This window comes from Calypte anna, chromosome 7 (assembly GCF_003957555.1).
Source record: "Calypte anna isolate BGI_N300 chromosome 7, bCalAnn1_v1.p, whole genome shotgun sequence".
Taxonomy (NCBI): Eukaryota; Metazoa; Chordata; class Aves; order Apodiformes; family Trochilidae; genus Calypte; species Calypte anna.
The window spans coordinates 7,210,981-7,787,696 of record NC_044253.1 but is presented as its reverse complement, the minus strand read 5'-3'; the positions used below and the strand labels follow the sequence as shown (position 1 = coordinate 7,787,696).

General features: G+C 39.6%; 5 protein-coding genes across 9 annotated transcripts; 2 read left to right on the top strand and 3 right to left on the bottom strand.

Moving 5' to 3' along the window:
* Positions 1 to 22,775: 22,775 nt before the first annotated feature.
* On the bottom strand, positions 22,776 to 51,517 carry ACTR3 (actin related protein 3). Its single transcript, XM_030454366.1, has 12 exons — positions 51,277 to 51,517; positions 35,573 to 35,628; positions 31,090 to 31,214; positions 30,464 to 30,574; positions 29,591 to 29,686; positions 28,978 to 29,085; positions 27,994 to 28,137; positions 27,108 to 27,281; positions 26,306 to 26,398; positions 25,723 to 25,848; positions 24,336 to 24,419; positions 22,776 to 24,072 (listed from the first exon to the last, which is right to left on the bottom strand). The coding sequence occupies exons 1-12, from the start codon at positions 51,318 to 51,320 to the stop codon at positions 23,977 to 23,979; spliced, it is 1,257 nt and encodes a 418-aa protein (XP_030310226.1). The 5' UTR covers positions 51,321 to 51,517; the 3' UTR covers positions 22,776 to 23,976.
* A 12,721-nt stretch (positions 51,518 to 64,238) lies between these two features.
* SLC35F5 (solute carrier family 35 member F5) lies at positions 64,239 to 96,022 on the top strand. Of its 5 annotated transcripts, XM_030453863.1 has the most exons (18): positions 65,173 to 65,197; positions 65,818 to 65,925; positions 67,170 to 67,236; positions 68,873 to 68,945; positions 72,656 to 72,797; positions 73,822 to 73,965; positions 75,979 to 76,041; positions 77,545 to 77,626; positions 78,950 to 79,140; positions 80,723 to 80,804; positions 81,561 to 81,648; positions 82,188 to 82,252; positions 82,610 to 82,714; positions 83,193 to 83,352; positions 84,400 to 84,490; positions 86,109 to 86,263; positions 86,985 to 87,070; positions 87,972 to 96,022. In XM_030453863.1, the coding sequence occupies exons 5-17, from the start codon at positions 72,663 to 72,665 to the stop codon at positions 87,061 to 87,063; spliced, it is 1,440 nt and encodes a 479-aa protein (XP_030309723.1). In that variant the 5' UTR covers positions 65,173 to 65,197; positions 65,818 to 65,925; positions 67,170 to 67,236; positions 68,873 to 68,945; positions 72,656 to 72,662; the 3' UTR covers positions 87,064 to 87,070; positions 87,972 to 96,022. The 5 variants fall into 5 exon arrangements, with proteins under 5 accessions (XP_030309720.1, XP_030309721.1, XP_030309722.1 ...); XM_030453860.1 differs by lacking the exons at positions 65,173 to 65,197; positions 65,818 to 65,925 and adding an exon at positions 64,239 to 64,370; XM_030453861.1 differs by lacking the exons at positions 65,173 to 65,197; positions 65,818 to 65,925 and adding an exon at positions 64,239 to 64,370 and having other exon boundaries at positions 86,985 to 87,105.
* A 28,895-nt stretch (positions 96,023 to 124,917) lies between these two features.
* GPR39 (G protein-coupled receptor 39) lies at positions 124,918 to 208,660 on the top strand. Its single transcript, XM_008494365.2, has 2 exons — positions 124,918 to 126,109; positions 207,835 to 208,660. The coding sequence occupies exons 1-2, from the start codon at positions 125,242 to 125,244 to the stop codon at positions 208,317 to 208,319; spliced, it is 1,353 nt and encodes a 450-aa protein (XP_008492587.2). The 5' UTR covers positions 124,918 to 125,241; the 3' UTR covers positions 208,320 to 208,660.
* A 4-nt stretch (positions 208,661 to 208,664) lies between these two features.
* Positions 208,665 to 221,300, bottom strand: LYPD1 (LY6/PLAUR domain containing 1). Its single transcript, XM_030454709.1, has 3 exons — positions 221,230 to 221,300; positions 220,067 to 220,204; positions 208,665 to 208,934 (listed from the first exon to the last, which is right to left on the bottom strand). The coding sequence occupies exons 1-3, from the start codon at positions 221,279 to 221,281 to the stop codon at positions 208,699 to 208,701; spliced, it is 426 nt and encodes a 141-aa protein (XP_030310569.1). The 5' UTR covers positions 221,282 to 221,300; the 3' UTR covers positions 208,665 to 208,698.
* A 2,581-nt stretch (positions 221,301 to 223,881) lies between these two features.
* Positions 223,882 to 572,356, bottom strand: NCKAP5 (NCK associated protein 5). The gene is made up of 19 exons (XM_030454353.1): positions 572,288 to 572,356; positions 469,152 to 469,225; positions 428,101 to 428,164; positions 404,869 to 405,002; positions 356,047 to 356,137; positions 344,041 to 344,190; positions 319,393 to 319,461; positions 312,641 to 312,679; positions 306,609 to 306,728; positions 286,375 to 286,479; positions 283,094 to 283,285; positions 278,744 to 282,597; positions 277,840 to 278,017; positions 273,627 to 273,705; positions 255,291 to 255,605; positions 252,948 to 253,084; positions 250,842 to 250,974; positions 248,184 to 248,371; positions 223,882 to 224,373 (listed from the first exon to the last, which is right to left on the bottom strand). Exons 1-19 carry the CDS (start codon positions 572,354 to 572,356, stop codon positions 224,092 to 224,094), a joined length of 6,273 nt encoding a protein of 2,090 aa, XP_030310213.1. The 3' UTR covers positions 223,882 to 224,091.
* Between the last annotated feature and the right edge of the window lie 4,360 nt (positions 572,357 to 576,716).

Below are 576,716 nucleotides of genomic sequence, written 5' to 3'. Positions count from 1 at the left end.
GTTCTCCAGAGAGCCAACGGGATTTCTTAACCAGCTCTGTGCTGGGATGTGGGATAATGGCTCTGGCATTCATTCCATCACATAGCATCACCTAATGTTATAAATTTAGCACGGAAGCTGAGGAAAAGTGGAAGTCATCAGTTATTGCCATGGAGGTGGGAATCTCTTTTTCAGTGTGTTTGGGTGGGTTTCCTGCCAGAGAGAGCTCTGTAATATTTAAAACACGTTTGTGTTTAACAAACCCAGCAAAAAGGGGGAAGCAATGCAACAGTAAGATACAGCTGAGGCTTGTTTCCCACCAGTCCCTGGGCTAGCCAAGCTAGGCAGCTCCCAAGACCTGTGCCCAAGGACATATCCAGCAGGATGGGTTGCAACAGAGAAGCCAGTGAGCAGCTGCAGGAGGTGCATGGGACCCTCGTGTGGCTGGGTCTGCAAGAGGGAAGGTTTAAGGGGAGTTTTGGGAGCCTCTGCATCTGCTTCCAGCACTGCTGGTCTCAGTGCCAGACCCCATTCCTTGCAGGAAAGGGGAGGGCAGCCTGGTCCTGTTGCCCCCAGTCAGCAGCATGGTTGTGTGTATGGAGATTTCAGTTCTGGGAGGCAAGAGTGACCTCACATCTGGTTACAGAAGTCTGCAGGTCCTGCTTGGACACTCATGTTGCAGTTAAATACCACTCTGTTACCTCTCTCTTAAACTTAATACTTCCTGTTTACCCAAAGATGTCCACACTGGGTTTTAAGACAACTGGCTGTGATTTGAAAGCATGGAGAGATTGTGGAATCAGCTGCTTCACTTAGTAATTTGTTCCAGTGATTAAGCCAAAGCTGTGCTGGGTTTCTCATTTGAATTTATTCGTCTTTAGGTTTCAGCTGTTTGTTCTTTTTATGCCTTTTTTTACCTGAGCCACTTAACTCTGTAATAACCATTACTTTTTCCCTGTGGATTTCCACTGTAAACAAATTATCTCTCAATCTCCTTTTTGGTAATCTAAAAAACTTAACTCTTTAAACTCTTTAAGGCTGCCACTTGCAGATCAAGCCTAAATGATTCTGCAGCCTGAAATTCTGTGTATAGTTTGGGGTTTTTTTCTATATATCCTCAATAATGTTCTTCAACATCTGTTTAAAAATGTAAGTCCCATTAAAACATGCATTTTGCCCAAATGAGCCCCACCTCCCAAGTGATCTGCATAACTTTCATAGCTTTCCTTTTCCTCATGTGGGCTGTTGCTTTGCACCAGCTGTAGTTTTATAATCCATGTTTTCCTATTTACTCGTGTGCCCCCCCCACCAACCCCAGAGCCACCCCTGGCAGGTGGCAGCTCTGTCTGCACCTCTGTAGCATTGTGTGCTTAATAAGCTCCCACATGAGATGTGCCTTTTCCCCAGACTGATCCTGTGAAGCTGTGACCTATCCCTCCCATGACAGTGAGATCAGGCACTGCCTGGAGCTGTAACCCCCTGGAGCAGCTCCAGCCACTCCTTCCTCTCTCTCTGGAGCCATCAGGTGTATGAGGTGTGAAGGTATTTACACTCCTCTCCACTTGGGGAGGTATTTTCTCTGTGGGCAGCATGATAACCACAATGAGCAAGGCATGCAACACAGGATTTTTGCTGGTGTGTCCTTGCTGGACAGCTATACCACTTCACCCATGAGGAGATGTGAAATGAGCAATTGTAAAACCAAGAGCAACTTCAGTTGTTCAACATTTTGCATATCTCCTTTTTTTAAACCACCGTATGTATCATATTTCTTCATCAAAGTAGTACAACAGGTGCCTTATCTTTTTTCTTTGCAGTAGGGCTGGTTTGCCCAAGCTTGTTGAGGATAAAAAGCTCAGAAATCTTTCCTTGCTTGATTTTACCAGGCTACTAAAATTGCTATTTACAACACAAGACTGAAAGCAAGAAAAGGAAGGCTGGAAGCTAACAGAAGGGTGGCATTGCTCTCTGCCACTGCCATCTCTCCTCTACCCTCATCAGCTCCTGCAATCAAACTCAACTTGGAGCTGCAGTTTTTGCAGACCCAGTGATGGCCATGGCTACAAGCCCAACCTTGTGGACTTCAGATGTATAGAAAAGGAAATGTGGATTCCATGCCCCAATATAATCCTGGTGTGGTTCATATTTATAATTCAATTGAGTTTTGATCACCTCTGGGGGAATTAAGAAAAATGAGGCTACAATGAAAGATCCATTTGTAATTTCACCAATGTGCCTTGTGAAATCCCTCCCAGGAATCACCTTTGTGCATTCAGTCAGGACTGAGTAATGTTCCTTAGCTTTTATATTTTATAGGATCTGCAGCTGCTGATTTAGAAATCAGAGCCCAAATTAATAATTATAATAATAATAATTACCAGAAAGACACTATTGAAGACACTACTGTCATTCTTAACAGAAGGCAGCTCCTGTAAACAGGAGTACCAGGCAAAGCTTTTTGGGCTTCCTTGGGGAAATAAGAGAACAGCATCTTTTCATCACTCAAGTCATCTGGGGATTGTCCTCCACAGGAAGCTCTCCACAGCTCCTTGTGCCATCTTAAGTTACAACAGATGTTACTCAGGGACCTGCCATAGTTTATAATTAGGCAGATAAGGATTGTGTGTGCACAGAGCCAAGTGGCTGGCAGAGGAGCAGATCCTGGCAAGTGTGCAAATGGGACGTGGTGGCTGATTTCTGGTCAGACATCCTCAGGCACAAGAGTCAACACTAAGCAAAGCCAGAGCTAGGTTAGGTTGTATAACTGAAGATTATCAAAGAGCCACACCTTGCTTTCTGGGATAGAGTTAACACTTTATGGTTTTTGTTTTTGTTTTTTGGTTTTTTTGGTTTTTTTTGTTTTTTTTTTGAGTCAAACCCTCAGCAAATGCCAAGTTTTCCTCACTGCCTCTCTGCTGGCTGGCACAGTTTCTGTGCTGCACAGGAGCACTATGGCTGGGACATCACCAGAGGATACAGGGCAGAGCCAGCTCAGCCCTCAGTGAGACAAACAACTTTAAAGCAGATGGTCTGAAGTACCATACAGTATTACCAGATTTTAACTCTTTCCTTCCCTCCCCCTCCAAGCACAGACCCATAATGATTGTGCTGTTTTATTTGCTGGTGGAGTCAGAGCAACAAGAGCTTAAATGCTCCATGAAACTCTCCTCCTCTGGAGCACTGAAAGTCAGGTCAGTCTCTCTGTAATGTTCCTGTACAGTGAATCTGACATCCTCAGCTAGAAATGTGTGGGCTGACAGATAATACATTTTCTTTTTCCCCTGTCACTTTGCACTAAAAGCCTGAATAGTTTTAGTCTTTCAGGTACCAATGAGACAATTTTTTTAACAGTTCAGAAACTTCTTTCTGGTTTTATTCTTCTTCCTGGCCAAGGACTCTTCTTCTGTCTGGTATTTACTGGAATTGATTTTTAATTCAAATTACTCCACCTCTAGGTCACCCTATCAGCTGGAGAGGCGTAGCCATTGAATTTCTGCCTTCTCAATTTTGGACCATATTTTTCATTTTGCATCTATAGAAATTTGCTCACTTTTCACTCCCAGAAGAGCAGCAGCTACAAGAAATGCACATGTTGAGAAGCAAGAAAGCAGAAAGGGAGACTAAGCAAAGCCCTGGCAGAAAGCCTGGGGACTGCAGGTATCCCACTGCCTTCTCTGTTTGTTAGTAGCTAATTGGGTTCAAACTCAAAGAGCTTCCTGGGATGGGGAAAGAGGGATATAATGAGAGGGAAACAGCCCTGTAAATGTGTAAACACATAGGAAAGACACTGAATCCTGTTAGGTGCTGCTGGTTCTCCCTGGGATTTCCTGTGATTACCCTCTGGGTGGAGTTGTTGGATCAATACTTCTATGTGGTTTGGCAGGTAGTTCCACTTAATTTTTTATTTTTTTGCTTTTTAAATATCATCCAGTTCAATTTTCCATGAAAATCTGATTTCCATTTTCCATCGGTTCTGCTGAACTGATGAACCTGGAGTTTCTCCTTTTTTTGTTGTTTTTAAATGTGGCCAGAATGCTGCCTCCCCAACCACTGCATGCTGCCTCCTGCCTACCTCCTATTTATTCTTGTGCCTCTGTTCATGCTGGTCACCTTTTCCATTTTAAAAAATTGCTTTAGATGCAAGTAAATCAATTTGTGGCTCCACACTCACAATTTCAAAAGTTACTAGAAAATTCAAAGTAACATGACAGATCTGATCCTTTGCTGCTGATTCACATAATTGTTTTTAAGAGGTTCGGTTTTCTCATTTTCTTCTTTTATTAACAGATGTGCTCTTCCATTTTAAAGGGCCTCAAAATGTTAATTGTTTCAAATACCAAACCTGATCATTCTTTATCCTCTCTGTGGTTTTCTGCTTTTTTCCTTCAGCAAGATCACCAACCAACACAGCACATTTAATTCACTCTGTAGATGTCAGTCACAGAGTGTTCCCTTTCACACAGCATGCCGAGACTTAGAGAAACACAAGTAGAAAACACTGGACTTAAAATAGGGGTTCAGGCAAGACCAAAACAAGTTACTCTGGCTTGGGAAAAAAAAAAAAAAAACAGAAGAGGGGAAAAGTTATCTTTAAATCTGTGTGTCTTAAGATAGAAAGCTGCCTGCAGACAGAGCCAGCCTGAGTGATGGCTGAGTCCCAGTTCCTTCTGTGAACAGCCACTTCACTGCCAGCCTTAGACAGGCAGCCCTCCACACTAAGGGACACTCCCTGATGGTCATGAATTTTGAGCCTGTATCACTGATACATTTAATTTCCCATCCTTCACTCCAGTTTCAGATAGACATATCTCCTGAAGGACAAGTTTTGCAGCTAGCAAACAGAAACCAGGCCAGTGGTAACACAAAAAGCCCAATTTTTTACCCATCCACTGTTTTCTTAGGGAGATTCAGGACCTCAGAAATTATTAAAGCAATAGAGGATTATTACTCAGGCAGAATGCACAGAGATATTAATTTACTCTGACTCTAAATCATGCAGACAAAAGAACATAGGTCTCCAAAGAGGGCCCTCTCTCACGCCTCCATCTCCTTTTTGAGCTGTCTGCATCCTCCCAGGCCCAGCTAGCTCTTACCTCTGGCCAGGACACAGAGGAAAATCATTCCTGCAGCACCCCCAGAGCCCTCATGAGCGGGCTAACAACCAGCTCTCCCTCCCTATTTCCCAACAGCAGCAGGGTTGAGGCTTGGCCTCCCCTTCCCCTGGGCTGCAAGGCTGGAAGAGAAAACCAAGTGGCACAGAGGGAGATCCCCATATCCTTGCTGATGTCCAGTGTTACCTCCCCCTGAAGCTGTTCACTCCAAGACCCTGTCCCCCACCTTGCTGTCCCTTCTGCTGATTTGTCACTTATCAGGAACTTCTGGTTTCACTTCTGGGCATCACGTAGGTCTATCTAGGGATATCTGATGGATTTAACCACTACAGTCAGTTCCCTTACTTTTCCCCCTTAAGAAGATAATTTTATTTTTTCTTTTCAGCAGAAGGCAGAGCATTGCCATGTAATGACCTCTCAGAGATGAGTAAATTTATAGCTCTCTCTCTCTCTCCCCCTGCAAAGCCAAAAGCAAAAATTGAATTTGCTTTCCTAAGGCAGGACTGCTCCCCACTCCATTACAGCAGTACTTACCCACTGCCAGGGCCATGCTGCATGAGAAAAGCAATTCCACAGTCCCAGGAAATAATCTAATTTGTGCTGTGAGGTACCTTAGGAAGGAAAAGGTAGGTAGGAAACTCATCCCTAAGCACCTACCAGCAATCCTTCCTCTGCTATCTCCCATCTCAGGGAGAATGATCCAACACTTCCATACCTTTCCCTCTACCCCACCTTGGAGCTGGGACTCTGCCCAGGTTGGGGGGTGGTTGGGTGGGTGATCAAGGCTGACAGCCTCAAGGAAAAGCAGCTGAGTCTGACACCCAGGGGCTGGGCAGACCCAGAAGGCAAACACCCTATCAATCTAAACACCTTTTTGCAGGCACACCTGGGACTGGCCAAACATCACTTATGAGCCATCCCTAAACCTGAGCTAATCCTGAGCAGGTGGCTGCCAGATGGGCAAGGCCATGGGGGCTCTGATTCCCCATTTCCCCAAGAGGAGTGAGCAAGGATTGCTCTTCATTTAAGCCATTTCAGGAGCCAGTTTCCAAGTTGTTCCCCACAAGCAGTTATGCAGCAAGGAGTGCAGGATGGGCATGATGCAGCAGGTAGCAGAGCAGAGGAAAAAAGGAGGGAGCTTGCAGACTGCCTTTGTGTTTCACACACATCTACACTCTTGCTTTTTCCATGTGTCCATATGTGAAATTACCTGTGCCCCCCACAATCATTTTCCTGATTTATTTTTTGGGTCATCCCAAGAAAAGCACTATCACAGATGAAGCTGCGAGTTTGAAAATCACTGTCTTGGACTTCTTATTATTCTGTTTCCTCTGTGAGAGATGAGCTGCACTTCCAGCTCTGTGTTCTTTATTTGCAGGTGATTTTTACTTAACTGTGCTATTGATCCTAAGATGGATGACAGCTTAAGCTCTGTCCCCGAAGGTGTGAAAGCTTCATTAGATTTATGAAATTCTCCAGGATACACGGAGGCTCTGCAGTCCATCCAGCAAAAAGGCTTTGACATTTTACTCACGCTCTCATGATTTGTATTCTTTGTTGAATTATGTTATTATTATTATTATTATTGTTTAGACTCAAGGTTACTCTTCTAGTTTGACTGCATTTGAATGCAGTCAATTAATAGATGCAGAGAAAAGCAGTCCACCCCCCCTGAGCCTCAGGTATCCCATCTCTAAACCTCTTCCTAATGCTTTAATCTCTCCTTCATGTCTTTTTTCTCTGGCAGGAGAGATTTGGCATTTTCCTCTGAAGTAATTAATGAGGCTTCAGGAGCTCCCATTGTTTTTGTCTGGGTTAAAAAAAAAAAAAAAAAAAAAAAAAAAGAAGAAAAAGAAAAAAGTATCTTTAGAGATAGTCAGAGGAAAGGAAGAACAATAACCTCGAGGTTAAAGATACAAATAAAAACTGGTGTTCTGTTCTGGCAGTGATGCCTAGAGGGTGCATCACCCAGCAGTGGGGACAGAGGTGTGAGGCAGCACACTGGGTTTCCTGAAACAATTCTGTGTACATAGAACAGAGGGCAGCAGCTCCCTGGTGTCCTGCTCCAGTACGCTGAGCAGACTGCAGGTCCTTAGCTACCTATTAAAAAAAAAAAAAGGAAAAGACTGACTACATTTATACACTGCCAAAAAGTGTATCTGGCTCCAAAAAGAAAGATTTGCTGCTCTTATTGCATCTCCCGCACCTGCTGAGTGCCCACAGAGGACAAGACATCCCTGGGTTGTTTCATTGCCTCTAATTTAATGCAATAATTCTGTCTAAAGCATTAATGGGCCACCAAAGGGACTGTTTAGGACTACCATTATTTGACAAATCCCCTCACCGTGTGGCTAGGGGAGTTAGTGGCAGATTCATGACATTTGTAGAAAGACTAATAAAGAGAGTGGGAAGTCAAGAGAGGATAATGAAGTCAGACAGATATCAGCTAAATGAGAGAGGAAAAAAATTCACCCTGTATATAGAAGAAACATAATGAGAAATGGGAGATTTTTATTCTGAAAGAAAGTGAAGATTGGAAAGCAATACCACAGAAGTCATCAAAGAAGAATGGACAATATATATATATATATATATATATATATATAACAAAGTGAAAGTAAGCAGAAACTGGTAGATGCCACCAAAAAATGACCATGCCTCAGGACTGTTCTCTGCAATAGCCACAAACTCTGCTGCTCCACTAGGAATAGAGGCAGCTGGCTGGATACACTGGCAGGGTCAGGGAGGATGGCAAGGACAGCTGAGGATTATCCAAAGAAAAGCCAGCAGGTTTCAAAACAGCTATGTATGGAGGGAATGTAAAACAGAGAGCTGGAAGAGCAGGAAAACCTCTGTAACAGTCAGACCAATTTCTGTGAAGCTCTGCACCTTCCAAGATGTGGGATGGGGGCATCACCCACCTATTTTGGATCAGTGTCTCCATGGATGCTGGCATCTTGGCATGGCCACAGCCACTGCTCAGCTGCCTACTCTACTCCAGGCTACTGGAGAGATAATCTCCTGACACCCCACAGGAATGTTACTCCAACACTTTCCCACTGAAAATGTTCCTGTTTTCTCTTTTCCTCAGTTTTGGTGAAGATTCAGCATGACAGATCCTAGAATCATAGAATCAGCTGGGTTGGAAGGGACCTCTGAGATCCTTACAGAAATGACAGTTAATTTCTAGTTGTTGTCCACAGCAATAGAAGATGGTTTTCCTCAAAAGAAATGGTGATTTTCCTCACCATTAAATGTCTTTTTGGATTTTCATTCCATTTCCTACTTGCACAAACCATTAGACATGGGCACATATGTTTTTTTAAAGCTCGCTGTAGGAATGACAGCAGCCACAGCAATGAAAATGGAGTAAAAGACCCTTCCTCTACAGCTCTTTGATCTTTCTCATTTCTGTCCTTAGAGTATCCAAGTTTTTGTATGCTTGTTTTTTCAAGGCAGCATTTTTCAAAAGGAATTCTGGTATATTTTTGAGACATCTCAGCAGCAATTTCCCCAGGTCACAAGCAGTATCTCTTTTGCACACACAGAGTTTTGGCTGTACCTGGCAGTGAGGGGATGGGTTTTTTTTAGGTGAGGAGTTCCTTGAGCTCCTCAGACAAAAAGCACTACCAGATACACAAAGTGTTACTGCGATTAAAACCTCTTTGCCAAAAACAAATTGCAACAGGCAGTCCTGTGCTTAATGTTCAAATTCAAGCCTCCACAGAGCTCAGGCTGACCTTTAAAGAGCTTTTCTACTCTGCTTTTAATTTTCACTGGTCCCTTTAGGTAGACGCTTAAGAGAGTCTTTGCTCACTTTGCACACTGCAGTTCCAGGGTTACAGAGTTCCCAGACTGTGCAGCCAGAGAGCTGCAGGTTTATTTTCTTCAATGTCTATTTTTATAAATCATTTTAATCAAATATTTGGCTGCTGCAGTCATCTTGACTAATGAATGTGAGCAGGACCACTTTGTTCAGTGGCTGGGTCCTGCTCGTCACATCCACATTACACCATTCCCTCTTTAATACAGGGACAGATGTATATCACATCTTGTCAGAATCTAATTTATTATTTCTATAAAACGCTAGAATTGATTTCTTCCTCTTGAACTGGAATCTGAAACAGTAATTTTTCTAAAGGTAAGCTACCTACACCATGTGTAGGTACACAATACATGACTGTATTGTTCATTTAAATACTTAAAAAGCTAACGAAAAAGGTCCACATCTCTTCAAACTAATTTTTCAAGATCCTGCTTTATTTAAAAGCAGAAGCCTCACAAAAACCTCTGAATGAAAACACTGAACACATTTCAAAGCTGTCCAGGAGTTATTTGGAGTCATTTGTCCAGGAGTTATTTCACAATGCCCAGCCCTTCCAGTTAACCAATGTGAATCCTGCAGGGACAAGGAGAGGCCAGGCAGGTTTAGGTCCTGCTTTGGAAAATCACATCTCAAGCAGCCCCAGAAGAGCTCCCAGTAACCACAACCCCACAAGAGGCAGAATAGAATGCAGTTCAAATAGGATGAAATCTCCTGCAGTTTGTGCAGTTCAGCTCCACCCGTGCTGCATCACAATTCTACAGCCAAGTGTGGCAAACATTGTGCAACTTTCCCTTGGGGACTGGTGAAAACTATACACAGAGCAACTAGAAATCTACTCAGTTATTCAGCAGGTAATAATTCCTGTCAGATCAGGCAGTGATGTTAGCTACTTATTTGCTGCATTAGATGCCATAGACAGAAGGCATCCCCTGATGTTCTGCAGCCCAGCATTATCCTTTGATTTGTTTCAGGCCACTTGTATTTGTCACCCACCCCCAGGAAGCCACTACCTGAAATAGGTTAAGCTGTAAGCTTGGGCTCAGGGAATTGATCTTTGTGAATTACAGCAGCACAAGCTGTGGGCTGAATTACACCCAGCTGTCTGCAGGGTTGTTTTAAGAGAAGATTGGAATTTCAACTCAGGTGAAGCAAGGAAGGGGTAAGAATGTTTTGCTCGTGCAGGACATGGTATACTGAAGGCTTTGGGGTCTTCCCCCAAAGAGTTCTGCACAACAAACATATACAGATGAATGACCCAAGAGATGTTTGTATCTGACACCAGACTTAACAGATGAAGTAGACTGCACTCCTGCAAGAGAAGAGTAGACAGAAGATGCATCAATAGACATTTTGTAGACATGACAAGGAAAAATAGATTTCTGTAAGAAAATGAGCAATTATTGTAATCTTGGGGAGCAATCTAATTTAAATTTCTATTTACTGTTACTCTTTCATAGCCTCTAAAAACAACAGCCACTTCCCTCGCCTCCTACCCTCCTGATTGCCTTCACAGTTTTCCTGTGGAGCTGCTTCTCTGAAAATTCATCTCAAATTCAGCTGACTCAGGAGTACCTGGGGCTGTTTTGGTACCTCAGGTGAGTTACTTGTCTGCTTCCTATCTGGAAGCTGCTCCTTGCATTTTGCTAGGGTATGGAGCAGCAAGCCCAGGGAACCCAGGGGCAGCTCTCCTTTATTTCTAGCACATGTCACTGGCAATGTTCCCTTGCTTTTTAGTTAAAAATTGTGTTGGAAGCAATAGTATGAAAACAGCTGAAGTGCTGGTGCCAGTGATGTATTCTCCTTGTACAGATCTGCTTTGTAAAAATCTAAACCCCAGTTGGGATGCAGCAGAAGAGCTATTAGAGACATTTCCAGCAGTGCTGCTGGGACAGGGAAGAAAATGCTGCTGTTATTGGAGAAATATGAATTTCTTAGTAGCCCTGAAGATACACAGCACCACTGTCCAATCTCTATGCTGAACAACCAAAAACTAAAACAAACCAAAAAGCTTAATCAAAAAATTCCTAGTGAAAAACCTCAGAAGGAACCAATGACCTGGTTTGGGTTTTTCCTAGGATTTCCTCCTCTCAAGGTGCTGTTTCACACCAGGACCAGGACACACACCACAGTGAGGAGCTGGTCCCTGCTGTCACCAGTGCATGACAAGGATGATACCTGCAAGGAGAACAGAGCAGGAGGTCCTGGGGCAGATGTTGAAAGGAGGTGGAGATATGAAGCATCATCTGTGGGGAAAGCTCCCGGGAATGAAGCTTGGAACCCCTGGGGCTGAGATTCATCCAGACCACAAGGTCAGCATCCCCACTCCTCTATAAATCATCTTAAGTTCCATGAGTGACCCAGTTCTCTGTCAAATGGAATATTCAAAAGCCATGCTGGATTTTATTTACCACCTAATTTCTACATAATACCCAAAATATCATGATAGAGAGGCCCCATGCAAGCAAACATTATGCAGCAAGGCACAGAAGACTCATGCTTCTCAGGGAAGACTCTTTAAAGGTCTTTTCAGTCACATCTCAATTTTTCCATTTAAATGGGCATATGGAGTTACCAGAGTCACTGCTGTCTCAAGTCCATTATACATGATGAGCTTCATGGTGTGAGTTTGAGCCATGCATGAGCAAGCTGTCCTTTCACTTCAATATTGTCTCTACACAGTTTTGTTTCCATATCAATATAAAGGCAATATTGAAAAATTCAGCTTGTTATCCAGTTGACAAAGGCATTTTATACTCTCATTTAAGCCAGTGTGCCATTTCAGAGGCAAACCAAAGTCTTTCCTAAGATGGATACAACTACTGTAGGAAAACTTAATTCAGTTTTTATGTCTTTGCAGTTGCTTTTTTTATATATATACTCTCCTACTCCCTTTTCACTCCCCATGTGAAGTGCTGAGCATCATTTCTTTGCTGAGATCCTGACATCTCCACTTGTAACAGAAAAGGCAAAAGCCTCAAGAGGCACCTGTGGATCATTCCAGCAAAGTGGTGGCCAAGAGGGTGGAAGGTGATGGAATTGCCCAGACTGGGCTGGTGGTGTCAAACTAAGGGGCTGCCCAAGAGCTTGAAAAGTGCAGTTTGGAGCCAGGAGTCTCCCAGCTGTGCAACCCCTGCCTTTTTCATCCTCAGCATGTATTGATTTTCTCAGGTAGTAGCTGAGTGCCTTTCTTCATCTGCAATCTCAGTCCAGGGGAGAAGGAGCCCCTTTATCATTAACACTTTCATCTTTATGGCTGGGTGTTTGTTTTCCTCCTCAGGATGGTCCCAGGGAATTCCCAGTCTGCCTCTTCTCTGCTGCTCAAACACACCCAAACCAAAACACATTACAATATCCCTGAGCTGAACAAGCCAAAAAAAACCAAAACAAAACAAACAAACAAACAAACAAACAAACAAAAAAATCAATGACTACATGATGTGAATCAGGGCCTGAAGTTAAAAAGAGATGATCCCAGAGGTTCCCACCAACTCTGCCAGGAGAGGGAGAGGTGTTCTCTGCCCCAGATCAGGGGGTAAATCTCATAGGGAGTCTCCAGCTCCTGGTGTTTGCTGCTGACCTGGCATATTTAAAGTCCTTTTCTGATCCCCCTTCTTTGGCTGGCAGCTTGCACAGACACCACTTTTTGCAAGCTGTGCTGCATATGCCTGCTCATGTGTAAGCCTTGCTCCTGGAGAATGAAATTATGTTTTCAAGCATTTTCATTCCTAAAAGAAAGTATGCAAAATGGAGGGGGGGGGGGGGGAAATCCTGCATTTTTATTAATTTCCCCTTAAGGTTTTTGACTATTGAGACAAAAAAGTATTTTTTTCCTTGGGGAAAAAAGCAAAGAAGCAAAGTGAATTTCATGACTTTCTTGCTTCAGCCATGTGAATAGGCAGGCAGAGGTCACACTGAGAAGGAGGCTCAGGAGAACCCTCTGGGTCAGGGCTGAGTCTCCTGGGAGCAGCCACACTGCCCACCAGAGGAAGAAAAATCCCAGAGCACTAATGAGGTAAGTGTTTTCTCCCACAGAATTTCAGGTCTCCATTAGGTTTTGAATAAAACTTCCAGGAGCAGTTATTTTTTCCCACTGAATATGCCTCTTGGTTGTTTTTTATATTATTTATTTAAGCTATTCTATGATGATATTCCAGCATGCTTTAATGCATTCCGAACATCAACATGTCCTTAAGGAATGAGAACTGCATAAAATTGCAGAAGTTGTTATTCAGTTATTTATTTACCAAAATTAAACTTCACTCTTAAGAACCTTAGCAGGAAGCATGGATTTGCCCTCAAAAGGTGGCAGGTAAGATGCTCAGATGGGCTGCAGAACCAAGGAGTGAGGCTGCACCCATCTCTCCAGCCTCCCCCAGGCACCCTCCTGCAGCCTTCAGCCCCATGCAGTCACCCATGCAACTTGTTAACCTTGCTCTGCCTGCTGGGGACAAATAGATTTCTCATTTGAAGGATAATTAACCTTCTGAGTGAAAGCCAGGGGTCCAGGCTGCAGGCAGGGGCTGTGGCTGGGAATGCTGTGGAAGTCCCAGCTGCTGGGATGAGATGGGGAGTGCTGGAGCTGTGCAGCTGAGGATTCAAATCCCACTTGATTGCATCCCAACCTCTCTGTCTGCACAAGCTCTGGGTGTACTTTATTTGTCCCTCTGGGGCACCCATTTACAACGTGCTTAAATGTCCAGAGCACTGGAAATTACTGTAATTTCATTTCTTTGCCTTCTCATGGTTGAAAAAGCCTCTGCTGCATTTCTCATAATCATAGAATCATCAAATTGGAAAAGACCTCTAAGATCATCAAGTCCAACCATCCACCCTAGAAACCCTCACCACGAAACCATCCACTGTAGCAACTCATCTCCCCATCTTTTGAACACCTCCAGGGATGGTGCCCCCACCACCTCCCTGGGCAGCCTCTTCCAATGTTTAACCACTCTTTCTGTGAAGAAGTTTTTCCTAACATCTAACCTGAACCAACCCTGGTGGAGCTTGACCCCATTTCCTCTTGTCCTATCACTGGTCAACAGGGAGAAGAGGCCAACATCTGTCTCACTACCACTTCCTTTCAGGGAGTTGTAGGGAGCCATGAGGTCTCTCCTCAGCCTCCTCTTCTCCAGGCTGAACAGCCCCAGCTCCCTCAGCCTCTCCTCACAATCCCTGTTCTCCAGACCCCTGATCAGCTTGGTTGCCCTTCTCTGTACCCTCTCCACCACCAGTGTTGGACTGGGTCACAGTTTCTGACAACCTGGAGACAGTATTTAAATAATCCTGCTATCCAGTGGGGTTTCCTGCTGGGCTAGGAGGCAGGGAGCAGGAGGACCACTGCAGACATCCATCCATCGTGTCTGGCCAGTGACCCTGGCCTGGGTCCCCCCTGAAATGACACAGAGCCCCCCTGCCCCCAGCACCACCTCCTGTTTCTCAGCCTGGTGCTCAGCTCTGGTGTCTCTGCTACTTCCTGCTCAGGAAGGGACTGATGAGCACAGAGGGAAAAAATATCAGAGAAAAAAAACCCAAACCAAACCAAACAAAAATAACACCACAGAGAAAGGAATTACAGAGTGCTACAAGGGAAAACATTGATCCCACAGGTTGCACAGCATCATCTCCTGCCATCCCTTCGCTCATCAGTTTTGATCTATTTAGTTCTGCAGGGCAAAAGTGATAAATGAGAAATCCTTTCCCATGGTACCCCAGGGGAGGGAGGGGGGGCTGCAGGTATTTAATGGGCAGCATTCCTGCCAGCTGCCAGCACTGCACTCTACCAACTCAATGCAGCTCTGTCACCCATGCAGCAAGGGGCTAAATGGCCAAGTGGGTCCATTGGAGATGGGATCCATCCCTGTGGGGACCCAAGACCCCCAATACCACCCAGGGAAACCCTCAGCCTGTGCTGCAGCTTTTTTGACAGCACATCCCTGCAGCTCCTGTTCACCTGCTCCATATTCCATCTACAGCCACTCTGGCTCAGCTCCTGAGACATCAGGGGGTCTCTCACCATCACCTTCAAACCCCTGTGCATTACTTGGACTGATTCCAGCACCTTCCAGGGTGCCTCAGCAAACCGTGCCCTGCAGAGGGACTTGCAGGGCCAGCAGGGGAAAAGGGAGCAGAAGGACCATCAGTCAGATGTGATGACAACACACCAAAATCACCCCACACCTCAAGGTGCTTCATATAGCTGAGGAAAAGGGTATTTTGCCAGCTCCAGACCTTGCTGTCAGCTTGCATAGTTTGGCAAATAAACCACATGTGATGTTTTTTAAATCAGATTAGTTAATGCAGGTGAGAGAGGAGCTGAGGGTTGTTAGGCCATGACCTTGGTAACATCAAAATGCATTAGGCAATAGAAGGGGAGTTCTAAAAATACTCAGAGGTCCATTAAAAGCAAGAGATGCACATGGCTGCTGCCCAGTATCAGCTCAGGGCCATGTCTATGGTGTCATCTTAGGACAAGAGATACAACTACACCAAAACATCCTGGCTGTGGCTCAGCTCCCCAGAAGAGGGTGGCAAGGTGAGGACTCTCTTGGCACGTGGCTCCCTAATACTGCATTTCCTGCTGGGCAGCTCCTAATCTACTTTTGTAGACCTCTGACACTCCTGCCCTCAGCTGGGACCCCAGTGCCTTTGCTCCATCCTTTATAGCAAAAAATAACTCAGCTAGCTTAGGAAGGCACAATTAGGGTTCATTTATGCTGCATCCTGACATCTGCATCTGGGGTTGCTCAGCCCCATCCCCCTGTCCATCCACCCCAGGCTGCCTGGAGGATGGGAGTGCAAGGTGGGTGAGAATCTTTCCAGCACATGGGAGGTTCTTTCTGCAGCCTATGCAAACCTGGGAGGCTTCACGGAACTTCTCAGGCATTCAGAGAGGATATTTAGTCAGAAAGGTAACAAAAATAGACATTGCAGATTCCTTACTGTTGCTCATCAGCCTGAACTGTGGAGTATGGGGTCAGGATCTGGGCCTGGGAGCACCCTCACCCCAGGCTGGGGGCTGTGCTGGGGATGGATGCTGGCAGGAAAGTTGATCAAGCATCAGAGAAACCTTCCTAGTGAAAATATCATGCTGATGGTAAAAGTCTGCAAAACCATTCCTTTTCCACAAAGCAGCTCTCAGGTGAAAGCACATTTCGCTCAGAAACACCTGATGAGGGACACTGCCAACCATGCTGTGACACCTGTGCTGCAGTATCATTGCACCAGGGTCATATCATCTGCACTTTGTGGATGACAAATACATGATAACAGCACCTTGTTGCAAGACAACTCAAGACAAAATCAAGATTCTGGCAGAGCAGAGCACTGCCTGGCTGCATCTCTGCTTGTGGGTTCATCAAGGCTTATCAGACACCAGCATTGCCACAGCACCTCCAGGTTGTCTCCTCTGTACTCCCTGTAACCAGGTGCAGGAAATGGTGGAATTCGTTTGGGAGTGAATTGCAATGAGAGTACCAAGAGCTCTTCATGATTATCTCCAGCAGTGACTTCACCCGCTGGGTGCAAACATCTCCCCATTTTGATTCCCATTCAATGCATCTCTCACCCCCTGTGCTGAGGGATTTGGTCCAGCTCAAGGTCCATAGGTAATCTCCCTTCTCTTGGCTGGAGCACCAGGGAGGCATCCGAGTACCTGAATCTGCAGGGAGACACTGATTTATTACCTCCAAATAAGACGACGATACTCGACTCCCCCTCAGCTAAAAGGCACCGGAGCCTTTCTGAGGGGGGTTGGCATCGGGCTCCCTCTATGGGATGCTTCTTTCCAGGCAGGATGTGCCAATAAGCTTTCCAGGCTGCAGCGGTGGAAGATTTCTTGTGGGAAAGTGCCATCCCGTGGCTACGTGGGGAATCTTGACTGCGTCGTGCCTGCAAACTCAAGAGCCACCTCAGATGTAATTTAATCAATAAATAGATCGGTAAGGGCAGCCCTGCTGCAGCAAGGTCAGTTGCCCTCTCATCCCCACAATGTTTCAGCACCAAACCTGCATGATAACTTATTATCTTATTAACTTATCATCTTAACTTATCATCTTATTCTCTGGCATCCTTGTAGTTTTACAAGGGCACTTGTTACCTGGTAGTTACTATTCTTTGGGCACAACCTTTGTTCTTTTTCAGAATTACCAAAGTCTGAATAAATTCTAGACATTGGGAGGTGGAGAAAACAAGGAAGAACAAGCTAAAACTAAACAAGTACCCTGCCAAATGGAGGGTCTCAAGGGGTTTTATCTCAGCCCAGAGCTGCTGCTGACAGATCCCTTGCTGGCAGTGCTCAGCCTTGGGGCTCAGCCACAGGGGAGGGATGGGGACACTTCTGGTACACCTGCCTGGGTACACAGCCCTGGGCAGCTTTTGCCTTCCCAGCTCAAGTTAGTTTAGAAAGTCCTCTTCCCCTGAGCACCCAGCACAGCTCAGGAAATACATTGCCTTGAATCACTAAATTTTAGACACCAGTACATCAAAAGGTCCCTTCCTAAGGCACAATACTTCTATGGTGCTGTAAGAGATTGAGCTCCCATCTATGGGATTTCCACCTGAAAGGAGATCTCAGGATGTTTTCCTTTAATCTGACCTCATGTTTATTTAAAACCTGAACCTCCTTCAGCTCGGAACATCTCAACAAGTGAAATGCACTAAAGCACTCCCAACAGCAAACAGTGCAGAACTGCCAAGGGCTCAGCACACGCTCCATCAGGGGCTGGCAGGATTTGCTAAAACACTGAATTTCCAGCAACACTTCACAGGAGAAGGAGGCAGGATGCAGTGTGTATGCCTCAAGGAGGGTGGAGGTTAGCCCAGAGGGAGAGAAGGAGCTGAGCAAGCAGGAGCAGCTCTACTGGGGCTCTGCAGCTTGGGGAAGGGGCTTGAGCCCAGGATAGCAGCAGCAGAGCTGCTCCCATCATCCCTGTGCTTCCTGCCTTGCCAGAGGAGCAGCTGGGGGCTGGTAGTGCTCTTGCACCCCCCAATATTTTTAGGTGCTCCCCCCCGGTGGAATTTAGGTCCCCCCAGCTCTCCAGGTTCATCCATCCCTGTGGGCAGTTTCAGGATGAGGCCTCTGAAAGCGGGATGCAGAGCAGGCAGATGCTCAGCCCAGGCAGCCAGGGAAGGGGCAGCTGCTCCTCCAGTTCTGGAGTTAAAAGGGATTGTTCGCCCACCTCAAAACTATGAGGGATGCAAACCTGGGCTTCAAATCATGAGATGTAAGGCTTCCTCTCAGGCTCAGTCACGCAAACAGGAAGAGGAAGAAAACAGCTAGCTTGGTACCAGGGCATTTAGCTGGAAGGAGAGATGCATTTAAGGCCCTGTTCCTCTTAATGTTAATTTATAAAAACGGGAACAACTTCAACAAAATGTTAAAAATTATTTTTCCTTGATGTCCATGAAGCAGGGCATCTTCTGGGCACTGGAGAAGTGAAAATGGCTTCTGTGCTGGCCTGCCTCAAATGGCCCTGCTTCAGCTGTAATTCATGAAGAAAAGAAAAAAAAAAAAGCCCAACCACAAACCTTCATTTTTTCATTGCTTAACCATCTCACTGTTGCATGCTCTTCATCAAGCACCAGATCTGCAGTTCCTATAAACTCATGGCTGTTGTATTCTCCAGGTCTCTCTCCAGCATTAAATGCATTTACATGCAAGTTTGGGAAAATAAAAAAAAATCCTGCAAGTTTGGAAAAAAATGCAGCCACTCCACAAATTACTGTGAATCAGAGCAGATGAGGTGGCTTTCCAGAACACGGTGGTGAAACAGAAAACCTAGGAAACATCTTGAACCTTCATTCAGAACAGTATTCAAAGGTTCTCCTCCTGCCCAGCTTCAGAAGACACAGAAAGGTATTAGCCAGTTGAAGTAATACCACATAAGACAGACATCTAAGAGTAATGCACATTGCAACTATCGGAAAAACCTAAACAGTCTCTGTATAATACAGGAAAAGCAGCTGAGGTAGCAAGAGTAGCACCCCAGAGTGTGTTCATCTATTTGCTAGTACAGGGATTCATAACTGAGCAGCATGCAAACCAGATGGGGCATCACTTCTTGTGCAGGTGAGGCACACACAGCTAGCACTGGTCAGGCCATGCCTTCCCTTTGGTAATCAGCTTTTTGCCAAAATTTTCAAGAGATGAAAGACACATCAGCAATATTCACATAGCACAGAGCTGCCCAGCTCTTGCTTAAAACACGGAGACAAAATGGGGAGGGTGTCTGGCACTCTGAGATGATTATTTGAGCTGTGTTCAACTGTTAAATCAGAAATGAAATCTGGACTACAGAGCTTGTATCCTACAGTATTTACCCCTTCAAGGGGGGTGGGAGGTGATGCTAAGAACTGATTTGTTTCTCTTCATTTTCATCCTACCCAACAAGGTGGTCATCAGACTGCAAAGCTTCCCCAGTGCCATCTTGCCAGCTGGCAGCAGGAGCACACCCAGCACTTGCCCAGGGTCAGTTCTGCAAGTAGGAACTACTTCATCCCATCAAAACCTTACTGCCTGCTCACTGGTGTTTTCACAAAGCGAAGAGATGAGCCTAAACCGACTTGATTTATTTTCAGTTCAGCTGCATGAAAAGACAAGCTGTTAACCACAGTGAGCCAATTAAACCAGGAGTCCTGCTTTGCCTAATGGAATAAAATCAAACATCTTGAGATCAGCAAAGCAAGTCCAAGAAAAACCCTCTGCTCTCCTTTGACTTGTACCTCCTGTTGTTCTGTGCTGGGTTGTAGTTGGGCTTAAAGCATCCAAAAGGTTAATCACAAAGGCAAGTCTGCAACTTTTCATTGCTCCTTGCCATTTTCTGGGCAGAAACGTGGCTCTGAGCCACCCAGGACAGCAAGAGTACAAGACTCCTTTATACTGCTTGCTTTGTAACACCAGTCCCATTACATTCTCCATTCCCCAGTAAGCACAGTGACTCTGAGGTACAGTTATGGTAAAGAGGAAACCAACTTGGGTTTTTCAGCACCTCACATTTCTGCATGTCTTCTGGACACTTCCAGCTCAGTCCCCAGAGCATCCATCCCAGCAATGCAGCTCAGCACTGGGAGGTGAAGGAATTTAGAGCTGCATGCTGCACCCATCCCTGGCCATTTTCAATTTATCAAATGATTACATTAGAGAAAGAATTTAGTGTATTTCTGGGGTGTACAACAGGATTTTGAAACCAATTGCCTTTATGTATTTTCTCTGATAGCAAGCATTAGAAGAAAAATATGAACTTTAAACAAAACCAACAAAACAAAAAGCCAACCAAACAAAAAACACACACAAAAAACCCCCCATAAAACCAAAACCCCACACTTGCCTTTGTAATTAACCTTTTGGATGCTTTAAGCCCAACTACAACCCAGCACAGAACAACAGGAGGTACAAGTCGAAGGAGAGCAGAGGGTTTTTCTGAAATTGCATTTTATTTACAGTACAGTGCCTGTTTTCTGTGATCCCTGGGCTGACCTGCCCACAGCCTGCTCAGCCCCTCCACTACCTCACCAGCAACAGCAGCTCAGGTTCAGAGCCAGTGAGAGAGGTGCAGGACACTGATGTGAACTATTTCCAGTTATTCCCAGCACACAGGACTGTAACTGAATATTTTATCTGGTGTGTCTCAGTGTTGATGTCTGTTTAGTCCAAGTCATTAATAGGAACTGATCATAGATTTGCAGTTCCCTACAGCATCAGAAATTAGCAAGCTCTCACCTGCTCCAAAATGAGCTCTACATTAAAAAAAAAAAAAAAAAGCAAAGCAAAAGGAAACAGAAAACACATTGCAAAATCACTCCCACTTAGTTCACTATATCAGAAACTCAACACAATTTTAAGCTACAGCTACAAGAACACAAATCTCGCATCAGGGCATGGGTACTTTCCTGTCCTTTCTGTTCTGAAAAGTTTACAGCAACTTTCTTGGATCCATGGGAAGATAAATACATATTGAAATGAAGAACTATAATGAAAGATTAAGCTCTTACATCCCTGGTTTTGAAATTCAGGTTGTAGTTAGCTCAATGAAACCGTGCACATCTCACCTGAGCAAGTCAGGCAACACGTGGGCTGCTCACCTTCACACCTCCATTCATGCCACCTCTTTGGAAAGCTGAGGTCCAGCAGTGAGACAACCCAACTTCTCTTCAGAGCATGAGACTTTGACTTCTGTACACAGGATTGAGAGCTTGATGTAGAAGGCACCTAAACCCACATTATCCTGAGCTGTTTCAGATATTTTTATTCAATTTTGGCTGCGGGGATTCCTCAACCCAGGAAAAAAAACCTCCTGGCCTTACTCCTGAGCATACCAAACACATGATGAAAACCCCAGCAGTATCTGCACTTCCACAGCAGCTGGAATGCAAAACCCATCTTACTTTACACTTGGCAGCAACTCCTGCTCTCACCCTGAGCTCACATTGAGCTTTCCACACTCAAATGTCACTTCTCCCTCCCATCCAACAGCTCATTTACAAGCTGCCTTCTTTCTTTGAGATTCCAACTGTTTGCTAACACAGTTAGGGTGGCCACAGACACACAGCCCACCTTTGGAGGTCCCCCTGGCAAGGCATATTGCCATAAAATACCAACCTAACAGACCTGCCTGAAGCACCAAGTCTGGCTGCAGCAGGAGGGAATGTTGTCCAATAATTTCTTCCTATCCCTCCCCCTCTACTCTTCTGCAAGAGCTACTCAGACACTACTCAGACACAGAACATGAGAATCACATCACCCTCCCTGTCACCCACATACCCAAGAACAACAAAATTCTGAGGGTTTGGATGCCACCACTCTAATCCAGGTAACTGTTTGCAGAGCAGATTCACCCAGCAGCCAAGTACCTTACAGCCTGTAAAGGATCTGTAACCCCTCCCTCCCTCAGTTTCCTGAGCATCAACTCAGTTCTGCTGCTGCCTTTCCACTGCTGCCCCAGCTCCTCAGAACAGTCACCTGAACATGACAGTGAGAGCAAATCAGGGACACAACTTGACCAGGGCTCCAAAAGATCCATAACCCAGAGCTGTGATTACACCTCGGAGTAACTGCAGTACAACTTCCAACTAATACACACCAGGTCTGTCCTTCAGCTAAGAGCGTATCTCCATACTTACACATTCTGTGCATTTTTCCATGTCCTAGACAGCTGTGAGATAGGAATCAGCGTTCACTCCTCTCTACATTCCCCCACTGCACTATGTACCTCACTGCTAGGAATTTTTGAGGTTTTTCAAGTGAATTTAAGACTTTCTAGAAAAGAAAAAACCCTCAACCTTGCCTCATCTTCAGGCAGTTGCACTATTATTAGGGAATCTGGTCACTAGAGCACAGCACAGTTAAAAAACCAGAGGACTGTTGACTTAGCTTCTTTAATTTCTTAAAGTGACTTCTTTATTTGTCATTTACTTGCCTGTCAGCCTTCCTTACCACATGAATCAGTCAGCAGTTATGTCTCAAAAAGTCACCATGTGAAAATCAGAAGCTGTATCACCAATAGGGAGATGTAATAATACAGTTTTGTGAGAAAATTATTTAACACTTTCTTCTTTACATCAAGGTTGTATTCAAGTCCAGCATGTGAAGTTTCATATGGCTTGCTCTAAAAACACTTCCCCATATTTACCCTTGGTTTGGAGTCTCATTTACCATGCTTTGAAGCAACTGGAAGCTCTGGAAATTGATTAATTTCTCTGAAAAAAATCTGAGGCATCATTACAACTCAAGTTGTAAGAGAACAAGAGTCTCCCTCTTGTGGTCTTCTACACAAATAACTAAGCAAGTTCAGAAGTGTCTAAATAGTTTTCTTTCATCAAGTAATAACAGAAAATGCAAATGTTTCCATTCAATATATGAAGCATTCTTCCTAGAAAGAATGAGAAAGAGATTGTTTTCACTTTATTTTTATCTACATGGTATTTTCTTGCAGAAAAACCACAGATATTTAAAATCAGAGCTGTCTCCTGTATGCTACCACTTGAAAGAAAGTGTCAAAGGGGTTGGGAGGAAGTACAGAAACAAAGAAGGAGAACAAACCTAACAGTGGAGGAGATGTTAGGTTTCTATAGGTAAGTGCTATCTAGATGAACATTTAAACTGCAGTTCTAAAATGGTCACACTTCAGTTTACACAATGCACAGAACTACCTTACAGACCAATCTCACTCTTCAAAAACCACAGTGGATATGTAAGAACCCATGCTCACAACTTCCCACGTAATGAGATGAACAAGTCTGACACAAACATAAAAAGAAATTTTGTGCCTTTATTGGAATGGTGTTAGGCTTTAAATACACCAAATTTTGATAACCTGATTATTTGGTTTTAATTAGAAATGACACTACAGAACTGCAATACTGGTCCAACAGTCTTGTCTTTACTTTTCTTTTTTTTTTTTTTTTAAAGCAAGAGATAGTATGAAAATGCACCAAGTAATCAGAAAGCACTAGCAGGCATTGGTTAATCCAAGATACTAGCTTCTTAGTTCCAAAAGCACTCGCATTGTATGGAACCCAGGATTTAGATTGTCATGATTTGCACGAGCTAGTTGCATGAGTCATGACTTTGTTTTTTAATTTAATTTCAGGTTGGTCACTGGTAAATTTTTTCCTCAAATATTACAGGGTTTTTTATTAATATTTTTCCTCAAAGTATAAAAAAGTATGAAATATAAACAAGCTCCTGCATCGCACCCCTGAAAGGGTACAACGGAAGCATTAGAGAGCTGACTATCTACACACCATCAAATCCCATCAAATCTTGGATAATTCATTAATATACAAAATACCAGGGCACAGAAAGAACTAAAATCCACTTTTTTTTTTGTTTTGTTACGCACAGGTTCAAATAATCAATCTAAAGAAAAAACATGATCCTTTTGGCTTTCCACTACATCCGCATGTTGAGACACTTATTAAAATAATCCTGCTTAATTGTGTTTGGTCTTTTTCATATTGTCAAGTCATGTTTGTTATCTTAATACCAGCCATCAGACAAACAAGTAATCAGAAAGACTTCTCCTCCTTCCCACCTCCCTATCCCTGACCCCTCTGAGGTCAGCTTTAAGACATGACTCCAAACACAGGGTTGTGACGACAGATGCTTGGACCAATCTCTTCATAATCTTTTTTGGTATGGCATACTTGGTAGAATTCAGGCTGTAAATGGAAGGAGAAAAAACAAAAAAAGGCAGTGAATGGTACATATATTTTATATTAACAACATTTATTCAGCTTTCATTTGCTCTTTCAAACTTTCCAGTCTAACGCAAAAGCTTCAAAGGGGGTAGAGAGTGTATATTTGCTACCTGATGACTATCAGAAATCCTCCAACTTCTCTTAAGTTAAAGTGAAGAAGAGATGAGCACTCCAAAAGCAGAGCCAGAGTAAATAAAACATGTGTAGCTTTACAGCTAACTTACTGTGGAAGCCAGCATTGATCCTCCAAACCAAACAGCATATCTTTGCATATGGTGTGTAATGACTTGAACGTCAATGGGCTTAGGCTATAAATGAAAAAAAGAAGCAACATTAAAAGTCACCTTTGCTGGTAAAAATAACACCTTTTAAAACGTGTATTTCAAGATTCTTTTTCACAAATTAGTATTTTCTTAAATGCAGGGTATGCACATTTATAATTATACCATCAGATTATCTCCTGTAAAAACCAAAAAATATATTATTTATAAATTGCCAATGACAATTTATCAGACATTGAGATGCTTACATTCACACCACTTTTTTCCTAATACCTCCACTATAGTGTTCTGTTCCAATTACCTGTGTTCTACTTTCTGCTGAACTTCCTGAAGGACCATTTATTTATGCAGTTAAAAGAACAGATCCATACCACTTAACCTTTCAATTGATTTGCAACTGTTGCTTTGTTAGAGTAATGGCATGAAACTTAAAAATTAACTTTCTAAGTGTTGAATTTGAAAGGGATATCTAGAACCAACACTGTCCCAGTCATACTTTTCAAAACTTCAACACTCATTCCAGTTAGTCCCTTTTCCTCCATATCCACAAACCTCCATTGTTTACTTATATTTTTGTGTACATAACAGTTTCAGAAAGAAATCATTTGTCACATTTGTTCCAGTTGAACTTGCTGAAATTTGTAACAGTATATAAAAATTATTTGTAATACATCTGCAAAATTCAAGCCAGTGATTACTTGCAATGCCAAGTACCCTGAAGAAGGAAGAATCACATCAGATTTCCTTACATCCTGCTTCCTTCCTAAGTGGTAAAAGACTAGTCTGGAGAACAGAGAGTAAACGAGGTTACTTCAACCAGGCAACTGGACATCACTGAAATTTCAGTTGTCCTCATTGCATATTAGGAGGCTATATTGAGAGTTTTAAGGATTGTTTGATCTCATCTAGCTAGATTACTAAGAAAAATTAATGAGGAAAATCCTTTCAATCTTGCCTCTAAAGAAAAACAAAATAACTTTTGTATTCTCATCAGGGATGATGATTTGCAACTGATCAACAAGCACTTAGCCCAATACATAACAGGCATTAAGTCTCATCCTTTCATCAGATGAGGCTGATTCAGTTCAGTAACAATGGACAGGCAGCAAAAAACCTGGGGAAATAATACTTCCCTGTAGGATACTACAGTACAAGTATTTTCCAATACCAGTCTGCAGCTCTTCACATCCTATGAAACTGAAAAGCTTCACTAAGAACTTTAAATGAAGTCACTTCAACAAACATGAACATCATTGCCATATGTTAATTTGGAGTTTTCCAGGTAACAAGGGAGAGATGTTTGCTAAATGGCTGAGCTGTGAGAACTTACCTTCAGTCTGCCACCACTAAGTTCTTCACTAAGTTTCAGCCTGGCATCAACAGTTCTTTTCAAGTCTCGCTGTAAACGGCGACCAAAGTCCCTGAACATGGTTGAGCCTCCAGAGAGGACAATATTCTGTTGTGAGTAACAAAATGATTAACCATTTCTGAAAACATAAGTCTCTAACTTTATCCAGTTCTTACATTCTAAATATCTTAACAGAGCCTTTAGAATGGCTTTTAACAGGTTAACAGGTATGTTTTTACTTATCTAACACATAAGCATGACAGAATATGAATTCCCACAGAAGTGGTCTCATTAAAATTGGTTGTGCCTTAAAATCTATTTATATCTTAGGACATCTCACTTCTTCCTCTCAGATTTTTGTTTCTTTTTAACTAAGAGATTGAGCAATGAAATATCACATTCTGAGAAAGTGCAAGTGAACAACATAAAACTTGCACACCGAACTCCTTTGTAAAAAAATGGTTAATTTGTTGGGGATTTTTTTTAATAGTTTCAAATACGTGTTTGAAGATAAAGCACAATCCTTCTAAAACAAGTATTAAAAAAATTCCTTATAGCTACTGACCTTATACAGTGGACGTCTAACATCAATGGGACAATTTTGAATAACTTCATCTACTACTTCTGAGATGGGTTGTGTAAAATCAGGATTAGCAAACTACAATCAAGAAAAAAAGACAAGTTAGGAAGTAGGATGACACTGCAAAAGAAAGAGGGTAAAGAGGAAAAGAGATAGAACCATGCTATTACACTACAGATGTCACAAAAAGTAATAATGGAAATAGTTATTTTAGCTACATTTGCTGCCATTTATAAAAGGCTAATGTATCTTTTTTGCCAGCTATTCTTTAAGACTTTTTTTAACCATAACAGATGAAGGAATACATGCCCTTCAGAGATGCTTGAGTACTAGAGCAGAAGACAGTCAAATGAAAAAAAATTGCAACAGAAGAAGGTAGAGAGAAATTCAGCAAGAATCTAAAGAAAAAAAAAAAAGACAGTGCTGAAAAGTAAAAAGAATATTTAGAAACTTAACTTTTCAACAGACAGGTTAGAAAAAGTGTACAGTATGGTGAAGACCTGAAGTTTTATGAAAATATCAAAAAGAAAATATGGGTTTAGTAACCCATCTACTTTAAAAATTTCCAATATAGTGCTTTGTTTAGGTATCAACCTGAATTTGTGTGAAGATTACTATCAAGATGAATCAAAACCACATTGACTGAAACAACAGCTGGTATCTAGGTAAAAGTAAGAAGAAATATAAGCTGGTATAACCACTTCTTTAAGAAGTTTGTAAATATTATTTGTATGCTATCCATCTAAAATGCAAGTGAAAAAAAGCCTGACCATTCAAATCAACTTACCTCAGGATGGAAGAAAATCTCTGGCCCCAGGAACCTCTCATAGCCAACATCAATGGTAAATTCTTTCTTTGAGATGGCATTAATTCCAGTATACTGTTTAATCCACTTTGTACCATCTGTGTCATACTTGTTAAATTCTTTTACTAAGTCAGGGCAAACATAACTAAAGCGTTCCTGAAAATTGAACATGTACAGTTAGAAGCATCTCCTTAAGTCCAGCAGATAAGATGGTATGAATTTTTTTTAAACTGTAATAACTTAAACCTTAAAGAACAAGAGCTTTAAACTGGCAGACACAGAACAGGCCTAAAAAATGGCTGAACTGACATTTAGTGGATACAGTCTGATAATAGCTCTGCTACTACCAATCATTTCTGTGCAGCACATCTTGCTGAGCTAAATCACTTTTCTTCTATTTTCCCCTCTGAACTTCCACAATGGTGACAAATGAGTTCTAAAGTATATTGAAGATTTGCCATAGAAACAAGGTTTAACTGTACTTTCAGCTGAATGTCTTTGAGAATAGCTTTGTACTTCAAAAAAGAACAGAACATTCAGAAAGAATAAAAGAATAATTACAGCTCTTTACACTACACATCCCACAAAGGACATTTCCTACTGGATACTACAATAAGAAGAAGAGGAGGAGGAGAAAGGGGAGACTACAGGTAAAGAGTGAAAGTCTAGGCCAAATTGAGTATAACTCAATGGTACACCTTAATTCTAAAATACTTCATGTTATTACATTATTAAAGCTTTTTAATATCATTTAGAAACAGAGCACCTTTAGTTGGAAGGACGTGATTTTAAGAGATTATTGTATATTAAAATTAGCTATCAAGCTCTGATCTAAAAAAACCTTAACACCTGGCAATGCACACATTACCTTCACTGCTTTAGCTGTTTCCAAGGATTGTTCAGGAGGAATTCCTACTTCTCTCTCCCTCAGCAACTGCTGAATGAAGTATGTTATATCTCGCCCCGCAATTGGAATGTGTTTGATACAGCTGCCAATCACATACCCTTCAGCCTGTAAATAAAGTTCAGCAGGAGAAAGACATTGACACGAAATCCTTCCCACAAAGCTCAGGAGGGACAGAGAAAGTAAAGGAGTCTAAACTCCTGGGTCACTACCTGTGATTTTGAGACTGAAGCCCTTTAAGACTGCTTCATTTAATTACCAGAAATCCAGCTCCTCAGTAGATTTATTTTACTTGCATAAAGTGTTTTGCTTTGCATTGGTTCATAACTCTTACAAGGTTAAGAGGAATAGAAAGGTCACTAGTACATAAGGCAGACAAATAGCTATACTCACTATTCCTTGGCCTTTATTTTCTCTTCAAAATGAGGTTACTCTTACCAAAAAGGTCAAGGAACCTTGTATCATGAAATATTATTTTAGAATAAATGATGTGGCTCTGCAGTCACAGCCACTGATGTAAGACATGATGTTCCACATGAACCAAAATTAATTTTCTGAAAGCAGGGAGAAAATGTATCATTTCAGCACATTAATTGAGACTGCTTAGAACATCAGACTGGCCCATACTCATCCATCAATCTACCCTTCCAAGCCACACTCATACTGGGACCAGTATTAGGGCATTAAAAATATCTGGTCTAAATGTAGAAAACAGAAGCCTTCTACCTTACCAGAAGTACTACACCCAAACAGATGAATCCAGGTATGACACTAACATTAAATGCTTAAAAATTCCTATATACCCTTTACATTCATATAAAATGTTCTTTCTAACACAGAAAAAAAATGAGGTTTTTGAAGATGCCAAGTTACACCTCAGTCTGGGTAAGTGTCAACCACAGAGAAGTTACAGGGCAAACTGTTTCTGTAGTTTTGATGCATACTTACAACAGGAATAACATGAGTGACACCATCACCACTGTCTATAACTGTGCCAGTCAGTGTTCGTTCTCCTACTTGCCTTGACGTCCAAGATGCAGCTAAGGCAAGGACAGCCTTGTAAAAAGGACACACAAAAAAACAAAACCTTCAGAAAACCACTGCAGTGCAGCTCCCACCTCCCACTGCCCTTCCCAACAATACCCAGACTGACATCCTGGTAATATACAGAACTAAAAGTGATTTAGTAGCATGACACAGGTACACAACAGCTTACAAAATAGACCACATAAACCAGATTTTTGTCCTTCTTGATGTCAGGGATTCAATTCTTGGCCCAACACCATTATGATGTGGTGTGTTGCTTGGGTTTTTTTAAATTTATGATGCAACAGATACTTTACTCTGCTGGTAAGAAGCCTTCTTCTATACAGGTAACAAAGGAACAGTACCTAGGCTGGCAGACCACAGCATCAATGCATATCAAATACTTACTGGTCAAACTGCTAACTAACATGACACAAAAGTATTCCCAACATCACTCATTCAGTTTTCACAGTGAAATTACTTCTAGCTCTAACAGAAATACTGTACCTCTAACTTTCAAAAGCCTTGTCCTTACCTGGACAGCAATATATAGCCCTGGAACATTGAAAGACTCAAACATGATTTCAGCAGTATATTCTCTATTTTCTGGAGTATTTAATGGAGGCTCAGTCTGTGAGATAAAAGAAACCCAAGTTTTACTTACATTCAAATCAAGCACTTGACCTAAAAATAAAAATTTTTAAATCACCAAATCCTAAAATTTGGAAGATGAGTCATTCTACAACAATTGCATGTAAAAATAGTAATGTGCAAAGGGTGCTCATATAGGCAAATGGTGCAACTAATAAAATGCAGAAACTCCCCTGACAATAACAGAATTCATGCAAACTGCATTGCAAACAATTCCCTAAGTGAAAAGAGAAAACCAGAAGTGCAACACAATCCTTAGTGATTACTGCTTAAGAATTTACCCTTTGTGTTTGGTTAGCTCATCACAGCTTTTGATTTTACTGAAAGTATCAAGGACTATCAACCTAAAAATGTCAAAGCATGAAGCTTAACACATTTAAAGAATTACAATTTTAAAAATTTCTCAGTGATTCAATAAAGAAAAAAACATTTCATCAACAGAAGACAATCACTGCAAAATGAGTTTATATGATCAGCTGTAGAAACGTACTCAATTGAGAGAAGCTAGCAACAACATACAATATGCTGTCACAGGATGCTGTAATTTTCATTAAAATACTAAGCATAATATTGTCTCCCCTCTGAAAGAGCATTTTGGATAGTATTGCAGGACATATAAAACAAGAAATAGGTCAGGGAATTTTCAGATAGCTTGCATTTAGTTTTCAACGTAAGCATATACATAATTAAGAATTATAAGGCAGGCCAGCACCAACATTCACACACAATTTTGTACAGAGGACATAATTTTACCTACCAAAAGAAAATAATGATCTTCAGGTTCTGCCCTTAGATACTTAAAGATTACTTGCTCCATAAACCTCTCCATTAGGTCCCAGTCTTCAACTATACCATGGCGGATGGGCCACTGTCATGGAACATCAAAATTTTAGTGTTTCCATCTGTGGTAAATGCATATAATCTCCATACACAAGAAACCATGCACTACCTTTTCCCTGTCCTGATCAGGCACCTATTCAAAATCCATACTCCAGCCCTGATTAGCAGAGAAAACACATGGTTTTCCTCAGCAGAACAGAATGGTGGCACTAGGATAAACCAAAGGTTCCCCCTCACCCAGCATCCTGACATTGAAGATGCCAAGGAACATGAAATAATGTGACATTCCCAATTAACAATCCCCCATCCTCCCCCTTCACTTCAAAAGAAATATGTATTTACATACTTTTTTTTTAAAAAAATTGCTACAATCTCCTGGATATTAACAAAACTAGTACCAAACCTTATTTTCCATTAAAACAGAGTTAATAAGAAAGTAAGAGTAAAATTAACCAAAAAAAAATACTCATGAGAAGCTGTTTACTGTATAGCTGATGCTTTCTGAACAGCACTGGAAATTATTGGAAGCATTTCTCTTAATACCTTGGTTGCATAAGTTGGTTTCTCTATTGCTTCGTCCCCGATAAAGAAGTCTAAATCATCAACACCCTTCAGAACCCTCCTTTGTGCTTGATCAACCACTTTTGCAGATTCTTTGATAGCAATACCTTCAACAGAGAACACAAAATATATTGAAAATCATATATCCTGCATTAAGAAAACCTCAATATTCAAGAACAGGAACACTGTAATTGTATTTATCCTTTGTTTCATATAAGCATAGAAAAGCTAACTAAAACTCAGATAATTTAAATTCTCATCACAAGTAAACATAATTATGATTTCTCCAGTAACGCAATACAGACCTAAATATAGATTTAATTGCTAGACATTCAACATTTAATCAGAGAGATAAAATATAAAAAGAACCACTCAGGGTATCCCCATGGATCTCATTTTATTCAACAGGTTTGCTAATTTTCTGCACAGTCCTCTAATAATTAGGAAAAAGGAATTCAAATGTAGAAGTTGTAGAGAGAGGAAAAAATTAAAACTTCATTTGATAAAGGGATGTTTTCATTTGCATCAATTTGATTTCTAGACATATTATGAAAGAGATATGGCAAAAAAAAGGGACAGAAAAGCAGCCAAATAATCAAGAAGCAAGGAAGGGAGGAGGGAAGAAATTGAAAAAGTAAGAAAATCAGACAGAAATAAAAGAAGCCTTTTTAACAGGACAAATTTGCATGACCACATGATGTGGCTTTAGGTGCTTTAAAATAGATTTTCACAAAGTCTGTGTTTAATTCCTTCCTTTAAATCATACTCCTATCTTATCATTAAGAACAGGGTAGAGAATTTCATTTAAGAAGGACTATAAATCTCTCCTTCACTTCAAGGAGTAACTGGCAAAAGTTAAAAGCTTGTAACTTGGCAATTTTATTCTTTCCTGGAAAATTACATCACAAATAAAGAAAGGTTTTTACAAGAAAAATACTGGCTAAGGCTAAACACAGGACCCTGGAAAGATGGATCAGTGATTAGATATCACAGGAACAGAGACGTTCCCTTCCCTCATCTTTTGCATGAGCCCTGTGGCTACCAGGGTTGCAGTGCCAGCAATGCCTGCTGTATTTTTTTCAAGTCTTACTAACTGCTTTTAGACACAATCCTTTACACAAATAAGGAAATTCATATATTGAAGCAGCATTAATATCAGCCTCAACTATTCAAAGGTTATGACTCAACAGGTCTTTCAAAGACAGAACTGTTTTGCTAATTCATAGAAGCATTCAGGTTGGAAAAGACCTTTAAGATGAAGCCCAGCACTGCCAAGCTCACCACTAAACCAAGTCCCTTAGCACCACACAGCTCATAAGTACCTCCAGGGATGGGGACTCCACCACTTCCCCAAGCAGCCTGGTCCAGTGACAACCTTTTCCAGGAGATTTTTTTCCTAGTATCAAATCTAAGCCTCCCCTGTAACAAGTTGAGGCCATTTCCTCATCCAATTGCTTCTAACTTGAGGAGTCCAACACCCACCCTGCTCCTTTCAGGTAGCTGTAGAGAGCAAGATCTCTGATTTTCACCTTCTGTTTGCTCACAACTAAGATTTTTTTTAAAAAAAGTTATGAAAATAGCTCTATCCCAGCAGACACAGGGCAGCACTGCAACAAGATCTGGAAATGAACAGCATACTAGGGTGAGGCACCCTTAGTTCACTGATGCTCCCCATCCTTCTCCCTTTTCTTCCCTCAAAAAGCAACAGAAGCAGAGCTGTGCAGACAAAAGTTAAATGTTGTGAAAGACTGAACAGGATAAGAGAGAAGACATTATTTTCAGCTCTACAGGAAGAAAACTGAATCATAGTGTAACTTCTGTAGTAGCTTATAGGAGAGCAGAGAGGAAGCTGAAGGCTGGAGGAAGCTGAAAGCGGGGGGGGATAGATAGGAAGTAGAAGCTAAAATCATAGGGAAGATGTTGCAAGGACAGCACTTGCTTCAAGTGAGAAGAAGAATCTTGCCAAATATTTTTCAGGTGATCATTACAGAGCTCACACATTTTTCTTCTTTCTGTACATTTTTCTTCTAGATATTTCAAGTAAAATACCATCACTTGCCACAGGATTATAGAAATTTCCAAGTCAAAGTTGTTCACTCTGTTACAAGCCTAAAACAAGATGGGAGCTTTTAATATTTTGCTCACATTGAGGCCAGCCTCTTCAATCCTAGTTTTGAAAGTCAGATATGAGAAAAGAAACAACACAAATCACATACTGCAGCCTGAAAATATAAACAGGAAAATAAACCTTGCTGACACCAGAGCTAGGCTACAGTGGTGCCTGAAGATGGGCAGCACTCCAGCAGTATCTCAGAGTTTGCCTTTGGTTTACTTGGCAAAAGAATTAAGAGCTTTTAGGAAAAATAAAAAGAGGACATACTTGCATCAAATCAATTTTTGTGCTTAACCACTACTCAAGACATTTATATTTTATCAAGGTAAAAAAAAAGGACATCTAGCATGCAAACTACCATAGATAAACTGAACTAGATGACAAATCGAGAGAACTACTGGGTAACAAAGAAGTTGATATCCTGTTTTCACATAGAGCAAGAAAAGTTAATAAAAATTATGCAAAATTAATAATCCACTAAGATCTAAAAGCAGTCAGGGGAAGAAAGCAGTGAACCCAAGTCTCTTAAAAAAAACTGGTCCAATGTATTCTCATTTCCTTGACTTTTCAAGCAAGCATTTGTCATCTCTACAGAAGCATATTCAGAATTTATCAAGATGAGAGATAAAAATTTGTTAAAAGCAGGAGTAAGATAAGCAGCAAGTAAGACAGAAGGAATGCTGCTCAAACCTGCTTAACAGCAAACATTTTTTAAGGAACCAAATTGATAACATGTACCACCACTACTGGAAGTCAAAGGAGAAATCAAACCATTTTTCCTCTGTGGATAACAATAAGGAAATTAAAGACACTTAAGTGCTTTGAAAATACCCAGTTTTTGGTAACATTTTATTTTGAAACTAGGTACTGCAATGCTCTTTTTATTTCTCTAATACAGATTACACCAGTGCCATTTTACCCATTTGAGGCAGAGGATTAATCCAAACTCAGGCAGTTCATATAATTATCTAACTTGGATTACAGTACAAATGAGAAAAATGCCCTTTTCATCAAGAGAATTGCAGTCAAGGACCATTTCAGCTGTAGGAACATCTAGAGTGTCTTTTTTCTTTTTTTTCACCACAGTGTAGCAAAAAGGTGACAAAAATATCTCATTTTTTCCTATTCTTTTCTATTTTAAATAACATCCCTGTTGTGTAAGCTTCTCTGCTTAATGAACTGACAGGTCTCTTCATTCTCAGAATTTGTTTAAAGTGCCATGATCTCTCCTTCTCCTTTTCTGGAATAAGAAAGTGGTTTTAACATTCAATAAACCAAATTTGAAGATTTATAAAAAGGATGTAAATTCTAGCTGAAATTAAATAAACCATTTACCAATTTTTAAAGACTGCTATGAAGTTTCAATGTTCTATTAACTTTTTTTAAAAAATCTAATGTTAAAACTAGTTTTTATGGGAAAAAAAACTGTGGAGTGCATTTTACATGCCACTGAGATAAACCAAATGAAATTAAATTGGAAATCCAAACAAATTAAGAAAAAACATATAGAAGAGACTGAAAGGATTCTCTGCCTTCTATGAAAACAGAAGAATGCATTAAGTGAATTACCTTTAGCTTTCCATGAAAATTGCTTTTGAAGCAGGTTTTCCAGAAAAAAAAATTAGAGTCTGAAAGATCAGGTTCTATTTTAGACTGACTATGCTTGAGTATTATTAGTTCTAGCTCTTTTCCTGTTATATCTGCAAGGGAAACTGGATGTAGTAATTATTCCTTTTTACCAGGATGTAATACATGATTACTTTGGCACAGATGAGCAGGGACAAAATGCCAAATGGTGTAAGAGGTCTGAAGGTGAAACATTTCTAAAGGAAGCTGCCTGAGAGCCCTGTCACTTCAAGTAGGAGAAACAGTTCACACAACAGGCAGTGAATAAGTAATTTAAGTGTAAAAAAAGATAAATGCTTCCATGTTATACTTGAAAAACAGTTTGTTAAAGTAACATAGTTGTGATACCTGCAGAGTATAACATCGTAAACCATACAAATACTAAAACATCTGATTTTATATTTTTTTTAGTTACAATCCACTGAACTTTTACCTGGAAAGTGTTGAGTAAGGGAAAAACCTTCAAAAAAAGTAAATATAGTCACACAGCTATATTTTAGTATGGTTTCAATTTCCAAGATACTAACTTGAAATATTAGGATACCATTTTAACGAATGCACCTTTTTAAACTGAGCATCCATAGCAGAACAGAGCCATGTTATCACTCACTGTCATCACTTGGTGGCATTTTCAGGTCATTAATTTCTAACCTTTTTTTTACATAGTATGTTATAGAAACACTTAAGTGTAACTTCAGCATTCATGCAGAAGTAATAAATACTTACATGAAGGAATAATGAACTGGGGTTCAGTATTACCAGCATATCCGAGCTTTGTATACCTATTGAGGCAAAAAAAGGTCAGGTTATAATATTTAATATCACAAATACCAAGGGTAGCTTTTTTTAATTAACTCTTCCCATATATATATTTTTTAAAAAGCACAAACCTACAGACTTCCCCTTAAAAAGAAAAAGCAAACACCAAACAAAAGAAATAAAGAACTTCTCCTTTTTAAAAGGTAAAACAATGTTCTCTGCCTAATGAACATCATTGCTCACTCCTACTCTAGTAAATTTTTTTACACAAAGTAATCCAATTTATCAATGCTTAAAAGTATCATTTAGTCAGCCTAGTTCTTCCCTGCTCAGCAGTTTGCATTTCTATAGAAACATTTTCATGTACCAGTGGTAAAAGTGTGTTTGCAACTGCTAACTACAGGGGAAAAAAAGTCCCTTTTCCCTGGGCTGTCAGCAGGGCATGTGGCAGGGCTGGCATTCCCTTCACAAGCATTCCCCAAGATGTGGTGGTGTAGCTGGTCAGTATTGACAGCTGGTAGTGACACTGGTAGCAAAAGAAATTCCATTTAATGAATAGAAAATAGTCTTGAAAATGTGCTAAGTAAGGCTTAAGGAAAGCAAGAGGAAAAGAACTTCACATACCCAATTCCTAGAATGTGTTATGACTTCCATTGTCACAGTGTAAGAAAACTGAAGAAATTACCCACGTGTTGATGAAAAATAGCTACAAAACTCACAGTATCACAACTTCCCAGCTGCTGTTACAAAAGAGTTAACAACAGCATAGGCAAATTCTAAAACATGCAGACCAAAAGGAACACTAGTTGCAGCCTATGCACAAGTTTTTAACAAACACAGACATGACAAAGTTCTCATTTTCTTCATGCAGTCAGAAAGCTGCATTAACTGAAGTACCACCATCAGCAAAAGCATGAAACACTGTGGTAGCACCTCTACAATCTTCAGTGCTTATATGAACTGGAAATTCTTAGGAGGTACTGATTTTAACAACTCATACATTTATAGACAGGAAAATGCCTGGCAACAAGAGGTTCCATTTTTCCAGGCTGGAAGAGGGAATGCTGCTGCAGAAGGTTTTGATGTGATGCTGCTGATGCTACTGTTCACAACTTGCTCACGTGTTTGCTAACCTGCACACAACTTCTGTCACTGACATTACCCACACGTGTTAGTGCTGGGCCAAGAGAAACCTGTCCTCAAAAGGAAGGTGTATTTCTCCCCAGACAAAGCAGTTAGCACAGGACCTCATCTAAGACAAAAAATGCTTTGCAATATAAGTGTTTTCAAAGCTTCAGACCTGATATGGTAACCATGGGAGTAATCATGTAAGAAAACTCTACTTCATATCAACAGGAAAGTATACTAAAAAGGAAAACTTAGGCAAAAAGGAAAACATAGGCAAAATGAGATCAATAAAAGAAACTAAATATTAGAAAGAATTAAAAAGAAAAAATTCTAGCAGAAGACAGCTGCCAGGAGAGGTTGTGGAGTCTCCTTCTTTAGGGACTTTCAAAACCCACCTTGGATGTGTTCCTGTGTGGCCTTCCCTGGGTGATCCTCCTTTGGCAGGAGGGCTGGACTCAATCTCTAGAGGTCCCTTCCAAGCCCTAACATTCTATGATCTAGCTCCTGAAAGAGATTTCAATTAATTCTATAATCTGATGCTTCTATAACTTTCCATGAAGAACAAAACTGTTCACTGTGTCTATATTGTTTTAAGAAGCCTTTAGTTCTGCAAAGAATAATAAAAAAAAAATTTAAAAAACCACAGCAAATTATGATTCACTCCCCCTACCTTCTCCTGTAAAACAGAAACTGCAGCATAAAGACTTTATGGCTAGATCTATGCAGGAACTTTGGAGCCTGAAGGCTACATAAACCTACAACTAGATCAGAAGTGCCTTAACAAGTAAAGAAGTTAAAATTGTTTGATTATTAAACTGAGTGTTCCAAGGAACACAAAAGCTAAACTGTTGCCTGTGGTGTGGGAGACTGCCCAGCACACACACAGACAGCAGACTGGAAAAAAACCCAGCCAAATGCAATATGCATTTTAGATAAAAAGACCACATTCAGACACAAAATCAGCATATCTAAAACCACTATGGCCTACTCAGCAAGAAGCCTCCTGACTCATGAAAGGAAAAAAAAAGAAAGTCTCATTTTTAAGCTTCCAAAAAATGGGAGTGGGGGAATAAACACAACACCAATGAGAGGAAAAAAACCCACATGGTTTCTGGTCTCTAAATATAAAAGCATCCTAACAGCAAGTCTCCAATGCAAAGCTTCACACCTCTAGTCTACCAAGACTTCTTCCACATCAGGAATGCCACCACTGTTGCCATCGTTTAGGGAGGGAGCTGCTGCTGCCCCTGTGCCTCAGCCCTGTCCCGGGGCTCCGTGCTCCCCAGGAAACAGTTTCTGCAACATTCACACCAGGACTGGTACCAGGGGGCTCTGCTGGGGCTGCCAGGGACTGTGGTAACACACAGAATAAACAGCAAGATTGATCTTCAAAACTAAACATATACAGACAGAGGCTCTCAAGCTAAAATGGAGTTTAAAAATGTCATAATGAGAAAAAAAGGTAATTTAAAAATTAATAAAGGTTCATACAAATCTTCAGTTCTCCAAATGCACGGTGGTTTGTTTTGCTGGGTTTTTTAAATTAAATTTTGCAAAGATGTGGCTTTAGGCAGACTGATCAGATCTATTCTATCACCAACACATGGAAGTAAATATTTAAACCACATTAAAAAAAAAAAAAAAAAGGATACCATGGCCAAGCTAGATTTCACAAGGATACAGTTTCCACAAGCAGCTGGTAGAGGGCAAAGTGTGTCTGACTAAGGTGTGATTCACAGGGGAATGTGGCACACCCTGTCTTCTTCAGGGTAGTAAGGCACTGCCACTACAGGAAAAAAATCCTGATATTAAAGATATCATAAGCCAGTAGCGACACGGGATCACAGTTGAGTCAATCACAGCTTGTCTGGCTTGCTACATAGCACCAAGGAGTGGCAGGAGGGACTTCCAAGGAGACAGGCAGGGACATGTCATTAATGAGATGGAAACTCAGCTTTCCCACACTGAATTTGGGGCACTACCCAGTAGTAAGAACAAGGCAGCGTCAAGATAAGTATAGAACTAGAAGCAGATTTCTATTAAATCTGTAACAGTGATTTATAAAATCCCAAAGGTGAAAACCTGAATTCAACCTTGATCATCCAGATGACTTCCTTTATTTCTTCATGTCCAGCTACATGAAGTGTTTCTGTAGGGCTATAGCTCACTTTATTAGAAATGGAGAGAAAACAAACATGGCAAAAATTTTGTTGGATAATCATGACCTTCAGGTTTACTGCAGAAGGTAAGCTTCAAAGTATCCAAAAGCAGCTACAAAGTCTCAATATGAATGTGTGTAGATATACACAGAACCATACACACACCCACAATATCAAAACACATACATAGGGTGTTGGTATTACCCAGTGACTTCCCTGCAGCATCTTCTCTAAAAGGCAACAGGGTCTCACACACCAGCCTTTGACCCTTGAGGATGGAATTATGGGACTAACAAAATAGTATTTTTTGTAGAGGACATTGATACCACAAATAGGGTGGGGATAACAGCTAACAAAGGCTCCTTCCAAGTTAACTCTACCAACCCACATCTCAGCTATCAGTGGAGAAATCTCTCTACTCACATCCACCTCAAACTCATACCCTGAAATTGTGAAGTAGCTCAGAGCTGATCTGCCCCAGAGATCTCTGGAAGGACAACCAAAAGGCTATCCACAATCTTCTCAGCTGCGGTAATGGGATTTCTTGTATGTGCTCCCTCACCTAGAAGGATGTTTCCAAGGCTATGACACGAACGCAAAGTGACTTGAAGGTCACTTATGTATTAGTCATGCAGACAATTTTAAAGCCAAAAGGAAACTGCACTTAGGGTAAGAACTTCTTATGAGAATGTCATTAGCAGAACCTCTGTCTGTAAACCACAAACCATGACCACACACCTTTGCTCCACTTCTTTCCTGTCTACAACTGTCATTCTGTAGTTGTTCTCCCAAGTTATACACCCTAGCTCTAGCACAACCGAAATTTTAACAACAGGGTGAGGAATAGGTGACAACTGCTTTGCAGGCAATCCATTTGTTCAGCTGCTCAAAGTACAACAGAAATGGGGTGGCACAACACAAACTGTATCCTTGTCATTTTGCTGACAGCTCCATGCAAAGACACAATGAGTTAGCAAAGCAAAAACAGAGAAGAGAATTAGCAGACAAATGTCACCTGACCTTCAACTTCTGGAAAGCAAATCCAGATTACAGTCTACCCTCAGCTACCCCTAATGACCTCGGTGAAAAGCAATTTCATGCATAGGAAAATTCTTTTTATCTCTCTTCTTAAAAATGTACACACAACAGGAGTAAGATGCACCTCTAACACTGGCCCCACTGGAGATGCATTGCAGCATAGGGATTAAAAAAAAATAAATAAATTAAAAGTCACTTTCTAGCTTACCTTCAAGGTGGTAAAGTTAGAGAAAAAAATACATAGGAGGATATATTTTTCAGTTTTTTGTTTGGCTGGTTTTGTTCAAATTGTTTTCTCTTCATGACAGTTCTGAATTACTGTCCACCATCTGAGCCACAACAATCCTGTTCAAGCTCTCACTCAAAAGGCAACATACTCATTGCCCTGTATCTCACCTTGCAGATGCAATGGGCTTCCCAAATACATTAACCTGTACAGTATATGCATTATTTTGCATGTCTAAGTCCTAAAATTCTGCCTTTGTGTATATAGGAGGCAGGGCTGCGCAGCTTGTGCACCAAGCCCAACAAGGTTCCTCCAACTGAACACATCTCTGCAAAGTCCTATGTAGACCTTGCCCAGTGAGTCCTGGCCCAAGTAAGTCTAACATTTAGTGATGGGATTAGCCTTTCTGGGAAGTTAAACTGCATTTATACTTAGAAATAAGCTGATTCTGCCTTTTCACAAGAGCTAAATAGATGGAACACTTGCTAAGGGGGCAGGAGATCTGTATTCCATGTCCTCTTCCATCCAAATGGGTTCAGAACCACATCTTTCATTTCCCTTAAGAGCCTCTAGCTACTTACAGACTCTCCAGAGTGATTTGTATTTTTTTCCTGAAACTGTGTGGAAAAGACTCCAAGAAGCAAGCCCAAATGCCCAGTAATCACAACTTATGTGTACAATTAGAAGTTTGACCCCTACTCCAAAGACTGCCTAATTATTTAATTCCATGACCATATAGGCATAGATATGGACACCTTACAGACCTGCAACTTGTTGCTTCCTGGAAGAACTGTTGAGTTTCGCAAGTGGTAATGTATCAACAGAAGTCAAAAATCACCACACTAACAGCTATACACAAGACCATACCAGCCATTTAAATCAAATAAGAGGTGCTTAAAAGAAGTAATCCCTGCTGATTTCTGAACAGTACAGGCACTGAAGCTCAGGAGTTTAAAGTCTGGGAATCATTATTTGACAAAACTCTTTTCTTACAGTTTGAAACTGAGATGCTCAAAGAATCAAGAAGTTCTAAATACACCCTGGCATGTTTGTTGTCCTATGTAGATAATTCCCACTTACATGCTGGCTTTTCAAAATCCCATGCTGAGCAGCCAAATGCACCAACCTGGACTGCCCTCCATAGCACTAAACCTCCTTCAGGTGTGAGAAAAAGGCTGCATGGGGCTGGGTTTTTTTGATCAAAATAGAGCAAAGAAACTCCAGAGGCCTCAACTATTTAAACAATGAACAGCAGAGAATACTGTGAAGTCTGTTGCCCTTGCTCAGGAGCTGTCTTTATTAGCATGGGCTGCAAACCACCTCACCATTTCAATCCAATCTCAACCTCACTTCTCTCAGGACACCACAGCAGTAATTCTCTTTATAACAACACCAGCACAGGCTGCTAGAATATTTGTATGCAATTCTGCTTGCTAAAGTAACTTTGTTTATGCAAATCTCCTCCACCATAGCTTGACAATTTGCTGCATAAGTAATTTTACAGAGAAATCATTAAAACTATCGCACCAGAGCACTTTAATGTTTCAATTTATGAAATTTCAGGCATCCTATCTTAAAATTACATGATAAACAGCTCAAAAGATACAAACCAAGAAAGGTTATTTTATAATTTCACAGTTTCACAGCTTCACAACAGGCCACTGTGTGCAGGCATGCAGGATAGTGCAGATGTGACTGAAGTTTGCTGAAGCATGTAAATTCTTTGTTGCAGGTGTGCATACAACAGCAAAATTCACTGCTGGCTAAGCTACCTTAATTCTAGGAAAATTGTAATTAAGTGAGCAGGTTGCAGAAGGCAGTACAGAAAAGCTCAGAAAGTGGGGAGAGTCAAAGGAGGATACACATATACACAGAACAGAAAGAGATTCTGCACTTCAGTCCACAGCCCCTTACAGATGCTGTGTCCATCAAAGACTTCATCAAAAAGGGCTTCATAGCCTTTCCTGTTTTATCTGGATAAATTCCATGCAGACAGAATTTATAAGAGATACGGTGGTTTTACTCATGTTTTTCAGTAACAAGGCTGCATTAGAAAGAACTGGAATACTTCAGAAACATGGATGGGCTCTTAAGTCTTCCTACATACAGCTTCATGTGCCTGAAAAGCTTGAAAGAGCCTTTGTATTTTTATTTGTTCCTTTTTTTCTATCCTCCTTCTTGTACACCTAATGAGACTGAAAAGCTTAGGGGATGTTTACTTTTCAAATCCTCACAAAGAAAAATAATGAGAAAGTTATGGAGAAAGAGAAAAGCCCCTTTAAAAAGTCCCCAGGCTCTAGCATCAGGTACAAACTGGTTAAGCAGCAGCAGAAATCCCTGAAGGAACTGATCATATTAGGTAAATGGGGCTTGTATTAATACATTCATTTACTATCTCCTTTCAAATGTCCTTGATAAAACACAAGACAGAAAAAGACTTGAAATGAGTCATGCCTTTCATATTTTTGTATCTTTTACACACCACTCATTGCATTTTTAATAACTTCTATCAAGTTTTAAAACACTTGTTGATCAAAAATGCTTTAAGTAATCAATAGTGAAAGCCAAGACATTAGTTCTATAAATGGAAAAAGCACAGAAAATTACAAGTGCTCTCAGAAGAACACTGTTAATCTTAAGACTTGAAGGGATGGCAAAAGGGTATTTCAAAGACATATGGGACCTCTAGACAGGAGAGATGTTACAAATCTGGCAGTCTGCAACCTTAGAATTAGCTTCATTACTGTGTATCTGAAACTATTTTCTTACAATATTTTCCCCAAAGATCAGTCCACTCAAACAAGAACTTTCACCTTGACAACAAATACTTCTTTCCTTCATACTGTAACAGTTAAAAACCTTAAGCAGAATGAAGTGGTGTGGAGTTTTAAGTAAGCTCAAAAGCAACTTGAAAAATATGTTTAAATGAATAATTATTTCCCAAACAGTGGAAGAAAAAAAATCTCTATGAACGGTTATCTTTAAAAGTCTCTCTATTTTTGTCCAAATATAATATATATATATTTTAGAACTTGAAGCACAGACATGACTGCAATGTTCCCAAGTAAAAATCTAGCCAAAATGGGTAGCAAAAAACCACAAACTCATGGCCACAAATAGCCAGAGCAGAACCCTCCTGGTGCGTGACTAAGAGGAACACAGAGGCAACAGCATCCTGTGCTACACAGCATTCAGAATAAAGTCAAATGCCCTGCAACAAGAGTCTTCAGGTGACAGTTCATATCTCAGTTTGGAGAACTCAGGAAACTACCAGATTGTGCAGTTTCTAATTCTACTAACATTTGGATAAAGTAGAAGAGAAACTACTTTCAAATTTGCTCTATGTTTACTTCCACCAAAACTGAAAAAAAAAATAAAACAAACAACAGCATAGATAACTTTACTCTGCAGCAGTTCTCTTCTAGAAGTAAACAGGAAGATGTGATGCATTTATTATCAAAGGACTCTAGCTTGTGGCTGAGTCGTGAAAAGTGTACTAAAATAGTTAAAAAAAAAGAGATTGATTTTCAAGTTTAACAAAATCCATGTTCAGGTATTCTGATGATACTACCATCTAAATTTGCCCTCAGTCAATTTTCTTTAAATTTGTGAAATCCATTTCAAATATTTATTTTCTGTGTTGAAGTACATGTCAGCATGAAAGCTTTCCTTTGATTACATTTTCCTCAAAGAAAGAAGAGCAAACAGTTTTGGATATTATCTTTGTATAATGAAAATAGTTTGTGTTGGCAAAAGCAAAATGCTCTCTTTTTACTTACTGCTTCCTTTGAGACTTGCAGATAATTCCATTTTAACAAGTATCTGAACAGTGCCTCTGTGTTACACAACACCCACACAATACTAACCTAGACTGCTAGGTTTTTTTAATAAATTTATGTTTCATTTTTATGCAAGTTTTTTGAGTATTTTCCACAGCCTGACTACTCCTTGTGGTGTTTCCAAATAATGAGAAAAGAACTCCCCAAAAGTTCGGAAGTCTGGATGACTAAATACTTAATAGTATAAAATATTTATTGTGAGAGGGGGAAAAAACCCAAGAGATGAGATTAACTACAGATACTTTTCAACATATAAAACAAGGATGGATCAATTGAATCACCAAATAATTTATTGCCAGGTAAACAAAATCTTGCACTTGAAGAGATGAAATGGGCAAAATCTGAGTTATAAGAAGCAGCAAGAGCCATAGCTGATACAAAACTGACTTCACTAGGGAAGTTTTCCAAAGAAATTAAATAGAGCAGCAGAACCAAAAAGTTATTCCACATTAAAAAAACCAGCTGGGCATTTCTGCTTGCTACCTGCACAATTTCAGCACTTGAGAGCTCCAGCTTTGAACCACCAACTACTACAATCTCTCCAATTACACCCACCTGAGCAGGGGGTAAGATGAAACCAAACAGAGCATGGACAAGAAGGAAGGAGCTCACAGCAAGCACTGCAGGAAACCCTCAGCACACTTTCCATCTGCCCAGTACACTGGTTACTACTCAAGCATTTCAGTAGGTAACCAAATGTTTTCCATTAGGAACAGGCTTGCACTAAAACACCAGTTCACATACTTACCATGTTAGACCATGCTTCTAATAAGAGATGACTTCCAATTAGAAACAGTTGTTTTGTAGAAAAAAATGCCCCGCTAAGCTGTGGACAAAAACAGACCACTGAATTTTGTTTAATGTAAAAAGCAAATCTCATTTAACATGATCACAGAGATTCTGAGGTCTAACTGAATATGCAAGAAGTCAGATTGTAAAAGCTCTTGCAGATGATTAACAGCAAAATAAATCCAAGGCAAGTAATGAAAAATAAAATGCTAATATTGAAATAGTAGGTAAGTAAGAGACACTGCACCAACTAAAGAATTAAAATTTTGATTCATTCACTGGTAGCAAGGTTACAATCAAAATAAAGTATCAGGACAACCCCCTGTCTGCATCTTACTCTCCAAAGACTGAGCATGCCAAAACACATCCTGTGCACAGCTGCAAACACTTGCAATGACCACAAGAGAATAATAAAGAGAAACAGGAAACCCCAGGAAAAAAAATATAAATTCTAAATTTATCTAGAGTTTTTCCATGTCTAGTCTTAGAAATGCAAACTCATGATCAGAACATGAAGTCAAGGGATGAAATGACAACTTTTTCAATTTTGGATACAATCCTTCTTGACAACTTAAAAATAAATAAATAAAAATAAAGCAATGTGGCACCACTTTAAAAGGACAGATGCTTCAGTTTTATGGCTAAAGTAATCCTGCTATGGACATTAACAAGATTGAAAAGAGTGGTATTTTTGATTATTTACCCAAGGATGATTTTTGTTAGGTTGGCACACGTAAACACATTTTAGTTCAGCAAAACCAATTACATCATAAGTTTAAAGCAATACAGGTTTCTTAAGCAGAACAGAAAAGGAAGTAATTATTATTTTAGTGATTTTACCATTTTTTTCTCCTTAAATGTCTCTAGATTAAGAATGTTTGTTCAAAATTGCAGTAAACAAGAAGCTTGTTTGAAATTGTCAGTCTTTTTATATTTCCCAAAAAAAGCCTGCAATGATGAAACTGTATGTTGAAACATCATGTCGAAACTTTTAAACTGCATTACCAAAAAGGCCAACTGCAAGGTTTTTTATCCATGCCTATAAAATAGTGGAGAGGCTGGATTACTACTCAGGAACTAATATTGTATTTCTGAACTCCTAGAAGCTGTATTTTCAACTAATTTAGATGAGCAAATGTGCATCACAGTCACACAATCAGCACATGTTCTGGAGAGAATGTTCAAGTCAGGTAAAAAACAACCAAGACAGCAGAAGGAAACCTGCCCTGTGCCACCCCTGCACACCCACAACCCTTCCTCACACCTCTCCTTTCAACCAGGCCTGGCTCTGGTTGTGGTGACTGTGCAACCTTCCCTCACATGGATGTGTAGGAGCTCTGCTCATTTATCATTAACTTTATAGATTCAACCCATGGGTGCAAGTGGGTTTGTCCTCTGAAATGGTCCTTTCCTCTCTCCTTTTTTTTATATATTCATAAAGTATGAGATATGAGAAAAACGAAGCTGAAACAGGAGGACTTGAAGGTGCCATGCACCTTAGATGGCTTCTAACATGTATTTGATTAAGATATAAACTGACTGCTGTAACAGTATTCCAAAATACATGTCTATGTGTATAGGAATATATATACATTCCTAACTGAATTCCTAATACTCATGACTCTATTGGACATTGTGCATTTAGTGTTAAAACACAGACTATGATGTATTCCTATCATTTAAGACACATCACAGGTCATCATGGGTCTTCAGAACCTATCTGCAATTATATATATATATATATATATATAACTACAACCTTCCATCTAGCACAACTACTTTTTCTGTGTTAAGGACAAAACATTTCCTTCTCTATTCCTAACCATTTCAGCTACTGGCAAGTAAAAGATATTTTTTAAATCCTGGAAGAATATTTTTTCCATATTCCATTAAGGAATTACTTTGTTCATGCTTTCCATGCTGACAGTTGCTTCCGGGATGACACAACATAAAGAAAATTAATCCCAAAAGAGATGGTTTTCGAGGTACAGAATAAGATACTAAAAAAGTGTCAGAGCAAACAAAATGCAGGACATTACTTCCCCTGAGCTGCTTTTCATAGCACTGGATTTCTCATTTCACAAATCTTTAGTCTTTTGAAGATTATTAGCTCTTCATGGATCTTGAACTCATTTATACTACCAGGTCAAAACTCAGAAGAGAAACAGAACCACATAATCCTGTCATAATTTCTCACATCAGAGAATGCTTAACCCATGAACACTTTGCTCTACTTAAGAGCACGAAGCTATGCAGGAGTTGCATGAAGATTAACTAGAGAAGTTAGAGAAGTCCCCCAATTCAAAGCTCACCCCCACACACTGCACACAACCACCCCCAAGCACCAGCCAGGATTTCAGCTTCTCTGAGGTTTCATGTACCCAAGTTTCTCCTTCCTTCATTTACAGCAGAACTGGTAATAGAAACTGAACAGCCAAAAAACTCTGAGATGTGACTCACTCTGAAGAACAGTCTGCAACTTCACGTCAAGAAAGCTTGGAAATCCTGAACAAACTCAAATTTCCAGGCTCTCAGCTCGGCAGGAATGCAAACTGTCAGGAGGTTTCAAAGGACTCATGTTCCTACCAGGAACAGTGGGGCTGCTTTCTCCCCTAGTACCAAGGCAAGAAAGAAGAGAAACCCCCAAAACAAACATTTTTGTAACCTGTGTAAGGGAAGTGAAAAAGGGGCCTGGTTTGGTGTATGACAGGAGATAAGAAGCAAGGCATAGCAAGCAAGGCATAAAACAACTGAAATTTTTTTTCCACACTATCATGTAACCAATTTACTCAAGAAGAGACTCAACAACATTGACCCTACCAATAAAAAGTTCTGGAGTCTGGTTACCTACATTATGTACTGCCTGGCAATGAATCTGACAGCCACAGAAAAACCAAGCCTATAGAAAAGGGAAGTGTAGGTGCAGAAAACACAAATACTTTTCTTTAAATCATTGCTAGAATTAAGTTCACACTTTTGAACTGCAGTAGGTTACACAGCCCTTGAATTCAGCTCAGCTGAAGAGCCATTAATTTGAAGTCTTGCAATTATCTGTCATCACAAATGATCTAATTCAGTGTTATACAAGTGTATACTAAGGGAAAAAAATGCAATCACACAGAAAGACACAGCTAAAATCTACTTGCCAACCTAATCAAGCTGAATTCTGAAGTGGCGTAGGAAGAGCTTTTAATAATGGTTTGCAGGCTGTGCTGTTTGCCTGTGAACAGGCACTGAGGACTATTCCAACACTTAAAAGGCACAGAACAAAAGACTGCAGCCTATTGAGATTAAAATATCAACAAAAGCCTTTTCACTTCTTTGGTGTGTTTTTCATACACTTTATGAAAATAATACCATGGGTTTTTTTTTTTTGTACTTTTATTTTTAAAAGCAATCCCTAGATACACCAGTCTGAAGTAAGTCCCATTAACAGTATTTACCTGCTTTTAACAGGTATACATTACCTCAATTTCTAGGCACTGGGTTTGCTTAAGCAAAGAATGCAAATTTCAAGATATACAATGAAACACCAGAAGAATTCTTGCTTCACCCATCATCTCATAAGCATGTCACTGACTTTACCCATTTGCCAGCTCCAGGTGATAATCTTGATAATACCCAAGAAATTTGACTAACCTCTTAAGCCCTCAAACAATGGGGATGACATGGTCCTCCCTACTTCTTCTGTGCCTTGGTGTACTTATGCTTTGACAATGTTTCTTAAAATATCTCTTATCTGTGTAGCCTGATGCTGAAAAGCATAACCCTGCCACTTTTCTCATCCACCTCCTTCCCCTCAATCTCACCTGGCAAAAAAGAATGCACACAAAAAATACCACTCCAATCAAGAAATGAACCTGTGGCTACATGCACAAGACATGCAAAAAGACACCCTTAATACCTCTCCTATACCTGCCCTTTTGCTGATTAAGGTAAATTCTCCTTGAACTGTAAATTAATTATCATCCCTTCCCTCAAAAAAAAAAAAAACAAACAAAAACAAGCACCAACCAAAAACACTACTTATTGAAAAAACAAAACAAAACTGTGCACTTCTAAAGACTTGCCTGTTCTAAAGGCAGCCCCTTTCAGCCTTTCTGCTGTGGTTGTATTTGTATTTTTGAAACCTTTTACTGTTTTCAGGGGCTACCTTTACCTTCTCTGCTTTGTATCATTTCAGTAGACAAGACAGTATTTTAAGTGATATCTCAACTGATTCACACACAGCACAAGAGTGACATAATTTATGTGTCATGTTCTTTCTAAGGCACAAAAAACAAGATGGTGTCAGAGAGGGCTGAACCAATTAATAAGAAAACTATGAGCATGATTATGCTATCACATCCCACTGCACTACTACCCACCTGTTCCCTATTTGCTTCAAGTGTTAGATTTTTTTCCTTGTAAATTCACCACTTTATACCTTTGACTACCAAAATGAATGAATTTTAACAACCCTAACATTCTTCAACACTTCCAACGCTAAAAATTTTTGCCCAGTTTCCTGGAGCAGAACTTAAGGGGAAAACAACCTGAAACTACAAAGTGTGTCAGAAAAGCCTGGAGAGATCAAGCTGGGCCATGTTAAAAAAAATTTTATATATATATATAAAACAGTATCTCAGAGAGATCTTTAAAGACAGGGGGCAAATAAATAAGGAGCAAGACTTGGTGAACACCACAGAGATGAACATTACAGAGTATACCAGCTGCACTGAGGTTGATTAATGGAGTACTTGCACACACACCTACCCCAGGAACATTTATTTGTTTGGATGCTCAGGTCCCTTGGTGCACCTCTTACATTAAAAAGGCAAAGTCTTTGCTACGTTAGTGCATTGCTTGGCATCACTGAAAGCTCTCTGTGAATCACTCTGCTCCAGTGGTCACAACCTGTATTTTGCAAAACTGTAAAAACACAGTTACTGACTTTATTGAGACTACTTGCAATGCACAAACACATGGCATGGGAAAAAGCTTCTAGTGGCATGCAGCACAGTCCATTACCGATCTTTTGTTTTGAAAGATACAGTGCATATACACATTATGTTAAACCTGCATATACTCCCATTACACTCAGACACTCTCATTCATGATGTGCCAGCATTCCTTCATCCCACAAAATTCAAGGATTTAGCTCTTACTCTAGCTACAGGTGTGACTTCTTCATACAATTGTTAAACACACAGACACCATAAACATATTTATGGCTGCTCTTCCTGAAGACTAATTCATTAATGTCCTACACCAAATACAGTCTCTTGAAGAAAAGATGAGCATCTCCTTTCAAAAAACAAGCACTTGGATTCCAAAAGAACACACCCTTTCAGAGCAAACGTTTGTATCTACACTGCAGTCACTAGGAAATCTGTGAATGCTTTTAGCAAGATGGATGAGAAGTGAAACAAAAAGACAGGCTACCGAATCAGCAGGCCATCAGTGCTAGCTAAACGAGGAACAGCCTGGAAAATACATTAACACTCTCCAGTAAACGGCTGATGCATAGTGCCTAAAATGAAGTATCTTATCTTTAAAAACGATACCGCAGAAGAAGAGGTCACAGAGCGGTTTTCACTTCCTGAAAAGTGCTCCTGCAATCGGTACCACGTAACCCTTCCAGGTCGGCTTCCTACAGACACCTTAAGGGCTTGCTTGCCTCCAGGAGCCGTGCCCCGACGGAAAAGGGAGCCTGAGACCCGAGGGCCTTCTCCCGAATCACTTTTTATGCTATATATCACTGGCACCACATTCTCTTCATCACCTGGTAGCTGCTAAATAAAAAGAACAGTTTCTAAAACTGATTTGGTTCAGGTTTGACACTGAAAACTGCCTTATAAGGTATAAAAGCCCAAAAGCAGGAAGAGCCTTTGACAAAACTAAGGAAGTTCCTCTGCGCCTGCTCGCTGGAGGCGGAGGGTTTTTTTTTTTTCCTTCCACAGAGAGAAGTAACCCAGAATAAATGACATTATCCATTAAAAATAAACAAAAACGTGAAAGTCCCCGGGACAGCATCCGACAGCGCGGTGCCTCCTCCAAGCCAGGGAATTTCAGGAGCTCGCAGGCAGCCGCGGGGTCGTTTTCTCCGCTCGCCGCCGCCCCCCTCCCCTCGGCTCCGCCAGCCGCACAGGGTCCCGCCGCACCTCGGCAGGCACCGGCCGAGGAGCCGGAGACGGCTCCTCCAGGGCAAGTGGGGGGAACCACCGGGCGCGGCCCCAGGGCGAGAGGCCGCACCGGGACAGCCCTCCCCGCCGGGCGGCCGCGCAGGGCCCGGCAGAGGATGAGGGAAGGGGAAGGGAAGGCAGCCGGCTGCTACCCCCAGCCCTCCCGCTACCGGCACCGCGGCGGTTCGGGCGCTACTGCCTGGCCCGGCCCTGTCCCCCCCCCCGTGGGCAACGCGACCCCCGCCGCCATCTGCGGCAACGGAACCCGCCCGGCCCCGGTCCCGGCCCCGCCCCGGGCGGCACCGAGCTGTCAGCGGCCGTCGCTCACCCCGTGCCGCAGTCCACCACACAGGCCGGAAGCCGCCCTGCCATGCTCCTCGGTAGCGGCGGTGCTGGGGATCGGCGGGCAGCCCTGGTCGCGTTCCGGCGGGGCTCGGCGGGGCTGGGCTGGGCCGGGCGGCGGGGACTGAGGGCACTTCCGCAGGGCGGGCGCTGCCTCCCCCGCCCGCTCGCAGGCACGGCCCGGCGAGCCCAAGATGGCTGACCCGCCCCTCCCTGCGCGCAGCGGTAAGGGCGGGCGCCACAACCCCCACGCCTCGCTGACGTCCTATCTCGCGGCCTCGCCCCTGCGAGGCGGAGCTAAGTGGAGCGGGCGGGAGGGTTTTGACCCAACTGCCGCCCGGCGTCTGCCGTTCACTTCAAGAGAAGGGGGCGGGATGGAGGAGTGATTTTAATGCTGAATACTGAAGAAGGAGCTGGGGGATGTGAGGAGGGTGGTGAAGATGAGGAAGGGAAGACTTCCTGCAGCCGCGGCGGGGCTGAAAATCCTCCTCAGAAAAAAAAGCATCACTGAAAGGCAGATGCAGGCGGCCACACTCCTCATGGTGCTTGTTGGCACTGCCAGGCACTAGCCGGGCTGGCGAATTAAACATCCTCTGGGCAAAGTACCCAACACCTCGTGGCACCAGCCCCAGGCAGCTCGGGCTCCCTGAAAACCCGATTCACAGAATCATTTGAGTTGGAAAGGACCTCTGAGATCATCAGATCCAACCCTTGATCCACTGCCACTGTGGTTCCCAGACCCTGGCACTGAGTGCCACATCAGTCTCTTCTTAAAAACCTCCAGGGAGGGAGAATCCACCACCTCCCTGGGCAGCCCATTCCAATGCCTGATCACCCTCTGTGTAAAGAATTTCTTCCTAATATCCACCCTAAGCCTCCCCTGGAAGAGCTTAAGCCCATGGCCTCTTGTCTTACTGAGAGCTGCCTGGTAGCAGAGCCCGACCCCCCCCCCCCTAGCTCCAGCCTCCCCTCAGCCACCTTCTCCTCAAGCCCTTCTCACCTATAAGACTTCCATGGGAGTGCCAAGCCTAGATCTTGCATTCCACCTCCTTCAAAATCCTGCAGACAGAGGTGTTTGTGGTCTCCAGGCAGCTTTTCCCAGCAATATCAGCTCCTGTACCCACCTGCCTGCTCTGCTGCCTCTGGCAGCCATCCCTTCTCTGTTCTGGCCATAGGCCCTGTCCTCCTTTTGAAGGACATTTGGTCCCAAAGGCAGCCAGGGTGTGGGCTGCTGGGGCTCAGGTGGACAAAGTAAAAGCATCTGTTCAAGTGCCTACTCTTCCCTCACAGCCCTTCTTCTTTCATAGCCCTTCAGGGTTTGAAATTCAGGCTGCTGTGTCCACCAGGTCTGGCCCAGGAGCGCAGCCACGCGCTGGTTTTTTGTTTGCTTGCAAAGTATTTTAATGTTTTAACCATTCTGGTATTGCTGCTATCAAGTATTTTGAAAATGCCTTTGCTTGCCACTACTGCCTTGGCAACAAGAGGGTGTGAGGTTCATGGTTTAAGCTGATGTCATGCTAAAGGCAAATTTGCTGGGCCTTCAAAATGAGTAATTATCAGAGCTGGGGTGCACTAATGGCCCTAATTAGCCTCACCTGGGGACTCCACACCACATTCCCATCCCGAGGGCACAGGAGACCCATTTGAGCTCAGCCCAGGGCCCTCAGCACTCACCTGAGCCATGTGTCCTCCCAGACTTGCTTTCTGGCTTGATTTTCTGTTGTCCTCATGGACCTTCCTGATTGTCACTACTGCCCTGAGTCCTGGTCTGCCAGCCGACATCCTGACTTCATCTTGGATTTGTTTCACCACCATGACCTTCTCTGATAATCTGGACTCTCATTTGAGCCTGGCCACCATCTCTGAGTCTGCCCACCTCCCCACAGCCATCATGTGAAAGGTGCTGGGGAGTCCTCAGTGCTCCTGCCTGTGGTACTGCAGGTAACATGTGCCTTGAGACATCCTCACAGTGGCCTGGCATCCTTGTTTGAGCCCTGGGCCTCCTCAGCTACTTTAAATTATTTGTAATTAGGCTCGTTCCTTAAGTTCATTATAGGGTCAAACTAGAATCAGTGCAGAGGAAGAGGTAGGTATGTGACCTTCAGGTTGAGATAGGAAGCAAGCACATCCCTTTTATAGCAGCCACTAGACTTTGGCTGGGAAGTTCAAGCCACCATCTGGCTTCTGTGGGCTGCTAGATCATGCTGAGGATCACAGGGAAGGAAATGAGATATTGAGAATATTAAGTTTTATTTTAATGTCAAAGCAAATTAAGAATAGAATAATATGTGGCAGTTTACTGATAATGAAAGGGATTTCTGCAGGACATTGTGTAGCCTGTGAGCTGTGCTGCCCTAGAATGTGCAATATTAGGATCTCTGAAAGCTTTCCAGGGGAAGTACAAATAGCCCTTATTTCATTAACATGCCTTTGTGTGCATAGGTAAGTATTTATCTAAAATAAATATAGTTTATATATATTTTGTGGACTTTTCACTTTCCTCTTGGTTATACTACCAGGTACTCAGGGGTAGACATGGAGCAGGTTCAACTGCTGCATCTGGCAGATGTATTCCTGAAACAACAGAGCAGCTTAGCATTCCAGTTGCAGGAGTTCAAATAACTGCTCAGAAGAATGTGAGGCAAGAGCCAAAAACTGTGGCATGTAGAAAGTGGGGAGCTGGCAGGTCCTGTCCTGACTGTGGAGCTCATACAGCCAGCACAGAGGGGATCAGCACTGCTGAGTTGGTATCTCCAGCTGTAGTGAGATTCAAGCAGTGCAATTGTTAGTGTACCATAGATGACTTTCTTTCCAAATAATGCTCATGATTATTCTGGCTAAGCTGTAATAGCAAAGTCAGAAGATGGACAGTAGAACTGCTATAAAAGTATGCTGATGTCTTTCTGCTACACAGAAGCATCATTTCACTATTAAAAAAAAAATCACACTGACAAGCACTTACTCTAATGCACTCTACAGAAGATATCCCATAGCTACATTTATTTTTTACCTCTGTGTGGCTACAGGTGTTTTCTCTGAAATGGAGGCACACTGAGCAGGAAAAAAATACTGCAGTTCATATGGAAAGTGAAACAAGTCTGTTAAGTAACTCCATTGCAATCCGTTTGTGTTTTTTCCTGAGTCTGCATTCACTGACATTGAAAAAGAGCAATGCTGGTGCATTTTGTTTTACTGCACTACAGTGGCATCTACATGTCAGAAACAAAAAGTATAGGATTCCTCTCAATATTAATGTGCCAAGTCAGTCACAGTTTTGCAGGGGAAGGAGCTGAAAGCTTAAACTCCCTGGCCCTGAGATCTCATGTTTCATTTCATTAGTCTTGCCAGATGCATTTCTTCAGGTGGCTGCAGACCCAGGTCCCAGGCCAATAAAATAAAGGTGCAAGATTTCTCTTCAAGGAATATTATTTCATGTTGTACCATAAACACAAGTTTGGCATATTACTTCTCAAAATTCAAATCCAGCAATCTCAATTTCAATAGTGCTTCTATTATAGACCCTTTGTAGTTTAGTGCATTGGCATCTAGATTTTCTTGGTGGATATTTTTAGTGCAGAAGCCTTGTGCACAACTTACCAATTGAGCTTATAAAATTCAGCTAGATTCAGTAGAGTTGCAGTGCTTACTAATGTATTTACAAGCTTTCTTGTACTGAAATGTTTTCCAGCACTTGCTTACTTCTTCAGCACAGGACCAGCAGGAAAAGCCTACTGCCTGTTTTTGTGGTGTAATTTCCTCAGTCTTTTCACCTTTATTTGGCCAGGAGTCAGTTCCAAACTTTTGTATAAGCTTTTCACTATTTCATGGTGTACCAGATATCAAACTTTAATGTGTTTGATCAGGCAATGTCTTTGTATGCTCTCAGTGTTACCAAGAGAATGGGAATTAATAAAATCCTAAATTGTCTTGTCTGACACCATCACATACAGCAGACATAATCATTCTGTGGTGCATCACAGGCCAGTTGTTGTAAGAATAGTTGGGTTGCAGGTGATCTTTTCCTGAATATCCATTCTAACAGAAGTACTTACCATTGCAGAACATCCTCCTGCTCCTGGCAGTCTCCAGACAATTTACAATGTAAGCATAAAGCAAGAGAATGGAGATGCATACAAATGCATGAGGAATGAGGAAAGCTCAGAAAGGAGACAACAAGTAAACACAGGAGAAATCTAACAGTTTGACTCAGGTAGAGGCTGAATTTTCAGAGGAATTTTCAGACAACTTTCAGAAGTTTTAAAATGAGTAAAAGTCTTGAGGCCCCAAACTTTTCCATGGTGCAGGTAATGCCATACAAGCTCTGACAATACTGTATATTAAAATTTCACAAGTCCCTCAGCCTGCAGAAATGCCTACTTAGACAAAAGCTTTACAAAGCACTTGGTAAGCTTTGTGGGAAGCTTGTCAGCATCTTGCTCATTCTGGATCATTTTCCTGCCGTTAAGGGCCTGCCCGTGAGGATGCAGAAAGACCAACTCTGTGAATCCATATATAGATTGAGGTCTGGGAAGCACAGTAAGAAAGTACAAGAAATGAGACAAAAAAAAAAAAAAAAAAAAAAAAAAGATGAAGGGATTTTGGAAATTCACAGGAGGGCTGAGAATCTGGTCCTGCCTGGGTCAGCACGTTGCCACTTGGATTAGTATAAACTGATTTAAAAGGCAGGTTAGTATCTAGTGCATCCCACTGAAATACCTTAAGCCCAGGTAAAGGTGACAATAGAAGCTAGAGAAACAGTCAAGGAAAATCAGGTCTTGGCTAGAGAATATTCACTTTATTTTAAGTACTTACTGTAAAGTACATTGCTTAATAGTTTATTCATCATGTTGAATTTTAATACAACTCTTTTACCAGTAGCTGTTGGAATACTACAGAGAGCTAAATAAGAGAACATTTTATCTACCCTTATATATGATGTATGTAGATTTCTTCTAGGAAGGGACACAAGCACAATTATAGCGTTACTGGTTGCTTTTGGCATAGCTATAGCAACAGCCATATGGAAGGCATGTAATTTCAGGAGCTACACATGGTGAAGTCATGGCAGATTACCAGGATCTCATTTGATATGGCTACTTTCCAAGAGTTCTGACTTAGATCAACTAAAACCATTAACTTTCAAAATATAATTAGTCCAGCTATCTATTTTTTTTAAAACAACAAATGGAAAAAAAAACCCAAAACTTCGGATTCTTTGTACACTGGAACAAGGTATGTAAGGAGAGAAACTTATAAGCTGGGGCTTTTTTATATCCTTAGACTGTTCTGATGATGACACCACTATTGCCCATTATATTTGCTGGGAATAACAGCAAAACATATGCAAAAAACTCAGCCAGGAAAATACAAAGGAATTATTTGACTGAAAATCTGATGACTTCAGTGAGAACTTGATGTTCTGCAGAGGCAAAATCTGCAGAAGTCATGCTGTCTGGAGAAGCATTGCATTCCTATTTACAGCTTGCTTTTTCATTCAGAACTGTTTATGCTGCTATTCTGTGCTTTCTCATAACAAGTACATCTTGTTCCTTTACAATGTGAATTAGCAACCTGATGGCAGCAGGATTCCTGCACCAGCAAACCAGGACATGATTCTCTGCAGTTGTGTTGTATCTGTACCACACGGGCTCCACACTGAGACACCTGGGAGCCAAGAAATAGTAATAATACATAGCTTGGCCATGATCAGAAAATCTGTGCTTTCTCATGTACTAGAAACATTATTATATGTTCTCAGTTGTACCTATTTACTTTCTTGGCTGGAACAAATGTATATTGATGTGTTTTTCATGTGACTTATTATACACTTCAAAAGAACTTAGAATATAAATCAGTCCCAGCTGTAAGTATCTGACTTGCCTTACCTGTTGGACTTTAGGCATCAACTTTTCATCAACTTTTTTTTCACCATGCCATGAACCATTAATCTGAGCAAAACCCATGATAACTTGCAAATGTATGTAAAAGCACCATTTTAAATTTAGTGATCTTTTAATTTTTATTCAAAGATGTCAACCATGTGCTAAATCAAATCCATGTGTCACTGCTTGATAAGCTTGCAGGTCTGCAGTCATTGCAGGTATCCATAACCAATGGGGTTTCCAGCAGAACAAAAGAGCTCACCAGGGTCAAACCAAGCCTTAAAAAAGTGGTAGGTGTAAGAGCAAGAAAAGTGTTAGATCCCCAATGCTTAAAATGGAGAGAGGATCAAGATGATCCAAGTGGATCATTCCACAAGAGCAAGAGCAGGAAGAATCATAGATTGTGCAGTGGAACCATGGATTTCTGAGCTATTCAAACATTTGATCCTGCAAGCAATTGAATGTGTGACAGGTAAACAAATTAGTTTCTGTTGTGAAACACTTGTTCAGACCTTAAGTGGTTTTTACCAACTATTTAGAGGGTTTTGCTGCTACTATTTGAATTCCCATTATGAATGGCTTCACATTAGAGAATTGTTTAGAAGCACTTGTTTTATACCTTTTCAGTTTTTTTCCCTGTTTTGTGAATTTTGAAAAAAAAAAAAACACATTATCTTCAAACTGTTGACTTCTCAGGTTAGTTTTTAGACAATAATAGGTGTTAAAGACTTGCATATCACAACGAGGGTCATTGTGCCATGTGTCTCACACTGTACTTAAAGATAATGTGGGGAGGAGAGGAGAACTAGGAGGACAACTTGGACCTTGGATACCTAGATGTCCTTCCATGGACATCTCTGGTGCTGCTTGAAAACGGTACCAGCCCTCCAGTCTATACTGAAAAGACTGGAGGTATTTGTTAACATGACAAGATGTGAAAAATAGAACCTTTCCCTCCTGTATTTCCCTGCAGAATAACTTCCAGATTAATCCATTTGTGTGCTCTCTATATGGAACCTTTATATACACAGTACAGCTCCTATGCTAATGCTGTAAAAATCAATACAGGACATTTCTTCCTTTTCATAAGGCACTTCTTTTGAGAATACTTGACTTATCTTGAATATTGTGCATGCCCAGCAAGGGATCATTCAGCTAATACCATATTGGGCAGTACTGCACTTCAGTTTGAATGGTACCTTATGTTGCAATGAACCTCAGTGAATCACTGTGATTATTCATACAGGAATGTGCAAAAGCACAAATGTCAAAATCTGTTCTCTGTTCTGAACACAGAGGGTCAGATCACATGCAATTGCAACTGTTAGCCTTGTGCTAGGAGAGCTGCCTGGCTTGACCTTTAGGAAATTGCTTTTATGGGAATATTCAGTTTAAGTAAAAATCACATTTGACTCTCTTTTAAGGCCTGTTTGGTTTTTTTTTTTTCAATTGCATCTCCAGGCACCACAGGTACTCGTGCTCACACATGCATTGCTATGGTAGTCAAATGACATTTGTGAAGGTTATGTGTGCAGTCTCCTCCTGCAGCTGATTTTTCTCAATGGCATGGTAATTCTGTAATTCAGAACACTTCTGAAGGTTTGCTTTCCATTTACTTTTGTTTTGCTTGGATGGGTTTCCAAATGGCTTTTTAAATTGTCTTTTTTTTTTTTTTTTTAAACAAGTTACGATCACAGTTCACCTACTGAAAATAATTGAGTGCTAGCAATTTAGTAATTTGCAGTCTGTGAAATCCCATTGCCAATTAAGGTTCCAGTTTTCTTTACTATTATATATCAGCAAAGTAGAGACTGAAATAAGTGATGACAACTTCCCAAACAAGTTATTTTGCTAGTCTGTAATCCTATTACTAGCTAATATTTGCAAGTAATGTTCAGTAGGAAGCAGAAAAACCTCTTGATTCTAGTTCATTTTCTACAGCTATTAAGAGTAATTGTTGATTAAAAAATTACATTGCAAAAATATTTATGGTTTTTGCTTATAATATATCTGCAGCATAACATATTCCCTGTAAGTACTGGTAGTTTTCATAGTAACTAGCATAAACTTTATTCAAAATAATACAGTTATAAGCACTGAAGTTCCTTAGAGCCTTGTCATAAGGTAAAACAGTTAAGAAAACTGCAGTGTAACAGACCAGTCAAAAATACAAAATGTTTGTAAATACACAGAAGGGAACAGAGAACAAAATGGAAATGGTAATTATCACAGTCAAACTCATGATATACCAAGATTTTGCTGGTTTTAATTTCAGCATCTCAAGAACTGGAGTGGGAGCAGGGGAAGACAGTGAGGATAATCGGGCAACCATTCCCTCAGTGACAAATGGGGCTTCATGCAAAGTGGGACTTAGGACACGTCAAGGTTAGTTGAGAACAACTAGAAGACAAATTAAAATTCAGTGCAAAGAAGGTAAGATGAAACAATTATTACAAATTATGTGATAAGATTATTTACCAGTGGGTTAAACCCAAGCAAAACGAAGCATTTTCTTTTATTTCACAAATCTACCTAAATAAATCCTTACCAGCTAATTTTTTACAGCATAACTGGGAACAGATGAGTTCATAAGGTCTCTCAAGAGCTATTAAATATATTGGCTGAATTACAGACCTCCAGATAAGGATGCTGTAAACCATTTTTTTCTAAAAACTACCAGGATGAGCCATGGAAACAACTGCTCTGTAAGTGTCTTGTTTTCAGTACCCTTTTCCCAGGCATCTGTTGCAAGCCATTATGTAGTGGAGATGCAATTCTGAGCTGAGTGGACTTTTGGTTTGACCCAAAAGAACAGGGGAAAACTCTCCTGCCATGCATCCTACACTGAGTCTAGTCCTGAACACTGAGGTTACATCTTTCCCCTGAGGAGGACAGAAATTGATCAAAACTGACTTTATCATTTAAGTTATATACAGTTTCTTCTGCTGCTTTGTCTCATTCATCAACATGAACAGCTTTTCATCAATGATCTGATCCAAATCCTTCTAAAGGAATAACTTATCTAAAGTAAGTAGATTGAGTTCCTTTGCAGAGATCTATTACAAGACCTGCAGAGTATTAACTTTCCTTCTTGGGATCAGATCTGTTTCATCCAAATCAGCTGTTACATTCTCATGAGTAGAACACACATGAGCAGAAACTAAATTCAGATTTTCTTTAAAGTGCAACTTAGCAGGTTTGTGAAATAAAATTGAGGATGTTTTCTCTTATGAAAATATTACAGTGCTTCTGGGAAGTAGATATGATTTTGTCTCCATGAGTGCTATTTATGTAATTAAAATATTTGTAGCACACAAAAAATGACAGTATCTGTATGCTTGCAAGAACATAGAGTTTTATTACATGTGATTACTGAGATTAATTTCTAAAAACAGGAACAGTAAAAAAAGGGGGGAAAAAAATAATTCTTTTTTTTTCAGAGAAGACACAAGATCATCCTGTGAACTTTTGCACTAGGAAGTAAATTACTTAGTCAAGAGCTAAAAATAGAAGAGACCTGTTATATTTTTAATTGTAAATAGCTCAAAGTTCTGGGCTTCTGATGATGTTGACCCATTTTATTCCAAAGCCCTCAGGAACCACAGCATTAAGTGCTTCAGCCTGTGATGAAAAGCAGCTTGGCACTCCATCTTAAGAACTGCAGTTTTCTCCTGTTTGTCTGCCTCAGTCAAAATGTTTAAAATCAAAACATTAGCAAGTTGCATTAAGCTGTGTGACCACATTGAGATGCAAACTTCATAAGCCTCTTAAAAAGTGAAGAAGTCACATGCAAGAGAGTACTTGTTATCTACACTCAGAAATATGTTTTCAATTCACAGCTGGGATTTCACATGCTTTGCACTGTCAAAGCAGGCAGAAGGAAAAAAGACAAAATCTGTGCATTTCCAGGTATTTTGCCATCCCCAGCATCAGCTATGGCCACACACTATGGGATAGCACTTGGCCAGGGGCAGCAAACCAAGCTGAGCTTTAATTCCCCTTTCCCAGAGCTTTTCTATCACTTGTGTGATCAGGCAAGATGGAAGAGGCTGAGAACCTGCACCTTCCCTATTGCCTTTTTTTTTACATAAAACAGTTATGTCAATTTAATGTAAAATATGCATGATAAGACTTGAGATATTTAGTAGAAGTATTATTAGCTATTAAAAAGGGTCATGTCATTCTTTGTAGTCAGAACTCTTTGGTTATATACTCAGGTTTTGCTGCTTATTAACTAACTGACCCTGGATAAGCCATGCAAGTTTACTGGGTCTCAATATAAATACTAGGAGCAGAGATGTGCAAGACTTAGGAAAATTAGATGCTGTGAGATGCATACACATTTTTGTCATTACATTTCATACAATTTTCAGCTCCTCCAATTTCCACAGAAAGTGCCATTTCACAAGGACTGCTCTTTTCCTGCAGTTTTTTCTGAAAAATTGATTTTGCATAAAGAAGACAGTGAGGATAGAAGCCCAACAAATCAATACAGTACCATTTATAACATATCATACATCAAAAAAAGACAGCTTGAACCCAGAGTGTAATCCACTGCACTTTCTTCTGTTGTTTAGACTATAAATGCTTCAGGGTAGGGATTGTATTGGACTGCTTCTAAGAACTGGTTTTATGAGGCATCATCAGGTTTGTTGGATGTCTCTTTGTGCTACTTGATGCAAATAAAAATGAAGCTACATTAAGAAATGAAGGCTCCCAAAAACCCAAACCGGTTTCAGATCAGAATTCTTGAAATGTTTTTCTGATCTTCTTATGATGTAACTTTTATTTATATACAGGAAATAATTCTAGTTCAATGATAACACTCATCTAATAATGATACAATGTAATGTATTCACAACATATAAGAGGTAACTGAACTCTTGAGTCACTAACTTGTAGGAAGGGAAAAATACCTTGTTTTATTTCAAGTTTGTAATTGTGAATAGCACTTAATATATGTCACCTAATTACAATTAAATATCCTTTACCCTTCCACTAATCTGTATTTACTACTACTAATCTGTATTTACTACACTAATCTGTATTTACTACATTGTTTCCTACTGTGTCCAAGCAGTTTCTATTATAAAATCCTCAAAATAGTTGAACTTTGCAAAAGGATGCATTTATGTCAGCAGGTGAATACTGAATAATCTGCAACACTGGTTAACTCTAGGTTGGTGGTGTGAGTTCAGTTCTTAAATACTGATCACCACTGACTACAAGGAGGTAATGTGGACTACAGAACTGACAATACCAATCAAAACCTGATTTTGCAATTTCATCTCAGCTTATGCTAGTTTATTTTAACCATTACTATTTGAGATATTTTTAAGTTTGCCTATAATTTACAGCTTGGTAAGTCAACAGCCTACACACCTCAAAGGTAACTGTGCTTTAATGTAGCTTATACATCTATACAACTTCACTTTTTTATGGTATTAAAAGTGTGTGGATAGTGAAGCTGGAATCTAGTTTGAGGATTTAACTTGCTGCTACTACTCCCAGGTCCTGTGAGATTTTGTATCAGAGAGCATAAAGACTATAGTAACTATGAAACAAAGATTCCACCATCTCACTGCATTTTAGGACGTTTCTCAATGGTCTTGCTCACTTTGGGTTTTCTTTCTTCTTTCTTTTTGACAGACTAGTTTCCAGCTCCATCCCACTTCTCCATCTCTAGTTCTTCAGTTCCTCGCTCTTCCTTTGTGGTGTCTGTTCCACTATCTTTTTGGGTATTTTTTTTTTACCTCTTATCTCACTGCTTTGAAATAAAACCTGTCTAAATGCTAGATAGGGGGTTATCTATCCAAAGGAAGTTCTCTTCCTCCAGAGCTATTCTAGCCCTTCTCTTACTCAGGGTGCTCTTGCAGGATGGGCAGCCCCAGCACACAGGGCTAAGCAGGATAGAATAGAATTAGAATAGAATAGAATAGAATAGAATAGAATAGAATAGAATAGAATAGAATAGAATAGAATAGAATAGAATTGGCTGGGTTGGAAGGGACCTCAGAGATCATCGAGTCCAACCCTTGAACCACCGTTGCGGTTGCTAGACCATGGCACTGAGTGCCACATCCAGTCTTTTTTTAAATATCTCCAGGGACGGAGAATCCACTACTTCCCTGGGCAGCCCATTCCAATGCCTGATCACTCTCTCCGTAAAGAAATTCTTTCTAATATCCAACCTAAACCTCCCCTGGCACAACTTAAGAGCATGCCCTCTTGTCTTGTTGAATGAGCCATGGTCTGCAGGAAACCAGGATTCGCTGGGAGTTGTTGCCCTTTTCCACAGCCCACTGGTGACTTTTCATAGAGTCATAGCATGGTCTGGGTTGGAAGGGACCTTAAAGCTCATCCAGTTCCAACCCCTGCATGGGCAGGGACACCTCCCACCAGGTTTCTCCAAGCCTCAGCCAACCTGGCCTTGAGCACTTCCAGGGATGGGGCAGCCACAAGCTCCCTGGATAACCTCGTAGTGCAGGTTTCCATCCTTACGTCTAAACCTCCATCTCCCCTCTTACAGTTTAAAGCCATTATCGCTTGTCCTGTCACCTCACCCTCTTGTACCAAGTCTCTCCCCACCTTTCCTGAAGCCTCTTCAGGTACAGGAAAGTGCTCTAAGGTCTCCCCGAAACCCTGTGGGGTTTTTTTGTTTGTTTTATTTTGTTATTTATTTATTTATTCGGGGGGCAGGGGGGGTTTGGTTGCTTGTTTTTGATTTTTGGTTTGATGTGGGTTTTTTTTCCCCACTGTATGTAGCAGCGGCTCGTCCTTCCTCACTCCCGCCGGTCAGGAACGCACTCACCGCCCCTCAAACAGCTCCGGGCCAGACCCAGCGCAGACCCCGCTCAATGTACGAGCAGACTACGCCATGATCTCCCCGGTCAGGGCGGGGAAGGCGGAGGTCTCCCCAGCATCCCTACCTCCCAGCACCCCCACTCCAGCACCACCACCTCCTCCTCCTCCTCCCGCCCGCTCCCGGTGCCACGGGCGGGCTCTCGGCAGGCAGGGGTGGCGAGCGGCCGGCCGAGCGTATCGATGTCTGCGGCCTGCGGGCGGGGCGGGCGCTCTCTGGTTCGCGGCCTCGGGGATGGATTCTCGGCGCACGGCTCCATCTTAGAGGGCGGGGAGCGCAGTGCAGCGGGCGGTGCCGCCGCCGGACGGAGCGCCGGGCCCTTTCTCGGCCTCTCAGGTACGGCCGCGGGGAGAGGGCTGTGGGGAGCCCCGAGCGGGTGTAGGCGGTGGGAGGCGGGCGTGGGTTCTGCCGCCTCTCCTGCCCTTCTCCCTCTTCTTGGCCCCGGCGGGGTTGTGGCGGCTGGAAGGCCTCGCCTGCCCGCTCACCGGCCCGTGGGTTTGAGAGGGACGAGGCCGGGCCCCGCCTGGCTGCGGGAAGGGACCTTTGCTCCCTCACGTCGCGGGTGGTCGGGGGGGGCCGCGCCCGCTCCCGCCGGGCCGGGTTGTGCCATGGCGGCGGCGCTCCCGGCCGTGTGACCCGACCCGTGTCCCGCCAGCGTCCAGCGGTGCTGGGAGGCTGCGTGTGTTGTCCCCTCTCTCCCTCTCTCTGCCGGACCTCGGCCCCGTCCTGCACCTTTTTGTGTGAGCAGTAGTAGAGAAAGCTCTTTCCTTTCCCTGACTCAGACAGCCGGGGGTGCCCGCCCTGCCCGGGGCAGCTGGGGGGGTGTGGAGGATTCCGCTTTCCCAGGAACGAGCTGGGAGGTGACGAGCTCTGCCCTGCCTCGCCTGCGGTGCTAGGAGGTGGCTGCTGTCCCCTGCTTCGGCTACACCTCTCTTTACCCCTGTAGTAGTCTGTGTTTGTTTTCCTTGCCATATCCTCTGTGATCCCCAGGGCTTGAGCCGTATTTCTTCCTCCTCAGGCGTCCAATTTTTTTCTGAGTGTGTTAAGGAGTTTTGCTCATTTCCTTCTCTTTGCCACTGCAGCTTTTCCCCAAAGATACCCGTCGTCAGGAAGGAAGGAAGGAAGGAGACCCCATTCGCTCTAAAATCACGTTTCTGAACGTGGTGATTTTGCTGATTTCCAGCATGCCCGGGAGGCTGAGCTTTCAGACGAAAGACTGATGTGTAGTTTTGAAGGCTGCTGTTCTTGTTATTATCTGTGGCTGTTTATCCTATGACAAAGCGTGATCTGTTTAGATCTTGCACCAGACAAGATTAGATTAGGAGCATGTGAAATGGGTGTCACTTGTAATTCTTAGCCAATGTTAAATGTAGCTACTAGTGGCTGGAGGTTGCATTGTATGTGGTAACCCTAAAGAGGCTTTGGTGGCTTGGTGTTAAGTTTTTTCTTCTCTTTTTGTTGGAAGAGGTTAAGGAGGGCAATGTGAGTTCCTCTTGTCAACTTCCACTCTGCTAACCTGAAACGAGTATGTTTGTTTCTGTTTCTGTGTGGTCCTAGATCTTGGTGCCCCAGCAGGGTTTAGTCATGCTGGGAAGCTTTGTGAATGAAAGAAGCATGTGCTTAGATATTCTGGTAGCTGGTAAAGACTCCAAAGTATGCAATGTATCATATGCATACTGCATACTGTGTCTATATTGCTCTATAAGAAAATTTATATTGTTTAGGCAAATTTTGTCTGAGTATTGAATAGGAGACTTTTTCAAGTGTTCCTTTTGTTCCTTAGGTACCAGGATCCAGCTGTGACATGGCAGTTTGACAGTGTGACTGTTATATTGTGCACTGACAGATTCCTGAAACATATCTTTATGGAGAACTGAATTCTCTTATTTTGGTACTAAAAGTAGCATGATTTCTTTGCAAACTTTGGTCTTGTATAACTTTTTATTTAGATAGGAATGGTGATGTTGACTTTCAGTACTTGGTACAGGCCTGAAAAACGTAGCTTCAGTTTCTTTCTTTGCTTCTTTTTCTTCCCAATAGCCTACAGGTTACTGTAGGGAAAGGCAACTTTCCCTGAGTAAAGATGACAGGGCTGTGGTGAATTTAGTTGTCATGTTGTATAAGGCTCACCTTTCCATCTCTTCTGAAGATTCTTGCTTTTGCTCTCATCTTCTGGTACCCTTGAAAGTTGAGTGGAGGTCAGAGTTGTGTTAATGTTGCTTTAATGTACATTTCCAGATTTAGTAGGGTGAGTCTAAAATGTTCATCAGTTTATTTTCAGCTCTTGCCTGATTAGAGTTAAAGCAATGTCCCTGTTTATCCTATCTTGAAAGTAATCAAGTAATAAATGAGAATCACCTGATGACAGTAAATGTTAAAGGAAGGGGAGGTAGTTTGTATCCCAGAACTTGTATTCTTGGAGCAGCCAGTATAACTGGAAAAACTAAAACTATTTATTCTCTGTGCAAACCTAATCTTGGTATGTTATCTTTCAGACTGTATATGAAATAATCTTGAGTAAATAGAAGGAAGAATTTCAAGTTGGCTTGTTCAGTCACTTGGTTTGTGACTGAGCTGCTGTTCTGGGTCTCCTATTTATTCTTGTTATGCTGTCCTTTTTTTGGTGCTGTTTTCCTCATAGAACAGTTAGAGGCAATACTTCTGTTTTGCAAGCATTTGGCAGTTCTTCTGCTCATAATGTTATCTTCCCTAATTGTCAGTGCAATAAGTTATTTAGTATTTTATGAACTTCATATAATTTGCACTGTAAGGTTTGAACTTTTAAATTGAAAAAAAGTCATAATCTGCAGGAAGAAACATTTAGTGCTTTAGAAACAAGGTTACACTTGGAGCATTGTTTATTGTATTTGCAGATATCAGTAGTGGAATTACCCATCCTGTCCTAAGAAGTCACTTACTGCATCTTCAGAACAGCAGAACTGGACAGACTCTTGAGCTGTTAGCTTTAATGTAGGAACATATGCTGTATACAACTTAGTGAGAGCATTTTTAATATTTGTGTGTCATGAATTAAAGTGGTGACTCAGCTTAAGGGATTTAGGGCACTGGCACATCTTAAAAACACAATACAGTGTTATGATGAGGAAAGTATATTCTTTATGTCTCTTTTTGCAGATCTTCATGTAACTGGCAGAAATATGGTTCTCCAAGATGACAACTCCAACTCTAACACTGCTAAATGGTAAATAAAAGACTTCTATTTGCTGAAAATTATAGTGATATTAAGAAAGGTGTTTTAAATGATGATTCCCTCAAATGTCAAATTACAACTGGTATATTAAATAGGCTTAGTTATAGGCAATATATAGGAATATTAAATAGGCAAAGGTATAATTTTGGTTTCCTAATAATGGAAACAGAAAGCAAACATACACTGACATTTCTCCTATGCTAAATAGGGCAGACTATTTGTTTTACTTTTAAACCACCATTTCTGTTTCAGCCTTACATGTCTTCAGGTGGCTTAAATTTATCAGAACTCTGTGCACTTGATGTTTTGTAAGGGTGAAGCCATGTTCTTCCAGAGCAGTGTCTTGTACAGTTCTCATTTTAGCCATAAGATGTTATAATATTTTTATCCTTATCCTGGCGTGGGTTCTTTATTTCTAATAAGCACTGAATATCATTCTGTGCAATCAGCTCCAGTCAGCCTACTGCAGATCTTGCATTCTGATAGAGGGTAAGAGACATGTCTTGCATAATAGCAGAATTATAGGTTCAAGTTATGCACCTGGTTACTTAAGTATAGCTCATATGGATTAAGTAGGGACTAAAAGTAAGCAACTGAATGTTATCTTAGTGATACTTGGTTTTATGATTCCTGTTGATATAGGATAGCCCTGAACCAGAGCTTAGCAAGATTTCATATAAGGATAAAAGAAAAAAAGATTAAAATATCCATCACTTCCTGGTAGGAAGACTTAGGGCTTTGATATTCTTGGTTGTCAGTTCCAGTTTTGTTGTGCCTTTTTTTCTTTGAGCACGTCATACTTGCCAACATCCAGATTTGCAAATATTTGCAGATTAGATGGATTTCTTATTGGTCTAGTATAACATTTTTTCTGAAGTCCTTTGTTTATAGTGTTTCTTTCCCTATATTACAAACCCACAGGTGGGTTTTGTTGAATGTTTTTACAGTATCTGAATTTAAAATGAAAAGAGTAATTCTTTAAAAAAAATATTTTATTTTTGAATACAGTGATAATACTTTGTCAAATTAAGGAAAGTTACTGGGCTTCTACAAAAAGTAATGTGGATCTGTCTTTTTTCTGTATTATTTTAAGGCCAAAGAGCCTTAAGAAAAAAGAATAGAGTGTTCTGCCACTTCTTTCCTAATTCCAGCATTTAAATTCTTTGCTTAGGAATGTAGGCTTGAGAAATCACAGAATGGTTTGGGTTGGAAGGGACCTTAAAGATCATCTAGTTCCATACCTCCTGCCATGGGCAAGAACACCTCCCACTAGACCACAAGCTGCTCCAAGCCCCATCCAGCCTTTCTCTGTGTAGCTTAAAAATTTATAAATTAATATCATCAGCTTCTTCCTTCTCATGTGAGCTTCTTGGATTGAATTCATAAGGTATCCTATTCTTTGAAGTATCAAAAATAATAAATAATACTGTTTTCTTGCAATTCAGTGCTGTTCTGCTAGCATTTTTGATGTTTACCACTTCTTAAAGTTCTACATCTGCATGGCCTTAACAATTAGGACTTGAGCTGTGGATTTGTTGATCTTGAAGTTTTAGATGTTTTGCAAAGTGAAGTGCTTAATATAAAATTTTCAATCTTTGCCTTGTTTTTTTTTTTTTTTCCTTTTTAGGAGACTGTCTTCACTTTGACATGATGTGTGAAGTTTGTTAGCATTTTTTTCTTTGTTTTTGTTATTGTGAAAGGTATGTATGAGAAGAATAAATCTTGTTCCTTCTGTGTTAATTTTTATCAAAGCTCATTGCTGTCAATGTACAGAAGCCAAATACTAAGAAATGTGTGGAATTGAATTTCACTACTCAATCTTGCACACTAGTGGTTTGTCAATAAGTAGGATAGTGTCTGTCTAAACCATCTCAAGATAGTAGTTTGTAGCTCTTTGTGCCCTGTGTGAAATTCTACAGGTATAAATTTTGCCCTAAAACTCAGAAAATAAGTTTCAATAGGGTTCTGATTTTTTGCTGCTTTGTAGGGATTTTAGTCTTGCTACTTTGTAATTTTTTTTAGTCAGCTTGAAGGTCTATCTTTTTTCCTTGTTAGGGAAGAAGCAGGCAGGGGGCTATATTAGGCACACAGAAATGTTAAACAGACACTTTGTAGTCAGATGAGAAAGTAATAGCAGCTATTACTGAAACAAAAAACTTCAAGATGTAAATGGGGGGCTCTTTAAATAGAATTTTAAAATCTGTTTGGAGGTAGAAAGAAAGGGTGCATTGTGTACTTACACTCTGAATCACTTAATATGTTACTACTTTTTAAAGAAGTACTACATGTTCTAGTATCCTTTATTTCCCCTCTGCTAAGGGATCTTAAAGCAAGGGATTTGTACAAGGCTAAGGTAGACAAGCTGAGTACAATACTAAGTAACTACACAATGTGCACACTCTCTGTGCAGGATTGCTGTGCACACTGTGCCCGTGGTATTCAGTTTGAAGCAGCTTGTGGTGAGAACAAAAGATCTCAGAGCTCCTCAGAGCCAGAGATGTGAGCATGTGATGTGGAGATGTCAAACTGATCAGGCTGCTGCAGTGCCTTCCTGTCTCCAGCTATCTCTCCCCCTCCTACCTGAAGCACAGAGCTGCTGGAAGGTTGGAGTGGTTCCCAGTGCTGGCATTCTGAACCACTGATCATGTGTCACACTGACATGTGTAGCCTGACAAGGAATGAGATTTCTTTTCTTCTGGCTCCTTTGGAAGTCTCTTTGCCTAGCTTCCATTTCCTATATATACATATATATTATGTGAGCACAGGAACAATTTGTAGGCTATATATAACTTAATTTAATGGCTGTAGGCTATTAGTCATAATAAAATGAAGCCAAATTTGTGGATTATAATATGTAGTATCTATTAAAGCAATTAATAAAACCTGAAAATTCCCTTATAAGCTTTCATGCACAAACCCCTTTCTTTTTGCTTACTCAGGTTTAAGATAATATCCTTCTTTATTCTCTCTTTGAGAACAAATGTTTTTCTTTATTCTGCATCACATAAAAGCTGCCAATTCTTGCTGAGTCTTTCAGAACTTTGCCACTCCCAGCTTCCAGACTTCTGCTTTCTTTTGTCAGTCCCACCTTTTTATTAGAAAAGCAGAATAATTACCCAGAATGGATGCCCACACATGGAATATATAAGCAGAGCTCTAGTGGTATAATTATACTTCAGGGACTTTGCCTGCTGATTTTTTTTTTTTTTTAATTTTTTTTAAAGAAAATGAAACAGTCAAATGATTAACCTAAGGAATAGGGTAGTTTGGAAAAAAGAAATTGTCGCTTCCTGAGTTAAGACATGGTGGCACTGTCACCTTCATAAATATTTTCTACATAATTAAAAGCTTGTGTTTCTGTGTTGACATGTGTGGATAAAACAAATTGTAATTTAAACCACTGAACTGCATCAGCCAGGCAGTCTGCCTCTGCTTACTGCAGGTCAGAATTGGCTCCATAAAGGCTCCTTGAGGAATTCTGTCGAAGGTTCTGTTTGAATGTGTGATGGTAAATTGCAAGATGTGTTATGTAATCTGTAGCAAATTAATTCTTAATAAATTGCTTCTTAAAATAAATACATAAATAAGTCAATGTTAATCATAAAACTACCATATGTGTATCTTACTGAGATTCTCTAGAAAGCATGTAGAAAATTCTAGCACGAGAAGGTTGATGAATGAGACATCAGTCTCTGTCACTTCTATTCGAAGCTTTTTAATCATAACTTTGTTTTCTTAAATCTAGGTCTTCTAGTGAGCAGTTGTAAAGCTATATAACAAATTGGAATAATCTAGTAGTCTATGGATATAAGAAAGCAAATAGGTCTGGTATGCTCATGAGCAGTGCATTTTTTATAGTAGGTCCAGTCAATCTTTTAGTTTTTTGGAGTGAAACCACCAGCAACATCTTTAAAAGCTTGCTTGCCTTGCCTTTCTTTTTTTGGGTTTTTTTTTTTTGTTTGTTTGTTTTGGTTTTTTTAAAGTCCTTTAGTGTTCTCTTAGCACAATTTTAGTGTTCTCAGTAATGTTAATACTTATTTTTATTTCAAGTTGTGTGAAGTTAAGCTCTCTAAAGTCACAGTGTATCCCATTTTTGGCTAACCCAAACAATATCAGTTCCATTTTCTTGTGTTTACTCTGTGTGTTGAATAAAGCAGAAGTATTCAGCCTCCTGAAGGAGAAGCAAGGAAGGTTGGGTATTACTCTTTTTACATCATGCTGTGGTGCTCACCTCCTGCATAAATTTTAACGTTTTGGCTGCAAATAGTTTTCCTAATACCAATTTTTGCAACTCAAGCTGTCTTCAGAATTTTATCTTGTGTTACACTCTTATTCCTTGAGCATGTACAAACAGCTGGGCATAAACATTTAAACCCATTTTCTGATAATTCACCAGAATTGCTCAAACTGAGACCTTTCTATTACTACCTTGAAGTAGGACTTCTAGGAGCTGAGAGGTCTGTATGTGAAAAGGAAAATAGGTTTGTGTGTGTCAAAATCCAGACTTGGTTGTGTTGTAATATCTGGCAAGTCTGTATGACCTTTGCACTAGATGATAAGCTTAAAGCTAGTTTACTGCTGTAATTTTGATTCTTACAATATGAAGTGTTCTTAAATGGTCATTCTGATGCATAACAAACCAAGGCACAGTCAAAATAATTATGAATTTTTATTTGTTTGTTTTGTTTGGTTGTTTTTTTGTTTTTTTTTTTAATGGGCAAAGCTTTCTGTTGCATCTTGTGCTTACTTGTAGTCTGATAAATTTTCACTAGAATATGTCCATGCCTCTATTTCATAAATTACCACATATATATATATATATCTTGTGTTCAAGTGCATGTGTATTCTAATTTTGTGAGTTTAACATTAAATATTCCTTGGTTTGGTTTTTGTTTTTTTTCTCCAATCACTTCACACTTTCAGGGCTTAAAATTACCACAAATGTGCTGTTAAGTCTTCAGAAATATTTATTATATGCCTAAGTTTAAATATGTTAATCCTACTTTTCACAGAAGGGATGTATTGTAATACTACAACACATCAAAATAATTTCTACTGTCAGCTTGGAGTATCTGAATTTACCAAAGTGCAGTGGTTTCAAATTTTGCAGAATTCAGAGCATAGAAATTCCAGAAAGGCATTGTATGTTTTACCTCTTTTTGCTTACTTCAGTGGTAGAACAGTTGATAAATTCCTTAAAAGCCCAAGTGTATTTTCTAATTGTCTCTGAAAATCTCACACTGATCCATTGAAGATCTCATTAGCAAAAGTAAATGTGTGTTTCATGCCATATTGAGTCCATTTCGTACATGTGAAACCCTTCCCCCCATGTCTTTTTTGTTTTGTAGGTTTTGTTTTTGATCACCATTTATAATCTCTTGGGTTTTATTCCTTTATCAATGTTGAATAGGTTACAAATGGTGTGGGTTTTTGTCATGAATCGAATGAGCTCCCAGAGCAGTTCATCCACTCAGCGTAGGCGAATGGCTCTAGGAATTGTCATTCTTCTCCTGGTTGATGTGATATGGGTTGCCTCATCAGAACTCACTTCTGTAAGTATTGATCTGTGCACCTTAACAGGGAAATGAAAACCTGGTTAAGAGACACACAGCAGAATTGTGGTCACTCAGACACTGAGTGTTGTAATGTTTCACCTTTTTAATACAGGGAAGGTGATATCCTTCGAGTTAGTGAACTAAAGTGTATCCACTCTGGAAGTTATGAACAAGCTCAACTTGGTGACTGCTGCTTTCGAGACAGAAAGTGTTACTGAGGACTTAAGAATTAAACAAGATAACCTCAGAACTACTGTAGTGAGGAAGCTCATTTTGTATATTACCATATTGATTAAAATGATGGCTGTATGTTTCCCGAGAATTAATAAATGAGATAGAATGTTGCAAGGTGTGGTAGATTATAGTTCAGATTATCTAGAAGTCTAGGACCAAAAGACTCGTGGAGTTAAGCCCTGTAACTGCAGACAAGTTGGTCATAGTCAGTTCATATATTCATCATCTTGAAACTGATCTGGTATTTACTTTATATGTTAAATTTTAGGAGTTAAAAGAGAGCTTTAGTAGTGGAAACTGATTATTTAATACACGCTTGTAAAATTCAGGTTTCTGAATTGTCATTGTTACCAGTTTTGAAGGTAAGCATATAAAAATGTGCTGAACATATTATTACAGCAATATAATTTTTTCCCAATGAACTGGTAAAGTCAGTATTGATAATGAAATGTTACTTAATCAAAGTAATATTCTCTAATTTGTGTTTACTGTGCAGTTGTTAATAAAGTTTAGTTACCTATCAAGGTGTTGCATGGTTAGATACAAGTGATAAGTAACTTTAGTCTGGTGACAGTGTTTGTATCTTGCAAAATGACTCAGTGCTGCCTTGGTGACATTTAAGAGAGCTTGGGAGAGGGCACCCCCAGAATAGGAAGGGGCCACTGCTGGTAACACTGTCATTTTAGGAACCAGACTGTTCTGACTATATGCTTAAACCTGTTAGTTCATTTTGTGAGTTCTCACTTAATTGGTAATTTTGGATACTGCAATTATTTTCTTTCCACAGTATGTTTTTACAAAGTACAACAAACCTTTTTTCAGTACATTTGCAAAAACATCCATGTTTGTTCTATACCTCTTGGGATTTATTGTTTGGAAACCATGGAGGCAGCAGTGTACTCGTGGATTTCGTGGAAGGCATGCAGCTTTTGTAAGTGTTTTATCTTTATGAAGATGTTTTGATATTTGCTGATGTTTGTACAGAAGAAACTTAAAATAGAGACTGGAGAATGGCAAAGTTTACATATGGGTGAAACAATCCTTTCAGAAAAGCAGTTATAAACAGAATCACTGCACAGAATGACATGGCAATCATAATTGTAGTCTTGTGAGAGGAAGAAAAGAAAGGAAAAAGAAATGTGAAATTCATCAGGAATCATCAGAAATGCTCTACTGGGCCAGACCACTGGCCTGTCTACCCGATTTTATCTTGGACAGTTAAAAAAGATAATTCTTTCTGAGAAGAGCATGTGAGCATCACCACTGTTGGGTTTTGGTTCCCTTTTACTTCCCCAGCATTTGTAACCAGTAGAATCAGTATATGAACTCTGTAATTTGTTTTTATTACTGTTTTTTTCTCTGTCAGAACTGTGAACTATTTGCAGAAAGGTGATAGGATTGTGTTTTTGTTGTTAATACTGAATTTTTATAGCTTTTTTGCATGAGTGACCTTCTGTTGTCTATTCTAGAACTAGGCATAGTTTGTGTTGGAGTGTGAAGTTTTCATCATACTACAGAAACACAAACGTTTTTACCAGGAAAATTAGAATTCCAGGAATGCCTCTTTTTTTTGTGCCAGCATTTCATAATGCTGAACAGCAGGACTCAGGAAGCAGCAAGGCATTTGGCCTGATATAATCTCACATTAAAATAACAGAAAATGGAAACCAAGAGCAGGCTGTTAATAAACATGTTTTTAGAAGAAAATGGCTCATATCAAAGAGATTAACTTGAGTTCTTCTGGACATATTAAACTTAACTAATAGTGACAGTTGTAGGTGTAATATACTTAAATAACTGAAGTGTTACATGACATTAAGCCAAATTAATTAAAAAAAATCAATCTACTTAAAAAAATCAAAACACCACAAAACTAAAAATAATAAAAACCCTAAACTTTTTTTTTTTTTTAAACAAATCTTGTTTTAAACACATGAAACATCTGGAGTTGGCTGATTCCTTGAAATAATTTTCTGTAGCTCTGCCTTTAATATAAATTATCTGTGTGTTGTGTGGCACTTGTTAGAGGATGCTGCTCAGGATTTTCATAAGATAATCAGGAAATAAGAGTTTTCAGGTTCTGTGGTGGCAGTAATGACAAGGATGACAAAAGTGCTAAAGGATGGTTGGTTGTACAGAGCAATTACACTGATGAAAGTTCCTGGTCTGAGCAGATGAGCAGAATTAAGGGGCTGTTGCCTCAGGTGAACTGGAGTGGTTGTATTGACAACTGCCCCTCAAGCTGTGCTGTGCCCAAGAAGAGGGAACAGGAGCTGCACAGCAATGAGGGAGAGTGCTCAGTCTCTTCAGTTAGATGTTCAATTGTGTAATTATCACAAGTGCCTTTAAAATGTCTCGTGTCTATTAATCTGGAACAAGAATTATATATTTATAGATTTTTACTTCAGTAATGAATGCTTAGGTAAACAGAGCTGACTTTTAAGCCCTCTTCCATTTTAGAGGCTTTGCTTAATAGATTCCTTAGCAGCATGGTTTAAACAGCAAGCTGCAGATCAGGGAAGAGGGCTAGTAATGCATAAAGGAAGAGAAAAAATGATCCTTGACCTCATCCTAATTTAAGTCTTGTTAAAACTAAGGCAGACTTCCAGGTTTTTATGCAAAGAAGAAATGAGGCTTATTGTTAATACTTGCACAATAATTAGTGAAGCATGTCTCACTAAGACTGAACTTCACAGGTTGGGCATCTAAGAGCCTGATCCTATGTTGAAACCAGGTTCAGTTGAATTCAGTGGGGTTCTCCAAGGAATTAGTGAAATTATTTATTCAAATTGTAACCCCTCTTGTTTACTGGGGAGAAGGGCTGGAGAGAGCAGGGAATGTAATAGAATTATGGGAAAAACGAATTTTAAATCATACAAAAAATTTCATTTGTTAGCAACTCTGCCTTGATAAATTGTTCCATTTAAGGCTTTTCTGTAATTAGTTTGCAGATGCTGAAGGTTATTTTGCTGCTTGTGCAACGGATAACACTGTAAACAGTTCTTTGGTAAGTGCCTTCATTTGTGAAGGTCAATGCCTTATAGTAACATGACTCCTTTATCCTGTCTTAATGTTTTTAAAATATGCCAAGTTTAAATTTAATAGTTTTTGGCAAAGGGAATCGATAACTTTAATATTACTAATAAGTGCTGCAGATAATGGCATTGCTTATTATGGGAAATACAGGCTCTCAGCTCAGTAGAGCATTTACTTGCATATTTCTGTAGTAGCTTGTGAAAGGAATATTTATGTTGTTATAAAACCCCCAAACCTTTACATATTCATCTCAGTAGGTGCCAAAGCAAAATGTGGTGAGCTAGTGGTAAAGCCAAGCAGTTTCAAAGACTAAAATCCACAACAGAATCATTCAGTTTCTGACTGTCTTGCATACTGTTATCCTGCACTGCATTTTGGAAGAGAAGTGGACTGCTTTCTTCCTTCCAGTGGACAGAGTGACTACTGTTTGCTGAATCAAATGTCACTAGTGGTATTCTGCTGATAAGTTGCATTGCCAGATGGCATTTTTGTGAAGATTTTCATCCTGCATAAATGACTTGTTATGCCCCTGTTGATAGCAGATTGCTGCTTTATCTGCATACCTAAATTAGAGGCCAAATGCAGAATTATACCCAAAATATAGAACTTCTAAAGTCTGTACCATCCCTGTAATACAGTAGGGGTATTTTATACTGAATGAAGAGTTGAACTGTTTTTCAGAAGTGTTTTTAATGTTATTCTTTGGGATTTTTTCCCCACTTTATCTACATTTAAGAATAAAATCTTAATCTGTTCAATTCATAAAGGTCATCTGATTCTAGAAGCAGCATTCTTTGTTAACCTTGGATAATTTTGCCTTATTTTAAACATCCCCAAAAATTCTGCTCCTAAACAAAGAGCCCAGTGAAAATGCACCTGCCAGGTCTTTTTCGTTACTTTACTCTTACAGTTTATTAATTTAATTTAAACAAGCAGTTTAAAACTTGTCTTGTTAAAAATATTTTAAACAATTAAAACTTCTGTTAAGTGCCTTATATACTGGAGTTCCTTTCACAGGTTTTTTTGACTTTCAGTTTTAGTTCATGTACTTCTAGGGTCATGGGAGGAAATGAATAGATATTAATTTTTGTATATGTGTTCTCTATTTTATGTTCCTACTTTATCATTAGCCAGAAGATATAGATCTAATGAAATGCTTGTGATTTTGATGAGTTATATGTGAGCTTTAAATCAGTGGGTCTGAATTTTCTGGGAATGAGTTTTGTGTTTATGAGGATGTACACAAAAGCACCCAGGTATTGCATTTTACCAGCATGTTTAACATAAAATATAGACTATGTATGGACATTGTTGACAAGCCTATCCACTGTGTGCAAAACAATATTGTTGAATTTTATTGTCTTAATATCAACCAAGCTTTTCATTATTTAGTTTTCTAATTTGCTACATTAATTCTACTTCTAATTTAATTATCCAGCTTAACGATATTTTTACTTATACTGATTTGTTTCAGAGTGAACCTTTATATGTTCCTGTAAAGTTTCATGATTTGCCAACTGAAAAAAATGGCAGTAATAATAGTGATGTGGAGAAAAGTGAGTAAAGACTTTTGGAATGCTGAAGTGCTGGTTCCTTGGTGAATGAATTACTTTCCTCTTTGGTGTAACTCCTGTCATGTTTCAGGATTTGACTTTTTTTTTTCCCCCCTGCTTTTTTTTTTTCTGCCTTTTTCTTGATTAAATCTCTTATTGCATGAATTGCAATCTTATCTATTTACTTTCAGATAGAGAAAACATAGGCCTATTGTTCAGTTTACCTTTCTTGGTCACTACAGATCCAGCCTATGTTTATCTCAAGGGACCAACTGGGTTCAGTACTTGTGATTCTTTCCTTCTGGGCTTGTATGACCAGCAGCAGTGAGTCAGCCTCTGGAAAAACAAGCTATTGTCCTTTTTAGAGCAGGAGCAAAGCAGTCAAAGTAAGAATTTTATCAGTCTATGTGCTCTCTGATTTTATTTAAGCCTCACTATCCTGTGATAGTAGCTGAAACTGGCCTAACTGTGTCAGACAGTTATAGAAAAGTTGGCTGTCAAGGAACCCAGTTATCTGATCCTCAGCAAGAGCCTCTTCTTATCAAGTGGGAAGTCTCTTTGTTAATTTCTAGGTGGCACATGTGCAGAACTGCTTTGGTAGGCTCTGCTGCCCTGTGATAACAAGTACCTCAGGAGTGTTTGAGCTCTAGCTTTTCCCTTTCCTTTTTTTAGGAAATAAGGTACTGTTTCATGTTGAATTAGGCTAATGTTTATTTGTGGTGTGTAATATTTTCTTCACACAGGAAACTAATGATGCTTAATCATATCTTTAGAAATAAAGTCTTGGTTTGCAAGATTATTTGGAGGGTGGATTTCAAATGGGCATCTGGCTTTATGGTCCTTACTAAGCTGTGAGGTCTGTTGGACACTCTCATCCTCTGTCCTTGCAGCTAGGTATAGTTGTGTGCAGTTTTTGGCTTTTGACTATTAAACAACTGAAGAAAATCTTATGTAGAATTTATCAATACAGTCTAGTTCCTACCTAAGAATTTGTTGTTACCTTGTGAGGAATTTTTTGGCAGGGAAGAAGGACGGTCCTTTGCAATGAGGTTTTTGTGGATGGACAAATGAAAATTACTGATTGAAAACAGTAATTGTTCTTTGTCTTATTAGTTACCTATCAAACACCAAAATGTTCCTTTAAAGAATACAAATGATGGCATGTCTTCTGGGATAAAAACCTGTAACTATTTGTGAAGTATTCTAATCAACACTGCATTAGAACATCATAGTTTCATTTTCGTATTGTGTTGGTTTGAAAAGTTTAATGATAATATGCAGCCTTTTTTTTTTTCCTTTCTTTTTTTCTTTATTTTTCTTCTTAAGCTCCCAAAAAGCCTCGTGTAAGGTTCAGTAATATTATGGAGATTCGACAGCTCCCATCAAGCCATGCATTGGAAGCCAAGTTGTCTCGAATGTCATATCCAACGATTAAGGAGCAGGAATCACTATTAAAAACTGTAGGAAAACTCACTGCAACTCAAGTAGCAAAAATCAGTTTTTTCTTTTGCTTTGTGGTATGTGCCTCCATTCTTTTGGGAAACTTAAATATAGATGCAATTAAAACTTGTGTAATAATAGTGAAACAGTACTGAGGTAAAATGATGCAGAAAGAGCACAAGTAATAAACAGGCTGCAAAAGCTAAAATATTCTTCATGTGGTGGACATGAGGCTGCAGCTTCTTAGTGGGAGGGTAATAAATGGAGATCCTGGGTGTGCCTTTAACTGTAATGTTAAGTTGTAAGATCTGCCATGTTTTTGTACCATGTTGTCCAGTGTTGGGTATGTTTAGTATAGCAAAATCTGGGACCATGTGTATAGAAGCTGCATGAAATGGGTGAATGTCTCTGTGGCTTCTTTCTGTGCCATCATGGAGTACCTACCATGTTATGCCTCATTGTGCCCTCCAGTAATATGAAGATTGTAAATTGCCTTTTAGCTCCATTGAGAGCTGCAACATTTAGTTACAGCTCTGCTAGTTGCTGCTGTTACTGCACCATGTCTCAGCTCTAGGGGGAGAGGATCAATCATGGCAAGATTTTTGAGGGACAGTCAAAATGTAGAGAGCAGATTAGTGATAGCTTTTGTTGAAGTAACTTCCCTGCTATTGCTGAGTAGGTCATAGACAGTGTGGACCCACCACAGCTTTTCTACAGGAAGCTGTGCTCTTTAAACTTCAAAAACCCCCCAATGCGTTAGTGCTGTTGATGCCTAGACCTTAAAATGGTGATGTAATTTTTCTGTGTGTCTCCATAAAGAATATGCACACATCAGCAAGAGAATAATAAGCCACTTGTGATTTTAAATGGATGAAATAGCTTTTAAAAATATATAATATACTGTGTGTCTGAGGATATTTCTAGATATATACACATGCAGATTTTCTAGGATAGGGTCCTTATGTTCAAACTAAATCCTGTTCACGGATGGTGTTACTGCTGGCATGTATGTGTCTTTCTTCTCTTAGTCTCAACCTAAGACTTTAAAAAGATCTCTGGTACATCCTCAGGGAAGTTACAATTCTCTAATGACTTATCAGTCAAGAAAGGATAAAACACTTGCCATTTTTTTTGGTACTTGGGAAGGAATTCAGATGTGAATCCTTCCAAGACATTTTTGAGGTATTGAATGTCAGTGATACTTGGTGCTAGAGTGGAGATGTGTGCCTGTTTCAAGTACTCTAAAAAAACATTAGGCTGATTAATGGCCCATGTATTTCTGAAATTTCTTTGCAGTCCTCATGCAGTAATCATCTTGAAGCACTAGCAAAACAACTTTAAAGTACCTTCATTTACTATATAACAGATATTATGCTTTCATTTTATTTATGCTTAAGTTCTGAAGTATGTTATTTCATTATTAAACACACAGTTGAAAGTGGTTGGTTTGGGTCAGTTCTAATTTTGCCTCTGTTTTTTAATACATCTGCCACTTTAATGGAAGTTAGAAATCTGTTTGAGGTAAAAGTCTTGTGCTGATTTTGGCTTTGTATAAATAGATGGGTTTTCTTCTTCAAGTAGGATTTTGTTGCACTGATGAAATTTAAACTCTGCTGTTGCTATCCATATAACCACAAAATTATTTTTCTTTTCCCTCAGTGGTTCTTGGCAAATTTCTCTTACCAAGAAGCTCTCTCAGATACCCAAGTTGCCATAGTTAATATCTTGTCTTCAACCTCTGGTAAGTTTTATGTTTTTAAGGCTATTTTAGGACAAAAATGTTTTTTATTACAATAGACTTCTGGAATGATTTACCTGTGGTTTTGGTAAGGTTTTTTCAGGTCATAAGGCTTAAACACACTGAATATGTGCATTTAAAAATGTCTGTTCTGTAATTGCAGGGTTTTAAGCAGTCTTTGTTTTCCTTGCTTTTTTGCTTTTCAAGTTTGTGTATGTACTTCTCTTTAATACACAGACATTACCACAGAAGTTGTGGGAGTAGTAGGTTTGAAGGAAAGGTGGTTCAACTTTTTGATAAAAATTATTCAGAGTAAAGTCTTGATTTTTAAAATTTTTTATTTATTTTTTTAGTGGTTTTAGGGGTAAAGAACTTAAACCACCTGAATATTATGCAGATCACTGGCTTATTTATGAAGGGTCTAATATGAAATTTCAAATGTTTTAATTATGTGACAGTCTGAGTTTAGAGGGTTGGTTCTTGTTTAATAAAATCAGTTTTAAAAATATGATTATGTGATTATTATTTTTCCACTAATGTTTATTTTGTCAGTATTGCTAACCCTTCTCAAAGTTGAGCATGTACTTCCTCATTTGAGGATTTACATCATGAAGTGTGTTAGCTTCATAATGGTTCCAATTAAAATTAGTAAAAATAAGTATGTAAAATATTAAGAAGAAAATGTGCATTTTTCTGCACAAACTAGTGGTAAAACTTGATTGTATAAATTAAAAATAAACTCTTTAATTTCTTTTGCAGGGCTTTTTACTTTAATCTTAGCTGCAGTCTTTCCCAGCAACAGTGGAGATAGGTTTACCCTGTCTAAATTACTAGCTGTTATTTTAAGGTAAGATAATGAGATGGAGCATTTAATAAAAAACTCTGATACAGTGAGAAGATAACTATACCTGTGGTATCTATGACAATATAAGATAGGTTTTGTTTGGGTTTTTTTTTTTAATAATCTTGTTTCAGAGAAAGTAAAGTTAGTCTTTTTAAATACTTATATCATGAGCACTCATCTCACGCTCCTATAGGAAATTAGATTAATCAGGTTTCTGTTGGCAGTATATGAACTTATTTTCTTGTTTCATTATGGTTTCTCTATTTTTGTGTGGATGGGAAGAAGGAAGAGGGTTGACATTCAGTATAGTCAGCCTGTTTCATTAAATGGCTGGTGTGTTACTCAGAGGTTAATACTGGTACTCCTTTGGTTTTGACTTTTTCAAAAGTGGGTATTGGTTAAATAAAAATGCCTAGAGATAGAACTCTGCTTTGATATTTTTCTGCCTCCACCCCCCCCTTTTTTTTCTCTCTGTAAAATTTCTTAGATTTAAGTAGTGTTTTGAATATCTTTTTGTTTTTTTCTTTTTTTTTTTTTGATAGTATTGGTGGTGTGGTACTTGTTAACCTCTCTGGATCTGAGAAATCTGCTGGAAAAGATACAATAGGTATTTATTTTTTAAAAAAATAAAATACTCAGTGATGAGTACCATCACTTGATGGTACTCAGCAGGTCATGTAGCAAGCTGTATATTTCTTACTCGTATAACATTCAACTTCTGAAACCAGAAATTTATGACTATTTCCCCACCCCCATGTATATAGCCTGATTTGGAAAGTATTTCCATTTTCAAACTTTCTGCACTTTCCCAGAATTTTCATACAATACTGGATTTGTTAATAAATCATTTATCTCTGACAGTTTTATAACAGATGTATGTTTAGGATAGTTGATCATTGTGTGCATAACATGTTTGGCATGTCCTGAGTGTTGGTTTGTTTTGTCTTGTTTTTCATCTTTACAGGTTCCCTTTGGTCTCTTGTAGGAGCAATGCTCTATGCTGTGTACATAGTAATGATAAAAAGGAAAGTAGATAGAGAAGATAAACTTGACATACCAATGTTCTTTGGTAAGATTAAAAATAACTCCACTGCAAGTTTTAATTCAATCTGTGATTAAATTGTTTGCTTTCAGGCACTGAGCTGTAAATGAGTGGTAAAGGGGCTCAGAAAAACCAAGGAATTAGAGCAAGTCTGTTGTTCCCATGCTTTTGAGTACTTTAGAGACTGATTGTGTGAATTGTTCCTTGTGTACAGCCTTAACAGTGAAAGATAACATTACCTGTAGGGATGCAGGCAGCTCCTTTGGACTCGGTGGAATTTATTTATTTATTTATTTATATTTTCAAACCTGTAAATTTCTGATGTAATTGTTGCCTGTGAATTTCAAGGAAGGTCTCTTGTATTCCTTTCTTCTCAAAGAGTTAAAATATTGCTTTTTTGCTGCTTTTGTGTATGAATGTTTTCAAAGTAGCAGAGGTGAGCTGAGATTTTGGTTATGTCAAAGGATATTTAATGTGATTCACTCAATAATGTTTTTCTGTTTAGGTTTTGTAGGCCTGTTTAATCTGTTGCTGCTGTGGCCAGGGTTCTTCCTACTTCACTATACTGGGTTTGAAGCTTTTGAGTTTCCCAATAAACTGATCTGGATGTGCATTGTCATCAATGGCCTTATTGGAACAGTTCTGTCAGAGTTCCTCTGGCTGTGGTATGTACTGCATGCTGTGTAAATATTTCACATTTATTTGCAAATTAAATCTGGACACTTCTGAAATAAGTAGTATGAAATGGGAAAGGGCATTACTGATTGTAATTTGGTAGATATTCCCTGGTATGTAATTCCTTCATATGATAGAATAGGCTGTTTTCTAGAGGAATATTTACTAACAAGCCTCACTGTGCTGTGTAACTTTTCACATGAGAATTTCAAGTTTTTTATTTTGGATGTTATGTTCTTCACTAGTCATGTTTTATTTAGAGACGTAGGTTTATACTGAAATCCTGAACATGGCAGGAGCTTGTGTTTACTCTTGGTTCTGTCCTGCAAATACTTGAGGTTGTCTCCTTTTTTAAATTCATTCAGTAAATCAGTCATTTGCAAAGGAATTTGGAAAAAAGGGTCAGTTCTCTGGCTGTTCATGAGTACTGCTCAAACATATGCATATAGTTTCATTATGGTTTTGCTTATTATTATTGTAGTGGCTTTTTGTGACTCAGTGATCTAGAGAAATCTAACATCTTCCTTCCTGCTTAGGAAATATGATGAGAGCACCTGAGAATTACTTCGAGGGTGTATTTTAGAGATTTAGAAAGGATAGTCTGTTTAATTTAAGAATCTGTTTCTAAAAAGAAAGCCTTTCTCTTTTTGGGCAGTGTTTATAGACACCTGTAGCCTTTCTTTCATTAACTAACCAGACTGGGGCAAAAAAGATTGAATTACTATAAGCTGATTTTGAACTATTTCAAAATGGAAGGGATACAGATTTTTCTAGGTGTAATCACTAATGTGAAGTAGTGAATTTTCCATTATATCAAAAATTTTGAATGGGAATTAATCCTACTCCAGAAGACATCAGTAGATCAGTTAGGAATTTTATGCAGTTTTATGACTGAGTGTGACTATCTTGATTTTTTATTATAAGTTAAACTTGATCAAATGCCTTTTGCAGTTTATTACATTACTTTTCCTGCCTTTTAACTTCTAATCAAGACCTCTTTATTTATAATAATCTGTTATTTTAAAAATTATTTTTAGGGGATGCTTTCTTACCTCATCACTGATAGGCACACTAGCGCTAAGCCTTACGATACCTCTGTCCATAATAGCTGACATGTGCATGCAAAAGGTAAATTACTTCTAAGTTTTAAGCATTATTAATAGAATTTCTTTGAGTTAAATGGCTGTATTTTAACAATGTATACAATGAATACCATTTTGCTTCTGTCATTTGTTAAATATTGTTGAACTGGATTATAGATACTATATATATACTCTATTAACAGTTACAGTAATTTTGCACTTGTAAGTGTGCATTTGTACACATAAAAATGTTTAAGATGCAGCTTAAAGTACATCAGCCTTGCCTTGCCGGGTGGTTTACCTTGAAACAGGGACTTTCCATAATTAAGCAACTGCAAGTACAGCCTCTACAGCTATAGAATTGTTACAGACTGCCTGTCCTGAAATTACTCACTTAGTGACAAAACCAAAATCTGCAGGTTTAGCACAAAGGACTGTAGCAGCTCTAGGTCTCATTTGCACTTTCTAAGATTTCATGTGATTTTTAAGCTTCCAATAGCTGTCCTCTTTTAAGTTAGTTTAGTTCTGTTGATACTGAGGTAATAGCAGTAGAAAAAAAAAAAACATAGAAACTGTATGAAGTTAATTATTTTACTCTTCAAGCTGGAAAGAGACTTCTCACACTTGTAGGATAGAATTTTAAGTTTAATTATGTGCAAACTTTAACTTTGAATATTTATATTTAATACTTAGGAAGGTTTTACAATGCATTTTGTTGTTAAAGCAAGCTTAGTTTTTCTTCGTGATAATGCCCTTCTTTTTTTGCTGAGCATCTCCGTGTGATTTGTTATAGATATGCTTTTTGTCACCTTTCAGTGTGGGCACAGGTTTATATGTCACTTGGCTAAAGTGTGAGCATTTCCTATAACATGTTTGTGTGCCAGATAATGTGTTTTCTGGGTTGAAAATAGCAAATGAGCAAGCATTTGAAGAAATTTCAACTAAATTTTACGACTACTTAAATATTCCTTTTTGTAGCTTGGGTCTTCATGAATTTCTGTAATCTGTAAGGATAAGAAAAGGCTCTAACAATTGTGGTTGGTTTGGTTTTTGAGAGGGAACACGAATGCCAAGGAGTCTTCAACTCCGGAAATTTTATCCACAAGAGGGAGCCGTGCTCACGGCTCATTGCTCTGCAAGCCCAAAAGGTGTTTTCAAGGCTTCAGCACCCATGATTTCTCTTAACCTACTGTAATCTGAAGTCTTAAACAGTCTCAGATTATTAGTTCTGAGAGTACTAGTAGGCTGATACATGCAGAATTTAGTTTAAATTGGGCAAGTAATGTGCCCTGTCTTTTTTAACTGAAAAAGAACATTTCCAGTAGTACAGTCTTTCTATGTGAATTGATTTTGTCAATTACAGTTCAGTGATGGTATATTCATGGGTGAATAAAGAGGTGCACAAATCTTTCAGGTGATATCTCATTGAAAAATTTTGAAGTGTCATTTGTTCCATTGTAAAGAACAGATTAGTGAGGATAGGCTATTAATTTAAGAGTGTAAACAGTGGCTATAGGGATTGGATCTTAACTTAGAAAAATATATATCAAATGTCACCCAATTTAAAAGAACTTAAACTCCATCTCAAACTTACAATAATTATTTCATTAGACAATATACCAGTTAATTTTTCTGAGTGAATGATGTTTGTGTTTCAATTCCAGGTGCAGTTTTCCTGGTTATTTTTTGCAGGAGCGATCCCTGTATTTTTTTCTTTTTTCATTGCAACTCTCTTATGTCACTATAACAACTGGGATCCAGTAATGGTGGGAATCAGAAGATTTTTTGCCTTTATTTGTAGAAAACATCGAATTCAGAGGTGGGGCAGTCACAAAGTATAATCCTATCTCTTCTTTAGCCTTTTCATTATCCTATACTCTTCTAAAATCAGCACTACTCATGCTGCATTTCTTTTCATCTAATTTTATGTGTATTTTATGTATATATATCTTGATGGATAGAAGCCAGAGAGTTGTAGTCAATGGGATGGAGTCTGGTTGGAAGTCTGTTTCTAGTGGAGTCCCTCAAGGGTCAGTACTGGGGCCAGTACTATTCAATATATTTATTGATGACCTGGATGAGGGAATAAAGTGTATTGTCAGCAAGTTTGCTGGTGACACAAAACTGTGTGGAATGGCTGATACCCCAGAAGACTGTGCTGCCATTCAGAGGGACCTGGACAGACTAAAGAATTGGGCAGAGAGAAATTGAATGTATTACAACAAGGCCAATTGTAAAGTCTTAAATCTGGGAAAGAACAACCCCTGGTACCAGTATGGGTTGGAGACTGAGCTGTTGAAAGAGCAGCACAGGGGAAAGGGGCTTGGGGGGTGCTGGTGGATGGAAGGATGACCATGAGCCAACAATGTGCCCAGGTGGCCAAGAAGGCCAATGGCATCCTGGGGTGCTTTAGAATGGGGGTGGTTAGTAGGTGAAGAGAGGTTCTTCTCCCCCTCTACTCTGCCCTGGTGAGGTTGCTTCTTAACAGCCAATTTAATGTTACTGTGTGGCTTCAAGTGAAGACATTTGTTTCTTTTAAGAATGCCGGAGGAAAGTGAACAATGTGAAAGCCTCATTCCTATGCATAGTGTCTCACAAGATGGAGACAGTTGTTCATAGACAAAAGGTATGGTTAATAAACTTCAAGCAATACAGAGAAAGGTGAGGATTGGTTGCATTCATCTTATATAAGCTCACATTTTTTTTTACAGGGCATACAGTTAATCTCATTCAATATTGATGGATAGAATTTTGAAAGTTATGTTCAAAGCCATTATTTGTTACCAAGTATTATTCTCACCTTGCTACAGTTTGTGGTCAATGGTTTTGAAATGTAAAGTAGGTTTTTACTTAGAAGTATTACAGCATTCATCAAAAATTGGGCATGAGTCAATAAACCAAAAGAGGAATACAGCTTCCTGGTATGGGTGATGTCTGTGGAAGAAATCTGAAGTAATTATGTCATTCCTGTTAATGCTGTTGAGGTCTCATTTGGGCTGCTGCAGGTGTTGAAAAACATTGACTGTTTTAGAAAATGTAGAGGACATGGCCAGATTTTTATTACTAAGGGTCTAGAAAATGGAAAGGAGTCCTTGTGTTTGTAGTTGACAAGAATTAACTTGTTAAATTGCAGTAAATCTTAGCAAAAAAAAATTCTTATAAAGGTAGGTAGGACAGCCAGGGAGTTTGCAGTGGCCTTCTCTAGGAGGAGGTTACACAAAGTTTTGCATGGTTTGTAGATTCTGACTTGGAGTATAAAGATAGGCATAGTTTAAGCCTCAGCCATATGATTCAGGGCTTCATTTTTCAAATAGGGCAGACAGAATTGTTTGAGTATAGATTTATTCCTAATGTTGCTTAAATCTAGTAATGAAATTAAAAATTATTCTAACCAAAGCAGTAATTGTGTTGTCTTACCAGAAGTTATTTCCTTTATTAAAGAGCTAGAGACAAATACATGTTGTGATTCCTTTCTTGTAATTTTTAATTATGTAGTCATGATTTATATACTTTTTTTTTCTTCTTAGTTGTAAAATGGAATGATGCCCAGCGAAGAGACAATCTCCTGGAAAAGACCCTGAGGAATCATGTGTCAGTGCCTATTCTGAATTTGTAGTAAAAATAAGAAGTTTCAGTTCTTTTGAAACTTTAAACTTTTTCTCTTTCTTGCTTTTATCTGGTTTTATAAGTGAACAAATTTACTACATGCCTATCACTGTAGGGAGTCTTATTCCATCTGAGCAACCAACCTGCCTTATAACACTGAGCTGGTGAAGTTACTTGACAGAATCAAGAAAAAAAAATGCTCTTAAGTGGTTTTTGGTTTTTTTTTAAACTCACAATTTTGTTAAATGCTGGACAATATTGTTTTTTAAAGAATACTTTCAAATGAATTATGTAAATAAGTTTGCAGGTCATCAAGTCTTATAGGCTTTCAGATAAAGAGCTAAATAAACATGTTACCTGTGGTGGGTACAAATTAACTTTTTTATGTTGTATAAACTATTTGCATATTAATAGAAGAAAATGGAAAAATAATTTATTAAGTACATTCCTGTAATTACTGAGGCAGGATCCTTTTATGGTCCTGGAACACTACATATATATTGTATTACACCATTTTGAGGAACCTTGTAATGGCAGTAGGTGCCGATGTTTAAAAATCTTTTGTTACCTAAGAGTCTAGAATGTTTAAAATGTTGGTGAATGGTAAAATATTTCTAATTACAGTTCCTTTGGTTGTATATGATTCTCAAAATCTATGGTTCTTTTAATCAGAATGATTCTGTGACCCATTCTTTTTCCCAGTGATCTGACATAGAAAACTAAATCTGGAAATTTTCATATCTATAGCTGCCAACTTAAAAAAGAGATCAAGTTACTTGCAGAATTTTTTAGTCAATGGGTTGGCACTATGGTAAACTGCTAAATAATCTGAAAGATAAAGTTGTTTGCATGGATTTTTTTTCCAGTTGCATTAATAAAATTTATTCTTAAAATTAATAATTTTCCCTATAGCCTTTATCTTCCTTCCACTGCAGCACTTCTGTTCTATTTGATTCTGAAAAGTTATAAGTAATTATATTCAGGATTATTTGAAATTAGTTAGTGCCATTTTCCAGCTTCTGACCTTTAAGACACTTTTATTAATTTTAGCTTTTGATGAAAATTTTTTTTTATAATTAATGTAGGATAACTTTTTCAGCCAACAGAATTCCCCTTCCATAGCAAGGTTGTTAATAATGTAGGGTACTTTGCTGTCCTTCCATGCAAATATAGAGGGATGACATAATGCAAATGTCTTTTTATGTGTTAATACTCAGTCCTGGTGGTTTGGTGATGCAATTACTAGACAAGAGGGAGGGCAGGAAGGCAGCATGCTTACCTATATGTTTAGAAGGATTGATTGGCCAGCAGCCAGAATGTAATGTAAAAATCTGTAAGTAGATAAGGAGGAAAAAAAAATCAACAATGGGGGGGCATGCTATTTTGGTCAAATATTGCACCTTTATCAATATCTCCTTCCAAACTTTAATATTGGATGACACTATAAGTTTTGGTGATGTGATAGTAAGTCCTTCTTTGGACGACCAAAATAGAAATTTAAAAACCAAACTAACAAACAACACCACCAAAAATTCCACAACAAAACAACAAAAAACCCTCCCAACAAATACAAGAAAGCACAAATCCAACTCAAACAAACTCACTGCATTTTGACAAACTTTGCATTTCGTTGCCCAAAACCCACAAGTGGAAGGGCCGAAAGTGAAGTGTGGAGAACTAAATTTACATCTGACTTTGGTAGAATTTTCAGGGGTTTTTTTTGGTATGTTCCTTAGTTTTTAGGGGTTTGGGTTTTTTCTAAATTATGATAACTTAGAGGATGTTAGCATCATCTTTTTTCCAAGAAGTAATGTTAAGGCTTACTGGCAATAAAAAGCTGATGTCTGGTTTCAATTAATTATATGTTTCAGTAAGATCATAGCAAATATATATAATACTAGGCATTAACTACAATTCTTAATTAGTTGAGACTTATGGCATCAGCAAGTAAAGCCTGGGAAGACTGAGATTGCTTTTAGATGGGCAATTACAGTATTTTTAGCAAAATAGTCTAATACTGTCTTTTAAGTTGGTCATACTGATAGAATTGGAGTATCATGGGCAATTGTTGCTCATGTTTGCCTTGTGTTTATGGCTTAAAGTAAAAGATCATCAGTCTCCCATGGATGTCACTGCTGTTAACTTGCATTATTCATTAGTTTGAGATGCTAATAAAAGAAGTACTAGGAGAATATTATTCTCTCTTGACACCAGAAATGTTGAAAAATGGTTTTGTTGAGTATGCCCAAAGTTAGGCCCTTCCTACTGCTGTTTTGTTGGTTTTTTTATAATAGAAATCTGTTCATCTGCTTTTTTTTCTTTTCTTAAAAATACTTAAATATTCAAATCTCATGGTATAGATAGCAGTCCTTCTGCATTGAAGTTCAGTTCTCTAGAGAATATGAAGCAAAGCAAATTGTCCTCCCTGAAAGGATTTTTAAACAGCGGTGCCCCTTGTAATTACAAGAAATCTGTTAAGAGTTTTAATTATGGAAGCCATGACATGTAACATTGTTCCTGCATTTAATAGAATGTGACGAGGTTTTTTTCTATAAAATCTTGTGATTTTTAGTACAACAATATTTTATAAATATAATGTCTAATTTGAAATGTAAATTGTATAGCTCTTTAATGGGTGCTTGGTAAATGCACAAGAGATTTAGCTTTGATTCTCAGGTACCTCTGAACTAATGGAGACATGCTGTGTTTTTCTTCCTCATGACACAACTGGAATGTGAAGGAGCTCTTTCATAAGTGCTTTACCCTCTGTGTGCTAGCATAAATTGTTATTGCTCTTACAGTTTCAATTTGGGAATGTCTTTTACCCTGATCTATTTCTTGTAGGAAGCACATACACTTAGAAATAATGAATTTTTATCTCAATCATTTCTTTAAATGTCATTAGATGCTTAAGGAACAGTGATTTTCCATGCCAACAAAATGGGAAATGAGTACTACATGTGTTGCTCTGTCAAACAGTTGAACTAATTCCTGTAATCCTAGGAGACAACTAACAATTTCTTCTGTGTATGTCTGAAGTTTCGGAGCTGTTTGGGTTTTTATATAGAGAGGAAATAAAGAGGGTTTTTATAGAGAGAGGTAATTTGCCAAACACCATGTAAGCATGCTGTGGTTTTGGTGAGTCTTACTTTGATGTACTGTGTACTGTGCTCCAGAACAAAGGAGAGAAAAAAAGGATTTCAGTTTTTCTGGCTACTTTCTATTAGGTTTCAGTCAATCCTGAAAATGTGCTCACTATGAGGGGTTGCTGTAGATGTAATACTAATTCAGCAAAGGACTGAAATGCATACAACATCAGTTCTCAACAATTGCTTAGAAAGCCTGGGGCAGATGAATGCCACTGCAAACACTGACTGGTGTTTCTGTTGTCCAGTATGCACTTTTTTTGTTTGTTTGTTTTGTTTGCTGGCTTTTTGCCTGTGGTAATCCATATGGAGGTGTGGGGGCTATTGTATGTGACTGATCTGGCTTGACACCAGAGTTAGGTTGGAGTGTCCTGCAGACTCAAACTGGAGCAGGGCAGGTGAGGCACTGCCTGGGTGCCTCAGTGTGGGGGTGCACATGGTAACCCCCTTCAGTGGAAATCCAACCTGGTGTTCTTCACATGACAAACCCTGGTGCTGCATGTGGTTCTTGACCTGGTGTGCTGGTGTCTGCATTGCAACCTCCTTGTACCAGCAAATAGAAGAGCCTGCAAATCACTTTTCTTCATGCATGCTGATGTAATGGTCATTCTCTTTCACGATCCCCATCCTACCCAGGTACTGCCATTCACACCTAGGATTGCTTTAAATGTGGTGATAAAATGATTTCTTTGTGATTCTTGGTTCCAGTTCTCTGCTGAATGTTATTATTCCCTACGAAAAGCTGGTTCTGTCAAGGTAATGTGCTAAACTGATCTCTCAGAGAAGAGGGGGAAAACAGTTAAATTCCAGTCATAGGGTGAGTTTATGGACACAGTTTCAAATTTTGTATTAAAATAGGCCCCAGTAAGGCAGAGTTTTGCTTGTAAATGAAGTTAAGAAGTGGCATACTCGAAAATGAAGAAACAGAAACTAATGTTAATACCACATTGTTGAGTTATAGGCCTAGCTATAGGATCAGTTAATCAGTTTTAATCTGATTAAAACTTTTAATCAGTTTTGTTTATTTGGGATAAGTTTTTGAGTTGGTTACCATTTCTGTTATCATTGTCTTATGTAGTGTCTGCAGTGTAGTAGTTAGAGCTGCAGTAGCATTGAAGTGTTGATTCACAAACTGTTGTTATGCATCATTTTTTGTTTCTGTCTGATCCAGAGTTACATTAATGCTGTATTTTGTTTTACATGGCTATTGCAGGGAATGATTTCTCAGGGAAATATGGGTGATACCATGTGTTGTGAGAGCTCATAACTAATTCCTGCTTCTAAAATTGCTACAAACATTTTCAGGTTTCTCTCAAAACACTTCCCATTACCAGACTGTCATGTTGAACCTTCCTTAGGCTTTTCAGGTAAATCATGATGTGAGTTGTTCAGAACCCTTAAAGGTCTCAGTAAAATACAGTCTGCCCAACACTTTGTTACTTTGTGGACAAACATGCATTCTAAACTGATGCTGCAGTTTGTGTGGTTTTCTACTTTATTGTACTATGCATCATATAGATTAAAAGTTGCACTGCTGATTTTGAAGCTGTATTTACAGCATGGCAGTGACATTAACTTTCAGGGGTAGGCAATGCTATAGTAATACATAATCTGATTCTAGGCTAGAGTACCAGTGTAAACTTTCCAACATAAATTTTAATTTTGATCATCAGATTTTTACAGAGTCTCTTCAGTTTGAGGCTTTTTGTTTGTTTTTCCAGTAAAGTTACCTTGGCTAGACTGGGAGTTGTTGCAAAGCCCACCAGAGTCATAGACAACATTAATAAAATAAAACTTTATTGAAAAGAAACTTCAGTCAGGTTTATGCCTGACCTTTATGCCTTTGCAGTATTTCTGTCTGCAGCATACATTTGGAGTGGTTTGCTTTAAGATGTAAGTAATAAAAAATTTTGGTGCCAGTAAAAATGGTAAACATACCACTGTAACTGGTCACAAAAAACACTTCCCTGTAGCCAGCATGTAGCTTATTTATCTAAAAGGCAAATTTGTCTCTCTATATGGCTTTGCTTTATAGTCAGCTGTATGTTAACCAGTTAGTTGTATATCTCCAGAATTTTTTTGTTGATCTGAGAACACAATTCCTAGGAATCATAACTCTAAAGATCAGCTTCCTCATGATGATTTCCAGTTTGACATTTCCACTTACACTTTTCAAAGAGTGCAACAGGGCATTTCCTCCCTGGGTAAAGCTACTGTAATTGTATTTTACCTGCCCTAGTTCTCTATATTGTTCTACATAAATCTAACATTAAAATGTGACTCTGCTAAGTTACCTGTGTTCTCACAGTCCTCTGAGTTAGTTTTGCATCATTACATCTGGTATAAGTAGGTAACCAGAGTTTTTCTGAAATGCTTACAGTGATGTGGAATGCATCCAGAATGTCTTCTGTTTTTCACTTCTTACTTTTAAACAGCATAAAAGGCTTTTCTCTTAAAATTTTTATAGAAAGTAGCTCTTTAGTTGTACAAATGCAGAGTTGTTTAGCTACCTATCAGTCTGTAAATTTGCATCCAATGTTCTATTTCCCTTTTTTAATGAACTTTTGACTCTTCCATCAGGGAAGGTGCACAAATATGTGTGTTCCACAGACAAAATGTGATGGTACTGGAATCGCCTCAGAAGTAGTAATTCAGGGATGTTTCCATAGTTTTTCTTGTATGTTGCTGAAGTTTACCAACAGTTTTTTTAATAAACAAAACAACAAACAGCAACCAAACAAATTCCCATACCTATCAAGCTCTGAGGGAAAGCAGCCATTTAACATGGAGCTAATTTTATAATATGCCAATTGCTGTCTTTCAATTAGAGAGGTCCTTCAGTGTATTGCTCATATTGCCAGCTCAAGTCTTTTCCTCCTTGTCTGTGTTACAGGTGATGATTCTTTTCCATCTAAATCTGACCTTTTGCATGCCAATTAAACTTGTTCCTCTTGCAGTGAGTGATTTCTCAAATATTTTTATAATCTCTTTTCTTCTTCTTTCTGCTGTCCCTCTAGCTAAAGCTTTCCAGCCAAACAGTATCCCTTTCCTAATGGCAAAGAAAAACCTATTAAAAATAAAATAAAAAATCTTAAAAATAAATAATCCTACTGTGCAGCATGTGGGATCATCTGAAAAAATCCCGAGGATAATTTCTTGCATAGCACAATTACATATAGTGCTTTGCCAATAGTGTACTGCATTGGTCTCTTTCTGGTTGATTTTGATTTAATATAGAAAGCTGATATTTTAAATACTCATTTCATGTTGAAGCTGAATGTTTAAGCTTGTTTAAAAAAAAATAAAATTGAGTATATCTGTTTGGAGGGAGAGTGTACATACTGAGAAGTATGGAGTGTGTATTCTATGTACTCTTCTCTGTATTTTGGGGATTTTAGGGTTTGGGGCATTTTTGTGAAGTGTTACAAAGTCCCATATACAACCCAGTTACAAATCAATGTTCTGTCAGTTAAAAATCATGACAGGCTGTTAATGCAAAGCTACATTGAAAGTGTAGTCCTGGTCTGTGGTTAAGCTGACAGGATCTGAATGGAATTAGAAAAGTGTAACGAGTGTGCAATACAACTTCAGCTTTGTGTAGCTGAAGGGGTCCTGGTAATCATTTAAAATTTGTATAAATTCACTTTGGAGTGCGTATTAGTAAAATAAAATTGTTTATGATTGATTATTTTTTCTTAGTTACTTGTACTGGTTGATTTGTGGAACTTCTAAAGCTTTTGTGCATTAAAAGATGCACAAAACCAGTAGCAGTTTTGATTCTTTTGGGCAGTATATTTTGTACTAAATTTCAGTGAATTCTGAGTGACGACTTTAAAGCAGAAGCTGCTTTAACTGAAGAACTTTCAAGTGAAGAAAACTCGTTTACATGAAGTCTCTGCAGTTTGCTGATAATTCAGATGTGCTGAGAGCACAGCTACTTCCAGGTACACCCTCTGCAAAACCTCTTTGTACATTTTCTTTTAACAATTTCCTTAGTGAGACCAGAACCTGAGTTGCTGAAGTGTTCTGCATTTGCACTTAAATAACTGGTATCAGAACGTGTTAAACCTTGATCTGTTTCTGATAAAAAAGAAATGCAGCTTTTTTATTCAATTTCCATTTAATGATAAGTGTGTTCATGCAGGGAAAAACATATAATGATGGATTGATGTAGTGATTTTAAGCCAAGAAAACAGCAGGATGGCAGTAGGAAAGCTGAAATGAAGATGCATGTCTCTTCAGAAACTCTGGCTTCTGGTTTCTTCCATCCCTCTTTGTACCAAATTAGTGTCTCCATTATTCCAGAATTATGCAGGCAAAGCAAGGACCAGAACTTTTACCCTTTGTTTTTTAAAAATGAGCATTTGCTTTTGCCTGGAGTATCTTTGTTCTGTCAATTCATTTTCTGAGGGAGGCCAGTTAAATGAGAAATACAGAATAAGTATTTTTAATTAAAATTAGGTTCAAGCTATTAATTATTTTGAAATTCTCTATATTAATAGAGATCTAATGAATGGAAATTAAAGGCCTTTATTGCAAATACTGAACAGTGCTTATATATTTTTAACAAAATCAGTATATATATATATATATATATGAGTATTTGAAACATACCTAAAGGTGAAAATCAAGTATTGTTCTTGTGTTGGTAGGTTTATAAATTGACATTCTTAAGATCCAACACCAAAACCCTACAAAAGGGCTAATGAGAAGAAAATGTAATGTATTCTGATGAGCAGCCTGTGTAATACAATCAATGGGTGTGATGTTTTTGTTCTGTATGATATTTATTATATGTAAGTAAACAATAAAGATTATAAATCTTATTTTCTTAACAGAAATTAATATTTTGTTGGGGTTAATGCACTTTATACTGTCATTTAAGAAAAAATGAGTGGTCACTAAGGGAGGGCTTCTTTGGGAGAATAGTGGTCAAAAGGTCTTGATTTGACCCACTTTTTTCCTCCTCTTCTAGCCTTAAAAATGAGTTTTAGGATGTCTTATTTTACCCAAAATTTGCTAGCATGCCAAAAGGTTATAATTTGTTCTCAGATTGGTCTGCTAATTTATCTGATCAATTCCCAACTTTTAATCCATCCTCATGGCTGGAGGTCATCTTTGCAAGATGATCTTTAAGGTCCCCCCCAACCTAAACTTTTCTGATTCCATAATACAGGAATTATTAAAGGTTTCATCAGCAGGGGGAGCTACTGCAGTATCCATCGCTTTAGTGCATTACCGACTTCCAGTACAAGAAATATTGAAGTGATAAAAAGACAATTGACTATTTATCATCCTTGATTCTTTTACCTAACCTTCCTTCATGCAGCAGAACTTTCAGTGGCTTTAAAGCTCTTGGAGATGATAGGCATTTACCTAAATACTTAATGTGAAAATTAGAAAAAAGTCTGTTCCTACCATAGACTTTTCTGAGTTTTCTGGTTGCCTGCAGCTGAATTTTGTTTACTGATAGAATCATCACTGCAGTTTTGACACTAAAACAGGGGGATACTTGCTATGCCATATCTAAAACATGGAAAAATGCAATATAATATTACTGACAACGCAGGCACCAAATGGATGAATCTTTAGATGGATGAAGTTTTAGACCAGAGTTTCTTAAAAAAAATTACAAGCATGAAGACATCATGCCAAACACAACTTGCAATGTGGAGAAAGACACAAGAGTGTGCGTGAAACACTTTGCACTTTAGCTGAGGAGTCAGGAATCCTCCCTGCATGACCTGGTCCTATCTGAACCATCTTCACAAAGACAGGGGGTTTAATGCTTTGTCCTGATGTCCAGTGTGGGAACTTGCAGTGAGCAAGGATGATTTAATCAAAATACTTATTTCCTGGAAGCTGTGCTTACAGTGCACTCTCTTGTGAATGCTGCAGGACCAGGAAGAACTATTAAAACTGAAGAATATTAAGCCTGTGACTCCTGGTTTTTACAGTAGAGTGGTAAAGTAGTTGTAAGTACAGTGAGTAGTAGTAAGCTGGCGTGAGAAGCTTGCTCTCAGCTGCCATGAAAAACAGTTCCACTTAAGAAAGCATTTATAAAAGTCCACTGAAATTATCACTTTGCAACAATTTATTCTTGGCATCAAAGGGACAAATTGTCATACGTGCCCCTTCTTTTGCAAAGTGGAAAGTTCTTCTTAGTTGGCAAAGAAATTTGAGACGTAGCAAAACTTCTGTGTCAAGGCTGTAGTGCACTCGGGTATTTAGGTTTTTGGAGGTCTGCTTTAACTAATGAACATGGAGTCCAGCTTGTATTCCCTGAAAAGCAGAAATTCTGCTACTTGGATTCAAGATTATGAAGTAAGTTGGCTTCAAAAGCAATGTAGGCTTGGAAAGGTAAAGTGGCAATAACATGTGCCTGTTTTTTTTTTTTCTATGGTTCTAACTGATGGCTGGAATCCCAGTCATTGTGTGTTTGCCTCCATTTTAAGTTATTAGAGAAATGTAAGAGGTGGAATAGTTTTCAATTTTTGGCAGGCTCTCCTTAAAACACACTTAACCTAAAATTTATCACTTATTTAAGCTATATCAATACTTCGAGTTGTGCTGAGCAGACAAGTGACTGCATGGATGGCCAGAGCAGTTGGGCACAGAATTACATGAGGGGGGCTTTTCAGCAGAAGTTTTGATAAAAGATGTGTGGAGGCTCCCAAAGAAAGCCAGGAGCTGGCAATGATTTGCCATCGTTCACTAGCCCTGGGAGCAGGGAGCCAGTGGGTAAATGACTGATGGGAAATTGTTTCAGGGGTTGTTTGGGCTTTTTTGTGTTGGTTTTGCTTGTTTGTTAGTTTGCTTTTTTTTTTTTCTTTTTTCCTTAGTGGGGGTTTTATTTGGTTTTTTCTCACCTCGAAGGTGATTCACTGTATTTTTACTCCCCTAGGCCAGTAAGATCTAAACTCCTGGTTTAAATCTCTTGATTCTTGGTACCTTCCTGTAAAGGTGGGACAAGGTAGGGCAGGACAGCCAGGTTGCTTTCAATCTCTAGGACCTAATTTGTGGACACAGTCTCTTACAGTAACTCTGTGAAGTCTTCAGTTTACACATGTCAGACATGGAGCTGCCTCTTGCCAGAAGCTCAGTGTTACTTGCTGGTAGGTGAGGTTTCAAGCTTCTGAGAAAGATGATTCAAATTCTATTTTAAAACTACTTCTATCAATTGTATGTATATGGGAGATGCTTTTCTTGGGTTTTATTTATATCTGCAACCCAAATATATCCCGTTTATACTGATTTTTTTGGCAAAGGTTGAGGTTTCCAAAGAAATGATTTATTACCACAAAGTGAACTCTTCTTCCTCTCCTCCCCTCATTTGCCCTCCCTGTTCCCAACCTCCACTCCAGGCTTATGTGGAAGAAAACCCAGTTCAACTTTGCAAGCTTTCAGGATCTTTTTTTTTTTTTTTTTAGTTGAGTTATCTGTTACAATTTGCTGCAACATGAAGATGTTCATGCCATAAAGTTTCCTTAATTCTCTAAAGAGGCTCTTCTTTGTGGGAGCTTTCCAGTTTTGTGTCATTTCCAAGGCTTCCTTGATGCTAGGATTATGCTGCTAATGATGATGAAACCCTCATGGTTCCTCTGCAGGTTTGTGTTGACACAAAGCAAAGGGAGGCTCATAAACATAAAGGAGCATTCTGCCTATCTAGAAGAGTGTCCCCATTTAGAATGAAGCCCATCTGCCAGTAGATCTATTTTTAAGTCCTATTGGAAGGAAAAAAATCTTGCAGTTATCAGCAGATGGCTTCTGTGGCCGTGGGGCTGCAGGTGAGCAGTGCCCCAAAGGAGGTTTCTGACTGTGAGATCCCAGGGGAATGGGAGCTGAGGAGGAAGTTGGATGCAAGGACTCCTGATGAATACCTTTCCCCAAGTCCTCTGCCTCTTTCTGTGTTTCCTTCCTCACAAAGGGATGCACAGATAGCTCTTTTCACTGATTAAGAAAACAGCATTTATTGATAGTATAAATTTTAAAAGATATTATGGAATTGTATTACTAATGTAACTAATATGTCTTTAGTTAAAACATTTTGACAAAAGGGCTGACACTGACTTCTTCCTCCCCTCCTCTCTGTTAGCTGCAAGCTGATGTCTCCATCTGTCACACTTTTTAATGTGGCTTTTTCCCCATTGTATGATGAGCCACCAGTGAGTAGAAATATGTCTTAAGTAGTTGGTGCTGTGGCTCACTCTTGCAAGCAAGAAGTACATAAAAACTTAACTTGGAGTCACTGCTCTTCATCCAGGAATGTGTTGACCAGAGAAAATTTCTAAGTGTAGGAGGAAAAACTCCTTGAATAATGTGTACTGAAGTATTTTCTCAAGGAAATAGTTAAGGACTAAGCCAGTGTCCTTTCTGAGATGCAAAGGGGGCAGTCAGGAGCAGCATGACCCGGGCAGGAACAAAAGTGCTCATCTGTCAGGAGCTGATGCGGAGCCCTGGGAAGGGAATGAGCAGCCCTGTGGACCAGATGGAGATGCACAAAGGGTTGCAGTAAATGAGGTGCTCTGGAGCTCTTGGAAAATGAGTCAGCCTGAGCTGAAATTATTTCTGTCCTTGTTTATATCCTTTTTTATAGTTGAGGGTAGGGTATGAAGATGGAGCTCTTGGTAAAGCTTTAAAGCAGAACAATTTTGTGATAATCTCAACTGTTCTGTGAATAGTGAGTAAATAATCTTCAAATTCTTATGGATTAAAAGTTTCAAAATAACCAAAAACCTAAAAGCTTTCAATTTAAAAGTGTTTCATAATTTTGAAAAGCACTAACTTGCTTCTAGAGGTCTAACTGATATAAAGGTTTGGTGACACACAGAGCCTGTAATGAAATAGTACTAATGTGTTGGCTCTCTGCCAAAGTAATTCCTCAAAACACCTAGTTAATGTTTTTAATGATGTGTCTGCTTTATGGCTCTGGTCTGCTCTTATACCTGCCAATCTGCTTCCTCCATTTGCAGTTGATTTCTAAAACTGCCACATTGTCTCCCTTTAGAAATTCTTCGTTTTTCTCTCTCTCTTTTTTTCTCTCTCTCTCTCACATGTTTAAAAAAAAAAAAAAAAAAAAAAAGACTTTTGACAGTTGAATTGTTTGCAAAATTGGCAGCAGGCATTTTAGAGTGAAGAGGCCCCAGAAGTACAGAGGAGCTGAGAATCCTGGCTTTCCATGTCTCTTCTCACATGCCATCCCATTTAATCTGAAAGCATACATTGGCCTTGAAGTGTGTTTCCAAGAAAGCTCATAACAAAGCTTCTTGTTCCACATAACAATCTTTGAGACCTTGGTATTCTACATTTAGAGAGCATTATACTTTTTGTTTTCAGGAGAGTTTCAAGGTAAGGGTTGCTATGTAAAAACTCAGCACAAAAGACTAGAGAAACTCCAATCTTATACTCAGCTCTGCAGTGTTCCTTCTGATTTTCATCTGTACCAACAACCCAATCTTTTACACACTAACTTGAATGTTGAGAGTGGACACAATATTACCTCTTCCCCTTCCTTATCATTACTGATTATATTTGGGAAAGTCCTTTCACCTTTCAGTGGTTTGTGTTTTCCCCCTCCTAAAATTATGACAGTGATTGACAGGAAGCTGAACATGAGCCAGCAGTGTGCCCAGGTGGCCAAGAAGGCCAATGGCATCCTGGCCTGGATCAGGAACAGCGTGGCCAGCAGGTCCAGGGAAGGGATTCTGCCTCTGTACTCAGCCCTGGTGAGGCCACACCTCGAGTACTGTGTCCAGTTCTGGGCCCCTCAGTTCAGGAAGGAGATTGAGGTCCTGGAGCAGGTCCAAAGGAGGGCAAGGAGGCTGTGAAGGGATCCAGCACAAGTCCTGTGAGGAGAGGCTGAGGGAGCTGGGGGTGTTCAGCCTGGAGAAGAGGAGGCTCAGGGGAGACCTCATCACTCTCTACAACTCCCTGAAAAGAGGTTGGAGCCAGAGGGTGGTCGGGCTCTGCTCCCAGGCAGCTCTCAGCAAGACAAGAGGGCACGATCTCAAGTTGTGCCAGGGGAGGTTTAGGTTGGATATTAGAAAGAATTTATGGAGAGGGTGATCAGGCATTGGAATGGGCTGCCCAGGGAAGTAGTGGATTCTCCATCCCTGGAGATATTTAAAAAGAGACTGGATGTGGCACTCAGTGCCATGGGCTGGGAACCGCGGTAGTGGATCAAGGGTTGGACTTGATGATCTGAGAGGTCCCTTCCAACCCAGCCGATTCTATGATTCTATGATTCTAATTTTATTTCTTTATGAGGTAAAAAGACAACAACAAATTCTTGGCAAGCTTGCTGTGGGGCTTGGGCAGCAAGCTGTAGTTCCTCCTTCCTTAAGAGCAATTCAGTCCTTGAAGATGTAATAACCACAGCTTGCTGCCCAAGCCCCACAGCAACACTGGCATCTTTTCTCTCTTGCTACTTTAAATATCCCTGATTCCTTCTGCCCTGCCAGACCTCTGCTACTTGAGCATTCAGTCCATTTCCCAAAGTCTTTAGTGCTCACTAGAGATGCCAACAGGAATAGATCAGTGCTACTGCAGTGCTAGGCCAGGACCTTTAATCCAGGTGCTGCTAGAGAGACACCAATGAAGATTAAGTGCTGTTACCTTTTTAAAGGAAGTATTTTAGCTGTTTAAAAAGGGAGTAGGGATTAGTCCAAACAGCTAAAAGACTTATTTCCTCAGTGTAACAAATGTCAGTTTATCTCAATTGCTGCTGCTACAGAAGCTATGTCTGTATGGAAGGGAATGGTGGAGTAGAACAGTAATAGAGAGGTAAAAAAGGCACCAAATACAAAAGGAATGAGCCAAGGAAGGGAGAGGTAGGGACAGAGGTTAAATAAGGTGGCTCAAATGCAAGGTGAAGGCTGTACAAGTCTTAATTCTGCCTCCTAAGGCAGTTACCTGCAACTCCCAAAGCTGGAAGAGATTGACCATAGAGAGCTGAAGGCTAAGAGCTCCTTCATGCAGGACACCTCTGTAAATTAACTTTGATGAGGTAAAACTGGAGATGCCAGTGTGTGGAGAGGACATAACTTTTACACCATGTTGCAATGCTGAGCTGAATCCAAGGCATTCAGCAGCAAGCTGAGCAAGAGTCCTCAGCAAAGTGCAGTAAAGCAGGGACTGATCCTCAGGTTCTGCAGATAGCCAATGTCACGGTTTAACACTGACCCGGCAATTAAACCGAATAACAGACGCTCTCTTTAATCTCTCTCTCCCCTCAATGAAGAAAGGAGAGAGAATAAGGGAGAGAGACTTATGAGTTGGAAACTAAACTACACAACTTTAATGAAACAGTAATGGTAAATAGGGAAAAATTACTAAATATATACAAATATACAGGAAAATGGAAACCACATTCCTCCCCCCTTCCCCCCAATAACTCTCACGTCACCACCGAGGCTGTAGGGCAGCCCTGGGAAAGTCCAGGCTGGACTCCTGGAGTCGGCAGCAGTTGGGAACCGGAGGCAGGAACACACAGATATGGGCTGGCACGGATTAGGACCACAGGCAGACGGACGGACGGGATCCTTCCAGGATGCCGAGTGAAGGAAGGGAAGCAGGAAAAGATCTGGCTCGGCCCTCGTGATGCCTCAAATTTATACTGAGTGTGACGTATATGGGATGGAATACTCTGTTTGGTCAATTCTGGCATCTATCTTGTCTGTTCCTCCCTAAAGGAGGGTTCAGGTGGGACCTCTGTATCCTCCTGGACGGTAAAATGTTTTCATGCAGAGCTGAGTGTCCTTGGCTCTGCATACCAGTCTCTAGCAGTAACTATAAACATCAAGTGTTATCAGTCCTAAAAGCACACACACTGTCTGAGAAACTTGCTGTTAATTTCAGAGAGACTTAGCTAAAAGTACAAAACAGAAACAGAAAACCACCTTTATCCTGGCCCAAACCAGGACAGCCAAGTACTGTAATGTTTGTTGGATTCTGTTGAACACAGCACTCTTGATTTTTTTTATCTACATTCAGAGATATATCCCATTCTGGAGAGTCACCTCATCATCTCCTTCTGCTCAGATAAGCCTTTAATGGTGCAATGTAGAACCTGTAACAACATATTTATCTTAGTTGGGTTCCACTTACTTATCTGCTTTCATAGGAAGAAAATAACTCACACAAACATGACAAAAGCAGGCCCAGTCTCCATGCAGTTTTTTGCATGTTTAACTATTTATAAGAGATATTTCTTTTAAAAGCAGTGAAATAATTTTTATGTTCAGTGTCCCCTTAGCTCAGATGCACCTTATAGCACCAAAACACCCAGGAGATCTCTGCATATTCATTTTTCTGTCTTAGAAAAATCTGCATATAGTAAAAAACCATTTGAAAATGTCCTGATAGCAATAATATCTCGTTGTTCTCCACTAGCAATTTTTTGAGGCTATGTTTGCTTCCTCTGAGTCACCACGTTGCCTCTAAACCTGTTGCTGTGCCTCTAAAAACACTTTTGCTGCACTCTGCAAATCACCAAGCTCCAGTTAGGTGGGAAAAATTCCTCCACTGGTAAATGGGCTGATTATACTGGTACCCTGGTGTGGATTTTTATCTGGTTTTTTATTACGTGGTAGTCCCACTATCCTACTGCACTTTTCTTCTCTCCATCTCTGTATGCACAAACTTAGTGCTCAGAGACAGCTGAGTTTCCAAAAGTTGGGAGGCTGAAATGTGTCTTTTACAGAAGGGTAATTGCTTACATGTCCATTGGAGTTCTCAGAAATTGCCCCTCACCCAAGCTTCCCACTGAGCTGAGATTTTATGGGCTCTGCATTTTATGGGTTTTAAAAATAGTGTGTCCCTTCTCCTCTTCATTTGCTGCTGGTCTGGGAGGGTTTTTTACTTTTGCAAAGTGAACTTTTGGAGAATTCGGGTTAGCTGAAACATTTCAGCAGGTGTGGTGTGAAACTCGGGTTGCTGTGAACACTGACTTACAACGTGGAGTTCAGAGGCAACCCACTGAGTCTCTGTTCAGGAGAACAAAATCCCACTTCTTCCAAGAATGTTATAAGCTGGATCCTCAACTAGGATAAAAAGACATGGCCCCATTTATCTGATTGGAGCTGTGCTAATTTACATCAATTAAAATATCTGATCTTAAAGGATAATCTGTAAACCCTCCAGTGGGTGCATAACCATAGCTAAATGTGGCTCTTATTTTCTGTTAAATTAGTTTTGTAATTTTCTGTAGATTTTTTTTTAGCAAATTAAAACTTATGTGACCAGAAGGGGGAGATATATCTGGGGCTCATCACTGCGGTGGAAGTGAGGGAGTAGAAGCAACAGAGATTTATCTTTTTCCTTGCTGATTGCATGAGGCAATGTGAATTAATTCTTTATATTTAGCATAGCTTCTCTGTTGCCCCCCCCCAAAAAAAAAAACCAAAACAGAGTTTTAACTTTTATCTTAATTATTGCCTCATTTCTACTCTGTGCTGTACTTGTAGTGATGTCTTTCAATATTGTTTCCAAAACCAGTTTATGAACTATATTCATGTTGACACTAATAATATTATTCTTAATAATTCAGTAAGTAAGGTGCATAGCTTCTTGATTTTAGTAGTTTCATGGCTTTGTGCTTCTAATAAATTTCTGGGTGTGGCCTAAAATACATGGCATGAGGGTAGGAGACCAGATCACCCTTTCCTGTAACTAACATTGTTTTGTCTGTGGGGACTGCTTCTTATGTGAGTCTTTATCATTTATCATTTGGTGAAGTAAGTAGGTGCTTGCTGCTCTTTTAACTTTTCTGTCTGCAGAAAAACCTTTTTGAGAATCAGTTATGTACACTGGAATAATTCTTTCCTCTTAATTAACATGGTTAATTATTTTTTAATAAATATAATAATAATAATAATAATTATAATTTATTCATGGTTATTGATTTTCCTTCACTGGTCACTTCTTCTTTTATTTCCAGTTCAGGGTTGGCAAAATTTCTTCACCTGTGGTTGCTTGTGAGAATTACACAAATAATGGGCCTCCTTGGCTCTACTCAGTGCCTGTAAATGTCCATCTTGCTCAAACAGCAGTATAGAATTTTGCAGACTAGAAGGACAATCTGGTATTCATGGTGTAGCTTTGTTCAATCAGTGTAATTATAATTTTTCCCAAATGAAAGGAGGGTGAAGGCACTTTACAGTGAAGCTTACTGCAGGAGTTTGGAATTTATTCATTCTTCAGGTGTCCGGTTATCAACCAGAGCTCATGTCATCAAATATACATTATATGGGCTGATTTATCTTAATACCAATATTAATGTAAGACTAATAGTGGTATCATATTATACACAAGTATTAAAATATTCAGACAAGATAAATGCAGGAAGCTTAACCTGGTATCTGGCACAGTAGCTGGTATTCAGCTGAGTATTGCTCCTTGGCCTTACAGGAATGGTCAGAAAGGAGAAAGATGCATGTGTTGCATTAATGTAGCATCATCCTGAAATGCCTGATTCAAATTCACTTTAGGGAACAGGTCCAGGTATGTAAGATGCAATAATTATGTGTGATATTGACCGTTGTTGAAGTGTTTTAATGCATAGATTTTGCAATTCTACATGGAATAAGAGAATGGAATTGTCAGGGTTGGAAGGGACTCCCACCAGCCCAGGTTGCTCCAAGCCCCCTCCAGCCTGGCCTGGAACATTTCCAGGGATGGGGCAGCCACAGCTTCTCTGGGCAATGTGTACCAGTGTTTCACCACCCTCATAGTGAAGAATTTCTTCCTGATGTCTAACCTGAACTACCCTCTTCCAGTGTATAGCAGTTACCCCTTGTCCTGTTGCTACATGCCCTTATAAAAGGTCTCTCCTCAGCATTGAGCAAAAATGCTCTGACAAAGCAAGACTGATGCTGGATATTTGTACAGATATTCCCCTGTTTCCAGCCAGCAGAGGTTATGCTCATGTTGAAGACTTTACTATGAGCTCACCCAGGAAGGAGTAGAAACAATGAGGTATCCTTGTCAACTATTGGGATGCTACTCTAAGTAGTGCCACTAAATGTGTCCATCAAGAAAAAAAGCCTTAGCTCTTAGTTCCTGGCATCCTTTCTGATAACTTCAAGCACTTCATAGAGAGGGCTGGTTTGCTAAATTTACATAAGCAGATACTTGTATTTCATGTTCTAGCTGGAATTTCTGTTGGGTTCTTGGAGGTGGGAGGCAGCATGCACACACCAGCAAGCCAGCTTGTGCCACACCTGGGGCTCCAGAATGTTTAGGAAGGAGCAAGATCCTAAGGGCTGTGCCCAGCCAGCTGGGTTTAAACATCAGAGGGAGAGGACTGGGTGAGAAGCTGCAGTTCATTACCCAGGAGCTCTGTGGATAGAGAGGCTTCTGGGTGTTCACAGCCACTGTTTTAAGTTCTGCTTAATGAAGGGAAAATTAGTTGTCCATCTGCAAAGCCAGAGGTGCCTCCTTACACAAGGCAGGTGTGGTGGGTTGACCACCTCAAGAGGACCAAAGGCTAAAATAAGAGAAAGCTCATAGGATCACTTAGCAATCACCCTCACAAGGCAAAACAGACCCAGCTGGGGGAAAAGTAATTTAATTTATTGCTTGGGCACTGGGAGTGTATCCTCCTCACCAGACCTGGGTATTCTCTGGGTTGTTTCTCACATTTTTTTCCACACTGCCTCTGTGGCATTTTGCCTTTTTCTGAAACATTTTTCCAAAGGTGCCACCAGGGTGGCTCACAGGCTCAGCTGTGCCCTGTGCTGGGGCTGTGGCAGAGCATTTCTGGTAAGATTTTGGTGTGGATGGCTGTGGAGAGGGAGTCCCAGCAGCTGCACCTCAGCTTCCTGATACCAGGAGGACCAGGTTAACTCCTGTCCCGTTCCCACCCCAGCAGGTACAGGGGCATTTGGTGCCTTTGGAGTTGAGGGTGATGGCTGAGGGATTGTATCAATGTCTGGCTCTGTTTATTTTTTCCCCACAAGGAAACATCTTCCCCGTGTCTTTCCATGACCTCATCCTTCAGGGGCTTTGCAGTCACGACTGAACACCCCTGGGTTCTCAGGGACAAAGTGTTTTGTCTGTTGCCTGAATGACATGAAGTGTTTCTCAAGGACCTGCCAAAATATGGCCTTGAAATCATAATCTTATTAACATAAGCTCATCTTGGTGCTGTTCTATTTGATCTACTTACATGGTCTCTACAGAATTGCTTTAACACTGTCTTTGTTTCATCTGCACATTATTCATTTTACAAATTTATTTTACCACTCCCTTATCATGATACCATCCCACACAGCTGACATGCTGTGCTCACCAATGGGATCGTGTAAATTAACTCAGAAAACCACTGAAGAAATTATGGGTTTGGTTATTAATATGTGTGCTCTCCCAGAATTCATAGACTCTGAGCTCTGTCTTTCTTCCCCATGCCCTGTGGTGCCCTTGGCTTTGTGTGGTTTCCTGGCACAGAGGAGTTTTCAGGCTTTGTGAAGTCTTCAAAGTCATTCTGCAAAGGAAATATAATCAGCTGGCCTCCATAATCTCAATATTCCAAGGAAATGTGTAGGCTAAGTGAGAAACAGAAGCATTCCCTTAAATACTGTGGACTTCATGCAAATAAATGAGAATGCACTGTTCATTCTCATAAAGTGTGAACAAAACTTTCCTATATTTCTAAAATTTTTTACAAAGCTTGATTATTCAGTACCTACTCTGAACCTCCAAGAGTGGAATGAGAAGAGCATTTCCTAGAAAGGAAACATGGAAGTGTTCTAAGCTGCTTTAATGCTCATTCTTGTTCACTTCTTCAGAGCTTGGGCTTTTATCGCCAGAGCCATTAAAAGACCAGACCAACCTAAGAGATGTGTTTTGGCCCTAGAGATGAAGTTGTGAATTGGCATTTAATTGTGGAAAGTGATTCTGTAGTAGGTCATTTTAGGTTTTTCAAATTGGTGTGAGTCAGTGAGCTTTTATGGTAGCAAAATTGCACAGTAGGCTTTAATTGTGCATAATTATTGCACTGCATGGTGCAGAGTTCTGTATTCTGGGCATTCAACTTCATCCTGTTAATTTATTTTTTTTTTAACTCTATGAAGAAATGTACCTGATAGTATTTGATATTTGCTTATTTAATCTGCTCATGCATTTTTGTCTTAAGGAAATGAAAATAATTACACTGGAATATTTTTTCCTTTTTTTCAGATGATTAATTATATTTTATGGGCTAGCTATGGGCATCTCCTAAAACTGAGTCCTATTTCTGATTTCAGCTGCAAGAATCTTATGAAAGGGTTTAGGGGTGTAACTATTGATAATACAGGGTTGAGGTTTTTCTTTAAATTTAACTGTGCATTCTTAAGGCTAAATAAGATTTAGTAGACTTCCATCTTGTTGCTTCAGTAATCTGTAGCTCTTTTCAATTTGATTATTTTTTCTTTCCTGAGTACTTTATGTCTGCTGGATCTGGTCAGTGCATCCAGCTAGAACATAGCCTGTGATTCAGGACTAGGAAAATTTTATTTTCTTCTCTATAAGCAAGTAAAAAAAATTTATCACTGTGGACCTAGTGATTTGTGAAATCCTGCTGTACTTTGTTTTTTTTTTCCTTCTAAGCTTTCAAGTTGTCAGAAGTGATCTGATTGTTTCCCATCTTTTCTCCAGTAATGGAACCCAGGCCAGCACTCTATTGCTCTCATGAATTCAGTATCATAGTTCTCAGTCATCAAAAAGCCTTTATGATGATTCTGGGATGTGACATTTCTGTGGAAAAACAGCTTTGGGTTCAGGACTTGGGTTTTTTGGGGAGATGAAAAAAAGTCTGTCTGAGTCTGATATTATTGCAATTACTCTACCACATGATTCTGTAGTTCTCATTCTCTGCCAGGGATGGAAATGCTGTATAACAACCAATGGCTTTAGCAGATCTTTTTGATATCTGTGTCAATGAAGTAGCTGTCGTTATAATATAGATAATAAAGCTCACAATAGTCCTCTTTCTTGTTAGCATCTTACAGCACAGCAATTTCTGTAGCTGGCCTCAAAGAACAAACCCCAGGAAGAATGAATTTTGATTGCACCACTGCAAAACCTCTTTTGTTCTTCTTGTTTGTATGGTAAAAATAAAATAGCAGGAAGAAGCTTCATTTTTAAAATCATCTATTCAGTATTATTCCCAGACATTCCAAAGAGTATTGTTACGGGTGGGGTTAAGCCAGGCTGGGATTTTTCCCCCCGTGAGCCTATTTACCTACACTTACACCCAGTGATCTGTGCAATTCAAAAGGAACACGTGGAAGTTTTTTCTGATGGCTTTGCAGCTCTTGCCATGAGGATGTCTACAGTCAGTAACAACACAGGATTTTTGGCATCCCACCTGGCTCTGAACTGTTGAATTTTGCCAGGGGGATGAGCAGAGTCTCTGTAGCTTTCACTGCTTCCATCAATGGGAAGTCAAACCACAAAATTCCTCTCTGCCTCCTCCCTTCCCAGGGCACACTCAGTGTTAGGAGTGCAGGGAGAAGAGAGCCCTGGGTGGGAGGGTAAGGAGCTGTGAAAAGAAACATTTAAACACCTTTAAGACTGTTCTTTCCTTTGTAGGCACTACCTGGGAACGGGACTCTGATCCTCAGTGAGGTAAGGTTATTTGACAGTAGGGCAAATCTAAATGTTTATTTTCTTCAAAAGCCATTGCACTTCCAGAGATAGTAAAGTCTTGGGCTGTGTGCCATAGAACTGCACCAGCTGTGATTCTTCAGTCTGGTTGTTTGTTCTGTTTTATTTTGTTGTTTGTTTTTTGTTTATTTGCTTTAAAGGTTGGCGTGTTTTGCTTCAGTTATGTTTTCCCTTGCTTTAGTTTTTAAGGGACTGGAGGAGGAATGAACAACAATAAAATGGAAGACGTTCTTCCTGATTATCTTATTGCCTTGGAAGATAATTTGGATGTAGTCCCAGATTATACATCTGCCCCTCTAAATGTACACCAGAAATAATATTAACACCAAATCAGACATCTTTGTGCTGGATGTGCTGTTGGTGATAGTACTGCTGCTGCTTCAGAGAAGAGCCTGAGCTTCCTCCTTTGCTGAGCAAGGAATCTCAAGAGGAAGGAGTGACCATCATGCCCATGCCCACCACCCCATTTGGAAAGGTCTGCTTTCACTCTGGCATTTCACTCTTCAGTTTTCATCCTGCTTGCTCCAACACTCCCATAGCTCACATCCAGAGTAAGGTTATGCTTCAGAATTATAAAAACAATTAAAATAAAAAATTTTTTCAACCTGGATGGGTGCCAGCATTGAGGTTCTGCTGGGAGGTCAGGACAATTTTCCATGCAGGGTTGAAGCCTGAAATGGAGAAAACTGCAATGATCTGGCTGCACCTGTTCCTCAGGCACACTCTAACTGTTCTTCACCAGTATGGTTAAATCAATTAAATTTACTTAAATAATTGCAGCCTTCCAAAGAGAGCTGAAGTTTGTATTTTTGCAGCTCAGGGGAAGTTACAGATGGGGGCAGGAGAGTAAAAAGGTTTATACATCTTTATTTATTCATACAAATGTATTTATATATTTGTGTTTTGCTAATAATTCTAACTATAAAGTAGTCCTAGAGTGTAAAGGCCCATTTATATTTGACAACTTTTGTGTGATAGCTTAATTTACAAAATGTAGTAAGAAGGCTGATATTCAATAGGTCCCTCCTTTCAGGTTCCTTTTCAAAGGCCCTCATTTATAGGTTGCCAGGTAACCAAAAGTCTTTGACTTTTAAATAATACTTTCTACAGGTACAAAAGTGAGATTTTTCCAGGACTGAAATGGCAAGAACTATCTGAAATGAACAGTGGTCTTAGCAAATGCCTACTGAGCTCCCCACTGATGTGCACACACACAAGTGTAGAAGCAGCACCTTACAAAACTCTTCAGTGGCTCTAGGGATCAGAATTTAAGTGCAGACAGTGTATATTTTCCCATCTGATTATTAAATTGAGTCTGAATATTGCCTGCAATAAGGCCATATTGCTGTTCAGTAGGTGAATCATATCCATCTCCCTCAGGAAAACCAGGTGTGTGCTGCTCCCAATCTGCTTTCGCTTCTCCGCTGAGCTGGCGACAACTTCTGCCAAGAAACTGTAGGGAAGAGTATGGAAGAGAGGAATGAAAAAGATATGGGAAATGAAAATTGTCAGCATTAACAGGACCAGCCAAATATACCTGGAGGATTGCAGGACCTCTCCCTTCCTCCTTCTGCCACCTTCCTCTTAGAAGCAGGAGGACAGTGCTGGGGTGTACAAGACTCGCTCATGGAGCTGGAAGAAATGTGGATTGCCCCAGAAGGAGCTCAGTCCCAGATCTGTTTCATCCATTTGCAAGGCTGTGGCTGATTGCTCTTTAGGTAGCTACCTTATTCTAAGGATCTGATCTAATCCAACATAACTCAAAGCTAAATATGTGGGTTTTTTCTGCCCTATGCTATCTGGTGTCAGTGAGTGGATGCAGCTTATTTAAGTTAAAATCCCTCTGTTCTGCAAATGAGTGGCAGTGGGAAAGGCCAAGCTGGGACTAGAGCCTGGGGAACAGGATCTGGGTGGATCTCAGGAGTTGTTGGTGTGCCCAAAGACAGAATCAGCTTTCCCAGCAGGTGTGGAGCTTGTGCAAGAGGATTGCCTGAAGGCTCCTGGTGTTCCGGCTGGCTTTGCAATCAGGCTTGCACAAGAGCAGCTCTTGGTCTGCATATTGCCACAGTCGAGTCCAAGGGGCATTTCACCTGGAGGCCAGGATCTTGTTTCATATTGTCCCAGTGGAAAAATTAATTTCAGTTCTACTTGATCAGCTTTGAGTTTAAGCTCCCTGTGCAACAACAACCTTTCCTTTCCCTTTAAAGTCTGGGTTTTGAAAGTTCTTTTTCTTACAGTTTTTACTGTGGAGATACTTCTGAGGTCATTGTGAAATATCTTAGTCACTCTGGACAAATAATTCCTATTTCCAGAGCTTTTTCATAGCAGAAAAATATTAGAACAACTGAATATGATGTTTATATCAATATCTAAACATCACAGTAATCTGAGAGTGTGTAATGGAATCTGTAGGATAAGTTATACAACTCAGCACTGAAACATGACCATGGTACAAAGGGTATTGTTTGAAAATCTACTGTCAGGCATGAAATCCAGCTTTGCAATTTTGCTTCATAATTTACACTGACAACTTCTTCAGCATAAATGAGATACACTTAGATCTCATCTACTGGGTATTCCAGTCCAATCTGAGTACTTCAGGATCAAAACTGCTGCAGAAAACACAGCCTGTGTACCATTAAAACAGGCAGACTGTTCCTAGCAGCAGGCTTATGTTAGCTATTCAGATAAGGTAGAACAGCTAATACATTTATTATGTGTATTGCTATGTCTGTCCTTCTGATGAACTGTTCTGAAATGATAGCATAAAGACTGCAGATTTATTTCAGCAGAACCCCAAAATCTTCATCCTTTATTGCTGCAAAACCAAACAACTATCCTTACAATCAGCCAAAGACAGAACAAAAGAACATAGAGAAGAATCCTTACAGAGTCACTGAAATTCTTGGTTAATAGGTTACCCATTTGTATCTCTGTACATGTTTATTTATAGATATACCAAAAAAGGAGTAGTTTAGTAACATAAAGTAGAAATCTGGCATTTATGGCCTGCATTTCTCTGCTTGCATTCCTACCAAAGCCCAGTAAAAGAAAACCACAGGTATACACATCTCTAAGTACCAAATACCTTGCACCAAAACTAATAGATGAGTTTGCTAAAATTGCAAATGAAAGTCATTAATCTCTTCCAGATTCTGCCTTCCCACTACTAGTTCAGAAATAGTAAGGAGGTGTGGAGGAGCTGGAAAACTACATTTCTACAACTTTTTTCATCCATTATTCAGTTGGGGTAGGATCCAAGCCTGTCAAAGAATTATTGCAGCTGATTGGGGTAGGGTTGTAGTATCCAGGCTTATGCAGTCAGAGAAAAGAGCATGGAAATGAAATACAGGCTTGTGATGCAATGGGATATTCCAGTCAGTTCCCAACCAAATCCTTCAGCCCCTACTTGAGTGTTAGGCTATTTCCAGGTGAAAACAGCAAAATTGTTTATAATGACTCAGAAACATTCACTGAAATTTCTTGGTTGATATCACAAAAAGATGTCTAAAGTTTAAAGCAGCAGACTTGTGATATGTCCTGAATGGCACCAAAGTAAAAAGAGGATTTTTAGATGGGCATTTCTGGTCTTATGTCAGTGCTGGGCAAAATAATGGAAAAGTTAATAAGGGATTTAAATTATAGAGATTCAGAGATCAGAAATATAATAAATGCTTATCAACAGAGTTTTTCTGAAAAATATAGCTTCTGCAGAAAACTTGGTTTTGAATGAGATGATAAATGTGTAGATAATGGTGACTATGTAAACTTTTCTAATTTTTTCCTTATATTCTGATGAAAACTTTTGCATTTTATGGCATCAGTGAAATGTGCATTACAAATAAGCTAATGGATAGACCTCAAAAATGAGATATCATTGGGAATTACTACAGAACTCTTAAAGTGCTCCAGGGAGGTTTGTTCAAGGAACATTAAACAAAATGTGGCAGCCAGACTGAGCATCCAGGGCTAGTCAAGGGTTGGAGCCAGGCATCCCTTCTGGGAATTAGAAAAACTTGGATGTATTTCAAACATCTTAAACTACTGGACATTTTCACCAGTGACTGAGTTGCAAATACATTAAATAAAACTTGGGGCAGCTTTGCAGGCTGAGGGGAAGGTGTCCCAGTTGGCTGTGTAGGATATTTGATAATCTGAGCCCAGTGACAAAATGCAACCAGTGCAAAAAGACAAAGTGTGATGTACACTTCTGGAGAAAGAGCTTTTCCTGGAAAACAGCAGCTCTAAAGGTGTTTGAGGAGATCAAGTGAAATTCAATGAAAATTTCCAATGTGACAAAAGGATGAAAAGAGGATGAGGAAAAAAGAAGCACAAGCTGAGGAACAACTTGTAGGACTAAGAAGGTTTCCCCCTGCTACACATCCTGGTGAAGCTCAATGCAATAATGGTTTTTGATGTGAAATCCTGACTTAAAAGTTGTAAAAAGCTGGATAACCTGTAAAAATAAATATGACTAGAGGGCCAGAGGTAGCACCTTGGTATAAAAGGAAGAAATAAGCAGAAAGACCACACGTAGGTGACAATATATAGGTGATTTTAATAGACTGTAAGGGCTTTTCCAAGAGCTGCTTAACTTAAATTACAGTCACAAGAGTTGTGTCTGGAGGCAAAAATCAAACAAGTAAAAATGATGAACTGTACTCACATTTTTTAAGGAACTCCAAAAAGAATTCTTGGTTTCTTAATCTCCTGAGGTGTTCAGGTTACAAAGGGTATAGATATTTTAGCCAAACAGAACCAAAGGTACTCACTGCAGGGGCACTTGGTGATTGTCATGGGATCCAACTAACCTGCTCACTTCTGATCTTTTATGTAATGAAACTATGAATGAAAAAGCAAAGCTTTCATTGAAGATACTTCAATTTTGCCTAGAGAAGTACTTCAGCATAATTCCAGGTTTTTAAAAATGGAGCAAAGTTATTGGTTCTGAATACAAATCCTGCCCTCCAGTCTTGCTGTTTGCACACATGACAGAAGTCCTAAGCTATTTAATCCTCATTAGTGAAGCATTATTAATCTACAACACTGAAGGAGAGGAGGTATAATTTAGAGGAATCCTTATGGGAAGGATCTCATAGGAGATAAAAAAGGAATTACAGTGTTTCCATAAACTAGTAGGACAAATCATGGTATTCTAATGCAGTTATTTTTTGATGTTGTATATTTAAAGTTCTGCAGAAGACTTTTGGTTTCCACTAGGTCCTATAGGGTTAGAGAGTAATTTTCATTTTTAACCCGTGTTGCATCTACCCTTAGTCTATGGGGTTCCCATCTTTTGTGTTCCCAAGGCTTTCCAGCACTGCAATGTGTTAGACAATCACTGAACTCTTCAGCTCACTACCTGGGGATTATTTTCTTTTACACTCACTAGCAGTTTAACCTGTCAAAACCAATTATTAAGCAATTTGTAACATAGTAGAGACATAAATGGTCTCAAAAAAAGCTTATGAATGGAAAAAAAGAGTTTGCTAGAACTCCCATATCTGTAGGAATCCATAAAAACCCAAAGGTTAGAATACTTGAAAAGAATTGGGAAAGTTAAAATACTTGGAAGTTATCCATGTAGATTTTTTATAATCTCTCTACTGAGAAAACCATTTCCATCTTGTGCAGTGACCACCTTTTTGCCATGGAGCAGGTGCATCCTTCCTCAGACAGAAGATCCTGCAAAGACAGTAGTGCCTTCAGCTGTGTGAAGTGGTATCAAATGGAGCTGGCATTCCTGGCCAGCTGGGCATACTCAGGAGAAGTGCTCTCAACAGAAATCCTCAAGTTTGCACTAACTGAGCCAGATCCCCTGTGAAAAATATCACAGCTCTGTCAGTACAGCTCTCTAGAGGCAGGGCTTTTTTTCCCTCACTTCCTCTCAACATTTAAAAAGAGTTTACCCCTCCTACCACCCCCAAAACACATCCCAGGAGAAAGAGGAAAGAGCTTTATGGCCACCTGCTCGAGGAGAGAGAAAAATCCTTCTGTGCAGAGGAGTCTGTTCCTACATTTCTGGGAGGCGTTGAGAAGCATTTCTCAGGGATGCATCCCAAGGCTCCTGGGAAGGATGTGCCTCCCCTCAGTTTGAGAAGCTGGAGCTGTCATTCTCACAGTAGGAAAAGATGTAAGTAAAGTAAAAGTGAGAGATGCAGTGCCTTGGAAACAGCAGCCTGCATGAAGGATGCTGCAATCCATGTGGAAAGGAAACAATGGTGCTTTCCACAACACAGGCCTGAGACTATGCTCCAAAATGTTTCATTGGGGGAGGGAAATTCTCTCAGTTAATAGCAGCAAAGTGAGCAAATAAAAGAGCTTGTGTTCTCACTTAACAAAAGGAAATGTCTGTTTTGACCACTTTTAGTGCCTCCTCAGCTCCTTCTTACTCAACTCACCCCCCTTGTGCTGCTGAAGACACAAAGTACTTACACTTAATACTGACATTTATTTTTCCTTCAGCACTTCATAACTTCCAGAGCAGAAACCTCCAGTCTGGGGCTTTCCAGAACCCCTGCAGTCAGGTTTGAGCTCAGTGTTGGTCATACAAGATTTCACTATTTCAGGATACAAAGAGCAGGCACAGCCCAAAAGAGGAGACCTCAGCATATAGGACTCTCTTACTGCAAGTCTGTTGAGCCTGGTTTAAAATAGGAGATAACAGCTCTTCTCTGGCACCCAACAAGCCTCAAGCCTGTCTCTTGTTTCACTTCTTATTTCTTTTCCTTTACCAAACTGTGGGTACCTGTACTTCAGGTAGGAGAGGAGAATGTTGATGAAACTGCACTATCCTACCCACTTCAGGTTTTCTCTGTGAAAAAGTGATCTTTGGCTCTGCCTCTCTTCAGCAGTCTTGGTTACAGATCCTCTATCAAGGACTTCTTTTGGAGATGGGTGATGAAAATAGGAGTGTGGTTTATTGTAAGTCCTGCTCAGCCTCCAGAGCTGCACTGCAGCTGCAGAGTCCCTGAGCCAATCATCCCTTTGTAGTCTTCTCTGCAAGTCTCACACAGATTTTTCAATGAGTTTTTAAACTTAAATGACATGTAGACAAAACCTAAGACCGACTCTAAAACTTGCAGACACCTACACACAAAGCATTGCCTGGGAGACCTTTCTGACTTAGCATCCTTTCAGGATTTTGATTGATGCTTTGCAGTTCCAGGATTCAGTTTTCCCAGACAGCCTTCTTGTAGGCAGTATAAAAGTCTGAGTTAAAGCTTCGTAGTTTTACAAATTCCAGCTCTTTCTTTTCAGGTGGTATCTGGAAGTAATATCTGGAAATGCTGTCTTTCTGGGATAGTGTCTCCAGATAAATTCTATTCTTTATCAAATGTTTATTTAAGAGCAAAACAGACAAAGTCCACCGCAGAAGAATGATTTCCTTTGGCCTAGGGCCAAGTCTTCTTATCTATTTGAAAGTATGTTCTGTAAAACAAATGACTTTGAGCAGTCTGTATTGCCAGCTCTTTTCTGCATGCAATGATTCTCCCTGATAGCTCTTCAGTCAAAGAGAAGTTAAGACCAGAAGCTACAATAAGGAAGAAAAGTCACCCAATGGCTGGGCAATCAAAGTAACATTCACAAAACATGTGGGATGTATCAGCTGATATATATATAAAGATTGGGTTTGCTCACTTTGCTTAACATGGTCTCCTGACAGTGTAGATATTACAGCTGTTATTTGTGCTAGGAGCTCTTTTTGTCAACAGAGAGAAATCAGTGCTCCTGGGGCTGCAGGCACATCTCACACATCTTCTCTAGAGTGGCATCAGTCAGGCCTTGGCTCCACTGAGGAAGATGCTCACTGACACCAGGCAGTCCTGGGGTGACAGTCAGATGTCACAGTGGGCCTGGTGGCAGCAGGTTGGCATTTACAGCTCTTGAGAGCACATATTTTCTTAGCAGAAATAGTATGTGGAGGAACAAAGACAGAAACTATTGTCAACAGGGGAGGAAATGAGGGGGAGAGGATGAGATATTCAGAAAGCAAAGAGAAAAAAGCGATAACTTAAATATTTTCCCATCGACTTTATGTAATTCATGCTTCACAGATTATATAATAGCAGTTGGTTTGCTCCAGACAAAGAAGTTTCTGTATTTTTCCAAAACAGAAGAGCTCTACTTGCTAGGTATGGGAAGTCAAAGCAATTTCCTGATCATTTCTATGTACTAATGGGCACATATCTGTGTGGATAGGGAGTATTCTTTGTACCTTAACAACCACTTGAGCAGAATACAGTACCACATCAACAGAGGTGAAAACACCATTCAAAAAAACATTCTGGGATCCCATTTCCTATTTATTTCCATGCTCAGTTTCAGGATATGGCTCTGTAGGACAGTGACCAGGAACTTGCTTTGTCTATGCCTAGTAGAAGAATTTCAGAAGGAAGTTACACAGATGTCTGGGGACATCAGAAATGAGCACTGCAAGCAACACGGTGCTTAACTCCGAGGTGAAGTGAGCACTCTAAACCTACACTTGCTCACTTGGACATTTGTTTGGTTTATATTTTTTTTACTTGGCTTACATCTACCCATATAGAACAGCTTCACTATGCCTGCTGTGCCCTGAGGAGAAGCAATGTGCCTTGCTGAGCCTTTTCTGCTTGTCCCTCCCCAACCAGGGTCTCCTTCCAGGGGGACAGAGAAGCCACCCAAGCCCACTGGGGATTTCCACACCATCTCCCCCTTACTTCATCTGTTATCCAAGGTTCTCCAGGCTTGTTTCCCTGGTCGAAGCTTTTGGGACTTTGCAGCAGGCCCAGTCTGACACTGATACCTCAAACCAGCAGCCAACAACCTGGAGCAAGGCTGCAACCCAAGTCACCATCCCCAGATTGTCCTCCAAAGCTTTCTCAGCTTCCCTTGCACAGAGACAGCAGGAATGAGGGCAATGTGGGTCAGGAATTGGAGTCTGGTGGTTCTGGTGGTTCAGCTGGACAGTGACTGAAGGTTCACAGAGGATGTGGTCATGGCCCACCATGGAACCTAAACTCCTGAAATTCACCTCCTGTTTTCCCTGAGAAGAAGAATGGAAATGCTGCCTTCTGGCCACAGCTCAGCTCTGAATCATTTCATGTGTTTTGCTGTGAAACCCAGATGGGACAGCCACCATCCCCACAAATTGTTAATTGTCCTTCTCTGCCCAGAGGTAGCTGTAGGTTTGCAGCAACAGGTGAAGCACTCTGCCTTTTTTAACAAGCTGTTTAAAATTGAATTTTTTGAAGTTCCTGCAAGGGAAGGAACTATGTGCTGGTAAAATACAAATTCTTCCAGTGAGAAGTTGGATCTTTCGAGCTTTGGCATCATGTATTGTAAATGAGAAAGAACAGAGTGACAGAAGTGTCCTCACTGTGGTGACATCCTGCTAGGACTCCTTAGAAGCAGGTCAGAAATCTGTCATTTGCTTGCTTCAGGCTAAACCCCATCAGCTGAGTTTTGAAGAGAGGCAAAATGATTCTGTAATAGCCCAGCTGGGCACATGAGTGCAAGTCCTGATGGTCAGGAGATGGCAAGCACAAGAAGGCAGCAAGGAGATATTTTTTTGCTTCTCTTTGCAGTAGTAATTTTAATATTGCCATAAAGAGATTTTTTTCAGGAGACTGAGAGTGAACCATCAGCATATTCAGAAGATTCTCAGTACGTTTGTTAGCAAAAAAAGCAAAGTGTATTCTCTGATTGTTTTGGTACCTGTGTGTGACAGCCATTTTCATAAATTATTGTCCTTGCAGATTTGTAAAAAAAAAATTAAGGAGAATTCAGGTTGTGAGAATATGCACAAGATAGAAATTCTATCTTGTAACTTTAAGTAACTAGCTACATTCAGAGAAAGAGTAGCATGAGAATTTTTCCAAAAGTATAAACTTCTGTTAAAAGATGGTTTGGAAAAGTGCACTGCATAGAAGAGTTTTACAAGACAGCTGCAAAATACAGCATAAGGAACTAAGTATGCTGTGAAACAGGAGCTTTGGATTGTATTTTGAAGCCATTATCATTTATTTGGACAAGGAAGTTTAGAAGTTACACAGAGAAAAAATGAGATTTGATTCAGTGTGCTAGGATTGTTTCCAAAGGCTCACAGTAGTGATTTCTTGAACCAGGTGTTGTGCTTTGGTGCTACTTTGCTCCAGACAAAGAGGAGTCTGAAAGGATATTTCAGGCAATGTGTTCAATACAGTCGATTCATGATCACTGAGGCCTGGGTTTAGCATATGTGTTCATCTTGTTTTTCAGCAGCAGCTCCTTTTTCAAGCCTGGAATATAAACAAACTCATTTGCTTTGGTGCCTCATTCCCAAAGGATGCAAAAAGGACCATCCCATCTCAGGAGGTTTCACTTGCTTTCCCCAGCCCATCTATAGAGCTTCTTTCCATTTGGGGCCATAGCTTTCTTTCCATTTGGGGCCTTCTGGCCCCAAACAGCTTCTGGTGTTTTTTTTTTTTTTTTTTTTTTTTTTTTTTTTTTGGCCTTCTAACAGCTACTGCTGTGTCAAGGGACAGAGAAGTGCATCTCTCTCCTTCCTCAAAGAGTGGAAAATTAACCCATTCAGTTTCTCACCAGGCTGAGTGCACTCCCACCTCCTGCTGACAACCCACAGCCTCCTACTGCATTTGATTTGCTTCAGACAAATTGATGGAGAGAAGGCTGTGAAGAGCTGAACAGCTGTGATGTCTTTAGCTTATCAAGGTGCTCAGAAAGCAGGTGGTGTGTTGTTCAACAATAGTAGATATGGAACAATGATTATGTGGCTTTGTGCTGTAAATTTGCTGCTGTGTTTTAATTAATATGAATTATCATTAAAACCACCAGAGCAGGTAGTGAAGAGCTGTGTATGTGCAGTTCTTGCATTTAGCAGCCTGTGTGCTGCAGCTGATGGGAGGAAGTTAGCAGTGGATTGATGGGGAGGCTCAGGTATTACACAGATTTTTCTGTATTTTGGGCAAACCATTTCGTTTCACTGCCCCCAGTTCTGTTCCTTGCCAGTTTGTAAAATCTACTGGAAGTAGTGAAGTGCCTTGGTCTATTTAGATGAAATGGTTTGGAGCTGAGGCTGCTTTTTACTGTGTATCATTGCAGCATGCTTACTTGAAAGCCCCTTCTCCATCCTCCAGATAAGCAAACACTCACAATATGATATTCCAAGAGGATGGCATTACAGGAGGTACCATGGCATATCATTAATAAAAGATGGCAGCTTTCCATATGTCACTTTCTAGAGGTAATCTAATTAGATTAGAATTCATTATGGATATGCAGGTTACTCAGCTCAGATTGCATGACCCAGTGTCTCATGTTGCCAGAAGAAAAGGAGCCAGGCAGTTAACAGTACAGTGATTGTTAGATTATGTTGCCCAAAACCAAACTCTTAGGGAAATTAAGAAGAAATACATTTCACAAATTACTTTTACTTATTTATATTATTAACTATTATCATAATCTTCCAAAGAAGAAAAATACAGCCCAAGAAAAGCTCACCAGTAAAATACTGAGGGGTCTTAACAGTAAAGAAGAGGCTTGTTAGATCTCAGAAAACAGAAAGAAACCTTAAGTTATCTGAATGCACTCTTTAATAATTTAAATTTTAATGAAAGATAATTTTCAAAGCCAACACGAGCTGTCTCACACAAATTGATTTCTTAAAACATTTAAAACCATTTGGATGCTTCACTTTTGTCTGTGTTGTTTCTTCCTTTTATTCCCACAGCACTTTCTCCCTTGCTTGCACAGATCTGAGTAGCTGCCTTCTGCAGAACAGCAATCTCATTTTGTTTACCTTGGGTTTCAAAGGGAATTGAACAAGCTCACGATTCGCTTTTTCTAAACAAATACTGCCAAGACAAAGGTATCACAGCTATTCTAGAGACAAGAGGTTTGCTGAGATGGAGAGCAGGAAAGACAGGAAAGAAAAAAAAGTCAATGTGTTTTTATCAGAAAATAAAAAGTTAATCCTTTACACAGCTTCATTTTCTTTCCTTTTGAGATATCTCTCCTTTTTCATTTCAGTTTTAGAGCTTTTAGCTAAAGGAAGCAAGAAACTGAGGTATTTTCTTTGTTCCTGTCAAGTAGCTTGAGCAGTTTGAGAACAGAAACCAGTCAGAGCAGTGTGATTAGCGGAGCCAATTAGGGTGGATTTGCATATTCACAACATGGCTATCAAGAAATAATTCTGCAGTGATAACACCAGTGTAGCAATGCCAGTCTGCCAGGCAGAGCCCCCTGACTCCCCTGCTATATGGGGACAGAGAAATAACCATGGAGTGATTCTGCAGATTTGGCACCCACATGGTGGCTTCCTTCCCCACAGTGTGTTTGTAGGGCAGCAGCAATACAACGCTCCTGCATGCTAAAAAAAAAAAGTTAATCTCCAATCCATTTGCCTAAAATGCAACAGCATCTGTCAAATGGGTTTGTGCTTCCCAGGTTCAACCCAGCTACAATTTGTGCTGCCACTTTCAGGGGCTGAACCTCATCAGGACTTTGGGGGGCTTGCCTTTTAATGGGATGGCAGCTGGGCTAGGATTTAGTGCCTCGCAACCCCTCCTGCCCCTCTGCTCAGCCACGTGATGTGGTCCTCAATGGTTCACTAGACAAGGTGCAGGAGGGGAGCTAAAACTAAAAACCCCTGGTTTCTGCCTCAAAAGGCCTCTCGCCAGGGTTTTATCCAAGGACCAGGCAAGAAAGCAAACAGCCTTTCAGGAAACTTGTAGACTCAGTTGGATAACAAACTGGGGTGGGTGATCACAGCAGCTTTATCATATCTGAAAGTGAAAAATCACCTGATACACTACAGCAACAGCAATCTGTGCTCCAACTCAATGTTTCCCTCATTCCCACTATCTGTCACCTTTTACCAACAACTGCATCACTGCCAGCTCTCAGGTCAGCACGACTGTGGCCAGGCAAGTGGTGTGCAGAGCCAGCTGTGGCCACGTCATCTGCACCCTCAGGATGCTCTGTTTTCTTACCTGGGGGTTGACAAGGGATTTATTGCAGTGCCCATCATGCAGTGATCTCTGTCTTTGAAGCTTTTGGCTCCTCTTTGGTAAGGGGGCCTGAAGTCATGGTGTGCAGTTGCAACAAACTGGGTCTGAGTGTTCTCCCAGGCACAACTACAGGAGTCCACATTCATTTTCAAAGCAGCTACAGGAAAGGATGCAACACAAAAATTAAGTTGTGGTAGTCAGTGCTATGAGATATTGAGAAAACTTAACAAAATCCATAAAATTAGACCATTATACAAATTTTAAGTTTCTAAACTGATATCATATCCACCAGGGTAAAAACTATGAGCACTCAACCAAGAGGCATTAAGCACATCTAGTTGGGGAGAAATGTCTCTCTCCAGGAAGAGATATTTTTTTATAATCATCCACAATAGGGATTTTATACCTATCTCTAGAATATTCACTGCTGATTTATGTTGTCCAGTAACCTATGTTAGATTTTTTTTTAGCAGTCTCAATCTCTGAGTATCCACAATTGTCTCTTTCCTTCCCATCCCCTTTGTGGCACCAGCTCTTTATTATAAAGTTAATAAACTTTGTGTATGTTCTAAAGATAATATTGAAAACTGCAAAATTATGTTCTGCATTTTATAATTGGTGTGGAAAAAAGGGGGAGATCTAATCCTATTGGGCCCTCTCTCTCTTTTGCTCTCTCTTTTTCCCTTTTGATGGTAAGCAGCAAATTTTAATTAGCTTCATTTCCACAATTCAGTCATGCATATGTAATCTTTGTTCACACTTTTATAAAGTAAAATTAAGTGAAAGAAATTGGGTAATAATAGAAAGCTTGTCTGAGCAGAACAAATGTGAATTATCAAACATAAGGAAAGATGACTGGGACTACAGGGCTTGAAGTTGTGCAAGGTCTGAGGTGATTTTTCTGAAAGAGGAGAGCATAAATAATGCATAGAAAAAAGTACTTATTATCCTGTTTTGGGCATCTTTTGTTCATTATATACTTGGGCTGCTGGGGTACAGTGATAACTGCTGAATGTGAGGAGACTGCTTAATAACAGCTTTCTGTTATTAAGAAGATACATTATTATGTGTCTCTTTTATCATGAGCTGAAAGTGTCACATGAGCTTGTCTAGCTAACAAAAATCACTTTGTGAAGCCACTGTTCTTAACCTTGGTATTGGAGCAGATCACTGTACTGGGCCTCTCTCTTGACTAGAGCTGCAAAAGCTGATCTGCCATTTTGCATTAGAATTTAAAGGTTTCCTAATCCATAAACACACCCTCTAATTAAATGTTTCCAGGGGCTACCAAGGGAGCCTTCAGTGCCTTGAAGAGCCCTCAGAGCCTTCATGGATTGAAACTAAAACTAAAGTGTGCATACAATTCATTCACCCTGGGGTGAGGGACAGGAGGGGGGAAGTGCATTTTCATCCCCTGCTACTCCAGATTATTTGACAGCATGAGTTTTCAAAAAATCTCACTTCATTATTCCAACTTCATTATTACCAACTTCATCATTTTCGTTATCTAACATGAAAAGATGAAAATGGAAAGGGAGACAAGGTGGCTAAATCTGAAGTTCAGTTTCTTTTATAACTTCTCAGAAAACCCTTTACAGTCTAAACAGTTATTTTAAGAAGTTCCCAGTTCACCACCAGCAGCTACAACCCAGCACCTCCAGCTGATGTAAATGTCTGTGGCTGCCCAAGCTGCGTAAGGAGTGATGCTGGGGCAGCTGCTGAGGTCTGCATTAAAGGAAACAGAAAGCAGTGAGGTGTGGGCATGGGTGTACACTGAAGTCAGGCTGTAGCCCAGTTAATGTTAAACTCCTCAGTAGATACTTTCTCTTCTGTTCATGCACTCAGCCTTACCCCACCAACCAACCAGCGTTAGGAGTTACACCTCTTCTTGTCCCTGAGAAGGAGCTCCTATTACAGGAAGTGAATTTCAGACTAGGGTGGTTTTCTTTTTTTTAATTTTTTTTCTAAACCTGCTTTGCTGCCAGTGAACAGGGGTAGCCAAGATTAATGGTTAACCACACAGAAACTCTGACTTCCTCCTGCCCGGGCCAGGGCCAAAAGCTTCCTTTGCTTGCAGAGGGAGAGGCAAGAGCAGCAGAGGACTGAAGAAGGGCAGCTTCACCCTGTAAAGAAAAGAGGAGGAAAATCCAAAAGAAGCAAGAGGTGTTTGCCATAAAGACAGGTAACAGCTGAAACTCTTTTCTGCTCAGCTTGTTGACTTAGTGGCTGTTTCTAAAAAAAAAGCTGCAGGTGTGGCTAGCTGAGAGGTGTTGGTTGTACCTGACTGCTCTGACCTGTGTGTCTGGGGTGGAGGCAAAGCAAGGAAGGATCTATATGCTGTGAATTTGAAAGTTACAGAAGGCAGGAAGGCTCTTCCTCCTCCTCCTCCCTTCCCCCAGGGGCTGCTCATGGCAGGAGAGAGCCCCTCTTCAGACTGTTCTCATCTTATTGACCACAGCCACATACCTGAATTTGAGGTGTCTCTTTGGATCAAGATCTCTTTGGCCTCAGTGTATGTCTGCATCTTTGTTGCGGGCATATTGGGCAATGGCATCACCATCAAGGCCACCAGGATTCTGCAGCAGAAAGGCTACCTGCAGAAGGAAGTCACAGACCACATGGTGAGCCTGGCCTGCTCTGACCTGCTGGTCATCCTGCTGGGCATGCCCATGGAATTCTTCAGTGCCATCTGGAGCCCCTTTTCTACCCCCAGTGGCAATGTGGCTTGCAAGCTCTACTATTTCCTCTTTGAAGCCTGCAGTTATGCCACCGTGCTGCACGTGGCCACCCTCAGCTTGGAGAGGTACGTGGCTGTCTGCCACCCCTTCAAGTTCAAAGCAGTCTCTGGGCCCCGCACGGTGAAGTTTCTCATTGCCTTTGTCTGGGGAACATCTCTCCTGGTGGCTCTGCCCCTGCCCTTTGCCATGGGCACAGAATATCCTCTGGAAACCATCGAGGGCTACCGAGGTCTGACTGGCTGTGCCAAGCCCGTGCCCAGGCACCACCTCCCTGAGCTGAAGCACAATATGACCATCTGTACCAACCTCTCCTCCAAGTGGACTGTCTTTCAGGCCAGCATCTTCAGTGCCTTTGCCTTGTACATCATAGTGCTGGGATCTGTCACCTTCATGTGCCACAGCATGATGAAAACCCTGATGATCCAGAAGGAAGGAACTGTGACTGTGAAGGGTGGGCCAAGACAACAGGAGAAGTACCTACGAAAAAGTGAGAGCTCAGAGGGCAAAAGCTCCAGGAGACAGATCACTTTATTCCTGGGTAAGAGCCCCATCCCCTTCCCTCTCCCCTTTCCTCATAGGAAGGAAACCCAGATGTCTCCATTTTATGTCACCAAATTCCCCCTGAATGAGGGATGTATGGTTTGAAACTGGTGCAGAATGAGGGATGGAGATAATTATGATTGGATGGTATGGATACTTGCAGATACTTATGTATTTTAAGAAACCTGATCTTGCTGCATGATTTTGACTCACTCTTTTTGTCATTAGAACAGATGGGAGGGAAAAAGTAAAAACCCATCTACTGTCTGCTGTTTATGTTGTTTGGATTAAACTGCATGCTGCCTGGATATAAAGTAGCTCTACTTGCATGTTTTCCCATTAAATTACACATAGGTGCATGTTTAGTAAGGTTCTTGATGAGAGGGAGTACTGTCTTGCAAGATCTGAAGCTTGTCCCACTCTGAAGTATGTCCTTCATAATTCATGTTGCTCCCTGGAGGGTATTTCCTTAGCCTCAGTAATTGTGGCTCTTTTGCATCTGAGCATGAAGAAACCTGGGCTGGAGAGCTGATTTGGTCTTGCATATTGCTGTTGCCCTCTTTAAATTTTTTTCCTGGTTTTACTTGAAAGCCTATAACCTTGGAATTATGTCTGATTCTGATCTCCCTTGCCACATTTGTCAGACAAAAACTAATCAAGCTGTCATTTCACCAACATGGAATCTTTGTGGGCTGTGATCCATGTAGTCTCCACATTTGTTGATGCTCTTAGAGGCAGCCTTAATCATGCCCTGGCTGAATTACTGCTAGTTCTTTTTCTGTTGGCTTGCTTAATATGATAGTGGATATAATAAATGAACCGTCCAGAGTATGAATGCTGAGCAGACTTAGTATTCTAGGTTGCTTTTTTGGTCTTCTGCTTGATATTGCAGGAGGGGAATTGAAACTCATGGGTCTGTCCACTTTGACAGCTTTAAGTGTATTTTTGTGTGTGGGTCTTATTCTTTTTAAGCATTCTCTGCTTCCTCATGTAGTCCTGCTTTTGCTATGGTCTGTGGTTGGAACATGAGCAGCAGGGTAAGGAGCCCAGTCTGCACCCATATTAGAGGTGGGAACAGGTGAAAATCTGTCATACAGACAAGGCATAAGACTCAAAGGTTTTGGGAAAGGTTGGAGTTACTGCAGACCACAACAGCAGAGAGGGTGACAAGAGCTTCAAATGGGAGATGTGACACTCCAGGCTGTGCAGAGCTCATCCTCATGCTCAGGGTGTATATCTAACAAAGAAATGCTCTCTTTGCATAAAGCATCTGTTAGTCTGGGACAAGAGGCCCATATCTGGGTCATTAAAAGAGCTCTTGGTATCCTTACTCCACCAAAACTACTGATTTCTGGGGCTAAATACAGCATCTTGTACAAAGCAGAAAAAGTGATAAGGCTCTGCTCTTTACATTAAGTGCTGCTGTGGGATCCTTAAACATCTGTGTATCTCTCCCTCCCCTTGTAAATTATCATCCATAGCTCCATAAAACCCAGTCTGAGCTCCAAATCCTGTAGCAAGATCTAGCTAGGCTGAGAGAGAAAGGTAAATTGTAGCAGCTTTTCTTTCCCTCCTTGATTATTCTTCTTTCTTGGTGATGGCCAAGCATGGAATAGGGCATAGTGCTGCTTGCAGGAGTGTTAGAAAGCTAAATTAAAGTGACTGGCTTGTCCTTTATCTAATGAAAATTTGCCACTAATATCTGATACTTTCTCAGTGCTCTCAGCTTTCTGGAGCCAGTAGACACTTCTGTTAGTTCTATAAAATTATTTCAATAGCAAGTCTCTTAGTATGAGTCTTGCTAATTTACTTGGATTAGGAAATAAATTAATAAACTGAGGAAATAAAAACTGTGGCCTGCATCCCTCAAAACAATGCAAAGCAATTCAATTTGGAGATTTCATAAAAATGATGCCTTAGGGCAGTTTTAACCCAGAAGAAATGAACATATAAATTGTTTACAAATCTCTGAATTTAAAGATAGTGGTTTAAAAGTCCTCTTTGTTTTTCATTTAACAGATGGGTCAAATTAAAACAAATACTTGAGCATTCCCAACAGATTTCACTTTTAATGTGAAATGTAAATGACAGTATATGGCATGATGTCTTTGAACATCTAAGAGCAATAAAAACAAGTCAGCAATTTCTTCTTCTAGTTGTTAAAAGGGATAAGTTCTGTAAAACAGAGATTAAATTAATAAATCTCCTGACAATGAGAAAAAACTAAGTAGAAAGGGACAGAAGAAGAAACTGATGCTTTTTTAGTGTCAAATTATTGTGTGGCACTCCAAGACGTTCATGAAAAGGAATTGTGAATGTTGAGAGTGAAAGGCCACTTGCTATAGTTAGTATTGGTCACTTGCAGGGTGACAGCTCTGCTAGAATGGAGGAGGGAGGTGACACAGGGACAAGTGTGACACAGACCAGTGTGCTGGGCAGGCTGAGCTCTTGTGGCAAAGAACTTTTGTCCAAGGAAGGTGGCTGCAGGGTTTTGGCCCCAGATGGTCCAGTTGGGTATTTGAGGTCCTTGATGCAGAGATGTCAGTTCCTTCTATTTCCAGCTTCCTTGCCAGACTCACAGTGGAGAGGAGGGACTGGACCAACAGCTCTAACAACTCTATACCTGGTGTTGGGAAGGGGGAATTTCCAGAGGCTGTTCAGCTTGATTTTTGGTAGATTTTCCCCAGTGGAGGAATGAAAATTTGAACTGGTATTTTGGAGAAAAGCAAATCTGTTTTTATAAAGTAGGCTGTGCAGTGCTATTCCTTCCAACTTCCTTCCCAGTATTGCTGCTGGCTGCAAGAAAAACATGATGGCACGTGTAACTCTCTGATTAATGCTCCTGCTCCAGTAATCAGGCATTTTGTGCTTTTGGACAGACTGGGGTATACTTCCTGAAATCTCTCTGTGTTGATTTATTTAATCATCACTTGAGTCATGTGGTAAAACTACACTGCCTGCAGTGGGTCAGCTCACAGGTATGAGCAGTGTAGATCAGTTGGCTGCCACTGTGTGGGTTACCTGTGTTTGCTGTTAAAGCAGTTTTGTAGCTTTTTTCATGCTGGGACAGCAGATCTTTCTTATAGTAGAGGGCTATGTGGGCCTGGATGGGTGAGGCCTGTCATGAAGACACTTTGAAAGCACTTTCAAAGGAAATGGTAACAGGTGACCTGATCACAGGGAAATAGGAGTTGGATGGGACAAGCCTCTCTGCTGGTGGGGTGGGATTCATGACCACAGTGCCATAGCTACACCCTTTTAATCTGGTCAATAAAACAAAGCCACATTTTATACAAAAGCATCTCCATGCTTTGCCATCAGACTAGATCTGACTGACCTGAGCTTATACTCTGCAATGAAATGAGTTTTGACTGTCCCAGATGAAAAATTTATTGCTTCTAAAGCTTCTGAGATATTTTCCTGGCAGCTTCAGTTCTGTGCTTCTGCTAAAAGCTGTAATTATTTTGTATAAAGCAGCCTAAAGCCTACCACAGTAAAAACATTGAAATAAAAGATGTTCTTTAGTATTGCTGCATCCTCTACATTTCTTTGTATACAGCTCCAATTTGCCCTTGGAGCAACACTCTTGTGTTTGCACAACAGAGGAGTCCCACTGCATGGGGCAGTGCAGTGGGTGCTGATCCATTTGCCATCCACCATCTGGGCAGTGTGGTGGTGTTTATTGTTAATTTTTTCTTTAGCCTAATACTTAAGTGGGTCAAATACACCAAGAGTCAATCAGATGACAGTAAAAGTGGTGATTTTGTGTGATGTGGTATGGTACAGGAAGCTTCAGGTCTGGTCTTCTCCATAGAGGACTGGCAGCCAGAGGCTTTACTGAGACGTTGGTAGGTGCTGTAGAAGGAAAGAGAGGTCCTGTCTTTATAGCCAAACAAAATGGGCAAAAGAGAAAAATGGGCTGGAAAAGCTAAACAGAAAAAAAGTCAGTGATCTGGCCAAGGCCACAAATCCATCTTGTGCTAGTGTGTTACCTACTGAGCTGCCTGGCCCCTCTCCTGCCACATTTTTGGTGGTAATTGTTAAAATGACACCAGACTATTCTACAATAATACCATGGACACAGCTGTACCTGGCCATAAGGTAGATCTAGTAAAATTTTAAATCTTAGAACTTAAGCTGGAGCACCATTTCCCCCTCCCCCAACCCATATATGAATGCTGGCAGATTAATATTTTGCTCAGAATTAAAGTGTTGTGTGTAGAAATAGCCTTTCCAAAGATCACTAAGGAAATGTTTCATAAGGAATTTGGCAAATGGGTTTTCAGGAGGCAGAGTACTTCAAGTAGTTGTGAAAAATTTGTGGTTGTCATCTAGAGATGACTCAGACACAATATAACTTGACAATGGTAGTGCTTCTGTTACAGGAAAATTAGATGCTTCTTTACAGGCTGGAAATTGGTTGGTTTTTTTTTCCTAACTGTAAAAGGAAAAGCTTGAGGATAGAACAAAAATTGAAAGAATAACCTAATTGATTAGATTTCAGTGTACTGCTCCAGCCCACATTCTTAAAATTTGGCTTCATGGACTTCTCTTGGTTAATTCCTTTAATGATTCCACTCAGCTTCCTTTCTTCAAGGACTTTGTTGGAGAAGTGCATGAATATAAATATGTTGTAGGCTGAGTATGATTTTCATCTCTGTGTTTTATATGGAGTCTCCATCTATACATCTCTCTGAGCAGAGCTTTGAATTACACAAGACAAGTAGGAGACTGAATGCTCTGAAATGGGCAGCAGGGACCGAACAGGGAGCATGAAACACTCAGACCAACAGACCCAGGTCTGGTCATTCCACTGAATGGGACATCCACCCTCTGACACTAGTAAAATTTTTCCTTTAGGTGCTCCATTCTGAAAAAGACATAAAAGCAAGTGATTTATCTATTGGTGTAAAATTTGCTTTCCTCTTCTCTGCCAAAATATTAACCTGGTGTCAACAGCAAAGCTGATCAATTCTACTGAATGCTGGTAGCACAAAACTGAAGCTCAACTATTCTACAGGTAACAATGGAAAGGTTGTATTCAGGGATTGCTTCTAAGGGCAATTGTGTACAACCAAACTCCTCTGAAGCCTTGGGACTTCTGTTGGTTTAAAAAAAAATTACATAGCCACAGTAAAATAGACTCAAGGTAAACTTTCAAAATCCAGATACTTGTATGTTCAGTTTTCCCACACTGTAATTTAAAAGTGAACATAAGCAGAAACCAGCATAATTTTCCTCCCTATTGTATAGAAAGCAATTTATCTGCTGCTGCTTTTCACTGGACTCATGTAATAGAAGATTGTGTTTTTGGATTAAGAAGAGACAGTCTTCCTTTCCTCCTATGCCAAGGGATGGCAAAAAGGTACAGAGAGAAAAAGAATGGAAGAATGTCAGGGACTAATCGAGGCCAGCACCCCCAGGGTATTTAAGATTTTTGTGGTTTTAATGGAAAAATCAATTTCTGATTACACTTTTCTTACTTAAAAAGTAAGTAGTTGAAAATTACTTCAACATGACAAATCCACAGCTCTAAGAACAATGTAACCCTGCTAGTACTGTAGCCAGAGAACCAAATTCACCACTGGTGTCATCCACGTAATTCTCCATATGTGGTGTCCTGGTAGATACAGTCTCTATGGGGCAGTGACAACTGTCTTTGCTTGTGTGCACAAGAAGCCCACGGGGACAGTGGTGCTTAGTGAAAATCATGGCTGTGCTTCTGTCTGTCACAGGATGTCTACAAGCATCCTGTGCTTATAGGAATAGCAGTATTCCATGGGTCTGATAGTGACCATAGGAACTGGAGCACTGCTTCAGCCTAGCTCATCGTGTAGCACAAGAAAAACAAGGACCTTTCCACTTCTTTAGGTTTTATCATTGGTGTTGTCCAGACACTGAGTGGACAGCTGAGATTTCTTAATTATTTCTGCCCTATACTTTCCCCTGCTCAAAGTCCTCAAACCTGATCAAAGACTGTTACGAGTGTTGGCCTTAAACTTTGTATCTCTAATCTCTTTTTTACAAGCAGTAGATAAACCTTTCTGGCCCTTGACTCTTCTGGCACCCCTAGATATACACTAAGAGAAGGAAGGAGGGAAGTGCAGGCAACATCCCTTGCTGTGGCAGTATGAGCCCAGAGACATGTAAGGGGAGGAGGGTAGCGAAATGAGGCAACCAGGTGCCACTAATTACCAGGCAGTGGGCATGAGTTTGTGTTAAGCCCACCTGTGCCTGATTAGGGTGGGCCCCAACTGCGCATGAGCAGGATTAGGGGGCCAATAAGAGGTGAGCTTCTAAACACAGGCTTAGCTCACTCCTGAGCAAGCCAGTGGAGAGGTTGGTTGAATCTGGAGCAGTAGCACCAAGCCAGGCTGACCAGTCCTGAGGGCAACCAACTCAGGGCACTGTTTGTGCACTTCTGCTGGAACACCCGTTGGACCTTGGAGTGTCGTGCCCTAAGAGAGGTTCGTCTTGCAACAAGGGGGGGGCTGCTGCTTTTGGGGTGCTGAGGTCTGACTGTGTCATCTCAACTTTTATAAAACACAACCATGGCAAATTTTCTCTGGGGCATGTTTCCTTCCAAGCAGAAGCCTTGGAAGCCATCTCTTTGTTCAAAGAGTGTATAAGGAAAGCAAGATTTCTTTTCATCAAAGTGGAGGAATACAGATGTTGCTCCAGTGATGTGAACAGTGGAGGGAGAGAACCCTCAGGTAGAACACAGCAGCCCTACACTAAGAAAGCCACCCCCATCAATTTTTGTTTGCTCTCTTCAATCTTTGGCCAAGAAACTATTGTATGAAACAGTAACTTCCCAATTTCCCTCAGTTTTCTTGCTATCTCTTCTAAGCCAGACATATCTCAAATACAGATTGCTCCTGTAAGTCCCCACTTTGAGAAGATTGGAGTCATTTATGGCAAGTACACAGATGATTTACTGAAGTTCTCACCTGTGAAAACTAAAGGAATTATCTATTCCTCTATTGTTTCATGTTCCAATTATACTGTATTTCACAAAATTAAGTCTTTTGTTTTCCTAGCTGATAGTTAAAGCCATTATCTTTAAACAATGATTGCCAGTCTGTGAATTTTAATGAAAGACAGCTTTAATACCTGAGCGTTTATTAGTAATGTGAATCTTTCTGTTTTATGTTCCACAACCTCTTGGTTTGCTAAAGGCAACATGTTGTTAGAAACTGAGAACCAGCCAACTGTAAGGTGAAAGATTATTTTTTTTCTCCTTTCATTGCTGAGTTCCTAAACCTATAATTTTACTGGACAGGTAGTACAGCTGAAAATCTAGTAAAAAGGAAATCTGAAATTATGTTTTGCACTGAAGATAAACATTCAAGATTTCAACTTAGATTTTTTTTTTTTAGCCTTTTTGAGAGCATTGTAAGAATGTTTGTGCTGCTAGATGCCAGCCCTACTTAAGTGAGAAAGCAATTATCCTTCTGATCTATGTTGTGGATGGGTATAAAGGTCAAAACATGGATTAAACAAGGCTCCAAAGAACCTACTAAATGTATAAATAGTGACTTACAAAGAAAGGTGAAACTGAGAAAGGGGTCTGGTATTGTTATGAACCAGCTTTTCCGTGTCTCTTCTTGAGCAGTTCTTAGTCCCTTGGTTATTGTTTTTAATCCTCTTTTAAAAACAGGTTTTATGGGTTTTTTTAACGCATTTTTAACTGAAGGTATTCAAACTCCAAGTGCAGCTCCTGGGGTTGGAGTTGAGGATCTCTCTGACAAGCAGATTTGTGCTTTTTACAGAAACATGACCTCTGTGACCACTCCAGAAACACTTGACATCCACCTGCAAACAGGTGCACATGGGTAATAATTACCAGAAAACTAAACTTGACTCCTGAGTATAAAGAAACCCAGACACAGAGGTTCATTAAAGGAGGTAACATTGTTTAGCCATCCCTCCTTGCCTCACTCAGCATAAAAGGCTGTTGTCTCTCATTTCATTTGGCAGCACCTGCACAGATATTCAGGAAGCTGTTCTGCTCACATGTGCCTGCTCACATGGCATTTCTGCAAATCCACCCTATTTTCTTCCACCACATCATATTGCCACCTTGTCTTTTGTTGAATGTAATTAATGTCTTACATGGCTAGAGTAGGGGCTGCCTCATGCCCAGACTTTTAATGGCACATCCAGCATGGTGCTGCTGAACATGATTTTGATTTGAAGAATTATTAAAAGACTGTCCTGACTGCTTCTTCCTAGAAAAATGCCTGGAGTTCAGTATAAGTGTAGCCCTTCTATTAAGCTGCAGTAACTACATTTATTCTAGCCATTTTTCCATAAAGTGTAAAATTTAAGGTATGGAACTTGGTATGGAGGCCAAAGGTAAAAGTGGGCTCCAAAAGAGATTCAGTGTAACCTTGAAGTAAAGTGCTGTAAAGATCAAGATATAATCTCCACTTTGAGTAACCCCTGACATTGCTGAGTACCAGAGACACAGTGGGAATAGTACAGAAAAATCCCTCTATGCTTGTTCCTCCTCACACAGATGTCTGTGTGGGATCATCAAGGAGAGAAATTAATGGTCAGATGAGTCCTGTGTCTCAGTAGGTCTGCTCTTAATCTGAACCATCCTGTATGTGCTAAAATTGGCAAGCAGTCACAGTCTGCCTTCAGCCAGGTACAGGAACATAAGTTTTTTAAGATAATGGGAAAACAAGTTTAACTGGACAAGGGAAAAGATGATTAAAATACTCTCCCTGAAATTTTGGTTATTTTTTTCTACACTTCCCTGCCTTCCCAAGCATAAACTTTAAAAAAAAAAAAAAGTCTTCATTACTGGGTGTGTTTTTTATCTGAGTGTGTTAGAAAATATGTTTTGTGTGAATAGCTTTGGTATTTGTTGGTTTTTGGTATCCTGTGCTACACATTCTGTCTCTCTGAAGTCCCAATTTTTTGAAAATAAAACTGACCTTAAATTTGTCCTTTCAAGGCATTAAGTAAGAATGAAGGTCTTAACTGAGTCTCTTAGTAACACTTAAGGATGTCTGTAGAAGAGAAGTTCTTGAAACTGCTATGACTGAGCCAACAATCAGAATTAGACTTTTAAAGTAGCTTGAGATTGCTGTACCTCAGCAGTAAGGTACACAGAGGTTCAAACAGTCTTTATTGTGGACTCAACTTTAACACGTCAGGTTTGTAACCATTAGATAAGAACTGACATGGTCTGGTGAAGGACAAAGAGAAGTCAAAAGCAAAGACACTGCAAAGAGCTTGGCTTTGCCCTTCATTCAGAGTGAAAGTGCTAAAAGCCTTCTGACTTTGTGTCACATCTTTCTGAGCCACTGAAAGAAATGCAGGTCTAAAATGGATGGAATGGGTTGTGTCACAGTTGTGCAAAGGATGGTATTTAAGTGATCTTTTTGCCTTAAAAGCCAAAATATATTAATTCTAGTGGTAGTAATGATGACACCAGCTCCTGCCAAACTGTAAAAACGCCTGTTGGTATTTGCAGATGTAGACATTTATATAACTTTGAAAATCTTGGATTAAGGTTCTAGGGAGTAACTTAGCTACTGATGTATAGCTACACATTTTTTCAGAAGTCCAAGCTTATAAAAAGATGATGTCTACCTACATGTTGAGGGTTGGGGAAAAGGTCTGCTAAGACGACAAGAGAATGAGGAGGTAAACTCTTAAAAGAAGCTAAAGTGAGGTTGTATTTTTTTAGTGTAGCAAAAGGGAGAATACAACTGGCTTTTAGTTGTCTGTAAGTACATTGGGGTAGTGAGTACAAAGGGAAGAGGAAGATCTGGTTTGAAAGCCTTGCAAAACAGATTCAGTGACAGCCACAGAGTGGCTTTGGGTACAATCAACCTGATCTCACCAAGCAGTGAGTTAAGCTTCCTGTGCATCTTAGAAACAAGGGACACAGCCTGTGTGATGTCAAGGAGTTTGCAGTTACCTTTGTTTCAGTTGTAGGGCCAAGGACTTTCCCTCCAACATAGCCCATCCCTCCAGCTCAGAGACTTGAGTCTGAAAGTTGAAGTACTCTTAACTGAAATACACAGAGCTGAGTATGGATTTGCTAATTTGGTCTAGAAACAAAAAAAAACAAACATCAAGACCAAAATGACAGAGTTCTTCCCAAACTGTCTGCTGGGTACAAAGGGCTGTCACCCCTCATCTGGAGCAGTCACAGAGCCAGAGGAGAATTGATCTCTGTGCCTAGGGAGGTATGTGAGTGTATAACCTCTATTTCAGTGCTTATCTCTGGTGCCCTTTCTTTAAAGATTTTCCCCACCAAGGGTACTTGGGAGCAGCCTTGGGAGTTCACTGTTGAAAGTTAATGTCTGGACATTGAAACTTTCCTTTGTCTTGATTCCCTTCCTTTTTCCTGTTTCTGCTTATATAGACATCTACTGAATTCTAAAAAGCTTTTTGATAGCAACTTGAAATTCAGATGTCCCCTTTATACTTGTCTTCTGGTCCAAGCCAACATTTAAATGCATCCTTTTCTATTATAAAGAACATATTGACAATTTAGGAAACAATGTCCTGCACTGCAAATGCTTCCATATTACAAAATATTGCCATGTTCTCTGCAATGATCTAAATGATGGTGTTGGCACAAGAAATAATAGGTCTACAGGGGCCGTGAATGAGTACAGACAGAAATGAGAAAATATCTAATCATGAAAAGGACATGTTCAGGGACGGGCCTCCAAATGAGATATGGACCAAACTAATTGAGTTTCTGGGGTAGAGAAGGTGATCATTTCTGAAAGTCCATTCTGTAGCTGCCCCAGTGGGAAGTGGAGGTGTGTCTCTGGTCATAAAGCCCAAATCTCCACGGGCTTGGAAAGAAGAGTTTGTGTTTGTTGCTCCTTGATGCACTGCATGACTCTGTAATCCTTCTTTGTGAGAGTGCTGAACTTGCAAAGAAGGTCCAATGAGCTGAAGATTATCCAGGTTGAACATTTTCTTGGCAAATATCTGTTATGAAAGGAAACTTTCTGAAAGCTGTTCAGGGACTACACAGCATGGTATACACCATGTATACCATACAGACTCCAGCTGTAAGTCAGGAATCCATTTTCTTGTGTGTTTTGGTCTCTGAATCAAGGGCAAATTTATCACCTGTGCTGCTCCTCCTCTTGCTGATGCCAGCCCACCTTTCTGCTCTCCTTAACAACGTGCACGGCCGTCAGTCTCCTTGTGCCCCACGACTTGCATTCAAAAGCCTGCCTGAGTCCCTATGTCCAAGAGAATTGCTTTAACCTTATCAAATGGAAGTGAAATTTAAAATTACTTAATGTTTATTTGCTGACAGGCAGGAATGTCATCTAAATTGACTGTCACAGCTCTAATGCATGCAGTGCTGTAGGACCAAATCAAAACCTCTTGTTTGCCTTCAATGAAACAATGTAAAGTCTGGGGAGTGAAGATACTATTTTGGCCTCCCTGGATATATGGATAGCATTCTACTTTGAAGCTTTATACAATGAAGTTATATTTGTTATTTGCATAATTCAAATAGATGAAATCCTCAAACAGGCACAGAAGACTTGATTTCATTAACTGGGGATGCAGCCATTCCCATCTCTCATGCAAATGGCAAATACCTTTCCTGTAAGTATACTTTAAAGATTCATTTCTTTCTCTAATCAAGTGGTGAAATCCTACCCATGGGAACCAGAATTGATTTCTTTTCCCTTCAGACTTAATAGCACAGACCTTATTTGGGTTAAATTCTGTCGTGAAATGTAAGGTTAACCCTTCTGTGTGCTGCAAATCAGTTTAAATGCATTCCCATTTGCTTCTCCAGCACACTGAAAATGTACACATTGCAGTCGTCCTGCAAATGTACCCATCAGCTCTGCTAAGCTCAGCAAAGCTCTGCCAATTGTCAACAAGGATCTATTTCTAGAGACCCTCTCATGGGTTCAGCCAGTAACCAGTGACAGAAACTCTGTTATTCCCCCACAAAAGACAAAAAAAAAAAAGAGAGGAATAAGGCAGAGAGGCTTTAAGGTTGGAAAAATTACCCACTAGAGGAGGTTTAATGAAGCAGTATTTATGATGATGAACTACAAATATAAACAAACGTGCAACCCATGCTCCTCAGCTGGTAATTCCCAAAGAGAACAATCCTGAACTGGATCCTGCAGCAGAGGGGGTACCTGAGTTCTGGGCCCCAGAGAGAGCCCTCATCAGCCTTGGAACAGCTGAGCTGGTCCTGCTGGGAGTTGTAGCAGAAGGTGACCTGTCCTGGTGACCAATGTCATTCACAGAGTCACAGAATCATCTGGGTTGGAAAGGACTCCTGAGATCATCAAATCCAACCCTTGATCCACTGCCATTGTGGTTCCCAGACGATTGCACTGAGTGCCACATCCAGTCTCTTCTTAAAAACCTACAGGAAGGGAGAATCTACCACCTCCTTGGGCAGCCCATTCCAATGCCTGATCACCCTCTCTGGAAAGAATTTCTTCCTAATCTCCAGGCTAAACCTCCCCTGGCAGAGCTTAAGCCCATGGGCTCTTGTCTTGCTGAGAGCTGCCTGGGAGCAGAGCCCGACCCCCCCCGGCTCCAACCTCCTTTCAGGGAGTTGTAGAGAGCGATGAGGTCTCTGAGTGATGAGGAGCCCTGAGCCTTCTCTTCTCTAGACTGAACACCCCCAGCTCCCTCAGCTCTTCCTCACAGGACTTGTTCTGGATCCCTTCACAGCCTCCTTGCTCTTCTTTGGACCCGCTCTAGCACTTCAATCTCCGTCCTGAACTGAGGGGCCCAGAAATGGACACAGTACTCGAGGTGTGGCCTCACCAGGGCTGAGTACAGGGGCAGAATCACTTCCTGGGACCTGCTGGCCACGCTGTTCCTGATACAGCCCAGGATGCCATTGGCCTTCTTGGCCACCTGGGCACACTGCTGGCTCATGTTCAGCTTCCTGTCAATCCAGACTCCCAGGTCCCTCTCTGCCTGGCTGCTTTCCAGCCACTCTGTGCCCAGCCTGGAGCTCCCCATGGGATTGTTGTGGCCAAAGTGCAGGACCCAGCAAGCAGTCAGTAAACAGAATCAGCAGAGGGAGTGACCCCAACCACAGCAGCCCCAGGCCAGGCTGGTCTCTCTCCAGAGGTATTTTGTACTCCGCACCCTGAGCCCCCATCACTGACACTGCCACAACGTGGTACTGACTGCGGCCTGGGGCGCCTCAGCCCAGGACAGGCACAGGTGGGGTTTGTTTTCCTTATAGAAAGCTGTTTTTTAAAATTTCCTCCTGTGCCTTGAATGCTGTAATTGATTAAGGTTGCTTTGGTTTGAGTCTTGAACAATTACAGTGAAGAATTAGTCCCCAAATCGTTAAGATGTCAGGGGGAAGGCAGCTTCCCCATGGGTGGTGTCAAGGAACAGCGGCGGCCGCTCTCAAACCTCCTTGACATTTGGTGTTCGAAATGGAAATCGGGCAGAAATGCTCCTCTCTGGAAGCTGCCACCTTTGCCTTGGCATTAGTGGGTAATTAAAAGCCATCAGGTGTTGGTCCAAGCACTCTGAGGGAACCATCCCTCACACTGTCTCAGCACATTCCTGTCCCTGTGCTGAGAGGAATTTCCCCCTCTCCTTAGTCATAAATTGTCCCCATGTCCACGTATTACCTTCTTGGTAACAGAGCTCTGCATTTCTTTTCTGCCTTTCAGATGTATCACTTTTCACTTCAGTCCCCTTACATTAGTTGAAACTGATAGCCTGACCTCTTGGCCACTGTGTTTCTCTGAAACATTCCCAGTGCTTTCATCGAAAGCAGGATTCTCAGCTACATTCTAATGAAGAGCTGTTTTTCTTAAAAAAAAAAACAAAAACAAAACGAAAAAATGTATTTTTCCTAGTAATTTAAGATGCCTAGTTTTCTGGTTCTCTTTCTCTTAGGGCACAAAGTGGTTATTGGGAAGGGTTTTGGTTTTTCTCTGCACTGCAAATGAATTCTTGGTATACTCTCTGCCTGTCCTGCCCACCAGCATCCCCTGCAGAAGGCAGCAGTAGGAGGTCACCTGCATTGAACAGCTCAAGAAAAGCCAAGATGTCCTGGGTTTTCCTCTTCTGTAAAAGGAAGAGTATACTCTGTAATGGGCACTAATCAGGAAACCCTCCCTTAAATGTATACATATTGTGGTCTTTGACCTCTGAAATTCCTAGTCTGAGGATGCACACTGGGTAGCAAGCACTGAGCTTGCTCTGGTGTTTTGGTTCTTACATGAGAGGTCATCTGCCTTTCATGAAGGAGTTTAAAAGTTCAGCTCTGTGGTTCTTGAGAGCTTTTTATCAGCCTGACTTTTCTGCTTCATTTAATTAAACGTTGCACTGCCCCTTCAAACCTTTGAGTTGCCAGCCCTGCTGGGGGAATTCAAGAACCAATTCCTGATACCAGCTCAAATAAAGGAAGCAGCAGACTGAGCTGTACTTTGTCTCTGCTTTTTTGGAGGTTCATGTGACAGCAAAAATGTGGCCTTCTGATACCAGCTCTATATGTGTATACACCTACGGATGTCTGTATGTGTATTTATACATACATACAGGAGTAGTGACTAATTAGGAGTATCTATTCTGACCAAACTATTTGTCTTATGGCATGTTCCTCATGAACAGGTTCCTCACACTTTGTAGTTAAAGCAGCCCAAAACCTTCTTGGTTGGGAACACATTGCATTTTACAAGAAAACCAGCTCAAAATATTGGAGCCTGAAACCATTGCTTCATCTTTGTGTATTTGTAAACCTTGGAGGTTTCTTCTCAATTTTGGGGTGAGTCTTTAGTTTTTTGGTTTATTTGCTTTAGTCTTTAAGCAGACTCAGTTCAGGGAGTCCTAGCTCCCCACCACTCTGGAAAAAAACCTCATTCAGCAAAAGCCTAAAGAGCTGGGAGAGTAAGGCAAAATTCATGTTTGTTGGGGTGCACTGGAGGTCAATGCACTGCATTCAGTAGGAGCATTTAAGAATTTTTGTGACAAAAATCTTGTTGACTGAACTCGACTGAACTCTACTTTCAAGTCATTTCAGGTCAGGAATAATTACCATCCTTATATTACCATTTTAAAATACTATATCCCTTGAAGCAATACTGAGAAAGTGTCTGTAAGGTTCAAATATTCTTTATTTAATTTTCCTACTATTTCATATATCAATGGTTCTGACAATTTTTGCTCAATACAGTTTTGAGGAGAAAATTCTGAGGCATGAAAAAATCTGTTGAAAGTGAAACATCACACTTTTGATCCAAGCATTGATATTTTAAGAAGAACAGAATCAAAAACCTCATGATAACCTCTATGCTTTCCTAAAATAGAAAATCTACCTAGTTAATGAATATAAATGAATGTACATTCACTTCTTTTTTTTTTTGAGGTTACTAAAGCTGATTAACATTAGGTACCACAATTTATTTAAAGCAGTTGAGTAATTATTCTGCTTCCTATCCCATGCACATGCAACTTATTTCTTACTGAGGGCTTGGGTAGTTTTTTTTTTTTAATGTATCCTTGAAATCACATTGGGGGACATATCTTTGTCATCATCAGAGTTTTAAAATAAGTATTTTACAATAGGTAATTCTGGTATACAAGCAAAGAAGAAAAATTGGGCAATGCTATAGAAATTCAATAAACTGTGATGCATTGTCTTACAGGAAAGGACCTGAAATCCTTAGGAGCAAAATAATGTATTGACAATTTGGAGTTACACAAGTAGAATTCAATATTCAGCATAATTAAATTAGAAATAGATATCTGCAGCAAAACAAAACAGTTTTTCATAAAAATTTAAAATAGTTGAAGGTACTTTGCTTTATTGTGGGTGGATCAAGGTGCTTTGCTGAGAGTTATTTTCCAGCAGATCATCATGAAGTGGCTTCTGTGTGTTGGCTTTTCCTGGTATGTGAGTCTAATGAGAATTTATTCTCTTCTTGCTCGTAGAGGCTGCCATAACTTCTGCTGTGTTGTTTGTTATGCCATGTGAGTTAAGTTACTCTCTCTTGGTCTATCTTGGCTAAAATTGCTCATTCCTTCTCTCCAAATACCCATCCTCAGGACTAAGAAATACACTGAGAGAAGTGAGCAGGTACTGCTCAGAGGTGGCCAGGAGCTGTGCTGTTGAGGAGTTGTAAGCTGGTTCCCTGTTCCTCTTGTTAATAAGCAGGTTGTTGAATAGAAATCCTTTTAACCTGGTTAAAAGTTGTTCTCTAAGTCTGCATAGTTTGAGGTATTATCAATCTTCTATGGGCTTTTAATTCCTCATGCTTGGTAAATGTCTGGAGGGACAGGTAAAATTGTGTGTGAAGGAAAAGAAACACTGAGATCCTTAAACAGAGTATAATGGTTTTAAATGTGGTAACACAGTTGTATATTAACTCACTTTAGGATGAAAATTTTATTTCAGGATTAATAACTAAGCTGTAGGCACCTCTACTCAAAATAAATGCATCTGTTGACACGAGCACAGAAACAGAGCACAGAGTTTGATTATTAGGTCTGCCAGCCCACTGGATCACACCATAGCTCTCCTTAATATTTGCAGATTTTGTGTGTGTACCCATAATGGAATATCCACCACTTAAAAGCTGGGGGAAAATAAAAAATAATCCACTCCAGAAGTTTCCCTGCCAAAGCACTTCAACCTCATCTAAGGAGTATTATGGGACAGTAAAAAGTTGTACAGCTGGTGAACTTTATGGCAAAGTTGCATTTCATCCTCAGACCTGTTGTAAAAAGACAAGTTAAAATAAATCTTCCACGTTCTGCAGATGTGCAGACAATTCATGAATAAAATGTAATTCTGCAAGCAACCTATTACAGCTATAATAACAAGTTTAAAAAATTCAAAGCAGCTGGATGCTGCTCATTTAAAATCACCAACTTCTGAAAACAATGCTAGCCCATAGCCTAGCTTGACTTAGTAGTAAGTCATACAAATGTAGGTACTTCAGTGGTGTCTCTTGTAATTCATCTGTTACATGACAGTATTTTGGAGCCCAGTCAGAGACCAGGGGCTTATTGTTTTATGCACTGTGCAGACAAGAAGGACATGGCTGACACCATACATCTGGCATCTCTGTGTCAAATGTATACAATCTGGCTATGAAGAACCAGAATGGTAAAGAGGAGTAAGGTAAAGGTAAGGTGAAAAATAAAGAATGTATATAAAAATAAATAAATATATAAAAATAAATAATAACAAATAAACAAATAAGAGTAAAGGTAGAGAATGGTAAGAAGGAAATTTGACATATGCAGTCGATCTTCTCCAGCTTTTATTAACACAGCTGTTGCATGTTAAGTGCACGTATTAAAAATTTGAAACTAGACAAGAAATGTTTATTTACTGAAGTGGCCCAGCTACTTCTGAGAACTAGAGGCAATGTGAGAGCTGTGTAGCATGTTGTAGGTAGCATGTGTAGCATGTCTAGGTAATTGGTTTGCATTTCCTGAAAATGCACATGCAAGAATCTTCATTGTAAAAACAATTTTTTTTCTTGAAGACTTGATGATTACCAGGAGCTCCAACAAGTGTTGGATTTTTTTAGATATTCACCAGGGGTTAGCAGATGAAAATGAACTGTAGTCATCAGTGAAGACAAGATGGATTTGAGCAGCAAGGAGTGTTGCTAGTAGACTTCCATTGTCAGCCACCTCTGATGCTGGTGAGGGAAGATGAAGAGGATTATTTGCACCAGCTGGTAGCTGCTCAGAGGAAAAATAATTTCTGTGTATTTGCAGATTAGGCTAGACATGGGCTTTGCTTCTCTGAAGAAAACTCCTTAATATAATTTGAATTGAGGCTCTGAAATGCAGAAATGTTTGTATTTCTCCCTTGGCAGTGTTAGAAAACCTCATCTCTCCCTAATCTGCATTTGAAAAGTCTTCATTTTTATCTCATTTAGATAAGGGACTCTGCTTTAAACACTCCTCTCTCCCTCTCTCATTTGAGCACAGAGATGTTGGGAGGTTGTTTGGCTCTTGTTGGTTTTTTTTTTCATCTTGAGCCTCTGCAATAGTCCAGCTATTTGCTTTACAGCTTCTCTGCTTTGTTGGTGGGTAGTCATATTTCCAAATGGACTGAACACAGTTTTTCTGTATAAGTCTGTTTTGTCTGGTTGTGTCTTGGAGTAACACAGGGACAACCTGTAGATTTCTTTGTTCATAGTCCCTCACATTCAGACACACCAGTGCATTAGGTTCCTGTGCTTTATGCCCTCAGGATGGCAGAGTTCCTGTGACATGTAGCCTGCAGTCTCATAATTCCTAATAAATCTGCAGTTTAATTCTGCAGCAACCTGTAGAATTATATGGAGTGTAGAAAAATTGAGAGCAATGAAACTGTACAGTTGAATTCAGGCACACATCACTCCACAGGAATATGGGTGTCACTTTAATGCTTGCTGCACAACCAAATATTTTGGAATTTTGAAAAGACCAACATTAAATGCTGATATTCCAGCTATTCTGAGCCTTGATAGCAGATACAAAGAAACAAAGCTGAAAACCTCCCTTCCTTTCCCCTTCTTTCTTTACATATTCCACCCACGTGCTTGTTCTAGGTCAATCAGCAATAAACAAATATGCAGGAGAAATGCATACTGTTTACAAGTGAAACTTGGTGTGAGACCAAAAGTGAGTAATTAATCAGGTTCTGGAGACTGATCTTCATTTTTGCCCTGCTTGCAATCCCTTTCTCCTCAGCTGGCTGAACAGCAGGCTGCAAGTATGTACCTGCAGATAATACGAGAAATTGCTTTGAAGCCTTCTCTCCCTGAGTATCTTCCCTGCTTTTAATTTGGTAGTTTATATGTGGAAAATATGATTATATAGGCTGTGATTTGACAGAGGGTGTTTTCCCCTTGAATGCCCGTAATTCTGAAAGTGATTGTGAGGCGTCCACTTCATGCTTCAAAGACAACTTCTTTTTTCTAACTTATAAAATTATACAAGCCAGGAAAGTCTCATGTTCAGAAAATCTATGGCTCCCTCTTATGTCCTACCCGTGATAGTTATTTTACAGCTCTTGTGCTCTTTCTCAAGCCTGCAGAACAGTTGCCTGAAAACAAGTACCTAATCTGCTGACTGGAGGTATATGCATAGCCTGATTGAAGAAGAGCTTATATTGTCTGCTCTGTTGTTTTGTAGCCTTGCCTAAGAGGACTTTTTAATTCTCTGGCTGAAGAAAGGTGGCAGCTTCACAAAGCTGTATTACTTGCTAACTGGTACAGAGGAAGATAATCTGAAGCACAGGAACCATTAATAACAGAAAGCACTGGACAGAAGAAAATTTTCTATATGGGAAATTGCCCATCCATGGCATAGTAAAGATTTTATTCCTTTCATAAGTCAGGATTCTGACTTCAACTAAAGCTTTCACAACTTTAAATTTTTATCTGACTGTCCAGCTGCCTCTTTTTGTTTCTTTTGGAGAGACACTTAAGAATTTTCTTGTTTTAAAATACCTTTTCCATGCCCCAGCACCATGCACCAAAGTAAATGCATATATTTGCTTTCAGTCTGGCCAGGGTTATTTATTATTTAACCTGCTCGCAATCAGGGTTCTAAAATGGAAACTACTTTTGCCTCTTTACAGTTAGGGAGGAAACAGAAATTTTCACAGTGCTCCCTCATTCTCCTCTCCCCTTTGTTACCCGAAAACCAAAGGTAAAGAGCATTTAATTTCATTTCCTCAGTCCCTGCCTCCAGTAGTTCTATCTCAATGGTGCCATCACTGTGATTTTATTTTATGTTTCATTCTTTAAAGCGTTTCAAATAAACATGTTTACTAGCAATAACTTTGCTAAATTTGTTACCCTTACACTCAGGGACTATGCCCTCAGGTCCTCTGTGGCTTTCCTATAGAAAGATGGGACAAGAACTTCAAATGGTGTAGCTGAAAGAAGAACCATTCCCAGTATCTTTTTCTTTCCTTTTAAAAAGCATCAGAAATTATTTCAGTGACACACAAAAAGATTTGTGTTGCAGAATAGCTAGAAAGAGGGTTTCCCTGCATTTATATTCATGACAGCTTCTACACATCCAACTATCAAAACCTATTATGAAGAGCTGTATTGTAGCTTAGATAGATTTTTATGCCTGTCATAACACAGATCTCTAGGTAAATTTGTCCATGATACATTCACAGTCACATTGCCATATTTCTTGTAGAAAATATTCTTAACGATCACTATCAAGTTAAATATCCTTACCATGTAAGTCTGAGTTTATTTGGTTGCTCCATTTTAAGAAGAATGTTTTAAATTACAGGGTTTGGGTTTTTTTGTTTTTGTTTTTTTTTGTGTGTGTGTGTTTGCAGCACATTTAGAAAGACAAAATTTAAACCAAAAGTAATTTACTGGGCTAGTCACTTTCAGCATCTTGGGTTTTTAATAAGCACGGTCCAACAAGCTTCCTTCTCTGATAAAATTTTCCTTCTTCACATTTATATATGTATATATTTTTATACATATACTTGTCCAGCCCATGTTAGCAGCTTATTCTGGAATGAATTTTGGCAGGTTGATGACAAATGACATCCGTGGTGACACTCCCTCCTGCCCACTAACACCAGCCTCACTGCTCACATATTCAAGCTTGGAGGCCTCTGCCTGTTGTGGTACCAGAAATTACTTCTGTTCTCCTTCAGCTCTGACTGATTTCCTTTCTGAACATAAAACTGACATCAACCACTGACTGAAAGACAAACGAGGTGAGGCCAAGAGGAGTATGAAATCTGAGTTAAAAGATGCCACCACCACCCCCAGAGGAAAAATTTCTGAGTATGCCCTGTTTTGGGTGCCCTGGGGAGGTGACAGTGCCCACCCACCCCAGGAAAACTCTGGATGTGCAAATGGGACAGCTCAGGCAGCACAAATCAGTATCTACCTGTTAAATTCTTCCATGGGCATTTGGGCACCCACCCAAAAAGTGCCTCTGTGGAGGTATGAGACAAAGGAGAACTGCTGTTCCCCTTACATGGTGCTTCCCCAGAATCAGGAGCTGAAGAGCATGATCTTTCTGCAGTGATTTGCAGGTCTTGGTTTACAAATCAACACCCTTGAAACCAAATCTTAGGTACTGCACATTAGAGGTACAAGCACAGCCAGTGGGGTACCTGTGCAACATGGTTGGGTAGTATTGTGTTGGACTTGTCCACAGCTGTAAGCCTGCATCTGAGATTTCTCTTGCATCTCTGCCTTTGTTTCTGGGTTCATTCACCTCTCCCAGTCATCCCTGTCTTTTCAGGCTCTATCACAGCCTCTTTTTTTGGGTTGTGGGCACATGCAAAAATATACAGATTAGCTAATTTCTGTGACACAACGGATAGATCCCCTGCTGAAGGACTTGTGTGCCAACGAAAAAGGTATAAATTTAGTCAGAGGGGCTTTTCTGACTCCATATCACTGAGCTTATTATATATTTCTTTTCCCATACTGTTCTGCAGGTTAAACTACTACTCCATGTTCCGTGTTGTCCAGCCCCTGGTACAGTAGGTTCTATGGCATCAGCCTTCAAGATGAACCCAAATTAGGGCTGTGTCTGTGAGGCAGATAAAATAAAGGCCAAATTGTTCAATTGCTCCCTGCTCAGATGTAATTCAGTTGCATTGCACTGAGAAAAATAAATGCTGCTGGGATGTTACGAGCAATTAGTAGGATAATGGAAAATACTTTATACCTCCGTGTCCAAAGAATGCTCTGCCCTCTGCTTCACAGTAGTCTTGAGTGAGTTTTCTGAATTTTGTTTCCAAGGAAGAACATCTCTTTCCTTTGGAAATGTAACAAAATCCTGTCACAATCCAAAATGCTTATTTACAGTCTGGAAATGATACACTTTAAAGAGGTCACCTTGGTCCTGAGCCAGCCAGAGTGCACAGACGCAGGCTCTTGAGAATACCCCTCCTCTGGGACTCAGGAGTGACAGGAATACTTTCTCACCTGGCAGTTTTTGATTTCACACTATTTTTCCTAGCAGGCACATCTAAATGCATCCTTGGGCCCTCCACAGTGGCCATTCAGAACATTTCACAGCTATCTCAGCCACTGAAATATGTCACAAATATCTTCCTTTATTATGTTCAAGACAGAAGACTTTTTCCTCTGCCACTGTGACAGCAAAGTTAGAACAGCAACTTGCCACTAATGTGTCAGCTTATCCTCCCAGCACCTGCCAGCTGTAAATGCACTTGCCCCTTGGCTATGGGATCTGAGCCTCTTATCCCAGCTCCAATATGGTCCTGCTGCGTGACTTTGTCCAAGCTGTACAGTCTCTCTGTGCCTTGGACACTTGTGCACCAGAGGGATCATGATTTCTGATTCCTTTGTAATTGTGTTTTATTTGCTACATGGAGTCCAATTATCCTGGCTTTTACCAATGTAGGAATTACTGGCTACCAGCACTTGTGGGCACAGAGGGTGAGCTTGAGCACATGTGTGGGCATTAACACAGATTTCCTCACTTCCTTTGTTTTGAAGTTCTTCCCTTGGGATAAAAAGTTGGGGGATTTTTTTCTGCCTTAGTCTCTCAGCTGCCCAGCTGCCATTAAATGTCAACCTCCCCGTGCAACTTGAGAGAAAAAAAAAAATAAAAAAATTCCTCTTTAATGTGAGATTAGTTTAGGCTTTTGTACTTGGTTTGCTTGGGATTCTAATGGCAGCCTGAAAAAGAAAATCACCCCTGAGAACATCTAGCACTTTGAGTTTCACATAAATGTAATCCAATTACCCTGGTCTAGGCCATGCAGAACTATTTGGTCTGAGGTACACATCAATCTAGGAGAAGTACAATATACTGAACTGAAAAGAAGGCAGGTTGGGTGTATTTCTTAATAGCATAACACAATGGAATTGCCAAAGGAAAGGCATATGCTTCTGTCCTGCATTTCTCAGTGCCTGAACTGAGTAATATGGGAGGGAAGACGAAGCGAAGTCCTTGCAGGAAGGGATTTTAGAGGTATCTTCCCTGGAGGCCAGTTTTGCAAAGGCATGCCATCTGGTGCATTCAAAATGCAAAAAGATTTGTTCTTCAGAAGTCTGAGCCAGGGATAAAAGTCCATCCCTGCCAGGGGTGGCTTAGCAGTATCCGGAGAGAGGGATAAGTTTTATCACAAACAGCGAAATTCTCCTTTTCCTCCGCCCTTAACCTCTAATTCAAACATCAAATAGAGAGTGATCCTACAGGAGCTGCTGGTTGCTACAGTGGAAGTTTCTGCTGCCCTTGCTGACTGTGAACTGAGCAATGAACTGTTTCATTACTATTTCTGCATTGCTTCCAGGCACCTTCATTTCACACAGGGGTCAGAAAGGGGTTAAGTACAAATACTGACTTTATCCCAAGTACAAGGACTCACAAACTGCCTACTCCTCTCTCTCGAGTGCCTTGAGCAGCAGCACTCAGATGACAACTGTGGTGCAGAATCTTATGGCTGCCTTCAGCATCAGCCTCAATATTGGCATCTCTCAGGCCTGAGCTGTAACGATTGGGTCTCTCTGCAGAATGAAGCATTTTTTTTTTTGCCCTGTGCTTTGCAGAGTAGATTTTGAATTGCCTTTTAGAGGGAAGGCTTGGACATTTATCTTGCCTGGCTCTGGTGATGGAAGCCCTCTGCATCACTGTCACAACTGAAGCTCTCTGCAGCATCTGGAGGCCTGCTGGATGCAGCCACTGGGTCTGTTTCTCCAAGCACAAGCACTTTGGTGTTTACAGTGTGCTTAAAGCTCCTGTGATATGTTCTCAGGCTGTTCACCAGCTGACCAATGGAATCTGCTAAGTAGAAGCTAAGAGTTTACAATCAAAGCTGGTGTGGCCAGTGGATAAATAAACATTACTGCATCGTGCCTGAATACTGAGGAATTTGATCCCAGCCCTGTGGCTCCTGGCATAGCTGATGGCTGTGGGGTGAGTTTCCCTCTGGAAGCTGGGTTTGGGATCCATAAAATAGGAACCTTGAAACACTGAGAAACTGTGCTGATCTCTAGCTGTTAGTGCTGTGTTTATCCTCACCTGCAGAAAAGCAGCAAGACAAGGACCTGTGGGCTGTGCCTGCTTTAGCTCAGCAGAGTGTAGCATCCTGTGGCTCCTCAGGTCTCAGGACTGCTGCATGTACAGTGATGTGGTCCCTATGGACTCATTTCCCATTGCTGGTGTCCTGTAAGCCCTGCTTCTCACTCTTCATGTCTGCAGAGCTTCAAGCTTACCTTTTACTTTGTTAGCTTAAACTTCTCTTGAACATGCTGCAGATTTATGTCCTAGTGACAGTGAGCTCTGAGTGCTGTCAAACCTCTTCCAGATGTGGCTTTTTTGATCTAAGTATATATAAAAGAAGAGCTAAACTTAATAAATTACTTTCTTTAAAAACATTTCTTACATTGGTTTTCTCATAGTAGGGAAAAAAGTCCTGTCTGCCAAGTAGAAGACTCCCATGTAACCTTATCTTCTACAGATATTTCTGCAAGTGAGAAAATAGTAGAAAATAACTTCCAATCTATTCCTTTTAATGTCTTCTGCTCTTCCTCAAGATTTCTGGATAGGCTTTCCTGTGTCTTTGAAGCTTGATAGCTTTCATCTTATTCCAGACTTCCTTCAATTTGGGCACCTAATGTGTAATATCATGAACCTCAGAAGGCAGTAACTCACTGAAAACTTACAAGGCATTTTCCTTATGCCCTGCAGCTAGTGGATGCTTCAGCCATGAGGAAATGATCTGATGATGCTTTGCTTTGTGTTCCCTTTATTTGTTCCTTATTGATCTCTGAAATCCATTGGATGCATTATTATTGAGTTCTAACAACTCCCATATAAAAGCTGGTTTTTGTCATTAATTTTGTGATGTTTGCTTTGTTAAGCACTTACCTGGGCATGGCTACACCTTTTAACCTTGGCCACAGCTTCTGCTCTGCCCATCTTATTCCTGTCAATTGAAGAAGAGACAGTACAAGAACAAGATTTCTTTTCTTATTATGGTAACTTCTGTGATCAGGCAAATTAATGCAAAATAAATGTGTTATGGAGGAGCAGTGATAAGAGAGCCAGAGGCTTTGAGTTGTCCTTTGCATGGCCACAGTAGGTCTGGTTATTATGAATAATTATAATGATTTAAACTCAGGCTTTTTTCCTGGTATGTCATCCTTTCCTACCTTCTCTGTAGATTGGATTCCTACCTTCTTCTTGATTGGAGGATCTTTGTGGACTTCTTAGGGTCTGAGAGCTGAAAAGTTTATTCACATGTAAATTGTGTGGTAGGGTTGATCACTGATCTTTGCTTTCACAGAATCATAGAATCTGCTGAATTGGGAAGGACCCATCAGGATCATCAAGTCCCAACTCCTGTCCTTGTGTAGGGCACCCCAAGAATCACACCATGTGCCTGAGAGCATCATCCAAATGCTTCTTGAACTCAGGCAGGCTTGGTGTTTTGACCCCTTCCCTGGGGAGCTTGTTCCACTGCTCAACCACCCTCTGGGTGAAACCTTTTCCTGATATATAACCTAAACCTCCTTGGATTCCACATCCTACCATTTCTCTTAGTCCTGTCTTGGTCACAGGAGTGAAGACATTAGTGCCAGTCCCATCTCCTCCCCTCATGAGGAAGCTATTAGACATGCTTTGTCCATGTATACATTCCCATAACCTACCTCAACTGATAAACCCCTGTGTCAGGGGGGATGGAGTCACTATCAAGCTTGGGACAATTTATTAAAGCCCTTGGAAAATCTATTAAAGGTCACATTAAAATCAGAGTTATTCTTTGCCTGTCTATTCCTTTTAAGCTTTTCTAACCATCCATGTTGGAAATGTCTCTGACCCAGAAGAGTATTTCAGGTGGAAACCAGAGCAAAATAAAAAATGCAGTTTAATTTAAAACTCTTTCTGGGAAAAAAATGTGTGTTGATCCTTACAGCAAAATGCCAAACCATCATTAAATGCTGTAATTATCCCATTAATAAAACAGTTATTTAGAGTGGTCAGCCCTGATTTGCTATTCTTTGCAAAGGACATGTGGTTTACAACTTTTTTTCCCACCAGTCACTTTGAGTAAGGAGGACCTTGCCTATTAATTGTGAGATGGTGAAGGGGAGAACCCGTGAGAGAGGTAGCTGCCAGAATAAATAACCCTGAACTTCCAAATTTATAAGTCAGTACTGCTTCTCTTCACCTTCCTTTTGTGACACCCTTTCCTCTGTAGCTCTAAGTTACCCTCCAGAGGCACACTGAGGGCTCAGCCAGAGGGTTAAGATGCTTTTTGCATTTTATGTGTGAGGATTCCTGTGTGATATGGGGCCTTGAGTCATTTCAGCTGCAAGGGTCAAATTTCCCTTTGTTCTCTGGGGGTGCAACACTTCTAGAAGCCACTGAAATGCTGTTGGCAATGAGCAGGAAAGGTGTCTGATGTTGATGTGAGTAAATTCCAAGCCTGTTACAATACAGCTTCTGTTTTGTTCCTCCCTTGAAATGCTGGAGACAGGCAGGATATTTCAGATGTCTGTCATTGAAGGCATTAATTTTTTACTTGGCTCTGCTGAAGTTGGTGGTCTCAAGCATATAGTCCAGTGCCATTACATATTGCTCCATGCTTGATTTTCTGGTTCTGTTCACATCAATTTCTGCTGCAGCATTTTCAGGCATAAATAAATCTGAAATGTACAGATCATTAGAGAAAGTATTGAACCATTTACTTGTAGAACAGACATAGATTAACTGGGGATGGATCAGTGAGCTCCTATCACATAGCATCAATAGTAAGACTGAAAATTTATTTGGGATGAAAAAAAACCAAACAACAGAACATTTGCAGTGACAAGAAGATGAGGGAGAGCTTGAGAGAGAGCGTGGTGTGAGAAGCACAGCATCCTGTATCCTCCAGATGGAAGTAAATATTTGTAAGCACACTTCAGCCCTAGTTTAGGTGAAATTTCACAAGTATAAAAAACCAACAGCCACTGAGGAGGTACACAGGGAAAAGTGGCTGCCACTCTGTCATGATTTCTCCCCTCCCCTGCCCTCTCCCCACCACCTTGCTTTCTGGCACCAAGTCTCTACCCAGCAGTGTAGGGGGGAAGTATTGCTCTCCCCTCCTTCCTTAGTGCTGCAGTGGCAGCAGGAGTTGATTCAGCGGGATAGTCCTGTGGCCCATGTTGATTGAGCAGGTTAGACTTGGAGATTATAGTGGTTCATTCTGCCTTTCTAATCTAATAACCTGCTTTTATCCAGTTACCCTCTGGACTTTAATTTTAGCTACTATTCGATCAGAGCACAAACAAATAATAGAAAGCCTCAATGACAGCATGCCAGAGGAAATGTTACAAAACCAGGATTAGTTGAAAATATATATTCCAAGAGTGAGATATGGTCTCTTTTTCCAATAGACTTAGACTTGGATATTGTTACTGAAATACTGGCAAATTCACACATCAATGTAAATTGTCTTGCTGCATCTGTCAACAGGCACCTAAAGCAGTAATAAAAGCAGAATAGCTCCTCATAAATATCCAATACACTAATTATCAGAGCTTGACTTAACCAATGGCAGGGTACTAAAAAATGAGACTTTATTTTTCCCCCCATGAAATATACATACTTTATTCTTTGAAGACTGACTGCAGTGTCACAACTTTTGTGGCAAATAGAGCATGAAGCATATTGTCAAAAATACAGTTAGGGAATAGAAAGCCACTAAATATTTTATCTTCCTGGCAATGTACTAGGACAAAAGTATAAACCTTAAATCTATCAGCTGCCTCCTCCCACCTCCCAAACTGTTTTAATAATATAGAAATCCAAGTTCCTGAGAGAAAAGCAACACATCCATTTGTCAATGTGTTTTGATATAGTGGGTATCATGAGTTCTGTGGATCGTTTGCACTGGGGTTTAAAATGTCATCAGTGTGAATCTGAGAATTGTTTAGTAGTCGAGTGTTATAAAGGTCCATTGTTTTCCTTTTTACTCATCAGTCAAGATGCTCTGGCTTGATGTAAACCACTTCTGACTGGATGTCTCAAGGTGGTGGGAGATGGGGGGACAGGAGAGACCCGAGGGAGGGACAGGCAGCCACATCTGCTGTCAGAAAGTGCAGTCCCATCTGGCAGGGTGAGGTCTCTGCATGCTGTTCTCCTCAAACAGCCTCTGCCAGCTGCTTTTTCATTGAATCTCTTTCCTGAAAACCAGGCAGGATGGCCTGTCTGCCTGCAGCAGAGCCAGAGCTGCCCAGCAGGATGGATGCCCCAGCTCTGCAGGACACTGACCTGGTGGGCAGGTGCCCCTAGGGTGACACTGGCTTGTGATGTTCTTTCTGGGTTTTTGCATGGTGCTTGTCTGTGCCCCAAGTTGAATTTCAGCCATGAACTTAACTCTGGGACAAGGAACAAGCCACGTTCTTCTCTGTAACTTCCATCTTCCAGTGATTGAGACTAAATTAGCCTTTCCCCCTCCTCATCACTCTGCTTTGAAAATTAGAGCTCTACAATGTGTTACTCCTGTTGGCTTTGTGACAAGACTTCACTCATAGAGACCCTGTCTTTGATCATCAGCATGGCCTTTGACTTTTCATGAGCAAGAAGATGAGCTGCCCTACCTCAGTCCACATTTGTAACCCTATCTTGCTGTGTGCTGACACCTGATTTTGTCATTAATGAGCATTTGTCTCCAGATGATGTCAGGGAGAAGGTAGGAACAGTGACACTCATGGAGGCTGTTGTCCCCTGGTTGTCTGCTTAAAGATCCCTCCAGCAAAACATGGATTAGTATAGTTGTACTTTGAAGGGAAATGGATGGAGAGGCTCCAGGAGTAACAGAATGTGTCTGATTTTTTCATCCTGTGGCCACTGATGTGGGTGGGAGCACAGGACCTGCTCAGTGAATTGGTGAAGATCAGTACTAACCAATCTAATGAAATCCATACTGAGCACCTGGGTAGATGCTGCTGTTCACATTTTAATTTACTGAAACAAAACACTTTTCTACAGTGAAATCAGCATGTAATACTTTCATGGAAAGGGGACGTGGGGTCCTTGGCTGGCTGCTGACATTCACCTGACCCTTGTGGAAAAGGTGTGCTGGTGAGAAAGTGTCTGAGTTATGAAATAGCTTTCTGCTTTTACTATAGAAAGGGCAAGCAGCATGTGTGTGCAGAGCTGGGTGATGTGAGGACTCAGGTACACAGCTAAATAATGCAGCTTTCTACTCTCCAGGAGGTTGGGATTTCTGTTAAACCAGTAACATGGGGACAAATGGTTTCAGCATGAGAAGCAAATTCCTTCACAGAATCACAGAATTAGCCAGATTGGAAAGGACCCCTGAAATCATCAAGTCCAACCCTTGATCCACTGCCACCGTGGTTCCCAGCCCATGGCACTGAGTGCCACATCAGTCTCTTCTTAAAAACCTCCAGGGACGGAGAATCCACCCCCTCCCTGGGCAGCCCATACCCATGCCTGATCTCTTGACTTAACTGCTGCCTTTTCTCTCCTTGGATACCTTGAAAGAGCCAAAGAGGTGTTTCCCAGACTGTCCCCACACATGGCTGCTGTTACAGCCAGTACCAATGTGATGAGGAAGGAAACTGCCTTCCTCCTGGGGGAGATGGGGGGGTTCACACCCCCCTTGCAGTGTCAGTGAAAAAGCTCTGGTGTTGGTGCCAGGTGTTAAAATGCTGTGTGTCAAATTATTGCTTGAGGAGACCTGGAAAGAGGAATATGTTATATACAGATCTTTCTGGTGAACTCCACTCTTCTGATGTAGGAATTTAAGTGTTTTGTACAATGCAGCTGGCATAAAAATATTGCCTTCACCCTGCTCCACATGGTTTGAAATAAAGAGGACTTTGAGCACATAGTAATGTTTTGACAACAGTGATTTTTGGGAGGCTTTATAGCGGGGTCTGTTTTTTCTTTGGTGACAAAAGCTTACAGATGAATGTGTGTAAAGCAGAGGAGTCCAAGTTTTCACAACCTGGGAAAAAAAAAAGCTTCTTTTCGTAACACATCACTTGTGCTCCCAAGAGTGTTCACCTCTCTATTTTAAAGCACGAGAATGTGTATCAGACAGGACAGTGCTGAGAGTACATCCTTTAGAAAGGATACTCTATCATCTTGTCTCTAGTTTTGTACTCCCTGTTGAACAAATCTGCCAGCATGACACTGGGTACTGATGTTTGTATAGTTATAAAAAAAATTGGCAGAATTCCATTGTTTTGCTATTTAATTCTTAATTTACATTTTTAATGTGCTATGTCCTCATTCATATTACAGGTTTTACTCTTCTGTGTACATCTATAATAGAATCCTTTTTTTTCCTAAGAAATAATTAACAGTACTATAGAGTTTTTACAATTGCACTGTGTCTGAATTAAGGACCGTGCCTGTCTTTTAATATATGCTTTCTTAGGGAGGCAGTACATTAGCAAGGGACAGGGGAAGGCAGAGTAGGTATCTGTTGTAGAACAGGTATATTTTTAAGTGTTCTGCCTGTACTAAAGATTGCCACCCAGTAATCAGACTGTCAAAAAAATGTAATAAATTATGGGGAGTGGAGGCACAACTTCTGTACGACCTGTCTCAATGTACTTATTACTCTTTCCTTCCTCCCTCCTGCTCAAACTCCAGTTTTTTTATGAGGATGACATGTTTTTTGCCAACCCAAAGAAATAAGGACATAGCAACAGCACCTTCACTATCTGTATCCAAGCTCTGTTTTTCAGTTGCTGTGTCCAGTAAAACTTTTTAACAGGAGAATAATTTGTGCTAGGACAAAATTGCTGGTAACTGGTTTGATTTTTCACCTCCAGAACCACTTAACCACAGTAAGCATCCTAATATGAGTGTAATTTTGTGTTGTCTTCACACAACCACTTGAGCTGATAGCAAGGGCAGAGAAATACCATGTCCACTGGCAGAAACAGAGGAGGAAAATAAGTACTCCTTAGCAGGAGGAGCAAGCTGCCACCACCCTGCTCCTGTGTGGGGAACTAGGAGTGAGCATCCCTGCGGTGGGTTTGCTGTACCCATGAGTTGCAACAGATACCACCTCCTGCCTGGAAAAACCAGAAGTGGAGCCTGTCCCAGAGAGAACTGTCTGTGAGCATTTTATTCTATTAAGCAGCCCATCATTCCCAGTGATCAATGACTTAGGGAGTAGCAATGCAGTGAAAACACTGATGGAAGGTTTAAAGTAGAGTTTAAGGACTCTGAACCCAGAGCAATAACAGCAAACAACTTCACATAGCACAGGCTTATAAACCTGCTGCTGGGAGAAACCAGGGAAGGAAAATGGATGTGTTCCTAAGAGCAGTGTTCGTGCAGAACACCTCAGTGCTCCCTTCCCAGTGCTGTGGTTCCCATGTCCTTGAAATACACAAAGGAAGATTTCTTCTTTTCAGTGCATTGCTCCAGCAGAGAGCTTTAAAGTTGCTGTGAAACCTGGCAAATTTAGAGCTGTTTTCATTAGTGCAGGCTTTCCCCTGAGAGCAGGCAACAGCACATCAGGGTGCAGTAGAAGGGATTCTCACTGTGTAGTCACAGAAGACCTTACAGGAAGGCTTGGGACAAGTCACAGAGAGTAGGAATTAGACTGGGAACAAGTTTTTCCATGTTCATGCAGACCTGTGCATTTTCACGAGGACTCATTAAGCCATGGTTGAGGTAAAACAGTGATGGGAATGGGAACCAAGTTGTTCAGTGGAGGAACTGGGACATTGATTTAATTTTGGGTATATAATGAACAGTGCTGAATCAACCAACCAACTCTTCTTTGGGAGGTGCTCCTAGGAAAGCTTTCTTGAAGTTAAAAGCATGGAGTTTGTTCTAGGAACCTGGAAAATGCAGCAGTGCTTTTAGTGTGGGTTCTCACTGTGCTGCTGAGGGCACTCACAGGGCACAAGCAGAGGAAGGGGAGAGGGTGAGCAGAGGCATCACTGGGAGAGAAGCCCACAGCCCTGCAGCTTGGCTCAGCTCTCACTGAATCCCAGGGTTACCCATTCATCCATATCCCTCTCTCTCTTTAAAAATTTTTTAAAATCTCTGTGTGCAGATTACAGGACCTGTGGGCTCACAAGAGGGGTGGGAGCTGGGAGCAGAAGCCCTCCCAGCAGTGGGGGGAGCAGAGATGCACTGGAATGGGTGTCATTTGCCATGTCCCAGTGGAAGAAGGATGACACAAAGTGGTGCTTTGGGCCAGGGATGTAAAGGGGACCCAGATGCCCATCCAGACCCAAGGGCTTTTGCTCCTGATGCTGTCAAAATCCAACTCCCTGTGCCCTATTGCAAGTACTGGAGAAAGAAGTGACCACTGAAGCTTGGACATCTTGGTCAATAAGGCAAATCTGATCAAGTCCCTTCCTTTGGCACTTAGACTCCAAAGTTGGATCAAACCTGGCAGTGTAGGGGAGATGTGCAGATGTATGTTTGAAATGGAACAAAGGCATTGAGGAGAGCTCTGTTGAGAACGTGGTGATTAATTTGTGCAGTCAACAAAGCACACCTGTACCCTATGCATTAATGTATCTCTCATGGAGCTTTCAAAGTAGACAAATGTCTGCAGAAACTTATTTGACCCCTGGCTCATTCTCTATTTGGATATAATATTTTATGGTCAAGCAAATCTATGATGAGGCCTCATACTCTGTGAGCTTGTTTCGTGAACCTTTTTCTCAGACATGCTGAACTTTGAAGGAAGGTGTTACTCTATCATTTGGAGACATTTTGCTGCTAAATGTTGGGTATGTGAGAATTGTAAAGCAAAGCTCTTGGTAGGTCTATTGTTCAGATCAATTATTAAAAGCTGGAATATGATTTAGGTGCCCAGGTGATTGGGTTTTTTTCTGAAAGGTATTGATTCTGGGTGTCTGCAAACTGGAATAATGCTTGCTTTTGTGAGTATGCCTGCTGACTGCTTAGTAGGAAGCTCTTTGTGGTGCACTAAACATTTTCTAGAGTGAGAAGCTTACCAGGCAGCTCTCTGAAATGACACTGCTGTCTCTAAATCTGTCTCTAGGATACCTGCTCTCTTTTTAAAGTGATGTGTTTACCTAAGAGACAGGTTAAAGTAAAAATAAATTACTCTGTTTTGAATTCATAAGACTCTGTGCATCCTAGACAACTTTGCTTGGATAACTGGAGATCTGTGGTGTGTCTTGGACTCTAAATGCTCATTATGTGGATTTATATTCTTAACTAACCATTTAATTCTTTATTTTCTTTTACAATAAGTAGCCACAATACTGCTAAAAATAAATGTGTGTGGGGGGTTTTATTTCCAGATTTGAACTTCTCTTTCAAAGGCATTAGTGGGAAAAGAATTGGGGCATCCACAAACTAAGACAAATTTTCCATCTTGGTGGCACTTTATTTTTTAATAATTTTTTTTGTTCTACACATATGAAATGTTTGTGAAAAGAAAAGCCATGATCAAAGAGAAATTACACAAGGCCCGGTGCAGGTCTGTCTCTCCTGTATGATTTCATGTAGTCATGTTTCTTCAGAAACACTAATAGATTTTTGGGGAATTATTTTGAAAGCATATCCTGCAATGGTTTTCCTCTGAAATACTCTGTAAGAGTGCTCAGCAGTGAAGGTGAGAATGGAATGAGATGCTGGAGGAGAGCTCCTGCAGACCTCCTGTTCTAGAGCATCCCTTGCACTACTGGGGGCTTCCTTGTCTGGGACAGGGGGACATTTCCACCCCTTCAGCACACCGTGTCTTACCCTCCTTCCCAGCATGAGAGTTTCTAAGATGTGGGGTGGGTAAGAAAGACAGAAGAAACAGCCCCTCCAAAGGACACTGCCCCCTCAGCTCCACTGGGTAAGGCCCTGGGAAGGGCACTGTGTGCAGGGCAGGGGCTGGGGGCTGGTGGCCATCCTGTGGTGGTTTTGCCCATCCCATGGGTGGTTTCTGGACATCCTCTGGGTGGTTGTTGGCCATCCCGTGAGTGGTTGTTGGTCATCCCGTGAGTGGTTGTTGGCCATCCTGTGGGTGGCTGTTGGCCATCCCATGGGGGTTGTTGGCCATCCTGTGGTGGTTTTTGCCCATCCCATGGGTGGTTTCTGGACATCCTGTGGGTGGTTGTTGGCCATCCCATTGGTGGCCGATGGCTGTCCCATATGTGGTTGTTGGCCATCCTGTGGGTGGTTGTTGGCCATACCATGAGTGGTTGTTGGCCATCCCATGGGTGGTTGTTGGCCCTGCAACAGAGCTTGGCTGTGCTGTGCAGGGCTTTACACACAGAGTTTGGTGCTGACCCAGAGGCTGCCTGGGACTGGGATGCACTGGGAAAGGTTTATACCTGCTGCACGTGTGTTCAAGTAAATATATTGGAAACAGCACTCTCAGCTCCCTGGGTGAACTGCCTGGAGCATCCTCAGAGCTGCACAGGGTGTAATAAACTACTACTGCAGGGAGTCCACCAAGTGCTTTAGTTTTAATTCAAAAGATGACTTTAATCTTCCTGTTGCTTTGTGTATACTGTAAATCACACATCCCCGTGGAAAATTATTTGTAAAGTAGGATTATGATCCTCATTTTCATTATGAAACTGGCTCTGCACGCTGAAAACTGATGGTCACCATCACTTAATTTTTCATTTACTCCCCGCTTTACATTTCATGTATTAAGCTCCCTAAAATTTGGGTGGGTTAGTGTAATTTGGGTATTCCAGATTTGTTTGTAAACAAACCAGCTAAACAGATGCTGTAGATGCCAACTGTAAATGACCATCAGATTGGGGCTGACATGTACAGGGAGCAGTCTCAGTGTGCCCAAGGCTGTTCCCCTGCTGGGGCAGGGGCTACACATAGAGGTGGCCACAGAACCCTGCAGGGCTCTTGGTGCTACAGCTGGACCACAGCAAATGACATCCCCAGAGCACCCACTGCCCAGCCCTCAGGGAGCTGGGATGGGGTTCACGGAAGGTTAAAAGTAACATCTTGAAGCAACACTGCAGATTTTCATGAGTGGGGGCTGTACTGGGAATGAAGAAGGAACACCAGAGCATCTCAGAAGCTTCAACTTGGCTGTGACACCTGCTGGTGGTGGCAGTGCTGGAGTAAGGCAGTGGCTTGGTGAAGTTTAGACTTCTGTGTTCTTATTGAGTTCTGCACTTCTCTGTATCCTCAGCATTTACTGCTTTGGAGTTTATAGTTGCTCTGAGAGGAGAAGGGCATGATTGGTGAGCTGAGGGGCAGAAAGCTTTCCTGAGGAGTCAACCTGAGGTGGTAGTGGGAACAGAACATCAAAGCAAGGGGAAGGAAAATTTAAAATATAGACAGGACTTCCTCTCTGTCCTGGATGCTTCAGATCTCTGCAGGCAGCAGCAGGCTGTTTGGGTGGCACAGATGATGTACTGGCCAGTAGACTCTTCCCTCTGGGAATTTTAGCCTCTCCCTGCTGTTGCTTTCCAGCTAGCATTGGATTTACAGGAGTAATTGGATCTTTGGTTTAAAAGCAGAATGAAAAAACCACCTGCAGGTCCTATGCAGTGCCACTCACTTGCCAGCTCTGTGGGACTCCAAACTGGGTTCCATGGTGCTGCAAGGGGAGAGGAAGGGGGAAGAGGCAGAAGGATAACTCCCAGCAGCACAGCCAAGGATGAGGGATGCTCTTGCCTGGGGAAGGTGTGACAAAGTGAGTGCTCACACCCTGTGCCCACAGCTGAGAGTTACAGCTCTTGCCTCTGAAAAAGCACAGGGAGGTTTAGGTGATGTTGGAAGTGCAGCTGCAAATCGTGAGCACTGGTGAGGACATTGGCAGCCTGGGAGTCAGAGGGACCCAAATGGCACCTGGAAAATCTGCCAGAGCAGGGCTGGGGTGGGGATGAGGCTGGGTATGCATCAAGAGCTGGGGTGAGAGTGGACTTTTATACCTGTGTCCTGCAAATACACAGTTATGTGAATGGCAAAACGAAACAGGAGCTAGAGAGAGGTAAGGAGGCTCGATAGAACAGGAGGGGAAGGGGGAGAAATGAAGAGAAAATAACTAAATGCAAGAGTAGGAGAAGATTTAGTATAGCACATAAGGCACTAGCTCAAGTAATGACTTTCTAAAATTTTCATCCTAAAATAAAAGAATACGAAATGGTGCATTATTTCACTGCCAGTGCTGAGTGCACAAATATTTCCTGATCGTTTGGGATTTTGGTGGTTTTGCCCTCATAGGTTGAAAATTTTGCACTGAGCCTTTCCCCTCTTTCCCTTTCTTCTTTCCTTTCTCACCCCTACTTCCTTCCTTCCTCTCTCTCTCTTTCTAATTTAAGCAAAATTGGTTCAGCTGGTTTTGATTTATGCAAGCATGGGGAAAATATATTTTTCCCCTATCTTCAGAATAAAATATGTGCACACTCATAAGTCTAAGCTGGCTGGAACTAGCAATGTCAAATTAGCTTGTTTATAGCCCTCACTAGGGAGTTCCAAGTTCTGGAGAAAATTGGTTCCATGTTTTTAAGTTCTGAATGCGCTGGAAGTCAGCATTTTAGCGTACACACATTAGGTGGGGTTTGTTTGGTTTTTTTTTTTGCTCCTTCCCTAATGCTTTTAACCTGAATCAGCTTTGAGCATTTGAGGGTGCGTTGCTAGGAGCCTTGCATTCAGTTCAAGTTGCCTTGCTAAAGCACTTTGGTCACACATGACTGCAGGAAGCTGCACAGTCTCCTTCTTTCTAAATAAACTTATATGAGCACCAAAATGCAGGGGGGAATCTTGAATAATGCAAGCCTGGAGTTTCTAATGCAACGTTAACCATGGGAAATACTTTGCTTTCAGAATGATTGGATTTGTTTCCAAGACCTCTACCACAACATTCCCAACAACTGCTGAGTGATACACTCTGTAACACGCAGCATCAAGCAGGTGTACAGCAATCTGTAAGTGCTTTAAGAGGTGCCTGTGTGCTCTCAGGGAAGCCCCAGGGACCTTGCACCTCTCTCTGGGGTTGAATTTGTCCCTGAGGTCCCAGCCATGCCCTCAGCAGCCCAGCCAGAGATCAGACCTGGCAGCTTACTCTGCTTCAAGATTTGGACTCACTGTTAATACAGATCCTCCTTCAGATTAGTATTGGCTGAAGCTAACTCTGGGAATAGACTGCTAAGAGCTGAGGGCTAAAAATAACAAGTAAATTAACCTAACCTTAAAGTCCTTCCCCAGCCTTTTGCAGTTCCTGGCCTACTTGCTTAGAGAGAGCTTTGCTGAGTGAAGACTTTTCCTCTCAAGGCTGTGGCCATGCTGCCAGCATGCAAATGCTGCTGCCTGCTCCCAGCCAGCACTGGCTCTCTCCAGCTGGGACACTTGAGCTTGAGGACCACAGGCTTTTGAATGTTAACTTTTCCTTATTTTTGTCTGTACATCTTATTTTTTTTCCTCTTGTGTTGGAACTGATCCCTGTTTGCCTTCAAGTGCAAGCAGGTGGTGGTAAAAAATTTGAGACCCCTATGTGCACAAAACAATTCACACCTCAGAGCTGTGTTCAGTGGAGAGGAAAGAAAAGGAATTGGAGACTCTCTCTCTTCCTCACCTCAATTCTCTTCTCTACCCACTGAGTGGAACACCTGATGCCTGCCCCTGCCTCTTCCCTCCCCACAGTCACCCAGGAGAGATGGGAAAGTGGGGGGGATCACTGCTGGTGCAGGAAAGGAAGGGGGAGGTTTGAGGCACCTGGTGAAAACCCCTGTAAAAGTGAAGAAAGGTTCTGGAACAGATGAGGCTCAAGATCTGAGGGACGCAGAGGCCAGACAGGGAGTGCTGGGCAGCACTGAGTATCTCTGTCCATGCCCACTTTGGCTCCCCAGACCTGGGATATACCTTAAAGCTGCATCATTTAACCCAAGTGTCTGCATTTGCTTGTCTGAAAATGTGATCTGATGTTGTGCTGTAGTAATGTACCACATCTCCAAGGTAAAACTGATGGCTTAACTGTGGCTTGGAAAGGCAGTTCTTTAAGTCCTGGTGGATGTTTTTGACTCTTGTACATAACATCAGTTATTTTTAGCCCTTCAGCATAACCTGCTTCTGTGTAATGTATCCAGAATCCCTCTCTATCATCGTTAACATTTATCATTGTTAATGCAATTACTTACTTAATCATCTTAACCTTGATGCTACCCTGGATAAAAGACCTATGATATAGCTGTAAAGGAATAACTACACATTTGATACAGTTGAAAAGATAGCATTAATTTATTTTAGTCAGATTTATGATTAGTACTGCAGAGCACAAAGTTGTCTATGCTGCTCTGGACACCACTTAGGGTCCATAGGCTAAATAATTGCTGTACTCACCAGCCCCGAAGCTGCATGTGTGGCACCATAGTTTTCAGTTTCCAAACTCTCTGTGTGTTTGGGCAATAAAAAGGCAGCAACAGGTGGTTGTGTTACTGCCCCTGCAGTGCATGTGTACTGCCTGCTGTGGGTATTGGCAGGCTCCAAACCTGGGAGGATGCTGGGCCAAAATCAGTCTCAGAGGGTGTGCAGCAGTGTGGGAGAAGAGATCACAGGGCTTTGACTTCATCAGAACAACAAAAAAGGCTTTATCAGAATTTTACACACTTCTCCTAAGAGAAGTCATCTCCAAATTTGGCCAGCAGGATGACAGTTCAGGACCCAGATTTCCCAAATGAAGATGCCCAGATTTAGAGGTTGCCTTTTTAATTGTGCTGGGCAGTCTGACAGTGAAGGAAGATGTGCTGTCTTGTTTTTGGTTCTTCATTTTAATTTGACTTTTTCAGTCATACCTTAATCATGTAGTGCTTCTTCAATCTCAGAGAAGGCTGGATCATTAGGATAATTAGAAGCCATTAAGAACAGAGGATAATATCACTATAAAGCTGCACAGATGTTCTGTATTCTTCAGGTCTCTGCCAAAGAAGGAAATGTAACTTATGTCAAATCCTACCCACAATGTCTACTTTATTTCTGTAGCATATAGGAAGCCTGGAGGGATTCCTCATGCTAGACTCAGAATATTTTTTCCTTCTTTTATTTCCAGTAAAAAAGTATTTACTTCCTAAAGTCAGTAAAGATACTTGTCTCTCAATCCATGGCCCTTTTCCATTATTTAGACTAAGAGGTATAAAACCAGGACGTTTTGCCAGTTGCCATTTCTCTCTGACTTCCAACTTGCCTTTTTGTCTCCTGCATTTATTCAGCCTGTGATCATCAATTCTGCATTACATGAACCTGTCTAACCTGTCATAATTTCCTCCACTAAATGGAAGGGATGGCTCTGTTTACCCATCTCCATCTGTGATAGCTCTGGACCTTGTACACTCACATGTCTGGGTAGGGACAACTGTCCCCACGATAGGGTCACACTTTGAATGAGAGTTACAACTGGGTGACCTCTAATGTGTCTGTGGATAAATTCAGGTCTTGGTGATTTTATACACCATTTCCAATGGAATTTTTTCTTATTTTTTATTTTTAGGAGGCATAGTTGCTTTGTCATGTTGCAATACATGGTTATAGATCACACTGTTTAGATTGTGCCTTCTTCCCTTAAATGCTTTGAAGTTGTTGTCATTTTAGGTACCATATCTGAAATAGATTTCCAGATGATGTGAGTGAATATCTAAAGGTATTTTAAGTCTTAATGTTACATTTGGTTCATATCTTTCACTCCCTCTTGCTTGAAATTTGCTTTCATAGTGCAGAGCTTGGGTCCTGTATCTGAATGATTGGCACAGATTTAATAATCTCTTTTGTCTTTATGGCAGTTCCATTTGTAGCAATTTAAGCATCAGTCTCCAGTGAGTCTGAGTAAAAAACTTCACTGAATAGGAGCCAGATAAGTATAATTTCCCATTTCTTTGATCTCTCCTATTTTAATTTGCTTCTTATCAGGTACCTGTAGGGCTGGTAGATACAGTTGATGGTTTGTTGCTTACGGAAAGATGTTTTAAGCTGCACGGATTATTGTTGGTGAGATATTGCTGTACTCTTCTCATTATGCATGTGGTAGCATAGGTTAGAGATGTTATTGCTAACAAACACCCTGCAGCTGTTGTGGGTAAGGGTTTTGGTTCTGAATCTCCCTCCAGAAACTTCAGAAAAATATAGAGAAGGGATATGATGAAAAACATCTGAAGTTTGTTGCTAAGCAAGCTTCAGTTAACTTCAAGCATCTGGTGTCCAACACCAGGGCTCCTTCCTCAGTCACCTTGATGTAGCCATGGAGGGGTGCTGAGTAACCAGAGGCATGCCAAGCTATCCTGATGCTTGGGAAGCTGTGAACACAAGAGCAACATTTACCTCTTGCCCTGCAGCAGTAGCTGGGATCAGGATCAGACCTCTCAGGCTCCCATGCCCTCTGCCTGGTCCAAGGTGTTGGTGTGCCTCTCTGCAGTGCAGGCTGATGCCCCCAGGGTTATACTCTGGGGACATTTGTGGTCTGTAGTCACTGGTGTGAAGTTGCAGAGAGAGCACCCCTTCTTGAACAGCATCAAATTTAAGTGTAAGCAAAACAAGGATGAAAGAAATGCAAAAAAGAACCAAGTGTGGTCAGTGCATGTCCCAGCTACCTGCATACACCCATGTGTGTCCTCAGTCAGAACCACCTTTTACAGGCAAATTTCATCCTGAAATTCCTTTTCTGGATTTAGCTGGGGAGCAAAGGAACATCCAAGCCCCTGGTTTTATTTTTGCTGCATCACTTGTTCCTCAGAGCAGCAAGAGGCAAATACTGCTTCAAAATCCCTGGAGGAAAACATCTCAGAAACAAATATGAAATGCAGAAAGGAGGAGGCAGGTTTCATTGATGTTTTGTGCCTGCTCCCACAGGAGGTTTAGCCTTCTGTTTGCATTTCCCTTTGCCTGAAGATAAGTGTTGGGAATTGGTGAGCACAGTCCCTGTGTCCTCTTCACCCGGGGAGACCACCTGAGTGTGTATCTGTAGAAATAAAAAGCAGCCAATCTTTCACAGTGTGGATTTTGGTCCTTCTGCTCAGTAGTCTGATAAGGACCTTGGTGCTTGTGAAGTAAAGTTCAGGTGTGCACATGCACACACAAGTACATTATACTAATTAGAGGCAATTTGAAAACCAAACTCTTCTGCACTGTTTGAAACACAATAAACAGCTTTGCTCTCTAAGTGTTAATCATCTCCTGCTGTTCAGTCTCTGAAGCTGAAACCCTCCACTCACTTCAAAACACTCCCTCAGTAACCCAGGGTGACACTGCAAAAAGGATTTTGAGGACTTCAGTCTGGGGAAAAAGCAGATGTGTTTAGGAGAGGAAAATCACCAAGGTCTTTCGATCTACAAAGAAACTCCAGGTAAGAGAAGGAGCACAAAAAAAAAAAAAAAAAAAAAACCAAACCAAAACAAAAAAAAGAATAGTCAGCTTAAATAGAAGTGCTCCAAAAGGAGGTTTCACAAGCCTGCCTGGGATGTGGCCTGGCCCAGGCACCGTGTGGGTCCTCACACAGCCAGGAGTGCAGCAGAGGAGGTGTTGATCTGCTTGTGCTTTTAGGATCCCCAGCCATGGCCATGTGTGCCCAGAGAAGGATGCTGGGAGGGGATGGCTGTCACTACCTCTAAGTCCTGACACGAGAGCAGGCTTATCATGCTGGAGGTCAATGAATCATAGAATAGATGGAAAGGGATGGAAAGGACCTCTGAGACCATCAAGTCCAACCCTTGATTCACTGCCACTGTGGTTCCCAGTCTCTTCTTAAAAACCTCCAGGGAGGGAGAATCCACCCCTTCCCTGGGCAGCCCATTCCAATGCCTGATCACCCTGCCTGAAAAGAATTTCTTCCTAAGTGTGAAAGCTGCCACTCCCAACCCATTTCATCATTAGGAGGCAATGAATTATCTGACATCTGAACTATCTCCATCTGCCTGCAGAACGGGGACATGCAGCTGGGGGTGTGGGGTACTGCTGAGGGCCTTGAACCCACTGTGGGGTGAGGCTTGCTGGTGGGTTCCTGCCAGGCAGAGGGAACTGGTCCTTCCCAGCCTCTCTTGCCTGCTTCTTTCTCAACCACTTTAAAGATCATATTCTGCCACACCATCCCCACTGTGAGATGGAGTGTGTTTCCACACTGAACCTCAAAATAAAGAAAGGGTTGAGAAATTGCTGTAGTTACTGACCGTGAATTTATTATAATTGAGCCTATTAGCCTAAATTTTAAAATTTCTAAATTAACTTTGCACATTTACAAATGGCCTTAATTGCTTGATGGAAGGAGTTAGGCTGTAACAAAGCTAAATGCATAAAAACTGTATCAGTGGCATCAGTATCAGTGTGTTCCTTTGTAACTTAATGCTACCAATTTAGATCAAGCAAATTGTTTAGAAAATTCATTGTTGAAGTATCAAAGTTACTTGAAGTCATTCTAAATAATAATAAAAAACCCAGACCTTAACTGAATATTTTCACATGCAGGTTCCTCTGTGTACTGAAGCCTTTCTACATTATTTTAAGCACTATTTTGTGCTTACAAAAAGTGTTAGTGTGCAAACCAAACCTTAAATTACCTCTCTTAACTAACAGTAGCCTCCCTGTATCGAAGTTCTCATTAGAATTTGGGGTCATGCTCTGTAATTTTAATGCCGTCTGTGGAGAACATTCCATTTTTGTATTATACTCTTCAATGTGGCTTTCTTTTGAGGACAGTTTCTAGTCTCACAGCCTGATGAGAGGAGGCCCTCTAGACAGGAGCTGTTTAAGCTAAAAATGTATATTAGGGGTTTTGGAAACCATGTTCTTAGGGGAAAATGCTGTGGAGAAACCAAATCCCTAATCTTTATTTATTTGTAGCAAATCCAGCAAGTAAAAGAAGGTTCCTCCAGTCCATTAAGAGATGTGAAGTGATGTGTGGTCTTAGAGGGCTTATGGGCTCTGCCTGCTGGAGACAGTTTTAAGGAAGTAGCTGATAAAAAACCAGCAGCCTTTCAACTTGTGTTTGGTTTTGGTTTTTTATATTCACATAAACCCAAAAATGCTCTTTAAAACCTTATTTTCCTTTTGAGTGTGATGCTGAGACTTGAATTCAGTCCAGCTGGCACATTCCCCCAAGCAGCTGTTGCTGGTGTCCATCTCCTTACCTGAATCTGATTGGATTTTCTTTGTTATTGAGAAATGCTGACCTCTAGCACTAAAACAGATTTGTTGCCAGTGACTTTAAGGTGAATATTTTACTATTTTCCCTGAAATGCTGATGCTTGTCCTTCTTCACAGGTAGCATTTTCTGAAGGCACTGTGAAGTTTAACTGTCTGAGGGATCAGCTACTGTGGCCACAAATTGCTGCTGTCCTAAACTTCTTAAAGCAAGATGTTAAGGCTGAAAAATTTACTTCTGACTACTTATATTCAAAGTAAAAGGGGATATGAATATCAATTTTTCGTTGTTTCATCTTTTTCTAGAGAAAGAAAATGTGGAGGGTGGGGGTAGAAAAACAAGGGTGGGAAACTATTTTTAAAAAAAGGATTTTACTTATTTGGGGTTATTAATATGCAGCAGTGGCACCTGTGCTTGGGAAGAAAGAGAACTTATAGACTTCAGCAGACAGCTCAATCTGTGATGTTTGGGTATATTTGATTGTCAGAAGTACTCTGTGACTGACATGGAACTGGGGACAAGCAAGAGCAATTTACACATGTTTTTATTTGAAGATAGAAAATGTTTCTTTGCAGATGTGGATGTTGGATTGAAGCTTAGAAATGGAGACACTTGATAAAGTAGGCAAAACAGCAGGTATACCTAGATTAAATACTTTTTTTCTTTCCAGTTTCCATTTCAAAATATCAGTATTTTTCTCCTCTTCTGCACTTAGATGAACTACCTCCACCTTTCCTCCTTTTATTCCCTCAAAAGAAAACCATCCCTACCAGTAATTTGGTCATAGGGATATTGTTGAAGGTAAACACCAGAGCCAAGACTGTGACCCAGTCTGAACTTGCATATTATTGCCTATTTTGAGGCTGAGTCTTTGTGGCTATGTCTGAAATTTCCCCTGAGACTGAATGATTTTTTCCTGGGGAGAAAAAAGGTTTTATTTAAAGCTATACATATATTTCTATAAAAACTTAGTGTTTTATATATGGTTTATTTCAAGGTTGAGAGTGAAGAAAACAAACTCCTGGTTGAGAATCCTCTTGAGTTCTGGTCCCAGTGGGACCCAGGTTATTTCCAGAAAATATTGACCTGTTTAATGTGATTTTTAATATTATACTTTAAACAACTTATTTTGTTGCCTGCTCAGTTAGTTATAAACCTGAAATGCCTCTGAGAAGAGGGGGGAAATAATAACAATAAAAAAACAACATCAACCTCAAAGAACCAGAGTGTGAGGGGCAGATAATATTACAGATAGTGGTGATTTCAAAGGCATCACCAATGCATTGTAACATTCAGGTGCAGGTGAGCTTTGGTGCCCTTGACATTCCTGGTGCTACATTACTAATAACAGGAATCAGAGAAGGGGCTGAGGAAATCTTTACAGAAGTAGCTGTGCTGTCACTGCACCAATTTCCACTGCCTAATCTTTCACCTTCACATCCTCCACTTGATGCTGCAGTCCTCTTAAGTACAGAATAGCAAACTTTTCCCAGCATGCAAGGATGTGACCCATTAAATCTTTCAGCTCAGTTCTTTTGTTGGAGTATCTGGCCTGGAGGTTAAAGCAATAATTTTTTCTGAGACCACTGAAGGCCTTTTCTGTTACAAGCACTGGAAGGAGTCCATTGGAACTGTGCATGATCCTTTTGTCTCGATCACTATCTGACTGGCTTTGACTTGGATTTTCCTTTATTTTTGTTTAAGGTTGCAATGTTAAATGCTTCCAGTTTAAAAGTTTAGAGAAAAGGGAAAGTGACAGGGCACAAAGGGTCTTGTTGAGGAGCTCTAAAATCCAGAAAGGCAGTTTCTTCCCTTTGTTTTGTTTTGTTCAGAGGCAAATGAGCAATAGGGGATAACTTAGATGGACTTCTTGAAGTTTTATCATGCTCCTCCATTGAGTAAAAAGCCTGGGCAGAGTTATAGGAATCTGGGCTCTGAACAAGACCCGTGGAGAGCTCTCCTGTGAAGACAGTGTAGAAAGGAATATAGGTGGTATTCATGGCCTAATTGAAAACTACCTTTTTGATTTGCAAGAGGGTGAAATACAGATGATAATGTTCAGACTGGAGGCTTTAATGGGGTGTGCTGCTTCCTTTGATGTTTGATAACAAGCAACATCCTTTTATGTTTACTAATATAGAAATAGCAGCCACAAGCTGTGATTGAATCCTGGTGAGGCCTGAACAATAGAGCTAAGCCCACCCTCCTCCTGCCCTACTAAATTTCATCTTTCTGATGCCTGGTTCATGCAGAGTCTTGTTAGCTCAGAAGAGCCCTTGGGTGTGTAAGTTTGGTTTCCCCATGCCAGTGATGTGAGCTAGAAACCCCACAATTAAACGAGGGAATTTTGTACCCCAGCCAGTCCTACAACCACATGCAGAGAAGAAATACCTTTCTCTTCAGTGAGGCTTGGAAAAAGCTGAGGAAAAAGCTTGGAAAAGTTCGTGAGACATTGGAGGTGTGGTGTCCTCTGGAATTCACTTCTTCAAGGGATTTTGGGCAGAAGAAAAAGCCCCTTATTGGATTCCCAAGGGACCAAGTCCATGGATCTGACCTCAGTTCAGACTGGAAGTCAAGGTAATCTCATGTTCCCCATGTCCCCCCATGCCCTTGACATCCCAGAGTGTCCCACCACACCAAGGTTGGGCACCTGAGTTTGGAGGGGTTGTGCAGCTCCTGTGTGACACTGGCACCAAGTGTCCCAGGCTTGAGAAGCCTTTGTAACTTTCACCTTTTTTGTGTCTTTTCACACAAGTGTGCCAACCAGCATCTTTGAGGTTTATAATTTTTTATTTAAATAATGCACTTGTGTCTCATACTGAGAAGATGGGGAGGTTCATGGCAAGTATGTCTGCTGTGAGCTCAAGTCTTGCAGAGAGCAGAGGTGCAGGTACAGGGGTTTCCTTCAGGCTTCTTAGCAATGAGGCAAAGATGGTCCAAGATGAGCTTGGGTGGCATGGTGGGGACTTTAGGGGCATTCAGGAAAGGGACTTCCACGGCAACAATGAAGACAGGGATGGTGTGGTTTGGGTGCATGAGAGTATCACAATAGCTGCCTTATTTATTCCAGCATATTGAAAGTGGAGAGGGGATGGGAATTGCTGTCTATAAATACATCGGAGAAGTAAACACCAGGGAGAGAAGGGAGCTCGTTCAGCTAGAGGACAGTGCTGGCACAGGAACAAATAGGTAATAAACTGGTCGTGAATAAATTTCGGATGGAAATTAGAAGCAGCTCTTTAATCAATAAAAAGGTGAAGTTCTGGAAGAGCCTATCACTGGGATTCTGGGGGCAGATGGATCTTAATCAGTTTATTAAAGGGATTGTGTGATGTGGCTGTCTCCAGTATCAAGGGACAAGGCTCCTTGACCTATACATCCCTTTAGTGCTATGTTCCTACGTATTATATTTAGTAATTATCTCTGAATTGCTGAACTGCACTGAGGACAGAGAAATCCTGTATTCTTCTGACACAACATTAGTTTTCAGAAAGCATTTCCCACTGTAAATGCACAGGGATAAGGATATTGCTGGGCACCTTTTTATTTAACCTGCTTTAAGATGAAAACTGGAGACTAGATGGCTTTAGTCATTCACAGGACATTGGCCATATCTCTCCTTGCTCTATAACTAATTTCATTTCTGAAACCTGTGCTTCCAAAAAATATTGGCTGCTTAGAACTGGAAGTGTTAGAGGGTATATAATATTCAAGGTTACTCTATGATTAAGGACAGCAAGCTGCCATTGCACACACTAGGTGTTAGCACAGCCTTGTCCACAAAAAGACCAGAAACTAATCATTACTGCTTGCTCCTTCCCATAGTGGAAGACACTTCAAGCAACACAGAAAGCAATTTCTTACCAAGCAATTGTTTTACTCTTTTTCTTTTGAACATCCAGAATCTTCACTCTCAGGTTTCTGATCGATTGATTGACAGTTGGAGTGGAAAAAGGAGATGGCTGCTAAAAAAAGCCCAAACCTCTTTCTCTAGTTGTGTACTTAGTTTTAAAATTAATCCTATGAGACTAATTGAATGTAATTGGTGTCTGCCACTGGTACAGTCAGGAGAGGAAAGACCTCCACTCCCCACTGGGAGAAAACCATCACCTTGCAAAAAGCTGTTCTTCCTTCATTCATCATCTCCCAGAGTTCACAACAGCAGCTAAATAACAGGAAAAAAATTACTAGATTCTGAGTCTTCTTTTTGAAATGCTAAAAGGCAAATCAAGAACCTAGTTCTCCCTAGTCTAAGAGGTCTCAGAAATTAAGTTGAACTATGATGGCTGTACCATAATGTGGAAATTCCAGCAATGATTATTCTGTAAACATTATAAACAAGTAGTCTGAGGGAATAATTTGTTTTGCATTGAACAGAGTGCTCTGGTTGTGACTGTCAGCAGAATCTAATACCGAGTGGTCCCAAAACTAATTTCTATTTTAAAAAAGGTGTAATAAGCAGATGAAAAAATGTGAGAGTAGAAAGAAATCCATATAAAACTGCATATAAGCTCGAAAATATCCTCTGCATGAAGGATGTGCAACCTAGAAATGCAATTTATTTATGTAGGCTTAAAAATCTTTTGTGCATCTTATTGACTATGGTGTGTAATAAAGCTATTTGCATTGGAGCACTGAATTCCACCCAGTGGGGGGGGAAGCACAGCATGGCACAGAGCTGCTTCTGTTGGCAGGAGTAAAAGTGGAGGGTTTCACTCATGCCAGTTGGATTTGTTTTGTGTCCCCAGTCAATAACTGCCTCAACTTTTACCAGAGCTCTGTTGCAGGAGTTTTGTTGCAAGTTCAACACGAGCCATCAGTATACATTGGGAGCCCAAAAAGCTAACTGGATCTTTGGCCGCACCAAGAGGAGCCATGCAGCAGGTTGAGGGAAGGGATTCTATCCCCTCGGCTCAGGTCTGCTCTCATGAGACCCCACCTGGAGTGCTGCATCCAGTTCTGGAGCCCCTGTTACAGGAGGGACATGGAAGTGCTGGAGTGTGTCCAGAGAAGGATGCTCAGAGGGCTGGAGCAGCTCTCCTGTGGAGATAGACTGAGAGAGTTGGGGTTATTCAGTCTGGAGAGGAGAAAGCTCTGAGGAGACCTTATTGTAGCCTTCCAGTATCTGAAGGGGCTGCAAGAAAGCTGGGGAGGGATTTTTAGGATGCCAGGGAGTGATAGGATATGGGGAATGGATTCAAACTGTAGGAGCATAGATTTAGACTGGAATTCAGAAAGAACTTCTTTACCATGAGGGTGGTGAGGCACTGGCCCAGGTTGCCCAGAGAAGTGGTGGACACGCCATCCCTGGAAGTTTTCAAGGCCAGGCTGGACAGGGCTCTGAGGAACCTGAGCTGTGGGAGGTGTCCCTGCCCATGGCAGGGGTGTTGGAACTGAATGATCTTAAAGGTCCCTTCCAACCCTGAAAATTCTATGATCTGTGACATGTGCCATTCTGCAACACATTCTGTGCAACTGTTGTGCAGATGTGTGAGGCTGCTGGTTCTGGGCTGTGTCTGCAGAAGACGTGAATGAGCAGTTTAATTATAGGGAAGAAAATAGTAAGTGTGGAAGTAGACTGAAGTGACAGGTCTCCTGCCATAGCTGGAGATGAGCCCCAGATTCCCCAAATGTTCCAGTCCCTTTAACAAAGTTACTATTTGTTGATGTTGGAGTCTATTTTTCTTCTAGCCAAGGGGGTAGTGTTAGGAGGGAAAATGCCATTGAGATGATGTTTTCACAGGACTTGATGTTCTGAGTACTTTTCCATATGATCCACTTAACTGTCTGAACCAGATGGCCAACTTCAAATTCAGTTTGTTGAGCACGAAATACAAATAAAGAATAAAACAGTTATTTTCATCTCCATTTTTGTAGAGGAAGAAAGGATGGCCCAACGCATGCTTAGGTTCCAAATTGGGAAGTAATCTCTCAGACCTTAAACACTGGATTTTTTGATGCAGGTACAACTTGTTTCATTGCATAGTAGACCAAATTCATGTGCTTGGGGCATTTCTGTTTGATGCCACTCTTGAGTCCTTTAGTATCTGCTCTGTGGCCTCTGCAGCCTGACCAAGCAGGAGCAGTAAACTGAGTTTGTGTAAGAGCCCAGCTGAGGGATTTTGACGCAAGAAGTTAGTTCTGAAAAACATGATGTAGGACTAATCTAACACAAAGCATGGATTTTTGCCACAGTGGATTTTCTCTGTACCCTGGCACAGGCTTGTTAGGGAAAGGGAGTGAGTGGGTTTCAAGGAGATGCTTTGTGGGCCCTGCTTCACTTCTTTGAAGTATATTTATTCTGTTTTCCTTTCAATGGTAAAGAGTGGCAGTATTACAAATGTGCAGCACTGAAGCTGATGGGAGCCCCAGTCATGTTGTGCCATGTTTTAAGTACAACAATGGGTTTAAAAAAAGGAATGTCCGCAACCAAATAATGCAGAATTTTCTATAGGGATTTGGAAGGTTTCTGGAGGAAGCTGAGTTCAGTTTTGCAGATGCTCACAGTGTGAGGAGATGGCTAGAACAGAGCATGAATTGTTAATTAAAATCAAGAAGAATTTAAGCAAGCCCTGATGCTATGGGCAGAGCAGATGTGGACACCAATGTCTCATCTGCTAATGAGGAGTAAATGTGCAGGGGGGAACAGGCTGAAAACTGTGTTCTCACTTGGCATCCCCATCTCTTATGTAGCTTAAGGGAGAAGTGGGAAGAAAGGGGTAAGGTGTCCATCTCAGCAGCCTGGGAAAAGGCAATGCTGAGCACTCTCAGTGGGTGCAAGTGAAGCAGAGGAACATTTGTTTAGGTGAAAGAAGAAATCAGTGCAGTGTGTGCTGTATACTGAGAGATCCAAGGAATTTGGTGAGGATGAAGGCCAGGTTAAGATGGAGGCAGGAGAGGACACTGAGTGGGCCAGAGATGGGCAGTGAGGTGGCAGGGTCTGAAAAGATCAGGAAAAGAGTTGGTGGTGAGAGGGGGACTGAGCTTTTGCTCTGGTCAAACTGCTTGCAAGCTGTCAGCTGGCCATCCAGAGGTGCATCAGGGTGACAGACTGAGCCTCTTGCTGGGGTAGTGGAAATGGCAGCTGAATTTCTGCTGGCAGCAGAAGGGAGACACATAATCAGTCTGTGATCCTACAGTAAGGAGAGTGAGGAATTAATTTTTCCAGTGATTAAATGAAGCAAGAAAAAAAAATCAAAGAGGCTGAGGTACTTGGGGGGAGTGGAATATTTTCTATTTAGCAAAAGTCTGTAAGATTGAAAATATTAATATTACAATTTAGAAGAGGGTTTTTTTGTGAAATGGATGCTCCAGATAACCAATAGCCTCACACTTGGCTAGAAGGTCACAGCATCCAAAAGGAGTGTCCTAACCTAAAAATCTACTCTGCTGCCAAAGAACTCTTTCCCATCTTCAATAAACCCAATATGGCACAGCTAGTGCTGTGGATAAAACTTGAAAAGAGAACTGCAGAACCAATGTTTTCAACATGCTGATGTGTTGGGGCAGATCTTATGATCATTTATCTTCAGCTCACTTGTATGAGGGTGACCACAGCAAGATTGGTGAGCTGTTTATGCCCTTGCCATAATGGAGTTGGTTTTTTTTTCATACAGCAGGAGCTAGAAAATGGGAGAAGAGAAAAATACTGTGGTTGGTAACCACCCAGCCACTGCTCTACTGTGAGTAATGTAGTGAAATATCAAGGCCTAAGGATGTACTAATGGGGGAACAAAAATCAAGGAGTACTGGCAGAGCAAATAGCATAGTAGTAGCTGTATGCAAGCAGGTGGGTTGCTTCTCTCAAACTGTGACCTGAAAACCAGAGAAGTGCCCCTGCATTGACGCAGTGTTGTGCTTGCAGCTCTTCAAAATCCAATGCCTTGCCTTGCCTTACATTATCTCTCATCAAGCCACGGTCCTCAGACTCCTGTTAAGTTTGATGAGTGGAATGGTGGCCAGGAGCTGCTGAGCTGCTGCATAAACTGCAGGGTGCTAAATAAACCCTGTGCTTGACTTCCACAACAGCTGTCAGACTTGTGTGCTGTCCAAGTCATGGTGCAATGGGTGATGATGAGCACAGGGAGTAAGGAGAAGGAGTGTTCCCTTGTCTTGGCAAGGTCCTGCCAGTGCATGAAAATTCTCAGATAAAGAGGTAGAGCAGGGCTGTGGGCAGGAGTTCTTGCTGAGCTGTAGCCTCCTGATGCCAGGAGGAAACTTGCCTCAAGATACTTTCTTGTGCCACTTTGCTTTGGAGATTTTGTAACTTCTTCAGCAGCCTATGGTAGCTGTGAAAATTATTAAAGCAAATTAATGCAGGGGGCTGGCTGGTGAGAAGGCAGCATGGTGCTTTGCTTTGGAAGACTTATGAGTCTGGCTCTAGCCTTGGTGAGGTCAATAGCCATGGCTGTGAGGATTAAATGGGTGCTGCTGCTGCTGCATCCCTCTTTTCAGCACCAAGAGCTGCCTTTGGGTTCAGTATCTTGGTGTGAAACAAACCACAAAGAAAGGGACACTGAGCTGAGTGCAAACTGTCCCCCAAACCTGCTGGGTGGGAAAGGCCATCAAAGGTGGGGGAATGGAGACCAAGGGCAACCAGAGACTGCAAATGAGTTTGAGGACAAATCCTATGACTTTGGGAGCATCATTATCTATCAAAGCTATTTTTTAGAAGAAGGAACTCAGAAAACCCAGATGTTTGCATGCAAATCAGTCTGCAGGAGAAAATCAACGGGAGAGAAATTGATCAGCATTTCCTCTTCTGACCCTTTTCTTCTGTCCTGGTATGAGCACTTGGAAAGGCTGCAGACCACTCAGGTCTCCCTTGACACAAACCCAACACGGTTGCTATGTAATCAAAAAGAAGTGGAGCAAAAATGTTGCCTGACCATTTGGTTCATGGGAGGTGGGGAAGCAGAATAAAACCATGGAAAAGCATTCAATTCAACAGTGGCAAGAGCTGTGTGTACAGCAAAGGATGGAACTGTCATTATTAACCTAACGCTTGCATTGGTGGAAGGCTGGGTTTTTTTTCCTATAGCTATGCCAACTGCTGGTTTTGTTTACACTATCTGAATCTTTTCATAGCTGTTGTTATATTTTCTTTTATAAAGACACATATGAGGCTCCCAGCAGCATTAGTTCAGGGTCATATATTTCCTATGGGCAGTTGCAGACTTCTATGAAAACCACTTCTGGTCCAGTTGGAAGACTTTTTAAAACAAACAAACAAACAAACAACAGAGAAACAACTTTCTCCTGGGTCCTCAGTTATTTTTATTCTTAAATATTTTGGTGTGTGAGAGAATTTTTTTTATTAAAAGTAGGAGCAACTGACTTATGGAAAACAGTTTTAATTAAACTGCAGAAACAATATCTGCTACTGTATTAACAAACTATGTTATTAAAATAATACAAGTGAAAGAAACAATTTATTGAGGAGAAAATAGAGGAAAGGGGAGAGCAAAAAGATAGATAATGAAAAGCAAGTAAGGGTTTGGCAGCCCTCTACAGGGCAGAGTGGAGCTGGCAAAAGTCCAGCTGGAATATGTTTCCTAATTAACTTTAATTCTCTGCTTTTAAATTCAGACTGGCTTGCAATATTGTCATTGCTCTGTCGTGTGCTGAGTTCTTCTCCTAAGCAGGAATTTCACACCGAGTGGCGGGCGAGTTAAGTAAATAAATAAATAAAATCGGTTGCCACGAAGCATTTCAGTTTTCCAAGACTACAGGATCTGCTTTTAATGCCCCTCTCAGAGCTCGGTGCTCAACTGCGGGAAGTTCATTAACACCCTCATTAGCGCTGTCTGATTCACTGCTGCAGCCCCTGACTGGGAGCTGCCAGCAGCAGCTGGGAGAGCGGATCAGCCTGAGCTAATGCATATGTTAATAACACTAATGTGGTAGCATTTGGTGTTGCTGAAAGAGAGAGGCAGTAAAATATCTGCTCTGGCTCCTGCAACACTTAAAATAAAAAATAAAATTAAAAAAAAAAAAAAAAAACCAAGGCAACATAAAGTAAAGCTCTCTGCTAGCAATGTTTATAGCCAGTGTTTATAGATTAGTGCAGTATGTTGGAAAATCAAACACTACAATGCACACATGAAGGCCCACTTAATGAATTATTCAGGGACATCTATTGTAAAGTGCTCCACTGACAAGGAAAGCAAACTAATGTTTCAGAAAGTTGAACTGAATCGGCCACCTCTGCCCTGCCAGCCCTGCACTCTCCATAGAGCTCTGCCAGCACAAACTGGGGGTTCCATCTGCCCCCTGCACGTTGGTGCTGCTGCTGGCACCCAGGAGATCCTGCAGCTTGGGGTCACTCTGGAGGTCCTGAAAGGAGTCAGGATGGACAGGGCTCTGAGCAACCTGATGTAGTGGGAGATATCCCTGCCCATGGCAGGGGTTGGAATGAGATGATCTTAAAGGTCCCCTCCAACCCTGAAAATTCTATGATTCTGTGAAATTATCAGCTTCTCCATGGCCAGTGGGGGAATGATGAGCCAAGTTGGTCAGCTCCAAAACTGTGTGCCCAGGTGGCCAAGAAGGCCAATGGCATCCTGGCCTGCATCAGGAACAGCGTGGCCAACAGGTCCAGGGAAGTGATTCTGCCCCTGTACTCAGCCCTGGTGAGGCCACACCTCGAGTACTGTGTCCAGTTCTGGGCCCCTCAGCTGAGGAAAGAGATTGAGGTGCTGGAGCAGGTCCAGAGAAGAGCAAGGAGGCTGTGAAGGGATCCAGCACAAGTCTTGTGAGGAAAAGCTGAGGGAGCTGGGGGTGTTCAGTCTGGAGAAGATGAGGCTCAGGGGAGACCTCATCACTCTACAACTCCCTGAAAGGAGGTTGGAGCCAGGGAGGGTCGGGCTCTGCTCCCAGGCAGCTCTCAGTAAGACAAGAGGACATAGGCTTAAGCTCTGCCAGGGGAGGTTTAGGTTGAATATTAGGAAGAAATTCTTTCCAGAGAGGGTGATCAGGCATTGGAATGGGCTGCCCAGGGAGGGGGTGAATTCTCCCTTTCTGTAGGTTTTTAAGAAGAGACTGAAAGAGGAGAACAGTGCCATGGTCTGAAAACCACAGTGGCAGTGGATTAAGGGTTGGACTTGATGACCTCAGAGGTCTCTTCCAACCCAGATGATCCCATGATTCAGTGAAAACACACCCACGTGGCTCTGTATTTGTAGATTTGAAAACTGTTTGATATAGCCTTGTGTGTTTGCAGTGCTGATTGAAGTGACTGCAGGAAAAAAAAAATCAGAAGCAGCAACCTGGGGGTATTTAAGCAGCAGCAGGACTGTGGGCTTTCCAGCTTGATGGATGTGTGCTGGCCCTTTTGAGTCCAGTGTGCTGTGCATTTCAGTGTCTCAACCATGAAGGGTGACACTGGGATCCAAGGTTAAGATTTTTTTTTATTTAAACCTGGTTGGCTCCTTGGCTTCTGTCATTTTCCTGTGGCCATAGAAGGTCAACATGGGGGTCAGTGGTGTCAGGGGTTTTTCTGCTCCTGTTTCCCACTCATTAGGGTCACATCAGTATTGCATAGGGCAGCATGGCAGAGCTCTGTCAACAATAAATGCTTATGAAAGGGACAGTGGTGAATAGTTTAAATAAGTGGGTTGAATTTTTAATGAGAAGGCCTTGTACATACTGCCTCGTAAATGTAACTTAATTCTGGTGTGAAAGGTGGTCACAGTGCCTCTTGAAGACTCACCAGGGCTAAGATACTCTGTAACGTGCACCTCAACTCCTAAATTAGTGAAACCTTAATTTTGCATCCCCTGCTTAAAGCTCAAATAGTTTTTCACCCCTCTTCACCTGATTGTAGTATTGCCACCTGGTTCCTCCTATTCACATGGGATAAATCTTCACATCTGGCCTTCAGTGTATGCTTGAACTTATGGATTTGTCATGCTGTTTGCTGTGATTTTTGTTTTTCTGCACATAGTCTCTGTTAAAATACTGATACATTTTCAATTATTTTTTAAATCTGATAAAGCTTTCAGCTAATTTCATCTGAGCTAATAAGCAATTCACCCTTCCAAACTGTGTTTTCAGATTTTATCTGGAATCCCAATCTCCATTGCAAATGGTGCTTTCTGCTCACCCGCTGAGGCTTTGCACACTGAGATGATGCACAGCACACTTGAGTGACTCTGATTTTAGACTTGCAAAGTATTTGGTCCAGTGCTGGGTGTTGGTTTTTTTTTCCCACTCCATATCTTCATATTTCACATTTGAATGTACCTAGTGCTGGACTGATATAACAGTGATACTGCCTTTGCACCCACAGAGCCTTTGATTGCTGTAAATGAAGGATGCCCTTCAAGTTGCAGTGTGGTGACAAAATACCAGATGCTCTGAAAAGCTGCAAGATATGAGGGGGACTGAGTGCGAGAGATTGGGAAAGCCTCAGCTTCTTCCATCTAGTAAATTCCCACCTGGTCTAAGCATCCTTTTTGGTTATAACCTGTCCAGAGAAGATTTTGTCTGTGGCAAGTGACTGAGTCAACAGCAAATTCCCCAGTGACCTGGATATGCTTTTATTGGTACAGATTGAATGACTTTTGTTAAATGGAAATTGTGGGGGTTTTCCTATTTACTTTACAAAGTAAAGTGCTCTGATCTTGCTCATCAGTCTTACCTGGGTCATTTGCCTTGTGCCACAAGGGCAAACCTGGTTTCTGTGACAGGCAGGTTGGATTTCTCTCTTACTGTTGATATTTTCAGTGTTCTTTTCCGTGCTCTGTACTTAAAATAAGTTAAATAAGGTCCAGGACTCCCTCCTTCCCCTGGAGCAGTGAGTGTATTTATGGCAGGAGGGTGCACATTGTTTGCCACTGGGAGGACCCAGGCAGCAGGCCAGAGACACCAGTCTGGGTGCAGTCACTCCCATCCACCAGAAAGTGCCTGCAGCTCCTGCTGTGAGCTCTGCAGCCCTTCTGCTGTGCTGGGTCTCGGGGGTTTTCATTATACCCCACCCTACACAATGGATATGGGACATGGAAGTGCTGGAGTGTGTCCAGAGAAGAGCCACCAGAATGAGCAGAGGGCTGGAGCACCTCTCCTGTGGAGACAGACTGAGAAAGTTGGAGTTAATCAGTCTGGAGAGGAGAAAGCTCTGAGGAGACCTTATTGTAACCTTCCAGTATCTGAAGGGGCTGCAAGAAAGCTGGGGAGGGATTTTTAGGATGCCAGGGAGTGATAGAATATGGGGAATGGATTCAAACCAGAGGAGGGGAGATTGAGATTGGATGTTAGGAAGAAGTTTTTGCCCATGAGGGTGATGAGGCACTGGCCCAGGTTGCCCAGAGAGGTGGTGGAAGCCCCATCCCTGGAAGTTTTTAAGGCCAGGCTGGACAGGGCTCTGAGCAACCTGATGTGGTGGGAGGTGTCCCTGCCCATGGCAGAGGGGTTGGAACTGAATGATCTTAAAGGTCCCTTCCAACCCTGACAGATTATGATCTGTGAGGATCAACTGCTGTTGAGCCACTGTGACTGTGGAATGTTATGAAATACCTGCTCTTTCTGACACATGTGGGGACCTTGCATACAAAGAATCACCACGGAGCCAATTTTTACTGTTGAGTCAAATCCTGTGGAAGCTCCTTTCTAATGGAAATGATTATGAAACTTTAATTATAACTGTGCTGTTTGGTTCCCTGAGCGTACACATCCCATTAGATTGTTTCTGCTAAGATAGTGACATCTTTCAAGCTCATATCCAAGCATATTAAAAAAAAAAAAAAAAAAAAAAAAAAGATATTTTACCTGAGACATTTTACAACCGTAGGTATGGTTTTTTTCTGGGTTCATCAAAATCTCATTAGTATTAATCAGAGGTTTGAACAGAGAATAATACAGTTCCTTAGCTTACAGATTGAACAGAAATATATCTATGAAACCAGAGGCATATTTTTAATGAAGTTTTAGATTTTTAATTTTTAAGGAAATTTTCAATGCAGCAGAAGGGCTTGTACTGATAGTTGTTTGGGCAGTATGCAAAACAGATTTTATTCAGGTGACTAAGTATATTGTTCCCATGTGACTAGTAAAGGGAAAATATAGCGTAGTCTTTCCTCACTTACATTTGTATCATCATTCTAGGCAATAATTTTGCAAAACGGGATATTTAATTTATTTTTTTTTAACAAATGAGCCCTTCTATCAGCTTAGGAGGGTCTGTGGGTACAACGAGCCGTTACTGCAGTTCAGAAATGTGCAGCTTGAACTGGCCTACATTAACCTGTTTATTAATAAGATTTTTTTGTAGAATAGCTTCAAAACTGAAGTCTTTTCTGCATGAGAAGCACCAGGCCATTTAGAGATTTGTGGATTAACTGCAAATAGCCATGTGTCTTTGGTAAGAAATAATCCAGGATAATTCCAGATGTTGGAATCTGATCCCCCCTGGCCTGAATGGCTTGTGCTTGGCTGAGGTGTCCCCTCGTGCCACCTTCTCCTTGTTGGCTTGGCACATTGAAGGGCGGTGTGCATGGAGGCAAGACCTGGCAGAGGCATTAGCAGGTCTTGAAAAGGATTTGTCTCTCCAACCTCAGCACTTTGGGGTGTAAGCAATGAATGTAACACTGCCAGCAGGGAGAGGCAGCTTTCAGACAGACACCTCTGCCTGCGGATGCTGGGATGGGAAGAGGCAGGTTAGCCCAAGGCACTGTCTGCTCTCAGGTCTTCTGTGACTCAGGTTGTTGGTCCAGGCTGGTGGATGGCAGAGTGCAGGCTTTAGAACCCATGTATTTGACCTTTTCTTTGTGGGCCTGAAAAAGAAAAAGAAGGGAAAAAATAATAATGATAAAGTGCAATCTCTCTGATACTGCTGGCTGACAAGGATGGGAGAGGCCTTTGCAGCATTGCAACACTGGAAAGGTAGCAGAGATTTTATGCTGTTGATTTTTGAAAGGAGAAAGGAAAAAGGAAAAAAGAAAAAGGAAAAAAAAAAGGAAAAAGGAAAAAGGCAGCTGCTCCAGTGCTGGAAAGTGTAAGGAAAGCCAATGTGTTTAGGTTACTATAGCCCCAGAAAGCAACTACTTGTCTTGTGGGAATTTAGGTTTCCTGGGTACTTCTTAAGCCTGTCCTGTAGATACAAATACGCCTTTCAAAGTTTAACCTGCTCTGTGAATCCTACTGGGAACTCTTTTTTCTCTCCTTGGCATAGTTGCTGTGTCTCCAGCTTGTCTGTGTGAGCAATGCCAGATTGCAGTAAAGTTGACATTACAACTTGGAATAAACCCTTCTTCCCTTTGTGACACAGGGGACTTGCTTTTTAGAGATAAGGTTAGCACCTGCAGCTCCAGCAGTACCCTCAAGTGGATGATGTCCTAAGCACAGAACTGGAGGAATGAGGATGGTGCTGGTAAAGGGAAAAAGATATTGCAGGGATGTGCTGCTTGTGATGTGACAGCTTTATCAGCTGTGAGCTGAGGGCCTGATATGTTATTTAGTGCCTACAGTAGCCTGGGTGCTACTATGAGTGCTTTCCCTCTGCTTTGATTTCAGCTTTTTATTCCAGCTTTTAATTTATAGAAGATGCTGAGATCAGGAGCAGCAAGGGAAGAGGATTCAGCCCAAATTCCTCACTACAGGGTCAGACCTGTGCTCCTGGCTGCCAAGCAAAGTGACACAGGAGTGAGCATGAGCTGTGGGACAAGGCAGATGCAGTGTTTCCAAGTGTGTATTACCTGTTCTCTGGGTACCAAACTCAGCCAGTGAATTGTCCAATCTTCCTGTATTTGGAAAAAAGAAAAGAAGAAAAAAGAGAAAAAAACCCAATCAAAACTTTCTGTGCACTGTTCATGAGAATATTTGGAATATTTTAATATCTGGAATAGCCAACCTATGTAGATCTGGTTCATCATCTTCTTCTTAAGGACTTTTCCCAAAGAACTGATTGAGAGTGGGGTTCATCTCTTCTCACTGAGGGCAGACGACAGGACAAGGGGAAATGGCTTTGTGTTGCATCAGAGGAGATTTAGGTTGGATATCAGGAGAAACTTCTTTACAGAAAGGGTTGTTAAGCACTGGAACAGGCTCCCCAGGGAGGTGGTTGAGTCTCCATCCCTGAATGTGTTTAAAAATCATCTGGATGTGGTGCTTGGGGACATGGCTTGGTGGTGGGTCATCAGAAATAGGGTAATAGGGTTAGAATGAGGTTGGACTCAATGGTCCTGGAGGCCTTTTCCAGCCTGAGCAATTCTGTGATTGGTTACAACATAGAGTGCCTGTAGGAAATGGGCAGAGCAGGTTGCTGCACCGTGGTTGCATGAACACCATGGCTGTAACTTCTTAAATCATCTCACTTCACAATGGTACATCATTGCAGGGCCTCACAGCCCCTGGCCTGCTCCTGGTCTGTCACTGTTGTCACCCTCCCAGCTCCACAAGGAGTCATCTCTCCCCAGGGAGCATGCAGGGCATCAGCATGGCCTTGCTCCTCATGCCTGGAAACAGGGAACTCTTCCACCCTCAGTGCCTCATTTGCACAGGCAAGATATGAGTCTAGGTACTGTCCTTCTAGACTGAAAAAAAAACCCCAAAATTTCCGTGCCTGACAGTCTGGGAACAGTGGATTTTATGTCTGCAGTGTCTCAGGAGTATGGGGTCAATCATCTCTGTTGCTCCTCTGAGCACAGGGAGATGGACACGCAGAGAGGGAGAAGGGGCATCCATGGGCTCTCTCTGGGGTGCAGGAAAAGGTGCAGAGGTGCCAAGCAGATTTGCACATCCCACATGCCTTTTTTCAACTCTTGAACAGAGCCAAATCCTGAGAGGAATGATGTCTAAATGGTATCAGGTGGGTCCAGAAGGGAGAGACACAAAATCAGAGCTGAAAATCAGAGGGGCAGAAAGGAAGAGATGCAAATTCCCTCTGTCCCCCCTGCTGCTGTAGAGACTTTCCTCTGGGAACAGACTGATCCTGGACAAAAGTGCTTTGTTATTTTATTTATGTTAGAAGATTTCTCATTTAATAATTCTGTCCTTAACACAGTAGTGTTCATCTCTACTTTGTGATCTCTCAGTGTCAAGTGAACATGTCCTACAGAGCACCAATTTGCATGGAAATTCTTGCATATCTGGGGGGAAGTGCTCTTTGTGTCTGCAGTTTGACTTTCTACTCCAGAGACTTGCTTGAAACATAAATCTGTACAATCTCAGGAAAAAAAATTAAAAAGCCAAAACCCAAAGAAGCCAACTAAAACAAACAAAAAAACAACCAAACAAATAAAAACAAAAAAAAACCAAAAAAACAAGCAACCCAAAACTATGACACATGAATTCTTTTTTTTAAATTAGACTCTAAGGGCCGAGCATTAGAACTGAGTCAGGCCAAGGTCTTTAAGGTCTCAGTACCTGATGTTATGAGTCTGAATTCACATTTACAGATTTACCCCTCCAAACTTCCCCCCATGTCTCCTCCTGCATCACCTGAAGGATCCAGCAGCTGAAAAGGCTCCTTCCTCCTCAGGGATCAGCCTGGAATACAGAAAATCTCTGCAAAACAAAGTGTCTCTAAATTGCAATTTAGAAAACAGAGTAGAGATCAGGTTCTTTTTCTGACTCCCTGAAGCTATTGTGAAGAGAGATAGGCTTTGTTGTAACAAAATATCTAATCTTATCTACAGTGTCCTTGTTTTTAATTGCTGTGGTAGTATGGGAATAATGGAGGAGAATAGTGACCTGCAGGTTTGGGATGAATCTAGGCAAACCCACCCAGTTTTCCAGGGAGGCTCCACAGAGGCTGCAGGAGCTGATTTTGGAAGCATTGTGAAAGTGAAACTTCATGAACTGGAAAATAAACCTGATAACAATGCAGTCAAGATAAAATTTTTGAGTTAAATACTTAAGTATTTTGTTGTGCAAGGAGATATGGATCATGGAATCACAGAATGGTTTGAGTTGGAAGGGACCTTAAAGCTCATCCAGTTCCAACCCCCCTGCATGGGCAGGGACACCTCCCATACAGCCAGGTTGCTCCAAGCGCCATCCAGCCTGGACTTGGACACTTTCAGGGATGGGGCAGCCACAACTTGGACAGCCTGGGCCAGGGGCTCAGCATCCTCACAGGAAAGAATTTCACAGAATTATCTGGGTTGGAAAGGACCTCTGAGATCATCAAGTCCAACCCTTGATCCACTGCCACTGTGCTTCCCAGCCCATGGCACTGAGTGCCACATCCAGTCTCTTCTTAAAAACCTCCAGGGATGGAGAATCCACCCCCTCCCTGGGCAGCCCATTCCAATGCCTGATCACCCTCTCTGTAAAGAATTTCTTCCTAATATCTATTTCCTCCTGGTATCTAACCTAAATCTACCCTCTTTCAGTTTGAAACCGTTGCTCTCTGTCCTATCACTGACCAAACCCTCTTCATTTGAGGGCTTACAGAGGAACATCTTTCCAAGGTATGCTTTTATCAGCATTAAACAGTTTTTGGCTCTCATAATAATCACAAGGTCCAAAAAGCCGAGGGTAGAAAATTACCTTTTTCTGGGAAAAAGCACTGCTAATATTGAAATCATTAAAGCAGCCAAACTCTGTGAAGGGCATCTTTATTCCCTTTTGGCACATCACCACTACACTTCGATCAATGCAAGAGATGTCTCCATGGTTTTCTTTGTCTAAACCAGCTTTGATCAACTCAATTGCACAGATTTCTTCAGCTGCCTCTGTAGGAAGGATGTGTGTGCCAAGTTGGGTGCTGGTGGTGATCTGTCCTTATCCATTTGACCCTTATGATGAAGAAATAAGATTCGGAAATGAGATTTTTAGATGAAAAAATAACATTTAGATCCCAGGCAGTTCAGGGAAAGGACGTGACTGTGAATTGGTGCCTGTCACTGGAGCTGCTGCAGTTTATTCCAGCTGCATGAGGTACTGTGCTCTTTTGTGTGGCCACTGGCAAAATGTGGGAACTTCATCCCATTCCAAGAAGGGAGCCATAAACCAAAAGTGATGGTTAAATGGAGATGCCTCCTGCAGTCATGGGCTGAGCAGGCTGGGCCCAGTCAGGCTTTGAAGGATGGGATGGGATGGGATGGGATGGGATGGGATGGGATGGGATGGGATGGGATGTTTGAGGGGCTGCTTTTTTGGTGGGAGAAGCAGATACTGGGAAAAGGGGAGAGGGGTTTGGAAGATGGGGGAGAAGGGGAAGATTCAAAAGGCAAAGGAAAACGTCTGCTTTTGAGGCGTGAGGAGAGGAGGTTCCTCTGATGAACTGCTTTTGTTTTCAATCTGCTTCAACTCTTGATTCTTCTTTTCTCTCCCTGGTTCCTCTTCCCAGTAGGATCAGGGTGCCTCCCCACCAGCCTCTGCCTCTCACCCACCCCCAGGCAAAGCAGGGAAGAAGCAGGGAAGGACACAGGAGACAGAGAGAACTCCAGCATGCAGGGAGAGTAAACTAGGGTGTTAAACAAAACCTCTGCTCTCAGCTGGCTAATGTTTCAAAGGAAAACATTTCAAATGCTGAGGGAGATTGTGCAGTTAGCCAGTGATGCAATTACATGGCTGTAAGCTGTAGAAACTCTTTTCAATGTGGCACATATTAAACCTTTCAGAGGTAGTGCTTTGATTTTTAATTTTACGCTGTTGGCAGGCAATCAGGGTCTTTAATAGTATGGGGGCCAGAGGGAAAATGTTTCAAAACAGCAAGGATCTTATCATAGTGTGCAATTAATGAATAATTATTAAAACCCAGAAATAGCTGGAAGAACAGGCAAGAGCTCGTGATGCAATTCTCTGGTTTCAGGCCTATAATGAAATCTCAAGAGGGGAAAGTATGATATGCAGCTTTGTGCAATTAAAGCTGGGATTTTTTTTCCACTAGTTGAAAGATCAGTCATCTTGGAAAAAATATACCTTTGACTTTTGTTTTCAAGTCATTTAATTGTCGTGGTAAAGCATTTAACATCTAATAAGCATGAAGACATTCTTCTGGTAAATCATGGCTTTTTGGGGTTCTTTTTTTAAAATAATAAGAGTTAGATTATTTATTTTTAAAAAAATGTTTAGAAAAAGTCTGTCAGCAGAGTTTGGATGTGTTAACCATGGGAAAGGACTGCAGCAGTGCTTTCCCATTGCTATGTCTGGTGATTTTGTCCAGGAAGACATCATAGTTGGTAAGGAAAGGCCTTGTTCCTGTGGATATCCAGGTCTGTTTGATGCTCTGCCACAGGATAGTGGTTTCTCTGTGTGTTGGGGAAATTTCTGTACACCCGTGGTGCCTTTCTCTTCCCAATCTATTAAAAAAAGAAAAAAAAGAGCAAGAAAAAGTGCCTGCTGAAGTCTCTCATGCAGCCCTCTGTGCAGGCATCCTGTTTTTGGGTTGATGGAAGAGCTCTTTAAAAAAACCCTTATGACTTAACCAAAATATTAAACTCCTCCACCAAGGAGGCCTTTGGAAGGACCATCTGTGACCTTTAGATTCAAGGCTTTATGTTTTCTATTTTTTTATTTATTTATTTTTTAATGTCTGTGTGTTATCACTGGTCTTATTTTCCTAAGGAAAAGTGAAATTATTGTTTGCATTTTCACTTGGAAAGAATAGGACCTTCCTGCTTGGAAGTGGGAACAACTGATTTGCTTTCAAAGCTGCATAACAAATCTAATAATTAAAGGTATAACAGTCCTGTTTTGTCACTGAAATCCATTAGTCTGTGACACAGTCAGGGTGTAGCAGGAAGGCTTGGAGATGCATTTGCCTGAGCTGCCTCTTCTGCTTACAGAACCCCATTTTATCACTGCTGTTTCATTATATATGAACTAAACACAGAAAAAAAGTTGTTTACAACTATCAGGCACTTCTCCATGCAGTAGTAAGAGAGATTTTTCATTAGCTTCACGATAGAACAACTTAGATTTTGTATGTGTGTGTTCCTTGGCTGCTACTACTTTGTGTACATCTCTCTGGTGTCACCCCTGATGTACTGGCACACCACAGGGGTGTAAGGTGTTACTACACCCTCCTCTATCACTATGCTCTAGTGCATGACTGGTATTGACAAAAACAAACTGTGAACTGCTTGGATCTGCATGGAATGAGGGAAAAAAAAAAGATTCCTTGGAAAGCTTTCTGGCTTGAGCACACTTTTGCATATTTATTTAGCAACTTTTGATTGCCACGGAGCATGGAAGCTCTAAAGAACATCATGAGCTAGAAAGTGCTTTGAGAAACAATTAGATTTTCCAGACCCATTGCACTGAAAACCAGTGGCAGGCTGGTGGGGAGGATGCCAGATTGGCTGGTGGGGGCAAGCAAAGCCCAGAGTGAAGGAGCATAAATGAGCTGTGGCATTTTCTTGAAACTTCTAGGAAACAGAAGTCAATCTTCACTACTGAGCCTGGTTTCTCTGTGCTGGTGTTTTGTTTTCTGGCCTCAGGGTTTTTTCTGTTTTTCTTTTCTCCCAACTAAGATGCCCCCTCATTGCTCCAGGGCATCAGAAACCTGGTGTAAATGTAAACTCTGAGAGAGGCTCCCCAGAGCTGGCCTGGGACTTCCCAAAGAGAGGTGAGAGGGGGCATCCTCGCTGAGTTTTGGCAGCAGTGCAGGGACAACTGTAAGCAGTAGAAAATGGCTCTGTTTTGGCAGAGATTTTGGTGTCCCTGATGGTTCCCAGGCAGGGCAGGTGGGTACAGGAGTGTCCCAGCCAGCATCGAGTGCCACGGTACCAACCAGGAGCAGTGTCACACCATCACACTGGTTTTGGGGATGGTCCCCACAGCTTTTGTCCCAGCTGCCCATCAGCCTGGGGAAGCCCTTTGGGCCTTGCTGCCAGCTCTCAGCAGCCCAGGAGGGTGGAGGCATTGCCCTTCTCAGGGTGTTTGTCTCAGGTCTGAGGGGTACCCGCAGCTCTTGGAATTTTTCTTTACTGCAAAGCTTGCTTCTTGCCCGTGAAAAGCAGGTTGCTGGTGTTCATTTGCTCCTGAAAGGCCTTCTGGAGGCAGTAGCTTTTTACTTTCTTCTCCCTTAAAAGCCTCGTGGCACAGTGTGCACCCATGGAGTTCATTACGGTGTCGTAACTGGCTTCAGCTCCTGTCATTAATTGATAATCTTGCCGGATCTGCTCTAATGCAGTGCCAGCTCAGCAACCTCTGAGGAACTCTTGGGTAAAGTGCTCTCCATTTTGAGACCATTGCTGGCAGTTTATCACTTGATTTATCTACTATTTCCAGGTGTGGAACTAAAAGTAAACTGTCATTGTAAATCACCAATTTGAGCAGAGTGAGGGAGCAGCACACAGTTTGCATATTTCAATACCACTTAATTAGAAAAAAAAAAAAATCCCTTGCTCTGTGCAAACGTGCAATGCAAATCTTTTCTCCTAATGCTTGAGATGAGTAAAATGTCCTTTTGAGTCCCACATGTCTAATGCTGCTGCACATCTTGTTACAACAGACTTTTAATTTTACCCCTGGAGCCAGATTGGGAAGCAGCTTTCTTTAAAGCCCAACTCAGTTTGTATCTCAGTCTGGGGAACAGTCCCTGCCTGCTGCTGGCACATGAACCCATGCTGACACCTCTTAACTCAGCCTCGAGCCTGCTGACCTTATTTACTTTTTATTTTCTTTTTAATTAAAAAAGCCTTTTGTGCTTGCTAATTGTGTAGCTGCCATTTTACATTTCAGCAGCCCTCGATGAGACTGAGCTATGTGTCTTCCCTAAAGGTGTTCTCCTCTGAATGTTGTTCAAAATCAGCTGCCAACTGCAAATTGTGCTTTTGCATGACTAGACCTCTACCAGCCCCTTATTTCCTTGCGGCCACCTACACAGAAAACAGAATCATTTACTGGATCAGTGGGAATAATATTTTCTTGTGGCACCCTGCTTCTTAAAAATAAGTGATTCTTGATACAATCACTGCCTCCACCCTCCTCTCTGACCACCCCCCTCTCCACCTTCCCCTCTCTCCCTTTCTCCCCCTCTCCCATTACCCTCTGAGCTCTTGCTGTGCTGCTGGATGTCTGCACCACCAACATCTGCATCTTTTCCCTCCCTCTTCTCTTCGTCTTGCAGGATGAATTGCTCCACCAAGCTCATTAATTTTGATCTGCAATCATTTAGCTTATGGCACTGCACAAACCAAACACCCACTTTCTTTTTAGGCTGGGTTGCTGGTCCCGGAGTATCTTTGGAACCAAGAGGTTTGTGAGGTTCCAGGTGTACCCAAATGTGGATTAAAAATTGAAGCCAGAAGTGACAACATCCCTTTTAAAAAACATTTCTATTCCTGTTTTTTTTTTTAATCTTTGAGCCCTTGCAAGTTCCAGTTACTATCTAAACACAAACTTAAAAACCCACAATCCCCTTATAAAACGAAATATCCTGCTTTAGAAAAATGAGGAAACAAACAATTATCCCATCTTTTGATTTATTGGTGTGATTTTTTTTTTGTTGTTTTCTTTCCAAAGGTGATTTCTAACTGGCTTTTCTATTGTGGCTAAAAATGTGGTATCTCTTTTAAGATTTTCTTGTTCAGATCAATTTGGAAAATTTTCATTTAGTTTCAAAGTGGTTCATTTTGTTGAGGCTTCATTTTGTTCAGGCTAGCAACTTGAGAGGTTTCCTGTAGCTTAGAGTAGATTGCTTTTGAATTGGTACATCATTCAGTCATGAATTGTTTCTTTAGTATATGAGCAGCTGAGTAGAGTTTTTATTACAAATATGAGTTTGAGTGTAGAACAATCACTATTCTGGCTGAACAAAGAATGTAAAATTAAGCACAGCTCTTCACAGTACATTGTGAAGCTTTTCTACAGTGTGTGTACTGGGGTTTTTTTTTAATTATTAAGTAAAAAGCTCCTGTAGGGCGTGGTGATATGATTGACTGTGCATCGAATTTAAAAAGTAATACAGTAATACTGTAGGAATATGGTTACACTAGTAAGAACTGAAACTGTTTTCCTGTTAGCCATAGATAAAAGTAAATTTTGCTCTGTGTGATCAGCTGCTAATTAAATAGCTTTTCAGCTGCATCCAGCATCTGATCCTTTTGTGATGGTCTGAGTGAGTGGAACAGGATTTCTGCAATCACTGAGGTAATGAGGTGGCCTGGGGTAGCAGAGCAAGTGCAATCCCACTGTTGTGCTCCAGCCTTTTAAAATATGGTTTTTCCTCTGTGCTGTTTCTTGTTGTTTACCAGTGTACATGATTGCTTTTACCTACCTGGAATTAGTTTCTCCCTCTGCAGGATATTTTTTTTTTTTGTCTGATAAAGTTAACTTGGGTAGATGGAAAACATTAGTAAAAGAAAGTCTGTTTTTTGAAGATGCTGTGTCTGGATGTAGGGACATTCTGTAGATGGAAGATTCTTGCATCAGATCAGTGTTTGCTCAGTGGGTGACAGTGATTTTGAGGACCTTGCACGTTCCAGCTGTCCTGATAAAGAGATGGAGGATCCCATCAGTGCCCAAAGCAGATCTCCTGCTGTGTTTTGCTGTAATAGACTTTGCAGGTGCAGTCACCTGCAATGATTTTCCCTGAGGTTTGTAAGGGCAGCCCACTGCCTGCAGCACAGCTTTACTGTAGCACCAGCTCTGGGCTTTGGCTCTCTGACTTAAAGGAGGTAAGAGTCCATTTTTTGCTCTGATATCTTAGGAGAAAGCTGTATTTTGCTACATGACTTACTAGTTACAGAAGTTTATTACCATGGGAGGAGGTGATTTGGACTTTTTTTTTTGTTTTAATCACTTAATCTTGAATATTTTAAGAAAAATTAACTCTACTAGTTCTTGGGAGCTAGAATTTCAGTCCTTACGAGCTGAAAACTCTACAAAGCTCAAGAAGGTATTTAGGTATCTAAAAATCTCTTTTCCCAAGATGTCTTGATCAATAGGCCTCAGTAGGAAAACTTATTTCAAAGTAAGAGGAAAAGAGGATGAGGAATGAAAGTCTAGTGGATATAACTAAGTTAAAAGGGGCAGAGCAGCTGTGTAATTACACAGTAATGTCAGAAGCAATAGGTTTATCTATTTCTGTCATGGTACAGGTCAAACTGTTCCATGTTCAGCAGCTGAACTTTAGGTGCTGTATAAATGCACAGGAAAGTTTCCAAATGCTTTATGACTGCCCTCTCAGTTGCTGTGAATGCTGATATTTAGTGATTTTCTTTCTCATAATCATATATTCACTATATGTGAAAGGGTTATAGGAGAAGTCTTCCCCCCATCATTATTGTCCTGTGTGCCCAAAGGTGGAGCCAGGTGTACAAGACTGGAAGAAGAAATTTTTGTAATTTACAGTAGGGTACATTTAGTCCTTGCTCAAATCTCCCACATTTTCACCGTGCTCCCAAACCCACCATATTTATCACCAGATTCCAAAATTTACATTAAAAATGGCTTAATTGAATTAAATGCATTGCTACATCTTTATTCCTCTTTGTTTAGAGGATTCCCTCTCAAAAGCACTGTCTTGTTCTCTAGTTTCTTCATAGGAAGAGAAAAAGCTGTTGGGTAGCTGGAGCTTTGGCTTAATTAGTTTTCCCAGGTCTGCAGTAATATCTTATAGTTCTTAGTGTTTCTTGGAAAGGTGCTACAAGTGATAGAGGAGCTGCATGCTCCAATCCCACCTGGAATACTCTACTTAGCTGTGACTTCACCTTGAGAAAATAAAAGAGAGTTAAAAGGCCAGAAAAAATGCACCCTGTACAGCTTGGATTAAAAAAGGAGCATCCACTGTTTTTTTCACAAAGTTAAAAATCATTATGAGGGGTTTGACTTTAAATAAATTACCTGTAACAAAATGAGGTGACATCTTCTACTAATACTGAGGTACAAGACTTATGTTGTGCTTGTGGAGGAGAGGAAGAAGCACTGCCTGATGTTTGCTGAGAGCTATTGCTGTGTGCCAACCAGCTCAGACATTTTCCAAGTCCCCAGCAGCTCTCTGAAGGCAAAGTGCAAATAGCAGAGCCCAGGCACAAGGCTCCCAATCCAAACTGTGCCTGCACTCCTGCAAATCCATGTTCAGGTGTTTATTTGAATGTCATTTCACAGAGCACATATTCACCTTCTCACCTGAGATGGGCAGACTTGGAGTCTCCCAGACTCTGAATTAGGCTGCTGACAAGGTTGTGGCAGGGGGGAGGAGGACTCTTTATCTTGATATATATTCCTTGAAAAGGTTTGAGAAAGGGAGGTTTTGACATGTTTGCACTCATTATGAATCTCTGGGCAGCTCTGAAGTGTAAATAAAGGGAGATTCAGGTGTTAGCAGAGAAGAGACTTTGCTGAAATGGAAATACTACTGCTCCTTCAATGCCCTTCTGAGCAAGAAGCTGCAAACAAGTTGGGTTTGGCCAGAACAATTTCCTTAATGTGATTTTTGAGCAGCTTCACTACTACCCAAGACTCTGATCCAAACTGTCAAAGGTTAAGCCCAGTTTAAACCTTGCTGTGGAGTAGATACTTATGGTTCTCCCATTAACATGAAAACCAGGCAGGAATAGCACAGATTTCTTACTGTTTCTTGGAAGAAATAGAGCCAGACTAGAATTTGGCTTTCATTCACCTGCAAGGTGGGGATTGCTGTGGCTGTGCTGGGGGGGCTGAATCCAAGATTCTCCTCTCCTCACCCTTTCCAAAAAATAATTCCTGTTGCCCTGAAATACCTCATTTCATTTCTCACAACACTGTTTCCAGGCCAGAAAGCCTTCCTCGCTCTCTGTGTAGATTATGATCTTCCTTAAACCTTACAACAAATTGGTTCTGAAGATGTATGAAACTTCAGCTTCCATTTTGCCTGCATTTGTTTAATGTTTTCTCCCAGAGAGGAAAATGCTCAGAGCAGTTCCAGGCTCTCTGTTGCCAGGAGGAGCAGGCTGGCAGTGTCTTTAAAATGTGAGTCCTTCAGACAACCCTTCACCTGCCCATGCTAAGCTTGTAGTAGGTAAAAACAAATATTTGTATAGGTGATTTTATTTTAGGATTAGGTCCTGGGGACTAGTGGCTCCCATGTGCTGGTTTGGGGTGGGACCTGTTTGAGCCCCCTTCCCACCCACTCCCAGTCTCTTACACCACATTGTACCCTGCAGCATCACCTGCCTGGCCTTCAGCAGAAACAAAGATACCTGATACCTGCTGATGGAGACAGGCTCACCCACACCAGAAAATACAGACAGCTCTGTGCTACAACAGCAGAGGTGCAGAGGCAAGGCAAGCACAGGGGGGATTAACTCCAGAAATATTCTGAGGGGGCTCACAAAACTCTTGTGGCCAGGTTGTAAATCAGGGTGGTAGAAGAAACAAAAGGTTTGACCCAATGTAGCTCAACCTCTTTTTCCTCCCACCAAGGGAAACTGAGGCACCTGTATCTTACTGGAGTGACAGTCACCTTCCTCAGGGACAAAGAACAGAATTGGCCCTCAATCCCAAAGCTCAGCCACTGAGGTGCCAATCTCCATCCCACTGCTCCTACATCTGCTACCTCGGTGCATTTCTGCTATTCCCTTCCCTGGATCCTGCTTCCTCCTGTAGGTTCTGGTGCAGAATTTGGATAACTGCTTGTAATTTTTATAGCAATTTTTCTTTGGTTTCTCTTTTTGCTCAGGCTACTGACCATAAACTCCAATTGCATTTTTTTTTTAAAGCAGCTGGCATGCATGATCTTGCTACCATTTGTGCATCAGTAGTTCCAAATTTGCTACAGAATCAGCAAGTTTCCTTCATTTGAGGTTTTTTGTACAAAAGTCTGACTTGGAGATTGATAATATCTTTCTTATTTAGGAAGAGCTTTGCTGATTCCCCTATGGTAATCAGTTCCACATAATGTTTTGCTCCAGTTTGTGTTTCTAGAGGAGCTCATAAGTATTTTATGTTATCTGCTGAGCTAATATATTGTCTTTCTGTATTTGTATTCTGCAGTTGATTGTTCAATGATTTCTCTTGTTGAATTGCAATATATGAGCTCTTTAATGTTGCAACGACTGACTTTGTAATGTAAAAACAAAAAACCTCTCAATTCCAAATTGTATTTGCTAGTTAGAATGCAGAATTTAAATGAGATTTATGTGGAAGATGTATTTTCTCCATTGTTTTGCCAATAGAGAAAGAAAACAATTCTTCACTCTTTCTAAGAGAAAAATCAAAGCAACCTTGGTAAGAATTTGTTTTGCAAGAAAGAAGCATCAAGAAAAACCAAGCCTGTTCCCTTCTCCATATTTGTGACCAAATTAGTGTTTTTTAAAAATAGTTTCTTAATGCAGAAATAACAGTTTCCAATAAGCATATCTTTTCTGACAGCAGGAATGTTAAAATTTCTAAAAAACAGTAATTTTAAAATATTTATTTTCCCATGCTGTGTCTCCTGGTGCTGAGTGTAGGCACATTGCCACAATAGTCTTGATCTTCTTTTTGCCAAATTAGCCCTGATTTAAAATATCTTTGATGTTTTTACTGGTGAATTGTTGTTGTGAAGAGAAAGGAATGACTCAAGAGTAGATGCTGGATTTTGTAGCTTTTATTGATAAATTGGATGAGGTGGGCACCTGTGTGAAACAGCCAACCACTGCCTCAAATGCCAGGTTGGTATTTACTGTGAGGTGTAATGATTTCATGGCTGTTTACCCACCTCTGGGAGGGAAAGCACCAAAGAGAACAGAGGAGAATATGAAATTCTGCTATTTGCTTTTCTCCCTCGTGGCAGCCTTGGCTGTGACCACCTTGCTTGGTCCCCAGGAGAGCCCTGGGGGTGCTGGCACAGTGATCTGATGGGCTTGCCATGTCCCAGCACCCCTTTGGAAACAGTTATCCACTTACAGCATCACAGACTAAACCATCATTTCTGTGTAAAGCTGTGCACATTTAAGATTGAATTATAGCTGGATGATGAGGGACATGAGGATTAAGTTTGAGATGGGAACATTAAAGCCAAAGAGCAAGATAAACTTGTATTTGAAGTACAACTTTTAACATAATGAAGAGAAGAAATAAATGACCCTTAAAGGCAGGAACTTCCAGGGGGAAGATTTTCAAAGGTGCTGCTTTCACTGAAGTGCCTGTAAATGTGTTACTTCCTCAATAATTTTAAGTATGTGGTGGTTTGACCCTGGCTGGACAGCAGGTGCACACCAAAGCTGCTCTGTCACTCCTCTCCTTAGCTGGACACAGAGACAAAATATAACAGGAGGCTCATGGGGAAGGGCAGGGAGGCTGCTCAGCAGTTACCATCATGGGTAACACAGACTCAGAGAAAATAAATTCAATTATTACCAATCAAATGAGAGTAGGATAATGAGAAATAAACCCCAGATATTAAAACACCTTCCTTCCCCACTCCTCCCTCCTTTCTTCACAGCCTTGATCTCAGTCTCAATTCCCTTTACCTCTTTCCTCACAGCAGCACAGGGATTCATCCCACATTGCTTCTGCTTCTTCCTTCTCATGGGCAGGACTCCACACTCTTCCCGTGTTTCAGCGTGGGGTACCTCCCACAGGAGACAATCTTCCACAAACTTCTCCACTGCTGAGTCCTTCCCACAGGCTCCAGTTCTGCAAAAACTGCTCCCTCCAGCACAGGTCTCTTCCCCAGAGTGCAGTCCTCCAGGAAGGGGCTACTCTGATGTGGGACATCCATGGGGTCACAAGTCTTGCCAGAAAACCTACTCCAGTGTGGGATCCCCTCTCCACAGGTCCTGCTAGGAGCCTGAGGCAGTACGTTTTGGACTGCAACAGGAGCCTGCTCCAGCACATGCTTCCCATGGGGTCTCTGTCTCCTTCAGCCTCTGTTCCAGTGTGGGCTCCTCCAGAGGCTCCCATGAGCTGTCTGCTCCACCATTAACTTCCAGGAGCCACGGGTGGATTATCTGCTCCGTGGGCTGCAGGGGCACAGCCTGCAGAGCTGTTTCACATGTTCTCACTCCTCTCTCCAGCTGCAGTTGTGCAGGGTTTTTTTCTTTCCCCCTTCATAAAAAAGTTCTCAGCCTTGTCCAGGGGTTGGGCTGATTTGGAGTCAGGTGGCAGTGGCTCTGTCAGACATGGGGGATGCTTCAAGCAGCTTCTGACAGAAGGCAGCCCTTGCCCCCCTTCTCCCACCCCAAAACCTTGCCATGCAAACCCAGTACAAGGTACTCAGGTGACTGGGATTTCCCCTGGTAAGGTGTTGACCATGAATGGTTTTTAAAAGCATATCATGACTTTAACCACTGATCTGCAAAAAGGCTGCTCGTGTTATGCATGATAGTTATGCCATGAAACTTCCTGGAGTATTTTTAGCTTTTTCTAGTGTTTGCAGTGTGAAATGGCAGTATTTAAAAATATTTGAGAAGCAAAACGTGACCCTTCTAAGAACTGAAGATAATTGCCAGGTGCTTTAAATTGCTAAGAAGTAAAACTGCTAAGCTTGTGTCCTCACTAATTATCTCATGCATATCCACCCTGGCAACTTCTGATGGATTTGGGATCACTCTGCCTAATGGCTGAGGGCTGTTAAGTAACAGTGCAAAGCAAAATGAGCTCATTCCTCTTAAGAGCTCTGTTTGCCATTGCTTGAGAAGTGTGTGATGGGGTCCCCAGGAGCTGGGATGTTTTAATGCTGCAGAGTCAGGAAAGATTTTAGTGCAGTGCCCTGTAAGTCCCAGCTGGATGGATCAATGTTACACAGACCTGAAACTTTTGTTCAGCTCCTTGTAAATCTCTCAAAATCTCCTTGTTTAACAGGAATGTTTCTCAAGCTGACATGAAGTCTGTCAGTTGCAGGGGACTTAACTGCAATGGAGACTGAAGCATCATCACTTTGCAAACAAGTGCAGGTATTTTTCTGGGTGGGCTCCTTCAGCATTAGTTTCTATTAGAAATTGGGGTGCTGGAAACACAAAATTTGCCTCAGCATTTGCCACCACAGAGCTGACACAAGATTGCTGTGCTGCCTCTAGCCTAGAGCAGCTCTTTGTTGCCAGTCATAGAATCATGGTAGGTTTTGGAAGGGACTTCAAAAGACCCTTGAATCCAACCACCTAGCCAGTCAAGAAGCAATGCATGGAGCAGAGCAGGGAGGATCTGGACTGAGCAAACTGTTGGGTGATGCAGGGGTTTCAGCTGGAAGAGCTGTGGCTGTGCTGTTGTTCTGCTGTGGCATTGATTTGACCCAATGACACAACACTGTGCCCAAACCTCTGATGAGCCAATTTGGTCTCAGTGATCTTGTAGCACTCCCAAGGGTATTTGAGAGGAGGAAAATGTAGCCCAGTCCAAGTGAGAAGATGAACACTTCAAATTCCGCTAACATCTTCTGGGTCTTTCTGATGATTCACTGGCATGTAGTCACCTGTGAAATGAAGTATCAAGAGCAGCTGCAGACGGTTTGCTGATGCCAAGGGTGGTCAACACTTAATTCTTCTCAGCAGGGCTGACAAGTCATGATCTATGGAAGCCTTTAAAAAGAAAAAGCCAAATTCTGTGCTGCCCCACACTTGAACACGTTGCTGTTCTGAGAGAGTGGCTGTGTGTGTGGAGAATGCAAGAATCCTTTTGCTTTTGTGAGTTAGCAAGACCATTCATGGTGTCTTTAGCTGGAAGAAAGGAGACTTTATGTGCAATAGAACATATTTATTAAAACCTTGCAGGTTTGGGTCATTTATTGCACCAAGAGGCAAACTGGTTCTTCCAAGTGCCCTTCATTTATCTCTACACTTTTTGGGACAGCTCTGTCCTATCACCCCACTGTGCTCACTGATGAGGTGCAGCCTCATTGCACGGCACCCTTGAGGCCAGGAGGAGCATCATGAGCACTCATGGACCCAAACCTCTTTGCAGGCTATTGGAATTGCAAGTCCATTGTTTTGTTTTTTATTTTTTTTTAATTGCTGGAAGCTGTTGACAGGATCAGATGTAGGTGGAGCTGGTTTTCAAATGTTTGTCACAGGCCATATGCTTAATCCTTCCAGTGGTATTTACAAAGATAACTTTTATGACTGACTTCTGTTCCATCCAAACACATCCTGAGGAGAGCTGTGGTGTGTTTGCCAGAGCCTCTGTGAGCACTTGGAGATTTGCCTGCTCATGCAGGTGACAAAAATATTCTTGCTGCCTCCTTTGTCCTCGTTATCCCTGCAGAACCAGCACAGGCGGGAGCAATGCTGGATTTATCTCAATTTTTCTTTGCCAGTGGAAGCCCCGTGTGTGCAGGCTGCACAGGGGGGGCTTCTGCAGCCCAAAAAGCAGTGAGCTGCTGATGTGCAGCCATGGGGAAACTCCTCCTCTCTGCAGAGGCTGCACACTTAGCAGCCACCCCAGGGCCCCTCTCAGATCCCACTGTGAGCCGTGGCTGGGAGAGCTACACTGGCTGTGTCTTCTCCCTGTAGCCACTGCCTGGGCAGGGATAGTTACTGATTGCCTCCCTCCTGCCAGAGAAGAGAGTTCTTGAAAGGCAAATCTCTGGTTCTGAAAGTTGAAGGTAAGAGGAATGGAGCTGTTGAATAATTTGAGCTTCTACAAAATGTGTGTAGAAATGCAGCTATCGACTTGTTTGTGAATATCAAAACTTATTGTCCCCTGAACTAAATATTGACACAGACAAAGCAGTATCAATATTTATCTCTCGGGTTAATACATTTTTATATTCACCTCAACATACATCAATATGTGCTTATCATTACTGTAGTGTTTGTCCTTCAGCAGAAGGAACTTGCATGTGGGTGAGGAGGAAAAGGGGGGTTTACATTATTACTCTTTTTCCATTTTAAAGTTCATCAGGTGCTTTACCCTGGCCATGGAGCACACTGCAGCCCTTGTTCCAGCCAGCCCCCTGTTGATGGTTATGATACTGAATGCAGGATTGAGTGATTGATTTTTGGGGAAATGTGAATTTACCTGTCACTAGTGAAAGGGACAGCAAATCCACCACTTCTTCTTTTAAAGACCAATTGCTCGGGGGTGCTTCCTGTGGGAACTCAGTAAGTAAAAAAAGGAATGGAGGCAGAGCCTGGGGTGCAGGACTAATGGACAAGACTTTGATCAGAGTTCAGCTGTGGATCTAAGAACTGATGCTGTGAATGCTGAACAGGGGGACACTTCCAGATCTGTGGGGCACCCAGGGGTTATCTCATGGCTGTGCTATATGAGGCACACTGTCAGCATCTGTGTGGCAGCTGGAACTTTATTTATGGGTACTCCAATACCACAAAGACAGTGGCCTATTTGGGCCTCATCTTTGGGCATTTGTTCCAAGAAACAAGTAGAGTTTGGCCACTTCACTGTGTCTGAAGGATTCTCCTTCTGATCTGTCCCATTGCCTTTTTATCCTTATTCTAGATTTTTAGCCACCAATAAGTCTGGTTTCACAGCTGGACAATGAAGGCAGGCTGCACAAAAAGGATGCAGGGATGATTGCATTGGGTGTAACAAGACTTTATTGGTATCTAGAAATATATTTTAACTCAATTTATGCTCTAGGGACCATTTATGTGGTGATCCCAGCACTGGTAGTTAGGCAGAAACACTGAGTTCCACTGAACCACTGAAAATGCTGTTCCTCTCTCAGTCTTGCTTTTAAACCTGCTGACCATAGACATGAGGGAGGTGAAGGGATGGGCAATAACCAGACAGGGAGAAGTAAAAGGTATGTTCCTTTCTCCACATGTGGTTCTGCTTATCAACAGAGAGCTGCTGCTGGGGAGAGATGGAGAGGGGTCTGAGTGAGGCAAATGTTGATCTGGGGAGTGGCTGGAACACCAGAGACTCCCCAGAAGCTGTTTAAAACCTGAAAGCTTGGATCTGAAATTCTACCCAGCTGCGGGTAGACCACAGGAGCCTCTCCAAGCTCTTGCCTGCCAGAGGAAACTCTGGTAGGGAGCTCTTAAGGCTGCAGAGCAGTGACCTCCTTGAGATGCTCCAATCTTCCTCACTTCAACTTTGCTGAGGAAGAGGAGTCTGCATTGCTGCTGCTGCCAGCAGCCCTTTGGGATCACTCTGGTTGGTTCCTTTGCTGCACTTACAAGTCAGACTGGCAGCAATGACAGTAACAGCTGTTTGTAAACTGACATTTAAATGGCAATTGTCAGCAGACAATAAGCAGAAGGTAGCTGACTTCTCACGTGCAGACAACTGCAGTGGTGGAGACGCAGAGCAGCTGCACAGGCTGGTAAACAGCACTGCATTGATCCGTGGCTGGGAAGGTCATCCCAGTGACTGAAAACTCTGGTTTCTGGCTTTTTTCTTAAAAGCTAGAAAGAGAATAAGCTAACGACTGATGTCCCTATTTCTAATGAAAAGCAAGATTTTTTTTGTGCCCTGTTTCACTTGGTTTTTCAAATCTGTTTGTAGCAGAATCAAAGGGGGAGCAAGTGGTTTCCTCATGATTAATATTGCTTTACAATAGGTACCTTAATAACGAGTGGGTACCTCTGCTGCACGGCTGCAAGACTCCAAGGCACAGGTCAGTAATGCCATGTTATGCCTTGGGATACAGTTGGGCCAAGGATACAGATGTGAAATGAACATGAAACAAGCCTCACCCTGACCCAACTGCATGGCTGCCTGCACTTGGCTCATCCCTCAGTGCCCAGGTACTGCTGTTCCGCTGACAATTGCCATTGAAATGTCAGTTCCAAGCAGATGTTGAGGACCTTTGTGCCTGTTATGAACCCACAGAAAAGCAAAGCTTCAGGTTTAAGGCTGCTCAGGCTATGAGGAGAGGCAGCAGAGCTCATCAGGCCTTGAGGGACCAGAGCGGGCTGGGTTAAGTGGCCTGGGCACAGCCACAGCCTGGGCTAATGGCCTGTGGCAGCCAAATAAAGCTGGTTGCTGGCATCTCCCCATGACAAGTACCATTTTGTAGACAATTACAAGTTTTGTGGGACAGCTGGCACAGCCAGGAGAGAGGGGAACTGTTGGACAGACTTAATTCCTCAGGTGCAGAAAAAAGATGGAAATCTATCAAGTAGAAGAACAAGGAGAATCTAGAAGGGTGGGGAAGGAAGCCCTCTCTGCTCTGCCAGACATTTGCATGTGCATCAAATCCTTCCCAATAAAGTTCATAATGAATTTAATTCAGTCCCCTATGGCCCAGAGGAATGTTCTGAGTAATAAAGTATTACTAAGGGACAGATGACTGCCAAACTCCTGCTCTGTGCCAGCAATGCATATTTATATTATTGGCACTTAAATGCTAGGTTGATTTTACTACATAAAAGATCCTTTGTCACATATTAAGAATTAATACTCTAAGATCCACTTTTGGAAAGTTACAATTACAGTTCCCGAATTTAAATCATTGTTAAATTTGTATGCTTTAAAGAGGTTTGGGGTGTTAGTTGTTTGGGTTTTTTTTCCCCAATTAAAATAGTGGCAATTACTGTTCTGGGCAGACTATTTTTTAGTTGGCTTATGGCTTAACTATTAAAAATTGTTTTATTCAAGGATCTTTTAATTCTCTTTTTTAAAATTTTTTTCCTTCTTTTTGTTACCTTGAAATATCTACCTTAATGTTAATTATAAACTCAAACACTTGCTTAAAGGTTGAGATGTATTCCCTTACACAGTCAACTAGATAACACTGATAACACTCTCCTGGCTTCTGTTGGCATGGGCTAATACACTTGTGATGATTATACCCAGTGGTTCAAACATGTGCTGAAAATTTCAAGCACCAGTGATGAAGGTGGCTGGATCACACCATTAATTTGTTTATAAACATCATTACTCCCTGAAAGATAAATCTCTGCTCTCATCTAGTGTGTCACTTCAGCACAGTAGTCAGGAAAATGGAAAAAAAAAAATAGAGCTACTAATTTTTTTTCACTTTAATAAGGAGGAGTGGAAAGTTGGGTATGAGATGAAATGTGAAGGTGAATTTCTAGCAGGCAGCAAGCTTTAGGGAAAAATGCATCTGTAGTGGTGTCCCATGCACTTCAGTTCATGTTCAAACTGATACAATGTTGTTTAAGCACCTTCTGCAGCCTGCATGGGAGTTCAAACTCACAGCAGCATCAGCTCAGTCAAAGTATTTAATGTGCAAAGGTCTGAACATAAAGCTTTTCTTCTGATGCACTTCAGTTTACTTCATACCTCCAAGTCAAGTGTGAACAGTTGGAAAAAATATTGTGAAATTGTCAGCCTGTTTATTTACATGGTGCATCTCCTCTGAATGAAGCAACATTCTTTTTTTCCCCAAAGTGTAAAAACGAACAATTACTCATCCCTGCAAAGCACCAGTTTTACAGACACCTCACCACACTCTGCAAGGGCAATAAACAGCTCTTTTCTTCATTTGCTGTGCACACAACAAAATAGTTGGCCAGAACAAATGTGTTAGGAGAACAGAAGGGGCATCTTAAGCATTTGACAGTTTCAACTAAGAAGAAAGGTCAATGGCAAAGAATTCAGATACATAAAAAAAAAAAAAAAAAAAAAAATCAGCCATCTTAAGGCAGTGCATTGGAGCTTTATAACTGAACGCACACATTGTTTGTTCTTCATAGCAGCATTCATAATTTAGGAAACTATTAATCAGCATGATGAAGTATCCTGTTTGTAACCAAGGAAAAAAAAAAAAAAACAAACCTGCATCAGAGAGCTTGTTTTCTTTTCCCTTGAAAGAGATCATCTGGTAAAATTTGACAAGGAGATTGTAGATCTGGGTTTGTAGTCTTTGGGTTTATGCTGCAGAGGGGGAAAAGCCACAGCAGAGCAGTAGCATCCTTTGGCTGCCTTCGTGTAAGCCTGACACAACTCACTGCTCAGGGCTCCTTATTTTCTGTTGGGCCATGCCAGGACCACAGTCCCTGGAGCTGTTATGCTGACAGCAGAGAAGGAAGCACTGAAGGTTGGAAAATCTGCAGGACTAATACAAACTTCAGATCAGATTTGGGTAGAGACAAACCAGCTACTGAAAAATAAAGCAAGAAGGGAGGGGAATAGTAGGGCAGCCAAGCAAAGGGGAATGGGATTGGTAGGGATGAGAGTGAGAATGTAGAGAGTGTGGCTGAGGAGATAGGGCTGGTGAAGAGCAGAAAACAGCACAGGTTTTGTCTACTCGGAGCAGCCTCCCAGGGCTTTTCATCCAGTGCCTGAAGTTTAGGATTTGCTGCTTCTCCATCCTACTGAAATCATTGTGACCTTAAGTGATTACAGAAGAAAATTACCAAAAAGACAGCTTTTATTGGGTAGCTTATTCAGCAAGATAATTTAAGTAATTATAGCTTTTATTAACACAATTACTATTTTTTTAAAAAATATGGTTTCATAACTTTTTTTTTTTTGCTTGGGGGGAAGGGTTGGTGGGAAGCACTTGGACATACTCTATTTAAACCCTAGGCAGTTTCAAAGTTATATTAAAAAATATCTTTCTTCCCTTTTCTGATGCCTTTCCCTGTAACACTCATGTCTTCCCTCCAATGAAATACCATTTTCCTAGCATGAAAAAAAGTCAGTGTGCACAATTTCAGAATTGCATTCCTACAGTGAGCTGTTCAGTGGGGGCACTCTCAGCCTGGACAGGTAAGAATTCAAACAAACATTTCTGTGCTTCCACTGAGGAAGGAAGCCAGAGCTGGGAGGAGATTACCAAATAACAACTATCTACTGGAACTGAAAAATGTGCCCCCTCAGGAGATTCTGCTGTTCTGTACCTCTGCAGCAGGGAAGCCAACCTGCAGCTTCTGCTCCCTTGAGGTGCTCACCTCAGGCACATTTCCTGTGGAGAGAAAAACAGAGGAAACAGTAAAGTGGTGGCTGCATTGTGTTCCAGAATTAATGCTTTCTGAGGGGAGCACAGAGAGGATTTTCTGTACCTGCTGTTCCATGTGAGATGTCAGCATTTCCAGCGCTTAGCTGCACCAGAAGCAGTGGCTGCCCATGAGGAGCTGAGTGCCCTTCCCTGGCTCCTGACTGGGACCAGAACCTGATCCAGTTCACCCATTGGTTCCTCAGGGCTGCTGCAGCCCCCACCGCTGCAGCCCCAGTGATCACCAGCCCACAGGGGCAGAATTTTCAGACACCCAACACATAAGTCACCCCCTTTTTAATGCCATTAGTGATGCAGCAACATGTATTTATATTTACATATAAATACAAATGGTCAGATATCACCACATTTTTAAGCATAATTTATAATCTGAAACTGCTTACACTTTCATGACTAAGACTGAGTTTTCTCATTTACATTCATCATTTAATTCCACTGGAATTTGATTTTTAAGAAAGCCCAACATATCTTAATTACCATAAAAAGATTCATACATATTTTACTTAAAAATATCTTCTTTAAGAGGAAATTTACCAAAAATAACACAAAATATATTATTATGCATATTTTCTTTTTTTTGGTAAAGTACAAACAAGAATCTGATCTCTTCTGGGTATTGCCTGATCTAATATGGCTATAGATTCTATATAGGTTTATAGTTTATTTTCTAAGTCAAGGGAAAGACATAAGAAATGTAAGAACACAAACCAAAATAAAAATGCATTCTTTCCAAAGATACAGATATCAATGAAAGAACACTCTGAATGACAATAGGTACAAAGAAACACCATCCAAGCACTATGTAGTCTTCTGTCAGAGCGTGTGCTTCAATGACCTTGCAACAGTTATTAAAAACAGACAAAAAAATGTTACTGGCAGAAAAAGCTGTCAAGCAAAACATTGAAAAATTTGTACTATTTCCTAACAAGTAAGTGCAGAATTGGTATTATTTTATGTTTTTTCTTTCCCCCATGTATGCACACTTTATTCCTCTTTCTCTTTGCAGGACTGATCGTTGCAACTCTGGCAGTCTGCTGGATGCCAAACCAGGTCCGAAGGATCATGGCTGCTGCAAAACCAAAGCAGGACTGGACTGTCTCCTATTTCAGAGCATACATCACTCTTCTTCCCATTGCTGACATCTTCTTTTACCTCAGCTCAGTGGTGAACCCCCTCCTGTACAACATCTCCTCTCGGCAGTTCCGCAGCGTGTTCCTGCAGGTCCTCTGCTGCCGCCTGACCATACAACATGCCAACAAGGAGAAGTTCCTCAGAGCCAACCTCAGCTCCAGAGCAAGAAGCAGACGGTCTCTGCAGCCGCTGCTCTTCATGTCATCGAGGCACAAGTCTTCTACAAGGGGCAGTAACAAAGTTTCCTTAAGGACTTTTCCAAAGGAGACCAAGCCTGACTGCAGTCGGCAGAAACCGGGTCTTGAACCAGCGGAGCCCAGCTCAGAAGCACAAAACAGCCTTGGTGAGCGTCGAGTGTGACTTCATAAGGCAAAGTTAATGATTAGCAATGAACTTCAAAACATGGAAATTAAAAGGACTGAGGAACCAACTACATCTTAAAAGGAGTAACGTGGATGGATTTGTTTCCAATTACACAAACAGAGCAGGAGTTCCATATCCTGATGCTGGGATTGTTAAGTGCTCACTGGAAAACTAATCTGCTAACTGAACTCATTAGCTGCCAAAAATATTGCCCACCCCCCACCCCCCTTCTCCCCACAACCACAGAACTTCCCTTGCTGTTGACAGGGATTTGGAAACAAACAGAAAATAGTTGCAGTGTCTTTGAAGAAAGGAGGAGAAAGAACAAACTGTGTCAGGACAAAAAAAACCCAAAACAACCCAACTTGCTTGAAGTTTAGCAAAATGCAAACAAAAGAGCCAATTTAAGGAGCAGAACAGTGGTTACCAGGTGTGCCCTTGGCACCACACCAGAATTCCCCCTCTTTTTTGGCCGGGGTCCGTTGCAGAGTGGAGTGTTGCAGCAGCTGATGCAAACAGAGTTCACCTTCCCTGGAGAGCAGAAGGACTGGTAGCCAGCAGAGGCGATCAGACAGGCAGCTGAGGAGGCGCAGGACTTGCGATACATGATCCCTGTGACACAGAGCAAAGGCTGCTTAGGTTGATACAAGCACAGCTCTGCTGCACAACACCATTGGTGCTTGGAAACTCCTGTGAAACCAGTTTACATCTCCAAAGCAATGCTGGTGATCAAGCCAGACACACCTTGGCTGTGACATGGCAAACAGCTCTGCACACAGTCACCCTGCTTTGGATTTTTCTTTTGATTCTGGTTGGAACAAAAAAATATTAGAAATTTACTTTATATTATGTATATCAAGTGATGCATTTTATAACCAGAATTCACCATCTTCTGGAATAAGATATTTGAATAGCTGCAAATGAAATGCAATTAGTTAGAAAATTACTTTTGTTTCTGTTGTTGAACACTGGAGTTGTTTAAGGTGTATAAGTAATTACAGTTTCTTATGCCCTTAGTTTATCTTTAGCATTTTTTTTTCCTTTTCTTGTTCACTTGCCACACACAGACGAGTAACCAAGAGTAAAAGGAGAATGACTATCAGCAAACCTTTCATCTTCCCCTCCTTCTTTTATTATTTAAAGAAAAAAAATAGAAGTACTTTTCCAGGTAATTCCAGTTCTTGCTTTCTTTGAAGCTTAATACCTTCAGCAAGAAACCCCATTTGTAAAGCAGTGGCCTGAATTGAAAGTCTCCCTTTTAAAAATGTAATTTAATTTAATCTAATTTTAATTAATAAGCTAATTAAGTTTCTAATTTCTCAAACTGTTTTTAACTGGAAAAAGTACATTCTGATGCACATAGCTGTTATTTAAAAATGGTTTCTATAGGCTTTAAAATCCATAGTTGCATTTTCCCCTGCCACAGTGGAAGATGGTTGTGACCTCAGTTCTACCTCTCATTAAAAATTTTCTGCATGTGATAAATGGAATTGAAAAAAACAAAAAACAAGCAACAAACGTAGACTTTAAACATACAGATGATGGAGTTTTTCTTGTATTGTCTTGAAGTTACAAAAATAGGTAAATATTTCTAAGGATAATAAAATAATTTTTAATATGGGTTCTTGAGTGTTTTCTTTCTTCTGAAGGGCATGGGAGCAGAACTGCCTTGGAGAACAGAGTCTCTGTATCCTGTAGCACAGTCCCATAATGTTTTAAATATACAGTGATGAAGACATTTTTTTGGCTGGAACAAAGCAGGAATATGACCAGTAGGTACTGATCTTGCAGTACCTGCAGAGATTTGCTGAGTCCCCAGGGACTTCAGAAATAAGCACTAGAGCACCTACACGGTACAGTGTGCTACTAAGGGTTGCGTAGAGCAGCAAGACACTGCTTCAGTTATGCTTAGAAAGAAGGATTTCCTGTCTACTGAGAATTTTAATAAAAAAGATTGTTTTATAGTGTCACTAAATTGCTGCCATCCCAACTTTGCAGGGGTTTCCTGGTTTTGTGGTTTCCCCCTGTAAATCTAAACTCTCAAACATGCTTTAGGGCTATCTGTCTTTTGAAGAGAAGCCCTCAAGTCACTGTTAAATCTTCCTCTGTCTCCAGTGAGCTTCCATCAATCCACACAGCAGGTAAAGCCTTTTCTCAAGAAGGCAAAGGAGCTACAGGGTGTCCTGGCTGTAGCAGTACAGGCACACAGATCAAGCAGCACAATCTTTATTTCTACACTTTGCAAAGAGCAGAGAGCTCTGTCCCTGTTGACAAACCACTGCTGTCAAGGAGCCTCAACTGTGCTGCCACTGATCAGTTTACAACCTGAAAACTCAGCTGATGTTTCCCCACAAAGACCTGAGGCTTTGTTCTCATTCCTCCTGCAGTCTTTCAAGAGCTGAGGCGGGCATGACCCTTCCTGTGGCTATGATTATCTTTTTTATTTCCCCTTCTCTCTTGAGAAAGGAATCCTGTATAAAATGGACCTAGGCACTGTGGATTGTTCCCATGTCTGCTCATCACAGATTCCCTCCCTGCAGCCACACCCACCATCAAGCTCTTCCCTACACACAGCAGTGAATCTCCACTTTCCCTCAAAGACCAAACCTCGAAAAAGCTTTTGACATTGGCAGATTTCCTGTTCTCCTGTTCCACAGAACCCTCTCCTCCTGCCATTTCCCTTTCATAGGATTCCTGCAGAGCCCTGTTCACAATTTGAACAAGTGATTTATGAGATTAGGTCCCTGAAATATGATGTACTTTGCAATCTACCTTTATACTAGCAGACCAGAAGTGTTCAGTGCTGTGACCAATTAGATAATGCCCTCTGAGGCATGGTTTTCACCAGGCAACTCTAGGAGGCCTTTCCTTAGGAAAAAAAAAACAAAACAAACAACCAAAAAAAACCCCCCACAAACCCAACAACAAAAAAACCCCAACAACAACAACAACAAAAAAACAAAAAACCTCCCAAAACAAACAAACAAAAAACAAAAAAACCCCAAACCAAAACCAAAAAAAAAACCCCCCAAAGGACCCCCCCCAGAAAAGTCCTGCAGCTTAACTCCTTGTGTTTACAACTGCTCTCTTCTCCAGGATAAATTCCACAGCATAATCTTGAGCTCCTTGTAAAGTCAAAACACGCTATTCCTGCACAAGACAAACTTTTACAACTCTTAAGTTCCACATGCAGATGGACCATGTTCATGCCTAAATAGAATAATTTACCCAGTAGGGAAATCCCATTGTAATGCTTCTCCTGTGGCTTTTCTGTAAATGCATCTTAGAATAGGAAATTCCACTCCAAGGAGTCTGTTTATTCCCATTCTCAGCTCTAGTAATCTAAATTTTAATTCTTTATGCAGTAAAAAAAAAAAAAAAAGCCAGCTCTTCTATCAGGTTTTTAACAGCTACTTGGCTAGAGACATGCCCTTCACATCCAAGTTCTTTGGGTTTTCTTTTTTGTTTTAGGTACTGAAAGATTAATTTGAGCTTTCAAATCAGCTGCCATCATACACTAACTATGCTGTTTATCAAGCATCAGGTATGGACTAAATCTGCAAAGAAAGGCTGTGCTTTTTCTCTAATGCTACAGATACAATGAAAACAGGCATAGAGGATTGATGGAAAAAGAGAATGTTAGCATTACAGGAGTGACATTTTCAATACTTCAGTGATAACATCATTTTTTTTTTCCTTTAACCATGAGTGTGAAAAAGCTTTAAATAGTATGATTCATGAAAGGCAGAAAAATATTCTTACACCTTCTTCCTATCTTTCTGTGATTTCAGTTTAATTGTGGTAGGAAATAAATTAGGACAACTGAATTCCATGGTTTAATGTCATGGACACCACTCTGTTTGCTCCAAGACACAGGTTGATGTACCCCAGTTACTGAAGCTCATCCACTGAGTCCAGAAGGGACATCAGAGAATCCATTCAGGATTATCTCTTGAGAATAATTGCTTTTAATATCTAAAGGATGTCTCCTCAGACTCCTCTCTTGCAGTGGTTTATTGCACTGTTGAGCCAGCTCTGGAACTATTTCTGAGATCTTCCTGAATCATTTGCCACAAGCAGGCTGAACTGCAGACAGTTCCTCAAAGTGGTTATCTGCCTCATAAGACTCATACCACAGACAGAGCTGCTAATTACCCAATATTCTTCTTGAGCAATCAGCTTGATACATAACACCACCACCTAGGAATAAAATAGCAAACCTTTCTGGGAGCAATCATCTGAGTACTCTGAGCTGCTGGCTAGGAGGCTTCATGTTTTACACTCTGCTTCTACAAGGATGGGGTCACTCCCAGTTATTTACCCTCAAAAGTTTACACTACTGCTCAATTTGTACATTTCCTAATATGCTATTAATGTATTTACAGCACAGTCTCTTAATGGATGAGTACTGAATAACTCATCCTTTTTCACAGATTCAACAACCCCCTAATAGCAAAGTGGGTGAGGCACTCGTTTACTATGAAGGACTTGATATTAACTAAATGATTTTCCTCCATTTTGGCTTCAGGGTTTGTGAACGTGGCTGAGGATGTAGTTCAAGTACTTTTAAGAAGGCAGAGGATTGCACAAGACCAGAATATCTGAGATACTGCAATATTTCACACCTTCTCCTTCAAAATACATCTGCTACAAATGCTTTCTTTTTCCCTCCCCACAGTCTATTGCACCCTGGCAATGTTTTGGCCACTTGGAGATGTATTCACTTCTACCAGCAACAAGCAATTAATGATACTTATTCAAATTCAAAAGTGATACAATTTATTCAAATACACTTACCCTGTCTGCAGAACTTAGTGCATGTTTGCTTGAACAACAGTTTAATTTATTACTAAGACAACAACAACAACAAAAAAAAAAAGGTGACGACACACCTGCTTCTTACACTGTGTGTATGCAGAAGGCACCAAAAAATCCAAGCTTTTTCTTGTACTGCTTGGAAATGGTCTTATAAGGCACCTCTGATTCTTCCATTACAGGAGGTACAGACAAAAAAGAGGAAGTGTTAAGTGTGCCTCCAAAACTTAAGTGCCAGCCCTAATCCTATCAGTGTGCAACTTTAGTTTGCACCTGTACTTGACTCAAGGCTGTCCCTCAGCAAAACACACACAGTGTCCAAAGCTAAAACGGGCAACTAGGATACCACCTGGGAGATCAATGATCAATTTCCAAAACAGTCTGTCACTGTCCCACTCTATTACCCAGCCACCCTGAAACCACTTGTGGTGGTTGCACACCTCAACAGGACCCCCAGGCCCCTGCTTCACCCCAGAACACTGCTGCCTCATGGCCACAAAACTGTAATTTTGAGTCTGATCCAGTAGACAATGTTTCTTTGCCCAAGGTTAACTTTCCCAAGCCAAATGCTCTTTTTTGCAGGCTAGGACTCACACTCCTTATTTGTAAAGAAAGTTTTTGCTACAATGTTTTGTACATATACAATTTTCTAAGCATAGCTAAAGTCAGATGAGTCTTCTGCAACTCCTTCCACAAATACTGCTCAAGGAAAATCTTGTGCAGGGCCTCTAAGCACACCTGCTGCATCAGCATGCCTGGAAAACTGTGCCCAGCGAGGGTCCAGGAACAAGGCATCCCCCAGCAGTTGTTGGGAGCATAAACAGCATCAGAGCTTCAGGCATGTAGAAAAGTTTCCTATCATACGTAACTCAAAGTTAGCAGGCAGATCAAGACAAGTTTTAATGCCATTAAGACTTTGTTAGAATTTCTCTGCTCAGCTCCTTTAGATTAGAAGAAAGCTGGACAAATGTTGACCTACAGATGACAGGGGTTTGGATTACCACGATCTCTCTTTCCAAGTCATGCTTTCTAATTCTGGTACTGGAAATATGACTCAAAAATGTATTGTCAAAAATAACAGCACAAAATAGTCTGTCACTGCTTGCAGCATCACAAAGCAGAAGCAAGGCATTAAACTGCTTAAAAACACATAGGCTGAGAAAGTTAAGTTCTCCTGCAAATGATGGTAATATTCAATACTTTTTAAAGCTGCAGGAGACTGCAAACCAGAAGTCAAATCTTCACTTTCACCTGCATATCTAATTCTTTTGTTTTCTACTGTCCTTATTAAATTCTTTGCCCACCATTGTAGATTTACAGGCAAGCACTAAAGCACAGACTTTTTGAATAAAGCTGGCTCATAGCTTTTCATCCTCTGTGCTTTCCTGCTATAACAGTATCAAGATCTGTTCAAGTATCAAGATCAAGATGGCCCCGGCCATCAGGATCTAAATTTACTTTATCTTCTAGCAAGAAAGGTGAACTTAGACTCAATTTTCAAAATCCTGTATGAGCATTTTCTTGTCAATCCTCATCTTCTGAAATGAACAGGGAAGCCACAGTCCTTCCACCTTTATCAATGTTATTATGCTACTCATAAATATCCACAAATAATTTTACTTGTTGCATCCTCCTAGTTACTGTCTCTGCCAGTTTCATTGGAATGTCTCACATATTTACACTTGCATGCCAGTACCTTTGAAATCCATTCAGTTTTTATGTCTTTAGCTATTTTCATGCTTACAGTTTTGCAGCCTGTTCAACTTCAAAGCAGAATTCACCTGGTCTTTATATTACTTTTTCCACATTCAAAGACTCATTGGTAATGTGGCAAAATAGGCTATATCAAGTTTTCAAAAAGAAATATCTAGACTACAAAGGAAAAAGTGAAATGACAACATTTTGGACTAATTAAAAGACACTTCCCAATGCTTTGATCAGGTCACTCAGAGCACAGATGAGTGACAGGGTCAGGCCACAAGAAATTTTGGGAAAGACTTTGTGTGTGAAATGCAGTAGGAAACTCAAAGGAGGTTTAAGAGAACCCCAGGCTATAGGCACTGTATCCTCACAAAATTCATTGTCTGCCTTTCATACAAGCCTGAGAAATAAAATAACATAAAAAAACTACCTTAATCATGGCAGAAACATAGTAAAGCAATTAAATAAAATAAAAGTAAAAGTAATAATCACAAGAATTTACTGTAGGCCAACTTATCACACAAATGACTGGGAAACTAATACTGAGGAGAGTTCAATAAATAAATAAAAAATCTAGTTCAGTGAAATAAAGATCTTGCTCATGATGTTCCCATGCACTACTTTTAAGCAATACAGTAATTGCTTTAGTTACAATGCAGGATTCTATTATGTAAAAAAAACCCCACTATATTATACCAAAACAACATTGATAAACCAATGGATAAGTTTCTTATTGCAGATTAATGGAAATAATGAGGTTGTTTCTCAATTTACTTGCAAAGAAAAATTCATAAACAGTTTTCTATAGACTGACACTTTGCCACTGTAGATTGTTTTTGCTTCCTTGCAAAAGTAAGTTCATGAAAGTCTGTTCACAACTGCATTAGAACACAAGATGTACTGTTCAAAATATACACACAGGCAGGGGAACTTCCAGTGAGTTCTGAGGAATTGACACTGGCTACCTTTCTGGGCTGATTGTCTCATCTTTTCACACTTTATTCCTTCCTGATCTATTCACATTGCAAGTTTCATTTTGTTTTAAGTAGGTTTTAGATCAGCCTTAATGCTCAGATAGCTCTTAACTTCAGTAAAGGGTAAACTTCATTAGCAGTATGTTTACCATGATATTTATATGAAAGCATCCACATACACTCATCAAGATGCTTCATCTGATCCCAATGTACTGCAAGATTTCTTTGTTCCTACAGATATTCTAGAAACAAAGGAGCTCTGACATTTCTAAGTTAAAAGTTCAGAGATGGGAAGGAGAGGCAAGTGGGAGAGGGGAATCTGCAGTGGGTATTTCCACAAAGTATCTGGAAGTGGAATTCTTATAAGCAAGAACTTTGATCCTCTGTCAAACATATAACAGAGTTTTCAAACATCTGCTCATCCAAGTGAAGAATGCACTAGAAATGTATCCCTTATGTTAATTTCTGTGGGACAAAAATTCACTTTGCTTAGTTTTCAGCCACTGCTCATTCTCACCACTCCTATCTCTAATGGAAGGAAGTATTTGTATTTTTCTTTAAAAAGTAAAGTAATAAATTCATTTGCAAGATTTTTACATTGCAGGCAAGATACTGTCCTGTCCATCTGGATCTCCCCACTGGAACAGACTTCTAACATAACTGCGTAGAACTTGGGCTAGGAAAATTTTTAACTACAACTCTGCTTAAAGAAAGAAAAATATATTGTCATTTACTGGACAAGGTCTCCAGTTCTGTGCACTGACAGATCCCCAAAGTTCAACTGCAATATCAGCTGCCACAGTAAAGCACATGTTTGCAGGGGAGGCAGAATTATAATTACTTAATCAGATACATGCTTACATACTGCTCCATTCTCAATTAATTTTCAGTTGTGAAATGGAGCAGATTTCTAGTTTATACTACAAACAGCTGGGTAACATTCCTGTCAATCTAATTCCAAGTATTAGTGACTAGTACCTATCTTCTTAGCTACTCACATCAGAGGCTGCCACAGTAACAGCCACTTCCTAAGTTCTGGGTTAGGAATGTGCCTCTGCTGCAGTTATTTTTCACCTGAAGATGAGAAGTACTTCCTAAAATCGTCTCCAGAAATTGACATAATATTCTGAGACAACAAAATGACATTTAAAGAGCTAACCCTGATTTCACAGTGACTGAAGTGGTTTGTTTAACTATGATCAGGAATAAGGAGTTATTTGCAATGCAAATGCAAAAAGCTGCACAGGTTTGCAGCTCTTTGCTGTGTTGTTGGTAGGACCTTTAATAAGGAACTGCAGTTGAACCATGGCACTGTCACTGCACACACTGCACAGGCTGTAAGGCAGTGACCCCCTAGATAGCAAAGCAAATACCCAGATTTATGCATACTGCAAAGGAAGGTGACTACATCAATAGGTTACTGATTCAGACTGTGAACTTTATCTGAAAATATTGCATTTAACTTTTAAATAAGGTTTAAGAGAACTTGTAACATTTTGCTCCCCGACACAGCTGTATTTTATTAAGGACAAAAAAGGCTTAGTCTATATAAATTAAATTATACTCCTTTGACTGTATCTAGTCAAGAGGAAAAACTCTAATTATGAGGTTGTGCTGTCAAATAAATGCAAATTCACATCTTTCATATTCTGGGTTAAAAACTCAAACTCAAGTCTATTATAAAGTAAAATCAATATTTGAAATATTTCAGCTTTCTGTGATAAGCAACAAGCAAAATAATCAAATTATGAAAAATGCTGGTAGAAATGGAATGAAGTATTAAATAAAACTTGAGAGAATAAGGCATTTATATTACACACATTAAAATATCAATTAGAAAAAAAAACAATAAAGGAAGATGAACTGAATCATCTCTGTTTTACAACCAGTCCTCTCTAGAATTGAGTCAGGATAACAGAGAAACTAAGCTTGCAATGTAAATTTCACTCATTTTGAAATAGCTAGGTTAAAAATTTAAATTTATTCAACACTTGAAATGTACAGTCTCTAAGCTTAAAATAAGTAAGAACTGCATTTACAGAAGTAAATTAAATAAAACAGCAGTACCTGCTATGCACAGCATGCTAGTTAGCTCCTAAAGGGAAAATCTAAGACTCTGCTCAAAGACAATATAAAATTGCACAGCAAAGAGAAAAAAAGAAACTTCAGGGTGGTTTAAGACCTTCTTATTTACAGCACTGCAAACCTATTTCTTCACAGGAGTAAGGACAAGTTATACATCAATGTATGTCTAAAATCTATTCACAGTTCCAATTTGCATTTTCAATGTGCCACAGCCACACTGACCAGATTGCAGCCTTGCCTGCCAGTTTGAGAACAGATGCACGACTGACCACCCCACAGTGCACAAGTGGCTGTCTCCTAACATACCCACAGGGGTGTGCACACACGTGTGCAAGCCCAGAAGAGTTGCACTTTAATCTGTTTACTTGACTGAAAACACTGAAGGAATGCTTCACCTGAAGGGACAATGACAGATATGTTTCTGCAAGGCTAATTCACTGTGAGATTATGTTGAGAGGAAGATAGGAAGGAACCAGGGAAGATATTTAAAATGGAAAACAGCAAATGAGCAAGACCAAACAATCATCTAAATGAGAACAGATGGGGTTTTTTTGTCTGTTTCTATATAGTATGTTGTTGATAGCCCTTCACACAGCCACAGCATCCATTCAAACCTACTAAAAGTACTTTAGAAACTATGACGTGCAAAACCTTGGAACAACTCACTGAGAGTTACCCAGATTTTAACAGCACCTTGCAAGCCATAACTATGTCCCAACCCTACCACCCTTTGCAAGTAAACTTGAAATAAAATAATCCAACAATACATAGCTTGAAAGAGGTTGATCTTCCTTTAAACATACAGCTTCTTTCTCTATACTACAGAGCTTTTTCTTTTCTTACTATTTTTCTAGGATGCCTAAAGTGATCTAAAACTACCAGCACAAGTGGAGCTAGCTGATTCATAAACACTAAAATCCTAATGACAAGGTTTCTAATGCAAAGAATCAACATTACTGTGCAAGACAGAGTCTGCACACATTTGCTAGGTAGACAGTGATCCTGCTGCCACTGGAATCAGTAGGACACACTAGAGCTTGATACAAATCAACAGCATAACAGCCCTTTACATCAGCAAACACCATGCTCTAAAGCACTCAAGTTGCATGTTGCACAACCCCCTTAAATCAGCAGCTTCCCCTTAAATCAGGATTCTGAAGTCCCAACTTGGACTTCTTAAGCCCACCACTGGGTACAGAGGTCACTGCTACCTGGAGGCACACCAGTGAGGTTCTCTGATCTTGCTCTTTTTAAAGCCTGGTGTTTTAACAGCCTGGTGTCTGCAGCAAGAGCTGGAGGACACATGAACTCCAACTCCCACAAACACATTTCCTTGCCATCCCACCCAGCCCTGAAGTCCCTAAGGAAGCTGTAGTCTTCTACTCACAGGGATGGCTATGAAGCAACGTGGTGGTTTAAGACCCGAGACTGTTCACTCTAAATTTCAAATGCCTTCCATGATGCTGAATTAAAAAACCAGTTTATACTACAGCTCAAAAGACAGTAAAGATGAGAAGCAGAATCACAGCTAGATTCCTCTTGAACACAATCATCTCTAAATATTCTAACTCAATATTAATTACAGTTTGGGAAAAGCCCCCTTAGATTTAGAAAATTAGCATGGCAAATATATATTAATTTGTGTCCTCCTTTTCCCTACAAACTCCCCCCAAAAATGTTCTTTTTTATCCCTCTCTCCTTTTTGCTTGTTGTTTTCTTTTAGGGATGAAAGCAAATATGACTATACTTTCCTTCCCTTAAGATGAACCTTCAGAATATATGAATTGCTAGAGTAAATAGAAGAAAGGAGGGAATAACTAATTTAACGCTCTTCCATCTCTTGGGGAAAAAGCCCATGTAATTAACTGTAATGAGATTAAACTAACTTGTTGTTATTAATTTCCCAGGGCTGGGAAACTAAATCTGAGACCCATAAGACTGTGTATTAACAGCTTTATCAGCATTTGGCTTGCATCCTTTGGTTTTTACACCAGTTTTAAAGGAAAAATGATTAACTTTATTGAGCTGGAAAGTCACTCAGCAGTGTAAGAAATTGGATCTGGCCCCTTTGAAAGAATACCAGTTTCATCTCTAGCTGAAGACTGTGAATAGGTGGAGCCAAAAACCAACAAACTCCATACAACACAATGAGAATTACCAAATTCTTACCAAAACTTTTTTCCATTACTTCTTTCTGACACATATCTTGCACATTCACCGTACAATTCACGATGAACTCTGGAGCAGAGCAGTCATTGTTTAGCTGGAACTCCTCACACTGGTAGCACTGTATTTGCAAGCTGAAACCTGGAACAGATAGAATTTTGCTCAGGCTAATAATAACAGTATATATATGTTTTTTAATAAACATGCCAGAAATCATCCTTATTTTCCCTTATCACATTCTGCTCTTCTTAGCTTCTCAGCAGAAGTACGATTTCCATAAAAATGCCGTAAAAAAGACACATCGCCACCTCAGCTGAGGCTATGCCCTATGTGCCCCGCGCTTAGTTCAGGAGCGGGATCCTTTCCGCGGGGGTTCGGGGGCGGACATGGGGCCGTACCGCCGCTCCGGCCTTGCCTCCCGGGGCGTGGCGCTGGGGACGCTGCCGCCAGCAGGCGGCGGGGCACGGGCGGCGGGGCTGCCCTCAGCGTAGCGGGCTGAAAACTACCCGCGCTTCGAGGAAAACAACCCGGCTAATAGATGTGCTTCGGCTCTTATCTATGCCGACGTGTTTACTTAGCTACTAATTAATTACAAATGATTTAATTACTATTTTGCCGTACACAATTACAGCTGCGGAGCATCCTCCACCACCCTCCTTTATCATGCAAACAAGGTTCTCCCCACTGTTCGCCCGCTGCCGCTCCTCCAAGCCCTTTGCCAGGCCGCTCCGGGATCCCCGTCGGGGAGCAGCGAGCCCCTCGTCCCTCAGCAGGGACCCCAACCCCCGGCTCCTCTGGGCTGAGAGCTGCGGAGGCGGAACCGAATATGCTCCCCGCAGGAGCTGACCGCTAACCCACCGCCTGGGCCAGGCGGTTCTGGTCAGCAGGCGACATCCACCGAGTCCGATGCCGAGCGATGCGTGAGGTGCACGCTTCGCTTTGCCCCCGCCGAGGGCAAGGGGCTGGGATGCGCCCTCTCCGCCGGCGGCGGGAAGCTCTCCGGGCCGCGGGCAAGACGGCGGGTTCCGCTGCCCCATTCCTGTTCAGCGCCAGCTCCGTCGAGGGGCTGGTAGAGAAGGAAGCCTCCCCGCGGTGGCTGCGGGCAGCGCCAGGCAGCCCGGGCTCGCCGGAGGCTCCTTCAAGGAAGCTGCCGCGGAACGTTTTACCTGAAGCTAGGCAGAATCCCCAGAAAGTTGCAGCGAGGAGGAAGAGCCGCATCCTCCCGGAGCCGCGGCCGCCGGGCTGGCGTGCAGTCGCGAAGGGGCATCAGAAGGAGGGAGGCAGCGGACACGCCGCGTACTTGTGCGGCTTCCCCGCCGCCTCCGCTACCGAAAGCCACCTCGGGAGCGGGCGGCGGAGCCCGCCCGGCTCCCGCCTTGCCCAGCTCCGCGCCGCGCTCCAGTCTCGCCGGAGTTGTGCGGTGTGACTGGAAGAAAACTGTACGAGAAGCGAGAGCTGGGGGGCGGCTCCCCCCCTCCCTCCCGCAGCACCATGTGATGCCGGCGGAGCGGGGCGGGGATCCCCGCCAGCCGCTCCGCACCTTGCCTCACCGAGCGCTCTTTGGAGACGGGGAAAGTTGAGCGAGGGAGAAGATCCCCCCCACTCCTGTCCCCTCACGCCGTTCGGAGCCCGCACAGCACCGGACCGCTAACTTGGCGTCCAACTCGCACGGTGCTGCGGTGGCCTGTCGCGACCCCTTTGACCACCGGGGAAGCTCGCTCATCCCTCCCGAGCTTCCCTGGAGGCGGCAGCGAAGCACGGGTACCCGGGCGGCAGTTCGTCTCGGTCCACCCGTTTCTCCGCCATCCCGAAGCCCCACAGGTGGCTGCCGGAGCGCGCCTGTGGGGGAATTTCAGGCCGAGCCCCGGATAGCGCGAATGACCCCGCTGACAGGCGTCACCCGTCTCCCGCAAACGCCCCGCAACGGCCACCTTCCCCCGGGGACGGGGCTGAGGGGAGGCGCGGCCCCACGCGTGGCCCCTCACTCTGTCAGGCGCCGTTCTCTCCCCTCAGGCCCCTGAAGGGAAGCGAAGGCGTTAAAACAAACAAAAAAAAGGGAAAGAGAGAGTGGGAGCGGACGCGAGTGGGGCCCCTGCGTGTCGCTGTTCAACCCCTCCCTCCCTGCCTGCCTCCTTCGCGGACACTGACCCGGGCTGGGGGCCGGCACCTCGCTGCCCCCCGCAGGCGGCCGTTAACGCCTCCCCGCCGGCGGGGCGGGATGAGGCGGCGGCGGGCACGGAGCGAGCAACGCGGAGCCGTTGGCGGCCGTTAGCGGGGCGGGGCCCGAGCGGCGGGAGCCGTTACCGGGGCGGACTGAGGCGGGCGGCCCCGGGGAAGCCGGGGAAGGGGAAGCGGTCAGTGCCCGCCGGGATGAGGGGGAGCCCCGCGGTGCCACGGACCGGTTCGCCTTTCGTTGCTTTTAGCCCCCTTTGAACCCTGCCTGGTGGGTGACTCTTCTCCCCCGCCTCACCCCGGATAGGCAGGTGTTTCACTTCGTTTCACAGCTTTGTCTGCAAGTGAAGAGCCCGAGTTTAGCTTTAAATTGCAGTTTAACACCCCCCGGGAGCGGAGGGGGAGGCGGAGGGACCGGGATCCGTTCGCTGCCCGCCGCTTGAGCCCTTTCCCGCCCAGCCGCTCCGGCCAGCGCTCACCCTCCCTCACACCAACCCCTTCCAAAAACCCCTTCTTAAAACACGCATAGTCAAGAGAAGTTTTATTTACGAAAGGTGTTTCAATGAAAATTTCTTAAAAGTCAAAAAAAAGGCGATGCAAGTTTACGGCGGAGAGGACTTAAAAAGTAACAAATTGCACGAAATATTAACACATCATACAACATTTCGAAGATTAACAGGCATGTGCTAAAGAAACTGTAGAGTCTAGAAATAGCCCAAATATATCTAGTTTACAGATTGCTGTACAAAAAGCGGATATAAATACTTCACATCTAGAAAAAATACACAGAACCTTTGAAATAGACTTTCCCTTACATATAAACAACCTTTGTAGAAAAAAACCAAAGACACCAAGTTACACGCCAACCCCCCTTCTAGATGCGTTTGAACAAGTACTGGTTAGCACCAACACCTTTAAGAATGTCACAAACAGAAGTTGAATTTCGATTTTTTTTTTCTTTTTTTTTAAATCTAGTGTTTACAACTTAATTAAATGGGGACTACGAAAGAGAACACAAAATGGTACATTCAGAAATTGACAGGAAATGAACGCAGAGGGGATGGGAGTAGAGAAACTACGTTGCAGTCAGAAGAGAAGGCGGTTTGTGCAGTTCTCATTCATACAAGACTCCTGCTTGTGTCAGCAGTGAAATTACTTTGACCCTGATCTTTCGAACAGTTAAGTGCATGATTTATGAAGTCGATACCACCAGTATCAGGCCCTTTAATCTATTCATTTTCTCACCATGTCAAAAGTCAAAAACCTTTTGAAATAAGACACCTGTTGTGAAGCTGTAGTAGCTGAAATGCACATTTCCCTTGAACGTCTGTATGGAATTGCACTAAGAATAAAAAATAAAACATGTCTTGCAAAAGGGAGTCTGAGAAAGTTAATGACAGACAATTTGACGGGCTCAGGTTTATGGTAATGCAGTGTTTCTACACACAGTTTTAAGACTAGAACAGTTATAAATCTTTTTTAAAAAAATCTACTAACTTGTTAATATTAACATCAACTTCTTTAAGTTAGTAATCTGCCATTACAGGAGCATAGCACCAGTTTAATATTTATTGCTGTCATTTATCCCTACAAATATATTTTCCCAAGATATTTACACCTGTACAAATGTTCACAAAAGTGCAAAATTAAGATTTAATTCTGTGTAACCGTTTGCTGTCTCCAGAGTCTCACGATGACTGCTGCCTTGCCTTTCTTATTGCTGTGTCGTGGTAAGTCAGAACACTCGGCCAGTTGGAGTGGGAATTTTCAACATGGGTCTCTTCTCCCCCCCCTTGCTCCCCACCCACCTTCAGTTCTGCTGCCTGTGGAATTTCCAGAACCACTGGGAAGTGTCCTTACACATCGTTGGAGCCTTGGCTGGTGCAAGAGGAAAAGCTATCGTATAAAGAATCACTCAAGGATTCCAAATTGTCCATGTCGTGCCTACCCGAGCTATTTAAGGAAGCTTCTTCCTTCTTTCCATTTTCTTCCTTTTGTCCTTCAACCTTGTTCAGACAATTCTTCTCTTTTTCTAGTAAAAGTACGTTATTGCTGTTAAATTTATTGAGAGACTCCAGGGAAATTTTAGATAATCTATTCTGGGAATCCTCTTTTGTTTCTTCCGTTTTCTTCAATTTCTGTAATAAGCGAGAGAAATATTAGAAACATATTTCTTACAAAAATAAAGTTATCTGACTGTAACCAATAATTTATGTCTTTCCAGAGCTCACAGGGTTAACAGAAATAGATTGTTATATGCCTAAATCTCTGCTGTAACTAAATAGAACATTAATGTCCATTTTAGGATAAATCATAACTCATCCGCTGAGACAAACAGGGTTCCATTTACAAAACAGTTCAGTGCTACTAACATCCTAAGTAGCAGATCCTGGGTATGCAGCATGTGTTAAACACCTTCAGCATCTTCACTGTTAAGTTGTCTCCTTTCAGAATACCTTGGGGTGTATGTTTAAACAGGTATTTAAATGGAGTTTGGAGTCTGCTAAAAAAAAAATAAATGTCTATGCATAGACATATTCAGAGGAGAAAATAGCATTTTCCATAAATTACAGACACAAATGAAACTTTGCTAGAGAATAACTTGGTATTTTGCATGTGTAAGCCTGCTGATCTCCAGGGACCCAAACCCTCACTAACAGACAAGAAAGCAACAAGACAGGAAATTATACTGAAATGGGTCAATCCCCACAGCCCAGAATCAATCAGATATTAGCCAGGTCTACTTGGAGAAGTAGTGTAATTCTGCAGGAACATCAGATGATGTATTAGCACATTATATTAAAACCACACAGTTGGATTATGCAGGAGTAATTTTATCCCTTTGTTAGCTACTGGTATTTCCAATCAGAGATCTGACCAAGGAATAGTTAAGGAACTGTGGAGGGAGCAGTTCAGTAAAAATGACCTGCTGTTCATTTACAGGGTGTTTCAAAATCTGTGTAGCTAATTCCTCTTACAGATAACATTATCACAGGAATATGAGATAACATTCAACATTTTACATTCAACATTCAACAGCCTTCCAGAGAGGGAAGATGCAAGAAGGTTCAGATATGCTGTGGGAGTGCAAACCATTCCTCATATTTGGTATTTCCATCAGATAGTGAAGGCTGAATCAGTAAATTACTGTCAATCCAATACATTAATATTTTGGTTCAGATAGAAAATGAACTGGTATTTTAAGCACGGTGATAATAAAGCATGGCCAGATGTGTAGGTGATGGGGATGATTAAAAGCTCAGTTGTAAAGGATCATTAGAACTTTAAAAAAAATTCAAGTAAATTGAACATGCTTGCTATGCTGGTTATCCTTGAAGATCTTGGACAAGAGGAGAAAAAAATTGTTTCATAGTTTGAGTGCTTGTTTTTATGGCTAATTAGGTAAAAATGCCATTTTATGTTTCAATCTTTTCACATTTCAAAGTAATAATGCCTGGATTAGCTGAGTATTTTCATCAAATGTTTCAAACAAACAAGCAAAGCAACAGGAGATGCTGGTGTCAATAAACAAAATTTTTCTGTTTCAATCACTAATCTTCAGTCATTTTAGGTGATTCTGATTTTAGATGACAGTCAAAACTAAGATCTATCTAATTGCAGTGTTTTCTGAAATAAAGAAATACAACCCTTGGTAACAAGAACAAACACAAATCCCTTCACAAACACAAATCCCAAACACAAAACACAAGGACCCTTCAGTAGAAATTCTCCACAGTTTTCTTTGCCCTCACTTAAAATATTTTACAGTATCACTGAAACTGGTGTTTCACTTCTCTGTAGTCCAGAGGAGAAAATTCTCAGACATGGCATCAATAACGTACACATTAGGACTTCCTGCTCTTCAGAGTACTAAACCTAAAACACTTTATTATATGACAGACTAAATGATTTTTCTTTGTGTATATTTTTCCCACTTCACAGCTCTTCTTTAGATAAATTGAATGTGGCTGCTTAGCACAGACTTGGGGCTGCAAGAATTCAATACTGGTGTTAGTAAGGGCTAGGATGAAACGTGTATTGATTCAAATGGGGCCAATTTCACCTCCTGGCTAGGAGAAGGAGAGACACCTACAGCATTTATTGCACAGACCAGTTGAGATGAAGGATCAGCAGAAGAGCAGGATCATTGCCCGGCTGAAAGGCAGATTTAAACCACAGGACAGACTGGAAAGAATTCAGTGATGTATTCTACACGTATAAATGTATTTGAGAAGCTGCAGGGAACTACAGTATTCTCTACAAATTTTAAGTAAAATCATCAAATTATTCAATAACTAAGTGAAGCCCATCAGTGAAACCCATTGATAAAAGACACATAGGGCAGTGAAGAGTACACCTACAACAAGAATTAAAAGAGAAACTAATTTGAAAAGTTGTAGCAAAAATTTAGTACTTCAATATAGGCAGAACTCAGAAATACACTATGGATATTTTTTGGACATACATCTGTCCTTTTTACATGTCTTAACCCCAGTCACATCTCTCTGTGTGCAAGTATGGAAAGGTAATAATGCTCATGTAATGTGCAAAGTAATACTTCATGTTTTTTTCAATCTGTTTGGCTACAATACAGATTCAGGCACAGTCTTATTGTAGGACCTAGTGCTGCTTACTGCTAATTTTATAATTAGGTAAGAATGTGGGGTCATCTGTATGGGATTTTAGTTAAGGAATACTAATAGGCTAGAACTGTACTCAGGTATCAGATGTGCAATATGTACAATACGATTTAATCTCAATTTTGTTCACACAGCTGCACTTAAACCTGTTCAGTTTTTTGTTAAACTGCATATACAATAAAAATAGGCTTGCAGTTAAAAATTAAAGCACGATATTCTAGTCCTTGACACATGGAAGAAAGCTCATCCTAAGCTGCATGAGCACAAATAAAGACAACTTTTAGCTGAGATATTAATATGAGAATCTGCATAATCAACAAATAATTTTCTCCCACAGTAAGAAAATTAAGTACATGCATAGAGTTGAAAAGTCACTGATTATTTCTTTAAAATTGGTGTGTCAGAACAAATGTTACTGCAAATTCTTTAAGATTTTTTTTCTCTTGTTACTATAGATACAACTTGGAAAGAACTACACAAAAGTATTTATTTAGATTCATCCTTAATAATTGTTTCTTTTTTCTTCCATGTCAGTCACAACAGCTGCTAGATGAATCAAAAGGCAAAACCAAAGCAAGAGTTATTAGAATTGTTTCATAAATAGTGTATGTGGTTAAGTAGTGTCTTCAGTTTTTTGTTCATGTAGATATGTTAATGACTCCAGCAGAGCTGCAGACAATCAAGAACAAGGGTTAGCCTAAAGATGTTAGTATTGTGCATTTTAAAGTAATTACTTCATTAAAGCATTTAAGAGTCACACTAATGTGAATTATTAGCTTTTCCTAAAAGACAGGAACATATTTAAGCAGACCAGATGTGTTTCATATCCATGAGAACTGGGTGAGATTTGGTAATGGTGTGGAGAGCACCTAACCCCGAGGTCCTGGGTTCCAATGAAATCTTTCCTGCCTCAGTAGTGACTTTTTCCATAATGAACAGGTAGTTTTATCACCCCAGGGAAAAAAAAAAAATCTTGGTGATTTTATTCAGTGTTGCTACAAGATCAAGGGTGCTTCCTCTTAGGATTCTCCTCAGCAGTAATAAAGCCATTTCTGACTGCAGGTGTTGACTTTGCTGCTGACTATTCTGCACCTGTTCTGTGAATTCATAAGGTGCCTGCTGCATTCAGTGTGGTCAGTTTATCTTTTCCTAAGTATTAACTTAGGGGAAAAGATAAAAAAGCCCTAGTAACAGATTTTTGGTCTAAGCAAAAAGGTTCAATGCAGATAAGAACTGTGATTTTCACAGTGCCTCTGTAGAAACATTGGCCCATCACCCTAAAGCAGATCACTGCACAGCTTTTATTTTACTTTACTGTATTTTGTATAGAAAATATGTCCAGTTATAGACTTAAGGTATGGAGAGCATTTTTTGTTCTACCCCATGTAAGTGGAGAGCTTCCCACCACTGGCATTGCTGAGCCAGTCAGTGTAGGGTGCTTGGTACCACCTGGGAGTGGTGACTGGTTGTCAGGAGGAACTCCATCTGACAGAATGCAGACATTCATAATGAGTTACATCACTTCGAAATAAGCTCATGAGTCATGAATCAGAATAATGTTTCCTTGTTGGCAACATCCTAAAGGGAATAACCAAAACCCATTAGTGATATAATAAAACCTGGCATGTCACTTCAAGCACAGCAAATTAGGAAAACAAAACTAGCCTACAGTTATGCTGATACATTATAAATAGGTGTTATTTCTACAGTAATACATCAAATCAGATTTTTTTTTTTTTTTAACTTTAAAAATGAAGGGTTATATGTGGGTAGAATGCATTTTCAGCAGCATGTGATCAAGGCCCAGTGACAACTGGAGCTGTTTTGAATGGCATAAAGACTCTGCAGGTCTAACAGGAAGGAGCAGGGAAGGATGGGTGCAGAAAGGAATGCAACAGCAGCTCCATTTTTTCTACATGGTAACATCCAGAGGCTCTGACTCTCTGGAGGTCAGGCCATGCTTTCATGGCATGCCAGAGCCTTGGATTAGCAATGAACAATTCTGCAGGATAAATGTATTTTCCAGCTGTCTAAGTTTAGTTAACCAGCACTTTAAAGGGCTTGGAATCAGTTAAACACAAGAATAAAATGAACTTTATTTATGTCTCTCATGCACCGGGCAATTTAGTTTTTAGATTAACACTAAAGCAAGAAGGGCATCGCTTCAAGTGAAGTATAACTGCAAAACACTATTGGGTAAAAACAACTAAATTGCTATGAGAATTAAATATAGATCAACAAAATCAATACTTAATTGTATAACTCAAGGCCTTTCATTTCAGATCTAATCTCTAATAGAAGATACAGTATGTTCACTTTTTATTTTTTAGATATTATTTAAAAACTTATAGTGAAGGAAACCAATTTCCAAGATTTCTACCTTTTAAAACTTATTAGCTACTTTGTCTGCATGTGTTCAAGGTGAACTGGATCCCACAATGCTACTGTTTCTTATTTTAAATTCAGAGTCCTACCAATTTAGATATCCTCTAGTCCTATAATTACTTTCTTTAATGACACATTGTGTCTAAACGGGGTACAAGGCATCAGCATTACACAGGTTGCTCGGATCTAACCTGTTAAGCAGGACATTTTTAACATGTTCACAGGTTCCTGTAAGCCAGATGTACTGAGGTACAGAGCAGCATTCTGGTCAGAGACACAGTGGTGTGATCAGATGTAACTTCCCACTGGATTCAGTGGCATCACACAATCAGTTTGCAGCAGAAAGGTGTCACCTGGAAAGGGTTGGTTCTGAGCTGCCAGGAGCAGCTTTCTAGCAGCCAGCCAGGACAGAATGCAAGGGTGAACTCTGTGGAAAGTGAACAATCTTCAGATCTCATTTAGCATCAGATGGACAGCTAACACTGCAGTGAAATAGTTGTACAGCCACATCCAGGAAACTACAAAGGTGAAAGCTGTAACTGCATGACCTCTGCTGTATTACAGCTGAGCTAAAAATGTGATGTTTGAACTTCCTTCTCTTTAAAGCATAACCTTAAAAAATAAGATAAGCTTTGCTCTCCCTTGTATGTTGTCAAATGCTTTCATCTACTTTTCTGGACTGACAGTAAAATAATTTTTGAAATAATGAATCACTTTTTTTCTGTGTGAGCAGCAATCCCATGATTATTTTGCTGTACAAGAAAATGAGATTCTCAAAAACACACCATCAGATTTTTTAAAAACTCCTAATATGTGCCAGTTGCCTTTCTTATGAAAAATGCATCAACATGAAGTACTTTTAAAGTTAATTACTGCATTCAATTGTTCATAAGAAAGCCTATACATGGATATCATCCTCTAATGGCATGACAGGTAGTATAACAATGACAAGAGAACCACAGCTTGTCTACTGTAGTTCAGAGTATAATAATGTACAAATATATTTTCCTATCACAAGGACAGCATTTCTGATGATCCCAAACTGTAAGGAAATTACCTTAGAAGAAATAAAGCTGATTACCATGAGCTGCATATGATTCATCCTGCAAATCTGGACAAAAAAGCTATTGCTTAATGAATGGGTGACTGTGGAGTTGAGACTTATATTGTCTATAGCTTCAATTCTTGTATGGTTTAGGAAATAAAAAATAATTTAGTGAAATCACCCTTTTGCTTTCAAAAGCATAATTTTCATAATATGATGAGTAGGTACATTCAGCTTTCTAATGCCAAGAATATGATCCTCATACTTTACGAAGTATATTATTTTGTTGATACAACAAGACTGTTTGACCTGATTAGGTATATACTGGCCCTCTTTGGACTTCTGCATAACCAGAATTTTCAGGTCCCAGTTCCCAGATCAGGTAAATCTGTCTTTTTTTACTTTCTGTTCAGTTATTACATGAATGCCACAAGTCTGTATTCTCTCAGTGCCTCAGAATGGCCAGGAGATGCACCAACTATGCATCAACAAACTTCATTTAAATTGGAATGAGAAACTGTGATTATAAGGGGCAATACCTTGCCAAATGGTCACAATGCAGGCGCTCAGTCAAGTGTGTTCTGGGGAATGATTAAGAATAAAAGCAATTAAAACCCAGTACTTTCTCCAGAAGGTAGGGAAAAGCCTCACTGTGCTCATGGAGGTGGAATCACCAATTTTTCCTCTTACAGAGGGAATCGACCCACTAAAGCAATGCTTTCTGCAGAGACTCATCACAATGAATTAAGGAAGAAATATCCATGGTGAGGGAGGAAGATTGAGACTCAGTTTTCAGAACCTGATAGACTTAAAATGAACAAGACATGCTTAAGATACACTTTTCAGGACTCCTTTTAGCTTTTCCAGTAGAGGGAGTTAAATAACAGAATTGTTCTGATTTTCTCGGATGGGACAAAAATCACAGTGAAAAAATTCATAAAAGATAAGATTGCTGACAACATTATAGGACACCACTTAATCATTTGAAGTTCAGTACTGTTCCTTGACAGAATTATGCTGAGGGTCACGTTGCCAGTGGTGACCTTGCTAACAGTCCTGGAACTATGCAGCCTTAAGTTAACTTCCCCATTTCAGTCTCTATCAGACTGTATTTCACCACACAGCATTTAAGTGTACAGAGATTTCTCCTACTGAATTAAAGTACTTGTCTTTACCTTGAAGAAACTATAGCTGATTTTTTGCATAAAGGGGCTTTATTAAGAAGAGGCTACAATTTTATCCTAGAAGTTTGGAGGATTTTTTAAAAATTGGGATAATTAGAATCGAATCAAGGAGGGGGCAAAAGCATAGTTCAAGAGAGATATTTAAAATCTAATAAAAAAATGCAATTTTAAAGAGGGAGGTTTTATCCCACATTAGACTGTAGCAAAAAAATTCCTCTCAAATTCAGTAAATGCAAGATCACCCTCACACAACATAGAATCTCCCTGACATTTTGGGTAATCGGGGGCATTTTTCTGTCTGGCTAAGCTACTCTCAGGCAACTGTTCCTACGTATTAGCTGTGCCCTTACCCATCTTCATCTTCCACCTTTGGCTTTTTTGAACAAGACTATTTATTTTGGTAGTTACAAAGACACTTTCTCCATCTCTTGTGACGTTCAAGTTCCTAGCCTGTAATGCCTGTGTGTCAGTCACCCAGAATACTGAGGAAAACAGAACTGCCTTTCAGGATTGGACTGCAAATGCTTATTGGCAGAGGGTAATGGTTTTCCACATCAGTAATCCTTTCTTTTGAGAATTGGACTAGATTCACTTTGGGTTAGCCTATGACTATTCAAGGTACCTCAGGTGACCTAAGGGCAAAAAGGCAAAAGCAGAAGATAGAGAAGGAGCAATATTATGTGGCAGCATTAAGAGCAAATCATCAGTATGAAGAAACCATGTAGAAAGAATTCTCCCAGCTATGAAAACTGGCTTGTTGTATGCACTAAGAGGGCTGTGCTGCCTGCAGGGGAGTTCAAAGAGGATGAAGCTCTGCTGAAAGACCTGCAGAAGAAAGAAAGGGAATGTCCCTTACAAGTTTTAAAGATGGTTAATAAAGGTCGTGTAAACAAAGGAGTGAGCCCCACAGCAAATACTTTTTTCATTTTTAGCTTCTGAGGAAGGCAGTTGGGAAGAGACAAACAATCCTCTCAGACCCACCAGTTCAGCTCGGTGTGACTGCACATTTAGACACCACAGAGGGAGCCTCCATGTTCATGTACATGGTGTACAAACACCAGAATGAGACTTCTGCCAAGGCCTCACCAAGCAGAAATACAGAGGTGATAAGTGTCACATTTGGAAGCAGGATTTTCTTCAGTGTTTAAAAAATCTGAATTAGCATGCATAAGTCCTTCCTCAGCAAAGTAACTTATTTTAGGAGCCTGAAGTTGTGAGTTTCCTTTCTAGTCCAGGTTTTAATCAACTCTACCTATCAGAGTTGTTTCGCCTTTAATGAATCCAACCAACCCCCACTGCCCTTTCCTTCCCCTTCTGTGACACCTGGTCTCCAGTGGCACTAATGAAACCTATCAGGTCTGCCCCCCACTATGAGGATGTGGATTTACCTTCCCTAAGTGGTGCCCAGGGGATACAGCTCTGCCACATGTGGTACTGGCAAGTGCTCCTGGAAGCAGCAGAGAAAGAGGCTTTGGCCCAAGTTGCCTTCCCAGGAGACCTACTGCAGTCTGAACTATAGGCACATGGTTTTCTGACCCTGTGCAATGAGAATATAAAAGTTCCTTTGTAATCAGAGAAAACCAGATGCAAATAATGATGCTGGTTACATGACAGCACTTGACACCTCTTCAGCTGACACAATGATCTGCTCAATTTTCACTCCAGATCCAAGCAAAGCATGAATTAGAGAACAGAAACTTATGTCTATGTTCATCTGCCATCAAGTCCTACACAACAGTACAGTTATTTGCATGCACTTTTAAAACTGATGCAAAGAATTTATCTTTGCTTTAAGACAGAATATTTTGAGGGACATCAGCACAACAAGCACAAAAACCTAAGCAAGAGTTTCAGATACAAACCAGAACAAAATTGAAGTAGAAGGAAAAAATCTTCTGCAATTTTGAGTTCACTTCAGTACACCAAGCTTCATCAATAAAGAGCCCATAGTATAAGTCAGCTAGGAAATAAATGCTGTGAAGGATGTTCCATTTTATGTCGTTTGAATTTGATTAGTGATTAGTCTTGGTGGTTAAACCACATGGGAACAGTAATCAAGGTTTCTCTGCTGTGGTTCTGTAACAACTGGAAAACACTGTTGGCTCATGTCCTATAGCATGATGGGATATTAACCTAAAATCTAATTAATCTATGAATGAATTATGATTCTAGAAACATACTATTTTATAATCAATTTTAAGTGAGTTCCTAACAGAAGATAAGATGAAGAAAAAGCTGTAAAATTACCAGAGGTTGATAAACTCTGTTTACTATGACTGATGATTTTTATAGAGGATAATTTTACAATCCATCAAACTTTTGGCAGTTCAAGAATCATGCTGCCAAACATATGCAGTAAATTAATTTTTAAATTTACATATTTATTAAAAATCTTATTGAAAACAGCAGGAAGTAAGCCTTGTTTGAATAATAAAATAACTTGTTATTCTACTGGAAAGAAAACAAAAGAAAAAAAACCCAAACACCAACCAACCTTCTATTAAGATGATTTTATGGTAAGGCAATAATTATAAACACCTACATGAATTAGTTAACCAAACAATGTATTAAATAGCCAACCAAAAATTAAAAAGGAATTTTTAAAAAAACTGTTGGAAGATTAATAAACTAAAAAATGTAATTTAAAAACTGAGAAGTTAATGGCTGAGTTTCAGATGTGCTCGAGGACATGTCTCAGAGACTCAAGTCTGTTTTCTCACAGAAGAAGTTTGCTGCTTCTTTTAGAAACATCAATTTCTGTCCATGAGAACCTCTATCCATACTTTTTGGTTCATCCCAGTGTATGAACATCTCTCACTTGGATCTGGCAGGAGGCATTAGTGCTTGCAAACTCTCTGGGAGAGGGGAACAGAAAGGAGTCCAGGACAAGTGTGCTGAACAGACCTTTACCTTTCTGCCTTTGCCTTCCCTGGATACCAGAAGGCTCAGTTTAAGGATTTAACAGGATCTAAAGGGCTGAGTCCACCCGGGCTTACAATGGAAAGTGTTATTTTGACCAGGATTTGGAGGCTTTTTCAGAGAAAAGACCCACAGCAAAAATATGTATTGGGAACTTGGGTTCTGTGAGGTCTGAACTCCCTATCTGACTGATACAAAACCTTTGTTGGGAATGATCAAAGAAGAAATTTGGTGTGAGGAATCAGGACAGGCTCCTGTTCTCACCATGGGCTTCCCTGCTGTGACACAATAATAATTTTTTGAAATTTATTTTGCTACAACTTGTGTTTAACAGAAAAAAAAAAAAAAAAGTGTGAAGTGGTTGCCAGTCGTATTAACAGAGCTGTTGGACAAATGCTTTAGAAGCTTTACTGACCTTAGCTCTTGAGATGTGTTATTGCAGTATTAACCCTGCAAACTGTTGTGAGATTCTGGCAATACATAACATGTTTCTATGCCTAAAAATAAAGATTATAATATTGTTAATATAATAGGCCACTAGGAGGACTAAAATACAACTGGAAGTCCTGCAGACACACTGTAGAGCTAATATGCACTCTTTTTTTAATGACTGAAGATAATACAAACAGGAAACTTGGATAAAAATACAGAATAAAGCAGTTCCCAGGCTCTAAAAGTGAACTGATAATTTGAAAAATGTTGTTGAGAATGAACAAGCTTTTGATATTCATTGAGATTCAATTAAAAACCCTAAACCATTAAAGTTTTTCTTTGGTATTTTAGATTACTAGGCATTCAAATGTAAGAATGGAAAAAAAATTCTGACACTGAGGATCCCTCTATGGACAGCAGGACAGCTGAAGGTATGGTTCTGCTTCTACAAAAATCTTTGCAGGATCAGGGTGTGAATTTGCTTCTGACATCACTAAAAATTCCTCAGCAGAGGGGTGATGTGTTTGTGGTTAGCAAGATCCCATCTTGGGTAAGAATTCTGGATGAGAATATTAATTGATTATGATTATTTGCTTAGCTGCTATGGAACCTTAAAAGCCCTCCAAGCAGCCTGCTAACAGTACCAGATTAAATTCCAAATACAGCTGGAATGGAATATTTATATTCTTTATTTAAGTATTGTGACTTGAATAGCAAGAGAGGTTTAGCAATTTGGACAGTCAGCCAGAACATCACCCGGATCTCCACAGTCCTGCACTCTTAACTGCTAAGCTTTGGGGAATATTGACTGTTTTATTTGCAGGCAAAAAATTCTCTGCAGAAAGACAAAGGCCTTTATCATTCCCCTCACCTGGGTGCATTTGGAATACTCTTCAACATACAGGACCTGGCATTTAATCCAGTGTATGTGGTAGTTAATCAAATGTTTTGCGCTGACTTCTGTAGACTTTGGATCAGACTCCTGATGCATTAGGGAGATAAATTATTTAACTTACTGAGTTCCCCTAGAAACAAAATATTGAGCTGCAAACAAAGCTAACAAACACCAAATGGGCTACCATCTGCTGCAATGAAAGGAACATGACCAGTTTCCCCATGCTTGAGATTCTTCCAAAATACAACCTGAAATAGGTCTGTCAAACTCCCAACTGTCTCACAAAATTGGCCTGGCCCAGGTTAGCTAATGCCATCAGAAACAGCAAGCCAGACTGATGATCTATGGGACTTGTCTGGGATTTTATTTCCATCAGACTTCCCTACAGAAAAGCTCGGGGGTTCTTTGCTATCCAGAGCCTATGGAGATTTTCCTGTTTGTGCTCCTTGACCTAGGGCCTACAGACACTGAGTAGTTTCTGCCCCTGAGTAAATATAAATATACCCCAAAAAAGCAAGATACAATACTGGAAAAATAGATTAGGGCAAGAAAAACATGAAGAAGATCTTGGAGACCTTAATGCTCTCTACAATTACCTCAAAGGAGGTGGTAGTGAGACTGATGTTGGCATCATCTCCCTGGTGACCAGCAATAGGACAAGAGGAAATGGGGTTAAGCTCCACCAGGAAAGGTTCAGATTGGATATTAGGAAAAAACTAATTAAACATTGGTTTAATTTAACATTAATTTAATATTGGTAAAACATTGGAACAGGCTGCCCAGGGAGGTGGTGGAGGCGTCATCCTTGGAGGTGTTCAGAATAGAGGGAGATGAGGTGATACAGGGGATGGTTTAGTGGTTAGGGGTTGTAAGGTGGATGGTTGGACTTGGTCATAGAGGTCTTTTTCAACCTTGATAATTCTATGATTCTAATCATACACTCATAGATCTGGATGAAGCCTCCACACTTCATGCCTTACAACCTTTTGAAGGAACAGGACATGGGGCAAAAGAAGCTCCACCTCCCACAGTGATGCCAGCACTGACCTGAAATCCCAAGTCCTGAGCACTGCATTCATAGTGTCAAAGTTTTTTGCTGTGGTGGACAACATGTGAGTCCCCAGAAAATTTTTTCAGAGAGAGCAGGACACTGCTCAGCTATATGTAGTGAATGTGACACTGGTAGGTGCCATCAACATTAGCTTCTTTTCCACACAGAAAACAGTAACTGAACAACCAAGAATTTTTTTAGGTAGTGTGAGTTGAACCATAGTAGTATGTACCCTGTAGAACAAAAGAAGATGTCTTCATACCTAAATTACCTACAGAGACAGACACTTCATCTTCTAGCATCACCACGACAGGAGATGAAACACGAGCAACCTTCAAAAACTATTCAGTCTTTCTCAGTTAACCAGAAAGGTTACAGCTCCTCACATTATCTCTCTTTTTTAGATGGCCACTGCTTCTTCCTTGGCTTGCTCTGCTGCCTCTGTTTTCACCACTGTGCTGCTAATGATGTCATAATACATGTTTTTTTCAAAGGATTTTCTTAATAGAAATGCCGAATTATAAATGTTAAATATGCTGGAGCCCTCACTTGTTACAGTGGTTCTCAGAACTGTGCTCAGAAAGGGTGATCTTCCAATAATAGTAATAATAAAAACATTCTGTAAAATGATATAGAGGAGAGTTTGAGTATTGTCCAGTTGCTCAGACTCTAATGGTGTGGAAAATGCAATAAAGAAATGGGTTTAAAAGTGCAAAGAGGTTCATTATTATATGACCTTAACTGTAACATTGTAGGACCAGACTAAAAAAATGTACAATATTTGGCCTTCCTTTTAACTTAGGTAAGATGCTGGGTGAGCTTCCATGATACTGCATATAGAAACAGGATGCTGCAGATTAAAATTCTGCCAGATAAATGGAGAATATCCAAACCAATTTCTAAGCATCTCTATAAACACCATGATTTTCACAGGATCCAAACACGTGAATCTGACAGAGACATCAGTAAGAGCTGCAGATTTCTAGCACCTTTGAAAACTGGGCAGCTGAAGTGTCTAAATATGAATTTAGGCACAGCCATTAGGAAATGAAGCTCGAAAAACCTGCCCTGCATTTTGACTAATTAGGGGCCACAAACAAGACTCTCTAAGGCTATGCAGGGCAAAATAAATCCTGAAATAGTGATCAGGAAGTGTGTGCTGGCTGCCTAGAGACTTCTTCTCCTGGGTTTCAGGCATTGTCTGTAAAGCTCCTACATTTCAAACCTGCTTTACATCTTAGTCACAAGTTAACAGCAAGTTTCCCAATTTGGTATCTCTTCTGCAGATACAGTGCCTTGGTGACGGCACTCCTGTTGTAAGACTTCTACTGCATGATGAACATTTAATTTTATAAAACTCAGCACCATAATATATTCATATTTAATGTCTTAATTCCTGCCTACTTCTGCTTTACTCCATCTGAGGTCTTGTTTTACTGTATGCTTTAGAGAGCATTCAGTAACCCGCAGGATATCTGCATATGTAATGGGATGTCAGAAAAAGCACTTTTTCAGCGTTTGACTGGTAATTATTCAGATAATTCTTCAAATAATCACTGGAGGTTTTATTTCCTGAGAATAACTCCAGAGTAGTTAAGGGAAGTTCTTAAGGCTACAGCTTTTTACAGTACATGAAAGTTTTAGTGACCTCTATTAATGGTCAGGCAAAGAATAAAGGGACGCAGAGAAGGCGGCACTAATGGGCTTGGAGCTATCAGGATGTGTCTCAGTTATTGCTGGATTGATGGGCAGTTCAGGCTGGGAGGACTCTGACATGTGCTATGAAAAGGTTTGTCACTCTTCTTGGACTTTGTGAAAGGCAATTAGACACTTAAATTACAAAGCTAGATCTTACAAACTTCCCCAAACTCCATGTCACTTATTGCTAATAAATCTGCTAAATCCCATCTTTGTTTCTCCTACCAATTGCAAATATTACTTCTCATCAAAATAATATGGACACAGCACAAGGCATGGAATTCATGTGCCAGGACCTAAAAATATAATAAGAAATAAATATTTCACTTTGGGTCTTGCTATAAAATAGTCTTTGAGTTCACAAAAATCCTTAATATTTTTCTTAAGAATTTAGGCAATCTGTGTGTCCTTATTGCACAAAATCCAGTATAACTTCTCATTCAAATAAAAGGTGAATCACTGCTGTGAGATGAAAATAGCTCATGGAAACAACAAACACCTGCAAATTATTTCAATATGATTTATATATTTAATATAGATTTACCTTTTTTTCAAAGAGTGTGTTGATTAGGATATTATTGTCTGTGTACCTATGAAAAAAAAAGGATCTTTATAAAAAAATGAATGGTTTGCTTACATATTTTCAATATACTACCACAGTTCCTGCTACCATCAGCTGTGTAACTTACTCCTCATGTATTCTGCTCAGAATGGAGCTCTCATTTCCTACCCTTCCCTGCATGATGTTTGAGTGCTTTATGCAAAACGTATCACTGTTATAGATGAGAAGGCAAGTTTCAGTTAGAAAAACAATTCAGAAAAATATTACAGCATTATTCATCTCATTTAACTCTGCTAATCAGATACTCCTCTTGGAGTCAAAATATTTGCCAGATTCAGAAAACAAACAGCTCACTGAATACCTCTCTGCCCTACTGCTCCTATCTTGATTGAGTCAATCCAGTGTTTATTGCATCCAATTTATTTTTCAGCTTTTTCTTTTATTACTAATATAATTTCTACCATTACAACAATTACACTATCTCACAAGCTTACTAATATTTATCATTTGCTGGTGTTAATGTGCCCTGAATTCCATTTTGGCGTGCAGCATTATTACAATATTCCAACTCAACAGGGAGAGAAATGAAGCCTAAAGCTGCATTTCCAAAGATGGAGGACTGAAGAGAGTCTGGTTACAAATGGCAAAAACGTCAGTGCACTCTGGGCCATGCTGCAAATCACAGCAGCTCCATCTGTCAAGCCTTTGAAAAACAGCTCAGAAAATTTTCCACTCAGAGAAATGACTGGCAAATTATATTTTTGTTCAATACATACTTTTGGTTCTTATTACACTAAAGGATCTAGCAACTTAAGCCTGGGAGACACAGTGCCTATTAAATCCATAGGTAATCTATAGTTATATGGTCAATAGATCTCACAGGGTGTATCTACAAGGTGTAGTGCAGTGTGATGGGAAGGCATCACAGAGTAAACTGGGTGGGCTGGGGCCAAATGCAGTGGGGTCTCATCAACATCCCCCTTATTGCAGCCTCTCAGCCCTGATGAGAAGTGGTCTGGACAAACCAGGCCATAAGGGACTGGGCCAGCACTGTCCCCAGGCAGGCTCACTGTAAATTAGCTCTCTATAGCTCTGTGCTGCTCTGGGCACTGGAACATGAGCAGTTTATGACCTTTCCTCTGGGGACTCCAACAAATGACCTGCAGGACTTTTTGGGACATCTGGGTCAGTGTGTGATGTGCTTATGCACATCTTCCAGGTGCATAGAGACAAGGTTCTCTCTAATTTGAAATTTTTCCTGAGACAGTGGGAAAAGGGGTTTCTGCTCCGGTGGTCAAGTTTTTCCACTAAAAAAACGGGCAAAGTTCTTCCCTCCTTACAGTGCCAAAGGGGTTATAATCAGCAGAACACACCAGCTGTGGCCACAGGATCTGTCAGGGTGTCACCTAAAATCAGACAAACCCACACTTCTGCATCTGGCACTCAACCAACCACCCAGGATGGGTGCTGTGAGTTTCTTTGGGGATTTAGCAGTTCCTGACACTCTGCCACAGGCACTGGAACTGCACCTACATGCCAGTGATGCTTCAAGTCCTTTACTTTCCTCCTGTAGTTAAAGCTTTTCACTTCCTCCACATCTCAGACTCCCACCCAAACACCTCCCTGCTAGCCTTGTGTTTTAAATGCCACACAAAAAGCCAAAGCCTTTTTGACCTTCACCAATATCTAGATACTCTTTTAAAACTCTGTACTGAAAGATATTTGAGTTGGAATGTTGGCACTTCCCCATCCCCAGAAATACAATAACCAAACATAAAATAGAGGGAACTGTTACACCATCTGGAAAGTTAGTCAGAATGGGATTTGGTGGCACAGTTCTAAAGCTATAGAGTCCATTAGTGTTAGAAGCAGAACTGTATCAGCAGATAACAGCTTCTAGGTTTTTTTAGTGTATGTTTTTCCTAAAAATATCCCTCACATGCCATTAAAAACATTATTTTCTCTGGCGGACTCTGCCTTCCAAATGTTGTTTTGCCTTCCCAGAGCCCTTTAAAAACTTAAAAAGTTAGGGAGAATGTTATCATGCTCCTTGCTGAGCCACTCTCCATTGCATGATTATTTACTAAAACTCTCAGCAGTGCAAGAAGTCTCAGTTGTTTCACCTAGAAGGCACAGGGAGAGAAATGAGTCTCTGTATAACTGCAGCTTTTTATTGTTGCCAAGCTCGTTCCTCAGGCTAACTGTAAGGATGTTCTTCCACACTACACAACATTTCTTTTAAGTGATACATGTCAAGTGAGAGTTTGGTCCCAGGAGACTGCCTGGCAGTCTTCAAATTGCTTGTTTTGCTGCCTCTTCGCTTTACTTTTTGGAGGCAACTTTGATGGCAAGACACCAGAAACAGAAAGACCTGATTAGGAAGATAAGGCTTGGTAGCAGATCTTAGTTAGAACCTGCCCAATGAGGAGAAAAAACCATGCAGAGGTGTGGGATTTGTTTATGTTTGAAGACAACCTCGCTTATTTCTAATTTCCCATTTCCCCACGTGAGCTGAATCAGACTTGAGGCTAGGAAAAATATTTTTAATTCTGTACTGCTCCCATGGGTGGTATGGTAAAATCTGTTTTCTTTTCAGATCATGCTCCTGTGGTTTTTGTCACTTATGTTGTCAAATACTCCTATGAAACTCCCCTGACAATAGATCTTACATCAACTTGGGTAATTACTCAGACAGTCTTTGCTTTGACGGAACAAGCATTTCATCATTCATCTGAGAATCAAAAACCTTTGATTAAGTAGAAAGGAAGCCTTGCAGCTCCAAGCCTGTCAGTGGGTATATTCTGTTGAGACATCTCTGACAAATGGGAATGTGTGGTTTAAAGCCCTCCTCACATGCCATGGTTAAGGAGTGTGGGGGGGCTGCAGTGCAGCCCATGCCTGGGAGGACCCCAGATGAACCTCCTGGGTGACCTCCTGGGTGTTCTGCTCTTTCAAACTGGAGTCCTAGGTGGACCTGTCAATCTGTTGGGTAGTTCACTTTCCCTTTTTTTGGCCTTGCCTTTTTAAAAACTGTAGCTGGATCTTCTGTATTGACCCTGTGCTAAGACAATCTGAATTTTGAAGACCTAAGACAAAAGCATAAATAGAGTAAATGTCATTTTCAGTTCCTGTGGCAGGGAGGATGCGAGCATAGCTGATGCTGACTGAATTAGAATCATAGAATCATAGAATTTTCAGGGTTGGAAGGGACCTTTAAGATCATCCAGTTCCAAACCCCCTGCCATGGGCAGGGACACCTCCTCCTAGATCAGGTTGCTCAGAGCCCTGTTCAGCCTGACCTTAAAAACTTCCAGGGATGGGGCTTCCACCCTGGCAACCCTGGGCAACCTGGGCCAGGGTCTCACCACCCTCGTGGTGAAGAAAAAATAAATTATACAATCAGTATCCAGAAACCCATAATCACATAATTCCTGGCCTTGACCCAAGCCATCTAGATATTTTGTCTTAGTGACAAGGGACAACCTTCTATCTTCTACTGCTTTCTAGTATAATAATTTGTAAAATTCTGTATTTGCATTAACACACACATTGTAAAAAACATTGTAAGACCTAGGTCACCTAGAGCATTTTGCTGATTTCTATCTGGTTGTAACATGAGATAGGTATTGGTGTTCGAAATTTAGTAAGTGAAACAGATTCTGAGACCAAGCAACCAGCTAAGTATCACCTGGTGCTGCCCCAGCAGCAGGAATTCTTGTCATTATTGAAAGTATAGGCAGATTAATTATTTAGTGCTCACTTGAGGGTCCACTAAAATGCAGTTCACTCTCTAAAATACAAAAATCATAGAATCCTTGGGGTTGGAAGGGACCTCGAAAGATCATCTAGTCCAACCCCCCCTGCCAGAGCAGGGCCACCTAGAGCACTTCGCATAGGAAATGGTAGCTACAGTTCCTGCTTTTCACAAGTTCTCCACAGAGGAAAGCTTGAAGTAATGTTCAACTCCCTGACTTTGAGTTAAAAGCCTTCCTGTGTAGGTTCCCTTTCTCTGGTCAAGGCAAAGGAGAGAGCAGTTCCACAGGTCAGTACCTCCTCCCTACTTTAAACTCTTAGGATTTAGCTCTTCCCAATGGCTAACTGGACCCAAACCATTATCTTAGGGTATTTTTTATGTGATAAGCAGAATCTCTTCCTAAGCATGTCTGATAATGTGAAAAAAAAAATTCTGTGTGAAAGCAGAGTTCACATGGTCTCCCTGGAGCTACTTCAGACATTTAAATAGGGAGATTCTTTTAAGACGGGCTCCATTTAGCAGCCTCTCTCTTTAGAGAGAATAAGGCACCTTCAGAAAGTGACTCAGAGAACCTAAATCAGGCACAGAAACTTTGCTGGCATGTCCTCCAAGAGCTTCCTAAATAGGCAACAGTGTGAAGTGCCCAGTAAGATGCCAATTCATACCCTAGATCAACACTTACTGATCCCTGCAGGAGGCAAGAAGCAAGCAGAAGCAGCTCATGTATTTCTTTTCTTTCTTTTTCTTTCTTTTCTTTCTTTCTTTCTTTCTTTCTTTCTTTCTTTCTTTCTTTCTTTCTTTCTTTCTTTCTTTCTTTCTTTCTTCCTTTCTTCCTTTCTTCCTTTCTTCCTTTCTTCCTTTCTTCCTTTCTTCCTTTCTTCCTTTCTTCCTTTCTTCCTTTCTTCCTTTCTTCCTTTCTTCCTTTCTTCCTTTCTTCTTCCTTTCTTCCTTTCTTCCTTTCTTCCTTTCTTCCTTTCTTCCTTTCTTTCTTTCTTCTTTCTTTCTTTCTTTCTTTCTTTCTTTCTTTCTTTCTTTCTTTCTTTCTTTCTTTCTTTCTTTCTTTCTTTCTTTCTTTCTTTCTTTCTTCTTCTTTCTTTCTTTCTTTCTTTCTTTCTTTTCTTTCTTTCTTTCTTTCTTTCTTTCTTTTCTTTCTTTCTTTCTTTCTTTCTTTCTTTCTTTCTTTCTTTCTTTCTTTCCCCCTTCCTCGTGTTGAGTGTAGCCTGCAGAGATGTCTGGGCTGCTTAAACTATTGCTGTAATTCAGGAATGCTGGAATCTCCTCTGTAGCATCAGTTTAACCTTCTGGGGCCCTTGAAGATGGCAAGTGGTGTGCATTTACCAAATTTCTTATTTTATTTCCAGTCCTTTTGCAGATATTCCCTCTGTTAAGAGGATGCATTTGAAGGTTTCTGAGCACAATGAGTCAATCATATAGATTAACACTCAATCAGCTTCTTCAGAATAAAAAATCTAGACTTCATCTGGGAATGCCACCACATCAGGCCCATCTGTAAACACAGCCAAAACAGCAACAAATTCTCTGTTTTCTCCTTTCCCTCTATATGCCAGCAAGCTCTAATATCTACTTGACTTGCAAGACATGGTGATTCCAGCATTTGATCTCCTTCCTGAATCATCTGTACAACACATATAAGCTTTGCTGTGTTGAACAAGACCCCAAATTCACATTGCCCATGCAAGCCTCTATTGTTAAATGAGCCCATCTGTTAAATTGCTGACATAGTTATCAATGCACTTGTGACAGAAATGTCAGACTTCTCAGGGATGTTATCACAACTGAGGGAAAACGAGGATTTAGAAACTTGTGATGGGTACACAACCCCCTTCTATAAAGCATCTTCTCTTTAAAGTGCTCATCAAGTCATGCCTTGATATACAAGCAAGCCTGGATGGTGACTTAAATTGAGTAATGCATAGGGACTACAGAAAGCAAGAAGGGCTGCATTACAGAAAAAAATCATGTGATGGTTGGTTGAGGACAGAGAAGAAAACACATTTTTCATGATGCCTTGGGATCATAAGGATGATTCATTATTAAAAACTTTGGCCAACTCAGTTACTTCTCCGAGGAACAAGAAAGACAATAAAAAGTCTTGTGTTGGTTCTCTTTTGGTCATAAAATAAGCTGATAAACAGTGGGTCTGGGTGAGGGAAATTGATCTTGTTTTCTGAGTTCTTATAAGACAAAAATAAATCATTGAGCTTTTAAAGTCTAAGCAGTAAATTAATGGAAATGTGAAAGAGTATTTTCATTGCAAAAATGTGATAGCAATCATGATGTCAGCAAACTGCTCAAGGCAGTACCAGCTCCTGCTACAAGGAAGAGGAACAGCTGCTTTATGCCTCACTGAAGTTTCCCTGAATAGGTGTCTCCCCTGGGCTGACTGCAGAGGACTTTGGAATAAGTGTTTTTTTAATTAAATCAGATAAATTTCTGTTTAATTAACAGTAATTCCATTGGTACGTATAAAAATATTATATCTAATTTTCAAAACCTTACATAAGAAAACTACAGAAGAGATTTTGATTAAAGTAAAAGTTTTATGTCCGTGACTCAATGCATTTTATTCCTTTCTGTGAAACTGTGATTTGTTTTTCTTCTTTGAAATTTTGCTGTACACAAAGGGATGACATTATTTCCAAATATGTTCCCCGGGTCAAAACAAATGTTAACATCAACTTGGTCTTAGTGCCAAGAGAATTTAGCTGGAATTAACCTGGATGCTGTTTAAAACTCAGCAAATAAGAAACTGGAACACTAAATATTTCTGCTTTCAATGCATAAGAGCCTTTTTTGATTCTTTACACCATCCATTTAGTGTCTCTTTCTCATGGTTGTTGTCCATGGATTGTCTCCCTTCTGCAACTCTTTCTCTGCAAACCTGTTTTTGTTGATAAAAACTTGTTTGTATATACTTTGGGGGTAATGCTGGTGAATATGCTCGGTGAGAAGGAGACAATTCAGATGACAATAAGTCTGGGTTAGCAGAGCTTCCTGCCAGAATGTCTCATTAGAGCACCCAGGCTGAAGGCACTGTGTTCTGGTGCTGTAGAGTCCAATTTAATTGGGCTGAGGAACTGATGCAGCACACTGCCCTTTTGACAAGTAGTGAAAACTCATTCTGTCCATCACGACATTTGGTGGTGTTTTTTGTGCTTTTTTTTCTTTTAAAGGCTTCACATTTAGGAGTGAAATTCAAAGCACAGAGCATCTCCTTTTTTAAAATGTCAAGCGTTCTACATGAAAGCTGCATCTCCCCCCAACTCAAAATTGATGTTTTGTGGGTTTTTTTTCCCTTCTTGCGAGTTGTTGGCCATAAATGCCTCAGCTTCTGGTGTCCCTTCTTTTTTTGTGGGTAATGTTCCAGATCACAGTTCTAATTTAAACAGACTGCCAATCTACTTGGGTTGGACAAATTACAGCTCAGAAAAATTTGCCACGCTGGTTCAAACAAGGAGTTCAGGGCAACTTGCTTTTTCATGGTTACTGCTTCTCATTTGTCATTCTGAAAAATTTAATACTAATGGGCACATCTCTAGTGCTTTATTGAGCTTTCACTGTTCACCAAGAGGCTGTGCTGTTTTGAGAGCTATTTCAGATTCTCAGAAAGTAATCTCAAGAGCCCCCCAACATAATGCACATCAAATGGTAGTGCTGAGATATACCTGCTGCCTTCTAGTTTAACGATGGATTTTTACACAGATCCTAAGGCTATTTCAATTATTTTTAAGTTCAGATGATGGTTGGGCACATTGCAGAGATGTCATACATAAGAAATGCAAAACAAGAATTAATTAAAGGAAGATTACAACTCTGAGGCACTTTTGCTGTAGTAGAACCAAATTAATGCTCTGTTAATAGCAACAGACCTTGGCCTTCAGGAAGGCAGAACTGGTTTTTATATACATACATAGAGAATTAATCTCATCTTCATAATTAAGCTATGAACTTCTAGATGTTCAGCATAAGAATTAAGTGGATGATCAAATTATTCCCTTCACCTATCTTTTTTAATACTTTTCTGTTACTATTTTTTTTCCTCTTTTCTTCTTCACATCTGTGAAGCCAGATTCTTTAAAATGCTTCTTTCTAATAGGACCCAAATATATTAAAAATTAATCACACTCTGGGTACCAGTCAAATTTGGTTGACTGAGAAATGAGACAGATACATTTCAGGATTTTTATTTTGAAGTTTGTGAATCAATTTAATATTCAGTTAAGTGGGGCTTTCATGCCAGCAGAGCAGGAATAAACAGAGACATTGCCAGTTTGTTCCACACATTCCTTCTGCACATTTGGGCCAGAATCCTGAAAGCTGTAAAACTCTAACGTTGGTTAGAGTTAATCACTGAAGTTACAGTGCACAGTGATTTTCTGAAACTGAAAACTGGTGTCTAGGAAGAAATAGAAATTCTTTTTCAATCATGAACTACACCACTATACTGCCAACCAGCAGCTCATTCATTATTTTCTGCTAGCACCTTTGTTTATTCTGTAACATACATGAAATGTGCAGAGTGTTACACAGAGAAACAAAACAACCTTGTATTTAAAAGGGAGAAGAAGGAGAAAAGCTGAGGAAAGTGACTGGACATGGAGGTGAGAGGATTACAGTGGATCAGGGATGGGTGGTTCTGTTTTCCAACATACTTGTGTATACAGAGTGAAAACATGAAAAAGGAGAGTAAGGATGAGAGGAGAAGGCATGAGAAAAGAGAAGGAAAAGTGCAGGCTGAGAAGTTGCTTTCCAGGGTTGTTGAGACTGCATGATATCAGGTTCAGCTTTTTTAGGGACAGAAGCAGGCACTGGATTCACATGAAGTAAGGGAAGAAAACAAATTTGTTTCAGATTAGTGTCAAGATCCATCGATCAGATCAGGATTGATCTTCATAAAAGAATGTTTAAAGCTCTCAAACCAAGAGTTCCAGAGATAACACCAAGAATTACTTTAAAAGAGACCAGAAGCAAGCATGGTTTCATTTGAATTTTCAGGAATATTACTTGATGTGTGTAAGGCATTTACTACATGCTGTGCTATACATATTAACTGACCATATGTGAAGGATAAATTCTCTGTTTTCTTTACAGTCTGAAATTTCAACTTCTCTCTAATGGGGGACTGCTAGTCCTAGCATGTCTGCTTGTCAATTTTGGAATCTAATTCTATGACAGGTGAGCATAAGAAGGTAACATTCTGTTAGAAAAATATTTAGATCTTTACTCTTCTGCAGGTCATGCTGTTTATTCAAGTCTGTCTGGTTTTCATACACAATCAACACATTGGGGGAAAAAAACAAGAGACAAATAAAAACAATAAATGAAGAAAAGGAGAAGTTATATAAAAATCACAGTAACTCACACTTGGAGTCTGCTTGCCCTTGCTGTCTTTACTGGAAGCTCCACTCAGCTCTTCAATTAAACTGTAATGTGTTAATTGTTCAGGTCCATCCTCTCCAAAATGGCCATAGAGACTGTGCTGGTATAAATCCAAGATTGACATTGGGTTCCCTAGAAATGACTTTCTCTGGTTTTGTTTTTCTTGCTCTGCTGTAAGAGAGGTAAAGAATAGGATCATTATGAGATATTTAATTTATGAAATGCAGTCTACATACACTGGAATGCAGTTTTACTGTTTTTAAATGAATTTCAAATTAGAATCATTTTGCTTGATAGAATTATTTTGATTGGAAAAGATATTTAAGATCATCAAGTCCAACAGTTAACCCAGCACGACCAGTTCCACCACTAAACCATCTCCATAAGCACTTGTAAGTTATCTGGAATTCAGTGTAATCAAAGTATTAAAATACTATCTCCTCTCTCTCCAATCAATGCATACACAGGAGACTGTTTATACTTAATATTCAAGGAGAAGGAAATGGTATGAGACAACCAGCATTAATGTCTTTTCTTTTTTAATTATAGATGAGATGTGTATTTTAGGGGGATTGTTCTACTTATTTATTTGCTCAAAGTTTTTGTTTGTATCTCTTAATAGGCTTACATGACAGATGTGCTAAGTCCCTTTAGCATGTCTTTCAGCTTGACTATACATTGGCTGACCCTTTCCTTTTCACTACATTTTTAGCTAATGAATTCAACAGTATAAAAAAATATACCAGTAACATAAGAAACAGGTCCTACCCATTGTTATGGTTGCTACAGTGACACAGGAACGTGAGGAATAAAATCTCAGTTTCCAAAGTTCAAGGCTGAAAACTCATTCAGAAGATCAAAACAAAACCAAAGAATTTGGGGGCAGCTTCATGCAAATGCAGAGGAGACAGAGGCTTCCATGATCATCATTTGCTTCTTTCCTCACACTTCCTTACACAAATTTCAATGCTATCTTATAACCTATAGCACTAGGAAAGCCTCTGCTTCCAGTGCCTCCAACAGAATCACATCAGAATAAAACCCTCACAAAACTGGAAACAAAACATTTCCATGGGTGAAACAGCAGAATTGGTTTGCTGCAGCCTCTGCCTCAGCTTCATGTGGATATTTTGAGCTTCTATCACTTGCTTAAAGAAGCTGACATCTCTGAACACAGTATGGAATAAACTGTTGTTATTAATAAGACGTGAGAACTGCATTTATGGAGCACAGAACAGAAATCCTGATCATAAGGAATGAGCATAGCAGAAATATTTTTGCAATAATGCTTTATAATGTTATATTCTATTTGTTTCGATCACAATTATGAATTTTAGTCCTGTTAATAGCCCCAAAATTACCCACAAAATTAATGATTTGCTCTGTAAAATGGTGACTTCAAGCCATTCTTAGATATCATTAAATGTGGAATCTGCTGTCACTTATTACAACTGCTTGCACATGATAAATTTTTTTTTTGTTAAATTGTGATCAATACATGAATGTGCTTATCTACCTCTTTAACAAAACACCTCTTTCTTCCATTAGGACATGACAAAAAGCAAAATTTTTTAAAAGTGTTGAATGACTGATTAATGATACAAAGTTACAGGAGTAACACAGAGTCCTAGCTTACTCCTTGTTCTATTTGGTGGTGGAATCACAAAAAATGGATTAGCTCTGAAAATGCCAAGTGTTTAAGCCCAACTCCCAGCAGCCACTAAAGAGCAGAGTGTGTCTGTCACCAATATCTGCCCATCCACAGCACGTTTAATGCAGTCATCACTGCAGCATCCACTCTGGGTGCTAATCCCTGCCAGGGCAGGCTCAGCACCCTGCAGAGGGGCAGCACAAATCCTATGAATTACTGAAGTTCTGCTGAAGCTGTCAAGGCTGCAGTGATGCTGAGGCTTTGGAATGGCCTTTGCACTCCCTGGAATTCATCCTCTGCAGGGAAGCCATGGGCTGCAGGAGCCTCTCCTTCCTCCCAGAGGACAAGCATCTGCACTGGAAGGTGGCTTGCAGCACAGAAAGCTGGTGGTCAAGACAAGACAGCAATGTTTTGGGGTTATTAAACACACAGAAATCCACTAACTCAAGAACTTAATGGGGTTCTGTCCAGTGGCATTCAGTAAACTCCAAAGTGCCATCAATTCTTGCAGAAAGGTTTGACCCTTGGAAATGGCAATGCACACATGGAGGGCAATGGGAGACTCCACTATGGCACCGTAACCAACATAACTTTGATACAGAGGTTGGAAAACCATGACCTTGATCGTTGGCTTAATTCAACTGGATGATATAATTAAAAAGAAAAAAAAAAAAAAAAAAAAAAAAAAAAAAAAAAAAAAAAAGGGAAGCTGTTTTTATAATCACCTTTTAAATTTTTGTGTTAATGTAACAGAAGACTTCTTTTTATTTACACCCCAGGGAATTATGCATTTTTTTCCTTGCTAAGAGAAAAAAAAAGATACACAGAATGAAAAGCAAAAAATAATATAAGATAATGGTAAATTAGACTGGAGTAAGATCAGGGGTTAGAGAGTGAAAAATGGACAGAAAGTTTAATGAAGGACACTATGTGCTGCTGAGTCACAGCAAAGATGAGTGATATACATTTTTACGTACAAATTTTAATTACCTTGCTTGTTGTTCTTTGTTAACTCCACAAAAGTCTCCTCTGCAGTTCTAAAATAATTTTTTGTTTCATACTCTGGCTCTGGCTCAGTGTCACTGCTGCTTGCAGAATAGGCACATACCCTCAGAGCTCTGTCCTGTACAAATAAGGGTGTTGCAATCATTCAGATGATGCATACATATCAAAATAATGTCAAAGACAGTATTAGGAGTGGAACATTTCATACTCATCATGCAGTATAAACAGATAGTTCAACTGGAAAAAGGTCTGTGTTACCAGTTTAAATAACCATTTCTCCTTCCATGTAAGCAGAAATTAAATGATCTTCAGTTGCACATTGATTTCATATCTACCAATGTTTTAGATAATTTAATCCACTTAATTCAATTTTTAAATTTCTCTATGTTTAATACAGTGTATTTGTAACATAAAATTATCATGCAACAAATGGTTTGCTGCAAGCAATTCTATAGGCAGTCAGGACAGCCAGTGGACAATACTCATTCTTTCTATACCACTTTATCCTGAATTCTTCCTATATTAACTTCTCTTGTTCTGGCATTTCTAATGCAGTACTGGACAGCCCTTAATTCCTGTCTGATTCCTCTCTCTTTTCTCTTCAGGAAGAAACACTAAGGATTTTCTTCTGGGAGTAAACAGGAATGCTGACAGCTCTGGATAGCTTCTAATCATGGAATGCCTTAAGGTTTAAACCAATAAAACCCCACAAAATGGGTATGGAAAAGCTAAGCTTAATACTGCTAAGTTAATCTATCTATCAGCTACCCTGGCCCCAACTGCTTATCAGTGGCTTAAAAGTTTTTAATTCTTAATTCTATTTTTCAAAGCATGATACTAATTTCCCTATCTTCCAATCCATGTGGCATTTTTTGAACTGATGCAGACAGACATCCATTGGAAACAGATGCTTGTGGAGATGGGACCAGACCTGAGGATACCTGCTTGGAGAGAGGTGTGCCCAAGATTACCTGTAAAGCTGGGAGACTACAAGTCAGCTGTAGTCCTAAAGTCATTTAGACACATTCACAGGCCAGCTACACCCCCACTGAGCTTCTGACTCTGAGGCAGACTAATTAGCAGAAAGGACTAATTAGCAGTTAGGACTGTATCAAGCGTTGAGATGGTTTTGGGAATAGAGGTGGTCAGTCACGACTGGTTTAAGGTGAAGACCACACTGGTGCTCTTGTTCCTTGGAAGCCAACACTATTGCACTACAAAACTCACCAAAGCTTGTCAGTGATATAGAAGGCAATTAATTTTATCACTCTGTTTGAAACATCCAGAGCGAGGGCAGTAAAAAAATACAAGATATCCCAGTCAGTAAATTGATGGATCAAGCAGACATGCAAAACAGGTACTCAACAAAATGTTTTGAGCCTCTTGCAATGGAAGGCTCATTAGTTGGCAGTGTCTGACAATTTCCTTCCCTAATGCCCACTTTTTTGAGGAAGCTTTTTCCTCTCTTGGCTAACCTGCTGCCCTTGAGCTTCTCATGGGGCTTAACCAGCCTAGCATCCTGGGTATGGATACCCTGACAACCATCAGCAGTACCTTTTACACAGGTATATAAGTTTGCCTGTTGTTCTTTCTGCAGTTTTCATGAAAAGATTAAAGGACAGACAGACCACTGCAGGGATTAACCAAAACCACAGAGGCACATGTAAAATGAGTGTTTTCCCTTCCACATTACTTTGATAGCACAGCTGCTCAGATGCTCACACTACACAGCCCTACAGATCAGGAACTCTAAGCCTGGGGAACAAAAGGAAATCTGAATCTCATGGAAAGCAAATAAACAAGATCCATTTTTCTTTAAGACAAAAATAAGGTAAAAGGTCTCTGCTTCCTTGTCTATAAAATGCCTGTGAGGATTTTAACTAAAACATGTTTGTAAACTGTGAGGACAAAGTACCTGTGGGTGCTGTATTATTATTATTATTATTATTACTAAATAATGAGATTGCAAATGAAGGGCAAGAAAGCAAATGTAGCTGTTAGATTGCTAGTAACTCTTCCCACTATATTAAAAAAATTCATTTCTGACTCTACATCACAACACATATCTCATTTAATTAATGACACTTATACCTTTGTCTTAGCAGTTCTCTTGGTGGTCCACTCTGGCAGAACTTTTCTATTTTCCACAATTTCTTCAGTATGCTCTAATGATGCAGAGGTCACAGAACTTGGTACTTGTTCACTTTGCTTTGCAAGGTTAATTATTCCTGAATTATGAGAGACATAATTTAAATTCTAGGTCTTATCAGCATCTTCACAACAGTGTTTCAATTACAATCCAGTAAAAACTAGGGGCAATTCATGATACTTTCATTATGCCAAATAATAAGTTACTATCCAAAGGAACAACTTAGTAACTTACTGGAATGATTGTAACAACTAATTCAACTAATTCTATCAATAATTCTAACTACTAGTGGCAGAATTGGATCCAAAGCCTCCTCCAGTTAACAAGAGGAGAGGAAGGCATGGATTTAAATCCCTCTAATACATCCTCTTTTACACAACAAACAAGATTCAATGACTTGTAGGCACTGTAGGATCTGCTTTGCTATTTTATGTTCTCAGAGAGAGAACACTTTGTTAACACAAATATAATTAGACCTATCTTTCTAGCAGAAATTCTCAATCAGTTAGTCTCTATTTGCTGGATTTTACTATGCAAAATCAGAACATCAAAGAAGATATATGGTGCCTATGAAATAAAGTGATGATTGTAATTTGGATGAGAAAGTGAGGGAGAGAAGAACTGAATGAAAATATCCCAGTAAAGAACGAGTTGACCTCACCCTCTGATGTATACCCCTTTTTTTTAACATCTCCCCATGACAATTTAATTAAGATACAAACGTTACAAGGTCGATGCAGTGAATATTAGCATTAAGATCAGAACTTGATCTTCCTGCTACTGACTTCTTATGAAGCAATTCAGTGCCTGCAGTTTCTGTTCAATTTGTTATAATGACAGTGTTTAATCATGGACTCTGGAGCACGCTGCTGAACTGAGGTCACACATGTGGCTATTCAAGCATGTAGCATATAATCTACAGCTAAGATTTCTCTTCTGCATCCTTCTTAGCTGTACCATTAATTAACAGTACATTTATTTAAAAAGGTACAATATCTTTTATTTAGCTTGGACTTGAAACAAGCAGGGGAGTCTGCAATGAAGGCTACACTGTATTTGCAGTCTATCATGCCATTACAATACTGCACTGGGAATATTGCTACATCAACTAAATTCTAAGATGCTCAATTAGAATTCTTCTGTTAGGCATCTTATCAACATGTAAAAGAGGCTTTTTTCCTCCTGGGCTCAATGTACATCAGCTCGTTAGCAGAACACATATTTGATGGCCTGAAACTAACTTTAAACTTGATATTTAAGCTTATATGTTAATTACATAGAATCTCTCTTATAGAGTGACACAGTTTGATGCAAGTTAAACACTCACAACTTTTATAAGTGCAAAAAATACTTATGTTAACAACCCTAACCCAAATGAAAACTTGAGATTGCATTTGGTCACAATAAAACAATCCTCTCCTCCATTAAATCAATTACTTTCACTGCACTTTGTAATACACCTATCTTACTGACTATGAAAAAAAATCCCTTTTATAAATGCTATATGTAATGATTTGTAATGTTACTGACATATATAATAACTCAAATGTCATCCAAACTGTATATAAGTGGTAAGTGTGCATTTATAAAAAATTGCACAGAGTTGAACAAAACTATTTACTGACACAAATTAGTAAAAATTAGTTAAATTTGTTTGTTGGTGCTTTGCTGAGCTGCTGGTCCTGTTGTTCCTTTGTCAGCTTTTCTTCTACAGTTTAAACACATGTGTAGTTGATAAGGAAAAGTAAGATATTTTATGTTTGTGTATAGAAAAGTATTTGTATAATGTTGTAAAGTAACAAGACTCTTGTTTGAGGTCAAAGCTGTATATTCATTGGGACAGAATTTATGCATTGAGGCCAAATGAGTTGTTAGTGCAAATCTGTTTTCAAAAGCAAGTCTCTATGAATTTAACTTTTCTAAGTCACAACATGACTGTGCTTTGTATTCAGCCATAAAGTCTGATCCTGAATATTGCTGAACATCTGCATTCTTATTCAAGTCAAATTCCAAGGCTGGCATATGTTTTTCCTTCAAGTACTGTTTCTTGAGAAGAGGATTTAAGTACTTAACACATTTTTCTTCCTCAGATCAGCATTACATGTCACAGAATTTCCATATGGCTTAGGTCACAAACTTGTTAACCTTACGCAGTCACAAAAAGCATCTCTTCTGCTCTGCATTTAACATTTCTATTATCAATTGTCATTATTACAGGACTTCTGCTAATCAAAACAGACGTCAGGCCAGAAATAATGTGATTTTCAGTGTAATTGACATTTTACCTGAGGAAGCAGGCTTTGGGAGGCGACTTGGAAAAGGTCGCATCCCTGTAGCAGTCATGGCTGGATCAGATGTTGAGTGACTAATTATGCTTTCCACAGCCTCCTGGCTCTTAGCTGCTGAAGGCACTTCTCGCTCAAGGGTTTTGGCTTTTATTGAAGGAGCTGAAAGAAGAACTTGCTCAGAGGGTGCAAGGATCTCTGTTTCCAAGGTTGAGTCTTGCTTAGCCATGTGTCGCCCTGTAGATCGGTTCCCTGAGTCGGGGAGGGGGAAGGTTCCAATCCCACTGTCCAGTGTCCTCATCTGGCAGCAAGACCCTAAGATACAGGAAAATTGGGTGAGAGGAGGGAGCTAAAGGTGTTGCTGGTGTTTAAAGACAGTGAAAGGTTCTATGGGGAAAACGAGCATCTTCAAAGGGAGGTTTCAAGGAAATAAAAGCATTTTGCAAGTGCACTATAATTTATATGCTTTTGACACAATCTATCTAGCTGAATACAGACCATTTTGAGATGCAATTAAACCAAGAGAAACACAGAAACTGGCCTGCTTAGGAGTTACAATGGAGAAGAAGGCTGTGCCTAGAAAGTGATTATAAATAGAATTTAAAAATTATTTCATTCAAAGGCCCCCAGAAAGACCAGAGGGTACCAATATGACAAACTGAGCAGTGTAAAGTATTTCTTCTGACACAAATACACACCCCACAAAAGTTTGGCCCTTCCATACTCCTGCTTGCTTTGCTGTTTCTCTTACAAGACTGTGTTAAACAAAATGTATGATTCATTCTTACACAAAATTAAGATCTAAAGAATTTCCTAGAGATAGTCATCTCTCCAAGCATCCTGAAAAACTTGGATAGCAACAGCCATACCCTTTTTTACCTTGTTCTACAAACCCCATTTTGGGTAATCATACACTTTCCAACTCAATGCCAGACAAGGAGAACTTAAGTACTTGGTTCGGAAAGAGCAGGGTCACACACAGCTTATTTATCCCACTCAAAAAGGTGTTCTACTAACTGTGGAACAGAGAGATGCAAGTGTAGATGCAGGCATGGTGCTATTCTAGCAGCCAGGAGGTAACACTACCACCCTTCTATATCAATTTCCAGACACTTGCCTTTTGTTTGTAAAATGAGCAAATGCTATCAAAGGGACTACAGTGAAGAAGTCCTTCTGAGAGGCATAAACACCAAGGAGGCAACTTCAGCACTAATGGTTGGAAAATGAGCATAACGTAGGTTAAATGCCTGGAAACATCCCCTGACAGTGAGATCTTCAGTCTGTGGCAGACACTCCCAAAGGAAGTAGAGGAATTTCCTTTGCTTTACACAATTTAAGGCTACACTGAGTAAAAGATAGACTGTATTGAACAACTGGACTATAGCAGATGATGCAGAATATGACCCAATATATCTTCTCCATCTCTATTTTCTGTGTTCCCGAGTATTGATTTTTTTATGTCTATTTGTAATTTAAGTCTGTTGTAGTTAGCAGTCCTCTGTCAAGTAATTTTCATTGTTTCTCCTCTGCAGTGTTTCTAGTACTCTCAGAAATGCAGAAATATTTCTCCTCTACCAGCTTTGCCTGTTTGTTTTTTAAAGAAGAACATTAACATGGTCATTTTCTGTAAATACCTTCATCTCAATGGGCCACGCTTGATAGCAAGAAAGAAATTACTTGCAGATAAATTAGTGTTCCTGGATCTTGTCAAATGAGAAGCAGTCTATATTTTCATGGTCCTCATTACCATATCCTTGTCACTTAAGATCAAAGCAAGACTGAGAGTCACAGGGAGCACATTAACCTTTCAGGGTCGAGCTGAGGTGCAACCACAAAACAACCTCAGCACAACCTTTCAAAAGGGCAACAAGTGACTGATTTCTGTCACATGTACTGCTTCCCAATTTATACTTTCCATAAGTAAAAGAAGATATAGGCTGGAAATCATGGCTAGCTGTAAACTATATTTTCCCTCACCGTTTTGAGCTAATGTGCCATAATGACGGTTATCTAGGAAACATGAAAAAGAAAAGAATCATACAACCCTCTTACTCCATTTATCCTTCCCCTAACATACTTTTTGTTTTGCTTTTGAATACCTACCTAGAAATGGGTGAGCAGTTCCTCTTGGGATATAACAGACTGTAGTTAAAATGTTAGGTCTGTCCTTAGCTCATGGACAGGCAACGCTTCAACTACTGACTATCAGTATGAGTTAGTAAATAAAGAAAAATACAGAATGAGGAAAGACTTCCATTATTTTTTCTTGACCAGAAGAAAGACATTTATGCAATACTTGTTGGAGAGGCAGAGCTCTTCAATAAACTGGAAGCACCACAGAAAAGAACATCCTGAAAAACAAAACTCTGGAGTTTCCCCTTCCTGGTCTGTACAGTCAGTGCTGGACCTGACTTTTTACACAAGGACTTTAAAAGATTCTGTAGCACTGTAGTACTGATTTTGTAGTACTTTTCCCTTTTTGAGCACTCTAAGGAATTAGAAGAGTCAGTCCCTCCTAATTACAAGAAAATTAAGGAGATTCAGAATCTATATCAAAGAGCAAAGCTAAGTTCTGCTCAGGATGAACTGGAAGATGAACTCTATTTTATCTTCTAAGGTCACATTTCTTAGTGACATGAGGACTGTCATCCTTATTATGTCTCGGAATTGACTACCACAGCAATGGCATAAAATCAAGAGAAATTAATACCAAAGGCCATCCCTCCCAGAAATAGTCTCCTGCTGTTCCCAAAATAATTGGTAGAGTGATGGAGGAGCACACCAGAAGTGTTACATTTGCTTAAAGGGGAAAATATTTTTAATTGATTGTAGTCTTCATAGAGATTTTATCCATGATAAAGGAAATGTAACATATAGAAAACTGATTTCTAAAAGCAGTTCACTAAATTTAGTTATAAACAACTACAAAATGGGCAGCCTTTCAAAGTTTTAAAATCTCAGTAACTCCCATTGTGACACTGAAAGTCAGAGTTTTGAAAAATCCTGTGACTCAGCTATAGTGAGCAATCCTTAAAATCCTTGTCCAACATTGTACACCACTAAATTCTTCATCTATGTTAATTTTTTCACTAATAAAAGTAACTAATTCCTCCCTAAAGATATGTTATACAAATAAAAATGTATTTCTCAGAAGAAACTGTATTACTGAATGAATGGATGCCCATTATCTTGCACTGTTTTTGACAATTCCATGAAGCAACTGCAGAATAAAAAAAATGCATTATACATCTCAGTGACAGCTTTCAAACCAAACTGTTCATGGCCCATCTGATCTCATCAGTTGCTCTGACACTGACATTGATCAGTGAGAGCTGCACATGCACATAATGAAAACATGTACAAGTTAAATCTCTGATGCTGCAGCAATATTTGAGATGAAAAATGAGTCTGCAAAACATTGAAGTCTGAAAAAGAGTCACACACGAGCTTAATTGCTTTTGCTAGTGAACCTTTCCTGGCATGCAGGCCAAATTCCTTGCCTGATCCTGTTGCTCTGGGGTTTTTTTGGTTTTCTTTGTAGTATTAGATTTTATACAGACAGAGACAGACTCACCATCTGCCATTTCACTGAACAATAGGACTGGAATCAGAAGTCTAAAAGATTGAAATAGCTCCTCCCCTCCCTTCCATCCTGTGGATTTGAGTCTTGGCAGAAAACAAAGTCCCTGGAAGTCCCTACTGTAGAGGAACATTCCTCAAAATGGAAAACAGAAACAAGGAAGGTTTTAGAGAAAATTCTTGGAATGGGAAATCTTTTGATGACAAAGTGTTGGAAGAGCTTTGTGGCCAATCTGAGGAAGACTTTTAATGTTGAGAAGTGTAGTGAAATGAGGCAACCAGGTGCCACTAATTGCCAGGGAGTGAGCATGAGCTTGTGTCAAGCCCACCTGTGCCTAATTAGGGTTGGCCCCCTGGTCCTGCTCATGTGCAGTGGGGGCCCACCTTAATTAGGCACAGGTGAGCTTGACACAAGCTCATGCTCATTCCCTGGCAATTAGTGGCACCTGGTTGCCTCATTTCACTACAGAGAAGCTTCTCAGCCACTAAGCAAAAGGATTTAACATAAAACAAAGTTTGTTGAACTCCCTACTCCTCAATAATTTTTGGGTTTAATATTTTCACAGGCAAGGTCATCATGCAGTTCATGTCCTATCTCAACTGGACAACATGGTAATTTGTTCAGATGGACAGGCTTTGTTGTATTCCAACATCAATACTGTTGTATCAGTGTTCTGGTATCAGTAGATCACCAAGACCTCTTCAACATGGAGTCAGCATCCAAATTAGGTGGAGTAAAAAGGGTCTTCCAAAATTACATGCTATTCTGACAGCATGGACAGGGGAGAGGATAGAAAAGGGACATTTAGGCTGGTAGGTATCAGGAATTCCAAAAATTAGATCATCACTGAAGAAAATTAAAATATCAGATCTTTCTGTATGTTTGTGGTTTTTTTTTTTTTTTTTATATCTTTCTCTAAAATGGCAAAATTTAAAGAGTTAGAAGTAAACAACAGCCCACTGACAAGAACTGACAACCTAGAATTCATTACAGTGTTTTCAGGCATTCTCCTGAGCCCATTTAAAAATACAAACAAATTGTGAAACCTAATTATTTTTCAACTTTCTCAGTATCTTCTGAAACATTTGACACAAACATGCCACCACTAGTGAAGGAACAATCCTTGGTACAAATCCTATGGAACTGGGAGAGAACACCCAGGGAAGCTGACTGCTGATGCTGCTTTTGTGCTCCTTCAGAGGCCTTGGTACCAGTCAGTCTGCAAGTGCTAGGAGCTCTCAGTGACCTGGTACCATGCTGGGTTGTGTAGTTACATAGCACTCTCTTACTCTTTTTCTATAATGCATGTGACAGGAAAATCAACCTGGAAAAAACCCCACAACATAGAAAAACCACTATGAAGGGAACTGATCCAGCACACACAACCCATGAAATGTGGGTCCAGCCTCCTTCAGACTGAGTTCTACACCGATGCAAAATAGAGTATTACTCAAAATAGAAAAATCTGTTCCACTTTCAGATTAAGTACATGTTGGTCTTTCTAATGTTAACCTCCTGTAAGCCTGCGTTGAGCCCTAGAGCATATCCAAGAGATTTCATTAATTTAATACAAAAGACATAAAGCACCAATATAGCTTTCAAACACAGCTTCTGTAACATATTTCTTCATCACTGTGAAAAGATACTTTTACTAAGGGGGATGTGTTGCCACATGTTTGTGTAAAGAAACCTTTAACTGAATAGAGAGCTTCAAATTCTTTCATCAGGTAAAGATTTGCATTCTAATAAAGTCTTTTTATGTTGTATATTAAAAGAGTTTCACAGATGCTTAGTCTATTCACAAACCACACACCAGTCTTTCTTTACCTAGGGACTGTTATCCTTTTAAGAAGTCTATATATTCACCCATAACACCATATATATATATATAATCACCCATATAACACCCATGGTTATTTTGATCATCTAGTTAAAACAACATGTGAATTATATCATTACCATTACAATAAAGAACCACAATTAAACAAACCAAAAGATCCAAAGTTTTACCCACAGAGCAAAAATAATCAGGCAATTCTATTAAGCAGGTATTTTGTCTCATGGGCATAAATAATGTCATTCAAAATGGTCAAGCAATTCATCCACTTGGAATTAGCATAAGAGAAGCCATTTCTGGATGTGGGCAGACAGGGAAGGACTTAAAGGTTCTGAGCTGAAATAATTAGAGGCCCTAACATGTTGTAAGTAAAGTAAAGCTTCTCTACCAGCTTGTGCCATGACTGACAGAAGGCAGTGGTGTCTCAGTGCTGCTTGAGGGGGTCAGGATTTACAGAAGGAGATAAAAAACCTCAGAAATTCCCCATCAGGTAGAGTCACAATGTTAGTGATGAAACAGACTGATGGGTACCACATGCAAGTACTGCAAAAAGAATTTATCTCTACTGCAAATGACTGGCACAAACTTGCTGTTTGGAGGTGGCAAAGTTAAAGAAGGGTTAAAATTGATGGACTATCTATCTTAACATTAAAAATAAACAGCAGCAAGGAGGGTATCTGTAGTTTAGGTCAAAAAAGATCACAGGTAGTTCTGCTTTAGTCAGTTCTATATTTAATCCTAGCAGTACAGGGACATATTTTCTTTCAAAGAAGCCTCCCACTTCATGAAAAATATGGAATTCTCCCCTGTGCTCACCACTACAGCTGGTTTGAGATCTCCCTCACATAAATTTTCAACTTTCAGCCTAAAAACTGCACATGATTGACACAAATTTCATCTGAAAACTTTGAGTAACCACCAGCATTTTCCATAGAAATAAGACATTTTCAGGAGGAAAAAAAAAAAAATCAGTCAAAAAATAGCTCTGTATCAAGAACAGTTTCACTGGGAAATTTCCAGCAGGCTGTTTTCAGAAGCACAGAATCACTTAAGCCTTGAAAGGAGGTTTTGAGAGATAGGGAAGATTGAATGTCCTTTCTGCAAGGAGTATCTAGGACACTAAAATGGAAGGACGTAATTCTCATCAGTAACAGAATGCACAAAATCTAAAAAATTACTTTTATTTGTGTTAGAAAATTCAAGACTTCCTCCTAAGCTGACATCAGGTATCAGAGAACATGTAGCTGTTTTCTTCTGAAACATAAAGGGAGTATAGTTTTTCTAGTATTTTGAAACATGCCAAATTATTAATTAATACTTTTTCGTTTTTTTTCAGAGTAATATTTCAAACATAAATAGGTCTCTGGAAAATTGCTTTATTAGTTAATAAACATCTTTAAGCTACATGTGGCATTGGCAGGAAGAACTTAAACTACAGATGGCAAAACAGATCTCTTTACTTCCACATCTTCCTCTTCATCTGCAATGCTAAAGCAACCACAGAGAAATGAATGTATTTCTGCTAATTCAATGCCAGTTTTTAGTAGATTATTCCTTCTGGGTTTACACCATAATTTGATCCAATTAGTCAAAGATGAACACTTTATTCTTTTCTATCAGATCTGAAGAATAATGAGTATGCAAAACTGAAAAACCCTGAAGGCTGTCCTAGGTAAAACTAGAAAAGACTCAAGCTTTCCCAGCCCTGATATTCCCAGGGTACTGCATTGGTGAAATGGAATTAATTCTAATGTATACTAAAGAGGGATAAATGGGAGGAGGAGTGAGCAGTGTATTTTCACAAGCTGGTTCTAAAAGTGAACTGCTTGAATCTGGGATTCCAATTTCTGCTTACTTATAATAACAATAATAATAAAAAGCACAATGAAGACAGATTTTATTGACTTATTCACTGTTCTTTCTACTGCATAGATGAGGGTTGGGTGTTTAGAAGGAAGGGACAACCTCTCCTCACTTATGCCCTGTGATAGGATGAGGGGCAACGGATTCAAGATAGAGCACAAGAAGTTCCACCTCAACACGAGGCAGAATTTCTTTACTGTGAGGGTTACAGGGCCTTTGGTGGTTGCTCAGGAATTAATAGCCAGCTGCAAAACATTTGCAGGAAGAATTAAGATTGTTATTTTTGCTAATACTATTAGAGGTGGCTGGTTTAACTTGAGTTTGGGAATAACTGTATTAGGATGCATTTACGAAGGAGAAGAGGTCACACTTAGCATCCAGTGAAGGTTTCTGTTCACTGACCAGTGCATTCGAAGAATTTAAGCATAATGGGATGGAACCAATGATTGGCCTGCTCTGAAGCATCTCTTATAAATTAGAGTTTGTTTCTACTCATGTTGAGATACTTTGATTTTCTATTCCCAACAGACAGGATTAGTGATAGTGCTTTAAGCATAAATTCTGTCTCTGGTAAACACAGACCTGTATAAAAGTGCATAGGATGCTCTGGGTTTTGCAAATGCACAGGAGAATATACTGTATTTATTTTAGTGACAGTACTGCTTTTTGTTTATTAGTAAAAAAAAAAAAAAGTCTGAAATTAAAGCCACATGACTATTAAATGAAGCTTTAAATAATTCTAGTTCTGCTCTGCAGATGACTTAAGAGTACTACTAATAAACAATTACAAATATACATAAACACCTGAAACAGCCTGATTTTATTTCTTAATTAATGAAGTGAAAACTCATTAACAGAGCAGAAAGAGCCCTGAGTAACTTCTAGGTAAACCTATAATCTTTCCATTTCAGTACTCAAGTTCAGCTACTGCTAACCAGCTGAATCATTGTGAAACTAACTGCATGGAAGCAGAAGCTGGTAAGAAAACATCATTACTTAAGGCCAGAGGAATGAATGGATTTTTTTCAGGAGGTCCATTTTCTAGAACAAAAAGGAAAAAAAAAAAAAAAGGCAAAAAAAAGATGACCATTTTGAAGCAACATACTGGCCCTCTTTGCATGTTAAAGGCAGAAAATAGGGAAATTATTCATTATAGATCTATTTGTTGAGTTCTTTTTATTTTCCTCACAATGGATTGCCTAAGCACTGAGAAATTCTAAACTTTTCACTAAATGTATAGGTATTATTTCTCTAGTATAGTGACTTTTTTATTTTTATTTTTTAGGTCTGTTTTTCTATGAAATGCTACAATGGCTTGCATAATCCAATTGCCACAATCGAAGTCTCTGACTGAAGACATAAGTCCCAACTCCTCAAATTCAATTAAAAATGGCAAAGACAACAACATTTTCAGTTTGCTCACTTGTACTTCAGGTGTATGAATTACAGTTAATGGCAAGTGCATGGCTTAAGCATCTACAGATGGCCTTAGCCAGAAGCAAAGATGTAAAGCAGAAGACTCTGCAATAGAAGGGCTCATTCTGTTATAGAGAATCCTGGCATGTATTATCCTGTAGGAAGTTTGTTAACCAGGCACAGTCCTGATTTGAGTGATAAAAATGAAAAGAGATTGGGCCATCCTGCAAAGTAGTGTAAATCAACATAGCAGCATTAACTTCAGAGCTGAAGAACCCAGTCATCCTCTTTAATTGACATTTTAAGCCTGAATGAGACCAGCAGATTCTCAGTATCTTGAATGATAATTAGACTGTATCCTATATATATAGACTGTATAAAGAGTCACACTTCTTCTCATTCTTGTGATTATTTTTCGTATTTCTGGCTGAATAAACGTAATGACAATGAAGGAAATCAACAGCAAATCATTGTGGCTAATCAGGAAGTGTTGATCCAAAATATTAGTTCTCTCCACAGAAGGAAGAGAAGCTAAACAGCAGGCTGCAGAAGAACTGGCAATTAGACAAGTGCTACGTGTACTGTCTTTTAAAGTACAAAGATGATTTGTCATTGCCAGACTGTGAATAAGGTAAGCTGACATAAATTAGAAGACACTAATGGATGTTAGTTTCATATTACTCACATTGGCAAGGTGCTCCATCACCTTCAAGAAACATAAGTAACAACTAGAAAAATACACAGAAAGTTTCACTCTATTATAATAGGCTCCTCCAGACCATCATTTCAAAATTAATCCTTGCAGATATAACCAAATGCCAAACACAAGTCAACAGACAGTAGAACATAATATTAATTCCATTTCTAGTGGTCCAAACTCACATAATGCTGTCCCTCTCACAGCTCTCTACATTATGCAGAGTAGCCAATTCACTTTCTCACCTGTATGAAAAACACATGCTAATAAAATACAGAAAAAACACTGAAAAGATGCAGAGCAACTCAGTATGAGGAGAGAATATTTAATCAGCTTTATGCACAAGTGGGTGTTGTTTCTGATAAGCAAGCCCTGGGATGGTAGATGCCCTGGAAGACCCCTCAAGAGCATGACCACATTGAATCTTCAGTAACATAAATATTGCAGCTATAAGAAAACAGGATTGATTAATGTTATGCAAAGAATGGCACATTTGCCATGCACAGCTTTAGAACAGCATTTTTGAAGATATTCAGAACCCAACTGTTGAAGTCCCTGAGCAGAACATCCAACCTATGAGCTGGCTGGGTTGTATTTCTACACACAAGAGCATCAGTTGGTCTTGCAAACCTTACTGCCTGTTTGGATTTCCCCTTGGTTATGCCTTATTTAAGCTATTCTGGCTCAGAAAAGTAAAGCACAGACAAAGGGCATTTCAATGGTGTTGAAGGATCAGAAAATGAAGATTTTAAAATACCAAAAGGGAAGTACAGTGTTTGATAACTGCATTAAAATGTAAATGTTTTGGGCTTTCTACATGAAAGCATGAAATGGTACAAACTTTGAGGAACAGACAGAGGCATTTAAGTGACTGAAAGTACAAATGCAACTGCATTTTACCCAGCCAAGCTCTGGTTTGTGCACTTTCACACAAACCTTCTGTCTGAAGTATTCTGAGGGCAGTGAGACCATGACAGATAAGGAGGCTGGGAGCTTGCCTCCTATATCTTCCAGGACCCTTACTGCACTAGGCTTTGAGGCTTTATTTTATTTTATTTTGTTTTGTTTTGTTTTATTTTATTTTATGTTATTTTATTAACAAGTTTGGATCCATATGTTGCTAGAAGCAAGCAGCTTATTTTACTATTTATTAATTCATCATTTTAGCAGTCAGAAACTTAATGCTTTGGATTAATAGCCAAGCTGGGTAGATATAGCAAGTGAGCACTTAAGTTGCCTGCTACACTGAAGTCCCACATCAAAGTCCCAGCCCAGGAAGGATGCTTAGTAAAGCAATAGAGTCAGCATGTACAGATTTAACACCTACCTCACAGGTTCCACATGCATACAGGGCTTTAGAAAATGGCTTTGTTACTGATGTATAAATAAATGCATGCATAGTTGTACATGGCTCATTTATAGGGGATTCATGAAAAACCTAATGCCTGTAAAAAAACCTGTAACCTGTATACAAAACATAACATTTTTGAGCATGCAGATTTGAAATAGAATCAGACCCAGGTTGGAAACTCATTTGGTGATAACTGGGTTTGTTTGATGGCTTTTAGAGGCAGCAATCTCATATGCAGGGGCTTCTAGATACTCCACATCTTTGCTACGTGGTGATGGGGAAGATAAAACAAGCATTTTTCCTTTATCTAATCACACGTAAGTGAATGATTCAAGTGCTGTATCAGTGATTAGATGATTGCTAAATGGTTCTTCTCAACTTCTATCAATTGCCTGATGAAAGGAATTAACACTGACAGTGGTATGTTGTGTTTCAGGAATTGAGACTTCATGACAAGAGAGGATTTGTTTTGCGGTCAAAAGATATTTTATTAGCTGAATATTCTTCTTGATTAAATGCATTAAAGAGGTGCAAGGATTTGCCTGAGCTTAAAGCAACTTTTGGGTGACCCTTTTGCCCCTCCACAGTGATGTGTATAACTTGTCTTTCCTGAATGCACAGGCTGTAATGCAGATCAATTTATTCACCATCTTCCCTCTGTCACTTACTCTGTTACATTTATCTCAGTAATTCATTACAGACCTCACCTAATCTGTCTCCAGGTTTTGAGGGTTCTTTAATCTAAATGTGTTTGCTCAAATATGTCAGGCTTAATGGACATGTTTTAAGATGATGCATGTCAGAATTAATGTATTTACCCCATCAATCAGGCTTGTTTCCCTCACATCTATTTCCATTCCTTGAGAATGAGAAAACATGAATTGAGTAGCTGTTTATTTAGTACTCCAGGAAAAACACCTAAAGTTTTAGTAGTTCATAAAATGGTGAATAACATCAAATCTTTCAACACAAGTGGGTGTCCTTTTAAAGGCAAGTTCAGAATTCAAATTTGAATTATTCTTTCTCAGTTCTGGTGTTTATCAGATTTCAGAGAGAAACCAAGAGGAAAAAGGCAGATAACACTGGAGCAAGGATCTGTTGACTAGAAAGGGTATGGTTATGGAAAGAAAAAACTGTGGTCTAGATTTGTGTGTAGTCAGATAATGAGCAATCCTGGGCCACCACACAAGCTGTTAGCACCAGTTTTACATGATACAGGTGAAAAAATAGGAGAGGAATGGTGAGGACAAAATATCTTGACAATAAATGGGTATGCCCGTGGGAAATCCATACAGAAGAATAAGAAAGAAGTCAAGGAGACAAGGAAACTCAGCTGGGGTACCACAAAGAATGCAGGTCCTCACAAAGTAGTCTGCTTAGGAAGTGCATTTTTTTGTTATCATATGGCTACCATTGCTGAATAAAACCAGTATTTGAACACACAGATAAGGCTATATCATCTTTGGTGTTTTGATGCCTCAATACAAGTAATTATAATGCTGATATTTCACTGGAAGTCAAACCCACTTGTATCTACAACATGTTATATGTCCTACATTTGCTATCACTACATCTGTAAAATTGCTATCAAGTTGCTAGCAACTTATCTATAAAATATGCTGTGAAGGATATTCCTGGCTTCTACTTTATTCTTCTTTGCTGCACACAAAGCTTAAAGTAGTGGACTTTAAAACAAAATGTAACAGAAAATTCCAACAACACTTCCTTTCTGGAACATTACACATTTAAGGGATTCAACCAAAGAAGACCAGTCTCCAAAAAGTGTCTTAAAAGGCAAACCTACCTTTTTCTGACCAGATTGCCTTTAAATTAAACTGCAAAACCCTCTTCAAGGTTGTTCTTGGAAAGTAGAAAAAATTATGACAAAGCCTGCTATAAGGCAGATGATTATCAAGAACTGTAATGGAATTGAGAGCTGGGCTACAGCAGAGCTACAAAAGAATCCCTTGACCTCAGGGTGTGTTTTTGTTCTACCATAAAGCAGCAAAGTCTAGAATGTACTTTTTAATGTTGCTTTGATAGTGTGGAAGCCCTACCCTCTATCCAGCTAGAGACATTTCAGAAACCTTTTAAGGATCTGCAGGCATTTTCTCTGTATTATAGAAGTGCCAGTAACTGCAAGGTTCCCATTTAATATTGGATGAATCAATTTTGAGCAACTGACCTAATGAATGACCTCTAATGAAAATTGCATAAAAATAAGACCCAAGTCTTATTTCAAAAATTCTGACTTACATTTATCTTCATAATCATTACCTGGCTCTAAATTTCACCTGAAATACTCCAAACAAGAATGAGGGCCAATACTCAGATAATTTCCTTCCAAGAATTGTCAATCTTTCCACTGTGGATTCTAATCCCAGACTGGCTCAGGAAATAAACTCCTGTGCCATGCAGCTCCTGTGGGTCATATCTGGTGCTTCCAGAGGAGCAGATAGTACCAACAACACCCATATATATTTTATATTACTACAACCAATTCTTGCATCATCAAGCTTATGTTCTCTAGAATACCCCAAATTCTCAAGCAAACTACAGGTCTATTGAGATTTTTTTTAAAATTTATTTTATTTTTACCAGCCACATAATTCTGAGGACAAAAATCTACCTGCACTGATGTTCTAGATGGAAAAGCTCATCTGGCTTTTATTGAAGAATGAATCCTGGCCTTTTATTTCAATCAGTGATACATTAGAGATACATTTAGAAGCAAAAAATTGCTGGTTCACCAAAATAATTCCTTTAGAAGAATGGTCTATGCTTTCATGTACTCACTGAACTTCAGTGCTTTAGACCAGAAGTGCTTCTTTAAATTCACTTAGGACTTGCTCAAGGCATACTCAAAACTGGAAATCCACTCTGGTGAATAAAACTATGTACACACAGCAATATCTGTGACAAAAAAAATCTGTGCCTATTTAGAATGGTGAATATGTGCTGAGTTTGTGTTTTGTGCAAAGCTCAGGTGAATCATTAGCAAAAAGTATATTCAGTGTTGTCTTGCTTCTCTACTGGATGTGTCACTCATTTGGGGTGACAAAGAGAAAAGGAAATAATTGAATCCAGAGAAATTATTATTATGTGCCTTTCAAACATGGGGTTTGGTAAATCACAGAAGGAGTGGAGTCTGAGAAAATGGCACACTCAATCCTTCCCCCTTTAGCCTCAGCATAGCTTTATATCAACACCAAAGAACAATATGATTAATTAGAACTTTTCTCTTAATTAAAGATATATATTCCTAAGAAGAAAACAAGGTCAGGAAGCTTTTAATTTGTGTAGAGAACTGTAGAGCCAAAAATACTATTGCTCCATCATGGTGCCCCTATTTTAGCCAGAACAGATAAAGATTATAATCAAGGGAACTGTTTTTGGCATGACTGTGACTGTATACCATAGTATTCTCATCTGAAATTGTCTGTCAGAATTAAATTTTCAGTAATTAGTATTAATTTGCTTGTGCTATAGATTTTTGGCTTTTCCCTGGAAGCTGCTTACCAATGAAAATTGGTAATTCATTATAATTAATACAGTCACACTTTTCCAGGAGTGGCTGGTTTCAACTGTAGTTGAAATATGCAACAATAGAATTTCTCACAAATACTTTTTTCTTAACATCTCCAACCAATAACTTTCCTATGCAAAGGTGTCATTTGTAGCTGTATTGCAATTTTTTTTTTTGTCATTGTGACAACAGGGAAATTCAAGACAAACACTGGCACTTCTCTCCCTTGGGGGAAAAATAAGCTTTTGCTCTTTGTGGAGTGAAGGCTTTCTTATGTTTACATGGGAGCAATGCTGTCAGGAGCTTGACATTACATCTTTGCATTCAATAAAAGAATTTTTATATAAAGGAATACCTGGAGATGCTGCTGTAGCTGCCTGAGTTGGGGAGCAACTCCTAACATGAAGGGAAACTCAACCTTTTGATCATATTCTTATTATTAGGTTCTTTAACATTTCCCACTTCATTAGTCTTCACAAAACTCAACTAATCTATTGCAAAGGGCTTGAGGGAGGAGCTCTGCAGATGACTGGACTTGATTGTGATTCTGATGTTTCCTGGCTGTGGGAAGTGGGAACAGAAGTAGCATCTCTGCTTCCAGGGCCACGTGTGGCATCCTTACTGACAGCACACCCAAAGCCTCCAGGGTATTACATAGTTTTGTTTTAATTTTTAAAAAATGTTTTAAACGTATGCATAAGTAAAGTATAGTACAATATAAATGATTGTTTCATCTGGACATGATCATGTGTTCCTGAAATATAGGTATACTAGAAGGGGAATTTTGTATTACTGTGCACTCTTGTATTCTTTCAATTTAGCAAATCCCAGAAGTCAGCAAAATACTTAAATTTGTCTAGATCAACAGCTGACAATAAATTAAAAACCTAGGAACTGGCATTTTACATATTTTTTGTTTAAGACAGCTAGGAGTATCTCATTATTAGAAAGTGATGAACCAGCATTGTCTTACGTGGTACCAACCTTGGAGACTGATCAGTTACATATATCTTGTTTATTAACTAACTGGGCAGAACTGATGCTATTTTGGCTACTTTGCAGAGACAACTACAAGAACACGTGTTTTAACTATTATGTAAAGAACATTTTCCCTGATTTATCAATGCCTTTCTCCATCTGCTGTACATTCAGCTCTATTTTGTTAACAGTTTAGATCAGAAACAGTGGAATAAACTCATTAAAGTACAGCTACAGTGAACTAAGCTTTCCTAAAACAACAGTTTATGATGGTGAAGAATGCAATAAGAAATGACTTTGCAGCCCACTGAAATCTTCAAGATTTCAAACATGTTCCTATTCTGGAAGAATTCCCAACACTGAGAAACTGTTCCATGAAAACAGATCAAAAAGCCCCCACCAGGAGAAGAACTGCTCAGAGGACAGAGCATCCACCCTCTTTGATCTAAGGACCTGGTGAGACCATGTATTTACAGAGCCATTCTTCCTTCACTATTTCCTCCTGCTTCTGACAACCAGAATTTGGCTCTCTCACATCTCAGATAAATCTCCATACCAACAAGTTCTTTAAAATTTTCACAAGTTCCTCCTTGTGTATCATTTTGACTAAAAATTGCAAGCACACATGGGAAATGATCCAAATGAAAGTTTCTTAAAACTGCACAGAGTTTCAGTCCTGAAAAAAACCCAGTACATTTCTATTAAAACCTTTGTGTCAGAAAAATGCCAGAATTTCTATCAAGGAATTTGATAAACCAAGCTGAATTATACCAAGGAAAGATTGCTATCCACTAAGAGCACTGCAGACATAGAGCAGCAGAAATACCAATGTAAGACAAAATACAGCCTGAGGAGAGTGGCATAAAACACAGCAAGACACTGATTTAGGAGTGTTCAGGAAGTGCACTTAGCTTCATGTTTCTAATTTCCCAGGCTTTGGCTTGTCCTGCTGCAATAAGTAATGTCTGGTACATGCTGTGTTAGGACTCACTGTGCTAATGTTAACAAATTTGATGAGACTTCTGATACTTTTACTGCCCCAGTACTACCTAGCACTGCATATAATGCCTCCCATCATCAGAGAGCTTCCTGACATTAACTAGATTCTCAGAGTAAACTCCTTCTCTTATTTTAGATAGAATATTTTAGATAGAATATAGATATTCAGATCGATATCTATCCATTTAAATAGACAGAACAGGGATAGCTGGCATCCTGTGTTGAGCCTTTAAGTTCAGTCTTTAAGAGATGGTATTGCCTAGGGAAAAGAAAATACTTTTGTAATTGGTATAATTTAGATGATGGAAAGGTCTTTGTACAAGCTATAGGAAGTTCCCAAGGGCAGCACTGCCTGGCATCTCTGTAGCACTGCATACTGTGGACTTGTATGGGTCACAGTCCTATTTGTCCCTTTAACCATGTTATCAGCCCTGAAAAAGGTGTAGAAAAAGGTCTTTTTTGCAAAAAGGGATTTTGGTGTGCAGAAGGGCTAGACTCAGTGATGACCTTTGCCTGCTGAGGGCTTCACAAATACAAGGTATGACTGAAGTCTGAATTTGGGGTATGCCAACCACCCTATACTGTAACCACTAAGTCCTCTTGAAGATTCAGTTTTGATGCCTATGGAAGGAGCCAAATATTAAAACCCTCAAAAGCCACCACCTGCATGACATGTTATAGAACTAAATAACAAAGTAATATATTGAAATATATAGAAATATATATATTTCAATATATAGCAATTAGGTCTCAGCCACAATCACCAATTACATTGATGAACACTAAAGAAGCATTGGAGTCTTTACAGAAGAAAGTTCTGCAAATAGTTGTTTTCTCTTGTTCAGTATCTGGAACAAGAAAGTTAAACTCAAATATTCCACATTAATCCACAATAAATGTGTTAAGAATTTTGATGTTGAGAGAAAATTATTGCAGTCTGAGGAAAAATAATTACGAAAAATTTTAAGTGAGATATTCTCTTTTGGGCCATTTCTAGTAAGAGAAAGTTCTTTATTCAGTGAAGTAAAGAGTATTTCTCTTTTCAGAGCTAGTGCCTACCCACTCACAGAATCCACGGAGAGTCTTAGACTGCATTGCCCAAAGTTTCTGTTATTCCCTTATTCTAATGGAGCTGAATTATAGCTGGTAGAGTTTCAGGATATTTTCTACAAGTAAGACAAGAGTTTACTCGGCTGCACTTGAGACTAAAAACCATGTACAAGTCAGTAAAGCATGAAAACATTTTCCTACCACCCTAAAGAGAAATGTGGTTTGACATGACACCTCTGTTCAGCCCCACTTGCTGGGCTGACAGTATTAGTGAAAAGAGCTTCTGAGCAGCAGAATATCTCCCAGTGTCCTGAAAACACTGAGTCAATTTTAACTATTGCTGCAGCCTCTGCCTGCGAAGGGAACTTGCTAAAGGAAAATCTTTTTCATTCACTGTCAGTTCCTTAAATTGGTGACACACTGCTTTAATACAGATCTCAAACAGACATATTTTGTTCTCCAGTGCCTATTAGATATTTTAACAAGAACTGAGGTTACAAATTAGTACATGCCAATCAAGAAGTAGGGCAGATGGTGATACCCTACTGAAAAGCAAATGCAACTTTTTTTTTTTTAAGTAGTAGCTTTAAGGTCTTCTGAGCAGACACCTGGTTTGCTACTCCTGGTTTAGTTTACCACAGTAATTATTCTGCTATTCAGAATTTTATTCTGAATTTTACTAATTCAAGGCCAGATGGCAGAGTTACAGTATATCAGTATAACTCCCACTGAAAGAATCATTCACAACATGCCTCAAGTAGCACCACGAGATGTAAACCACTAGTTTGGGAGGATGAAATTATCTTTCAGAGCAAGATCCCAAATCTGTTCCATCAAGCATTGCATTGATACACAATTGGTAATGCTGTGTACTCATCTTTTATATAACTGGTGAAATTTAGCTATCCAGGAACAGAGCTAAATGAATGCTAAAGCTGACACTAGATGGGAAAACAAATCAAGTAATTGTACTTAGACATGGTTTTTTTCCCAAAAACTGAAACAGTAATAAAATGCAGTGTAAAATAAAATTCTGTACCTATCACATGACTCTGACATGTAGTCCTTGTCATGGTGTCCTCCTCCTCTTCTTGCAGGTTTTCTGTGACTACTTTAGCCTGTACATAGTACAACAAAAGTGAAGAACATCTGTGACTCTGTTTATGTTGCTTAATAATACCAACAAAATTTTTTCTCAGGAATAAAAAAGAATAAAGTTAAAGGGCAGCTAAGAGTGTAAGTATGTATCTGCCTTATTCTAGGAATGATACCTGAGGTTAACAACTTTAACTTCAGTCAGTCACAATATGCAGCACTCAAAAAATATTGCAATGTTCCAGTTTCCTGACCTTTTTATTTATTTCTCTCCAGAAATACCATGTTTCAGATTCTATGTTATAAAAAAATCTGATGTGGTATCTCTCTACTTCAGTTTGCAAACACTGAACTTTGGCACTGTTGTTTCAATAGCTGCCTAAAAGCACTTATTAGCTAAACAGAGAGAAAAACTTCATTAAAGAATGCAGTGCACACTAAAAGCCTGAATGTGTTACTCAAGTATATGTTATTCAAATCCCCCAGATATTCTGGTTTTTGGATGAAGACATATTTTTTCTCTGTTCTGCACTCTTCCTTCCCAAAGGTATGTATAATCTGAGTATCTTCCTACTACACAGTGAAAACCCCTTCCATTACATGCCATCAGTGGCTACAATTCACATCCAGGAACATATTTGTCTGTCATGCTTCATAAATCAAATAGGAATGAAGATACTCTTAGTATGAGAGGAGGAAACCCAGCACTGCAGAAAAAATTACTTTTGGTACCTTAGATATTAAATTATTTGTTAATCACTCTCTGGTGTTTAAAACTACTTACAATAACATTAAATATATTCTGTAATCTAAAGCAGTAGAATTTATCACTACTTGCATGAAGCATCTTTGATCACAGTGTGTTTTCTGCTTGTTTGGCTTACACTTTTTGACCTCTTGTGACTACTCTGGGTTAGGCATGAAAGACTTGCTCTTTATATCTATAAAAGTGCATTTATAATCTCTTAATCCCAGAGATTTGACTACATCTTTCTCCTTCTGAAATAAGAATCTTCAGCCTATGGAAAATGAAAAGAATGTGATCATTTGGCATCGAATCCTGGGTAGAAGAGTTTCTCACATTTGCAGACTGCGTGGCGGTCTGTGGCTGATGTGACATTTCAAAATATTAGGATAGATCTCTGGGTATTCCCCAAACACACAGACTGCAGCCACACAAAATGCCTGGTGTCTTGATTTTGGTGCCACCCAGCAAAGTAAAGCCCATGGCTTTTCTAAATTACACAGGGCTGCAATAAAATCACAAAGATGAAGTGAAGCAGCACAGAAATCATTGTATCTCACCTGAAGCTTCAGCCAAGGACATGAAAAAGCATTGGGGACTACAGAATATCCTTGGTGTGGGCTAAAGGATTATGTATTTCTGTTGGATGGCCTTTAGAGCAAAAGTGCTTTTTTTGATGAACACTAATGGGAAGCATCACCCTCTGAAAGTGAATGCACAAGGCCACTATTGGTGGAACATTGCTTTTTCCATAAATTCCGTGGCAGTCAAGCAGTAACATTCTTTGCATGAACAGAAATCAGAGGTAATTGGTGCATATGTTACAGCATAATAGTGCCTCAAGTCTTTACCTGGCACATCATAAGATAAAAGATTTAATCATCAAAAATTAAGCAGGCTTTAAAAGAAAAACTTCATAGAAAATGAATGCTGAAAAACAGAATTAAAAGAAGTAGTATATATATGATTGGCAGTTTTGAAATGCAGCTGCTTCTGCACTGAACCCATATGACAGAATGCACTTTTGCTTGTTCAAAAACAGAAAAGAAAACTTAATAGTTTAGGGATTTTCAATAGATTTATGCTGTTTTCTCCAAAAGCATTCAAGCATTCATTTTATCTTTTTACAAGCAAAAAACTGCACAACAGGCCATTCTACTGCATGTGACTGCTTTCAGTCACAGCTGTCTCCCAGTCCTTTGCAATCGGCTTCAAAGTAAGCAGACACCAAAGAATAACTGGAAATAATAGTAATAAGATGCATGAACTTTGATTTTAAAGACTTTCATTGTTTTTCTTGTAGACATTTGGAGGACAAGATGAAATATCACACACTGTGGAATCTTAAGGTACATCTCTTTCATAGGTTAGCATTTAGAACTGTGGCACATTTTTATTTGTTATTCTAGATGTCCCTGGTCTTTTGGCACTACATATTTCTTTCAGGAATTAAGTGCCACAAAACCCACAATATGGACTCACAAAGATGAAACAAATAATGTAACTTAATCTTCAGAAAAAATACAAAAAATTCTTTGTTTCCCAGTGAACAAAAGAGTCTATGGTATAGAACAGGTAATGCCTTTTCCCCAAGACAGGTCCTTAAAAACTAAATAGTATAATTAGCATTTTTGTATTATTTATGCATATTAAGGAAAATCTTTGTAGTTCCCTGAAAAAACAAAGTATGTTGCTTGGAGATATAAAGTCCTCAATTACTGCACTTAAAAAGATTTCTCAAAATGACAGACAAAAAGCACAGGAAATTATTGCAGCATTAGAAAATACTAAGTTAGAGAGAAATTGCAGAAGTAATGTGTGGAGGTTTTTGTACTTCTGTACAGTGAAGATATACCCTAAGCTGTCAGGACCATATTAAATGGGGCATAGTTAAACTGAGTGGCTCTGATAAGGGGCTCTGCTTTGCTATCAACGTTCTAGATCAGCTGGATTGAATTTCCTGCATATTGCACATTTCCAGACTTTCATTCTCTCTTTCCTTTCAGTGACACTACAAGGACAGCCTTAGATACGCTTATAATTTGTGGTTTTATAATGCAGGAGACATCTACATTTTCAAAGAAGAGATGATACCACAGGAGTAAGGAGGAAAAAGTTTTCCAACCCATTCATTCTGCATATGTTCTCTGTAAGTTTTAAAAAACGACCTTGCAGATGTTCTTAGAAAAAGACATCTGCATTAAAGTAAAAAATAATTTGCCTGAAGTTGAAACCACATCTGGGATACTTTAACCTTAAACATCCTAAATGGCAGTACTAAGCTAACAGTATTTCCAGTTGCCATTATGAAGCAATTCTGAAATTTGTTTTACCCTTGAAGCTCATCCCAAAGAATTCGTATTTCAAATTCTCTCAGATGAAATAGTTGCATGCACTGTACCTCAATAACTCTGTTTTATCAGAATAACAATAGTTACACCCTCAACTTTGTGTTCAATGTTATATTTGGCATAAGTTTTCAGACTTTTGTGAAAACTGTGACTATTGCTAATAATCATTGTAATAATATAGTCAAGACAGCTATCAAAAAAGAGAAAAGAATGCTCATCAAGTTAAAGCATCTCTGTTCTCCTGGTGTTTGGACTTTAAAACATCATGAGAAAGGCCCTTGCTAGACAAGAACTAAATTGTACTGTTAATTATTAGAAGCTTCATAAGGAAGGGCACACATTGTCTGACTTCAGGCTGCAATCCTAGACCCTATGTGTCAGTTTCTTGATGCAGATTATTTAGCCACTCATGTAACCTTTCAACAATCATAATCTAGCAGCTAATAAAAAACTAATTTTCTTCTACATGGCAATGTCCATACTCGGGGTAAATTAAAGTATCAAATATAGTTAGTATTATATCAAAGTATAAAACTAACTACAGGGCATTAACAGGGAGATTTTCCATGCTACAAAGAGAGACATGGGTCAAATGAATGTTTTTGCTTTCAAAAGACTTCCTCTTAAGTGACAAATATACCCAGAAGTAGTTAAATACTTTGCCTTTCTGCCTCCAGCAGTGCACGTTTTAGGCTTAATGATTTCTGTAATGTTCAGGGGACTATTCAACACTGGCATGCAATTTTCATGGAAAGGAGAAAAAAATGAAACAACCCAGTCCTATTATTTCACTCTGCTACAATATGATTATAGCATCTTTGTGCATGTGTCTCCACTGGAATTGAACTGCCAGCTGAAGCAGTAGGATCTTCATGACTATCTGTACAATCTGGCCTATAGTCAAGCTGCCAACTTGTGTATTAATTCACAATTCTCTAGCTACTCAAAATCTTTCTATCATATATAAACAGTTATGGCCCTGTTTGTCTATACTGACAACAAGGAACACATCCCGAAGTTCAAAAGAAGGCAATAATGTTTTCATGTACTAAAGCACTTACCAGGGTCTGATTCTGCATTTCCATATCAGCTTTTGTGTTACTGTTTTTCTTGTGGTTTCCTTGAGAGCTGATAGAGTTGCCGTGAACAGAGGAGCCCTGGGAGCTGCCCTTCGACACACTCCTGTAGGAAACATTATTTGATCCACTTTCTGTCTGCTGAGCTGCTTTCTTATCAACTCTGCAGGTAGAGAGTGATTCCTCTGATAAATTACACTGCCCTTCTTCAATCACTCTACTTTCCCATTCCTTTAATGTTTAAAGTAACCTCTCTGTATCTTTCTGTCTCTAGACCTTTGAGTGATAAATGTTTCTAACTAGCCTTGATCAAATCTGTCACTTGCAATTTCAGGCACTATATCAATTTAGTCTTTCACACATAATGATTTATAGTATATTTGGGACTGCTGTGGGGCAAACATGAGAACATAGTATAGCAACTACTGAGTTCTTCTGTGACCAAAGGTTGTGGTAGCCAGAAAGGTCATTAATTCTGACTAGAAATTTAAAAAATATGTTTGCTGGTTACAATACATGAAGGTGGAATACATTAAAAATTGTACCAAATTATCCTCTATCCTTACACATCATCTGCCTAGATTCTTGATTTCTGGAATCATTTGAATTTCCATCAGCTTGAATGTAACTTGCCATTCTTTAATTTCAAACACCATTGCCTTGGTTAACAAAGTAACATGAACAACGTTATCATCTCATTATTAATGTTGGGTTTTTTGTTCTTTTTTTTTTTTTTTTTCCTGTAGACATTAAAGACCTGATAGTGTACCTTCTGATTACTAACATACATTCTTAATATAAAAGCAACATACATTAAACTTAGCTCCTGAGCATCTGTAAGGCTGCAGTATATAACAACACATCCCAAATTGTGTTCCATTTTTTTTACCTGTTTAAAAGCTCTCTCATAAAACTGTCTCTTGGTGAATATGTAGCTGTGGTAGAACCTTTGACTTGTTCACACTCAGTCTCACCGGGCAGATCTTGTGAAGGTTTCATAATTTTGCTCTCCATGACATCAGCTAAAATGTCACTGCTGTCTGTTATCCTGTTAATTTCATTTTCTATGTCACAGTGTTGTTCGGTTTTCTTTTTTTCTTTTCTTCTTTCTAATTTTGCCTGCTTAATTCCAAATCCTGAAACTTTTGCATCTTTTTTTTCTACCTTTGATTTAGGAACCTCAGTTTTCCTGCTACTCAGTGCTGGGAGCTTACTCTTTCTAAAGCCAAACCAACTGGCTATAGAGGGTCCAGTCTTTTGTTTAGTCTCCACAGTTGGAGATTTGCTTTGTCCCTGCCCCTTTTGCACATTTTCTTGGATGCATAACATGACTTTCTCCTCTATTGTAGGTTGTAGAGCTGGTGAACTCAAAACATCAAAAACCTTCTCAGAGGCTTCTGCTAACTTTAACGACATTTGTTGTCTTTGTGACTTTGCTGCTTCCACTTTATGAGGACACTTTATTTGATCCAAGCTTTGAAATGATGAAATTTGTTTGGAAGATCCAGTAGCTGATGCTTCTAACTCCAAGTCTGCTGGGAGAACACTTTTTTTACTTCTAGCTTCGTGTTTAAAGCTTTCAGTGCTTTTCTCACTCTGGACAGACAGACTGCGTGCATCTTTCTGAGAAAACAGTTTGTTTCCATCACATTTTGAAGTGTTGTGAAACAAGTCTACTTTTGGAGATGATCTGAAGGGCAGTTTGCTTGGGCTTCCATGCTGGCTATTGCAACTACTCATGTTTCCAAGAGAACTTTGTCTAGAATAGGAATTTTCTGTGCTTTTGGGAATATATGACAGAGTCTCTGGTACCACCACTGACCCAGGAATGGCCTTGATTTGAAGTCCTTCCATGGCTGAGTTCTGCCTTGTTAGAGAATTTCCTCTGTCAGAAGTGTTTGTAATAATCTGAGTCCTTACTTTTCCAAGACCTTCTGTTCCAGAGGCAGCTGCCTTTTCCCCTGTATGAATGCTAAAACTCTGACTACGAGCTTTTGCTCCATTCATGCCCAGAGCTGGCTTCAAATGGGACTTGTTGCTAGAAGAAACTGATCTCTTAACTGATTTGTTTTCTAATCCATCTGCTCTGCCTACCACCAAATTGCAGTTCTCATGTGAAGGAGGTGATGCTGTTTCCAGACTAAGTCCCACAGTAAAATTATTTTTTACTTCAGTATCAGATGCAGAGTCTTTTAATTCAGCATCCATTGCATCTCTAGTGGTTACACTTACAGATTTGCTTTGCTGGTACATATTTGAGCTCACATTACTTTTGGAAGCTGCATTTATACTGTCTTTTTCCTGCTTCCCTGGTACAGTAGAACTCTTCCGGAGAAGTTGGGGAGATTTGACAAATAATTTCAGCCCCACAGGGAGACGAGTTTTCATCCCTTTCTCATTAGAGTTTTGGGTAGCATGTGCAGTGTCACTACCATGAAACAGTGCTGAAAATGTAGAATTGTTTACCTGAGATAGTAAAGGCTCACTTGTGCTTGTTGTATGACATTGAGGAGTTGTGGGGAGAATGTTTGACATCTTTTGTGGCTGATCCATTCCACTGACACTGGAAATATCTTTTTTATTAGAATATACATGTTGTGAAGAAGTTGTTTCCAGTGATGGACTACCTATGGAAAAGGACCTGGCTTTTTGAAAATCTGTCTTGGAAAATTCACGATTCCTGGGGAGACCCAGCTGATGAGTGCTTTTTGTGCAGACTTGTTTCGTGGAAACTTTGGAAACTACTTGGCATGCACTATGGGGTTGCTGAGATTTGCATTTACTTTGCATAATTGCTTCTGCATTTTCTTGAAGGTAAGATAATTCAATTTTGGCCCCAGAAGATACAGTTTTTGCTTGCATTTCATTACCAGATTGATTATGAAAGCCAGAGTTCACAGTTCCTTTTAGTGGTGATGATTTCAGTATATTTTTTGCTGTTTCACTGGGACCAGCTCCTCCTAACTTTACTGCTACAGGTGGTGAATGAGCATAATTAGGGCGAACCAAGAGGGATGTTGACCTGCCTGGAGGAAGGGGTGGGGATGGTGATCGGGCTTCTACGGTTGCTAAATCACAATGGGAGTCTCTGGTTGGAGGTTCTCCATAGTCACTGGGCTCTATAAGGTGCTGAGGCAACAGTGGTGATGCTGGATTCTGACTCTTTGGATGCTTTGACCCCTCACCTCTGCCTGGATGTTTCAAGCCAGGCAAAAGGTGGGCAGGGGACTTTGGAACCTGGAATTCAACTTTTGAGTCAAAATTACGAGGCGGACTTTGCGCCTTTTTGAATCGTGAGAGTTTTACAGGTGGGAGAGCAGGTGATTTTTCAAGGGTTACAGGGCCCACTGGGTGAGCTACAGGTGTCTCCTCACTCTCCATCACTGCATTCTTTTGGGGAGAAAATTTACCTCTGCTGGGTATTTTAGTCAAACTTGGCCTCTGACGGATCCCTGCATGCACCGTGGAGGTTGAGCTGGCCTTGTATGATCCATCATACACTGGCTTCACCAGTTTTTGTTGTGGAGTATTTTGCAGTGTCACATTTCCACAGTGTGAAGATTCACTGCTGGTCATGGGGACAACTGTATTTTTATTCCCTGTGTTATCTTCAAGAGTCTGTTTCTCTGTTTCATCTTCAGGTCTTTCTATAGCAGGGCAGTTTCTAGCATTGGTTCCTGTCTGCAAATCAGTTCTTCCCTGAGGTTTAAGTTCAGCATATTCTGCACTGGACCTGGTTTGTAGTTGGTTGATTGAAATTTCATTTCTTGTTACAGTGACAACTCCAGTTTGATGTGAGCTGAATTCAATAGGCTCTCCATCCTCAGCATCAAATATTACAGTGATGCACTCTTCAGAAGAGGTCTTTTTTATAACCTTTTGTTGTTTAATGAAATTACATGTCTTTGGCCTAATGTCTGAGTGAGCAGATACCTGTTTTTCCTCTTTGTCAGTGGATAGAAACTGAGAATTCTCTGTGACTTTGAGCATGTCAGAGGTCTTTGTGTACTTCTCAGTAAATGGGGTTGCTAATAAATCTGAAGGACTTTTCTCATCACTGCTTTCTATATGCAATTCATCCAAGACTTCATTGTCATCAGTATCTGAAAGCTGAAAATTAAAGTCCTTCCAGCCTATATTAGCATGGCTTTGATTGAACTGTAACTCTGGCAGCTTGGCCCTGGTGCATGATTTTACTTCTGCCTGAAATTCACTGACAAAACTAGTCAATTTTTCAGGTCTCTCCTTTGAATGAAAATATGAATTTCTTTCTGGCAAGTGTTTCCTATTAGGATCCCAGTCAAAGAGACTGTCAGAAATGCTGTGAGTTAATTTGCTACAATAGGTCCTGCTGTCTTTGCTTGGTACTACCTGCAGCAGCAGTGAGGAGGAAGAGTCATCATCAGCATCATCATGTGAATCTGAATCATAAGAGAAAGTTTTGTTATGTTCAATGCAAACACTTCCAATTTCCATTGGCTTGCAATGAGTCTGCTCATTATGGCTGCCACATTTAACTCCAGGGGAATATATTCCTTCATTAGAGTTCATACAGTCTTTGTAACCCCATTTTGATATTACTGAAGGTGATTCAAGTAATATTTTTTGCTTCTGTAATTTCTTCAGAGCTTCTAAGATATGGTTTTCCTTGATACGAGTTGGAGGTAGATCATCTGCAGGACTTGAGAGGTTGCTTGGGAGTGAAGAACCAATGCTTATTCTTTTATCCCAGCTCATGGATGACTGTTAGAACAAAATAAAACTCACATATTACTCACAAGTGCTGTTAATGTAAAGTGTTACCATTTTAATAAAGAGATTTAGGAGTCACACTGGGCTTTACGTGCCATCCATTGCTATTAATAGCAATGTTATTTTTTAATAAAGGACTTCACAGTGGTGTAAAAGGTGCAGTGCATTAAAAAGCTTCAGGAAGAACAATATAAATGGAAGGATTAAGATATAGAAAAACAATCTGAATTGCGAAAGGCAGAATAAATGTCAGAATAAATGAGGAAACCAAACAAACTGGAGTGATCAAGGAACAGTAAAATAAATAGCTAAGTAAGGGGAGAGAGGCAGACATTGGGAAGAGAACCTGTAGTGAGTTTAGCAATGTCAGTTTTAAAATTAGAAGAAGGAAAAAAGTGAAAACAAAATTCTAAAATAGGCAGTTTTTCAATTAATCTTGTTTCAGATTAATTTAAGCTAATAAATGAAGTCAATTAATTTGATTTACCCTTTTGCTGCATGTTTTTCCATCATTCCACGTGTGAGAGGAACCACTGGAATATTCACTGCAAGCACTTGAGAGGGAGAGTTCACTGCTGCTGCAGCTGCTCCGGGGATACAGGCGGCCAGCACCTGTCATGTTTAATTGACTCTGGTATTTCAAGACAGGTATGCTGGATTTCACATTCTGCTGGCATTCCTAAGATATGAGAAGAAACAGAAGTGGAGCAAGATCATTTAACTTCCCCTTGATTAAGAAGGACAAAGCAGAAGCAAGTAAACTACTTACACCTCCCTGTTACGCTATTAACATCTGGTGAATTTAATAAAGAGAGCTAAAAAGCTACAAATTTCATTTTTTGGGGGGAAAATACACAATCCTCCATGTTTTCTTCTTTATCCTGAAACTAGTATTCTGCTCTTCTTTTGCTAAGGATTATTCTGATTATTCTGAGTCTATTTGAATTACCCTTTCAATATAAGCAGTCTGCTCCAGTAAGAGACAGGAAACAAAGTTATAAGAACACAAGTACATCTTGACAACTGCATTATAGCCCTACAACGTAACAGATGAGGCTGTACACCCTGGACAAGGTAAATTAATTTAGTATCCCAACCAGAATGTCCGCTGAGGATGGAATCTCTCCATTACAGTCTAATTTTGGTTTCCTATCTAGTTCAAAGCTTTGTCTAAGAAACTCTCTGACGTAGGACAATCCATCTCCGTGTCGCTCACAGACAGCTGAAGCCTCTTGCTTATGCAATTTATTGACACTTTATGGCTGCCTTTAGTACTTGTGCAGTTATCTCCTCTCTCCAAATGCAATTTCAGCTGACTGTGACTAAGTGCCAGCTTTGAGGAAGAGAGTAATGAAGAGCAGATAGCACTTTAGGTAAAATATTAAACCTCTGCAGGAGCATCTAGGATGCCTTTAATTTGTTTTCAAACTAATACTCTTGTGCCTAACAGTGTTAGGGCTTCTTTAATGTTAAGTGCCTGCACCATTTGGTTATGCTATTCTCCAGTTTCCTTAGAGAATCAGACATCTTTTTAATTAGCAGGCACACCAGACAGAGTGACATGACTGCTTCATAGGACTTGGCTTCTGATTTCATTAAGGAAAGCTCAGAGGGGGTTTATTTGTTTTTGTACGTAGACATACAACAAATTAATTTTGCTTAGATGAAAATTTTGCCTTCATATTCAGGAAGACATGAGGAATCTAAAGTCATTTAATTTTCAAAACAAATTAGCAAAACTTTGCATGCAGAAGACACAGCTTCATCATGCAAATCTCTAGAAAAATGCTCCGACACTTTTCATACACACTAACATGTTTGTTGGCCTTCTGCTGATTTCTTCCTTCATGTCCTCCCATTTATTACTACTAAGGTTGAACTTTTTTCCAGTTAAATGGGAGAGAGCAGAATTTTTACTGCTGAGGAGTTCATCAGTACAGCTGTTCATGGCTCAAGTGACATAATAATGTTCTGGTTTTGACAAACGTAACTACAGGGGAAATCATTATTCTCTGTCAAAGGCAAAACCTATGAATGGGAAAATCATTTAGAGGTAGCAAGAGCACATTTCACCTCTGGGAGTTATTGGTACATGTTCTCCTAGGAAGTCAAATGGATGCAGGAGAAATAGCTTTTAAATCCAGTGGCTCTGGGAAGAATACATCTTTCAGCACCAGAGGCAGGCCTGTGTTTTTGCTGTGTTTTTGGCTCTGAAACAGAATTTCTCGCTTTGTTGAGACAAATTACTCTTTATTTCTGACACTGCAGTTCCCATGGGAGACCCTCTCTCATCAGCTCCCTCAGCTATGACGGTGTCATTCCCTGTAAGGTTGGCTGTATAGAGGCCAGTGACAGCATCTGCTTGTTCTGGCTATTTCCATGCCTTTCAGCTGTGGCACTGGGAAAACACATCATGTCAAATCTCTGCCCTTTATTCTAGGCTATGTCCCAGTCATCATGGTGTTTAAGAGAAGGACGCCTGTAAAATCCTTTCTCATGAGAATCTCCTGTAGGAGAAAAGAGGAGATCACAGCATGCTGACAAGTATTGCCTTCCCCTCCTGTCACCTTCAGCTAGCCTGAGAGCCTTGCCATCCCCTTGCTTTCTTGGTCCTACAGCTTTAGCCATGGGAAAAATGCATATCTCTAAGCAAAGCAAAGGAGGAGTATATTAGTGTAATCACCTTTATTGCTTAAGAGGTGAGAAAAAGCACAAAAAACATCATGCCACTAGGGAAGTAGGATATCTACCCAATTTCCAGATTGCATTCAGATCATTAAAGAGAGAACAGAATTTTCTCTTGCAATTTGCCTTTATTGTCTAAGTTATCTAAGAAAGTACTTTGAATAGTATGCTCACGATGCACTGATTAAATACACCTAACTTGCATATGGGTCTATTAACTAACATGGTGAAATTTTCATTTTTTCTAATAAGGACTCTTAAGTCATTACCTTTAACAAAATGAGAGGAAAAAGGCCAAAGTGTTGTCTTACAATTTAAGTACATTTTTTTTGCTAGAAATCACAGAAAACTGAAAGAATCGGGCTGCTGAAGACACAAAACTCTGTATTAGAAGAACCTAACCTGAAGGCTTAATTACATAATACTCTAAGGGTTGTTAGCATTTTTGTGACTCTTTGAAACAATGCCTTTTCATTAAAGTATGTATTACAAAGGAGACCACATTTTTGTTGACACTACTGTACTTCAAGATCAAAGGCAGACACAGGTTTAATGTTCTGTTCTTGTCCTCTTTACTTCCCTCTCTCTTTATGTGACTTTTGTTTTTAAGCTACTTTTCTCTTTGACAATGAAACATGAAAGCCACACTGGCTAATGTTTTGCCAAATAAGCACAAAGCTAACCCCATCTGAAAAAAAAAAAAAAAGAAAAAAAAGAGCAGAGCCCATGAATTTTTAAAAGTTCATACATAATATATCATAAAAGTAGGATGAATAATACGGTGTATGGGCTTTAATAAAAAGCTCCTTGACCATTTCTCAGAGTTACTGAGTTGTAATCAATACATAAAAGGCATACTGGGGACATTGCAAAGATTTACTCTTTTTTGCACAGAGTGACACTATCTGCTTACTGTATCAACTGAGGACAAAATATTGAATTCCAGAGAACAGAAGGAAGAAGAAGTATTGCTGACTGCCTCAATAGTGTTTCCATTCAGAGATCAGCTTTATGGTTCATCCCAACTTCAGAGGCAAAAGGAGGGTTTCAAATGAGGGGTACCAGGACAGCACAAAAACTCACGTGAATGGGAGCATCAGCAGCTCGAGGCTGCATCAGGCTTCTGTTTCTTTCCACTTCTGAAAGCAAATCCCCAGATGAGAGGTCCAAGATGCGTGAATGGAGTTTCTGAGGAGGGGAGGCAAAAGGGAATGAGCAAAGCATAAGCATTTCTCAAATCTACATCAGGTCAGCATTTTTAAAATTCCAAACTCTGCTGCTAAATTTCAAGGGAAATGAAGACCCTGAGGTAAAAGAAGATTTGTTCTCATTTGAAATACTGCTCTTTGTGCTTACTTTGTCCAAGACTTCCTGTCTGCAGAACAGATCATTCTTCATCCAAAACAAACTCTGCTTTTTCTTCTAGTCACTGTTTTGCAACTTATCATTACTTCACGTGCAACAATGACATATGGACATGAATCCCACTATTATCCATAGAGTTTGACAGGTTTCAAGGAAAAAGCATAAAAATGAACTACAAAATTAACATTTCTAAATCAATCAACATGTTAATGCTGTTTTATTTACGAGCTGTTACACCTTGAGTGAATGATTACAAAAGTGACCCTATTTTTAAATGGCATTGATCTGCTGAAGGCCTTCTTAGCACACATTTTAACTCAAAGTCATTAATGTCATCTGTTAGGAACAATTAATGTGAATAGAAAATAATTGCATCAGGGAACCAGGGACTCAGAGGATTTTGTGCATTAATATTCACATGCAGTTTGATTATAGACACAGTTCCTTTTTTCAGTTTTGCTTGGAAGGATGGCTAAGCCTGTGCCTTTTCCTCTGCGTTCACCTGTATACTAATTACTAAAGCTTTCAGTGTGCATTAGGACCAATTTGTTTTAACTGCAGTTTCAATAAAATCCATGATTTATGTGACTGCTTTGGCCAACAACTTCAAAGGAAGGAATATCTGCAGTCTTGTCAGTCATTGGGCCAACGCATCATGCAACAGACTGGATGGATCTGACTCACAATCCACTGAAATAAATGAAAAAGAACTAAAAAAAAAACCCTAAACAACCCCCCAAAAAAGGACAAAACTTCTCTAGGCTTGCAACCTGGGAGACCACATCTATCCTCTCCACAGCACCAAGGTACCCAGCTTGGAGGAACAAATGGTGCCAACCCTGCCAGGGTGCTTTGCCAGTGGGACCCTGTGAAGGATGCAAACTATGGAGTCTTGTTGAGGCTGCATGACTGGTCTATCACTCTTTCCATCCAAAAGCTTACATAAAGAGGGAAAAAGGATTTGCAGCCACAAAAGCCCTTCTACACTGTAGTAGTAATGGCAAGACATGGCCCTGACACATCAGTCACACAGTATCTCATGGCCAGCTGCTCCCCAGCCCACTCTTCTGGTACCCACTGCAGAAATTGATCTGCCAGAAAACAAAGCAGGCACCTTTCCTACAGCCTCTGTTATCTGTATGCTATGCTTCAGGCCTCTATTCCAGACAATCTAGCAATTTAATAAAAACTCTCTACTAACTATAAATTTGGGAGCAATTTCTCAAGAATTACATGTTCCTCCAGGTCTCTTCAGGAGGTAAAATCTATTGCAGAGAGATTATGGAAAATATTCTCAATGATAATATTCTGTATAAACATATTTCATTCAATATATTTTTAGTAGATTAAAATGCTACAAGCCCTTAGAATCCAATAAATTTTTAATTATAAATATTAACTACATCCAGGCTATGTGCTTTTTAACACACTGTTCTTCAACATGCACCTTTCAAAATAACTCTTAGTAGATTTACTGTCAGGTGTCTGTTCAAGACTTCAGCTCCACGTAAAATGCCTTTCCAAACTCACAGATTCAGTGCTTTAGTGTGTGTGTTATTCCTGACAATAATTCCAACTGCATCATTGACCCATCAGAGAATTCCACTGTTTTCAGTACCAGGAGTCACTGATGATATGAGCAAGTGGTTGCACTTGCTCTTTGTGGAGGAATTAATTACTTTCTTCAGTGAAACCATTCTGCAGCGGGAGGAGCCATTCTTGCTCCTGAAGCTCGACGAGCTGCTGGTCTCTTCCAGGACTCCAGCCACCACACAGCGCTTCCAGGGTAGAAGTGTAGCGGGAAGAGCCTTTCTTGCTCCAGAGGCTCAACAAGCTGCTGGCCTCTCCATGCCTCGCACCAGAGTGAACTTGCTTTGTGGGTGTGTGTCCCACCTTTATTGGCCCCCTGGTAATAAGGGGCCTGCCCTAACCAGGCACAGGTGGACTCACACCCACTCTTTGGCAACTCAAGGCACCTGGTTTATCTTGTTTCTCTACACCATTCATCTGAGTTTTGCTTCTAGAGGTGTTTTAGTGGAAGTTACTATAACCAGATATGTGCCTTAGGGATGATGACTAGGGACATCCAAGATGGATGAACATTTATACCCGAACAGTTATTTTCCCAGGAAAAAAGGTGCTAAAGGAGTTTTACAGCTTTAAAGATGCCTTCCCATTTTTCCAGGAAGACATTTTAAATACTTCATTACTTAAATGTGATCATATAAGAATCTCAATAAGGAAAAACGAAATATAACTCCAAAGCATCATCCAGTGGAATTTAGCATGCTGCTGGTTTTTTCCATATCAGATATAAGATCAGCCCAACTGGAACAGGTAGAAAAGGGATACAGTTTCTGGGCAGAGATAAGATGTAGCCCAGCAGAGCAGGATGTAAATGGCTCAGAGGTATGGGGGTACCTCCACACTGGTTCAGAGACCAGAAGGGCTGTGGTGCACATCAGTCGTGCTGTGTCTGAATTGTATTTGCCAGCTACAATAACAAAGGTGAATCAGCAGACTAAAATGATCAACAAAGAAGGAAAGTGTGTTCACAAGATGCATAATGTGATTATCTTTTTGTATCAAACAAAAGATCATCATAATGCCCCCCACACATATGCAAATGAGCCAGCAGACACACAGCCAGCACAATGACTGGCATTAACAAATAGCATAACAAAGTTTGAGATCATTAATTAAATACAGTCACACAGCACTGAAGCAAGTCATCCAATTACAAAAGAAATATGATAAGAAAATTGTCCTTCTTCTTTCATTTATTTTTTTCTTTTCCCTTCTCCATTTTCTAATTAAAAGATGGGTTTTTTATTTGTTAAAAAAACCTCATTAACGATGCATTTAAAAATCAAGTAACAGATTGCATTAACTAGATATTGTCAGTGTTAGGTTATGGTTGGACTTGATGACCTTGAAGGTCTTTTCCAACCAAGGTAATTCTGTGATCCTGTATCTTGATCCTGATTTCCTCTCAGATATGCAAAATGCACTGTGTCCTTTATGGTTATTTTCAGATGACAGCCACATAACACGTAACAAGGAGTTACTGCTGCCTTGAAAATTGTCCAACATTAAAATCACTGCTGATGGTGTCACGATGCAAAGCAACAAAAAGTGGACCACAGCACAGAATGACTCCCACTGAAAAGATCCCATCAGTTTAAAAGAACACTTAGATACAAAACCTGCCCCATTTGTTTGTGCCCTATATAATGATCAGGGAAAATGGGGAAGCATTTGTACATGGTGGGGAACATCTGGGCCCCTCTGAACAGAAGAAATGCCTGACTCTACATGGTTAGAGACTACAGAAAGTGGGTGCTGAGAGGCACAGAGGCCAAACCAGAGCAGAAAGGGTCTCTTGTGGTAGCCTGTGCCCAGTAGCAGAAAAGCTCCTCATTCACCTGTGAGACTGAAGCAGAAAAATCTGTGCCCTCTGTGGCTCAGTGTCAAGATTAACTTCTGTAACCCACATAAAAATAAAAACAAAGTAATTGATAATTTAGGTGGAAACCTATTATATCAAGTGCAATAGGAAACACAATTACCTGGCAGGCAGAGAACCAATCCATCAAATAGGAGGCTGCTTCCTCCTCCCCCCAGCAGTATCCTTATTAAGGCTTTCTTAGCAAGATAAAAGAAAGCTTTTACTATTTGCTGGCATGAAGCAGCATTAGAGAGACTCCCCCAACTATTGTGTCTCTATCTATGTGCAGAGTATCTATCAGTTCTCGTCTACTTTTTGAAACCTCTAATGCCCTGCTGCATTGCTGGAACAATTTTCCATGAATTATGCCAAACCCTACAGTATTGGATGATTTAATTGCTATTAAATCAATCGGCTTTGCTTTCCTCACATGAGCCAGAGTCCATCATTCACAAGAAAGAAATTCTCTTCCCAGGTCCTAAGGAGACATTTTCATCCTGGTGCCTTCTGCTCTGAAAATTTATTTTGTGTGTGGGGTCTCCTCCCATCTCTGCTGATGTCTGGGTGGTACAAACCTGAGCAAGCATTTTCTGGTCTGTTCCCCTACATGACCCCACCACTGTTATGGGCCTGGCAGGGAATACCATTTCTACAGCCTTCACAACCATTTTTAGTGATTCTCTGGCACAGAGAAGCTTCCCCTGAAGCCCTCAGGCAGCAACACCATCAGTCTGATTCTACCCCAACATATAAAATGAGTTAACTCAGTAACTCCACTAAAAATGTGCAAAAAAATGTGCAACATAAGAAGAACTCTAATATGGTGATCTCTTTATAGAAGCTCAGGAAAGCCAAGAGCTCTTTCTAGATGGCTTTTTTTCTCCATCACCTGACCTGTTTTACTCTTCTTGTTTGTCCAACTGTTACATCCATCAGAAGCAGCTGCTATGAATTAATCACACCTAGGATGAGCTTCAGTTTCAAAGATCTTACAGAAATACTACTCTAAAATACATTTCCATTACACCACAGGAGGTAGCAGACTGACAAAAGAAAAAAATCTGATTAGGTATGCAATTTATGGAGGATTAGCTATTCAGAAATAAATTCTGTTGTGAAACTAAATCTTGACTTTTTTAGTCATTAGATATACTGTGTCCAGTTCTGGGCCCCCCAGTTCAGGAATATATCGAGGTCCTGGAGCAGGTCCAAAGGAGGGCAACCAGGCTCGTGAAGGGACTCGAGCACAGACCCTATGAGGAGAGGCTGAGACAGCTGGGGCTGTTCAGTCTGGAGAAGAGGAGGCTCAGGGGAGACCTCATCACTCTCTACAACTCCCTGAAAGGAGGTTGTAACCGGGTGGACGTTGGTCTCTTTTGCCAGACGACTTTCAACAAGACAAGAGGGCATGGTCTTAAGTTGTGCCAGGGGAAGTTTAGGTTAGATATTAGAAAGAATTTCTTTACAGAGAGAGTGATCAAGCATTGGAATGGGCTGCCCAGGGAAGTAGTGGATTCTCCATCCCTGGAGATATTTAAAAAGAGACTGGATGTGGCACTCAGTGCCATAGTCTAGCAACTGCAACGGTGGTAAAAGGGTTGGACTTGATGATCTCTGAGGTCCCTTCCAACCCAGCCAATTCTATGATTCTATGATATATTGCAGAGGGGATGTTCATCTGGAGATGAGAGAACATCCTTCACCTGTGCCATCAAAAGTTTCCTAGATTAAGAACACACACTATTCAAAGTATGAACTTCTCATACACTAAATACTCTGAAATAAAGTAGAAAGGTGAAGTATAAGGAAAAAGCCCAATAAAATATCTAAAAGTAGAAATAGATTTTCCCTTAAACAAATCAGATTTTGTAAAACATGTTTTTGAGATATGGTAATTCTGCTTGCTAAAGAGAATGTCAACAGGAAACAGTCAAGTACAAAGCAAAAGTGAAAAATGAAAAAAGTCACTTATTTAATTCTAATAATCACCAACATAGGAAATTTACTCACAATTGTATACTGTGCACATACAGCAGTGGCTGATGGTTTATTGTATTATTCATGTCATGAAAATAAAATTAAAATAATTTTTTTCAGCTCTTGGAAGTTATACGTTTAATGGAAAATTCAGAATTATGTCCTACTTTCCACTATTCACTTCCTATAAACAGAACTGCATGGCCATTACTGTTGAACTTTGTAGTGAAAGAAAATTATTCTTTCCAGTTTCACAGTTTGGTTGGGAACTTGCCTTCATCTTTCAGCTGCTTACTGCAAGCAAAGAAAAAGGCAGCTTCCCAATAGAGCTCTTGTGTATTGTTTATGACATCTCAGATTCCTTCTTATACCTATATCCTTCAGGGTAATTACAAGGACATTTTACAGTGGAAATAGCCATGCTTTTTTCCTTCTAATTCTCTAATAGTTTGCTTTGCACTCATCATTTATCTTAACAGTGTGAAGTTACTTCTGACTGGGGTTATTATAAATATTTTAGACTAATAGAAAGTCAGGCATTATGGTGGTTCAGCTGCCAAATACACTTTTCACCAGCATGAAATAAGGTCCCCCATGCAAAATCATATTCTTGTATTTCTGCCTAGAAGTAAACAGTTAATAATGTGATTTTTTTTTTATTATTTTTTTTTTTATTTTTTTTTTATTTTTTTTTTTTTATTTTTTTTTTTTTTTTTATGGTGCCAGTTCTGGGAGTAAAGCATGACCTTTTCTTACAAGCGCCATAGACAAATCCATACAGGTTTATATCTCTTGATTTTCACATCTGCATTAAGAAAAGACCAAAGTTTGAGGAAATAAGAAATATGAAAACAACAAGTATTCCTAGGGAAAAAAAAATAATCAGCATTTTCAAAGAAAGCAAGCCTAGGTTCACCAGAGCAAGTAATGAAGAAAACAGATATTTGGAGAAATTGTGCAACATTTTATGTTCCACAGCTCAGACTGGAACAGGCAAAGCAGCTCAGCTGTCTATACACTATTGTATCTAGGAAGAATATATATGTTTTCTTTCCTATTTAACATTATCTTCTTTCTTAAGGTCTCACAGGTAAATTAAGATTAGTTTGCCCTATATGTTGCTGCTAGGATTCTTGATGGTACTGCAGGAGATTTACCACCATAGCTGGTTGGATTTCTTTTTTGGTGGGAGGAGGGAGTTAATGCAAAGTGAACTCCAGGATAAGCTTAGCAGTGGTCTGAGCAAGTAGTTGGGGATGGTTATTTATTGATCTTACCTACAGCTGTGTAAAATACAGGGAACAATCTCAAACATGCACAGTTGTTATAGAAGGAAGAGTTATATGTAAAATGAATACTAAAGGATTAGCTGAAAAATGTATTTCAGTAAGCTAAATCAGTTCTTTGTACCAAAAAAAAAAAAAAAAAAGAAAAAAGAAAAAAAAAGAAGTTTCCAGCTTTTCCAGAAATTTCAGGTCAAGCAGAAACTTTCATGAAAGGTCTAATTTAATATTTTCTATTTGGTTTTATTGTTTTCCCCTCCTACTGGGCTGACTTTGCTAAAACACCTAGAAACTTGATGATACAGACGATGCTAGATCTAAATTCAAATTCAGTATTTACAGTGACTTGTCAGTTTTTCTGGCAAATCCTCCAGGCAAGTTTACTGAGATTTAACTTAAAACATTCAAGACAAGGGTATGAGATTTGTATGCAAGATTGGGGTGCTAAAATGACATCAAAGAATCTCTTAACAGGGCAAATCTGGTACAAAAAACAAAACAAAGGTTTCGCTTGCATCTGCTTCAGATTTTCCAGGCTTGCTGCTCTTGGTATTATTGAGCCATCCAGAGATGGCAAAACCCAATGAAATAGATGCCAGAGTAACTCAGAAGGTTGGAAACTTCTATCCTAGGGTATAAATTGGGAGTTATTAAGCAGACATTTGATGCATAAACAAAAATAACATAATCTCTCTGTATTCTTCAGAGAGCTGACAACATTAATTAAAGCTTAAAATTACTCCTGTTCCAAATTCCTTAGTTTTATTAATTTTTATAAATTGCTTTAAATAAAGTTACATTGCAGATGCAAAGTAATCCTTGCTGATCCTAGTTTTCATTTTATAACTCTATCAGTGTTTTCAAGCTCTGAGACTCCAATGTATTAATACTCATTTTAACAGCACAACAGGAGGAGTCTGCAAATATTGCAGTAATAATAAAATGAGCTAATTTAATATCTTAGGAAAATGTATGCATGCAGTTCCCTGTGGTTTGTAATTACAATAAAGTCAATGTTTACATCAATGACCTGGTAATCAGCTAGTCAGGATGTAAATAATTAATGAAATAAATGTTTTCAATGAGCTTGAGCATGGAAGACTCCTTGGAGTAAGTTAAACAAAGCAGTTTTGTCAGAATAGTCTTGTACAAGAGTAAAGCTTCTTATTAGTATATTTTTGTGTTTTGTTTTTTCATTAATGTGGTACAAAACAGTAAATGCTTTTTTGTAAATACCCTTCTGTTGATCTAATACTAATTAATATGTTATTCCACTTTGCTAGATGAGTGACAGCATCATGTAGGTGCTGTGAATTATGGGAACATCAAAGACTGAAAGGCAGAACTCTGCACATTTTTATACCTTCTCTTGTTTGGAAACAAAACCAGTTTTCCTTAACATTTCAGCATGGTCAGAATCACTCTAGGAAACAACTTCATACTGAACTTCGGTGGCAAGGAAGAATTACACCATTAATCTTTTATGGCATGTCCTGCACACGGTATCTATGCTTTAGCAGGAAAAAGGTGGGCTGTTTTTTATGGTTTCACTGTATTTAAGAAATGCTTTAGCATGAAAACACACAAGAAAAGTACTGATGTTTCAGTATAACTTACACAAGAAGCCCCTATCAATCACTATCTGGTTATATGCTGCTCACTAATTCCAACACACTGCTAAATTACCAATCCTATGACAGTCTGTGAAATTGCTGGTAGCACAACATAATTTTGCTCTTTGTTTTTGTGATTCCTACAGTTTAAAATTAATTTTCACATTCACTTTCTGCCTGTGCCCCAAACCTATCTAAAGGAATTAGGCAGACCTCAGGACGATTTTGTTATTGACATTTATGTTGATCAATGTTGGCTCTTACAGAATTGGAATCTACAGATCAATTCCCTTATTAGATTCCTTCTCAGTGCTGCCATGATCATTTTATCACTGAAGCTGCTGCCATCAAATGCTGCTTTATCACTTTATAATGGGATAAGCTGAAGCTTTCCTCTAGCATGTAGTTGGAAATGAAAACTGCCTGAGCTCTAAATATTTCTTTCACAGATTGTCAAAAATATCCTTACTAACTGCAAATGGCTATTTTAAAAGCTATTTTGAACTCAATTTACCTAACCAGTAATAATTTTTACCCACAAGGAAATTCCAGATCTTGAGGTGGTAAAAAAAAAGCTAACACTGGAGACTGCCCTGGATCTATTAATCACATTCTTCCTGCTGAGTCTATGGCTCAGATGATAGAAAAAATGAAATTAATGAAAATATGACAGAAGAAACCAAAATGGTCTCAGAAATGGTTACACCCATGCAAAGACTCAAAAACCATACAAAACAAATACATACACAAGGTCTGTTGGAAGTGTTTAAGCTGGTTTTGGAAATATGCAAGGCCATGGAATTTTTTGTAACAGTGATGTTACAGCTCCTGTTGAGAGAGTTCATCACATTCATTTAAATCTCTGATAAAATAAATTAGCTTTTTTATTGCCAGGTTGAACTACAGGGCTATGATTGTTATGTATTGCTACAATCTAAGTCTTAATGGCATTTGAGCCCTGTGGTGGTCAAACAGAAACCATTTGAAGGCTTCTAAAGGCTATTAAAACACGTGCAGATGACTGGAAAATTAATACTATTGTCTTAGTCTAACCTTTTGCCTCAGGAGAAAAGGGAGAGAGAAGGCTCAGGGAAGATGTTTTAGTTCAATACATAGCAACTGAGGAGAGTGAGCACTGTTTCACAAGAAGTTCATTGGCTGTGAACAGGTAATTTAAGTGAGCAGATACATCCTTATTTGGATTTCATTGAAATCGTTCATTTACTCAGAAAAATAATTTAGGAGAGATGAGCATCATTTTTGCAGTCCTTCTTCACTGCTGTTTCCCAAGGCCCATCAGGCTAGACACCAGAAAGGTTCATTCATTTCAATGACAAGAGCAGGAATTTGCCAAGGTTAATGTTGAACAAGCCATATTTCTCTTGCCTTAGTACTATGCATGTAAAGGTTTCTCTATCCCTCTACCTTTTTTTTTCTTTCTTTCTTTTTATCTGGTGTAATATTGCTGAAATGTCAGATGGACTGAAAGCAGTAGCAGTGGGATTTCAATAAACACTTTTATTGTTAGTTTAAGGCTTTTACATACATATTTTCTCCCCAGCTCTAATGCATTATTGTTTTTGTCTCTGACAGAATAATTTCAAATAAGGAGAGATTTTTGAAGAGTTTTCTTAAATACCTGGAACACAAGGTACTTTATTCTATTCGTTTTCCTCACTTGAGGTATGGTTTAGAAAGAATAAGTGGGTAGATTCCCAGCTGGTAAGACCTATTGGCTTATTGTACAGAAATTAAAAGAATTTCTGCAGGTCAGGAATTGTCCCATATTTGTCCTGAATTTCTTCTGCTTTTCAGAAATAAATCTTCTAGAGGGTCAGAGTGTGCATATTTTGTGGTGTTTCAGTCCTGAAAGTCTCAAATCTGAGCAGAAGATCTCCAAATACCAGTTCAAGTTCTGCAACATTTATACATCTGATATATAAAAGTCACAGGGATGTGTGCAGGACAGAGAATGATTTTGCAGATCTGATGATCTGAACAAGAACCTCAAATCCTGGCTTCACACCTCAGTAATTCCTCAGGAATCTGTGCCCTTGTGAATTGGTTGTATTTCCACAGTGGATACAAACAGAGCCTAAAAGGTATTATACAGGAATTTCAAAAGGGGCCAGGTCCCAGTTTGGCACCAAATAAGCAGCCAGATGTTTAGAAGAGTTCAGCACAATGCCTGAACACCTGAAAGTTTGGTCCCATGTGCAAGAAAGAGCTAAAGACTCAAATTAAAGGTTAATTCCATTTGTTATTCCCCTACGAAGTGGTGAAGACTGGTAACTGAGCTGAGAGCACCAATATTTCTAATTACTGCCAAGATCTCCTAAGGACCATTTAGTGGAATAAATTTAAGTGAGTGTCTAAAATACAGCTCATTTCTGATTCATGTTCACACTTGCAGTATCTATAATCCATATCTGTGCCTAGACCTGTGTGTATAGTACTGTACAGGAAAAGTATCAGGCTTCTTTAGAGGAAAAAAAAAACAGGTAAGAGTAAATAATAGGAAAACAAACAAACAAATAAGTAAATGGAGCATTTCTGCTTTTAAAATATGACTGAACAGAAAAAATTAGCATCAATGCACTACAGAATTAAACAGTCCACCTCTGAAACTGTAGACCAGAAAGATAAGCTGAAGAGTGGGCGTGTATTTGAGATTTTTAAAGCCCTGATATTAATTCAAGATGCCATTATTTTGGCACTTTGGTTTCCATACTTGTAATGCAGTAAAATGGAGTTTAATTCATAATGTTGAAGATGCCCTTGCAATGCACACAGGACACAGACAAATCACTGCTCCTCCCTGCACCCAGACATCGGTGAGTAATGAAACACAGCTTGCTCACATCCAGAGGAAGAAACGAGCATGAATGCAATCCAAAAATGCTAAAAATACAAAAAGACTCCAGTCTGTCCAATATCACATTGTTAAAGATTTAATGACAAAGGTAACTTTTCCTTTTAGCTTGTCCTTATCAACAGAGATACCCAGATGGTAATTTAAGAGTTAAGGCCCTAATGGACTCTTCAGTTTCACTGAGCACCTACGTGCTGATTTTATCTTGCAATACAGAATTTCACATCCTCAGCGAAGTCAACAACAGTGCCATGGCCTTTGGACGAGGATTTGAATCTTACCAGCACCCAACCATCATTAAAGAAGATAGGTCATTTAGGAAACAAAGGAGAGCATTAGCACTAAAAGATGGGGTTGGTTCAGTAGGTGTTTTATGATTCATTATGAATAGCATTTTTTCTCATTCTCACCCTTTTTTTTCTATGCACAGTATCCATAAGAGCATACAAAACATACAAATTATATCAGAGGAAAACTATTTTTTTTCTAAACAGATGGCAACAGAAAATACCTATCAAGTGATCTCATGTGCTATAAACCACTTAACATAATGTTCATTTGATTGATTTGATGGAATGTATAAACTAAAATTAGAAGCAACTTACACTGACCCGATACAATCTGAACAGCTTAAATGTTACCAAGCTGAGTACTTATTAACACACCTATTTTTTAGTAGAAAAGCCATAACACCATCTTGCTTCATGTCTGCCAAGTGTCATTATACTTAAAAAATAGGAGCACAACCACAATTATAAAGAAAAATAGAAAAGAAATTTGAAATGTACTGAGATTAATAACAGATGAAATGAATCCTTTATCTATTGTAGCTCCATATAAACATGCTTGTGCAGTCATCCTTCATTTAAGTTTCAGTCTTACAAAAATAAAAATGAACTACACACTTAGCTCCATTACTGCATTATGAAGAAAATGACACATCTGTAATAATGATGGTTGTATTTATAAACTGCTTTAGAATTTCAATAAGCTCCCACTTTCCCACAATAAGAGGCAGCCCTCTAAATCTTGGAATCATTTAAGTTTATGCATTCTTATGGTATTTCATTTGGGAGTTATGAAGTGTGAAATATGCATCATGATGAGAAAACAATTATCTGGCACACCTGTTGTTTATGCATCTTGTATTTAAGCAGCACTTGTAGTGACTACTATTGCATTCCATTGGGAAATCCAAGATGAAGAGGCTTTAAAAGTTGACCTGATGACATGAACTTAAACTTTTATATGTAAAAGGTGGCCTCTACTCACCATATCCCATGCTGTGATAACATTAGAACAAACCCATGCTAAGTTTTTCTATCAGAATGCCATCGAGGAAGATTCTTCCATTAAGAAAGAAAACCTGGATGCAGGACTAAACTTAAATATAGCAAATATCTGTATCTAAAAAAAATGTAAATTTCAAAACCCAAAAACCTACCAGGCAAAATGGATCTGTTGGTCACACAAAACATAAATACAGAAGTAACTTAGAGAGTTCTAACAAAGCTTACAATCTAGAATCTCTATACATGGGTAAGTTGCTAATACAGTCAGCAAATAGAACAGGCTGAAATAGCATCCAACAGGTTAAGCCTTTTTATAAGTTAAATATAACTGTATGAAATAAAAAAAACAAAAACCTGTATCATTTAATGTTTATTAGATGCTTGAAGTACAAGGCAAGATTGAAAAAATATATAACAGCACCATTTCATACTGTAGAACTTGCATATTTTGCTTTGTCTCAAAAACGAGCAGTAAAATCTTACTTTTGTTGTGAGGGTTTATCACATTAGTACAGCCCCACAGTTTTCTTCACATTTGGTTACTCTGAAATACTGTCTTAAGAAAAATGCATATGTATTTCTTCAAAACTTCAAAAACCTTGCTATCTTCAGTCAATATTATTCCTACCTTCCTCAGCATCACTTGTGTCTTTCCTAAAGATTATTAGCTCATTTGATTAACTGGGTTTGGTGTCTCTGTGGCAATTTATTCTCATTAGGATAATGGAAAAACCTAAATTTTAGATTTGTCATCTGATAATTATAAATTTTAATTTGCATCACAAAATGTCAGGATTGTGTAGCTATTGAAATCTTTTCAGTGTTTTTCTTGGACCCTCTCAAGTCTGGTTAAGGTGCTTGGACACAGGAAATTCTAGTAGTTAGGGGTAATTTCCTCTACAAAGTATAATTCTCATCAGAAATGCCTAGTGGGCTTTAGTTAATATTTTCCTTTTGTTTGAGAGCAAATTGGTGAGAATTTGGGTGCTGAAATAAAGGACAACAGTCTGACAAGATTAGAAGATCACCAAAGCACACATTGCAGATGAAGCAGAGCTCTCAGGTCAGTTTATCAACTCCCCCTTAATAAATAATGCTCTCCACTGAATCTTTACCTGTGCTTTGCTTTTACTTTCCAATAACACCCTCCTTCTCCTCTGGTACATCAGGCCATGGTCTGTAACAAAATTTTTTGTGGTGTTCCTTTATCAGCCTGAATTAGATTTAGAGCTAGTTAATCATTCTGGCTAATGTTTTACTTTAAGAATAAAAGTTTTATAGTTTCTGTAGTGGGAATAAAAAAAAAAGTCAGGATTCACCCACGTTAGAAACTGATATTCTTGAGGGGTAATAAAAGCTCAGCCATTTCCCTCAAGGGATCTCACAAAGCTGCTTGGAGGTCCCCACACTGTGGTTGGGCTTTACACAGACCTCAGTCCCTCTAACTGGAGATGTCCTGGAGGGAACCACTGCTGTAGATGCTCCCAGAAATCTGCTTATATCAGAACCTCCTTCCAGAGCTGGCTGGATATCAGATGTCAGCCTAACTCAGGTATTATGCTGCTGCTCTTCATTCAAAGCTAGAAGTCATTTGGCTTAATTAAGGGACATTAGCCCTGTCTGAAGGAACTTCATCTATTTCCTTTCCTTCTCTCCTTACTGACTGGGTTCACCTATTCACCTAACCAGCAGGTTCTTATGAAATAGTTCTCTAATTTGGCTTTCACATATATTGGGAGCTGCAAACAGGTAAGCAAGAAATACAGTTTATAATGTATTATTGCAGGCTGATGATTTAAGGAGAAATTTGAAGCTTTGTATTTCTGCCTTCTCAGAGGTTGTTTGTGTGAGGACATGATGGAAATACAAGGTAGGTCCCAGGTCATTGGAAACAATGAGATAAGCATCTTCACCTGAAGAAATGTTCCTTTACATTGCTCTTGAAAGTCTCAAATTTTTTTGAGTGTTTCATTACCAGATCACTGTTTTGACTGCTGACACAGAGAAGCATTCTTATAATTTCTGACTGCCACAAGGCTGGATGCTCTTTCTTGGAATAGGATCTTCATGACAGTAATTGTACTTCCTTGGCAGCCTTGAGCTGGACAAAGCACTCCAGCAAGGCTATGAGAAATCTTTTGAGAACTGCAAATGGTGTAAAAACTATCACCTCACTTCTTAATAGGTGCTCTACTGGCAACAGGAATTCTTGGATAAAGTTTAATGTACTAGCCCAAACTTCATATATATCTCAAACATGCTTTAAATGCATGTGATTACCTTTTTGTCTGCTGATACAGTGATACAGCCCTTGAGACTGTCACAGCTTTTGAGCAATTTTCCATTACTGCTGAAATAATTACCAGATCTGAAATTAATTTCTCCTTCAAGCCACCAGTCCTCATTCCTGAGTAAGTAAATACCACTACAGACACTGTGAAACCTGACTTATATTTATGTGTTTACCAAGAAGAGAAGGACAGAGTTTGTTCTGGACTGGAACTTTCCAGAAGGTTTGCAGGTAAGACAAATCAATGTATACAAAGGAACAAATGTGAAGTAAGCAAATAAGCAGATCAACTGCAGGAGTTTTAAAACTTTAAATACAATTTGCTGCTCTTGGTCAGAAGGCTGCTTGCTCTCTGCAGAGCCTAGAGGCACAAGGCAGGAGTAGGAGCCATCTTCTGTCTGATGGGAATTCATAGAATCACAGAATTGGCTGGGTTGGAAGGGACCTCAGAGATCATCAAGTCCAACCCTTGATCCACTACTGCTGCAGTTACCAGCCCATGGCACCGAGTGCCACATCCAGTCTCTTTTTAAATATCTCCAGGGATGGAGAATCCACTACTTCCCTGGGCAGCCCATTCCAATGCCTGATCACTCTCTCCATAAAGAAATTCTTTCTAATATCTAACCTAAACTTCCCCTGGCACAACTTAAGACCGTGTCCTCTTGTCTTGTTGAAAGTCATCTGGGAAAAGAGACCAACCCCCACCTGGCTACACCCTCCTTTCAGGGAGTTGTAGAGAGTGATGAGGTCTCCCCTGAGCTGTCTCTTCTTTAGGCTGATCACCCCCAGCTCCCTCAGCCTCTCCTCATAGGGTCTGTGCTCGAGTCCCTTCACCAGCCTGGTTGCCCTAATTCTGCTGCTGCTCAGCATGGAAGATTCCAGTTTATTTCAATGTGCTTTGGACTGCTGACAAGCTGCTCTCTAAGTGTGTGATGATCTTTAGTTTCAAACCCTCAGTTACTTTCTGAACTACTTAAATTGTAGACTTGATTGCCTTTTAGAGATCTGCATTCAGATATCATCATGTCTAACCATGTCTGAACCTGGGGTCAGATTCTGAGGCCAGATATTCCATCTCCTTTTGTCAGGTGTTAGGGCAATTTATTGCCTTCTTTTTCTTCCCATATATAATAATGTCACTGGTGCAATTTACCCCTTCCTGCTAAGTTGTACTACTGTTTCCATCTAAGTATGTCCAGCTATGCTCTATCCCTTATGTTAGGTCATAGCTGCCAGCTTATTAAAAGAGCAGTTATAACAAAGTAGTTACTGTTTAAATTGACCTTCTGAGAATTCAGAAGACTTTGCTTAGCATTCTAGACAAATTTTTAGAAATAAAATTAAACAATTTGGATGGTCCATGTATAACAAATCACAGAACAGTTTGGGTTTGGGTTGGAAGGGATTTAATCTAGCTGAGAAACACATGAAATAGATGCTTCAAGAGTCCTCCCTGCTTTTTTTTTTTATTCTAGAGTTGATAAAGAAGAATTTTTATGATAGAAATAAAATGGCAATGAAAATATAATTTAAGATGAAAGACACTGTAAATCTTATGATTGGAAATATTATTTTATATTTACCCAACTATGAAAATTGTATTACTTATTTAATCAAATAAATCAACTCAACAAATGTTGGTACTTGCTGCTTTTTACTGCATTTCATTGAAGGATTTATAAAAAACTGTGGCAGAAAACCTAGAGAAAAGTGAAAGCAAGTCTTCATCCATGGGAAGAACTCAGCTACCAAATATATTGAATTTATGTTAACAGAGAAACACAATATAGACATATCTACCAGAAGGCAAATCCTGACCCCGGCTATTCTCACTGACTTTATAAAAGCCATCAGTGTGGTAAAAGAAAGATATGTAATCAGGTTTAATGTCATCAGTTATACTTTCAGGAAGTAAAAAAAGAAGGTGAGCTAGAGGAAAAATATCTGCAAGAAGATCTGTGCCTCAAGACTGAGCAGCCTATACCTGATTAAGTCTGTGAGACAACATAGCTCAGAAAAATTCTGTAATTGGGTGATTTTACCAGTCTAAAGTTTCTTTGAAGAAAACACCATGTCATTTAGAAAAAAAAAGAAGGCAACGACAGAAATATACTGATATTGACATTTACATTTAAAAATATTTCATAGGTACTATAAAAGGCTGTGAGCAAAGCAGAAATGCTACATTTCATCCAGGGCTTCTTATTCCTGCTGTTATCCACCCTTTGGATTTATCTTGCCCCTTCAGCAACCTTCTGTGTATCACCTTCACCATTTTCCCTCTTCAGTTCCAACTGGTTTCCCTCTACCTAATTTTATATCTAAAGACTATGATTCCCAAGTTTTTCTCCCACGGCCAGATGAAAAATAAGGTGGTCACTAAAATGGAGCTCCCAATCCTCCCCAAAATCTCTTGCTGTGACAGGAAGACTTTAGTATTATTAACTGAGGAAAATGGAGGCTGCTGGGGCAGAAACTATTCCTCTGTGCTAATTTTTAACTAAAATTATTATTATTCCTCAGATGGTGCTGAGACAGAAAGGCTTCCAAGGTTTCTTAATTTTAAGAAGATAGACTGAATAAATTAAAATTTAAAAAAAAAAGTAGGTGATCAGGCTCCTCTTTATTTATGTACCCTAATAGTGGCTGTGTAGAGCACATCCTTCAGTTAGAAAGATTATCTAGAAAAATACTGTCAGGCCCTTTGATTTAATGAATATATACACTTCTGGTAAATGCATAAAAGTGTAATACTTTTAATAATAGTTTCACAGTGAAGGATTCCTGAAAGTCATGACAACCTTACTCATAGTTTTGGTGGCTGTTTTTCTTTTGATCTGTTTGAGAAGGATGTGGAAAAGCAACACAGTGCAACCAGTAGGCTATAGAGGCCATTATTCTGCAGTCAAGATCTGAACACTGGTACCAATTTTTCATTTTAAAAACCTGTATGATCTGATTTCTAAGAAGACACTCACATCATGTATCATTTGCTTAAAGTCAAATATATAAAGAATAGGGCAACAGTGAAATTCTTGTATATTTTAAGAAATCTATGCTATATTGAAATCTAAGATGTCAAGAAATGTTTAGGTTTCAAAATAAGCTTACTCTTTAATAAAAGAGTCCTAAAGTCAGTTGCTGAATAGTGTGATGGTAATACAATCAAATCAGAGAAGTTGGTATGCACAAAAAATAACTAGTTATTTTTAGCTTGTATCCTCCTCTGCAGCATCCTTCAAGTTTTTAAAGTGTATGAACTGGGAATATTACTAGAATGAGATCAGCATGTAAATAAAATATAACTTTATTGCATCAGACAGTACAGGATGGGTGAAATTACACCTCCTCCCATTAGCAGAATTAACACATTCACTTTGATTAGGGTCATGATTTAACAGGAATGTCCTTAACCACATACTTTCTACTCTTCTGTAGACAGATATTTAGCTACTGCTCTAAATCTGGGATATGTGCATTTTGAAGAAGACAAAATCCAAACTGTGCTTCAGTTCTATGCAGGCACACAACAATATTTGCTAAATTTCAGTCCGAAGAATACACCCTTCTTCAGATTTTATATCTCAGACTGCAAGATCATTGACCAGACACCATTTATTCAAGTTCAGAGTAAAATGAGGGGTGATATATAAATTACTGGGAACTTTCAAATTTGGTAAAAATGACATATGAAGTGTTTGAAGAGAAGCTCTTCATTTTCTGAGGTAAGCAGTAAGTCCATGGATAAAACAGTAAATTTCACTGCTGTCTGGGAGACCTGGACTTTGAGAGTTATCTTAATTCTCTTCTTCTTCAGCCAATAAAGACAAAGGAAGTAAAAAGAGAGAAAACAATCTATACACATTAGCTCCAGCCAAACTGGAGCAGGAAGAACAATGGGAAACAGTTTGAATCCCTCAAGAAAAAGCAGGTGATGGGACTGTCAAAAGTGGAAGATGGGAGCAATAAAGGTCCATGCTGTAGTGGATGTGTCAGAAACTCTGAATGCATAGAGAGAAATCAGTCTATGAAGGAAAGAAAGAAGGGGACAAGAGAGAAGAAATCAGGAGACAGTCCTGACAGAGTAATACCTAAATCAACATAAATCAAGAGACAGAACAAGAACCTGAGATACCTGTGATGGTGACCTGGCACCAGCCTGCCTGTGCTTTAGAGTTTTACAGTAAGTTTAGCTATTGGCCCTCATCTCAGTGATTCCTTCATCTTTGAACACCAGTTGGTGAGCACATCTTTGTTCCTTCATCAACAGCCCAAGCTGATGAGAGTTATAGCAACTCTCAGATGCCAATTTTACCTTGAGATAATTTTTTTTAACCTTGAGATAATTTTACCTTGAGATACAGATGCAGAGCATCAGAGATTTAAAATCACTTTTACTGGACATGAATCAGATTTCTACTCCAAAATAAATTAAGTGTTCTCTAATAAGAAATAACTTAGATTGCTAGAACCAGAATTTGGCCTATTGTTAGAAACCTGCCACATTTTAATTAGACCTCATTTACTGTTCTGCTAGCTCATGGTCAGATTTGTTGGAACATCTGTAAAGCCATTCTACTTCCACAAAAGGATGACAAAGCGATGGATTAATTCACAGTAATGGACTTTGCCAAATGAAAAGGGATACTCATTATTCCAGAATGGCAAAGGAGTAGGAGTCAATTGGTTCCTCAGCTATATCCTCACATAAAATGTTGGGGGGGGGAGGAAGGGGGAATCACTCTATGCCTTTGAAGATGTACTTAGGTCCTTGTAACACATATGGCAAAAGTTAAATAAATGGGCTGTCTTCCCACAGGAAATTACACTGTTCACCATCAAGAAGAATGCTAAGGAATTCAAGCTTCTCCCCTGCAGAGGGATAATGAACCCATATAATTCCATTTATCACAGTGAAGAAGCACCTAAAAGACTAAGTTACTCTGCAGGTGTGCTACTTTCTCCACATTTGCGCATAATATGTACTCATAGCTCACTGGCATGTGCTTTGAGTTTCAATGATAGCAGACTATAGGTAAAGGATATTCTAATATATTACATCTAGGAACTGTCATTTCCTCCTTATTGACATGACCTTAAAAAGAAGAAAAATACTGTATAATTCTCATAGATATAAAGCTCATTGTTGTCCTTTTGCAACGGCCATTCCTTACCTGAAGAAGGAGGTCAGAAGCTGGTCTGACTCTCTGCTGGAAGAGCACACTTAATGTTCGATTCTGTTGTTCCAAATCAAAAACCCTCGTTTTCAGCTTTATGCATTCCTCCCTCAGATCCTGCAGCACAAGTGAAAAGAGGAAGATTAAAAAGCAGGTAACAGAAGTACTTAAAAACCTCTAAGTAATGACAGATACCAAGACAAAATGCATATGCAACTTTTAAAACAGTAGAAATCAGAGAAATGTGCTGCTACATTTTGTCTGGTTGTTTGATCATCACCTGATAACATTAAAAAAATCTTATAATGAGACAAAATAGTTACCTGACATATCCTTTGAGTATTATGTTAGTATTAGAAGCGACTTTGCCAGCAATGTGTTTCATTTTGCAGACGACATAATGCAGGAAGCAGCAATTAGGTTATAAATAATGTAGTAAGCATATGCTAAGAAAAAATCATAAGCTAGAGCAAACCAGGAGGAAGTTCAAAGTGATATTATGCCTTCAAGGTACTTTTCTGAAGTTTGAGCCTCTCCTTGCTTTTTTTTGCCATACCCAAGTCAGCATAGTTGGCTGGCATATTGTGGATGGTCTCTTTCTTTCCCCTGTAACTTGCAGAGCTGGCTAGAAGACAGTGAGATGCTAATGCACCAGACAAGTGGTAGCATGATCCTGTCTGACATTTCCAACATGAAGAACCAAAAAGCCTTAAAACAGGCCAGTGGGAGTCTAGGTGGAGTTTAAAACCTCTGCATCTTCAGGCAAGGGACATTACTGTTTCAAAACTGAAAGATCCAGGTCTTTTAGCCAAGGCTGAGTCAAGTTCATCATGAACAAGCCATTAATGGCTTTCAGATACAGCAAGTATCTATCTCCAAGACAAGACCTGCTTTTCCTGGACACTTGAAGATACACAGGATTCTATCAGAAGAAGGATTTTGGAGAGCAGAATCTGACACTCATCCTTTCAGCACAATTTGTGCATTGTCCATTCTGAGGTGTGAGACCTTAATAAATCAGCATTAACAGTGTCATCAGATCAAAAGATTACCTTTGGGAATATTAAGATGCAGCCATATCTAGCTTTGTCTTCTAAAAAAGCCTCAATCTCCAAAATAGTCTCCCCTGTACTTTGAAATTTAGGACAGCTGCTTCCCTGTAGTATTGCCTATTACTTTCCCCCATATCAAGGTGGAAAAGCAAGCCTCTGGATCCCCATATGCTGTTCTGTCAGTACCATTATCAACATGGTGACCTAACCTATGGAAAAACAACTTCAGAGGAGGAAATTGTAGTCAAATGTTGCTTAAATTCTTCCCTACAGTTGGTCTGCTTTCCACTGTAACCAGCACTGAGGTTGTAAACATCTTTTTATGCATACAGTATGTATAAAATTTTATAATGCAACTGAATGAATGTGGGTTTTTTCTCCTCATAGTTTCTTTTTTTTTTGTTTTTTTGGGTGGCTGTTGAAGTGAAACGGCTCGAGCCTTTGAACAGGATCGCCCAAAAATCTTGAGTTTGATCTTCTGTAAAGCTTTTATTTCTGTCACTGAGACCTCTTATCTCTGATCTTACACAAGGCAATCTCTATTAGGAAACTGCAAGCATCAAGACCCATCATTATCTGCCTTTCACAAATAATCAGAAAATTTCAAACAGAGCCTTAGATGTTACAGCAGTGTTTAACATTTCAACACTGCTAAGTGCAGTGAAAGAGAAAAATGATTCACAGGAACTGACAATGTAGAAAAAGATTTAAATCTTGGCAACATCTCTGCTTAAAACCTTCCTATTTTGCAGTTTTAAAACCATAAGGTTTATGTTTCAAACTTTAGACTTTCTGTAAAAAGTGAAATGTAAGATAGATAATTGCCAGCCCAGATGCTATAAACTGTGCCAATGGTAACACCATCCATAGTCTAGAGGAGAAATGAGGCACATTAAGGTAGCAGTATTCTGGTAAAATAAAGTCTGAATTTAGAAAGCTGAAGTCTTAAAATTACCAATTAATACAACTACCAAATAGCTGAAGCATATCATTCCTCTCCTGTGGGCAAAATGACTAGCTATTAAGATAGTAATCTCCCAAATATCTAAGGTATTCCTGTGTTCTCACTCCAGTAATGCCCAAGCAGCTCTCAATTCTTCATTATCCTCTTCATTATGAGTCACTCATCTCCAAATGGAATTCAGTGCCTCCATTTAAAGTTCCAGAAATACTCTGCTCTTCCTCTAAATACGCTGCTTCTTTTTCAACACTGAATTTAAATTTTTAAAATTTTATTTCATTGACAAAAATGCAGAAGAAATAACTTGCATAGAGAACCCAGAGTAAAAAGTATTTTTCTGAGTACCTACCTGTATGCAAAGAGCAGCTACACAGATCACAGAACAATTTCATTAATGGTGTAACTAAAACTCCCAACTGCTGATCCAGGTCTTACATGGAAAAACGTAAAAAATTAAATAAAGATTTCTGTTCCCAGCACTCTTAGCATCTCATGTGAAACAAGAAGTTTTCAATGGAAGGAGATAGAATGGATGTTTCCAGTAAGTATCAAGAGTATACACATTTGTCTCAAATAAATTTGTTGGCTTTCTGACTTCTTAAATTTCCCAGAGGTGAAATTTTCTATTAGTAAGTCATAGAAAATCCATATAATTTTGCTGCACAGGATGGTGAAACTTTGCTGTGTGGTTAATTCAGCACAAATCTCAATTTAATATAGTTTCTTCATAGTCAAAGTAAAAAAAAAAAAAAAAAAAAATCTTCTCATATTATAGGAATTCTATACGTATTATAACAAATTATGCACTTGAAAAGTGCACAGTTAAGACTATAATTCCATTTCAAGGTTTCAGTGACATTGATAAATCACTCAAGCTTTGCTCACTCAATTTGTGTCACCAGAATCTCTCGGTGGAATCAGAGCCTTTCCCCATACTGGCGAGTACCCAGTGCTTCAGTCGTTCCATTACAGCATGTACTTCATTTAAACAAAAATTAGTCCTTGAGGGACAATTTCAAACCCACAGCAAAGCCCACGCAGCCTGCGTTACTGCACAAAATCATTCTTCTCTGTTTTCTGAAAGCTCTCAGCTTTTCTTCATGGCTCACCATGCCCCAGAGGTGTGTTATCTCACTGTGGCATGACTGCCTCTGTCTTACTGCTCAGTTGCACCACGAGAGATTTATCTGTTTACTGGTTACTATGTGGGGTCTGATATCTACCTATTGGAGACTGTGTGAGGAGTTCAATTTCCTCTTTATTTTATGCTATTGTGTTCCTGTCTTTCCTTATAAAAGGACTTGTATGAATGGTGTCAGGAGCATTCTAACAGTTAATACTCATTAGCATTTAGAAGAGTACCCTCTTTGCTCTTTCTATGGATATTAAATTAACTGTTATTACTCAGTAATAGGTAAGCAGCTGTTAAAGCTCATCAATACCAAGTAAATCACTTTTTAAAATGTATTCAAATCGGGTTTTATTTTATCCATATGAACTCCTTGGTTCCTATGGGTTTGGGAGGATTCATTACTGAGAAAGTCTGTAGTTAGCAAAATGTCTGATGTCTTTGCAAAGAGACTTAGGAAGCTTTTCTCTTCACTTGAGGAACAACTACAATATTCCCAAACTAGAGATTAATACATTGAGATTAACCCTCTGGTAAATATTAAATCACATATGGTTTTATATTACAAAATGTGAACTAGGTTTTTGTGGGCATTGTTATGAGAATATTTCTCCATTTCCATTTAAGCTGTACTGAAATACAGATTTGGGATTCTTTTTAAAAATAGCTGAAGTTAGGTTTCTAAAAGGTGTCACAACAATAGCTCTGCAGACTGCAGACCTCTGAAGATACACAGCCCATAGAGCATATGTGTATCCATAGTACAGGAGGAGTGACACAGCACAGATAACAGCAGGGCAAGATTCCCCATATGTTGTATTTTGCACAAATCACCTCCAAGCTACAATACTTTCAATTGCTGTAAGGCAATTTTACTCTTCCAGAGTAAAACACTTTGCTGTGCATCAAAAAAATGTAGGATTGAACACTGATACTTTCAGCCCCAACCTGTGGTAAGAGCTCTGTGGCTGTTTTGTAGCCACAGCTGTCAAGTGCAGAGATTTAGGGAATGTTATTACTTCTGGATTCCTGATGCTAGCTTGGCCCACAGGAATGTGTTATCTATATAATGGGCAACTGCATCTCCAGGGTCTTGCATCATTGACCTACAGGTCATCTGGACATCTCTGTCTTCAGGGCAGGATACCCAAGACCAGACTCAATGGGGTCAAAACACCTTTCTGTGCATCTTTTAGTATATCCATAATGTCAAAAAACTGCTTCACAGCAAATCTCACAGGCAAGGACCTGAGAAGGGTATCCAGCCTTCTCCCTGATTTCCAGACAGTCAAATGCAACCTTGGGCACCTATTTACCATTCACTTAGGTGCAGACAGTCATGGGTATGGCCATTTGTCTATCCTGCTCTCAGGGCACACTCCCCCCCTTTTAGGAGTTGAGGTTAAGGTCATCTTGTTCACATCTGAGCCACACAGTAGCCACCTTGCAGCTAAGCAGCACTTTGCCTCCTGGATCCTTGAGCTGTGTCCTAACCCCCTGGGTTTGGCTTTGCTCAGACCTGCTCAGTGACCACAGAACCCTGACACTTGGTGCTCAGCATCTTCCCTGCCCAACTCCTTTGCTGGGTGTTGTGCTGTTCTGAATGATGTTCCCAATGGAACCTTTGGAGCCAGTCCTCAAAAATCTATTCCAGTACTTTGCTATAGTTTCATCCAGAAAGATTTTCATCATGTGGCAGAGGGTTTTGATTATCTTAACTTGGCGTTTCTTGCTGCATTTTAAGAACATCATTTCTTGTCCTGGCATTCAGTGGAGACAGAAGAGTTTATATTCTTCTTTGCACTATAAGCACTAAAAGACTGTATTTATGTCTTTTTTCCAGACTTGTCTTTTTAAAGCTAAATGATCCAAAGCATTTTAATAATCTCACATTCATCAAGTGGTCTAGATCTCATAAAGGATCATTTCATGAATATTGAAGGGCTTCATAGATTATCATTATAGATCTTTATATTTTGTTTGTCTTCTCCACCACCTCCTCCCTCTTCAACAAAATGTCATCATGGAGTCATATTCAACTCAAAGAACACTTTTTTGTAGAACTGTCCAACAAGTTATTCCCCATCCTCTCTGGGCAGCTGATTATTTCTCCTTATCTGTATTACCTTGCTTTTCTCTCAGTTTGTTCTTTTTTTTTCCAGATAGCCTTCATTTTACCAATCTTATTTTTAATTTTACTCCTCCCACCCCATCTAAACCAATGCGACACTTCACACGCAACAATTTGGAGTGTGAACAGACACTTTAGTCATGACCTGACCCTGAACAGACCCTGAAAGGTCTGCAAGCACCCTACAAGAATTTTCCCTGAGCAGTACTTCCCCTGCTTACCCAGGTGAATGGAGCAGGAAGAAAACAAAAGGTTTTTTGAAACAAAATACCCATACTCTATTCCAGGTTGCCAGCCCATGAGCAGAGCATCTGAACGTGCATTCTGCACATGGAGCCTTCTCTTTCTCTCAGGTCCACCCCAGGAAGTCTTCCCAGCTCTTGACATGCACTGTAATTTATCTGTTTTATGTTCTACAGGAACTGACTGTGGGAGTGACATAACTCATTAGGGATAAGGAGTGGAAAAAAATCACCATCTGGAGGAAGGCTTTGCAGATTATATTGTCTCAATATAGATAAATAATACAAAATTGGATACTGGTCCTAAATGATCCAGCCTGAGGACTGAACAGCCACACAGATTTTTTGCTCACTGGGGTTGCAAAACACTTGACTTTGGGCCTGACATGTGGCAGCCTTGCTAATCACATGTGTGAGCACAGTTTAAAGATGTATACTATATAAGAATATACATCTCTCAAGTGAACAATGAACTGCAAGCTTTAAGCTACACTGCAATATAACTGCACCTTACCTTCTGAGTAAGCAGAGCCTGAACAACCTGGTTAGCTACCTGAAATAAATAAATAAAATAGTTTAAGGATAAAGTATAAGTATAAAGTAGTTTAAGTATGTTATCATGTCTTTTTATGCATAACAACACCCTCTTCTGTGGATTTGCACTCCACTTTACATCTACAACCACCACCAATTCCAGTATTTTTGTTACTTACTATTATTTTCATCACATAATGCTAACAAGAATATCAGAAATGCCCATTAACTACTTCTGTTCTGGTCCTCCTTATAAACACTGCATTGTATGAGTTGCAGTATGATACGATGGACATTTGTTTTTTATGTCATCTGTTCTTTGGACTAGATTAAAACTTCCCAGTCCTATATGCAGCTGGTTTGCATCAGCATGCATTGAATGAATTCACTAGAGCTGATTTTTGCCAGCTGAAGATGGAGTCTTCAATGTTTTCATGAAGTTTAATTATTTCTTGATTCAATATTGACAAAATGGTACATCTTTCATGACAAGGAGAAACCATAAAGTACAACAGAAAATTAAAGTACCTACTGTCATCAGAATGGGGTTGGATGACATTCACACCACACACCTTAATTGACTTGAGTGAGATTACACACCATTGATTAGTACAACTATATATTCAACAGGGAATTTTGGAAGTTATTTACTTTATACATCCTTTCTGAGTTATATTTACCAGCAGGAATAGGGGCCGGGAAGGGGATAAAGGAGGGTCAGAAAGAGGGACTTAGATAAGATAAGATTAGATAAGACTTAGATAAGATTTTCTTGATGACATTTAGTTTCTATGTTACATTTCCACTGGAATTTAGAACAATATATGCATTTGCTATCACACAAGCTGTTTGCCTATAACTTTTCCTCTTGCATTTAGGCAGAGAAACTTGAGATCCCACTCTGCAAAGAGAGAAGTTACGGTTCCTGGTTGGGTTTTGGCTTAAGAAGCAGAAAAAGTGTATGCAGATATCACCATATCTGCATTGATCCTTCTTATTAAAGAATTAAAGAAAACACACCATGGATGAGTTGGGAGGAAAGAGTTAAACATCATTAATTTCTGCCTTAATTTCTGTTCGGTTCCTTTAGATCTAAAAGCTGCATTTGATTCGTATTCTCATAAAATTGCCTTGTATTAATTTTCTTCTCCAAACTGTCCCTAACTTAAGGCAGCCCATGGAACAATGGTTACATAAAATAGCTCTATACATAATATTAGAATGGTTGTAACCAATAAAAGTAAATATGTTACAGATTTGAAAAACCATGTGCCTTGCCCTGTAGGCTTTCAGGATCTACATCTGACAAGTGTTGTTTCTGGCATGTACTTTTAACATCTGTTTGCTCTACCTGAAAATTGAACAAATCATACTGAAGATATTATTTCTGTACTTTCTGACATGGAATTACTTCACCAAGGAAGAACTAAAAGGTTCTTTGAAGCGGGTACCAGTCATTCACAACAGAATAGCCTACAAAATTACTCCTATAGCTTTATATATTGCACAGAGGAGTGTAAATGGCATAATCTTCCAAATGGGAAAAAAAAATGAATGTGCTGATGGTTATATGACAAATTTTCCAGCTCAGTGTGTATGAAGTTAGGTATCCAAATGGAAGCACCTGCTGGTGATCCTGAGCTACCACAGAGCTCAAGAAGAGAGATATGTAACTTCTTTTTTCCCAGAATGAGGTTATTTTATTCTAGTAGCGAGCAACTTGGCAAATTGTGTTACCATTCAAAGATTTTCAGGTCTGTATTATTGGTTTTCAGCAGGAGCAGAGCTGGGAAGTCTTCAGTGAAACATTCTGCAGTTACTAAAACTAATTTAGCATTCAATAAGTGGAATGATATTCAAGCTTTTGCACTACAAATGACACTGCCATCCCACTCCCACAGCACTAATGCCCAGATAGAAATAAACTGCTAAGCAAGCAGGTCTAGTTTATTTTTACTTACAGACTGTGGATATGAACAACATAAGCCAGCACTAGAAAACTGGTAGTCACAACTACCAAAAATCTGAGGAAAGTGACACCACTGAAGGCAGAGGGACCGACTTCTGACATGAGGAATATGTGAGCTTCCCACTGCTATGAGGCAGAACTGAAACTCAATCCCGGTAAAAGGCTGGCTCTAAAATGACTCGACCTGTGATTCATTCAGTTAATCAAAGTGAAAGAAGGAACAGAATAGGGATGGTTGGTTTCTCACTCTGCTATTATGTAGTAGATGAGGCTGCTTGCCTCCACGCTGCCTGCATTGCTACTGAACGTCATAGCCAAGATCTTTAGGTGAGGATTCCTTTTGTGGAATGCAATAAAAGAGATAAAAGGCCCAGCTTCATTTTTTCCTTCCACAATTATGTTTACATATGCATGTTATAAAGTGGTCTTAATAGAAAAGGTATAAAGGAATGAATCAGAAAAGAGATTCTACTGTAACATCTCTTGCACCTTTGACATGTACTGGGAATTCATACAGCTGCTTTAAATATGTGGCTTCATATGCACAAAGACATTAAAAGCAACATGAAAGGTCTTCCATTTTATTCAGATCTTAAAATGGTCTTTTCTAAGACAACTTTGTATTTTTTAACTAATTCTTACATCAGCAAAAATATCACCTACCTTAAGCTGCACAGTTTCCTGCACCTAAATATGGTGAAGCTTGAGAGAAATCTCAGCTGGTTCAGTGATGTGAATAAACATGACACTACCATTTACTAATAAACTTACAGCAGAATTCCAGATAGGAAACTACAATAAAGCATGTTAACCACAAACCCTAGAGGGACTCCAGCTTTTTTGCATCAGGTTTTTCAGAGTCAGAAAGTTATGTTTATGGAGTATTTCTAAATTTAAATGAGCTCTTTTCTTATTTATCAAGTACTGGAACATTTCAATGACATTTTTTTCCTTAACACTGTTGTAAGGTTGCTTACATGTACACTCCAGAGATGAACAATTACTTAAAAAATCAGTGAATATTTATTAAAAATCATAAAGGACTCACTTCAGCTTGACCCATACTCTTTTCAGATTTCATCTCCGTGAACATTTGAGTTTCACTGCGTTTTACCATGAAAATGATTACAGAGCATTCATTTGTAAGTCAGAGGTGCAAGCATTCATCCAATATTAAATGTGGGACATTTTACAAATGAAAAGAACTATGCAAAAGAATTGATTAATAAAAAAGAAGAAAAATGAGATGAAAATAATGGCAGGGACAGTTTTAAAATATTCAGCTCTGGTATGTTTTTGGTGGTTATTTCCCCTTCCTTTATATACAGATAAATGGCCACCAACACCTTCACAGAAAGCACAGCAAGTGTCCTTCCCTCATTGCTCTGATGCCTGAGGGACCAAGCAGGGACACTATTGGCAGGGTGGCCAAATTAAATGATGAGTGCCCTGAGCAGAGTTTGCCCATGGGACAAAAGCTGCAATTTGATGATGTTCAATGCTGGGTGAGAGATGGCAGCATTCACCCAATAGTTACCAAGGGATGGTTCCAACCTTCAGTACCTTAAGGGCCTGTATGTGGCAAGGCATGAGCTTTGGAGCTAAGAGCTTTTTGTGCAATAGCCCAAGAGATGATCAATGAACTCATAACTAATTGGACTGCAGAGGGAAATTTAAATTAATGATTTTAGTAGGCACTCAGATGTCTTGGTGGCAGTCTTAGCTGCCTCAAGTTAAGGTGTGATCACCCCCTGGTGTTCCTCCCTTTACACCTACCACCTCTCCCTGGAGCAAACCAGAGCTGCAGCACAGACAGATACAGAGCTGCAGAGGAGATGCCTGCTCCTAAAAAGAAGTCCTGAAACCCAAACTAGGGCAAATCTGAAGAATTTTTCACATTCAAGAAGTGGGGAATGGTGTAAGGTAAGCTATGAACAGAGGAAGTATTAGATTTCAAGTCTCAATGGCAAAAAAATATTAGGTGGAAGACTTTTTTTTTTGTCATAAAAATATTTGTGGAAAGTATTGTATTTTCTTAAGATCTTCATTAAAAATCTGTGCTTGGAAAGGATTTTCATCGAATCATAGAATCATAGAATTAGCCGGGTTGGAAGGGACCTCAGAGATCATCTAGTCCAACCCTTGACCCACCGGAGCAGTTGCTAGACCATGGCACTGAGTGCCACATCCAGTCTTTTTTTAAATGTCTCCAGGGACGGAGAATCTACCACCTCTCCGGGCAGTCCATTCCATAGCCTAATCACCCTCTCCGTGAAGAAATTCTTTCTAATATCTAACCTAAACCTCCCCTGGCACAAATTAAGACTGTGTCCTCTTGTCTTGTTGAAGGTCATCTGTGAAAAGAGTCCAGTTCCCACCTCACTACAGCCTCCTTTCAGGTAGTTGTAGACAGCAATGAGGTCTCCCCTGAGCCTCCTCTTCTTCAGGCTGAACAGCCCCAGCTCTCTCAGCCTCTCCTCATAGGGCCTGTGCTCGAGTCCCTTCACCAGCCTGGTTGCCCTCCTTTGGACCTGTTCCAGGACCTCTACATCCTTCTTAAACTGAGGGGCCCAGAACTGGACACAGTACTCGAGGTGTGGCATAACCAGCGCTGAGTACAGGGGCAGAATCACCCCCCTGGACCTGCTGGTGACGCTGTTTTTGATACAGGCCAGGATGCCATTGGCCTTCTTGGCCACCTGGGCACACTGCTGGCTCATGTTCAGTTTCTTGTCGATGCAGACTCCCAGGTCCCTTTCTGCCTGGCTGCTCTCCAGCCACTCTGTCCCCAGTACAACACATCCTCAGAAGACTCTGGATGGAAAAAAGAGGTTCCTGCAGTCACTGATTAAGCTATTGGCTAATTAAATTTATGTTTCATCTCCTATTCTCTTTATTGTTATTATCAAGATGTAGGGTGAAAACATGAGATGTACTATGAAGCTCCTGCAGTGGAATGTGCCCAGGTGGGTGCTAAGCTGTGTCTCCTTCAGAACTTGCAATTATTAAGCATGGTTTTGTTGTCTAAATCCCTCCTTCACCTCAGTGATCAGAAAGGATTAGGGCCAAGTTTGTGTCAGCTGAAAGAATTCTGGTTACACTACCAATGCCAAAGCATCGTGGGAGGTAAAGGGGGGAGAGGAAGAAAAAAGTGATACCAAGCCACAAGAAAGGTCAAGAGAGGTCACTACACACAAAACAGAAGGCAAAAAAAAAGAAGAAAATAAGCAAACAAAAAATAAAGCAAGGAAGCACAAAACCGCAGGTGGTAAGAAGAACTTCCTTCTGAAAAAGTTGACACAGTGGGAGAAGGTGGATACAGCTGTGATAATATGGAAGAACTGAGAACAGCCTCTGTAATTTTGAAGATAATAAAGTTCAGAGCATAGTTTGATATAATTATTCACTCTTTAAACTGCAATGGTCTCTAAAAAACATGACCCAGAAATGGAAATCCATCACTTTACTGCAAATACAACAAAACATCTTCTCTGTTCTTATAATGTGTATGGAGTGTTTTGCTGGACTGGACAGTTATGGTGCTTTACTTATTTCTAAAATTAATTAAGTAGGTAGCTTGCCCTAGACAATCAGAAAATATTTTAAAATTAAGCTTTGTAATTTAAAGTAAAGTTAGTAACTATCTGGTAATTTCATCCTTACCACCAAGATACTCAAATATCATTTAAGTAAGCACTGAATGCCTCAAGCCAATTCAGACCAAGGCTCTGCAGATATCCCAGTGCTAAAGAAATATCTGCAAGTCCTTTGCTCCAGCTGCCTGATAAAAATATCCTACAGTGCAGAAGTGTGGATTTCCTGATGAAAATCTGCACTAATCTGGCTCCTGCCAGTAACCACTCAGCAAACGCTGATCATATATTTAAATAGCTGGTATGAAGACCTGAGCTGTCACCCGTGTGCTCTGCACACTCATGTACTCTTTCCTCAAAGGTATTACTGAAATGCTACTGGAGTTTTTGCTTTCTTTGCATGTTACCTAATTCCTTATGCTCCTCTGCACCCTTGTTATGGAACAGGGAAATGATTTCTACTAAGCAACTCTCTGAGCTACTCAAAACCTTGAAACTATTTCAACCTTTGGTGTATGCTGAAGAGCTTTATTACAAGATAAATGGAAGGAACAAGTTAGCATCAGTATATATACATATCAACTTGCATGCAACAGGAGATACTACACATTTTTGGAATGGTAAGTATTGCCAGAAAGGAAATGATGGGTGTATTATGTAGCTGTAACTGGAAGGTCTCATCAAAAGCTGAACCACATGGCAGAAATTAGCCAACAGCTAGAAAAAACCCAACATAAAAAGCTGTATATGTAACTTTAAAAGGGAATGGATAGACTAAATTCCCTGGTTACAGAATGTATTGCATAGGAAAGCCAGGGGGGTGGGTTTGACAGAAGCCACTGTCACCCATGTTTCACTCTACAGAAAAAGAGTACATAAAACCTAATAGGAAAATTATCAATTTGTCCTCCTAATGAAACCAAAACAGTTCCAAATATTGGTCATAGGGTTATCAACTTTTTGGTGAAGAGATCAAGTCAAACCAGGATTTACAGCGGAGGTCATAGAGAACAATACCTATGACTGCCAGACACATGTTCTTGGAATTAATTAGAATGAGGTAATACTAGAAAATTGCAGTATAATGTCAACCTTGTAAGAGAGGGAGAGATTAATTTTTATTCATTTAATTATAGAACCAGGTAAGAATAACCTTTTTATCTACCTTACCTCATCAAGACATCTTTCATACTGTTCTCTCTGATTTTCATTTTCCAGAGCCAGCGCTGAATTCTCTGCCTACAGAAAAATAGAATAAATAAATAAATATGTAAATTAAACAAAGGGTATCTTGTGCTACACGTCAATTTGTAACAACTCTCTGGGTGCTTACTTTGGTTTATTTCTTTGTGATCCAGAATAAAAAGCAACACACAATTTATTTTCCTACAAGTTGCTATTTTGAGTGAAAGCAGAAGCGACGTTCATTTATAAGATTACTCACGCCATGCATTACCATTTGGAAAAATATTAGAGCAGATATTCTGAGTATGCCCACGATCTCATCCTGTCAGGTGCAATGGAGCAGGCAGTGAAACACTATAGAAGATACACTAATATCTCTTTTCTTCCTCTCCTTTTTCTGCTTAGAGTGAACTTGCTATCTGAGCAAGCCACTTGGAAGCAAGGAGCAGCAGCTACTATCAGAGGGAAATAAAAGGAAACCTTCTGTCAAAATTTTCACCTGTGGGAATCCTTCAGCAGCTGGGTTTCTGCAGGGGTTATCCTACAACTGATTGGTGAACCACACCCCTTAACTAAGCCATAAAATTTATTAGTTTTTACTTAAAAACCAATTCTTACCATTTCAAGATTTTTTTTTCAAGGTATTTTACTAGATCTAAATGCAATCTGCAGGTCAAAATCAGGAAATCTTTCTCTCTCGTATGTTAGTTTAAATATGACAGTTTTCTGCATAGCAGTGCCTTTTCTCTACCTTGAATTTCCATTACTATCATATTTTTGCATATTGCAAACAAAAAACAGGCCAGTCTGATATATAAATTACAGTAACTCAATGTATTTTTCCATGTATTATGACAATTTCAGTACTTCTTTCAATACTGCAAAAGGAAAATCTCTAAATTGTGATGTATACAGTTGCATCAAAGCAAATTTCAACCAGTTTGCTCTTAAATACTAAAAAACTAAAACATTATGTGAAAATCTATGAGTTAAAACTGGCTCTAGAAACCTTTCTGTCTCCCATGCATAACTTCACATCGTGTAACCATAACGCCAAGATCAAGCATTCACATAATTACAACTATTATACAATTCATATTATTTGCTTCACTTCAGCCTTCTGTCAACCTACAAAATCAAATTCTGCTTCATAAAAATTGCAGTTATACAAACCAACAGTCATAAATACAGTTAACATTTGTATTTTTACAGAAAAAAATGTTGTATTGTACAGAAAACTTCTATGGACAGATGCACAGTTCTCTGTTTTATTTTTTTTTTATTACCTTTTAAAAGAAAATCAGAGATTCAAAAAATGAAAATTCTGAAGTCCAATAAAATGAGTCATTAACAAATGTTTCATATACAGCTAAATCCTAAAAATAAGATTAGGAAGAAAATCTAAACTCGCATAATCATCCAGCATATTGAAAGACAGTAAAGACTAAAAGGGTGGTAAGAAACAAGGGCATATAGAGTTTACTTATTTACAAGTCTGAATAAACAACTGTGTGGAATCAGTGCTTTATCTTGAGGGTACAATCAAAGTCAGCAAAGATGGGAAAAATGTTCTGCATCGTATTTCCACAATGTCACCTACCAGTGGATTCAACATATGGCTATAAAAAGTCTATGGGTGATCCTGCAGAGAGCACAGTGAGATGAGAGAGCAGATGCAGAAGGAAGGAGCAAAGTAGGAGCAGAAGCCACAAAAGAAAAAGCAGCAGTAAGAAATCAGAAGCTGGAGGGTAAACACTCCTCCCTGCCAAAGAGACTGTCAGGTACAGTTATCAGTTTGCTACAACAGACACATTCTTGCAGGTTGATTAATAAAGTGACAATTGCAAATAAAAATGTATTTCTATAAATTAAAGATTTCTATAAAATAAAGATTTTTGCTATAAATTAAAGATTTTTGAGTTTCACCCTGGAATGCCATTAAAAATATTCTTATTGTTTTGAAGCTATAGTCAAAGGATTAGTCTGCACTCATGCACATAGGTATACCTCTAAGTTTTGATTTTTTTAACTTTAATTTTTGCTAATATATACATACATTGCCTGATTTTATCCTGAAATAGTCAGGGCAGACTGCTCCCTTATACAGATGTATAAAGAACTAAAGTATATAATTGTACCACACAAAATACCAAGAGAGTTCCCCATCTTTCTCTTAGTCCATATTTTTGAATGCTGTAAGGCTGTAAAATGGAAGCTAAATCCTCGTGGATCTTTTAGCTGAATGTCTGATTTCAGTGAGCTATTCCTTTACAAATAGCTACCAAAATTAGGGAATCTGAACTTGACAGCATAATAAATAAATACGACATTTCCCCCCTTATCAACCCACAGTGGAAACATCTGTATAATAAAATCCTTTTTCACACCACTGGCTTCCAAAGTCTAATGAAAGGATGCAATGCAGTCAATGTTAGCTTGACTTCTCTGCTTCTTGATTGCCAAGCAAATCATGCCTATTTATTTGGCATTTTTTGTAATGAGAACTGGACTAGAAGGGAACACTTGACTGACTATGCTTAAGATCCTGTGCCAGTTCCCACATCATGGGAAAACCAGTATTTGATTGATTTACTAAATCACTCTATATTGCAACCAAATACTTGATAATAATCCTCATTCCCTCAAAAGTATTCATTTGGAAAATTTGCAATAGCACTTGTGGTCTCAAAACCCTTCCTCCTAATCCAAACTTTCATTTATTTAACAGAAACCACTGGTGGTTTTGATGTTATTGTAAGTCTGCTCAATTTTTGCTCAGAGGGATCTGCCTACCTCCAGTATTGCATATTCCAGGCATCTTTTGCCAGTTAAGCAAAGTAGGTCTCCTTGGAGGAAACCACTATTACATTCTGGTTTTATTTTCAGGCCATGCTTACACTGGGCTAAGCCACAAGAAGAAGCCCATGATTCTCAAAGCATGAAAACTACTGCACACTTGTAGCCACCCAGAGGCAGAGAAATCCTTACCCCTAATGCAATAACTTCTCCTGTACATAACCTAGCAGGGGACTAGGCAGGGAGAAAAGTCAGATCACTGATAATGATGCTCTGTTAGGTATCAACTTGATTTCTGAAATGATTTCTGCTTTGAAGTGTAGGTGTCCTCTAGGAACTTCTCTGTATTTTATCCTATACATAGAAATAAACCATCTCTGCCCTTCCAGCCTCACAAACACTGAAAGTGATGCAGCCTAGTAAGCTGCTTCAGACAAGTGACAGTCAAGAGCTGGCACCAGTGCCTACAGGCAAGCATGGCTTTTCTTGGGGGTCAGGTCTCAAAGCTCAGCATCATTCAGTCAGCCAAAAGTAACTGGCATAATTTACCATGAAAGGAAACATTACATGTTGCTCTTGGTTCATTATAGATTCAAGGACCCTAAAATGTCAAAACAGAGGTACTTTCTAGTTCTGATATGGAAGAAAGTATTTTGCACCAGAGTCTCTCCAAATTAGAAAATGTTAAGATTTCAATCATGACTCAGATAATGCTAAACAGCTTCCAACTGCATTAATTAGAGGCAGCTTTGCTCTGCATTGTGAGAATGAATTTATGGAAAATCAATTTGAAAGTGAAACCTTCAGACTATTTTGTATAATAGACAAGTTGCTTGGTATTGATAAAATAGCTAAGAGACAGCCATTACAAGAGACTTTGTCAACTCTGATTTTAATCCCTTTCTCAGGATGGAGAGAATTTCTTCATTTCCTAATACTGAGGAAAATTATTTTTATGTCAGCTTAGACTTTTCTCTTCCTAGATGTTGAAGAACATACTGTATTTTCTCCTGCAGTGTAGATGTTTGCATCATTACATTCCAGGTGAGCAACAGGCAGACTGCACACCTGATGCACTGAGGTCCAGTCCTGCTCCTGCTGAAAGCAGTAAGAATCTGCCCTTTATTTCCCATTAATGTAGACACAAGTCAGATGCAAAGAATTAAACTCTAATTCTCTTCACATAACACAATGTTTCCTTGAAATCCCTTTGGGTTAAGAGGAAGTTCTTTGGTTCACAATGAGTTTTAGTTCACTATGCTACAGAAGGAAGAAGCAGACAGGCAGCAGCTTTAGCCTTTTCCATGTTTCTATAAGTAGCTATATACTGGGTCAGTAAAGACAGGCCAATTAATTATTATTCTTTACAAAATTTCTAAAACAGTCATGATAATTAGCTTTAGGACACCCTTAACATCTAACAAAGAAGCATCCATTCAGGTAGTACAACCAACTAAACTTTAAAATCTTATGAAAATGCATCTTAACCTGAAGTTTAAAATGCATCTCAAATATATTCTTAATGTGGTCATATTCCATTTTCTGTTATTGAACAACAAAAGACACTACAGCTTTTTGAATCAGAGGGAAAAAACCAAATACAAACAACTAACCTCCTCCCCCAGAACAGAGGGAAATGTTGTCTCCCAAAACTTATTCATTATTAGTTGGCTCTGGGGCAAAACCTGCTCTGCTCCTCTCCAGTTTGGAGTCTTTTTCTCTGGGTTTACAGAGCCACAGCACAAGGTCTCCCACTGCTCTTACTATGTGAAATCTTAGACTTATTGGGAGGTTCAGTCCTCACCCACACTGACAGAACACAGCAGCTTTCAGCTAAATAACAGCACCAGACTGCACATGTGTGAAAGAAATATACAACTGATAAATATACTCTTATGCTCATACGAACATGTAGGACAACCTCTTCATTGTCTTCACTCTTTACAGCTTTAGAGAGGTTTATTACAACAGGTTAAGGATTATCTAATAACTATTCTTTTTCACCATTTGCCTGTCTTTGGTAGAAGTGGCTGGTACATTCTTATGTTTGAGAATGTCATGAGACATCCATATCTCCTTCAGATTTGCCTAAGTGGCACTTGAGGGGACAACTTTCTACTAACATCCTGCAAAAGCCATTTCTGTGTGCTTCTTGAGCGAGCAGACTGAAGTGCTCAAATCCTGTTTGAAAAAAAGATTTGGATTTAAGTCCTTAAAGGGATTTTCAAAAAAGTTTAAACTTTACCCTTCTGGGCCTTGATTTATAAAGTCAAGAGAAAAGGTACAACAACATTTTGTTATTTAGCTAGCCTGTTCCTACCCATTATGAATTAGGATGCACTTGGTGCACTGAGCCTTCAAGTGAAGAATTACTTCATGTAGGTATTAGGAACTCTTCAGCAGAAAGTCTTCAATGTTTTTATAACCACAATGAAATGAATTAAAACACTGCATTTTGTACTAGAAAACATGAATAAAAGAGAAGCACACACAACCCAATTTCCCTTACTAGACCATTCTAGAGCTAGATAAAAGGATGGGAGGTGGAAGGGAGAAGAAAGGGGAGAGTAGTGTTCATTTTGCACTAAAGCGAAAGGAGTTGGTAGAATCATAGAATGGTTTGGGTCAGAAGAGACCTTTAGCAATTACCTATTCCACCCCCATTGCCATCGCCAGGAGACGAAGGTCTAAAGGTTGTACGTCAAGATAGCAGCTCAGCATGCTCTGAAGGTATCATCAATAAAGGTCAAGAGGAACAAAGTTATGACAGTGAACTTTAAAATCCCTGACAGGATGCTACAACATCTGCTACCATGTGTACTACTTTGTTATTCCTACTAAACCATTTGTCTGTTTATAGAAACTTTTATTGATTTACACAGACACTCATTTGTCATGCCCCGTGCAGTGTGTTAATGTGCTGTCCAAGAACTTCAGATGTGCTCAGCAATTTTTTTTTTCCTGCTATCAGCCTCTGATTTTGTGTATTTTTGTGGTCACAGCTTCCTATGGTGGACATGAGAGGTCAAAACCTTAGTAAAAACCTGCTGTTGGTAAGGTAAGAGGTAATGTTCTAATCTTTGTTTAGGTCATTATGGCCTTTTTTTTTTAAGATGCTATTCTAGGAGGAATTTACCAGGTTACCACTTGAACCATCACCATATCTTTGGCTGCAGGAAACTCAACAAGTTATCAGAGAAAGGTTTAACAGCATAGTTATGCTGGTTAGAAGTTCCGAAAATTACATTTGTATTTTTTAATCAACATAATTATGGTAACAAAAGCCTTAATTTAATTTCAGCTCTATGAAAGCATTTCTGCTGGCTGCTTGCCAGTGCCTTTTCTATTGCTACAGACAGCTAGGAGCAAAATGAGAACAGCACCTCATGACCTTCCTGGGAACATTTGGATGTTTGCACCTTCTGCTTTACATTGTGCACAACAGGGGAGCAACCATGAAGCATCTCCCAGCTGAACTGCAGCTTATGCCACACTAAACCTGCTGGGTAGTACTGCTAGGGATAATTCCTGACATTCAAAATTCCAAGAATGTATTTTTTAAGTTCTTTACTGACACAAAAATATTGTGATATTACAATGAGCCACCATCAGGTCTCAAAAACTGTCTAACTCATAGGCCATGCTATTCTAACACTAAAACAGGTTTGTAGTCTCAGAGAGAGCAGTAGAACCTTCTTCTAACATATTCTAGAAATCAGAAGAAATATATTCAACATCAGAAAGTTAACCACTTAAAATCACATAAAAACTTAGGTTTAAATGCTCCTAACAAAAAGCAGCCCAAGGTCTCTGCAACTGCATATGATCTTTTACCAATTATTGATGAGCTGATTCATGTATTTAAACATGAATGTACACCAGAAATTACATAACAGCTTTAAAAATTTTATGGATTTCATGCTGCCAGAGATCAGAAAACAAAATTTGCTTGTTTATCTGCTGATCTGCAGCATATTTCAGGCTCCCAGAGAGGGCTCATAATCACAGAGCTTTTTCCTGTCTCTCAAGTGTGTCCCATTTCCCATGAGAAGAAACAAAGGGTGTTGGATATACATGATGAAGCCTCCGTTTTGAAAGAAGGGGATAACTACAATTTAATCCTTCAAATCTACTCATCTTGCATAAACATATGAATTTCAGGAGCTGAATCAAACAAACCAAAACCAAATGAGATTCATACCCTGCTGATGAAACTGCCTGCTTAAAATGACTAAAAGTAAACCTCATATTCCTGGGAATTCCTCTGTGAAATAACTTTACTTTTCATTTGCTATTCTTCAGAAGCTGGGGATGTAAATTTTTAACTGGTTCAAGAATGGTAATATTTGTCTTTTTTATTTGGTTAACTCTAATGTTGTTAAGAACGATGAACCTTTAAAACATTCAACATTTTCCATTCTGACACCACAGAATGTCTGGAGCTGACATTTTAAAGAGAAGGTTAGGAATAGATCTAGCAAAACAGACTGCATTACAAGCCAAGGTTTATCATCCAGCAAATAAATATCTAGGCTACTGAGAGATATATCAATAGTGGCTTTGTATGTTTACCCACATGTGAATTGTAGAAAACAGCAAATTCCACCATTATTTACAGAGAATATGTCCACAGGTAAAGCCCTGTCAGTGGAGGCCTTTGAACAAATAGTTTAATATTACAAAGGATGCTTTTTTCCCCCCAGATTTTTTCCAAGTGATCACATATAAAACATTTTTGAGGACAAGGAGTCAAACAGATCTACATAAACAGAGCCAGGCAACATGAAGCTGTATTTCCTCTAGTTAAAGACACACATTCTACATATTATGGTCTATATCAAGCCTACACACTTGATAAAGCATACAAGTACAAGCACAGAAAACCACAAGTCCCAGCAAGGCTCCTTTTTTATCACTCATCCTGTGAATAAAATGCTGAGCTGTGTGATGCACTGCCCTGCCTGGGGACCACAGCATTCCCCTTCCACAAACAGTATTTCCAGGCTGCCTAAAGAGAAGCAGCTGCTATCAATGAGGGGTAAAATGACAGACAAGAGGCAGCCCTCAGAATAAGGCAGCCCCATCAAGCCATGTGATGTGCCTGGTGGGACAGAACATTGCATAAAGCTTTTAAACGAAAAGAGGGAAAATTCAGACTAGATATAAGAAGGTTTTTTGCAACGAGTGGTGAAGCACTGGAACAGGTTGCCCAGAGAAGTGGTTGATGCCCCATCCCTGCAAACCTTCAAGGAGAGGGTGGATGGGGCTCTGAGCAACCTAGTTGAAGATGTCCCTGCTCACTGCAGAGGTGCTGGACTGAATGACCTTTAAAAGTCCCTTCCAAAGAAAACTATCCTATGAATCTATGAAAATTACTACAGTTCTAACAGCACAGGGCATCTCCCTAGAAGCGTACAGCCAGGCACTGAAGTACTGGACAAAAAAATGTAAGATATAAGACTGAATCTTTATGCAGGGAACAGTGTGTATGTGTCATGAAATTTGTTTATTTTCTCATTTTCCAATATTTACACTCTGTGATCCTTCCCCTTGCAAACTGTGAATCAGAGGCAGCTGCTCCATCATTCTATTTTATCCTCTTGTTTTAAGTGGTTTGCTCCCTTATGGAACTGTTCTCCCTTAAGAACTGAGAGTGTTTCACGCTGCCAGACTTACTGTGCTTCCCCATGTAAAATTAACAGGCAGTTATTTCCTCTATCAAAGAACTAAAAATAAAATCCCATGTCCATTAAAAAAGTATGAGATCCTGAAACTGTAAGTGAAACTAAGATTCTATGATTCTATGATAAAATGAATGCAGGCAGATAAAGGAAAGCAGCGTGGACCTCATCCATCTTAAGGGGTATTTTGTGTTTAACTTCAATTTGTGTTTAACTATATGTGTAGTTATAGGTATATAGGTATATAAATATCTATATAAATACCTTTGCATTGAAAAGTCTAATATGAATTAACCACAGCACATTTGGTGAGTTGTATTTGTTTCAATTTTCTTGAAAAAAGACCAAACTCCTCAGGGAAAATTCTCATTTTTTGAAATTAGTAAAGACTATTTGAAAACCACTGACTATATATAAACCCAACATTGAAGCTTGAAAAACAACATACCAGCCCACCCATTTTTTAAAAAAAAAATAATATATTTTTCCTTGCATTTGAAAAGGAAAGATTTTGATCAAATGTAAAAGTGGCACTGAAACCAGTACAAATATTTCCAGGGCTTTGGGTTCATGGCCACATTTGGCAACCACTTTTTAAACAGTTCAGTTGCCTAATCAGAAACCAGAGGGATTTTGTATTTTTCTTAAAAAATTCATATCTTGAGGAAACATAACTTTCAGGACAGCTTTTCAAGCAATATGAAAGACAATTTCAGAATGTACTATAAATGAGGTATCCTTCAAAGCTTTGCAGTTTTGACCATGAGGTTACTGTCTCAGTGACAGTTTTCTACTTTCTATGATTCCATTATACACTCCCTACTGAGTAACATACTCAGCTTCAAGGTTAATTTAATGGAAAGTTTGGAAATAAGAGTATATGAGATCTATGTATGAAAATTAATCTTTGGACAACTTTATTCCAGCAGAAGGCACTTCTAATTTTCCCCAACTTCTCTAGATGAGATGTTCAGAGTAAATGCAGGCAATTCTACTACGAATTCATAGCACTGGGAGGCAGACATGGAAGAACAAGTCCAAGAGACAGATTGTCTTTACAGGACACAACTCAATATCCAGGTATAGGAATAAGATATAAAAGGCCTTATTCTCATTTTCTTCAAAAGTTGAAATTACAGAATTTAGCCATTCCTTTTTGCACATTTAATATAACATCAAATTTTGGCAGATCACATTAAAATAAAAGAAAATCAGGAATAAAAAGTAATTTTAGAATTTAATTCATTAAAAACTAATTTTTTTCCCTTTAAAAAATGAACTAAATTAAAAGTTATAGACGATGGAATTAAATAGGAAACCTTGAAATTAAGTACCAGGAACCAAGGATTACACACAAGGATATATACAGGATTTTCATTATTTTTTTTATGTCTAGAAATTCTATCGAGAGCAGGTGTCCTGCTGTAAAGTGGCTTTTATATATTTTTTTTCTAACATAATTGGAATGAAAATTAAATATAATTTCATGTTCAAAGCGAAAAATGGCCCTTGTGCCATAACTGCTACTTCCAGACTTCTCCATGCACCTGAGCTGAAGGGCTGTTATTATATCACAGCACACGGTTCAGATTTGGAGCTTAAATTGGCACTATCTCCAAGGAACACCAGCACCCACCTTCTTCCTATTCACTTGCTACCCTCCCCTGGAAAACTCAGCGATTGAGCATGCTTGAGGATGATGACAGAAAGAGAAAATTCAAAACTTCAATGCATTTCTGCTTTTTTTCCTCATGAGCCTTTTAATGTGAAATCACCAATTCCGTTGTCTCTCAGAACCAGTTATTTTGGCTCTTGCTACAAGATGAAACATCAGATGTTTTCCTCGGTCTTCAGAGAAAATGGATGCCCAATTTCACAATTTTTTCCCCCCAATTATTTATCCTGACTTCCTTTGTTTAGTTAAAATAGAAATAATTATCCAATAAAGTGATTTTAACTGACAGCCTGGAAAACATTGATCTCACACACTTAAATTTGTGTGGCTGTGTGATGGGAAACTTGCATCAATTCCTTGTTATCCACTGGTTCTTTAAGTGGGAAAAAATGGTTTTTTTGTCCTCCAAAGAAACATATTCAACTTTTTATGAAATGGAAAATAATATGTAACGCTTTTTAATTTTAAAAAATATCCCTTGAGCTTATTTTTATTTGAATTCTGAAAATAACTTTTCTTTGCTACACTATCCAATGGATTTTAACTATTACATGAGGCTATAATTGATAACGTCACAAAATATTTTTAAACATAATAAAATATAATGCACATTATTTTCCTGCTCCTATGATAAGAATTATTTTACTCTATTCCTTTACAGACTTAGAATTAAAAGCTTTCCACCACAATAAGCTATTAATGTCAACTCTTTCACGAGTCATAACATAAATTTACAACAAGTTTCTCCATCTTTTACATGAGAGCATTGAGTTATTTCTGAAGGCAACATTTCCTGCAATTTCACTCTCTTCATCAGAAGTCACCCAGAAGTCAACAGCCCCAGGGAGTTCAAAATGAACTTTTTTTCATGGCTTCAGTTATTTCTTTCCCTTCCAGCTAAGGAGTTTCCAAGCAAAGAGAATCAGGCAGGGATTGCTGCACTTACATTACGACCAGGATCAAATGCCATATAATGTGCAGCAATAGTTTTGTAGCCAACAGGTAACTTCTAATAACTGAAACACAAAATTACTGCTCAATTCTTGCTAACTGAAATAAAACTGCATTTGAAAATATCACCTTGCTGCTTCTGAAAGCTTTGAACTTTTTCTTTATTGTTTTTACACCACACAGTGCCCCTCACTCCATCCAGCAATACGTGGCAGGTTGATTTCTGCACTGACATTCACTAAATTAAAAGTTCTGGTTGGTTTTATTTTCAATCTTTTACAATGGAATAGCAAATTAGCAGACTAACTGTATTTTGCTCAAAAGAACAACAATCCAGAGCCCAAAGTCTGTTTTATAAGCTTCAACATTTTGGGGTCCCATCTATCTATTCTGCCTGGAGCCTTTAGAAACTGTCTGATGTGGCATCCTAACTAACCATATGACATTTCTCCTGGAATCCTGGCTGGCACCAGGTGTACCTACATTGTCTCTTTGGCTTGGATCAGCAGTGAGTATCCTTCTTGAGCAATTTTTCTGGTCACCCCACTGACTAGGCTACAATTCACACAGCCTTGGAGCCAACAAACTGAGCTCATTCCACATGGAATGGGAAGAGAAACCGAACCTAACCCTTAACCCTAACCCCAGCACCTTTGCTGCAGGGGTTACCTAGAGCTGGGCCAAGGTAAACTCCCCAATACCTCTCTAATGGTCCTTAGCATCAGCAGCTTGGCTCTACAGATCTGCTCCTGTTACAGTGCACTGCTTGCTAAGGCAGGCAGATAATTACAATCAGCTATCTTCAGATCCTAAATTAATAGTGATAGACCTTAGCAAGTCAACTGCCAGAACAAGAAGGTCTCCCATAGCACCAAAAGATAGGCCTTTTGGGTAGGCTGCTTCCAGCATACAAAGATGTGCCAGAGGCATTTTTTTCACTTGGATAATTTTACAGCTTTGTACTGAAAATACTTCACTAAAACAGAAAAAAAAAAACCCTATACAGAAACATATGCATTAAAGCCAGCTACATGCAAAGTAAATACTGTTTTAATTATAAAGTGTTTCAGTACAATACTAAATACTTTCCAATTATCTACTTAACCTTGCTGTTCAGTATATAAAATTTATCTTAGGTTTTGTTCTCAGTGCTTATATTTGTTGGTAAACTACATCCCTAGAAGGTCCAAGAAAAGCCTTAGATTACACAGTTTGGAAGAAGGCATCAAACTGTAGAAGTTCTTAAAAAAAACAAGGTCTGGGTGATCATAACAGTCTCATATGGAAGGTACACTGAGTCAAATTTGATGGCATTTGGTGGTCCTCCAGTAAAAAAGTTCAGGCATGAAGAGCCCAACAGAAGCAACAGCCCAACAGCCAAGCTCTGACCTACACAATGAGCCAAATTTCCATCACACACAAGCAATCACAACTGAAAGCAGCCCAAATTTGACATCAGATAACCAAATACACTAACACTGCTATGAACCATGAGGAAATGCTGCTCTTATTCCAAGCTGCTGTTCTGAGAGCAGTATCAATGATTAATCGATCGGCCTGAAGGGAAAATGTGGAGAAAAAACCAAAAATAAATCAATATATGAAATACAAAGCAATGTAATATATACCTAGGATCAATCACATTACTGCCTGTCACACCAGCCTGCAATTGGGAAATACTCCTACCTGGCAAAGGTCACTAGGAGGGAAAATCAGTTGCTTAAAAACATGAGAAGTTCTTGTCTCTTATTTCTTTTCAACTTCTCTGTGAAAAATACAGTTTTTGTCCATCAGTACATTCTTTTTTAAAGTGAGTATCCTTCTTGAGCAATTTTTCTGGTCACCCCATTGACTAGGCTACGGCACTGGTTTAAATAACTGGTTTTAACCATCTAATTGGTAAAAGGTAAAAATTGGGTTACCCAGGAGTCATTTGGGAAGGACAAAATATTTGATAAAAGGAGTACGAAGACAAGAACCATTGGGAGGAAAAATATATATTCTGCCACAGAAGAGGAAGACACAAGCTGTTCCCTCAGCAACGAAGTTATGCCAACACTACACCAAACAGCTGCAGCCCTGTGAAGCCCCACTAAGGCTGCTAATGCATTGTTCTACTGGGACTAAACCCTGATTTTCAGGAAGACTTAATTAGTTCAAACAAAAATGATGCCATGCAGCTGCACTGCTCTGCCACCTGAACTACCTTGTATGGCAGGGCACTACATAAAAAGACTATATTGTTTATAAAGCTTGTTATGTGGCCTCTTTCTCTATTTCACTCACTCAGCCTTAATATAATTAAATTGATGTATGCATGTGGTGATCAGCTACAGATTTAAGGTTAAAGAAAAGACATTCGTTGCTTACTTAAGGAAAAAGAACATTACGACTGTCACTATTGCTAATAGAGGTTAAAGTACAATGACATCAAAGCAATATAGGAATGAAGAGAATTATCAAGGAGGAAGCAGCAGGCTTTTTATCTGGCACATGTCAAATTTCTAAAGAAGAAAAATATATAAGGCTTAAAAGAAGAAAAAGAGGAGCTATTAAGAGGCAGGTAAGGAGAAAAAAACTGTTTCAGCCATAGGACCTCTTCACTGAAAAGCTCATTCCTGTTCATTTCCAGCCTACCATAAACTATTAATAGAAATGCTAACCAAGTATTTCAGTGGAAGAGACGCAATACAAGAAAGGAAGATTTTAGCTTCTCCTCTAATGCACAGCAGTCTGACAAAACACAACCCTCAGACCCATTTCTTCAGCTGAGCTGAAACTGATGTTGCAAAACCTTTACAGAGGACTTAGTCCAGCAAAATAACTGATTTCTAATTACTGGTTCTCTTACAGTTTACCAAAAAGCTGAATGAAAAACCTAGGTTTTACTTGCTTCTCTTTTTAAAATTAATTTTTCTTAACTTAAAATATGAAGTCCAAGAGCATTTGAAACCAGAAAGACTCCTGTGGAAGAACAGAACATTTGACTGAAGACAAAAAGGAAACCTGCAAGCTTACTGAAGGGAAAGAGCTGTAATCACTAACTGAGCATTCCTCCTCAATAATTTCTGAGTCTTGGCCTTGTATGAGTATATAACTAACCAGAAAAAGAACAGCAAAAAGCATAAATCACAAAGACAAATGAGCGTTGTCACTATATGTGATGTAAAGGCCAGGATGTATCCCAGACATTCCTATGGGAAGGGAGGAAACTCTGCCCTCTAGATGGCATTATGTGCCTTTATATCCCAGATCCAACTGGAGAGCCCTGCCAGGCAACCCAGTAATTTCTCCAGTTGCAGGGGAAACGTGGGCTCATGTGTCAAAAAGATCATATGGCAGTTCTTGGTCTCAGTGGGAAGGTGAGAGCTGCACACACTAAATGGCAGCACTGAGGTTATCCTGGGGCAGGGTCCCTGTTTCAGCTGTTGGATATGGGAAGCAGAGGAAAGGTGCTCAACATGAGAAGGGACAGAATGGAGGATCTCCCTGACTCCACATGGGAAAAGCAACTCACAACTAACAATTTCATATGTGACAGTGTGCAATTCAAAACCATTTTGGGGGAAAAAAACCCCAAAAAACCAACAGATTGATGTTTCTTTCTACTAGTACTGCACATCTCAACCAGACAAACGTATTAAAGCATGTATGTATATATATATATGTACACCTCAAAGCAATCTAAGGGTATACTGGACCAAGGTATAGCTGTTTTGATGATAAACTGAAATTAAGCTAATAGTGAGAAAGCAGCTGCTTATGGAACTATCAGCAAAAATGAGAGTCCTACATAATGGACCAAGGTCAGAGTATTCCCCATTTCATTTACCTATTCTCTTTATATATTTATAACTAATCTTAAAATCTGTGCCTGTCATCATGACAGATTAAGGAGACTTAAACATAATAGTTCAAGTATTTTCTGCTGTGGATTATTAAAATGAATGCATAATAAAGCAAGTGGCTATACAGTTTCATGAGTATGTGATCAAATAGATTTCACATATGTAGATAAAGGTATGGCCAACATAGGAGTCAAGACCCTTCCATGCTACATGCCAGAGCAGCACCAGTAATTGTAGTAATCTGAGTGTAACTACACCAGCCCAGAATCACAACTAAAATCTCAAATTCTGCATTTCTGCAGGACTAACAAAAAGGAATGCACTACCAAATGAAGAATAAGTGCATCACCATTCAGACCTCATTATTGTTTCATCATTTTCAAAGGCCAGTAAAGAAAAATGAAAAGAGAAATTATTTGGCTATGTGAGAGTGGTGATTTAGCTCTAACAGCTGAGGGAAATTAATTAGGATTTTCCTATGCAGACAGTGGAGAACATCCACAGAATACCAGGATTTTATTGATAGTTATTCTCCACGAACTGAAGCTATTTATTTAGTTTATAAACTCTACAACTGTCATTACTGTCAGCAAACTTGCATGCATTAGTATGTAGAATAAAATCATAAAGTATGATTCTAAAATCTCTTTTGCAGAGAGATTTTTTTTTGCACTTCTTTTCTTCTCTGAAAGAAGTGTCAGAGAGAGCAGTGAGGACTCACAGAAAGTGCTTGTGTAGACCCAGTCCCAGAGTGCATACCTGATAGAAACTATTAAAAAAAAAAACCTACTGAGCCTCCCTCTCTGAAATGATAGATGTATTGGGATAAACACAGTCACCTAGGTCTATAACACAGTGTGGGAAAACCTCATTTCATTCAGCAGGGAGAGTAATTTTCAATTGTACCACATGCCTGATTACTAAAAAAAAGGAAAGTTACATTATCTGCTGATCACAAGCAGGACAGCACTATACATGGAGAGAAGGGCACTGAAAAACTGCCATTATTCAAATTATAAAAGTCAGACTGAAATATCAGATTCCTTCACTGCAACACAGCAAGGTCTCTGTGTGGAACACAGTTAACATTTATTTCAATAGAGAAAATTTGACAGGTTTAATAAAACCACGACGATTTCCTTGACTTGCCTGACTTACCTTTTCTTTACTGCCTACACCTATTTCTCAGACCTTCTGGCACCAAACCATTATTCTTGTAGCCATATTCAATACTCTGAACTATTTTAAGAGTGTTTTTTATGTCAGCCAACAAAACAGTTAGAAAAGAGCCACTGTACTGGAATTTGGAAAATCATGGAAAAAAAATTATAATCTGCTTTAAAAATAAATATATGAAATAATATTTGGTTGTGCTAAAATAAACATTAAATGTTAATCTATGTTCTCTTTATTGTTTTGTAAAAAGTTTCAGACCTCATATACTCTCTTAAGGATCTAATAGTTTACCTGTAGTTTTTACAACAGCATGCACTGTAATTTAGGCAAAAGTCAACACCATAGGTAAACCAAAGGATCTTTGAAACAGTATCCTGACTAAAATATTAGTGTGAATTAAAAAATTAATATAAGAAATGTTTTTTGCACCTGGAAAATGTTTTTTGCCCTGAGATAGTGTATTTCATACCATTCTACCTTGAGAAAGTATAAATCAGGAAGAGTGTAAGTTGCTCACTCTGCCCTCCCAAATTGCCTTGTACCTCATCTGGATATGTATGATAAGAGCACTGAAATATCTGATGCTAGAAAGCTAGTAATTTTTATTAAAATCTATTGGACTGCATAAGCAGGCAAAAGAAGAAAAAATCTGATACACAGCAAAATTCCCTTTACACAAGTAGCTGATTGGGTAAGACCTGATGTTGCACTTGAAGCAATTAAAAGCAGTTTTAAAACCTACCAGAACAGGAACACTACTTGGAGCATATTCTGTTGAGCACTACTCTGAATTAGCAAATTTTGACAGACGGGTGCCTCGTGGCTATCTCATAGTAGAAGGCAAAGAGTTGATCCGAAAGATTTCACCTTTTCAACATGTGCCAAAAAGTCAGAGCACTGCATGTTGTGACCAAAAAAATTTAACTTTTGAACCATTGCTGTGGTGCTGCACAGGAGATGCAACTCAATGTTAATTTTTTTTCCCTAGCCCCAGCTAGAATAGAAAACAATCCCATCTGTTTCCCAGACTAAAACTCCCAGGAGGCACCACCGTTGATTTTAGAAACTAATTTTTTAAATCTTCCATTGAGCTGAATAGTCAGAAAAATGCAGATATCCACGGCCTGCTCTATGTCTCTTCCACCAGTCCTGGAGGCAATGACTTAATGGACAGACTTATTTTTATTGAGACACTCTCCCACTTCAGGAGATGGATCTGCAGGGTACCAGCAGTCTCTCTGTAATGACAGCAACCAATGGGTACAGCAATGAAAAAAAAAAAAGAGCAATTCTGAACAGCTCTTCCTACATCCAGTGGGCAGAGCTATTTTCAACAATCCTGTGTGAATTCAGAGCCCTACTAGATCATCTTAGTTTCTTCATGCCAAAGAAGAAATTGCCATGTATTCCGACTGGCTTAGGAAAAAAAGTGTAAAAGGAGAGGAAGGAAAAAAAGTCCTTGTAGATCCTCAATATTTTAGATGTCTGCAAGAAATACATTCTCTTCCCTTAAATATTCCTCACACACTAACTGAATTTAACTTTCCATAAGAGGTTTCTATTACTCTTAATTTGCTATATGAAGATATTTCTTTTAACATCCCAACTGATAAAATGCAGCAACTCAAAGGTATTCAGTGTCTGTGCCAAGTATGGAGAATGCAGCTTCATGAACTTGTGTCCAGCACGTAGGATGGATGGAAAAGGCAGATCTGAACAGCAGAAGGGTAGGAGCTGGCAGGAGGGAAGGGTACAAACATCTGGGAAGGAGGTGAAACTAAAGACTGCAGCAGGAGTGGGTGAGCACAGATGGCAAAGAAGAAAACACTCCAGGACACACAGGGAGCAGCCACGAGATCTGTTCCTCAAAGACTTGGGACAACTGAGCCCACTAAAGACCTGCAGCAGAGTTCAAGTATCAACAGATTATAGAATACACTCAGCTTGATAATACTTGTTTGGTTTGTATATAAAATTTACCCAGTTGTTGGGAACCTAAAACAGTTTTCCAGTGTTATTACCATCAAAGAGATGGAATAAACTGGGCTGGTTTTGAAACCAGTGATGCAAGTCAATGCTGATTCATTATCAGCCATGGGATGAGTCTGGAAATAAGAATTTCCCTGCTTCATCCTCTGATGCTTGGCTTAAAAAAAAATAGTTCTTACGCAGAGTTCAGAAAACTAATTACAAGTCTCCTGTTGTAAAGATTTAAAAGTAAAATAATCCAGTAATTAGGATTAAGTAGATTGGCCTTTGGTGACTGATCAGCATAATGAATCTAGTTATGTGGGTGGCCTAAGGAGAGGTTTCTGCCTGAATCAGGTTACATGCATTGGCTGGAACAAGACTGGTTCTATGAAATATTTAAAATATTTCGACAAAATACTTAAAAGTTTCATGATTTTTCTATGCATCTAAGTAAAGTGGTTCAAATTTCCTAGAAACCAAAGTGGAAGCAGTTGACTTTCAATAAACAAAAACATTTCTTCACAGTTATTTTTAGAAATTCAGGCACTTTACCCCTGCCTACTGCATGTTTCTTTCCATGGAAAATGAAAATTTTCTTATACATTTTCTTACCACCTTACATGGTAGTACAAGGCAAATGAGGGAAAAAAAAAAAAAAAAGGGAAGGGAAAAGAATGTAAAAGCAAAAAAACCAACCACCTTCCCACTTAAAATAAAGTTATCTTCTGAATCTACTCAAAGGAAATACATACCCTTTTCATATTTCTTTTTTATCCTTTTTATAGTTCATTGATAACATGTCTTTCTTCCTCTGCAGAGTAGTAAAAACATAATATGGGAAATACTTGACATACTTCCTCATTTGTTTAATGGTGATGATACAAGGGAAATTACCCCTCTAATATATTTGAGCATTTAGCTTATTATCCTGAGCGAGTTTTCTCCCAAAGCTCAATTTATTAAAACAAAACATATCTTTCCATGATGAACTGCAAAGGGCAAGAGGGCAAAATTCTGTAATTAAAATTAGAGTGGTTTCGTGACTCTCCCCTAGCAGCTCCTGCTGCTATTGCAGCTCAGTTTACTGAGAATTTCATTGAGCCTCACTCACCCGCAAGCAATGAGATTTTCACACATGAATAAGGCTTTTCATTTGATAACTTCAAGGTTACAGTTTAATGCTACCCCAGTGGCTTGCTATTTGGTGAAAAATGCAAGGTTGGGTGCAGCCTTCAATCATTATTCTTTGAGTCCAATGGAACTGGTGTCCACTGCAGAACTTCTGGGAGGGAAGGGGGACACTCAGCAAACCAAGAGAATCTCTTCCCTCTTGATAATGTCAATTTTAATTGACAGAGCCCTGCATTTTCAGTCAAACATTAGCTGTGCACTCCCGTAAGCTAAGGTCTGTAAGTCATCTCTTCTGAAGTCTGGAGACTTCTCCCACAAAAGCAAAACTCCTGAATTCCCCTAATGAGGTGGCGGCACACTGCTCATCTAACAGAAGGGAGTGGGACGGGCTTGTGTGGTCAAATGAGGCAGATCCATACTGCCATGAACATAGAATAGCTACTAGCAAAAATCTGATGTTCTCTCCTAAATGTGGGCACTACTCATCCTGTAACAGGCATCTTGTCATAAGACAACTGTGATGCACCAAATGATGCAATCTACATTTCAGCTCCTGCCATACAGCTTACAGGGCTCACAGGAGGGTGCACACCTGCACTCTGCTTACTTAAAAGCTTCCCAGTGATTTCTGGAAGAAAGGGATGTGTGCTCATCAGAAATGCAGTGAGAATCCAATCCTATGTCTTTCTTCTTAGGGCAACCAGAAAAGAGAGAGGGTTGGAATGAGGAGTTCATTCATATTCTTTTTTCTGCAGGGTGGATCTAGGATAGTTTAGATGTTTCTTCTATGTGGTAACTCAGCATCTAAGAGCTGGATAGACATAACCAGTCTTGGAACCTTAATTCTGCCTCTTCTGTGATCTACTTTCCTCTTTGTCTCCTGTGTAAAACATATTACCCTACCAGGGCAGTATGGTCCACTCCTCTGAGCTGTTTTCAGTTTCCATGTCTTTGAGTCCAAGCAGAAGAACTGGAAGCAGCCAGAGGGAACCAGCCAGATTCCCAGGTATTTGCATGCTACATTCTAGCTCTTTACCTGGATACAGATGTGTTACCAAGGCACAATTTGATGAAACAGATTGTACAGGATGCAGGAAATCTGCAGGTGACATGGGAACTGAATCCAGCCTTAGCTCTTCATCCAGTATCTACTCACACTCCCCTTCCCTTTTGAGGAACTGAGAGGACATGCAGCATGTGAAAGGATGCAACACAAAAAAAAACCCCAAAAAACCAAAAAACCAAACCAAAAAAAACCAACCCTAAGAGGTGTACCTTACAGACCCTTTTTTTTTTTTTTTTTTTTTTTTTTTTAACAAAGCTGAGCATTGTCCTAAACAACCTTTATTAAGTACTCTGGTTCTTCAGTTTAAGAAGCAATCCCACTCAGCTTATTTTATAACAACCAAAACCAAACTCTTTGTAAGAAAGCTGCACTCCTGCAGTTGCAAAGGAGGAAGTCCAAGAGCTGTAACATTTCATGCAGTTAGATGTAGTTAATTCATCCTGAATTACCCTCCCAGCATAAATGTGCAAATGACAGACTTTAATAAGCCTTCAAAGCTGACACAGTATTTATCACTGATTAAATTTTTAAAATCAAAGTAACTATGGCTTTTACAGACGTGTTTAGATTAAGACTGACACTAACTCATTATATCAGTTTAATTCACCTGCAATTATGCAGGTGCTCAGGCAGCCTGTATTTCAGTCATTTAAGGCTAAATTGGGGCAGCTCTTATATTGGGTAGCAAAGCCCTGAGACAGTCTTGAGACCTTTACAGACATCATTTTTTAAAAGACAGAATATTCTAAAAGCTTTCCTGTCTGCACTGTGACTTTGTAAACTTCTTGCTGGAAACAAGGAGTATTACACAGTCCTGCAAGAAGAGTCTGTGTAACACTTAACATACCCAGGGAGGCAAATTAAGTTTTTGTGAAAAATTTCCAATTTCATGCATATCACTTTGGAAATACATTACTGGTTTACTGCAATTGTGTATATAACTACATATGTCTGAATTTCCTGTATGGGAACCAATGCACATTTTTTCTACATTTCTGGGTACCATTTGAAAAAAAAAATTGCAATTCTTTTAGTGATGAAAGCAGATTAAAAAACTGGAATTCCACCAAGGAGCTGATAAGTCATTCTCTGTAGTTCATTAATATTTCATTTTTTTCCTGCACTCCAAGTGCACAGAAAAGCTATCAGAGAAGTTGTTTTTTCTTTTGCTTTGTAAGAGTTAGAAGGCATTTGATCATAACTGCTGAAATAAATTAAGTGGCATTTCAAGATCAGCCAACTAAAAATGCTGAAGGCACACAGGAGTTTTGATATCCAGGAAATCACAATTAATTTCAACTGCATAAAATGAGATACCAGGCCATATGAACCATTTGTTATTTGTCATCTGTTTCATTTGATTAGAAATATATGGTATTTATCAGTCAGTAGAGTGGAAAGAGAGTTCTCTGAAAACAATAAATTATGGAAAAAGATTACAGGTGAAAGGAGCAATGGGAGAATGTGTACATATATTTCTTATCGATGTGTATGATAGCTCTTACTTGAGCAGACTACAAAGACATTTATTATACTGATTTGCATTATTCAGTGAGAAAATTTCTAGGTTAAACAGAATTTAATAAAACCTAAAAAGTACTACAGAAATTTGTCAATACAGTTGATAATACAAGTGAACAAAAAAAGGAAATTATAAATAAGTAAAAAAAAAAGGAAAATATAAACACACGTCCACTTGTATTGAAGTATTTAAATAAAGTTTGCTATGAAAATGAAGCCTTATTTCATGTTCAGAGTTAGATTTGATAATTCTGTGGTCCATACCTAACAGTTCAAGATTACTACAGTTTTCCTTGCATTGATAGAAATTCCTGAGGAAAACCACTACTCACCTCATATCTACCATGCCAATACTTCAGGAAGGTCAGAAACAATTTATTTCTGTATGGAACAGTAACTTTCACAATAAAAGTAACTTTTCACAATAAAAGAAACCAAATAATCTACTACACTGTGTAGGTACCACTTAAACTACTCATTGATACCTGTGCTGGTGGGTAGCTTTTCTCTTTTGGTACTTCATTCACTTGAAACTGAGCATGGACTTACCCAACTATTTTGTTTAAATGTGATCAGTCAAGAGAGGGTATTAACCAGAAGAAAACATGCTGAATCTAACCTTTTACGTAATAAAAGTACCACCTAGTAGAACTTTTCCCTAAATGTATATTGTAATACACATCCATCCCTTATATACGTACATACATATTGTCCCATATACACTTCAAGAGAAGCCCATCTAGCAACAGCACAATGAACAGGACTTGGCTACATTTTGAGCAACAAACACCCAACTGTGAAGATAGTTTAAAAGATTTCTTAAAAGTGTCAGCATTCATGAAATCACATTCATGAGCATTAGTGGATTAGATCCCACATTATTGCTATTACTTTTACCAGGTTCTGTCTACAGGCAGTTTCAGACTCTACGGTGCACATATGGAGAACCAACTTGAAAAAGAACATTTTTCTGATTTTATTAATTGTATATGATACAGTAACATCTGACCATGTAAAGTAAGAATAAAGATTCAGACACGCACTGCACAGGAGCTAAGAAATTTTTCATTCCTTTCAATATAAACTAATATAGAATTTAGAATCGTTACTCTGTAAATAGTAAAGGATTAGAGCTGCTAATTGCATATAACTTCCAAAAAGTTTGTGTCCTAATTAAGAAGCCATGGAGTCTTTGACATTACAATTTCTAGTCTTCATAAGAAAAATCAAATGCAAGAATATGTGACAGTAAGCAACACACAGATAACACCAGCTTGTTTTAATTATCTTGGGCCACAATTAATGCTGGCCCTGCAGTTCATTTTTCTACTTTGATAGACTATTTATGTAGGTTAATTGGTGAAGTATTGGCATTCACTAATAATTGTTTTTGGAGAAGCAACTGTACAACACTAATGTCAGTGAGAAGATCTATTCACTGACCTTCCAGAACTAGATTCTGGCTGTCTATATTATGTTATGTATCTGGGCAATTTGCCACAACTGATAAAGGTTGTGATGTTATTGAAGAACTTCTTATCAATTGAGGACACAAAAAACTGCAACTGTCACAAGGAATGATTAGGAACAAAGTGAAGAAAACACAAATTATGCATATTTGGAAAGAGAAGACCACAAGGAACCTAAAGTCATTCTCAACCAACAGATAAAGCAAGACTGTAGTAAACTGCACACTTATCAGAAGTCTATGGACCTTAAAAATTTAATATCATGGTCTTTTCACAGGGCAAAACTACAGTTAATTAGTGCTAGATGCATTTATTTTACAAGCAGCCTAAAATTTTGGATAAATTATGGGGGCTGCCTACACATTTCAGATTTTAGATCCAACATAACTCTTTATGTTTAACTTTTACCAAAGTGCTCAAGAACAAAAATTCTGAGTTTTCTTTTGATCACAAGACAACTCAAAATAAAAGCTGTGGTGCGAAGGAACCTTCACACTAAACTAAAAATGTACTGACCAGTGATTAAGTCTTTGTTTATTGAGACCCTACATAGGCAAAATGCCACCAAGATCATTATGAGGAATTAATTTATCCATACCTATAGCACTACATAGATACCTGAACAGTAGAAAATGGAGTAAATTCTTGGTAATTAAAAATATGCCTTTGTACTAGTTCAGAATTACGTTAAAATACTGAGTCTTATTTTTTCATACACATAGAAACCTATGCTGCTATTAAGGAGCATAAAATAAGTTCATATATATATATATATATATATATGTATATATATGTTACATCTTATTTGAACATTGTTCATGGCTGCCTAACAAATCTTCTAAAATTTTTCCTCTAGTTAGGAATTACCACAAGGTGCACTATTTTGCACATCCTTGTTTTCCAGAAACAAACTCAAAATGTAGAGTGTGCAGTTCTCTACATAGTCTGCAAGGTAACAGATTTTCCCCAATCTGTTCCACAATCTTCAAGCAAGCAGTTCAAAGATTAAAAGTTGAGCAATAAAACACAATGAAGCAACAGTTTTAATGCCAGTTGTTAAACCACCTACATTAGACTTACATTATTAATACTTAAAACAAAACCAGTAAAACCATTTTTTCTTATGAAATGGGGTTATTAAGATGCTAATAATCACAAAGGGATCCTTTCAGCAGTCCTAAAACTAAGGTTCTGGTCCATCCTTGGTAAATGAATTGTAAAAAAATACCCCATAACATGAATATAGGTGAACTGTGAAAGATTAAACTACAAGGTAATTCAGTGCCTATAAATGGATTAGGCAGGGGGAAGGGTTGTCTTTTCTGTGTGAAACCAGTGTATTTCTTACCTCCAGAGCTTTCAGTCGCTCCAACAGCAATTTTGTCTTTTCTTTTTCCTCTTCAGTGCTGCTACTCTCACTTCTTGAATCTTCATCTGCTGCCATGCAAGTTTTCTCCATGCCTTCTTTACATTTCTTACTGTCTTCTGACAGCTTTTCCTGAAATAATTTTTTTAAAAATGGCATTACTCACAGGTGGAAATGCATACAACTATGTAAATGTCTTCAAATCTGCCTTGTGTATGAAGAAAAAAAGGACGAAGTTGCTACTTACATGATTACAGCCCTAAATAAGTGGAGTCATGAGGGGTCTGTTAAACAAGCTGCTATGCCAGCTCTGAGGAAGTCTATGCACAACTCAAACCTTACATCTACTTCTGAATTTAAAAAATGTATTTTTTTCATAAAATTACTTAAATTTTCTTCTTCAAAAGTTGCAGTGAAAACCAACTGTATGAGCTTTCAATGAAAGCACTCTGCCACTGAGATATAAAGCAGCTTACTGAGGAAAAGTTAACATATGCTCATGCCTGATGTATTTCACCTTTCTTCATCTAGAGTTAATATTTGAATTACTAAATAATGGGCTGGGAACCAAGCTACCAGCTGAATACTGATTTAAGATCCACACTAATATACAACTGGAGAGAATCTAACTGACAGCAAAATTGTCAGAAGTGCCCAGCCTATTACAAGCAAGTCAGATTGAGTTATTATTAGGAGCTGCTGAGTAGACCAGAGCTGCTGAGTTTTGAAAGAGGTCTGCAAAAATCATAGGTTTGAACACTGCATCTCACTAACTCCATTAATTATGTGCCCAGGTTCTGTGTAGAGAGAGGGAATGAAGACAGAGCAAGGAAAACACTGAGACTACAAACAGGCCATGTAAAATATTGCCCAAAAAAGAGAACTGCACAGCTGTATGTAGTGAATTTTACCATCTGGGTGAAGCACAAAGTGGACACTTATCCTGTAAACCATATTCTCTAACTATAAGCAGATGCAGGGTGAGAAATAATGAGAAGATGTAGGATGAAAAATAGGAGGTAAATCAACATTAAATAATGGGTGTCTACACAAATCTAGAGAGGTCTTTTAAGGAGCATTTAGTTTTCTTTGTGTGCCTTCTCAATAGGACTTATATACAAAGGCACAGACTTTCATAATCTTCTGGTCAGTCTATAACCAAGCTGCATTTCCCATAAACACTACACAACACAAACTCTAAGTATAGAAATATGTATTTTCACAAAGAACTGATCCAGCTTGAATAACTGTGAAAATATCTTATAACTCTTTGAGAAATAACAGCAAGACATTATCTTAATTAAAACCCATAAACACAGCTGAATTAAAATCAGCACTATGAATCACATTCCTAACAATGTCTTCTTAAAAAATTAACTATCTTAGAGAGTAGCTATTACCATGTTAAAACTTTAATCAAGAATCAATTTTATAAGCTATGGGTTTAATCACTGAATACTATTACACAAACCATGAGGCACAGATCTTGTTGTAAGCCTCAAAACAAAGATGTCCAAGAGCCATTCCATCAGATTTCCAGCACTAGTGTTATCCTCATCACAAACCAAGATATAATAGTTGTGTTTGTTTTGGATTTTTTTTTTTTTTGCACTCAGTGGTGCAACAAGCAAGCATCTGTAAAAGAGTCATTAAATCATTTTCCCTTCAAGCTGTACTGATTGGTGCATTCACATAAAACACTTTGATAAACTCAGAAAAAAAAAAAAGAAAAGGTTATTTGCCTGATGCAATTCAAACACAAACAATCATTTTTAGGAGAGAGTGTGACATGAATTAAATATGACTAAGAATGGAAGAGGATACAAGCATAACCACAGGGACACCTCTCTTGCTCAAACTGAAAGGGAAGCAATCCCACAGGACCAGCAGAAGAAAGCACAGGTTATGACATTTCACCACAAAAGGGGAACCCATTCATCTTCTAATTACAGAATTTGGTGAACTTTGCACACAAGTGGCATAATCAAGAATACACATCCTGGTTTACTGTGATGTGCACTAGAATACCTGAAGATACCTACCACTGGAAACCCTGTTTCAGCATTTAAGTACAGCTCATATATTTTTAAAGCTAGTTTATTACTGAGTAATAATAACCAAGTTTCACTGTTCCAGGCATGGACTAAAAAGGTCCCTGATATGTCACCAATCTGGAAAAGCTGCAGAATAGAGGAAAACATCATTAACCTTAGACATTGAGCTTAGGCATGCAGTTTGTGAAGGATGCTGCCCTGTCATTTTAACCAGTTTTACCGGGGTGACATAAAAAAGGGTAGAGTGGAAAATGAATGCTCATGAAAGTAAGGAAAACAGGTGCTTCTGAAAGACTCTTTGTACTTAAAGACAAGTCAGGTATGAAGAAGTATGAGAAAGACTTCTGGAATGACAGAAGTCTCTTAAGAGTGAAAGATGTGTTACTATCAAAAGCAGCTGGGGGGAAGCAGGAAGGGGCAGAGAGAGATGTGCAAGAGGAAATGTGTATTTCCTGCATGATGTTAATCAAACCTTACAGAAAGCTCTGGAGTGAGCATACTGAAGGCATCCAACACTGGTGTAGAGCTGCTTATTCTTTTTTTTCCCTCTAGATTCCCATACTTCTTTTGTTATCTTGACTAACAACTGTGTTTTGAATCTTCTAAATAGTCTCCCTTGTACTCCTCATGTACTGCACAATTACAAGCAGGCTGGGATTTCAAGCTGAGTAGCAAAATACTTTCCAAGTCATAAATCCAGCAAAGGCAGAGTAAGTGCTGTCTTGCTGATCAATGCAGTTTTATTCCTGTGAGAGGATAACAGATGGAAGTGGAGCTCTGGAAGTAAGCTGGACAGGTGAAAAAAAAAAAATGGGGGTGAGGAGGGCAAAATTAGTCCAAATGAAACAATAAGCTAGCTCTTGGTGTCCCCAGACCAGTCAGAGTTTCAGACACATGCCTATACCAGAAGAGGATGCAAACATAGCAGCCTGATAAGAATCCTACAGTAAAGGCTCATCTACACTTTAATGCTCTGTGTCAATAAAGAGACAATGAAAATATTAGGTATTCTAATCTTACTAAAAGGAAACCAGGATTATGCTACTCACTGTAGGACTCTTCCCACAGAAATTAATGAGAAACTTACAATCCAGTCCCACACTGTGTAAGCTTCTCAATCTGGTTTAAACTGTCATTGCTTTTCTGAAACCAACAGGATTTTGCAAATCTAAAATGATGTTCTTCCCTGACCATTATTTCTACGTACTAGGTTTGTTCTATAAATCAAACAAATAGCACACTGATGATGTACCCTTTGATCAAGCATTATAGGCCCTACAGCCAATAGAAAACAACAGATGAAAACAGCCCCTGAAGTCTGGAAATGGAAGCTTTCTAGAATCAATGCAAAGATATAAATCACTGAAGACATTGATTTATGAAGCTGTACAATGCAAAGACCTGACTGACATCAGAAAGCTGGTTTCCAGCTAGATGATACTGGAAGGAGCAGTATAATACTCCCTCTTTTCACTATTAGTGCAAAAATAAAAGACCAATAAATTAACAGAACAGGAAAAGCCACATCGAATTCCAAATGATAATTCACCAGAATCCATAGAATTACAAAGAAATATATAGAATATAAAGCAAATCTTCTCCCACTCACAGAATCACAGAGTTGACTTGGTTGGAACTCATCTTTAAGCATACTGAACAAGAAAGTGCTGTTCCTATTTATGAATAAGTAAGTTAACTACAGTGATAGAAAAGATCATATTTAAGCTTTTAAAAGGTGAGAGACCAAACTGCCTGTTTTGAAAATTTTCTCCTCCTTCATCCCAAGAAAGGCAAATCTGAATGTCATCCAATGTTCATTGGGAAAACCAGCATTTCAAGGATCTTTTTTTAATTCTTGTTTAGTTCAAGCAGAATTTTATCACATGTTCTTATGAAAGATTGTTCTTTATTATCAGTACTGCATGATTCAGGTCCAGTTATATCAGTATTAGGTTATGCTATGTTGTATTCTTATTATAGCTGGTTCTCCAATGAACTTTGTGATTCAGGAATCTTCCTGGGTACCCTCTTCCAGTTGACCATATGACCCCCCTCACTGGAGAACAACAGAAAAAGGTTTTCCTAATATCTAGCTGCAATTACTCATGTTCCAAGCTGTGGGATTACTCAGATTCAGACTGGCACTCCTAACACTCCTTCCTGCCATAATAAAGGCAGACTCTTAACCTCCAAACTACAATTTACAAGCCCATAAACAAGATTGTTTATGTAATAACAAATTGTCTGTGCTGTTCTTGCAAGGCTATTTTGTAGTCTTGATGTATTCTTAGATGATGTTATTTCCACTGCAGACCTCCAAGTCTGAAAAGAATTTTCAGAATGTCGATGCAGATATAACTGTAGATGAACATTTCCTCATACTTTAATGAAAAAAATATCCCCAAGCTATGCATAAGTGTCTGTCTAACTGCACAAGCTGAGAAAAGGCAACAATTGCTCTGAGGACCACAGTCTAAAAATTCAAACAAGTTTAACATTATTTCCCAGTGGCACCTTGCTCCCCTCTCTCCTTCCACCACAACCTTTTCTTCCTTAAACACTGTGGCTCAGACTCTCTTAAATATGCCCTGTGAAATTTTGCACTGTCTTCACACACAACCTATTTCATCTGGCAAAACCTGAGATGAATAAAAGACTCCTGTATATTATGCTAGAGAAATGTGAAGTAAGACTGACAAATTCACAAAGTCTCTCCCTTAAGACGCTTGGTACAGGAGTAGTCACTGATCTCACTGTGACATGAATATGTCTGTTCCATTTGAAACATTTTTTTAAAATTTGCTTTATTTCTTAATGTTTATTTTCTTATTTGTTAATAAACAGTATGACCATAACTGAGCAAACAAGTAAGAATGTAAAAAAAAAAAAAAAAAAAGCATACAACTAGACAGTGCAATCTAAATGACTTCTGAGTATAAGGCTACAAATATGACCTCTGGTTTTACCTTCCTTACTTCTGTCTATGCATTCAGCTGTTTTCTTTTGCTTTATTTTTCTCCCAATGGAAGGTCAGCCTAAAATACAGCTTTGCTTTAAATAGCACATCAGCAAGGGTAATAATACTATATTTTTGTTTAGCTAATAGCTTTTCTTCAGAACAAGCTGACCAAAATTGAAGGAAAAGAAATGAATCAACATATAGAGTAAGATTTTACAGAAACGTCCCCAGTTGTTCACAGTTTAACATTACCTTTGTCAGGAGCAACATATAAAATTCTTTTTTTTTTCCATCTCTGGAAGTCACTTATGAAGTGAACAGTGAGCAGTAACAGTCCCTAGATTAAATATGTGTGATGGATAAGAGAACCAAATCCTTTCTCTGTGTTTCTGATGTAAGTCTCCTACCACTCACATATCAATCTAAATGTACTACATACTCTTCATTCAAAACACTCCTTGCTAGAGTATAAGCTATCAGCCCTATTGAGCACTTCTGCAGTAACATTAATACACTTCCTGATGATCCTTTTATTGTCTGTTCCATGCATCAGAAACATCTATTTCTTTTGAAAATGTTCCATTCAAAAAGGATGGTAGAAGAAGAAAACCTTCACAGTGAAGTTCACTCTTAAGTGTACTTATCAGATTAATAAGAGGAGATGGTGTTTCTTGTTTTCAGGTTCCCAGCTGAACATCATTCCCGTGAGTCCAAGTGAACTACGCTAACCTGGCAACCAAATATTGCTGTTGACACCATCCTGTCTTTAGCAAATGGATAGTCACACAGTCACATTATCAACAGCCCCCCAGCCCCTGGCACTTCATCCATCAGAAGCAAAATCAAAGACTGACCAGTCTGGAGGTGCCTCTTCCAAGCCAAGTTTCAGGCATGGTGGTGGCAGGGCAGCCTGGCAGAAGCTCACTGGGGTTTTTATTCTATTGTCATTTCAAAATGGAAGACTTCAGCTACACTTTGAATAGCAAAGCAGCAGCAGAGAAAAATAGTTCTAGAAGTCAAGTTGTGTATATGTGTATATATGAATATGTATATATATTATTCTTCCCCTGTGCTCAGCCCTGGTGAGGTCACAGCTTGAGTCCTGTGTCCAGTTCTGGGCCCCTCAGTTTGGGAAGGAGATTGAGGTGCTGGAGCAGGTCCAGAGAAGAGCAAGGAGGCTGTGAAGGGATCCAACACAAGTTCTGTGAGGAAGGGCTGAGGGAGCTGGGGGTGTTCAGGCTGTAGAAGAGGAGGCTCAGGGTTCCTCATCACTCAGAGACCTCATCACTCTCTACAACTCCCTGAAAGGAGGTTGGAGCCACGGAGGGGTTGGGCTTTTCTCCCAGGCAGCTCTCAGCAAGACAAGAGGGCAGGGCCTTAAGCTCTGCCAGGGGAGGTTTAGGTTGGATAGTAGGAAGAAATTCTCTACAGAGAGGCTGATCAGGCATTGGAATGTGGAGGTGGTGGATTCTCCCTCCCTGGAGGTTTTTAAGAAGAGACTGATGTGGCAGTCAGTGCCATGGTCTGGGAACACAGTGGGAGTGGATCAAGGGTTGGACTTGTTGATCTCAGAGGTCCTTTCCAACCCAGATGATTCTGTGATTCTGTGATATGGTATTATGAGAAGAATATGAAGTGTGACTTTACATGCAGATATTCTCTTATAAATTGGTTCATTATAGTACCACACTTAAAGTAATCATCTTTCCTCACAGGAAACCTATATGCAGCAATTAAACTTTCCTGAAGGAGTTTGTAAGTATTAAAGTAACTACACTTGACTGAAGTGGCAGTACTAAAATATCTACCTTTTACTGAAGTACAAACAAGCCAAACTATTCTGAAAATTAAATTCAGTAAATTTTATGTAACAGCAATTAAGGCACTAGAATTACTTTAGATTTAAATTGCTAGCAATAAGCCATTTTTTCTTCATTTTGCAGCCCTTTAATTTTATTTTTTTAAATAATGTCCTTTCACTACTTGGATCAAGGACAAATTGCTCTTTTTAATGAAACTGAAAAAGTTTTGAGTCCAATTTTGCTTTGACCACCAGAACATCTCCAAAGTACTTACACTTGTTGATACCATTTTCAATAGATGGTTTCTTTAGGGAACACTATGAAGAAATGCTAAAGGACATCTCTGAAAATAAGTATTAACTACTATTTTAGATTGACAACAATATGTGAACTGATTAGTTCTCCCCATAAATGCAAATGCAGAAACTGACCTAATACACTACCTGTAAGATTAAGACAAAACAATGTGTATATTACTAATACCAGTTATGTATATTACTTTGTAACCAGGAAATTTTTTGCAAATATCAGGGAATACTTGGATTGTCTTACAATCGTGTCAGGGAATCAAAAAATTCATGTTCACACAAAAATAAAAAATAAAAAAAACACACACAAAAAATAAATAAAATGTAGGAACAATCACTCTGGCTCAGAAAAAAACTTCAAATTTTCCAATATGTTATTATATCTTAGATTAAATATATTTAACTGAAATGAAAAAATATTTGTCTTGATTAGAAGTGCACATTCTTTCCAAATCAAATATACTGGTAAACTGGCTAGTGCATTTTCTGTTAAAATAATTTCCAAAGAAGAGAATGTCTGTGAATACAACATAATCTCCTTTAGATTTTTTTCAGCTTTTCAGAATTTAAAAAATAGCATTGCTTTCTGATGATTTGAAAACATAAATGAATCACAGTACAAAATGCAGGGTGATCAGTGTCTTTCATGGAGATCTGGAAACAGGGACAAAGCAATGACTTGGCCACACAGAAAACTCAACCTTGGAATACCAAAGGACACAAACTGCTTTTCAGCTCCTGTCACTAGAGAGTTGAGTACATAAAATGACCTCTATTTAATATTTCTCATTATCCTTTCTGAGAACATTAGAAGGATTAGTTAGTAACAATGCCACTTACTTCTTTGACAGACCCTGTTGCCCAACCAGAAGTTCCCCAACACCAGCCTAAAATGGGCCAATGCTGTCAGTTCAACACAGCACATCTGGATCCTGACAGCATCTGGATAAACTAGAGGTAATACCAATCTTATGAAAATCTTTTTTTTTTTGATGATGATGACAGTTCCCTGAGCATCTCATTGCTCTGCTGAGAAGCAGAGAGGGGCTGAAGCGGCACTGGGTCCCTGCAGGGGACCTCTCACATCCAAAGGGATGTGGGCCAGCACAGCCCTGCTGCTGGTAGCCCAGATTTGACCTGAGTGAGGAACAAGTGCAGATAAAGAGCAACAAGTTGGTCTTCACATACAAGAGAGCTTCTCTCCAAGCAGCAGATTATTTTAAGGATGGTGTTTTGCTACGAACTCCCTGAGAGCACTCTGGTCTCTTAGGACTAATAAGCAGGGGCTTGTCAGTCACTTTCTCTCAAGTACTTCCCATGAATTAGCAAAAAAGCAGCCAGAACATCACCATGAAGGGCAAGACTGTGGCTGCTGCTGTGCACAAATGGAAAATCCCTGGATGCACTAGGATGACCTGTGTCTGTCGGGCTCTGGACCACATCTTTACCTTACTTTCCATAGAGTGTCCCTGAATTTCCATTATTTTGTATATGGTTGAAGCAATATATATGGGCTGATTTTTGTGGATTCATTCCAAAATAAGAACCAGAAGAAAGATATCAAATGCTACATTGCAGATGAAAATCTAAACATTGAATCATAATCAGGATAATACCTAACAGTACTATCAAATCAGCCACTCTTCACCTCTTGTTACTGTAGATATACAGAGGATTCTGGGAGGCAATTTCTCTTATTTTCTGAGAACCAGGTACACAAATGGCACATTTCAGTTATGAGACCTGTGGCTTTGTTACTGTATTAAAAATAATCAAGCAGGGGAAACTATTTGTGCATATTTTCCTTCCAACAAAGCTGTAGTTTGGAACAGTGTCTGAGGAGCACCATCACTCTCCTTTGGGGGCCAGAATCCAATCTAAATTTAGTTATGTAAGGGAATAAATATTTGTTAGAATCTTTGCACAAGGGTGGAAAATTACCAGGAAAAAGGCCATAAGGAATTAGATGTTACCAAGCTAGCCCTGGATTTCTCTGTACAGAAATGCAGTCAAACACCATCTGCTTGTGTCCTTGACAGCCCAGGGGTTTCCAGTGGGGGCTCCAAGAGTTTGGGTGACTCCTCTTCTGCCCTTCTCTAGGAGACACAAAACTTCTAAGCTTTGACTGGCAATATTCTCCCCAGTAGCTTAGGAGGCCTGGCTGATGTAGTCTCCTGGGTGCACTTCCAGTCCAGATATTTAAGTTTAATTTTAAGGATATATTTTCTCTTTCTGCAATTGTGGTTAGCATTAAAAATCCTACATGGATTCCAGATAGGGAATTCAACTAGTGACTTTTTTCCAATTCATGACCACATCTCATCTATAAAATGTTCCATATCAATGGCCTGAACATTAAGTTTGTATAATTTTGTGTTAAGATAAAATTATACTGCAAATGGATACAGTTTTCCTTCTCATGAAAGAGCTGTTAACACCAACGGCTGTGCAAATTAGAAGTGACAGTCACAACAACTGCTCCACATTTGAGTCTCACATAGCACACAGACGAAAAATTGGGTTGATTTGGCCAACTATGGCACCTGTAATGTGCCCTTATCACTTCTGTAGTATCACCTCTCTAACACTTGCTTCAAAGCACTTGGCATAACACTCCAGACTTCGTGACTGAGATCTAGCAGTCTGGTAGGACTGGAAAAATTTTATCTTTTTATTGAAGTTATCAGTATTGAGCCTTCAGAGATAAATCTCTCCCAGCTTTGGATAAGGCAGGCACATGTACACATTTATATCCAGCAACAGGGCAGGAACAGAACTTAACTTTCCTATGCTCAAAGCCACCAGTGGTGATGCCCTGCAAATGGGACAGATGTCCCCCATGGAGCTGTGTGCCATTCTTTTCATGGTGCACACTAAAGCCTTAGAAATCTGTTATCACTATGGAAAATGAAAACAGAAGGTAATTTTATTTGCACTCCTGCTTTTAAATTCATTTATCCTAAAGAAATTACATTGTCCATCTGCAGGTCCAGCAAAGTAAATTCCCACAGGGCATTGGAAAGGGTTAGAATATTTCAAGTGTGCATCCCAGCAGGTCCTAACATAATGTTGCAATAATACTGCACGCTCTAGACTCCATCTTATTATTATTATTCTAACATAAGCACTATGCAACATTTAATGTTCATTAGCAAGAATATTTATTCTGGAGTCAGGCATACTGATATTATAATAAGAACTCAATTTCATACATCCCAAAACAATAATTAGATTTGTAAAAAAACAAATATGTGGACGATGGTCAATAGATCAAAAGCATTTATTGCATTTATTGTATCTTTTATGACTATTCAGATATTAATTTGAACAGGCTTTATACACTAGAACTAACTTACCATGGTGTCACAGAATATGGGAAATGTGTTGATAACTCAGACTGGAGATCACCCAGGTCATGTCCTTATTTTTTATGAAATACATGGCTGTGAAACTGCAGTAAAATCTGATATTCTATTGCACTGAGTACTGATCATATCATAGTAATCAAAGAGAACAGGTATAATTCAGAATATGTTCTATAAGATAATTGTCAAGGATGGCTTTCAAAAAATGTTAGTATTTATGCATTCAATGAGCTTTTTGTATGTACACAAATATGTATCTCTTGGAATTCATATAATAATTTTTTTCCCAAGAATAGCTCACAACTATACTCCATTTATAAATACATAATGATAATATGGTTATCGTGTTCACAAGAACCTGAATATATCAGTGTTTTTAAGGAACATTGCTTAGGTTGCACATCCCAGTTAAATTCCCATATGTGAATTATCCTGTCTGAATGCATTTGGAACGATACAGAAGAAATGCTCCTATTGCAATATTGATGCCTCTTGCCAAACCTGGACACAGCATTTACAATAAAATTCAACATATATTTAGATGACTTGTTAGACTATGATTTCCACACAGTTGGTTTCAATAACATATTAATGGTTCCTATAAAGCTTTATTATATAAATTCTTGTTTAGCAATATGACTATTAGCAATATGACATCAGTTGTTAGAAAGGACTGACATAACTAGAATTTTTAAAAAGTGTTTTATCTGAAGGATTGCTATCCAGTATAGGCTTTAATATGTTATTTCCATGTTTTATGTCTTTACAAGGAATGCTTATTTTGTTAAAAAGATATAGAATAGGACTGACTTCATTAGGTGTTTTACTTAAGAATTCAGGTGCAGAATATCTTAACTGGGATGTATCTCATTCTTGTTTCCAGCCACCTAAAATGCTTTCCATCACCTCAGGTTCACTGCTTCCAGAATACCTCAATACATTAGGAAAATGTAAAACTCTCCTTTCATATAAACTAAATAAACCAAACTGGTTCTCTTTGGAAAACCTCTAAAAATTTTGCTCTCCTAAATTCTGTCCTGAGACACCCACTCTGTGTTCCACTTGAGTCTGATAAAATGCACCAGCCACAAGCAACAAGAAGAAACTAGGGAGCCTGATATGAAAGCCTTACACTCAATGAGTGGATAAAATTATCCATCATAATGGGAAGGGCAACTTACCATAAGCATCCATGTTTCCTGGAAATGCTGGAGTAGATTAACTAATATTAAGTGCTCTAATAAAGTCTTTAAAAGCAGTTTCTCTGTTCCCTGTTAACTCTGGGGAGTAACCACTGAAGATAACATAATGACAATAAAAATGAAAAACCTTAAGCTCTGCTGAGAAGGCCTGGTAAAATGGAGAGATAGTATCAGGCATCACTTACAAGTATTTATAACAAGCAGAGGAAACAACATCAAACACATTTCTCTCAGTAGTATGATTTTCATTTTAGAGAATTTTTCTATCACAAGAAAGCTGGTAATAAGTCACTGATACCTGATATACCTTCATGATATTGACAGTTCCTTCTCCATGCTGGCCTGGGGAACCTTGGCTCTGTAGCAGATTTCTCACTGTCTCCTCCATTCTAGAGAAGGAAAATATTTATAAAAGTCAACTGCATGGAAAAAACATAAGAGTCCTATTCAGTGGTTTTGTTCTTTACAAGAGCCTAATGCATCCATGGTGACCATGAAATTAATATTTAAAGACAATCCTGGCCTTATAATGTTTTCATACTCCATGTTATGAATAACACATTATGGGCACTTTTTTATCTTTGGAATATGCACAGTAATTAGCTGTCCTGTTAAAATCCTACTGGAGCTCAGTTAGAAAAATTAAAAACAAATGTGTGACATCACCTTGTCAACAGTATAACCAAACACCATGATAAAATGTCATTTAGGAACCCAATCAGTCAGATTTTTTCAAAAACCCACAGCCTGTTGTATTTCTAGCCAATTGTCAGTTTTGACACATTCAGACAGACTGTCAAAGACATTGGTAGCATTTGCCCTTTATGGTACAGGTGCTGCAGTGTGTGCCAGTACATTTGTTTATAGGGGCACAGCTGGTGAACACATTCACCCTCTCTGCCCTGTCAAAGGGATGTAAAAAGCAAGTGTAAGCTACAATCTGGTAGCACCATCTCATGCAAACAGAATCAACTTCAGTTCCATGAGTGAAAGGAGGTTTGCACTTCTGTTTTAGGTGTTAATAGACACCATCAAAAGTTGTCTTTGATCTACATCCAGCATGTTAAAACTGGTAACAACACAATCCCTCCTGGATGGAAGCTGAACAGAATGAAGAGTTCTGCTCCTTTGCACAATAAGGACACTGGGAAAAATGGAAGCTGTCTACGAAACACTGAGCCCATTCAAGGCAGATCAGAAATTAAATCCCCTGGGTTTAGATGTCACTAAGGCTGACCACAAATAAAGGAATTATAGCTGGTTTCAGCTCTGTGTGTAAGAGGAGGAAAGAGATCAAAACCCAGAGAAGCAGTGATAGACATGACAATAAGGACGCTGGGTTTCACAGCAAAAAATTCTGAGTGACAATTTCAGCCAAAGTTCCTCACTCTTCTCTTCAAACCCCACGTTCTCATACCAATTCTCACCTCTGCACAGCTGCTGCTTCAGCTGTACAGATGCAAGTTTTTCTCACCCTCCTTTTCCAAGTTTCTGTTCTGTCCTTTTAAGTTGTCTCAATCCTTGCCATAGTTGGAAAACCAGCCCAGATGGAACAAGGGCTGGAGAAGGCAAAACTGCTCTGGCACAGGTTTGTGCCTGATGTGAAGGCAGGAGAGAAAGAATACCTTGAGCCACATTGCCAGATATTCTGTATACTGAAACTGTGACCTTGAAGAAAGAGCCAAGCTCTCCTAGGCATATCAGACCAGAAACTGCCTGCTGTTGTTTATCACTACTGTATTTAAGGAAACATGACTTTTGTGTATCCTTCTTTGCAAATGTAATTGAGTAGAAGAATTACTCACAGCATATCAATTTTTTTTTTCTTTTTAATTCCTAAGGTAACAATCCAGTGAGACAGCAAATATTAGCTAACTGCTCTGGCCAAAGGCCAATAGCATTATCTTTTATAAAAGCCTCCCGGTCTTTTTGTTCTTTCAGTCTTATCAGAGTGAATGATATTAGCTAATTTAGCAATAATCCAATGTTTTTCTAGCTTTTCTCCTTTCAAGTCAGCCAGCTATGCCACTCTTCAAGAAGCTGACACTGGATACTCATTCTGCTCAGACAAACACTGACATTTTACTTATTCGTATGATGTTTTTTTGTCATTGATGTGCAGAATTCTACAGTGCCAGAATGCCCACAGAGTAGTTGGACCATCTGTTGACCAAATGTGAATAAAAACAAGCCAGCTCTAATCTCTAGTGCAGACAGTAGTGCAGTTTTTCAAGCTGCAGATTGGAACCATTTCTGCTCACAAGCTGACCTTAATCAGATGCCTCTTACACAAAGAACAAATCACTTTGGTTCATAACATAAATTCCTGTGTAGTCCTCACCAAAAGGTTTTATTTCTCAACATGCTCATTATTTCATTTTTCAATTAATGATGTAATAAGATTCTTAATTATTGTGCTTATATATGCACACACAGTTCCAACTTTAGCCCTTCATGAAGTTCTTAAATTAAAAAAACAAGCAAACCAGGAGAAAGAATAGATTCAACAATCACTAAAATTAGATTTTTTCAATTTATGCTTAATGGAAACATTGTCTACTTGCATGTTAGGGTCATCAGTTAGATTAGCTCAGAAAAATGATGAAGAATTCTTAAATTCAATAGGTCATTTAATCTTCAGTCTAATAGAGACAGTCTATTTTGGACAATGATTGAACAGCTTCATAGGGACTGGTGAACACAGTTTCATGCCACGATGAAACTGACACCTCCCACCAGCTCTCAAGATTTCTATGGAACAGAATAATCTCTGCAACATGACAAAGAGCTCAGTTAAATACAATTGAGACTTTTTTTGTTTTGCTGTTTGCAGCTTCTACAGAATTTTGCAAGTTGACAGCCATAAAGTTGATGTACAGGCATAACAGAGACACTGTCTGAGAGGTCACATCACCATAAAACCAGCACAGAGAGGATCTTGCAAGCTTTAGGTACCCATGAAATACCTGAAAAAGGGAAGAGAAAACTGCTTTCTGTCAAATACAGAGGTGAAATATGCTTACAGTCAAATTTACTGCCAAGTTCTGATGGCCAGTGCTCTTACAGTTTATAATCTACTGCTTCTTCACTAGCACCAAAGCTGTCCATTTTTAGGAAGGACTGCTTAATGAAACATGATACAGGATAATAATCAATAATAATTGTTTCTTATAAATTAGGATCTTTGAAGCATGAATTACTGGCACCCTATTTGGAAAGCAATTTTTATATTTTGATCTATAATACTCTCCACAGTGAGGGTGCATGCCAGAAGGATTTAGTGTAAATTCTTTTAAAGAATGCAGGAATAGTTAAGCCTCTATAAATTCAACTTGAAATGTTTTGCTCCCTGAACAAGGCTTCCAAAGGACGTGTGCATTTTGGAAGTGAGAAGGCTATTTCTACACATCAGCCCATACTTTCCACCATTCTGGTAACCACAAAAAGTATCTTCTCTTGCTCACGATTCTACTGTCCTAGATGGACCCTCTCCAACATCAGGCACTTGCAGATTCCATTTAGAATAGCTATCCCCCACACGTGTATTCTGGCCTATGCTAAAAACTTGTTTTGCCAAGGATGCTGTGCAAGTTATGTAACTATCAAGCTGTTGCAAACTGCAAAACCAGTCTCTAAAGCTCACCATTCCTGAGCCTACATTCTCCCATCACTACTTAGGAACATACATTTCCCCCATTCTTTAGTGCTCCATTCACTAGCTTATTCCTCTGAAGCATCTCACTTATTACCATTAAATTTTCTATTACATCTATTATTTGAATTGAAAATTGATTTTTTCTTACAATGGGAGTGTTAGTTTCAATTTTTGTTTTGTTTTTGTTTCTTTTTTTTTAAACTACTTAGGGGAAAAAATTAATGAGCACCATCTTTGCTAGAAGCTTCTTATGTTTCTTGACATATCAGTTTATAGTAAGAAAAAAGTCTTCTACCAGTCCTAACCTAAGGATAAAGTTCTCAAAGCATAAAACAGAAGAGGAAATCAGGTGCTCTGAAACCAAAACTGTTCACGAAATGTGAAAGCTTAAGGAGAAGAAATTATCAATCCCACTCTGGAAAGCACTGCCAAGATTTCATCTGGAATATTCCTAGAGAAATATATACTAGAGGAACACAGAGTCTGTCATGAGAAGAGACCAAAAACTTTATCTTGATAAACTTAGGAAACCAAGGGCTTACAAAGTATGACTTCCATAAAAGAATTAGTACGAAAAGGTAAAATGGGGAGGAAAAATACATTAACCTAAGACCAATGGTTGACAAATCAAGATGGGGGTATTGTGGTTATAAATACAGTAAAGCTGGAATTAGGATGTCTTGGATCACTGAAAAAGGGAGACTCTGACCCAGCCTGCCAGGTAGTGCAATGGGATGAGAAACAAACAGTTTGAAGTGAGAGTTGAGCACTTCGTGAAATTAATTACACATTAAGGTCAAGAGCCAAGGACTTGAACTTATGATCCACAGGTTGTAGCTGCTACTCCTCCTGAAACAAAATCAGTTATTCCTACATTTTGAAAATGTAATTTGTCCTGTGCTGTTGAAAGAATACCAGGAAATCAACTGAACTGCAACATCCAGGGGTTAGTTTTGGCTTTGTTTCTGTTCATGTCGCTGGGCAAGGGTCCAAGGGAAGCTCTGGAAAGCAGAAGACATCCTTCCCTACCCGGGGAGCAGCACACGGGGCACAGGCATCCAAGATGGTAGAAGGAAACTTCCCCTGCATTTTTGCTGCTCAAGCCTTGTCTGGAAGCCAGGACCTCCCTCTAAGGGCCCACTGCTTTTAAAGCTTCTTGGTTTTATGTTTCTGAAAGCTCTGCTTGCCTCCATCTCCTGATGCAACTCATGGCATGTACCAGGTCTCTGTTTCAACCAGGGACAGCCCCTGCTGGACATGATGCAGCACTGGTAGGCAACTGAGTTCCTGACTTTCCTCCCAGTTCTCTCAGGACAATCAGGTTGATAAATGAGCACTGCACTTTGTGCCTCTCCAAGTTCTGTCATTTCAGGTGGACCAAAGCCATAGGCTGGTTTCTGGGGGTCTTCCCCAAGAACAGATTTCAAGACCAGAGAGGAATTAATCTTTCCCCAAACAAACTAGTGGAAGGAGGCACAAGAATTTTCTCAGCCCTCCAACTCTGCAGAACATTCCCTGTATATTTCCCACTTCTCAAAAAAGGGGTCTTTTTCCAGACCCCTTTCAGTTAGTTTTATTAATTTTCTTTCATGAGAGAGGTGTCTCTCAGTCTGCCACACATAAAGAGGATATTCTCTGACCAGCCTCTCAGCTTTTTAGGACATATCTTTATGTCCTATCTCACTGCAGAAAAAAACAGTTCTCCATCCTGTAGCATAGCCCTTAGAGGGTTCTGATCTCCCCAGACCTAAAGCCTTTCCCTGACGTAGCAGGCTTTCCTTGAAATAAATCCATCCCACATTGATTCCTCTTCTAGCTCAGAGAATAAATACTCTTTCTAGACCATGCTCTGTGCAGCCACATCCCATACAGCCTGTTTTATACTTCTCCTTCCAAAGGACAGGTAGCACATAGTTCCAGGTCTAGAAGGTGCATAACCATTTTACCCCCTTCTCCCTTGACCTAAATCCTTCATGATTTCCACAGGCTGGCAGCTAGCTTTTGCTGGGTGCTACCACCTTCCCTTTCCATCACCCTTAAGCTGAGGTGACAGTACTCAGTGGTTATTTCAAATGCAGGTCACAAGAATTCCTTCAACTTGATACCAGCTTGCAGTCTTACAGAGATGTGTCCAAAGGTTTCTGGAAAACCTTACTACAGCAGTTGAGCTTTGTAGTTCAGCTTTTCCTGACTCCTCATGGCACACAGCAGGGGCAGGACTTTTTGTCTTGGATAAAAATATCAGTAACAGATACTTCTCCACCTTTAGCTTAACTTCTATGTAATCAAAATTTTCAGGTAGGAATTTTCCTACCTGTGAGACAGTGGAGCTTCCCACCTCTCCCCTGCTGAACTTGCTTGAATTTTATTTTTACTTACAGCCTCCCTGGACACGTGGCCTGGGTTTCAGCTTCTTGAGATGTCTAAACTCTCCCTACCATCTCATCTTGGGCCAAGGAACAAGTTCCCACATGGCTTCTCAGCTATTTCATCTCTTGGCTCACCTGTGAACCAGACAGCATTTTCACCAGCTGGAGTTCAGATGTCTCTTTGGAGGCTGCAATCTGTCTGGTTTTGGTGGCAGACTTCTGTGCTTCTGTCCAAGCCTTGCAGCTCTCTCTTCAAATCCATAATCCAACCAAACAAAAAGCCTCTGTCTGTCTCAGCTCCCAGATAAATTTGTTTGCTTACCCACACGTCGTTTCCTACTTCAGGTTTAGGGGTTACCTGCATCTCACTTCCCTCACCACTCCATTCAAAGCTCTGCAGTGGATCAGGTTAGATTTTTTCCTTACTGTGAGTTCTTCAAATTACCAAAAGGTTTTGAAGTAAACACACACAACATACACACACCCTCACCCCCAAAAAAACCAATTAAAAAATCCTAATTCTAGATTAAGGACCATATTTTTTTAAACAGTGAAAACATCGAAGTGGATATACAAGACTTATACAAGACAAATGAAAAAAGCAGAAGTTCCTGTTTACTGCATCTTTGCAGGAATGTCCTTCCTTCCACCCAATTCCAATCTCAAGTGGTTCCCTGAACTGCAGACCCTGATTACTCCCCTCTGGCCACAAGGATTCCCATCATCTTTAGCCATGGCTGTTCACCCTCAGTTTTCCTCCTGATCTGCAGCCTCATCTCCAGATGATACAGATCCCTGCCAGCCCCATTTACAGCCCAGAGCTCCTCTGCTCTCCCCTGTGAGCCATGGTGAGTCCTAGGATGGAGCGCTCTTCCCCAAGCCTGTGTCCATGCCTGCTGTTCTCAGAGCACCTACTATGAACTGCTGGACCACTGCTTCAGATGGGTGGGCAGGCAGGAGACAGAGGCAAGCTGTTCCAAATAATTCAGTTATTGAAAATTTAAAAGATTTCAAAAAGCAAATAAAGAAGAGAAAACAGATAAACGATAAACCTAAAAGAGAACTGACAGATGGGAAATGCTGGGGCTTTGAGCCCCAAGGGTTTTCCTCTGTGTTTTCAGTTCTGCTCAGGATATGCCATGGGTACATGCCTTACAGCAGTGTTGCTGGGCAAAGCCTGCAGAAGGCAGAATATCCATCCTTAATATTTCAGTTGGAAAATAAAGTAATAATCCCTTTTATAAAAGCAACAGAAAGATACACATATAACCTATAATTAATGTTTATTTTTTCTATTCATCACTTCAGGCACTTATCAATCCAGAGGTACGAAGGCAAATTTTTTTTCCTACAGCACCACTGTGGCCCTTCCCCCTCCACAGGCTCTGAGCAGCCGTGGTATTCACTAGTGGCAAATCCAAACTGTACAAGCCATGCTCTTTTCATGTATTTATGTTAAACCTTCCTTCTAAAAACATACTCAAAATACACTCAAACAGTTGCCGGAGGGGCAGGATATCTAAAGAAGTGTAGCACATAAAATAAAATATCTTGTGCATGATGAGGGCAACTATCAAAAGGCTGTAGTGGAATGGAAGATATCTCAAGCTCTGTTTACATGAGTGGAGAAGGATCCTTCCATGGAGTGTACAATACAATCAGGTGCTCTGTCAGCTAGACCATACCACCACTTGAAATTTAAAAAGAAGTGAAAGATGAAGCACAACATTTATTTAGCTGAATCACTGACTACTGAACATGCTGAAAATTTTCAAGGTATCCTTAATATAACCCAAGCATGTGCTTTGAGCCTCAGGTAAGGAAGGAAGGATTTTGAAAGACCTCAGCATTCTCATAGCATCACTCCCATACAACTCAGAATTCTGTTACTGTGCAGTGGCAAACCTGACTTTGCTCTGAGACTGCTCTACCTACCATCTGAGCCAGCCAACATTTTAGACATTTTTCCATTGTCACTTTCAGCCATACAGATTTCACTCAACAAACTTACACCTACAGCAAAAAGCTTCTGAGCTGCAATAGAAGCCAAGAGTAATGCTGATTTCTGTGCTGACAGATAGACAAATGCCATGTGGACTCTATGTCTTCCATTACCAGCCCAGTATGTGATTTTCTAAGTTACAGGCATGGAGGATTAAAGAAACAACAGCCTAAGTCTAAACCTCACAGAAAAGCTTCTTATGGGCAACTGAAAGGATTTTTCAAATGGAAGGACTGTCCCCTCCTGCAATTTCCCAGTAATATATCTGGGACTTCAGGACAGGAGATATTTTCATTAACAAGTGGACAGAACCAGACCCCCACACAAAGTTAATTCTTGTGTCAGCTTTAATGTATGCTGAGAAGTTTAAATTCTCTTCATGCTGGAGGCATCAGAAATAATCACAGTTTCAGTATAACTAAAAGCAACACAAAAATTACAGTCAACTACAGAACCAGACTGCAAATATTTCCAATTTTAAAAAGTGCTCATTTCCAGTCTTTTTCATGTTTTCTAAAATTTTAAAAAGTATTTATTTTCCATATTTGCAAACAGATAGGTAGATAGATACATCTACCAGCTCCTCCAAATACACATATATAATCTTGAATATAAGCACCCTGATACAGAAAAACCACTATTGCTTTAAGTTACTTAAGGGAATGTAAAGCCACTGAAAAGCTCTTGTTCCAGTCTGAGATATAGCTTCAAGATGGTACCAAGACAACCTTGATATAGCTACATAGATTTCTATGTCTTTTTCAGGAATAGCAAAGATGCTATGTGGAGGGAGGCAACTTTTGTGGGGTTGAAGGAGGTACAAGAGAAATGCAAGATGAAAATGAGATCTGTCATCAATGAGCATTTGCAGAACCCTCTACACAATGCAAACAAGCTGTCCTCATATATTTTCATGCAACACAGCCCACTGTGAAGCTTTCAGGCTCAGGTTGCAATGTTGTGGTAGATACCAACCTGTGATGTCCAGAGTAGAGACAACAGTTGGAAGAAAGCTAAAAATAGGAAAGACATAGATATATATATATATATATATATATTTTAGAATCTGCAGAAATTATTTTTATTTTCAGCCTCTCTGACTTGCTGTTGAAGGTTTTTTTAGACCATCTGATTCTGGACTTCAACCTTAAGCTTGAAATAATAAGATTTCACTCTCCTTATAGTGCTACCTGTTTGAAAATTTTATACAAGTTTTGAGGTAGTTCCAGGGTTCCACCCCATGAAGATGTGTGCCTATGGTTTTCTATAAGTAACATCAACTTCAGGGAACCAATATTTATTGTTATAGTATTTTCTTTACCATTAGAGGTTCCACTTTTTAAACTTTTAAGATTTATACAATGCCTGGGAAACCCATTACCAGGTATCGACATTTTCCAATTAGTGAAAAACTGCATTAAAAATCCAAGGAAGATCTAGTACAAAAGTTGAGTTTGTTCTCTTTAAAGTGACAAATCACACAACCTTTAATTATCATAACTCACCATGTGCTAGCAAACATAGTTACTCCATTAAACAGACCACTGATGTGAGACCTCATCTCAGGATATCCTAAATCTCTGCTCCTAAGAGATCAGAGCTCTGAAGCTTTTGTGCTGTGAATATTCAGGTTAACATAAAATACTGTGTTTGCATCTTACAGATGACCAAAACCAGGCACAGCAAGGTAACATAACCAGGACAGAAACAGCAATCATTAGAACTCAGGATGCCAACTCTTCACCCTGTTCTGCCCTCTCTATATCTGCTGCTATGACTCTACAAATCTGAAATTCTTATCATCAGTGAGCTCTGTACCTTGAAAAAGTATTTCAGTAGCTTCAAGCAAATTGACAGTTTTGCTGCCTCTTTTATGATAAATGTTAATGTTCCACACGTTTCACACAAACTGGAAGGAAGCTTGGTATCAAAAGTTTCATTCTGTCCTTTTATCGTTCCTACATTTCTGCTCTTCTGCACTAAAATGAACCCTGGAGGACTTGTGAGAGAATATATAGAGAGATATTTATACCTAATCATTTGACAACTGTTTAACATTAAAAAATTGCAAACCACTTAAAAATATGTAGATCTTCAAATTAAGCAGCTAGTGAGCATGCATGTTATTGCTGTGCAGAAAGATCTAAAATTCTTTTGATTAAGTGACAACCAAGTATTCATACCTTTAAAGTTCAGAAACTTTCATTATCTTGAACAATATACAACATGCCCTCATGCTTTTTTTTTCCCTGAAAATCTTAGCTGTGAATTTAATGTCTTGGAAAAAATAGCTACTAATGGAGATAATGAGACTCTAAATATATAAGTATTCAAGATACCACTCCATACTCAATAACCTAAATCTTACATCAAAAATCAAATTAACAAGACAGTACCAGCCCTTTCCTGACACTGCAGAGCAACACCAAAGGCCCAAAGACAAAACTCCTGCAAATGTAACTACACACGACTCGAGTATGAAAGGGAAGTTTCCCACTTGGAACTTGGATCCTCCCAAAATGGATCACTTCAGATGTTCAAATACAAAGAACAAGAACCAACAGAACAGAAAGAAACAATGACTCAGATTCCCAATCATGAGATTAATTTAAAAGTACTTCTAAAGACAACAAAAAGCCTTAATAAACTTAATTTCTTTTGACATCTTGGTTTTCAGCCTTTCCATATTTTCAGCTCAGGAAGACTAAAATTGAGAGGGAAAAAGATGGAGATTTTTAATGTAGCCCTGACTTCCTGAATGCTTCTAGATGTAAAACCATCTCCCTCTGTACACGTTTCCTCCAGCAGTGCTCTGGAACAAATTTCCTGTGCTGCTGATGCCCAGCTCAAAAGGAGTTTACCCTTCTGGAGGACAGAGTCAGCGACCTGCAAAACACATCTACAACCAGAGAAACCTAAAATACAGAAGTAATTACTCTTCCAGACTTGAGCTGTGAGTGGTCAGAAAAGAATCAAAACCCAAATCATGTCAGAGACAAGAATGAAAGCTTACTGAAATGTAAGGTACATTTGCAAACCCTAGCAGCACAGCAAACAAGGAACATGTGGATCAAATAATGGTCTCCCAGAGCTTAATTACCCAGATCATCAGGTAGTGGTAGTCTCTCTAAAATTCTATTGGCAGCTCTTCTACAATCAAGCAGTTGGTAATGAGGCAATAAAAATATGTGACAATGCACACAGAAGAGGCTTGGAATAGCATCATATCCAGCACCATCAGGTTTAATGACAACAAACAAGAGGTGCTGAATTACAACATGTGAATCGGTCACCAAAAATCAAGAAGGACTTAAATATAGTTCATCATTAATAACTTTGAATGGTCTCCCTTCCTGTTTGAGTGCAAACCTATCAAAATCAAAACAAGAAAATAAAGGCATGAAGAAGATTAAAGTGAAAATGAAATTCAAGAAGAGAGAAAGAACAGCTTCATGAAAAGAAAAAAAGGAGGAAAAGGGGAAGGAAAGGGGAAGGGGAAAAGGGAAAGAGAAAAAGGGAAAGGGAAAAGGAAAAAAGGGAAAGGAAAAGGGAAAAGGGAAAGGGAGAGGGAGGAAAAAGGGAAAAGGGAAAAAGGTAAAAGGGAAAGAAAAGAAAAAGAGGAAAAGGGAAAAAGGGAAAAAGGGAAAAAGAGGAAAAGAGAAAAGAGAAAAAGAGAAAAAGAGAAAAGGAGAAAAAGAGAAAAAGAGAAAAAAAGAGAAAAAGAGAAAAGAGAAAAAGAGAAAAGAGAAAAGAGAAAAGAGAAAAAGAGAAAAAGAGAAAAAGAGAAAAAGAGAAAAAGAGAAAAGAGAAAAGAGAAAAGAGAAAAAGAGAAAAGAGGAAAAGAGGAAAAGAGAAAAAGAGGAAAAGAGAAAGGAAAAGGGGAGGAGGAAAACCCAAGGATTTATCATCAGATAACTCTTTTATCTGTACAACTTAGGACAGAAAAAGAAACACTGAAGAAAACACATTACCCTGTCACAATCATTATTCATTATATAAATTAAAAACAGGAACACACCAGAATATACAGGCTCAAAATGCCAAATTTGTCACTATTGAAGCTCTCTGTAAATTGCATTTTCCTGGAGACAAACTGAATAATAGGAAAGGACTGTTTCTGCATGTAGGATCTGCAATGAAATACAGAGGAAGAACTCTGGCTCTTTGCTGCATGTAAAAAGGGACACTTGGGAGGGATGGCCAGCTGTCAGTGTGAAAAATAAAAGGTAAAAGGTAAGAGGGGAGAGTAAAGGGGTATGGAAAGGCATGAAAGGCTTAACCCATCACTGGCCCACAAGGGGAGCAACTGCACAGACTAAAAGTTGGATTAAGAGTGGAGAGGAGGAGGAAAAAATTATAAACAGAGGAGGAAAGCAGAGGAAAAAAATTCAAGAAAGCTTTTTAAAGGAAAGAATGGAGAGGAAGAGCACAAGAGGTGAGGACCAGAAACAAAGGCAACAGTAGCATAAAAGATGTAAGAGAACTCTGAGTAGAAGAAAAAAAGGACATGAAAAATGAAAAACCAAGAAAACAATGAAATGCAACAGGAATAAAAAAGATGAACTCAAGAGAAGTGAAAGGACATCTAGACATCTCTAAGGTACAAATGTGTATTTTAATTATTTGTAATGTACTTGCATTTCTTTTACAGAAGCAGAAGAGCTATTAGTTAGGAGTTCCAACAGAAGGTCATTTAAGAAGGGCTTATAGGAGGATTTTAGTCTATCTACAGCCCTACAATGAGAATCACTCCCTCCTCCCTGTTCAAGAACTCATTCTTTAATCATCTATCTTCAGCACAGCAAGGGATACATTTTAAAACTGCTTTGCAGGATTTTAGCCACAAGGCTCCCATTGTGTTTAATGGGAATCCTATGGACAGAACTCTGTATGAGACTTTGAAAATGTACTCCAGAAATCCCTCAATAATGCACTAGCTGAACATTAGCCTCTTTCCTTCTCCTAGGACATGACTAAAATGAAACAAAGGATGGGTCATTTATAAAAGTTGTATTTATTAGGAGCTCATCAGGGTCTCCTACAGGGATATTTTTCCTCTGTAAAATATTTAACTTGACTATGTAGGATTTATTTCTTCCACAATATCTAAAACAGGAAATAATTTGCTTTAACAAGCCACATTTGCTTTAGAAAGGCAGATCCAGCAGTTAACACATCAGCCTATGATTCGAGAAGCATCTCTTCAAGTTTCCTCACCATCACAGGATACCTCTGTGGCTTTGTTTTCCTCTGAAAATTGATTTAGCAGCTATGCTATTTTATAACAGCTTTATGACTATAATAAATACCAGTGAAACATTAATCAAAGATTCATCAGATAGAGAAAAAATGTTCCAATATTAACTCCCTCTCTCCCTTCAAGAGGAGAGTTGTTTCCATGATCAGATAACACTAAAGTTTTGAGAAATGTAAATCTGTGCCACTCATGCACTGTAAAAGAATATGACCTTTGTTTCTGTGATTTCACTTTTCAGAAGCAGCATTCAGAATAAATCCATGAAGATGAAACTTTAATCAGCTTTCACGCACCCAAACAGTAGATCATATTCCATCATCCTTTGGAATATGAACCAACTAGACTCAGCAAAATAAAAAGCTTCAGGAGTTTCTACTTCAGGGGACATCTCCTCAACCTCTTCATTCTGAGCAAGGCAGCATTACTGCAGAGAAAACAAGGCTGGGATATTCACAAGGCAGTTTAGCCAAGGAACAGCAAATACAATATATAGAGCTTACATTTTCAGCTTCAGGAAGGAATGTCAGAGGTAATATCAAAACCACCAACTTACTGTGAACTGTTACTTTTTCCCTGCAATCTGGGGTAACCTGAAAGTGGAAGATGACTTTAGCAATATCTACCTTTATGTTAAGATACCCTAGAATTTGGCACAACTAATGCAATTCTTCAGTCATGAACTAGTTCAGCACATCCTTCCTGAACTTACAGAACAGATACAGACATGAAGGTCTACTATGAAAACCCTGGGAAATAGCAGTAACACAGGAAATTCAGCATTTTTGCAAGATTCGGAGCCTATGGCAGTGGAATGCAGAAAAAAGAGAGGATTTCAGAAATTACTATCTCTAGAAGCTTCAAAATGTACCAGCATGAATTGTTGCAAAACTGAAAAACTTTGGGCAGAAGTCAATCCATTGAACTTAACAGTTCATTTCATGGAATCAGGGCCTTTGTGACTTAAGTGAATAGAGCCAGAATGTATTTTAGCTAATCTGGTGGAAACAAAGCCTCACAAGTCTGCCTTACTAAGAAATAATTTAGTTGTTCTCCTGAGGGACTTTTTTTTCCTCCAAGCAAGATTCAAAACAAAGAAAAAAAAATCCTTTTGAATCCTTAATTAAATATTATAAAAAGTTGAAAGAAGACACACTATCTTATAATACACCATTACAATGCAGGAGACCTACTTCTGAAAAACCAATTTAGATATCCATGTCCAGGAGGGGAAAAGGGCAATAACAACAAAAAAAGCCAGAATGATACATGAAAGGAAGGCTGGGTTGGACATGCAGGGAATACAGGCTTAGTGCTGAACAGTGGCATCTCACAGAACCAAAGCATTAAAAATTCCATTTGTTCTTCAGAGAGGAAGGACAGTTTACCTTCATCATGAGCAAGACCACTACATCAGGCAGGACATCCTGTGCATGACATGGGATTCTATTAATGTGAGAAGAAGTTACATCAGGTCCTTTTCTATCCATAAAGATAATTTCTATCCCTAAAGATAACCTGCAGGTATAGGAGACGTCCAAGACTACTGCTCACTTGATTACAAAGTTGACTATGTTTTGTGGCACAATTATAATAATTTACTCAGGCTTTAATGCTGTATAAAGGAAAAAAGATCATGCTTATTACAGATGTGACCCAGAGAGCCAAGTCACCACTGTGCTCTTCTGCTGCTGGGCAGAGGAGTGGGAAACAGAAACCAGAATGGACCAGACTTGCCAGCATGGGGCTCTAAGCACTTTGGAAAACACAGATTTTGCCAGCCTGGTTAGGTTTAGATAGATGATGGGCAATAGGAGGCAGAAGGAAGAATAAAGTAAGAGGGCAAAAGTCATATCCCTGCTAAAATTCACCTCTGGACCAGACACTCCTGGTGCACCCCAGAACTCTGCTCATGGAGTAGATCTATGTGCTGGGTATCCTCACATGAATGCAAATGTCATGGTGCAGGAGATCTAATACTGGTATTGATTGTAAAAGGAAACTAAAATGAAACTGAATTATTTTACATCACCCATACTCGCTTTATCTTGAAAATAACTGCTGTAATAGTAATCTGTAAATTAGCTGTATTTGCCTGCTTTATAAGTGTCTTCTAAACAGCATTTTTATCTCAAGATTGGTATGAAGATGCTGACATTCTTTTTATTAGCACAGTGCTAGCCTAGTATTTTATACCTTTGTTAAGCTTACTGCTAATGATTCACTTCAAAGTAATTTCAGATTACTAAAAGGAAGTGTAATAGACTTCCTTAATCTTCATCATCTTAAACCCTCATTTGCTGCTGATGCCACTAAGCACATGGTAAGTTTTGAGAAATTGTTTGGCCTACAAAGGGCATTAACTAAACCTAGGAAAAAAGCAATTATTGTTTGGAAATGTAAAAATTATAAATCCAACAATATTTGGAATTGCTGAAGGAATACAGTAATTCACTTTGCAATAAAGGTCACATTCTTCTGTAAAAACCAGGCTTTTTTTATATATACTGACGCACCTCCAAATTGAAAACAGTCTGGTGGGAGGAGGAGAGATGAATCTGTATATAGCAGGATGATCACGTTCAGCATTTGCCTCCTAGCACAGTTTGCTAAAGACAGATCTTTTGAAAATTTGAGCAAATAAATCTTGATTTTGTAGATTATATCCACATCTTGCTCTCTGAGCAAGTGGAAAGCTGCTGGATTTTGAACTCGTTTGGGAGTGAATCTTTCAATGTATCACTGATTAAAAATTACAGAGAGAAAGAAAAGCTATTGTTAACTTTAAATGTAAGCAATCACCTCTTTTTATTATTATTGATTACTCATCAATTTATCAGAGGCTGCTCTTTAGAGAGTTGTTTTAAGGACCTGCTTACAAACAATACACAGACAAATACAAAAGTACAGTAAACCCAAGGACTGCAAGAACTAAGGACTGAAAAATGGTTAATACACCAAAAAGATGGTCTGTTATCAGCAGATGTAAAGGATGACTGTACCTCTAGTACAAACATCCCTTGCAATAAACAATATTTTTAGTTGTGAATATAAAAATCACTTATTCTACAAAACACCCGATGACATAAAGATATCCTTTACTTCTACAACTTGTCACTATGTGGCTGCTGGATTACTGCAAACCACAGGACTGGCATCAGGACTGGATGTGGGATGTCAGAGGTGTAGGAGAACCTTCCCTTTCTCCCCCAGCTGTGCCAGGTGCAGCATCTCTGCTGTCACTGGACACCACCTGCTTCAGGCTAACCCTCAACACACGACTGCATTAAGACAGCAACTGGCATCAAGAGTTCAGGCTCCTCACCAAACAGATTTTTCAAAGGCAGAGATGGTTACAGCAGATTAAAACCTGAAAGCAGGCTCATGGATTACAGTCAGTGGAGAAAAGACAACCCCCCCCCCTCTACTCAGTGAGGTATGAAACAGGCTGTTTCAGAGCTTTTCAAAAATAAATATGAATACCAAAACCAAGGTAAGGATATAAGGTGATATGTTGTAGGTGGCACCTGATACGAAAAGAAAACTTGAATTCAGTTAATATTTCTTGGGATTACCACATCCAAATAGTTTCACTGAAAGAGTCAGAACCTAAGTTTACACATCCCTGCCCAACAGATAGAGAAATGCTGACTTGAAATTTGCTTGGATACTAGAGGGCTTCTCAGATAGGATTTCCACATAAATTCCATCAGAATTCCAAGTACTCAGTTCCTTAACAGAAACACTCTAGAGAAGTGATGCAAACTTAGATTAATCACTAAGATAAAATGTCACATATATAAACAAACGATACCTGAAGTTTTATGAAGTATAAACACAAGGTCAGTGGTGCTTCACTGCTGCAAAATAAACCTGACATTGGGACAGTATTTGTGAATCACCACCACAAATGCAATGAACAAGGCATATGAGCTGCTTATTAAAAAGATAAACAAACCCCCCAGCCATTCACTTTCACATGGATTTCTCAGAACACTGTACAACAAAAGGCTACTTTTGAAACAGTACCATCCTACAGTGATGAAACCATCGTAGGAGCCAAGGTGTTTTAATGTGATTTTCAATACCACTTGTATACAGAACTTCTATATGATGCAGTCACACAAACAAACAAGAGTTTGCTTCAGGTTACTGGTGCCCACGTTTGTCACTTTTCTTTTTGCAGGTGTCTGTGCTCACCACTGTAAGAAGGTAAGCTTCTTACCTTCACACCATCTCCTGTGGTGGTTTACTACTCTGCCATATGCTATGCATAGAAATACTGTCAGGAAAATGCATTCAGAAAAAATGTTTATTTAAAGTATTGTTATACTTCAAATCAAACGATATGCATATTAAAAGTGGATTTAGTTACACTAAATACATTTAATTTTTTTTAATTAAGTTTTTGGTCAGTGTGCCTGCATGCAAGGTGTCATATTTTATGATGCAAGAAGAATGACAGAAGAAGTCACTCATGTTTACTTTTAAAATAATTACCTAATTCAGGCCATCTCCCTAAACACAAGTCTTGGTGAAGTTCAAAACAGATCCTCAACTGCCCTCAGTGGGAAAAAGCTCCATGCTGGAGTTGGACAACTGAATAGCCAGATTCACACAGGGACTACTGGGGAAAAAAGACAATATTCACCAGTATACAGCATCTGAGTGTTACAGATCTGCCTTACCCTACACTTGAGACAGACCCAGAAGTGAGGTACAATACTCCATGGTTCAAGTTCCGTGGCATTTGAGCAGTGTTAGGGTTTTTTGTTTCTTTGTGCTTTTCTTTAATCTTTTAACAGCACCTTTGCTACTCTAGAGTTCCATTGTCATTTTGATTGAATGCCATTTACACCATTACATGTGCACATTATCCATCTGGCTCCAGGGCTTCCCTCTCAGTGCTCTATTTTACATCTCTGGAGCAGCTCAGTGCCTGTGCTACATTACCCTGTCTTGTGCTGATATTGCTCCAGACATGCCAGCCAGATACAATCCTCTGAAACCCTGAGCTACCCTTAGTTAACAGATGATCTTCGTGTTTAATTAAAGGCAAAAAGAATTGCAAAGCATAAAGAATTCCCATGAATATAATTTTTAACGTTCCACCGGACACTTTTCCTTAAATATTTTTACTTTTATTTCAACAATTTAGCAAATGGTAGCTCAGAGAATTGGTGTTACTTTTACAAGAACTTACGTTTGTACTTTATTTTTATCCAAGAGTTACTGAGTGAGTTTATCCACTGCTATAAAAAGCAAGCTTGGTGATCAAAATGCAGTATTTTTCTGAACAAGATAATCCATGCACACTTACTTAGAACACTTAATAAAATCTATTCATAAATGTCAATAACACATTCTCCAGGAGATGCTCTGACAGTCCCACTCTATATCATCCTAAAGATTTCACTTTGATTATCACTTTGTTGAGGGTTGTATTATTATGGGTCCAGTCTAACAGTGGAGTACAAATTTTCAAAGTTTAAACATTCACACCAATTTAACCAACAATTCACACCAGTTTAACAGTAATTTGCAAGTTTCTCTTTTTAGACATCAACCTCCTTTCACTGCTGACTTGTTATGATTTATACATTCCATTACGAACAGAAAAACCCCTGAGGAGCTCTGCAGAACTGATCACCAATACAGAAATGCTCTATGAGGCTGACAGGTTTTCTTCTATATTACATTTTTACTTTTATAAACAAATACTGATTTACTGTTAGGGGAAAAAAAAAAACCACTGAAAAATCTGAAGATCTTGAATGTCAAGAGGAATAAACTGCCCCATTTTTGGTTTCTCTCCAGAGTGGGGCCATAATGTTATCCAAGTATTATCCAACCTCCCCAAGCCCACTGCACAAAACCATCATTGGAAAGGATAAATGGGAGCTGGAATCAAGTGAGTGTTGCTGAAAAGTATGATAAAAGATAGCAGAAACACTCCAGAAACACTTCCAATGTCATTAACTCTACAAAACTGACAATTAACAGAGATGTAGCACCTCCAAACTGCAAGAAGCTTGAAAATTACTGAAACCTTTTGTATCTACCCTCCTTGTGGGGAATATAATCAAATAAATTCAGTTGTAATTACATGGGAGTCAGATTCAATTTAATTTTAATTATTTGAAATGTGTACACACTCCAGGAAAACCTCATTAAGATGGCTTAGACAGTTCCTTTTCAAATGGGATCAGTAAGCCAACATTCACCATTATCCATCACAACAGCTATCCATCCCCTCTAATGGTTCAGATTAATAAGTTATTACAGTCAATTCAAATCAGAAAATCATAATGAATGACATTGTTCTCCAGTTGTGTAAGGAAGATCTGATGCCCCAAACAAGAGAAAGACACTGCTAGAAATTTTTGTTTCCCATGTTGCTTCCTACTTTTCATTTAGCACATGATGTTGTGGGGATGCTATTCCCACTCTTTTCTTCAAATAAAAAGGACTTTAAGTTCTTTGGATTACTACTAAAAGCAGAGTATTGCAATAATGAAGAAAAAGACTTTTGACCTCAATTTCAATGGCAATAGGTTGATTTTAGGATGATGCCTATCTGCAATACATTAAACCTCACTGTCTATCTTGCCCTAAGCAAGAGCACAAATGTTGTACAGAACAAAAATCTTCATGCGTGGCTGTAATATTTTTCCTTTTCTCCCCTTTTATGTCTCCCTCTCCCCATCTTAAACACTTTCTGTCTTTCTTTGAGTAATTCTTGGAACACAAGACTAAACTGCAGCAGAATAAACAGCAAGCGCTTGTGACACATTACTGTGATTAAGTGAAATAGACTTTTATTTTAATCTTGGCATCTGAAGCTGCAAAATATGCTTCTTTTACCACTACCTGTGATATTTTTGTAACATCAAAATCATTAGCATATTAAATCTGCTGGTTTGATGACAAAAAAAGTAACAAGACCTCAGGCATGAACAGGGAGCCCATTGTACAAAAGCACTTCTGTGAAGTCAGCCAAAGCTAAACCCTGGGGTTCAGCAGAAGGTCAGTACTTTTTCCAGCCCAAGAAAACAACTGAGAAAGAAACCAGAAATATCTGAAAACCTTTTTGAAATCCTCATTTAAAACATATAGTTAGCAAATGCAACCCTTCTTTTCATGGGATCCCTCTCTCACCAATCACACTGTCCATGCATTATGCTTTCCTATACTACTCACTACACAGACTTCCAAAAAGTTATTCATGTATTCATATCCCCAATTATAATGCAATTCTGTTCTAAAAATACTGTAGTTATTTTATTCTCTGAGTAAAATTCACACAGCATTAAGATGAAACATTAATAGAACACTTCATCCTTATTAATTGGTCATTTGCTTCTCCAAATCATCAACATCCAAATGCTCTATAACCCACTTCCCAGATCTTCTTGTGCTCAGCTCATGCCCAGAAGCTCTCAGCTCATTTTTCTATACCAAATTTTCACTTTTTATTGAGAGAATCACTGGCTGGGAGCCACTACAAAAGTTCTTTTTTTGTGATTCCCTGCAAAGAGTCGGGAAATTCATTTTATTTCTGCAGAGTATCTGACCTGAGCAGAAATGCTGCTACTTACAGGTGTACAAACTGCAGAGGGTCTGACTGAATAGAGTGGAAAGCAAACAGATTCAGGTTGATATTTTGGGTGATTTAACTTATCAAGACAATACAAAGTATTTTACAATAGCAGTAACTTCTCTTTAAAAGAAGATAAAAGGAATATGAGTTTATATTTACAAGAATCAAAGTCGAGCAAACTTTCCAACTAGAAAGAAAGGCAAACAAGTCGAGCAATTTTTCTAACTGTTTGTACATTTAAATTTAAAAACTGCATTACAAACACTAACAGATCATAAATTGAATAAATGTTCTTACATCCCCATCACTGCTACCCATGAAAATTTTGTAATACTCTTCAAAGCAACTTACTGGAAAGTAGGAACACAGCAGCTTTATTTTTATGCCATGACAGGTAACATTCTTGTGAGCACTAACATTACCCCACAGTAAGGAATTGCTAGAAAATAAATAGATGTTAACTGAGTATTTGAACTGATTATAGTGTAACTTATATAGTTAATAAGGTTCAGTGGTTAAGCAAGAATACTTCTCTCTTCACTGCACCAATCATCTCTCGTTACTATTCATGTCATTACTTAGCTGTAGGTCACTCAAATTCATTTTCCCTGGGTAATATTATAATCTTGCAGGTATTTGAAGCAGACATAATAAAACAAAAAGGTTAATTGTGCATTCTGTCGGGACCATGTGGCATCAGGCCATGACCATCATCTGCCTGGTAAATCTTAGCTCAGTTTTCTTTGCTATTTAAGCAAATGATAATTTTTACTTTGCCTGAGTTGCCTAAAGAGGAGGTTTCAAAATAAAGGTTCAGGTTCTTTTCCGTACACCTTGATTTAATTTCTAAAATCCCTAATTTTGGCAGTGCTTAGTATACTCCTACATCTCTCTCACCTCCTAATTATTTGATTTTATTTGCTTTTACAGTTTAAATGTGTAACAAGACTGCTTAGAACCTGGCTACAAATGAATGAATCAACCAACTCAATAATATATACTTAACAAATTATGTTCCTTGCTATCAGCAATCAAGACAACATGAGGTTTGTGCACAAGATAAAGGCTGAAACATCAAACACAGCAGCAAATTTTGATTCTTTTGGCCAAATTCTATTCATCCAGGAGAAAGCCCAGCCATGCCAAGGACAGCTTAGGACTTCAGCACTAAAATCTCTGTGAATTGGATCTCTAAGTGAGCTTCTGTATCTGATACAGAGAGTTGAGTCTTGAGGAATTAGAATGGAGGAGAGAAGCACTGGAGCCATTGAAGAACATCAGATGTGGTGTGCACACCTGGAATACAGCTATCAGTTATGCCAAGGACTGAAATGGTCTTTAAAAATAGTAATGATAATTGTATTTTGAGGGGAGAAAAAGGTCTTGTTGACCTTTTATGTTATAGCTCTGGAATTAGACCAGTTAGGGCTAGGGTTAGGTCTCTTAAGTTAATGGTTGGGACCTAGGAGACATGGACAATTTTTGTCAGTGACTGCATAATTATATGGATCCATGTAAAAGTCCAGCAGAAGCCCAGCTTTAGGGAAAAAGAAGAAAATACTTCCACAAGGAGGCCATCCCTGTGCCAGTTAGGGGACACCCTTCTGAAAGGCAGGAGAAAAGCAGCTGGATTCCCTGAGTCTAAGCTGTGTGCAGAGACTGTGCCTTCAAGTTTTTGCTCAAGTGCTGCCCTCACAAAGTGGTCTGAAGAGAGGACAAACTCCATCATCATCCCTTCTTCCAACCAGCTTAAAGACAAATTCTGAGCAGTTAGCCTGTAGTGCTGGTTTATGGGCATAAACTCTCTGAAGGGATGTATTCTTTCCTTCATCTCTAGCTGGTTTCTTATTCAGCATGAAGGCTTTATGAATCATCCTTCAGAAACACCTTTCTCTGCATTATAAAGGGATTCTCAGCATCTAATTTTAGCTTTCTTATTCACTATGCAGGTATGTTTTTATTTCGCTTTAAAGTCCTTAATTTTTTTCACGTTATTTTCCAACAATACAACAGACAGACAAAGCCCAAGGAACTAACTCAAACCTGTGTTTCTTGAAGATGGCAAACAACTTCTTACTCCGTTTAATACAACACTGAATACAGGAACACCCAGACAAGGATAATATCCCTTTGTTCCAGTAACTAATAGCAACTCCCCTCAGAGCTCTGATAGGCTGGGAAACACATTTCATTTCTTGTCCTTTCCTGCTTGTGAAATAGTAATGGAAGAGAAATAGGCACAAGACTCTTGCAGTGACCTTGTGCTAGGACTGCAATTCCTTTAAACTAACTCAGAATCAGTATGGAGCTGTTACAAGTCTCCAGCAGTAAATGGTAAAGGATACCCACTAAAAATTTAGAGAGCATGCAGCTCAATGAGGCATTTCAGTTCTATCACAACACATTGTTAATGCCAATTATGGCATGAAAGATGCTAATGTAAGGCACTTCAGAGAATACGCAGAAGACTGATTCATTCTGAAGACAAAATTTGTCTTGGTTGCCAGTTTCCCTTCCCAAACACAGATTTCTTGAAAATTTTACAGCCTGCTTCCCTCCCAGTCACTTTCAGAGGAACCTAGAGCTATAGTAATGGGAAGCTAGGTACAAATTTCCCTCTCCAGAAGAAGAAATAACTAATAAAAACACCCCAACCAACCAATAAAAACTTAAGATTACTATTGTAGCCATATTTCCTGAGTTAATTTCTGTTTCCTCATCTCCTCTTACTCTCTATGGAGGAGTGAAATGGACTGCCCAGGGAGGTGGTGGAGTTGCCATCACTGGAAGTACTTAAAACCACACAGATGAGGCACTTCAGGACATGCCCTGTGGGCATGGTGATATAGATAAATATATTTTATTTATTCTAAGGAAGGGCAAGGATGTTGACAGTTGGATGCAATGATCTGAGAGGTCTTTTCCAACCATGAGAATTCTGTGAAATTGCAAAGTATCCATGCATGCCTTGGGGTTGGGTGTGAAACAGAGAGGACAGTCATTGCCTCAGTTACACTTCTTCAGTGGGTTGTGCTCAGACACTGCTGGATCAAAAAATACTAAAGCAGCAGCATAAGCCAGAAAGACAGTGTATGTCTAGAGCAAGGTATATTTGTTAAAGTAAAAGGCATACAAATCTCTTCAGAACCTGGAAAAGCCTATAGGAAGAAATATATCTGTCAAAAGCTAGACCTTAAGACCCTCAGAAAAAAATTTATGACATTTCTGGGTATTTTAAGAAAACTGTCATTGGCCTAATACACATGAAAATCATACAATAAAGTAACAAGCAGAACACAAACAGTAGCAGAATTTTGTTTTATGCATCCAGTGGTCTATTAATACACAAAATCCTATGGAATTATGAGTTTAAAATTAAAGTTCTGTCAGGACTATATTTTTAAGCTGCTTCTCTGTTATTTTTTTCTTTTATTTTTCTTTTTTCTTTTTTTTTTAGATTAGAAATAAACACATGTAGATGCTGTTCACCAGCACGCAAATTTAAGCAGATGAATTATAAGCCCATGGAAAAAAAAAAACCAAACATGAGGATTTTAAAATAAAAAGCTAAATACACCCTTTAAGAAAAAAATTAAAGTATTACCAAAGAACACACTGAATGAGAACACATTTGACTGCTACTTGTCCTCTTGGTATTTATTTTGCGTGTGATTAGTGATAGCTACTACATAAGAGCCATCACTGACAAATCAATCGGATTTCTAAAGGGAATAAAGTGGCCTCTTCCAATAAAAGCAAACAGAAGCCACTAAAAAGCAAACCAAGACAATGAGGTATGACTTTCCCCCTCAGTATAACTCTTCCACCCTGTGCCTGCAATCTCACAAAACAAGGTTAATGGAACCCATTGGGCCGGGGCTACAATAAGCAAATGGAAGAGATCCTACTTGTGTGCCAATATATTGGAAATTATAAGGAACGTGAGACAACAAGCTTCTGAAGACCATTTAAGTGGCCAATAAGATTTAAGTAAAATAATTGAAAGTAATTTTAATTATAGTAGCATCTATGTTAGAAGACTATTTAGCAATGGGGAAGAATCTGAATGGCAGAAGTATAACTACAAAATCAGTGGTAAGTTTTTCTCAAATTAGTAGGACTCAAATGTAGTAGGACTTCAGGACATTTAGTAAAGATATCAGGCTTGTATGGCAAATCACATCAAATATTTGAGATACGATTTAAGATACAAGCAAAACTTTTGTTTAAAGACATCTGACAAAGATAACGGGGCAGCAACTTAAATGCTAAACATGGATTAACACAACTTACTCCAACAGGAGCCACCACATTCATCCCCAGCTGGAAGACATTTCCTTTGCTCACCTGCAGCTTCCTCTCTTTAGCAATAGCCACAGGGATTGTTATAATCTATATTCCCATATATATTTCAGTACAAAGGCAGTATTCTGAAATATTATGAAAGGGTGGTTTATGTGCACGTTAATCTATGCCTATGAATTATGTAAGAGCAAGGAGAGCCAAAAAACCTATCATAAAATACCTACTTACCTTTTTTCACATAATGTCTAATAGCATGGCTTCACAGTAGAAAGGTGACAGCCACAAGTCACACATTTTAGGTTTTGACTACTGTTAAGTAACTTCATATCTTTTTGCAGAAGTCTGTACTCCACTATACAGTGATTTTCAATATAAATTAATCACATATCAGATCCACAAGAGCAAAAACCCCCAGAAGAAAGCTCCTATGTATAATATGAGCCAGCAGCATTTGTACTTTTTGGTTAAGTATTTTGGTTGATTTTTCTCCAGTTGGACACAGTGGTGCTCAACTTTTTTTAGCAACAAACACCTTCCCTATGTGTTTCTTCTGCATCTGCTGAGATAAAGTCTTGAGGATACAGATGAAACCAATTCCATTTTTACTCTCATGTAGTTTTAGTAACAGATGCAGGCACTTATCTGTCTTTGGACAAGTTGATAATCCTCCACAAAACCTAAATATGTTAAGATTTCGCCCAGCTACACTTCACTGAGCTTCATCTTCACAGTTTAGAATCACTGGTAGAATATTTAACAGCAGAATGTTGCAACAAAGAGTTTTTCTTGTTTTTTCACTATATTTGTAAGATATTTGATACAATCAATAAGCTTTAGAGCAGTTATATAAGTGGACATTGGGAATTACATGAACAAAAGATATTGCCACATTTTTCCTTTTTTCCCATGTCAATAATTCAGCAGTTGGAAATTACAGGTGTCATATACACAGCTATGGACCAAATATGTCTTTAGTTTGTGGGTTTTACCCCTACAATAAAAATACTTCTCTAAAACTACCCTTTCAATAAAAGTACTTCTCTAAAACCATCTCAGCTTGCTATGCCTTTTACGGACATAAAAGCAAATTTCCTGATTGACTGGAAAAGATTTTATATGACTAATTGGATAAAATTTGGATTTCCCCTACAGTCTCTTCTTTTTTGGAGCCACAAACCATCAATTATGTTTTGAAGAGGTTCATGGGCAATGAAGTGTCTCCTGAGCACAGTATTGCAGTATGGAATACTTAAACACCAGATTTTATTCCAAGTAACTTCCCTGCAGGAACAAAAGATATTCATGATATGTTAAATTTGACAAATGAGTACCTGCAACTCAGGCTCAAATTATGGTTCCGAAGACAGCTGAAAACTGCAATGCAAACTTTAACCACTGATAAACAGAAAATCCATACAATAATGTTAGAATGGCAATACCAGTAACTGTCCTATATATAATTCTTTGAGTTGTAAGTACAGATCTGTTCTTTTAACTCTGATGTGAAACCTTACCACGTAAGACTCAAACTGAGGAAAAGAAGCCTACATGATGGTTTCTGTCAGAAACCATTAATCTTCCCTGCTAAAAAAGCCACTGTTGTAGCTGAAACAATCCCTGAGAATCCAGTTCACCAACTGGAAAGAAAAGCTGCATACATATCAGAGAATCCCTCTGCTAGGATTTTAGGTAGTTATGAGACACAGAGAAATCCCTATAGATAATTTTTCCCCTTTTGCTGCACCACTAGGCTGGAACAGACCCATGTAAGCAGCACTCTTACAGCTGCTATATGACAAAATTTGCCTTTTGTATTAATGTAACTGCAGAAATTGATCTTAAAGAGACTGACAGGGAAGAATATAAGTCCTGGAATTAGAACAGCTTCTGTATTTGTACATCAGAAACTGCCTAGCAAAAGGAAAGAAAATTCAAGCTGTAAAGAGCCTGTTATCTGAACAAATTCTCCTTGTCTCAACTCAACTATTTTTATACGACACCATACATAAAATTCCTAAGTTATTTACAGTACCTCTGGATATTACATGCGACCAGAGCTTTTTTTAGAAAAGTTTTATTACTTGAATCCTCTCAAAAAGCTGGGACAAAGACAAGGAAATACTACACAAAGAAAGGAAATACCCCAAACTTCTGCATCTATCTTGTCCTCCCAGAATACTGGCAGTAGACTGAAAGAAGGATGAAGAGAGAGTTTTCCCATGAACATGTGGAAAGCAGACTCCTGATGCCATCACCAGGAAACACACAGATGTACAGAAAGAAAGATAGGTAAGCTAAATAGAATGAAGTATCATAGTTCAAGAATCATTGCATGCAATCAAGCTGATCTACCCCAAACAAGCAGCCTACAAAATATTAAATTGGCCTAAAAATTAATTACACTCAGCAGGAAGGCTGATTCATCCAGATTAGTTTCTCAAATGCCTGCAGAGCATAGTTACATTCTTTCCTTAGAAATGAAATAAAGATACAATTCAAGTGTCACACTTTGACATATAATCAATAGCTCCATTACCAAAATTTCCCTAGTAAACTTTCTTAAAAGAAATATCAGCCAGCATAATTTTGTGAGGTACAAGAAGGAAGAGTTAACAAGAGGCAAATCTAGTTTTATACAAGAGCAAGGTATGCAGTTAATCTGGATCTATGACTAATTTCAGTACAGTATGCACACAATTTCCAATGCAGGGAGTTATAAGCTATGAAAACACAGTAAATCAACAGAATTTGCATAGTTTATCACCTGCAAATGTAAACACACTTGATGGACACCAAGATCCGCAGCCAAACATGTCTACAAGAAGTCTTCAAAGATATATATGCTACTGCTTTTATAAGAGCAATATCAATGTACAACTGACAAGCTTAGGAAACTGACAAAGCAAAATCCACCATGTTCAGTTTTCACATCTTTTAAAAATTCAGCCACTCTTGTCTTTTGCATGAAGAATCCACTCAATAGACACTAGAGAAGCCAAAAAAGCAAAATGATTATGATTTCATGATGTGATCATGTTGATGATTTTAATCTATCTTGAAATTCAAGATTTCCAGGCTTGGGGTGGAAAATTAAGTTGCTGATACTTGAAAAACAAAAATGTTGCAAACTGACAGATTTTCTGTTTCACAACAAAGACTTTACAAAACATCAAAAGCTTTTCATTTTCTAGCAAACCTTCCACATAAGTTACAAAACTGTGCACTCTCTAGACACCAAGGGTCTTTCCTGATATAAAAGCTTTTAAAACTTCAGGGATTTAACAGCATAGAAATAATCCCCCTACTTTTTCTACACTTTTGATGACTAAACTGAATGTCTTCAGATGGTGGAAACAAGAAATAAAAAACCATGCCTGGTGTATGTTTCATTGCTGTGGGTGTTTTTTAAACTGTTTACAAATGCACTCTGCCTTTGATCATATTTCTAACCATGATCCCTGAAAAGAGCAACATGTAATTGAGCAGCAACAATCTAAAAAAATATAAATGTTAACTGTAAGAGTGAAAACATCTAAAAATTATATATATGAGAGATGCTTAATGACAACTGTAAATTTGTCTACAAAGAAAGCAAGACTTCTAAAGATCCACAGTCAGAGATGTAAATGTGAGCTGATCTGTGTGCAGTAGTTCTCAGAAGTCATTGTCATGAAATGCTTTTAAATAATAGGAATTTAGAATTCAAATTAAAAATAGGGAGGAAGGAGAAGACAGAAAACTAAACTGGAAATTAACTTCTAGCTCAAGAATAGAATTATTGCAACTTGCAAATAAGATTAAGAAAGTCTTCCTAACATTTCTTGCTGTAATTGAACTAGCCTATGATAAATCTATGAAACTATTATAAATATAATAAAATTATCTAAACCATGAGTAAATGACATTAAATTTGTGGCTTGCATAAATCACCCATTGCCACACATCAGAGCTTTATGCTTTCCATGACATGAAAAATGATGAGATTTCACATAAAACACTGAAAGAGTTCTCCAGACCAACATCTGAAGTGCTGTAAAAGGGGTCTTAAGACCTCTTCAAATTGATTGCACACAATGTGTGAACTCTATTAGTATATAATCAGCTTTAAGAATTTCAATGTATCATTCATCTTAAATTCTCTCAAACTTAACACAATCAATAAGAAAAGTTTCTCCAGAAAGATGCAATACCTGCAAACAGCCTCTCTTAGCATGAAATTAAAGTCAGGCTCCTGTGAATAGGCTCTCCCAGGGACACTCCTCTTGTGCATGTTCCGGGACATTGCCAGTTCCTTTTTCTGACTTGGACAAATGACTTTTCACAAAAGGCTACTCAGGAACTGAGCTGCTTTTTTTTTTTTTAAAAAAGCATTAACGTGGCCCCACACTGTGCAGTCAGAGACTCTTCTGCATGAAGCCTTCATTACTCACACATTTCAAATCTGCTGCATAGCACACGGGGCATCAGAACTGAGCATTCTGTCTGCTCCTCTGCTTCAAAGTCTGCAGAGCTCCTGTTTCCCCTTGCTACTGGGGAAAACAGGCTTTTTCTTCCCCACATGTTTGCTAGCGTCTGACCTACATCATGAGGAAGAATGAATCTTCCACTAATCACATCCTAATAGCCAGACTTTCTTAAACCCCAAGCAGGAAAGCCAGGCATGTGACAAGGAGCATTATTCCCCATCTTTTATTTAATATTCTGCTCCTCAACTTCTTTTTTGTGTGCTTTTGTTCTCCTTGCAAAAATACACCAGTGAATGACATTTATAATAACCTACTATGTTTATAAATTAAAAAGACATGATCTGCCAGTACTCCCTTTATCATAAAGCTGGGCATCTCTGCTGTAGTTTTTAATACAATAAACCTTTTAAATCAGCTTTAACAGAACTCAATCGGAATGTGCTGACAGTAAGTAATATTCTATACTGGACCTGCCACTTGTTTATTGAAATACCATAATTTATTCCATGTCAAATTTTGACACCCCAAATTATACAGTGGATTGTTTTTCTTTCCAAAGATTTTCTTCTTAAGCTGATTTGGGAGCCTACAGGCTTAGAGCCCCATGTAGCTGAAGCTTTCACCTTCTCAACTTGTGAGAAGACTTGTACTCACTGAAAACTTCATTAGACTTAACAGGCATCTTTGGAAATGTCCATCAGTTTTTTTTTCAATTTTGGGTTCTCCCCTTTCTCCTTTAGAGAGTAAAAAATTAAAAAAAAAATAAAATGTAAAAGGTTTTCTGCTACCGGTAGCTTACTGGTTGTTAGACCACACAGCTTGGTAATACAGAGCAGTTATCCACAGGATACATGAAGATAGGGACTGAAACCCCTATCTCAGAGATCTTCTGGGTTTTTCAGCTCTCAAGTCCCACAGCTGCACCACCCAGGATAGCTCCTTAGGATAACTCAGGTAGATTTGCTACGTTAGAAACCCATAAAAGTGAGGTTCATGGTGAACACTGTAAAGTAATCAAGACTTTTCCCTCTCAACCCTTTACTACGCTCCGGAAAAGGGTGACAAAATGAAACCCTCTGCTCTCCTATCCCCGTATTTCATCCAAAAACCCCACATTGCTATTCACCAAGTGACAGCCATAGCCTGTTTATTAGGTTCTCTCTTTAAAGAAGAGAAAACTAAATTGTAAGACCCTTTTCTGCCCACATCCCACTGGGGAATTTAGTTTGTGGTATAATTCCCAGGGAAGCTCTCATGTCCCTGTTCTGAAAGATGATTTTAAAACAACATCATCATACCTAAAATTTCATGAGAAATTGTGAGTTAATTGGCTGGCTCTGAGCAAAGGAATCCTGTTTCTGCCCAAAGATCCCATTTTGCAGCAATTGTCTGATGTTAATTAATCACAGCAGAATAATCATTTCAGTAGACTCTTGGTTTCTAATTCATTAAGAACATAATACACCAAACAACATACTGGATTATATACACACAGGGCTCTTTCCAGAGGTCCAGAAGGCAGATTTACTGTGAGTTTACACATAGAACTACTTGGAAAGACACTGAGTCTCATGTCCTACCAGTAAATATGGAGTTAGAAACACTGGGATCAGTTGCCACTTGAAACATTAGTATGGCTTCCAATGTAATCTGCCTGTGAAACAATTCACAATCAATTAGAGTTCATTTGTGGCTTTTATTTGCACAAGCATCTTTTTTTTTTCCATCAGGTAGATGGATCAGATTTGCAGTTACCAAAGTTTTCTTTTCATGTTTAAGTATCTGCAATTCTACTTCTTAATGCTATGTATAATTTTCCAGCAATATTAGTCAATAAATTGTTCTGAACTCTCCGCTAGCTTAGCTGTAAAATGTCATTATTTTCCAACAGAGGAAACAAATCCTGAGAGATTTCAAATAATTTTCTGATCTTCTTTTTAATACTGGTTGATCTAGACACAGAAAAATGAAGAGGGAAGCATGTTGACACAAGTGCTTCTTCAGGTCAGAAAAAGAAAATTTTAAAATGAGTACTGACTGATTTATTAGGAAGAGATAATAGTGTTTATTAGAACTGCATCAGCTTCTGCAACAAAAGAAGACAACAATCTTTACAAATCCCTAATTCCATGGAGTGGGAAGGCAATGACACTATTATTACCACGAGCGAATCTTTCTTCCCCTTTTTAAACTGATGTGTTTTTTCAAATGCAGATTTGAAATTTCCAAAAGTGTGATTATGTCTCTTCTATAACACTGCTTATCTTCCTAAGTTCATTTGCTGAATGGTATTTCTGCAAGAGATGCATGCTCTTCATTAAAACAGTTGTTGCAGCTCAAATAACTACACTTAAACTGAGCTACCTTACATCCTGGCTACCAAAACTGTACCAGGAGCTCATTGCAGAGCAGGCAACAGAATATTCATGCAGGAACAGCCAGGCTTAGAGAACACCCTGATAAACACTATTTCTGATGCTGTGCTATTCAGTGAATGCCAGCTCTGATAATTGCATGTTACTTACCATCATAATTTAGATTTACCTCTAAATATTCTGGTGGGAGGAGGAGTGCTATTTACATTTCTTTTCATCTCTGTAACTTTACAGGTTACTGTAAAACTGTGAAACCAACACTTGTGTTGGAAAATCATAAAGGAGTGGGTAAATCAAGTGTGGTCTCAGAATGCCTAAAATGTGCATTCTTACTTGCAATAATATGTACACACAACACATAATGACAGATGCATTAAGAGGTTTTACTGAGAAGTGTTAATACAAAACATATAAGAAATAAGAGATAGTGAATATGACACTAATGTTTTTATTTAATCCAAACACATGTATGAAATTGGTAGTGATATAACTCACAGAAAAATCAGCAAAGTTCTTCTTTTGTCTACAGAGCAGAAATAAACACAATTACTACAAGAATGGGCTAGAAAAAAACATTTTAAATGCTAAATTATCTCAATACTGCAGACACAAATTTGTTAGAATTACATAGCAACGTAAAAAGAATAAACAAATAGCTTAAATAAAATATATTATCATGTACTATATTTGTGAGATCACAAAATCACTGGCCAACTTCAATTTAAGCATGCTAGAATGAAATCACATCCTCAAAAGAATTAGTTAAACAGTCTTAATCCTTCATCTTCTAAATCCAGACCTACCTCTCAGCCTTCATATTCTTTAATCTGAGGAGTAAAGGGGACTGTCATTAGTTCTCTGAATTCCATGATGATTAACCCTTCAAAATGAGAATGTAAGGTACAGACTGAAGATTCAAAGTGATTAAGATTCCCCATCTGATTCAGGCAGTATTTTTAACCAGAAATATGCCTAACCACATCACCTTTGCTAAACCACAGCAAACACACAGCAAATATCAGGCTCTCCTGGATGCAAGAATTATAATACTGGTAATTTGGAAATTCAGATGGGTGTTTCAAGGGAAAGAGAATCCAAAGAGAGACTGTAGAACAGATAAGAGAACATAGATAGGAAAGATCTCAGGACAGCAGCAAAAGAAGGAATTGAGCAAGGGCAGTGCAAACACCATGGGTGTTGGGAACTTAGCCTGTGTTTCCACTCCCTGTAGGGCTGGGGTCAGTCCTGGCATTTTCTCTCCATCAAGTCACCTCAAGATGTCTGTGGGCATCTTCCTGGGTGGCAGCTCTATTGCTTACCCCCCATTTCCTCCCATCCATAGTGAGCTACAAAGTCCATTTGAAAGGAAAAGCACCTGCTCGAGGAAGATGGGAGCGACAGACACACAGTACCTGGGAAACTAGTAAAGAGCCATTGGAAATACATGGTAAGACTTGGAAGTCTTGGAAGAATAATTAACTTTGCAACAGGCACAGGGAAAGCTCAGACTAAGAAAGCTGGGCAAGTTTAGTCTGGTAAAGCAAGGTTCAGTGAGGAGAAGATTATTCAGGATGTGTTCACAAAATGAAAATGTGTTCAAAAAATGAACCTGATACATAAACAAAAATGCTTAAGTGAGTAGTATCATGTGCACTGCAAATAAGAGCAGTTCAGTACAGAACAGGCAAGCAATAGCAAGGCTTGGACAGAACTATTCTACTGAGGTCTGGATCAGATTATGTAAGGATTATGTGCCATGATTGCTTCTGACAAGGTGGGGGATGAAGCCTCTTGGCCTAATATTAGACCTTAAAATTTATGGGTAATCAATATCTGTAAAGTAATCAGAGCAAGTAAAAAAAACTGAAAGAATGAGCTAAATTATCATACTATAGTATAAACTAAAAATTATTCTCCCCCAAATGCATGTTGTTTTGTATTTATAACTACAGTAATATCCATTTTAAAATGCCATATTATTGTAAATAAAGACTGTGTTTGATATTTAAAACAATACTCCTCTATAAATTTCATAAACTGAAACAGAGGGTTTTGAAGAACCAAGATAAAATAATGAAGCAGTGGGTTTTTCTCAGTGCATAGTATTTAATTTCATCAGAACTTCATCAATGCCAATACTACTCCTGTAGCATGTGCCAACCTAATGATAAAAGATTATTTCACATTTTTATATACTCCAGATGGCAATGATTCAGAAAGATTCTCACTCTTTAGTTCAGCAGGATTAGGAAACCTCTTACAACAACCTCAATTGACATTTTTCATCCTGCCAGCACTGCAAGAGATCCCAATGCATGTGTTCCACATTGCACTTCCCAGTATAATTGTCCTCCTGTAAAGTGCTCATAACACACTGATTGAGAAAATACATATAATACTGTAATAAACACTAAATATGTCAGAAAATATGCAACAGAGGGCTATGCTGGCAAGTCTGGAATGGGAAAATACTGCCTGTTATTTTGCAATGCTATAAATTTCAGCAATTCAGTACATGACTACAACAGCTGAATGAAACCTACAATATTTAAAGTATTTTTACAACAAGAATACTCACTGGAGTATAAAACCAGTGAAACCAGTGGCTGATTCTCTCCTATATAAACTAAAATTGTCTTCAACAAATATTTCAGAAACTGATCCAAACGGATGCCATGAAACCCAAATACTTTTTTTAAAATGTAAGTTTGTCTCATTCTTTAACAGACTACAGTAAATTCACATCAATACAATATAATTCTACAATAAATTCACATCAGTACAACATAATCTCCCCCTATTCACTGCTGCATATGCTTAGACAAAATGAGCCCTTTTCTCTGTGAAGATATAGGAACTAAATTTGACAGACTTTTGCTTTTTAAGGCAAACATTGACAGTTGGGTTGTTTTGGTTTTTTCTCTTTGCTTTGAGAATACAAGCAGAGTAGCAGCAGACATTTACAGTATTTGAGATGATTAAGAAATCTTTGCCTTGAACAGAATTCATAGCCTGAGAGACACTTGCATTCAACAAGCCAAGGGGAGGGAGTGGTGACCACTTTTATCACAGATCCACTTTGATTTACCATAATTCTAAGTGTAATTTTGAAGTCAGTCAACTCTCTGGCTTTTTCAGGTTACCTCGCTCTGCCTTTCTTTCCTTTTCAGAAAACAGTTGGTCAGAATTTTCCAGTTTCTTACTTATTTTTCCAGTAAAGAGGAAGCCCTGCACAAAAGCTTCCTGTTAATTGCTTATCATCTATACATGTTCTATAAACCTGATTACCTTTCTTTTGGTTAGCAGATACAGGCTGGAAGGAATCTGGCAGCTGAAGACAATGGAGCACAGCAATAAAACCCATGATCAACTCAGTGCCTCTAAAACAGCTTTAGGATGAAGGATGAAACCTCTAGCTAAAGGCAGAAAAAGGTTACCTTCTGATCAGGTGAGACACTATATCAACCCATGCCACATTCATTCAATTAATAGACTCTGCAGCTTGCCAACCCCGATAAGGGCACTGCAACTTAATGATCTAATCTGTATTCCTAGAGAATGAAAACTGAGTTTAAAACACAGTCTGCTTGGCTTCCCAGTGCAGGCACAATATCCAGCAAGATGTGCTTTCTCTGCTATGTACTGGCAGGACAAACTGCACAGTTAGATCCTCCAGATATAGAAGAACAAAAAAACAGAGGATTAAAAGTACTTGCAGGAGAAGGTATGTTAAGTTTTAAAACACAGCACAATCTTCCTGTGCCAAAACAAAAGCCCACAGAAATCTCTGTTCCCTTGCAGCATTAAGTCTCATTGCCACACATCTCCTCCTAACCACTTCTCTTCTGACAAATGCAATGCTTCCTCAGCACACCACTTCTGAAAGTGGAAAAAAAAACCAAAAAACCAGGAGTAAAATCCCTTATCTTGAATAAAGCTACTGAAGTGAGATCCAGAAACAGAATGATGCATAAGAAAAATCTTCTCCAATGTATATGTAAACTAAGAGTCTATGTCAACAAGTTAAAATACTCAAGTGTGCTCTACAATATGATTTCTTCTGGACAGGATTTGTAGTTTCTGTCTCCATTTGTAGCATATTCTTAGTGATTTGATTGTCATGAGAGGAAATCATTGTTTTATGCAACACAATATTCTATTGACATCCTTCAGACAATGTTTGCAGATTAATCTCTCGATAGTTATTATGCTGCATACTTAGAAGATAATGAATGCTTTCTGAAATACATATTTAATTAATGCTATTTATTACACAGTTTCACTAAAGGAGAGCAGTGCCCAATTCATAAAATTTGAGATTATGAGCCAGGCAGTACACATGGAATTAAAACCATATTAGACTTAAACATTCAAATCAATCTACATTTTCTTTACAGTACCTGCAAACTGAAGCTCATATTACAGCCAAAGATAATCACATTAAGATTTTTGGCAGTGCTTTACAATAAGAGCTATCTGCAATAGTAGACAGTAATTATTACTAAATTGCAGCAGAATCCCTATGGAGTTAGGAATTATAACTGTATTAGTCATGTAAATTCATCGTGATTAATGACATTACAAAAAAAATGAAGATTTTAAGCAATAAATCCCATGCAAACAAAGCCCAGGGTAATTATTTAGGTCCATTCCTGCCATAAGCCAGACACAGTTGACTCTTTTTGTTGCATTATTAGTGCAGTCATCTAGCACCTTCCAGGAGCTGGTGAGGATCTGGCCAACAAATGTTTCTTTTTTATTTGAATAATTTGGATTATGTCAGATGACTTAAAATGGCAGCATTTGTCCTTCAATGATTTCTTCCTCCTTAAGAAGGGAAATCACACAGAGAATTGTCACAATTGGAAAGTAACTCTAAGATCACCAAATCCAACCTTCAGCCAGAAAAAACCACCATGCCCACTGAATGTCTGGAATGTCTGGAAGTGCTACATCTGCGTGGGGTTTGAATGCCTCCAGGGACAGTGACTCCATCCAAGCAGCCCAATCCAGTGCCTGACTACTCTTTCAGCAATAAAATTCTTCCTAATATCTAGTCTAATCCCCCTGGTATAACTTTAGGCTATTTCCCCTAGTCCTATCATTATTCACTTGGGAGAAGAGGTTCACTAGAACCTCCTTTCAGGGCGTTGTAGACATCTCTTAGGTCTCTCCTCAGCCTCCTCTTCTCCAAATTAAACATTCCCAGTTCCCTCAGCCTCATCTCACAGGACTTATTCTCCAGACCTTTCATCAGCTTTGATGCTCTACTCTGAACACACTCCAAGACCTCAATGTCCTTCTTGTCATGAGGGGCCCAGAACTGAACACGATGCTCAAGGTGTGGCCTGGCTAACGCTGAGTACAGGGGCAAATGTCCACTCCTTTCCAGGGGACATTCCCTAGGTCTAGATCCCAACTCAGTGAGAATTTGAAGCTTTTCCTTCAATCAGAAGCAAAGAGAGACATCACAGATGTTCTTACTGATATTGATGTACTAAATCCAAACACCTCTTAATTTTTACATCCTTTTTTTTCCTCTTAGTTCCATTACGTATATAAAGAAAATGCACAACCAATATCTATACAGCTAAAACAAACTGCTTATGCCCTCGGGGCATAAATCCCTGAGAATGTACCTGTAGAGCATCTAGCAAAATGTAGTTAGTATCATAGTAAGGGATGAATAATTAGAAGAACTAGGTCTAAAACCCTGTACAAGAAAAACAAATCCCACCCTGTTCTTTTAATGTTTATCATATACTCTGAGAAGCAAAACTCCAAAGCAGTTTGCACCTAATATAAAAGCTTTTTAGCTTTAAATATACTCACTGTAGCTTTTAATCATCATCTCTGAAATGTGCTCACAGGAGAAAAAACATACCAAAAATATTTCAATAACAAAAAAAGATTTAAACTGAATTTTTAAGTTGCCCTGTCCAATTTTGAGCACCGAAAAACAAATGAACTGCTGCATGGCCTGTTATATTAGAACAATACAGTGGAATAATTACAAGTTCTAAGATAAAATTAAAATTACCATAATAATTCTCCTGCGAAACAATCCAATCTATGCAGACTACAAATTGCTTCTAGGTTAAAGAAATATATCACCACCTCAAGTCAGGCAAATAAATTATTCTATTTCCATTAGTTAGTGTAGGTGCTTAAGAGGTTACACAGAGCAGGAGAATAAACTGATTATATTTTCAAATTATCTATTGGTTCCATTTAAAGACTAGCTCTTTCCTTGCATACCAGCATTTAGAAAACCAGCTCTGCAAACTGTTTATAAGTGGTTCTGAAACAGTTTCTCAATAATAAGAGCAGAAGTCCCTATCTGCAGTGCTCACCCTCAGGTACAACACACAATACCAATGGGTGCAGGTTTTCCTAGTCTGTTGCCTGGACCATCCCCTTTTCTCCTCCCCATTTCATAAACACATGAAAAACAGAAAACCTTGCTTTGAAAACTAAGACAAAGGATTTTCCTATTATCCTACTCAGGGAGAGAACATTGAAGATTTCGTGTTCTTCTCCCCTGCATCAGAAATCTGTACACCTGCACTATTTAAGGCACCAAACTCCTCAAAGGTACCAAAACACTCCCTTCCTTCTACCCTTAATGAGTGCAGAAGGCCAACCAGTACTTATAAAAAGCTGAGCTTTTCTGTATCAGATATTATCTGCTTGCAATTAAAATGGGAGTGTAGGTTCCCTCTTTTAATTTCTTGTAAAACTGTAAAGGCAAAATGAAGACTCAGTCATCCAATGATCATTCGAAGCTTCCAATCATGCTCATAAAAGAGAAGTATCACTATCAAGATCATTTAGTTTTATGTCAGCTCTTTAATCATAATATTCCCTTGTGGTTTAATTTGCTCTGCACCCACCATCATCAATCTTAATATATACCACTGTCCATAAATTATATTTTTATAGTTTATAACACAACTTCTATAGTATATGAAAATTATTAATATAAGCCACCTCAAACATCTAACAGAAAAACAACTGCAAAAGATGTGATCATAAACTCATGCTTCCCACTGGCCCATTACTGAAGAGAAGCATTCTATAATCTGCAAATCACATTTCCAGTATGGCTTTTAAGTGTAAGTTTACAATCAAAAGAAACAGAGAAAAGAAACCCTAAGTGTTATGAAATCAGCAAACTGAAACGGGATAAATCCATGTTGTCCATCTAGTGACTGAAATCCAATCATGGAACTCGATGACCAATCTTGACTAATGTTATACATACTGATTTTAGAATTGTTGGTCTCTTTGACTCTCCAAGAAAACTGCTGACTTTCAAGAAAGTAGCCTCAAGTGTGGCAGCACGTGTGCCTGGCATGAGCACTTAGGAGCAATAGCTGTGAAATGCACATTCAAGGGAGGCTCCAAGACATTCCCATCATTTCCATTTCATATCTTCTCCCTTCCCAGGAAGGGGTAATTTGTAAAAGGTACACATGAGAAACACTACAAAGGAACAAAACTGTAAAGACAGACTGAGTCACTGTGTAGAAAACAACTCAGGTGGACAATCCTGCAGCTAAAACCAGATTAATATTTTTAAAAAGTCTAATTTTACCAGGGTCATTCACAGACTCTTCACCACAGATCCTAAGGTACCATTTGTTCTTTCCTAGCTTTCTTGCCTGTTCTCCTTACCCTAATTCAACTTCTTAAATTATTTTACTGGGAAATAATACCCATTTTAACAGATCTCTTTGAAGCACTGGACTCAAAAATGTAAATAACAATGTGGTTTCAAAAGTGACTCTGTACTACATTCTACTGTAAGGATTCAGGATCCTCATCACAGCATTGTCCTTCTCTCACAGGTATTCTCTTCATTTCCTTATTAAAATTTTCTTCTTATTCAGATATTATGAAATGGAGACAGTATTTTTAAAGGAAAAAGGTACACACACAATCTGAAGAAGACAGTTTTTCACAGCTCAAGTGAATAAATGAAACTGTTGAAGGCTTCTATCCCACCAAAATTAAGAAGAAAACTCTCATCTGTTTTGGTAGGAAACATGGCAGAAATGATTGTTGATATTTTTAAAAGCACTTTGTTATCTGAAAGGCCTTTTTTTTTTTTTTCAGATTATATGGAACCATTATTAAATATGTCTTCAAAGTATGTCAACTGTAAACTCCATTAACGAGGAGGGAAACCGCATATAGGATTAACAAAATTACATGATCCTATAAGCAAAGGCAATCCTTCATTTTAATATTTTTAAAGTACACATGAACTTTCAACATATAGACAGAAGTTATTTACAGTTTTGTGGTTACAATCTAGACAGAAGACACCACCTTTAGCCAGTAAGAATGTAACATCTGATTCCATCCATGTTCTAACTATGTGAAAAGGACTTTGAGAGAGATACTATAGAATTAAACACAGCAGTCCTCCTTTGAGTACATTAAATTTAATTAAAAAACCCCTTCCTTGAAGAATTTCTCAGAAGCTCCTTTTTAAGAACACAGGCAACTCAACAGAGCACTGTGAAAATTACTGTTTAGTTTTCATTGAGACTACAGTGAAACCACATCTAAATTTTAGTAATAACAGATCAGTCTTCTGTGCAAAATTTCTTAGTTATATATAAATAATTAGCACTTGTTTAGTACTTCATTCATTCTTCAGCTGCCCACACATATACTTACGGTTGGTTGACTCCAGTTGGTGCCTGCAAGTATGATCAGGAAATTCTGGCTGAATCTACTTATCTTAATTCTTCAACTGATTACCTGTGACATTCTATCTTGTGACCTCAGATCATCCTTGTCAATATTTACTGGGAAATGTATCCTATTATTTTCCTTCAGAGAAGACTAATACAGAACAGCTGTTAAGCATTCCTGCTATCTCATCTATCATATGCCCTTCTATCCTCCTTTCATCCACATGGTTTTCTCTTTAAAAACACCTTCATAGAATCATAGAATTGGCTGGATTGGAAGGGACCTCTGAGATCATCAAGTCCAACCCTTGATCCACTACCGCTGCAGTTCCCAGCCCATGGCACTGAGTGCCACATCCAGTCTCTTTTTAAATATCTCCAGGGACAGAGAATCCACTACTTCCCTGGGCAGCCCATTCCAATGTCTGATCACCCCCTCCATAAAGAAATTCTTTCTAATATCCAACCTAAACCTCCTCTGGAACAACTTAAGCCCATGCTCTCTTGTCTTTCTGAGAGCTGCCTGGGAAAAGAGCCTGATGCCCCCCTGGCTCCAACCTCCTTTCAGGTAGCTGCAGAGAGTGATGAGGTCTCCCCTGAGCCTCCTCTTCTCCAGGCTGAACACCCCCAGCTCCCTCAGCCTCTCCTCACAGGGTCTGTGCTCAAGTCCCTTCACCAGCCTGGTTGCCCTCCTTTGGACCCACTCCAGGACCTCGATATCCTTCCTGAACTGAGGGGCCCAGAACTGGACACAGGACTCAAGGTGTGGCCTCACCAGGGCTGAGTACAGGGGCAGAATCACTTCCCTGGACCTGCTGGCCACGCTGTTCCTGATCCAGGCCAGGGTGCCATTGGCCTTCTTGGCTACCTGAGCACACTGCTGGCTCATGTTCAGCTTCCAGTCAATCCAGACTCTCTCTCTGTCTGTCTGCTCTCAGCCACTCCGTGCCCAGCTTGGAGCTCCCCATGGGGTTGTTGTGGCCAAAGTGCAGGACCTGGCACTTGGCCTTGTTGAACCTCATCCCATTGGAATCAGCCCAACTCTCCAGTCTGTCCAGGTCCCTCTGCAGAGCCCTCCTGCCTTCCAGTTGATCGACACTTCCCCCCAGCTTAGTGTCGTCTGTGAATTTGCTGATGATGGACTCAATCCCCTCATCTAAATCATCAATGAAGACATTGAACAGAACTGGGCCCAACACTGATCCCTGGGGGACACCACTAGTGACCGGCTGCCAACTGGATCAGCCCCATTCAGCACCACTCTCTGGGCCCAGCCCTCCAGCCAGTTCCTAACCCAGCACAGAGTGCCCCTGTCCAAGCTGTGGGCTGACAGCTTTTTCAGGAGGATGCTGTGGGAGATGGTGTCATCCTTTCATCCTTCTATAATCTTGCAAAAAGGCCCTGGTTGTATACAAATATGTAGATATGTATCATGCCTCTGAATAAAATGGTGACTTAAGTGTGAAGGAATTTGGCCTTTCACCTGGAGGAGGGAACCATGCATGGGAGCACCAAGGCAAGCTATGAAGAAAATGTGATTATGATTTTACAGTGTAATCAGGGCAGATTCTGTTCCTGAATAATGGCTTGGAATTAAAAATATAATGTTAAAAGAAAGCATATAAAAAGACATTCTTTTAGACCAAACTTAATTGATATCAAATGGCTTGAATTAGTGGAAAACAAACAAACAAAACAAAAACAAAGAAACAAAAAAAATCCTGAAGAATTTTGTGATTTTGTGTTGACCTTTGCAGATCTTTTTCTGGCACATTTGCTGACCTTTCTGCTCATCCTTGGAATGATGGTATCACAGCTATTGAAAGAAGCTTTTTACTAAATATGTGAAGGAATGTGCTGGTTTTAAATAGTCTCTTTAGTTTATATGGCATCAAGGAATCACAGAATAGCATGTGACACATCTGTGACTTTCCTAATTTCCAAAATGTGTAAGAAACCACACTATGGTGAGATTCACAGGAAAGAAACAATCAGGTTTTTGACTTTGCATATTCCAATGCAATTTTAAAAATAAATCCACAAGAACAGCAACCAACAATTGTAACTTATGTCACAATAAGAAACAGAAGTCCTCTTGACAACCACAGGTCCTATCTACCTTGGAAATGTCTTACCATTCATGACTGCACAGCTCTTAGGCAGCAACATTACTCAGTAATATAACTTTGCTCCTATATCAGCACTGTCCTTTCATAAATCTGAACAGGTTTTATGATGGAGGATTATCTGTAGCTAGGGATACCTGCAAACATATACCCATTACTGTACAAAATAAAATGCACAGAGCCATGAAATTTGACAGGTACAGGATTTCACAGTACATAAACACCAAGCATGAACTTCAATGTCTTGAAACAGCTGTAGCAAGGGAGTCTGCAATTTTACCAAAATGAGGTTTTCAGTGTCCTCCAACATAAAAGGGTCTGTAAGCCCAAACACTACATCTGCACAGGAATTGCTGCTTTTACTCTCAAGCACAATGTTATTTGGTACATGCTCAAGGAGCTCCCTTCAACATCTGTGGGGATCTTTCACTTTGGGATTGAAACAGCCATATAACAAGAGAGCTGATGGATCCATACCATACCCTACAGAATAAATACAGTTTGGTCAGGGCCATGGTGTGGGAGTGCAGAGAGTACTGAAACCCCTGCCTATTATTATTACAAAAAAGTAATAAATGCAGATGACATACTCTGTGTGGACCTGCATACAGACACTGGTAACCTGCTCTTACACTGTGGTGAAAATGTTGATATATTATTTTTATGTTAGGCTCTGTGTTGTATGTTTTAAAAGACAGGGTAAGCCAAGGGACACACAACACTGTAACCCAGTAATAGTTTGCTGCTATCTGTTTCATTATGCAAAAGGAAAAACTCAGCTGTATCCTATTAAATTGTAGTGCTAGCTAGAACAGAGGAAGCAGAGTATCATTTCATGCTCTGATAAATCAGTAAAAGGCAATAGATGCAACCTTGCAGAAATACAAGTATGATGCACATATTGTCAGCATATTAATAAATACAAACAAACCCCAGGACTTTCTGAGCACACAGATAGCCATGGTTTTTGTCTGAGGAAGAGGAAAATTACCTATTTCCCTGGACCCCTTGAAAGAAGCTTTCAGCAGCGAGGAGCAGGCATGAAACACCACAACACAATTTACTTGTGCATTGAGGTACTGAAATAGGGTTGGCTCTTAATGCAGCTTCAGAGCCTGAAAAGCACAGAGAAAATCAGGAACTGCATGTACCTCTATGTGCATCTTTAATAGTGCCTGAAGCAAAGCAATCCATTGCTCTTTAGAAGAGTTACATAAGTCAATATACATCACGGGGTATAGGCTGCTGTAACTTCTGGTCCTTGCCTGACTTCTGCATCTTGAGTTTACGCTGGTTCTTCAGTTCTCTGCAGTCCCTCTGACCTCATTACTTTTGCTCTTCTCAACCTCTGTACAAAAATAGGTGTTACCACCTGATGTTTTGTAACATGAGAATGACAATTGTGGGTATTGAAGAAAACTGAGATAACTCATTCTTTGAAGGTATTCCTCCTGTATCACGTTCACTAAGTGTGCATGCGACATATGCACCAGACATGGAGCCTTTTCAAATCAGAAAGTTGTGCTTTATAATTTCTAATGTTTCACACAGTCATATCAAATTTCTAATGTTTCACACAGTCATATCAAATCAAATGTGCTAGTACTGAAAAATTAGGGCAGGATGACTAGGTAAACCTTTCATACAAACTCTGTGACTATCTGCTCCACCTGAAAACTGGACACGGACCACTCAGGGAGGATGGTAAGAGATAACTGCAGGACTACACAAAATGGATGAGGAAAACTGTAGACAGCTCCTTCTGTAATCTTCTGAAACAAGGAGTGAATTTCCACATAGTATTTTACTCATCCATGCTATAATAAAATCAAATGGATACCATCAGAGTCTGCCAGGAGAGCATCCTAATCTCCCCTGAAACTCGATTAAAATGTCATTAATGGTGTAAATTGGCTTTCAATGGGCATTAGACAAACTGACTGACTAGAGGGGCTACTATGTTTGTGTTTACTGGTTTATACTTTCCAGACATGGTCTCTGCTGTACATGGATTACCAGTGGGGGCAGAAAAGCCACTGAAATGCATTCAGGTGTTGGTGACCTCTGTACCAAGCAGATGTGACAGCATTAGACACTACAATGTGATGATGCAACATCATCGTGTTGATGCAATGCAACAAATATCAGAGGTGCTAAGAAAACAGTTGTTATTTCCACTCACCTGCTGACAGGAGAGGATGGAACAACCAGAATTAACAATAAACAGATAGGATATTCTCAAACCAACAGCCAGGCAGTCCTTTTACACAAAGTGTTATCAGATTTGTAGTAGTCATTTTTCCCCTTGTCAGAAGTGAGAGGCTTAACCCTACGGTCAACATCAATGTGAGGGGAATGCTGAAATAAAATCTAATGAGAATTGCACTCATCCCATTTTCAGGACCCTGGCAGAACAAACAGGGACCATTTCCTACTTTTCCAATAACATCCATTCTATAAAGCCTAAGGGCACTTTTCCAGTCACAGACATTGATACCTATAAACAAGATCATCTTAACTGAAAGAATTTTTGAAATTTACCCACAGGGATTTTAAGATTTGATACTAGACTCTTCAATTACCTTTTACAGATACACTTTACAACATTGTGTATATTGAACTTGTTACATTTAGACCAAAATAGCAATCAAAATAACTTAAGTGAAGCTACCTCCTTTACTGCTTTAACATTTAATCCCAGTTTGGGGTCATATGTAGTGTGTGCACTTAACAGCCAACAATTTCTATTGCTTACTGATGTACAGCAGAGAAATGTAATCAATTTATATTGTGTGTATTAGGGTGCTTTTTAAAGTGATGCTATAAATCACACCTGCTGCTTTGGGCAGGGCTGTTGCATTTCTGTTCCTACTGTTGTAGGAAGATGCTGAAAGTAGGAAAAGCACAGCTGGAAACAAGAACAAGGAGGTACATGAGACACAGTGCATTTTCTTCTCTAGTGTCTAAGATGTAAGAGGTTCAAAGAGGAACTGATGTTAAACTGTGAGCAATGAAATGAACAACCCTAAAAAAAGAACGATCAAAAAGCAAACAAAAAAAAAAGAATTAACCTAATTTCCTCCAAAGGGGGTTAAAGAGGCATCATGCATAGTACTAACCCAAAGGGCAATCCACCAGTATTTTTGTGAGGATTGCCAACAATTAGAATGGGTAAATTGGACTGCTTGATATTGTCTTGGAAGAAATTTGGCTGATAGCATTTATAGTTAGTCATAATGCTTTTGTTCAACCTTCACCTATTATTATCATATCAAAAAGGACTTCATTGAATTTAACAGAGCAGCTGCAGCAGAGCAGCAGATTTCAGTGGTTTTCCTGAAGAAAACATCAAGGATTTCACCTCAATGTGAGATTACACTAAGGCAATGCAAAAATAACTGCATCCAACTACAGTGTAAACTCCTAGCTTTAGCATTAAATGGCTTTCCTGTGGTATCTTTCCACACCTTAAATATATTTACCTCAAATAAATTAGAAAACAATTGTTAAACTACATGGTACAGTTCTGGAAAAGAACTTTGGTTTTAATTCTTTCTCCTTCTACAGCAACTGTCACATATTTATCAAACGACCAGTGTGACATTTTAAGGCTCTGGCAGATTTATATAGATGTTAAGAAAGAGAACTTCGATTTATTTCAGACACCTAGCCTGGAATACTGCTTACTTGGTAGGAACAGAAACGTCAATCAATAAGAAAAAAAAACCAACTCTTGCCTTCTGAACTCCTCAATCCCCAACTATATGCTTATGACAGATTAAAGGTTTCACACAATTTCAGGCAGCTTTCCTCCCTTGATTACAAAGGTCAACTTAGAGCTTTCCACAACCTATCAGCTTTCAGTCTTTCAAAGATGCAGAGAAAATATTTTGAGATGCAAAGAAACATCCTCCAAATCACAGTTCAAGCTACTGCATTGCAGGTATATGTAGGAATGAATGTCTATGTAAATCCACTCAGTTCAGGAATTACACAGATTCAAAAGATTTGTGCTATAATACATGTTTTTCCTTTACTCTGTCTAAAAGCCAGATCATTTGGGTCCAAAGTATTACTCTCTAGCCATCTTCGCCCACAGCACTTCCAATTTGCTTGATTTTAATATCTCCTCCCCTCACCACCTGCCTTCTCCCATTTAACTGTTCCTGAATTGAGAAAAAAGTCTAAAATCCTTCAAATAATACAGAATCTCCAAGTAGCATGAGATTATCCAGTTGCTGGTCCTATTATTTTCTTATGCAGTGTAAGAAAATGTACTGATTTAGGGAGAAAGTCTGCTTCTGTGAGCAGATAGCTTAATATTCTCCTAAACAGAAGAAAAAATAAACTCTCATATTTATCATAATAAACACAACCTTTAAAAAGCAAATGAAGTATTTAAGTGATGCATTCTCTTCCTAGATTCTGCTCTACACTAAAATAAAACCCACAGCCTGATGAAGCCAAGGGCAGTTTTCAGCATTGGTAATATCAGAGCCTACCTCAGGTTCCATTAATGGAAAGTGCTGTTAAATTTCCTTTCAAAGAGCAGATCTAATGTGCAGCCAGCCTTACCAAGGACATCACACTGATTTAGACCTTTAACTAAATGAGAGGTACACAAGGAAGGAGACAAACAACTTCAGCCCAAAGAACTTGCATCCCTCTGCTTCATGATGGATCAGAGCAAGTTAAAGAGTAAGTGATGATAAAGAGGAGCTTAATTTGAAGAAAGAACATTTCAAGGATCCGAGCTAAAAATATAATTATTCTTTTCAGAAACACTCTGGAACTGAATCAGACTATCCCAGTTTTACAGGAATAATGAAGGGTTACCCTGAAAAGATCTGAATATTCAACAGTTACTGGGTGTGTTGCTCTGGAGACTGACTTCCCTTCACCTCTTTTTTTTCTTAAGCAGGGCTGCAGCACCTTTAAAGTTTATTTCAAAGGCTCCCAGTTATTGTAACAATAATACTGTTCTAAATGCATGACCTCAGGAAATTCTACCCCAGACCAAGATTAATATATAATAGAGTAAAATATGCTTACAAAAATACTCATAGGGTGGATTTCTTTTGTGTATTTTACACAAGGAGTCTCATCAGCATAACTAAAAACTGAAACCAAAGATCAGGTACCAAGAACAAACTAAAAAAGAAATATCCTTAGGATTTTCAACACCAGAATTTCAGACTTACTTGAATACTTTGATGGCTTTTTAAAATCTGAAGAGTATTAACTGAAATTAAAAAAAAAACAAAAACAAACAAACAAAAAATCCAACAAAAAAACCCAAACCAACAAACTCCAGCAACAGATCAGAACAAATTTTATTATTGCTATTAAGAGACTTTTGCAGTGTTGCCTAGAAACCCAGAAACCCAGTATCACATCAGAGGAGCAGCATGGCAGACACTGAGGAAAAAAACCCCAAAAACATAAAAAATGCCCAACACAGAAAAACTCTAAAACCCCAATAAAAATAACCAAAGAAAAAAAAACAATTCCACAGATTGTTTTCAGCATATTAAACTGAACTTGAACTTTTCAACGTTTCAGGGGCCTGAACAAATGAGTTAATATTCAGTTGTGATGGAACATATACAACTCAAATTCCCATTGTCACTTTTGATTTTGTTTTGTTTCTGATCACGTGAAAAAGCAATAAAGAATTCTACTCTATGCACAAGATTTCATCATACATCCTGAAAACAATAAATAAATCAAATCTTTACTGTCATCATAGGAATGGTTTGTATTAAATCCCAGTTCTGAGATGGTTCCCTTTTACGTGGAGCTCTGCTGTGTCACAAAGCTCTGGTCCAGTCAAAGCAAGAAGAGGTTCAAAGCATATCCAAGCAGAATGATTACCCAGCTGGTAAAAGTATCACTTTTTTCCCCTTTTATCAGATTAATTAAACCCATTCTTGTTGGTTAACAGAAACAAGCAACCAAACACTTATCAATGACATTCACTTTTTGAGAAGTGAAGACTGGTACTCAAAAAATTATTGGGAATTCTAAAAAATGCAAGATCTCTATAAATTAAAATTTTCACCATTACACAGAATGATGGTATAAGCCTTTCAAGTGTTACAGGATGCTAATAATAATTTCCCCCAAATCCCATCGTGCTTACAGAATTTCAGAGGGAGAGCAGTTCATTAAAGAGTGCAATCAAGCTACCAACAGGTTTTATCCATCTTTTTGCACCAGAATATGTTGCTATATTTTGAACACAGTTTACTTCTGGTACCTACCTGGAAAACTGCTCTTGCAGGCCACGCATCTGAGCTCTGCTGCGCTCCGACTCCAGGGTCACCTCACGTAACCTTTTCTCACTCTCAAGTCTTAAATGTCTTTCTTCCTCCAACTCATGTATAAGCTTCTCACGCTGAAAAACAAGTTATTTATTAACTGTAAACATAAAACATACTTTAAGCAAAAATTAAAGATTTAATTTGGAAAAAATCATTAAACGATTAAAATAATTACCCTAACTATCCAGTCCCACCATTTTTTGCATAGCTATGTTGCACATAAAACTAAAGTGGAGATGGAAAGCCTTTCATAGTATCCCTGTCATGTAGGGCTACCCTGACTCAGCCCAAGGCTCACTGAATTCAGTATATTTAAAAACAAACACTCACCCTCTGATTCAAAGCTCTTTTTCATCACCTCCAGTTAAAGTAAATGTAAAAAATTGCAGTTGAGATCTGTGATCCTATCTTGCTTGAATGCATAGATGGGAAGCATGCAACAAGTCAAGAGGACAACTTGTCACCTGTTCCCTAAGGTTTCAGTCTCACAAGCAGAGAAGGACCATCTTCTGCACCACTGGTTTTCTTGTTTTGGCTGAGATCTGGATCCTTATCAGCAGGACAGCTTATTTGAATCTATTTACTGAAATACTGTGACACAGAATGTTTTAAAAAACTAAGTATCAGTCAAATACAAGAGAAATAAAAACATCATCAGTCTTACTAATAGTTCTCAAAGGCAAGTAGCATATGGTTGTTGCTAATTCTTCAAACACGGGACCAAAAAACCCAGCCCACAACATACTGTGCTAACTAGATATATCTGCATATATCATGGCCTTTTTTTTTTTTTTAACTTCATTTCCATATATAAAAACATCATATAAAAAGGTACCTAACAATTTCAAAAGCCTGCTTTAAAAGTAGCTGAGTGCAATTTATGAGGAAAAGGAAATGAAGTGGAAAGTTATTTAAAATACTACTGGAATTAAAAGATGTATATACAGACTTTTCCATGCGACCTTGTCATACAAAAATGTAATTAAATTAAATTTTTTCTTGAGCCTTTAAATGAGATAAGAAATCAATAAAAAACCCAAGCAATTTATATGGCACTACATTATACACCGGCAGCAGAGAGGTTCCAATGTCAGTCGTCTAAGAAAATGTTAAATTGGTGTAAAGCTACAGTTGGGTTCATCACCTCTGTGCTTTGAAAAATTTCTATGCCCATGGTGCTGTAGGATTTGTAGCCTGTCAGTCTGATGTGGTTCCATTGCTGACCTAAATTTTCGTGACATACTTGCAAAGATTTCTCTAGAAATTATGCATAAAGTTTCATTAGCAAATAAAAAGGTAGCTTAGTGTTGAGCCACTAAATGGTGGAGACAGTTTATTTGCACAAGTCTCACAACTATAAATCTTACTGGATAACTATTTACTACAGCAGCAACCAAGGGACCAAAAATATGAACATTACCAAGTGAAAAGGGATCTTAAAGACAGTGATAAATAAGCAGGTGCCACAAAGGAAGGCTGTAAAGGATTAAATGAAATATCTATGTGCTTGTGAAAAAATACAGGAAATTACTCAATGAACAGAGGGCTTCTGTCTAGTAGGTCATATGTAATGTCTGGAAAACTGAAAATTGCAAAACAAGAAATAAATTACTGGGAAAACAGACACATTTTTAGATATTAAATTACCTAATTACCATCCTTACAGTTACATAAGCATGTACTGCCAGGTGCTGAGTAATCCTTGGCTTCTGCCAAGCTAAGGAGAGCAGAGTGCCCAGCGCCAGGGAAACGCTATACAGAACCTTCAGCTGTTATCCCTGTGAGCTCACTGAGGATAACTTGGGCTAACAATACAGGACAAATGTTCAAAGCAGTCAGAATTCCTCCAGCTTGAATCCTGTCAACACCAGCTTCAAAATTATACTGGTCCAGGGCCCCTTGCTGAACACTGTTAGCATCCTCTCTTACAGAAGCATTGCACTGGTGCTAAAGAGACATTTAGAGCTTCCAAAGAGTCAGAGAGAAGAGGGAAATTTACATGAAAAGAAATGTATTTTCACCACCCAGGGCATAAGACAGGCAAGCTTTCAGAAGATACTGGTGCCTATAGAAACTGATCTTAAAACAACATAAGTAATTGTCTCTACTGTAACAGATAATCCACCATGGAGGAAAATCAGGGATTGCTTTAAACCTAAGTGCCTGAACAGTAACAGCTTCACTCTGATCCTGCACTGAAGACCAGAGATTCATCCATGAATTCAACATTCAGCACCATTACTGCTGCAATCATCTGGGTCTGATACAGCAACAACCTCTGCATGTCAGCTCTGCTGACCATGCTCTGGTCCTCAAACAAACTTACTTTCTACCATAGGTACAAAGTCAGATCTCTACAGTGAGAGACAGGGAGGGACAGGATTTCTACAGTGAGAGACAAAACGTGACACTTCAGAAAGCAGATGAGTTTCCTGTCCTCCATCTCACTGCCAGGATGTTTTCCAGGTTGTACTGAGCTCCTCTGACTCTCCTGCAGTATGAGTGTCACAGATCTATGTGCATGGCCATGCTACTGCTAACCCCAAAAGTACATTTTCTAGCAGAGCACTGAATATACAACAGAGATGCACAAATCCAAACTTTCCACTGTAGGTCAAAGACCTGTATAAGCTGTTTCTACATTTCATTTACATCTTGCTGGTTGGTCAAAAAATGCTGTTGCTACCATCTACTCCTTCTATTCATGTGGGGAAGTCTGCACTGTTTTCCTACACAAAAAGATCAGCAAACTGACACGATTTTTTATTCTTTTTAAGAAGCAAGAACCTAGGAATTAGCTTCAGAGAAGTACCTGTAAACCAGCAACAAATTTACATTACAAGAAATATAATGCCACAGGATCGAAATCCTTAAATGTTAGGAACTTCTGGAATGAGTTAAATCCTCAAGTTCCAATTCAACCATCTCATAGGTGTGCATAACGACACTGCATATATAATATATTATATGAGTACCTCCTACTCTTGTACAAAAGTTACGCTTCTTTCAGGGTAGGAGGTGAATAACAAACAAGTCACAAGGCTACAGAAACAAAAGCAATAACCTATGGCCCTGAAATTCAGAGTTCTCTTCCCAGCTACCAAAGATTTCCATTATGAACAAGGAGACTGTGCACAGGAAAGCTGCCCAGCAGTAACACCATCAGCCTTCAATCATGAGCTTCTTCACATGAATTTGCTGGCACTTCTGCCATTTCTTGCAGAAAGCACATCTGCTTTCAGCCAGATCACAGATATTAAATAGTGTAGAGAGGAAAAGAAAGGGTAGAAACCACCTGCATTTCATAAGTTTTCAGTTTCCAGGAAACACTCACGTATACTCCACACAGAAAATAGCTCCTAGAAGTAGTGATCCTATCTATAAGAAAAGGGAACTACATTTCTATCCAAGAAAAGCCATCACAAGGTGTCAGAAAAGAGAAGCAAGCCTACAGAAAGGCCAGGATTAAACAGAGAATTATATTACGTGTGTGTGTCCTAGAAACAGATAACATATCCCCGAATTCTCCAAAAATTCTGCATTGCCATAAGCCTCTTCACAAACTCCTTTCCATTGCTGTGGAAAACAAAGGTGTGTGAAAGGAAATGAACAAGCCAGAAACAGCTCCAGGTTTTATAGTGCATGTAAGCTTAATGGTAGGAAATACAATTATCATCTCATGTGAAGAAACAGTTAAATAAATAAAAGTAACCTGTGAAGTAACAAGTTCCCATGTGAAATAAATCATTATGTTTTAACACCAGAAAAATCACTGCTGTCTTCCAGTGAAGTTAGATATGTTCTCCCTTGCCAATTCCTCTTTAATTGCAGTTTCTCTCCATGAGCTCTGCTCTATTTTCCCAGCTTCCGCTCCCTGCCTTCTGCAGCACAGCTATAACCTTCTCCTCTTAGAAGTATAACCCTTATTTCACTTTTGCTTCCCTTTTTTTAGCTTCTCCACATAGCCTAACTTTCATCACATCACCCTGAAAAGCCTCTGATAACTTTACAAATCCTCAAAAATTTTCTATGAACAAACCAGAGAGAAGGGCAAGGTTAGCCAACTCCACCAATATTTTCATGCAAGTACTGGAATATTTTAACACTTGAACAAATACTGTTTGCAATTACTTTTTCATTACATTTCAGCAATCAAGTCTCACTAGCTGCTCATTATGCTTGGGAGTCAGCATTTGCACTTCAACGAGTTTCGTGTAGCTGCAGAAATGCTGGTGTCAAAATGTTTCATTTCTCAGTCAGTCAGGGACATGGACCACAGGGTAACTCAGCTCCTCAAAGGAAGGAATCCAGTTTGAGATACCCATGATCAAAACAAAATGCATGATAACTACTTACAGCTACACTAAAAACAATAGAATTGTTTGAAAAAAAAAAGTCCAAATTGCTCCTCAGCATGAAGAGACCAAGAGACAATGAGTCCAAGAGTTCCTGTTAAATAGCTGTGCTCTCAGTCCCAGGACTGACCCAGTGCAGCCGTGTGACAAGTGTCTCCTATGAGATGCTCAACCCTTTATATCTCCTTTAATTCATTTGGGATATGTCACAAATGTCAGGTCCTGGCTCTCACACGTTCTACCAAGCTGCAAACGTCTCCTCTCTTGAGTGATCCCTGATGCTGTGACAACCAGCAAAAGACTCAGCAATAATCAAACATGAAAGCAGACATGGTGGGTGGCAGCCATGGGAGGCAGATGGCAGCTCTGGAGCTGGGAGCTACACAAGGGCCCTTCCTTTCTTTACAACCAACATGCAGAGGGGATATGTGGCACCTTAAGGTTTCGTGCAGAGAGGTTGCCTTTTTACTGTTTTTTCTCTCTGGGCTATCTCACTGTCAGCTTTAAATTTAGACATGGATGATGCTCAAGCCTCCCAAGTCAGGAGCTTGTAGTTTAAATCCTTCACATGTCAAAATAAATAAAGTCAGAAGATGTTTCGTTTGAATGACAGAACTGATTCTGTGACAGTATCTTCTTGGAGATATAAATAATAAAATATCTTCTCAGGAACTTCACTTAAACAGGGTCAAGCATCTAACTCAAGCAGATTTCTTATCCCAGACCCTCTAGTCCCATCCCTTTTTGCTGGACCTGATTTACTTCCCTCAATGCAGAACATCTTATAGAATCACAGAATGATTTTGTTTGGAAGGGACCTTAAAGATCATCTATTCCCAACCCCTGACATAGGCAGGGACACCTTCCACTAGACCAGGTTGCTCCAAGCCCCATCCAACCTGGCCTTGAACATTTCCAGGGATGGGACAGCCACAATTTCCCCAGCCACCCTGTTTCCATGTCTCACCACCCTTACAGTGAAGAATTTCTTCCTGATGGCTTATCTAAATCTCTCCTCTTCCAGTTTAATGACATTACCTCTAATCTTATCACCCCAACACCTTGTACAAAGTCCTTCTCCAGGCTTCCTGTAGCCCCTTCAGATACTGGAAGGTGCCCTGAAGTTTCCCTGGAGCCTTCTCCATGCTGAACAATCCCAACTCTCTCAGCCTGTTTTCACAAGAAAAGAGATCCAGCCCTCATCATCTTCATGATCCTTCTATATTTTTAATTCTGTATTCTTTTCTTCTCCAGTGCATTGTAAGACAAGTGTTTTACTACGGTACTAATTATGCCAACAGGGGAGCACTATTTTTTTTTAAAAGTTCTACATAAGTATACTTAACATAGGCTTAGTGTTGCTCTAAATTGGATTAATAACTCTCAAATCAATTTAACAACTATTTAAAAACATTTTCTAAAGAGAGTGACAAGTTCTGTGTAATTAATACTGATTTCAGATACTTTTAATGAATTTAAATGAGGGGAAGAAAAGAATGCAATTTTTTTGTTGTTTATAGTTTTAAGTATGGTTAAAGTCATTGCTTATTAAACTGAGTATTTATATAAATTCTAGTGCATTTTGTGATAAACTGATGCATCAGACAATCCTCTATGAAAGTCATAATCTAGCAGAGACACAGCATGTTCTGTAACACATCCTACCAGCCAGAAAGGTTCAGCTGGCCATAGAAACAGATAACAATAATTATGCCAATAAGAGTAGACAACACCAAAGACAGAATCAAGCAAACAGTGTCCACAAGAATCACATTAAAATTCTGCAAATTAGTGGCAATGCAATACTCTAAACCACTGTTTGTCACCCTTGTACACCACTTTTTGAAGACTGCTGAAGGCATGAGCCAGGGAACAGCCTGGGATAAGGGATGAGAGAGGAACTGCAAACCAGTTCCATTTTTCAGTAAATAATTATGAAATGTTACTTGACATAGAAACTGGAATTTGCAGCTTTGTCTCCCAGATGGTTACTTTAATGAAGTACCTTATTTTTCCAATGCAATGAATATTTAATGCCCCAAACATAAGACCTGGAAATCAAATGCTATTTGTTCAAGTGTCACAGAGTATACCTGAGCCCCAGCTGCCAGAGCTGGTGCTTAGAGGGAAGCGTCTGTGTTAGAGATGCTTTGTGAGAGCTTATGTTTGGGTCATGCAAAAAAACTCAAAAAACAAAAAAACAAAAAAAAAACAAAAAACAAAAAACAACATCAACAAGCCAAGAAACCTGAGGTGTGTCACTCTCATCTGTAAGATCTCTCATCATAAGGGGGTGAAATTCCTGTGGGAGATGGGATCTCTCCCTCCAAACTCCTCTTGTGCAGCCTGGTCCCACACCTCACACCTAAGAAGAGACTGTCTGTCCAAACTTATTCCACTCACAGATGACAGGAAATAAATGTGATTACAAGAGCAGAGAGCAGATATCATCCTTGATTTCATCATAAATTGTACCATGTACTGTATTTTCATTCCAATTAAAATGAGTCAAACTTCAGAGTGTCCTTTGCTTGCTCCTCATCGACCGCTGTTAAACCAAATGTTTCTCATTCTGGAATCAATACTTCTCTGCAAAAATAAACCAAGGCGCTGACAAACAACTCTGCAGCACATTGCAGCCTTCCTTGTAGTGGACTTTGACAGCATGAGAAAAACACTACCCCAAGAGCAGAAGAAAAAGAAGTGCATTGCTTATTGTGCTTATTACTATTTTTACAGGCTGCTTACAGCTGAATCATTTTATTGCAACAAGATTTTATTGAATTAGCCAGCTATTGAAACCAGGGCTTTCTGACAGTAGCAGTTAATATGCCTTTGTCCCTCATTTCTGCTTCCATCTATGCTGGGAATACTGACAAATACCCTTAAACACTGAAAACCTTTCCTAGGGATGAAGTTACAGGGTTTTTTTAAAGCACTAAGGTATAAACAGTTGTACCTTAAACACTTGGAGGCTTCAGAGAGGATGAGGGAGCTTTATTTCCACATTACTTCAAAATAAGAACGTTAAGGGTGAAGTTGTGTGACTGCTTTGTAATCAAAATGAATTACCCTTTGATAGAGGTTTGTTCTACAAAGGCTAAAGAAGACATTTCCTTGATTTATATCAGGCCTCTATTTTTTCCTTCAATTATTTTATGATGTAATAATTTTTCTGAACTTATTCCTGCTAAAGCTCTGAAACAGTAGGATATAAATAGTATAAAAAGCAGTATCCTAATTTTAGGCTGGCATCCTCTAGATGTTTCATTCCTTTAAGAAAAAAAATGGTTCTTTAGAATAGGATTCTGCTCCCCAAATTACAAGCTGGCTGAATTAACCAGGAATATCTAACTCATAATAAAGAACTGCTATAAGCATTTTCTAATAATGCCATGAATACATTTAAAGTAAATAATTTGAAACAAATTATTTATTTTGCATTATGCTATTTTAATATGCCAATACATCTCTCTCTTTGGCCTCGTATCAGACAAGCTCATGTATCCCATGACTACCAGATGTAAACTTCAAGATTTTCCTGGCTCCAAGATACTAAAGTTTTATTGTTATTAGCAATGTTTTAGTGACAATAGCTTACACACTTTATATTCTTGGGTGATAACACTGCTCCAGAGTAACTCCAGTAAATTAGAAACTCTTCCCTGGTTTAGTTACTCCTGAATAAAATAAGATGCTACTTTCATTGTGCACTGGCTCAAAATTGCCACCATGTGGCAGGACAGCAACTTAATTTAGCATTACTTCTGCTGCACTGATACAGTTTTAATTGCATCTGTATGACAGAATAACTGCTGTGGTGAAGCTCCTTTATCATTGCAAACCTACAATTAATCTGAATTAGGCAGGCAATTACATGAGTAGTACTGTATATATAGCTGGCAGTTGTGACAACATTTATTTTACAGGAAAAAAAAATAGCAAAACAATTCATAAAACCTTTCAGCCCAGAGCTAGATGGAGAGCACCAGTCTGCCCATCACATCCAACAGCCCCAGTGTATGGCCAGCCCTCTGCAAAGGAGCTCTGCCTGCCCAACAGCTCTTCAGTGCTATGAAACACACAATTACAGGCCACATAAATGGGATTCACCTTTAAAACAAAAATTAAATATCAAAACCCACCACCCTTTCAAACACTAATAAACTGAGGCCAGCCACGTGGACCTCTCTTAGCACCTTCCCTGAGGCCACACCTGTAGACAGGGGACACATCTGCAGCCCCAGGAGCCATCAGTCCCTCAATTCCTGCTGCTCATCTCTAAATCATATTTTCAACACTGAATGAAAACAAGTAATACACATTTGTTAATTCTGTCTCCCTTCAAATTCACAACTGATAGCCCAATTTTAAAGACTCAGATTGATCTTCCATTCTGAGCATAAATTTTTTTTTTTTTTTTTTAGACATTTGCCTATAGGGGGAGGGGTGTAGAGAGAATGTTCTTCGTGAACTTGGAAGAACCATACACTCAGATCTTGGATATTTTTTTAATTATTAATCCCAAAAAGATAACCCTTTTAAAAAATGAATTTGCAAATGTAATTGAGCTTCTAATAGCTTTTACAGACAGTAATTAAAGTAATCTCATTTCTCTAAATTAAACATAATGAAATGTTTTCCAAGATTGAATAAAAACCTGGAAACAATATTGAGAGACATAATTTGTATGAATACATAGTGTTCAGAAGTGCAAAGAGAAAAAAACCTCCATCAATACCAAAATGTGAAACAGTGGAATTAATAATATAACATATTCCCCCCCCCCCAAAACATCTTAGATTATAGTGACTAATTATAATTCCAAAACCTTTGCTATTAGTTTTTTGTCTAAAATTACTCGCATTATATTAAGATGTCTAGCCAAGCATAAAGGTGTTTGTTTGCACCAAGTATATAAAATCTTTTCTTATTAGAAACAAAGTTTTATAGTGAACCTTGTGAAACCAAGTGAAACTTGTTTACAGTGAACCTTCATCAATTCAGTTACAAGCAAGCAAAAATCTCCTCTGTTCAAGTTTGTTTCCCACCTGTTTGATTCAGAGAATTTCTCACAATGGTGTTTTAAACATAAAACTTCAGAAAAGTATCAGTGTAGACACCTTGCAAGAGAATACAGCCAACCCACCTGGGCCAGCAAAGTGTCAGGTGTTTGATTCACCTGCAACTTTCTGTCAGAACTGCAATTCTTGAACACTTCCTAAAGGGATATCAAAGTAGCAATGCACAAACCACAGAAGGGAAGGCTGCCTGCTGAAAAGGAGACTCAGAAGATAATGCCCTGGTACAAAGACAGTGAAAGGTGACCTGTCCCTCAAGCACCACTCTTTATACCTGGTATTGATTCCCCTGCTTTCCAAAGCATGCAATAAAGGGACACAGACCCAGAGCAGCAGCCACAAGGAGGGCCCAGCCACAGGGGCTCCCTCCAGGTTCAGCTCTAATGGAAGAAGAGGTCACTGCCCCTGTCTGATCCCTCCTGATCACTACCTGGAGGTCACCAGCCTTTCAAGTCAGCAGAGAATTGCTTGAGGCTCCTGAATGGGTAGGTACAAGGCAGCTGCTGCAGTGTACCCAGCACCAAACATGATCTGAAATAACCTGGTGGGCTGGGCAGTGAAGGAGAAGATGGAGCATCCCACCCACCCCACTCTGGCCACAGTAACCACCAGCAGGGAGATGCTGACATCCTAAATGACTCTTCCTTATTTGCAGTTAAAAAGTTCTTTCCCCTGCAACTGACCAATGTGTTCTTCAGATTATATAAATAGTTTCTTTCCTAAAGGGCTGAGTACTCGCAGAACAAATGGGCTGTATCAAGCCTTTCCCACTTGGATCTGTATTAGTGAGATAGGCGTGAGGCAGCAGGACACATTTAGGATAACCATTAGGAAAAAAACAGTTCTAAGAGTTTATTTGGCTTTAACAATTAAGCTCTTTTGCTCTAGGGAGCTCTGGGAGCTACTCAAAGGCTAGGACTAGCATTTGTTTCTTGCCCTGATGCTGAGGAGAGTTAGGGCTTCTTCACTTTCTGGACTTGTCATTAATGTATTTGTATTTCCTGCTAATTAAAAATAGACTATGGCAAAGTTAACTGAAATAGATTTAACAGAAAAACTGGGAAGATTGGAAGAACTAGAATTTCACCATGCCAGCTGTGGGAACTGGCTCAGAATGGTTTGCAGTGCCACCCATGGATTTGGAATATGCCAGTATTTTAAGTTTTCACACACACACACTTTGCTTTTCCCAGCTGATACACTCAACACCTCCAGCAGCACTACTTTGCTGCCAGCTAGCTTTCCATACAGCACTACTTTTTTTCCAGGCTCTTTACAGCACTGCTCACCAACATGTCAGATCTTATTACAATTTTTCTGTGTTCATTTCTAGAGTCCATTTATGGTCGATAAGTACCTGCAAAAAAAAGATACCTTATTTACTCAGCTGTTCCTTGCATGTATTGTAGAGTTCTATCGCTTTCATTTTCTGACAAATGTACCTCTTTATCATCTTCTTTCCTATAGCACTGCAGGCACTGCTACAGGCAATAAGGAAATGCTGTGGGTTTTTTGTTGGCTGGAAAATCTTCCATGGTATTTTTAACAGAGCTGCTACCACAAAATCTTTATTAGTGCTGACAACTCACACATGCAGAAGAACTGATTTGACTTGTGGGGCCAGACTGAGTTTGCAAGCCTGGTACCTGGAAGAACTTGAAAAAATAGAGTACAATAAAATGTTTGCAAGCTTTTTTTACTTTGTTCACTCAAACTAGAGTGACTGGAATACTGTGTCTCCACCTGATATAATTTTGTGGTGTTACTTTTCAGTAATAGGTTCACTTGAATGTCTGTTCATGGTTCTAGACAGCAAATTGAGCTCAGCTCTCAATGCTTTAGTCACCTTTCCTTACTAGAACAGGTAAGCTAGAAACATTTTTACAGTAGACGTTCTAAACCAGACATTAAAAAAATCTAACACTTAGTTCTCTGGTCTTCATTTCCATGTATATCTTTTTACACAGGATATAATTGTTTTATTGCATCTAACTATATTTTATTCTAATCCATTAATTACACATAGCTACATAAATGTCTCTCATTCAACACGTTTTTTTGAGGAGCAAAAATAAAACATGTTTCTTTCTCCATAGAAAATGCCAACTACTAAAGCCAAAGTGTGCATCTCTCCCCTCTTCTGCCTCTCTGACAGAAGTAGTTGCAGTTATTTGGCTGAGCAAATAATAAAACCATCAAATAATTCACATGCAGGACTTTGAATGTGTATTCTCTACCTTGCAGAGCACTGTAACAGGAGTCGGGGGAGCCATTCTAAATTTTTTGTACATTCTGGCTTGCACACCAACATTTCATATGGCTTTCTGCAGACAGTTCCTTCATCTTTCACAGTGGCAAGTACTCTGTAAAAGCAAGAGTGTGACACCCCCCCCCCCCCCCCAAGACCAAGACAGCTCTGCAATGCTTTAGAAACTTCCTGAACCACAGCCATACTGGTTTGTCTGTCCACTGGTTACTGGTACTATGAATATTGGGTTAGTAAACTCTCTGTAATTATGTCTTTTTTAAGCTTTGGTAAAAAAAGACATTTTGTTGTGCATCTGTAGAACAGGAAATTTGGTCTTTACCAGTGCTCTTGTGGACTGCTGGAATATATTTCTAAACAAAACATCTTCCTGTCACTCACTCACGTTTGATATCAAATTCAGTATGGGTGAAATATGAACAGTCTTTGCCTAAATGGGCAAAGAAACACCCTAGCTGTGCAAGCAAACCAAGCAGAGCTGGTTGGAGGGTACTGGGGTGATCAAATCAATCATAGAATTGGCTGGGTTGGAAGGGACCTCAGAGATCATCGAGTCCAACCCTTGAACCACCGTTGCAGTTGCTAGACCATGGCACTGAGTGCCACATCCAGTCTCTTTTTAAATATCTCCAGGGATGGAGAATGTTTAGTTCAACTCTTCAGTTGTTGTGGGAGTAGAGAATGAACCCCATCAATTACCCTGCCCAGGCATCTAGATGTAAGTCAGGAGCTACATCAAAAGAAAAAAGATAAGACAAGTTTCTTCTTCCCATCACAGTTAGATTAGACACATTTCCAGAGGCTAATACTCTTTCCAGTAGGTTCACAAGGATGTTTCTGCTAACCTGTTCACGTTCCTTCTAAAGCTCTTCCTTTTGAGATCTGTTAGATTGTTAGATTGCAAGCATTCTTCACACCCCAACTTCCACTCACCTCCTCCTACATGTTTCAGTTTGTGAAGAGGTTTCTCTTATCAACTGATGGGAGATACAATGGCTGCAAACCTGCCTTTAGAATCTCACAACCACAACTCTCAGTCTAATCTTAGTAGGAAATTATTTTCCACCTTCTAATTTAATGCATGTATTTTCCTACACTATCTCCCAGCTCACAAGTTTTCCCTTCTGAAGTGGTTTATTAGCAATGACATAAGAAAACTGTACATGATACAAGATTTCCAACAACCACCTGGGAATTCTGACCCCACTCCTGTAGCCATGGCCATGGAAGAAGTTTCTTAAGGTGAAAACTCTGCAAGTCACTGCCAAAGGGCATTTGCTAATGTATATTACAAGGAACAGGATGTTCCCAAGAGATAATAATTTTTCTCCAGCACTCTGAAATAATTTCTAAATAAGCAGTGTCACCATGGATGCCAATCACAAATGTGCAGTGTAAAGATGTAATTATAAAATGACAGTCGTATGGACTGTGCATACTGAGCCAAATCCCCTCTCAGTATTCATCCCAAATTGCTGGGCTGTGATTATTCATGGCACATCATCACCCTAGGCCCCAAACAGCTCTCAGCAATATTTAGATACCTTAGTCAGACCCTGTTTCTTTCTGAAAGAATTAACTACCTACACGGGCAACCAGACGAACAGTAGCAGAGTCAGAATAAAGCCTGTTTTACAAATGAGCAATTTGGGTGAGAAATTAATTATTTTTCCAAGCTTATACAGGATTTAGGTGGTAAAGGTAGTAACAGGACTTGAAGGACACCAAAGTTTAAGAGTAACCCTCAGTGAACATCATGAAGAGGGGTTTTAAGCACCTGCTTATTTAAAGCCACACAACAGGGTAGTGCACAGACAACAGGACTTATCAGTACAGGATGGAGAAGGAAGAGAAGCCACTTCACAGCCAGGTAATGTCCTGTAGCAGGTCTGGTATTTAATTAGTTTCCAGAGTAACTACAAAGTGTATCATGCCAAGTGGTATGGAAATAACACAATCCAAACATCACCATCGTTCCCACAGTCTAGACTGTCTCCCCTGCAAGCAAGTCTGATGACCAGTTCCAGGCTTGGAAAATTATGTCATGAGATCTTCATTATGAGAGATCCCATAGAATATCAAAAGATGCCTTATCACAATGCAACAGCCACAGAGGCAAAACAAACAGAAAGTATGTAAAAGCAAATTCCTGACAAGGCAAAAGCTGAAGTAAAGTTTATGAGACCAGAGTACTGAGTGAAAAGAAAGGAAAAATCAGAGTTGCAGGCTCAAATTATACAAATCTAGGCAAAGCTACATAGGTTTATTATAGGAAGATGTTACTTCCTTAATATATTTTAATATTTCTTTTAAATCCTGAACAGAAGTTCAAGAGAAGGGTGATTATGCTCTGCCCAAAGGAAAAAAAAAAAAAAAAAGCAAACAACAAGACAAATGGGGCTTTATGGAACAAAGAATATTCAGAAATTTAAATCTTGCTTGGATGAGCTGTGACTAATTTTCATGCCTACCTGCAAAGTGCTCTGTGGTTGGAAACAGGTCACCACTTTTCCCCAGTTTCTGCCATCTCTTTTATTCAGCTCCAACAGATTATGTTCTGTCTGCAGATGTTTGGTCTGTGCACAAAGGGAGGAGGACAAGACAAGAGTTCCCTCCCATGTGACCTCGATGCCACAGAGCTTCCATTATGGATCAGGGTTTCCCTGTGCTCCATTTGAACATCACAGTGCAGAGATTTTCCTCTAACAGGAGAGAATCCCCAGCACTGCTTGAGCTGACTCCTTCCAAGGGTCAGCACCAACTTCATGGTAGAAGTTCCAGGAGCACTGAGCTCATTTCAATAAACTGGCATTTAATGAAAGCAGCACAACTGTGCAATACCCTTGGTACATAAACTTTGTCCTTCCTTAGATAGAAGCCTCACCTCCTGGTAACATTTTGTGTCCCACTTGGGGGAAAAAAAAGTCATTCTTCTGCATCCAGACAAAAAATCCATTGCTTTGTGCGGGCACCTGTGCCACACATCACCAAAAAAAAAATTACTAGGGTAATATTATTTAATAACATTAATTACATTAAGTTCACCTTTAGATTACAACAACATTGAGAAAATTAAAAGACCATATTCCCTGTCCAGCAATGAAAATATTCACCTACCCTGACTGTCTTGATTAAACTGAGGTGAATTTGGGGAATGAGTATTTCTGCAACATCTTGTCCCCCCTGCCTTGCTTTATCTACACTTTACAAGAAAATCAGTATTGAGCCCAAATCACCATGGGGGGAACTGTAATGCACAGCACAAAACCCCTGGAAAAGCTGACACAGATATGGAAATGACAGGAAAAGGCTGGAACTGCTGTTATGTGTATCATGACTAGATTGGAATTAATTGACTCAAACCAGCAAGATGAGTTTTTCTTAGGTCTTACAAGTGGACCTGCATGATTTAACAAGGTGCAAACACTAGAGAAGAGGTTTATATTTTTAAAAGTCCATTTATGTTTATGTTTTTAAAAAGTCTGCATTCCCAGAACTGAGGCTACAAACAGACCTTTGGATGGAGTTACAGTTTTTGGTAAATATTATAAATTCTACACCATTTAAGTTCTGGCCGCACACATACAGAAATTAAAACAAAACCAAACATAACAAACAAACATAAACAAAATATAACAAAAAAGAACCAAAACCACAACAACTCAAAACCCAAATGATTTCTTTTACTTGTAATATGCTGATTTTCCCAGCTACTCCAAGAAATAAGTTGCAACGCCAAGTACATCTCAGCAGTTTCACTACTATTAATCTGAATAAATTTAGATTCTTGGTCTGCATAAAATTGAAATTGTTGGCCCAGAGAATACATTCACCTTTCCTCAGATGTTGTGACTAATTCTGCCCTAGCTGAGATCCTTTTCTTCCATTAGATAAAACCTGACTGCCAGTGTTCTGCCCCTCCAGCCTGCAGCCTGGTGCCTCTATTTAGGTCACCCTTGCAAAAACATTAATCCAGTGAGTGTGTGGCATCCTCCAGTCAACTCCTGCCATTGCCTGGAGGAGCTGGGGATTGCAGAGCTTAACCTTTGATATGAAAATGGCTGCAATTGCAATTCACTGTTATTAGTGTATGGGCACATCACTCATGAGGCAGTGAGGTATTGCCTGGAGGGGGACACAGCTGTTTCTAGTCCTAAAGCAGGATTTCTGAAGCCAAGTGCCACTGTGGTACTCCCCACCCCCACAGATGTCATGAGACTGCTTGTGCCCTTCTTGGACTTCAGCATCCCCTGCCTTTCTTGTCTAATGTATAAATGGCAATTTCTGCTCAAGGGCATTTTAGTTGATATGACATACTTTCTATAGATTGTCTCAGTTTTACTGTCAGACCTTATATAAATGAATTTTTCTTTTTTATCTCTGTTCAGTGATTCTTGCATAATTCTAGTTGATTTTTTTTTTTTTTTTTACTAAATACTTGCAGAAACTTGCTGAAGAGACAGACCACTTTGGTGAGTAGTTCCAGCTAAAGAACAAAGCTTATTTCTGTTCCTTTGGCTATAGTACCAGTCTCCCTTGCAGTGCCAGTGCCAACAACACCATCCTTGGCAAGCAGAATAAGAAAACCACAGACTGCCTTTGCAATGGCAAATACCAAGAAAACCCCTCTAGAACCCCGTGTATTTTAAAATACTGCAGCTGATAACCTTCCATCCCCACAAAACCTGGTGCGGGAAGAGAGGTTTTTCACCAGGGCTCTGGAGGTGGGTGCTGTTTCCCATGGCTGCAGCTCCCTCTCCTGGTGTAAAGCTGGAGCCGGGCAGGGTCCCAGCCGGGGAGCATCCAGCATCTTCCTCAGACCTCCTCACAAAACTTCTTATGCTTTGAACAGCAACGGAACGAAATTTAATTGATCTCAACGATTTATTGCGGAATTTGCTGGATAAATCGGACTCTGAAATTAATTAACCCGGGAGGAGTAACACAGGCTTTGAAAAGCAGAGCAGAGGCAGTCAGGCTCTCAGTACTACTTCTCTTTCATGAAAACCACACCACGGGGTTGAATTTTTTTCACTGAAAACTGACTGTTGGAATGCCTAAACAATTTTAAGTCCTAAAGAATCCTTAGATTAATAAAAGATGTAAAACACCAAAGCTGAAAATATTTGCAAAATTAAAGCAAACAACAAAAACTACTCTGGACACAAGAAGAACTAAAAAATTTTTTCTTTTAAATCCATTTGAGATAACACTGCAAAGCTGTGAACCAGGACATTTGGCCTAATGAAGTATGAAAAATTAATGAGGTCCAGGATTTTAAAGTGGGCTTGTAAAGAATTTCAATAATCATTATTGATGTTAACAGCTACCACTGTCATTGAGTTTCTGTGAGGGTTGCATGATGCCATTCCTAAGAAAAAGGAGTATGGCTACCTGTGTATAACTACACAGCTTCACAGAGAAGACAGAATCAGGGTCAAACTGCTGCTTTGTGGTTTAGGATATTCAACCCTCATGGAGACATTTTTAAAAAGTTGCCTCTCTTTGCTACTTTCTAATTACAGCACAGATCGCTGTGCTTCCAACAGAAGTTGGGAAATCCAGTTTAGCCTTTTGTATCTCATCTTTAACACCTCATTTATTACTAAATATCATCTATTTTTTTAATGATGACCTGAGTGCTCCTGCAAGAACAGCCCTTCCAGCTCCTGGAGGCGATTGCAGAGATCCATCACAGCAGTGACAGAAAGTGCCTCTGTGCTAGCAGCAAGAGGTTGTGCTGCCATCTGTAAGACCCCAGCAGCTCCAGAGCAACCTCAGGATTCCCCCTCCTCTGTAAAAACACAGTACACAGTGCAGATGTTAGGAGCTGAGCCTCTGATCATGTTGATAATGCCCCTCTTCAGAGGGCTCCCTGTTAGCTGATTGATGGACCAGCATCAGTACCAACTGCGGTGCTGACCACAAGGCCAGGATGGTGGCTCTGGCAGTGCTGAGAGCCCAGAGGGATAAATGCAGCTCCTGGGAGAGGTGTGGGAAAAGTACAATTTCCTACAATCATGGGCTGCCCCAATAACTGCCTTTTCAGCTTCCTTAAAAAAAAAGATGGAGATTTGGTTTTCTATTGTCAACTTCATTTTGCTCAGCTCAGCAAAACAGCATCAAGCTGGGGGCTGATCTCCTCCTCCTTCTCACCAAAATTTATCACCCACATTAGAAGTCTAAATTTGAGTGAAAGAGCAAATACTAAAATACATACAAAACACCCTGGGAGTCTGAAAAAGCAGAGAACATGGTCAGACTTTCTACTGATTTTAATACGAGTTCAACCCAGACCTTTCCTGCTCATCAGCTCTTCTGTCTCCATGTGAACACTCAGCTTGGCAGCACACGATGAGGATGGGAGTCAGAGATCTTTTCTAAGCTGATTATTTCAGAAGTTGTGTTTCAGTATCAGAAAAACAACAGTTTTGCACTTCCCATGGTTTTCTAAGAGGCTGTTACCTATATTTAAACCCATTACACTTAAGGAAGTTGTAACAAGCAGAAGTGACTCTGTTCCGTTCCTGGTAATAAGAGGATGTCTTACTGACAGTGTGGAATTTTTTCTGCCTTTCCTTTTTACTTCTTCCACTGTTTATTTAAAAATTTGCAGTCTCTACTGTTTTACAGCAAAAACCCTTTGTAAAGCAAGAATTGTGCTGATTGCATCAAAACTCATTAATATAACTTGTTTTTCCATTATTAGCACCATCTGAGCCTGTTGAAAGCCTTAACCAGGGCTTTAATTTTTCCACAGAGAGCTTTAAATTAATTAGTGGTTTACATGCTAACAAAGAATCTGATACATTCATAAATCAATCTAATGCAGAAGGATTACCAGAGGGTGGAAACCTATTCAGTGGGGACCTCACATTCACTTAACATGGTGGGTTTTAACAAAAGGGTGCAGGTGTGGAATAGACGGGTACCAGGAAGAGCCCATGATAATCACTTTGCATCACTTAAAGACCCAGCAGGACACATGGTGAAGCAGAGCCTAAGGCCCACCCTAAGTGAAATCCATGTAGCTCTAAAAGGCAATACCATCCCACTTTAACCTTCACAGCTAAATTGACAGCGTGGTACAATTTCTTTTGTGTAGGTTACAGGCCACTGAACTAATGGAAAATGGAGTAGAATTCAAGTATTGGGATGCAGAAGTACAAACTAACAGAACTGCACAACGCATATATAAATAAAGGGATCAAATAATATTTAAAAACTAACATCTTTTTCCTGGGGGATTATGAAATTAATCCCAGTTATTGAAACATTATGTAATTGTGTATACTTTTCATTTGGTTTGGGTTTTAATCTAGGTTGCTGCTAACAGAACACTAGCTCTGCTATGTAGCTGTGGCAGCTTTTTTCTCTTATTTTCCTAACCTGTCCATATTCACTGTTAATAAAATTTCAGAAAAATTAACATTTTTCCTGCCCTAAAGGTCCAAAATCATGGACCTAAAGCTAAAAAAGAAAATTACTATACATTTTCATGACTAAAGCAGACTAAAGTCTTTACTATGTTTTGAAATAAACTTGATCTATTTTGAAAGCTGCTTATTTTAATAATGGAAGCTGTGTCACCACAGACAACTGCACAGTCTCCATCAAATGCTGCAAGAACTGTACACATATGAAATTATCATCTTTTCCTTTGCAAAAAGGTAAAACATCCTTGATGAGTCAGAAGAAACACGATTGAGAAAATTGCAAACATGCACGTTAAGAAATTAAAGGCCATAAGTGACAGGAAGAGCCACCTGGCAATCAAAGCTCAGTGCTGCTGAAACTTTCAGTAGATAGATTTAGAGTAGCATAATTGTGCACTTTGATAATGAATAATCAATATTTACTGACTGTGGCTCATAAAATAAAGAAATCTCAGCAAAGTGTCACGTATTCACAATCTGAATGTATCCAGTTCTCCTAACTCAAGTAATTTATGAATTCATACTCAGTTCTATATACGAAGTGCCAGATCTTCCTTAGAACCATATGGAAAAAGTTATTACAGGCTATTTGTATATTTTTTGTGATAAACATTCATCTTTAAATTACATATCTTCATTACATCTTCTCTAATACCTTTCAGTAATTATCTACTTCCAGTAATAAAACAGCCATAAAAAATGTAACTCTGGAGCATGATAAAACATGCCTTAAAGGAGCTCTCCCAGGCAGACACACAGGTGTCATACTGTATGTAACATCTGATCTTCACCCTCAGCTGAAGCCTCCTCTGAAAAACGTCTCCTTATAAACATGCATTTCACCATCACTCACCACAGATGTGCAAAACCATTTTTTTAGAATGATGCTGAAGCTTACATGGTGCTTACAGCCCATGCTTGACATTTGCTGGTGGCCACTGATTTTCTGTACACATCCACCTCCCAAACCTGAGCACTGGGAACCTTCACATCCATTACAAAAGGCAGCAGCTGATAGCAGGTGACAGCAAATGCTGACTGAAGAGCCCCTGGAAAAACAAATCCAAGCCCAGGGTATTCTCCCCTTGCTATGTGCTGGGAAGGGAACCAGTAAGAGTGCCCAGAGCTTTCTTGGGCTGTGATCAAACAGGTGCCAAGCGGGAAGGATGGAGTGAACCCACTGCACCTTGTGTCCCTCTGCAGGATGCAGGCTGGTGGCAGCAGGCAGGGGACAGGGTGTGTAACTGCTCACCCTAAAAGTGAGTCTGAGTTCACAGAATGTGGTCACCTCTTTGTGACCCATTTGTGACAGCAAAACCCCAACAAAATCTATTTTTTTTTTGAAAGGAAGCAAGAAACACTAGGGCAGTATTAGGTGAATGCCATCCCGCTAAAGGCTTGTGTGGTGTTTTGCCCTGTTCCCAGGCCATGGGGGTGTAAGAATCATATAAAAATGCTCTCCACGAGACTGAGCAAGGCTGCATCAAAGGCTGTATTAAAGGCAGCATGTGCTCTTCAAAAATGAAGGAGTCAGTCCACTGAAAACCTTCATGCCAATCTAACTGGCACAAGAAACAAAGAAGAAAATGGGAGAAAGTAAAGGCCATTAGCTAATTAGTGATTAAATGAAGCTGTGGCCTGTCACTGGCAGGGGGGCTGCAGGGGTCTGCCATCCCTTTTATCCAGTCGCAGACAGTGACAGCACAGCAAAGCCCCCGGGGGCCCTGTGCTGGCTGGTACTGCTGCTGGGCCCTGGCTGCCAGCCCCAGAGGACTCGGAGCCATCTCCAGGGGGATGTCCATCACACCAAAAAGAGCAGCACATGTGATCTGGTACCCTGTGGGCATGCTGCTGGCAGCTGGCACTTCAGAGGAAGCCTCTCCGCCTGCCAAAGGCTTGCTTGCTCAAAATCCCAGGCTGAAATTTCCCTGTGAACCTTTCTAAAGTATTTGCCCTGGAACTGGTGTGTGCTGCAGGCTCCTTGCCACACACCCCTAGAATGCAGCCTACACAAGCTACTCCACCTGTGGCCTCCCCTGTGATCAGATGCTCCATCTCCGGCACCCTGACTGCTCCTGTGCCGCTGGCGGCCAAGCAAGTTCATTAATGTTAATTAATGACTGCTGTGTTTCATATTAAAATCACTGGTTCTGAGCTCCGAGACACAAAGAAGTTTCCATACATCAACAGCTTCAAAGCCATTGTCTCTACAGGCCCACTTGTCCCAGGCTATAGTTGTAGGATAATTGTGGAAATTAACCCTCAGGGAAGAGAGAAAAAACTACCTATTTACCCAGGGGGAAGACTGCACTCCCAGAGAGCTACCCGTCAGTTCCTAATGGGCTACAACATTTGGCCTCTCAACAAATTATAAAAAATTACCCTCTGGTTAGCAGGGCTATGGGCTTAATCCCACAAGCCCACAGTAAAAGGCAAAAGAAACATCCGAGTCTCATGAGATGAAGATACAAGGCGGGTGCATATCCCAAAAGCCTTACCAGGTCTAGGAGGTTAATAAATATTGCTCATTTCATAAAGTCTTCAATTATTCCACTAAATATATTTTGGACTCAGGGTATTACATTATTTCTTTGCCTCCAAGGGAAAGCTAGTTTAAAAAAATTAAAGTAAACATTTCAAACACAGTAAATAGCTCTTCACAGATTTTGAAAATTGTTTAGACTCATGTCCTGGTTGGAGAAATGAAATTGCAAAACCAATCCCTGATTTTTGCCATTCTTCCTCAGGCAAAATTCCTCCTGCAGGCAAGCAGCAGGTTCTTGGATTACATCTTGACTTGCTAAAGTTTGTTTCTCACTTCCTCCAGGACTTCTGCCCAAACACACCCAACTTTACCCAGCAGCCAGTCCTCCTGGCTACTTAAATGCTATCCCAAAGTCTTCAGGCTGCAGACCCAATGGCAGGCATGCCAGGGGTGGTGCTGGGACGGGCAGCAGCTCATGGCCAAGCTGGGCACGTAGAGGAACCATGGGGGACATCAGCAACATCTTTTCTCCTTCACTACAAAGCATCCAGGGCCCAGAAGCAGCTGCCTCAGCACAACCTCCCACAAGGCACCACCAGCTCTTCTGGAGCTGCATGTGGCTGTGGTGAGAGTTAGTTTCTCCTACCTTCCAGTTAGGTCCCTCCAGATGTCATTTCATGATATTAATAACTAATAATGATTTATAAAAGGCACTCAAAGGAGGCAGGTGGGATCTAAGGGGCCCTGAACCACAAAGCTAATGGAGCATTCACTCCCCAGAGATGTTCTACAGCTTCTATCCACTAAGTTACACAAATTTTGGACCAAATTTGCTCACAGCCTACTATGTGACTCACTAAAATCAGCAGCAGCTTCCTGAGTATGTTGAAGGGAACTGATATGGGTTTTAAGGTTTTTGAATGGGTCTGCTTAATTCCAAGGAACCCAAAGACATTTTATCTGAAGACCAAGGAAAACAAACTCCTAAACAGATGGGAAGTTTTCCTTAGATATTAAGTAATTAAGCATACTCAGCACATGTTCAAGCCTAAAGAAACTTGTTTTGAAGAAACAAAGCACTCCATACACCGAGGTTTGCAGTTAACCAAAAATCTGCCATTTCAACTTTTGCTCACAAGCCTAATCTCATAAATTGCTACACAAAAAAAATGAAGATATAAGGAGCATTATATGATTTACAACATTATTGGATCAAAGCTTCTTAGGCCTCCATGCTCGTATTCTTCCATTTTTCTGCAGTTGGCTGAAATTTAACATTTAAGTCAAAGCATTTTGATCTGAAATTTCCCTTCTCTGCTTGCCTTGCTTCCCAGCCCAGCAAGGGAAAAGGAAACAGCTTTTATCTAGCACAGCTCTTCCAAAGAAGCCAAGAGGGAGCCTTGAGTTTCCTCAGCTTTATAAATACACTGTTGGTGACCCATCATTATGCCCAAGACATCTGTAATGCTTTGGTGACCACCCTCAGCAAGACAAAATACACCTCAGTCCTCAAGCAGTAGGACAGGACCTGCGAGTCGCTCCCGCTTACCATTGCTCCTTCGCTCTTACTCTGGGCAACCTCTCGCTGCAGCCGAGCCACAGACAGCTTCTCCCTGTGGAAAGAAAAAGGGGTGAATAGGGGTTCATTTTTTCCACTGCTGCAGAGAAGTCACCGTGTCCCCATCGGAGTGGCATTCCTGCACATTGCTGGGGTAACTCTCCTGCCAGAGCCTGCCCTCCTCTCCAGGTTTCTCTGCAATATTGAGTGGCTGAGTTATTGTCCCCATTTTTTTGGCAGTCTGACAGAACTGTCAACAAATCAACTCAGTCTAAACATCATTTTCTCCATTCAAACAACAAACTGGTGATATGGAAACAGACCATGCAAATCAGATTTTGTCATTTCTTTTCCTCTGGCCTTGCACATTATCAGCTTTATTCTATGTTAAAAACATTGAAGGCTGTTAGATTATCAATGAAATTATGGATAAAAAACAAATTTAAAAAAATCTATTGCTAACCATAAGGTCCTGCACTTTGCAACCACTTAATTATAAGTTTATTTTTATTAAATCAGGTTTTTTTCATATAAGATCCTCACCCAAATGTTTGGCTTGACTTAAGTAGCAACTAATTTGGTTAATTAAGGATTTGGCAATCACAACACTTTTTAACCTAAAAAGTTGTAATAACAGCATGAAAGTAGGGTTTAATAAAAAAAGGGAATCTTTTAAAAAGGAAAAATATTTTCACAATGTATGGACTGGGAAAACGTAGCACATACAGAGTGTGTGAACTACAAAACCGAGTGGAAGGTGGTGCAGGACCAAGAGTCTGAGAAGAGAAGAATTTACTCTGAAAGCTTGGCAAGAGCAGAACAAGTGGGACCATATTATATACAATAATATTGAAATGTTTTAAGAAAAACAAAGACACTTCGTGTTTTCTATTTTTAATGACTATTTTTGAAAGAAAAGCACCCCACAGAAACATCAGCATATGAAGAACTTATCAATATACAACAAAACATAAACCTGCAGATGAATAAATTATTTACAAATGATGATCAGTTTTTTGAAGTTCCAACAAAAGGACTTCTAATACAGAATGCATCCATTACCAAGTTTGAAATTTTCCATTTATTTGTGTTTTGCCCAGAAATTCTACTTGGTGTAATTGGAAAGAGCAACCTGAACTACCTCAGTGTAGTATCCTGGTGGACAATGATCTCAACAGGCTCTGTAACCACTCTTGTCTTTGACTGGGTCACTCTCATCCATCAAAAAAAGCTAAATGCTCTACAATATTTTATTCCTGATCTTGCAATCTTTAAACCACTTCTGTGGGCCATTTCTCAGGAACTGTTTCTGCCAGAAGATCTCTGCGTGCCTGTCTAACTATTGCGGGAATGACAGGGCTAATGTCACTCAGCCATAACCCTGTGCATGCCTGGGTCACTAAACCAGCACTCCCTCTCCATCTCTGTAAAATATGTGGTATTTAAGTTAAGTCTCTGTAACAGTCACCTGCCTCCATTTACCTTCTGCAGCCCCACAACACTCCCCACTCAGCTGGCTGGTGGCATCCTGTAAGCAGGGTTATCAAATTAATACTGGGCATTGCTAATATAATCATTGATAAACATTTTTGCTGTTGAAACAACTGAATATTGGCAAAACCTAAAGATGATACAGCCACAGCCCTGTGGAAGCTGTATTTGTGTTATTCCAGCATGGTATCAAGATCCTCTCTTGAGCATTTTTAAAACTACTGAAAATTGAGAAGTGGCATTAGTGTAGCATTGACAGCCTTAACACAAGTATCCTAAAAACAGCCTCTAAAAGACATATACTGACCTCCTTCTTCCTTGTTCAGATACTATCAGAGACAAATTACAAAACTGGTTAATCCTATTTTAAGGATTTAGCTCATCTGCTGGAAATAGCCCGTTGCATTTTTGTGCCGCTTCAGTGCCCTAATGTGTTTCACAGGAAAAAAGTGAGTATATCCTTTGAGGGGGTTTTGACTTTTTAATTGGAAAACAAGTGCCTACAGATACTTTATTAGAAAATATGCAAGGAGGGGAGAGGGGAGGGGGAAATAAACAAAAAAACTCCCACAAACCACTCCTCCATATATATCTTGTTAATGGTCTGCAGAGATTTATTTAGTTATTCTTTCTGCATGAAAAATACTCCTGCTTTCCTCATTGTAACATGCAACATGGAATCAGTTCCATGTTCTGGGAGACTGGATTTTATCAGAGTAAATTCCATTCAAGCTCCATATGCAAAGAGGACTCCTCCTAATGAGGCCCCATCTTCCTTCTCTGGGTTAGAGAACCTCTGAGAGAAGTGAAGGAATGGAAAGGCTTCCTTGATTGAAGGAGTGATAGACTGGCATTCTTGTACTGGGTTTATACTATTCCCACCACTTTGTAACACCAGAAAATAATCCTCATGTACGAGAAAAAAACTTCAACAGGGAAATAAAGAAGAGCCACCTGTTCCAATGGTGTCTAAAAATAAGTCAACTTTGAAGCAAGCAAGCAAGCTCTGCACTCCCACTTCAAACAGGTCCCAGAGCATCCTTCTCCCTCCTGCCTGCATTCTACAGGTGAAGGAGCTGTGCACTCCCAGCCAGATCTCTGCAGATGGTTGCCTTCATCTAGGCAGGACCCATGGCAGAGGCTCAGTGTGCCTCTGGACCACACTCATCCCCAAGATCATTTCAGGGAGCTTCATTTGCAATGCAATTGGCCCCTTGCCCACAGCGAGCTGTTTCCCACCACCTCTGTACAAACGTATGCTGGTGTAATGGGTGAGAAATGTTGTCAAAATCCTGTTAGGAGCCAACAGCATTTAACACCAATTTGCAGAGTTGCAAGTTTTCACATAAGATACATGACAAGAGAGACCAAAGACCTTCATGTCTAACAACAAGCAAATAAACCCATTGGTTACTACCCACCACCTCAGGCAGTTTTGATTCAGACAGCACCTTCAGTGACTGTTCTCAGCCCACATCTTTAACATGGCATTGCAACAGGGTAAGCATTTTACTACAACTGAGATGCAAAAATAATAAGCTTTTAGCTGCTTTAGCCTTTCAGATGTTTCAAATGCAAAGAACATTTGACACGCAGCTTTCAAGTTAATCTTGGGGTTTTAATCTTTGCTTTTAAATAGAAAAAATCAGTAGCATTACTTTGTTGCTATATGGTTTTATTTATCTTTAATCAAGCATGCTTCATCCCTACAGCATGATTAATTAATGAAGTTAATTAGAAACTACAGCAAACCTGCAAGAAAACAAAATCTTCTCTGAGGATTAAAAAAATTAAAACATGTTCATTGAGAAGTTCTCATGTTCTCTTTTGAAAAACCACCAAATGATAAAAGGTTTACAACAATGCACAGTTTGTGCTCTTAAGTTTGAATATTTGCATTGTAAGTAGCAAAAATCCCAGCCAAGGATTTTGCAAAGAGATAATTAAAGGAGCCAAACAAGGACTCAATTATACCCTTTCCAGATGGAACCAAGCACACAAGTAGTCACTGTGTGGATGGAAGAAAGATATATTTCAAGTCTCAGTATCACTGGTAGATACAGGAGTAGCTTGGTCTAAAAAACAACAGCTTTAGGGAAACCCATTTAGCTCAAGAAAAACATAGATGTGTTAAATACCCTGGCAAATTCTAAACACTACTTAAATTACAGTTTCTACTTAAATCTTTTTTCCCTTCACTTTGACCTGTTCAACTACCAGACAAAAAAAGCTGTATTCTATGACAGTGACAGCTCAGGGCTCTGCTACCAAACTGCGCTACTTGGACTTCTCCCAGGTCACAGGGATGAAGGTTGGGAAGTTGAAGCAACCACATCACCCACCTATCCCATAATTTTGAATAAATGCCAGTACTGCTCCTGATCTGGTAACAGGTATCCTCAGAATAAAACAACACAATGAAAGCTACACTGGATGCATGAAAGGCTCCCTTTTCTTAATTCTCCTTCTTATCACTCTCTTATGTGGACACAACAAAACAAAAAAACTCAAGCAGTGAACTTTAAGATTTTTTTTTATTATTATTATTATTTTTAACCTTGGATTCAGAAGCTCTTAGACACAGGATTTTGCTCTACCATCTAATACCAAAAGATATTATGTATGATAGTTTCTGGATAAAGTTATGAACTAAAGATTCCCATAGAACATGCTGAATCCTATCTATTTCCCAAAAGCTCAGCCATACAGGATAAGGATATATTTTCAGTAGTAAATAATACTTCTCCAATTTTCATGAAGGAAAATAATTTTATACTTTTAATGAAGGACATGATCAGAACTCCCAAAGAATGGAAAATGTCTAAGCCACATCATCCAGTGATTCAATGAACCTTGATCTTCATGATCCACTGGGAAGACAATAATTATATCAAACCCTGATGTTGTCCTTTCCTGTCTTGATCCCCCACAGTCAAGCCCATGACTGCCTCACCACTGACTGCTCTTTTTCACATTTTCAATATTGACACAAAAAGATTTTTAAGTTTTCCCATTTCTTTTTTCCCAAGTAAATTATTACTTTACTACACAAGGAATTAAGGAGGTCAAAATTTATTAGGCATGACAGCTCCCGACTTATTTATTTAATTCTATCTCTAGTCACCTTTTTTTCTTTTATAAACATGCAAGTGTTTTCTTCATGTTTCATCCTTCCTTGGAAACTTTCACTCCAAAGGGATTTAACTTAAAAGTCATTGGTTCTATATCATAAAATAAAGCCCACCTTTTCTTTTTACTTTGTAACTTTCACTATATGTAAAGCCAAAAGAACCCCAACCACCTGACTTGCTTCAAAGTCAGGCTTTAAAAATACACTTTTAATGTTTATTTTGGGTTTGGGTGATTGTGTTAAATCGAAGTGGCCAAGCCATATGCCAATGAGTCTTTTTGTGCCTTCTGCAGGATATACAGAAAAATTCAAACCAATTTTCCCACTCCACACTATCGCTGTGAAACTCAGAAGATTAATAAATACTTTGTTCATGCAGGAAAAAAGCAAACAGAAAAATTATGAGACTCAGAATCCAAATTTGCAAAGCGTCCCTAACCGCTTCAGTGCCTTGGAACCACTTACTTATCACCTACCAAAAAATTATTTCCCTGTAATTTTTCCCCCTTGTCACCACAGTGCTGCTTTTCAAACGAACCAGAAAAAAACACACCACTTAAAATCTATTAAACACGGATGCAGAGTGCCACAAGCCTGGCTTTCCTCAACTCCTGGTTTTCCAGGGAGGTTTCCCTTCCGGATGCTGACCAGGCTTGACCTTGTTGAGTCTATGAGATCTGACAAGGGAACAGCCAAGGGTGGAACTGCTGCAGTGAACTCATGCTCCTCTTTCAGCTCCCATTGCAATCCCAGTGGTTACTGATGCTGCAGCCTTCCTCCCTCCCCCTGAGCAGCCCATGCTTTATAAATGTCACTGCTGTGTGCATTTTGAAACTGCTCTTCTGGAGCTGTAACGTTTTCACCAGATCCAGCAATAATAAAGACATCTTGGAAAGAAAGATTCATTGCAAATTTAAAACTGAGGAACGTGTGAGCTCTACTTAATTATTTTTACAATAATTGCAAAGGCAGCAGTTGCAGTAAGGGAAGTACTAGTGCTGTCAAGCAGAAGCAGAATAGATAGGACGAGGCACAAACAAGGCACAGGCTCTTATTTATTGCTAATTTATTTTTATGCATTTCTGAATGAAAGATAAACATGCAGAAAATATCACCTACATTAAACTTTTCTTCTACAAGACATAAAACTCTCAAATCCAGACAAGCAAACCAGGTAGTAACTTGCACTGTATTTTCCTTGGGCGATACTAACAGCAAGAAAAAAAAACAAAACACCCAGGAACTGCAACTGCAATCTAAAATATATATATCAGCAATACCCAAGGGCTCCTCACCAGTTTCCAGTGGATTTTAATGTATAAGAAATCTGAGCTAGAAGTTCAAAGAGGATGGCCTAGTTATTTTCCAGAAGCATCTAAACAAGACACCAAAACCAAAAGAAATACCATGGAAGATCATGGGGCTGAGTCACGTCCTTGGTCAGAAAGGAGGAGGCAGAAAGTGCTGTAAGAGGAATAGAGTGGGACCAACACCTTCATTATAAAACCAAAAAGGTTGCTTTGGGCTAGGAAAGAGGCAGAGCCATGGCAGAGAAACGAGATAAAGAAAGGTTATCAGGAGTCCACAGAAGATTATCACGGGATTGTTTTCATGACAAATGACTCTCTCAGCACCAGCAGAGCAGCAGAGGTCGGCTGGGCACTGCAGCACAGTAATTCTCCTGTCCTCAGCAAGCACACGGGGAGGGACAGCATTTCAACACAAGTGTCATCTCTCCCACTGGCAATCTATTTTCTATTTTTTTCTTCATTGATATTTATTGTTTTCAACATTGAAATCATGGGTGCAAGACTGCACACCTAAATGATTCCCTGGTGTTTTAGATGACGGCCCAAATCTAGGTATTTCTTACTGTTGAGGTGTATCCTTCCACTATTAGTGCTCACCCCTCCAATTCTGTATGTATTTGGGCCAACAGTATTAGACATAACTAGGGAGGTCTAGAGCCAAAATTTAAAATGCTGGGCTTTCCTTCTCTTGAGCTTTGAGATGGTTTTTAACCTTGCGACTGTAGACAAGTCAGCAAGAAGCTTTTTAAATAGACCTTTAAATAACCTTCATTAATAACTACTAAATAATTAGAATGACAATAAATAGAGCCACCAATCCCATTTTCGGTTCCTTGACAAGACAATAAGACAGAACCAATCATCACAATCAATGCTGTTTCTTGACAATGGAAAAAAACAGGAAAAAAAAAAGTTATTCATTGCCACGACACACATGTTCAATTGCAGGATAAAAGATTAATGTCTGCATGACACAATGCCAGATCATCAGGATAATTATGAATTATACCAAGCAATCATTTTACAAACCTCCTGGAACCAGATAATGCATTCAGCTGCAATTTTTTTTCATATATATTCCTCCAAAACCTTTCTTTTAGGTTGAGATTTCAGGTGGGAGAAGAAAATGAATGGGGATAAAAAAAGGTCATTTTTTTACAAAACACAAAAATGGAGGAAAATAGTTCACAATTTCATAATAATTTCTGAAGTCTGTGGACAGTACTGGAGAGATACTCACAGGTTTATCTTAAAAATCAGCCCAAGGACTGCAGCAGGCAAGGGAGTTAGACCTGACTATCAACTTTAACACAACACCATCTATGAAAGTTTAAACACCCAGGTGCCAGGAAAACAGTGAGTAAACAGCACTACTGAACTCTGAAATCCATCTAAAGTTCATTTTTTCACACTGTAAAATAAGTATTCCCAGCATTAGGTAACCTCACATTTAGCATAGTGAGCATAGTGAAGATTTCAGCAGGACCAAATTCTGTACAAATTTTCTCCATGTTTAAACATACTGATTTAACATATCCCATAAAGCACCAAAATGCAGTACTACAAATAAATGAGTACAAGATCTGTCTCATAAAGCTTTTTGTTATTGAAAGGGGTATGTTAACCATAAACCTCATTGTCTCTAAAAGGCATAGGAAAAGCAATCTGATAAATTCAACACTTAGTTCAGAATTTCTTAACATAAATGATTGATTTATCAATTTTAATGTTACATTAACAGTAATATTTGTATTTAATGCTGTATTATTTCTGCCAATAAGCTGCGATTCAAGAAGCATACAGTGGGAATTTGTATGATTAGGCAAGCTGTCAAGTTCTCAAAAACTTATCATGGAAAACCTAGGTGTTCAAACAGCAAAAAAGTAAGTAAAGCACTAAAAGAAGTCAGTTTGGAACATTAATTCAGCAAAAGAAACTTTAAATTATAATCAGGCAGCTTCTGCACATAGCATTCATCACCATCAGTCACCATCCCTGACTACAAGAATGACTTGCTTGTTCTTTCCAGAAGCTGCTTCAAAATCACAGAAATCAGAGTGTTAGGGTTTGGAAGGGACCTCAAGAGATCATTGAGTCCAACCCCCTGGCAGAGCAGGACCACCCAGTGCAGGTCACACTGAACACATCCTGGGAGGGTTTGAATGTCTCCAGAGCAGGAGACTCCACAACCTCACTGGGAAGCCTGTGCCATTACCCTCAAAGTGAAAAAGCTTTTTTTATGTTTACATGGAGCCTCCTAGGCTCCAACTTGCATCCATTACCCCTTGTCCTATCATTGGTCATCACTGAGAAGAGTTTGGCTCCATCCTTTTGACACCCATATATTTATAAACATTAATGAGGTCACCCCTCAGTCACCTCCCAGCTGCAGAGCCCCAGCTCCCTCAGCCTTTCCTCACAAGAGATATGCTCCACTCCCCTCATCATCATGGTTGCTCTGCACTGGACTCTTTCAAGCAATTCCCTGTCCTTGAACTGAGGGTCCAGAACTGGACACAATATTCCAGATGAGGCCTCACCAGGGAAGAGTAGAAGGGGAGGAGAACCTCTCTTTTCCTACTAGCCACCCTTCTAATGCCCCCCAGGATGCCATTGGCCTTCTTGGCCACCAGGGCACATTGTTGCCTCATGGTCATCCTTCCATCCCAGGTCCCCAGGTCCCTTTCACCTGTGCTGCTCAGAGGTCAGTCCCCAACCTGTAATGATCCATGGGGTTGTTCTGTCCCAGCACCAAGATTTTCACAAATGAAAGCATGTTTAACAAAAGCCCTAAGATGGTACCAAATCTCACAGCACAAGGCCTACAACTAACAATTTTCTCAAAAATGTAAGTATTTATCTTCTTTCTGACAGCATCTGAAGAGCCACTGCATCATTCTTATGACCTCCCCCAAGCAAATCTTACACTGCCACCTTTCCCCTCTTGCACAATGTTAAATCACTTCTGTAGAAGTTTATGGACTTCTATCTCCTTAAAGAGGACAATAACATTAATAGTGCAGCTGGGTTCAAAGCAGATAATGCCAGAGGCACAGGGTCATTGCTACGTGACCATTTTGCCCACAAGACAACAGTTTAAGACACCACCTTTTAACTCCTTGTATTTCCAAAACACTCTTCATTTCACACACCCACAAGATGCTTTTCTAGTTGTGATCCCCAAGTTGCTCCCATTGCTGTAAGGAGGGAAGCTGGTGACATTGGGATGCTCAGCAGAGCTGACACAGGCCTGGGAAACATCAATCACCAACACAAGGAAGATGCTGCTAAAGCAGATGCCACTTCCAAAAAGAATCACATTTTGATTTCTGTGACTTGTGAACTTGAAAGGAGCAGCAGAGATGTGAATAGAGCCACTCTCCCTACAAGTCATTGAAATATTTATTTTTTTTTTAATTCACATTCAATAAAGGAGAAACAAAGAGCAGAAGGAAACCATCACATGTACAGGTACTTTTCACATCTTGCCTTTCTTCAGCATATCATTCTGCACTTCTACTGCACTCCAGACTTAAAACCAGTCTGCTGGTGCAGGTTGTGCACTGCATCTCCATCAGGGACAGCAGAGCAGTTTCTCCTCAGTTTCACTGCTCCTAAAGCTGTCTTTCAGCTTGTGAGCATGTAGCTTCTTCCTTGGGGTCTTGCTGCTCAGTTTTAAGCTGGGTCCAACCCCCCTCCATACCAGATGGAGTCTCAGTTCTTGTGTTTCTGGTTGGGGTGGTCTATATGGTTTGAATTACTAGATCCTTACCACATACAGATGTATACTATTTTTACTGCATCATTTGCTTGTGTTAGTTTTTAAAAAAACAAACAAACAAATATTTGGAATCCAGAAGATATCTCCTGATATATAAAGAATTCACTGGACTGTTACCTAAACACTGAATCCTGAACCCATTCACCCATTCCTAGCACAAGTGAATTCTTGTTTTCCCACTAAGCCTAGACTTGAAAAGTGACCTTGAAAATTGAAAAACACAGGAAGAAACAAGTAAACAAGGTTTTCCTCTTGCAAAGGACTTGGAAGTTGAGCTAACAAATCCCCCAATCACTGGTTGCTCATATTTATTTTTTCTCTGGAGATTTGTCACACGGAGATGATGTGCTGTGGAAATTCTTTTGAAAGGACATACATTTCCCTAAAGGATTTTTAATGAGAATTTATTGCTCATGAAAGATTCAGGATTGGCAGCACTTCAGACTTCAGTTAATGATCTTTGTTTATTAACATAAAATGCATCACACTGAACAGGAGTGAAACTTTCTCAACTGATGCATCAAAGCACAAAAGAATTCTCACTCCTTCAGTCTTATCCTCAGAGACTGGCTGAGAGGGTGCTAGCTAAAATTTTTATGGTTGTCCTCTATGAAAATGAAATCAGACTCCTTGGTTCACATAAGGCTGAAAAATCATGGAAACATTTTTTTCAAAACCAAAATTACTGTGAAACAAACAGGAAGAGCATCAGACTGCTATTACTTCTCATTGTGTCTGTTCCTTCCATGCAAACCTTTTATCAGTATCAGAAGATCTTTGCTGAGTCCTAATATTAATTGCTCTTTCCATATGTAACATTTGTGCTAAATGCTGATTCCACATCCTGTTAGTAAATTACCACCTTCTGAAACTCTGTGACTTTGCTAGAGAGTGATGAAGGCAATAAATAACTGGGTCTGTCAGCCAGAGGTCCCAGAACCACACCACTGAGCCATCTCTTGTATTCCTATGGAAACAGAATGGCAGACGTATTTCTTCAGAAAAAAAAAAAAAGGACCAACCACTCAACTGAAAAAAATGGGCTGCAAGGCACAAACCCAAATACATTGTATTGGACACAAAGCCCAACACTGTTCTGGATATAAAGCTCAACCAAACCCTTAGACCTTACTTGTTTGTTCATAACTGGGTTTCCTCTGCTCAGGTGATGGATCCAGCTCACATTTGTGTGTGAAAATATTGAGAAAGGTTTTCTCTCTGTTCTCTAAAAAGCTTTTCTGTTTTGCTCCTACAATTCAGAGATGTCTGATTTTGCTTCGTTACTGGCTGACCTCTTACCTCTGTTTTCCACTCCTTTGTTCCCAGATCACCACAACACATTCCTGGTATTCTCTGTAATTGTTTTTGGGGGGATGTTACATGGTGTAGTGTGTTTTTATCCACCCAGAATCCACAGCATGAGGATTTCTGTTTTTCTTAACAGGCTACACTTGTCTTTTCTCTCCCTCAGCTAAATTTCTTGCATACTGTACCCTTCCAGTTGCCACTACATCTTGTTCTAATTGAACATAAAGGTATCTCAGAAAAATCACCATGGTTTTTGCTCCTTGTCCCCCCCTCAAAAAAAAAAAAAAAAAAAAAAACAAAACCAAAAAAAACCCCCCAAAACTAAACAAGCAAACTGATTTTGTTCTGATTCACTCACTGGACTTCTCTCAGTCTTGACTTTTTTTCTTTTGAGAATTTTTCAATGCTTAAGTATGCTGGCAGAAATTGCTAGCAATCTGCAACGACCTCCCACTAAAAATGCAAATAGAGAGGAGAATCAAAGCTTTTCAGAAAGAATATTTTTCTCCACTGCTTAAATTGGAGTGTTTTGTTGTTTCTTGTAATTTCCCTTTGCACCCTCAAGAATAAGCATACCCTGTTATTAACATCCAGAAATACTGCTCAGGCAGGTAGCCACATTTCTGCTGGGGACTGTCTCCCTTTTAAGGCTAGGCAGCAATTTGAAAAGTGAAGATAATACAGACTTTCCCAGAAATCTCTGTGAACTTCAGCAACCTAGTAGTTTTGTGGAGAAAAAAAAAAAAAAAAAAAAAAGGAGAAAAACTAATAACAAACTCCCTTGGGAAAAAGTTCCAAACTGCTAGGCTTCCCTTGGTCTTCCTCCAGGCTAGGGAATATGTTTCCCTATGTCCTACACCAAATAATGTCCTGTAAACCATGGCTCACTCTGCCAGAAACAAAAAACACCAGCATGTTGGAAATCACTTTGAAGTACCCTTCAGTAACCCAACACAGCCTTACAGCAATAAATCTGTTCCATGCTAATGCTATTAATTGTTTCTTCTATCACTCTGTCTATAAAAGACCAGACAAAGTCAAAACCAACAGCCTCTGGCTGATTATGTGTTTTGACAAATTATATGATTAACTGGAACCTCAAACTCAAGCTTTGTTGACTCAGTAGACCTAAAAGAGAAGAGACTTGATTTTGAAAGGATATGGATCTGCAGGGACCCCAGCCCAGAGTGGGACAGCCACTCAAAAAGCATTTTTAATACTGAACCAAACAGTGGCTGGCATGCACACAAAGCTGATTTTAATATAGAAATTAGAGTTGTCATTTTAAATAATGGATGCTGCATACAGTAATATATGTAAAATGCTTCGCAACATATTCATGTAGAGACAGAGAAACTAAGTTATCCGTGACAGTTTTACCACATAATATACCAGTGCAACACTTAATGACACTGAAAATGAAATCCAGAGAACATCAGATATATTAGTGGAGCAATGACAGTACTTTTGTGTGTGTTTAGTTCAATTCTAATGTAGTCAAATCACAACCTCAGTGGTTGTCTTGTGCTGAAACACAGAAGACTGAGTAGCAATAGCCACAAGGTCCACCTGTGTTACTCAAGTTGTTCTACTAAGCTCAGTAAAAAAAATAATGTGGTGAATTGAACTTGCTCAGTACATCTTTAAAATCTGCTCTCTGAATATTAAATGAAAAAAACATTACCAGATGAAACCTAAGCCCTTTAAGATGGTATAGCTCAACCAAGTTGGGAGAAAACTGTTACTTTAAACTTTTCCAATTATTAGTGATGCAACTGAAAATCCTATTACAAAAAAAAAAGTGTACTGACATCATTTTAAAAGTAAACACAACCTAAATAAAATAGCTTTCTGTTTAAAACATGAGTAAGGAAAGCAAACATCTTCAAGAAACCCCAGAAAAATTAAACCCTTTTGGGGAATTTTAAGTGATTTGTCCCAAAGACATCAACCAGATCTGCTTCATGAATGAGACCACCTTCTCAAAACCCAAATAGCATCAACTTCAATGGATGTTTAACTTTAGCAAACAAAACAAGTAATTTAAAAGATATGGGTGAATAAAGATTAAGATGTGTTCATGTTCAGGCACCTCCAAACATCTAAGGACACTGAGGTGCTCGAGTGAGTCCAAAGAAAGGCAATGAAGCTGGTGAAGGGTCTGGAGAAAAAGTCTTCTGAGGAGCAACTGAGGAAACTGGAGTTGTTCAGCCTGGAGAAGAGGAAGCTGAGGGGAGACCTTGCTCTCTACAACTACTTGAAGGGAGGTTGTAGCCAGGTCAGGGTCAGTCTCTTGTACCTACTCTTGAAGTAGTAAGTCACAGGATAAAACATCCTCAAGTTTCACCAGGGAAGGTTCAGATTGGATATTAGGAGAAATTTCATCACAGAAAAGGTTGTCAGGCACTGGGAAAGGCTGCCCAGGGTGGAGTCACCATCCCTGGAGGTATTTTTATACCCTGGAGGAATGCTGATGCTCAGTGGTGGGACTTGGCAGTGCTGGGTTTGAAGTTGGACTTGGTGATCTTATAGACCTTTTCCAACCTAAATGATTCTGTGATTCTACATTAAATGTAGATTTAAAAACACCTAAAATATTAAATGCCTGGAGTAACAAAAAAGGAGTTTCAGCCATTCAAATATCAACTAGATACTTGGGCAACTGTGCATTTCTCTAGTTTTCAAAACAAACAGCATGTTGTGAAACCAATCTGATGTTTGAATAAAGCTTCTTGCCATCTTTCCTGGCAGAGAGATTCCAGTAGTGTGCCTGGGTAATGCACTGTGCTCTGAAATGACTTCTTATCATCATCATCACAGTCAGCTACATCACCTTTGGTAGGAGGCACCCTAAAAATCACATACAGCATTCACATAGGATCACCACAAGTATTATCTCATTTACAGAATGAGGAAAAAGTACTCTTCAATCAAGATATTGATTATTTCAAAACTTAATTTCCCAGTCAAAAGCTATACCAAGAAAATAAATCCAGTAACAGGCGTTTGCCAATTAAGTAAGTGAGCCTAATCTTGATTTTAAGTTACTTTGATATTAGAGATCATAAAATTAGAATCACACTAAGTACTTGTGTTAACAGAGTAGGAAGAAAAATAGCCATACATAAAATTGGTGATAAAGGTAGCCGATAAATCTGTGTTACTATATCACCATACCTTCAACTTAAATGAGATCAAAACAGCTGCCAGAAAATACACACATAGGCATTTTGAGATTTTGCAGCTTAAGATCAAGATAAACATTTACCTTGAACTAAGAGGGTATCAGAATGAGGCTGCATCAAGCTGCTACCTGGGACATCCACCACTGTTGGTATTTTCTTAGAGAAAGCCAAAGGAAGTAAGCTCCTCAATACCCAGGGTTCATTAGCAAAATTTTAAGTGGCTCTTCTTAATAGTGCTTTACAAGAGTGCAAGAATTGAAAATAGACTTATATACAGAAGTTATTAATGGTCTAAGTTGCTATAGAGGTGTTCAGAGCTTTCCTGAATTCAGGGGATCAATAACTGAGAGATGTTTGTCTTCATTTTGCCTTCTGAAAGCCCCCAAAGCACAGCAGAACTTTTTCATCATGCAACAAGACCAAGCAGATTTTGATACACTAAAATAGTTCAATGTTAACATATTTTTCTTAACAAGATATTGTCTTAATTAGTTTCATCTGCCATTTGGAGGTTATCTAGAAGACATGTTAAGGATTTTGTTAGTGAAGCAGAAAAAAAACATATGGTTTTAATTACATACTAATTCTTACTATAATAAAACCAGTACCTGCTCATTACTGCACATCCCATAAAACCAGTTCTCACAGTTGACACTGAAAGCTGTTATTATCTAATTTTATATGAAAATTAAATGCTAGGATTTTATTCTGAACAAAATACCCATTCATCCCTTCACTAAACATGAGTGAGAAGGCATGACCAGAGCTTTGCCCTGCTGCTGGCTCTGGCTCTGCAGCAGCAGCTCCTCCAATGGCCTCTGTCTACAAAGTTCTCTCACCACATCAATACACCCTCCTCATGTGCTACATGATAATACAGCTCCTTGCTAAATTCAAATTTATTTTAGTTAGCACACTCGTTTTTTGGTTTTTTTTGCTATCTCAGATGCAGGAAAAAGATGAACTCCCAAAGTACATGAGGTCTATCAACAGGTACTTTCCCCCACTACTGTCTTGTGAAAACTTCATGAAACTTCTCCTATGAAAAATAGTACTTCTGTATGCACAGTTTTATTTAAAAACCTAAAGCTTCCTAATCTCTAAGTATAGCAAGTGGCAGATAGAGAAAACTATTTATTTTCTAGATAGGTAATGAATAACTTCCTTTTTTGCCATTTAGATTACAACGTTTCCCCTAGACACACTATTTAAAAATAACCAGGGATATCTTTTTAGAGCAATGCAAAAACATCAATCAAATTTATAAGTAAATGCACAAAAGTACCTCCCAGTGTCAAAGGTATTAATGAAGCAAAGTATTAAAAAACCCTAGAAGATTATGCCCATCACACCAAGCAGCAATTTAAGACTTCAAACAGGCAGCCAGATGGCTGGTTTCAGTCAACCTATTTCCATCCACACATATTTAATCAGCTGAGTTACCCCAGACAAATAACTAGCCCAGATTTTTAGGAGCCAGACAATGATGGAGCAGGAGAGCTAGAGCTGGACATCAGCAGGGTTTAGAAATTACTTAATGTTGGGGTTGCCCAGCCCTGGGCAGGCTGGCAGTGGATATGCTCACCCCACCTCTGGGCTAAAGGGATGATTTGGGCCCCAACAGGACCTGAAGGACATTCCTGCCCCAGTCCTCCAGCTGGGTTCCTAATTCCCCCCTGATACCCAGCCACCTCCTGAAAGCCCCCGATCCTCACACCTGCAGCTCCAGCAGCCTCAGGCATGTAAAATCTCTTTTGCTAGTGCCTACCTGGCCAGCCAAAAATCAGATTGAGTTTATTAGGGAGGAAGAAACTCCTCTCACTGCTACAAATGGCCCTCTGATCCTTCAGACTTCTAGTGTGTTCATGTCCTCCTTGGCAGAAGCCTCCAGCCACTGTCCCACTCTGGATGGAGTTTTTCATTTTCAGGTTACAAATCTGCACCTTCCATAATGGTCAGAGGCTTTGCCCAGGAGTTCACTGACCAGCCACCAAATGGCCATGCTGAAAGACAGGACCATGCTTCCAGCTACTTAACTGTTCAAAAGACAAGGTCCTAAACTGCTCAACTTTATTTCTGAGAATAAGCAATCCTGGGACTGACTTTCACTGTTGCTTGTTCTTGAATGTTGTGGCCTAGATTTTTAATTCCTAATGAAAAAAAAAAAAATCCCTGCCCATCAGTAAAACTCTCAAACTTTCACTTTTTCAAAATAAAAACTATAATGATACAAATATATCATAAATAATATATCATATGTCATAAATAATAATAAAATAATATAAAATAAAAACTATATATATATATATTAAAAAAATCCCTAATGCCCACCCTCTCTATGCCTCTATTTCATTGCCTCCACACTCTCACTTTCCCCAGCTCTCCAAAGCACACTGCTTTTCCCCTAACAGTTTCATATTCACAAAAACAAATTTTCCCCAGCTCTAATATCCATGTTCCAGGGATGGTTCCCCTAAGCAAATCTGGATTGACCCTGGATGGCTGTGGTCAATGCCACTCCGTAATGTCTGCTGCTGTCCCTTAAGGAGGACAAACCCAGGGAGTGCGAATTCACATTAAACCTCTGATGAAGTCAGGGCAGCTGGGTCCATACCCACAGAGAGCAGACAGAGCCCCTTCATTATTTTACATAGAGAAAATGTGTCATAAATTTACACAAATTGCTCAAATATTATGAGACAAGTCCTCAAATACTTATTTCTGCCTCAGGAATCTATGGGAAATGTGCAGTTCAAGCTGGTGGTAACAGCCACGTCTTAATGACTCCCAGAACCAGCCCCAGGTTCCAAATGGAGTGCCCTGAACCCTCACTGCAGAATCAAATGAAGACATTACCCATGCTCAAGGAATAATCTCATATTCAATGCTTGTTTTTACACAACTTACTGCTGCAGTATTTACTGCCCTTTCCATGCTCTTTTATACAGAAGAGGCAGAAAAAAATTGTTTTTATTTTGAAAAAATCAAAATTTGAGAGTTTTACTGATGGGCAGGGATTCTTTTTTTTTTCATTAGGAATTAAAAATCTAGGTCACAACATTCAAGAACAAGCACCAGTGAAAGTCAATGCCAGGCTTGCTTATTCTCAGAAATAAAGTTGAGCAGTTGAGGACCTTGTCTTTTGAGCACAGATTGCATTCTAGCATATCAGATGTTGCAGTAATGGGATTTTGTAAATCTGAAACGCATTCATATTGTGTACATAAAGAAATCTCTTGATGTTTCACTTAGTTTAATGCTCTTTTTCATCATATGTATCCACCCATGCCCCCCTGCTTTCAACAGCTAATAACCAATACATCTGATGAAAATTAATTGTCTTGACAGCTTGCATGAAAACTATAAAGGTCCAAAGGAGAAATGCTGTGGCAGCATTTTCTTTCTCTGTAGGACAGTAGCTATGGAAACTATCTTTAGAGGCCAACTGGCCTTCATCCCAGTACAACATACAAAAAAATCAAAATGCTGCTTTCAGTGGGTGAGTCAGTGGCACCAGTCTTAACTATCAACCTCTACAACATCACTGCATGTTTGCTAGAGCAAAATAGCCATTGATTTTGTTGGGAGCAAGCTGATAGGACATGATAGCACTATTACAGGCCTAGATAATGTGGAGCTTTATGAACTGTGCTTGTATTAATGATTATTATGATAATGTTACAAAGAACATCTAAAAATGTAAAACTTGGCAGTTACCTAAAATACCAATGTGCAAATTCTCCATATACTTAATGAAAAATATTTTTATAATTATTATGATAGAAATAATTTAGTTTTATCCTCAGGTAAATACTTGCAGCCAGAGGAAATCTCTAATCTTATTTAACTGTCACATTTCACTAAATGAATCTCCTATTCTTTTGGAAGAGTTTTATCCCATATAGTCAGCCTGAACAAAAGCTGTGATTTCTCATACTGCCTGACAAAATCATCATTTGTATGAATGCTGAGAGATTATCAAGGGCTTTTCCCTCAAAAGACGAGACACAAATGAGCCAGAGATTGACTGTTGCAAATGCATGTGGCAAATTCCATCACCAGCCACAGAAGAGCTCCTGTAGAACAGCAATCACAGGTCATTAATGAGGTTTTTAAACTTTTGAAAGGATTATGTCTTCCATCCAGAATGGTATTCAAAAAGTAGGGAAAGATTTCAGTCATTGAGTAACCATGGAAGGCAGCAAATGAGTAGTGATCACCTTTGCAGAGGTTGGTATTTCACTCAACCACACTATTTTCTGACACTGTAGTACCCTGACAGCTTTCTCCAGTTTTCTGGAAAACTTCTGCCCACACCAGCAATTTTTATTTAAATAGCTTACAGGGACTACCTAGGCAGGGCAGAATTACACAGATAAGGTTCATGTTGAATCAAGAGCCAAATTCTGCCCAGTGCCACATGACAGAAGCTAAGTATGGGTGTACTGGGGACTATGGAAATGCAGTAATCTTAATGGATCTACCTTAAAACATTGCTACTTTCAAGTGCATTACAAAAAAACAGCCATGAGTGGATACCCAACCATGGTTGGATATTAGAAAGAATTTCTTTATGGAGAGGGTGATCAGACATTGGAATGGGCTGCCCCGGGAAGTAGTGGATTCTCCCTCCCTGGAGATATTTAAAAAGAGACTGGATGTGGCACTCAGTGCCATGGTCTAGTGACTGCAACTGTAGTGGATCAAGGGTTGGACTTGATGATCTCTGAGGTCCCTTCCAATGCAGTCAATTCTATGATTCTATGATCATTCCCAGGCTAATGTTCCAACCCAGGCACTGGGCTGGCTCTTCACCTAATCAGGTAACCACTGAGTAACCACAAAAATTTGGTTGCATTCAAAAAACATCTCTACCTATTGGCAGAAGAGAACTAACAAAGAAGGCATGTGCCTAAATTACAGGAGATCTATGAAAATTTGCAAGTTAATTCAGCTCCTAGGTTACAGTCACCACTATTCATGAACATCTAGGTCTCTATCCCACTGCTTCCCCAAGGAATGTCTGTATCTCCTCCTTACACCACGAGGAGCTGCTTGTGAGAGGTTAGACACAACACAGTCTCAATTTTGCCCACTGGAGATAAAGTTCTCTAAATCAACCACCATGCTGGCCAACCCATTTTAAATGGAAGCCAAGGATGCTATTTTCAGGCCATTAAACCAATAAAGATATTTTAAATATCAAAGCAGGTCAAGACCACATTCCCCACTGTGTTTTCTCTCACTCACAACCAACAATCAAATTATGACCCTGCAGGTCCCACGTCAGGGTGGGAGAACCATCCCTTCAAGGTGGACAGGCAGATGTACCAGAGCTTCCCTGGCAAAAGCCCAGAGAGTGTTGATCAGCCCCCCCAGTCTGTCTCCTTCTAACCACAGCCTTCACCAATCTTTCCACTATTTTCCACAAAGGAACTTTTCTTTCTCTTACTGGAGGGAAAGAAAGATTTTGAGCTCTATTTATTACAGATCTAGCAATGAATGTCCATTCCATCTTTTTAAGAAATGAACACAGTGTTGAGAAGCCCTCTCTATAAAAGCAGCAGATGCCAGATGCAGCTTCTCAGAAATACGCTGTTAGTTGCACTACATATTAGACAATCAAAGAAATAAATTAAGACTTTTGATTCAGTCTTAATCCAAATTGTTTCACTGGTTGACTGCTCATCTCACCGTATGGGAATGAGCTGCTGTAGAGCTGGGATTTCATTCTGTGATTTGGGAGCTCTGCATCTGAAATACTGATTGGGGGAGAGGAGGGAAGAGGGCCATGCCATGCTTCTAGCCCCTCAGTGCCATCAATAAATCCATGTCTTACTGGAACTGTGGATTGTATTTTAGATCTAACAATAGTCCTCATTAATTTAAATGTTACCTTTACATAGATTAATGAGTGCAAGATGGAAGCAAACCACACCAGAATTATTTATTATGTGCCTCACGCTGAGCTTTGATCCAGCTACTAAATAAAGCATGTTTCAACCAACAACTGGGATCTGACTCAAAAATATGTGGTCCATACTGCTATCATAAAAAAGGGAACTGAAAGAACAGACAATAGGGCTCATGTGCCAAAAGCCCATCTTCCTTTCCTGTGTTAATCTCCTAAGAGAAAACCACAACTGAAATCCTCATCTTACTTAGTGTCCTTGAGACCATCACAGCTACACCAATGCCAGGTAAAGATGTTAAGGAGATTAATCAAGAGCCTAACAATATTTATCTAAGTATTGCTATATCTTTCTTAGAAAAGCCTTTACATGGCAAGGGAGAGAGAGACCCACGTATCAATACAGTCCAACCTATCCAACCTTTACCCTGGCACAAGACCCAAAATCAGCCACCAAAATGCAGAATGAACATTCAAATATGTTTTCATTTATCTATAAAGTAAACTCATCAGGGACCACTGCCATTACTTGCTCTGTATTAAGTTCATACTACAGCAGTGAGTGACAGAATTTTATCAGAAATATTTTTAATTAGCTATGAAAAATTTGATCCTTCCATTATTGCAAGTATCTCTACCCCAAAACACAAACCCTGTTAAAAGAAAAGATTTCTAACACCTGCCAATACCACACTTGCTCTCTTCCAGTTTTACAGCTTGGTAAAACCCACTGAGACACATGCTGCTGCAGATCCCAAGAACTTTCCCCACTCCTGCTCTTCCAATGCGTAACACCTGTACCATAAATTTGAAGACATGACAAACTGTTCCACTACAATTGCTTTACTCCTTTAGTCTTGATTTTTTCCTAACACAACTTTTCAAACTTAATAGAATATCCCACTGCAGGTTTTTTCTATTTCTGATTAATTCCTGAGAATCTGTAGCTCTCTTCCTGCACACAATATAGCCATTTTCTCCCAAGAAGAAAGTAAATCAAAACCCAAGAAGGTAATTTTCTTCCTTCTCATCTACCAAGATGGTGTTAATCTCCCAGTCCCTCCTCTCATCTGTTCTACATCACCTGCCTTACTGCTCCTCAGGGTTCTGCTGCCCATGGTGCCTGTTCCTTGCCATACACATATATGTCTTTCCTGGCTTAAAAAAAAAACTTAATTCATTCTCTAGGATCACTGACATGGTCTGAACTGCCACTCATCTTCACCTTTTGTCACCCATGTATTTTCTAGCAAAATACCAGAAACAATGCTCAACTCTCTGCAAGGCTAGACTCAACTTCTAGCTCCTCATCAAGGATTCATAAGGCCCCACAAATCCTAACTCAAACCAGGAGCTCCTGTACATGGAGTTCAGAGCTAGAAACCTTGGGATATTTGGGGGCTTTCTGGCTTTCAGATACAGTGTGTGGAGAGAGGCCATTCATGTCTACAAGGTAAGAGACAGCAGTGTCTGTAGACTCCTGCTACCCAGTAGTCAGGTATGGACTTGTAAGACACCCCAGCCATGGATAATTCAGCAGTTGAGAACTTTTCAGACATCTGATCTTACGAGAATGTCAGACTTTGAGAAAAAAAATAAATCTTGATTTCAGAAAAGATCTATTCCTGCTCTCTGACCAATGCTTCCTCACTTTCCCTTGTACTCTGTAGCCTACTTCTCTGATCATTTGCTAATCTTTACTTCACATGTACATTCTGGGCCACATTCCTTCTGATCACATTTTCATCCACCAGATGCACTTGTACTGATAATTTAACATGCTGAGTGTAGTGAAATGAGGCAACCAGGTGCCACTAATTGCCAGGGAGGGGGCATGAGCTTGTGTTAAGCCCACCTGTGCCCCCCTAGTTAGGGGGCTTTTATTGGCCCCCTAATCCTGCTCATTCGCAGTTAGGGCCCACCCTAACCAGGCACAGGTGGGCTTAGCACAAGCTCACCACTCCCTGGCAATTAGTGGCACCTGGTTGCCTCATTTCACTACACTCAGGGGTATTTTTTAGGTGAAAACTTGTCTTGCACAAACACTTGAAGTATTTCTAAGCTTGCAGATTCCCTTCTGCAGTTGTGCACTAGGACAAGAGCCTGAGTACTCCAGGTATAACATAGACACAAGGTACCCAGCAATTCACCACCTGGTACAGCCAAGGACCCGTAGCTGGTTCCACCTCTAGGGCCCATTGGGAGACAAAGGATCACTGCAAATAATCAAGTTCTTCTCTTTGTGCCACGTCAATTGATAGTACCAATGCACCTACTGAGTCCTTGGTGATGCCTCTTATTCCATGCAAATGTAAATATACTTGTGACAAGAGCTGGCATTAAAAAGGTTATATCAAACCACTGCAGTGTAGTGCAGTACTGTAATTATTTATTTCCTTTAGGTAACTCTCAAAATAATAACTGGATACTGATGCTAACTTAATCTTTAACAAGAGACAAGCAGTAGCAGCAAAGCCAGTGCTACATGGGAGAGAATCCTGCAGTAATACATACAACAAACTGATCCTGCTTTATGAACCACAAACACTTATTGAAGGCATAGATATCAGAGGCAGTCCCCTGTAGTACCACATGTGCTATTTACAATAAAAAGTATATTTATTTTGAAAGTTGGCATGTCAGATTCCCATTAACACCAGTGGGAATGATTATGGTTCAATCCCATTTTCAGCAGAATCACTTTTACTGCAGATGTCAAGAAGGCCAAGACCTGTCGAGTAGGGTTCAGCTTGAACTTCATCCAAGGTGTACAGAAAGATGCATTTATGGCACTGGGCTTGGCCTGCACTCTCCAGGTACTGCATTTTATACAGTTACATTTTCTTTAAGGATGAAACTGCCTTCAGGATGCACTAAGTCAGCGGGGTCATCGTTTTACAAACTGCAAGATGGGTTTTATACTTGAGCCTAGGAACATACACTGGAATGCAGACAGACACAGTGGGCATAAAGAAGAGGTACACAGGCAATTCAAGGAAGAAGAAAGTGAAAGAAAGAGCAGAAAAGTTCTGTAAAGGTCAATGTCTGTTGCCACAGAAATGACTGCACTTCTTGCAATGAAACCTGGAAATTCTGCTCTAAAGGCTTAAGGCATATGTAGATCATCCTCAGAAAAAAAAGAACTACTCAGAATAATGAAGTGGTGTACTCTGTCACAACTTTAACATCAGCAAATATACAATGGGATGGAGAGTTTTGGTTCCTGTAGTGCCTTAGAGCAACAACATGGGCAAAATCTTGGCACAGAGAAGAATTGCAAAGTCCAAAGGATTCAAGTGAACATAATGAGAGAGCAGCTGCATTGTCTGTTTAGAAGAACTCAGGCCACATGAGCCAAGAGTCTGTTTGAAGAGGTCTATACAGAATGCAAGGAAAGTTAATAGAAAATGGAACAAAGATGTACATGGAAAGCAAGTGGTAAATGTTTGGCTCAGATACTCAGATCTAAAGGGATTTAAGAGAAATCATGAGAGATGGGAAGAACATTTCTTTTCTTCTTTCTCAGCATTTAGCAGTGCTGAAAATTTTGTTTCTGAGATATATCAAGTATTTTTTTTCTACTGTTTTTCCCTTCCTGTTCCTACTTGCATTTGAATTATTTTGAGAAATAATTTTTCAGGTGTGACCTGTCAGTACACATCCCCACCCAAAAGAGTACTTGGCTCTCCCTTATGAGCCACTAATTTCTTTATTTTAAAGACTTTCTCCTGAAAAACAACTTCCAATTTTTTATCTCAAGGAATAAGTATGGAAGAAAAAAAGAAATAGAGAATTGCATGGTCTCTTACTTTTAGGATAATTTTTCACATACAAGTCTTGCTGACAGAACACAGTATTTCTCTAAAATGTTTCAATTATTTGAATAGATTTTCAAACAAAGAAAAAGAAGATTTAAAAAAAAAAATACATCCACATCAGCTTAGAACAGTATCCATCACCTAATACCCTAATAGTATAATTTCTTTGGTCATTCCTAGGCATTTCCATTACACAATATAAATGAGATGTAAATATTAAGGAGTTACAAACAATAAACATAATTTTGCTGCAGTAATCTCTCCAGACCTTTTTCAGAATAGAAGCATAAATCCAAAACCTACCAGGCTTCTAGTTGATATTTCTACATGAATGTTATTGAAATTAACATTTCATCATCTGATGTCTGAGCAGTGACAATTCTGTGTTAGGGCTCAGACAACCTCAACTTCACCACAGGAGAGTTTCAGGTGGAAAAAGTGGCCTCAAACCTCAATGAAAAAACAAGGCAAAAGGAGAAACAATTCCCACATCTTAAATACCAGTTCCCAGCCAGCTCCATCACACTATGCAATCACATCTGAACTAGATAACCAAATTAGCAGCTCCCTACCATAATTTTCAAGAACAGCAGTAAAGCAAGTGCAGTTTGGCTTATCTGGGGGTTTTCTGTACAGCACCTCTTTGTGAGCTTTAATCCTCTGAATAACCACACACACTTAACTTTAGATGTAGAGCAGCCTATCTATTTCAATGCTGTAACTCTAAGGTTAAGCAGGTGTCTAACTGGTTGCAAAATCAGGGTCTTAAACGGAAAATTAATCAGTGTAAGAAGTGGTTTTATGCACAACACCTGGCTGCTAGTGCTGAGCTTATCTGTGTAGGGATTTAGCTGGTGGAGTCAAGCTGTGGTGTAGCAGTAACACTCTGCAACAGTTTTAAGTAACCTTGCATGGCACAGAGGTGAGGTTATCCATTAATAACTACTACAGAAACGGAGGTTCTTTGCTTACAAAAGAAGTCAATACCAATTACCCACAAAACACACTTTTACACCTCACTCCAGCAAGAAAAAACTTGTCAATAAATAAGTGCTACATGCAGTTAACAGCAAAGATGCTGATGAGAAAAAGCTGACGTGAGAAAAACTTTCCTAGGAAACTTTTTAAAAACACCAAAATACAAAGAGACCAGACTGAAAAAGCCAAGAAGCACAGCATATAATAGGGCACAAAAGCTGAAGGACAGAACCTTCCTGCCCACAATGTTCAGTAAAAGGGGAAACTACACCAGAGATGCTGAAACCATCCTGAAGTTGTTGATCCTTTCCATTTTTCCATCAGAGCTCTGCACTGAGCTTCCAATTCATCCTTAATGACCAGCACACCACCACACTGTGGGGGACCCACACCATATGGCTCACTTTAACCACATAAATTGTACACTGTGACAGGAATGGCACTGCTCCATGGACACAGTCAATCACCAGCTTCCAGGATTTGGCAGAATGGGAATGACACTGCAGCCACTCTGGGAACAAGAAGGTTTCAGACAGGGGCAGCACAAAGTCAGGCTCAGGCTTCTGTTCTGCACCTGCGAAATCTGCTGGGTCACAACACATTCTGGGGGAAGTTCTTTACCCTGGGTGACTTTAACAGAAGCATTTTTAAGACAACAGCAATATAATAATGTTCATTTTTCATACTGCACAGTAATTTTCAAGTTTTAAAAGGAACACATAAATCTACAACACCAGGGACTTGATGACATTTTTATTCTTGCTACTGGCAAGCCTCATGTCATGCTGGTGACATTCATCCCAGTGTTCCCTGGCAAAAGAAAAGTCTTGGTAAATCCAACTAAGGGTCCTGACCACTTTATCCTGAAAGGGAATATTGTATTAAGCTTATATGATTTGTTTCCTCTTTTAGCAAGAAAAGGAAAAACATTTTTGGTATTCACTACCAAAAAGAAAAAAAATTAAAGAAAAATAATCTTTTTGGATCATCACCAATGACCAGCATTAAAATTACCAGAAAAAATTCCATAGAATTCTGATTATTCCCTAACCACATTTAAAAATCTAGTCTGCCCATTCCTGCATTTCAGTGCAATTTTTATTGACCTACTAACCTGTAACTCTGGGAAGCCTGGAGCTAAGAATGCAATAATGGCTAGCAAATACAAGTCTCCAAACAGTGTAATAACCTTAAGTAAACTACTGCCAAGAAAAAGTCCTGCAGATCAAACAGTTCCCACGAAGCCTTATGCTATTAACTAGCAAAAAAAAAGTCCCATGATATCTCTATAGCCATGCACAATAACAGAGCCCTGTGCTTCTGTTTACTTACACGGCTTATCTGCAACCCAGTAATGTATACAGCCAACCCCTCAGATGTAAATCACTTGTCTATTTCATGTTATTTCGCTTGTTAAAAACTTTCCTAGCTTTGTAATGAGAAACAAGGGGGTTTCTCTGGAATAAGTTTTTATGGTATGTAAAAATTTTCAGTGGAGGTTTACAAAGCTTTTCAATTCAGGAATCAATTTTATATCATTATAATGGAGAAAAAGAGTCACAAAAACATATCGTCAGCAATAATGTAGTATTTAGATAGCTCTGCTTTTTTCCAAAAGGAAATGGAAGGCCCAGTCACACATTTTCTACCTCATTTCAGTAATTTTCTTGATAAAGCCACCTCAGAAGAGGGACAGTGGATACAGCACTCTATTAAAACCCCCAGACCTAGCAACTACAGTCCTGGTGGGTCAGCATTTACTTCATAGCCTACTGCTTTGGGTATTTTAACTCGAGATTATTTCAGAAAGCTCCTTTCTGCCTAATACATTTCTCCCATCAGTACAATCTCTTCCCTCTGATTTGTGCGAGGAGTCAGACATTAAATAAATGGGAATAATAGTAATAATTTTTAGAAAAGCTCCTTAGGATGCTCTTGCCAGAGTCGCAACACCAGAATGGAAGCTGCTGCCTGTGAAGCAACAGGACTCAAACACCGACAGCTCCGCTCCCCACCGCTCCAGGTGGAGAGAACCAGACAAAAAAAAAAAAGAAAAAAAAGAGCATTGCACTTTCTCCTTGGGCGAAGGAGGGGCCGAGACCCGCGGCAGGGCCGAGCCGGGCGCGCACAGGCGCGGTGCGGGGCTGCCGGGGTTGGGGGGGGCCGGCGCGACCCGAACGAACCCCGCTCCCGGCGGCCGTGTGGCTACGGGGCAGCGCAGCCTCCGCACGGCGCTGCTGCGGGCAGGGCCGCCCGGGGCTGCGTGGCCGGCGGGGCGGGGAGGAGAGGAGGAGAGGAGGCCGGGCCGGCGGCGGGGAGCCGGTTGGCAGGTGCCTCCCCCCGCCCGCGGGCCGCGCCCGTCCCCCGCGCAGCTCCGCGTTCCCCGGGCGGGGGAGCGGCGAGCGCCGCCGGGGCTGGCGAGGGGAAGCCGGGGGAGGAGACGGCGGGGCGGGCGGGAGGGAAGGGAGGGAGGGAGGCGGCAGCGGGCAGGTGAGGGAGGGGATGCGATGCGATGCGCGGCGGCTCCTTACCTGCTCGGCGGTGGGGCATGCTGCGGCGGGCGGGGGCAGCGCGTCCCGGTGGGCCCGGGAGCCCACCGCCGCCGTCCCCCGCCTCGGCAGAGCGGCTGCCGCCCGCCGGGCCGGCCGCCCCGCCGCCGCTCGCCTCTTCCGCTTTGTTCCGCCTCGGCGGCTTCTCCTCCCGCTCCCGCCGCAGCCGCGGGACGCGTAACATGTGCCTGGGGAGGGAGGGCGGGCGCCCGGGGTGGCACTTTCGGCGGGGCGGGGAGCGCGGTGGCCGGGCCCCTCCGCCCCCGGCCCCGCGGAGGAGCGGGGCTGTCAGATCCAGCCCATCTGCCGCGATCGCAATCGGTCGCAACTGAATGGCTCCGGCAAATCTGCGCCGGCAGCAGGGGCTCGCCGCGGCGGGGGGGTGAGGCGGGAGGGGGCGGCCATTGTCTGCGGCGGCGGGGCCAGGACCGCCGGGCTCCCCCAGGCTGGGGGCTGCGGGCGGCTCTGCCCGGGGTCGGGGTGTCCGGGCGCCCCTTAGAGTCGTCCCGGTGGTATCGGGGGAGCTGCCCCTTCGGGTCGCACTTCTGCACCGCCTAAGTCAGCTTTGCCCGGCCGGCCCGACCCGCTTCACCCCGGGTGCACAGCCCAAAATCAAAAGGCTGAGCCCCAGCTGACACCGGCTCGGCTGTCCTCGAAAGTTCGGGGACAGCACTTGGCGTGGCCCAGCCCGCCGGCCTGCTGGGCCAGGTGTCCGAGGGATCCCTGCCCTGGGTGTGCGGCAGGAGGGTGGAAGGGTTCAGGTACGAGCTTGTAAACCCTCGTGTTTTCTGGAAAAAAGCACGTCCTAAGCAATCACTAAAAGCTTTGTCATCCGGTACAATAAATCCCAAGTCAAAAGATTTTCCCAGTTGAAATTGATCATGTTGGTGTTATTTCAGGATGTGACGAGAGCATTTCTGGAATCAGTACATTTAGGATAACATTTAAGCACAGACAGTAAAAGCTCGGCCAGGGTTTATTGGTTTAATTAGAGGAGGTGTTAGATAGCAGTCTTGGAAACAAAGTGAGAAAACCTGAGATGATACAAATGAGAGAGAGTTGGGTACACCTGTGTAAAGAGGCTGCAGGAATCAGAGGGTGTCAAGTGAATCCTCATTATACTTATAAAAGAATTAAAAGGTTTAGCTGTGTCCTGAGAATCAGAGACAAGAAGTATGGGAGAAAAGCTTCAAAAATTAAGATTTAAGGCGTTTCTGTGGATTTTAAATTTGGAGATTTCTGATCAGAAGACCAATACACTCTCAGGAATTAATGAATTACTGGAATTAAATTTACCCCCAGAACTGCTGAGGTTTTACTTAAATTGGCTGTAGCTGGAGGCAGTGCATTGTGCAGAAGGATCTCTTCCTGGGCTGGGACAGAGAAACCTTGTTGCAAACAGATTATTTATGACTGTGTTGTCTTAGATAAACCAGTAGTCAGGGCTGTTAGTGCAGATCTTCCAGGTTGGGAATTCCTTTTTACAGCATAGAGTGAGAACCTCCAGTATCACTTCAGTCTGTCAAATTTAAAGTGTCCTTTCCAGAACAGAACCTTACACCTCAGTCTTTGCTGATGAGACAACAGTTTAATTTTCTGCTCTAGAGTCCTGGGCTAGTCAAAGTCCTTGGGTTTAATCCAGTGTAATTGGGTTAAGCATAGAGCCCACTCTGTGAGTAAGCAATACCATGATTTTCTTCAATACTGCAAAGTTCTATGTAAGAAAACTACAAGGAAGCATGAGAAGGGAACTGGCAGAAAGGCAGCTAAAAGGTCTCCAGACCCAGTAGAATTTGAGTCTCTGCACAGATTCTAGTTCTTGGTTAGAATGCAGTTGTCACAGTCTAAACCATCATCCCGCAGCACTCACATAGTACTGAACTAATGTCTACTGATGTGTTTTAATTGCTATGTTGTGCAGGGAAATACCTTGAGCAACTCTCCTAAGAGCTAATTTTAATTACCGAGTTTAAAATGCGCTAATTTTCTGTTTAAATAGAAATAATAACATCCCAATAAAATGTAATCACATTATGATGCCTGTTGCTTGCACAGTCAACCTAAATCACCTCTCCAGATTCCTATATAATTATTGACTGAAACTGCAAAGGCTGAAGGGTTTTGAGACTCAGGTGATGCACGAGTGGCTGCACTCAAGCTGCCTGACAGGTCTGCATGGCTCAGTATCATTTCAGTGGCAAACCTCAAATATCCATGGAAAAATACAACACTTTTCCACTCTCCAGGCACCCAGAAGCTGAGGGATGTCCTGAACCCAACTTTCTGTCTCTGCATTTTGTGCATCTCACTAGATTGCTTCCATTACTTTGCTGAGTCTCTAGCTGAACCCACGTGTGCTTTTAAAATCTACAATACCCTGTTGCTAGTGCTCTGAATCTTTTTTACACATTTAATGAAAAATCTTCATTTGTTTTTTGATGTGCCACCTGTTAGTTTTGCTTGGTAGCCCTGTATTTCTTGCATTGAAAGAAGCAGGAGACATCTGCTCCCCTCACTGCTGCTCAAGTTTTTAGTTCTGTCATTCCCCTGCCTAAGTTAGTGCTTCTGCAGACTTGAGCCCTAGTTGTTCCATAAATCAAAGCCATCTCATTGCCTTCTTCTGCTCTCCTGTGAACTTTCTGTTGCACCTTTTCTGAAATGGAAGACCAGAACTGCAACTGGGGCTCAAGATGCAGTAAAATCACCAGCATGATTATGACCCCTTCCTAAGTGTGATACTGCAGATCTTAAAATACTCTGCTAGTCAACAAATCTATCAATCCATCAATTATTGCATAGAAATAATGCAACAGAGGTATTTAAAGGCCACATCTATCCACGATTCTCCTTTCCCAAGTTCCTAGTAAAATCATTGAATGATTTCACCAGTTATGCTAGATTAAACAAGACTACAGGAGTCTAAAATTATATTGCCAGTTATTATTTTCAGGCCCAAATTTACATCCCCTAAAATCAAGCGTACCAGAATTGGACTCCTACTCTATAACTAGAAGTGATGTAGAATTAAAACGAACCAGCATTTATCTACAACCTGAAGCTATAATTACAATTTTCAAATATTTTTTATGCGTACCAAGCTGTACTGTTCCTGACAGCTAATATACTGTTCTTCTGTGTCTCTTTAAGATTAATAGTGTCTCGGTTTCATACACAGCAATAAGTACATGTTCCAAATCATTAATTATTTCTTGTCCCTAGGCTAGCACAATTTTATATAGTATAGACATTTATAAGACAATTCACTAGTCTTCAAACAAAATTCATGACTTTGCCTGCCACTGCTTTGGAGTGATACTAAAAATGTAGTGCTTATAATTCAAAACACTAAAATGAAGTGGATGATAGCATTAGGATATATTATTGGTAGTCATAGTGTTAGGTATAGAAACTTAATAATTGGCACTGACAAATGCAGTCATTGTCCAGTATAGGAATTTTGACATTTTCTCAGAGACAGCAAGCTGTTGTTGAAAGGACAAGATTTTCAAGATGTTTCTTGAACTAACTTTGGATTTCTAAGTGGCATAATATATGTGAGGAGGTGATTTACCTCAGCTCACCATTGCCTTTGGCAGCTCTTTGAAATAGGAGACATTTGGGAAAGAAAAGGTACAGAACATTGGCAGGTTGGAAGCGAAGGACTTGCACAGTAATCAATAATGCCAAAATACCCAGCTAATCTTCAAGAGGTTTGGTACTTCAGGGAGAACTTTCACACCTAAAAATCTGAGGGGAATAAACCTCAGGAAATGTACAGTTACTGCATTTAACTCCTTGTCCTTTCTTTATTAGTGATTTATTTACTTACAGTGAACTGACCCTACAGACAGGTGATGCAATCCTAGATTTTCAGCTGTTCTACTGAAAGGTTACCAGCACTTAACACCAGCAATGTTCCAAAACTCTGGGTAGAAGTCACCTGTAATGATGTCATTTGTAAAAAAAGTTGCTCTTTCAGCCTGACGCAGGACACCTCTCACAGACCTGAGGCATCACTGCCCTTTTGGGGACTTTAATTCAAATATCAGGACCATTACCTGCACCTCTGGGAAAACTACCAGGCTGGGCTGTTACACAGAACACTGTGCAATGGTAGCTGATGGGGATGCTCACTGAGCACCCTGTACTGGCAGATAGAAAGTCACTTCATGGATCAGGTGCTAGAGGAGAGTTTTCAGAACAAACTGGTCCCCAGAAATACCTTGGTATTTCCCTGTGCAGTTTAGTAAGCAGGACTACAGAAGTCTGGCTGCTGCCCTGTGTGGACATCTGCTCCCATCAGCTCCTGCTGCTGATGGTTATGTTCAGCCTAAAAAAGAAATCTATACAAGTTTTTGCTTGATCTCAGCAGAAATTTAGAATTTAGGTCTTTCATAGGAATTCTGAGTAACTTGAATTGGCTGAAGAAAGGGTCAAGTGCTGCCACATGAACATTTCCACACTGCAGAATGGAAGCAAAAAGAAATCTTGACATTCCTTACACTGGGAGCAGGACAACATTTGGCCATTTTTTTCGAGCATTTACAACAGTGTTGTCGGTGAAAAGGAGTGGAGGGATTGAGAGTGCTTGCATCTTTTGATCTTTGTTTCTGGGCCAATCTCTGCCAGGGTCTGCAGGAAGATAGGTACTTCCTTTGCACTTGATCTCTCTTCCCCGACCAGGAAGAGTAGAAGATCATAAAAATAGAGGAATCCTTACAGGAACCATACCATATGTACTTGTTTCTCTCAAAAGGGCTCAAGAGGCTCTCAGCTTGCATTGTAGAGGACTAGGAATCTGCTGAATGAAAAACAGTATTGGATTTAATATGGCATTATCACAACTAGCATCAAACCTGCATCAAACCTCCTCAGCATCCAACCTCAGGCATGTGCCTGTTCTGGCAGCACCTGGAAGGAGACAGACTTATCCCCCTGCTGCCTTTAAAAGTGCCTCCTAAATTACAACAAAATTAATACCCTGCAAAAGCAGGTATCTTGTACTGCTAAGGACCTGCTGGAAATTATTCTAGGTTTTCTATTTTTTGCTTATTTAAGTTACACTTTCTAGACTCTGATTAGCTAATCAAGTGGTAATAAAACTAAGAGGCCTGTATTTTGCAAGCTTTTATTAACTTTTGAAAATCTCAGGGGAATATCTACATAAGCAAGAGTCTGCAAATTCTGAGCTATGCTGATTTAAGTAGGAAAAAAATACGTTCTTGTCTTTAATATATGATGAATGCTGCCTTGTATTTGAAATCTTGTCCCTAGCAGAACCCATTTCAATAATGTTTATACAGGTTTATGCTATAAATGCATGATATTTTCCCTGCAGCAAAATATGTTGGAACTTACTCCTGATTAAAAAAAATAATGTGCAAATGGGCCGTAACTCAGAGTATGGGTTGCTATAGACATAATTATGCCCTTTTATTAACAAATAAAGCAATGGAAAATATAATCTGTTAACAGTAGAATGGTTTCATACAGCAAGCAGAACTGATAGGAAGTGCACCCTGGATCTCCTGCAATGGGTACAAATGGGAAGCCAGCCAAATCCTACAGAATTAAAGGAAACTTTAAGAAAGCTGTTAAGTTCCTCCCTGAGCTCTTCCAGCCTGATTACAGTCAGAGTTTGAGCTAAACAGGAGATGAGGGGAGCTTCTAGGATAAGGCTAGATAGGGATCTAAAGTCCACTCCTGCAGAACCAGACTGCAGAGCATCTGGATCTTTGGCTGCCAAGTGCACACCAAGCCTGGAGGGAAGGTGCTGCTTGCTGCAAGAGGAGTGGAAGAGGAGAGGGATGGATCAGTGTAAACTTAACATTCAATAACAGGAAAAGGTAAAGTCACAGCAAGTAATTTTTCTTTTATTTTTAATTGCACAGGTGTTCTGCTTTCCACCCAAGCAGTTTTGTCCTGCAATAGGCCCAGATAGATGACCCAGGTATTGACATCCATGGTTTTCTCTATTATCAAAAACCTTTGCAGCAGCAAAGCAACACCAGTACCAATATAATTTAAAAGAAACTGCCTCAAGACAACAGGATAGAGCCCTTCTGTCCTTGTCCCCCTTGCCACTACTCCTCCCCTGACAGAGGGAACCACTTACATGTGCTTTTACACTGTGAAGTGGCAAGGGCTGAGGACAGGAGCTGGAGAGGACACTTCCTAACACAGGTCTCCTTTTCCATGCCTCATCATGCTATGAACATGACAGACACAAGGAAATGGTCTCCTGCCATGGAGCACAGAATAGGATTGACACCAAGCTTTCTTTGAGCCATAAAACCTTTTAAAGATGCAAACAGTGATGTGGGAATTTCAGCCAGCAGATAGGGAACAGGCTGACAGCACAGAGTGGGGTGACATGAGAAATACAACCTTATTATTGATACAATGAACTGGAAGACAGAAAAATGCTGGCTTAGACACAGATCTCTTGTATAAGCTCCATTACTTAGCATATTCATTCCTTTATTTTTTTCTGTAAAAAGGGAATTATGTTATTTTTCTGTTTCATCCTTGGGGCTGAGGAGATGAAAACCATTTCTCACTGTGTGTGGAACAATGAGGCCCTGTTCTCACTTACAGTCTTAAAGTCTTGCTTTAATGTAATTTAGGAAAATAAAAATGTCTGAGCATTACAGAATAAAACAGAAATTCTAAACTTGATTATTTAATTTCTCTTTCATGAGAGTGAAACTGATTTACAGGGAAGGGTGCTAACCCAACTTGTATAACTTCACTGATGTTTTCCCACTAACTTTTTCTACATCTGCCATTAGCACTGCCCTGTTTATAGACTTCAGAATTAAAACTGATCAGTGCCCTACCCTTCTTTTAAAAGTAACAAATTCATAAATTCTCCATTTCTCCTTCCTTAAACCCACCACCCCACCCAAAAACCCTGCCTCACAGCCTGTGTCTGTGCACAACTCATTTCTGTAATACATTTTGACATCCTGTTTTTATAAGAAACCAAATTCTCATTTGTTGCCTTGATGTAAATCCATGGGTTTTCCTCTGCCAAATAGGAAACAGGCTCTGAGTAAAGATACGGCTGTTCAGTCTTCAAGAAGACTTCAGGGCAGTGTCACTGTTACTCACAGGAATTACTCTTTGCTCTGTGAATAATTTCAATAACATAACTGGAATTATCTGAGCAGGGAAATATGATTCAACAGGAACAAGCATCTCTGTGCCTAGACATTAGTGGAAGATTAAATCCAACACCAAATAATGAACACAAACTACAGAGAAGTTTCCATTTGAAAATGTTTGATTTTTTTAAACAGGAGGAGATAATCTCTGAGCAAAAACAACAGATATAATTGCATATTCATGTCTTGTGGATCATTATGTTGATGTGATATGTGGATTTTTATCTGAATGAGATGAGATGGTGCTCTGATGTTTCCCTCTGTGCCCATCCTTTTGGCTGGGCCCGTGTTTCCCCCACTCAGTGATGTGTGGTGTGTCTGCTACCTGAACCAGAGGCTGCACTTCAGGAGACACAGACAAAAAACCTGCCACACACACTTAGCTTCAGATAAAATCAGCTCAGAGCTTTTTTTTTTTTTTTTCCACCCCTAATCCGAAATAGCTACTACAGTAGTATGTGTATCTGCATGCACAAAAGAGTTTGTTCTTCTAAAAAAATCTAAAGCAAACAGAGAACCATGACAAGATTATACATTTCATTTCCCAGCATACAAATGAGGATCTAATTTACTCTGGGCTGTTCATGCATTTTGCTTTTAACAAACATCCATATGTCAAATAGACCTTCCACATACTTCCCTGCTGGAGTTTTTTTCCTTTCAACTTGGTGGGGAACATTTGTGATCCTTATTCTACCAAATAAATCTAAAGAATATATTTTGCTCAAGGCCTTCTATTTTTTAATTTAAGAGAAACAAATCAATTCATGGCTTTGGCAGTCTTGCTATTAAGACAAGCATACATCTGTGCAAAAGCACCCCAATCCCTAATTAATTACAGAATGTTATTAACATTTTTAAATGTAACATTGGTTAATATATTTAATTTTACAAACATAGCCATATAAAGTTACTTTTTAAAGAACATTTTTCCATCTTCTGTCTGCAGTTTTATAATCTGGGTAGTTTAGCACAGATACAGAGATAGCTGCTTGTAGCAAAACCATTTTATATTCAGATGGTTCCAAATTCTGTATGTAATGGCTTCAATAACAGAGGCTGGATACTTCTCTACTGACTCATGCAGCACGGATGGGCAGTGTTAATGGGAGTTTTCTTCAATTAAAGGGAACAGGCTGAGAGTCATATTCTTTAAAATTAATACTTGTTACAAATGTATGGTCCCCAAACCATCTCAGGTCGTATTTCTCATATTTCACATCAAAATGAGCTTAATTTTAAGTCAGAAAATGCTCCACAATATATGCCCTGAGTTAAAATGGCTCACTGGTGAAGGAGATTTACTTATTTATCAGGTGAAGAGTTGTGCATAAAATGACTTTTGATTTTAATCAGTCAAGGTCAATTATTTGACTAACCAGTGGAACTGGCAAATTTTGAACAGCTGTAAACTTTTCTAAGAAACCTGTTTTACTTTTTATTTGTTAAAAAGACAGTGATCAGTTTTGCACATTGAGATAAATCTCACTAAAATACACACTTCCCCAACACTGCAACAAGTGTTCTCCTGTCCATCCAGCCTCCTCCCCTGCTTACAAATTCACTCCTTATAGTCAACTTACATAATCCATAAGGTTCATTTGTCACCTTTAACCTGGTCTCCCTCTCTTTACTCTGGTCCTCTTAAAAATATGATTTATAGGGCAAAGAGTAAACCACTTGCTTTTCTAATATACTCACTCTTCAAACTACCTTCCCCCAGTTCAGTCGTGAAAAAGTGGCTTTAACAACCATGGTGTGAGATGGGCATTGGACCGGGGAGGCAAAGGAAGCAAGTGGGTTTTATTCACAGATCATACAATGGCTCTGCTTTCTGTGGCCTGTAACTACATCTGCATTGCTCACTGAACCATACACATTTAGATTCAGCTAAAGAAAAGCACATTTGGCCAAAAATCAGATACATTTTTAATTGGTACCCTGATGCGCATATTCAAATCCTAATCCTGCATAGAAATGTGTCTCTGAAGCCATATTGTCAACTGGGTTAGGCAACTTGGTAGCCTTTTATGGGTTTCTTATTTACACTTTTGTGTGACTTTTTTTCCCACATAAAGTCACAAATCACAAGCCCTAGTTTTAGAAAGACATATGTGATTTTATATTGTTAGTTGGAGACATCTGAGTACCCGCGGTGTCTGAAGGACTCCTAATTGCCAAACTCACTTCTGCTTTGCCTCAGCCAGCCACACCTCCAAAAACTAAGGAATACATCAATGTTTTCATGTATTTTACACATTTCTCTTATATATCCACTGCTATATCCAGAGATGTAGCAAAGAAAAGCCAAAAAAGACATACTGCAAATAAAGCAACAATACAAAACACAGAGAGAAGCAGGTTTTAGTGGCTAATAGCACAAAACACCTTTTTCTTAGCTTTGTCCATGGCCAAGATGTGGGACAAGGGAAGGCAGATCAAGCAAAGAAGAAAGCCTCGTGGTCTTACTAATTACCAAACCAAGCCAATCTCCTCCTGATGATTATGGGCTACAACATTTCTGCAAGATAATTAATTCCAAATATACTCTATAACTCACATTAACATCGTAGACCAGAGGCAACTTTTGTTATCAGAAACTTCCAGAAAGGATTAAAATGGGGTTTCAGCCCCAAGACCTGGCTGCTTTGACCTTAATTCCCCTTCGGCCAAGTTACTAAGCCCCTGACAAGAAAGAGATACTTGTGCAGAGCATGACCTTATTTACCTGGGGTAGTATTTGTGGTTTTTTCACAGCTTTCATTACTGTAATATCATACATAGGGTTTCTCATTTGTTTGCCATGCAACTTATTCCCCTAAGATTAGTCCTTTTCTAGTCAAGGAGTTTAAAGCTAATCACAGTTGTTATTTTAATCTGTGCTCACAGTTCAGAATTCTTGCAAGTTATTTTGTTTGTTAGCAATTATTCTCTCCCAATGGAAGTTCATGATTACTGCAAAAGCAACCTGTTTAACACTTGGCACTCCTTTAGTACACAAGCATGAAACCCCAGAGCACAGAAGCATGCTAATTCTGGTGATGAAAGTATAGCAAATCTATTTAACAAACTCTGTTTTTAAAATGTGGCACTGGAGAAATCCAAGCCATGGATCCTTGTGCACAGTTGTGCTCCTCCCCCTCTGTGTTTTTCATTACTGTAATAAGGTTACAAGGTGCTGTTGATCCTTCATTCCTTGTATGATTGTCATGTCTGAAATGCAGGATAATCCAATGCTTTCACCAAGACAGACTAAAGATTTGGTAATGGTTCCAGTAGCACTAATAATAAAATTCCCTTGACAAGTGTTATGAACAGGGTCTGACCCTTGCATATTTAGGCAAGCACTCTATGCTCAAATACAAAGTCTTTATTCTGTTAAGGGATCTGGTAATTGCTGTCACTGATCTATGTGTCAAGACTTAAAAATTATGATCTTCTCTCAAAGTCAATTAGGAAAGACTGCAGGGACAAATTTCTGCTTCTCATGCCGTTGTCTCTGTGATTCTGTCATAAAAATGACTACATTAGCTGAATAAGAGCATTAAAGCACTATATGAAGAACACCACTGCAGGGAGATCCCCCATCTCTGACCCACTTCTGGTTTATTTAAAGTTATTTTTATGCAGGATAGAGCAAAGAAATCTAAAATAATTCAGTGTTCTGATGCAAAGTGATGCACAATCTCTATTGTACATAATTTCCAGTGATAAATGTTGGTGATTTACATCAACAGAGTCAAATTTGGCTCATACTGGACAGATTTATTTCATTCAAACTTGAGAAATGGGGGAACCATCGAGGTTCCATTTTCATCCTTCTCCATGAGGAAATAATTAGTCTAAAATGTCCAGGATAAGAAAATCTGTGTTCAAGAAGTCTGCATCTATAGATATTAGTGAGGTGCCTTAACCTGCCGTAAAGGTTTTAAACAACAGAACATCTGAAGCTGGGCAAGAGATCTCTTTCAGTAGAAAGCTATAAAACATGACCTGACCACAGGCAGTTCTCCTGGGACAGCAATTACAGCAATAAATGTTCCCCAGCAGATGCTAATGCTGTGTATAAACAGCCATCCTCTAAAATCAAAAGAGATTTTTGCCCCCAAATGTCTCTTAGGGTCCCATTGTATGGGTGGAAATGTAAAGGAAATGTAAAATTGATATGCACACCATGACACTGGCTGTAGTCTCCTGTCTTGGCCTGGCCACTATAAATCTGTCCCAGCTGTAAGTAATGCTGAAGGAGCTAAATGGTCAGAATTTGTGTCTGTCTTTTTTATTAGCTTGCCCAGAGTAAAGTAGGGGTTATTGGTCAATGTCAGGTTCAGAGCCCAGTGACCCACTAGGTTAAAATCGTGGTAGTCACAAATCAAGAGCATAATGAAGTCTGAGAAGTGGGCTATGCTGATTTATTAGGACATCTGTCTGGCTCTAGACAGCCCAGTACTGCCCCTGCATCATCAGAGCTATTTGCATAATCCTCACCACGAAACATTGGAGAGATTTAAAAGAGAGAAACAAAGTGTTCAAAGAAGAGCGGCAAAACCAGAAGGGCTTAGCTTGTAGTGCTCATTGTAAGCCTTAACTTTTTATGCCAATACCCCATAAAAATAATATTTTAAATCAATTAATATTGACAATAAATTACCATCTTCAGCTTTCCAAAACTACTGAATTTTCAGGATGCATCCACATGTCTGTACATAACAAAATAAAGTCACTACCCCTGCTATTTTCAAACACCGGCTAAACTTTAAATTTCTTATTATTCATTTATATTTACCAAGGTCATGTCATCCTTATGATGATGTTATAACCTTCATTCTTGAAAAATAATCTCCAGAATTCTATAAACTTAAATGTAAATGTCAATTTTTTGCACCGGTTCTTTCTGATACTTTCAAAGGAAAGCATGAATTTTACAGAAACTTTCTGAGTTTTACCTATAAGTAATAGTAAGTGTATATCATAAACCCTGTATGCTGTAAATGCTGTTATACTAATTTAAATCCTATAGGTCAGGAAGTTTGTGAGATGCATACCAACTAGCACTGTCATGTGCAAAGCTGCTTGTTTTGTACACAAGAAGCATTCAGTTGAAAAATCAGACTTGGTCAGAACTAAGGTGAAAAAGATTTTAATCTATGAAGATTAAATTGCTCTCTGAAGATTACTTTATTTTTGACTATGTATCAAGAAAGATTGGCACCTCTCATATTCCATCAGAATAAAAGAAAGAAAAAAAATTAAATCCTCTGCATAAAATATTATTCCAGATAGAAATTTAGCTGGTAACTATGAAAATATGAGATAGGGAGTTGTTAATAAATAGATACCAAAGAGTTCAGAAAATAGAAAGTAAAGCAAATACTACGAAGTGCTATCATGCAGATCTTTTTACACAAGCTGCAATAATAAGAACTCTGTACAAATGAAAAGTCTGGAAGAACTAATTCATAATGATCAAAAGATAATCAGCTCATTAAGGGTGTGAGACTTCTGAGGCTTCTGAAGATTAGGTAATTTCTGGGCTATCTTTACCATTTCATAGCAGAACAGTCCTGAACCAACAGCCAGAGAACAGTGCTGCTGGAATACAATGAAGAATCTGTAACATTTTTGCCTTCATGTCACAGTTACAAATGATAAATTTTAGGAAGATGCAAGCAATGCACAACCTCTCATGCTCCCTAAAGAAGGCATCAGCATTAACACAGCAGCAAAACCACTGAAGCACAATATGTAATAAACCTGAAACTGTGTCTGAGATGAGAGACACCTCCACCCATGAGCAGATGACTGACCAGACCAATGCATGGAGATCTGCAAGGTCCTTGAGCATCCTCATCAGAGGGATGCAGAAGCTGAGGAGGGCTTCAGAGCTGCTCAAGCAGTTATCAGATTTGCTGTCTGGCCAAACACCCACTACCTGCAAGTGTGGAAACTGCTGCTTTGCTTTAACCAGAGCTGAGCCTGGGCAGACCACTGAGCAACAGGAACAGAGAAGCAGGAAATCAAGAGTACTGCAAGTTTTTTTTTAAACCGTGTTTACTTAATTTCAAAATTCTCAATACCTCATGCTGCTATGCTGGGGGTTTTTTGGCAATGGCTTGTGTGGCATTCAGTGAAAAAATTTACACTCAAGAATATATAGCCATTTCTTAAATTCAGCCTAATTTATGGACTCTGAACTAGTGTCAGCACCCACTGCTTAGAAAACTGAGCATCATGTGCATGTATGTGACTGTCCTGATGAGCGTTGGCAAGATTCAACTCATATGTGATGCCCTACTTCTTTCACTTAGGTGGAGGAACTCAATGATTTCTTTAATATCAGGAATGGAAACTATGGAGTGCAGTATTTTTTTCCAAAACAGCAACATAAATAAATATGTACGTGCATGGTACTTACCTCCATAAATTCCAGCGCTGTTCTTCCAGCTGAGTCACTAAATGCTCTATGTATTTGTTTGAATCCATATATTCCTAGATGAAAAATTATTAAAATATTAGTTTTTCAATGGTCAAAGCCTTTGTAAAATTTTAAGTAAAATTCAGAGTCAGTTTATGGGCTTTACTTTCACTTTGTACCCGAGGTTATCCCATGTACACAGAAATCACAATGCTACAGAACTAGATTAAAGCCAAATTTAGATCCAAATGCAGTGGACAGGGCATCAGTCAAAAAAATTTTTCAGAGATTATTTGAGGAGAAGGCAGAAGGAGGTGAGGATATGCAAGTAGCACAAATAAATCAGAGTACAGAGAGAAAAACATCTCCATATTCTAAGACCAGGATTATCTTCCCTGAATCCAGACTGAAAAATATCTTCTTAACAATGCAGCCACTGTTTTGTTGTGCATTTTGTTTACTTTAGGTATAAATCAAAGTGACCTGAATATTTAGCTCAGATATTTATTTCATGGATATGAGAAATATTATAGCATGTATCCTATTTGAAAATGAAACTATAACTCAGCTCCTATATAATTTCCCAGTTCCACTTTTGCAGATGCTATCACTTGCAATATCAGCTGTAAGAAAGTTCCCGTGTTTGTGTCTAGACAGAATTTCTGATAAATATTCATGATCAGATGAGTGATTCAGATTTTTTTTTTTTTTTCATCTTGAAGTCTGTTCTTTAAACACAATGCAAAGAGACAAAGTTTATTCTCAGCAGAGGAAAAAGTCAATCACAGAAATACACTGTGTATTCAGTGTACAGGAGGAAGCAGTGTACAGGAGCAACTTCAGTGCTATTTATATAAAATATTTCAGAATAAACCCATGGAATAACATGATGCAATATAATATATGTGTATCACAGTGGTACAAACACAGGCACTTTACTATTATTCTGTGAATCTATTAGCAATATGATAACTCTCTTGAAATATCTCTCAAAATCAAAAATATGTTTCCAGCCTCATACTTCAGGAAATAACAAGAATTGGAGTACTAGTTGGAAAAGAATCCATTTTCATTTCCTGGAGAGAAAAGCTTCACTTCTATAGCTCCACTTTTTAAGCTTTGGACTCCTCAGAAAATCACTTAATGGAGTTCTTGTTTGCATTAGGGTTGTTTCTTTATTATTATTATTTATATTGTGTACAAGTATGGATTTTTGCTCCAAAGCAGTTGGTTCTTCTCAGCCATTTATCCTCATAACCAAGAACAGGAGATAGCTACTGCAGGGACTGTACATCATCATGTCTCCTCAAGGTGAAGATAAATGCTAGATGATTATAAGGATCATAATCCATATATAAATTTACATTTTTACTTCAGGATTCGAATTGTTCTAAATGTTTTCATGTTTCTACATACAATAATTGTTTTCTTGTTCTAATAGAGAGAGAGACTTGTTCTACAAAGTCTATCCTGACACAAAGAATTCTGGCACAGATGGGAAGGAAGAGCAAGATGCTGCCTGTGCAAATCCAGCTCAGCTGCACCCTGGTCAGGCTGCCTTGCCTGAAAACCTTTGGGTGCTGTGAAAGTTTCCATTAAACTCTGTGCTTTCCCCAGTCTTAAATTTAAATCTCACAGCTGTAGATAGATGCAGATTGTAGATGTCACTTTCAGAAAACATTTAATAATGTAAATCCTAAAAAATGGCATGAACTTCAGTGGCATTAATATAGATTTTTTACCAATGCTATTGGGATTAGACACTGGCATCAGCATTGGGCCTTTTCCCTGTTATTCCATTGAGTTGAATTATACTTGAGAGTATACCATTGAACAGCAAACTGCTTCTAAGCCAGCACAAGTCATTCTGTAATATACATACATTATGATTCAGAAAAATTACACTGCATAAATGTATAATGACAATTAGTTGTAGTACCAAGTTCTTTAAAACAAGCTGTGTTTTTTACTTAGTATTTTTTTTTTGCCACAATGGGCCTTGTATAAATTAGTATTAATACTTTCACGGCTTTTTAATGTAATATTAAATGATATTCTTGATTTATTCATCAGTGCACTTTGCCCTACAGGCAAAGATAGGATCAGCAGTTTTATTCTGCATAATTGTAGAATGATTAAAAAAAAACCCTCATTCTGAAGCAATTTTCTCAAAAACATTGCCTAGAAATAAAGACAATGGGGAAAAAGAAATCAGTGTGTTTATCCTGTATGACTGCTGCCTTGGCGTTGTTTTTCCTGTGGCAAATCAGCTCTATTATCCTATTTCTCTTTGAAGACCTGGAACTCAGGAGTGTGTCAGCTGTCAGTGTGCAAAAGTGATGTCAAAAAGTCAACCATGATTTGATAGAAACTTTGTGATCAGAAATTACTCCTTTCTTCTGTGTTGCTGGGGCACAGTCACGTGCCAGCCGTGTCCAAAGCAAGCCATCTGCTGCAGGCAAGGTCTCTGGTCCCAAGCCCAGGTTTCTGCTCTTTGCTGTTATCCCAATAAGCTAAATTTTACAAACTCTGGCTCAACCCCCCAGCATTATCATTTTGTCAACATGAAGCAAATCACCATTTGAGATTTAGAGCAACTTTGTGATTTAGAGTAACTGGGCACATCCAGTGAAAGCATAAATCTGGAAAAATAAAGTACCTTATAGTAATCACACTTTTCCACAAAGACTATATATATAGTTTAGTGAAGTACTGACATTTTTCAGTACCCAATAGATCACACAGAGAGGAATAACTCAGATACTTTTTAGCTTCCTTGAAGCTCTGTCATGTGAGTGCTTGCACCAGGTTTTGATTCGAATGGCTAAGAGTCTAAGTCTGAAAAATTACATGGAAAGTCATTTTCTCATGTGAGCAAACAACCTCAGGAGCCTGCTTGAGTGGGAGGAGGGTCCAAGTGACCCACACTTACTTAAGATCAGTACCTGTGTGAAAACAGAGAGAAGATGCAATAACTGAGGAAGGGTAAGAATCATTCAGGTAGGCATGAATTGTTAGATACTATCAAGCCAGGTCAATCAAACAGGAGAGAAAGGCTAGGAGAGGTTTAAGCATCCTCCCTTTCCCCTCTTTCCTTCCAGAAGACCAAAGTGTAGAAAGGCTGAACACTGAGCACCTGCAAAGCAGGAGGAGGTAAAGCTGTGTAAGGCCATGCTGACAGTTCTGAAATTAGAAGCAATTTTAATCTGGAGTGGGAGACTCCAAATTAGTGTGTATTTATAAATGTAATTATATCGCATAGAAATTCTGGAATAACCACACATGCTGCTATTCACAACTGGACTGAGCTGTGTTAGCCCTGCTTTGAGCCTCACTCTGACCAGTTCCTCCCAAGTGGCAGGATTACCAAAGACTCTTAGGTTTTTTTTGTTAAAAAGTGATTTTTTTTTAAATTCTTTTAAAATTCTTAAATTAAAATCAAATTAATTAAGTTAAAAATTCTTTAAAAATATCTTTTAAAAATTCCAAATAGATTTTTTAAAATTCTATTTAAAAATAAAATAATTTTTAAAATGGGTGAAACCTCTCCCTTTTCTTCTCAATTAGTTAAACTTCCAGCCAGAACCACTTCACTCTTCCATCTGTCCTACTGTGGTGGCATATAACTGCACTATTTTAAGGAAAAAACTCTCTGTAATATGTTTAAATGCAGTAGAAAATCTTTCTAACAGCTGTGTAGATTCTGGCATCCAGGAAGAGTTGGTATGCAAGTGTCACATACCAGCTCATCTGATTTAGAGAGCATTAGAGAATTGCTTTACCAAAACTGCCACTGTTTTGAGCTGAAGTAATGTCTGAATAACTAAGTATATTTTTGACAGAACTAAATATCTAGCCTTGTAACACTTATTTGTTTTGCTGTTTGTTTCTTTTCTTTGTTAGCTGGATGTCAGTCAGGAAAGAAAAGGGGAAGAGAAAGGAAATGAAGTGCCTCCTCTGAGGCCTGGGATCCACTGCTGGGTATTTGGGTCAGTTACGTGGGTATTTGTTCTGGCAAATCCACGTTGTTATGCTGGGCAGGGTATCAAATATTATACAGCACACAGAACATTTTCCCATCCATTGTTAGAGAGCAAAACCCTCAGGGCAACCTTAGGCTTGTGAGACAGGAGCCCCTCACTGCAAGCTGGAGGTGATAAATGGGAGCTGAAGAAAGATCACGTTGTCTCTGGCCCTCTTAAGGAACTTGCACAGCTTGGTATCAAAGAGAGTTTAATGAGCTTAGTGATATGTGAAAAGGATTAAGGATACAGTCGTTGATCCAGCAAATCACTTGATTACATACTTAATTCAATAGGGCCACTCATGTGCTAGAAGTGAAGCCTGTGCTCCCGAGCTGTCACGGGGCCGTGGGCCCTGGAGGTGGGAAGCTTTGGTGGGACCTGGGCATCCTGTGGCTGGGATGCCATCCCATATCTCAGGTCCCCAGACCCCCACAGACACATGGGGACACAGCTGCCCTGCCAGCCGCTGCCTTTCCTGCTCTGAACGAGCTCCCAGGGTGTGCAGTGAGAGGCCTGAATTGTGCAGAAAATGGGGAAATTTGGGGAGAGCCTCGGCCCGCAACTCATCTCCCTGCAGACCAGTTTGGAAACAGGGCTGGGAGGTAAAAGTCATGCAGAACCCTGCAGAGCCCAAAGCATCCCCTTCTCCCCTGGCACATCTGATGTCCCCTCTGGATGCTGAGCAGACAGCCTGACCCCAGCCCTCAGCAGCTCTGCCCCTGAGCTCCACCAGCAGCTGGGTTGGAAACCAGACAGGAAAACATCAGCATGGGTTTGGGCTCCTGTGCACTGCAGAGGAGGATGTTTGTGACTGGGGGAGCAGAGAACAACGTGGGATGAAAAAAAGCTGATAAATGTCCAGACAAATTCCTGTGAGTATCTGGAGCCGTCCAGCCCCGGAGCCAGGGAACTGCATGGAGAGCCCACAGTCATCTGCCTCATTGCAGAAAGTCCTCTTTTCACAGGGAAAGGTTATTAGAGATCAGGCAACACCAAAGCTGGCTGCAGCCAAACAGCAGACTCTTGCAATTAGGAAATGATGGTAGCAAAGCAAAGGGTGGAGGGGATTGACCTGTGAGGGGGAGATCTAAGCTGTCACACCAAGTGTGGAGACACAAGTCATCTTTGAAGGATCTTGGAAGAGTGCCCTGGGGTAAAGCTGTAGACCTAGGGAGAGTGCCTTGAAAGAATATTATAACTTCTGTTAAATATTTATTTTTGTTATCATCCTGCTGCATAAACCTTTGATAGAAAATAGGCTTTTTTCCCACAGCTCAAGAGGATATATGTACATGTATTCTTGCCTGGACTATGTTTTTTACATGTCTGAAAGCATTAGGATTGAGGATTTGAGTGAGCTGTTATACAGCATTACTGAGCTAACAACATTTTTTAAAAAGCAGGTGTAAAAAAAAAAATCTCTTTGCATTAGATATTTTTGTCAATCCCTTCAATACCACACCTAGCTTGGCTGCTCACCTGTAATGCTAAATAGCAATAAAAGCTAAGCCATGCAGCTTAGGAAAATAAGATCTTTTAAAACTGTCATTATTGTCAATCTATTGCTTTCTTGCCTGATTTCAACATATTGTTTTAATTGCCAGTTTTATTAGCAGCTGGCATGAAAGTGTACATTTAGAGCATCTGCAATAGAGCAGGCTGTCAAGAACCCTCATGCACATACTGTGGAATTACACCATTATGGTAAAAACAGTCATGATTATTTTAATAAATATGTTGAGCAAATTTCTTAATTGTTCAAAATCACGTAAGCCTCAGTGAACAGCTCATATTACATCTCAGCTGCAGTGATTAAAACTGATTTACTGAGTCATCTGAAGCCAGTTGTTTTTGTATAAAAGAAAAAAAATCAGCTGGGTTTTCTTCCTGCTGCTGCTTGGCTTCTGCTTTGCACCCTATTAAATGGCACTATCCACAGAGGACAGCAGAGTTTAATAAAGCCTGAAATAGCACAGGCTCATTAACTAACAGGCAGATTCTGCACCCTTGTGAGTTCTGAACACGGGGATGCAGAGAGAGTTTGCAGGGGAATGTTACCCAGCTTTGCAGCTGGCATCCAGAGCTCCACTGCATCTGAGTTTTTGCCAGTTTGTCCCCCCCAAAATGCAAGCTCTGGGACAAGGACACGAGTACTCTGCTACTCAGTGACACCTGATGTCCATGTTTTTCCCACGTGGGGTCACGGGGAATGCTGAAGCTTCATCTTCCACAAGTTTATAAAACTTTCTGTTTTCCAATAAGACATTTTCTGCAAGCAAATCCTGTGGCTCAGGCAGGTGTGTATGGAACAGTAACCTGCCAGGGCTCTTCCCCAGCTTAGTGGACTGGGGCTGGAAAGCTAAGAAGAGATTTGGTGGAAACTGCTGCCACCATTCAGATTTCCAGATGCTTGGCTGGTTTGTTGCTCCCTCTTTCAGGGTTACAGGGGTTTACATGTCAGTGAAACAAATGACATGCACCTCAACATGAGGGATAGATCATAGCAGGCAGAAGGATAGCAATGATGAGAGACTTAAATGCTGGAGGAGAAAAAGCTAAAAAGTTGATCTAACTGAAGTTATTTACATTAAAGTATATTTGCAGTAAATCAATGAAGCATCTCATACTGGGGATGAAGGGAAGAATCCCAGAGCTTCCCAGCTGCTACCCCATGGTGCTAAGGAGTGAAGTAAAAATGACAAAATAATATGTTTCAGCTTTCCAAAGGAAAGCCTGATGACAGATTCAGGCAGAAAAACAGCAGAGTAGTTTCCAGCTGGACTGAATCACACGGCTCTGCTGATTTCAGTCTTTTCTGACACAAGTGAGTGCTGTAATCTCATAAGATGCTGCAAAATTCATAATAATACAATATTGTACATCCCTTATAAAACCTTTCCTTCTCAGGAATGCCTGCTGTCCCCTGGCAAGACCACAGAGCTTCAGTTTAAAAGCACATCATTTCTCAGTGTCCCCATTCCTCACCAACACCAGATGACAAAACAGAGGCCACCATACTGGATTTCATAGCAGTTTAATACTCCAGCCCCAAACTTTCAAAGCATTTTCTGGTCTAAGCAGCAGCTGGGTTAAAGGACAAATGTCAATTTATAAAACAGTATGACAGCTGTCCTCATTCTGGGAAATGAAGCAGAGCTCAAGACAAAGTAGGTGAATGTTAGGATACATTCCTAAGATCAAAAAAATAGATTAAAATAATATTTTACAAAAAAGTGGCACTTGGACAGACCATTTCAAACAGGGATCTATTTAAAAAACATGCTTATTTGACAGGCTGGAATATTTTTCACAGATAGGAGATAAAGTAAGATAGTGGGGAGTAAAGTCAGAAATCAAGAAGATGGATGAAATGCAAAAGGAAGGCATAATTAAAACCAGAAATAAGGACAGCTGGAGTAAGCACAGTGAATATGTCTAGAACTGGACAGATATTTTTGTACAAATACCTTTTACTCAAAATTTAACATTCATGGGGTTTAAAAGTCTCTATGCAAGTAACAGGCTATGGAACTTCTGTAATTTCTACTAACTCTTGAGCAAATTATTGTTTGGCTGTATCTGTAAAGGAAACTGGGCAGTTTGTCCACCAAATGCTATTTTTATCTTTTTCTTTCCCCGAAAGAGGTAATCACTAAATGCAAATACAAAGCATTAACTGGAATTGACCAGAATTATCTTAAAATAGGAATGAATTATATAATACCATATAAGTTTGAATTTATTAGCCACAGAGCTCAAAGTCACAGAGCTTTTAATACCACTTAACATCAGCACTGACAAATGCATCAGAGGTTCACACTGTTCCTCCAGCAATAAAACCCAAGTTTGTGTCCTGTACCACAACAGGTACATGCCCTTGATTTCTATTTGAGGCCAAATCAGGAGATCCTGTTGACAGTCTGCATGATGGCCAAGTGTCCCTGGACACCCCACCTACCCTGAGTGTAGCTCAGCATGAGTAAAGTTTGAGCAGGTTGGGTAGGGCCAGATCCTGAGCCACAGAAAGGGAGCAAAAGCTGCAGAGGGTGCAGATTATGGGCTGTGCTCACCCCCAGTAGCCCCAGAAAAAGGAAAAAGGGAAATCTTTGAGCTTCTAAACTACTAAAAAATTTAACTAGGCCATTGGAGCAGCTGTGGAATTTAGCAGGAGTTGGGAAAAAACCTGCCTTTTTTGGCCAGGGAGAGGGATGAATATGGAAGAGCAGGCTGCAGCACTGATGTCTCCTGAGCAGGTTTGCAGCCACTGTCCCAGCTACCTCAGCACATGGCAACTCCTTGTCCTCAGTCAGTATAAAATTCCATACAGAGAAATGAAAAGTGGAGCTTAGCATAGCCATACAGTGACAGTTGTTCAAAGGTATTGATGACCATGCATAAGTTAAGGAGGTGTCAGAGTGACAGAAATGTTTCAGTCCCAGGAATTCCACAAATGAAAAGGCCTTGGTGTTATTTAGGGCAATAGGAATTTGCTCTATAGCTTAAAGCAGACATTCACAGTCAGGAAAACTGAGTGGAAGGAGATGTGCAGATGTTATAAGTTTGCTGCTACGCAGTGTGGGTATTTACATGAAATAATTAGCTCTGCTCTTGTTTATGTCAAATCTAATTTACATTAATAAAGTTCACCCAGCAAAGACACTGATGCTGTAAGAAAATGTCCAGAAATGTTACAGCCATAAAGATGCAGAATAAATACTGGAACACTTAATTAATCACTTTCTGACATTACCAGGTAATTAAAGTTTCTGAATAATTTCTTGAATTTTTTTTAGCAATATAAATCAACCACAAGACACAGAAGAACTGCTGGTTCTAGGCATTTGATTTTGCCTAGACATATGGCTCTTGCATGTGACTCACAAGGACTAAAGACGACAGAATAGAACAGGAATAGAAAAACATTCATGGGCTCCATTGCAGAGTTAGGGAAATCTAATTCTAAGGTTATTACAGATGTTTGGAATTCACAGATGAAGATGTTTCATTCACAGTAAATATCAGACTTGTTCACTTGTTTGGAATAACTGCTATCCTCCATCCTAACAGCAAACTAACAGCAAATACCTTGGGACCTGAAGTTCTCTATCCTTTTCCTGCTTCATTATCACTTGTCCTCACACATATTCTGGCAAGATCTGAGAGGCAACAGGATACACACACACACAAATCAAGAGCATCTTATTTCTACTTAAAAACAAACTAAATAAAATACCCAAGAGATACTCATCAGTTCATAGAATCATAAATCAGGTTTGGTTGGAAGGGACCTTAAAGATAGTCAAGTATCAACCCCCCTGCTTGGACAGGGACACCTCCCACTAAGTTCAATCATTCTCTCACTAAAACTCTGCAGTAAAAAATAATATCATATATAAATATAATATCAAAGTCCAATGCAATGTTATAGAGATATAAAGCTAATGATCCCCAAATGCTTCCAAGCATCAATGGACCAAACAAGGCTAGAAAAAGTTTTGAGGATTTCCAGCTTGCACCCCCTGCTCTCAGTACCAGGGTAATCCAGGCTTTATCAAAATTCAAATAATTGACCCTTGATGGTCTGTATGCATAGAAAACAGCAAAACTGGAGTTGAACAGAGAAGACTGAAACCTCCTTTCTGGACAGGCCTTGCTTGCTTTCTCCCACTATCCCTCTTTCTAGCACACAGTGCTCTAGCCACAAACTTTTTCAAATGGAGGAGGGAACTTGTTACAGCACATTTTGAAAATTTTGCACATGCATAATTAAAGTCAAGGAAAATTTATCTCAGAGTTAAAAATGTGGCAGTGCTCAGGAAGTCTCAGAAGCTGCTCCTACCACCCTGCCTCTTCCTGGTACACTGAACCCAGTGGAACTGCCCTGTCTTGCATCCATCAGAGTAACCTACGTGATACATTAACATATACACACAGATAAATGATGGAACATGCAAATAAATGTGCTCCTAAGCATCCCCTCTCTTTGGTTTGCTCTTCTGCTGTGTTTATGTGGAAAGAAAAAAATGACAAGGAATCAAAAGCTAACACTCAAATGCACCTATGCATTTTCATGGGTTTATTACAAACAAAGCAGCAGCCATGTTCACAGGGAGCTCACTCAGCTCCTGTTCTATCTGAAGCACATTTATTGTCAGCTGTCATTACCAGGGCTTGCAGCTGGGTCAGCTCAGGGTACCGACTCATTGGAGGACACAACAGAGTCCAAGGAAGTCACCTGTTCTAAACTGGTGCCCAAATCACACTCTTCCTTCAAGCAAAAATTCCCACTGATTTCCACAAGCTGTTCAAGAAAGTCAAGGCAAGAGTATTGGCCCTGCTTGTAGCTATGTATGCAAATGAAAAAGAAATATTTCCAAAACTATTTTCTTGTAGGTAACAACTCAATTCAATGCCTCTGAGGAGGCTGAGCTTCCCTGACAGGTTTGCAAAGCAGGTTTCTCATGAGGAGCTCTGATCTTGACCACTGCAGCTCTCTGACACACACAACCCACTGAGCTGGCAGGCCCAGGGCAGGACAGGCAAATGCACTGAGCAGCCTGGCTCTCTGGGGCCAGGGGATTAATTCCAAGAAGTCTGGCATTTCCTAAGTGGTGTATAGGCCAGGCAGCACCATGTGATACTGGTTGGAGATAAAGTTTAAGTATAGCAGGGATTTAGTGAAAGTGGATTTAGTGGAAGGAAAATGTTGCACTTTAATGCTAAGCTATAAACAGAAAGTGCAGTAAAGTCCCAAAAGAGAATAAGAACTGGAACATTTGTGTCAGCAAACAGCCTACAAGCATGCACTCATGTTGTGTAGGCCCATGAAATACTCAAGCAAAAGCAGTGCCTTTAGTTACATGCACTAATACTTCGTGAATTCTGTGTGGAACAGAAAGCTCAAAAAGCACTGAAAACACAATTTCTTGCAATGCCAACCCTGTCATCCCTAGAAATGCTCTGGCACTGACAGACACACCTATCAGGCTGGGACAGCAAGGGTAACTACCTGCATTGTAAGATAGCGTGGAGTAAATGGGATGAAAAATGCTGCATGGGGGAGCTTCCCACAGGTGAGGAGGACACTGCTGTGGCTCTCCAGTTGGCATCAGTGCCCAGTATATTGTTCTAAGTGGTCTTGCAGCAGCCTCTGTATCCTGGTGAAAGGCAGGGAGGGAGCTGTGCAGCAGCTCAGGGAAAAGATGCTTGGATGGAGAGCTGAGAGCTGGAGCTGTGCCCCCTGAGGGGCTACAGGGAATGGGGAGGGCATCCTGGGGGAAGCCTTTACTGACCTGCAGTCAGATGTGGATCAGGGAGGTGATGATGCATTTGGGTGAATATGGGTGCAAAGTGTTGAGTTTAACATGTAGAAGTGACAGAGCATAAAAGAAAGGCTTTCATAAAGTAGAAATTGGTGTATTTTCCTCCTTGCTTATGTTACAAACAAAGAAAAGAACTGCCTCTTCAATTCGTGCATATAAAATGGTATTAATAATATTTATCTCATGCTTTTATAAGACATCTAATGACTTATTAATGTTTTGTCTTCTGAACACTTGCCACTCACATATATGCCATGTACAGTAAATGTTAAAAAAATATAACAACAATCCTCATTTTATAATCTATTTCCTTTTCATAAAAATTAAAGTGAACTTCTAATTTCATGCAGCATTTTAGAATTCACAGGTACAATATGATACCAGTGAAATCAAAGCTATCATTTAGCTCCTGGTTAACACTAATTATTGATTTTTCTACAGCTGAATATCACTGCTCTGAATTGCATATGTATTTCAAACATTATGTGCCTGGAGTTATTAGTGACAGTTATTGCAAAACATTCTGTTTATTCAAATAATACTGCAACAAACACAAACTGCACCATGAGAGGCTTGAAAATACTTGTTCAGATAAATATTCATTGACAGCTGCCATGCAGGATATCTGGTTACAGCTCAGATTACATGATAGCTTTTTGTTCTAGACACTATCTTTCCAGCTAGCATTCAAAAATGTAATTTTAAAAACAGCCCTTAATTATATGTGTGAAATAGCAAGTTAAATACTTGGCTCTCCACGTTCCTTAAATGTGAATCTTTCAATCCACAGGGAACTTTATGCGAATTACAGCAAGAACATAAGCATAAGCCTTTATATTTCTGCTAATCTAATTATTGTCATTAACTGCAGCTTCCTGGAAAAGTCCTTTAAAATATTTAACTGGATTACATTTTAAAGTTCTTTATCTTCATCTGCTAGAAAATTTATGGCAACGAATGATGCCTTCTATTAGTGGCCCTGCTGCTCTATGGCTGACTTTGTGATGTTTAGATGCTGTGTCTGTCTTGGGAAAATGAGACATTTGCAGGATTTCCTGCAGAAGCCTTGGCTCTCACTGGTCTGAGACAGAGAACAAGTTAAAACAAAATGTGTGTCAATCCTGTACCTAAAAAGCATTATTTTTTCACAGAAAGGTGGCATCTCGTTTCTGCGTGTATGGCTGTTAGGGGTCAGCTTCAATGGGAATTGTGCCAACCTGGATGGAATTAACTGAGGGCATGGCAGTCCACAATGACAGACAAGAGGTATCAAAAGAAATCAGTTCTTTCTCTCTATTGCCAAGGGGAAATTTTTAGAGCAATTTGACAAAAGTGTTTTTGAAGACTGGCTGAAGAAGAGTGTAATTTGGGGATGCTGATGATCTTACACAAACACTCCGATACATACTGACCTCTTGGTGTCACCTAGCATTTGTTGAGCATCTTGTGTTTCTGAGCATTTAAAACCAATTTTTTTGGTTTTAATTTACAATAACAATTTACAAACAGCAGACAGGTTGAAATACTGCCTAGAACTGTGTAGGTCCTCCACACATATATCACAGACAGTTGATTTTATGATTCTAACAGAGACCAATGATTTTTATAAGCCTTAAGATGTTTGCATCTGTTCTCTAAATCAGAAATCTTTAGCTTATGTCAGATGATAGGGGAAATAATGGTAGGAATTCTCAGATCTCACTTCTCACATAAAGAGTAGCCTACCACCTAAGGATGGTGTTAAGGTGTTGCAGACATCAAGGTGGTCATAAAACTGAATTGTTGTACCCACTCAGCCATAGTCCTGTAATCCTGTGTGGCTGTGATGTGAAAAGTGCTGAGCAGCTGCAAGTCTCATTGATACTGAGGAATTAAACTTATTCAGGGGAGGAAAAGCAATTTCAAACTTTAGATACAGTCCTTAATCATTCATTTAAAGCATTTCCATAGCCATCAACTTGACAGTATTTAAATGAAAAGACTTTGAAAATCTCTTGTTTTCCAACAGGAAATGTTTTCAGGGATTGGTATTTCACATGTATAGAGGAATTTATAGTAATCATATCCTGATGACAAGTCCAAGAGAGGATTTACATCTAACGGGAATGATCTAATTTATCTTTCATACAGTAATACCCAGTGGCTATTGTGAACATTTCATTATCAAGGAAATTAAAGACAACACAAGAAAATTAATGTTTTAAGAGAAAGTCATATGGTCCATTTAACTCTTCTTTTGACTGTTCACATAATGTAATAAGATAATTTGCTTCTTTTCATATGCCCAAGTAATAGAAATAACACTTTTCATAAATCATCTACAAAAGCTTTAAGATGAAAAGCAAGCAAGTCAGTATAAAGCTTTCAAATTACTTCTATATAAATGCATATCATGTGTACTTCACCAGTTCCCCTTTCCAAGAAAAAGTGCTTACACTGCTTCCTCCTCTTCTCCTTTCCAACTCTTTGGTTGGACATCAAACATCCTCACTGCAGAAGGGTCCTGTCCTCTGGTCCTACAGAACCCAAAGGAAACTTTGACACAAACTCAGGTGCCACAAGCTCACTGTTTGGATGCTTGGTGGTGGCAAGCACAGGTTGCACTTCCAGCCTCAACACTTTATGGTCAGAGTTTTGTAGGGAAGTGCTCAAAAGTTTTGCTGCTGAACAGAGCTATTTCTCCCTCACCTCTTTTTCTTCCAGGCACCTTTGGGTCTTATAAAACAACATTGTTCAACAAAAAGGTATTTGTGGTAGCACTGAAGGACCAGGACCTAAAGAAGTATGATTATTTCTTGCACCTGGGATGGGGTTAAAACAGGGGCTGTCCAGGAATGCCCTAGACCTGGCATCCCAACAAGTTCTCCTGCTACAGCTTCTCCGGATGAGGACACTCAGACTGGGATTTGAGATTACACCCAACCTGACAGTGCTCACTTGAACAAGTGTATCTCAGAGCTTGGTATACCCTGGCTCTATCAGTCCAACCACTCTTGTCTGTGTTACTCCAGTTGTTGAAGGGAGAAGCACAAATCACAAAGCAAGCAAACCAGCATGGTGTTAGATGGGGCACTTAAACTTCTAAAGATGCAGATAGGCAGCTAACACACTTTTCAGGAAAATATGCTCATTCTGCTCCCTTGGAGATTTCTGAAATCCCTCTAGACTTCTGTTAAATTTTCAACACTTTCTCCCTGTTCCTTCCGATGTATCCAACATCTTTGCTTTTCTGTTTCTGAGAGGGGAGAGCAAGGAAGCTGAGCAAATAAATTCCTTTCCTTTGATACTTGCATTCATACCACATAAGATAAAAATATCCTCCCCTGTACATATTTGAAAGTCACAATCATTTATGTGGGTAGCTGCATACCCCCTTATATTACTTTGCAGCCCTGCACCAGATGCCCTGGGGCCAGGAGGACAGGCTGAGTCCTGGGGTTATCTGTCTAGCCACAAAGTAAATATGGGGCAAGGGGAGATTGAAACAGGGGAAATGAGTCTGCCCTTCCAGGCTGCAAAGCTTTGTAAGTTCTCCTGCAATGTCAAAAAGGTGAAGACTTTCACAGAGATGATTGGACTGATCTCTGTGCTGGGGGAAACTGAGTCACCAAACAAATCCCATCCTCTGAGTCCTTCTGGCAAGACCATGGTTGAAAGCAAGATGTCCTCAGTCCTTAGTCTGGTTACATCCACCTCCCCAACCTGGCATCAGAAACACACCAAGGATGTGTGTTTATTATACATACTCACATGCAGCTGGACAAAATATAAGCTATTTCCAGCAGTGGGTACTTAATTACTATTCAGTGGCTTCAAAAGCCACTTTCAGTCTTGAAAACTGGAGAGGCCTTTTCCAAAAGAGAGTTCTGCAGTCAGCTCTAGTGCCATCTCAGGACCAAAGGACTTTTTGCTGCTCTGAGAGAGAATATGACCAATGCTAAGATTTATCAGCCAATAGATCTCAAATTGTATTGAACTGTTTATCTTCTAAATTTTGAAAAACAACACTTTTGGATTATTTGTCTCCTAAAATGCTCCTGATTTGAGCTGCTTCTTTCAAATCTAATACTAAGTTATTAATCAAAGCAGAGATTTCTGCTTTCCACAAATCAGTAATTATTCATTTAGCTGTGATTTGTGCTACATAGGGAAAACCTCTGTTTTAAAAAAGGCAGCGTTCAACTCTTAACATAAATAGTACATTATATATGTTGCTTGGAGTTGGAATAATGCAGAGATGTACTGTTCTTCTGGGAGATCTTAAGATTTCTTCCTCATCTAATTTTAATTTATAGCAGTAATATGCTATAACTGCTTTATCTAAAAGTGGTTACTCACACCAAAGGTATGAGAAACATACTAATATCCATCAAGAGGAAATTCCTTAACATGATTGCAAGCTCCAGAAGTATTTACTAATTTATAATCTAGATGGGAAAGTTAGTTCCACAATGACATCTGATTGCTTGCATCCCCTCAAAGCTTTGGGAAAGTTTGTAAACCAGGCTGCTCTCCAGTGTATAGCACTGCAATTCCAGTGACACAGGAGAACAATATTCTGCTAGATTTCACCATTTCTACCACCAATTTAAACTGCTATTTTCATCATCCCAGAGAGGCAATCAGACATAGAATCCAGCTACACCAGCATATAGCAGTTTCTGTTCCTGCCTTGGCCACCTCAAGGTTGGAGGAAAACCTCAGTCTGAGTTTACAGATAGGACTGGATTTTGAAATGAGCTCCAGGTTCAGGGTCTACGTGAGCAATAGAGAAAGGGATGCAGTCAGATAAGGGTATCAGATATCCAGTAAGAGTTTAAATTATATTATTATCAATTAATATGCCAGAAGAGCATCTGTCTGCATTGCTAAATGAGAAGAGCAGGACCCAAGCCCATTCCATGCCCATCATTTCTCTGGACCAACCTGTGGAGATGATGCCCATCCTCAGGCAGCCCAGGCACACACATTCTGCCTGCTGAGCCAAAGTGTGCTACCAAGGCAAAATCAGTAAGGAAAGGAGCAGTAAAGAGTTCATCCCATTCTCTGAGCTTGGGAAATTCCAGTTAATCATTCAATAATATCACGTGGGGGCTTGTAGTTCACAGACAATAAACTACATTTTTGCCCTGCCAACTAATGTTTTAATTCTGAGTACTTAGCCGCTTGCTCATGCCCACAAAAAGCTGTTCCAAGACCCAAGTGGTGACATTTCCCACTTCCCCATGTATTTTTCCCCTGGTGCTCCTGTTATGACTGAAAGCAGCAGGATTATATTTTTCTCAGTGGGAAATGTGTCACCTGCTGTTGAAAGGAAAGCAATTATTGTGTCCTCGCTAAATCTTGGGTCTATTTGTGTAGAGCTTTAGAGCTTAAAGGAATATAAACACCCCTCTCTGTGCCAGTGAAAGTGGTTTGGCACTTTGGAACCCCAGCTGGGATCCCCCTGGATGTCATCTTTGGTGCCTGTGAAGCACAGGGAAAGATGCCAAAGCCCAGAGCCTTTCCCGTAAGTGTGTCTAATCAGTGGGATATAAAAGTGAGTGATGCGCTCTTAGTTCCTGCATAGGACACCTCAAAACATTAGTTCTCCCTCTCCCCTTATTCCAGGAGTCAGATTATACTTCTCAGCTTTACTCAAACAATATTTATGTCTGCCCCACATTCCTCCAGTTGTTTTCCCTCCTTTTTGTGTGGTTTTATGTGCCTGTAAACCTGTCTGACAGAGGGATGGGTGTTTTATTTGCACTCTGTCAGATGCTGTTTCTCTGTGCAATCTCCTGTTAGCAAACAGAAAAGGTCTCATCATCAAAATGGGAGATGAATCAAGTGGACATTTACATTTGCAGCTGGCCAAAAGCAATAAAAGAACCAAACTTACAAAATGTGTGTATATATGTATGTATGCATGCATGTATACTCACACATAAAGGGGGGGATAGATGCATCCTATGAGACAGGATCTTTTAATACACAAAATTTGTTTTTCATGAGTCTGTTGCTATTTAGGTGTTTGGTTTTTTTCCATAAAAGTGAAGAAAATGTAAATAAATCCTTGAAAGGGAAAGTGTGCAAGCATGATTACATTTAAGAAAAAACTAATTGATTATGAAAGGAAGTTTCTAACACTAGTGATCATTACCCTAGGATCTAGAATCACTTCTAGGAAAGGATTAGCAGCCTCAGGGGCATCAGGCATCATTTCAGGTGATAAAAGAAAAGTGTTCTTAACTTTTACTACCATATCATCCCAGACAATAATAATAAAAGTCATGAAGATATATTTTCTGCAATGTAAATTAAATAGTTGATATTTAAAATAGAGATCATCTACAAACACCTTTAGGAGGTACTGTTTCTGTAAATGTGGTACTCTGAAAGAAAATTCACCTTTGTGAATTTCTAACACCTCTCATTTCAAACAAAGCTTTCAAATGGAATCTAGAAAGCCAGTTTTTCATATGAAGCACTACAGGTAGTGGCCAGATTTATAAAGAACTGTCAATTTATAACTGTTTTAAAGTATCTGTTATGTTAACCATGTTGGATGGATCACAGGTGTCTAGTATCTGCTTACTTAGATAACAGACTAATATTTTGCCATCTTCTATATCATGATGAAAATGGATATCTGAGATTTACTGAATCTGATTCATCCAGTCCATTGGTCCTATCTCTGATAATGGCTGGGCCTACCTATTTCAGATAAAGGGGTATGAGCCTCGGGAGCAGAAAATGGTAATTTAGGCTGAAAGTGACCTCTGAGTTGTCTTGTGGAACCACACCATGCAAAGCAGGCTCGCCCTCAAAGATAGATCAGGTTAAAGGAAATCATATCCAGCCAAATTTTGAATGTCCCCTAGAGTCCAGAGCTTCTTTGGGCAGCCTGTTTCAGTGTTTAATCACCCTGATGGTAAAGATTTCCACCTAATATCAAATTAGAATTTCCCTTCAAGCAACCAATACCCAGTGATGGTTCTTTCACTGTGCACCTCCAAGAAGAGACTACTTCCATCTCTCCTATTACCCTCCTCTTGGTTAAGTGAAGACAATTAAATCTCCTCTCAATTTTCTCTGCATTCTGAACAAAACAAGCTTTCTCACCATCTCCATCTACTGTCCCAGACCATCCTGGTGAGCAGCTCTGGACTCGTTTCACTATGTCCAAAATGGACCAGTAAGGAACCACTGTGCAAGATGGACTTTCCATCAGCCAGGCAGTGCCTTCTCTGAAGCACAGAGCTTCCTATTTATTCTTCAAAATGCCTGTTTTATGTTAAATAGCTGTGGATATACATTCACACAGATGAATGAACATCTTAAATCCACATAGCTTCTGAAATCTGTGGTAAGTAATGCCACTCATTAATTACATATTAAAATCTATAGTGTTTACAACATATTTTCTATCACATTTCTATAAATCTTGGATAGAGCCAGCTGGTACACAAAAATTTCCAATGAATACACATTAGGGTAATTTTGCCCCTATGCAAGCCAGCACTGAATGACAGAATCAGAGAATCAAAGAGATTTTGAGAATTACCACACAGTAAATTAAACATCTCCCCTAGTTCCAATACAGTGGGCAGGCTGCTCCTTCAGTAGCAACTGAGAACGAGTCACCTGTTAACTTTGCTCTTGAAATGTTGTGGTGATAACAACACTTTTTAACTGCTGATAGTGTTTGACAAGATTCAGAAAGGACCTGAAGTGCTCCAGACCTCCAATTCTGAAAGCTGATGCCACGTACATTAGCCAGGACACAGTGTACAGCATAGGTAGTGTGCTGCAAACAGCATCTACATTTCAGTATGCAACCTTAAAATATGCAAGGGAAACTGTATGAAGAACACTAGATTTGTGTTGTTTGTTAAAAAAATTATCCCAAATTCTATTTGCTGTGTTTGGTATTACTGATAGCCTTTCCTCTGTTTTGTTTTAACACCAATGTACATCATGCTACACATAAATTCAACATATACTTTCCCAAAGACAATCCTGGCCAGGAATTAGTTTAGGTGAAGAATCTATTGTGTAATAGATTATGTACAATATTGTCCCAGTTTTTGCCTTTCTGTGCCACAAAACACTTTTCCAAGAGAATTCTTACTTTGACGATCCTTATCTCTTTTATTATAGAATTTCTGGTCAGAAGCCCAGAAACAAATCAGGTTTTCCTTCACTTGATCTGCTAGAAATGAGGGCTTTTGGTATCTGGCCACAGTCAAACACTGGTATATGCAAAGGTAACTGCTCAGAACTGCAGCCCATGAAATAAAAGGGTATTTAACAACTTGACCTAGAAAATCTTTCCTTTGCTGTGACTTTGAAAATATGATATTTGGTCTTTGCTGAGGCATACCAAGAGATTCAGTGACAATATAAACATAACAAGGTTTGGTGCTTCCTTTCCAAGTTATTTTTTATATAAGCTGCCAAAATCTAAAGCATATGCATTTCATTTCATTTGTCTTTTGTTTCTCTTTTCTCAAATCAGTCTGGAAAAACTGACTTAATTCCAGATTCATTATTACACCCATTTTAGTGAGGGAATCACAGCCATCTCATCATGCCCTATGAAAGCTCACAAGGTTCACTATAGCTCTTTGAAATACCACTTTGTACCCCTGCTTTCTAACTTCCTATGGGCTCCTAATGTCACAACCAGTATCCCAGTTACAGCTACAAAAGATTTGTACTGGGGACAACAGAACAGAAATACTATATTTCTCTTTCTTCCTCAGCTGTTGGTAAAAATGGTAGCAGACCACTAATCCTTTCTATACGGGCAGATGGCTGTTTGATGTATGTACTCATCTACAAACTAAATTCAGAAATTCATTCGGCTTTATCTCCATTCATTATGTGTTATTGGTCTCTCTTCATTTAACATCAAAAGCAGAAGTGAGAGGCCTGCCATTCTTTATGTTAATAGTCCAGTTGATAACTCATGAATAATAACACTTAGCATTCATATAGTTCTTTACATCCCTAAATTACTTTATAAATCTTAGTTCATCAAAAAGTCGTAGACTTCTTACCTTCTAGGAATAATATCTAACTAAAAGGAAAAAACCCAGTGTCACCTAACAAAATGGCCATAAGTACTGATACCAGAGCCTTCAACGAGTGCACTCACAAAGTTATAGATGTCAACAGAATGTCCTTGTAATAAGAAAGGAAAAAAAATGAAGCAGAACACTGATGTAAGGTAGCTCAGGCCATGTAATTCATGTGACGTGGCCGTGTAATTCAGCTCAGTGCTCCCTGCTGATGCAGGCCTGCAGCTGGCAGCCTATGCCTGACATAGGGTGTCAAGAACTTTGCCTTATTTCATGTAAATGAAAATGTTTATATATCACCTTTGTATTTTGTAGGAAGTTTTAAGCATGGAGTTTATCCAAGATGCTGCAAAACCAACTCTCTACCTAAAGCAACATCTTCTTCTCTAGGTGGAGCAAAATAAATACAGGTTTTGTGTCTAAAATGGAAGGCAGATGCTACACAGATCTGTATGAGACAGATTCCTCTGAAAAAATAGGAAAGAGTCACCATGTCACAGAGCAGTTCATGGAAATACATTCATGAAAGAATCCTGGTCCTTTCTGTAGGGAATCAAACACACCTTGATGCCAAGGGCAGGCACATAGAGGGGCCGATGTCCTTTTCAGCTGCTGGCCCACCCCAGTGGCTCGGGCTGCCTCAGGTAGAAGCTGGTAAGCTGATGTGTTGTGACACGTGTCAGGACCAGCTCTGCTCCTGCCAGATGACATGAAATACAAGGGGACTCTGCAGCTTTTTTCCACCTCTCCCCTGTATGAGAAAACTGTTAAAATTTGTCTTCCAGGGGAAACCTCACTTGCATGTTACTTAGTGTTCAAGCGTTTTACAAGAAGAGTAAAAAAGAAATAATTTCTTGATATTAGTTGTACAACTGATGTTTTAACAATCGTAAAAACAATTGCAGGATTCAAAATGTGCTGTTTAAGTGAGGCAATGAAAAGCAATGGTCCAGTGGCAATGATAGCTTCTAGGGGCTGAATGAAACAAATAAAGCTATTAAAGTAAGTGGATACTTAACCTCAAATCATCACATGATGTTGGGAATTATTTAGAAAATTTTTGCTAGCTTCAAAATGACACTGTGATTACTGTATAATTTTTGTCACTAACTGTCCAACATTCAAGAAGACACCAGCAATGTAAATACAACCTGATACCTTCAAGAAGAGCTAGCCCAGGCTGCAGCTACATTACTTCATGTAACCTTTCCAGCCAATCAGTCTGGCTAGAATTTGAATGATGTATTATATGACAAGCACAGATACGCTTTGGTATTACCAGGAGTTAAAAGCAAACTGGAGGAGCACATCCAAAGACATTTCCTTACCCAAAATTCTTCTGTGCTACTTTTTCATTTGTTTAGGACCAGCTTACTAGGAAATCTGTTGGAAACTTCTACAGCAAACAAACAGCCCCTCAAACAAACAGTCCTTAGGGAACAGCTCTGAGATAATTTCTATTATTCAGATATGTGATACAATCCAATGGCTAATTTGTTGGTTTGGTTTTTGTTTTGTTTTGCTTTGCTTTGTAATTGGGCAACAATTTTTCCCATGTATCCATCTGCTTTCAGAAATCCTTCAATTATAAAAGCAATCTTGTTATTTTACGATGCAGTTAAGGGTGTGCAAATACATGAATGTGTGCACATCAGTAGAGGAATTTGTTCATACAAACTGCTCTGGACACGAACATAACTCTATAGCACCTCTAAAAACTGTGAAAGAAAAAAAGCCACCACTAAATTTTCCACAAGCAGTGAGTGGTACTGAAGTTTTCAGTCTGGGAATGGCAACTTGGAACATTTAAATTAATCTGATTTTCTGTTTATACATTACGAAAGTCAGGGCTCATAAAAGACTCTCCGGGCAGATACTTAAACTTTGGAATTATGGCATGGTCACTTCCTTCAGATTAAATCCTTATTTCTTTCATGGCTCATATATGGAGGAGGGAACCAGAGTAAGTGGAAGTCCTGCAATTTTAGGGCCATTTTTAGTTTGGGCAGGCAAATTCTTGTCCCATGGTGCCAAAAAACTACAGAAACAGAAACACAAGTGTGTGCAACCATATGAAAGATCAGGATTCAATCTACCAATCAGTTTTATAAAGGAATGCTTTATTTCCTAAAACTTAATTATTTTGGGTTTGGATATATTTCTGACTTCTTGGCTTTAAGTAGGTTTGACTGCCATAGTAGTTAGAGATATAGTTGTGTGAGGCTCTCCAGCACATGAGCTAAAAGCTGAGTACTGGTGAGTGAATGTTTCATTTCATCCTGATGACTGTTAGTGGGAGGTTAAATAGTAACATGTAATAAACCCTTATGTTTAAAACAAATAATCATGATTTAATTGTCAAGAAGTAATTCTAGTGCCTAACTTCTGTTCAGCTTGACACAAAATTTGGTTATTGACTCCATTAGCAGTAAAATTATTGAAGCAGCAAGAACAGTAGCAATAGTCATGCAATCCATCTGGACCATAAATACTTCAAAAACCTACTTTACCAAAAATGTTTTGATTAAATAAAAGTGGTTTACTTTTTAAAATAACTATGCTTTTCCTCCTTAAAAAGTTAAAGTTACATCTCTGACAACAAAAGAAAGAATATATACTAAATAACAGCCCGTTTTAGCCATCCTGACATGATTAATTTGTAGTATAAATTGTGCAAATTGCCAATTGCATTATGACTTGTAGAGAGTCTTCTACATTATGAAAGCAACAAATATTTAAGCTCGTGTGTGTTTTTTAGTTTCATGTTAAACTGGTCTCATGGGCATTTTCTTAATAAAAAACAAATCCATTAGTGTAGTTGAAAGTCATAAATAAGCCTGGGCTTGGGTCAAGGCTTGCAGAGGGATCCTGGGCTCCAGAGGCAATGAAGAAATGCTGAGGACATTTGACATCCTGCAATTTTTGTGCATGACTTCATGGGGCTGGGTGGGTGGGTTGGTATGATTGCAAGAAGTTGAACAAATCTCACTGGGAGCTCTGGGAATGTCACAGGAGGGAATAAAATGCAGGCATTCAGAAAGAAACACTGATGGCAGATCTCTGAGATCTCAGGAGGAACTGGAAGTTACTCAAGAGAGCCCCATAACAAGTAAGCACACCCTTCAAAACTGAATTCTTCTGAAGGACTTTTTAACCTCAGTCTCCAGACTTCTGTGTGGAATAACCCAATAGTTTTCCATCTTCCTAAATTCCCTATTATGTGCCAGATGAGGTCGTCCTATTCCCTTGTATATAAAAGTTCATGATGATGAGAGGACAGAGCTGGAGAAGTCTAAGTCCTCTCTCTGCAGTAGCACTGACTACAGGTCTTTCAGAATCAAAGAATAATTTGGGTTGGAGCTCTAAAGGCCATCCAGTCCAACCCCCCTGCAGTCAGCAGGGACACCTTCAAATCAATCAGGTTCTCAGAGCCTCATCAAGCCTCACCTTGAGCATCTCCAGGGATGAGGCCTCAACCACTTCCCTGGGCAACCTGTGCCAGTTTTCCCATATCCTCATGGTAAAGAACTCTTTCCTAACATCCAGTCTAAATCAACTCTTCTCTAATTTAAAACCATTGCCCCAAGAAAGTCATAGTGCAGGCGTTAGGGAAAACACTGGGTGCCTTAAACAGCCATCCAGCTCTTTGCAAGGCTTGTGAGAATTAAAAGATAACACGGTATCCAGATAAATTTTCTCTTTTATGCAAGCAGGTTAAAAAATTCTTTTATTCTAAGTCACCAGTAGCTAGTGTGCAGCTCTTCTCCCACCAGAACAAGAACAGAGGGACCAGTAACACATGTACTGGGGCTACAGCAAGCAGATCTGCCAGTGCTGATGCCACCAAGGGCAGAGAATGGGGCTGGCACAGAGTGGGTGGCTCATTCCCCTCAGTCCTAGAAGTTCCCATTTCCATCAGCTCTGTTGCTGGCAATGGTGTGGGGCAGGTGTCAGCCCTCCTGGGAACAGGCTCATGCAGCCCTTTCACTGAAATCTCAAGAATTCATGAAGCCCCAAAAGACTTCAGGTTTCATGGATGAAATATGACCTTTCATCAGACAGGGGGGAACTGCAGGGACTAGTGTTTGCCTGAGGATTACCTCAATCCCCTGCTGTCAGTTCCAGAAGCAAAGTTCATTATTACACCTCTGCTGCTTCCTTGAACAAGTTTCTGCAGAGCAAATGAAATGATTCTTATTATCTGCCCATGATGGTGATAAGTTTGCACTTTACAGGAACAGCTCACTGCTCTCAATTGCCTCATCATTGATTTTCTCTAAGCCCTGCCTATCCTGTCACACCACAGACAGAAAACCTCCTTCAGCGAGGTCAGGCCAGATGCAATGAATTTGACTGCTCCTGCAACTCACTTGATCCCAGTGGAAATTTGCAGAGATGGAGTTAACAGAAAATCCTGTTACCTTCCTCTTGTCAGCTCTGCCATTTGCCTCCTGCAATCCACCCATCTGCATCAAGCCCACAGAGGGCTTGATTTTTCATCAGGAAGGTGAAAAAACCCTCACAGAGGACAGGGCAGAAGGGGATGGGACAGTATCAGCCCCTGCACTGAGGGGAGCTGGGCTGTATGGTAACCACAGGGCTGCTCCATCACTGCACCCTCCTGCCTCTTACAGGAGAAGATGCAGTCAGCAGAAGGGTGTCAGTAGAAAATTAAGAGTGAGAGAACCTGAAGAGCTCACAGGATAAATGTCATTACATTTGTAAAAGCTGCTAAAACTGAAAAGCCCGAACCCTGTGTGTGTATATATGTACATAGATATATTTATTTTCCACTGATATGCCAAAGTTAGAAACACAGTTTCTGAGAAGGCTCCATCCCAGATTTATGTGTGGCCTTCAGAAAGGCAGCTCTGTCCCTGCAGCCTCCTCTATTTTCCTCTGAGCAGCCATCTGTTTGGCCAGTTAGATGTCTGCCTATTGAAAATCCAATCAGAAGGAAAACTGTACAACTCATAGACAGTGCAATCCACTTCTCTTTTTCTCCCTCTCACTGAGCAAAGTGCACACTCTAACACCAATCCATCTGCCTCACAACACAGATACCCAGCCATCAGTTCCTCTGTCTATCAAACTTCCACCAAACTCTGCTTCCCCCTGAATTGAAGCCTGGTGATAATAAGAGCATGACAAATTGATCTTCTGCTGTGGCAAACCCTTTGATGCTGTGCTAAGAGCAGTTTGAATTTCTTGGGGACAAGAGATTAAAGCAAATCTGGAGTTTAAAGATCAGATTGAATCACTTGCTGCATCTGCAGCTACTGAGTGGTTCCTGCCAGGTAAATGTATTTTCTTCAGCTGCATGCACAAAATATCTAAAATAGATTATAAAGATGATAAACTCATATAATTAGTTACAGTTAATCAATGTATCAGAGGTTTGCATTGTACTGTGATCAGTAATTACCAGTTATTTCAGATTAATTCCTGTGACTGCTACTTGTCTGTGTCTTATCTGTGTGTGATAAGTCAATTTATCACAGGGCAGTAATGCTTCAGAATGCCTCAGAAACTATCCAGTTTCAGGGCTTAAACGCTACCTATTGGCCCTTTTGTGCCTAAAAAATTAAAACCAATATTAAAAAAAATATTCAAGTTGTCCTGATTTGGGCCAGGATAAAGGTGATTTTCTGTCTTGGAATTTTGCTTTCAGCTAAGTTTCTTGTAAGTAGCTGAAATTAACAGCAAGTTTCTCAGTGTCTGCTTCTGGGACTGATAACATTCAATGCTTATAGTTACAGCTGGAGAATGGGCTGCAGAACCAAGGCCACTGCTCAGTTCTGAGGAACATTTTGCCCTCTGGAAGGAGAAAAAGAGTAAAAAGGTCACACCTGAAACCCTCCTTTAGGGAGGAACAGACAAGATAAATGACCAAAATTGACCAAACAGAGTATTCCATCCCATACATGTCATACTCGGTATAAATTTGAGGGATCATAGGGTCAAACCCCTTCCTGCTTCCCCTTCTTCACCTGTCCCTGTTTGCTTCAGCAAATCCTCCTGGGAGGATTCCATCCATTCCTCTGCCTGTGGTCCTGATCCATTCCAGCCTGAATCTGTGTGTTCCTGCCTCCAGCTCCCAACTGCTGCTGACTCCAGGATTCCAGCCTGGACTTTCCCAGGGCTGCTCTGCAGCCTCGGTGGAGACGTGAGAGTTATTGGGGGAGAGGGGGTAAAGAACATGGTATCAATTTTCCTGTATATTTGTATATTGGTATATATTTAGTAATTTTTCCTTTTTCTTATTACTGTTTCATTAAAGCTGTGTAGTTTAGTTTCCAGCCCAAAAGTCTCTCTCCCTTATTCTCTCTCCTTCCTTTATCAGGGAGGGGAGGGAGGGAGAACATTTGGCATTTGGTTTAATTGCCAGGCCAGTGTTAAACCCTGACACAAGTAAAACTTTTTTTTTTCCTCCCACGAGGCTCCATGCACAACTTGCATTGGTATTAAGGGGATCTGAGTGCACAGACTTGAACCAACTTCACACCAATACAGTGGTCTAAGTAAATGCTTTGTTGACTGTGAACTTCTGTGACTTCTGGGTATTTTACTTTTTAAAAAATTATTTTATTTTTAATATTATGTCAAAATAAGTGCACATGTAAATTCCAGTAGCTTTGGCTCACTTCCTCATGTTTTCTGACACATTCTCTGTTACCAAGCTGTGCACTCCTGGGCATGGGGCATTGCCTCCTAGGGGGTGAATAATGCACATTTTGGAAGCTTCAACAACGGAACTGAAGTGAAGGGTTTTTCTGTGAAATTCTCCAATATCATGCATACTGAGTTGCAGCAAACTGTAATGAACTCTGGGAGACCTCCTTGCAAAAACACATGGTACAAGCCCTTGTTCTCATGTCTGCTAGAAACTCAAAACAGAAGAGAGAAGATGTGCTCAGCCTGCAAAGGGAGTGAGAGCTCTCTTCCAGTTCAGAGAGCAAGTGTGCTGGGTGAACTACAGATATGTTGACTCTTCCTCCTGGAATATGAATTAGATTTTTACTATAACCTATGAGGCTGGAGTTATGGAAATAGGCCAGAAGGTTTAAATCAGATCCCAGTGCAAAATACTACACTCCAGAGCAAATGAGGTAAAAATTACACAGATTTGGATCTCATTTATGCCCACACAAGTTTGTGTGTGTCCTCTGAAGAGGATACAAAAATCCTGCACAGTACTACAAGGAGATGGAATCCTACAGCAGACATGAGGGTTCCCTTCTCTTCAGTCTCTCTAATATTTGAAAAATACTGAAATAGCTCCAGTTTATAAAACAAAGTGTCAAGACCTCCAAGACAAAGTAGCACGAAAATCTATTAAGAAAATGCCTTCTGTTTTTTTGGCAAGCCTGCTGCAAACCTTTTACCATAATGAGAACTACTAAGTAGCTTTATAACTTTATAAGGAACTCAGGATATTTGAAAAATGGCAAAATTCCTGTGTGCTTTTTGAGCTCTGACATAAAATGATGGGAAACATAAGGTATCTATACATCAGTGCAGCACACCATGGAACAGGATGCAGCATCAACACAAAGACAAACATAAAAAAAAATAAAGATGCATTCTGTTGTTAAGGTAATTCTCAAAATACTGTGTAAGGTAAACATAAATATTTCATTTGAATAAAAGGACAACATATATTCTATCTTCAGATTTTCTGGCTCATTCTAAAGTATTTTAGTAACATATATGAATGATTATGAAGGTTGTTGTGGATGTTTTCCCATTGCCCTGAAGAAAATGTTTATGACCTGAATAGATTAATTATATTCTCCTCTTAAATATCATCCCTTCAGGACTAGTTATTGTTGAGTGTAAATGTGGCACTTTATATGCAAATAAAATTAATAGAGAGTGGAACAAAAAGTTCCACATATATCTACTGAAAAATCACCTTATTATGTTTTATATTAGCAGCAGAACACCTTGTGGTATGAAATGTTAATAGAGTTCAACAGGATGTAGTATTTGGCATCCTTGTTTCTAGAAAATCTTAGTCAAACTTTCAGTTATTTTTTACTACTCATCTTTGCTTCATTTGGAAAGGACTTTAACTGAACAGTAAGGAAAAGTAATACATAGAATGCAAGAAAAATATTGAAAACTCATGAATAGTTAATATTAGTAAAGCTGTTTAATAGAATTGACATACATTAAAAATGGAAGCTAATGTAATCTTGAGTGCTCTATGACAAAGGATTCAAAACAAATAATTCATATTAGTCCAAGTCACTAGAACCAAAAACCAGAGAATCCTGGGATAAACCTTGGTTATAGTTGTTACAGCTCATCATCAGACAGCCAAGGCTGCACCACTTCAGCCCTGCACACTTGTCATGCAAATGTCTAGATATTAATGAGAAGAAAGAATTGCAGGACACAACCTTATGCTCTTTGTTTCAGTTGTATTTCTGAGTACTGACCACCATCTGGCTGCATGGCAACAGACCATTGGTAATAATTTTCATTAAAAAATTTAAAAAAAAAAGAACTTGCTCACATCTCATGATTCAACAGTAGTCCAAACAACCCTTAATTACTACCTTGTCTATAATATTTGTTTAGTTTGTTACTTGTTTTTAAAGAAAAAAGATACTTTGGAATTTGCCATGCCATGCCATTTGTTTCTAAGGTGTCCAAAGCAACAGCCTACTGCCCACCCTCAGCCCTAAGGAAGAAGAAGACATTTACCATGTCATGGAAGACAAGATCTTGGGCTTTTAAATAAAGATCCAGGAGACCTGAAGAGGAGAAGATGATGTCTCTAGAAGACTAGAAAGTGTGAGGGCAGAGAAATGTCTTGGTTTGATTCTCACTTCAGTTTCACGTATTATTAAATTTTTTAAAATAAAAAATATTAGTTGCTCAGGAACAAGGAAAACATGGGGTAGGAATCATGATCAGTTCTTAGTTAACTGTTATCATTTATGAACAAAACTGAGAGTCTTCAATAAGGCAAATCAACAATGTGAATATGTTAACAGGTGACATACTAAACCCACCTCTGCTATTCCCATGATCTGGTATCTGAGGAATACAAGCTTGAAATGAAGCTGAATTATTTACATAAAATTGAATTATTTACATAAAATATTAAATCTAAGAAGTTATCTTAAATTTGTTCTGAATTGAAATAAATGTTTGAATTTAAATAAAGCACATAACATTAGTTGGATGGAAATAGCTGGATGAAATTTTATGGATCAGTTTAGTATATCTTCTTCTCCTGTATTTTTAGCCAAAATTTTAATTAATGTAATAACACGATTTCTTAATATGGCATCAATCAAAATCAGCTGAAGTCAATGTCAAAATACCTGACTAAGTTCAGAAGAGCCAGGCTGGATGTAGAGCTCTGGACCAGGTCATGGTAATTAAAAAAAAAAATCATCATCAGAATGATTTCATCATAGTTATGTCTTGACACAGGATTATTGCCCTTGAAGTGTGAACTTTATCACTGTTGCTGGGAATCCTCAAATTCTACTGAAGCTGGGAGTGCTTGGTGCCTCTGAGATGCCTCCACTCCAAAACTGGGATCACTGGGTTCATCAGGAATATATAAGCAGAATGTATAATGTATGTGTTGCATTTACACTGCTAATGTGTTTGCTGATGATACAGAATGATTACATTCTGGGCTGGCTGTTCATCTAGGATGCCATGCAAAATACTATGAGCATAGTAAGAAAGAAAAAGCACTGTGGTATGAATAAAAAAGTAATCCCCCTTGTTCCTCTCCCTAACTCCACGTGCAATTTTGAAAAAAAAAAAATATGAAAAGGCCTTCTTTCACTGGCAATCTGCTTGTGTGGATATCATATCTTTATAACTTTGACTTCCAAAGGACAGAGAAATAAATAGATAGGTAGACAGAGAGGCAGGCAGGCAGACATACATATATATATATATATATATATATATATATATATAAATAAATAAGGATGATGAAAAAACTCCCCACAATATTTTAAACTCCCTGTTAATCAATCTGCCCAAACAGCCTGAAAAAAAATTGAAAAAAACCAGTAAAAACCTACTGCATTTAGACCTTCCATGCCAAGCAGCAGGTCAGAGATCATTTTCATAGCTGTAATAATCCTGTGGAAGTGGGACAAAACTGCTGCTGGCATTTCTTAAACTGTTGTGGCACTATCAGGAGCCTCTGTATTATGAGGAGATATTTGAACTCATCATCTCCACTTTCCAGATAATATACTGACTTAATCACCATTCTCCACAACAAAAAGCAGGCAATCTCTCTGCCTTTTGTTAATTTTCTTCATCTTAGAACAGTTTCAGCCCTCTCTACACCATCCACTCCCACATCAGTCTGTCACTATATAGCTGTTCTTTACAATTCCTGCCATGCTTATTTTTGTTGCTACATTGAAATCTTGAGTGTAATTATGTGAGGTTGCTATGGAGATTATATGTGATTTGTCACGAGGAAAATCTATTGTGTTTGAGATAATTCTGCCCACTAATGACCACCAAATCTTTCTTCTCCCCCGCCCCGGGAATTAAGAAAAACTACCTGCCTGGCTCTTCCCAGCTGCAAACCAAACAGATTTTATAAACAGGAAAGTTTGAATCCTGCACAGAAGACAAGAACATTCCCATTTTTAGGCAGATAGATATGAACTCCTACAAGGTGGTAGTTTCACAAAATGCTGATGCCTCTGTTCTGGAAGAATGCATTAGAAGTAGTTTTAAAGTGTCCTTAAAGTTAATGTTTTCCTTTGATGGAAAATGTTCTCCTTTTGATGTTTTGGGTCAGTTCTCATTATTTCTCATGAAGAAGATACAGTGCAGTACAAATTCAAACTAGATACAATTTTTTGGGCAGAACTTGGAAAATTATGTAGACAATAGTATCCTGAAACATGAGCATCCCTAACCCTGGATCCTTTTCAGAGCTGGGAAAGCTTACAGTGTGATTGATTACTGCACATCACTCACAAGCAATTCACACCATCCAGCTTGGGCTGAACAATAGTAGAGGCTGACACCCAGCTTTCAGCCAAGGTCGTGGGTCCTTCCTCACCCCAGCTACCAACACCCCTCCTTTCTCTGGCTGGGACCATCTCAGAAAGCATTATGCATTTGCTTAGCAAGCAGGCAGGAAAATAGAGAAACACACTGAATGTTTCCCCCTGGAAAATCCAGCTAAGGAAATCACAGGGGTTAGGTAGGAAAATCCCTCCCATTTGAAGAAGAGGAGGTAAAGACTGCATGTTCCCAGGACTCACAGAAAAAGGGCTTTCATAAAGAAAGTTCAATTCAAGAAGCTGTTTTTAAAAAAAACCAACAAAAACCCGTTCATGTGACAACTCCAAAGTAAAATCTAAAGCCTGGAACAGTCACAGACTCTGCAGGTGAATCCTGTGGCTGCCATTAAGTTTGCAGGTTTGATATTCTTTACTACCCTGGTAATGCTGGATGTAAGGAAAGGGGCAAAAAGTAAAGATGCAGAAAGATAATGAGATCTTTAAAAACTTCAAAACATTCATCATCTTCTGCCATTCTTTCATTCCTCATAAGTAACCCTCATCATTTTTACTGCCCTCCTACAGATCACCTTGTAATTTTTACTTCTATGCATTTAGTGATGAATGTTTGCTGGCCTAAGCATTTCTCAAATCAGCAGTAACAGAAAAAAACATTGAGATGCAGACTGTAACAGAAGGACAAACACACCCTGAGGTGTATGTATCTTTATGCAGAGCAACTGCTGCCTTCCCCATATAATCTTATATTAACTGTACAGGACTGCTGACTATGAGCACAGGAATACATCTGAAATGGAAAGACTCTTTAATTAAAACTTGACTTTTGATGAAAAATATTACCACTACCACCCTAGTCTTTGAAAAAAATTTTAAAAAATAAATCCATATGACACCCTTTCACCCAGCAGTTTACACTTCAGAAGCAACAAGGCTTTGAGTGATTCTTTTGTATCATCCATTCCCTGCGTTGCACATTTACCATAAGCCTGGCTGATATTTGCAATACTTTGATTGCTGCCCTTCCATGTGCTGAAGGTGTAATCTGCTTCAAAAGCTGCATAAATTGCTTGGCCTGACTTTGGTGATATTAAAAAAAAACCTTGGAGTTTGCTCTGGTGGTTCATAAGGTTGCCAGAACCCCCAGAGGGATTTACAACCTCATTATGCACAACGGGAATACATTATTCTATATATTGCTAATGTTACAATAGTGTTGAATAACAGAGCTTTTTAGCATTTTAAAAGCTCTTCTACAGCACCTTTGGAAGGCAGTTGATAAAATACAGTCAGGTAAAGCCAATTATTGACTTTAACAAAGCTGTTATAGTACTCTATACATTGTTAAACACTTTTCCTTTTTTTTTTTTTCTTTTTGTGGTTAGAATTAATAAAAATATCTAAAATAGTTTTTTAAAATAAGAATAAATGAGAAAAAAAGGGAGAAATGGTGGTTAAATACTCAACTGGATGCCTTCCTTATACAGCTTAGGTATACAGGTTTTGAAATGTTGCATACAAGAAAATTGTGCAATTCATTGTGTCCTGGATATACACCAAACATGCTCTCCAAAAGACAGGGTGAGCAGAGGTGATCTGGAAAGGGCTTTTAATCTGAGTGATAAATTGCCAAATGCCATTACATTTAATGAGCACCATCAATGCTGTGTTGCAATAGCAGAAATAAATAAATAAACATATAAAGCCCTATCAAAAAACTACTATAAACAATTACATGAATTAATAATAAGAATCCTATTAAAGTCTGCATAATTTGAAGAAGTTAATGAAGCTGATTTTAAGTTTTAGTAATCTATATATGATGATTTGAAGTCTAATTTTCTGAAGAGGTCTTAATGCTGCTTTTCCCTGTTTACTCCCAAGACCATCCCTCCATTTTAAGAACAAGATCTGTAAAAAAGCATGCAATTTAGTGGAAAACTGTATTTTCTGAAGGATTTTATAACTGTATTGTGAATCTCTCTTTCCTGTAGAATACTCAGTGGCTTAACTAAAAAAATCCATCAGAAGCATAGAGCCACCATTTACTCTCTGTAACAATTGAGAAAAATGCCCATATGACCCTTGGAAGCCCAGTAGAAGAATCTATAGCTTTCAGGATTCAGATCCTATTATACTGTCATTTCATTGAATAAAAAACCTTGAGGAAAAGCTTCACATTTGGCCAAATGTTAAATAAACATTCAAAGAGGAACCATCATGCAAATACATCTTTTGAGGAGATTTTTGCACCTTAGCAACATTATGTAGGAAAACAGACACATCTTGACCTGCAACGAAGAAATGCAGTTATGACTTAAAATTCTCCACTTCTTTCCAAGCAGAAGATGCTATTTGTGTAAAAGTGTTATTTAGTTCTGCAGTACAGAAATGAGAAAAACGTGTCGTTGGGCATCAACATCTATTTTCAGAAAACATTTGTTATAATTTCCTGGTACTGCCTGTGACAATTCCACTTTTTTCCTTAAGTTCCAGAACTGATTTCTCTCACCAGCAATTGTAAATTTCTGGGAGTTAAGGTTCTGATCAGTGTCTGAGATGAAATCTTAATCCCTGAACAGAACAATGTCTAAAGTTCACATTGTCATCTGCAAGGTCACAATGTTTTACCCTCTCTTTGCCTTCCAAAACCAGGGTTTATAAAATTCATTAAGTGAAGTAGTTTCCAGATGACTGTGAAAGAAACAGTCTTGCCTTCTGCTTTTCCTGGCTAAGCTGAGATCCAGGCTTCTAAGAACGTTTCACATCTCCTGAGGACAGGACAGCAGAAACCTCCAGGCTAAAGCAGAAATCTGAAGGCAGGTGCTGTGCAGGTAGGGAAGGTGAGGACCTTGCAGGATGCCATTTGCTCTCTGGCTCTGTGTTTACTCACTGTCTATAAATAATAGTTAAAAAATGGATGTTCAGAGCTGACACCCAGGCTGTCAGAAACCAGAGGTTTGACTTCTGCTCCTGTAGCAAGGGGGATTTTTATTAAGGATCTGCACTGAGGCAGTGTTGAGTCAGTCTGGAAAATGTTCACCTTTAATCATTCTGGTATTTACAATACAGTTATAACCTCAGTTTTACACCTGATCTCTGCACTGGGGGGATTCAGGTTCTTTGGGACATCCTTGTGGCACATCTCGCCAGGCAGCTCATTCACAGGCGGTTGCTTTTGTTTTGTTCCAACCATTCTGGGCACTCTCACTTAAAAAAAAATTCTTGGAAGGGGCACATACTCCTTTCATTTACCTTTTCTTATACCAACTATGGTTTGGGAAAGGAAAAAAATAGAAAAAGAAAAAAAATTAAAGTGCTCAAGATTTGCAATAACTACACTGGAAGAGTGGCAGAGAATGAAGAATGCAATGTATTATTTTGAAAGCCTTCATGATATGACTGCAGAAATGAAATGACATTTAAAAGCTCCCAGTGATGTCTGGTTTAAGTTGCAGTGCAACTGATAGTGAGTTTACCAACTCACCTCAGCCAAAGACTACACCTTAGCAAGGGGAAAATTTTCTTTAAAAGCACAGAGCAGTGATATTGTTTGCAGCTCTTTTCTCCTCCTTAAGTAGTGTACTCAGTTATGCTTTATAATTTTTATCTTCCATTCAGCATGCATATCAGAACCCTTCCATTTTGCTGCGCAGCAAATGGTAATTAGTTATTTGTTATGAGAATTTATTGAACAAAATAAAAGACAGGAGAAATTGCTGATGAGTAACCCATCTATGGCAAGGGCTGTATACACTTAATCTTCAAGTTAAGAAAAGTAGGGTAGAACCTGCTTTACATTCTTAATAAATTGAATACAACAATGCTCAAACCCACCTAAAAGCTGTGCATCATCTTCACTCAAATCACACATGACAGACACAGCAAACATTTTAGATTTAAGAGATTTTCATCAAAGATAGAAAAAACTACAGAGAAATTCTGAGAAATATCCTAATGAAGCTTTTTAAATTAGGTATTTCAGCTTTCTGTCCTGTGAGGCTAATGGTCAGAAAGCCTGAGCATGAAAGCTTGGTGTGACAGTAGCAAGCAGCAAGTGCCTTAAGAAAGCGACTCTGGAGCTGGATACTGGTCAGTCCTTTGTATTTCTGGCTGAAGTGATAAAATTGAAGTCTTTCTACTTTTCAGTGTCCAGCATTTCCAATTAGCTACATTTTCAGAGGTGTTCAGCCAGAAGAGAAGAGTCTGAGTTGCACTTATAGCTCTGTACTTGTTGTCTCAGTCTGAGCCAGGGTACAGCACTCTTGTATTAAGTCTCCTGATTCAACCCCAATTTCACTTCTATTCAACCCCAGATCCTGGAAACCTAAATATACCTTTCCAAAAAAGCACATCATCATTTACCTTGTTCAATTGTAAACCAGATCCTAGAGCTCTACATATCCTCTAAGGTATGAAATTTAATTCAAAAGGATTCAAACTCATCCCAGCTCTCCTCCTTCATTTCACAAGTCTTTCCTTCACTCAGCTGCTTGTGAAAGTATAAGCTCATTATGTGCTGTCCAACACTCACCAGAAGATTATAATGTATTAATTTTCAAACCTAATATTGCATTTCTTCTTTGTGATAAAGTTTCACAGAACAGAGAGCTAGAAATTACTTTAGAGTGGCAATTTGTAAAGAAGATTAGTCTGGCAAAGTGGATCTGAAGAGTTTGTTTCTAATTATTTCCATAAATGAGCTTTACAGGAAATTCAAATTGGAAGGTCCAATAATCAAGCAATTTATGCCAAAATAAGCTCTATTATTCTCCACCTTTGGATACTGCATTTATTCCATTAAGATCTATAGACATTTTTGAGTAACACTAGGGTCCTAAAGTAACAATAAGCTTTTATTTTATTATCCAATTTATAAAGTACACATATCATGTGCTTGCATTCAGATTCTTTGTAGTTGTGTCTCATACCAAAAGGAGTTTTATCACTTCAGGTGGACTGTGTTATGCATCTGTGTTCAATTCTAAGCATTATTTCACAGTTCAGTGCTTTAAGCACAATAAGAAGAAGCTAAAGGCTTTGGCTATAATTTTGCATATGTATTAAAGTTGACCTGGAAAATAATGCAGCCTTTAATAACATCTTGCAACTTTTAAGTTGCTCGTGGCAGAAAAAAAACCCCAGTTATTCTGGGATGCATCATCTTCCCTCAGCATCAGCTTTCTGAATCTCAGAATTACAAGATTAAAGGGACACCAATGAAAACTTTGCACATGTCACACAGGCTCAGCCAGGACCCTGAACCCCACTCTCAAGATGTAAAGGCATCCACTACCTCCATTGTGAGCTGAATTATGCAAAGCTCTAACAGACCAAACTGAAATGAGCATTTGAACACCACTGAACACATCACATACCTCATTTATGGGCATTCCTATCTCATATTACTAGATATAGGTATACACACACACCAAATAGGAAGATCTCTGTGAGGAGTCACCCTGCCAGTCTTTGGCTATGCCTCATCCCAAAGCAGAAGGTCTGCAAGACTGACATTTTTGAAGCAAAGTTCACGTTGAAATGCCAGCTGCAATGTGGCACTAAGAACCTGGTGACAGACAGTGCTGTTGTCCTGGAGGTGACAGCTCTGCTGATTCCTTCCTGGTGCTTGCGATATATGAGGCTCTGAGGGGAGAGATCTTGTTGAAGATAGCACTTTAAGTGTTTTCTGACTAAAAGTTAGGGGTTTTTTGCCAGCCATAACTGTAGTCATATTCTTTATTCAACGTCACTAGGACAGAAAGTCTTTCCACAGTTCAGACTTTTGGGTTAATTAATAAAAATTAATAGATTACATCTATTATTTGCTTGCAAGTGAATTTTGTCTCCAGTGATGGAGCCCAGATAGCTCCAAATAAATAAATCATGAAAGAAAAAAAGAAAGAAAGAACTGCTGAGATTCATTCATGTCCCATATTTACTCTCCATACCTGCACACATGCCCAGTGCCAGGCAGGAACTGGAAATCATGGAAAACTACCCAGTCCACAGCTCCTTTTTGTACCATTTCATACATCATCCCTAAGCAGCAATCTACAAATTGCCCTCCACCAGCCTACTCAAGAAATTCAGGGCATCTAAAAGGAGAAAAAATAAAACATTGACTTTATCTTTTCCTTCCCATTTTTAAGGAGAAATAGCCTAATTTACAGCATGTCCATTGGTGTACTCAGCTGTGCCAGCTGTGTTGGTTATATGTCAGATGAGATTACTGATGTAAATCTGAAACTGAGCAAACAAATTTGACCTTTAATTCTGGGAAGAGTTAATATTCTATTTATTTTACATGGCTTCTGGAAAGAACTGTATTTCCTACAATCTCCAACCTCCCAGAGTAAAAAGCAGCTTCTCTGATATTTGTCGTGGATAGAGAAGCAATCTCAGAGGTACCAAGGGCCAGCCCATAGGTGGTTTTTAAAGAGGAGGGGTTGAAAGCTTGGACTGATCTGTCTGCTCAACAGAGCCAGCACAGGGAATCAGAATGATGTCCCTAATGAATCACAGAATCATAGAATCATAGAACTGGCTGGGTTGGAAGGGTCCTCAAGGATCTTCAAGTCCAACCCTTGATCCACTCCCCCTGTGGTTCCCAGCCCATGGCACTGAGTGCCACATCCAGTCTCTTTTTAAATATCTCCAGGGACGGAGAATCCCCTACTTCCCTGGGCAGCCCATTCCAATGTCTGATCACCCTCTCTGTAAAGAAATTCTTCCTAATGTCCAACCTAAACCTCCCCTGGCACAACTTAAGACCCTGCCCTCTTGTCTGACTGAGAGTTGCCTGGGAAAAGAGCCCAACCCCCCCCCTGGCTCCAACCTCCTTTCAGGGAGTTGTAGAGAGTGATGAGGTCTCCCCTGAGCCTCCTCTTCTCCAGGCTGAACACCCACAGCTCCCTCAGCCTCTCCTCATAGGACTTGTGCTGGATCCCTTCACCAGCCTAGCTGCCCTCCTTTGGACCTGTTCCAGCACCTCAATCTTCTTCCTGAACTGAGGGGCCCAGAACTGGACACAGGACTCGAGGTGTGGCCTCACCAGGACTGAGTGCAGGGGCAATGACAGACATTGCTATGTGGATTGGCACTCCACTTGTCACTTTTTCAGGCCCTTTGGATTAATTACTATATATAATGCTCTGGGATAATCAATATTAAGAATCATGAATTGCATTGGCCATGTGTATGTCAAATAGCTTGGTTTGCAACCTATTGACTGGCTGAGGATAAAGCTTAAAATTGAGCTACCAGAATGCTCTTCCCACAAGTGCATAAAGCAGCTCCACTCAGGGGAGTGCAATTAAAGAAGAGGCTGTCAGGCTGTTGTGGAAAGAGTCACTTGTTCATTCAGCAGTCCCCCAGCAGAGTCCCTTCATCCCTGCCAAGGCTCCCCCTGTGCCTCTCTGCTTGGGTTGTTGCCCAGGAATGGAAGTCAGCAACAAACAATGAATCCAAGGGCTAATGAGGAGTGCTTTGGTGAATGCTCCTTTTCATACAGGTTCAACCATGGTCAAATTTGCTCACAAAGCAAGCTGAAGGGCTAGGAAACACACTGGAGAGAAGAAGAAAATTGTACTGACCTGTAATATCAGGACGCACTGAAACTTGCAATGATTTCATGCTTTAGAGTAAATTAGCTGAGAGAAAAATAGTGTAAAAGGGTACCCAGAAAAATTTGATAGATTACACAGAAGTCTGGTGATGTGATTCTGATACTTTACAGCGATGTCCTACAGCAGTATTGTCACTGGTGGGAAGTGCTGTGTAGGATTTTAGGACATCTTCACAATCCCTCTTCCCAAAAAACACAATGAAAGAAGGAGCAAGAGTTTCAGTAGGAGATCTTAGCTTCTGCTGTTTGCAGATTGACAGCTGATTTTTGAGATGGTACTAATGCCATATGGCAGCCTTCATCACAACTGGGAGGTACAAAATGTAATCCAACATCTTTTAATAAAATGAAAGGGCCTGAAATACAGAACTTTGCCCAGTGCTTCCCGAAGGTAAGGAAGAACTTTACAAGAAATCGAGGTTTTTTTATCATGGAGTTATCTTGTAATAAATTCAACCTTACACTGCTGGAAGGCTGTTAAATCTTGGTTTTCAAAAAGAATTCAAGAAACAGCTACTAACCACTCTTTTATTTAACTTGCACAGGAAGACATGTAGGGCTGAAGCCATTATAGCTGTGCCTACAAAGGGGCATCATTTGGGAACTTTCTGGATCTGATACTCATGCAAAGTGCACAGAGTATCATGGATGTTACAGAGAGTGAGAAAAGGACTGAGCTGGTTTGAAAATTATTTTCTCATGTGTCATCATAGAGACAGAGTAATCATTTTCTTTCCCTTTCACATACTGAAAATAAGTTTTCATGAGTTTTTAGCAGCTAATCCACATTTTATTACTCTCTTCACTAACTCTTAGAAAATATGTAGCTTATTGTAGTGAAAGTTCACTTTAGATTATGGTAGCTTGAAAGTTATGTGATGAAACCCTAACCAGACTCAGTGCTGGAGATTTTCCACTTCATTTCAAATGAAAGGTGTGCCAGGCTCACAAACATTCCAATGAAGGCAGCCATGCAAGTATAGGATAATACAGCATCTGAGTTCTGCTTGTCACAAATAGGTAAAAGCCCAAGCCAAGAAAACTTTTGTTCAGGTAAAAATCCGAAGAGCAGCTGATAAAAAGCTCACAAAAACTCTGTTAAACTCTTGATTTGCCTGCATGCTTCCTCAGAGCTCCTTTTGGGGTACTAAGAACAGCCAAAGTAATGTAAATCCTCTATCCTACACTGAAATGAGTGGAAGAAAATGTCTACATTGCATTTTAAAAAGCACTAAATGGATATTTAGTGTAACTGTCTCTTTGCTCACATTCATACAGGTTAAATTAGAAATATATAAAATAAGTAAAGCTACTGTGTTCCTCTGGAATTCACATCTTTTGTGCAGACTGCAACACACCAGAAGGTATCTACTGTACCTTTCACTTAGAACTGATCCCACTATAACAATTAAATGCAGAGCAGCACAGTCTAATTTATTTACTCTAGAAAATAATCTACCAAGTCTAATTTGGTAATACAGATTACATTTACATATGTTTGAAATATTGTTTTAAAAGATAAAGAGATAACTCTCTTTATAGCATGTTCTCAGCAGAGTTTGTACTGAGACTGATACTCTGCAGATACTCTACTGATACACATAACCTACACTATGAAGAGAGAGAATCCATTCATCATAAAGTAGATTTTTTTTCTATAAAAAACAGTCTAATTCTGTAACATTTTGCTATCTAGGCTAGAAAGATCAGTGAACTGATAAACATGGCTGAGGAATCCAGATGTGCCTTTCTTCAACAGAGCAAAGCCTGCCTGCTCTGCACCCTCAGGTATACAGTTAAGATCCTTCTTGAATAAAGATGACCTTAGTAAAGGTAGAAAAGCTGCTATTTATGTGTTAGGGACTTTGGTAGCATTTAAAAGTGCAGACTTTAAAAGCTGAATCCCTAGCTATAATCTGACAGAAGTTATAATGAATTAATATGGTATCATGTAAATTCACATTCCAAAATAGTCTGTGGTACAAAAGGCTTCCTTCATCACTACCTATTTTAACAAGTGAGCATTTTTATATTTAATCTGAAGCCTATGGTGTGTATTAGTCATTATTATGGTCGTGTATTTAATTCCTTTACTGCATGACTGAAGCACTGTCAGTGCCAGTGATGCACTGAGGCCATTCAACCAAAGCAACATATTGTGCTGGTGATATTATTTAATATATGACAGGAGGTACTTGGGTATCCAAACCCTCTCGTCTAGCTGGTGTGAAGCCATAGGCTGTTCCAAACTAAAGGGCAGAGTCCCAGGTGGAAGAACTCCAGGAGGCAGACAGGAAACTTTCTGTTAGGTAACTTCTAAGTTATCACTTGTCACACTTTTGTTCTTCACACACAAAAAATCTACAACTTATTTCAGGCTAAAAACCTATTGAAGCACTGCAAAATACTTAAGTGTAACACAAACTATGAGGAGAAATATGGCAAGTACTAATTGTTTTTCTGTGTGGCATCTTCTTTCTAGGGATATAGTCACACCTGGCACACTACCACAGTTTTTTTAGTTGAGACTAAGGAGAGTGCCATATTGCATCTTATTTTGTATTTGCAAGGCAGGCTCACACAGGTCCTTAGTGTGAGGTCCTTTACCTCAGCTAAGGTGAAACCACTCCCCAGCCTGCAAGAGGTTGATGAATTCCAAAAACAGAAATAATTTTCTGGTTTTCATTTTGTCACAAAGGTGTTCTCTGTGAGCTTGATACCACTTAGAGCTTCATTTCACATGCTTTTAAAACATAAGGGTTCTCTTGGTACATGAAAAATCAAGTTTCTCTAAAGCATATGGGGGTGCAGACTTCCAGCAGAGCTGCATATGCAGAGCTCCTCACTGGGATGAGCAGGGAAGAAAAGTTGGTCTCAGGGCTCCCATCCCACCCTCACCCTCCTCCCCCTGGGAATTTGTCCCCTCATCTGTCCCCTCTGCACCTCTGTACTCTTTCAATACTCTATATAAATACTGTCATTTCCTGGTAACTTGCCATGCTATTTTTGCCAGGTTTACTGTTTTGTTTACCTTTAAACTTCCTCTTCTTTATAATTCCCTGGACATATTTACATTCACATAGAAGAGTAACCCCCTGGGTGCAGAGTAACTCACTGGGAAGCTCTGGAGGGCTTCCTGACCAGGGCAGGCAGCTCATTGCTGTTCTATTTTAAACTCAACGTTTGTTAGTCATCTCCAAGATAAAATCAGATGCTGCTTACATGGATCAAGGAGAAAAAACCAGTTCTTCTTCATTAAAAGTGTTTGCTCTATTCTGCCTGAAGCCAATAAATTTCAGAGCTAATGAATGGTATCTCAAGGAGCTGAGCTTTAGCGGGGAGCATTTCTAGAGTCCTGTCATGAAAGTCATTTCTGTCCTTGCTGAATCCAGGATAAGCAGAGGTTCTAAATGCTGGAACAGTGTCAAGGGTTTTATAAAGCTGCCACCGCTTATTTACTCATGCAGCAGAGGTTGAAAAAGTCTAAAGGAGCATCTGCTTGTAAATTACTCTGTGGAGTGGGGGACCAGAAGATGTGTGACTGTTCTGTCTAATTAAGAAGGAACCAAGGAAGTTATTAATAACATGTGAGACTTGTGTTATTTATACCCCATGTTATTTCTGGTGTTAAACAGGCAGTATCTTCAACTTCACATCTTCAGATCCATTTGGGGCTTCGTGGACAGCACAGAAAAAGTGACCAGTGTCTGTCTGCCAGAATGAAGTCTGATATTTCAACACGATTCATCTCATTTAATTCTAAGTTGGGAGCACAAAAAGTAAATGAAAACTGGTAATTGGAGTGTAAGGAAAAAAAAGATTAAGGTCAGGTGGAAACAGAAAAAACTCTAGTGATGCTTGCCAGATTTTCTATTCCTGCTCTTGGTGCAGCATACAACTGACTATGTAAGATGTCTAAAACACAGAGATTTGGCAAATAAAGAACTTTCCACTTATAATTTCCACACTCTCCCTTCTTGTAGTTACATAGCCTATAAAAGGAAGATTTATTGAGTCATGTTTCAATCAATGCTGTGCATTAGATGTAGCTATATATACCCTTAACATTTCAATCCTTGAAGTTCTGTACTTCACACAATTTTTTCACACAGAGGCCTAACTCCATAGTTCTTACTCTATTTGCTCCTTAACTACAGTCCATAAGCACTTGCCAGGGTTAAAACACAGAGGTAAAATCACAGACTGTTGATGTCTATGAGAGCTTCAGTCAGACAACAGACAGAAAGTTTGCTTTGCAGCATGGTCCTCTTGGCAGGATCCTCTGATTTGAAGGTTGAGCCAGAATCTGTGCTTTAGGTAATGACTGCATTAAAAAAAAACAAAAAACTCTAAAGCAGAACTAGAATGTACCTATTACCTACTGGCAGTGATGAGCAAACATTTTGCCAAACAGATGTTTGTTTGCTTATTATTGTAGGGGGAATAGGAGTCCAGAGACAGCTCTGGCACCTGGGTTGATTGTCAGGATGGATTGCCTGGAGCCTCCAAATCGAGCACCCAGTGAGCAGAACAAGGCACCTCTGTGCTTCCTGCCATGCTGCAGCATTTTCTGCACCTCCCCTCCTTGCTCTCTGAAGGTAACAGAAATGAAGCATCCCACACCTCATGGCAGGTTCTGGGCTCCATGAAAGTCAGACATTTTTATGGCTCCAGTCTCCCATGTCCTCTTGGAGAACACCCCACAATTTCCCCCTTCCCTTGCCAAGGTCGGTGTGAGCTGATCCCTGGTTTTGCAATCTTGGCTCAGGCAGCAAGAGGAGCTGAGTGAGGTATTTCCCTTCCTAAGATATGAGCCTTGACTGAAACTTTTTAGGGAGCTGTGTTTTGAGTCCTACAAAGCATCAGATCATCCCTGGTCTGGTGACAGAAAGGTGACAAGAAGGTTTGATAGCCAGCTGGAAGGTTTGGCTCTAGCTCAGCCTTTCACTCACCCTGGCCCAGCAGAAGCACTGGGGAGCACTGTGCAGCTCAGCAACATAGTTCTGAACTTTTGTCACAGGCTGGTGAGTTCAGAGGACTTGAGAGGAAAATAAAAATAGCTACCTGATAGATTTTCCTCAGGATTATAAAGTTCTAATTAAGATCTTCAATGAAGTTATTAAAAGTGTGGGTTAAGCTGAAGTCCTTGTCACCAAACTTGACAGAGAATTAACACATTAAACAATGAAGCATAAACAACAATGTGCTTCATTTGTCCATTAACTTTCCAGTCAGCTGCAAGTGTATTTAGGTCATTACATTTAAAATGCCATTGCATTAACTCATCTCTCAAACAGCACAAAACACAATACCCAGATGTTAGCAGATCTGCTGGCTTTCCTAATGCTTCTCTGGAGAGATAAAGAGTTCTGACTACTACAACAAAGTATTTTATAGAAAAATTGCAGCTATTTTGCTAGGTTCTAAATAAATATCTTATGTCAAGCCACAGCTGAACTCTGTGCTATGCAGAGAACTGATGTAAATTGATACAAGTTAAGGTAAAGGTGGGCTGATTCTGGGAGCACAACTGCCTCTGTTGGTGACTGAGAGTGAGGGTACTCATGTGGGGCAAAGAGGTTTGGCTGATGCCAGAAACGTGATTTCAGGATCTCAAATTTGAAAAATGACCCCAGAGAAAACATAGCCAAGACCTGGGATAAAAGAGGAAAGATTGCAGAAGAGTACAAGAGATGAAAGATCACAAATGCCAAGCATGAAAGAGAGAAAGGTGCCTGCACAGATCCACTCCTGCACAAGCTGGAAGTGCAGCCCAGTGTGGTTGTACAGCTCTTAGCATCAACAACACTGAAATTTAGATTGTAAGGGAAAAAAAAAGCCCATAAAAATAAAGCTCTTGAAAATACATTTTATAAACAAGAGACAAATCCAGGATTTAAATGTATTTCAGGACTGGAGCAGAAATGAATTCTGAAGAGATTTCTCTGTCTGCATTACCCTTGTTTACTTTTGAGCATTGCTCCATCAAACATGCCAGCAAGGACTCTTATGCCTAGTTTGAAATTATTTTGAACTGGGGTATTTTGTTGCCCAGATCAGGTCTCTCTATCTGACCTGTTCCCTCAGGACTTACAAGCTTCTGCAGAATGGATTTGTATCTTGCACTACTGCAGTTTACAACATACCCAAATGAAAGCTGCTGCTACTGGTAAACGGAGTGAGGAAACTACTAATTCCAGTACTGACTCTCTGTATTGTGCATAAATATAGTATGTGAAGTAAATATCCAATCTTGTGGGGAAAAACAAACAAAATCTTGACATGCTTAGGGTCAGGTAAAACTGAGCAGATATAGAGCATGGGGTACCCTCCCTCGATGTCCATCCATAGGCACCTGATGTGTCACACAGCCCAGCCCAAGCAGCAGCCCAGCAAAGTCCTTCAGTTAAGATCTGCCAGCTCCTGAAACAGCTTTAAATCCTGAAACAGCCACCAGCAGCAGTTACAGGAAATATCCCTATTTTAACAGTTGCATTCACTGAATGTCTTTTTTTGTCCTATTTTTCCTTTAATTCCTTCAGTCAGTGTTTTGTACATGTGCCTTATGAGGTACTGGTGTTGATTAGTAAATATTTTGCCAGATTTTTGTTTGATTAAAATTATGGGGGAAATAGATTGATTTCTGTGCCTGTCACTGTATATTGTAAATAATAATTTATCTGCTTTTGAACACTTAGGAATTAAAAGTAGGAGATGAGCAATAATAAGTGGATAAGGCTGGAAATGTCTGCAGTGACTCACCTGACAATCAGCACATTCAAATAAGATATGGGGAAAAACAAACCCTCGGAGCCAGTCAGACCTTCCTGCAGAATATCTGAAGGCTTTAGCTGGCCTGTCATCAGATGTGCAATCCAAGCTTTTCATTTCCCATATGTCTGGCAGTCTGCAGACAGACCATATGGAACCAGACCACACCACAGTAAGGGAAGGACCATCCTTAGCTGGGATGATCTGGGGAAGGGTCAGACAGGCTTTGCCCATTATTTTTAACAAGTTTTACCTGGAAGGTGCTAATTGATTGCTTTTCATAAAACAGATAACAATTCACAAAGCCATTTTTTACCCTGATATAGGATATAGAGTCCTCAGTACAAGTTAAGATTTATTTATACATAAATAAATCTTCCATCCTTTTTATTTTTAGAAGCAAATTTCTTTTACTATACACTGCTGACATGCTGCATTTCTGTTCTTGCATCTAAAAGCACATAGCTATTTCCAGAGTTTATTTTCCTATCAGGCTTTGAAGATACTCAGCATATTCCATATAATACATCTTTAAAAATGTCATTTTATGTCATTTTGGAGCCTGAGGAGTGGATTACATAGAGAAATGAACACAGTAGACAGAGAAGTTTGAGAAGGATTCAAGTCACATTTCAAAACTAAAATCCCCAAATTGGATTTTAAAGCCCCAATCTCAGGGAGGAGTTGCTGTGCAATTTTATTTCTGTCCAAGGCAGAGCCAAGGATCAGAACACAATCCAAAGAAAATACAAGTTGCAAAGATTCTTTTGTCAATACTCAGCCTGAGTTGAAACTATATCTTATGCAGAGATATTATGATTAGGGAGAACTACACAGTGCTAGCTTATCAAAAAATTGTAGCAACTGGATCAGCATTATATTGCTGCCACAGAACCAGAGACATCCCTGTGTATTTATGGGAAGGTGGCTGCCTCTGCATGAGGACCAACCCATGCTTCCTTCCAGGACAAAATTCCTTTCTATGCTAAAGGGATCTTTACAGGAAACACAAAACGTAACCAAAGAAAACTCTTTTCTATAGCATTGGCAGGGAGAGCCTGATGAAAGCCCTTGTGTCTTACCCAAATGTGATTACGTTATATTGCCTGCTTATGTCGAGTGGTTATTAATCACTTTTAAAGGCAATTTGTGAACTTGGCTTAGAAATCTGTTCTTACAACATCTTTGCTGTTCTCCTTGGCTTTGTTTAAATTGGTCAAAAATACAATGAAAAACATTACCAAGACAGATGGTGTATTCTTTTCCAAACTAGCATGAAAACTCAAATTACCTCGCTTCATGTAGGAAACTTTACACACAATTTTATTTTCACCCATTTAATCACAAAGTTCCTCTCAAGCTTCTGTTTCCATAGTTAAGCAAAACCAGACACCAAAAAGGAGCATCTTCTAATTTTTTAATTCCCCATTCTCCTGCCAAACATTTGGTTTAGCTCAATCACACAGAATAGCTCCAGGATTTGCAGTGTATAAGCAGGAATATAATATTAGGTGACAAATGGCTAAAAAAACATGAAAAATTTAAGTCTAATAATTCAAAATTTCCTCCAAAGCACAACACTTTCTTACAAATTTCTGAGACATGGATTAGGAGTATTTCTGGATTTGTTAAAAATATTCCATATGCCTCCCTAAGCAAACATTTTCCTCAGCTACAGTGAAACAAGCAGGAAAATCAAATCAACTTCATTGTATTAATATTACATTGCAACCTCTGGGCCAGATTCAATAAAAGCTCTATCTGATTTTAGTCTGTGTGACAGAACATTAAAGAGACATGGTATTTATTTAATTTAGCACTCACTACTTTTTAAGCAACAAATGCTAACTTCCTGCTGACTCTTGTTTACTGTGACTTATTCATGGGAATCGTGCTTTAAATAGCTGAAGTCCATAGGATGTCAAAATCTGGAACTTGGATTGGAATGCACACAGATCTTATTAATTAACAAGGCCTGGGAAAATAAGTATGATGGAGAAAATCTATTTGTGCTCTGCATTCAGCATGAGAATGGAATTAGCATTCAGATTCAAAGCCAAATCACAGCTAAAATTCAAGTATGCAGGGAATGAGGTCCCTAGGAGTGGTTATTGTAAGAACTGACAGAAATCTCCTGATATTTCTTTTATTTCTAGCCAACTCAGAGCAACCTTCTTGATTTCTCTTTCTCTTTATTTATGTGGTTTTAGACCCAGGAACTGGTAACCCAGTTCTGCAAATCTGAACCATTCACCTAAGCCCATCAGGCTCTCTTTGGGATGAATGTTCCCAGGGTGAAGAAGTGTTACCATAAGTTGTCACGAAGCAAGGAGCTGCTCTCATGATAAGTATTTCCCTGCTACTTGAGATCTTTTTTTCTCATGAAAGGTATAACTGAGCACACACTCTGTCCATTCAAAATGAGAAAGCTTTGGAGATTTCCCCAACTTCATCTTAAACTTCATTTTGCCCACCTGCATACGTGCTTCCTCCTGGCTAATGCTTATTACAACATTTTGCAAGAACTGCCAAAGGGATGAACAGAGGGTATCTTGCACTCACACCATGGTTGGGCTTTGTTTGCCAAGGAAATTATTCTTCCTTCAATAAAAGCCAAAAGAAAATGTATCTGCTCATTTTACTGACTGTCCTGCATGGCCTTTATGACTCTTCCCTGGAGAATGGGCTGGTAATCTCTGGGTTTCTTAATCAGATTTCCAAAGTATTTGCACAGCTTTGATGCATGGGAACATATGGAAGAGCTCTGCACATCACTCCCAGCAGACAGTACTCTACATCCACACTTCTCCCACTAATTTACCATTTTGCATTCTAGCTTGTGCTCTGACAAAGAAGATGCCTGAAAACCTGCATCTCTTCTTTAACCCCTGTCTACAGATTTTGTTTCCTAGTTTCACCCATACCCAAATTTGAGGGATATTTCTTTGCTCTTGTACATGAAATTTTTGTTTAAAGCAAGTCATTTGCCTTTAGAAAGCTTGAAGGCATGTGAAAACAGTCTCTCTATATTAAGAATTCCCAGTGGGAATTCCATAGTTGCATTTCCTTCTGCATCAGCACCAGAAAAGCAGGAACACAAGGTCATCCACAGTAGCAGAGAGAGGATATAACCCCTGGTCAGATGCTTGCCCCAGTTCAACCCACGTGTTTGCAGCAAACACTTTGAATGCCATAGCTATAGGAAGAATTTTACAGTATCTGAGATTGTTTTCCTTAAATCATTTGAGAAATGAAATCTTAAAAGTATTAAGGATCTCTTTCAAATTCTCAAAAATATTGTGACTTGAATTCATCAGGTTCTGCCTTTCCCCACGCCCATGTGTATTTTTCCATCTTTCTGGTTCAGCAATCTTTTATATTCCTAATCATTCTGGGAAGTAGAGTGTTTGAACCGTATCACAAAACTGTTTGTGGAAAAGATACCATTCCATTGTTTGCTATATATAATAGGGCCCATTACTTACCCTGGATTCATTCCTAGCCTCATTTTTCCTTTCTGAAAAACTATATTCAGTTTGGAAGCCTTTCCATCTGCAGAATTCCCTCCTGGATTAACAAGGCTGATGTCACCCCTGTGCAATTCTGGGCTAAGCTGCAGTAACTCCCCTGATCTCCATAAAGCTACAACAGCAGAAAACTCCAGTAAAGCTACAGTGAGTCACACCCAGGCAGCCCTAACGTGTGGAAGGGTTCTGGTTGTGTCCAAAGTGAAACCAAAGAATGCTTTCCCTTTTTTCCCAAGTGCTGGCTGTATTGCACTGGGAAACATGGATTCAGTATGCCAAAGTACACGCAGAAAACCCACACAAACCTAAAAATAGAGGAGTTGATTTGGGTGTTAGTGATCTGTACACATCAGTGACCTGAAGGTATTTGAGATACCAAAGCTTATCATGTTATAGGGCAGCAAAATTGATTCAATGTTCCTGAAGTCACAGCATAATAATCTTTAATCAAATGGTGTCACATAAGGCTCTCTGCTCAGTTTGGTACCTTGACTATGGCACTATGGGGCAGACTCCAAGTTTTTTATCAAGAATGTGCTTGTGATTTCAGCCTAAGAAGGAAACAGGAATTCAGTGTTGCACCCAGTGTTTGCAGAACCCCATGATATAGATTGTACATCACTGTGCATATATATATATATATGTTACACTTTCCTCTCTCCATAGCCCTCCTCTTTTCCCATCAACAATTCATCCTGAGGAACTGCTAAGAAAAAAAAGAGCTCAGGGAATTTCCCTGCTTTAGAAGCAGTAAACATCAAATTTAACATGCCCAGCATAGTTCTATTTAAAGTACTGGTAAATGAGCCAAAAAACTACTGTCCATGAGCATTACATCACATGTTGCCACTTTTCTCTGAGGCTGTATAAAGCTGTAATATGTTCACTAATGAATTGCATGGTATGTTCAGGCCATATGGCTCTTTGAAGTTGTACAGTACAATGCTCTAGTTATGGGGGTATATAACAATCTATATCTGACATATATATCATCATGTTTATGAAACTTCTCTCAAGGAGACTGCATGCTAAAATAAACAGAATATTTTATTGCTCTCTCTCGTGTGTTTGTTACGATTTGGTTTATATATTCTTTGTTTATAAAATCATTTGTGCTAGTAACACAAAATACCAACATATTTTTTATTTTCCTCTATGTCCTAATTTCACTGCTGCTGCAGGAATAGGTAGGCAGCAATTGGTTCCTGTTATTTTGTTTCATAAGTTCCAGCTGTTGACTAATTACCCTGCTGGAAAAGCAAACACGGCTGTTTCCCACATCTACACTACATTTTCTTACTTCAAATATGAAACTACAGGAATCCAAGGCAGTTAATATGTCAGGTTTTATTTACATAGCCCTTCAGTTATCATGTGGAGCAGCATCTCTGCCCAACCTTTTGGGTTACACAAGGATTTTGTTGAAAGATAAAATTCTAGGGAATGGGTTAAAGTATGTAAATAAATTTAAACAAACACATAAACAAAAAGCAGAACACTTGGACTATCACTGTGCATTATGGTAAATGAAGCCATAATCTCCTAATACCCCTGACAATGAAGTCCCTCCATTAGCTAATAGCTGGTTTTAAACACAGCCTCATAATAATTCCAGCAACTAAATAAACATTTTAAAACGAACACACACACACGTGCATAATCATTACAATTTACAAGGCAGAAAATGTAGCACATTATGTTTCACTGCCTATTTTTCATTCATTAAGTTTTGAGCAGTGAGAGCCAGCATGCAACTGTGCAACCCAGAATAAAAATATCCCCTTGAAGTTAAACCAGCTTCAAGTTATCCTCCCAGCTCCCTCCAAAGCTGCTGTACCTACAGGAGCCTCCTTTCTGGGAGAGCAGACCTACCTTTAACAACTGAAAAAATGCTAAGCCTCTGGGGTCATTATCCTGGGCTGGATGGTTGGGGTTCCTGCAGCCATTCATCCTGGGTACACAACTCCTGGATGTGCTCAATCAGAAAAGCAGGAGCAGACTTTTCTCTGCAGCCTGAGCACCACTGCTCTTCCGCTTCTTGTCAATATTTAACTAGTTTGTCAAGTTGGATTATATCGCCGGGCCTAAATCCCACTCCTTTAATTCCATCTAAGTGGGTGTGCTTCCAACAGCAACCTCTTAGTCAAATACTGATAGCTTCTCAAAGTCATTTGTTTGGCCTGAAAGGTTTCTTGCTGAGCTCATGATCATTTGTAGGTGATACGGTCAACAAACCAATGCACCGGAGAAACCCCCATGGTAAAGAACCAGCCACGATGTCTGGGCTCCAGGGCAGGATGCATGGAAAACAGAGACTGAGATGGATTTTCAGCAGCTCTTGATGATTATTTGCCATAGAGTGCAAACTATATAAAACCATTATTCACGGCAATAGGAGGAATTCCAATAAACACACACGTTTCAGCAGATTAGTATTAAACAATTTGTTTTTCTTTCTTTTTTTTTTTTTTTAAATAGCCTGAAGGAAGTGCTTCTGCAGGGCTAATCCCAGCCTCAGACTTGGCCTGCAGCAGTCCTCTCCCTCTAACAACTCCACCATGACCAGAGCTATTTTTGCTGACTGCAAACAAGCCATTTCTGTTTGACTTGCTGAAGATGCAACTGTACGCTGCTACGCACAGGCCCATCTGAATTCACTTTTTGTTTCACTTATTTACATTTATTTGCAAGCTAAGTGTGTCTCAGGCACAGGCAATTTGCCAATACCATCCTCAATGGAACAAAATTTTTGCAGTCTAAATTTAGAGACTCTAATAATATCAAGCAGCAAAAACAATGATGCAAAGCCCATATGCTATTTCAAGCTATGGCAGTTACCATTAAAAAGTCATTCGTTGTCAGACCACTGCAATATTTCATCTCAGGAGGTAGAATATTTTTAAGAAATGTTACAATGTCTTAGTTATTTGTTGGGGATAAAATGCTGCCTTTTAACAACAAACTTGCTTATTAAAAAAAAAAAAAAAGGAATAAGAAGCAAAGCTGCTATGGGATTCAGAATTAGAATATATCTCACCGAATTCCTTTTCCCTGTCTGCCAAGAAATTTAACAAAGAAGGCATATTTGGAGCCAAAAGGTGGCTTACTTCCATCCCTCTCCATGTCCAAAAATATCACAAGATGGTTCAGGATGGACATACAGGGTCTTGTCCAGCACAACATGCTTTCAGATCAGGAAAAACTGGTAGAAGCTCAGATCTCATAGAGAGATGGCCACTAACCTTCAGGTCACAGTCATCAGCCAGTGAAATAATCTGTGCAGCATAATAATAGTTCTTCTATTCTACTTCTTGTAGTTCTTCAAAACACACAGGGATTCTAAACCTAGATATAGTCTCTTGAGTTCTTAATTCCCAACCCCCTTCCCTGGTGCTTTTCTGAAACCAAGAGCCTTGGTTTTCAGCCTGCACTGAAATAGATGTTGAGCCTCAAACAGTCAAAAGCAATTTTCTCATTCCAAATCCAAGCCATGCACAATTGATCTCTGAAACTAGTGGAACAAATGCTGCCCTCTTGCAGCAAGCTATTTTTATCTTTGATAAATATTAACTGATGTGCAATAGTCATAGCAAAAGCAGCTGACCCATATTTCATAACTAGTGGAACTATGCAAAGGGAAAGTTTTCTTTGGCACTACCATTAGCAGCACTCAGCTGATGAGGGCTGAGAGAGGGATCCTGGTGTAAAACTTCCCAGATCCCTGAGTGCATCACTTAACGTGGCCTCTACAAGAAGGAATGGGTTGGAGCTCACTTGACAGAAGGCTTTAATGTGGTTCTTTTCTTTCTTTTATTTGGTAAAAAAAATTAAAAAGCAAAGACCTCTCAATTTTGTCATATTAAATGTTCTTTTCCACTGAGGAGACTCTGGGGACTCATCACTATCAGGTCATACAGCCATGGGGAGGAAGCAGATACTGGGACAGGGGGAGTTTTGTCACAAGGATGTTGTGTGACAGGGCTGACCAAGATGCTGGGATTACAAGACAACATATATTTTTCATGCAGTCATCATCATTAAATTGCTATGCAAAAAAACTCTATCATTAAATGCAACTTTGGCGATAACTATTTAATAGCTGAAATCTGGAGATCTGAACCAAAATGCTAGATATCAACAAGTCTTTCAAAAAGGCTGCATTCTTGAGCCTAGAATGTGTTTTATTATGAAGCTGAAACTTCTTATGTTTTCAGGGATGCACTTAAGTTTGGATTCTTTCTTCTTTTTTTGCAAGTAAATAATTACATTCAAAATTTGCCAGCAAAAAGAGTGCAGAAAATGAGAAAACAATAAATTTCTGCCTAACATTTTAGGTAATTTAAAAAACCCATAAACTCTAGGAAAAACACTACAAATTTGGTACAGGAAAATCTTTTTTTTACTTAATGCATTTCTGATTACTTATCTATTATTTATTTAAGTATTGCACGAGCTTCTCCAGCCAAGCTGTTCAGGTTGCCAACATGAATAACCTTCCACATCTGCTGCCAACTGATGTCTCCCCTGACAGTATTCAGAGCTGAAGACCAAAAATTTCACATAGAACAGAATTAGCTTTTTAATAAATGGTTCTGTGGAGCAGCTCAGCCTCGTATAAAGCAGCTGTTTCAGTGGTCAGATGGCTTTTGGCAATTGCCTCCAAAACTTTCCTTTGCCACAGCATCCACATCAAGGGGTTACCCCGTCCTTCCACTGAAATTCCCATTCTTGCATTCTTGAAAAATACTTTAAGTCAAATGGAGACCTTGAGGGCTGTATTTATTTCACTTGACATTCTGTGCTGTTTGGGGAGCAAATTCTGACCTTTAAATCTCACTCATGATTTTCCAGCCTTTTCTTGAAACCCATCTATGCATGTTAATGGTTTCACACGTGCAGAGAGGCAACATTTTCCTGACAGACTCAGCAACAAAGGTAACTCACAGATTCACTTACACTTCTTAAACCTATCAGTTGAGGTCTTAATGTCTCACAGTGACTGCTGAGCTAATGCTAGCAAACTCCCATTGCCCCCAGTGAAAATTTGTCCAAGATGAAATAAAAGAAAAAAAACCTGGATCATGCTCTGTGTTGGAGAGAAAAATGAACTGTCTTGGTAGCTGCCACATTTTTGTGCCAGAAATTGTTGTGTAGGATTTTAAAAGGTGCTTACTTTTGGCCTCTGTTCCCAATGAAATCAGTCAGTGATTAAACTTCCACTGACCTCAGTGGGAACAGATTTAAACTCCCATTAAACTTTTTAAAATCCAAGCGTGCAGGTTTTAAGTATTGGACAACATACCTTTCCAAGCACTATTCTAAACCTTTTTGTCCATCAAATTGGCAATGCATCTTTTGCAATAGATGTTAGAAGAGACTGAATAAGTACGATTGATTTTCAGTGTCACTTAAATAAATTGCATATAGTGCCCCAGGCTGAATAAGAAGAGACAATTTTTGATAAGCTTATAGTGTTTGACTCAAAATGTGCTCATTAAACTTTGAGCAGAGTACATCATGCAGCACCCAACATAACTGCTGTTCTAACACTGCCATGTCTGTGCCACCACACAGCAAACCAAACATGACTTTTTCATGAGAAACAATAAAAAACATTCATCAATTATTAACGTTTTGTTTTCTGTACAATTGAAAAAAATTAATCAATGAAAACAAATTATGTCTTCCTACATCTCACTTACACACACACTTATTCCTTATAGTGGGCCCAGCCACTCCAATAACTTGTTGTAGCATTACTTGATATCTATAATTCACCTTTTTAGGTATGGAGGAATTCAAGCCCCTCACTGCTGTCCTACGTGCAACTATGGCCTTGAGCTAGAAGGTAAATACCTGTTTTTCACAGAATGCAGTAGACAGTTTAGTTTTTTACAGAAATAAAATTATTCTTTCTCCATATCCTTTATATTGATCTTTTCAGAAACAACCAATTAGGTGAAAAATCTCTGAAATGTTAAGTATTTTTAATGTGGCAATGTTGATAAAACTGATGGCACCACAGTGTGGAGAAGGCAACTTGGAGGAGGTTCCCTTATAAGAACACTCTGCCTGGGCAGCTTCCAGTGATCTGAAGGTCATTCTTCTGTATGTAGACATTTGCTACATGGATGTCACTGAGGTTTTTCTTTTTAACCAGCAGAGAAAACAAGGAAACTCCTTTCCTCCTCTGACAACTTCTTCATATGTTATCACCACATTCCTTCTAAAATTCTGCTGCTTTTGTCCCCACCTAAAAAGTAGATGCTTCTTATATTCTTTGCTCTTCATTGCCATTCATTGAAAAAGGAACTCAACTCTCTCAAGGTGGAAAAGATCCTCCTTTGACCTCACTGTTCTCAGCTTTTCTGGGGTTTTTTTTCTGTTTTTCAGTTTTTCTGTACTGGTGGATGCCAAGGGAGAATGATGAGGAAATCCATTGCTTCCTCTCACCCCATGCCCACCCACATCTCCCTATTTCCCTGTAATGCCTGTAAAAGCTCCACAGTGCCTCACCCTCACGTCCTACACTTCCCTTATCTCATCCAAGAGATAGCACCTCAGCTACTACAGTGAGTATCAGCTCATTCTGAGGTTCTGTAGTGGATTTGAGGAAAGTGACTCACCCCAGAGCTACAAAACCCATTTCCCATGGCATTCGTCTATGTAAGACTGGAAAACCTAACATCCACTTAGTGGCCAGCCAGACTTGGCTTAAGGTGAGATTGAAATAGATCATGGCCCAGGGAAGGATGGCTGTGGGCCATAAATGCAAATAGCTGTGTGATTAACAACATTATATCCATAACATTTACATCAAATGTTGGTCACCTGCAGGTAATTAAAAGTAGAAAGTCCCTTAGTTCTTCAGTCTTCTCTGAAAAGCTGATAATCACCAGTGGGAGGTACAGTGGGCTAAAAGGAAATCCACATAGATTTAAAAAGATTTCAAGAAGAATTGATTTGCTTTCTATTATGGTGAGCTTAATCTGTGCAAGGAAAGCAGTAATAAACTATAAATTACCAGGAAAAAACACGACCACCAAAAAATCCTTGTTCATTTGAGTGACTATCATGAACACATATCCCTTGCCTAGCACTCAGAGAGAGTGCTGGCAGCACAAATATTGTTTAAACGGCCAAACTTTCTGGAGTGCTCTGGATATTTTTCCAGCTTTTGTAAGCAGAATTCAAGAAATGTGAAGCTACTTATTGTCAAATGGCTGCTCACTGCCTGTGAACAGGCATCTTTACAAGAGCTAGAGCAGATTTGAGAGCAGAGTTAACTTAATCAGTTAGCTCTGGTTAAGTTAACCCAGAGAACTTAACTCTGGGTTAAGTTCGAAGACTTTAACCCAGAGCTCCTCAAAGCCATGGAAGAAGCTCTGCATAGCCAAGTGCAGGTGTGCAGCACATCAGGTCACTGGGGTATGAAACAACTTCTGAATAAACAGGATATGCTTAATATGCTCCCATATGAATCAAACCATGTTTGCTGGCAGTACAAGTGTCAGTGTGGGGGGCTTGGGGGATTTTGGTTATTTTATTTTTTTTTAGTTGTTTTTGTTTTGCTTTGCTTTGTAATCTCAGCTGCTGAACTGAGGACAAATATGCTGGGTTTGGTTTCTCCAAATGGAGAAAAATACTTAAAATCCTTCATGAAAATGCCTGTGACTAAGGTACGTCTTCTACAGTAAGATTGAAGATTATAAACATCTATCTTTTAAGTTCATTTAAGAATTAGAGATTAGTGAAAGAAACTGAGGAAAGGTGAACATTTTGGTCAGAGTTGCACGTCACTGTAGTAAAGGAAATGCTGATGTGCAGCTGAATATCAGGTTGATAAATTAGCTTGTGACTCTTTCAAACTTTATCAAGAGATAGATCTTCCTTAGGGCTACCAAACTACAGGAAAAAGCACTAAAAGTCCAAAACTGAGAAGTATCTATCACACCTTGCCCAGATCTGATGGCAGAATATGTAAAAAAGTCCTGAAAGCAATGGGTCTCTGCATTGAAATTACCAAATTAAGTTTACAGTGCTTATATTTATATTTACAAACATATTATTTTTGCATTATCTTCCTTGACTTCTTTGTAAAGTTAAGGAAAACAAAATCACTCTGGTCTCCATCTGGAAAGTTTTTCTGATGCTGATTTTGTTTATTTGTTTATTGCCAAGTAGAAGCCTTAAGGATGTTTAAAGTATCTGTTGTGACACAGAGCACTTTCTTACTAGATCAAATCTGGGTCTCCATAGACACCAAGATAATAGCACAAAAGAGGAAATGTGAGATGAATTCACACTGGAATTAGGAAAAGAAAGGATTTAAAGCTGAAGGATTTGAGGGAAAACATCCATTATGATATGCTTCACAGTCACCATCAGGCTGCTCTTGGGAGGCAGAGAATAAAGAAGCTGTAAAAAAGAGTTTAAATGGGCTTCCCAGGACTTGAGGAACCAGTGGACCTCCATTAGACAGACTTTTGGCAGATCTCTAATATATATATAAATATAAATATATATATATATATATAAATAAATACAATCCTAGCTGACAGCCTATGGTTTCTACCACAGCGTAGATCAAGACAAGTCAGAACTCTTTTAGGACTTTGAAACCAAACTATTTTCTAAAACCAGAATAAACCCAAAGTACAGACAGAGCATTATTCATAGCTTGGAGTTTGTTAGTGGCAGCTGCCTTCTTTCTGACAGCCCCTGCTCCCAGGATTGGGCAGGAGGTGTGGGCTGCTCTGTTTGCTTTCCTGGGGAGGTGTGTGGGTACCTGGGTCTCCTGGAACACAGCACATGTGAAACTATCCATGCACAACCCAAAAAGGCTGAGCTAAAAAAGTAAATGCAACACATATCAAAGCTGTGGGTTTGTTCTCTTGTTTTGTAAATGTGTCATTTTTTATCATAGTAATGTTAATTATGGCCTTTCCTCATTCTGACCCTACAAATATAGGGCAGAAAACTGATAAATTCGTTCAGTTTTGCTAAATCTGAAGCCTGTTTTCTCAGTTACTTCAGCTTCTATCATTCTCTTCCCCTTGAGGAAGGCTCTACTCTGATTTTCTTGCAAATCTCTGAAGAATCTGTGCAGGAGGACAGCTTCCACCACATGAAGAAACTGGTATTGGAATATTGCTCTATACAGGCAAAGAAAAAGCTGATTTGAAAGTGACTAAAGACTAAGAGCTAGAGAAGTTTTGAGCATGGAATATATTGTTTTAGAGACAAAGAAAGTTCCTTGTTCAGGGGTCTCTTGCTTTACCAGATTACAAAGGATTTTACCAATGGGAAACAAAAGCAGAAGGGGCAGATTGAGCTCAGGGCAGTGGCTTTAAATCAGGCTGCATTCTCTTAATCTCTTGTTTCAAAAAGAAAATCCATCAGTAGAGAGATAAATCCTTGGCAATGAAAATAAATGCATTATAACAGTATCATAGAGTATATGGTTTTTTTTGGATGGCTTTAGCTAGCTAAATATTAACTGACTGAATATAATAAACATTTGTTTTCTTGTTGGCCATTCATCTCTGGATCTGCATCCTTTGCTTTATACATTCCAGCTTCAGAAACCCTGACTTCTCCACTTCATTGGTACTTTTTAAAGTTAAACAGCAGAATGAAGCCAGATAAGGCAAAACTGAGGCCTAACCAGAGGTTCAGTTAACTGGCTGCCTCCTGGACTCTGAGTCTGGCAAATCTGAGCTCCAGCAGCATCCTTTGAGTTCAGGAGGAACATTTTAGTTCATTCACAAGTTGTCAGGATGGTAACACAGGGTTCAAATAGGGAGATTTGTTTGTAAGTAAATTCTTCTCCCACTACTACAGCTGTGTCAAAGCTTATGCCAACTGGCACTTGAAGCTGTTTTACTGCCAAAATTTGCTGTCTCCAGAGCAAATGGGAATGAGCCAACATCCTGTGGATCTCAACTGTAAGCAGCCACCTAAGACAGAATATAAAATGAGCTTGCAGGAGAGACAGACAATTTCCATAGGAACATTAACTCTGAGACACAGACTGAAAAAGAGCAGGAGATTATGGATATTGGATAAACAGAGTTCATTTTTGTCTCCTGACTAATATTTAGGATCAGATTATCCAGCAGGATAAATTAGACCATCTTTAGCCCTGTGTTTGCAAAAATCCTGACATCATTGTATAAACCATATTATATGAGATGAGAAATCTGGGGTCTGTTTTCTTTGCCATATAGTTTAAGGGCCTCTTGGCTATGGTTTTCAAGACTCTTCCTAACATCAGACACTTAGACACACCTCATCGTCCTGCAAACTGAGACTGCATGGAGTTCCCCAAGTCTGAGCTTTAAGAAACTGAAGAGAAAACTGGAACCAAACGTCACAAGCCAAGTAACAAAACCATGAGAGCAAGTGGCTGCAAAACCTCTCCCGCTCCCATCAGTGGAAGTTTGGGATTTTCTGCCAGCTGAGGACCCAGCCCTCAGTCTAAATATTGACCCAGTGTTTGGTCTTGTGGACTAAACAAGAAGTTTCATGAGGCATTTCCCAACCCAGTTGAGTTTGGAGAGCCTGAAAGCCTCCACTTCAGCCTTTATGTGATCAAAATTGAGAGCTCTATTTGGGTTTACTCCTGAAAAGAGTCAAAAGACTTTTCAGCTGCTTTAAGGCTTGTTCTTTTCTATATGTTTGCTGCAGCACCTACAAGATAATAATTATTCTCCACAAACACAAGAAAAAAGAAATTCCAGAACATGTAGTCACATTTAAAGTTGGACACAATATTTAAGAATTATTTTTTCTCACAAAAATAAGTGATTCATCTGATTCAGGAAAAAAAAATAATTTGTCTTTACTGTGATGCCTGAATTGAAAACTATCATGTGTCCTACCGACAGCTTCGTCCTTTATATGGCCAATTATGTATGTTTTAGAAAAAACTAGCCAAAAAAAGGTCAATTAAGGCATTTGAACATTTATTATATTCTTTAAAAAATATGACTATTTGCAAGAGTTTTACTTTTAAAACACTAAATGTTAGTTAAAAGGATTTTACTGTAACCAAGTAGAAGGCATCAAATATTATCTGTTGCATTAGATACATAAGATCAATCTTACCCCTGGATGATGAGCACCAGAGAGTGCATATCATTGCTTTAGGATTTCATTTCTACAAGCCATTTTCATCCCTACAGCCACTAGAAATCTGATTTTTATGACACTGTTCTTTGAGCCTATCCTGCATTCTCAGCATACAGACTGCACTACAAATTTTGGAAAAAGAATTAACCCTTATCCTGAGCAATTACCTGTTTTTCTCTGCAATTCATTTGCTCTCAATTTCTATAAATTGCTTTCTAGATTGGACTCTGCTCTTTTCACAGGCTCTGTCAGTCATATGCTGCTACATACACTGACACAGACCTCATCAATGCACCATCCTCTGTTCTCATCACATTTTGGCAACTGCCATAATCAAGATAAAAGGTCTTTGTTAATTATTTTCTTCCTTAAAGGGCTATTGGAAGATTATGGAAAGAAGATAGGTACATTATTGTTAGCTATAATACCACTGCCTCATTCAAAGGCCATCAAAACCTCTCCCAGTTCAAAGTTCCCTACTGAGAATTTACACTGCCATATCCTAACAAGTACAGACTGGAATCACGAGTCCTCAGGGCCTGGAAAAAGAAAAAAAACCCTCTTTTTATCTGTAACCTTTTATTGTTGCAATTTTCCTTGACTGCTTAACTCCAGGCTTAAGAGCTCTCGTGCATCAGACTCCAACCTCCATTTACAAAGGAGTTACCCCACCAAAAGGACAAAAGCTACATCACCCCCAGCCTTGAGAACAGCCATACACACTGGGAAATTTTTCCCAACAGGAAATATAAATGCTTTTTGCTACTCTTCTTTTCAATTTGCCACATCTGCTTAAGATGGGATCCTTTCTCTTCACCTAGCAATGACAACAAAGAAGGCAAGTGCACGTTTGTCACCCATTCACTGCCCTGCTCCCTGACACTGTGTAATGGACATGGCCAGGGGGGACAACTCTGGTGAGTGTCATCTGTGCTGAAGGAAATGGATGGGGCAAAAGGCAGCTCATGAAGAGGAGAAGGGAATTTTATCTGTTTTGAAAGGCTATCAAGGGTTTCAATAAAGGGCCATAGATGCACTGCCTTTGATTAGCTCATAAACCCTCATATAACCATTCTGGGGAAATAAAGCTCTACTTAACAGTCTCTGCTCTTCCTCATGGAGATGGGTAGAATTTACCTCTGATGACTCTTCAGTGAAAAAAACCCCATCATTTATATCACAAGAAATACTAGGATAAAGAAAGCTGCCACACGTAATGCAGATAATTCCCCCAATTTCTTTTAGGAAGCTTTTTCATTAACAGAACTTTCCTAGAGGTTTGTAAATCAAGACAGAATCTGCTTAAATAATAGACGAATATATGATAATGCTCATTATTTTTCAAGATTCCTACCCAAGCCCATTCCTACCCACAAGTCCTGTAAACCAGGCAATCCCATCACCATAGCAGCACACTTGTTAGAATGTCTAGTTCAGTTTCATGAGTGTCTGAGGATCCCCAGTGTGCAAATAAGAGACACCACTTCTGCATTTTCTATTAAATGATACAAAGCAGCAGTAATTCAAGATTCAGCTAAAGGTCTTTATTTTACAGTATTTTTCAAGCCACTTGTTTGCATTTGTCTTAGTAGATGTGCTACCTTTTGAAAAAAACACAAAATGGCAACAAGTCCCACATCCCAAGAAAAGGCTAAAGTCAGCTTAGGAAAAGGGATCAGATTGCCACACTCTTAAAACAAGCAGAAGAAACCTGCAGCCTGCACCTGATCTCCTGCCTTCCCACAGCATCTTTAGCCCCACAAGTCTGTGCCTACCAGTGCGGGGGCAGGAGCATCTTTACAGATCCATCCCCACCTTTCCCTCTCCATCCCGAATCCAAGCAGGTGCTATTCATACACTCATGAACCAATGTGAATGAATAATGTCCAATAATTCCAGAGGAAGCTTGGTCAGAGGAGGCCCCTGGGCCCCATTCCCTTAGGGTGAAAAAAAACCCAAGAGGACTGACTTCTGCAACACAGGTATTTACACAGGGAGATCCTAAAGCCCATGGGTTTAGCAGATCAGTCAATGGTAAGGCCAGAACAAAAATCCAACACTTGGGAAGAGTTTAATTTCATTGTCTGGAGGCTTCTCCATTGACTTTAAGCAACCCTGCTCTCCACTTTTTTAAGCAGCTTTTCTTACAAAAGGCTCTGACACTCCAGCATCCATGAGAGATACAATTTGCAGATGCAGCAATGTGAGGAAGGGTTGGCACTGGCCTGAGTGTAATTAGGTTCTGGTCACTGGTCTGTGGGCAAACACCAGCTTCCAGTCCACTGATTAATTCATCTCTAGCCAGCACAGAGATATCCAAACTGGACTCCCTTCACAGTGGAGAAGAGGGATACTTGGAGGTTAAGAAATTATGTTTTATGATTTTTAGAAAATCCTGTGGTATAATATTGGATGCCACAAATTGCCAGAATGTGTATCCCAAACCCAGGGGCCACAGAAAATCTCAGTGCTCTTTTCTGCATGGTATCAACATGTGTATAGAGAATAAATCACCCTATTTTTAGGTTGGTCAGATATTCATCTCTCACTTCCCTCTATCCCTATCTCTGCTGCCTTCACTTCCTCAATTTTCCTAATTAGTGCACTAAGCTATACAAATGTATATGTAAATATAGATTAAAGACCTTGTGTTCCTGAGGTTTAAGAATACCCCTAAATGTAAATGGTTATTGTGTCTAATACAGAGCACTACTCTTCGTATTTCCTTCCTTGCCTCCATTTTTTTTTGAGTACAGAATAAACAATGATTTTACCATTATAAATAATTCAAGTTCATTCCACAAGATATCAGTAATGTCAATTAGACATGTTTCTTCCCATCAGTGGGAATTTCCTGTTTTCTACCACACTTTGGGAAAAGAACTCTTAGCCCTGATGCATAAGGAATTTAAAAGATGCTTTTTGTTTCCCGTTCACAGCATTCAGAGTTCACCTTGTACACTTTAAGCCCAGATTCACAGACTGATGCTTCCTGAGGTTGGTATTCCGATTTCAAAGTGCCATCCTTCAATTCAGGCAGGGCAGGACTGGACAACTTACCATACTTGATATGAAAACACCATAATGCAAGTTTATTGGGCCCATAAGTGGCATATGTCCTGAGACTGAGCCCTGAAAAAATCTATATTACATATTACATATTAAATAAAACCCTGAGCCATTTTCAGTAGTATTTGCTCCATCTTAAAAGGTCATTAGAAGGTGAGCAATGGTTGAGGGAGAACTTTATGCAAGGGCTAAGAATAACACAGCACAGATGTAACATTTCTGGTGGATGATCCACCAGGCTTTACAAATCTTAATTAAGCCTCACATTTTCCATATGAGGTAGGTAAACACTGTCACTCCCTTGCTCTCAGACGTGTAAAACAAGGCCAAGAGTAAAATTAAAAAAAAAAAAACAAACCAACCTTAGCAGCCAGCTCACATTCTCACAACCTGAATTAATTCAGTCATGATGGGATCCTGCACTCTACTCATGCAGGGTCAGGTCCTGATTCCCTTGCCAATGACAGCAGATGCCTGGCTGTATGCAACTTCCAGTTTTTCATAACTATAAATAAACTGCTACATCTCATTTTTCCAGAGTCCAGCCATCTCTAATTTCCAATGCAACTTCTTTCCTCCTCCTCTACTGCTTTCATGCTTAACCCCTCAGTTTTTGCTTTGCAGCGTGGTATCATGAGAAACCTCTGTAGAGAGGGAAGCTGAGAACCAAATGATGAACATGTTCAGCCAAGAGTCCACAGCTGTGAGAAATTCAATGTTAACAAAAAACAGCAGGAAAGTGTTTAAAATCTCCCTTTTGTCCTCAGACCTGAATACCAGCAGGGTGTAAGTGGTTCATGGCCATTGTACCTCTCCTCTTCACCATGGGATGAATTTCACTTAAACACCATTGTCGTATCTCAGCTTTGGTCTCCATTTCTACCCATTTTCAGTTCTGAGATACATCAATTAGAAACTATATCTAATAATAAATAACAAAGCACAGTTATGCTAGCTTTCAAAGACAGCTGTGTACATGTAAATCCTGAGTGCTTCACCAGGCTTGTGGAATCAGAAATGCCAAAAGACTCAAGAGTAATATAGATTAGAAAGAAGAATATATACTGGTATATATTATATATATACTGGTAATCCACATCTTTTACACTGCTGGGCTACACATATTACACAAAATGGATAACCAAGATTTCTCTTTCTGTAGCTGGCCAAGGATGTGTGAAACTCTGCCCTCAAGAGAACTATCGGAATGAATTAATTAGCAAGTTGCCTAGGACAAAAATTAAGACTAAGTAGTGCAGGTTCATAATCAGAATTCTTCCAAGGATTAATTGCATATCCAATTATTTAATCTGAGGTTATATTTACCTAAGTTATTGAGAAAATAATATTTAGTATTTTTAACTCTTAGAACCAACAATACAGCAGGAAAGAACTCCACTCTGTTCTCTTTGAAACACTAATAAAACAATTTCCAGAAATTTTTTACATTTGTCCCTTTGTGTGATGCAAACACACATGTATTTGTCAGCTCTGAAATTAGATCCACTGTGCTGCTTCTAGTCAAAAGAATTAAAACAATGATGAAGAATGGTGATGAAATAGAATAGAATCCTTCACCTGAGTACCAGGTCATGAGGAGCTCTAAAAACACCGCTGCCTATTTTCACAACCAGATGCACTAAAATTACCAGCATTTGTTTCATTTTTTAAAATATTGTATTAATAACTGCATTGCAGCATGGAGTGCACATTTGATTCTACACTAACTCAGTCTGTAGGGCTGTGGGCAGAAGAGGGCAAAGTCACCTCCTGACCTGTGTGTGCAAGTCCTGCATCATTAATGAGATGAAGAAGGAAGTAGCACGTTTAGGCAGACAATCCAGCAGAATAAATCTCTTGAGCTGGAACCATGGAGTTAATTCCACTGTATCAGTATCTCCACTGCATCAGGTTCAAATACACTTGCCAAAACCAACAACAGCTTGGTTTAAAACTTGTAACCTGCAATGTATTATGTGCCAGTGTTCTTGAAATACTTCCTGTTTTCATGAATACAAACTGCAATTCAAGTGCTATCAGGTAACCAGGACAAGATTATATTAAAAAAAAAAAAAAAAAAAAGGCGTAAAATGCAGCATACCAGATGGATTGTGTCTTAAGAACATAAACAAATATAGCCAAGCATTTGCTCCTAAAGTATCATTTCTATAATCTGAGTGAACAACCTAGACAAAGAGATGGTTTGTATGTGGTGGTAAATGTGCTCCTATTTTAGAGCTCACAGGCTCTTTTAAGACTGGCAGCATAGGAAATCCTGAGCAATACCATGCCAAACCACATTCAGTTTATTCAGATATAACATGTTCTGGGATCTGAAGAGGTGTGTTCCATCTTTCAGGACAACGTTGACTAAGCCTAACGTGCCTTTTCAGTTGATTATTCAATTTTATTCAAGTTCTTGTTCTGGTGTGACAATGCATTGTAGCTCCCTACCACTGTCAGCACCTCATTTCTTTGGACAGTGAGGCCAGGGAAAAAAAAAAAAAAAAAAAAAAAAGCATAATACCTAAAATCCTGGGGACATCCCATGCTTGGGACCCAAGTGTGGTTTGGACAGAAAAAATGAACAGAGAAGATGCCACCAGAATTAATAATTTGAATAAGCGATAAGTGATTCTTGAACAGATCTCTCCCTCCCTTTGTGTTGAAGCTCCCCCACTGTGTACAAAATACTTAATTAGCCAGAAAGATTTTCTTGTTCAGTAGAGGAAGATTTAGATTCCTATTCCTGTACGAGTGGACAGCCAATTATTTATACAAAGCAGAAAGGACTGTGAATGCCCCATGCAAGATAATGACCCATTGCTCAGAGGCTGCGGTGCTCTCAAGGCAGAGGAGAGAACTGAACCTTATAAAAGCAGGACAAAATCATCTCCTTCTCCCTGGATAATAGAGCTTTTTTGCTGTATTGCTTTTTTTTTTTTTTTTTTTTTTTTTTTTCCTGAAACGATAAGGAAAATTTGACCCAAATTCACAACCAGTTTCCAGGCAACTGAACTTTGCCAGAACTTGTAATGAAGCTCAAAAATGCTATTTGCCATTCTGCTGTAAAAAATTAATGGACTGCAGTCCTACCACGAGGTAAACTAAGGACACCAACTACTTCTGAAAGGAAGGAGTGAGAATTTTCTGCCACTGAGGAAACACTACATTGTTATCACCAGGATGTATTTTCATCTCCAAAGGATAATGATCCAGACCTTGAAAGTGATGGGAATCCTTTCCTGCAGCATCAAGAATCTTGTTTCCATTCCTGCTGTATGAAATTACTATTAACTCCTTGTGCTGCCTGATGATCTAGAAGACTCATTTATTAACCAGAACACTCATTGTTTTGATGCTGTAAACTGGATTTTGGGCAAGAGAAGCAAGGATTTCAGAATAGGAACCACTCTGATTCAATACACTCATATGCGGTGTATTTAAAGCAGTACAGATGTGCTTTAAAGGCTTTTGAAACACAGCAGTGAATAGTATTTTTTGGCTACTGATGGAGTGTTTTTCAAGAGCAGGAGGAAGACCTGGGAAGCTGCAGGAATACCTTTTAACACCTCTCAAGTGGGGAGATGAGCTTTGCATGCTTTATGCTGAATCTGGGTCAGGGAGCCAGGTCAGCTCTTCACAAGGGGCTTCAAGATTAAATTTCCTTCAGTGAATTTAGAGAAAAGGCAAGGACCACAAAGAGAGAGCTGATATGACCAAGTAAGCAGTTTGGGAAATGAGTCTCTCCCTCTTAAAGACTTAAGGGTTTTTTGCTTCTAACCTGGCTAACAGATTTTATGATTCTATGACAACATATTACTGAAGAAAAATGAAATTGACCTCTTCTGGCCTTCTGACCAGCTTAAAGAAAACTGTTCCAATCAAGTTGACACATTTCACTCTCTGCTGTTGGGTAACCATCAGGACATATGGTGACAGTCTGCTACAATGGCTCAACCTCCTGTGGTGACCAAGATCCTCAGGACTTCCAGTGAGAGTGCTCCTGTTGGAAGGGAGGAGCTCAGCTTGCTGACAATTTAATGCTGAGATGGTTTGCTGGAGACAAGCCAGGCAGTCTTAGCTCCAGGTTAAATGTCACAGCAGAAAGCAGAAGTCTGAAAACTTTTAATATCTTAAAAGTCAACCAATTTATTTAGCAACAGACTCCTCTCCATTTCCAATTCTGGATGAAACCATCTTAATTAGTCCTTGAGCTAAATGACATGCCAAAAACTACCAGATGCCTTTTCCCTGTTCTTCCTAGATATATGTGCATGAACACAGCAATACTCAAGGGGATAATTGCATCCCAACTCTTTGAACATTCACAGGAGAAATCCCCTGTTTGAGCTTGTGCTTCCTTCTTGCACTGAGAAACCCAACAGGGTGGCTCATTGCAGAAGTGGAAGGACCATAAATAAGCTGTACAATTTATTTTGTTTGCCTCGTTGTGTTTTTAATAATTGCTCATAATCCAGTCCCTAAATTATACCTTTTGTCTTGAAGAATGGACACATTTAGAGAGACACACTAGACACACTAATCCATATTCACCTGCTGTGCAACTTTTCACACTGACAAGATATTTTAATCACCCAGGTAATCCATCATACTATTTCAGTCATAAATCAAAACCTGAAGAAATCTATATGCTGATCAAACTCAGGCAAGAGGATGATACTTTCTCTCTAAATTCAGACAATAAATACAATTATATTTTTCAATAAAATATAACACAAAAAATAGACTCATACACTGTTTTGGATAAAAACACTTCAGAAAAAAAAACCCCTCTGTCTTTTACTATGTGGTTTGAATGATCATATTCCACACTAATATAATTTCACATTAATTTTGATGTTGGTTATTCTTCTGACACTGATAAAGTCCATCACTGGTAAGAGTACCATCATCTAACACCATGTCAGTTCTGTACTATTATTGCCCCCTGCCATTCAGCATGGAGGGCACAGGAGAGGAGATCTTTCTCCAGTGAAATGCCTGGCTGTCTGTTTCCTCTGCAGTCAGTCTTTTCTTTATGGCCTCTCAGATAAAGATGTGGGAAACAGTTTGTGCTCAGATTTGCAAGGCAAAACAAAACACAGTATGACTACTGCCAAGCATTACATTCTTCCTTGTGTCACAGTGAGTGAATTTAATTATGGTTCATTAACCCCAGATCCAGTTTCTCATTCACGTACCCAGCAGTGTGGTATCAAGCCACCTCTTGTAACTTCAGCATAATGTTCTTAAATCAATGTCAACTTTTTTATATATCAACATTTCCTATACTCCTTACACTCTTCATTACACTAATAAATGAAAACCTGGCACATTACAGTTAAGAATTTCAGGAGCTACTTTTCAACAGAAATGAACTCTTGGGATTATCAAATCTCCTTCCCTGAGGACAGAGACAGTATGATTAAGTGCTTCAAAAAGTTCCTTTTAGATATCTTTTGCAGAAAATATCCCTGCTGTGTCTGCCCTCTGGTTATTAGTTTCACCTGTAAACAGTTCACTGCCACTGCTGACTCTGCTAAACATCTTCTTTGTACTTCAATCTGCATTTTATGTGAACTCTGGAGCTATTAGCCACTAATATCAACAGCACTGCACAGTCTAGGAACATTTATTGCTCCCCTGCTTAGTTTAATGTTTCTGCCTTAGAACCGTAATATTATTAATAGTCACAAAGTACAATAAAAGAAAATTAAGTGTTTATTTTGTTTAGGCTTTCACCACTTTACCTGCAGCCTTTTTCCATTACATTTGCACATAAATGAGCATACACTACATTTTTTAGATGCAAATCAGGGTTTAACTCCCCTAATCATATTGTTCTATTTTCAATCATCCTCTAGGCTGCTTTATTTGTTATTGCAAATGCAAGTATATAATGGTAAATTTATACACATATATATATTATATAAATGCATAGCATGCATTTGGTAGCTATTCACTTTGCTAATAGACTTCATTTGTATATTTTTCCTTCTTGCAAAAGAAATCTTTTGCAAAAAAGTTGGTATTAAGTAGAAATGTGACTGTGGAACATGTGCACATCACACGCATACCAAAATAGCTTGTTCACTGCTTGTGATGCTGCTTGATCTTTTTGCCCCCTCAGTTTTCTAGATATAAATCCAAAATTAAGGTTTTAATGCCTATTAAGGTAGGCTTTCATTCAGACATATTTCAAACTGATGTGAATGAGATCTGGAGACAGTCGCCTTCAAACAGACAAAGAAAGTCCGAAGTGTCCACTTTCTCATGAAACATTGGCCCCCACAGAAAATGTACTGATAAAAAGGGAGCCAAGTCATATTTGGCCACAAGAATATAAACTCAAGTGCTTCCCATGGACATGCACAATTATGTGTAAGAATAGCATTAACCACATTCTTCCCAAAGACCAGCTCAAGTACATATTCCTACTAAAGGAACTAGGCAGTGGATAAAATTACAGATTACATGGTTAATGAGTATGTAAAACTGCAGCTGCAAAAAGCCTCTTTCTCTAGGGCACAGGCTTTGTGTGGCACTGTGGTGGGCACAGCCCATGCAGCTCTTCTCCCACTATGTGGCAGAGGCTGCTGGTGTCTGAATAGCCAGTCCAAGAAGTTCCTGGAGGGAACCAGGCCATAAAATAACACTTTCTGGGGCCCACACGCTAGCAGAATTAAAATTTAACCAGGCTGATAATCTCTGTAGAGGCAATTTAGTCATTTTCACTATCTAGGTAATATAGCTACACAAGTGTCCCAGCCAGCTCTACAGGACTTGCACAACAATGTAAAACAGTGGCATGAATTACCTAAATCATACACAATATTGGTCATGAAAGTGCAGGTTTAGGGGAGCCTGATGGGCTCTGATTTCCCAAATGGTTCTCAGAGTGGCCTCCTGCTATCCTGACATGAGTATTCAGTATTTCTGTACTCTGCATCTTGGATTCAACTCTCAGCAGTTAGAGCTTCACACTTGTAAGCGGCTTAATGGCAGACAGTAGGCGGTTTACATTTTTTCTGAACAGTCTCTAATTTGACAGTATTTTTGCAGCATTCAGGTGCTTAGACTATATGCCAGGAGTCTTGGCACCATAGAAAAAGTATTGGGTTCTCTGTTGTTTCACTAAGTTGATAGCCCTACATTCCTGCTCCCAGGGGACTGAAAAGTGATGCTTTGAAATGTATGCATTTGTTTGGCTCTATTTGTTTGTACACATAACTAATTATAAAGTAATTAGTATTATCTCATTACATCTAAACAGGCAAGCAAGGGAGGACAGAACCATCTATCATGGTGACAAAGGGAATCAGCATTTCCTTATCAAAAAAATCCCAGTTATCTTGTTTTCTTGAATGGCGCTGTAATTAATCCCTGTATTTAGCATTCACAGATAATAACACCCAGTATCTGCTTTGATGAGATACAAACAAGGATATTATGAATCACTTCACATCCAGACCATCTTAATTGCTAAAATTACAGTCTTCATGTCTGCTGCTGCTGCTGTGACAGCAGTTCACTCCATGAAATGCCTAAAACACCCTCATGCCTTGGCAACCAGTGTAGCTACCAAACTGGTATGGCATTTGTCACTCCAGTTAGGAAGCCATATTCTTCCTTCATTTACAGCTGCATTGAGCCAAAGAAGCCCATGGGGTGATGCAGGGCATAAACAAGGGCATAATCACACATCCTGTAGTGAATGGCTGAGGGAGTGAAAAAAAACCTGACAAATGCACTAATCCCATCTAAATAAACCTCTTAAGTGGATGGAACATGAAATGAAATCTTACTTTTATCTGTAACTGAGTAATAAAATAAAATTAAAAAATAAAAGAACCCTTATCAGTTAATTGAGATTGTCTTCAATTATATAAATACGACCGACTAACCTTAAGGGCTTTTCATTAACCAAGGTTCATCAATTCTAATCATCTGACACTCAAATACTAATGGCCATGCCAATGTAATTAAAGTTGCCAATTCTGCTGACAAAGTTCTTAGGTTACAAGCACAGTTATCAATGTAAGATAAGTAATCTTGTACCACACTGATTTCACAGATACTGTCCTGTCCCATTAATGTCTTAACTGATGACAGATTTTATTAATGAAATTAATCTTCAAATATGTACTCAGTCGTTACCTTCTATTCAAACCCAGAGGTAGCCACCAGCTTGAAATTCTGTGTGATACTTTATCACAGTTAATAAACACAATAGGAGTCCTGGTAGAATTAATCATCAACTTTAATCAAAATAATTAAAGTTTTAATCTTCTAAGGGTAATTTGTTTGACCCCATCCTACCAAAAACATTCCCAAACATTCAGCTCTATGGATTGTGACTGAAGGAAGGAGGAGAGTCAGGGTGTAAGAAACTAATTCAGCTGCTGCTTTAGAGTGTCTTTTGTAGCATACTTATATCCACATGCAAAGAATAAAGATTTCTCATCCCTACAAGATGACTTTCCAGTTAAATCATATATCTCCTGCCTACAGAATGTGCATAAATTCATTAAAGCAGCATATAATACAAACTGCTGGGATACCTGAAAAGCATTCTACAAGCTACTACTGCAGACACCCAAGCAACTGCCAGGCATTACATACTGGAAATGTTACACTGACTTCATCAGCTGATCACAAGAGTGAAATAGATGTGGTTTTCCTCTTCCAAAATAACTGGAGTATATTTGGGAATAGGTTTTCAACAAGAGGCTTCACCTTCCTTACATTCAACAATTTTTTATTTATCTTTTTTAAAATAATAGATCAAAAGGAAAAAAAATAATCTTTTACCATAAAACCACCTGACAGCAATGTGAGTTATGACAAAACACAGTCTGAGTTTCCAGAACCAGAAAAGGAAAGGAGAGCCAAACTGGGTCTGAAAGAGTTCTGAAAGTGGGCAAGAGAAGATGGCAAAAGAAGACTGTAAGAGGATGGACAGAATACTATCAGACATTCATGGGACATTTTCAGATAGTTCTGATCTCAACTTCTTCTCTAATGATCCCTAAAATAATTTTACTTTCTTGACTGCTATGACTATTGAGCTGATGTTGTCACTGAACTCTGCAATGATTATAATGCTTCATTTGCAAACAGCAGAACTTAGCTCACATCTAAATTATTGAGTATATTGGATATTTTCATAAAATCACCAATCCCTATATCAATCATAAAGCTTTCACATTAAAATACAGTTGTGGAATATACCTGAGTAATAAACACATCCATTGATCTCATAGGTGCTTTCACACATTTGAAACCAGAAAGAAAGCTGTGTTCTAAAAATTTTGAGAGCTAGATTTTGGTTTCTTGGGTAGTTGCTCTTTTCTACCAAAATGACAGAGTAAGCATCAGAATGATTTACTTACAGGTATGTCCTGACATTTTTACTCAAGCATTCCCTGGCTTTTTGACTGTATACCATAAAACTTATGAGATAACCAAAAGGAAAGATGAAAAAAAAAATATTAAGACATGCTAAACATTATTTCTCATGAGCCACTGAAAGTTACAGGTCATTCTTTTCCTTTTAGAATTTCTTCTGGCAGGATTGCAAGATTGTGCCTGTACTAAAATGAAGATAATAATACTAAATTGCTTCTATCTTGTAAGAGTTGTTAAGAAAACACATATTGAAAATTTACATCAGTGCCTGAGCTAGCCAAAAGTAAACATAAAGCTGAACACAGGCAAGTGTTTGATTTGGGGTATGTTTGGTAGAGGGTTTTTTTGTTTTATTTTTACAAATAAATTACTTTAGTAACTAGATAGGTACCTACCTACATATGCTTGGGGCTGCATCATCTTAGGTCTCAGCTTACAATAAAATACTTTGTGTATTCTTTGACCAAGAGCCAATATTATCTGTTTAGAATATTATTTAGAATATTACTCTGTTTAGAACATTATCTGTACCTCTATGCTGAAGCCTGTAAAGCCTTGAGCTTGCAAATTGAAGCATATGGTTTTTTATATACTGCAGAAAGTTTGGCTGTTGTCAATGAGAAGAGGCACCATCAGTAAGAACACATATCCAAGGTTTGTAGGAGGAGACAGCACAGAAATATCATTCAACTCATGGACTTTTGGTATTTGCTTTAAATGCACATTTCCACACACATTTCAAACACACTTGGCACTGTGAAAACCACATTGCTTGGAAAGGAAGGGTAAAAACTGCACAGAGAGCTGAGCACAAGCTCCTGGTAGAACTGCAACACTTTGAGTCAGATGCAGCTGTCCCCATACACCACGTATGGGTTTAAGCCATATATTTCCATGGGGTACATGACAGAGCTGTCTCTATTTCAGTCTGAATGGTGGCAGTGAAGTGCAATGCTATCTCAGAAAAGTGAGTAGAGGTTCAGCAAGGAAGCAGAGAGCAAAAAATACATAATTACCTGAGGGAGTATGAGGTAAATTCAAGAATGCAAGCCTGCTCTTGAAACACAGCCTCACCTTTTTCCACATGACCACCGAGTTGATGCACATGTCAAACACAGTGAGAAAAATCCAGAGTTGTATTATTTCCTTGATGTTCCATCATTCTCACTCAAAAAATACATGGTAGCAATGCAAAAATGTAGTAGCAAATATTTCTCAACAGTGGAAATAAAATCAGAAGCAATTAGAGAGATAGTAGTCAAAATTAACTCAATTGTTAGAAATATTTCTTCCCACAAAACATATTGAAGGACAAGTTCTACATTCAATTTTTTATTCAGCTTAACAGGCCCTCACTCTCTGAAGTCCCTGGGAATTATTTTCCAAAGGGGGCTGAACAACAATGTCAGCTTTTGGCCCAAAGTCAGCTGGAAACAAGCCACGACCTAGACAGAGTTGGCCCTCAGGATATGCTTCCAAAGACCTTGACAAACCTAGAATTAAATTTTAATTGCCCCTGTTCAGCTTGATTTATAATAATTGTCAATATCTGTGGTTTGAAATAACACATTTTACAACATGATCAGTCAGAGAAAATATTTTCCTAATGACTAAAGGGAGGAAGAGTCTGCAGTGAGTCCAAGAATTATATTATCAATCTTATTTATTATCTTTTTAAACCATAAAACACAAACATTTAGGAAACATTGATCTGAAATTGAGGTGAAAGGCTGAAGAATACTGTGTTTTCCTGGGTTTGGAACAGATTTAGGTGTCTGATCCTGCCTCCACAAGAACAGCTGATGTGCCAGGGGTTCACATTGATATTAAATGGCATTGGAAATGCTCTGAAATTTTGAAGAGTCTATAGAGCCATAAAAAAAATTCACTTGCCAATTATTTTTTAGAATTATTTTTTAGAAGCAATGATGATGTGCCAAGAATTGATAATTTAATCATTTGGACAAAGATTATTGGGGTGTACCTCACAGCAAGCAAACCCAAACCCATTCTGTACCTATGAAACATTCCATTAAAACATTCAGATTTTTTCATTCCTGTAGAGCTCCATGGAAAAGGTCACTTTTAACACTGCACACTGAAACTTATCAACTTCTGGGAACTATTTCTGAAATAAACTGCTGTGACTTTCAGGATAGGAGGCAGAACATAGAATCATAGAATCATAGAATTAGCCGGGTTGGAAGGGACCTCAGAGATCATCTAGTCCAACCCTTGACCCACCGGAGCAGTTGCTAGACCATGGCACTGAGTGCCACATCCAGTCTTTTTTTAAATGTCTCCAGGGACGGAGAATCTACCACCTCACCGGGCAGTCCATTCCATAGCCTAATCACCCTCTCCGTGAAGAAATTCTTCCTAATATCTAACCTAAACCTCCCCTGGCACAACTTAAGACTGTGTCCTCTTGTCTTGTTGAAGGTCGTCTGTGAAAAGAGTCCAGTTCCCACCTCGCTACAGCCTCCTTTCAGGTAGTTGTAGACAGCAATGAGGTCTCCCCTGAGCCAGAACAACAAATAAACTCTGTTTCTCAACTGGTGTTGGTGTTTCTTGCCTTTAAGGAATAGCCACTCACAGAGCCACAGGCTCAAGCTGTGGCTTTGCCAGGAATTTTCTAAATCAATATTTCCAATTGCTCAGAAATCATCAGCAGTCCTGATTTGAATCTATTTACAGAGAAAGTATTGCATATGGTTTTAAACAAGAGGAATAAATAGATTATATATATATATATAAGTCAATTCATGTGACATAAGAACTGCTACAGTGAAAACCAGATCCAAATGATGTCAGTAGAGGAGCATTCAGGGGTCATAAAGCACAGAAATATTGTAACTACTGTCCCAGATCTGAGTAAACAGCTCACCAGAAACAAATTCCATCTTTTGCAACTATTGTATTGGCAGGTCAGTGTAACAGATGATGTACACATCCTCAGTGATTTTTTTTTCCTGTATAAAATAGATAAAACTAATATATGTTTCCATTTTGATTTTTTTTTTTCCACTTGACTCTGAAATTGCTTCTGCCATGGGTCTGTGAATCCCCAGCCATTGCTTGATTCATTTTTACCAGCAGCCATGTTAGCTGAAAATATATTATAAGCTTTTGTAATTTTGTTTCCTTTTTTTAAAGGAAATAAGCCGTTTGGTTTTCACAATACCAGATGAATGAAACATTTTTCTTCATGCCTCCAATGTTGCCTTATTTAAAACATTAATCTATTTGGGCTATAAATAAAATTATCATCACCCTTCTTTTAAATAACTAATAAATAACTTTTAAATAATTATATAAAAATAAATATTTAATAAAATTTCAATAATGTGAGTAAAACTGGCTGATGCTGAACCTCACAGACAATGGAAAAAAAGAGGACTTTTCCTTTTACCTCTCAAACCTGCAATTCCTAAACCAACAGGCTTCCTCACACAAGTTCTTTGCTTATTTACAAACATGAGACCCAAAACTCCTTACATCATCTGGAAGGCTCTATATTAAACTTATTGATTAGCTCATACCCTAAAGCAAAATTTTTCCTTCAAGAAATACAGCACATTATTCTTTAACAATATTTTTCCTCTCCTCTCACCCAACAGAGACCTGAGAAGGTGAAAGAACCTTTGGTGGGAGCCACTGAAAGCCACAGGAGGGTGAAGCCTATGGCTCTACTCCAGCCCTGAGAGTAACACAGCTCTAAAATGGTTTCTGAGAGTCTCTTCTGAAGTCAGAACATCAGTTCCTCTGCCTGTATGTGTAACACTCTCAGCTGTGATGGGCAGTGCACAGAACCTGCCCTCCCCGACAGCAGGAAGAAATTAAGCCCAAGGTTTCTCACTTTGAGAGCCTCCTCCAGCCTCACAAACTATCAAAATCCTCCTGGTTCAAGGCTAAATCAATGTTTAAAAGGATGAGCAGGCAAGACTTCAAGAGCAGTGCAGGGAAACAGAAACCCTGGTGCTTCACAGGAACAAGTCTTTAATAGCAAAAATATTAAAATACTGTTGAATACTGAAAATCCATTTGTCATTTGGGGAAGGGGTCAGTGGGGATTTAGAGGACCATAGGCAGGTGAAAACACACCTAGTTTATGTTCCCTGGCCTGTGTGATCTTATGATAGGATAAGGAGGCAGAGTCCTCCCCCTAAATAAAACTGCCCTGTGCTGGAGGTCACAGTGTTTGCCTCTTCTTCAGTAATCTGAAGGAAAAGCCTCTTGCAGAGCTGCCAGATCTCATCCTGGCTGCTGTGAGGCTGTGCTGAAGGAAAAGGAAAAGCCAAACCTTCCCGTGGTGAAGCAAGCACACAGCTGGCATCCCAAAGTTTTGAGGACAAGGTCATCTGAGCAGGTCTGAATTACCAGCTCTGCAAACCTGGTAATGCAGGTAACACAACACCAGGGTAGTATTAACACTTAAAAATCCTTCTATCATTGGATATTACTTATTTACAGAACTGTTACAATACCATGAAACCTGCATATCACTCATTGCCACAGGGAATCTTTGTGAAAATTATCTTTTAAAGTAGGAGGTTTCTATAGAATTGTATCTTTAACTGTATATTCTCACAGTCCTTTGTTCATTAATCCACCAGCCAATTTATTCTTTTGTAAAAACAATACTCCAGAAACTAATATTTGAGTAGAATAATTTCAAAAAAGCACATTCCACAGGGAAGGGAATAACTATTAGAGAGCTAATTTGTGCTTATTTGGGAAATCTATGAAGTTGCTGACTCAATTGAAAAGAAATCTAAGAGAAAAAATCTGTTTGGAAAAGAAATCTCGTCTTCTTATAGCTCTTTATCACATCAACAAGACAGCTTTCTAACACAGAGTTTTAAGCTTCAGCTCCTTATCTTCCAAAGATGGTGGTGTAATAGTGAAATGATCTCAGGATCTGTATCCAGCACAGAGAAAAAATTAGGAAAAACTAAGGGGTTTTCAAATCATGTTAAAAACATCTTTCCAACTAAATCATTAAAGAGGCATTAATGAGCTTTTTCAAAAACTATTTCCTAGTGAAACAGTAGGAAGTACATTTACTGAATTTATCTTTAAATTCTGTGCCAGAAAACAAAACAAAACATAAAAGCTAAAAATTTCACCAGATACAAAAAAGTTGACAGCACAGCTGCCATCTTCAAGGATACTGGAAGGATTTTCAGTGAAGAACCTGATCCAAAGCTAGGTCAGGCATCCCCTGATGCAGATTTCCTGCAAGTTGGCTCAAATTTTTCAGCAGAAGGGGATGAAAAAATCTTCAGACTGCTCTATTTCCTTAAGAAAGATGTAAATACAACCACATCAAAAAGAGTAGAATGACTTTGGATCATTTGAATGGTGAAGTGGAGCTACTTCTTGTGGGGTTCACTGTGACATTTGTTGTGCTGACATCATATTTAGGTGTACAGATCATAAATCCAAAGGAGCTGGGGTCCCAGGGACAGCTTTGCTCTAAACCCAACACCCTTGCTCCATTCATTCATTTTCATCAAGGGAGCATCCCAATATGGGATATTTAACCACAGAGAAAAGGCTGAAAAACTCTGGTACAACCCATTTCAAATCCTTGAGCCCCGTATAAAGACTTCTGAGGTGTGGAGGGGGTTTTTTGTTGGGTTTTTTTGGGAGAGGGCTGAAAGTATGAGTCAAAGAAAAAAGCCACATCATGACTCCTACCCTGTGAACAACCTGGACAGCTTTTTAGCACAGAGAAGGGCAGAATGCCACTGCAACAGCCTGTAACAGACAGACAGGCATGAGTAAGACTTCTTTTTGGCCTTGAAGCTTCTAGTCCAGATTTAAACTCCCAGGCTATTGGCTTCTCCCCAGGCTGTCAGTTGTACAGCCTCAGATGGCACCTCCATCTTTCTGCTAACTCAGGGCCTTCTGTTCCCAAGAAATGGACACTTGATCTTTATAGGAGTTACAAATCATTTGATGCATGTCAGGAAGATTTTTAAAGGTCCTTCAGGAGACAGGTAGGCATTTACCATAAAGAAAAAAAAAATCAGATTGATTTAAGTTTGATTTAAAACTCATGTCTCTCAATTAAACTTTTTTCTGTTTTCAACAGATTTACATCCTATAAATCTACATCCTCTAAATACATCGGATGCAATTGCAGATGGTTTTGGCAGAAATATGAAGTGACCTAAGTAATGTTAAACTAGTTTAAAAGTTCTGTTAAATAAATTGGACGGGTCAAGATAAACACTTCAGTTTCCACACTCCTTCCAAGGGCCACAGTAAGAACTTTTCATTCCTGTTATATGTGCTTTGCTGCTCTTTTTCACAAAGCTGCACTGAAAAGCTCCACAGGTGTTTGGAACAAGCAGCATAACCTGGAGAGAGAAGCATGCAGGGAGCAGCATCTTGGAGCTGCTGGCATCCCCTCCACCCAGGAGCTGAATCCCACTTGAGAAAACAGGATGACTTTGTGCCAAAATGGCTTTTCTGCCTCCCAGCAGCTCTCGACTCACTGTTTTTGCCTGCAAAAATAGAAAAGGTAGCACACCCAAACACAGATGGGGAGCTGTACACTGTATGGGAACTGGAACTAGTGTGGGACGATGACAGCTGAAGTTATCCAGTCCCACAGAGTCCAAAATTTCCCCTCATTTCCTTCCCTTTCCCCATCCTGTCTCTCTCCCATCCTTTTGGCTGAAAGTGGGAAAGCCACAGGGATGTGGGGAACCCAGCATCCAGAAATACATCCCCATGGTCTTGGGATTCCTCCCTAAAAGAGCACAGAGATTGCAGAATGGAAGATTTTCCAGTCTGTCCTTTCTGTGACCTGTAACTACACACCATGTGAGAAGGATACCAGAAATTACACTGCTGGGCAGTTGTTTTTCTCAGTATCTGGAAGCTGAGGAGCAGTTACACACAGGATCTGCAGAGTGACTCCATGTACCACACTTGCATTTGATTTTCATTTCACACTCAGATATTCAATATTTAACCACTAGCAGTCTAACAGGTAAGGTTTTTGAGTGATGGTATCTTTTCATATGAGACAGTATCAGCAATTTGGGGCCAAAACTACTATTTTTGACAGAGAAATAAGGTCCTTTGCCACTTCCATGCATACTTTGTGTGTATACAAAACTTTTGACCAAAATATTTGCCTCTTTTGCAGAGTTGTTTCTTCTTTTGTCAACACTGACTGCTGCATGGAGAATAATCCAAACATTTTAACTTCAGCTTTCAGTTTTCCTAACTTTACATAATCACTACAGTCAGGTCTCACTTGGTATCAGCTGGCTCTAAATGTTTCTGCATACCTGGAGGGCAAAGAAAATTAGAAACAGTAGACATAATATAGCATTTAAAAAGAAATATTATAGCCCTTAATTCCACAAACACATCATACGTAAACCAGAACCAATTTCTGCCTTCAAACATGATGTGTCATTTTATATGTGTATACGTACAGAAAGTGAAGGGGAGAGCCAGGATATAAGAGGGCAGGTTAGCCACAGAATTTTATAAAGAAATGTCTGCCTTAGGTGGCTGAATATTTTGGAAATCTGTCATTGCTATCTTTGTTTAACAAGATGTTTGGTGCATTGCAAATGGAGTTGATCAACAAAATGAATTAATTATTTCACAGAAAAAGTTAGGGTTTATTTTTTTGCACTTCTAATTTAAATTCAGAATGTTTCTACCAGTTCTAGTTGTCAACATTGGTTAAAGTAAAACAGGCAAGCAGAGGATCTGGACCAATTTTATCATACTTGATATGATAAAAAATGTATAACTTCAAAATAGCTAATAGGAATCTGGCACAATATTAATATATTGCAATTTCATTTGAATATGAGTCATAAAACCTTGTGGGTTAAGCATCCCTATTTCTGTCCTATGCAAGGATTAGCTAGAAGGTCAGAAAAAGCTCCTAGCTTCTGTTTCTGTGCTCACCCCACTCATGTCCTATAGCTGCTCATTGAAGAAATCTTCCATTTCAGCATGTTCACATCATTTATGCCAGTTCTAGATAAAGGTAATTTCTGTGTGACTTGGCAATGGCACAGCCCAAGAGAGCCCACAGTGGATGCCAATGCTGCAAATAGAGTTTTGTGCTCAGCACACATTTTAGAATTTTCCTGTGCTGAACTGGGAAGTGACAGAAAATAAATGAAAATTCAATACACACCAGCAAGGAACTTTATAATTTTTAAACTGGCATTTTACAATAGGGAAAAAAGATTTTTAAAAAATTAGATAATATATATAAATAATTATATTCCTATTATTCTACTGGGTGCAAAATAAAGTGATGAAGTAATTAGATTCATCACATGGTCTGCACTGGCTCAGACAGTCCTCAGAAACAGCTCCTCAGGTCTTTTTTATTATGCTTCTCAGGTAAAAATCACATTGCGGATTTTCTGCTTCTTCCCCTCAGGTTTTGGCCCTAATGTGAAGAACATGATGCAACAAGTTGGGATGCTTCAAACTCCTCACCCTTCTCCCTTTTTAACTTTTATTCTCTTATTTGTGCCTTATCACCTTGGTCTTATGATAGATAGAGATTCCATTGGGATTCTAAAAGCAAAAGGCAAGCACATGCAGTACATGGCAAAGATAAAATAAATAGCTCTAAAAATTGCTGGAGGATCAGCACAGTGCTGATAGAGCAGTGAATCAAATCATACACATTCCTGAAGCTTTCATTGTGACAGTCCTGCACTGAAGGCAGAAGAAAACTCAGATGAGTCACACTGGGTTATAATATTTATCATAAATCAATGCTATTAATGCAAACAGACAAGTCACAATCTGATGCATTAGTCCAGAGAAAACAGGAACAAGCAGATTTTCTACAAACCAGTTTAAGACCAAATAAATATAAAAGCAGCTTTGCTCTTTGAAACACCCTCTCACTGGTGAAAAAAAAAAATCACCAACTGGTAATACTTTGGGGTTTTTTTTAGAAATTCTTCATATTAAATTAAGCTTTTCAGCACAGCATTTTCCTCTGGCCAAAATGTCAAAGGAATTTTAAAGCTGGTACATTCCTATTAAAAGTAAAGAGGGTCTTCCCTCTGTCCCCAAAGTCAGGGATGCTCGAGGTACCCAGCTGATGCACTAGATGATGAGATATTTCTGCCTTATTTTTTCCCTTCCCTTCACACCATCTCCCTTGTTACTTTTCATACACTGTTTCCAGCCACCTTTCACCTGCTGCATCCTCTCAATATAAAGAAAGTTTGCCCATGTGTCAAATTATTGTTGGCCACTTCTACTCATACCATACAAGTGGTGTGTCAGGATGATACCCTGTCCTCCAGACCCTCACAAGCTTGGAAAGCACTTGAGAAAAGGTAAAAGCTATCAGCCTCCAGGTAGTGGTGATGAAACTGAGAGGTATTAGTCCTGGTCAAAGGACAGCCATTAGTGGAAGCACCTCCTAACTACCACTTTCTCTTTTTCACCACCATTTTGCCTATCACTTTTGAAAAGTTATACCAGACCTTGTTTTTATGGGTTGCTGGCTTACAAAGAAGAATAAATTGCTGCATATCTTTTTTCTCTCTGAGAATCACAATAGTGATATTTTGGCTTCATAGCATTAAAGAGATGAATAATAAGGAGAGGTAATACCAGGGAATGATACTGAAATCCAGTTCCTGATCCTTGATGCTCTAGAACTGCAGAAGAAGGAGATCTCATAAGCAGCAGGACCTCATTATCTTCAAGTCTGACCTCCTGCACAATGCAGGTCACAGAATTTCATTCAGGCAGGGGAAGGAGTTAGTAAGGGATGCTTTATTCTTGCCTACTAAAGCCTTGAGAGTAAAGTCTTGAGACTCCTAAAGTGGTAGTAAGGCTAAAACAAAGGTCAGGTTATTTGTTGGTTGCTCCATTCCAGACAGTAAAAACTAGGTTAACTCTGTACTGTCCAGATAGGAAAAATGGCAGGCATTATTTTGCCTTTATCCTCCTTTATCTTCTCATTCATGAACTCTTCCAGGCTGTATGTATGGAGCCATCACCCTGGAGACCTATACCAGGTTTGCTCAGACCTAACCACAGTCCATCCCAGTCCTGGAGCCCTCATCAGCAAATCCTTTTCACCATCTCCTTCATAATATTCCCTTTTCTATCATCTATTTTATATTTGTTTGTACATGTGCCATCAGCTCAGAAAGTCCCAGATGGCACAACAACATAAGCAGCTTTGGTAGGGCTACAATGCCTGACTGAGAATATTAGGGTTCACTACTCTGACTTGGAGCATCCTAGTTTGGCAGCATTGAATCAGGGTTAGGCTTGTGCAGAGGGAAATGCCCTTGAATCTAGCTTTATATTCTCAAGTACTTTAACCCCTAACACAGTTTGGGATTTGGGGACTGATAAAATACACAAGCATAGTGCCTACAAGTTGCATTTTAGTTTAATGTTGCCATATCTGATGGAATATGCAGCTTAGAGGGGAGCACTTATCCAAGACAGCCCCACACCCAGCTGCTTTCTGGGGTAGCACATGCTGCCTGGTTGTCAGGAGCAAAAAATTAACCATTTGCAGTCACAGAAAGACCAACACATCAAAACATTGCACCCCACCCCACACTGACTTTTCTTTTATGCTTTTTTACAGTTCTGTAAAGGCCTCAGAGAGGGCTTGATGAAAACTGGTCATGCCCCAGGTCTCTCAATTTGACTAAATGTTACATCCTACCATACCAAATGTGCTTCCTGTGTAACTCACAGGCTTGTACTGTGCCAGAAAATTGTAACTTAATGATATTCAAAATACTGCAGTTGGTTCTTTCTTTGTGTGTATGTAAATGCTGAAGCTTTACAAAGGTGGCTTTCCTCTGTACTGTGGTGGATACATTCTGTGTATGCCCTTCTGGCAGGAACTGCTTTGGGTCGATGGTTTATTAGCCATTTATTTGCCATTTGAAAGCCTCCACAGAGATGTTCTGCTTTTATTTCCTTATTGCTTTCACACATGAAGCTGTAAGGATATGGTTATTGATCAAATCAAGCTATTGGACACTTAAATTCACATTGAGCATGCCAGGTCAGGAGTCCAGGTAATTGTTGGCTTTGGTCAGTGGTACCTGAAGGAACCTTTCATCTCTGTGCCTTCCTCCACTTGCGAAGGAGTTCAAGTATTCAAAAGCTCCTGTCCCATCCCATTTGTGCACCCCAGGACAAAGCTCACCCTCCAAAGAACCCCCCCCTTAGTTTCTATTTACCTAACTTCTCAGAAGAAAGGCAAAATTTGCAATGCAATAAGTCTGCTCTCATGAAACTGCAGTGGAATTGCTGGCAAATAATCATCATGGTCTCTTCTGGGTGGATTTTGACCTGATTTTAACAATTTTGTATGCCAGTGACTTTTATTGATAACATGGCAAAAGTCTCCCTTAGTCTCATTGGTTCTGGTTTAATTATAGGCACTTCAATTTCCATCAAGCATTACATTGTTTCAGCTATAAGACATTAATATGTTAAATTAATTGCTTAAATTAATTGACAAAAGTTTTCAAGTTTAAAACTGTGCTCACTGACTTATCATTAGAGAAAAATATTAAGTATTGCATTTCTTACATACAATTTGTCAAAACATTATGTTTAAAATACAAGTACTTAAAGAACCATTTTATAAGTGCAGCTTCTCCTGCAGTTTCATCTTTTGTGAAGCTGAAGCTACAGCTATTGTAGCAAGGACATTCATGACGTTTTTGAGCAAACAGAATTCATGCAGTGACAGGTTTATTGCTTGTTTAGCTAAGAAATATTTGCTACAATGGATATTTCAGAAAATTGCAAGAAACCAAAATATTTAATGCGTTTTGAATTGCATTATATGTAATTGTACAGCTAGAGTGGTATTTGATAAAACAATGTTCTCAATTCACATCATCACATCCAAGAAGGATGCTCAGGTTCACCAGAAAAAGCTGGATATTATTTGTTTTCTGTCAATATTTTCGGTTGACTAAAGCAAGGCTTGAATCTCCTTGACATCATAATTTCATTGTATCCCAGGATCTGCACAGAACCAAATAACTCTGCTTGCTTGAACTGCCAATGTTATTGCTTTAAAAGTTTACAGAAGCAAGGGGTGAACTGTAAATTTGACAACGTTGTAAGATACAGAAATGTCGTATTTAAAAATATACCCCCAAATGCTTTTTCAAAATGGCAGGATTGGGGACAAAGGTCACATTTTTGACACTATTTACTGTCAAGTTGCTCAGATTACTTATGGAAAAAGCAGCCATGAGACTTATACCCACAACCACCCATCACTGTGATATATGCTATGGTGAAAAGATAAGACCAGCTCCAGTGGGGGGGAATGACTGAGATGAGAAATGCTGGGTAGGACACGTGGCAGCCTTTCAACCTGCAAACTCCCCAACATAAAGAGTTAAGAGTCAATCTAAGGTTTTTTTTCTAAATACTGTATTCTCCTCCCCACAGCAGGAGAATAATCTCATCTTGCAGGAGCACTAAATCAGGGAAGAGACAATACAAATTTTAAATGAACGAGAGATTTCAAGAGGTCTTAGAGAAGTTAATTCTATTTCCCACTAGAAAATGAAATCTCTTACCTGACTGGAATATGAAAAAGCAAACTCTGAATGGTCTTTGTTCTTTAATTGAATATAATTCACCTTATAATTTCTCTGGCATTCCTTAAAACTGATTTCAGTGGGTGCCTAAACAGCAATGCTACATAAACTCTTGAGAACTATCAACCAAGGATGCTAGTGCAATGCTACACTAACCACTGTAATGTCAAAGCTTTTAACTCAAATTTAAGTATACTTTCCCTGCTCTGGATTCTTCCTTACCTCTGCCACCCATAAAAGGTGAGCATCAGTAAATGAATGTGTTGCATTAATTCCTTGGACAATCTGTTGCATTTGAAAATTAGAGATGAGCAAAACTTCTCCTCCATCTACTCTGCAGTGTTTTGAAAAGCTGAACTTCCATGGCAGCATTCACCCCTAAGATAGAGCCCCACACCCAAAGGCAGCACAAGGTATCTATCAGCTGCAACATGTTTGAAGGAAGAGCTGAAGGCAACGCTTTGATAGAAAAAAGTTGGAACTGAGCTAGGGTTGTTTAGGTGGGCTGAGTCAAACTCCATTCAAAATCACAAAATAACAAATTCTAACAGTATTGATTTGAAAGGATTTTCTTTTTTTTTTTTATGATTTTGTTCTGGAGCTTGTAATAACCTGACATTTCTTAAAATATAAAAATTAAAGTACAAAGAGTCCAATTAAGTAATCTTGAGACTATGAAACAAGACAGGTGCGGCAAGGAAATTGAAATTAACACTCATCCCAAGCTTCAAATCAAGTGTCAGTTTGTTCCCTTTTATTTTAATTTATTGTAGTCAACATTAGTTAAAGCTGGAGACATTTGTTCTCCTGTTAATGATATACACTTAACTCCCACTTACATCCCCTTGCTCCTTCCAATTAAGAACAACTTCTGAACATTGCGGCTGGAAGGCTTATCTGGCACAGATTATTCACTGTATCATAAGGATTCAAGTTCTTATGTCTGCAAGCTCTTTAGAGCAGCAATTTGTTCTTTGTTTAGCATATTTTGCAGTACCCAGTGCTAAATAAGCTTAGAGACTGCTATTCACTGAGGCATGTTTGTGCTCAGCAGACTCAGCATTGCCTTGTGCTTCATTGCTCCAGCCAGTGCAAAACCCCTCTCCAATGCAACGTCTAAAACCCAGGCTGCCTGTAAGTCAGTCTGTTTCTTAAGGAAATCTTCAGACTAAATGCATAAAAATTAGTGGGTCTGAGATATACTGTAGGTGGAAATGTAGCACACACTGTATTTCCATGCTATTCCCTAAGTATCCAAAATGAGCACCAGCTCACTGCCTCTCTTCCCTGAACAACTAATTGCCTTCCTCACCACACGGTTCTGACACATCTTGTGTGCACACTGGGAATATTTAACACCAGCTGAGCAGCAAAACACCAGCTCCTTCTTAAATTCAACACGGCTTGGCCAAGTTAGCCATGCCATAGTTGCAATATTTCTTTACAGTCTTAATGAAATAAAGTTTGTAAAGCATAAAGACAAGGTATTTAGTCCTCCAAGAACCACAGAACAGCCCCCTCCTCTCTAGACAGAACACCTGGTGTTTTATTCCATCCTGTGAACTCTCGAGCTCTCTGGACAAGTGGAAGAGGTACAGGGCAGATGTTTCCTGCTGCTGCAGATTCCATGGGATGGGAGAGAGCTACAGAGCTGCCTGTTTTCCCTTTCAGGAGTCTGAGAAAGCCTTACTAACAAACTGGAGAGGAATTGGGCTATGTCAGGTCACACTTATGGTCAAATCAGCACCACCCAATAAAGTACACGTACTTCAAACACAGGCAAGTATCAGGTAGCAAATTGCCAAATTACACTTAGCACCATTAATCTTGACACCTTTTATTTTCTGCCATGTCAAGCTAGTGAGTAGCACCATGGTTCTGTGATCCCATGGTTCTGAGGGATCACAAAGGGATCACAAAACCCAGTGGCTGCAAAACAGAGTTGGAATTTATTTTCAGCAGAGTGGGAAAAATTTTGGTCTTTGAAAATCACACGTTCTCCATGAGAAAGAAAAGCTTTCCTCCAAGAAACCACAGAGAATTTTATTTAAATAAAGCCTTCTAAGTGTTCGTGTTAAGGGAACTGGAAATGGGTAATTAGTAATTTTCAGTCTTTATGTGTTTTCCCTGAAGGAAAAGGGAAATTTATTGTAACACATTTTATACCTCCTGTGATTCTCAGTCCTCCTGACTCATCCATCAGGGCCTGAGCAAGGGATGTTTAGATAAGACACTGTAAGTTGTTACAGGGACTGCAACCAAGGAGTGAAAATATATGTACATGTTCCCAGTTGACTGATACAGGAGAGGCCTTGTCATACCTACAGGTTATAAGAGATTGAAACACAGATTGAATCCCTAGGATCACTGGAAGGATGCTTACTCTGAGCACTTGATTTCTGAAGCTGCTATACAAGCCAAGCAATCTGTTCAAAAGACTGAAGAAGGCTTAAGTGCTTAAGTTATTGACACTTCTTTCTCCGATAGAAATCCATGAAAACCAGAGACAAGAGTATGCTGATGAGATTTCCACTGAGGGCACAAAGCAATTTCACAGAGCTGCAGGGCCAGGATCCTTCCCTCACTCAGACCAGCACCAATCTGCACAAATATCACCTTCCCCTCATTGAACAGCATAAAGCCTGTCCTTAAACAACTCCAGCAAAAGGAGATATTTCAAGCTTCTAGTCTGTTGACACGATTTTAGGCACACTTACTTAACTATTAAACTCTTAATTGCAGCTGATTATAACTTAGTATAAACTGAAATAGCCCGATTATTCTCAGTGCTGCTTTATTTCACTTAAGAGCTCAGCCCACTGACTTTCTTAAAATTATTCCTGATTTACTCTGAAGCTTATTGGTGGCTAAAGCAGGGCTTTTCTCTTCCTCACATGAAGCTTCAGACTCCAAGCCTAATTTTGACAAAGAGATTGACAAAAAATGTAGTTTAGTGAGGCAGAAAGAGTGCCACTTAGCATTAAACCTAATTGCCCTTCCCCCCTCCTGCTTGTCTTAACCTACTATATCATTTATCCAGCTCTTTAAACAAACAAGAGTTGGTTGCATATTTTATCTCACAGTTGTCTCTGGTGCTCCAAGATCACATTAAAAGTGGTTTTAAACATACATATAGTATATATGTATATATGTTCCCTATCTTGCCTGTGGGCATTGATACATTCCTAAAATTTTACATATGATTGTATATGACTGAAAATAAGAACAAGTTCAAAGCCCAAGTACTGTGCTTAGGACTTCGTATTTTAATAAGTGTTACATTCAAACTAAAAACATTTATCAGTCTCCAGTCCTCAAGGAAGAAAAGGACTAAAATTACAAACTCAGTCAAAACAAGGTAAACAAGAATTAGAAGGTTTCCCCTTATTTATTTGAAAAAAAAAATATCTTTTTCTGCTGCTTTCAAAAATGGCACATATCTGTAATGAAACTGGAAACCTGTATCTCCAAGTTTCTATGCAATAAGAAATTTCCCAAAATATGCCCTAAGTTTTAACTTTGATGTGAGAAAAAGGAGCTTAACATTAGTTGTAATATTCTACTGAGTTCTATTTCATACTTATTAAAACACGGAACCCTATCTCTTGATTGTTTATCTTTCAATCCTATAGGAACACAGATGACAAAATACACATCAAACCAGCTACCTACGGAGTCAGCAGTACTGGGATCCTGTAAATTAAAGTATTGCAAAAGGACAAAATCTGACTTTACAGGAGACCACGTTATACCCTGCAGAAAAGCAAGAGATCTAATTACTGCTACCACCATTAGCCAAGGTCAGAAAATTACTGAATACTATTAAAAGTTCATCTACAGTATTTATCTCGGCAAACTACAGCAATCTTGAGTTCCACTGGGGGGCAATACATTGGCTTAGTTATTGCCTCTTATTTGAGATGGGCCCTAAGCTAAACATATTAAGGAATGCTGGATCCAAGGATTTGGGTCAACACAGTTTTAATTCACAGTAGTTCTTTCATTTCAGAAAGTGTCTTATTTCCTTCTCCCGGGCATCTGTCTGAACACATGGAAAGCACGATGAGCACACACTTGACTGCAAGCCCACCAGTGTCATTAACCTCAGCTGATTGCACTTACCATCACAGAAGCTAATTTTACAAAAGGATTAGATATGTTTATGGTTGTTAATAATGCCTGTATCTCTGCTCACAGGTAGGACTTTCAAATGCAGCTCACTAAGTGCATCAAGTACATTAAAATCAGTATATTGACCAGATCCAGCTTATAGGGCACCCCATTTCCATTCCTTCTGTAAAGTCTGTCTTGACTGAGCTTTCTAGGTGAGAATGGACCTAACAACATGTCTGCACAGAACCATGAAACAATACCAAATTGTCAGTGCAGGAGGGTTGAAATTAGTGTTGATACCATGAGCAAAAGGCTACAGCTAAAAGCACTGAAAGGATATTTTAATTTTCTTGAAAAGCAAGGATTACAAATTCAAAGTCAAAGATATAAGGAGATACAGGCATGTTATGGTGTGAAACTCACAGGCACAAGGTTAGCTTTGGTAATGAAAAGCATTTGGCACATAACTGGTATCAACAATAATGCTGTCTGCAGCTCTGTGGGTTTTTTCCCTCTGGATGTAGTGCATTATTGAGGTGCAGGCTATTAGGATAGCTTCAATTATCTTGAATTCAGGTTCAAAGTGGGAAAACTCTTTGACAGAAGCCCACATCTGTGAGTGCCACTGGGGACACTGTGGGTAAGAAAGCTGCAGACTGTGTAGGACTTCCCTTTCCATGGCCTAAAATTAGTCCCAACCAGCAGTATGGGGTTGTCAAGGGCACTGTCCTCAGCACAAATACCAGCAACACCTCTAAGGGCCAGTGAGGGGCAGAAAAGTCAGTCAAAGCATCCCTCTCAGAAAGGCCTGATGTTGTTACTTATTTGGTGGGCTGATGTCATACACATTATGCCATAACTCAGCCTGTCCTGAACCCACTGTGAGCTGTAGGAATGCTGGAATTGACCTTCTGCCCTGCCCATCCTCTGCAGGTAGCAGAGACACAGTCCACATGGATATACAGTGAACACCTTTCCAGTCTTGTCCCATCCTTGTAGGAGTCATTGTGAATAGTGTATTTTTCAAGAAAGCCCCTAAGCTCTCTGCCTTATGCAAATGTAAGAACCCAGACTATGTATTTACTATTTGAAAGGAAGAATATTGCACATAAGTCTCTGCTGAAGAAGAGGAGCATGAACAAATTTCAAATATACTTACTGTAAACCTGACTTCTTTTAAAGTTTAAATGTTGGTACTATTCTTCTATTAATATAGTTTTTTTAATTATCTCACAGTTCTGAAGTACCTAAAGGATTTTTTTTAATTAATCAATGTATAAATTAATTAACTAATATAATTGCTCATTTCAGAAAGTGAATTCAAATGAGTAGATGCTATAATTTTGGTGGCACATAAACTATTCTTTATAGATAGGAAAGGAGTTTTAATTGTTGAATCTGGATTAGAAAAGCTTTGGCAGATGAAGAATAATTTGATCTGTGCATAATTACAAATCTTTACCTTGGCATGGTAGGTAAGACTTGGATTTCGGCAGCTAACAACTCCCTGTCAAACAAGTCCTTGTAAGTGTAATTTCTGGAGAGGTGAAGACAAACCAGTTCAGACATTCAGAGAAACTGGTGACTTAAGGTGTCTGAAAGTTATGAGCATCCCACCTCATGGAATCTGTGTTTCACTATTCTCAACATTTCTGTAAAAATATGTACCCCAAGTTGAATGCCCCAAATAATATACCTGCACTCTCCAGTCAATTGACAATCAGCAGAACTAAGTAATTACCAGAAGGAAACAGCAACACATCACCAGCAGTGCTCCCTTCCCTCAAGACAGCAACTGTTACACCCCTAAAATTCATTCATACAAACACTGGGGCAGTCCAAGATACAGGTACATGAGGCAGGAAGCACATTTGAAACTTCCTAGGTTTAAAAAATACCACATTCAAAAGTAATTTGAATAGCAGTGCCTGCTATAGGTGTGGCATGTTGATTTCTGCACACATTTAACTGCACTTTCTTTAGCACATACAGTGAATTTTGCACAGACTTCAGAATGCCAGGTAAAAGTTAATCCAGGAGGCTGTGAGCAAAAATCCAACTTGTGCTGTTATCCAGACATAAATCAAGCCCTCTGCATCCTGCTGAGACAGCAAGACCTGAGCTTTTTCTGAATTCCTACACAGATAAAAAAAAAAGAAAAAGCCTTGACAGTGTAGTTGATGTGGCACTCAAAGGAAAGGTTGAAGTCACAGATGAAACAGAGATTACAGGGTGGCTGGAAAGTAAATAACAATCTCATCAAACAGAACCACACATGGAAGAGTTAGGAGGAACCTGCTGCTCACCCACTGACAACCAGTGTGATTCAGTATCACAAGACAATCCAATTTACAGACAGAATATAAGAGAAAACTCCTATCCAACCATCAGTACCAGCAGGAGAAACAAGTATGAGATACTACTTGATAACTAAAAATTGTTTGAATGAAAATAGGTACAGAACAAACAGATTTTAGCTTGATTCTACTCTCAGACAAAGGTACATCAGGAAAAAGTCTATTGAGGTTCCTGGAGTTTAAGAGATAGGAAAGACAAGAATGCAATAAGACACAAACACTTGTAATACTTGATTCTGTCCCCTTAACCTATATGAAATACATACTTTCCTGCCTGAGATATCCATTTCATCAGTGCCACTAAAGTGCTACTGAGAGGAATAAGACAACAGATAAAAAGCAGCATCTTCTAAAGCTTTAGTAAAGCTGTTCAGGATTTTTTCTATTGACTAGAGGAGGCTGCAGTTTCCATAAGAACAACCAGAACTTCTGAAGGTAAATGCCAATATCATTGTTTAAAAACAGATTTTCTTCATGATAACAGAAGAAATTTAATTGCTGGTGACAATTTGCACATGTTTAATGCCCATGCATGCACCCTTCTTACTATGAGTCAGGGGTTTTTGTCTGTACACTCAAGCATGATGTGTTTCAGGTCACTAAGAGCACTTGAATTCACCTGCTGAGTATCCCCACCTCCTCCATCTCATGTGCCAGGTGGGATCTGGGGATGCTTTCCCTCCAGAGACAGCACTTCAGAGGATGACAGCTGCACAACCTGGTGCTGCACAGGTGCCACGGGGGAGCTCTGTAGCAGGGGAATTAACTGGCTCTCTGAAGGCATTGCAACAAAAATGGCAAGAAAGGAAATTCACTTTAGGATGAGATATTTTCAACACATGGGTTTGAGTTGAAAACAAAATGTCAAAATAATTAATTGCATTTCCCAGGATGGAAATTCCCATTCTCTCCCAGTGTAATGCTTGAATCAGAGAGAATGTTTGCATCACACCTCATGGAGTCACTTGATTCAAGCAGTTGCCTTTCAGGAAAGCTCTTTAATAAACAACTATATTTGAACCTGCTTACAAAGCAATGCAAAATAAAGAATTTTCATGAAGAGTCAAATCTTGCTCTTTTTGACTAGAACTGCAATTTATGCCATAAAAACTTTGAAAGAACTTAAGAAATACTTCAAAAAACTGATTCAATACACTCTGCAGGGATTATACACTGGAGATAAAAATATATTGGTAGTATTATGGGAAGCCTTGTCCTACATGTGTACATTACCAAAGACACATAGGAGTCTTCTGTATAGTTACACCTCAGTTTGGGATACAGTGCTAGAAACCACTAACCTTAAACATGACCATATAGTGAGTTATCCTTGCCAAAGCTCATAAATTCAAGCAAAAGGAAAACATATTTGATGTCTAGGAAGAGTAGACGTAATTTTTCCCTTCAGACCTGCTAGAGATTCTCACTATAATGAAAAACTCAAAAGTATTATTATAGAAAAAAGTTGGGAAACTTTCCCAGCCAAAATTACTTGGATCCACTTTTATAAGCTAGGAAAAAAAAAACCAACACCAAAAACCACAGAAACCATAAAAACTCTCTGGATTTACACTGCTAGCTTCCCATAAGGCCAGCTGTTGATAACCAATTATTTTAAATGTTTTGTGCTGATCCCAGCTCACTTACTATCTGGGTCAAACAAGGCCTAAAATCAAAAGCAGAGAGGCAAGCTCAGAGGTGCAAAACCAGAAATAAGTAGGAACAAACTGCTAGCAGAGGCATTCACAGCAATTAGAGCTCAACAAGCACTTCCAGATTGCCCAAAAAAATGTTTGGTTTTGGAGTATCTACCCTCGGATGTCCCTGCCTCCAGGGGTGCTGAGCAAAAGAGATATTTACACCCCAGAGTGTTGCATGGCTCTGCCAACAGCATGGAACAGAATATTTTCCACTGGAAAGATTTAGCCAGTTACTTGGCAGTTCCATTTTTAACCAGAAAGTACTTCATAAAGGCAAAGCATATAGGGATTTAACTGAAATTTGCATTAGACACACATTATCTCAAGATCAATGCTGTAAAATCATGGAGCAAAAAAGTGTTTGTCATCTCTTTTAGTGTACATCATCTATTTAGCTATAGAATTAAATAAGCAGGAGGGTTAAAATTATATATTTTTTTAGAACAAAAACAGGATTTTCCAGGATTTTTGATACTTTTCAGCAGTATCAAAACGAAGGCTGGAAAATCTGGTTTGCAGACAGTTCAAAGCCATAGATTTGGTTCAAGGCTAACCCACATTGGCTGGAAGTGAACAAGATAAGCAAAATTCAACAACACCAAGGAAAGTTGACCTTAGATATTTATAAAATAAATCCATCTGGATATATCTACCTACCTTTTGACAAAGATAATTTTTCCCTTTGCACATTGATATGCACAGAAGTATGTGAGAGAAATTTAGACGTTTCTAAGGATGCAACAACATTCAAAACAGGACATTTGAGAGGATGTCATGACTGCAGTAGCAGGAGGCAGATTCACTATTCATTCTTGGTCTTGCAGGGCAGGGAATTATATGAACATTACAAACCAACACAGGACATAATTCCTCTCTCTCTTCTCCCCAGGACTGCATTCAAGTAGAATCAGACAAGTGAGAGAGGCAGAGGAGACCTGTCCTTCTCAGGGGGTGGGTTATGTTTAATTGCTGGAGGCATGAAGCATTTTAAAAGGTTTGTCGATAAAACCCCTATTTAGTTAACCCCAATCTCCTCAGATCTCTTGTTACAGGCAGCCTTCTGCTCTTAACATCTGGGCAGGCAAAGCCTCCAATTACACTGCTGCATTTGGTAGCTTAATAGTCCTAGATAAGGGTCCCTGGCATATCCATTTCCCTTGGTAACTGCTTATCTCTGGTTCCAATGACACACAGCAAGGCACATAATCATGGGGCAGGCCATGCAGCATGTGTGCACATCCACATATCCACAGTAAATCCAAAGCTTCCCATGACCTTTCATCTTCTGGGGATGGACTCACATCTGTCAAGGCAACACTTTGTAATTGATGGGGAAGGGGGGGAAGGGAGGGAGCAGCCCCAGATCATGGCCAGGAGCAGGCTCACACCTCTTGAGCTCTTCTCCCCTCTGTGCAGCCTGCTCCTTGCTGGCATCTTTGGGGAAGAGGGAGGAGGCTGCTGAGCTGGCTATGGACCAGATAGCAGGTGCCCTCCAGCTGCTCCCAGAGAGCCCAGGGGAGAAAAGCCTGGAATGCACCTTAGAAATCATAAAAACTCCTCCAAATCCCAAAATGCGGCTCCATCTTTGGATGGAGTCAAATTTGGGGCCAAATATTGGAGTTAAATAGTTCCATGGCAAGATTTCTTCTCAATGGGTTCTTAATCAGATGATATTGAAGAAAAGTTGTAAAAATCATCTCTCAGCACACAGTTGTGTCCTCTCTACTGAGATGAACCTGTGATTATTTTCTTCTAAGCCTTGCTATTTACATCTTTAAATTACCACAAACTTCTTGTAGTTCAATCCCTGGAATTTTTTCACTTGAATATTTGACAGCCATTTCTTTTGTTGCACCCAAATTTTATATGAACCAGGCTTAGGCTTCCTTTCTGAATAACTCTCAAAATACATGCAGACATTTGTCTTGCATTTTCTTTCATTTCTGTTTTTAGTTCCTCCTGTGCAGCCAAATAAGTATCTCAAAAATCTTTTTAGAAATTGTTTAGGAATTAATAGCTTTATGTTCAAAGTCTGACAGGGAATTTCCTGAGATTCTATACCAACCTGGACTGATTTTTCTGCTTTTTTTAAAGGCCACAGAATATCATTGCCCTCTGCTTTTCTCAGTCCATCTGCCAGCTAATTTGCAGCCACTGATAAAAGCATCCCTTACATTTCCCGTGTCTCTTAGTTTTCCTTCTCTTCTGTATCAAGTTCTGTGACAATGAACAAGGCCATTGGAGCTACAGGAGTTTCTCTTAAAGCATTATTTTTGCCTTCAAGTCTCATGTTTGTCACTAAGACATGAGAAAGCAGAAGCCAGCAGTTTGTCAAAGCACACTCTCTAGGGATCTGGGTTCTGGTTCAGCTGTCACCCTGTTGCCATACATCCTTATTGATGTAACTTCTGATGTGCAGCAAGAAAATGTAACTAATTCCTCTCTTGGAGCACACTTCCTCTTGTGTTGGTGTCAGAGTCTTTGATCAATAAACCACTGAGGCATTTTCCAGCAGGAATATTGTTCCAGCTTGCTCAGGAACAACACACTCCATGTGCTATTTACTTGTTCTCAATGCTATATGTGAGCTTTTTACTTTATTCTCTCTTCAAGCACTACATCTTCTCTAGCTTGCTATGCAGCTACTGCTCACTGCTTACCCACTTCTCCAGTTCTTGAAAAGGCTCATTGGTTTCTATTGGTGTGAATGAGCTTTTATCAAAGAAATAAGTTACTATGGTGTTACCCCAAGCAAGGATTTCAGTTCTTTCTGTGACACTGCCACCTAATAGAACCATTTCTTCACATTAAGCCTGACACTTAATACTTCTAATGCAATTCCCTGGGTTTACGGTGCCCTTTTGAACTTGCAGCCCCTGTATTTTTTAGCTATCATGTCAGGTTTTTGCCACACTGCTCTAAGGCCCAGGAATGGCACTTTCAATAACTGACTGCTGCCAGGGCACCCAGTGCTTTCCACACTTCTTATTTTCAAATCTCTCTTCTGCAAAAGAAATCCAAATTAAATTCACACCTTCATCACTGCTACATGGGAGGACAATCATCCATCCAACTTGGTGCAACTGATAACTTCATCTAAATAATGTCCTTAATCCCATGCAGACCAGTCTTTCCCTAGTGTTAGTGATCTAATATCAGTAAAGCCCAAGCACTGCTCTTCCACCAGTGGTTTCTCAGTACCTCTCCCCAGCTTCTGCTGTGAACTGACCCATTCAGGGGGTTCTTCCTCATATTTTCTCTTGCTTGACATATGAGAGCTCTCATCCTGATTTACACTTTATTAAAAATGCAGACAAGTATGTGCAATAATAAGTTATAGATATACAATAAAGCTATAGATATATAGAGATATAGAGATATATATAGATTTTTTTTCCCAAGTTCTGGTGCTAAGAGGCACTGGGTGTGGTGCACAACAGACACATTCTACCCATGCTGGAATTTTGTTTTTCCCCGAAGTTTCAAGTGGATTTCAGAGCTCCCTATTATACAGAACTGATAGCACTGGTTTGCCCAATCTGTAGAGAAGTCCTTGCTGTCAGATTTGCAGACTCGTGCAAGCAATACCAACATTGCCCTATGGAACACACTGCTCTGATGTTCCATTAGAAGCTCAGTTTACCAAGGGCTTATGTCAATTCTAAATTTTGGGGTTTTCTCTGTGAATGTACAAGCATTCACCTATTAGGTTAGGAACAGTACATGTATGTCACTGCTGTTCTTTCCTGTATTTGGTCTTCTAGCCCAAAACAACACACTTGTCAGCATTACTGAACTATTCTCCTTGACATACACTCCTGCTGTACACACTGGGTGTTATGGATGTTTTAACTTGCCTCTGCAGCACACTGTGAAAACTGTTTATTTTGGGCTCACACTCTGCATGTTCCACCATGCTTTTGCAGTGCCTGATTACACTCCTGGTGAGGGCTTTTCTTCTGATGCAGTATCCAAGCAGAACTGAATAAAATGCTAAATAATAAATTCAAGCACAAACAAAAATCCCAGATTTGCAAGAGCTGAAAATATTTGCAGATTCCTAAAGAATTTGGCAGCATTTTTAGTTGGAAAAATAATCAGGCTACAATTCCCTTGAATTGCAAATACTATCAAAGAAACCTTGTCACATATAAAATATCTTCATTATACACATATTAAGGAAATATATGCTTTAATTTTATTAAAGTACGATTTTAATTTTTCTATGTGTTTTGATAGCAATTTTCTTCATATATATTTCAGTCTGAAGTGAAAAAATATTATTTAATGTTATCTTTTATTGCAAAATGAGGGCTAGTGATGTTAGACACATTGTAAATGTCACAGTCAAGAAAAGTTGGGGCTATTCCACTTGCTGAATTTAACTCCCACATAGGAAGAGGCCCCCTCCCACCTTGCTGGCTCAGCACTCTTCACAGCTTTGCTCTAATGTCACTGTCTCTGGGGCACCTTTCATCTGAAAATATCAAAGCAAGCTACAGACACACACTAATAAAAAAGCCTTCTCAGAATATTTATAAGGTCAATTATTATGGCCTCCAATTTATTGATGAGAAAACTGGATTAGAAATATATCAAATAGAGTTAGAAACCAATTAGAGCTCACAGATGTTGGATGTTACCCCCGGTGCCTGGCTCCCAGCCCCACACACTGCTCCTGGGTGACACACACACATTGCTCAGCACAGGTGTCCAGTTCAACTTTGTGTTTTTACAGATGATGCCAATGCCATTGCAGGTAGAGTACATGAAATTATTGCTCCCAAGCCTCAGCACAGCTCCCTGTATGACACCACTACCCTCATTACACCAAAGTGGTGTCACTAAAGCTAATCCTACAGAGCCCCACTGGAGCGTGTGACCAGAATGAAAGGAGGGGGGCACAGTTCATCAGCCACCAGAGAAGCACTTCACCAGGCCTTGCTTTCAGAAGCAAAAGCCTCAAATAAAACAAAAAAACTTTTACTTTGATAAATGCTGGCTGCTTCAAAAAAGATATTTTGTTCTCAAATGTCCCCAGCAAAATAGCCACCCCAGCTGTAAGGGCCAACCACGTGCATAGCCAGGCTGGGAATTACCCACACAAATAAAGAGCACAGCTTGAAACGTTGACTTTTTCCTGATCAAAAGGGCCTGGGAGACAACTGGACAGTTTGGATCAGTCAAAGGATAGGGCTTTTATTATGTTCAAAGAGGACCCTAGTGAATAGAATAGCTACTGTGGCCCTGGTGGCAGTGATACCTTCTAACACTCTCCTCATCCCACACAAGTTACTTAAAAGCTCAGCTTTGGGTCTGGTTCAGGGTTTGGGTTTTTTCCATTTTTCTTTTCATTGGAAAAGTTCTGTAGAGAAAACCTGAAATACAATCCATCCTTTCACTAGCTTTTTAATAGCATTCCCTGTCTAAGCTGCCTCCCCCGCATACCAAATAATGAATTGCAAATATTATCAAAGAAACCTTGTCACATATAAAATATCTTCATTATGCCCATACTAGGGAAATATGTGCTTTAATTTTATTAGAGTAAAATTTTTATTTTTCTATGTTTTGATATTAATTTTATTTGTGTATATTTCAGTCTGAAGTGAAAAAATACAGAAAAATCCCTTCCCACCGTTTTTTACCTAGTTTCATTCACTAGTTATTCTCAACTACATACACAGAAATAAAAGATTTATCATGAAAAAAATCATAATATTAGATATTCAGCCTATTTCTCTTTGAAAAGATGTATTTTTTTAACAAAACCTAAAGAACTTAAGGATTTAAGACACATGATAAGGCAGGATTTTCTTCAGAAATATCCATTTCCCTTTGAATTGCCATGTATGCCTGTCTAATCAGAAAACAATCTGACACTGAGCTATGTGACAGATAAGCAATGTATTGGAAATAAATAACTTCCATCAACATCATGAATTTTGCAGTTTATTTTCATCTGAAACAGAAATGCTGCAATAAAAGCCATGGCTTTCATTTCAATTTCTTACACAGCAATTCAGAAGGACAGAGTTCCACTTTGTTCTTCTGCTGCTGCCTATCTTGTCATCTTATAAATATATAGTCAAAATTATGTTTATTAATGTCATAATAATACGATGAGATTGGGACCTGTTATTTAGAACTAAAAATTAAGAGATCTTCTTTAGTCTTCCTACCTGAAACCACTTTGATTTTCAGAGTTAGTGTTTTGATTGCAAGCAATTTGCAGAAGGAAACTTGATAAAAGCAAAGTCCTGCAGCACTACTTGTACAGGAGATGGAACAAGAAGGCAGTACAAAATTACACTGAAACTGTATAAATCAAACCCTTCTTGGGTGATATATTTTGGTTTTGGAATATCAGACTGGAATTAAAAAGATATTTTCTGTAGCTGATCTCACAGAATTGCCTGCACCAATTGTTATGAAGTTATTTTGCAGTTGTTTCACCTCAATCTAAAGCATCATTGTCACTGCAGGTTTACCTGATTTGCCTGCATGTGTGAACAAGGATTCAGGTATATAAAAAATGTGCAACCTGTTGCCAGTATTGGAAACCTATGGAATAGTAACAGCTGCTTGCTGTACTAGAGAGATTTCTGGAATAACACCTGTGATATTATGACTAAAAACTGATCTAAATTTCATTGAAGTGAACAAGACTTCCCTCTGGCCTGGGCAGCAGCTGTATTGATTTCTCTCTTGCATTATCTGGCATTCCTTAAATTTAAAAAAAAAAAAAAGTTTTATTTGCTCTCATTGTAAAGCTCATTCCTACAAGATATCAGCTGGAAAGGGGTAAAATAGTACATGAAACAACACTGAACTCTTCTCCTTTATCAGAGGTGATCAAAAAAATAGTTACTGTGCCTGTGGTGTAAGTAAGAGAGGTTTAATATCTATGAAATTTCTTACTGGCATCTTGTTTGAAGGATGTTTTTGAGATCCTTCTTGTCTGAAGCCTGAAACTCAGTGTGTGATGTGATGTGATGTGATGGGCCTGAATACAAAACACTGATGAAATTCATGTTCATAATTAGAAGGCCCACATTCATATTTAAGAAGTTTGAAATCATATCTTTTTTTTCAGAAACAACTCTTTCCTTTTCTCACTTTTCCATCAAACATGATCATAGCCTATATATTAAGAGTTTAAAATATGGGAGAGGGATTTTTTGTTTTGTTTTAAACATCACCATGCAATACTTGTAGATTAAATCATGGAAAAAACACTCCAGAAGATTATAATCTGATGCAGATGGGAAAAGCAGCACAACCAGGCAGGATGAGGAATGTTATCAGAAATGCCTATTTGTGTCTTATGGTCCAGAATAGAAAAGCTGAAACATGCTTCATTTAGACACACAGAAATCAGAACTCTGAGATACAATAATTCTGGAAGCTGTCTCCAAAGGAGAAGTTGATTTCAAGCACATCAAGGTTCAGATTTTCTAAGCAGAGTATCCAGCCCTGAATGTCTGACAGATGCAACACCAAAATTTTGGGAAGAGATACAAGGAGACTTAACTTGTACAGACACGGGGCTGGATTAAACCAATGGGCTCAGATAGAATTTGGTAACAAAGCTAAGGAAGGGTAATGAAGACAGATGTAGCACATGAAGGGAACAGTTAAGAGGAGTTGTGCCAGGAATTTGGGGAAAACAAGAGGAACACAAAGTGCTTTATTTTGCTGGTTGAATTTCATGGAGTCATAGGGAATCTGGCGTGATTTACCAGGGTGCTGGAGGTATTCAGATCTTAAAATGTCTCTCCAAATTTGTTATATAGTAATAGCTGGATGTAAACAATGAGCACTACTGACATATAGTTAGTTAAATTTATGGCTAACACTCTAGACATACATGTACTGAAAATGGATGTACTCCCAGAACCCCCCCCCCCAGGCAGGTATAACCTGTAAATGCCACACACAGCAGAAGACATTGCTTCAAACCTGGGTGTATCAGCCTGAAGGGATGATGGGTTTGTGTGCTCAAAATATTGCAATAGTTCATCTTTTGCTCACGTTTCCTTTTACACCTTCACAGCAACGTAAGCTAATCAGACAGAGATCTTCAACTGGCAGATATTGGCATTAATTCATAAACCCTAAGCCAGTGCCTGAAGGCTGTTTTCCACTTAACTACAACCTACCCTACAACCATACCTCCCATCTGCTGGAGAGTGGGGAGGCAAAATCACCTTCTCACACACTTTCTGTTTCTCTCCTAATTAAGTCCTTATGGACCTTTTCATATGCAGGTAGCACTGACTGATGCTGTTACAAAACTCCCTATGACACTGGCAAATGTCTCTCTCTGCTCCCTATTCCTGATGGGAAAAGGTAAGAATTAAGCAGGATGCACTGGTTTAATATTTGTCACTTGTGTCACCAGTGTTCATTAGGGACCCCTAGATTCTGAATCCAGCCCTTGCAGCTACCAGTGCCAAGTCCACTTGCTTGCAGCACTTCCCAGCATCAGTTCCAGATACAAGTACTCCAAAAGAAAAAAAAAAAAAACAAAAACACACCAAAACCAAAACAAAAAAAAGCAGCTCTTATCAACACCCAGGTCCAAACCTCTGAGGAAGAAGACAACCTCTGTGAATATCAAAAAGGTGGCATGGGTTTCCTTGGTGCTCTCAGCTTTCCTTGTTTCAGCATTTGTTACACTAGCATGCTAAGTACTTGACTTTGGCATGCTTAGCCTCTTACACAACTCTTCAACACCTAGGAGCATTTTCTTATCACGTATCCATAGCACAGCTATACAAACTCCTTGTAAATCGCAGTCATAATTTAAAAACATGAGCTAAAAATGCATCTGTAAAGCCATCTCAATGAATTGAAATCCTATATGTACAGCAAAACCAATTATTTTACCATGTGCAGCATTTATGTTTCTCATTCAGGTGATTTTACATCCTCTACAGTGAAAAAAACTTTACCTACTGTCCTCACCAGCACAACAAGCATTTCTGATTAGATGAAGTGAGGTACCTACAGCTCTCACTAAGTATGAAACATCACAGAGTGATCCCACAGAGGCTGATTACAAGTTTGTACTTATGCTTGTACAAACTTGTACATATTTTAATTACAAGTTGGGTATATTTGTCTGGATTCTTTTCTTGCATCAATCCAGTGAGTCCAGGGACCTGTTTCTATATGATGACATGTTTTTACCTAGGATGCTGTAAAAATTCTCCAGCACTTCAGCTCTGGAGACTCTTAAAAATCATGAGATTGTGCTGAATAGATAAACAGTTTTAAAATGTACATTATTTTGAGCATTGCCTCTTAACAGCTATGTTTTTATGAGAGATGATAAATTCAGTAAATATTCGCTCTTACCACAAGACAGCTGTCCAGAGAAAGTCTCTTCCCAAATTCCCTTTTCTGTAGCTGTCTCTTTCTCTCCATAGCTGAGGTTGTTTTCCTTCTGATCAACTAGAAAATGTCAGACTGCTTCCATAATTACTAGAAGAAAAAAAAAATTAAATGCAGATTTCAATATCCTATCCACTTTCTGTCTTTCATCATTAACTTTGTAATAACCCAGCAACTAATGACTTTGTGTCTCTAGTAGGCTGTGTTCCATGAACAAATATTCTGTGCCAAAAAAGCTAAACTCTCCAGACAGAAATATTACCAATATGTTTGGGTCATTTCTTAAAGAAAAAAAAAAAACATCTGCTACTACTGATTTATTAATATATTCCATGTTTTGATAGCTTCTTTTGAATTGAGCTGGATCTGCAGACCCAATGAACTACCTGGGTCTGGGGAGGGTGAGACACAGAGGAATCAGTTCATTTCCCATTAATTGCCCTGCTTGTTGGCACATCTGTGCTGCTACTGTGGTGTACAAACTTTGGACCTAGTCCTGAAGACTTCTAAAAGCTTTCAACTCCCATTACCCTTAATGTGAGACAAAGACCTCAGCACTTTCCTTACACTTCTAAGGCCAAAGATTCTGCTGTGATCATCAGGTTGTCCCATCCCACCTGGACAAAATATCCAAGGAACTTCACCCAGTAAAGGTGTCACAGAGGGAATTTGTCTTTCCAGATCTGTAGGGTTTGGTTAGTTCTGAATGATGGTTTCTACTAAAACGAAGCCACAGCTTCCAAGCAACAACTCTCAACCTGCTCTTTTCCTAATGTTCTTGATGATATTCATGTTTCAAAGGTTTAGCTGGGATTTTAAGACAATATTTATTCTGTGTGATTCAGAAGCAGAGGCAAAGCTAATGAATTTGTTCAGGGTTTAAAGAAAGCAGCAAAGTAATTACACAAAGCAGTAATCAAAGAAATCAGAACCTAGCCTAAATTAAGGCAGGCAGATATGTGCATAAATACAGAGCCAAACATAAGAATTCTCTTCTGTATGGCATATTGACTGCATTTACTGTATCAGAGGGCAACATACTATATCTCTTCAGTTGGAATAACTCCATTAAGGCCAAAAAGCTCTTCTCTACAAAAATTTGTCCATGTTTTTTAGTCAAGATTTTATACGGAAGCCTACTTAAAAACATAACTCCAGTAAGGTTGAGATACTCACACAGCCCTGCTTTATGTTAAAGCTAGTGAAATTAATTACATTTGACTGAAAAACAAGACTAAACAGAAGAAAAATCTGTTTCTGATGCTTGTTACTAATTGCAAACAGCACCTTCAGCCACACAGAGCCAGGTGTTGCAGAAATACCACTGGGTTTGGCTGCAGGGTAATGCAGCTGGCATTCCTGGAAGCAGCCATGCATGTGCCCTCCAGGTGTATTTGCATGCCTATGGACTTCTCGTGCCCCTCTGAATAATCCCCATCTGTCACAGTGGCAATATCAAGCTGATAAAACCCCTGCAATTCTTTCCCCAGATTGTCCCTGGATGCTCTGCCATGAGGGCACTGGGAGCCAAGCACAAGCTCTGCTTGCAAGAAGAGCAAGATGCCCCAGGCTAAGCCTCTAAAGCCAGCTGGAATTCAAAGGACTCCCAGAGGCACAAACTGGGATCATCAGGCACAATGTGAATGTTACAACTGGGACTGCTCCTGTAGAACACTTCTCAAGGGGAAACTGTAATTGGTCCAGCTACCAAGCCACCCAGAGGTAAATTCAACCTTCTGTTGAACAGCACCTGGTGTCTCTTATACTTGTTTTGGATTCCTGGTTTACACTTATGAAAGACCAGAATTCAGGCCTTTTTCTCCAAAACAGATAAAAATTAGCCTGGAGACACATTCATCTAAAGAAATCATGCAACAAGGAGGAAAATAGTTATTGCACTGTGATCGTTTCTGCCTTGTGGGGTTTTTTTTCAGGTTCACCTGTATGTCCTTGCTTCCTTTTCTTTGTACCAATCCTAAAAGCTCCACACACTATTCAGTACAGCTAATAAGGGATCTCCATGGTGTGCTATCACATAATTACCATTGTTTCCTGATTAGCTATTGTGTCTCAAAAGAAATACCACAATAGATCTGAACAAACACAGAGGCAATTTATTACACTGTTCTTGTGATTATGCCAGAAATTAGCAAAAGAAAGAACTTATACAGTCTTTAGATCATACCTCTGTGCATTCAGACTTCCACCAAGGGAATCTGTTGATCAGTGAGCACAGAGCCACTTAGGAGTGAGCTAAAGGGAGCTGCAGTTGGAGAGAATTATCCCCATAGAAGGTCAAATGTTTAATATTAGTAAGTGCCTGAAGTTACTGTCTGCAGGTATTTGGCAGAACCATGCCAAATTCTAGTTTAGAATTAAAGGAGAAAAGATTAAGTATTCCTATAGCTTATATGCTATGCTGCCCTGTGCACTTCCAGGAGCAGATTCACTGTAGCCATAGGTAGCACTGCTATAGCTATGGACCTGCTCATGTACTGGTAAAGAAGCCTCAGACCTATAGATTCCACTCCTTTTCCCACACAGACCATGGAAGCTTAGATCTCTGGGTATGTTACATTTAGCAGGATGTCATGGATCTCTTCTCAAGAGTTAGCAACTTTAAGGCTGAACCTACTTAAAGTTTTGGATCAGTGGTAGTTACCAGACAAGAGAATAAAATACATTGCCTATACTGGCAACATATTGCCTATATTGCCAACATATACTGGTGCATCAAAGTACTCAGCTAAAGAGGTCTTTAAAGAAAACCATCAGAACCATCAGAATGAAGCTCTTAACAAAAAGCAGAACAAATTTCCATCTTGGAATGGTCATTTTTGTGCATCATGTAGCTTGCCACAGAGAAATAAAATTACCCTCTAAGGTAAACCTCTTCTCTGAAGCCAACTGAAAGACTACCAACAATTAAAACTGAAGCCAATAAAAGGTCAGCAGAGGAGGAAGGTCATCCAGATGGAACAGTCTTGAAAGTACTGAGAATCAGTTTGTCCAATCAACAGAGATACTATTTCTGTGGTAATCAGAGAATAGATTATAGAAAACTATCTGCTTACCCTGACCAATTTCTTTGTCACTGTCTTTACAGCACAGACCCCACTGACCAGAGATCAGACCCTGCCTGTCCCGTTTGGTTTGGCTGAACTGTGAGCTACTGCAAAGACTCTTCTGATTTATGGTGTCTTCTCTGATACAGCACTCATATATGTACATTGCCAAAGCTTTGGGGCCACATCTTCCAGCTTTTTGTGCTGCAGGATATTTTTCTGCCATAGGAATCTTCTCTAAGGGACTATTGAGTTCATCTTTGCTGAGCACATTGGGGAAGGCAGTAAAGTTAGAGATGATTAAGTTTGCTCCCTCAAGGACTGTATGGGGATCAGTCTAAGGGAACTCGGGTCCCAGATGTTTTTTCTACTGCCTTCTCAGTTCTGCACTGAGCTCATGGAAGAGGGTTTTGTATGGTTGCAGAAAAAAATTCTTGGGAAAAGGCCTAAGTGGGATCTTGCTTCAATATGGTATACCCACGGTGTTCATAAAGCCACATGCCAGAAGCATCAGCTTGATTATACATCCTAAAGTGCAGTATTATTCCTACTCAATACAAGAATGTTCATTACTTCAGGAGATGGCTCTAAAACTATGCCCTGGAGAAATGGTGTGATTAACATAGAAAAGCACTCTCTAAAATCTATGTGAGGAATTTCTTGGATTACCTTCTTCATTTCTAGTAGTAACAAAGGATGATTGATGTATATTGCTTTGGTTGATGAAAACGTATAACATTATATTCCTGAGATAAGTATGCAAGATATTTCCAGACAGTTTGAAACTGCAGTTACATTTCAACAGAGCTATGCCAACAGATGCCAGCTGGGAACAAGCACACAGTATATCTCTTTGGTAACTGGGAATGGGCTGTATTTATTTCTCTGTCTCTTACAAATTAGTATAAATTCAGCGGTTATGACACATGGACAAAAATGACAGCTCTCCAAACTAGCCTCTTTTAATTTAAACCCAGGATAGATGTACTGCAGCTTTCCCTCCCTCTGCTCTCTACACCCTGACACTGCCAGAAGGCAAAACACCCACAGGGCAGCAAGGTGTTCCCTGCCAGCATCCTGCTTGTCTGGCTGAGGTGTTAACAAGAGGGCAGGTTTTGTAATGTGGACAAACTGTTGGGCCCTGGAATGAGGCCAAAGTTACACAGTGATCACCTTTAAACACTTTTTTTCTGCTCTGATGGTCCTGCTTGTCTGACAGTCATCCTTTAAGACTGAAAGGAAATAACCAGAAGTGGTATTACCCCTCAGCAATGAAAGCAGGAGGAAAATAATACCAGTAGCATGCATTGGGAAGAAGGTATGAGAAA

Coding starts and splice junctions, on each gene's coding strand:
- ACTR3 (XM_030454366.1), bottom strand. CDS start 51,320: ATGGCAGGGCGGCTTCCGGCCTGTGTGGTGGACTGCGGCACGGG. Junction 35,629..51,276: donor GTGGTGGACTGCGGCACGGG/GTGAGCGACGGC, acceptor TTGCCTCAATAG/GTATACAAAGCTCGGATATG. Junction 24,420..25,722: donor TTAGTGGTGGCAGACTGAAG/GTAAGTTCTCAC, acceptor TTTCATTTATAG/CCTAAGCCCATTGACGTTCA.
- SLC35F5 (XM_030453860.1), top strand. CDS start 72,663: ATGGTGTGGGTTTTTGTCATGAATCGAATGAGCTCCCAGAGCAGTTCA. Junction 80,805..81,560: donor TATCTTGTCTTCAACCTCTG/GTAAGTTTTATG, acceptor TTTCTTTTGCAG/GGCTTTTTACTTTAATCTTA. Junction 82,715..83,192: donor TGACATACCAATGTTCTTTG/GTAAGATTAAAA, acceptor TTTTCTGTTTAG/GTTTTGTAGGCCTGTTTAAT.
- GPR39 (XM_008494365.2), top strand. CDS start 125,242: ATGGCAGGAGAGAGCCCCTCTTCAGACTGTTCTCATCTTATTGACCAC. Junction 126,110..207,834: donor ACAGATCACTTTATTCCTGG/GTAAGAGCCCCA, acceptor TTCTCTTTGCAG/GACTGATCGTTGCAACTCTG.
- LYPD1 (XM_030454709.1), bottom strand. CDS start 221,281: ATGCGGCTCTTCCTCCTCGCTGCAACTTTCTGGGGATTCTGCCTAGCT. Junction 220,205..221,229: donor GGGATTCTGCCTAGCTTCAG/GTAAAACGTTCC, acceptor TATCTGTTCCAG/GTTTCAGCTTGCAAATACAG. Junction 208,935..220,066: donor AGTAATGGAAAAAAGTTTTG/GTAAGAATTTGG, acceptor TCTGTGTCACAG/GGATCATGTATCGCAAGTCC.
- NCKAP5 (XM_030454353.1), bottom strand. CDS start 572,356: ATGGAGAGAAAGAGACAGCTACAGAAAAGGGAATTTGGGAAGAGACTT. Junction 356,138..404,868: donor CTGCAAGAGCAGTTTTCCAG/GTAGGTACCAGA, acceptor TTCCTTCTCTAG/AATGGAGGAGACAGTGAGAA. Junction 312,680..319,392: donor ATGAAAGATGTCTTGATGAG/GTAAGGTAGATA, acceptor TATTTATTTCAG/GTAGCTAACCAGGTTGTTCA.